The sequence below is a fragment of the Macrosteles quadrilineatus genome, unplaced genomic scaffold, assembly GCF_028750875.1.
Source record: "Macrosteles quadrilineatus isolate MER2022 unplaced genomic scaffold, UCM_ALF_1.0 Scaffold_1__1_contigs__length_201487025, whole genome shotgun sequence".
In the NCBI taxonomy this organism is placed as follows: Eukaryota; Metazoa; Arthropoda; class Insecta; order Hemiptera; family Cicadellidae; genus Macrosteles; species Macrosteles quadrilineatus.
The window spans coordinates 66353194-66833727 of record NW_026542594.1 but is presented as its reverse complement, the minus strand read 5'-3'; the positions used below and the strand labels follow the sequence as shown (position 1 = coordinate 66833727).

Here is a 480534-nt window from a genome sequence, read left to right as displayed (position 1 = left end):
AAGAATAGTTATAACGCCAAGTATACCTAGACAAAATCCTAAGAAATTAACTTTCCTAAAATATTAAAATGATTTGTATATTTTTATCTTTAATAAAAATATGTGAAAAGTAATAAGTATTTTGATATCTTAAATCTAAAATGGTGCTTAATCGTTTTATCTTATAAGTTTACTAACAATATACATTACAGATTTTTAAAAATCGTGTTGCGTGTATGAGAGTATTACGTCTCGGATGAATATTATAGACAAACCTATATTCCCTTAATAGATTTTTCATCCTTATGGATCAGCTGAAGACAATTTTATTGTTAGTTCCGTACGGTGCCGCTAGGATCATTTTTTTGTTTACAATTTGTTTCTTGATATTTCAGTTATTTAATAGAGAAGAAATAAATAAACCAAACAAAAAATATCAAAGAAAATTAGAAAACTGCCCAAATTTCCTGGCAGTTAACCTCCTCGATAATAGTGAAGCTACATATCAGGTCAAAAGAGATAATCCAATGGACCTTCCAAATTGTTTCTAGTTCAAATTTAAAATTGTTTTTCTATGTTAGTGCACTCGTTGGAGTTTAATTAACGCATGTTAAATTGTCATAAAATTTACTTATTGTTCTAGTATAAAATAGATTGTATATAAATACTTGTTAAAAAAAATCCGTTATTCAAAACCTCGTTTAGCCAAATAATACGATTTAATCATAAACAATAACTCGTCCCCTGATTGAGCAAAGCTCTTTTACACATTCTTTGAAAGTATTTTAAGGTATGGTTTGGTAGTCTGGGGTAATGGCATTGGTATCGATGATGTCTTGATACTACAGAAAAAGGCAGTAAGACTTATAAACTGGTTCATCTCTCCCGGCACATTATAGGCCTTTGTTGTGCAAACAGGGATTTTGACTGTGATAAATCTTTATATTTATGAAGTTATAGGGCTAATGAGAAAATATATTTATAAATATATGTCTAGGACGATCGCTTTACTAGGTTTAGGAATAAAATCTACATATCTAAATGTAGATTGACAAGAACACAAAAGTATCAATACACTCTGGGCTTAAAGCTTTACAAACTGCCAAACTATGTTGTAGATATTCCTAGTGATAAGGTATTCTTTGAAATACTGTATAAATGGCTCCTAGAAAACCTAATGTACCTACCAGATTGATGAGTTTTTTGAATCTGAAATAGTTATTTAAGTATGCTGTCATCCTACATAGGTAGCATTAAATAGAAAATTGTATTTAGCTTTAAAGCCTGACTAACTTGTTACTCTAATTGGACTAACATTTTGTAGGCTAATTTGACGAGACCTATTGTAAACAACGCATTTACTTAATGGTCAATACATTTCTTACTCTTATTCTTTGAGATCGGACCTTATGCAAACTATGCAATCAACTAACTCAAATTACGGCTGAACATATTGAGGCCAAACTTTCCAGGGTTATTACTACAAACAGTGTTCATGTTACTCAACAAACAAATTTAATAATGCCTATATAATTTAAAACAAAATATTATTTTTAACATTTGCATATTATGGGTTGCTATGCTATGATGGTTACGAGATAGCAAGATTTAAACAAAGAATCATACCATATGGTTACAGTATTAGCAAACTAATATGGATATCTAAATGCAGTACCAAGAAAAACACCACTCAGGTGAAAACCATTGATCAAGGAATACACAGAATGTACGTATTACATGGCATTTGGAAACTACCACTGATGAAATCTGTTAGTGGTCCTATTTCTCAGAATGATTCTTGGCATTGGTCCGATAATCATGTAACTATGAATGACATTTAAACGAGGGGTACATTAAGAGGACATGTGCTCTCTGGTAAAATTATTTATTCACAGAATAAATACATTGCTTGTACAAAAAACAATAAATAGGGCCTAATAAAAACTTTAAATTCATTGCAAATCCACATTACAGTACAGTACTTATAAATATTTAAAAATATAAAAATTAAACCTAAAACAAACTGTTTAGGAATATAAGTTTTAAAACATAAACAATAAGGCATTTGTCTTGTTGATATTTAATTGGCACCAACAAAAGAATAAAATTGAAAGCCATTACAGCATTTCATCATACATATTGTTATAATTGAGATTACAGTAAAACTCCAGGATCACCAATTACCCAAATCATCTCAAGGAGAAAAAATAAATATAACTCATCCAGAAAAATTTTGTTTGTTGCAGGATTTTGATGTTTGCGATAATCCGATATATATTTGTATGTAGAACAATGTGTTCATTGTGCAACAAGTCTATTGTAGTATCATACTGATTGGGGGGTGATGAGTTATTTGCCCAGAGCCACTGTCAACGAGATGGGGTCCAGTCCAGATTGATCCTTATAATTCGAGTTCTACTGTAGTTCATATTGAAAATAGAAAGGATGTATTTTCAATAGACTTTGACCTTGAGCACTGCATGAGTGAGAATTTGTATGAATGCTTGTTGTATGGCCCCGACCAGGAGATGGTCGTCATATGGTGTAAGGCTGGCAGGGTGGTAGCTGCCGTGGGCGCAAGCCTCGGACAGACAAACGCGTCCTACTTGCAGCAGTAGACTCACCACGTCATCCACTAGTGGAGGGAATGCTTCACACACACGTACCAACGCAGGCAGGGCAGGGGTGAATAGCTCTGTACGGTTCTCTGACGACAACACTGTAATACAATAATCACTTAATTGACAAGATGGCTGTGTTGATGGGTTATGAAACTGACAAATCTTTCATACAATCAAGCACACAACAAATAATTATTTAAAAAATGATCCATGGCTGTCTCTGGGTAAAACATAACATTATTTTTTTATTACAGGAATAGGAGGATACAGAAATCTCTGATGATGATGAAGTTAGCCTACCTGTGACCAGTGTTGAGAGAGTATTGATGGCCAGCCTAGCTACACTCATGGACTTTGGCAAAGCGTAATGCAGGGACAGATGAGACACAAGATCAACAGCAAACACCTGCTTCTCTAGTGAGGGCTGACTCAGCAGTTCAGGAATGAAGTCCAAACAGATGTGCATCGACGGAATACCCTTGACTGTCACTGGCAGCAGCTCCCGAGGATAGCCCTGAAATGAGATTTGTGACTTGGACTAGTGTCAAGTTGATTATATGCTTGCAATAGTAATTGCTGCATAGCTATAAGCGAAGATAAACAGAATTTCACATGCCCATAGTAAAATAACTAACAAAAGATTTTCAGGGCTTACCTGAAAATGAACAAGTTTGGCAAGGGAGGGCTCGGATATGAACACCTGATGTAGATAAGAACAGATGATGCTCCTAACTTCTCTAAGGGCCCACAACTGTCCTGGAGTTTCCTGTCAACACATAAATTAGCAGATTTGATTAGTATAGTTTTAATAAAATCACAGATTTAGAGCAGTACAGACTAAAATAAAATAGGCTCATTAAAATCAATAGATAAAACAGTGATAATATCTTGCAAAGTAGACACGGTAGAAACATGCTCTGAACAGCATATTTTATTACGTTTTATTACACAAATTAAAATATTAAAATCAGATTATTTCAAACCATGTAGGCCCTAACTTTGATACGGATTAAGTTATTTAAAATTTTAATTTTATGAAATTATTGAGCGACTTGGGCATGGAAAGTCTAGACCGCCTCTAGAGATTCCGGGGACTTGAAATTACGCAGGATTGATGGTCTCTGGTTTAAACGCCCTGGAAAATAGTAAAATATTGTATTACAAAATGTTAACCTTTCTACTTATTATTTTTATGTGGAATAACATTGTAAACTATTGAATTGTGTGCACACCTAAACCTCTGTGGTACATGCAAGAGACTTAACATTTGGTAGAAATGTAGTACATGACCTTAAATAATTGTAACAATTTCCAAAGTTGACATTTAAAAGCTTTTAACCACCTGAAACATGTAAAATGCCAGACAGCTTAAAGCAAAAGAACACAAATTTTTGTAAAAGACCTAACAGGCTTTTGGTCATATCAAACATACAACACTTTCGCTTGTCAATTTCTTTTCTCTACAACTACCATGCAGCTTTTTTATTTCCGTTAGTGCCTGCTTCAGTGTTCAAAATGTAGGCTTTATCATCACAAGTTTGTGTTAGAGGATGGGTTGTGACCGAGATAAAATGCCTTACAATATGAAGACTGATCCAATGGACATTATTACAGGGTTTTATTGATTTGTTACTAACATCCAGCCCACTAGAACTTGTAGAAACTTTATGTTCTTCTGCTTTAATTAGTTCACCATTTTGAATTTTCAAGGTTAAAATTTTAATAGGTGGATTAGCTCCTGCTGTTTATTTGCAACACAAAAACTCTGGAGTGATGTGTAGTATCAAGCCAAAGCAACGTGTAAGCTACTGACTGCAGTAAACATGAAAATAGAGAAAATACTGTACAATATTAATTAAGGAAGAGTCTTCATAACCCCTCTACAAGACAACACAGGTCCTTTTATTTAGCTGCTCCCAATAGTATTTCTTGTGACTGAATTTGGAAAACAGCGTCGTCTTGTAGTTTTTCTTGGGCCAAAAATGCTAAATATTGATATTTTTACAAAGCTCTACAAACAATTTGGAAATAGTTTTAAAAACAATGTAAGATAGTAGAATATGAAAAAAATATCAATAGGATTCGGTCAATAACGTCGGTCGAAGTGGCTTGATAAATAAACCATGCACCGGCTTAAAAGTGCGGCTGCTATGTACTACTAGCCATTTGCAAAATGTCCGGCAGTTGTTTACGTCTTGTCATTGACCTCCGCACCACAGCAGCTTCTTCCTATAGCTATATATTTCAGACTGACAGGACATATAATTCCAAAATTAATTTGACTAAGGGTGAGATAATGTGAGTTCGCAAAATAAATTGTAATTATAAAAAATGTTAAGCCTATTTTGTTTTTTTAAATAGTTCTTTTAGCGAATTTCCCATATAGGGAATATTAGCGAATTTCCCATATAGGGAATAAGCTATTACCGTAGTACTCATGGTAAGACCTGGACGCGGGACCGATTTTTGTTTTGTTTCGAGGTCCCTAGAGACCAAAAACACCATCCGTTCAAATTCATATATATATATATATTTATATATTTATATATTTATATATTTATATATTTATATATTTATATATATATATATGTGTCCGTTAGCACTATAACTCGAGCAAAAATGATCCGATTTTGATGAAATTCGGTACAAACGTGTAAACCTACGTTTATTCGAACGAGTTTGCGATCCAGCATGATCGGACCATGGGAACGGGGGTTTACGGGGGGTTTTATGGGGTAAAAATAGGTTTTTTGCATTTTTGACCCAAAAAACATAAAATTTAGCAATTTCTTTCCAAACCATTTTGTAGAGCTTAAAAAAACAAATAATTTAGTATATTGAAGCGTTATTATGCGCCTAATGGTTACGGAGAAAATTCCAAAAAATTGTAAATTTAAAATTCCCATGTTATTCTTATGGAGAATAAGTAAACTGTTGTAGTTTGCTTGTTTATGAACATATTTTGATCAAATTTGAAAAATGTTTTTATTTCTTACTAACTATTAACATAAAAAAAAACAGTTTTACCTCCCTGATGCAGCAAACCTAAGTACTTGTTAAACTAATTCTATTTAAATCGGGAATAAATGTTATAAATGTTATTTTCAGTGTAAATCAAATGGAAATTCGCTTAGTCTGCAGGTTTGCTGCGGCGGGGGTATTTTATTTGTCATACAGTATTTTCTTTCTACAAACCTACTAAATAACAATTATTTATTCAATAATTATAAGTTTTCATGGTAACAATACTACTATAGCAATTCACACATGTAATAACATACCAGTAATATGGTTATATATATACAGGATGTCACAAAAATCCGTAGCGGGCAGCCCAAGAATACTATTGTACTACATTGTATTCTACTATTAAAGGTCATTTTTATTGATGTACATATGAATATATGTACATATATTCTGCATGTACATATATACCTATGCTTACATTTAAGATTTTTTTCTGACTCCTAGCGGGGGTTTCTTGTGACTCCCTGAGGTAGTGCACCAATGAATAACGTGTAAAAAAGATTTTAATGCCCAGGAACTGTGTACCAAGTTTTTAAGATAAATCTTTATCACTTTTTTAAATATATTTTATTGATCTGGGACATTTTTTCCACCCTGTATATAAAACTATAAAAGACTAGGTTCAAATGAGTGACTGTCAAAAAGAAGAAATTTTTATTTTATATAGAAAATTTATAAAAATTTTTATTTATAAAAATGTTGGCAGTCATAACAGTTTCATGACTGTCATGACCTACCTTCTACCGGCGCCGTACGTGTCCGATGTTAATTACGCGCTTTTTCGTTTTGTGTTTTGGCCAATCAGTGTTAAATGTTTCGTGTACGTGTTATTTTTTGTGAACTTTAAACCTAATGACGACCATTCTATGGAATATATGTGTTAATATTAACATGAAACAGATGTAGTCAACCAACTACAAACCAGGATCACTTGACGGATACAGGTAATTTAAACCTTTTATTGGAATAATAAAGATAAAAACCACGCAAGACTTTTTAAAAATATAGGTTTTGCTAACTTATCCAAGCTTGTAGTCCTACAACAGACTAAAATTAAGTTATTAATATATACTAAAAAAATTCAATAAGAGAATAAAAAGTTTTTTTCTTAGAAGTTTAGGTAGGTTACCAAAATAATTACAGATTTCAGGAGCTCATAGATAGGACATCTTCAGTGTTATGTTGTATGACTTTTTTGTATGTCTTAATAATTAACTCATGAACTTACATTTTTCAGGTAAGATTTTTAACTCTGTCCCTTTACAAACAAACACCATAAGACATACCCTATCCTCAGGAGACTCGAGACAAGCTTCCAGCAATATCTGCAACACACAGCTGTCCTGCGCAGCAACTAGAGCCGAGCGCAACTCCTCCCTCTCCGGCTCTGTCACTCGACACTCGACTGCGGGAGTCTCCAGCTGATGCCGAGCCAACTGGTTGCGTGACGCAGCCAAAGACGCCTGCAGAACCCGCAGCAGCACCTTCAGAACACCTGCACACCTGCCAAACAACCAAAACATTCTGATGCAACAAGTTGGCAAACATTAATTGAGTAATTTTGACTTTAATATGGGGAGTAAATTAAAAGCAGTGTTGGGAGGGAATGAGGATTATACATGTTTTAAAAAGAGACTCAAACTGGGAGGTTAATGGTAAAACAGTGTTCAAATTAATTACATTATACAGTAACAGATAACTATCAACCAACCTGAATGCTCTTGTATCCCAGCGCAATACTTGGAGAGGGTCAAGAACAGCATTTTCTTGGGTCACTGCCAAGCTCGGTAAAATTGACTTTTCATGCATAAAAGCACTAATGGTCTTCACCCACAAGCATCGGGGCAACACTGTATTCAGCTTCAACCACACTTGTCTGTACAGTTCTAAAAAGAGATAAAATCTGTAAAACATTACTTTTTCAAACATTACCTACTTGTCATTAGTATTTTTCTGTTTTTGTAGTGGTGGGAAATGCAGTGCACCAAACCCTGTCTTTCATATTCTTCCACATAAAGTATCTTTGAGGGACTGGGGTGTTTTTCAGCTAAAGAAAAATAAACGGTATCAGAAATTTGACACATACTTTCTACCATTAGCTTGTCAACATCTTTTATCATGGATAAGCGGTGGGAGTAACTATGATATTTTATAGGGAAAATCACGAAAGTTGCAATAACTTTTGATTTGAACCATAATTTTAACAGCAATGGGGATCGCACTATTTTGTTCAGAGTTATAAGGATGTAACATACTAATTTGAATCAAAACTGGCCCAAACTGCAATAATGGTAACTTTTAGTTGATGTCAGAAGTAATAATTTTGAGTTGTGTGAATTTATTAGTTATAGTATTTATTTTATATTTTTATTATGACGGTACTCCTATCCTTGTACGTTGTACTTTTATGATGTTTATGAGTGAATAAAGAATTTGAATTGAATTTGAATTGGCTTTTTTTGAAAATCCAATTTTCCGTTAATTTATAGGTTTTAGGTTTTTATGGGAAAATAACAAATAACATAATTTACAATAACTTTTGAACCCTAATTTGTACGGCAATGGAGTTAAACCATTTTGTTTAGAATTTAAAGGGCTAAATCATACAAACATTTTATCAAAATGGTTTGACCTTAAGTTTTTTTCTGCTAATTTATGGGATTTTATGGAAAAATTACCATTAAAAATCAAAATTTAAAAAAATTGAAAAAAAACACCTGGAGAGACCATGGATTAGTACCTTCATACCAAATTTCATCAAAATCAGACCACAGGTGTGGTCTGTAGCTCTGTTTGTACACATACATACATACACATATAAAGACAGACAGACACACATCACTTAAAAAACCATTTTTTTTGTGTCCAGAGAGACCCAAAACCCATACCCACACAAAACTAAGACTTGAAAATGTTGACAAATTTCTCCATATTGTGGTAGAGGGTGAGAAAGTGAAAATTAATGAAGCAATGAAAAATTCTATCTAGCTAATTTAGGTTTAAACTCTTCTAAACACATTAAATTACTACCATATCAAAGGTAAATAAAGATCTGACAAGAAAAAATCAAAAGTAAAATTTGATTATAACTAGAGGAGTGCCAGCCTGTTATTATAAATTTTCAGTCAAATCAAACTCAAGGTAATATCATGATCATCTCTCACTTTCTTGGCGACATCATTGTCTTCTTCTGGGATCACACAAAATCCTGAATATCTTCCTCAATCACGGAAACAAAAATTTTTCCCTAGGACGCTAGGCACAAGACCGGGATTTTTTTTCATATTACTTCAGGCTAGAACCAGGGGTTGTGGCTTTATCACATGGATAAAATTCATTGGTGATTTAGCAGGACTAGTGAACCTGTGCGGCTCAATGCCCCGCAAAATAACATGGTATGAATTTAGAAAACAAATTCATCGTATTATATATTGACTCGACGTCGAAAATTAAATACAGTAATAATGAAGCCTAGGAAGGGAAGCAGTCCAGCCATTTTCTAGTTGTATGTGTATTATATTTAGTAAATTAATAACTGTTCAAGTTCAAGTATGTTTAGGCAGCGAGCAAGTTTATAGGGTAGTTATTTTTTAAAGATTTTTAAAACACATTTAACAAAACATTTTATCATATCAAACCAATAGGCCTATGTAGCATATTTTGAGGGTCATAAAAATGCTGCTTGAAGAAAACACACTTTTAAAAATAAACTCTAAAAAAACAATATTTTTATCACAAAAGCACTTCCACGAATACTACGATTTTAGCCTTAAAGTTACCTTCAGGAAGATTACCCTGGTCAGAGTTTTCCGTAACGAATATGCGTATCCTATTAAAAGATGTAACCTTACTTAAAACAACATATACTATAGTTGCTCATGACTGAAATTGGTCGGGGTAAGAACAGCGCTGCAAATGCCAAAGGTAACAGAAATTAGCATCTTTCCATTTTGAAAGGTAAGTTGGTTTCAGACGGGTAAACGTTTATCCTCGAAATCAAAATATGTCCCCACTCACTTGTTCCAGTTAAGACTTTACATTCTATTAAGTTGTTAACCATTCAGATCACATGAAGCCATGTGCCATTAATAAGGTCTTTTTTGATATATTAATATTCTTCATCAATAAAACCACTGCCCCCTTTTATTAGTATAATCTGTGTCTTGGCAATCCACTGACCTCTATATTTAAAAACTCAGTTGGATTTTCTAGATGGGTGTCTCCGCCTTCGTCTGTTTTCAAGGACCCACTCTTCTTCCCCTTGGTATACTGACAATTAATTACCTGACTTGTCAAGTTCATGTAGTAATTCAATAATACTGTTAATTTATAAAGAAAATTAGATAAAAGTTACTTGGCTTGGTGCTTTCATAACTGCAAACTCAAAATACACCCACAAGTAAAAAAGAATCAAGTTATTGGTAAAAAAAAAACTATGTTTGTGTAATAACATTATTCACATGAAGTAGATTTTTTTTTTTATTTTTTTACAGCATCATTTATTTCTGATTCAATGTAGACATTATACACAGAAGTGTTAACAAAATTAATAAGAAATTAACTATAATAACATCGTGGGTTCGCCCAAACCTGAGACACCCTGTAACATAATTAATTTAGGGAAATAATTTAATCTTCTTTAGGCTTCATTCCTCCAATAGATCTTGAGGGAGCCTTCGACGTAGTCTCCTGTTCTCAGTTGCTTCACCAAGATGAAAAGTTAATGCACCAGGAACATTGTTTAAAGATTTTAGAAATTTTGAGGTGGTTTTTTCAATAAAGGCCGAGATAGACTCCACTCCTAGTTCTTCATGTATATGCCTGTTTCTAACAAACCAGGGAGCATTCACTGCTATTCTTAGAATTTTGTTTTGAATCACTTGAATTTTGAAGAGTTTGTTTTTTGATATAGCTAATCCCCAGATAGGAGATGCATATGTAATCAAGGGCCGAATTATTGATTTATAGATTAGAACTGTACAAGCTGGCTTCAGAGTAGATTTCCTATTGATTAAAGGGAAAAGCTTTGCAAGGCGTGCATAACCTTGGGACAGTTTTTGATTAACGTGGTAGTTCCAATTAAGTTTTTTGTCCACATGAAGTAGATGATTTGTTTGATTTGTCGATCAGCTGTTTAGTTTCAAATGAATTAATGATGTCAAAGATTTGTGATTTAAATACATAAATTATTATAGTAAAGTTTTCTAAATCATGGTAACTTGTTCTCCACTAAATTTTACTATTCCCAGCATTAAAATAAAGTAGTACGATCCATTATGGGTAAACTTTAAGGTACACAATCCTTGATTGAAATGTAGTAGGTATACATTAAGAGTCATAATACACAGCAATTATTATGTAGTAGACTTTGACTATTTTCAAGTAACAAACATATGTTTCTGTAAATAAAAAAAAAATCTCCCATGTTATCCTTATGGAGAAATATAAAGCTTTAAAGGGCTCCAGGGCCTCAATCTCTCAATCTTTCCCTAAAAAGAAAGTTTCCTGCACAACTTCACGTTACCCTCTTTCCAATGGCACCAAAAACATGTCAATCGATTCAGTAGTTTCAGAGGAGTAATTGTCACAAAAAACCTGCTTGCGTATAAAATAAGTATATAGATTTGAACTCCGGACCTCAGGGACCAAAGTCCCACGCTCTACCACTAAACCAGCTCGCTCCCCCTGGAAACAACATTAGGTCTACTATGTCTTTTGTGGTCGTGGCAAAATCCTGAATATTGCTCTGCGGTAACAGAAACACTATCATTGATTCCCATGGTTACGGAAATGTGATCAAAAACCCCCACTGTCGTTGGAAAATCACAAACAACTCCCACAGTTATGTGGACATAATCATTGGGTTCTGCAATCACAGCAAAATTCTTACTATCTCCTGCAACCATGTAGACATCATCATCGACTCCTGTGGTCTCGGAAACGTCATCGATGTCTTACGTAATCGCGACAAATGTGGTAATCTTCGAATTGAGCGATCTTCGCAGACGTGTTGGGTTATCAGTATTTGAATCAACTTTTTAAGATAGATTCTCAATACCGATATTAATGTACAAGTATCAATGGTATCAAGAATCGGTATAGAAAATAACACAACCCTGAGCCTTCCCACTATTTGTCAAAGAAAATAAAATAATCTTGGTAAGTTAGGCTGAAATACATTCAGCCGTTATTGCATGTATTGAAGTCGATCCCAAAGTTCTTTGGGGGCCATACACATATTACGTAACGCACTTTAGGGGGGAAGGGAAGGGGTATGGCATAGTGTTAGACTGTTTGGCTCCACGTTATATAACGGACACATTCCTCTTAAAAAATACAAAAATAATCAAATAGATATCCAAATTGGTTAGTTATATAAAAAGATACGTCCACGTGCGTCATGCGACTTTAGTAACAGTAAACCTAAACATAAATACGGAATGTGTCAGAGTAAATTTCTGCTTTGCTTTACAGCTTTGTTTTTAGTAATTATTAGTAACAATCTTGTATGTTTGTATACCACACAACAGGTTATCCAACTATTCAACTATTGGTTTGTATTAATATTTAATTATGCTTTGATAATAAAAGGTTACCAAACAAAAATCATTACAAGATTAATGATTTATTTAAATCCATATTCCACTAGTAAAATTCTGCATAAGCTGTTATTAATGTCTATTACACAAATGTACCTACATTATTAACATGGCAACAACCATAATACCATAGATAAAACATACTCCCCCAAGTAGATTTCTCATCCTTATGCAACAGCTGAAGACAATTTTATTGTTAGTTCTGTACGGTTTATGTAGAGGTCGTGTTTTGTTTACAATTTGTTTCCAGTTATTACAGTCATTTAAAACCTCATTAACCAAATAATACAATCTAATCATAAACAATAACTTGTCTCCTGGTTATATAACCAAACAGTAAAGTACAAATCAAGAAATTAACCCTAAAGTAATAGAAACAAAATTTTGTCGACACTAGCGGCCAGTGTCACCGTACATGAACTAGACACGAAAAACGTGCTTCAAAATTTACAATGGGATGACAAGTCTACTTGTGTTGGTTAGTCTATGATAATACCTTTAAACACCATTAAGTAGGGGTGTGCAATGCATCGAAAATGCATCGAAATTCCGATTCAATTTGAAGCATCAAATCACGATTCGATTCAGTGGTGATCAAAAAACAATTCGATTCATGAGGGAGTCAGTATCCTTATACGAAAAACACCTGCAGAAAGTCAACGCAATACCCGCAATACAGGAACGCGTTCTTATTTAATTAATTCTTTGCTTGTAAATATTGCTTTAATTGTCTTATAATTTTTTGTTTATAAATTGCAAATGATGAGAAATTTTGTTAAGTGTAAGCAGTATGAGACATGTTTTACTACTGTAATAGCCAAAACAAGTCATTCTAAAATCATTCTAAAAATAACACAAACCTGAAAATTGTTACTTGATACTTAACTATTATAGTTCGACCGCATAGATAGCGACCTCCTCTAGCATTGGTTAGCATTAGCGCGCAGGTCCCTATCTAAGCGGCCGAACTATAGTAATTGATGTTTTAAATCCCCCATAAAGAAAGAAACCCTTATCTACATTAATATGATCTTAGACAAAAGTTTAAACTATTAAAAAAATTTAAAAATCGAAAACCTCCCTCTCTTAGAACACCCTAGAAATTTGCTCTCGGTTTCAGTACTAACATCAACACAATTCACATTTTAATTGATAAACTACTAACCAATCTCAAATTTAATTACATACATAGTATGTATATAATTACGTAGTTAGTATGTAACTAATATATGTAAGCGTTATGTGCTTTGGATGTTTGCTGGCAATGTATTTTGAGGCCACAGATCAAACGGAGAGCTTAGTGAAGACAATCATGATATTATGAACATTAAAATTATAAGCATGTTGTTTTCAAAAGTATATTGTCATAAGCTGTCAAAAGAAAAAACCTTAAAAAGTAATGTTTCAAACCTCGGCGATCAGCAGAAACTAAAAACTTATTTTGTCTAGCGAAATAATGAAAATCTATCTAATGATTTTTATCTAGCAAATGATTGTTATTTGTAAAAGTTGTTTTGTTAGTTAGATTTAATTAAAGATTTATCAGAACTACTAACAAAAGTTAAGTTTGATTTCCTTTGATTATTCTACACTGTGACTAGCTGAAAAGGTAATGCAATACCGGTACTGTAGTTTTTCTTAATATTGTAAGAGTGAACAATTAATGTTTTAAAATTATTATTTAACGTCAACTGTTGTACTATATAACCCAACTGACTGAATAAAATAATCCATAATACCATCAAAACTGTGTTATAAATCCAAGACTACCGGTACAAGAAAGTTTAATTTTAAATATGTGTTCCGGGTCTCTATATTATAGTTAAGAGGATGTACCTATGAGAAAAAATTGCATACAATACCATACACGAAAAGAGAAATTCATTTAACATTTTGGTGACAGTAAGGAAGTAAAAAAGTGCGATATGTCGGCGGTCACAATGCTACTTCAATGCTATGGGCCACTCTGGCACCCCACTTATAGTGGGGGAGCGGTGCGGTGGCGGACCGTTTTCGTTTACCAGCCGAGCGCGATACAGTTAGGATTATATACATCGATGGGTGGGGGTGGGATTTGCTCAAGCGTTACATGGGAGAGGGAGGGGTTTAAAATGAAAAAAAAGTGTGTTACTGGTACGTTATAATATGTGTATGACCATTTGAATGCGCTCTGCTCTAGTATAGATAAATAATATGAATAAATAGAAGGAAACTTAAATTTACCTTGAATGTAGCGAGGTACATTTGGCTCCAGAGTGTTGCGGAAGTGTTTGATGATGACATCCACGTGAGGCCATAACTGAGTTGCTGAAACTTCCAGTAGCTGTTTCAACAACTTGCCAGTGTGTGAAGGACAAGTGGACATTGCGCTCAAACCTAGAATACCAAAAACAGACCATTAGATACTTGTTAAACTCATGAGTGCTACTTTATTAGTTTTGTTGTATACCAAGGTATTTCAATCTAAAAAAGAATCCCAAGTTAAAAGCCTACTATCTTTTTATGAAGAAAGACAGCTCTTTGTAGTGGTAGTTTAAGTGGCCTCAATCAAGTTATTACTCGAGGCAGATAGTCAGTCGTTGTTAGGAAGCTGTGGGTTTTATTAGATCTTATCATACTTATCAACCTGGCTGACAACCTTCACTGATCACATAAAATAAATAACCCGTATTTGTGATACTTCCGCCTGACCAACAATCTAACGATTTAAAACTAACGAATATATTATCTATTCGTCAGCTATAAATCTAACTGAGTGGAAGTTATTTTCAGCACTTTTAAAAAACTAACGAATAAAATAGAAGTTAGCCGAAAAAACTAACGAATATTGATATTCTTTAGAATTTCTATTCGTTATCCCAAGTATGCCCATCACGAATAAATACCTTCCACAATTGCAGTGCTTGAGATTGGGACAGTTTTTTCCTGTGAGCTGAGTATTTCATCCTCTTCTATCCAGTCATCAACCAAGGACAAATGAGGGAAATGAGTTGCTAAGAGTCTCAGTAATGGGGAAAACAACCCTGAAACAAAGGAAGATGGTCATTATCAGTTCTTATTACATAAATTAAAAATTTACAAAAAAAATCACAAAGACAAATAGAAAAGACGGATTGGAGAGTTGGGGCAGACAAACTAAAGAACAATTAACATAAGACTTTGTTTTAGCGAATTTCCCATATAGGGAATAAGCTATTACCGTAGTACTCATGGTAAGACCTGGACGCGGGACCGATTTTTTTTTTGTTTCGAGGTCCCTAGAGACCAAAAACACCATCCGTTCAAATTCATATATATATATATATATATTTATATATTTATATATTTATATATTTATATATTTATATATTTATATATTTATATATATATATATATATATATATGTGTCCGTTAGCACTATAACTCGAGCAAAAATGATCCGATTTTGATGAAATTCGGTACAAACGTGTAAACCTACGTTTATTCGAACGAGTTCGCGATCCAGCATGATCGGACCATGGAAACGGGGGTTTACGGGGGGTTTTATGGGGTAAAAATAGGTTTTTCGCATTTTTGACCCAAAAAACATAAAATTTAGCAATTTCTTTCCAAACCATTTTGCAGAGCTTAAAAAAACAAATAATTTAGTATATTGAAGCGTTATTATGCGCCTAATGGTTACGGAGAAAATTCCAAAAAATTGTAAATTTAAAATTCCCATGTTATTCTTATGGAGAATAAGTAAACTGTTGTAGTTTGCTTGTTTATGAACATATTTTGATCAAATTTGAAAAATGTTTTTATTTCTTACTAACTATTAACATAAAAAAAAAACAGTTTTACCTCCCTGATGCAGCAAACCTAAGTACTTGTTAAACTAATTCTATTTAAATCGGGAATAAATGTTATATTTTTAAGTAGACATTTCAGTGTAAATCAAATGGAAATTCGCTTAGTCTGCAGGTTTGCTGCGGCGGGGGTATTTTTTTTTTAGGTTTGTACATGCCTTGTATAGTATCTCAACCAGTTTTATCCTATACCTATACTATAATAAAAACTATGTATGTTTGTCTGCCTGTAACACACTTGAATCAGACTTATCTGTCTTCAGCTAATCCATCATATGATAGTATTTTAGAGAGTATCCTCATGCTGAAGTTTTACTTATACTTAAAGAACTATTTAATTTAGTACCAATAAATAAATCACACCCCTTACATACACAACTATGCTGTATTAATGCTATTGTAGCTGATTGCTACTTATTAACCTTTGATCGCATATCAATTCCTACTATAGGAACTGATATAAAAAAATAATTCTTTCTTTTTTAAACATTTGTTTTATTTATTTACAACGTAATAAATGTGTAAGATTAAAATAAATTAGGTAATGTGTTGGATTGCCAAGTTAAAATTTCCATCATAGTAAATTGAAATTCCACTGAAACTTAAATAATAAAAGCCGAAATTAGTTATAAAGAAAACGTGAGTTTCCTTTAACAATAGAAATAAACATACAGAGCCATGGCTCAGTCCGCCTGTACTAACTATTTAAATGTTCTATATTCAATAAATCAAAATATCTATTACAGTATATAGAGAGTATATAGGAAGCAAGATTCGAGTTTGGGTTATAAAACGCAGTAGCCTAAATACTGAATGTTTTCTAATAAATAAGACAATGACATGTACTAAATTAATTTATTTGATCTTAAATGAAATTTCTTTTGTAACTGTAACTACAACATTGTCCCTAAATAGTGTATAATGAAGTCATCAAGAACAGTTACTCACTTTTACATCAATCCATTATATCTTGTTAAATAAATAATTTCAAATGTATCAATCTTTTTCAATTATCAACTCAAACAAATACACGTGCACCACACAGGGACACGACACCTTGCCTACACAGGTTTTTGATTACCATAAATTACTGCTCAGATAAGAATAAACAGGCCAATCAAACAATGTATCAAAACTAGTGCACCTGTTGCTCGAACTCGAGCAATTGCAAAGTATTACAGGTGTTATTTCAAAACGGAACAACCCTAAAAGCCATATAATATCCGATATAAAAGAGTTAACTCAAAGATAATGTAATCAATCACTCCACTCCAGTTATCGAAACTGAAAACGAACTCACTCTGAAAACGAACGTTCTTGAGTGTACATGTATTTACTATGAACAGCCGTAATTAATACAAATTATTCATCTGTTTAAGTAAACAAAATCTTTTCTTCATAAGAAATACATTGGGATTTTGATGGCCTGTGGGGCAAAGCCCGAGGACTTTTATTACAGGAATTGGTGAAAGGGGGCATCTGCACAAAAAATACTTTATTTTGACACGTTGTTTATAAAAATCCGTTCATTATTAACGGAGGAGTAGTGTTTTGTAGAAATCGCCTTTTTTTGATTACCATAAATTACTGCTCAGATAAGAATAAACAGGCCAATCAAACAATGTATCAAAATGGTAACCGAAATATGATAACACGAGATGTGTGTTAATAACTTAATAAATTTTAATAAGTTATTTCAAATCATTTTTAACAAATTTCCCATATAGGGAATAAGCTATTACCATAGGTCTCATGGTAAGACCTGAACCCGGGACCAATTAACTTTTTTGTTTTGATGTCCCTGGAGGCCGAAAACACCGTCCGTTCAAATTAATTTATATGTGTTTATTTATGTGCGTTGTGATTTTTGTGAAATTTCGTACAAACGTGAAAAGACATAAGACATATTTTATTTACACAAAACGTTCTTTATAAAGTACATTTCATACATAAGAACAGGTGTTCGTCATAGTGATGTATTTTATAGTAAAATTAATAGTTATAATAATTAAAATAAACTCATGTAGGATATCAGAGAATTTTTATCTACACTATAGGGTTCTCCAAAAATTCGTCAAGTGAATAGTAGGCTTTCTCAATTATTTTATCTTTTATTTGGGGTAATTCATTGTACAATCTAAGTCCCATATATTGAGGTCTGTTCCTAAAAGTTGTCAATTTGTGATGTGGTAATCTGAAATTATATTTATTCCTTGTATTATAATTATGTGTAAATTTGACATCTGACAAATTTTCCTTAGTGTTATGTATCCAATTTAGAATTTCATTTATGTATAATCCAAAAATGGTGTGAATTCTAAGATTTTTAAACAGGTTTTTACATGATTTTCTCCTTCTTGATTTGGTTAAGATTCTAATATTTTTTTTTCTGTAAAATTAGTAGGGATTTGACTTCTGTTGACACTCCCCACAGTATGATTCCATACCTCAAGATGGATTCAACGTATCCATAGTAAACTGTGATACAGTATCCTGGGGTACACAGTTTATTAGGTGAAAGAAAGCAAAAGAAATAGATCTTAGTTTGCCTTTCATCTTATCTATGTGAATCTTCCAATTAATACGAGTATCAAGCAATACACCCAAAAATCTATGAGATTCTACTAAATTTGGAATTTTATCAAGAATTACATTGTTTTTTAAAGAAAATTTGATTATATGAGTTTTGTCAATATTCAGCTTTAAACCATTATCTGAAAACCAATTTTTCATACAATCCAAAGTGTTTTCATTGATACAATTAAGTTATTTACTGAATCCTCTTTCTCTTATGATTGCTGTTGTATCATCAGCAAATAAGATTAAATCTCTGCCAATAGCTTTTGGAAGGCATTAATAAAGATCAGGAAAACCACCACCAACAATCCAGCATCTAAAATTACAGTTTTCCACCAAAACATACAGTGTTTATCCAGCAGAATAGATTCATTAAAAATTACTATTGATGATTTAAAACCAGATATTATAATCTTGACAGAACACAAATTGACAATAGATGAGATAAATAGTTTTGTACTTAGTGGCTATAAAACAGTTAGTTATTATGTTAGGAATAATAACCAAGGAGGTGGGGTTATGATAATGGTCTCAAATGTGATTAAATGCAAAAAAATTACCAGTAAATGTATAGACAAATTAAATATTGATAAAGTTTTTGAATCCTGTTCAATAAAAGTAAAAACAAATAATTTAAAATTTATTTTAGCTGGTATTTACAGAACCCCATCTAGGAATATTGATAGTTTTTTAGAACATTTAAATAAACTTTTACATTGCTTAGGAGATATTAATAATAATATCTGCGTTGGTGGTGATTTTAATATAGATATTTTGTCTGAAGATAACAGAAAAATAGATTTTGTTGATTTATTAAAGTTGCACAACATGTACTATACAGTAAACATACCAACTAGAGTTACAGATACAAGTGAAACAGCAATAGATAACTTTATTACTAACATTGACAAAGCCTATATTAAAGTGCTGTGTTTAGTAACTGCACTCTCAGATCATGATGGGCAATTGCTCACAATAAATACTATGAGTAAAGAAAAATCCAATAACCCTAAAATATTATTGGAATCAAAAAGGATTTTTAGCAAAAATAACATTAATGGTTTTATAAAAGATTTAGAATTTGAGAACTGGACACAACTTTACCAAACCCCTATTGATAAAAAATTTACATTTTTTTACAATATTCTAAGGTTTTACTTTGATAAGAATTTTCCTGTGACTAATGTTCGTACAAAACACGGATTTAAGAATTGGATAGATAGAGAGATCAAAGAAGAAAGGCAAAACTTATTAAATGCTTGTAAAAACAAAAGGAAAAATAAAAATATGACAGTTAAATTGAACATAAAGCAGCAAAAAAGAAGGTTAAAAAAACTCATAATTGAAAAGAAGAAACAATACTTTCACAATAAAATCACTTTATCTGAAAATGTAGCAAAAACTACTTGGAATTTAATTAATACTGAACTTGGAAGAAATTCTGCTAATTTACCATCCCAGATTATTTAAAAATATAATGGAAATTCTGTTACTGACCCTGTGGAAGTTGTCAACATAATGAATAATTATTATGCTGACTTAGTTGACAGCACAATAATTCCAAGTTTGAATAATAAAGATTCCTTTGGGGATAGCCCCAAGCAGTCCAATGATGTTATTGCTGATAAGTCTAGATTTAAGTTTAATACTATATCTGAGGAACAGTTAGATAAAATAATTAATTAAGTAAAGAACAAGTGGTCATCTGGATATGATGACATCCCAACAAAAGTCATTAAGGCTTCAAAAAGAGCAATTCTTAAGCCTCTACTGCATGTTATAAATGCTTCTATGATATCTGGAGTATTTCCCACAGAATTAAAAGTATCAAAAATTATTCCAATATTTAAAAAGGGTGACAAGAAGGATTCTGCCAACTACAGACCTATTTCAATCCTACCATCATTATCAAAGATTTTTGAAAAGTGTATATTGATGCAACTAACTGATTATTTTGAAAAAAATAGCTTATTAGATTCGGAACAGCATGGTTTTAGACAAAATAAATCAACTATTACTGCAGTCATAGCTTTTGTTGAACATATTGTGGATAAATTAGACAAAGGTGACCATACTGTTTCTGCATTTCTAGATCTGACTAAAGCGTTTGACAGTGTATCCCATTCTATTTTACTAGAAAAACTAACTTCTAATGGTATAATTGGCAAAGATTTAGTTTTATTAAAATCATACCTAATAGGTCGAAGGCAATATGTGGAAACTAAACACCTCAATGGCAATAGATTATTTAAAATAAAGTAAAAAACTAGATTAATTAAATATTCCGTTCCCCAGGGATCAGTCCTGGGACCATTCCTATTCCTTGTGTATTTAGGAAAGTTACCAGAATGTCTTTCAAACCTAACATTAAATAATAAATTTTGTATTTTTGCAGATGATATTAATCTAACGATAGCTAGTAGCAATAGAAGTAATGTTTTTGATCAATTATCCCTAGCAACAAACAAAGTTAACGAAAGACTAAGTAACTTGAACCTTTTAACTAATAAAAATAAAACAACAATAATTAAATTCTCTTGTAAAAATGGTAATTCAAGGAATGATACAGAACCAACAGACTGTCTTAATACTGTTGACCTTGCTGAAAAGTCAAAGTTCCTTGGTATTTTACTGGATAGAAAACTGTCTTGGTCAGATCATGTAAATGAGGTCTGTTCAAAAGTTAGTTCAGGAGTCTTTGCTCTGAAGAGATTGTCCTCTTTTTGTGACATCAAAACATTGCAATCAATGTATTTTTCAATGGTCCATACCCATATTGGGTATGGTCTTGAAGTATATGGAGCAACATCAAATTTTAACCTCAAAAAAATTTTACATCTTCAAAAAGATGCAATAAGATCAATGCTTAAATTGGATTTTGATGCACACTGTAAAAAACATTTTATTGGATTGGGTATCATGACAGTTTATAGCCTTTATATTTACAAGACTGTTCTTCATGTTAAACGTAATATTTCAACATTTACTAGAAACGTCGATAATCATAATTACAACACAAGAAACCGATATAATTTCCAAATTAATAAGCATAAAAAAGAAATATTTAAACAAAAACCATTATACATTGGAATACAATTTTTTAATCAATTACCAATAAAAACAAAAAATGAAACAGATGACAACAGATTTAAAAACGCTCTAAAATTACCGGAAAAATTCCTGTCCCCCTTGGAAATAACTTATGACGGCAAACAAAAAAGGGGGCCTGGGGCCAAAGGCGAGTTTATGTATATATTATGAATATGATTAAACTTGGCAAATTTATTTATTTAATACTAAGCTGTTATTATATTACTAAAAAACACACTTCACCCACCATGTAGCAGCAAACCTAAGTACTTATCAAAATCAAGTCAGGCAAATGGAAATTCTCTTAAAGTCAGCAGGTTTGCTGCGGTGGGGGTATAAGAAATTATTATATTACCAAGCATAAATTATAAAAAGTCTTTTACCTGCAAAACTCTGCTGATTGCGTTGGGCCTGCTGCAGGAGATACTTGATTGGCAGTTCTGAGAGGAATTCAGCAGAATAGCTCTTGACTTTTTCTCTGCCAATCGCCATCCATTGGCCCATCCTGACATCTTCGTAGTGTAGCAGGTAATAGAGCAATAACAACTGAGCTGTCAGTGAGGCACACTTGCCTTGTCTCTCAGACTGTCAACAATGTCATATAGTGTAGCAGGTAATAGAGCAATAACAAATGAGCTGTCAGTGAGGCACACTTGCCTTGTCTCTCAGACTGTTAAAAATGTCGCATAGTGTAGCAGGTAATAGAGCAATAACAACTGAGCTGTCAGTGAGGCACACTTGCCTTGTCTCTCAGACTGTCTACAATGTCACATAGAGTAGCAGGTAATAGAGCAATAACTGAGCTGTCAGTGGGTCAACAATGTTACATAGTGTAGCAGGTAATACAGCAATAACAAATGAGCTGTCAGTGAGGCACACTTGCCTTGTCACTTAGACTGTCAACAATGTTACATAGTGTAGCAGGTAATAGAGCAATAACAACTGAGCTGTCAGTGAGGCACACTTGCCTTGTCTCTCAGACTGTCTACAATGTCACATAGAGTAGCAGGTAATAGAGCAATAACTGAGCTGTCAGTGGGTCAACAATGTTACATAGTGTAGCAGGTAATACAGCAATAACAAATGAGCTGTCAGTGAGGCACACTTGCCTTGTCACTTAGACTGTCAACAATGTTACATAGTGTAGCAGGTAATAGAGCAATAACAACTGAGCTGTCAGTGAGGCACACTTGCCTTGTCTCTCAGACTGTCAACAATGTCACATAGTGTAGCAGGTAATAGAGCAATAACAAATGAGCTGTCAGTGAGGCACACTTGCCTTGTCACTTAGACTGTCAACAATGTTACATAGTGTAGCAGGTAATAGAGCAATAACAACTGAGCTGTCAGTGAGGCACACTTGCCTTGTATCCCAGACTGTAAACAATGTCACATAGTGTGGCAGGTAATAAGAGCAATAATAACTGAGCTGTCAGTGAGGCACACTTGCCTTGTCACTTAGACTGTCAACAATGTTACATAGTGTAGCAGGTAATAGAGCAATAACAACTGAGCTGTCAGTGAGGCACACTTGCCTTGTCTCTCAGACTGTCAACAATGTCACATAGTGTAGCAAGTAATAGAGCAATAATAACTGAGCTGTCAGTGAGGCACACTTGCCTTGTCTCTCAGACTGTCAACAATGTCACATAGTGTAGCAAGTAATAGAGCAATAACAACTGAGCTGTCAGTGAGGCACACTTGCCTTGTATTCCAGACTGTAAACAATGTCACATAGTGTAGCAAGTAATAGAGCAATAACAACTGAGCTGTCAGTGAGGCATACTTGCCTTGTCTCTCAGACTGTCTACAATGTCACATAGTGTAGCAGGTAATAGAGCAATAACAACTGAGCTGCCATTGAGGCACACTTGCCTTGTCTCTCAGACTGTCTACAATGTCACATAGTGTAGCAGGTAATACAGCACTAACAACTGAGCTGTCAGTGAGGCACACTTGCCTTGTCTCTCAGACTGTCTACAATGTCACATAGTGTAGCAGGTAATACAGCACTAACAACTGAGCTGTCAGTGAGGCACACTTGCCTTGTCTCTCAGACTGTCTACAATGTCACATAGTGTAGCAGGTAATAGAGCAATAACAACTGAGCTGTCAGTGAGGCATACTTGCCTTGTCTCTCAGACTGTCTACAATGTCACATAGTGTAGCAGGTAATACAGCACTAACAACTGAGCTGTCAGTGAGGCACACTTGCCTTGTCTCTCAGACTGTCTACAATGTCACATAGTGTAGCAGGTAATAGAGCAATAACAACTGAGCTGTCAGTGAGGCACACTTGCCTTGTCACTCAGACTGTCAACAATGTATCATAGTGTAGCAGGTAATAGAGCAATAACTGAGCTGTTAGTGAGGCACACTTGCCTTGTCACTCAGACTGTCAACAATGTCACATAGTGTAGCAGGTAATACTGAGCTGTCAGTGAGACACACTTGCCTTGTCAGACTGTCATTAATGTTACTTAGTGTAGCAGGTAATACAGCAATAACAACTGACCTGTCAGTGAGACACACTTGCCTTGTCTCTCAGACTGTCAACCAATGTTATATAGTGTAGCAGGTAATACAGCAATAACAACTGAGCTGTCAGTGAGACGCACTTGACTTGTCACTCAGACTGTCATTAATGTTACATAGTGTAGCAGGTAACAGAGCAATAACAACTGAGCTGTCAGTGAGGCACACTTGCCTTGTCACTCAGACTGTCATTAATGTTACTTAGTGTAGCAGGTAATAGAGCAATAACAACTGACCTGTCAGTGAGACACACTTGCCTTGTCTCTCAGACTGTCAACCAATGTTATATAGTGTAGCAGGTAATAGAGCAATAACAACTGAGCTGTCAGTGAGACACACTTGCCTTGTCTCTCAGACTGTCAACCAATGTTATGTAGTGTAGCAGGTAATACAGCACTAACAACTGAGCTGTCAGTAATGCACACTTGCCTTGTCTCTCAGACTGTCATTAATGTCACATAGTGTAGCAGGTAATACAGCAATAACAACTGAGCTGTCAGTGAGGCACACTTGCCTTGTCTCCCAGACTGTCAACAATGTTACATAGTGTAGCAGGTAATAGAGCAATAACAACTGAGCTGTCAGTGAGACACACTTGCCTTGTCTCTCAGACTGTCATTAATGTCACATAGTGTAGCAGGTAATACAGCAATAACAACTGAGCTGTCAGTGAGGCACACTTGCCTTGTCTCCCAGACTGTCAACAATGTTACATAGTGTAGCAGGTAATACAGCAATAACAACTGAGCTGTCAGTGAGGCACTCTTGCCTTGTCACTTAGACTGTCAACAATGGCACATGGATCAACTTGTTACAAACAAAGCTCAAAGATGTAACTCTAAGCGTTAAGGCCTAGGTTTTTAAATTTTTTTTGCCAAACAAAGTTTTTCTCTACTGACACCTCCCTTAGTTGAATACATACTTTCAGTGTAATGTTGTATTTTGTTGTAGTGGTTGGTAAGATTTGTGTTTCTTTTCAAATATTAATGTATAAGCTACTTTTGAATAATCACAGTGACACCAGCATTCCTACATTCTGGTGCAGAAACTATCAGATTCAAACACAACGTGTTTATTAGCTCAGTGAGACTTCTGGGTTGGGTCGTCATTGTGTAGCAAAATTAATTTTCATTCTTCCCTGTATAGTAAGGAATACCTGTACTGTTAAGCAACCATAATTTCATATAAAAATTAAAATCAATGTCTTCAGGAAGAAATAGTAGAAAATACTTGACTTGTATTACTTGATTATACCATAGACAAAAAGAATCAAATATAGACCGTCAGCTGTGCTGCGGTTACCATCTAGGTTCTGGCACACACCACTGGGAGCGTCATGTAGTTACGGCCTACGCGCTACGTAACTACATGGCGCTCCCAACGGTGTGCGCCAGAACCTATGGTAACCATGTTAACCACAGCACAGCTGACAGTCTACATTTAATTCTTTTTGTCTATGATTATACTCAACCCTATTGCCTTGTTTTATAGGAGTTATTGATGTATCCATGATCTTGTTTGGAGGTTAATGGCAAATTGTTGATACATTTTTTTTATGTTTTATAGTTTTATGGTTTATCAGGTAAGAGTTATAGTATCCTGTAGAACATTTAGAACAACTACATTGCTAACGTGTTAAAAATGAAGTAAAATATAAGATTTACCACAAATAACTAAAGCCAATTAGAGTTTATGTCAATTTTTACTGAGTTGATGTTTTGATAGCCAAGTGGTTAGCATTTTAGACATTTTGGATTTCCAGCTAATCTACAAACTTTTGACAAGGTTTGGAAAGGGTATTCTATGACAAGTAGTATGGAAAGTTCTTGCATTCAAAACGCCACAGACATACCCCATACGTTAGAGTGTCCCTGAAGACTCTGCGTATCTCCTCTGTAGTGATGGGTTGGTTGGTGTTCTCAGGAGTCTGTGGTGTCTTAGAGGTGGATACCAAGATGGAGTTCACATAAACCTCCACCAGAGCTGGCAGCACCGGGTGTAGAGGAGGCTCACTTGAGCAGATTTGTCTGCGCACAATAGAAAAAGTAAAGTTATATAAGACAAACCAAGACAGTGTGGAGAGCAAAAAAATTGAAAACATTTCAGTTTACAGTTGAAAATATAAAATCTGATTGATATAATTTAAAATCAGCTAAAATTTAACCTAAACTTATGTTTTTTTACTCTCAATTTTAACGAAAACACTGTTTTTACTCTGTTTCACATTTACCTTACAGTACTTGCATATTGCCTAGTTAACTATCAGTATTCCACAAGTAGATTTTTGAGGATTGCCAGACAGGAAGACTCCTGAATGGTGAAAATGAAACTGATTATGGTGACCGGTACAAGCCTAACCTGTATATCCAGTCTTTGATGGGAACCTTGTGCTTAGTGAAGGCTCTGCTCTTGAGAAGTTGATGGATGCAGTGGACAGGCAAGAACCCTTGAATGTTGGCATTTAGGTTGACGGTGACAGGAACCTTGACTGCATGTGAAGTCACTACCTGGAATGTGGCATAACTCATGTCATTCCATTGGACAAAATTTCAAATGAAAACAAATCAACTAGTTTAAGTTTTAATTTTGATACATTTTCCATCCAGCAGATGTATAAACATTCGGCTACAAGCATAATAAAAATACACCAACTGTAGCAAACCTACAGATTATGCTAATTTCAATTTGTCTAGTTTGATTTTAACTGAAGTATTCCCATTACAAATTTATACTTACTACCCATTCAATTAACTTTAGATTTAACTAGTGCTTAGGTTTGCTGCTACGGGGAAGGAAAAGAGTGTTTTTTTTATATAAAATGTTTGGTATATAATGAATTAAATGAAAATTTGCCAAATTTTATCAATATATATCCATAAAACAAGCAAACTACTTCTGTTTTTTCCTCCTTGAATAACATGGTGATTTTAAATGTACAGTTAAAACAATTTTCTTAATTTTTTACATATATATACATGCATAAGTATAGCAGTATCTATGTAAAATATATACACGTATGAAAAAAATTTTACAAATCGAGGTTTTGGCCACTGAGGACATCAAAATGAAAAAGTAAATCGGTTCCAGGTCTAGGTCTTTCCGTACCGCCTACAGTAATAGCTTCTTCCCTATAGGAAAATTCGCTAAAAAAACGTTTTTATATAAAAATAGCAGACATTTTTTTTTAATATTGTGATATTTCAGGGTTGCCACCATAGTGGGATGACAAAATTCATGCAGAATTCATGATTTTCATTGGTAGTTTAAAAAAATTTATGGTCGATGCGCTTATACAACTTAAACACAATTGAGTTTTGCTGATTTCATAAACTGATGTTAAAGAGGCAGTTTCTTTGTGTGTTACTTTTGAATAACCTATCATACTTAATATACAACTTTTTTAGAGTGATTTATAAACATTCAAAACAAAGTTGAAAACAAAACTGGTCCAGCTGAGATACCGTATTAGAGAAGAATTGTAAAATGTATTAAGTCTAGGTCTATTTCAGTCTTTTCACCAGAATAAAACAAAAATCCCACTCACTCATCAAAAAAGTCCTGTTTTATCTCCCTACATAAAAATATGCATTCTCTTTTATCTTATTCCACAATGTACTAAGATATGATGGTTTTATCCAAAAATCTTTAAAAAATCAGGTGTCAGAGTCGGAAATTTGGTTTTATTGTGCATCACGTTTCAATTCTGTGCATGGTTTAAAACTTCTGTTTTTGTGATTTAAGTCCCCATCCCCCTTTTTCATAAGCGGGGGTAGGCCTACTAATGATTTTTCAAATCATATACAGTCCTCGGGAAGTCTCAGCTGACATTAGCATCTTTGAATGACTTGGAATGAACCAAGCAATTGTTTCTGATCGTGGAACATGTTAAATAATCATCCCCATACAGTATTTTCATGGTGTTCGTTTCTATAAACTGTTTTTGCTTTTAAATATGAATTTTTTTGAAAATTTATGGTACTGGTTGAATAGTTGTTCCTGATTTTGAAAATTCATGGTTCATTGGAGAAATCCATGCCTTTTTACATGGTCCCAAGAATTCATGCATAATTCAAGCTTTTCAAGGTTTTCATGGCTGGTGGCAACCCTGTATTTCAGTCCAGAGCCGAAACCCACCAGACTGGGTTGTTATAGGACCAGGTCCTTTTAAGCCTAACAGGTCATCTTAGTAAATTAAATCAAAAGGTAAGTTCAAGAGGTAAGATCAAAGGTAAGACGGGTGAGTAGTTGTACAGACCTGTTCAGTGAATATTTCCTGGGTGAAGATTTGTTTCATGCGGGTCATGTTGTTGTGTCTGATTGGCACCTTCATGCCCAAAGTAGATGAGACCAGTTCAAAGATGGCACTCAGTTGGTTACTGTGGAAGTGGATGGCCATGAGTAGGAGCATCTCTCCGAACGATGCAGTCACTCCACTCGCACTGCATCAAGTAATAACACACTAATTTGATTCATCGTATCATGACATTATATCTACATTCTTTCTAGAAGAGGTGAGCTGTGGTTAACTGGATGTGTCAGATGATTGTTCTCTAGGGTCGCTGCATCAACGCTTAGCTATAAGCTATTGGTGATTGTTGGAATTTAAACAAAGGACCTCGTAGGCCGAAGGCCTGTACTTCACCACTAGATCAAATCGCTCCCCTCATTTGTAACAACTAGTAACACTCTAAAGTTGTAACAATTATTCACAAAATATTTACAGCTTTGGTTTCTCTTTTACTTTTGTTTATCGTTCAACTTTCTAGGATGTACATTTAAACATTTGATTTAATATGTTTTATATGTACTGTAAATTACCATGTTATTCTTATGGAGAATATTGTAAAATGTTGTAGCTTGCTTGTTTATGGATATATTTTTACCAACTTGGCAAATTTATTTATTTTATTCTAAGCTATTAATATTTTACTGAAAAATACACTTTATTAGTTTCCTTGAAGCAGCAAACCTAGGTACTCATTAAACCAAATGTTATTTAAATAGATTTAATTGAAAATCAATTCAGACAAATGGAAATTCGCTTAGCCGTCGGCAGGTTTGCTGGGGCGGGGGTATTCTAGATTATTGCAGATCAAGTTAAAATCATGTTGGTCCATAAGATTTGCCTATTGGGTCTAATGATGATTGGAGTGTCCAATTGAAATCAATCACCACTTTCTATCTTTTATATGTATTGTAAATATATTATTACAAGTGTCATTTGCCGTATTTTTGTACTATCCTTATCCTGTCAATAGGGTACGTCATATACAGTAATGCAAGAGTTTATTTTTACACTTCAGTAGCAGAGAGAGGCTGGTCTTGACTACATAGTCAACTATCCTCAATACTAATCACCAAATAAACATAAATTCTTAAACATCATCAGATGTACATTCAAACTTTATTCTATAATAACTTTAGTATTGTACAGTACCTCTCAAAGTAAGCTTCCTCTCTTACAAGCCAGCGCACCCACTCAATACACTTGGTCTCATGTTCGTGCTGTGCTATCAAAGAAGGACAGGCTATGAGCATACACAGTCCCAGGGACACAAACCTCACTCCTGCAGGGGTGGGGGGAGGGTGGGAGGTCACCAGCTGTACTATCAGTGAGATCTCCTCCTCTTGAAACCTGTACACATTCAACAGTCACAAATATTTTCGGTCCTAATCGATAAAGACTAATTATTAAATGCAAATGCTTTTGATTAAGTTAAATCATTGCCTTTTGGATACTTAAGTAGACATCTTATCTATATGGACCGGCTGAAGCCAATTCATATTCAAACAGAACTTAGTTGGATGAGCCACAAAGTTTACTGCTGATAGTAGCCTACTATATATTTCATGTGACATAACAATTGCTAGAGTATACAATAAGTTGTCCTTTTAATTTAGTTTTGTTAAAAAAGTTTACACATCTATACTTATTTAAGGGGATACGCCACTATCTCCAACTTTTTTTTTATTATTTTATTTTTGTCAACCTAGTTAGTATATTTTGTTTATACTAGACTTAGTTAGAAGATTTAGGTACAAAAATATTGAATTTATAACTTCTTTACTAAATTTATATGCGTTTTTAGTTTTTTTCACCAACATTTTTAAGAAGTCGTTATTGAGAATAACTTTTCAACTACTGATCGGAATGACATATTCTATTTATTTCCTGATTCAGGATGAAATAATGAGTATTTCTGTGTATAATCGTTATGGTAACTAAAAAAACAAAATTTTTAGGACACCTTTTATTCAAAATATAAAAAAGCTGAAAAAAATATTTAAAATGTTTGCGTTAACATAAATATTTTTAGTAAATGTAATGCTATAGGGCTTACTATACACACAATCCTTTATTACTATATAAAGAAGGTCTGGTGAAAATTTGAATACTATAAGTATAGTACTAACGGAGTTATTCAAACTTTTGTACAATAATAACCTAAAAAACACAGTATTGAGATAATCGCAGGTGATGTAACAGGTGGTTGACAGGAGAAAAATTCCCATAACTACACTAACTTATTATTTTATATTATATATAAAAATAGCAAAGTACTTATTTTGTTTTAAATAAATGTACCCTACTTTATAACTCCATAATACATAATTATGATACACAATTAAAAGTGTACATATCAGGAACAAAAAAAAATAGTTCAAAATTTTGTTAAATTGCTGGTTGCGGCGTTTTATATTTTATTTTTTTTATACTAGAAGGAGTTGTCAGATTGGCAAACAATTTTAGCTAAATGTTCACATTTAAATGACCTATCTAAAAATGCAACTTTTGGAAAATGTAAAAAAAATATAAAATATGGCCTACAGATAGTGGCGTATCCTACGCAAGCAGGTTTTTTGTGACAATTACTCCTCCGAAACTACTGAACCGATTGACATGTTTTTGGTGTCATTGGAAAGAGCGTAACGTGAAGTTGTGCAGGAAACCTTCTTTTTAGGGAAATTATTGGAGAGTGAGGCCCTGGGTCCCTTTAAAATTTCGTATTTCTCCTTAAGGATAACATGGGAGATAATTTGTATTTACAGAAACATATGTTTGTTACTTGAAAATAATCATAGTCTACTATATAATAATTGCTGTGTATTATGACTGTTAATGTATACTAAATTTCAATCCAGGATTGTGTACCTTAAAGTTTACTCATAATGGATCTCACTACTTTATTTTAATGCTGGGAATAGTAAAATTTAGTTGAGACTAAGTTACCATAATTTAGAAAACTTTACTATAATAATTTATGTATTTAAAATCACACATCTTTGAGATTATTAATTCATTAGAAACGAAAGAGCTGACCGAGAAATCAAACAAATCATCTACTTCATGTGAATAATGTTTTTACACAAAGTTTTTTTTTAAACCAATAACTTGATTCTTTTTTACTTGTGAGAGTATTTTGAGTTTGCAGTTATGGAAGCACCAAGCCAAGTAACTTTTATCTCATTTTATTTATAAACTAACAGTATTAATGAATTACTACATGAACTTGACAAGTCAGGTAATTAATTGTCAGTATACCAAGGGGAAGAAGAGTAAGTCCTCGAAAACAGTCAAAGGCGGAGACGCCCATCTAGAAAATCCAACTGAGTTTTTAAATATAGAGATCAGTGGATTGCCAAGACACAGATTATACTAATAAAAGGGGGCAGTGGTTTTATTGATACGAGAGGTCGTCCAGTGGTCGAAACTCGACCAAAAATATGTAATGTACTCACTTCTCTATTTTCACCCCACACTGTAAATAAAACATGTGATTGGAGTTTCTTCCATTTGTTTTGATTTCCTGTTTATATTTCGTTGTTATTTCGTCACCAGCATGGCAACGCATAAGATCCATGTTAATATTTCAAATCTTTAAACTCATTTTTTGTGCTTATCTTTGAGCCTATTTAAATTTATAAAGGTATTCTGCACACCTACAGGAAAATAGCTTTCTAACGGTATGCGTAGATTTTCCCTACGATGCACACGAGCTGAGAAAAAAGGTTTTAAAGAAACATGCTTGCCTATTAATATATAGATTAATACATCAAAAAGGGCCTCATTAATGGCACAAGGCTTCATCTGAGCAGAACGGTTAACAACAATGTAAAGTAGAATGTAAAGTCCAAACTGGAACAAGTGAGTAGGGACATATTTTGATTTCGAGGATAAAAATTTGCCCGTCTGAAACAAAGTTACCTTTTAAAATGGAAAGATGCTAATTTCTAAATTCATATGTTTTTGCGGGGCATTGAGCCGCACAGGTTTACTTGTTTGACACGAATCAGTAATTTAAATCAGCATAATTGTTTGTGGGCTTGATTAATTTAGGTTCATTTTTTATCTAAAACTGCCTACAACTTTCATATGAAAGTGGGATGTCTACTTTTATTAGTAGTTATAGGGTTATTATATATTTATCACACTATCACCTAAATAAAGTAGATTTTACCAAGTGGAAGTAGTGAAACACTGCTGCTTATGTTTTTATTTAACTATAAATACTTTATTATTTTGAGCATTTATTATACAAAAGGGTACTTATCTACATCTGCCATAACTAAACTCAAAACTACAGTAAAACCTCACTAACTCGACAATCCTTTTTTTTAACTCCTTTTAACTTAATAAGTTTAACCAAATGTACATTTATCCAATTTTTTTGTTCAGTATAATTCTTTGAGACAGCGATGCACACTGTAGTGGGTAATTTAAGCTGAATATGAGCAGGGTGAGTGTAGAATGGCGCGAGATGATCTGTGTATCTTAGTTACAGACTAAGATGAACTGTCAAAAAGCTATAGTAATTTCTCAGCCTTGGTAGGTGAGTGGACATAGTACTCGGCCGGTAATAAGAAGGTTGCTGGTTTAGCAAGTAACAGAGGTATTATTTTGTTCATATGAAACTCATTCTTCACTTATCTTTGCCTTAAAACCAAATGGTGTTGCATAAATGAGGTTTGATAAAACTAACTTAATGTTTCATGATTAAGGTTGAACATTCCAATTATTTGAGCCTGATTGACGTACTTGGTGCCGGCTATGCCTCGTAGAGCACAGTAGAGTCGTAGCAATGCCGAGGCCTGCACCACGCGACTCTCTGGCAGCTTGTTGTTGGGAGAGAACAGCGTAATGTCCTGCAGCTGATGGATCAGCTCGTCTCGTAGAGCCTGCATTGTAGCACTGTTCTCTCTGTGGCGTTGCTATGACAAAACATGATGTTATGATGTATACTCTAAACATTCACAAGTAAATCTGTGGCTTGGTGCTAAATGGGCCAATGTCAAAATCGCTTCATTTACAGGAGCGCCATCTAAAGTTTTTCTCAAATATTCTAATGCAGTTTAAATTTATGGCGAAAGAGCTAGTATCCTATACATTTCATAGTTTGTTTTACATTCATCTCTTCTATATTGAGGTATTTAACATTTTTTATTAAATATTATACTGACAAATTTGTTAACGACATTGGCCCTTTTATTTAAACAAATTATCATTTATTTTTGGACATTGACCTTTTTTCATATGATTTAATAGATTTAAAAACAATGTAAACTCAGTTAAATACCGTATTTAAGAAGTCTGTTAGCTAAAAAAACAGGAAAAATGTATTATGTGATGTTATAAGGAAGCTATAGGGAATTATTTATTCAAATTTGCTTGGATAAACAATTTTTATGAGACCTGTTTTTAATACAAATCAAGAACATTTTCAGCAATAAACATGTTCAGCATCAAACTTTCAGTCTTTAAAATCAGTTAGTTTTAGGAGTCTTTTGTTCAGTCATCGTTATCTTGAATTATCAAATTACATTTTCTTAGCTAAACAATGTTAATAAGACATATTTAATACAAATCAAGAACATTTTCATAGTTACATTGCTTAATATAGTTAAACATTTTCTAAATCTTTCTAATAGTCTTTAATATGAGTCCATATTAGTCCTTTGTTCAGTCATCGTTATCTTCAGACTCCTTGTTTGACCCAAAATCTTCAATGTCTGTACATAACGTCTGTAAATAAACATTACTTACTGTAAGACCGTCCAAGAAGGTTTCATAAAACAATCGACTGCCTGGTTGGACAAATTGTTTAAGACTTTTAAGGTCTTTCAATTTTTCTTTTGAAAGATGTAGGGGATTCGTTGCAAGAGGTTTCAAGTTGTCTTGTGAATTTGATTTCCGTTTCCACTTATGACCTATGTCAAGATCTTTAAAGGGTTCAGTCTCTGAAAATGAATACTTGTAGCGAATACCAGGGCCGGATTTGCCAATAGGCCAAGTAGGCCCAGGCCTATGGGCGCAAGCTCCCAGGGGGCGCACGGCTATATATTTAAATATTTAGAAATCAACATAAATAGCCATAAATAAAGATATCTTGCGAATTGATTCTAAACAATCTGGCTAGTAGAGTTTAAACTTAAGTTTATTGGAACAAATAATTGTTGGCAAAGTTCAACTATTTTTCAATATTACCACAGAAAACATACTACTATAATCCAGAATGCCAACCGCATGGTAAAAAGCGTTAACTACTCGGAGAGAGCTTTGCCTGTCAATTCGTAGGCAGCGCCACCAGTGTTGCTGATATGTTTTAACATTGTTTAAATTGCAGCTGACTTTTAACTTGTTTTTGTTATTGTTTTTGTTTCTAGTTTTTGACTCATGAATAAGTTCAGTTCTATTTTATTAAACTAATTTACCTATCAATTTATGTATTTACTTCAAACATAAAACTGGCGATGAGGATGATTTTATGGAAAACTTAGAGTGCAAGATAGTTTATTCAATTCCACAGTCTAATTCATAATAATGTCTGAAGATACATTACCAGCAAACTCTTAATAATCCTATGTTGGTAAGTCAACCTAGATGTGAAAAATTTAACCCTAATTCATGCGACATTGATGTTTGGAATACTAGGTGGCGTTCGCAGAGGCATCCACAAAATTGAGCGGAGTCATCAAGGGTTCATATTATATTGTTTTTGTCTTACTGCAGTAAAAACAGTATTTTTTCATGCATGCGCTGCGGGTCTAAAGTAGCATTTTTAATATTTAGGGAGTAAAAATCGTTTTTAGCCTCTATGGAGTAAAAATCAGCTGTTGTCAACTCAGTTGTAAATTTCGATTGTAAACGATTGCATGTATCGAAAATATGTATCGATTTGTGCTTCGTAATCATTTTAACATATTACAGTCTACAGTCTCTTCCCGTAGCATTTTAGCATTGCAGATACATTAATCCATTCCCAAACTCAACACTGCTGACCTTTACTACTTCCTTCACCACACCCTACGTCGTGGACCTGTTTCCCTCTCTTCCCATAGCATTTTAGGATTGCAGATACATTAATGTAATTGCCAAAGACAGTTCCCACACTCTGCGATGTTAGCCTTACTACTTCCTTCACCATTTACTACGTCATTGGCCTGTTTCCTTCCTTTCTCATAGCATTTAAGTATTACAAATTCATTTATCCATCTGCTCAAACGGTTCCCCCACTCTGCACTGCCGCCAGTCTTTACTACTTCCTTCACCACTTATGTTGTGGACCTGTATTCATCGCTTTCCATAGCATTTTAGTATTTTAGATACGTTAATCTAATTGCAACAAACATCCCCACTGTCCGTACTGCTAGAATTTACTACTTCTTTCACAATTTCCTATGTTTTGGGCATGCTTCCATCCCTTCTCATAGCATTTCAGCATTGCAGATACATTAAAACTGCTACAAACGGTTTCCAGTTCCCACACTCCACACTGCTCACCTTACTACTTCTTTCACCTGTTCCTACGTCGAGGATCTGTTTCCCTCTCTTCCCATAGCATTTTAAGATTGCAGATACCTGAATCTAATCGTCATAAACAGATCCCACACTCCGAACAGCTCGCCTTTACTACTTCCTTCGCCACTTCCCACATCGCGGACCTGTTTCCCTCCCTTTCCGTAGCATTTTAGGAATGTAGAGACCTTAATCTAATCGTCATAAACAGTTTCCATACTCCAGACTGTTCACCTTTACTACTTCCTTAACCTCTTCATACGTCACGAACCTCAAGCTAGTGTCGTCATTTGATTATAGTACCTGGGGACCGAGCTTTGCTCGGGGAAAATCATTAGTTCACTCTGAAAGCACCGTAGTATTGGAGATACATAAATCCACACATCTACATCCTACACAATTTCCTACGTCATGGATCTGTTTCCCTCCATTCCATTGCATTTAAAGATTGCAGATACCTTAATCTAATCGTCATAAACAGTTCCCACACTCCGGACTACTCGCCTTGACTACTTCCTTCACCACTTCCTACGTCGCGGACCTGTTTCGCTCCCTTCCCATAGCATTTTAGGATTGCAAATACCTTAATCTAATCGTCATAAACAGTTCCCACACTCCGGACAGCTCACCTTGACTACTTCCTTCATCACTTCCTACGTTGCGGACCTGTTTTTTTCCCTTCCCGTAGCATTTTAGGTTTGCTGATACCATAATCTAATTGTCATAAACATTTCAAACACTCCGGACAACTCGCCTAGACTACTTCCTTCACCACTTCCTACGTCGCGGACCTATTTTCCTCCCTTTCCATAGCATTTTAGAATTGCAAATACCTTAATCTGATCGTCATAAACAGTCCCCACACTCCGGACAGCTCACCTTGACTACTTCCTTCATCACTTCCTACGTCGCGGACCTGTTTTCCTCCCTTCCCGTAGCATTTTAGGTTTGCTGATACCTTAATCTAATTGTCATAAACATTTCCAACACTCCGGACAACTCGCCTAGACTACTTCCTTCACCACTTCCTACGTCGCGGACCTATTTTCCTCCCTTTCCATAGCATTTTAGAATTGCAAATACCTTAATCTAATCGTCATAAACAGTCCCCACACTCCGGACAGCTCACCTTGACTACTTCCTTCATCACTTCCTACGTCGCGGACCTGTTTTCCTCCCTTCCCGTAGCATTTTAGGTTTGCTGATACCTTAATCTAATTGTCATAAACATTTCCAACACTCCGGACAACTCGCCTAGACTACTTCCTTCACCACTTTCTACGTCGCGGACCTATTTTCCTCCCTTTCCATAGCATTTTAGGATTGCAAATACCTTAATCTAATCATCATAAACAGTTCCCACGCTCCAGACAGCTCGCCTTGACTACTTCCTTCACCACTTCTTACGTCACGGACCTGTTTCCCTCCCTTCCCATAGCATTTTAGGATTGCCCATACCCTTATCTAATCGCCATAAACAGTTCCCTCACTCCTGACAGCTCGCCTTGACTACTTCCTTCACCACTTCCTACGTCGCGGACCTCTTTCCCTCCCTTCCCATAGCATTTTAGGATTGCCCATACCCTTATCTTATCGTCATAAACAGTTCCAACACTCCGGACAGCTCGCTTTGACTACTTCCTTCACCACTTCCTACGTCACGGGCCTGTTTCCCTCCCTTTCCCATAGCATTTTTGATTGCCCATACCCTTATCTAATCGTCATAATAGTTCCAACACTCCGGACAGCTCGCCTTGACTACTTCCTTCACCACTTCCTACGTCGCAAACATGTTTCCCTCCCTTCCCATTGCACTTAAAGATTGCAGATACCTTATTCTAATCGTCATAAACAGTTCCCGCACTCCGGACTACTCGCCTTGACTACTTCCTTCACCACTTCCTACGTCGCGGACCCGTTTTCCTCCCTTCCCATAGCATTTTAGTATTGCAGATACCCTAATCTTATCGTCATAAACATTCCCCACACTCCGGACTGCTAGCATTTACTACTTCCTTCATCACTTCCTACGTCACGGACCTGTTTCCCTCTATTCCCATAGCATTTTATGATTGCCTATACTACTTCCTTCACTACTTCTTACGTCACGGACCTGTTTCCTTCCCTTCCCATAGCATTTTAGGATTGCAGATACCTTAATGTATTCGTCATAAACAGATCCTAGACTTCGCACTGCTACCCTTGACTACAATGTATCGAGTAATCTTAAGTATAATCTTTGCTCAATATTAACAAGTGATATTTTCCTTTTGTACTGTATTTGTAATTTCCTAGTATACTGTGGGTAGTTGGCTTATTATGAGCACATGCTAAAACTTCAAATCTTTTGTTTACTTTTTACTTGTTATTTAATTCAGCCAACATGGTTACCTAGCAACCCATAAGACTAATGTTAAAAAAATGTGATTTTCAGTTTCATTTTTCTACGGATTCCTGAGAGACTTTTTTAACGCCATATAGATGTTGGCACTCACCGATATGGTCTTTATCACCATGCAAAATTTGAAAACGATTGATTCAGCCGTCTAGGAGGAGTTTGCGTATTACGAAATGCATAAAAGTCGACGTATAAGAGCTTCGCTCGCTCCGCTCAATTAAATTCAAGGCAAATTTATGTTTGGGCAATATTACAAATGATGATATTAAAAGATGTTTATTCATTGACTGCCTGGATAGTACAGTTCTTAAAACATTGGTAACTATTTGCAAGCCAAAAGAAATGAATTCACTTATGAACAACTTTATGAACTTCTGGTAAAACATTTCAAACCAGTAAAGTTTAAAGTTGCCGAAAGAGTAAAATTCTTTTCACTGAAGCAAGGTGTTGAATCTTTGTCCACCTTTGCAAGTATCTTAAAAGAATTAGCCAGCAGTTGTGATATCCCTGGTGACTTTTATCAAGATGCTCTCATTACATCCTTCATAATGGGTATTAATGAAGATTCTATTAGAGCTAATTTACTTCAGAAAGATTACACAGATTTCAATACTGTACTTGAATTTGCTAGAACATTAAGTTCAGTTTTTACCACTTCAGCAAAGAAAAATCTGATTTCATTTTCCGATAATGAGAGCAATGGAGAGGTTCTAAATACAAATTCAAACTATTTATGCTATTCTTGTGGTGGTAACCATTTTAGGAACCAATGTAGATTTAGAAATGCAATATGTAATAATTGTGATACAAAAGGTCACTTAGCAAAAGTTTGCAAAATTAAAAGGAGAACAGATTTTCAAAACGAAAAATAGGTGGACATGGAAAAGGAACGTACAACCGACAAGTAAATTTCACTGACAATGAAAAAGGAAGAGATTCTAGGACCTTTATCGACTCTTAACACACTTGATTGTTCACCTAAGTTGACAAATGAAGCTATTTTTTCTCTTGGTCTTCAGTGTCATAACGTCAGTGTATTTTTTCCAATTTGGGTTTCTATCTGTATCAATAGTATTTTAATTAATATGCAACTAGATACAGGAAGTTGTGTTTCTGTTATATGTCAACGAACTTGGGAAAGATTGGGAAAATTTCCTTTGTTACATTCAAATACAAAACTGACATCTTATAGTGGCCATTGCATAAACTTGATTGGTGAACAAACAGTTAAAGTGGCATTCAGGAAAACTAAAAGAGAGCTAAAGCTGTACGTTGCTGAAGGTGGCACTCAGGATCTTTTAGGTAGAGACTTAGATCGACTTAGACTTAGAGACTAGGATCAAGGAGCTTAAAATCAACGAATTGCCACTTAATTCATTACAAAGTGATTCTTTATGGGTTTCCAAGGAAGTTGATGACATTTCAAGGTCAGGGTTTTAAAGTTCACTTCCAAGAATGAGCTTAAGTAAACTAATTGATTCTAATAAGGAACTCTTTTGTAACAAAAGTGGCCATTGTACAAAATTCACGGCACACTTAATTTTAAAGGAAGACGCTTCTCCTATTTACAAGAAGGCAAGGCCAGTTCCATTTGCAATAAAGGTCAAAGTGTGCGAGGAAATCGACAGGCTTGTAGAAGCTGATCTGATAGAACCAATTGACTATTCTGATTGGGCTGCACCTTGTGTAGTTGTTAAAAAACCTTCTGGTCAAATAAGAATTGCTTTAAAGATTCAGAAATTTCCTCTACCTACACCTGAGGAAATATTTGCTAAGTTGAATGGAGGAGAAAAATTCTCAGTCATAGATTTATCTGATGCCTACTTGTCAATACCAGTAGATAGAGATTCGCAAGACTTACTAGTGATTAATACCATCAAAGGACTTTACAGATAAAAGCGACTTTGTTTTGGAATCGCATCCGCTCCAGCTATATTTTCTAAAGTTATGCACAACATGTTGAATGGGTTGCCAGGCGTAGCAAACTATCTAGATGATATAATTGTTACAGGGCACAATGATGAAGAACACTACAAAAATCTAGAGAATACTTTCAATAAAATTAAAGAGTTTGGATTCCAATTGAACAAAGATAAATGCAAGTTTATGCAGGAAACAGTGACATATCTTGGGTTTGTCATAACTAAAAATGGCATACAAGTTTCGGATTCTAAAGTTCAAGGCATTGTAGATATGCCACAGCCATCAAATGTCAAAGAGTTGGAGGCATTTTTAGGGATGGTTACATACTCCAAATTCATGCCAGAATTTTCAAAAGTTTGTTATCCTTTAAATGAACTGCGGAAGAAAGGAGTAGACTGGTTGTGGACTGATCAATGTAAACGCAGTTTCAACAAATTAAAAGACTTGTTAATGAATGCACCTATACTAACACATCACAATCCAGAGTTACCCATCATTCTTGCTGCAGATGCATCAGCTGTAGGAATCGGTGCTGCAATTTTTCATAGATTTTCTGACAACTCTGAAAAGCCTATTGCATATGCTTCAAAAACATTGACTTCCACTGAAGCGAACTATTCTCAAATAGAAAGAGAAGGGCTGGCCATCATTTTTGCGATAAAGAAATTTCGCCCATATCTACTGGGAAAACACTTCATTTTACAGACCGACCACAGACCCTTGCTTACAATTTTTGGATCTAACAAAGGGGTACCTACCACAACTGCCAATAGACTTCAGCGTTGGGCACTAATACTGTCTAACTATACGTATGACATTGAATACATATCTACAAAAAATTTTGGCAAAGTCGATGGTTTGAGTAGATTACCGTCATTTCAACCTAATTCTTTTGATTCCAATGATGAGGGACTCGGACACCATACAATAGTAGCGACAATTCAAACAGAAGTGCAGTCCGAGATTCCTATTACTTGTACTGAAATTGCTGAGGAGTCGGTTAAGGACCCTGTTTTGAAGAAGGTGATGCACTATGTAAAAGTTGGTTGGCCTAATAAGTGTCCAGATGAGAACTTGAAGCCTTATTTTTCTAAGAAAGATGCACTGACTCTACATAATAACTGTCTTCTGTGGGGAATAAGAACTGTTATTCCACCTAAATACCGAACTTACATCATGAACTACTTGCATGAATCTCACAATGGTATGGTCAGAATGAAGTCAGAGGCTCGGGGTCATGTGTGGTGGCCAGGTATGGATGCTCTAATTGAACAGACTTGTCACCGTTGCCGTGAATGTAACTTGTTTGCAAAAGATTACCAAGTAAAAAACATCTATTCAACTGGCCTAAAGAAAGTGAACCTTGGAGTCGAATCCATTTAGATTTAGCTGGACCATTTTACGGACAAATGTTTCTCTTAGTAATTGACGCTTTCTCTAAATGGCCAGAAATAGTACCACAGTCTTCTATTACCACAGAAAAGACAGTAGAAGCGCTCAAGAATTTGTTGTGTAAATATGGAATACCTAGAACAATCGTCTCAGGCAACGGAACTTCATTTACTTCGCAAGGTTTTAAAGATTTCTGCTTGCGTAATAATATCAAACATATTACGACTCCAGTAGCTCACCCAAGTTCAAATGGACAAGTGGAGAAAAATGTAGATACCTTTAAAAGAGCTATGAACAAATTACAGTACAATAAAGAGCCTAGCTTGTTCACAGGCAACTTGAGGACATATTTATTTCGCTATCGAGCTACACCTCACACTACAACTGGACAAACACCTGCATTTTTGTTCTTGGGTCGTAATCTGCGAACTAAATTAGATTTTATCAAACCTTCACAAGAGATAAACTAAAGAGATGAACCTTCTGAAGTGCTGCGATATAAGAAAACCAGAGGCTTTTCTATTGGGAGTAAAGTGTACATTCGTACTTTTGTTGAAGGGAAAGTAAAATGGAAAATAGGAACCATACTTAGACAGTTAGGTAGGAACACATGGTTGATTGATTCTAATGGACACACTAAAAGACTTTTTACGAAAGGTTTGTAGGAAATTAACTTTAACCAGATTAGGAGGCGGAAAAATCATTGGGCCTAGGGGCACCAAAATGCTAAATCCGGCAAATACAAGTTTCTGAGGTAGCATATCTGAGCCATTTTATTGAACCCCAACGCACAGGTTCATCATCTGTATTGTTTTTACGATGTACATACTCTCTGGAAAGAAGTGCATTGAAATCAAGAAAGTCACTCTGGTTCATTTCAACCACAGTTATACTAGGGGTAAACTCAACTATTCTGATAAAATTAACCCAGTATCTTTGATGTGTCAGTGTTAAATAAAAGAATATTTTTCATGTAGTTCTTTTATTCACAATTGCAATTAACTTAGAAACCATAACAAACTAATGTAAACAATATTAATTATAACTGAAGCAGGTGACTATAAGACAGAAATATGGAAATCCTACAATCTCCCATGCTTGAAGGTTTGCCTAGAAATAATCTTAAGTAGAACGGAACGTTTCTTATTCCTCTTGGATCTCAGGGAACTGGTCTGCATTGATGAATCTGGGTTTTAGAAGTCGGGGGATTGATGGTGGTCGACTATCGTGGTGTTTTGGTGAGAGATTGAGTCAGATACATTATGTGGACTTAAATAACAAGGATTTTCAGTCATAACTATTTCACCTCTAGGTACAGTTGATGATGGTTGTGTAATGGCATTGGTAGGTGTTGGTTGTGCCCATTACGTAGTAGGGGTGTACCATCTAGTTTGTACATCTCCCACGGATGCAGATAAGAAAAAAAATGTTTGGAAAAACCTAATTGAAGTATAAAATGATTTTATAATAGCAAGATTAAGAAATAAAAAAAAATAATTAAACTACTTGGGATATAATAAACTCAAAAATCACAAAGAATTCAACTAATAGCACTGATAACATATCTATAGTAAATGGAAATATTTAGTTATAGATCCTCTTGAAATTAATAATTTATTCAATTCTTATTTTATCGATGTTGTGAAGGACAGACCTATAATTTGTCTTCCTCTAGCTAACAGACTTCCAGAGATATCTTTGGGCAGTAACTTCTCATGGCACAAACATTGCAAACTTGTTTTAAGTCAAATAACCTCCGGTCTTTTTGCAATTCGAAAAATGTCAAAGCTATGCGAATTTAAGTATTAAAACCCATTTTTAAACTGTAAGCTTTATTTAAAATTAATTTGTGCATACCATACAGTACCCATCTTATCATTTTGGGAAGCTTTATTTTAAAGCAATCTCCCATGTTACATCACTATAAAAACTCTACAAAGCTCGAAGCTCGCAAGCTACACCCATACTTTAGAGTAAACTTACCTTTTGCCTGCTGCGTACAAAGGAGGCAAACCAATTGCGGATGTGTTGGTCATTTCCTAGCAGCAGACCCGACACAAAGGCTACAACATCTCCACCCCGGGAACTGCCGTGGTCCAAGGTCAAGTTGACAGCCAAGGCTGGTAGTCTACACATTTCTACCTGCAAACAACTCTACCTTTAACTACATATTGACAACAATAGTCCTGACACAAAGGCTACAACATCTCCACCCCGGGAACTGCCGTGGTCCAAGGTCAAGTTGACAGCCAAGGCTGGTAGTCTACACATTTCTACCTGCAAACAACTCTACCTTTAACTACATCTTGACAACAACAGACCTGACACAAAGGCTACAACATCTCCACCCCGGGAACTGCCGTGGTCCAAGGTCAAGTTGACAGCCAAGGCTGGTAGTCTACACATTTCTACCTGCAAACAACTCTACCTTTAACTACACCTTGACAACAACAGACCTGACACAAAGGCTACAACATCTCCACCCCGGGAACTGCCGTGGTCCAAGGTCAAGTTGACAGCCAAGGCTGGTAGTCTACACATTTCTACCTGCAAACAACTCTACCTTTAACTACATCTTGACAACAACAGACCTGACACAAAGGCTACAACATCTCCACCCCGGGAACTGCCGTGGTCCAAGGTCAAGTTGACAGCCAAGGCTGGTAGTCTACACATTTCTACCTGCAAACAACTCTACCTTTAACTACATCTTGACAACAACAGACCTGACACAAAGGCTACAACATCTCCACCCCGGGAACTGCCGTGGTCCAAGGTCAAGTTGACAGCCAAGGCTGGTAGTCTACACATTTCTACCTGCAAACAACTCTACCTTTAACTACACCTTGACAACAACAGACCTGACACAAAGGCTACAACATCTCCACCCCGGGAACTGCCGTGGTCCAAGGTCAAGTTGACAGCCAAGGCTGGTAGTCTACATATTTCTACCTGCAAACAACTCTACCTTTAACTACATATTGACAACAACAGTCCTGACACAAAGGCTACAACATCTCCACCCCGGGAACTGCCGTGGTCCAAGGTCAAGTTGACAGCCAAGGCTGGTAGTCTACACATTTCTACCTGCAAACAACTCTACCTTTAACTACATCTTGACAACAACAGTCCTGACACAAAGGCTAAGACATCTTATTTGATTTCAAAGTAGAACACTGGGAGACAGTGTGAAATTATCACAGTACAAGGAAGAGGCCTGGAGAAAGATTGGACCAGTGTAAGATAAGCTGCAGCACACACACATTGTTTGGCAATTACAGAAAGTGTCTGTTAAGGTTGCACGATCAAAATCCACTATTACACTGAAATAACGGCAGATGATGATGTTTCATCATGGTCGTAGAAGATAATCACAACTTCACTGCGATCACAGGGGACGCTACCAACTTCATTACGGCGACGAGAGAGGTTTCCAATTTTCCCACGACCGCAGACAATTTTCAGGAGTTCACCTTGACTGCGGGTGATGTTCACAATTTTGCCGTTATCGCAGGAGACCTTAACGATTTTACTAGGGTTGCAGGAGATAGTGTAAATGTACAATATTTCATAATCCTATTCTGATATAACAATTTTATATTTTTCTAAACAATACCTTCCAAAGCAACTTTGTCTTTCAAAAACTTATGATTATAATGTTACAAAGTATTATTGATATTACTACTTATGAAGTATGTAGAAACCTATTCAGTTTAGCTATCTGCAATGAGTTCTGGGCTAGAATTTATGTGTCAAATAGAATTTGATTTCAAAATGTAAATTGAAATAGTATACAGTTAAAACTAAAGAAATTCTTCATATAAATTTAGACCAAAGTGATAAATGATAAGTGAATTGAGTGTAAAGTAAGCTGGAAAATACTCAAAGATGGAATTTAAAACATGATTGATTTCTCTTAACTTCTTAAGGTGTCTGAACAACAAGTAGTTGTCCTTAACCCTTTCCACTCGAATTATTTTGCATGGCTGTTCCCTCACACTTGCATTTAATTTAAAGAAAAATGGCATGTTTTTGGTTTTTAGTTTTTTTTTATCTAATATTAGTTATTTAATAAGGTTGAGCTATTGATTCTTATTCAGCATAAATTATTATACAATATAAACATAAAATTACAATTTTAGTTTTAAAATTTTATTTTTGGTATGGTCATAAATAAACAAAAGCAAAATCAATTTTTACAAAATCCATATATTTAGGCAAAATAAAAATATAAAACTTTTTTTTAGAGTATTGAAAAAATATTATTTACATTCCTTATGTAAAAACAAACAAAAAATATCAATTACATAAACATTTACTTGTATTATTATGAATAAAATATGTAAATTTCTAAAATTTGAGTTTTTGGAATTTTTGGTTTCCACGGCGACCAAACTTATTTCAAAGCCAACTAAATCGTTCGTGGTTGTTTTCTTTGATCCAAGGGCAGCTAAAATAAATTGAGAAAACCATTGATCAGTCTTTCTTATCATTTTAAACATTTCTGCACTATATAAAGTGAGTTTAGAGTCGTTTAAAACAATGTCGCGGCAGCCGCGACATTCAAGTGGAAGCGTCAATAATGGATGTCGCGGCCACCGCGACATACGAGCGGAAAGGGTTAAATTCAAAATGATCATTCTCCATAGTTAGTTTTTTGGTTTGATCCGACCAAACATTATTTTTCATATGAAGACTTTTTACTTACACATTTAGCTCTGACTGCGAGAGCCTGTGATGGATTCATCTGACATAGCATGTTGAGTGCTTGGGTTCGTACTCTGCTCCCACCATTATCTTCATCTCTTGGGTCAGCATTTGTAATCAGGCTTGTTGTCACTAAAAACAATAAATACCGGTAGAATATATTGTAAAATCATATGTATTTTTACCAATCATAAGTTATAAGTGCCTTATTGTATGAATGTGTCTTATTAAATAAATTTGTTAAGTTAAAATACAATTAAACCCTTATCAAGTCAGGAGCAGACATTTTTGTTGATATAAAAAATAACATTGTGTGAATTATTAACAATAAAGAATTGTCATTTGTCATTTGTCAATTAATTATATTGAGAATTGAAAGTTGTGGTTTACAAATTACAGGAATAAAGGAATATGACACACTATTTCAAACAACTAACCTTCATTAAAAGTGTCTGGAGAATTAGCCACCATCCAGCAGATGATTTCAGGCCCATGCTTGACTCTCAGTAAAGTTTCTGCCATATCTTGTACAGACAACAACGCAGGCAGTTCTGCCAAAGCTATGTTGATTACATCACAAATCTCTGGGATGTACACTGAGCAGTCAAACAAATCTGACTGCTTGACAAAAGATTCACCTGTCACTTTCTGTAAATCAAATGATTAAAGTTTTGCAGAGTTACTGGAATATGTCATTAAAATTTTAGCGAGAACTGGAAAACAAACTTCTTCAAAGCATCCACACACATGGAGCACTAGATTACTTTAAAGCATGTGGACACTTTTGGAACCAGTGGCATTTAACCTATCCAAATTAAGCAATAAACACTCTTCCACTTAACATTTTGTACTGCTTCAATTAAATAAGAGAGGACAGTTCAGCCGTGGACAGTTCAGAGGCCACTGCAAATAATTTGTCAAGACAGGTACCATTTTAGGCAAAGTTTCTGTGTTTGGATGTTATTAGAAACGGTAAGAGCACAATAAAATTCTTCTGCAGATGAATTTTCTGATTGCGATCACAATGCGAGTTTGAGCATTTTGTAACTATATTATATGGGTAAGTTACATAGATTTTTTAGGCTGCTGCTCAGTGCACTTTAAGAATATATATTTTAGAGATAAATTAAATTGTTTTTGTTGCTGAGTAGCGCTAGTAAACAGGCACAACCCTTTTTGTTAGTCTAATAACATTCAAAGGCTCTCTAAGAGTTCAAGTTCTTATTTGTATACATATCTATATTATGTTTTTACTAAGCTGAATGAATACATCGAAGTAACATATCTGAAAAGTCTGCAGTATATTGCAGTTTCCCAGCTTAATGACTTTCTAAATCATTCACATATGTCTACATAAATATTGTAAAATGTTTTATCCAGTTGCTGTAAACCACTATTAATTTAGCAAAATATGGACACGGCTCAAATGGGCACCCTGCCTTTCTGCACTTGTATTATTTTGTATTGTATTACACAATCGAAAGGTTTTCCAATGATTGAAAGCATGTATGACAATAATCTCATGAACCTATATGATGATCTGTCTAGATTAATATGATAATATATAAAGAAAAGTTGTAAAAAAAAGGCAGACACCAACCCGTAAAATAGGTATGAGATAGTTCAATAAGAAATAATTGTAAGAGTTATTGTGATAAAAGGATTTTCCACTGATTTTGTAATGAAACTTTATATTGCAACACATGACATGATACAGAAGAAAATCAATTTTAAAATCACAAAATAACATTGCCAAACACATTGCACTTCTTTTGACCAATTCAGTAACTCCCAATAAATGTGTGTTATTTAAAATACAATTTTAAAATTAACAGCTGTTTTATTAAAAAGTATTATCCACATGACCAAAATGTAAACAACTCTGTGGTGGGATCTTTAAAGGCTTCTGGGGCAGAGCCCTAAGCAAATTTACTTCGTTTTTCTTTTGATAACTCGTCTACAGACCAAGACCTTTCTTTTGACACCTCTACCAAGTTTCTACGCCCAGCCGTTCTCTCAAATTAGTGGAGACAAAGTTTCTAATTAAATATTTTGATTCCCCCATGTTAATCTTATGGGAGAAAACCCAACTTTGATGGAAGATACTGTCCAAACTAATAAAGATATCAAAAAACGAAAAACACTTTGCAAAACTACAGATCAGGGCAATTTTTTTGACACTTTAATTATCAAAATCGGTCCAAAAATGAGGGAGGAGTTCTGTTCACAAAAATCGGCTTAGCGTATTAAGGAACGCGGCAGCGTTCCGCCCCGCCAAGTCCCCCAGCGGTACACAGCTGCTGCAGTGTATATATACTTGACGTGACAAAGTGGCTTTTTCACTCGTCTATAGCTCTGAAGAAACAAAAGCTATTAAAATAATTGTTCATCTATTGGATAGGGGCACTCATCCTCAACAAAATAAAAAAAAGAATTTAAAAAACTGTTGTGTTTGAGCCAAGAAAAACTAGTTTGAAAATTCACAAATTTTCCGTGTTCTCCTTCTCCTCCTTCTCCTTCTCCTTGAATGTTGACGGACCTACAGCCCAAACCACTGGCTCAATTTTAATGTTCTTTATGTTGTTTGAAAGCCCTTAACGTGTAGATGTGCCTTTTGAGGGTCTCAAGTCGGTGAGTTGAACCATAAACCCTTGGCAAGCCCTCAAAGTACGATTTTGGCCCATTTAAATAACATGGGATTAAAATCAAAACAAAAGAAGGACCAGCTGCGATTAAATCTCAATTAATTTAAATGTTAGAGAAATTCATAGGAACAGCTGAAAAATTATTTTAAAACTTTCATAAAGTATTTTTTCAGGTATACCGAATGATTTGAACTACTTACTATATAAAATTACTTAGAGCAGTGATATTCCCCGATACTTTCCATTGAAAAATGCAGTGTACCGATGGTACACTGGTACAGCAGTTCGTCATTTTTAACAGTTTAATACTACTTATCAAAACATATGAAACCTAGTAACTTGAAACTTAGTACTAGTACTAAGGTTTGTTTTATGTTTTGATACACTAAAACAAATAAAAGAATGGGGAAAGTCACTTTACGTATGTTAAACCAGCAATTAAAATGTAAATATAGGATTAATTAGTTTTTCAATATTCGTTTTGCCTTATGCTATTTCCAACAAACCTAAACTGTTTGATTACATTTTTACTTCTATAATAAGGGCTCAATTTACACTAGTCTTTAGATATACGGGTTTAATTATCAGAACACTTATGTAACACCAACGCATTTTATGTTGTTCAAGATGAACATTGCTGAATTTACAGCCCCAGACACAGAACCTATATTAATGGATGATGACTAGATTATACAGTTTCAAAGTGTGTGTTTAGTTTAAAATAAACATATTCTTGACAAAATCATAAATAGAAACAACCACCCTGTTGACTATACGTTTAACACATGTTTTCAAAAACTTCCAACGTAGCAATTTTTGTTAAATAGTAATTTTGGTAGGTGTGTCAAAAAGTTTTTAATTGGTTTATAGCAGATAAGACCAAAAAATGTAGAATTTAGTTCTACACAAACAATATTATTGAAATGAAATGAGATGTAGTTGTGCCGTGGTCTATATATTTCACCCAAACTATTTATAACCATTTTTAATTACCAGCTGTAAATAAAAAAAATTTGATGTCTTGTTTATTTTTACAAAAAGAGCAGCATTGTTTATGTTTAGTGAAGAGATCTAGTTCAAGAACATTGAGATGATTGAGAACATTTCTTAGGATCATTTGGTAAGATACCACGTCCATGTTTTAATTGCATTTACTTTCTTTCTAATCTAACATCAGTATGCCTTCTAAAGAAAGACTGGCAAGAAAAAGAAAACAAGAATGGTATTTAGAAAACGCCCCTGCTATAAAAAAAAGAAAAACAGAAGAAGCTAGCATACAATCCACTAATAAGAGTTCTACTTCTAAAGCTTGGTACCTTGAACATGTTAAAGGAGAAAAATCCAAAGCCAGAAAACGTTATCTAGCTAATATTGAAACTGAGAGGTTAAGAAAAAGTGTGCAGTACAGTGCTAATCCTGAACCTCACAGAGCTAGGTTGCGGCAGCAATATTCTGCTAATCCTGAGCCACACAAGGCTAGGAAGCGTCAGCAGTATTCTACTGATCCTGAGCCACACAAGACTAGAGTGCGTCAGCAGTATTCTACTGATCCTGAGCCACACAAGGCTAGGAAGCGTCAGCAGTATTCTACTGATCCTGAGCCACACAAGACTAGGAAGCGTCAGCAGTATTCTGCTAATCCTGAGCCACACAAGGCTAGAGTGCGTCAGAAATACTCTACTGATCCAGAATATTATAAAGCTAAACAACGTTTAAACTACGGTGCAAAACAAGAAATGAAACAATCTAATCGCAGGAGACGTTACAAAGTACTTTGTGCAAAACACCCTGGCCACTTTCGCTTGCGATATAAACTTAAGGTTTTTCACGAAAGGGTGCGAAAGTGTGCAGCCTATCAAAGCAGACGCTTTTTTTTTAGAAATAGATCTGATGGGAAAAGAAAATCATTACAAAATGCAAAAAGGAAAATTAAAAAAACTGTTGCAGCTTCACATATTTTCTTGGGGAAAATAAATTGTGAGAAAATAGCCAGACTTATAGCAAAGAAAATACTTGAGCAAGGTTATACCAAAAGGTTGCTAAGGGCTAAAGAGCTCTTGAAATGGGTGTTGCATGCTTATAAAAATTACAAAAACAATTTCCTTAAGCTATTTGTTAGCCTGCAAAATCGTGCTAAAGAGTCTCTTGCTAAGCTATCTGCAACAAGCACGTTTGAAGACAATGTTGAGGCGTTGTGTGGGCACAGTCTTCATGTTTCCACGTCGGAGCCTTATTTGTGGGAGTTTACGTATAGAGTGTTTCCTGGTAAACAAATAACTGTTGGTAATGAGCCCAGCACAGCTCATAGTTCTCCAAAGAAACAGTGGAAATGCAACTCAGATATGTGCTTCATTGAGCCTGACCACTTAGAGCAACTTAAATCTCTTTACAATGAAATAGTTGCCAGCTCTCTCACTAAAGGTTCTAAGCTTATTGTCAGCATGGGAGAGCACTCATGTCAAAGTGGTGTATCATCTCGTGTAGGTGTTCATCCTCACTCTTTGGACTGTTACTCAGGAGCATGTGTTTCGAAACTTCCTTTTCTGAGAACAATCTATCCTCACTTTCCTGCAATTCGTAGTCTTGTCTCCAAAATTTACCGACTGTTGAAAATAACTAAGAAGATTATGCTAATTAAAAATGGTATTCTTAACGTGCAGGTGAACGTGTTGTTTTCGATAGAAAGGGAATTTAAAGAGCAAACAAAAGCCTTTCTTACAGATGACACAAGTGAAAGCAAGGTCCCTGAATCTGAGTCTCAGTTGTTCGAAAAATATCAAAAAGCATTTGAGGCATTGGAGAAGCGTTCTTCTGAAACCCCAGTGTTTCCCTGTGTCTCATGCGATAAGTTGTTTAGTAAGCAGCAAGTAAGCCTTTTGAAAAACCTAAAAAATCAAATTGTAGGACACATATGGAAAAGAATAAAAGACATAAAGAAAGAAGAGTGCAAAACAGGATGGATTTGTCGGGGCTGCCTCGAAAAACTAAGGAAAGGTCAGATGCCTCCTACTTGCATTCTTAACGATCTCTATGTTTGTGCGCAGCCGAAAGAGCTAACTTGCCTTAACAGTTATGAAAAAGTTTTAATTCAGAGAGCCAAAGCATTTCAGGTTGTTACAAAAATGAACACAGTTGGGAAAAGAACAAGTCGAGCTCAGCAACAAATTTCTAAAGTCGTTGGAAGAAGTTTTCATTTGCCACTACCCCTTCAAGAAACCCTGCAAAAATTGCCCAAACCAAGTGACCCTCTGAATCCAAACCACGAGCTGTACGTTTTGGTCAGAGGGGTACCGACCAAAGCAAAGAAAGTTTGGCAAATGTTGGTTAGTGTGGATAAGGTACACGCAGCCTTAATTTTCTTAAAGAAAAACAACGCTCATTATGGTAGCATCGTACTACCTACAGATCCAGAAGGACTCTTCAACCTTAATGATGACACAAATTTGTTTCAATCTACCCATCAAAACGAACTGCCACCTCAGGAAATACTACATAGACGTGCTATATTAACTCGGGTAACTCACGAGGAATGGGATTCAGAAGAGTCTCACTATACAATCCACGCTCTTCATGAGTCAAAATCTTATAGTGATGACACCGAGCTCTATAAGATGCTGAAAGTGAATGAACCTCCGATTAGTCATGAAAACAAAGAGATTGACGTGCTTTGTTTCCCTGATTTGTATCCCGAAGGTAAATTTGGCCAGTTTCATTCCAGAGAAACTAAACTCTCTTCTGCTGAATTTATCAAATGTCGGTTGCTTTCAAAGCATTCTCAGTTCAGACTGAATCAGCAGTACCTTTTTTATTTGCTGCACGATGCAAACCTTCGGCAGTTAAGACAAGGAGTATTCCACAAGCTCAACGTCACTGGATTCAGTGGCTCTCTTAGTGCTAGAGACTGTTTGAACAACCTTGCATCGGGAGAATTAGAGGGGAACCTGACATCAGTATTCTCCAAACTCAGGAACACTAGCCAGTACTGGATACAGCCTAGAAATGATGTCAATTGCATGGCTCAGCATTATGGACCAGCTACATGGTTTTTAACCATAAGCCCAAGCGATTGGAACTGGGATGACATGGCATTGTTCATTAGGGAAGTTAACCGGAGTGTTCCAGGCGCAGAAAAAAAACAAACTAGTGAACTTGTGGCTATGGATCCTATCAGTGCGTCACGGTTTATCCATATAAAGTTCAAGGCAATGTTGGATTTTATTGTCTCTGATGCTGCTCCTTTAGGAAAAGTAAGTCACTACTTCTACAGGCGAGAATACCAAAGCAGAGGTCTCCAACATTTCCATCTTCTTCTGTGGGTAGAAAATGCTCCTGTAATGGGGACGTCCAGCAACGCAGAAGTAGCCGACTTTATCCTTAAGTACATTACTTGCAAGGTTCCAAATGCATCCGTTTCACCTACTCTCAACAACAGAGTTACAAGTTACCAAATGCATCACCACAACTCGTACTGTATGCGGACAAAGAAAACCAAAACCGGGTTTCGTAAGGCTTGTCGTTTCGGGTTCCCCCGGCCAATCACAGGGAATCTTGTTCTGCGTGACGTTGTCGAGTCTGTAGCTGGCAGAAAAGCTCTCAAGTCTAAGTCACGTCTTTATGACCTACCCAGAACACCAAGCGAGAGCTTTGTCAATGACTACAACCCGGCCGTGTTGCTAGCTTGGAATGGAAACGTGGACATCCAGTATGTAGGCGAAAGCACTTCTATCCTACATTGGTATGTCACAAAGTACACTACCAAAAGTGAACAAAGTCATGCTGGCCAAGTTTTTACAGAGATTAATTCTACAAAATCATTAGCTAGTAGACTGTTTAACGTTGGCCTTAGAGCTTTAAACAACCGTGAGTGTGGTTCTTTAGAAGCTAGTGACACACTGTTGGGCATTCCATTGTACGGCACGGACCCGGAGACAACAATAAGATGGTTGGATGTAGGCATGACCAGACGCAAAAGACTACAAAAAATCGACAAGATACGAAGTATGGACCCAAGTTCAACGAACATATTCTACGAGTCGTGGGTTGATGACCACTACCCAACTAGACCAGACGAACTAGAAGATATGAACTTATACGACTTTGTGAGATGGTACGATATAGCTGCTCAACCACCTAAAGGCGACCGTGAAGTGCATAAGTTGAATTCAGGCAAATTCCTCACTAAAAGAGTCAGACCATGCTTACTGAATCACTATAAGTACAGCCCCACTCAGGATCCTGAAAAATACTACCATGCATTACTTCTTATGTTTCTTTGTTGGAGATCTACTGATGAGCTGAAAGAGTCTCATGAAACATACACAGATGCTTTTATGGCCAAGCGGACACTTCTCACTCAAGCCTTCAACTATGACAAACGTTTAAAAGACATTATTGCGGCATCGGAGAATGCAAGAGACAAAATTCAAAACCGAGTTGAAGAGATCAATGCAGAAGAAGGAGAGGTTGCTGATCCATCCAATATAGCCTTTCAGCCCTTTAATGAACCTGTCCCCGCATCCCAGCCTGTCAGGGACAGCAATTGGTCGCCGAATGACGAGCCGTTTGAGAAAAAATACCAAAAACTCAATGACGACCAAAAGAGAGTGTTTGATTATGTCAAACGAGTTGTTGCAAACTCTGATGGGACAGATAAATTTCTCAGACATTTTGTAAGTGGTGTGGGAGGTACTGGTAAGAGTTTTCTCATAAAAACTATCAGCTCTTGGACTAAAAAATGTCTTCAAGCCTCTACATCAATATCAGCTCCCACAGGACTAAGTGCTTACAACATCAATGGTTCTACGATCTACAAAGTGTTTCAGCTGCCAGTTGAGCATGGAAAAACTCCAAAGTACAAAGCTCTTACTGATGATGTTTTAAAAATGTTGAGATCCAACCTGAAAGATGTGGTGCTCTTCATAATAGACGAAGTGTCCATGGTCTCCAATCTAACATTGATGTACATAAATCTCAGATTGTGTGAAATATTCAACACCTCAGACCAAAGTAACGGCTGGTTTGGTAAAAAACATATACTGCTCTTTGGAGACCTTTTACAACTTCCACCAGTACACGAAGACTCCCCATTCATTGAACTTGACAGTAGCAAACTTAGTTCTTTTGTTGGCTCTCTGTCTTGTGTTAACATCTGGTCTGAACAGTTCTCTTATGATGAACTTACTACAAACATGCGACAAGCTCAAGATTCTAAGTTTGCTGATGTGTTAAGCAAAGTCAGAGTAGGCAATATGACCGTTGAGGACATCCGTCTAATTGAAAGCAAGAAAATACATCTTAATGGAAAAACTGCTTGTGAAAACCTTTCTCTATTAGGAGATTACTTGTCTGCTTTACCCAACAATTCTGTGTGTCTTTGTTCAACTGGTTACCAATGCTCCATAATAAATGATGAAATGGTCAATAGAATAAGTGGTCCTGTCGTTAACTTGGTTGCAAAAGACTCAGTTGACTGTCTACCTCGTCAACAAAACAAAGTTAAAAAGATACTGTCCTCTTACAACTCTGACTGCAGCAGAACGGCTGGTATGGAGAAAATTATTCCTATGAAGGTTGGTGCTAAAGTTATGTTGCTTAGAAACATTGACGTCACTGTGGGGCTAGTTAACTCCGCCATTGGAACAGTAACGGGGTTGAGGTTTAATACAGACAATTCTGATGACGTAGACTCAGTGACAATTAACTTTGATTGTGGCATTACCCATCACCTACAGCGAGTAAACGTCAAGTTTCAAGTTATGGATAACGCATTTGTGTATCGAGAGCAATTCCCGATATCGATGTCCTACGCGGTTACAATTCACAAATGCCAGGGCCTCAGCTTAAATAGCGTAATAATTGATATTGGGGAGTCCATATTTACATGTGGCCAATCATATGTTGCCTTGTCACGAGTGACTTCATTAGAAGGGCTTCATCTTATTAACTTTAACCCAAGAGATGTGAAGCCTCAGAAATCCGCCATTCTGGAATACAACAGACTAAGGCAGAAGTACAGGTCTGACCTTCCACTTTACAACACAAGTTGTGACTCCTCTTCGGCTCCTTATGTGAGAGACAGGAAGTGGTGCCAGACCAAAAATGTCGAAAAAGTGCAGGATGAGAGTACAAAACCGGTACCCTCTGCAAAGACTACCGGAAGATCGAGAGTTCAGTCAACTTTAGCATTAAGAGGGTTTGAGAACAATGATCGTGTGTCTTGTTATGCGAATGTTGCAGTTCAGATACTGTATTCTGTTCCGTACATCAGAGAGATAATAAAGAACTCTGAACTAATTTGTCCTGAGTTAAAACAACATCTTCATGATTACGAAGTTTCTCCCTCGGAGGTTGTTTTAGATACAGTGGTTATAAGAAATCTCCCTAACAACAATACATATACCCTGACAGAGCAGCAAGACTGTGCTTTGTTCTTGCTGGACTTATTGGAGACAAACAAGGGCATTATAGAAGCCATCTCATACAGCACGGTGAAAACCACAAAATGCCAGCACTGTCATTACACATTCACAGGGCAAGAAGAGACAGACAATATAATCAGAATCCCCGTGGTGGCTGGTAAGGTAACGCTAAAAAATCTTTTAAGCCTTACGATAAACAACTGGGAGCCCTTGTTAGATTATGTGTGCAGTAATGATGAATGCGGCCAACGAGGATCGAGCCTGGGCAAGGTACACGTTACAAAGTCAAACCGCTGTGTTATCTTACAATTTTTAATCTTTGACAACAACCTACAAAAGATAACCGCAACAAACATAGTAGGAGTCCCAAGTGCTCAAGTGACTATAGGTAATAAATAGAGATGTGCGAGCACAGGTTTTTCAGGTCGAGTCGAGTTCGAGTCGAGTAATTGGCAAAAGATTCGAGTCTCGAGTTCGAGTCGAGTTTAAACCCAAAAGATCGAAGAATGTGTAAGTTTAAGTAACTCCTTAGGCCTAGAGCATGTAACTGTTAAAACAACCTTGTTACAAGCTGAAATATGATTATAAATAAATAAATTATTAATATTTGTGCAGTAACATATCAATATAATGCATAGAAAATAATTTTAAAACAACAACAATAGAGCTCATAAATGAACTTCTACTTCTGTAAAAAAAGGTAAGTGAGCATACATTTTTTTATCCAAAAATAAAATACAATAATCCCTATTGATAAGTAATATTGCATAATACTTGGCTAAAATTACTTAATACTTGCATCTATTAGTTATTAAGGTTGCAATTACAATAGCCTAATAAGTTTAATAAAGAGATTTATTCTAAAACTTGAAATGTTTTTTCCTACCTTTTCACCTTTAGTTTTGTAAGTTTATTACCATTATTCTTTTAGTTGGTGTGGTTTTTGTAACAGTAGGCCTACAAAATTTCCAATGGTTTGACAGTGGGTAAAGTAAAAATAAATTTTGAAATAAAGAAAATTAAATTTTTTAATCTTGTATGTTAATTGTAAACAAACATTCTGTCAAAATACTCAAAATATGTTAAAAATGAAGTACAAATAGGCCTACAAGTAGTCTACCTTACTGATAAACAAAACAATTGTAGATTGAAAATTGTACTGAATAATGTAATAGGCTCATACAATAGTAGTTATAGAAATCAAATGAAACCTAGACTTAGGCCTAACTCACTATAATCAATTGTATTCCATGCACATTAACCACATTAATGCAAGTTGTCATGAAGGAAAACAAACTATGTAATCTAGAAGGCCAAGTGCTAGCACTTAATTATTTTGAGATATTTGTAAGCTTTTTTTAGGAGTGCTACTATTGTCCTCATGAATGATTTCATACTTATTTATGAGTTATCTAATGTTTTACAAGTTTACAGAATAATTATTTTCAACCACGGTAGCATCAATTTATAATTATCAACTTCTGTTAAGAAGGCCAATGACCCAAAACATCATGATTGTGCAATGTTGTATTTTGACATAAAAATGTAAATCATGGTATTAACTCTAATTTGAATATTTCTCCTGGTCCCTTGCAGATTGTATTTTCAATGCTAAATAATTAATTGTGGTCAATTCAAATTATATTTTTGATGATTCAAATCTCCTATACAAAAAGACAAAAGTCAAACCAGACAAGGAAAAAACCTGCTATTGTAATCCCCCTGCCCCTACCCAGCCATTTCGGAAGTGGTGAAAGTCTAGTCTGGTCTAAATATAGCTCCAAGGTCTTACCCTCCCCTTCCCCCCAACCCCCTACACCATTCACTGTTGCCGACTTGCCGGCTGCCGGGCTGCCGGCTCAGTTCGAGGTCATTGCACAACCCCTCCCTCCTTCTATTGTTTTGCCTTTTGTAGTGTTTCTATTCTTTTTAAAACTTAACTGACTTTTTTAAACATAGATTTATTGCTTGTAACAGTTCAGTAGTGGAATTTTCTATTGTGAAACAGTACTTTAAAACAAAATCACTACCGATCATGTCATTCAGTGTCAAGTCCAGATTATGCCATTGCCAGTCAGTCCGGCGACTGCTTTGAGTTGACCTATTCTGTTGTGACAGCTATAAAAATAGGTTAGGACAACTACCTCTTGCTTATTTCTACACTGTAGAAATATTTGTATTACTGTAGAATCTATAGTAATACAAATTATAAAGCATTTTATGTAAACACAACTTACATTTTAACAAATATTGATTTTTTACAATTTTAAACCAAACTCTACTCGAATCTGCCGAGTTCAAAGATAAGCTCGAGTTTCAAGGCCGTACTCGACTCGAACTCGTAATCTCGAGTACTCGCACATCTCTAGTAATAAAACATATAGACCTACAGCAGCAATTTTTCATCACGGAGATGCAATATCACGAGGGCATTACACTTATACCATAAAGACATCTTCAGGTTGGACAACAGCCAATGATGAACAAATATCAAATCAAAGATGGCCCATTGGTTCAAAGAATTTGTACATGCTGTTATTAACAGAACAGTAGAAGCAGCAGTTATTACTTTGTTACAACAGTAAAAGATATCGAACATATTCTACGAGTCGTGGGTTGATGACCACTACCTAACTAGACCAGACGAACTAGAAGATATGAACTTATACGACTTTGTGAGATGGTACGATATAGCTGCTCAACCACCTAAAGGCGACCGTGAAGTGCATAAGTTGAATTCAGGCAAATTCCTCACTAAAAGAGTCAGACCATGCTTACTGAATCACTATAAGTACAGCCCCACTCAGGATCCTGAAAAATACTACCATGCATTACTTCTTATGTTTCTTTGTTGGAGATCTACTGATGAGCTGAAAGAGTCTCATGAAACATACACAGATGCTTTTATGGCCAAGCGGACACTTCTCACTCAAGCCTTCAACTATGACAAACGTTTAAAAGACATTATTGCGGCATCGGAGAATGCAAGAGACAAAATTCAAAACCGAGTTGAAGAGATCAATGCAGAAGAAGGAGAGGTTGCTGATCCATCCAATATAGCCTTTCAGCCCTTTAATGAACCTGTCCCCGCATCCCAGCCTGTCAGGGACAGCAATTGGTCGCCGAATGACGAGCCGTTTGAGAAAAAATACCAAAAACTCAATGACGACCAAAAGAGAGTGTTTGATTATGTCAAACGAGTTGTTGCAAACTCTGATGGGACAGATAAATTTCTCAGACATTTTGTAAGTGGTGTGGGAGGTACTGGTAAGAGTTTTCTCATAAAAACTATCAGCTCTTGGACTAAAAAATGTCTTCAAGCCTCTACATCAATATCAGCTCCCACAGGACTAAGTGCTTACAACATCAATGGTTCTACGATCTACAAAGTGTTTCAGCTGCCAGTTGAGCATGGAAAAACTCCAAAGTACAAAGCTCTTACTGATGATGTTTTAAAAATGTTGAGATCCAACCTGAAAGATGTGGTGCTCTTCATAATAGACGAAGTGTCCATGGTCTCCAATCTAACATTGATGTACATAAATCTCAGATTGTGTGAAATATTCAACACCTCAGACCAAAGTAACGGCTGGTTTGGTAAAAAACATATACTGCTCTTTGGAGACCTTTTACAACTTCCACCAGTACACGAAGACTCCCCATTCATTGAACTTGACAGTAGCAAACTTAGTTCTTTTGTTGGCTCTCTGTCTTGTGTTAACATCTGGTCTGAACAGTTCTCTTATGATGAACTTACTACAAACATGCGACAAGCTCAAGATTCTAAGTTTGCTGATGTGTTAAGCAAAGTCAGAGTAGGCAATATGACCGTTGAGGACATCCGTCTAATTGAAAGCAAGAAAATACATCTTAATGGAAAAACTGCTTGTGAAAACCTTTCTCTATTAGGAGATTACTTGTCTGCTTTACCCAACAATTCTGTGTGTCTTTGTTCAACTGGTTACCAATGCTCCATAATAAATGATGAAATGGTCAATAGAATAAGTGGTCCTGTTGCAACATTTGCAACAGTCCTTGTTTGTAAGTGGTCCTTGTTTGCAACTTGGTTGCAAAAGACTCAGTTGACTGTGTACCTCGTCAACAAAACAAAGTTAAAAAGATACTGTCCTCTTACAACTCTGACTGCAGCAGAACGGCTGGTATGGAGAAAATTATTCCTATTAAGGTTGGTGCTAAAGTTATGTTGCTTAGAAACATTGACGTCACTGTGGGGCTAGTTAACTCCGCCATTGGAACAGTAACGGGGTTGAGGTTTAATACAGACAATTCTGATGACGTAGACTCAGTGACAATTAACTTTGATTGTGGCATTACCCATCACCTACAGCGAGTAAACGTCAAGTTTCAAGTTATGGATTTAACGCATTTGTGTATCGAGAGCAATTCCCGATATCGATGTCCTACGCGGTTACAATTCACAAATGCCAGGGCCTCAGCTTAAATAGCGTAATAATTGATATTGGGGAGTCCATATTTACATGTGGCCAATCATATGTTGCCTTGTCACGAGTGACTTCATTAGAAGGGCTTCATCTTATTAACTTTAACCCAAGAGATGTGAAGCCTCAGAAATCCGCCATTCTGGAATACAACAGACTAAGGCAGAAGTACAGGTCTGACCTTCCACTTTACAACACAAGTTGTGACTCCTCTTCGGCTCCTTATGTGAGAGACAGGAAGTGGTGCCAGACCAAAAATGTCAAAAAAGTGCAGGATGAGAGTACAAAACCGGTACCCTCTGCAAAGACTACCGGAAGATCGAGAGTTCAGTCAACTTTAGCATTAAAATTTATTTTTTTTTTTTCAGAGAAAAGAGTATTTTTATTTGAACGGTTAATTTTCTACAAAAATAAATAAAATCTAACAAAAAACCACTAAGTGGTAACACTTTCCCCGCCAAGTCAGCAATCCAAAAAAGATAATAAATCATTACTTTTTCCGCCAAGAAAAACAATGTAATGTATGTAAGTTTGGCAACTTGGCGGCAGACTTTTGCTTGGTTTTTTTTCATTTAAGTTACGTTCGTGGATAATTTCACAAATCAAATTCTCTAATTAATTAGTCCAACTAAGTATAATAATTTCGAGGTAATCAGTAAATATAAAACCATCACTATTATGATTTTATGAAATGTGGCACAAATAAGGTCAAGTTTTGTAAAATAAGCTCTCACCTAGCAATGTACTAATGGGAGAGATACTTGCTCAATGAAACTAGTTTTATGGTATTTTTAAAGTGATCGAGCAAAAGTCTGCCGGCAAGTTGCCAAACTTACATACATTACATTGTTTTTCTTGGCGGAAAAAGTAATGATTTATTATCTTTTTTGGATTGCTGACTTGGCGGGGAAAGTGTTACCACTTAGTGGTTTTTTGTTAGATTATATATATAGATTTTCTGCAGAGATTTAGCTACCATATAAGATAAGCTTATAACTGTCTCTGAGTAGCGGGTCAAAAATTAACGTGGGGTAATATTTCACGGTCATCCCAAATACGTTGATTTGTTTCACGAAAAAGCCGCAATGAACACTGGAAATAGTGACGTCATATGGAGGGGATGACTGTAGTTCTCAACCCCGACACTAGGGGCGGTAGGAAAGAACCACACAAGAAGCGCCCCGAGGCAGTCAGTCGTCCTTCAACCACGAAACGTTCACTACATGACTCCCTAGTCCCTATGAAATAATATCTGGCGATAGCTGATATTAAAATCACGAGACGATACGAACACTGGTAAGTGTAGAGCCACGTGATAATGCTCTATTGACTTACCAGTTCCAGTCAATATAATTATTTGAAGTTGTATTTCGCATTTCGTCGATTACACATGTTCAAGGCAGGATTCTATGCACGCAAGTAAGTGTAGATTCTATCTTACAGGCTTTGGTGGTTACCAAGCATTAAGATATAACTGTTTTATTTTTCAATTTGTGTTATAAACACCACGTTATATCGACCGATTAAAATTAGTTACGAACGAATCTGGCGGTTGACCAAGTTATTATTATTAGGACATGTTTAACTTCCCTTATAATGTGAAAACCAGGAACCGATTCACGTTTTATTAAACCTCGTAAAATAATTCCGTTATATTCTTAATCGCGCGATATTAAATTCCAAATTTGATCTCAACGCATATTTCGAGTGGCTGTGATGATCACTTGTTGAAGGTAAGCTAATATAGTTGTTAGCATTGTTGTAATATAATCTGAGCCAAAACACTCGAAAGGAGAATTAATAAACAAACACGTTAGAATCCTGGACCATCTCATTGTAGGCTAGGCTATCCAGACAAATTTTAAGGTGTGACTGAAGTTCAGGTGAGACGACTATTACACAATGTTTCACAAAACCACGATATTAAAATCCATTTTTGTCTCGCTATCCGAAAATTCATCATATCTGTTCAAATAGAGATTAGCTAATAATTGATTTTGGATACTGCAATAGAGATATTCAATCAACCCTTCTGTGGCAGTTGTTTAGTTCATAAAATAACACAGGTAGTTGAATAATCCATTTACAGAGTTGTGTTTCTGTTAAAAATATATATTTCCTCTTAGTTTTTGTTACCGTAGGTACTGAAATATTTTATGTGACATATAAAATGGCATCAATTAGAATAAGTTACTATCTTTTATGTTTCACTTGGTTAAAAAGTGTAATTATGCTGTATTTAATACCTGTGATTGGAGCATCAGGATTTCATATAGTACAAGACGAAGTCTTCTTGTTGAGTCAGTCCGTTCAAAATCAAAAGCTAATCCAGGTGGTCCTTGTACTAAAACACTATCAGTAACCGCACTTCCTTGTTTCTGCCTAAAAAATTTAAATTAAAAACATTATAATATCATGTACAATGTTAATTGATCTTTGGGAAACTTTTGGGAAACTCTTTGGAAACTTTGACAGAACTGTCTTAAAGACTGATAGTTCAGAATAAATATTTAATCTATTGCCGTTATTAACTTCACTTTGACAGTTAAGTGTCTAGATCTTTGGTTGGGGACATGCACAGAAAATGCATATAGGTTATTTATTATAAGTGTTTACTAGGTCACGAATTGTGGATATTTATAGGCATGCACTGTGGATGCGATACTCCCTGGTATGGATTACCATCCACACTAGTAAGACTATGACTATTCGTAGTACAATCCTGATAATTATACCAATTTGTTAATTACAAGGCAAAAATGTGGTTCAGATTCCACTATAGACTGTAGGCCTCTTAGTTGCCGTTGGCTGTATGGGCTATCAATTAACAGCTGTGTCTACGGAATACGTCGGCCTTAGGCAGTAACAAGACTACAAGATTGCGCCACTCATACTACACTTACCTCCATTCATACTTTGTTTAAAATACCTACTTTTGTATGGTCTCCATACAGGGCCGATTTACCAAATAGGCAAGGTAGGCACGTGCCTAGGGCGCGAGGCAATTGGCTTTTTTGGGGGGCGCCAAAAAATTGGGAAGTAAAATATTTTGTGGTTGTATTTGCATACGATCACGTTAAAACTCTGATAATCTCTCACAGCCGTGTAGACATCATAATAATTGTCTCCCGTGATTGCGGCTAAATTCTGACTATTTTTCGCTGTCGTGTAGACATAATTATCGTCTTCCATGATCGCGGAAATATATGAACATATCCCGCGGTCGTCAGGAGATTATCATCGTCTACCGTGAACGAGGCAACATTCTGATCTTTTCCCGCGGTCTTGTAGACATTTTCATCGTCGTGCGCGATAGCGGTTAAATTCTGAGCACCACTCGCGGCCTTGAGGACATCATTATATCATCCCCCGCTGCCCCGCGGTCGTGTGGACATAGTAGTTGCCTCCCGCGATTGCGGCAAAATGGTAATCATCACTCGCGGTCTTGTGGAGATCATCATCGTCTACCGCAAATGAGGCAAAATTCCGATCTTTTCCCGCGATCGTGGGGACACCATCGTCTTGCGCGATCGCGATAAAATACTGAACAACCCTCGCGACCGTGAAGGCATCATTATCTTCCGCGCGGTCGTTTGGACTAATCGCCCCCCGCGATTGTGTCCAAATGGTAATCATCTTCCGCGGCCATGTGGAGATCATCGTCTTCCGAATGAGGCTAAATTCTGATCTTTTCGCACGGTCGTGTGGACATTATCAACGTGTTTCCCGGTTTAAACAAAACTCACGCATAATTCCCGGATTTCCCGACTTTTCCGGTTGGTGGATACCCTGTTATATATAATGCGAAGGGGCGCTACTATTAGTTGTGCCTAGGGCGCTGACAGGGTCAAAAACGGGCCTGTCTCCATATCAAAGTAAAATATTTAAGTATACTTAGAATTCCTATTTTAGGTGTTAGTAGTTAAGTCCAAATCCACATTTACGCCTACACCAGAGTTTACAACAATTTTTTGGAATAAAACACCTCATTGTCAACTTAGTATAGTCTTACATAAACATTTATTTTGTGAACTTTTGTATAATCGTGGCTTTAAAAAAAAATGCTGCAAATAATATCTTAACAGCTTCTTGAGGATAAAAGCTCTGTTGTTAAAAACGTTCATTGTATTATTGGAAACTTTAGTCTAAAAGGCAAGTTGTAAACTCAGATTTCATCATTTTAAATTCATCATTTTAAATTTCATCATAACTTCAATTTACCATCCAGCTGTCAGATAAGGTAGGCTATTAGAACTTTGTTTAATTTAAAGGATTGAAATGTTTTGAAATGATTTTCGAGACTGTGATGAGAATTAAATTAGAACGAGCTGTTGGCCCGTCCTACACACGGGAATTATTAAAACTAAATATAGGTAAATCACAACAGCCAGTTTACACGCATATACCATTACCATTACCAACTGGCGATCGTTGACCAGATGTCTGGATTGATCTTGTCAGATAAAATTTACTTTTAAAAACTAAATAAACTAATATTTACAATATTTACACTCCATGGCGGCCGGATTCATACTCAAAAGTCCATAGTAGTAGAAAAGTATTCCTCAATGGAATAAAAACACTTCCTATTCAGCCATTGTTTTAGTTTGACTTTAAAAGGTTCAAGAAGGAGTTCTTTAATGTGGAGGGGCAGTCTATTGTAGAGCTTGTGTGCTAACACTGGAAAGCAGTCCTTGGTCTTTGATAGCCTACATCTCGGGACATCCACATTCCTTGCAGAGCGCAGGTTGTAATTGTGGAGTTGGTCTCGTGTAATATGAGGGAGCCTAGGGTCAGCTTTCAAGAGAAGGAGGCAGTCCAGTATGTATTGGCTATGTATCGTGAGAATGCTGAGTTGTTCCAAAAGTGGTCTGGCATGATCTCATCTACCACTCAAAGATAAAATTCTAACAGCAGTCTTCTGCATAATCAGAGCTCTTGTAGTGTTTGGAGCATGGCCCCATAGGACCAAGCCATAGCTTAAATGGCAATGAAACAAACCAAAGTAGGCTAGTTTAAGATAGTCAGACGTCACCTGGGATTTTAGTTTTCTTAAAAGGCAATTAACGCGAGACAACGCGCCTGTCAGGGGCAGGCCACTGCGCCATTGCTAAGACTTTGGCTGAGTGTCCTGTGCTTGACATGACCTCGGACTTCCTAAGCAAGGAAGCAGTTTTCACCAAACCCTTTAATGTTGAATTCCGCTCCAGAGATGAGGGGAAACATCAGGAAGGGCATCTCCAAGATATGGAGAGCTTCGTCTGGTACACAGACGGCTCCCTAATCGATGGAAAATCTGGTTTTGGGGTTTACTGTCGATCACCCAGAACAGAACTATCAGGAAGTCTGGGACAATACTGTACCATCTTCCAGGCAGAAATCTATGGCATCTTGGCTTGTGCCAACCTAGGACTATCCAGACGGTACCAAGACAAAAGGATAGTGATTTTATCTGATTGTCAGGCTGCTCTCAAAGCTCTTGACTCAAATGAAGTCACCTCAAAACTGGTCTGGGAGTGTTTCAACTCCCTCTGCAGACTTGTATCACAGAACTCTGTAACTCTCGGCTGGGTCCCAGGCCATGTAGGCATTGGAGGCAACGAGAGTGCAGACAAGCTGGCAAAAAAAGGTGCGAGCATGCCACTCTTTGGATCAGAGCCATTTTGTGGCATCAGCAAAGCAGCCGCTAAACATGTAATCAACAAATGGTCCAGGGGACAACATCTTGAGCGTTGGCGGAATTATCCTGGACAATCACTTGGCAAAAAACTGCTCTCAGAACCTAGCACCCTCTTCACTCGCTGGCTGCTAAAGCTGGGGAGAGGGCAGGTCAAGCAGGTACTTGCTCTTATCACTGGACACGGCCATTTCAGGAAACATCTCCACACTCTAGGAATTGTCAATGACAAGCAGGAGTGTCGACTTTGTAACCAGTCCGATGAGACTGCAAAACACATTATTCTGGACTGCGATGGACTACGGGCTAGGAGAAGGGCTCTGTTTGGTCTAAAGCAGCCAGGTGAGGAACCAGACGCTAACATTGGGCAAAAGCTCCTGCACCTAGTTAGGGACACAGGCATAGGCTTACCCAGTTAGTGGCAAGCGGGATGCACAATAAGCTCCGGTTGACGTGCTTGGACCATGAGTCCACCCTCTTACAATCAATCAATCAATCAACGCGAGACAATGTTTTGCAAATTTCATCAATATGCTGGTTCCAGGTAAGTTTCTCATCAATGGTAACATTTAACAGTTTGACTGCACTCACACTAGGCCCATCCAACCTGGCTTCAGGGCGGGTCCACAAGCTGCAGAGCAGCTGCTGAGTTTTCCCCTCATTCAACTGCAGTCCGTTTAGCCTAAACCACTCTTTAGCCTCCCCTAGGCAGAGATTCGACCCCATTGTTAAATTGGCCATGTTACTACCACGATTAATAATGGTAGTGTCGTCTGCATATAATAGGGGATCATAGCTCTCTAGGTTGAAGTCATTTATTAAGATGATAAAGAGGCTAGGTCCGAGGGTTGAGCCTTGTGGAACTCCGCTCGTAATCGCAGCCACCCCAGATTTTGCACCTTGAATTGATACCACCTGCTGGCGGCCACTGAAGTAGGACGTAAACATCCATTGAACATCCCCCCCAGACCCGTACAGGGAGAGTTTCCTTAGAAGCAATTCATGCAATACGCAGTCAAATGCTTTAGATAAGTCCAATAGTGTTAACAGTACGGATTCTTCGGTTTCAAAGGCATTGTGAATAGTCTCAATAGCAGCCCTCACGGCAGAGATGGTTGAACGTTTCCTACAAAAGCCATGTTGCGAGTTATTCAGCAGATTGTTGGTTTCAAAATGATCAAGAAGCTGCCTATTGATGATAGTCTCGAGCACCTTAGCATAGGAATGACACTAATAGGCCTATAGCTGTTTAATGATTCAGCATCTCCCTTCTTATACACAGGTACTGAGTATCCTCAGTTTTTTTGGAGTAGTTTGTGATATCTTTAGTTCCTTGGGAAAATGTCCCTGTTCCAAACACAAGTTACAAACTACAGCCAAAGGGCGGGCAATTGCTCTTATAACAGTCTTCAGGAAGATAGATGACATCCCGTATATATCAACACAAGGAGAAGCCTTAAACCTATTTACTATATTTACAATATCATCCGGGGTAACCCTTTTCCATTGGACCCAATCTTGAGGCCTTTCCACAAGTAGGCCTGCTACCTGTGCAGCTGCTTCATTGACCTGAGGTGGGGTATCTGCCACAATACGATTCACAGAGTTCACAAAATGTTGATTGAAAAGATCAGGACTAGCCGAGCACTCGAAAGAAGATGACTGGTTTCTATTACAATTGATTATATTCCATGCCGCTTTACAAGGGTTAACCGCATTCTCTATGTATTCTTGATTGGCCACTTTCTTTGCTAAGTTAACAGAGTGCTTATACTGTTTCTTGGTCTTTAAATATAGGATATACAATTTATTGTACTCAGTTTGATTATTTGTGACCCTACATAGGTCATGGAGCAACAAAACCCAAGCCTTTAGGGATTTTAATTCCTGGTTACTTTGCATATAGAAAAACTATAGCAGTTTCGGTAAACAAATGTCACTTGGCCACTATTTTTTTAGCCGATTATTGGCCTACAATGCATTTCGAATCCGATAATTTTACAATAAAACTGCAAACAGCAAATGTGTCGATTCAAAAAGCTTTGAATTGAGATTGGTGGCCGATTCACACACACTGGTTTATTATCTTACCACAGTAGCAACTGAGACCTTAAGAGGATTTTGGCCTCCCATTCTCTTCTATCCCCTAGCCTCTTCTAATGTAGATCTCAGTCTGGAGATGTTTTTCATTGCTTGGTCCTCTTACTGGTCATCTTACTTGCAGTACTCATTGGAATACATTTTTAAACCTTGATGTATCTTCTCTCTACTACGCATAGCCTGCCCATCCGGGCCTTTTACTTTTGGAAAGCACCCGGGCACCCCCTAACTTATATCTGGGTGTTTATACATTTCTCTCAGGTCTCTCTTTATTCGTATCTTGGCCTCTGTTATCTTGAAATGGCCCAAATATTTTCTCTCTCTGTGCTCTATTCTCAAACCCAGCAATAAGGTATTTCAGTTCTTTTGTCAGTGCCCAAGTTTCAGAACCATATAGTACTACTGGGATAGTTAAGTTTACGGTATGATATGAATCGACAATGTGTTTCTACTGACACCCTGCAGCTTATTGGACAGTTTTCTAGAGACCTAAACTACACCAGTTGAAATTTGAACTACTACCGGTAATAAAAAATTTGCCAACATAGTCCTGACATCATTAAATAAATCGTCCATACCCATCCTTTACATCAATATCACTGCATTTAATTGATAAATAAATGAGTAAACTAAGAAAAGTTAAAACAATAACAGATACTGAAGTTTGATTTAAAACAGCTGTTTATAATGGCTTAGCATGTAAAGGCTGAGTTATGAAGGTCTCAAACGTCATATCGTAAACCTGAACTGAACACTTTAGTAAGGCCTACTTGAATTTTTGGTATTATGCCTATTATTATTATTATTACCAATTGAGATCAAGGGGGCTTTAATCATGTTGAAGCCTTCTGGAATTGGTAGTCAATTATAACAGGTTACATACCTTGACGTCCACAATTCCTCAGTCGAACTTCCGTTGACTAGTTTCGACAACTAACTTAAGTAGACTAGTCATTTTCAAAGCAGAAAATTTAGCGTTAAATTTCATTCATTGAATGTAGTCAATTTTTTTAAATAGGCTATATAGGCTACCAATACATTAAACACACACATGACACAGTATATATTTAGCATAGTTGTCCGGCCAGCACACGTCACTGAAATGACGACGTTATATGAACGAAATTCAACCTTCCATTTTGAAAATGACTACTTAGTAGTCAAAACTAAGTTAGTCAATGGAAGTTCGACTGAGGAATCGTGGACGTCAAGGTAGCCTACATAATCTGTTACGGTATATGTTAATCATGGGGACGTCACCTAGGTGCGTAACTTAAGCCTATTTTAACCATAAGTTAATATGAGTGAAAGATGAGTGTAAGAATGGTGTGTGATGACCTGCGTAGCTTTGTTACTGACTAAGACCAGCTGTTTCTTTAGCCATGATCATAATTATTAATAACCCCGCCACAGCAAACCTGCAGACTAAGCGAATTTCAACTTGTCTGATTACATTTTTACAAAAATATTTCCATAAATAAGACATTCTAGTGTACCTGTTGCTCGATTTCGAGCAATTGCGAAGTTAACATGCGTCATTTTAAAACTAATAACAGTCATAATTTCCGATTACTTAAGAGTCAACTCAAAAATAATGTAATCAATCACTCCACTACAGTTGTCAAAACTGAAAACAAACTCACTCTGAAAACGAATGCTCACTCCACTCTAGTTATAGAAACTGAAAACAAACTCACTCGTGCGTATCATATGTGCTTACTATGAACAGATGTAATTAATACAAATTACTCGTCTGTTAAATAGACAAAATATTTTCTTCATGAGAAATACATAGGGATTTTGATGGCCTGTGGGGCAAAGCCCTAGAACTTTTATAACAGGAATTTGTGAAAGGGGGCGTCTACACCAAAAATACTTAATTTTGACACATCGTTTGTAAAAATCCGTCCATTATCAACAGAGGAGTAGTGTTTAGTAGAAATTGCCTTAACTCTTATATATAAGGATTTATTCCCTATTTAAATAGCATTAGATTGAACCAGTGCTTAGGTTTGCTGCTACAAGAAGGTAAAAAGTGTTTTTGACCATATGTCAATAGTATAGGATGAAATAAATTAATTTGCCAAATTTTATCAATATATATCCTTAAACAAGTAAACTACAAGCTTTATTTTTGTGTGTTTGTTTGTTTGTTTGAAGTTCAATCACGCATTAACTACTGGACAGATTGGGCTGAAATTTGGCACGATGATAGCTCACATTCCCGATTAACATATAGTCTACAGTAGGCATATTCTTATCTGAAAAATCCTTTCGGGCTCCGCCCCAGTGGTCTGTAGCTCCCCATGTTAACATTATGAGTATTCATATTTGAAGGAAATTAAAGAATTTAGTCAGCTTTTTTAACTAAAAAAGTTGGTTCTATGATATGCAAAAGCATTAAAAAGTTGTTATAAGATTTACCAACAGTGTGCAGCACTATTGTTTTTTATTTTGCATTTATGAAAACAGCTACAATTTGAACCAAGCAGCAACAAAAACTGTGATACGCAATGAGAACGGTCAAAGTAGGATAGTTTACAGTTAGGTTTATGTTTTTAATTTCTATGAAATTAATTTAATATATATGAATTTGAACGGATGGTGTTTTTAGCCTCTAGGGACCTCAAATAAAAAAATTAAATCGGTCCCGGGTCCAGGTCTTACCATGAGTACTACGGTAATAGCTTATTCCCTATGGGAAATTCGCTAAAAGCCCAATGATCAAGAACAGCTGCTCGGTCCAGTTTCAAAACATCAAAAAGTTAAGTTACTGACTTTTCTCAGGATCGAACCGGCGCCCTTTTGATTTTTAGATAAGCACTATAAGTTTACATCCACTAAGTTTATTCACCATTTAACTACCCAGCATTACGTAGCCTATAAGTTAATATCTTGATTATTGCTTGGGCCTGCTTGAAAAACTTGATTGCCAAACTCTAGTTTTTACTCCTCACCCTTCAGCTATAAGATATTGAGGGTCTACTGTACTTACGGTCTACGAAACTTAACAGTTTTCAATTATCAATTATCAACCATTAAGATGGGGACGCCACTTAGGTGCGTATTTTAACCCAAATATGAGTGAAGGATGAGTGTAGAATGGTGTGAGATGATCTGTGTAGCTTTGTTACTGACTAAGGTCAGCTGTTTCATTAGCCAGGATCATTTATTTAAAGCCCAATGATCAGGAACAACTGGGTCCAGTTTCGAACCATCAAAAAGCTACTGACTTTTCTCAGGATCGAACCGGCGACCTTTTGATTAGTAGGCGAGCACTATAACCACTCTGCTACCCAGCCAGTCCTATAACAGTTTATAGGCTACCCCAAGTTTATGCCTAAGTAAGATCAAATAATGTTGTAAGACATAGCCTATTCTGTCACATTACATCCATAAAAAATGATGATACACAAACTTTGGGAAAGTTAGTCAAAATTTCTAACTAGGTTTCTACCGTAACTAGAAGTTATTAGTTAGTCCTGTAAAAAGTACCGGTAACTGATAGATAAGTTATTAGTTAGTTAGTTTAAAAAGTAACTGATAGAAGTTATTAGTTGGTTGAAAAACTAACTGATAGAAAATAAAGTTAGTTTTTGTAGAAGTTAGCTGTTTGTTGGGCAGTTGTTTTTAAGGATTTTTAAATAATGACACATCTTGGTAACTAATATAGGCCTATAATATTTAAGTAAAGTGTGCATAAACAATAATTTAAAGATCGGCTCCTATGATTTCCTCCAAATTGATAGAAATTATCTCAGTTTTAGGCTAAAAACAATATCCATGACAGGCTCTGTTCTGGGAAAATTCATTTGTCATTAAAAACTTATAATTAAATTTTAATATTTTTGTTAAGTTAGTTGAATGTTGAATAAAAGTTCTTAGAAGAATTCGTTTTATTCTATCTTTACATGGTGGCAGCGTTTAGACTGAAGAAGAATATTTTAAAATGGAATTGACACCAGAATTACTGAAAGATAAATTAAACTCTGTTCTAAATACTAAAATGAGTGAAGAGGCTAAATCTAGGCAAGAACCTATGTACCAAGTCAAACCTCCTGATCCTTTCAACTTCCAAGATCCAGCAACATGGTCAAACTGGATAAAGGTATTTGGAATGTTCCGTAAAGCTACTGGGTTGGCTTTAAAATCTGAAGATCAGCAGGTGAACATGTTATTGTACTGCATGGGCCAAGAAGCTGAGGAACTCCTAACGTCACTAGGAATGTCTGAGGAAAAAAGGGTTTCATTTGATGTGGTAGTGAAAACTTTTGATGATTATTTTTCTACCAAGAAAAATATATTTTACCATCGAGCTATGTTTCTACAGAAAGACCAATGTCCAGGTGAGAAGGTTGACTCTTACATTAATGATTTACATAAAATGTCAGAGAAATGTGAATGGTCATGCAGCAATTGTAAGAGTAGACATTTTAATGATGAAATGATACTTCTTAAGCTTGTTACAGGGATGTCTAATAAGAGTTTATCCAAACACCTACAATTAAAAGATGGGATAACGTTGACTGGGGCAGTTCAAGCAGCAAGGCAAGCAGAAGCGATGGAACAACAGGCTGCTAACTCGGAAGAGATAAGCGAAACATCAGTCATGGAAACAAGAAAGACGTTTTCATCAAGGTTTGGTAAAACCAGCGACGCACAGCAGTTTGGTAAGGCCTCAGCATTTAATCAAAATAGTCAGAAATGTAGTCGGTGTGGTTCAAATCAGTTTCATTCCAAGGAAAAGTGTCCGGCAGTTGATAAAGTTTGTTTCAAATGCGGATTAAAGGGCCATTTTAGTCGGGCATGTAAACGAAAAAGTTTCAATTCAGTAGTTCAAGAGGTTGAATCTGAACCATCATCTAGCAAAGTTAATCCATTTGCTCTGAGCTCTGTTACGATTGATGAAAGGGTGTCAAATATAAGTTCCTCCCAGCCGTTTTATGTAAAACTTTTGGTTAATGAGACTGATTATCTTAACTTCAAAATTGACACTGGTGCTGATGTCAGCTGTATTGGAATTCAACATGCACAGATTTTGAATCTTAAGATTGAAAAAACTAGTATCAAGTTGAAAGGTCCTGATTGTATACTACTTAAAGTAATTGGTAAGTCAATCGTGAGCTTAAAGAAAGATGGTATAGATCATATGGAGGAAGTGTTCATTCTAAGCAGCCAGAAAGAGCCCCTCTTAGGGAGGACAGGGATATTAGCATTTTCATTGCTTAAGGACATTGGTGTAGTAAGTTTAAGAAACGAGTGGGAAGCAAAATATCCAAAGCTTTTTTCAGGTCTAGGAAGGTTTACTGAGCCCTATACAATCAAATTAAAAAGTGATTATAACCCAGTTTCTATTGAGACGCCACGAAGGATCCCTATATCGCTCAGGGATAAAGTAAAGATTGAGCTTGATAAAATGGTAAAAGCTGATGTGATAGCACCTGTCACAGAACCAACAGAGTGGTGCTCTCCCTTAGTTGTTGTCCCTAAAAAGTCCGGCTCAGTAAGGTTGTGTGTTGATTTTACAGCTCTCAACAAATATGTAGAGAGAGAAAGACTAATTTTACCATCTGTGGATGAGACCCTAGCTCAGATGGCAGGAGCAAAAATATTTTCTAAACTTGACACGAACAGTGGTTTCTGGCAAGTAGGCCTTGACAGTGAAAGTGCCAAGTTGACAACCTTTATAACGCCTTTTGGTAGGTTTTATTTCAAGCGATTACCTTTTGGGATCAGCTCAGCTCCTGAACATTTTCAAAGGAAAATGTTTGCATGTTTGGAAGGTTTAGAAGGTGTTGTAAATCTAACTGATGACATATGTGTGTTTGGTAGTACGAAGGAAGAACACGACAAAAGACTTAACTGTGTTCTCTCTCGTCTATGTGAAACGTGTATCACTTTGAATCGGGAGAAGTGCGTGTTTGAAAAGACAAAGATAACTTTCTTGGGACATTTTATTGAAAATGGCCAGCTTATGCCAGACTCAGAAAAGACCTTGGCTGTGGAGAAGTATCCTGTTCCAAAAAATCAAACCGAGTTGAAACGTTTTCTTGGAATGGTAAACTATTTAATGAAGTTTCTTCCCAACCTTTCAGAACTGACCAAGCCATTAAATGATCTCCTTTCAAAAAGAAATGAATGGTACTGGTCCGATCTTCATGAGAAACAGTTCAAGCAGATAAAGGAGGCATTGATTCAGGCTCCCGTTTTACATTTGTATAATCCTGAGAGGAAAACTAGAGTGTGTGCAGATGCATCGAAATTCGGACTTGGAGCCATTTTGGAACAAAATGTGGATGGTCAATGGAAGCCAATACAATATGCATCAAGAACTATGACTAACACAGAATCTCGGTATGCTCAAATTGAAAAGGAGGCTCTTTCCCTAACTTGGGCTTGTGAGAAATTCTGTTCTTTCATTTTGGGAAAGAAATTTGAACTGGTTACTGATCACAAGCCCCTTATCCAAATTTTAGGACAAAAGTCTTTGTGTGACCTGACACCTCGGTTGCAGAGATTCAGAATGAGACTCATGCCTTTTGATTATGAAATGAGATATGAAACAGGAAAAAGCTTCTTTGTTCCTGATGCACTGTCTAGGGCACCATTGCAGACTGTTTCAACTGTGGAAAGTGATACGTACTAGATGAAGATGTTGAGGTGTTTGTTAATTCAGTTGTGTCTACATTACCTTGCTCAGACAGTAGATTAGAAATAATTCGTCAAAGTGTGAAAGAAGATGTTATATGTAACATGTTGAGAAAAGCAATAGAATCAGGTGAGTGGACGGACTTAAAGAATACAGAATTTTTCAGAGAACGAGGGAATTTGTCTTTTGTTAATGGACTGATTTTAAAAGGATTAAGGATATTTATTCCAAAACCTTTAAGAAATGAGATTTTATCCCAGATACATAGTGGACATCTAGGAGTAAATAAGTGTCTGGCTCGTTCAAGGGACACAGTTTGGTGGCCTGGACTATCGGTGGTTATAAAGAGAATGGTTGAGAACTGCTCTAGTTGCTTGGAGAATCGGGTTAATCCTGCTGAACCATTGATCACGTCTGTGGTTCCTAATCAACCCTGGGAAGTTGTTGGGACAGATTTATTCGTGTATAATCGAAAAGTATATATTTGCATGCAAGACTATTTTTCAAAATATATTGAATTGTTGTCATTAGCCAGTATTAATACGGTTGCTATAAAACAAGCTTATTTGTCAATATTTTCCAGACATGGGATTCCACGTGTTGTAAGGTCTGATAATGGAACTGCTTTAGTCTCTTCAGATATGAGAGCGTTTGCAAAAGAATTGGGTTTCACTATAGAGACCTCAAGCCCTCACTTCCCTCAGTCTAATGGGCAAGCTGAGAGAGCGGTTGAGACATGTAAAGGGATATTAAAGAGGAATAAAGATCCATATCTTGGTCTTTTAGCACATCGCTCTTCTCCTCTTGCATGTGGAGTATCACCTGCAGAATTGATTTTTGGACGGAAAATACGCACAACTCTTCCGTCAGTTCCAGAGCAGCTTCAACCTCGTTGGCCTGATCTAGATCAGTATCGAAATGACCAAGGAAAACAGAATCAAAAGAACAAAATTTACTATGATCGTAGGCACAGAGCTAGAAATCTCGACATATTGGAAAAGGGGATTAATGTATGGATAACTGATTTGAAGCGGTACGGGACTATAGTAGATAGAGGTTCCAATGATAGAGAATACATAGTGAAGTCTAATGGAAATTGTTTAAGAAGAAACAGGAGGTTTCTTATCCCGACATGTAAACAATCATATATCAGCATGTATGATTCATGGGATCGTTACCCGGATGAATGAACCCCTAATATTTGTCAAGAGAGAGAAGATAGCCTTAGCAACGGAAAAGAGAGCGAAAACACAGAAACTTCTAATGGAAAGAAAGAAGAAAATAGAGTGGAATGGGAAAGAGGCAGAAAAGTTAATGGACGGTATTTCACTAGGACCGGAAGAGAAGTTAAACCTACATTGCGGTATCAGTTTTAACATTTTATCATGGGAGAGAGGATGTAATGGAATGACATGTGATTTAGTAATTATTTGTATGTTTACTCATATGACTAGGGTTACCAGGGGTTACGATGTTGTTGACTTGTTCTGGAAGTGAGTTGTTAAGTTAGTTGAATGTTGAATAAAAGTTCTTAGAAGAATTCGTTTTATTCTATCTTTACAATTTTTAACAATTTAGTCTTATGGAGTGTCAAGAAGTAGCTATGACAGTGTTAGGCCCACAAAAATGTAAACAAATGGATTGTAACATAAGCTTGAAACAAATCATCTACCAGTAGCAAAAATAACAAAATACAGTACAAAGGAAAGTGACATTTCTATGAATGCTATTGAGCATTGCTTATATAATACATTTGGATTGTATGGTGTATTACTAAATTTAACCAAAGTGATAATTACAATTGATCAAAAACATTACAGTAAGTGTTTTAGCACAAAACATTATACACTGATATTGAAGGCCTAGGACATTTTGTAGTTTTTGACGATGCCCGCACGAATCAAACATTGTCACATGTTACATTACTACAACAGAAACAAATTACTTAAAACTTGTCACAGTCAGATAATAAACATCAACTGAAGACAATGTTTTAACACTTGAGATTATAATCACCAAACAAACATTCCCCCTTCCCACCCCTCGGTGCTTAGGCAACTGGACTTTGACTTTCTCTTTCCCCATCCCCCGCATTGTTTGTCAACAAGGGCGCTGACCTCTCACGGGCACGTAACCCTCACTGATCACATAAAATAAATAACCCGTATTTGAGATATGGCCTGACCAAAAATGTAACGATTTAAAACTAACGAATATATTATCTATTCGTTAGCTATAAATCCTGGAAGAACCATTCACCATGTCCGAGCTAACTGCAGTCATTACCAGCTTAAAGACTAATAGAGCTCCAGGTATTGACGAGATCAGAGTTGAACAACTAAAGAACCTAGGTAAAAATGCCATGCAATGACTGTTGAGCCTCATGAACATGTGCGTAAGCCAAATGCATGGAGGAAAGCTCGTGTGGCTGCACTGCTCAAACCTGGGAAAGATCCAAACGATCCTAAGAACTTTAGTCCTGTTTCCCTCTTATGCCACACATATAAAATATTAGAACGTCTAATACTCAATCGAATTGGTGATTTTCTGGAACAAAAGATCATTCGACAACAGGCAGGCTTTCAATCAGGCAAGTCTTGTTGTGGTCAAGTTTTAAACCTGACCCAGCACATTGAGGATGGGTTTGAGAGAAAACAGATCACGGGTGTCGCTTTTGTAGATTTAACAGCTGCCTACGACACCATAAACCATTGAAGACTCTTGGGAAAAGTGTACAGTATTACCAAAGACTATCAGCTGACTTCAATGATAGGCACTTTTCTTCATAACAGGCGGTTTTTCGTGTCCCTTCAAGGCAAGAAAAGTAGATGGAGGAATCAAAGAAATGGATTGCCTCAGGGTAGCGTCTTAGCCCCAGCTCTTTATAACATTTACACTAACGACCAACCGTTGCCAAACGCTACACGTCAGTATATATATGCCGATGATACGGCGGTGGCGGCACAAGGTAGGGGTTTTGAAGAGGTGGAACAGAAGCTGACTATGACTCTAAATGAACTTTCCCAGTACTATGACACAAATCACCTCAAGCCGAACCCTGCTAAGACCCAAGTTTGTGCCTTTTACCTTTGAAACAATAGAGAAGCAGGCCGTGAGTTGAATGTGAGGTGGCGGGGAGACCGTATTCAGCATTGTCCTACACCCAAATATCTTGGTGTCATACTGGACCGCACACTGACATTTAAGGCGCATTGTATTGCGACAAGAGTCAGCGAGGAATAATATCATCAGGAAGCTCACCAGCAGATGCTGGGGTGCTAACCCTAATGTCCTCAGAACCTCAGCTTTAGCGCTCAGTGTGTCGGCTGCGTAGTACGCTGCACCAGTATGGAATGCATCGTCACATGCAAAAAAGGTTGACATTGCAGTCAATGACATGGCTCGGATTGTAACTGGGTGTTTGAAACCAACCCCAGTACACAAACTCTATCCTATCATAGGGATCGCCCCTCCATCAATCCGACGTGATGTCGCTGCCGACGCAGAAAGAACTAGGCTAAGTTAAGCAAGAGACAGACCCTCGTCGCCCATTACACGGCCACCAACCTGCAGAGCGACAGCTTCGGTCCAGAAAGAGCTTTTTATCACGGAACGAGCCCTGGATGGATCACTCTCAAGCAATCGGGTGGCAAGGTGGGAGGCCACGTTGACTAACCATCCCATACCAGCCAGGGAGGAACTGGCTCCTGGTGGAGGCCTTCATTACACGGTGTGGAAGACCCTAAATCGAATTAGGGTCGAGGTACCAAAATGCAAGACAAACATGCAGAAATGGGGTCTCTTACCAAACGAAGAAAACATCTTGTGCGCATGTGGTGCTGTTCAGGATCCTGGCCATCTGCTGATCTGCACACGCCTAGACCAGTCTTGCACATTAGATGATCTTTTACATGCGAATGACAAAGCCATATCTGTAGCTAATTTTTTGAAAAGCGAAGTCTGATTTCCGGATAGGCTACAGAAAGTAAGTAGGCCTAGCTATAAATCTAGGCTAACTGAGTAAGTAGAAGATTTTTCTAGCACTTTTAAAAAACGAACGAATAAAATAGAAGTTAGTCGAAAAAACTAACGAATATTGCTATTTGTTAGAATTTCTATTCAACCGTTATTCCCAAGTATGGATACAAAATAGGTAGGTACAGCAAAGTCAAATTCTTACCTCAACATTTGTTCCTTTTTTACATCTAATTCCAAACCATGAAAGTCTATGGAAAGTAAAGCCACGATGGTATTTACTAATTCTATTCCAGATAGAATTGTTAGTATTTGCTTTCTTCCATCTGTGCATTTTTTTGTTGAATCCATAGGTGATATTAAACTCATGCGAACTAGACATGGTAAAATTGGCCTTATTTCTTTAGCTGTACACTTTGATAGCTGTTCGATGTCAACAGTTTGCAGAGCTTTGAACACCTTAGGAGATACTGTATAGTTGAAAGCCATTTTCTATAAGGCTCAAGAACAAGAAATTATAAACGCTGATGGTGGGTCAAGGCTAGACTAAGACTGTTAAGCTTGAACTTAAACCAATTACATTTCGAAGAAAACCTTTGATTTAAGTGTCACATCCTTTATAATTTTAGAATTAATTTAAATTGTAATGTTTACAATATAGCTAGGTTATACAAATAAGCTCGCGACATTTTCCAGAACTCGAGCCGGCCATTAGGCACTTGGCTTGGCACTCTTGGCAGTTAACTACTTAACCTACAAACTAACTCTACCTAAACAAAATACAGTCTACCTACACTTACACTACAACGGGTCTGACTTAGGGGAGGTACGAATGAGGCATTAGTTCAAAATTCCTCCGTGAACAGCGCTGTAGTAGAGAGTGCATTGGCAATTAAGGTTTAGGCCTACTAATCGCAAAAATAGTTCTGTTCATAAAATTAAATTATAAATGCCTCAAATTCAATTTTATTATTTTTTAATTATAAAATTAAACTATCATAACCTAACCGAACTAACCAAACTTGCTGATAATGAAATAATATAACAAAAGTTTAGTACAGTAATAGAAAAAATAATTCTGTTTATTAAATAAAACTAGAAATTGCTCAAATAAAATTTTATAATGACTTAATAATAAAATTAAACTGTCATAACCGAACCAAACCAACCAAACTTGCTGATAATAAAAAAATCTTTGGACAAAAAGTAAATGTCACCAGCGGGATTTGAACCCGGGCCTTCAGCGTACAGGCCCGGCACGATAACCATTAGACCACTGAGGCCGACGTCTATGCTATACATCGTTTTGTTACGATAATGGCGTTCCCTCAGCTAATAAGAAGCCCACTAGCTGTCATCGTAGCCTCTTCTATACCTCCCCTGAGTAAATACCCACTACAACCAACAGGCAACAACAACAACACACACACACACACACAGACACAACACAGCTGCCACTGCACTGCACTGACTGAACAGCAGTGTTGCCACCTCATGATGTGATTTTACCCCCAGGGCTTGGTTTAATTACCCTAATATAGTATACCCTAAAAGTTATTTTTTAATGCTATCACAGACCATGGTCACAGACACCAAATCACTTCAGAAAATAGAAAACAGTTACGGGGAGTCGGTTGACCCCCTGGGCAAAAAAAAATCAATTTTTGTATTACTGATATTGTTCCCCTGCTCATTTCTGTTAATTTGAGACCTAAAACATTCAAATATATTCAGTAGAAATTGAGTTATATATTTTTTTGTAAATGGATGACAATTATGTTTCGAAGACAATTTGGGCTGCTTCATACACACTAGCACCATAGATAAAACATACTCCCTTAGTAGATTTCTCATCCTTATGGAACAGCTGAAGACAATATTATTGTTAGTTCATGTACGGTTTATGTAGAGGTCGTGTTTTGTTTACAATTTGTTTCCCGTTATTACAGCCATTTAAAACCTCGTTTAACCAAATAATACGATCTAATCATAAACAATAACTTGCCCCCTGGTTATATAACCAAACAGTAAAGCACAAATCAAGAAATTAACCCTAAAATAATGGAAACAAAGTTTCATCGACACTGGCGCCTTTGTGTCACGTACATGAACTAGACACGAAGAACGTGCTTCAAAATTTACAATGGGATGAGAAGTCTACTTGTGTTGGTTAGTCTATGCTAGCACACAATGACTTTAGATCAGTAAGATTACTCATAGATTATTATAGTATCGCTTATTCTTTAGTTAAAACAATATACAGTATTTGATTTTGCCTCGTTGGTAGCACTGCATGTCAAAATTAGCTCAGTGGTAGAATAGCCTACAGTCACAGCTGTGAACTGAACACAATAACAAATTAGTTTTGTTTTGGTTTTAAGTTAGTGATACTTACTTATTTACTCCTTCTTCATATTTTACCCAGAATGGGGATAGATTGCGTCTCACAGAAAAATAAAAACATTCCTTTTACACGAAAAAAAGAAGAAAAATAATTCAATACTTCACTATACTTCACAACGTGTAGATAAAATATACAATGCAATTTAGGATTCTCATAATGACGGGAACGCGCCACGGGCTCCCGACGACGCAGACTCCCGACGACACAGACTTCCGAAATGTGACGTCACGGCCGACCACCCCTCTCTCAACCTAAGTGGAGTGGGGGAGAGTCGTTGTGGCAACGCCCCCCGGTCCAGCCGAAGGCTTACCCTCAAACGTAATTCTCTGTAGCAACTCCCCCGGTCCAGCCCAATATTGAATAGTACAATATTGAAATATTCTATTATTGAAAGCATTAGTTGTATAAAGGCGATAACAATAGGTTAAGTCGTTCCTGCGCATGAAGACTATCAATACTACTCCTGAAAGCCGCCACACTGTCGCAGAAGAAGTTGCCAAATCTTTGAAGGCGAGACATCGTACTATTTTATTTGATGCATAGTTTGTGCGGTTGGGTTGTATTGCCTCACGAACAGGTCGCTGGATCGGGTAGATGATGGTGACTTGAATAATACCAAGCGCAGGATGTCAGAACAGTCAACCTTGCCATTGAGGATCTTGTGTAGCAGCACAATGTCGGCAGAAAATCGACGGCTTGCAAGAGACTGGAGCCCCAGATCCCGAGAACTGTCTTCAGTTGGAACGTGCCGATAAAGAAATCCGTTCCTGACACTAACCATATTCTTATGAATCTTCTTCAATACTTCAATCAATTCAATCAATCAATCAATCTGAATGATCTTCAATTAGATAGGGCTCCACACTGGTGAGGCATACTTCAGAATCTGGTACGTGCACCAAATGCACAGTACAAGGCCTTCAGAGCCAACATATCACTAAAATGTCTCGAATAGTGGAAGACAAAGCCAAACATTCTATTTGTTCCTCTGCAGATGTGAGTTACGTGGGACTCATGTCTTAGTGAGGGTGTCAAAAATGACACCTAGGTCACATACCTCCTGAACTCGAGTTAGGGTACTGTGTAGTCAAATGTTATAGAAGAATGACAACGGTGGAAAGGATATCACTTGACACTTCTTGATGTTCAGTTTCATCTGGCACCAGTGATCAACTATGCGGAGTTCTTATTGTATCCGTTCCGTATGCAGTCGTCTGCGGAAGCCCAGCGAGCCAAAGGCGAGTTTTTGGATATATAGCCAGGGAACGCTACCGTTTAAGATCATGGTGGAAGGAAAAAATATAGGTGTGCTATTCCTCTCATATGCTGACGTCACCCAGATTGCAAAAAAATATAGTATATTTGTTTTGGTTTGATTGTTATTATTTTTATAAATTTTTCTACATAGTGAAATGGCGATTGCAGGCTGAAATGAAATGAAAAACGTCTTTATTTAGCCAGCGTTATTCAAAGAACGGTTCTTTGTTTTTCAATACAACTGTTGTCAAACTAAACGTAATTAATCAGCTTATACTAGACTTATTGCAACAATACATTTTAGATCAACTGGGTAATTAATTGGTATAAAATACACCTTTCAAACCCCTTTTAAACCTAGAGAGGTTTACTGATTTGAGGTCAGTTGGAAGGGCATTGTACGTCATAGGCTGACGTCAGCATATGGCGGGAATAGCACACATATGTGTTTTCATTCTACCATGCCACATGCTACCGTGGTTTAAGATTCCATTTTTTTATTTGGTTAATATTGGGTTTAAATTACTGAAATAACAAGAAACAAATTGTAAACAAAACACTCCCCTAAGAACACTGGGTGGAACTAAAATTACAATTTTCTTCAGCCAATCCTTAAGGATGACAAATATACTGCTCTACCTTAATGAGGGAGCTATTTATGATGAAGCTAATATCTGCTCCCAAGAGTAGTCTTTAATCGATGCCTCTTTAGAATGGGAAGGGTAATTTTGGGTTAAGCATGAGCGGCAGTGGTACCACTGTTTCAACTATCATGTATGCCGCGATAAAAACAGCTGCCAGCACCCTCTCGATCTATTGCAGATCTTTCATCTCATCTTCCCGGCTCGGAAATAAACAATATTGTTCGTATTTGCCAACCTCCACTTTTATCCGCAAAATGTCTTATCAAATCGTTGAGAGAGGAGCACCGAATTCCATCGATTACAAAGTCTACTTTAGTAAGTACGGCCATTTTCGTTATTTTGTTGTTGGATCAAAGTTCACTACTTTATTTAACCATACAGCCCTAGCCTATCCTAAATGTCATGTCTCACGCCGCTTTGTTATTTAGGCCTCAGTTACAAATTTGTTTCCTATTGAGTTACCATTACCATATCACCGTATATTTTTTATGTTAACTAGAGAAATTTGAAATCAACATGATTTCCTGAAAGAGCAGACATTTTTCATCACCATGTTGAAAATGTTTGGTTAGGTATGGTTTTTGAACGCTATTAATTTTACACTTAACAGCTGATTCAAAATCTAAATAGTTTGTTAACTCTCTCGAAAAAATTCACAGGATTATTCCTTGGGTTAATACATGAATATTTTACATCATAAACATGGGTCGCCGGAGCCTCGTTTTCCGTCTGTCTGTCTGTATGTGTTTTTTTTTTAAATAACCTTATAACTCGAATTTGAATCGAGGTACAAACTTTAAAATTAACACACTTGTGTATTTTAAGGTGGTACACAAACATGCAAAATTTCATTTCCTTGACTATAGCCGTTTCAAAATGGTGGCCATCTAAAATCTTTGACCTCAAATTACATGAAAACCGCTAGCCTAGAGTTACAAAAAAAACACAAGAATAACAAAATGTAGGAAATGTTATGCCAAATCAAATGACACATAGATCTTAAAGATCGGAAAACAAACAGCTGAGTTATTAATTTTTTAAATAATTAATAATTTCTTTACTGGCTTTTAATATTGTTATTGTTTATTCTTTAAAATCATCTGATCCTTTCTAAATTGTTACAACAATGTAAGACAGCTGGTTTGCCCTAACAACAACATTTCCTAACTTATTTTTACCTTAACTATTGAGATCTGTTTAAGGCAGCGAACACATAACAAAATAGAAGCGCTACTCGGAGCGCAGGAGCGTGGCAGTCTTACTAGCCGGCAAAACGGACAAAGATGGCGGCGCTAGCCTACCTGTCGGGGAAATAAATATGTGCACTCGAGTTTGAGCCTAAATATCTCAGAGATGAATAGTCCAATTTTGTTAAAACAAAAATTAAATATAAGCTGGTTTAAATACATTTTACGTGGTAACAATAAAAAAAAAATCCGTTTACCAGAAAAATTTATATTGTTGAAAGATCCTAAAAAGTATCCGGTTTTAAGAAACTCTGCACTAACACTAAAGTTTAAAATTTAATTGTAAACAAACCACTGAGCCAATCGGCCTGCCAGTTGCGGGAGAAATTTTTGTTTACAAATATATATCTTTTTAACCTTTGTTAACCATTATTAATCTGTCATATTGGTGTTATTTGTTGTGTCACGACAAACAAGATGATATTTTGAACGAAATTTTTAGCGTCTTATTAACGATGTTAGCATACGTTTTAAAAATAAACATCAGCATAAAAACTATCGTGAGTAAAAATTTTTAAATGCATGGAACTGTTAACAATAAATCTACCAATAAGCCATCCAAATTTCAGAAAGATTGGCTTAGTGGTTTGTTTACAATTAAGATTTAAACTTCAGTGTTAGTGCAGAGTTTCTTAAAAACTGGTACTTTTTAGAATCTTTCAACTATAAAAATTTTTCTGGTAAACGGATTTTTTTTAAATTGTTACCCCGTAAAATGTATTTAAACCAGTTTTTATTTAATTTTTGTCTTAACAAAATCGAATAATTAATCTCAAGAGATATTTAGGCTCAAACTCAAGCACATATTTATTTCCCCGACAGTAGTCCCGGCGTGTGTAGCGCGCTAGTCGTCTGCTATGTTTGATGAGAATAGTGTAGATATAAAGTTAATGATATTAGTGTAAAGGAAAACAATGTAATTGAGGACTTGACGAACAAAGTACTTTGACAATGTGTAGGAGTAAATTTGTTTCCAAATAGTACACACATTTCTCAGGATATGAAACAATATGGACAAAAATCATTTTTGTTTAGTACCTAATTAAAATTATTACTCAAAAATATTTCAATGTTTAGTTCGCTACTACTGTAAAATCAGTAACGAAAGCCTTCACAAAAATAAAATCAGGCAACATCTCAATAAAACTGTAATTTTTCTGGGACAGTAAATTGAGTGTAATTTTACAAATATATTTGGGAAGTTTAATTTAACTTACAGAATTATCTTTAGTTTATCTTGGATGATATTGAAAGCTAATTAGTCTTTAAAAAGTTGTGCTAAACGGTTGAAAATTCTTCATAGACAATATATTTGAAAATTTCTTTAATACATACAATATTACAGTACAACAGTATAAAACATTAAAACACTGCACCCTAAATGTATAGACGACGGCCCGGCGGCGCAGTGGGCGTGGCGCGGAGCAGCGGCAATGGATCCCTTTTGTACCTGATTTTAGCGAATTTCCCTATAGGGAAGTAGCTATTACCGTAGGTGGCACGGTAAGACCTAGACCCGGGACCGATTTACTTTTTCATTTTGATGTCCCCAGAGGCCAAAAACACTATTCGTTCAAATTTTTATATATGTATATATATATATATATATACACCATATAGACTTATATATATATATATATATATACGTCCGTGAACGCGATAACTTGAGTAATTTTTGTCCGATTTTGATGAAATTTGGTTTAAAGGTGTAAAGCGAGATAAACTTGAATGAGTTCGCGAACCAGCACGATCGGACCATGGGAACGGGGCTTTACGGGGGGGTTTTATGGGGTAAAAATTGGTTTTTCTCACTTTTGACCCTCAAAACACAAAATTTCCCGATTTCTCTTTAGACCTTTTTAAAGAGCTTAAAAAAACAAATAATTTAGTATATAAAAGTATTTTTGTTCGATTATTAGTAACGGAGAAAATTAAAAAAATTGTAAATTTAAAATTCACATGTTATTCTTATGGAGAATATTGTCAAATGTTGTAGTTTGCTTGTTTATGGATATATTTTGATCAAACTTGGCAAATTTATTTATTTTGTACTAAGCTATCAATATTTTACTCAAAAACACACTTTATTAGTTTCCTTGTAGCAGCAAACCTAGGTACTCGTTAAACCTAATGTTATTAAAATATAGGCCTATTTAACTGAAAATCAATTCAGCAGACAAATGGAAATTCGCTTAGTCAGCAGCTTGCTGCGGCGGGGGTATTTTAGAAAACCGAACATGATAAAAATTTTTGGTGAATCGGATAGTTAAATTTGGTTATTTATCCACAACTTTCCCGCTGACGAAATTTCTCTGACCAAAAAATAAAAAATTTCCTCGCAATACAACTTTTTCATGTCTGAATCTGAAAAATTAAACAACATAAGTATTAAACATATTTATAACTCAATTACTATAATAACTTATAATTTTATATTAACACCATCGTTTTCCTCAGTATCATATCTACAAGTGTGCAAAATTTCAGAATTTTTTGTCAACTATTAATGTTGTTTAATGATCGTGTATTTGTCGCGGGGTTTTTAATGCGAACTGAGCTCGCGGGTCTTGGATTCAGGCTGTATGACGGACCAAGATGGCGGATTTGGCCACACTTTCAGTGCATTTGGTTAAACGCAGTGTCCTCTCTATCATTATTATTATTATGTGCTCGCTGGTTTAAGGTTATGTCAATGTACTCTGTATCAGATGATTTTAATGAATAAACAATAACAATTAGAAGCCAGTAAAGAAATTATTAATTATTTAAAAAATTAATAACTCAGCTGTTTGTTGTCCGATCTTTAAGATCTATGTGCCATTTGATTTGGCATAAAATTTCCTACAATTTGTTATTCTTGTGTTTTTTTTGTAACTCTAGTGGTTTTCATGTAATTTGAGGTCAAAGATTGTAGATGGCCGCCATTTTGAAACGGCTATAGTCAAGGAAATGAAATGTTGCATGTTTGTGTACCACGTTAAAATACACAAGTGGGTCAAATTTAAAATTTGTACCTCGATTCAAACTCGAGTTATAAGGTAATTTATAAAAAACACATACAGACAGACGGAAAATGAGGCTCCGGCGACCCATGTTTATAATGTAAAATATTCATGTATTAACCCAAGGAATAATCCTGTGAATTTTTTCGAGAGAGTTCACAAACACCCTGTATAATATTAAAGAGATAAAATCAAATCTTATGTAAATGATAAGTTAAATGGCCTTAATCAAATAAAAATATAGGCATATAGCACATCAAAATGAAGCTCAGAGTGTGTTGATTTGCCGAAAAGTATTGATGTGAAAGAATTCTCTTAGGGCTCAGCTCCATAGGCAGATTTTCATAGGGCTACGCCTTACATGTTTTAGAAGTTTAAGATATTCGATTAAATTAGGCCTAGTGAACAACAGCTGGTCTATGCAATTGACGATAGTTTGTTTATTTACATTTCTCTTTAATTATTTTATTTTTTAGCCTAACTTACTTTTGTGTTTTAAAAGAGGTGCGGTAAATTATTCACATTGATTCTATATCTAGCAGTTTGTTACAAGTGAATGCTTTAACCCTCCGAGTGAGTGCTTTAACACACCCGCCGTGGTGTTATGCGTTGCTTTTGCAACACACAAACATCGTTTTGAAGGTTCTGGGACTGACTGAATCAGATTGAACTGGATCAAGATTGGTATCGTTGTTTTCGGCAGATTCTGAGCTTTCTCCTGACGTCTGTTTCTAGATGCTTTTAATTTTAGTTCCGAAAATATTGTAGCAGACGGATGACGTGCGTATTTGTAAACAACTTGGTTAACCTCGCATTGATGACTGATGTGTTTTATTACGTTCATCATTGTTTTAGTGTTAAAAATAAAAAGTAGTGATATACGTAGTGCATTATAAGAATGATTTAAGTGATTTTGAAGGGCTGGTTGATGATCCTGAAGAAGTAGGTAGTGGATATTGATGTAAATTGTCCACCAGATTCCTAGCTATGGTTAGGCTATGCATTCTTAGCTAACGCTAAATGTATGAAATCTGTTTTTCACCCATAACTTATTTATTTGCAAACCTACTTCCTTAGGCCCCTATTAGACGAGGTAGCCTGGCGATGTCGCCAGCGACCCTGGCCACCAAACCTAGTAGCCAGTTGAGTAGCTAGAATTTTACCGCCGTTACTCATTTTTTTGTGAGTGCTTGTCTTGTACTTGTACTTGTTATGAGCTGTATGTTTACAGTGAATAATGAGTGATTATAAAAGTCTTCTCCTTCTGTTACTTCTGAAGAAAAGGAGGCAAAGGAAGAGAAAAATATACGTTCATCCAATGCTCGAAAGGGTTATATTACACCCTTTTTGATAAGCTCTGTGCGGACAATACAAAATGTTTCAATTATTTTCGTATGTCACAATCCAGATACAGATAAAGACATCTTCCATAGATTCCATATAGACATATCCAATACAGATGTAGACATGTTATCAACTGAAGTGAACAATTCACCCACTAACAACACAACAGAACGCAACACAACAGTGTGCAAGTACCCCCGTGATATGAACCATTGACTATAGTCAATGTATGAACTGACCGAGTGGCGACGTGATACTGGCGACCTAGTGTAATAAGCTCCATATGCTTCAACGCAGCGTCACCAATATCGGTAGCCAGTCGGTCGCCAAAGTGTGGCTGCGTCGCTGGCTACCCTCGTGTTATAACATCCATAAGAATCAATGACCATTGACAAGCTGAGTAGCCAGTTTGGTCGCTGGCGACGTCGCCAGGCTACCTCGTCTAATAGGGGCCTTATATTATTATATTTTTGGAATCCTCATAAAATTTTGAACAAAGTGGCTATTTTAAAATATTTGTAGACCTATTAAAATATTTGTTCTTGCAGTTGTATTGAAGTAGTAGAATATGTTAAATATCTAGGATTGTTAGTTGATCATCATTTAAAGTGGGAGCAGCATGTAAAACAACTTTCAATTAAATTAAGGAAAATAAATTATGCTTTATATCACTTAAGAGACAACATTAGGAGTGAGCATTTAAAAAAGGTATACATCTCCTGGTTTGAAAGTGTGATGTGATATGGAATAGTGCATTATGGGGGTACTTATCCTACCATATTACAACCTGTCATCACGAACCAAAGACATGCACTGAGGACAGTTTTTGGATTAAAAAAATATGATAGAGTTAGTTATCTTTTTGAACAAGAAAAGCTTTTAACCTTCAATCAATTGCACGTATACTGTTTGATTATGTTTGTTTTTAAATATCCGTACATGTTTAATATGAAACCTGTCAATAGAATATCTCGATCAGCACAATATTACTTGTTAGCAGAAAGTTTTTTTAAAAAGGAAACTAGTAGGCATCAGTTTTGTTGTCTTGGTCCAACATTTTTTAATGCATTTGTAAAAATGTTCGGTAATGAAGTTTATAATGATAAAAGGTCTGTGATAAAGTCAAAAGCTTTGTTGTTTTCTATCAATCATAATATAGCATAAATAATCTGTAACTTATTTTTAGCATTGTTTTAGATAAATAAATATTTATATTTGCATGTAGAATTATTGTCTTTCTAAAAACCGTGTTCTTATTAAATTATTCTAAATTGTTTATTTATAACATAAGTGTTATTTATATGATTAAAACTGTTGCAATAGGAAATGTCTACTCACTGTTATGTAAAGTGACAAAGAAGAAAAAAAATGAACTGTTTGCTGCCAGAAAATGAAATGTATTACAGTAGTAAAAATGTGTTTTTCATCCCGCGCGTGCTTTGCATGGCACATGGGATTATGTATTTCATTTAAAAATTGCATGAATAAAATTGTTTGAATTGAATTGAATTGAATTGAAAACCTATAAATTATAACAATTTATTGAGCACAAACATACATTTTTTTCATTTATTTTATAATTTTTGAAAAATGTTAACCGCACATAAATTGTAGAAAATTTTTTTGTAACGTTTTATATGTTATATTGAAGCCTATAATTTTTCAAACAAAATGATATATAAAACAGTATAATTTAAAGTGTTTTTAAAGTTTCTAAGATACATTTTAATAAAACCCTGCGATTGCGCAATAAATGGGCCGACATTAATACCATTACTATGGACACTTGGAGGGTTAAAGTGTTTGAAAGACGATGAATATGGGATGACAAAACATGTCTTTTGGTCGCCCAAGAGTCGTCGTGAAAGAGAACGGCGAGTTCGTGTACAACCGTACCCACCTCGGCCACCTCAGAACGTGGTATAAGGTATAAGGCCCCGCTGCTTTTAACATGCCTTTTGATGAGAACTTTTCAAACTTGGGCCCTTTAAATGAAATTATGTAGACATTTTAGTGCACAGTATTTTAAATATGAGAAATGTAGGAATCATTATATAGGTATCCTTTGTTTTCATTTAAGTAACATTTGGTGCTGGCGTTAAGACATCCTGAGGGTAATGGGCCCTATTGTTTAACTGTATGTGGACAGGTCCATCACTACGCGGGTGATCTCTATGCGTCAGGCCCTCAAACTCTTTGAGGACAACTTTAATGAGTTAGATTTTGCAGGAACTGGGAGACACAAATAACGCGAGGTTGTATAAGAATAATCTACACCAAGTTATGCCAGAGGAAAGTGTTGTGCACTAAGGTAGAATCAACCAGTTATATTTTAGCATTTCATTAATTTAATGAAACATTAACCCATAACACGTAAGGCGGAGCCCTTAGGAAATCGGCCTGTTCGTTAATATTAATAATTTTAGGCAAATCTACACAATCTAAGCTTCATTTTTATGTATCATATTCCTATATTTTTGTTTAAATAATGGCCTTAAACAGTTAGGACTACAAAGTATTTGACTGTTTTCTCTTCAATAATATAGTAGACAATAACAAAATATACTTTCCGATGATCAAATATATAAATATTTAGTGAAACTTATCTGTTCTGAATTATATTCATTTTTAATCGACTACTTGATTTCCGTGCGTAGGACGGGCCTACAGCTAGTACCTATTTAATTAAATACTATAAAGTTACTAGTGGCATGTAGGGACATAAGTAACTAAAAAAACTAAAATGTAAAACAATGATTATGCTTATTCAAAAAAAAACTAAGAATCAAATCATCTTTCATGCAGCAGATCTGAAAATTGTTTATCATTTTATATAAACTTAGTGGTTTACACCTACATATAAACTGCTCTTAGAAACAGTCTATTTGAAGGGCCTGAATTTTCCAAGGCGGTCTAGAGAGATGCCTGTTGTATGTGTGCGCAGGGCCGGTTTAACCCATACGCAAACTACGCGGTCGCATATGGCGCCACGAAAAAAGTGGTGCCAACGAGACACAATTTTGTTTTTCAGAAGACAAAATTGGAAACAACTTTACTGACAAGTGAACCACTTAATTTAGTTTTTTTTCGCTCAGAGTTCAAGTATCGAAAGCACCACACCAAAGGCATTTATTCTGTTTGTACCAACAGCACTTGAAAATGCATATACTTGTACAGCACATCAACTCAAGGCATTGATTTACAGTTTCGATTTGTAGTGAACTGACGCTCGGCAGCGTACAGCGCGGCGCCTGAGTTTATAGTTCTATATTCTATGGTTTCATTTCATGACTCATGCTCGAGATAAGCGTGCAGCTCCACTTGTCACAAGAAACATCCCCCTCCCCTCTTCCCCTGATCACTCTCTCCTCCTAGAGCAGAGCAGTACCACAGACAATATAATACTTTAATGTTCTGTTTACTTGTTTATGGCTTATATTGATAAAATTTGGCAAATTTATTAATTTTAACCCTATACTAATGACGTATGGTCAAAAAACACTTTTTACCTTCCCCGTAGCAAACCTAAGCACTCGTTAAATCTAATGTTATTTAAATTGGGAATAAATATGTCTTATTTATGGAAATATTATAGTAGAAACGTAATCACACAAGTTGAAATTTGCTTAGTCTGCAGGTTTGCTGCAGCGGGGGTATTTCATGTTTTCTACATGATTAATGTATTCAATTAAAAATTCCTCTCTTGTCATCTACCTACACCGGTTTTTCATTGTAGGCTAATAGGCTTTAAAAACTTAAGTTATATCGTATCCAAGTTAGTTTCCTGTAAAAATTGATTTCACATTTAGAAATAAATCGTTAACTTTGGGTTTTGCTAAAGTGTATAAGTGTAAAAATGTTAAATTTCTGTGAATAATAAACAGTACCTAGTTGAAAAAGTCTTTTATTGCATGTATTCTTCTAACCTAAACTTATAAAAAAGTTCTTCCCAAAAATTTTGGGAAAACAATTTCACAAATAGGGGTAAGTTATATTCATGGAGGTGGGGTGGGGGGGATTCTAGGTGGCGCTGATTCGGGTGTTCGCTTAACTCTGAAAAATTTCTAGAACTGGCCCTGTGTGTGCGTCACTTGGTCTGTGGATATGATGCATAGTGATGTCATTTGATAGTTCGCAAACCTGTTTTAGCGAATTTCCCATATAGGGAATAAGCTATTACCGTAGTACTCATGGTAAGACCTGGACCCGGGACCGATTTATTTTTTCGTTTTGAGGTCCCTAGAGACCAAAAACACCATCAGTTTAAATTCATATATTTATATATGTGTCCGTTAGCACGATAACTCGAGCAAAAATCATCCGATTTTGATGAAACGAGGTGTTAGCCCGTCCTACGTACGGGAATTCAGTAGTCAGTTAAAACAGTGTACAATTCAGATCAGCTAGTTTACACATATAAAGACAAAGTTTCTTGCAGTTTTAATGTGAAAAATCATCTTGTGTTGTGTGACCAAATATGTTTTTATTCCATCATAGGCCTATACGATATGCATTTTAAATCCGATAATTTTACAATAAAACAGCAATTCTGTAATTTTTACGATGTGAAAAAGCATTGCAGTGAGATTTGCAGCCGATTTGCACAGACGCACACTGATTATAAGTAGCCTACAGTAGAGAGAGTAATAGTGTGAAGTGTATAGACCTAGTCAACGATACCACCTTCCATAGCATACCTGCCTCTTCCATAATTATTATCACCACAATACAACTACTATATACACAATTTCCAGTGGGTCTGAATAGAAACGACCTAAAATAAAACGATAATATCCAATAAAATTCACAGTACACATAATTTAACTTTGGTGTCCTAACATCAAAACTAATCGTCACACCTATCCTTTATATCAATTTCACTGCATTAATTGCTCAATAAATAAGTGTAAACAAAAAAAGTAAAAACAATAACAGTTTGTTTTGAAACAGCTGTTTGGTTCAAATAACATGCATTTGAAAAAAAGAACATTTTTCACATATAGCAGGAATATAAAAAGTAAACAAGCTTGTAAAGCTAATGACGTAATTGTCAATGTTTATTATCCATACCGTTATCAGTTCTATCCTTGATAATTACCCACCCTCATTGAATAAATGTACATCGTAATTTCCCATATTAGTTAATTTAAACTACAATATATTCATAGTTGAAATAAAGGTGATATTTTCACGTTTGGGGGCGCTGATATAGGCACCCCCAAACGTAACCACGACTGAACACGATTTCATAAAAGGATAGTTCGTCTAATTGCAGTATCCTAGGTCAATGTTGACGTTGTGTTCAATCTATGTCATCCATCTGTCTATCTTTGTATAAAACCCGGCTGAGGTTGTGGTGGTACTGTAATTTAAAATCGTGATTCCTGATTATTCTTGATCTTCTGTTTATGACATCAATATTTCCGGGCCTAATCCAAACAAAGTTAAAGCAGACAAACATTAATTGTAAACAAAAAGCTACCATGAAGAATTAAAACATGTAAACAATGTTGTTTTCTAATCTTTCCTTGAAAAGTGGAGCAGTAAAATAATTTGCATTTATCCTTTTTTATTAAGACTCGTGTACAGAGCCTCGATTTGTACTGTTGTTTAATTAATTTTGGTCTAAACTATTTTATACTGTGGTCTAATTATCTCTACTAATCTTACTTATTTCCTATAATCAATGACAAAATAAGAGTAAATAAAATAACTTCATAGCTCCATAGTTTATATTAAACCAGCTGTAGTTAAAACAAATTATATTGCTCTAAAACAAATCGAAGATTACAAAGATTGCTTTAAAAAATTATTTGAACATCCTAGTATTTTACTATGTATATTTAATTAATCTGTCATCCTCTTACAGAAGAATTGAACGTATCAATGATTAGCATTACCAAACATTACATATGCTACGCAACATTACACATAGTATAAATGTCAACCCTAAGTATGTCTTTACATTTTTATCCAAATGCTGAATTTGTGACACAAAAGCTGAATATTTACAGCTGTTATGTTAAGCAAATTATTTTATGCCAAAAGCTACTGATGGTACCATTAGTCTGTGCTCGTAGTTGTAACAGCTGTCGTGTGGATGCGGGGAGGTGAGGGGGCTCTTTTCTAAAAACATTAGTCAGTTTTGCTGTCACATAAAATCGCTGTCAGTGTTTATTTGTTTGTTTACCTTTTTACTTGTAAACAGTTCAATGTTTTGTTTGTGATATTCTTAACCTTTTTTCACGTTTCGTTTTTTTTCTTAATTTAATATACACACACACATTTTTTCTAATTTTGTACCTTTCATTATCATTATTAGGTGTACAATTTGAGAATCCTTCTAATTATGTTACAAGATGAACATAATAACATAGCATAACAACAACATAATTTAAACAAAAAATCGGAACCTCAAGTCGCAATTGGAAGGCCAAGTTAATAAAGGTGACTATCCTTCTTAGGGATTAGAAGAATGTGACTGCTCCCACCGAGGGAAAACGTGTGAAAACAAACAAAATACCCATAAAATTGCTGAAAAAGACAAAGATTTCACGTCAGTTCTAAACTACACCACAAAAAGGTATGACCTAAGGGCCTAAATTAGTATTTGACGTCAAAATACTGAAATATGAGAAATGTGAAAGAATGAGAATATGTGAGTTGGATCACTTCATGCTGATCGCTCATTTGCTGAAGTAAAGTGATAAGAAGATCGGGATCTTGGATTAGAGGAGAAAATAAGAACACGAGAACGATTTATTTATTAACCACGACCATTCATAGGCCTACTGTCTCGTTGAAATGTGGAGTTCTATCGCTTATGGGTTACTCGTTGACGAGGACGGTTGTAAAATGAGTGGACTTTCCTAATTTACTGATTGTTGCTAAATTTATAACCTTTGTTGTTTGGTTATTTTCACAAGGTCTTAGTATAAATATGTTTGTATACTTAATTAAAGTCTATAATCATCTTATTAACTGGATGCTTTATTAATTCATTTACCCATATCCAAATGTAACTGAAGGATTATTTTTTGTTCAGATTTCAAAAATATAAACCACTTTGACAAATCTTGTAAAATTGACGACTACTAAAAGACTTCTTTAAGCTAATGACTGATTTTTATCTAACCGTGGCTGTATTATCATAAGCATATAATATCAAACTGAAAATAAATATAAAACACCAGTAAAAGCAAATGTAGGCCTAAATAGTTGAATGATAAAAGTTGATTAACAAATTTTAGTTTATTAACTATTTACAAGGTAAGGCCTGTATATATTTTAAACGAGGTCTTCAATGTCACTCATATCATCGTCTTCTTCGTCACTGCTGTCGCTGTTTCCTACTGATATGACCATTGATTCCACGAGGTCGTCGATCCGCGGCTCAGCTGAAGCATAATTATTTTCAATAGTTTTTACATGGTCGCACTTGTTTTTCCACTCTGTTGCACCAATGATATCAAATTTTTCCTGTGCCAATGAACGGATGCTCTCGAAGCTACAATTTACGTTACTGCTAGCTACGTAACCTTTTACTTCAGCCCAAATAAGTTCTATTGGGTTTAGATCTGGGTGGTAGGGGGGGAGACGAAGAATAACATGGTCAGTACCCGTGAGTAGTTCATCAATTTCATATCGAATGAATCTTGGTTTGTTCAGCAGTACAAGCTTATACAACTCGGGAACCAGCATTTCGTTTGAATATTGTATTCCATGTTTGGTTAGCCAGTCCTTCATTTCTTGTTTCCTACTATTTGATGTGGGTGCTTTGTCTAATTGCGCATTGTGATAAGGTGCGTTATCTACAACTATCACGGACTTCGGTGGTATGTTCGGCAGAAGTTTCTCTTTCATCCACTTGATCATGGTTTCCTTCCTGACATTGTCGTGATAATCACCCGTGGTGCTCGATGCCTTCCACATCGTCAATGCGTTAGGGACAAAACCAGCTTCACTTCCTGCATGAATCATTATTAGGCGTTGTCCTTTAGAAATGGGTACACGCATTCCCTTGGTTGAGTTGTCAGACCACGATAGACTTGAAACATGGCTTGTTAAAATATATGATTCGTCCATGAAAATAATAGTACGACCCTCATTTCTGAAACGTTTGACTGCTCTCAAATAAGAAATTCTCTTTTCCCGGATTTCGTTTGTCTCAATCAGCATTTTTCGGTTGTTCTGCGTTTTCCTCCATCTGAATCCAAGCTCCTTCAGAATTCTCCTAAGGCTTGATTTTGATCCTTTGAAATCTATCTGTTTTTTTAGTTCCTCGTGTAGTAAAGAAACTGTTGGTAGTATTTTATGTTGAATGTGGAACTCATACACCAAGCGTCTTATCAAAGCCTTATCAAAATCATCCACTCCTGTGACGGGCCTTTTTCTGCTTTCTTTTAACTTACTAGGAGTACAAAAACTTTTGTTGCTATCATCGTCATCATGTATTAGTAGTGCTTTAAGTTCGCCATTAATCTTCGTTATGACTCGCTCCGAGACCCCGATTGCCACTGCTGTTCGGGCGCGAGCTTTTGCCAAGGGAATGCTTACAGCTTTATCGTCAGCCTCTTTTTTCATAAACTGGTAAACATTGCTTACTATTTCCCGACTCTGTCCGTTCAGCGTCCTACCCTTCAACTTACTTTTCACTCTGTCACACATAATTCTATGTATGCCGAATACGTTAAAACACAGTATTAAACAAAAACACAGTTAAACTAAACTAATCTTTCCGTTAAACACACTCTGCTATAATAATATTTAGAAAAGAATATAAATATTTACTTTTTTCAATCATGTGATTCAATTAGAAATTCGATTATTCCAGCTAGAAATTTTATAGACGACTATTGGTGTGAGTGAGACCATAATGGAGTGAGTGAGCCCAAGTTTTATAGAATGGCTAGTAGCGTCAGATCCGCGCGCACAGACTAATGACACTGTCTGTAGTTTAGAATCTTAGCGTCGGCTGCTAGATTTTTTAAAAATTAAAACTTAATTTCTAAAAAACTGGGACCCTAAACTAAAATTATGGCTTCGACATTCCCTAGTTCTCAAAATTATCTTTCTTTCGACAAAAAAATCATGAAAATCTTTCGAGTGGTTGATTCAGAATCGTGAAATAAAAAAACACTGTTTCGTTTTAATATTATAGATTTGGTACAAACTTGTAAACCTAAGTTTATTCGAACGAGTTCGCGAACCAGCATGATCGAGCTACGGGAACAGGGGTTTATGGGGGTTTTATGGGGCAAAAATTGGTTTTTCCCATTTTTGGCCCTAAAAACTTAGAATTTAGCATTTTCTTTCCAAACCATTTAGTAGAGCTTAAAAAAAACAAATAATTTAGTATATTTAAGCGTTGTTATGCGCCTAATGGTTACGGAGAAAATTCCAAAAAACTGAAAATTTAAAATTCCCATGTTATTATTATGGAGAATAAGTAAACTGTTCTAGTTTGCTTGTTTTTGATCATATTTTGATCAAATTTGAAAAATGCATTTATTTCATACTCAACTACTAACATTTTACAAAAAACACCTTTTTACCCTCCCTGTTGTAGCAAACCTATTGTACTCGTTAAACTAATGTTATTTAAATAGGAAATAAATGTGATATTTTAAAGGAGACATTTTAGTGTAAATCCAATCAGGCAAACGGAAATTCGCTTAGTCTGCAGGTTTGCTGCGGTGGGGGTATTTTACTTTGCTGCATCACTGGCCCGTGGTCTGTGTGTACTCTGAACCAGGGGACACCAGGTCTAGATGAGTAATATTAAAATGTATACCTCGGTCCATGGCAATGACCGTAGCGTTGCATAGACTATATTTGGTAATTGTTAGCGAACGTATTAAAAAGTTTTTAATAAGATAACATTTTCCCAGAACATAGCCTAGAGCCTAGAATTAAGATATATTTAACAATTTATTTGATAATCATTTGAGCCGTTTTTGAAATAATTGTGCTCAAACGGTACTCGTATTATAGTTTATTAATTATCGATAATCCGTTTGTTTTAGTAAACAAAATCATCCTCCATGTAAGTAATGTACTATAACTTTTTAAAGGGACAAAGCCTAAGTACTTTTATTACCATGAATGGAAGGGGGCATCTACATAATACCCCCGTTGCAGCAAACCTGCATACTAAGCGAATTTCCATTTACCCGGCTTGATTTCTACTAAAATATTCCCTAAAAATTTACAGATTTATATCCTATTTAAATAACATTAATTTTAGTGAGTAGTTAGATTTGCTGCTACGGGGAAGATGTTGAGATGTGTTTTTTCAATTGAAATATTGATAGCTTAGTATGAAATAAGCCAAATTGCCAAATTTGATTACTTAAAATATATCCATAAACAAGCAAACTAGAACAGTTTATTTATTCTCCATAAGAATAACATGGGAATTTTAAATTTACAATTTTTTGAATTTTCTCCGTAGTCAATGAACATTCAAAAAAACTTCAATATACTAAATTATTTGTTTTTTTAAGCTCTTCAAAATGGTCTAGAGAGAAATTTAGAAATTTAAAGTTTTTAGGGGCAAAAATGAGAAAAACCCATTTTTACCCCATAAAACCCCCCATAAACCCCTGATCCCATGGTCCGATTATGCTGGTTCGCGAACTCGTTCGAATAAATGTAGGTTTACACGTTTGTACCAAATTTCATCGAAATCGGGTCAATTTTGCTCGAGTTATCGCGCTAACGGACACATATATAAATATATATATATATATAAATATATATATATATGAATTTGAACGGATGGTGTTTTTGGCCTCTGGGGACCTCAAAACGAAAAAGTAAATCGGTCCTGGGTCAAGGTCTTACCATGAGACCTACGGTAATAGCTTATTCCCTATATGGGAAATTCGCTAAAAAGCACTTATTCACATCGTTTGTAAAATTCCGTCCATTATTAATAAAGGGGAGGTATTTACAAGAAATCACCTTCCCATATTAAATGTGTAGATGTTTAGCAAGTGTTTGGTACCTTTATTGTGACAATTTTTGGAAACATTAAAATAATAACTTGTCTTACAATTTTCAGAAAAGAATAATGATGTAATTTCGCCATTCCACGACATTCCACTTTATCAAGATGAATCCAAGAAAATTTTCAATATGGTTGTTGAAATTCCAAGGTGGACCAATGCCAAAATGGAGGTATGGATGTACTTATAAGTAGTGTATTACAATTTACAAACATGCTTACACGTGTGTTATCAACATCCCAAGTACAGTATTTAAGCAAGGCGGATCTAGAACAGTCACAAGGGAGGGGCGAACCAGGGGGGTCTAGGCGTTCAGGGGTACCCCCCCCTCCCGAAAAATTTGTGTAAACTTAGTCTCCAAAATGGCAGTTTTATACAATTTCTTTGTCTAAAGTTAGTGTGACTAATTATTTTATGCAATGTGTATGCACTACCTACTGTATTACATGCAGAATTTACTCTGTCACTATCTTTTATAACAATCATTGCGGTTTTAGACCCATCTTTAGACGGTTTGTCCATGGGCAGGCTTTGTATGTTTTAGCATTTCTTTTATAAATGTTTTACTGTGAAGGTTTTTTTTATATATTGCATATAACACAAAGGAAGGGTTCAGGTATCTGTTAGTCTTAGTAGTACGGGTAAATACGTTGGACCACAGAGAAGTAAGATATGTAATTAATTATCTTACTACTCAGTGGATAGGCAGTGTTAGTTTAGGAACCAAAAATGGCTGACCTTTAGGCCTACTCAGCCCATATCAAAATTTGCAAACAGTGCTACATATTTTATGTTAAAATTAGAATTAAACCATCTACTCTTTTCTACACACTCACACATGGAGGTCACACATGAGTTTAAGTTACATACTAGCTGGCCCGACAGACGTCGTCCTGTCCTAATGTGGTTTTATGTCAAATGCTTGTTAATTTTCAAGATCCTGGTTGAAGTTTGTTCGCCTAACTCGCCTCCAGGTTGAAGTTCGGCCGCTACGCTCACTCACCTTTTGGTTGCAAATTAGCTGTTGTCATAAATAAAAAAAAATAATCGTGCTGCACCCTGTTGGTAAACTTGTTAACTTTTTAATGCTATTGAATATTACAGAATCCAATTGCTTAGTTGAACCAGCTGTTAAGATTCTTTAATTCCATTTAAATATGAGTACTCATAAGGTTAACATGGGAAACTCCAGAGCCACTGGGGCGGAGCCCTTTTGACGGATCTGCACCAAACTTCACACAAACCATCCTTGAATAATGCTTAATAATGCCTGAATGTTTCATTACAATCTGTCGAGCGGTTTCGGAGTCCATAAAGGACAAACAAACATACATACATACAAACAAACATACATTGGATTTTATATATATAGATATGTCATTATAAAACTGGTAATAAGAAAACTGGATGATGTCACTCCAAAATGTTGTATGCCTACAGTTTAGACTTTTATTAAATCTTCATTGGTTATGCCTTTTCTTGTCTTAGCATGGGTTCTTGCGTTGGCATTACAGTACAAAGTTATCAAGTTTAAGATCCAACCAGGGTTTTAGCTTGTAGGAGACCACCCCCTTTAAAACCCTTTGCGATCGGAAGGTCAGCAGGAGTGGCCACAACGCAGTCAGCAGTCAGACGGCCAGCTGTACTGGCCAATTGTCAGTCCACGCCCCCTCGGCATTCATCATGGTGGCTCGCTCCGAGCAGCTCGGAATTGTTTTCACGGAAAACCTGTAATATTAGCATAGGGGATTTAAATTGTAATAAAACAATTTTAATGTTATACTGACAACTGTTTTATTGAATAAAAAAAAAAAAAGAGATTTTGAATATAAACATACATTTGTTTAAAAATGAAAAGTCTTTGATCTTACGTATTTACTAAAAGTGTAAAATGAACATATATTGGTTACTCATACAAACAACGAGTTGAACGTTCTCTTAAATCGTCTCGGATTTTTTTTTCACTAAGTGATATTTTTTTAAGCATTCACCCTTATGAAGTTTCTTTCTTTTCCTTGTCTTCTTTCGCTACACATCGTACAGTCCTATTACCTCCACAGTTTGTATTACCTCCCTCAAGCGGATAGGGCAGATGAAGTTTTCCATTTAGTCGCTTGTCCTCGACTAAAGAAGATGGTCTTCCTCATTTTCTGACATTTCTTACTTCTCTAATCAGTTCTTGTATCAATATTTGTTTGTAACGTCTCTGGTGAACTACATTATTTCCTTTCTTAATTGGCATTGTATAGAATAAAAAAATTACAATCACTGTTTCCAAAAGCAAGGAGAATTTCCTCAACCATTTCAGGGATTTTCTGGTGAATGAATATGATTAAATGTACTGATCTGCAATGTCTACATCACCTGCTTATTGTATACACAAACTGCAGTAGGCTTTTTCACCAACTCCCCTACTCCCCCTTTCTTGTGGCCCTAACTGTTTGGGTAGAATTATCACCGAACAGTGTACAGTAGAACCTTGATTATCTGGGGCAATGGGGATAGGGAGACCACGGATAACTGAAAACCACAGCTGGTGTGTTCTGCGATCTATCCAAGGCTTTTGACTGTGTGGTACATGATATTCTTCTTGATAAGTTAAAAGTTTACAACTTCGCTTCTTCCGCATTATCTTGGGTTAAGTGTTACCTATCTGGTAGACACCACAGAACTGTTATTTAAAAAAATGATATGGTTTTTAAATCTGAATGGAGGAAAGGAACGTGGGGCGTGCCCCAGGGTTCAATTCTTGGTCCTATTCTGTTTTTTATCTATATAAACGATTTAGCACAAAATTTTGATTTCAAAATTGTTCTGTATGCAGATGATGCTACAGCCATTCTTAAATCAAAAAACATTTTAGATTTACAGCAAATTATTCAGAATTCCCTCTCAGATTTGCAAGTGTGGTTCAAGGCCAATGGTCTTAAATTAAATAGTAGCAAAACTAATGTAATCAATTTTAGCACTACGCAAAGACAGGAACAAAATCTTAATCAAATAATATTAAACTAGTGTACATGTTGCTCGAATTCGAGCAATTGCAAAGTATTACAGGAGTTATTTCAAAACGAATAAAAGTCATATTTACAATGAGTTTAAAAGAGTCATCTCAAAGATTACCGGTGTGTAACTCATGGAGATACTCATGATGTATATAACAGTAATCAACATTTCCTGTAGGCCTAAATATTGTATCATATTTCATTGTCTGGGATTGCTTTTTAATGTTTTCTACAAACATTTCCTGACTTGTAGCCATATAAGGTTGTCCATGTTTATCTTCGTTATTGATAAACCTAAAGCATTCCGGCCGGGTTTATCCTTCTCAAAATGCCTCGCTGTACAGGCAACTCAGGTCATTGATAGAGGGCCAATTGATAACAAAAAGTCGTTTTTGGGGTAGTGTTAGGGCGCATTTGTAACCTAATAGTTGAGATTGTCCAGGGTCAGGTGCTGACTGTGATGAGTTAAGCCTATTACGCACTGTTCTGTAGCTGCGGTCGTTATCACGATTACGCCTCCTGTCTATGTTTCGTTGTCGTCTCGTCGGAGGCATTTAAAAGAAAAAACAACAAATAAACAAATTATAGCTACACAAAACAACGATATATGCACAAATTTAAGTTACACAAAACAACGATAAATATACAAATTTAAGATACAACCATACTAACACGATCCGTCTTGGGGGTTATGTTGACACAAACTCAAATAGTAAATAAATAAATGTACTCAATGCGTTTCATTGAATTGAAAAATAAATAACAGCAATTAAGTTATACAGCTGATCAAAATGTAAACAATTATGTTCTTCATAAGGATAACATGGGAAATTTCAAAGCCACTGGGGCAGAGCCCAAGGGACTTTTTCAAAAATGTAAGGCCAGTTTGCAAATCTACGCGACACGCTTTTTCCAATGGGACGTCATTCAATAAAATCGGTTAAGAAATGGCGGAGGAGTTCAACCGACAAAGTTTCGTGTAGCGTATTAATTATATAGATGATGATCACCTTCCTATTTTAAAGTCAACAAAGTTCTTGGGTCTCGAGGTTGATGTAAAACTAAACTGGAAAACATATTGATATTTTGATCAAAAAATTAAATTCTCTTTGTTTTCAAATGTTTGTTCTGCAAAAAATTACCGACTTACAGACGAGATTGATTGTATATCATGCATTGTTCGCTTCATCAATGCAGTATGGTGTTGAACTTTGGGGAGGTAGTTCAGGTATGGAGTCTGTTCTAATCAAGCGGTATGTGGTTGATTTGCCAAACTCACTTGTGGTTGTATGGCTCAATAGCACAAATATAACCTGTAGTCGAGTCTGACAAGACGAAAACCAATTTATATTTTAAAAGCAGCTTAGATTTGGGTTTAGTGGAAATGCAAATAAAACAGCTGGACAATCTGAATTTTAAATTTGAAAAGTAAACAACCAAATGTAAACATGGTGTTTTTTAGCGAATTTCCCATATAGGGAATACTGTAAGCTATTACCGTAGTACTCATGGTAAGACCTGGACCCGGGACTGATTAACTTTTTTGTTTTGAGGCCTCGAGAGGCTAAAAACACCATCGGTTCAAATTCATATATAATATATATATTTATATATAAGTTATATGTGTCCTTTAGCACGATAACTCAAGCAAAAATTATCTGATTTTGATGAAATTTGGTATAAACGTGTAAACCTACATTTATTCGAACGAGTTCGCGAACCAGCATGATCGGACTATGGGAACAGGTGTTTATGGGGTAAAAATAGGGTTTTCCCATTTTTGACCCTGAAAACACAAAATTTCACAATTTCTTTCCAAACCATATTGTAGAGCTTAAAAAAACAAATAATTGAACACAAATAACAAATAATATTGAAGCGTTATTATGCACCTAATGGTTACGTAGAAAATTCCAAAAAAATGTAAATTTAAAATTCCCATGTTATTCTTATGGAGAATACGTAAACTATTGTAGTATTACAACACTAACTGTTGTAGTTTATGAACATACTTTGATCAAATTTGGAAAATGCATATATTTCTTACTAAGGTATTAACATAAAAAAAAACACTTACCCTCCCTGATGCAGCAACCTAAGTACTCGTTAAACTGAATAAATGTGATATTTTAAAGAGACATTTTAGCGTAAATCCAATCAGGTAAATGGAAATTTGCTTAGTCTGCAGGTTTGCTGCGGTGGGGGTATTGCATTTCTTTCGAGTTGTATAGCCTAATTTGAAAATCTAAAGCCACTTTGCAAATCTGCATACCCAGACGGATGTTTTGATCTCTATATATTTTTAGGTAGTCTATGTGGGGTTAAGTCTTAGATAAAAAAAACCTTATTGCGTGCAAACCTTTCATGTAGCGTATTAAATATATAGATGACTTACCTTTGATTTATAATTATATTTTTAGGTTTAAGATAAAATAACTAACACCCTATCGATTGCATTGATGTAAAAAAATATATGTCTAAAAAATTTGTTTCAAAAATGTTCTTTTTGGTTTTGTATATAAGCTACAAAACACTTGTAAGTAAAGTAAGGCCGAGGTTATATTTTAATCGGTTTTCTAACATTTTCTTCACATTACTTTTTATACCTATTTGAAGAGATTTAAACGTTTCTGTGCTATTGCCATGGATGCCATTGCGAAGCTGGGTTACTTCACTTGTCTAAATAAATCAGTGTAAGTTTTTCTGTAAGTTGATTGCTTCACATGAAGAAATAATTTACCTTTGCTCACAAATTCTGAAACAATGAGTAAAATAAATTATTTTTTCAACATGGAATCTAACTATACCTTTCTTTAAAACATAAATGCGAACAGAAAAAGTAATTTATTAGTATATAATGTTTCCGGTCTAAAATTACACATTGGCCTTTGTTATCAGAGCAGGCAGAAAGCAGATAAAGAAATATTTTGAATGCCATTGGTTATCAATTATACTATAATGGGTTTGTTTGATTTAAATAATAATTCACTGAATGATGAAACTAGTCTAAAATTATAGTTTAATTAAACAAGGTCTAAATAAAATGTTATTTTAAAATCATTTGTTTGTCAAACACTGTCATCGAAACTTCTTAAAAGTAGTAATACAGCTGTATATTTCTTTAAATGTGTCCTATAATACAAATACAGTGTGTTATGCATTGAGTATTCCTTTGAAAGAACTAATAACCTTAATAGCATTGTTTATGTATTTGTCAAATTCTTCATATATTTTATATGTGTGACTAAAAATTGCAAAAACCCCCGAACTGAAATAACCTACAAAACACTCCCGATTAACCGAGTTTGTTGGGACCAAGACTACCTCGGTTACCGAGAATCCCTTTTAACACAGATGTCGCAAAGATTTTGAGGATAACAGATCCGCATTCGGTAGCTTAGTCAAACTTGTAAAATATATGTTCTAAATAAAAATATATAGCAAATGAAAAATAAATTTTCACTGCAAACCTTTTTATAAAATGTTATTAAAGAAAAATTATACAAACATGCCCAGCACTTCTTTGTCTTGAAAAACTTTAAACACAGTAGGCCTATTGTTTGTTAGAATTTCGTTAAACCAATATACTATGGGATTTTAAACAAAACAATAAGTTGCATCTTTCTAGTTTAAAAAGTATAAAATTATATTTTGTTTGAGTATGACCTGAACTTGTTGTAATGTCTAACTTACATACTCACATTGCCTGCCTAATTTGTTATAACATATGGTTTATGTTATACTAGCTGTAACCCGCGGGCTTTGCCCCGTTTAACTTTTTAATTTTCAAGATTATCTCGTTCGCATGGCTCAATCACGTCCTGGTTGAAGTTCGTTCGCTACGCTCACTCACCTTTTGGTTGCAAATTAGCTGTTGTCATAAATGAAAAAGAAATAATAGTGCTGCACCCTGTTGGTAATCCTTGTAACTTTAATGCTATTGAACATCATAGAACAGAACCAACTTGTTTAATTGAAACAGCTGTTAAGATTCATTAACTCCATTTCTCATAAGGTTAACATGGGAAACTCCAGAGCCACTGGGGCCGAGCCGATTGGACGGATCACGAAATTGATGGTGTATAAACCTATTCCATGAAATTCTACACGTATGTACCAAGTTTCGTGGCAATCGGTTCAGCGGTGTCTGAGTTTGTCACTGCCAAACAAATATATATATATATACAAACATCCTCTTTTATACTTATAGATTTCTATATTGTTATGAGTTTGTTTATAGTTGACCTGTTTACATTCAGTATTCTATCTTATTCTCAATTAAATTAGTTTCATGTTAACTAACTGTCTAAATTATTTTATATAATCAGAGTAATTACCGCTGCAGCTCAACTCTGCTATTTCTACAACATCAGGTTATGGGCCTCCTGTTTGCTGAATTTTAATTTCTCTGATTATTTTGTCCAAGTTCACCAACTTTGAAAATGTATCAACCTCCTTCAATAGAGAAATTGAAAGGCCGTGAAAACTATGATACATGGAAAGTTGCCGTTCAAGCATATTTGCAAGATTGTGAGCTCTGGGACTGTATTTTGGGAACTGAAGAAGATAGAAAGAAAGTGACAAAATGTAAATCCAAAATCATCTTGCTAATTGATTCAGTTAACTATGTCCATGTTCAATCAGCAGAAACAGCCAAGGAAGCCTGGGAAAATTTAGAAAAGGCATTTTCTGACAAGGGTTTGACCCGAAGAGTTGGTTTGCTGCGATTGTTAATAACAACAAGGCTAGAAAATTGTAAGTTCATAGAAGATTATGTCAATCAAATCGTGTCAACGGCCCACAAGCTAACCAACATTGGTCTGAAAGTGGATGATGAGTGGGTAGGAACAATTTTACTTGCTGGACTACCGGATAAATTCCAACCAATGATCATGGGTATTGAAAGTTCTGGTGCCAAGATAACAGCTGATTCAATCAAAACTAAACTACTTCAAGATGTATCCGTGGAAAATGAATCTTCCAAATGCATTGCGATGTATGGTTATGGTCGAAGAGAAAATGCAAGACCAAGTTTTCAGAACAGCCACAGACACAACACTTCAAGCCAAAAGAAACCCACCGAAGACAAGAAACGGCCAGATAGCCATGATTACAAGGGTCCTCGATGTTTCCAATGCAACGGTTATGGTCACATATCAAGGAACTGTGACAAATCCAGGAACATCAGCACCAGAAATGAAAGAGACAGTTGTAAGTCTAAACAGGACAATTCACTCTTTGCTGCCTTCTCAATGCAAACAGATGTAAGTAATGATTGGTATCTAGATTCAGGAGCTAGTGCTCATTTGTGTGTTGACAGTGTGATACTTGAAAATAAAAGGAAATCTCCACAGTTGACTATTACCACCGCTAATAATTCCACTATGGTAACTGACACAATTGGAGATACAAACCTTTCTGTAAATATTTCAGGTATTTCATCAGATGTTAAAGTTCGAAATGTATATTATATTCCTCAGTTGAATGTAAATTTACTGTCTGTCAGTCAAATTGTGAGCAAAGGGAACACTGTGATTTTTGACAACGAAGGAGCTCAGATTTTCAATAGTGACAATGAAGTAATTGCCACAGCTTCTAAGGTCAACAACTTGTTTAAGTTAGATGTTCAACCATCTTCAGGCACAGCCATGACTGCAAAATGCAATGATCGAATGCTCTGGCATAAAGGTATGGCTCACCTCAACTATGATGATCTGACAAAATTGTCAAATGGCTTGGCACATGGAATCAATCTTTCTGATAAAAAGCCTGATATTCCTTGTGAATCTTGTGTACTTGCACAGATAATAAACCCCTACTACAGATATCTGGCTGATGGCGGCAACGTGCTGCGCTAAGACAGCGTAGTTTGTCCGCCAACATCTAGGAGCGCTGCTAGCACTGCACACCACGCGGGGTACGGGGGCAGAGGAGAGACAGGGGATGAGGAGGGGTAATGACCTTACTACGCTGTGATAGTGCCTCTGCTTCTGTCTCTGCTGCTCGCCGAAAAATCAATAAGTGTACACTGACCTACCCGACACTACTGAGTACACCTACACCACGCACGCGTGTTGTTGAATTTTAAACCTTGTTGCCGGGTTTATGTTAATTGTAAACAGTCAATGTGTAAAAAGCAAACAGAGATACCTTTTTACATAAATATATGGTGTACAGGCATATCCATCTTGACAAATAAATAATTTGATTCGTAGTTGTTTTACAATTTAAGCTTTGTAGGGACAAATGTCATTACATGCCACTAGTATATTAAAATCCATAATGTGGTAAAACAAAAAAGTAGTTCGTTAAATTTACAACTTGGTGTTTTTACTTTTAGTTAGGTTTACTGTCAATGAATACAACAAACCTTATAAGGTTTTGTATTCATACACTTGTCGACTTGTCTATCGCAGTCGTAAGTCATCAACCCTTTCCCCTTTCCCCGAGACGAGACGACTGCGGCTACAGTCGCGTCAGTGACAATGGTGCCATTGAAAACAATGCTAGCAGGCGCTCCAGTGTCCAAAGTTACAGCCGCACCAGTGACAATCATAGAACTATTGTGACAATGCACCTTTAGCGCGATAACTCGATAAAAAATGATCCGATTTTGATAAAATCTGGTGCAAACGTGTAAACCTATGTTTATTCGAAAGAGTTCGCGAACCACCATAAGTTGACTATGGGAACGGGGGTTTATGGGGGGGTTTTCTGATTCTTCATAAAACATTCCCCAACATCAAACTGGATTCTTTATCAGGATTAAAAGCTCCTTCCTCCGAATTAATAGTTACTGTGTCGAAATCCCTTTACGTTTACAAACAGTATTTTAACAAGATAGCCCACAAAACGAGAATTGTAGATAGATTGTTAAAAATTACGAGAAGATTATTAAGTGAACCAACGCAAACAAACAATGGTTGTGAAGAACACGAGTCCTATTTACTCTTCACATTATTCAGAGTACAGTACTTTTATATAAGCAATGCAAGTGGACCACGGCATCTCTCAAGACCGCATCGATTGACACAATGCGTATCCTCCATCACGTTTAGTGTCTACTGTCTAGGAGAATTTTAATAGCCAGTGCTACTTTGACAAAGGAAAAGGTTACTGAGGACACCTTGAAAATTTTTTAAGCTGATTATATGTTTTTATTTATTTCTTTTGATTGTAGTTCCTTCGTTGAGTCGGGAAGGAAATTAAACAATAACAAATATTTGTCCCTACGTACATATTTATGTTCTTGAAACTTGTAAAAAGAATACCCTGTATAACGGTGTACATAAGGGTTATTATTTTGTACTGATAAATCATTTCAACTATGTGTGCCTATTCACTGTATATGTTTATGTTTTTTTATTTATAGTTTACCAGTTACAGTTCAAGGAATCTTTATCCTAATCTTTGGCCTGATTTTTCGTAAAAGAATGTCAAAACCGCAATTGTTATTGTAAAAAGTGTATGCAATTTCACAATATGAAATCCTATTTAATGTAGGCCTACTGTAAAGTGCAATTTATCAAATTCTTTGTTTGTAGTTTCTATTTAAAAAAAATGTTTTTACAGTTCTGCCTGTATTACATTGCATCTTAATAATAATAAAATGCCTTTATTTAAAGCGGTCTTCAGATACACTGGTTTTCAAGACAACTCAAAGTCACAAAAAGTTTACAAGTACACAATAATTACAAACAGTGGAACTAAACTAGCTTTAGATTGGCCTTAAATGAATTACATGACATGATTTTCATGTTTCTTGGGAGGGTGTTGTATGCCTGGGGTCCAAAGTATGAGAACCCCTTCTTACCTATCTCACGCCGCACTCTCGGCATTTCAAGCAAGCCGTCCTGCCTAGTACAGCGTTCCCTAACTGATGTTCGAGGCATAAGCTTCCTTTTCAAATAGGGAGGCAAATTAGAAGACAGTGTCTTGTGAATGTTGTCTTGTGTATCTTCATAGTTTTGCGGAAATAATATTTGAGTAAAAAATCTTAATACTTCTTTGTGAACAACGTACATGTTATCAAGTTTAGTCATTTAAGCTAAGACAATAATAATATTGTTTTAGCATTAGCCTACTGTATAACATCAGTGATAGTGTTTTTCCATTGTAATTGGGTTTAATACGACTTTGTTCAAAAAAGTTCCAAAGTTTAGCTTAAACAGTTCGTGAGAGTTTGTATTTTTAAGTAACAGAGACTTACAGCCTAACTTTATATTTCGTTTACGTAAAATTTAAACGTGTAAACTTTAATTGTTTGATTAACAAAAAATAATTGTTTAACTATACGTGTACAGTATCACCATTGTAATACATAATTTCGTTTAGAGCTTCTGTTGCTAGATTAAACAAATTTTATGTGTTGAACAAAATAAACGGGTTTCTTGCAACATTTCTAAGCAGCAGTCCATACTTTATTCATCTTTAGAACTCTACTTCTAAAACAAACAAAAAATTAATTGAACAATTTCTTGGCAAAGTATTTATGTATGTATGTGCCCTATGGACTCCGAAATCGCTAGACAGCTTGTAATTAAACTTTCTGGCATTATTAAGCATATTTTTATTAAGCATTATTAAGCATATTAAGCATACATTTTATGATAATAGTTTTTAGGCCTAACCAAACTGTAAAATTGGTGTAAATCCGTTGGAAAATATATAAATACCGTAAGTAAATAAATACACAGTCCACAAAACATACGTTTGATAACGCCAAGCTTTAAAAATTCATGATGGTTTGCTAAAAAAATCGTTCACTAATGTTTTATCATTTTCATAGCATAAACTAACATTTTGGAGTACAGACAGAAAACGCAAAAATTATACAGTAAGACATCAATTAAATTTAATAAGAAGTAAGGCGCCGCACTAACGATAACTATAGGCCTAGTTGTAAACAACGTTGTAAATAGTGATTTGTTTGTACGTAAAAATGATTGTTAGGCCTACTGCTACCACCGGTTCTAAGGAAAAGTAGCATTACCAAAAACCAACGTTTACATTTAAGAAAATAACTATAATACTTACGACCAATTCAAACTGTCCTTCTAATCAAACTGTATTATAGGTGTTAATCCGTTGGCAAATATATAAATAAATAAATACACAGGCCACAAAACATGTAACATGTAACGGTAACAACGTAAAGCTTTAAAAACTCACTATGGTTTGCTCAAAAAAACTTTCACTTGATGTGGTGCAGTACCGAAGTTATTAATCTGCCTTGGTTTAAAATTTGTTTAAGTTTTCGAAAATAAAAGTTATTTCCCATTAATAGCATTATTTTAAGCAATTTTTAATGTTAACATATTAATGACAGTTTGAAGAAACCACCTTTATCCAAACAAAGGTTTCTTATTGAAAAGATTACGTAATCTGTAAACGATATTCGGTACACATATCTAGCAAACATTCGGAGGAAATGTGACAAAAAAACGCACAAATCTGGGGTTTTGGACGTTTGTAGTTTTACTTCCTAAGTAGGGAAAGTACCGATATCGTTGTCGAAATGTAAGTAAGTAGACACCAAAAGTGACACATTGGAAAAGCTAGTTTAGCTACATCTGTAAGTTAAACCTATGTTACGATCACAGTTAAATCAGAAATATATTCCAAGATCCGAAGCAACATCCACGATCACCCACTGCAGTTGTGATTTTTTTTACTTTGCACTTTACACAACTGTCCTTGAAGTGCCGTCAATCGTCAATGAGTGGGAACCTTTTTTGTAAGCTAATAATAAATAACCAAAAACTGCATGATTCTAAGCAATGTACAGACAAAACTGTAATTTTATTTATATAGACAAGTCCAAATATTAAACCCCAATCGCAGTACACCTGTGCACTCAACAACGTTTGAATTCTCCACTATTTAATATGTAAGCATAAAAAGTAAAAACCTTTATTAAATTATTATAAACAACTAGTACACCAGTTGCTCGAATCCGAGCAATTGTAAAGTATAACCGGCATTATTTCAAAACGAATGACGGTCAGTCTACTCAAAGATAATGTAATCAATCACATAAATTATTAAGTGAATAACAATCAATCGTGCTATCTCAGGTATTATACCTTCCAATTTTTCATTAGCCCACCAAATTACTGTAATTACAAGAAAGAACCTCCAATAATAATAATAATAATAATGCGAAACCTAAATCCACCTAAGCTGTGCAATGAAACAAAGACTGACAATTAACTGATTAATTGACTGACAAATTAAGACTGAAACTTAGGACATAATGAAGTGTCATGTAGAGAGATTAGTGAACACAATATTTCTATTCAGTTGTCGTCTTGTTATCAGCAAGAGCAAGCTAGATGTTTGTACCGATATTCTCCAGCACTGACGCGGTAGTAGAGTGACGTGACAACACATCAGACAACGTAAGCTACGGCTACGGCTACGGGCACGGCAACGGAACGGCACAGCGCTGCACCGCACCGAGGACGCTCACGACACCTTGCGAGTAAAAATGTAACTATTTCCTCCCTCCCCGCACGTCCCTCAGCCGCAGCAGCCTAGCGGCCTCAGCCAGATATCTGTAGTAGGGGTTATATTATCTGTGGTACTTGGCAAAAGCCACCGACTGCCTCTCCAACCAAGTAGCAGTAAAAGTAGTGAACTGCTAGAATTGGTACACTCTGACTTGGTTGGACCAATGGAAGTAAATTCTCTTGCTGGTTCTAAGTATATTCTTACTTTCCTAGATGATTTTAGCCATAAAACATTTGTTTATTTCTTGAAGACAAAGGATCAAGTTTATGAAACATTCAAATCTTTTAAAAATCTGGTAGAAAATCAAACTGGGAAGAAAATCAAAACTCTGAGAACAGATGGAGGTGGTGAGTACTGTAGCAAGAAGTTTTCTGAGTTCTATGAGAAAACAGGTATTGTGCATCAGAATAGCTGCAGTTATACGCCACAACAAAATGCTAAAGCTGAGCGATTGAGAACCGCACACTAATGGATCGTGCCCGATGTTTATTGCTTGACTCCGAGCTGCCTAAATGTTTTTGGGCTGAAGCAGTTAACACTGTAACTTACCTGTTAAATTGCTCACCAAGTAGGACAATTTCTTCGACTCCTGAAGAATTGTGGTCAGGCAAAAAGCCAACCCTCTCTCATGTGAAGACATTTGGTTGCAAAGCTTATGCACATGTTCCAGCCGCAAATCGTAAGAAACTGGATGCAAGATCGACACCATGTATTTTAGTAGGATATTGCTCTACAACAAAAGGCTACCGTCTCTACAATCCGAGGACAAAAACAGTACTAATTTCAAGAGACGTGGCATTTTCTGAATGTGAAAAAGGTAGTAGTTTGATGAAAAATTACTAAGGTCAAGAGGATTACATGTTTTACATTCCTCCAGAAGATATAGATTTTTCTGTAGCAGCACCCGAAGAATCTGAATATGACTCAGCAGATTCTGACTTTGAGGTCAATGACAGTTCTGAACATGAAGAAAATCATCCGTTGCCAGTATCCAATGATCGACCTCAGAGTCAACCTCCCAAATCTCTTGAGGATTATGTAACTTTTTATGCTGCAAGTGATGATGATTGTGCTAAACCTAAACTCAACCGTTACAGCTCTGTACACCATTTAATGGCATTAGCTGCTGAAAAGGACCTAGAAATAGACCAAATGGATGCTGTCTCTGCATTTCCTCAAGAACCCACAGAAGAAATATGCATGAATCAACCTAAACATGAAAAAGCCTCTCGTACGTGGAACCAGAAACTACACTCATGTTTGATTAGAGTAGGACTGACTCAGTCAATCTTTGATTCCAGTGTTTATCACATGGTGAAAAATGGGAGGATGTTAATCGTTACAGCCTGGGAGGACAATTTAATAGTTTTTCACAATGATAAACATCTCAAAAAAATCCTTAAGTCACGACTAATAAAAGAATTCAAAATTAAAGATATGGGAACAGCAAAATTTATTCTGGGATTAAGAATAACCCGGGATAGGAAAAACAAGAAGATTGTCTTGATCAACAAGCATTAAACTGTGAAAAAGGAAGGAAGCTCTTAAGAAAAAGTTCAAAGAAAGCAAGTGAAAATTTGTTATAACTTTAACGAAAACACAAGACAAAGACAAGCTCATGAAATGTACCGAGGAGCAAGGAATATGCAAGTTGGGAGGATGTTGTAATGTCTAACTTACATATTCACATTGCCTGCCTAATTTGTTATAACATATGGTTTAAGTTATATTTCTATATTGTTATGAGTTTGTTTATAGTTGACCTGTTTACATTCAGTATTCTATCTTATTCTCAATTAAATTAGTTTCATGTTAATTAACTGTCTAAATTATTTTACATAATCAGAGTAATTACCGCTGCAGCTCAACTCTGCTATTTCTATAACATCAGAACTAACTTGACACAACCTCGCCTACATCAAAACATCGTAATGACAAAGACTGATACTGCTCTTGTTTAGGCCTACATTCCGCAGACGGCTCGTCCAGCTTGCCAACAGTTTGCAGCCAAGCTAAATACTGTGTGATTTTCAATTTCTAGGATATTGCAGATCATTCTTATGTTAAAATAAAACTTAATGACCGTTAATGACCCTCCTGCTGTCAGTCATTTTTGTGTGGTGTCGGTTGGTTTTCCAGCATTTTGCAGCAATGTTTATTAACAATTATAACAAATCTACTTTACAAAATAACTATACAGTAGAGTCCCGCAAACTCTGTGTAATGTGAACAGCAAGGGTGCTGAGTTTGTGAAATGCCGGGTTATTGTGAACTAGGGTTAAAAATAAGAACAATACACAGTTTTTAAGCTTTTTAACCGCATTTTTTAATTTATATTTATATTACAAGTCAGTATTAAGTCATCAGATTTATAGTAAAACAAATCCTTAGTACCAGTTGCAAATAATTTGACTTAAGCTGGCTTGAGTCCATGATCAACTCGGACTCAAAAAATCAGTTATTTTCTGAGCCAGGGGATGGCCGAGTTATCCAGACTGCCGGGTTATCGAGTGCCGAGTTTACAGGACTCTACTGTACCTTGATGTATATTTTTGTGCTGCTAAATATATGCACATTATAATTCAGCATAAATATTTGGGTTTTTATAACTATTTTATAATTAAATACTCCCGCCGCAGCTAACCTGCCGACTAAGCGAATTTCCATTTGTCTGAACTGATTAAATTATTAAAATTAAAATGAATTATTAAATCTATTAAAATAACATTAGCGTCATTAGGTTTAATGAGTACCTAGGTTTGCTGCTTTGAGAAAACAAATAAAGTGTATTTTTTTGTAAAATATTAATAGCTTAGAATAAAATAAATAAATTTGCCAAGTTTGATCAAAGTATATCCATAAACAAGCAAACTACAACATTTTACAATATTCTCCATAATTATAACATAGGAATTTTAAATTTACAATTTTTAGAATATTCTCTGTTACAAAAACTGTACAATAACACTTTGATATAATAAATTATTTTTTTTAGCTCTTTAAAGAGGTCTAGAGAGAAATTGAGAAATTTTGTTTTTTGAGGGTTTAAAATTAGAAAAACCATAATCCACCCCATAAAACCCCATTCCCATGGTCCGATCTTACTGGTTTGCAAACTCATTTAACTTTATCCCTCCTTACACCTTTAAACCAAATTTCATCAAAATTGGACAAAAATTACTCAAGTTATCGCGTTCACTGACTTGTATATTTTTTAACAAATCACCAATTAATTTTTTTTAACAGAAACATACTAAAAAAAAGTAATTGTCGTTTTCCGACTAAAAATTTTAAAAATATATATTTAAGCATATAACGATACCTGATAACCCTAGGGCTTGGATAACTGGAACTCGGATAACCGGGAGAGTAGTGTATTACTTAATCCCATTTCCATTTTGTATGATTTATTGTAATTTTTTTTTCAATTGTCACAATCATAAACTACAATTACCAAGACAAATGATTTCACACCTGACAGAGAGCTAGAGATGGTTTGATACCAAACTACTTAACAGGTTTAATATTATTTATTTGAGGTGTTCCTGCAATATATTTTTGTATTTATTAGATCCTAAAGATTTTACTCATGGTAGTTAGCCAAAGATACATTAATTACATGTGTTAAGCTTGTTAACTTTAATCATACACTACATATATTATAATACTACTCTATATATTATAGTAGTATAGGAGTACACTGGGCTGGTTTCTGTGCTGCATGTAAAAAGGCTGACATAAAATCCAGCCAGTGAAAATCCCTTGTGTATTTGTTCCTTTCTTGAAAAAGATTAAAAAAATTGGATACATGTTAGAAAATCTAGGTAGTTTAATTGTCAATCAAATAGTAAATTAAATACTTACAGTTATAACCATTAAAGATCCATCATGTCATGGTGTAAAAGTTGTACATTCTCAACATTACCCCTCAACCAGCCCAGTGTACTCGGGCATTCACACGACATCTACTTTTAAAATAGCTCTGAAATAAATTTACTCTGTCAGCACACCTATCATGCTTCTCACCGGCATTTGATGGGCCTGTCTGTCCAAGTGTTGTCACAGTTGCTTGTGCTTGTGATGATGTCAGAGAAATTTGTTAAACGTGGAAGTTGTACGTCCTACTCTCTGGCAAGCCTCCTTTTTCACCAGCTATTAGCTTGTAAGCTCACCCTCCATATCTTTCTTGTATATGGACTATCCATACCTAATATGAAAATATTTAGAAAAGTTACTTAAGTCTTTTTCTTTCCATTTATGTAAGAATATTGTCATTGTTTAAGATTGCCACCAAAGACCCTCTCAACCCAATCAAACAGGATATCAAGAAAGGTGCGTTGAGGTTTGTGGCCAACTGCTTCCCTCACCACGGCTACATCTGGAACTACGGGGCTCTTCCTCAGGTGAGCCTATGTTATCAAATCTGTATTTTTGTTCTATTATTAATATTTTTGTAAATACCTCGCTATAGTTATGCTATAGTTAACTATTCAGATGTATGGAAATAACTTGTCTTTGGCTTGCTGGGGGCTCCGCCCCCAGGCCCTCTTTTTTGGTTAGGGGATTGTTGGAAATATCCTTGGAGAACATCTGTTACTGGTAAATTTTAAATAACACAATAATAAGAAGGTAGAAGAGAATACAAGGATTGCAGCCCAATGCAACTGAAGTGTTTTTGACACAAATATAAGGGGGGTTGATTTGGCAAGGGGAGGGGGTTGTAAATTTTATACAATTTTCTAAATTACTCCTTGGTTTTAAAACGAAGACTAGTAACTGTGGGAGGTTCAAGTTCTTGCCACGATAAAAGTCAGTGGTTCAAGAACTGTTGGGGGGTTCAATAATAATGGGGGAGGAGGGGTAAATGGGACTTTTGAATAATTTATGGCTAATTTAAGGTGCAAATTTTCAGCACGTTTCCAAACGATTTAGATCCGCATACCAAAAGTCAGTTACTTTTGAGGTTATTCCCCATTAGAATATCATGGGGGAGAATTCAATATTTCGGGTCGTGGGGGGGTGGGTGGGGTATCTATCTATACTTATTTAATACGCAAGCAGGATTTTTGTGACAATTACTCCTCCGAAACCGATTGACATTTTTTTGGTGTCATTGGAAAGAGTGTAACGTGAAGCTGTGCAGGAAACTTTCTTCTTAGGTAAATAATTAGAGAGTGAGGCCCTGGGGCCCTTTAAAGTTTCGTATTTCTCCATAAGATTAACACGGGAAACAAACATTGTTTTGAAACTCCAGCTGTTGTCAGAAATTAAATATTAATAATTGGTCTCTATGGAAGCATGAGAAAATTCACAATGTTTACATTTGCTTTGACATTTTAATGTAAACAACCAGAACTGTCAAATGCCTATTTTAAACAGCTGATTGAAAAAATAAAACAACTATGTGGTAGGTTTATTTAATCTTAAACTTTACGATGGGTTATTATAAATCTATTTCAATGATTATGAAACAGATTTTTCCCGTTGCGAAGCAAAAATTAATAATGAGAAGAAGAACATGATGTTAATTGTAAACAGCCAATGTGTAAATTATCTATGTTGTATTAAAAATGTGTATAGTTTTGGATGTTGGTTTGTGTTTAATGATAAAAGTTATTAGTTATTGAATTTTTATTTTAAGGATTTGGCATATGAGTAAGCCTATGATAAATAACACTATTTCAGAGTTCTGCCAGTTTTTGCCTAACTCTGTCCTGTAGAGTTTGAAGTAGCCTACACCTTATTGTCTACAAATTGGCTAAATAACTTAGCTACAGTACTTTATAAAATCTGACAGCATTTTTACGTTGACTTAAATTGTAGGCTTACCTTTTCCTGTCAATGGGCAGTTTGATTGTTAAAAATTAACCCTTTAAACTGAAATAGGACTGTTATGTAAATTGTGAGTATTCCCATTAGTTAATAATCTTTTAATTGACTCTTTTAAAATCATCTGAAATTATGACTGTTATTAGTTTTTAAACAAGTTATTTGTTTATAAATTACTCCTGTACTTATCTGTAATTGCTCGAATTCGAGCAACATGTACACTAGTACTTATTTAATACGCAAGCAGATTTTTTGTGACGATTACTCCTCCGAAACTACTAAACCGATTGACATGTTTTTGGTGTCATTGGAAAGAGCGTAAAGTGAAGTTGTGCAGGAAATAATTAGAGAGTGAGGCCCGGGGGCCCCTTTAAAGTTTCGTATTTCTCCATAAGATTAACATGGGAAACAAATATTGTTATGAAACTCCAGCTGTTGTGAGAAATTAAAAAAGTAAATATCAATAATTGGCCTCCATGGAAGCATGAGAAGATTCACAATGTTTACCTTTACGTTGACATTTCAATGTTAACAACCAGAACTGCCAAATGCTTATTTCACAACTTCAGACAGCTGATCCAAACAAGTACAATATTTTACACGACTGTGGTAGGTTTATTTATTCTAAAACTATGTCATTGATTATGGAAAAGAGATTCTATAACCGTAAGTTATGAAAATAATGTTATTGATATATTTTCATGTAAACAGCTGGACTACAATGTAGGTTATAATTTTTTGTATAAATTTAGTGGCTTTTCGTTTATAAATTCGAGCTACTTAACAAGTATTTGAATTATGTGATTTAGTACATCTTCCCGTTGCGAAGCACGGGTACATCAGCTAGTTATTGTAAAATTTCACTTTTCGAAAACGGCGCAAAACCTACAATTGCCAAATTTTAGATCTCCGGCTAATCTAGATGTGGGTAAACGTTATTTGGACAGATTATAGTGGTGGCTATAGGGGGCTATATATTATAAGGCTATAAGGGGGGAATAGATTTTAAGGAAGGGGAATTTTTATATGGTCCTTTTATATTCATACCTTGGTTTTAGCTCTAATACAGTAAATTGTGTATAGTTTTATTGCCCTTGTTCCCATAAAATAGGTAATGAACCAGTTATAACCTCGTTAAAGTGGTGAAATATTTAAAATTTTGACATTAAACATAAATTTTGGGGGTCAAGGAGTTAAGTTACAAAAAAACATATACAGACTAAAATTTAAAGTAAACTGAGGAGAGTACAAGACATTAATAATATTTGCAAAATTAAATTACTTAGGTAAGAAAAGGTTGTGAAAACCATAACAATTTGAAAGAAATTTAACTATTTTTGAGAGTAGGGCGTTTTTTAAGGGTGAAGGGGTGTGATTTTCAGAAAACGCTTTGTGGAGCTTGGTAAAAAATTTAATTCCTCACCATGAAAATTCTTTCAAATCTTTTCTAGCTCTTACCGTTTTTGAGTTATAGCAGTTTCAAAAAAACGTGTTTTGTGGTTTTTAGATGTCCGCCATTTTGGATTTTTGTGGGGGTTAAAATATGAAAATGGGACTTTTGCAAATTTCACCATTAATTTAAGATCCCATACTACAATACTACCAAATTTCAAGTCTCTAGCACGTTTCTAAACGGTTCAGATGAGCATATGAAGGTCGCTAACTTGTTATTCCCCATAAGAATAACATGGGGCTTGTAAAAGTGGTAAAAACCTTCAAATATGATATTAAACTTAAGTTTTGGGGGTCAAGGAGTAAAGTTACGAAAAAACATGCAATGAGCAAAATTTTAAGTAGGCCTACAGCAAGGAGAGTACAAAGCATTAATAATACATGAAAACAATTATTTTGGTAGGAAAAAGTAGTGAAAACAATTGAAAATTTGAATAAAATTTACCAATTTTTGAAAGTAGGGCGTTTTTTGAAGGTGAAGGAGTGCGATTTTCGAGAAACGCCTAATAGTGTTTTGTAGAAAATTTAATTCCTGCCTACAAATCTTTTCCAGCTCTTACCGTTTTCGAGTTACAGCCGTTTAAAAAAACGTTTTTTTTTTCTAAAAAAGGGGGATTAAGGGAATATTTTGGGGGCGTTAGAATTTGAAAATGTGACTTTTTTCATTTTTCTGGGTGGTTTGGGATCGAGACGGACCTAGACAAAAAATTTCAGCTTCCTAGCTATACTCTAGAAGTGCCTTAGAATTAGTATACCTGATAAGTCAGCGAGTTACACATCGGGCTGTATAGTTAGTTAGGTATCAGCTGTAGTTATTATTTTACTTAGCCTAATAAATTTAAGAGTTTGTCTGCAGTAAGCATAAAGTCTTATTTCCAAGGTAATAACCTGTTCCCAGACCATTTTTATTTTACCACCATCGTTTTTTTTTTTTTACTTTAAAAAATGTAGTTATAGTCCTCAAAACAAGTATAGGCTAATCCAATAATTTCTCAAAATACAATCTTGGATTTTTCTAAATATTTTTGAGGATTGAATTTGTCAAAAACTAGGATTTCCATTATTGAAATTAATTGTCTAAAACTGGACTTATCGATCTTTTCATCATATTATTGGGTTCATTACAGTTAAGTTCAGTACAGGGTGTTTTTTGTATTTTTAACGCAATCCAAATCACAAGACTCTTGAGTAGGGGTCTCAATCCCGGGCCTTCAATCCAATCCCGGGATTTCGGGATTCGTCTCAGCCGATCCCGGGATCCCGGGATCATTATGATTTTTAACTTTTTAGCCATTTTAAATGAGCGAGAAGTCTCCTCGTTGAGTACTTTAATGTTTTAAACTGGCCTTACCAGTGTTACACTACGCAATGTTTCCGTTTTCTAAGTAAATAAATATTACCACGCCGAACTTTCATCGCCCGTATTTCTTATTTACAGTGTATAAATGTTGATATGTCACTTTAGAATATAATAAATACATTTAAAAAAATCACGAGCAACCGCACTCGCACGTAGCCTAGATACGTCACGCTCACGCTAATAGATAGATTAAAGATAGCTAAGAGAAAAAGATAAAATGGGAAGAATCACGAGTAGCAGCGTTAAAATGTTATTTTGACTGACAGCAATAAAACAATATAAGATACTGTAAAAGAATAAACCATCTGCTTATGTAGTTGCGTGTGTATGAAAACGTAATTTTAGATTGTAAGAAATTTAATCACCACACTAATAACCAAATACGAAGATAAAGCTTTAAACCCTAATGAGATTATAATCGTGTGTTAATAGTTATATTTTATGGCATCAATGGAAATAATACTTAAATTTCCGATTGCAATGTTATGTTTGCTACACGAATTGCGTTGTTTACGTTTAATGTCAACAGTAAAACTCAAAATAACTTGTAGGCTTACTGTAATTAAGTTCTAAATAATGTAATAACATTTATAGAAAGTAAATCCAAATCGTCTAAAAACTGAAACATATATTTAGGCCTACATTCGTTCGCCTATTGAGTTTAATGATAGTTAAATTTTCCAATCAAAAAGATCATTAGGCCTAATTATACCATTTCGTATAATCGTCCTAAAAATAAAGAGTATATGAGTTTCAAGTGTTATTGGACTATTTTTATTAGTTTTCCTCAAGTAAAAAGTCCTCAAATCACAAAAAAGTCAATATAAACATAGGTTTTGTAATCCCATTAATCCCGGGATTAAAAGTCACCAATCCCGGGATTTCTAGGTATCAAAAATCGGCCGGGATCCCGGGATTCGGAATCCCGGGTTTGAGACCCCTACTCTTGAGACACTTTTTAATAAACAAACAAGCTCATGTGTAGATTACAAAAACACTAGATTGAGTTTTATTTACAATGAATTACCAATAACACTAAACCTCATAGATAATTATGCAACAATGCATGTCAGCTGATTAGCTATGAAGTAAAGAAAACAGAAATGCCAACATATGAGCTTCTTTTCTCATTAAAGTTGTCTTTTGGTACTTGTAATTTGGGTTGTGTTAAAAAAATACACCCTGTAGAACTTTTATTTCTCAGTTGTGTTGTAGACTAAAACGTTTCTAAATCTACTAAACAATATTACTTTACTTGACATGATTTTGTTTTTATTTTTTAGTTCCTTATGATTGCTATGTAGACCTACTATTTCCTACGTCTTCCATAACATATGCTACATTTTAATAGGCTATTCAACCACCATTAGAAATTTAATATATAATTAAATCCATTATTTTTTTATGAAACTCTTAATTTTTTAAGATTTACAATTTATCTGTTTCATGTATAGACTTGGGAAAACCCCAATGCTGTTGACCATCACACCAACTACAAGGGTGACAATGATCCCATTGATGTTTTGGAGATCGGGCACAGAGTAAGTTTGTAGAAAATGTCATTTACATTTTTTGGGAAGAGTAGAAAATACTATTTTTACTTGGTTTAAGTTAAAATAATAGTTTTTTCTCGTATGTCTATATGCATGAATGTTTTGGAAAGCAGTCTTTGGGAAGGTGCATGCTAAAGCTAATGTTGGTCTTGAAAATCGCTACTATTTTTGTAGCACACAATACTGCTGCTAATTACACTAACATTTTCAGCTGCAATGTTGCTGCATTTTTTATAGAGAATCAGCACTTTTTACAACTTTTTTTGCACATATTACAAAGTCCCACAGTTGGGGTATGCATGATGCACATAAAATGGCAAAGTAGTACAAATATTTTGTAGTGTGCACAGTATTTATAAAATATGTATGCTAGTTCATTAAGTAAAATACATTTTTAATAACAGTAAAATCAACATGCAACTTTGGCATGTTGTATTTTGAAGGCTAAACTGCTTTAAACCAATGTATCAAATGCAATAACCTGTAATTGAGAGGGTATTTTTAAACAACTTTTTTTGTACTTGCTCAAAGTAGACTGTATAACATTTATAACATTTTTCAATGAACTTTTAAAACACGCTTGAATCTGAATGTAATGAGCAAGTGCGCCATAGTTTGGCTTCTTACCAACAGACGCTTGGTTATAGGCCTACCTAATGATAACATTAGCAGGATTAAAACTCTCCACATATACATTATGTATCTTAGAATGTAGCACTGTAATAAACATTTGAAATTGAAATCAATTACATGCCTTACCTGATGATTTCCTTTAGGTGGCAAAAAGGGGAGAGGTCGTAGCAGTGAAGATTCTAGGAACTATTGCTTTGATTGATGAAGGTAATCAACTGATGTGCTAAGTCTAAAACATTCTACTTGTAGCAATAATGATCATTCCAGCTATAGAAATAACTATATCCCACTAACTTTATCACAGTACATCAGTACTATGCCCTAAAATAACTTATGTTATTATAAAAGAATAATTCTACTTTGAGTTGAAGTACTAAGCACCTGAATAATCTCAAGAAATATTGTAGATTTTTGGCATGGTTTGTAAACTCAATTTTAATTATCTTTTTATCAAAAAATTACATTTTTAAATTAGTTAATTTTGATGAGCAAAATAACATTGAATCCGTTGTGCTGCGGCAACTGGACTATAGTAACTGACATTCTATTGCCTAGTTGAAATACTATTATTAAGCTACTACAGTTCACTTTTTTAAATATTAAAAATCTAGAAGGTTGTAAATATTCAATATTTTGTCAAAATTTGTTTGGTGTAGTGAATATCTAAAATAATTATTGATATTTATCAGATTATCAATTTTTTTTACAATTTTTTTCAGGTGAAACTGACTGGAAAATATTTGCAATAGATGTAAAAGATCCCATTGCTGACAAACTCAATGGTGAGTAGCCTACTTTACATTATTATTGTTATTAGCACAACCTTCTTCATAATCTATCGTGCTGTTGGCTAACATGTTATTTTTACTAAAATTAGACCTTAAGTGTAGGTTATCAGATGAATCTGTGTAGTGTTCCCAGTTTCAAGAAAAATATTTTTGCCAGGTTCTTAAAATGTGTGAACACAAAGCCCAATTTACATTTGTGGTATACACGTGTGGCATCATCAGGAGCATTATTTACAATACCGTTTCTACTAAATCTACACTATTTATTTTATTTACATTTAGTTGGCGGATGTTGTTTATTTACATTAGCGACAGACAGTGTTTGGCATGGGTGTAGGAGCCCGAATGCGGACCGGGGACATCACACTTGTCACTGGCTGTTCAATTGGTCTGGTAGTCTGAAGACTATGAGGTATCGTAACTGAAACCTCCTGGTAGCTCTTAGTACGCCGCTTCATTATGTTTTTTCCTTTTTCAAATTGAGCTGTAATTCTTTTCACTATTCCTCCTACTTGCAATCCTGATAATATTCTTTAAGTGTTTTTTGCACAGTTACACATTTTTAATGTTGTTACTACTTTATCTTGGCAGATATCAACGACATTGAAAAGGAATTTCCTGGTTTGATGAAAGCCACCTTGGAATGGTTCAGGATATATAAAATTCCCGATGGAAAACCTGAAAACCAGTTTGCATTTAATGGAGAAGCTAAGGACAAGGCATTTGCTCTTAATGTAATTCAAGAAGTCCATTCCCATTGGAAGGATCTAATCAACAAGAAAACTGATGCCGGAGGACTTTCATGGTGAGTATGAAGCCAAACCTTGGTTTATTTGGTTTGCTACAGTAATATAATAGGTATTTAATGTTGGAAACATTACTTGTTTACTTCAACTGATGCAAACAATTTATTGTGAACTGTTTCATATGTAAACAGAAAAAAATGATGTCACCGCTAAGGCAAATCAGTGTTTTCTAATTCTTATACCAGGTTGTCAATTATTTTTGAGCTTTTAATGTTCGTAACTGACCTTAACTATGCATTCTGATACGCCAGCATCACCAGCACTATATCTACCTATGAAAAGTGTATTTCTACTGGATGTTTTTTTATAAACCAAACATAACCCAAAATACTAATACAGGTACAGAGAATCACTGTTTCCTGTTTAGGGACAAAACAATCTTACAAGTTGGCAGCCCTGCTTCATTTACTTCATCATCAATCAGCTGATATTCATTCTTGCATTGTTGTACGCATGGTTTGGTGTTATTGGGAATTTATTGTGAGTAAGACTCAACATAGTATTCTCTTAAACGCAACCCTGGTTACGATTCATTAATCCATATTGATGGAAAAATAAGTATATTGTATTGTTCACCTTTACATTTTTGATGTAACCTGTAGTTGTTTTTAGGTAGTGAAATTAGTGATGTAAAATTCCTGAAAATTTAAAATCAGATAATTTTTTCCAAAATTCATAAATTTCCGGGAATTTATGGAATGTTTTTTGTCATAGGCCTACACTCTTTTCAAACTTACAGATTTAACCACTTTAATTGGACCATTGAAAATAATTATCAGGATAAATAACTAAAAATTGGTATAAGTTTTCAAAACCATGTGTAATTTAAAAGAAAAACTGCCCAGAAAAAAATACTTAACAAGAGCACACTTAAATTGCTGTAAAACTACAATTGCAAAAACTATCTTGTTCAGTTTCACTTCACCTAGGCCTGATGAAACAGACCTGATTTACTATCCCCAATGTCCATAAGTTCCTCAATGTTCTCTTCATTGTCTTCATAACTTAAAGAAATGATGCCGATGTCCACGTCTTCACTGACTATATCCTCCTCTTCTACTCTAAAACTGCCACCATCTTTGCTTTCTTCTTCCTACTTCTTTGTAACACTTGTCCTACTTTGGGTTTGTGTCTTCTTCGGTGTTGGATTCATCAGCTTCCAGTTGTAGGAGAGGTAGGTCAATTTAGCTGCTCTTTCTGATGAAAGGCGGTTTCTCTTCTTTGGGTGAATCCACGAGACCGTGTCAAAAGTACGATCTGTGTGTAATGGCCACATCTGCCAAATCGCTTGTTCCTCTCAAGTCTCAAGCCCCTCAACCACAGCAAAGGTTTAGTAACTTTGTTTACATCTCCAACTCCCCCCAAATGAACTTTGTAGGGAAAAGCCCCTCCTTGTCCCGATAATTTGCAACTTTTTCGCGAACCATCATTGTCTGTGTCTAAATTTATTCGCTGCGCACATTCAAAAATTAATACAAACGCATCCAACAATTGGTTGGGATTTAACAAGCTTCCTTGCATTTCTAGACCTAGACGCAGCGTAGCCAGGTGAATGGGTCCAATGCTAAAATATTTTCTTTCTTTGAACTTAGCAAAGTTAATAAGTTTATATAGCTATAACTTAAAATTGAGGATGGTAGGTTGGTCTGAGCTGGGATCTTAACTCAGGGAGGTATTTTTGCCATTGAAAGTAAGTAAAAAATACATCTTAATACGTACCGGTATATGTAAGGGTAATACTCCCTGAAAATGATGTTTTATCAGCGATTGTTTTGATCAATTTGGACCCTATTTAAAGAGTTTTATAAATTCCCACTTTTTTGCAAAATTCCCGGGCAAAGGAAATATCCCATTTCATAAGTTACCCCCCACTAGAAATATTCCTGGCCCACATCCCTAAGTTAGAATCTCACCTGGAACCTTTTTTGTAGCTACTTTTAGCGGTAAGCTGATCAGTAACTAAGTAAAGGAAGCAGGGTATATCAAGCATGTTTTGGCTTGTTTTGTCGCTAAAAAGTGACTCTATAAGTGAAATTTGGCTTGTATTTGATATGAGGCAATGAATGTGCTAAAAAGATTAAAATACCCTGCAATCCAACATTCTTTTGGAAACCATTATAATAACCAAAACTAGACAAAAGCCCAAAGGAACACATCAAGACAAGGAAGGAACTGGCATTAGCCTCCCTTTGGGAGTGCACCCTTTAGTTTTCCAAGCGTTGGTCAACTCTAAGCTTGTGTGGGACTGTCTTGCCTGCTGGAATTAGGTAGGAGGAATGATCTTATGCTTTGTTGGATGGCTGGGGGACTCAGGTGAAGGTGAAGTTGCTGACGGACTGGTAAATGTTGCTTCCATATCGTCCTACCCATGCACAGACTAGTGATTTATGTTTTGTTTTGGAACTTATTACACCACCTCTTCAAGAAACACAGTTCTTATACGGATCTGGTGTTGATGGAGGAATTGCCGAAATATGCATAATCCAGTAGGTTAAACTTGGACAGTAAGGCGACAACAGGTAATTTGACTTTTTTAATCTGTAAAATATCTGGTCCAGAAAAACAACAAAAATAGGAAAATAAAAAAATTACAGGTATAGGAAGTAAAATTAATGGTGGGTTTACATTTTTTTTTTTTATTAGAGGTATTATAAAAACATCGTGCAGACATTATCGTTACTTCTTATTGTTGGATCAATCGATATGTTTTTGTTAATAGGCCTATCCAGAAAGTAGATTACGTTTTGGAATTAAGGATAAACTTAAACTAATTAAGGATAAGTCTTGGAATATATTTTACTATATACAGATGAAAGCCACAAGTTTCAAGAACTTCGCGAGTGACATTTGCCAAGTGGGGCCGGGCCAGGAGTTGTCGTGAATCAACAGGATCTTTGAGCTTAACTTTCCCCTGCACTTGTTTTGTATCGCTCTTCTAAGGTTTTACAGAGTTTGGCAATACCTTTGAGAGTTTATTGTAGTGCCTCTATCCAGAAAGTCCACAAAAACACCTTCCCTATCCCAAAAAACACTTGCCATCATTTTCCTTGCCGACATCGTTTGCGTGTATTGCTTGGGCTGGGAGGAATTTGTGTATCCCCACAGCATTGACTACAATTTTGTCTCGCAGTTCACATGTTTGACCCATGTTTCGTCAATAGTAACGATGCGATCGAGTAGTGAGTCACCATCTTTATCAAGTGCTGCAATCATACGCTGATTTTTGTGACTCAAGATTTTCGGTACCCATCTTGCACAAAACTTGTTGTAACCAAGCTTTTCGGTGATGATCTCGTGCAACAAACTTCACGAAGTTTGTGGAAAACCCATAAAGAGTTCGGTTATTGTGAATTTTTTGAGTTTTACGAACTTTTTTGACAATTTCAGCATTCACCATGTTTCCACTTTGCTCTTTGATGTGAATGTTTTTTTTTGTTTTTTTTACAGAGGGCCAGGCTTACAAGTGATCATAAGATTGCATCACAGCTGGAACAGCTTATTGTACCCCCTGATTCACAGGTTGTCATTCTCCATCAAATCCTAGGACCTTAGTGAACAATGAGAACCTTTTGTCTATGGTAACCTGTTCTTCCCTTTGATCTCCCGTCAATAGGCCGACCTTGTAGGTCTTTCAACTTGAATTCCCATCTTGTGTAGATGTCTCGCCCCCTCTTTCCACCTTTCTTCCTTGGCTTCATTAGAGTCAGCTTTAGGGGTGCCGCCCTCACCCTTCTTTTTCCCCAGCATCCTGGTTCCTGGAGGAACTGGCTTTGCAGGGTGCAGGGTTTGGGTGTTTGTAGCCCATGCCAGCCTCCTCTCACTTCTGGATACCACCATTTCGCCTTTGGCTAAAGCATCTGCTATCCTCTGTCTTCGCAACTCGCCCCTGGAAAGTCGTTTTTTTTTCGTTCCTTTCCGCGAGCGATGTTGTCATTGTCAGATTTCAGTAGACATTCCTTCTCCATTGGGGTCAGATCGTCTACGTTGTTCCCACGAATACCAGGTATCTGAGGTCCACCTCCCCAGTGATCTGATTAGAGAGGTAAGGGGTGCGTACGACTGGGTTCCCCCTGGTTGCCAGAAGGCTCTGTTAAGACACTGAATATTAGGCCCCCACATCCACGAGACTCTCAGCACGGATCGCATTACACCTTAGTCTAGGGCCCCCCTCACTTTGTTCTGTAGGCGGACCAACACCCAGTGGCAGAAGGTAGCTCTCAAAAGAGCAGCTAACAAAAGAGAGTTGGAGACCAACCCCGCATGCGAGGTTTTGCCGGAACGGCGCGTAAGGTTCTCCCACTCCCTAAACCCCCATACCTTCTGTCGTGAACATTAGTTCGGCCATTTTTAAATTTTATGACCCACTGACACACTCAACCTTCAGTGATAATGTTTTCCCCATTAACTTCACAAAGGTTCCGATAGATTTCTATCTATTTACAGTTTTTTGCAGTCAAAAACCGTATAACTGCACACACTTCACAGTTCACTTCACTTCATTTTCAATCAACACAGACATTTTCAACTGTCACAGTAACTCAACGGAGGATATCCTAAACCTCTCAATAGCACAACTAGATGCGTAACGAACTGACACCAAGATGGCTGTGCTAGCCCCGCCCCTTGAGGATACAGACATAAATGTAATTTACTTTTTGGATAGCCCTTGTATTGACCCCTTGTATTTTGTTGCATGTTTTGACAATGTTTTGCCTTGGAATGTTCTAGCTCAAACGTTAGTGTGGATGGCCCGTTCAAGATCAGCCAAGCTGAAGCCAACGCTGTGTTAGACAAAGAGCCCCCTTCCAAACCTGCTGCTCCTACTGCTTCTACAGGTTGATATCATCTTAATATCTTATACAAAGCGCATACGTCTTCTTAAAATAAAAAGAAGTGTAATTTTAGTAAATAGACTCAATAACTAGATAGATTTTTGATTATATAGATTTTAGATAATTCACAATTAAAATCCCTCGATGTCTTGATAGCCTCTCTAGATTTCTCACCAAGTCATCCAGAAAATTTATACATTAAAGGTGCATTGTCCCTGAAGTGACTCTTGCGATATTAGCTGAACGATAGTAGCTGAGCACTGGTTAGCGTTCTTTCAAATAGGACCATTGTCCTTGACGCGACTGCGACTGGAGCGGCTAGCGGCTGAACACAGCGACTGTAGCGGGTCTGCTCTGAGGGGAGTCAGAGTCGCAGTCGCTGAGCGATTTGTGTTGAGTGTGGAATTGTTTTGGTCGTAATGTCTTCAAAGAATACAAAACTGCTTCATACCCGTGAAGAAAATGAAAAGCTGTTAGGAATAGCACCTCATTCTGCCATTTACGACTTGAAGAACAGTCTGTGTTAAGATAATATATGGGTCGCGATAGCATCATATGTGGGAAGATCAGATATGTACATAATATTAAATCACTACTATTATAAGCTATAAAAAAATCCTTTTTAAAAAATCTACGTTTTTAAACGCACTATAAAGTAAAAAATAATTTATAAATATGTGGGGTGAATAAATACTTGTAAGATTTTTTAGTTTTTCGCCCCACGTTTTTCGTTTTAAATCTTACAAGTATTTATTCTCTCCACATATTTATAAATTATTTTTACTTTTTAGAGCGTTTAAAAACGTGGCATTTTTAAAAAGTATTTTTTTTATAATTTGTTTCCACTTTTTAGTCTTTAATGTGTAAATATGTTAAATCTATTTTATATGGCCTGCTAATCCTTATTATCTGTAATCATATGTTTTATCTTTCCTTTGAACTGCTTATTTTATATTTCTCTCAGGAGCAGAACCTGTACCTCTTAACCTCTGCTCTTCAAACTGTCAAATTTAAGTATTTACAGCTAACTTCGATTGCTATATTTACATTCTTCCAAAATGTTAACATGGAAAATTTGGAAGCCCATGGGGCTTAGCCCAAGTGAAATATGAAAATTAAATGATATAATGTTGCATTGTCATCCATTTGTGAGCTATGTTTCAAGTTTAAAGTCTCTAGCTCATCGGGAAGTTAGTATAAAATTGATTGCAAAGTTTGTACCGGACAAGAAAGCGAGCTAATAAAAACGTTTTAAAATTAGGTTTCACTCGAAAGTCAGCAATTTAATGAACAGAATCGCTCTAGAACAATCGCTTCAGAGACATGATTAGCTACTATCGCTGAGCTACTATTGTTGAAAATGCCTGCATTTGTAATAGTCATACAGATTATATGAATGTTGTTTTTACTATCAGCTGTCTGTTTTGTTGTCCAATATTATTCCTTGTCATGAAAACATTAATGAGAAATACATTTGATTATTTTATAGTCTAAATTCATTTTTCGTCGTAGTTTTGCTTAGATTATCCCTAAACACCTCCACTTGGGAGAATAATTCAAGAACTATCGCTCAGCTACTATCGCAAGAGTCGCTTCAGGGACAATGGCCCTTAAGACTAGCATAAAGCTGGATTGTCTTTTGGAGTCCTTAAAATATCAGCCTTATCTTAGCCTTCTGTGCAGTTAAATGTACCCTCGTTTGCATAGAAAGCCGTACCTACTGAGTTTTTATTATAAAGTGATTTTAACAGGCTGAAAACTTAATGTATTAAGTTTTCTCAACCCAGACATCCGGTGCCTTGTGTCAACCCATGTGTTAGGTGCTCTTGCCCCCTCTTTCCAGTTTTCTTCCTGGAGGCTTCATTAGTCAGCTTTGGGGGTGCCGCCCTCACCCTTTACAGTTTATTGCTTACACCATAATCACAAAATATAAGAAAGTTCATCCCAGGCCCTTAGTGAACCTTTTGACTATGGTAACATGTTCTTACCTTAACTAAAAGTTTCCCCCAACACCTTCCGCTGAGTAATAACATTTTATTGCTAGTTGAAGATGGTCAATTAAAAGCTTAAGTCTATAAAGTGGACTACTGACCACCAGAGAGTGATCAGTAGACCTACAGTGTGAACATTTGTTGACACACTTTTGAAGACACAATCAACATTGAAGAGTGACAGTCAAACCAATAATGTGAGAGAAAGTAACTCACGTACAAGGCATAGCTGAGGACGGGAATAAGGGAACAAGTGTCGGAAAATAGCTTTCGGTACGAGTTATGAACGATACTTTTATGAACCCACTACGCACGCTAGTGTTGTGTTGTGTCTAGAAGCGGAGCGGACTGCCATTGAAATCGCCTCTGCGCCAAGGAAAACTCGGCTTTAGGACTCAGTTTTTCTCGGTCAGCACCATAGCTATCATCTCACTAATTCACTCTTACTTAACTAACTCATCTCTGCTTTTTACTGCACAACTAAATGAATCCAACCAATTTTTTTAGTATTTGAAAATTTTAGTATTCAAACCATTTAGGGTCCAGCATTTTACTTCTTTCACTATCAGCAAGTGATGGATTTACCCTAAGTTATACTATATCCATAAAATGATTATATCAGGCAATCAGCATCCAACACTTTATTCAAACTCTCTATGATAAAGTCGACACAATTGCTTGTTCCACTGTAAAATTGAGGTTCAGTACCCAAGTTTAATGCAAACAGCAGATTATTGTTGTCAAATAGACACTTTTACTTATCAGTTGGTTTGTAAAACAAATCAGCTGGAAGATCAGCAGATCTTCCAATAAATGTGGTTGCTAACAAAAAAAAATTACAACTGCTGACTTTTACTCCCTAGGGACTAAAAAGGCTTTTTATTCCCTAGGGAGTACAAGAGCTACTTAAGACTCATAACGCATGTATTAAAAACGGCTGTTTTTACAGCAGTGTGACGAAAAAGTTTTCATTAAGTTTGACTTTTCCTTGAGGAAGTTCGAATAGTGACAGTCTTGTTATCATGAAAACTATTAATGAACACAGGCTCCACCTCCCTCACCTTTTTTATTTTGAGACCCCATTTATTATTTACTTAATCATATGAGAGTAAATTAAAGCTAATATATTGGGAAAAAATAATGTATTATCATTTTAAGATAACCATGTAATGTGATCAATATTGTTTCAGTGGACAAATGGCATTTCATTACTCTCAAGTAACACATGTGAAGAAAAGCAAGACAAATGGCCGGTATTAGCTCATGATGAAGGATGGTGTTTTGTATAATAAAGGTTAACGTTATCTTTACAAAAATTTGCATTCATTTACCTAAAAGTTTTTTTCTGTTTAGTTTGTCTAGCAATAGCTACAATGAATTTGTTTATTTGTGTGTACTACAGTAGCAGCTATACCCGTGCCTTACAACAGGGTCAGTATGCAAAAGAGACATTGTTGGTGTTGTATATGTATATATATTATCTAATAGGGGTGTGCGAAGCAGCAAAAAATTTTCGATTCGAAGCAACGATTCGATTCAAAAGATTTTCGATTCGATTCGATGCAACTCGATTCGAAGCAATACGGTATTTTTCTATTCATAATTGTCAATTGAGTGGATTAACAATAATTAAAATTTATCACATTTGTGTAATACAAATTTTTGTTGATGTGGTATTAGGCCTATTCATACTTACATATGAATTTTAGGTGAAAAAATATTTATTTTCAATCATATGTATTAGAATAACTGCTGGAAATACCAGTGAGCTGCTTTACTTGCCTATTTCATAATTTTTACTTGGAATTGGCTCAACTGCAAGAAAGAAGAAAATATTTTTTTTATCAAGACATTCATTCTCATTTTAATAACTGTTTAAATAACTAAATAGGTACCGGTAGCTAAATTACAACAAATTTGAATGGAACTTAATATAAAAAGACCATTAAGAAATAAATTTACATTATCACAAGTTTAGGGCCTGTGGACCGGCTTCAGGACTGCAAGCAAGAAGAAAATAAAAATAATATGTTTCCACCATGCAACATGTATCATTCATTCCCTGCCTCCTAACCTCCTTAGTATAATAACCTCACACTTACATTATTTGTTACATCATCATAAATAAAGAATTATTATTGGCATCAGTAGGCCTACAGCTTTACATAGGCATTATTTTTATAGGGCCTAAAATAGTAATAGGCTAGAAGCAACATGTCAAGTGGAGAACTCATTGAAGAAAAGATATTGTGTAAACTAATTTCCTATAAAACTCAAAAACAGTAAATAACATACAAACATTGTTTATGGTATAATTAATAAGGACTAAAAAATGCATATCATGTCATACAGTAGTATAGACCTACCGGTACTGCAAGAGATTAAAATCCTAAAACAACTGATTTTGATAGCTAATGAATGAAAAGAATTAAAAATCCATAAAATGAAGCTAAACAATATCACAACTAATTAGGTACCCGAAAAGTAACTCTTAAATAATATATAGAAGATTAAAATAATATTAAATCAAGAGACAAGAAAGTTAAATGCTATCTTCTAGTGCCCTTGGCAACACAGGTCAATGTTTTTAAACTACCCTCAATGTTTTTGGAACAGCAGGGCCTTTTTCTCTTAAGGAAGGGTAGTAGTATGTCAACAAAAACAATGAATCAGTCTCACCAGCCAGGCCCGGGCAACGATGTGTGAATTCAAGGTCATAGACCCTCCCCCTCCCCTCTTACACCACCCGGTTGCTACCCAGTTGCTTCAATTGCTGACAAAATGCAAGTGATGAAACAAGGAAGTAGAGACAAAGAAATATATTTCTTTATTCAAAAACACAAAACTGTTAGAGATTATTTTCAAAGAAATTAATTCAATGTAATTTGTGAGTTGTAAATATTGTATTGGATCTTAGAAATATATTTTTTTAACCCTATTTAACCAAGATACAGATCTGTTCACTATATCAGATATTTCTTTTGTTTATAATTTATTATGTAAAATACTAAAATATATTTTTAATTAGGTATTGAATGAACAATAAATGATTATACTAGTATGTCTGGATAAATAGTCTTTCTATTCTTTTGACTTTGTTTTCTTTGCACTGTTAGTGTTGCGTCACGGCTTTTGTCTTGTTACTCTTATCAGTAGACGACTAGACCTGGCTCTGGCTAGTGGCAGTGCGGCAATTGCTCTGTTGTGTCTTTATTCTTAAAGGTCGTGAGCCAACTTAATTTTTAATTCTCATTTGAACATTTTAATTCCTCTGTAATAGATATAATAATATAAGAGTGTTTCTTTGGAAATAAATTATTCTTTTTTTTCTTTTGCCCCAACAAAAATTCGGGGACGGGGACCGACAGACACCTAACAAAAATACCAAATGTATCAGTCTATAACATTGATCTTACTAGTTAAGTATTAAGTAACAATTTTTCAGACTTATTTTTAAAATTATTTTGGAGTAACCTACTTTGTTTTGGCTAGGTTCACAGTAGTAAAATATTTCACACACTGCTTACATCAAGACAAAAAACAAAACCTCTAATCATTTGCAATGTCAAAACAAAAAAATATAAAACAATTAAAGCTATATTTAATGCAAAGAATGTATTAAATAAGAACGCCTTCGTAAAGGAAACGCAACAGCAACGCGCTCCTGTATTGCGGGTATTGCATTGACTTTCTGCAGGCGTTTTTCGTATATGGATACTGACTCCCTCGTGAATCGAATCGTTTTTTGACCACCACTGAATCGAATCGCGATTCGATGCATCGAATCGAATCGAATCGAAATTTCGATGCATTTTCGATGCATCGCACACCCCTATTATCTAATCAGGTTTCAGTTATTACGTTTGGCTCAGATGACAACACTGTGCTGTTGCACAAGAAACTAAAATAAAGAAGTCTGCAGAGGTAAAAGTAGCACAGTTTCTTTATGTAGCTGGTAGAGAAACATTGTCAATCTTCCAGACTTTCAAGCTAAGGGAAATAAGTAATTTAAAATTCAAAGATGTATTAGCCGCATTTGATAAATATTTTACACCAAAAACTAACGTAGTGTACCAATGCTTCTTATTTTTTTTAAAGGGCTCAAAGGGAAGGGGAACCATTTATGCATGTTTTAACAGACCTGAAAAAATTAGCCAGTTATTGTGAATTTGGTGAGCAAGAAGACAGTCTAATTAGAGACAGGCTAGTATGCATCAGGGACGAGTTTCTTCAGGAGCGGCTTTTAAGAGTATCTAATCTTAGACTAGAGGAAGCCATTGAACAGTGTACGTTGTACTATAATGATGTTCATAAGGAACGTAGTGTTTACTCTTAACTCAGTGTACTCCGGAGAGGCAAAAGCCTTATCCAATAGTGATTTAACTACCGGTATTAATCCATCAACTGGTGTGTATATTAATTGATACTAGATAGCCTGTTGCTCGAAATCGAGCAAAACTGCAACTTGTAATAAAATAATGAAGAACAAAAAACAAAAACAGCATAACCTCAATCATAGAGTCACTCTAAAGTAATTTCTATGACCAATTATAGAAATGTGAAAAATATTATATTGTAAAAAATTATTAAAGTAATCTATGGTACAATATTTAAATATATATCCGTTCTCATACTGCTTTGGTCTTATGTACTGTAGGCGGGTACCCTCTATGAGAACCTAGATGTCAACCACACACTTTAAAGTGTGCTTTTCAGACCTAATATGGCAAGCTAAATCCCTCTCTTGACGCCAACCAGTGCGATACGTACAATAGCATTGTTAAATTATCCCTACGATATGTGCTGTTTTAGGTGTGCTTTAATTAAGTGCCCTAACAATGTCTCCAGTTGGGAAAATAAGAGTGGATTTAACGACGTATCTAGAACGGATTCACGTTTAAAACTATTATATATATAAACTAAGATTTATTTGGCCAGATGGTGCTCTGTTTTCAGCTTTAAAATAGCTGTGACATCTATACAGGTGGCATCATTGTAGCGAGGGAAGTCACTTCTTTTGTCTCTTACAATGCACATAAGAATCTGACTTGACTCCTCAGAGCTGTCGTCCCTACAAATTTCTGCCACAGTTTTTTGTTTTAATTGTTTTACATGCTCTGTTGGGTTCAGTGCCAACGTCGTACTTGGAGATCTGTGCGTATTCAGGATCATGACCTTCTTGAGGAATTAGATTACCTACTCAGTGGTAAAACATATCAAGGATCTCGAGATTGTAGATCCCCTGTGTGACCCTCTCGTCAAAATGAGCTTCAGAGCTGACCATGGCAAAGGTGGAATTGAATTGACGAATTTTATCCAGATACTTTCTGGATCTAAGCCTCACAGCCCTGCTTTCTGATTGGGAATTTCCAATAAGTTCCTGAAAGTATGGTGAATTCCGCAAATGAGGTAAACGAACCTTTCATTTATGGCAACGAAGAGTAAAAATTAAACTGTCTCGGCCAGTCTTCTCTTGCTTAACATGTAAGCCACCACAATGTAAATATTTAACGTTCATTTGTGCGAGATGGGATGTATCACCACGGCGGTACTGCCACTCTGTATCCGTCAAATTAATTGGGAGGTTGATGCAAGCGGTCACATTTGCGTTCACTCCAGCCACTCCCAGGTTCTTTGTCTTACTGGTGGCATTTAATTTGAAATTGAGATAAAATACAAAAGTTAACCAATCAACAGAAAACACTACAAAGGAATTTTGATACACATTGTAAATTATATGATAATATGGTAATGTAACGTGTGCTCTTAATTTAACGGATTCGCTTTGCTCTGGAAGTTTTAAGTCCTGCAGTCTGTGATTAACCTTAAAAACTATTTCAAACTACAGTAGACCCCCTCTTAACCGACCCTAATGGGACCGGACCTAGGTCGGATGATTCAAAAGGTCGGATAAAACGGGCAATCCCTAAAATCATAACATAATAAAGTGCTATTCATTTGGAATTATATAATCATTATTTTGAAGTCATACTTGCATTATTTATAAAATAAACTACTCTTATCTCCTTTTTCATATTGATAGAAATGTCACAAATAAACACAAAACACGGTTAAGACAAATAGGCCTATTTTCAGTGAATATATTATAATACTAGGTAAGAGTCAATAAAATTCCTATTTTAATAACTTTACTACTGTAATGTATTAATTAATGCTTTCCAAATACATCGTAATACAGTAAAGAACCTTTTGTCGTCATTAAAGATACAAGCGACCATTTTGTTACAAGACAGGACGTTTATTTATAGCCTCTCACTGGAGGCTCGAGGCACAAAAACTATCTTGACCTTGGTGTTGTTAACACCCCTTCCCTGCCCTCCCTACAAGTTGCGTTGTTTGTTTACTCCAGCGATAAGATAATCAGTTCTCAAAATCGTAACGCACTTTATGATGTTATAAATTTGCCGCACAGATAACAAATCAGATCAGATGTGCTCGAGCTACGAAAGATGATAACAAACTGACAATAGGCTATGCTATATTTTTTGTGATCATCACAAAATAACTTATTGTTAGTCATATCCTGTAGAGATAAGCGTATGGTTTAGTTCTCATCGCCCAGCGTGGGAGCGGAAATGCCGAGATTCCTAGAAAGCGGCGGTTAAACCGAGCTGCTCTCAAAGCAAGGTGGGTAAAAACAAACTGTATTATTTTACGATCAAAGGCGGATAATCCGATTATCGGTTAATACGAGGTCGGTTAAGAGGGGGTCTACTGTATGTCCATATGTTATTTGTAAACAAAGGAAAATGAGTTTGATCAAATGTCAACAGATAGCGCCGCCTTCCAAACTTTTGCCCTAAAGTGTACTTAAGTGGTGCCCTTTCAAAATATTCTGAGACGTATTTGCACATCTACGTGGAAATACCTTTAATTTGACACCTCAAACTTTAAAATCCATCAAGCCGTTATTGAGTTATGACTGTGAAAAGAAAACTGCTTGCGTATTAATATATAGATATTTACATTCTTTCAAAATTCAAACATGGAAAATTTGGAAGCCCATAGGGCTTAGCCCAAGGGAAATATGAAATTTAAATGATATGTTGCAAAAAATTTTCAAGAAAGCCAGTTAATAAAAACAAGTCCATGGGGCGTAGCCCAAGGGAAATATTGCAATGTTTCAGCTATGATACAACAATGTATGAGCTAAGTTTCAAGTCTCTAGCTAATCGGGAAGTTAGTATAGAATTGATTGCAAAACTTGAACCGGACTAGAAAGCGATCTAATAAAAACGTTTTAAAAAACTACAAACTAAAATTGTGGCTTTGACATCCACTTCCTTAGGCAAGCATGTTTCTTTAAAACCTTTTTTCTCAGCTCGTGTGCATTGTATGGAAAATCTACGCATACTGTTAGACAGCTATTTTTCTGTAGGTGTGCAGAGTCCTTTTATAAATTAAAATAGGCTCAAAGATAAGCACAAAAAATGAATTTAAAATTTTAAAAAATTAACACGGGCCATATGGGTTGCCATGTTGGTGACGAAATAACAACAAAATATAAACAGAAAATCAAATCAATTGAAGAAATTCCAATCACTCACATGTTTTATTAACAGCTTGGGGTGAAAATAGAGGCAGTACATTCAATATTTTTGATCCGAGTATTCGACCACTGGCCGACCTCTAGTGTAAGATAATTTAGGCAACAAGCACAACAGCCTATGTTGATCACAGTAAGTTTACCAAAATGAACAGATGATTTCTCATTGATTTTCAGATTTACGTGTACAAATGCAAAAAAAAAAAACACATAAGATGGTTTATTTAACCATTGTCTTTATTAAAATAATACATCCAACTTGATGGACAGCGTGATACAGTTTCCTAGACACAAGAGTGCACAGCTTCAACACTTACGCTACCTCAACATCTATTTACATTCTCTAAATGATAAAAAATACTATAAAATAATTTTACTAAATCCACAGACACTGCTTGGGAGGGCTATATACAAGGTACAAATTTATTAATATGATACAAACATTAAATATTAACAACAAAAAAACAATAAATATACCTATATGGAACAAAATCTGTAGTTGGCAATGTTAACTCCAGCTAATCACAAAATGTAGATTACATTGCAAGGCGGAGTTCGATCCAAAAAGTATAAATGCCTTCAACCTTATTATAAACATACACAGATCACTACCTGAACGATAAGCAGTGAACAAGCGCTTGAATGTGTCTTTGCCATTGATTATAAAAAATTACCACCGGGTAGACCTAATGTTCAACACATTAAATAGGCCTCACCTTTACGTGGAATTAAGATACAAGTAAAATTTGTTAATATTTAGATTGGTTGGTAAAATATTGAAAGGAGTAGTATTATCTCAGAAAAAGTACCAATATCACAGGTTTTAGAGATTAGTAGGTGATAGCAAATGTGAGTTATCATAACAAATAAATATTATTTCAGCTAACAGATTTCCTGATATTCACAAAGATTAATTATGGTTTCTTGTTTTGGATGAAAAAGGTCCAATAATTATATTTAGTATCTAATAAACCATAATGCAAAAATATTTTCTAACAATGAGATATTAGGTTTACACAGCTGATTTTTTAGTCAACATTACTTTTAAAGAACAAACCAAAAACTAATTATGAAGGATAAAATATTTAGTAAATAAAGAAATTAAGTAACATTATCTAACTACAATATTAACCTAGTGTACATGTAGCTTGAAATCGAGCAATTGCAAAGAAGTACAGGAGTTATTTATAAGAGTTATTATAAGTCATAATTTCCGATGATTTTAAAAGAGTCGACTAAAAGATTATTTACTAATGGAAATACTCACAATTTACATAACAGTCCTATTCCAGTTCAAGGGGGTTGGTTTTAACTATTAAACTTCCCATGGACGGGAAAATGTAAGCTTACATTTTAAGTCGACGTAAAAAGGCTGTCAGCTGTTATAATGTACCGTACCTAAGTTATTTAGCAAATTTGTAGACCATAAGGTGTAGGTAGGCTACTTTAAACTTTACAGAACAGAGTTAGGCAAAAATTGGCAGAACTCTGAAATGGTGTTATTTATCATAGGCATACCATATGCCAAATCCTTAAAATAAAAATTCAATAATAATTAACTTATATCATCATTAAACACAAACCAAAATCCAAAACTATAAACATTTTTAATACAACATATATAATTTACAGATTGACTGTTTACAATTAACATATGTTCTTCTTCTCACTTATAATTTTTGCTTCGCAACGGGAAAAATTTGTTTCATAATCATTGAAATAGATTTATAATAAATAATCTATCATAAAGTTTAAGATTAAATAAACCTACCACATTTGATTTTTTTTTGATCAGCTGTCTGAAATTGTGAAATAGGCATTTGACAGATCTGGTTGTTTGAATTTAAATGTCAAAGCAGTGAATTTTCTCATGCTTCCATGGAGACCAATTATTAATATTTAATTTCTGACAACAGCTGGTGTTTCAAAACAATGTTTGTTTCCCATGTTAATCTTATGGAGAAATACAAAACTTTAAAGGGCCCCACTCTCTAATTATTTACCAAAAAAGAAAGTTTCCTGCACAACTTCACGTTACGCTCTTTCCAATGACACCAAAAACATGTCAATCGGTTTAGTAGTTTCGGAGGAGTAATTGTCACAAAAATCCTGCTTGCGTATTAAATAAGTGTATAGATATCATTGTCTGTACTATCACCTTAAACTGAAAACATTTCAGATAAAACATTTTAAGGAAATGTTTTGAAACATGTTTATAAGTACTCAATAAAGTTTTGTTTCAATGTATGTAATAAACAAAGTATTTGTGCATTAATATTACTTTTAAGATGTCAATGATGTACATACACAACCAATACCAACACTACAATATATCACTTGAACATAAATAATTTCACATAAGGTTTGCTATTGAGGTTTGTGAGAACAGCACATTAAAAAACTGTTACTTTTACAAGACACTTTCACATTCACTAATGGAGAGATGTTGCTTGATCTGTGTGTTCCTCAATCCTTCTGGTGATGTCAAAGTTGTACTCTGAAAGGAAAAATTCTATATGTAGATATGTGATAAAAAAACAAGCCCATGGGGCGTAGCCCAAGGTAAATATGAAAATTAAATGATATAATATTGCATTGTTTTCCATTTGTGAGCTATGTTTCAAGTTTCAAGTCTCTAGCTCATCGGGAAGTTAGTATAAAATTGATTGCAAAATTTGTACCGGACAAGAAAGCGAGCTAATAAATAGGGGTTCACCGTTGATATAATAAGTACCAAAAATATATTAAATAATTTGATCTAACCTAACAATAATGGTAAAAATGTATATTTCACACCATCAGTGTCTTCAACACCACTCTTACAAGAAGGCAAAACATTTCTTTGAGTTAGGCTGTTTCGTAATTCTCGGTTCGTGATATTTAGGGGGTTTGAGGGGAAGCAATTCCATCCCCTCCGCCTGACCCTACCTTTAAATCAACAGCTGGACAGCCAAATATTTTAATTGAGTGTCATTCTCTGGTAGCTTCTTTATAGTTTTAGATGAGCACTGTAACCATGACTGGACAATTCGCCACAAGTTTACAGCAATCTGCTACAATTTTGTTTCAAATGGCAAACTTGACCAATCGTGCACCACCATTTTACTTGCCCCAGCGTGCCTCCAAAGTAAACGCAGCCTTAAATTCCCTACCGACGGTTAGAAATTTAATTTTCTTCATTTAAGTCAGATTTCCATTGCCATCCAGTAACCTGGACATCTCCCTTATCCAGAACTACCTGATCCAATATAGTGCACAATCAGTGGGAGTCTACAATATCATTTGAAAAAAAAACATATTTACCTTTAAAAACATTTTAATCAATCTTGACAGTGGAGTATATTTTGCGGACAAAGAGTGATGTGCCCATGTAGCCGACCGTTCCACACATGATCCCCAGCGCAGCAGAGAACAGCGCCATGTAACCAAAATAGAAGGCTGTTTGGAAGAGCCCGTACATTCTGAAAGGGCAACCAATATTTAACATGAAAAACAGTAATATTTATCTAAAACAAAACAAGATTTATTACAATAGAACATTGATTATCTGCAAAAATAGATGGAATGGAAATTATTAAAAAAAAAAAAACTCAACTTATTTTCTTTACACGTTCAAGGTTTCTTTTTCTACAAAACAATATGTATTCGTATTCCATTGTGTTCTTTTGATGATAATTTTTTTTACATCCAGTACCTACAATTAAAATTTAAATCTGTAACAAAGTTAAGTACAATGTTTTAACCTGTGCTCGATTTGGGGAAGAACATGAAAAACAGTAATATTTATCCAAAACAAAACAAGATTTATTACAAAGAACATTGATTATCAGCAAAAATAAATGGAATGGAAATTACAAAAAAAACTCAACTTATTTTCTTTACATGGTTAAGGTAGTTCCGGTACCTCTCACGCAGGATAAAAATATTGGCATAAAGGTACATAAATAAATAGGTATAAAATCACATTAACTACTAGGGGTGTGCGAAGCAGCAAAAAATTTTCGATTCGAAGCAACGATTCGATTCAAAAGATTTTCGATTCGATTCGATGCAACTCGATTCGAAGCAATACGGTATTTTTCTATTCATAATTGTCAATTGAGTGGATTAACAATAATTCAAATTTACCACATTTGTGTAATACAAATTTTTGTTGATGTGGTAGGCCTATTCATACTTAACATATGCATTTTAGGTGAAAAAATATTTATTTTCAATCATAGGGATTAGAATAACCTGTATTGCTGGAAATACCAGTGAGCTGCTTTACTTCCCTATTTCATAAGTTTTACTTGGAATTGGCTCAACTGCAAGAAAGAAGAAAATAATTTTTTTTATCAAGACATTCATTCTCATTTTAATAACTGTTTAAATAACTAAATAGGTACCGGTAGCTAAATTACAACAAATTTGAATGGAACTTAATATAAAAAGACCATTAAGAAATAAATTTACATATCACAAGTTTAGGGCCTGTGGACCGGCTTCAGGACTGCAAGCAAGAAGAAAATAAAAATAATATGTTTCCACCATGCAATATGTATCATTCATTCCCTACCTCCTAACTTCCTTAGTATAATAACCTCACACTTACATTATTTGTTACATCATCATAAATAAAGAATTATCTATTATTGGCATGAGTAGGCCTACAGCTTTACATAGGCATTATTTTTATAGGGCCTAAAATAGTAATAGGCTAAGCAACATGACAAGTGGAGAACTCATTGAAGAAAAGATATTGTGTAAACTAATTTACTATAAAACTCAAAAACAGTAAATAACACACAAACATTGTTTATGGTATAATTATTAAGGACTGTAAAAAATGCATATCATGTCATACAGTAGTATAGACCTACTGCACGAGATTAAAATCCTAAAACAACTGATTTTGATAGCTAATGAATGAAAAGAATTAAAAATCCATAAAATAAAGCCAAACAATATCACAATTAATTAGCCCCCGAAAAGTTACCCGAAAAGTAACTCTTAAATAATATATAGAAGATTAAAATAATATTAAATTAAGAGATAAGAAAGTTAAATGCTAACTTCTAGTGCCCTTGGACAACAGGTCAATGTTTTTAAACTACCCAAAATGTTTTTGGAACAGCAGGGTCTTTTTCTCTGAAGGAAGGGTAGTAGTATGTCAACAAAAACAATGAACCACTCTCAACAGCCAGGCCCGGGCAACGATGTGTGCATTCAAGGTCATAGACCCTCCCCCTCCCCTCTTACACAACCCGGTTGCTACCCAGTTGCTTCAATTGCTGACAAAATTAAAGTGATGAAACAAGGAAGTAGAGACAAAAAAATTTATTTCTTTATTCAAAAACACAAAACTGTTACAGATCATTTTCAAAGAAATTAATTCATTGCAATTTGTGAGTTGTAAATATTGTACTGGATCTTAGAAATATATTTTTTTAATCCCATCTAACCAAGATACTGATCTGTTCACTATTATCAGATATTTCTTTTTTTATTAGGTATGGAATAAACAATAAATGAGTAAACTAGTATGTCTGGATAAATAGTCTTTCTATTCTTTTGACTTTGTTTTCTTTGCACTGTTAGTGTTGCGTCACGGCTTTTGTCTTGTCACTCTTGTCAGTAGACGACTAGACTGGCTCTGGCTAGTGGCAGTGCGGCAATTGCTCTGTTGTGTCTTTAGGTTGTGAGCCAACTTAATCTTTAATTCTCATTTGAACATTTTAATTCCTCTGTAATAATAGATATAATAATATAAGAGTGTTTCATTGGAAATAAATTGTTCTTTTTTTCTTTTGCCCGAACATTCGGGGATCGGCAGACCCCTAATAAAAATACCAAATGTATCAGTCTATAACATTAATCTTACTAGTTAAGTATTAAGTAACAATTTTTCAGACTTATTTTTAAAATGATTTTGGAGTAACCTATCTTGTTTTGGCTAGGTTTACAGTAGTAAAATATTTTTCACGCTGCTTACATCAAGACAAAAAACAAAACCTCTCATCATTTGCAATGTCAAAACAAAAAATTATAAAACAATTAAAGTTATATTTAATGCAAAGAATGTATTAAATAAGAACGCCTTCGTAAAGGAAACGCAACAGCAACGCGCTCCTGTATTGCGGGTATTGCATTGACTTTCTGCAGGCGTTTTCGTATATGGATACTGACTCCCTCATGAATCGAATCGTTTTTTGACCACCACTGAATCGAATCGCGATTCGATGCATCGAATAGAATCGAATCGAAATTTCGATCCATTTTTGATGCATCGCACACCCCTATTAACTACTGTACATAGGTTACAGTTCCGGCACCTCATCTTTAACAAATCAAGCACTGGTTTTAACGGAACAAAAATCTTTAAAAAAATTAAGTGAGCCTCTTAGGGTGAAAACACACTAACTTATAGCAGTTGATCCAGAGTGACTGACATCGCACACATGCAGCGACAGATGTCACATCGGGCGCGTTCTGGGAACATGTACCGGTGCACCGGTGCAGATTAACCGGTGACTTATTCATCGGTACCGCCCCGGGGCAAGAGTCTTGGTATCCCAGAACGGTTATTCACCGGTTTACGGTACACATCGGATTATAATTTACACATTCACCTACTATTTGCTTTATAATATTTAAACCAAACAAACAAACTTGCCCTCACGGAATAAAATTTAAAATTATTATTTATTACGTAATATAACCCCCTCATTGAACAAATTTTCACTCATTACGCAACATAACCTATAAAACTAATGAACATTATTCGGTGGACCCGCCATCTTGCCATAGCTGCAGGCTGTTGTCAAAGAAACTGACCAATCAGAGGCCGCCGGTGTATTATGCACCGTACAATTTCTCCGGTGCATAAATCTTGCACCGGTGGAGGAAAAAGAGGAAATAGCTGTCTGCTAGGTTAACTCACCGGTCTCCCAGAACAACACATATTTTGCACCGGGGCAACACCGGTGCACCGGTGCATGTTCCCAGAACGCGCTCATAGTAGGCCCTAAGTTTGCATGTAATTTGCAAACAATAAATTAAAATCTTTGAATCACTGTGTGTGTGTTTTTACCCATATAGTTACATGTGTGTTGTTTAGTCAAATTAAAATACACTTACTTTGTTTTGAAAAAGAAGTAGTAGAATGAATACATGTAAACATAACCAGATGTAGAAGCTGCTGCAAGAAAACTCGTCCACTGCCTGAAATGTAATTGGCTTAATGAAAAATGTGTAAATACCTACAAGTTCAACTTGGAGTGACAATTTGTTTTTTCCTTTTCTTGGACTGAATATAAATCATGCTTGTAAAATAGCCGGTAATTGAAAACAATGTAAATCAATTAATGACATTGCCCTGGCCTTCAATTGGACTTACAGAAGGGGTTTTGACTGAACAGTGGCAGAATACACTGTTTTAATCATGACACAATAAGTAACAAATCAATCTGCGTAGTAGTAATGGAAAATGCAATAAATGAAGCCTATATTTTGCCTTAATAAAATCAAGTCAAATCTTTATTAATCATTAAATAACATGCGTTACAATAGATTTTGTCAAATTATAATAGGGTAATCACCGTGATAATAACTCAAAACATGAATGACATTAAACAATATATTCAAAGGTTTCCAGACAATAAATAAATAATCAGTTCAAACAATCATACTTGCTAGGGAAATAATTTGGTAACTATATTAACTATAAATAAAACTGGTGTAATTTTAACAAGCCGATACCATACATAAATATTAAAAAATACTACACAATGGGATGTAAGATCCAATTGACTAGATGAAACTAGTTCTAATAACTAAAACTAAAGCTGATAAGTCTTGTAAATAAATGGGTATAAATTAATGAGTATATATTAGTGATGGGCGGATCCAAGAAAATGTCGGTACCGGACCCGGATCCAGATAATACACTGTCATAAGGACGGGTTAAAAAACGTAATCAACAGAATGCCAATTTTAATCATACTGTTTAAAATGAAATTGGTAATTACGTTTGGTAAATACAGTTACATTTGAGTTCTAACAGCATTTATAATTTAATTTAGTTTTATTATATATTCTTGTGACGCTATTATACAGTTTTTTCTGTGCAAAATAAAGATGATTTGATTTGATTTAATGTTTAAAGGTTAATACATCTTATACATAGAGTAATCTCCAGTTGAGCCCGAAATCCCTCATTTTTTGGGGACACTAAAACTTTTCAAAATCTTGTCTTAAGTTTGCACGACCACCAAAAGGGTACCTGTGTATATTTTACCATAGTTCGATCAGAGTATGCTATATCGTGGTTTTTGCATGCAGTTCTACAGTTAAACCCTGTGTCTGTATACAAGAAGACTATACTGTGTTCTAACTTAGAAAAAGTTGGGGGAGTCTTGACTTTTTTATTCACCCTGTATTTTACCTGTAGAATTTTACATACCCGGCTATCATCACTGTGGACCTGGTGTAAAGTTTCTCGAGTGCAGCAAAGGCAGTTTGCACTCGGTGTTACACATTATATTTTCCCTACAGTTACTATAAATCATATAGTTAATTAGTCTCTCAAACACTGTACAACTCGTTTTTAGGTTATGTTAAATCCAAACATTGAACAAAATGGGAAACGCTGCACCAGTTGATCGCAGTCGTAATATCTTTAAGTGTTGTCAACCTATCTCCAAGCGAAAACGGATTACATGCTTGATAAAAGCACACTGTTTTGTGTTGTTTGGTTGGAATACTGGTGTGCGGTAAAAAAGAACCGTTCGGGCGGATAATTCGACTATTGGTTAATGCGAGGTCGGTTAAGAGGGGGTCTACTGTACAAAGGACGGGTATTTTGCTAGTATCTAATGTACAGAACAGAATTGGTCCATTCCAAACAGTCTTTTTTTCTGGAATGCTAATTTAATTTCATTTATGAAACACATTTACACAATCTTAAATTTAAATACTATGGTTGTAGAATCAATATCATTTACCATCGGTAATCCTCGGCATTGAGCAGGAAATAGGTGCATACAATAGTCACACAAACAGTAACTATCATTAGGATTAGGAAGACTAGCAGCATGAAGCCGTAAACGTAGTAGATCTTGTATGCCCAGAATGAAGTGAAAATAAAATACCTGCAAACACAAAAGATAATACCATTATTTTTTTTATTGATCCTAGGCTATTCAGTATACCTTATAATTAGGGGTGTGCAAATATTTGAAAGTTTGAATAGTTGAACGAATACTTTAGTATTCTATTCGAACTTTCGAATATTAAATAAACCTAGGAATAATCTGTAACCTCAACCAAATAAATCATGGTATTCTGTTGTTTTATTTCATCCCAACATCATTCCATTTCAATGCTTCAATTTATAACCATCACAAGTCACAACTGCGAATTCAGCATATGAAAATCTTTCCACAACAACACTATCAGCGTACTTTACGAAAAAGTACACTAGTGTGTTCTTTTTATGTGTTATATTGACCTCCTGAGACTTCTTTATTCAGGTGAGTTAGTTGTGTATCCTCCCTTTCTTCTCAATAATTATTCCAGAGCCAAGTTGCTTTTTTTCCTTTAAAAAACTTACAATTCATTTAGGTATCCTGCATTTGTTATTCAAAGTAATTAAAAAATAGATGTTGATTTTTCATTTTAGTAATTAAATATACAGGGAGCGGCAGAAATATCTGAGGGTTTTCAAGCGAGTACAGTCCGGCAGCCAAGTGGAGGAGGGTGGTGGGGAGCGGCTCATTCTCAAGGCCAAGTGATGCCATTTCAGTCGCCATAGAGCAGTGGACCGGTATACATCGCGCGTTTGTCGTTGAGGCGTATTTTAAAAATGGCGATTCTGTTGTTGATACGGAACGTAAGTTTCGTAGGCATTTTAATGTGGCTCGTGGGGAACCTATCCCATCCCGAAACACCATCAAATTGTGGGTGGATACCTTTAGATCCACAGGATCAACTGCAAAACGTAGGCCTACAGGCCGTCCAAGGTCAGTGAGGACGCCGGAGAACGTGGAGCGAGTGCGACAAACTGTGCTAACGAGCCCGCATCGCCCGGCGCGTGGACAAGCTGCTGCTCATGGCATGTCTGAGCGCTCTATTCGACGAATTTTGCACTCAGACCTTCACTTTCACCCATATAAAATAGCAATCGTCCAAAAACTTCAGCAAAATTCGTCGAATAGAGCGCTCAGACATGCCATGAGCAGCAGCTTGTATTGATCAAACTGCAGTGTACCAAAAGCTTTAGTAAAGTCTATAAAGGTTACTATTACTTGATTGCCCTGCCCTAATTCTTTGTTAATATTGTTAGAAAAATCTTTTAGCAATAACTCTGTACTTTTGTTTATCTGGAAACCATACTGACTTTTATTTATAACATCATTTTCTGCTAAGTATTTATTTAAATGGTGTGCAATGTACCTTTCCATTATTTTATCTATTGAAGACAGAATCGATATTGGGCGATAGTTCTGGTATGAATTGTGGCAACCTGATTTATAAACAGGTCTTATAATAGCAGTTTTTAGCAGAGTCGGCATTCTGCCTTCATCAAGTGATGCATTTATTATATTAACCAGCACTTCAGCGGCTTCTAAATTACACTTTTTTAAATCATATACTCATAATCCATCTATAGTGGAAGAATATTAGGAAAATCGATCTAACAAATTCGGACTAAGTGGAAACTTTGCACAGTTGTTTAGTAAGCCTAAATAAATAAAATATCAAAAGTCCCCATAAATCCCGGCTGTGCTTCAGCCGCCATCTTGGAAAATGGCGGCCAATTTTAACTTTTTTTACAATATTTCACAAACTATTGGTATTAGAGAATTTGTGTAAATACACAAGTTAAAGAACGTCTAAAAATACATATTTTTTATATTACAAGGTTTGCTCTATCTCTAACGGTTATTGAGATAAATAATAAAAATAATATTAAATTTAAAATTCCCATGTTATTCTTAAAGAGGAAAATAAAATTGTTACAGTTTGCTTATATGTGGATATATTTGGATCAAACTTGGCAAAATTATTTATTTTCTATACTAAGCTATTAATATTTAACATAAATACACACTTTAGTACCCTCCCTATAGCAGTAAACCGAGTAATCGTTTAATTTAAAGATATTTAAATTTTAAAAATTTTAAGGATTTTAAAGATTATTTAATTTAAAGATATTATAAAAACTCGATATTATATACTCGGTTGCTAAATAAATATTCTGTGGATTTTTTTTCATTTGTTTAAATAACCTATCCCTTCTTTTTATTTTGTTTAGTATGTCCCAACTCAACCAAGCTTTCCTAGGATGTTTGTGCATTACATTCTGCACTATTTTTGCTTTATCTATAATATTAAAACGAAACAGTGTTTTTTTATTTCACGATTCTGAATCAACCACTCGACGGATTTTCATGATTTTTGTGTTGAAAGTAAGATAATTTTGAGAACTAGGGAATGTCGAAGCCATAATTTTAGTTTAGGGCCCGAGATTTTTTGAAATTAAGTTTTAATTTTTAAAAAGTGTAGCAGCCGACGCTAAGATTCTAAACTAGCTTTTGGCATAAAATAATTTGCTTAACATAACAGCTGTAAACATTCAGCTTTTGTGTCACAAATTCAGCATTTGGATAAAAATGTAAAGACATACTTAGGGTTGACTTATTTATACTATGTGTAATGCTAATCATTGATACGTTCAATTCTTCTGTAAGACGATGACAGATTAATTAAATATACATAGTAAAATACTAGGATGTTCAAATTATATTTAAAAGCAATCTTTGTAATCTTCGATTTGTTTAAGAGCGATATAATTTGTTTTCACTAACAGCTGGTTAAATATCAACTATGGAATTATGAGGTTAATTTATTTACTCTTATTTTGTCATTGATTATAGTAAATAAGTAAGATTAGTAGAGATAATTAGACCACAGTTAAAAAAAAATTAATTAAACCACCGTACAAATCGAGGCTCTGTACACGAGTCTTAATAAAAAAGGATAAAAGCAAATTATTCTACTGCTACACTTTTCAATCACTTTTGCTACGCTTTTTGTTTACAATTAATGTTTGTCTGGTTTAACTTTGTTTGGATTAGGTGCGGAAATATTGATGTCATAAAAAGAAGATCAAGAATAATCAGGAATCACGATTTTAAATTACCACCACAACCTCAGCCGGGTTTTATACAAAGATAAATAGATGGATGACATAGATTGAACACAACGTCAACATTGACCTAGGATACTGCAATTAGACAAACCATCCTTTTATGAAATCGTGTTCAGTTGTGGTTACGTTTGGAGCGCCTATATCAGCGACCCCCAAACGTGAAAATATCACTTTTATTTCAACGATGAATATATTGTAGTTTAAAATAATTAATTACGATGTACATTTATTCAATGAGGGTGGGTAATTATCAAGGATAGAACTGATAACGGTATGGATAATAATCATTGACAATTTCGTCATTAGCTTTACTAGCGTGTTTACTTTTTATATTCCTGCTACATGTGACCAGTTCTTTTTTCAATTGATGTTATTTGAACCAAAAAGCTGTTTCAAAACAAACTGTTATTGTTTTTACTTTTCTTTGTTTACGCTTATTTATTTAGCAATTAATGCAGAGATAGGTGTGACGATTAGTTTTGATGTTAGGACACCAAAGTTAAATTATGTGTACTGTGAATTTTATTGGATATTATCGTTTTATTTTAGGTAGTTTCTATTCAGTCCTACTGGAAATTGTGTATAGTAGTTGTATTGTGGTGATAATAATTACGGAAGAGGCAGGTATGCTATGGAAGGTGGTATCGTTGACTAGGTCTATACACTTCTCATTTGACTATTACTCTCTCTACTGTAGGCTACTTATAATCAGTGTGCGTCTGTGCGAAACGGCTGCAAATCTCACTTCAACGGTTTTAACATCGTAAAAATTGCAGAATTGCTGTTTGATTGTAAAATTATCTGATTTAAAATACATATCGTATAGGCCTATGATGGAATAAAAACATATTTGGTCACACAACATTTTGTTTACAAGATGATTTTTCTCATTAAAACTGCAAGAAACTTTGTCTTTGTGTAAACTAGCTGATCTGAATTGTACACGGTTTTACTTAACTAACTACTGAATTCCCGTACGTAGGACGGGCTAACACCTCGTTACATATGAAGTTGAAAGTATTACATAATTCCTGTTAAACTGCATTAGACGAAAAAGGTTGTACATTTTTAATTGGTATCCAGTCTATATTTTTAATGCCTTGGTCAACTAATTTATCATCCAATCTCAAGTTTTGCAATAAATCAATATTTTGACTACCCATTCTCTCTATCGGTTGTACATTCACTAAACAAGGATAATGGTCAGATATTTTCAGTTTAGTGACAACAGACTTTGGCCTCAAGTTGTTTCCTCTAAGATAAATATGGTCGATAAGGGATCTAGACAGCCTACCCATTTCAAAGAAAAGTATTTAAGTATTAAAGTACCTTGTCTTATCTCTTCCCTAGTGTATTGGTCTATACATGAAATCAAGCCATTGGCAGCCATCAGGTCTTTATATGCATTCACAGTGCAGCAAAACTTGTTCATCAAATTAATGTTAACATCTCCAAGTGTAATAAAATATTTAGATTTAGTGCTCATAATTACTTCACTTAACTCTGTAATAAAAACTTTCTCATTGGTTCTCGAAGGTTTATAAATAGCTAATATACAAAAGACTAGATTACTTTGTTTACATTCTATCTCTAATAACATATGTTCAAAACTTTCTTTAACCAAAATAATAGAATTTTTTACAGAAAATTTCTTTTTAACAAAAACACAAATACCTCCACCTTTACTGTTCACTCTTAAATTAAAATAAACATTATAACCATTTAAGTTAAACATATCTACTAAACTCTCCTTTATATTTACTTCTGTCAAAACAATTACATCCAGGAATTTAAAACTAGTGTCAAACAACAAAATGAACTCATTCCAATGTTTTTTAAGAGATGCAATATTTAAATGAAAAAAGGTTAAACCATTATCAAAGTTGTGTTTCTTTGCGCAAATTATTAATTCTGCTATGTCTTGGCAGCTAACTGATTTTATCTCATCATCATCATTTATAGCTTCAGCCATCTACAAGTATGCCATAATGTAATACAAAACTAAAATACAACTTACTTAATTTTAACTTAATCTTCCTCTGTATCAATTACTATGACCTAGGAATTATCTTCCTTCCTCACCCGAACCGCTCCAAATTTATACCAGATGTACTTATAGTTGAGACTCTTTGCCTTATCTTTAGCCGTCTTCAATAGGTTTCTGTAGTAAAAGGAAAGATTTTCGCTGATGTAGATTCTTCCACTATGATGTCCGGTAACCTCTGCATTTGTTACAACTTTTTTCCTAACCTCCAATAACCTATTACGTACTTTTCTGTTGGCAAACTGTACAATTATATTAGCAGGTCGTTGTTCAGTTTTTGTTTTAGGTAACTGCACCCCAAACTTTTTGGAAACATCATCATATTCTTCTGTGATCACAGGAAAATCATAGACACCTCCCGTGGTTACGGAAACGATATCGTCATCATTAGCGATCGAGGCGAAATTCAGAAAATCTAACACAGTTTGAAGGCATTATTGTCGTCTCCCGTGTTCTCGGAAATGTCATCATATAGTCTTCTGCGATCGCAGCAAAATCCTAGACATATCCTGTGGTCAGGGAAATGTTATCATCATCCGCAATCACGACAAAATCCTAAACATCTACCAAGTTTGTAGACGTTATTGTCGTCTCCCGTGATAACATATGAAATCGTGGCAAAAGTGTGAATTTTTTGATCGTGCAAACTTTGCAGACGTGTTTTACGATCACGATTGTAAAAGCTCGGCTTGAGCTCAATTTTCAAAGTTTGAGCTCGATCTTTTGAGCTTGTTGGTCAGGCTCAACTCAAAAATGGAGCCGCTCGCACATCTCTAACAAGAATATATTTTATTAGGCCTATATTAAATCAAATAATACAGAAAGTATGGTAAATTTATGTTGTATACCTGAAAAAATCACCTCGTACGACTAATCATGTCTCTGATTAGCTGAGTTAGTCACCTAATCATAGGTTTTAATTACACGGAAAAATGCATACAAAAAAAAATGGCCAGACCATTAGTTTACGAGACTATTAGACCTAGATTAGAGTCCCAAGTATTTAGAAGAGCTTGTGGTAACCAAATTTACTGAGTATTTTACAGGTACAGCTTATTTAGTTACAGAACAACTACGGAAGAAAAAGTTACAAGTGATAAAAGATTTTTTGTTCAATGGTTTCAACTTTCAATACATCAATTTTGAAAATTTATCAAACAGTAGTTTGTATTAGAATTCAAACTATTTAAATACATTTTTAAAAACAATGAAAAAAGAAATAGGAAAGAAAAGCAATTCACTTACATTTCAATGAATATGGAACCAAATGGCAATACACCACCAAGAACAACAATCACTGCAGGCTCCATAAACCACTTCTTCTCTGGGATTGGGCGAGGAACAGCATTGATTCTGCATGGATAGTCAGGCTGACCTGCTAGGTTGCGGCCCAGTACAGTGCCTACCATTGTCAGTGGTAATATGACAAACAAACAGATGCATGTCACAGCCACCTGTAAATCAACAGGAGCATTAGATCAAGTTACTACCCAGTACCATTGACTTTATATCTCTACACTAGACATCTTATCGTGTACTAAAATCCGTCGCCAATGATTTCAGCCGAACTAGTAGAGTAAACCCTCCATGCAGTGTCGCTCCTAGCGGCCGTGGCTTGAAACTCGATCCGGCTCCACCTCCAGTGCTGCGCGCGCACACGCAGTGGCATGACGTAACCGACGTGCCCGTGCGTATACCTCCCCCCACAACCCTTCCCCCACAACCACTGCCTCTCCTCTCCTCTCTCCGTACTGCCAGCCACAGACGGCTCGGCGAATGCGCTCTGCTTATCTTTGCAACACGCAGCCGGTGTCTCCGAGCCCAAGCATTGTGGTCGCTCGATCGCATACATGCTAACTTACCTCTTTAAGAATGCAATTAATTGGTTATAGTTTTACACTATGTAATTCCCAAGTAGTTTATATACATTATTATAAAAACTAAGGAAGAACCGTTTTGATGTAAATAGAATAATGATAAAATCAAATTGATTTACAAATATAAGCTTGGTAACTGTATAAATAGAATAAATACTGAAATTAGTGTGTACTTTTAAAATGGCAAAAACCTTTATAGGACATCTATATATTTAATACACAGTTGTAAGTCTGTTTTCTCAGTGACTACTGGACCGATATGCAAGATTTATATGTCAAATTAAAGGGAATAATGCGCAGATTTGCCGAATTTCCTAAGTGCAGTATATACGTTTTTCAAACGCCCTTCAAAGGGCGAGTCGGTGAGTCATTACAATTCTTATTGAAGAATAGAATATGAAATTAGTTATAATTAATTATAAACCATTTGTCAGATGTGAGATATTTGTTATTACTTTTATAACAGAACCATCGAATTAAAAAAGTAAAGGACAGTGATGGTGTTAAATGTGCTCTGGGAGTACCTACAAAAACACTGACTTTTGAATTGCGATCGTTTAATTGGATTTGTCCTTTGTCAATAGGCCTACTGCAAATCTATGAATTTCGAGACAGATAACAGGGGCACAAATACATTGTCCTCATGTTGTCCCAAGGGAAGGTTAAATTAGCTATTTATCAACATTCTGAGCTCTTGGAAAATCTTATCAACTACCTATATATTTAATACACAGTGGTAAGTCTGATTTCTCTTTATGTATAAGCATGAGTATGAGATGTATGGCTACATCCAATGTAAAAGAAACAAAGACAATTTCGAAAAACTATTTAAATAATATAAGATCATACAAGTATATACAATTTGTAATTGTGAGTTCTGCTGAGTCTCCACCAGATAAATCAAAATCTGATTTTCTTCTTTTGGCTCTATCTGTTGATAATGGTTCAGTAGTGACTCTTTCAGTGTTTCTAGTTTATAACAATCGAAACCCGCTATTAGCACACAGTTTGTAAAATACGAATAGTAAAAATAATACTGGAACAGTAATTAAAAACTGCCTTCAAGGACTTGATGGCCATAAAGAACACACAGGGATGTTTGTATATTTATTGAATGTTGAAACATGTTCGCTAACATTAAACCTTTTATCAAGCCAAATATATTTTGTTGTTTCAAAATGTTGTATCTTATAATATTTTGGCAAAAGTATATATTTATTTAAATTTAATTTTGAGAACAGGAATCGCAATAGGATAACTCGCGAAACAGTTTTGGCGGGGGCGAAGAACCTTAACCTCTACGGCGCATGCGCATGTCAAAACTCTTGGCCTTGAGACTATTTTTCAAGTTGGGCAGTGGCGGATTTACCATAGGCACACTAGGCACGTGCCTAGGGGCGCCAGCCGTTGAGGGGCGCCCCTCAACGGCTGGCGCCCTGGCCGCGGCAGACAGCGGGTAACGTGATGGGCGGCTCGACTACGGGTGGCGTGCGTTGCGGCGGGCGCCAGGTGATTATCGATAGGGGTGTGCGAATAGTGATTTTCAATCTCGAGCCGAGCCGAGCTTTTTCAAAAATTTTCGAGCTCGAGCTTTTTTGAGCCGAGCTTTTTCTAGCGTCACCATTATCCATTAGCGTCACCATTGTCTAAATTATTAAACTTTTTTTTAGAAGTGCATAATAATAATGTTCAGTAAATTTTTAAATAAACACAATGTTATTTTAATATGTTTAAAAGCATTGAGAATTGTCAAGACATCAAATAGTAGATAATCACGATAAGAACTGAACTGAACTAAATTAAGATGCAAGAAATAAAGGGATAACTGAAGGCCTGACATGATATGCAATGCAGACTGAGACAATCAGATTGTCTTTCATAACAGAACAGCAACGCGACCTTGAATGACGACAAAACAACTAGCAAGACGATTACATTATTATGTATATTGTAACTACTATGAATATTTAATTCTATTTTGTATAAATAAATACAAAATAAATTTTTAAAACACGTGATTATTCTTGTTGTTTTCCATGCACAAAATATTTTAGTTTTATCAATCGTATTAATCAAAAAAGAACATAGTTGGCTTGGATCCAAAAAGGTTTAATGGAGAGAAAAGTAAAAAGTAAACTTATATATTAAAAAAGATATAATTGGCATATGGAGGAAATAGACCAAAACACTAAAATTAATAGGATAACACACAAAGTAAAGAAGAAATGAAATAAAGAACACTATGAATTAACACTGTCTGTTATCTCAAGAAGGGTCGGCAACTAATCAATAAATAGCCAAAACCAGTTTCCTCCCCTTCTTGCAGTCTCACCACCACCCCTCCCCCCTAAACCGGGAGGCCCAACACTTTGTCCTTGAAACACCCTAGCCTCTGAAACAATAAGTTAAACCCTTACACCCGCGTGACAACAGGTTTATGAATGCGTTCACTATTTTTCATTTTCCAGAATTAACTATCAATTATTATTGTTCGCAAGTTACAAATAGGAAACTACATCACATTATGGTATTCAATGACCCATGTATTATTATCAAACATTATTAATTCATTACTTATTTTGATAATAAAAAGCATTCACTACAGCCACGCACCACTTATTGATACCATCAAGGTAACTGTTACTTTATACAAAATAAAAAAAAGTTACAAAATTGTGTGGCCAGTCAAACTTTATAAACAAACATTTTATTCTATAAAATACATATGGTAAATAGGGGTTGGTTTAAAGGAAATAAAATACAAAACAGATAATTAATTATTTTGATAAATATTAGAAAGGTAATAGGATTGATTGAACTAAAATAACTGCAGGGAAACTTATAAGTAGAAAAGTCTTCAACCACAATCTGTTTAACAAGTACATTGTTAGAGAGATAGCAGATAGGGGCGTTTGATAAGGAATCTGAAAAAGTAAACAAACAAGGAACAACGACACGACGATAGTCGTTTACAGCCTTATTGTGTCGCCCACTACATTTGCACACGTGACCACTTTTTGTTTCTTCCTTATCTTTCATCCGTCCCAAAATAGAATTCCTGAAATTGTTTGTTGGTATAATCTCCCCTCCCACACAAGGCGCAGTGCTCAGTGCGCACTGTAGGTTGTCACGGCAACCGTGTGTCGTCATAGTGACAAGCCAATCACGCACTCGCACTGCGTTGTATATTTATATTACGATTACGATACGAATAGCTGTTAGAAAGACAATGCGATAGGTGGTCGTTTGTCTCTTTCCTATCTCCTCAAAATTACGATCGATAATCATTGTGTCTTGGTTCGTGCTTATCATAAACCTCGAATGCATGAACAACGTAGAATTGTGATAACATTGTTTTCAATTATGACCCAAATTAAGTGTTTTGACTTAGTATTAAAAGCTCGGCTCGATTTTCGAGCTTTTTCAAAATGTCTTGAGCCGAGCCGAATAATGAAAAGCTCGACCAAAAAGCTCGAAGATTCGAGTACTCGCACACCCCTAATTATCGATCGGTGAAGATGACTCACATCACTTTCAGATACACAACCATCAGTAATTTTAGAAAAAGCAACAAAACTCCAAAACATTTACAATACCGACCTAGAGTCATCATTTGGGAGTGAGTGTGTGCATTTTTCTAAATTTATAAAGTGCAATAACGTCACATGCACACCTCTCTCAATGAGCAAGTTTCTCAGAGAAGAAACATTGGAGGATACATTTTCTAATGTGGATATAGCTCTTAGGATGTATTTGTCTACTGCAGTTATCAACTGTTCTGCAGAAAGATCATTTTCTTCATTAAAGAGGATCAAGTCTTATCTCACGTTCTGTGTTCTAATCTTCATTAAAGACAACAAACACAAAATTTTCACACAGCCAACTCACACATATATAACAAGAAACCGATTAAACTTTGGATACACAATACCCAGATTAGGTTACAGAATAGAGCTTTCTAATCCATTTTATATTGCACATCAATTATACCGAAATCTTCCAAATAATATCATTCAGGCAGAGAGTAGCAGTGCAGCCGTTTTCGCGAGAATAGTTGGAGAGTGGCTGTTACACGTCGGCCCCACGGCTGCTGAAAATTTAATTCATTCACCATACGTTTGAATAAAAAAAATAATAAAAAATCTATTAAATCTCCAACTTATCAGCCAAGTTGGGCTATATCAGGCATGGGCTATGTCAAAATTTTTAAACCGGATTGATTTTTGTTTTTAAATTGTAAGAATTATTTTATTTTATTTTGAGGGGTATCTTTAATTTTTTAATTTTTAATTTGCTTTAACTTAACAAGTGTTTAGAACTTATATTCTGATGGTTATATGTTGGCCAGGACTAAGATATTTTATTTTATTTTTAATTTTAATGAATAAGTTATATTATTGTTAACTAGAAAAGTTGTTTTATGTAAGTGTATATATTTTTTAAGAGTGACCAGCGAGTGCCATGGACTCTTCCTCACACACAGACGTGTAGTCTTGTGAGGAATATTTTTTCCTTTATATAAAATATGTCACTTTTTATTTATTGTACTTTATTGGAAATAAAGAATCTTGAATCTTGAATCTTGAATCTATCTGCGTTCTACCCTAAAGAAAAACAAGTTAAATTCCCTAGCTATTCTTAATATTGAAGCCGAGATCCTTAATTGTGAAGACTTTGCATTTGAACAGTTGATAGAAGAGTTTTCTGTAATGAAAGCAAGACGTAAACGTTTGATGTAGATGTAAAAATATGTAAGAACATGCTTTCACATTCATAATTTGTTTGGTTTTATAACAGTTTGGTTTTTGAAGCAATCCCTTTAACCCCTTCGCTTAAACTTATTTTTACACCTAACCGGGCCAAAAAAATGAATTATTTCTGTGTAATTTTACACAATTTACAATATTTTTACCTGCACTCAGAATTTTGTATTTGTATATCAAATACTGTTATTTTTCTAATCAGAATTGAATTTAGATTAAAAAATACAAACATTTTATTGGTTACAAGTATTTTTATTATTTTTTTATACCATATAATAAAAAAAATTTTTTTTTTATTTTTGCCTTTTTTAAAAATTTTTGACTATAAAAGTTAAAAATATCTTACTGTTCTGCCTTAAAATACTGATTGACATGTTGTAGACTCAAAAAGATATCAAGCAAAGTTCAACTTAGTATGATATGTCTTGAAACATTCGGGTAGGTGAAGCGCAACAAGGCACATTTCGCACTCCCACCGACTGTCACTACGCTTCCCTTGTGCACTACAAACTTTACAGCGTCTTGATGGGTTTTGCTTTACTTCATTAGGTGGGATTTGTCTTGGGAAATGACCCCAAGAAGCTGCTTGAAGCCGTAGAGGGGTTTCAGATGTTGATGGCCGCCCTCTTCGTTTGTAGGCCGGTAGTTGTCTGGTCTGGAACACTTGCTCCGTAAATTTACTTTTGAATTCAGAAAATCCTATCTTCTTCTGGGTGATTTTTTTAAAAACAACATAAGAGTTGAAGAGAGCTATGTCCAAAATGTAAAAAAAAATCTTCTTATACCCTTTAGCATATCTCCTCATTGTAGGAAAAGAAGCGAGCTGTTGGTCTTCTCGGTCGATACCGCCCATCGAGCTGTTGTAATAGAGGATGGGTTCAGGCTTGGTAATCACCTCACCGCTGACTCTGTCTCTCTTTCCAGTTGTTTTTTTGTCTCCCTTACTGTGGAAAGTAGACAAGACACACACTTCTTTCTTGTCCTGCCATCTAAGGGCCATCATGTCGTGGCTAAACTCAACTTCATACTCACCGACATCAAGTTTTCCACTTTTGAAGCTGTCAGGCATATTTGTCCTCCAAGAGTTCACCGTGCCGATCACATTGAAACCAATATGTTTCAATCTATAGTAGAGGAGAGGTGAGGAATACCAGTTGTCAATTGTGAGGGTATGACCATTACCGGAACATTCCTTGACCATTTCAATGACTATGGCCTCGCTCACCAAAAGTTTATCATCCTCAGCAGTGTCTCCACCCCCTTCTTCCACTGTTTCGCCTTGTTTCACTTCAGCACCGGTGTAAATTTTAAATTTTGTACAGTATCCACTGCTTGACTCACAACATTTGTAAAATTTGATTCCGAACCTGGCTCTTTTCTTGGGGTTGAATTGCACATACCCCAACCTCCCACGAAATTTCATCAAGCTTTCATCTACTGCAATGTTTTCATCGGCCAAATATAACCGTGAAAACTTTTGATTCATGTAATCAATGACATACCTCAGTTTCCACAGTTTGTCATTCTGAGGCTTATTTTTATTATCACAAATGTGGAACATTGTTGATAAGAGCAAAAACCTACGAAAAGGCATAACTTTTCGAAAAAACGGAGTCTCAGTAGTAGCAGTAGGGGCCCAATACGATTGAATGGTCCTTTTCTTCACAAGTGACATCAAAACACATAGACTGTAAAAACATGCCATTTCATCAGGAGTTGTTTCAAACCATTCAGAGAGTAACTGTTTATCTTTACCACTTGCATTATTTTTTTCAATTGTCTCTACGGCGTATTTGTTCGTTTCTGTAGAAACATGTTGCCAAAAATCATCCTCGACAAACGCGTTGAATACTTCAACTTCAGATGGAGAAGGACCTAAATTTCTTGCTAAGCTTGCCCTGACACCAGGACAGCCTGTAAAAGGTATTTTGAAAATACTATTGTCTTCTATGGTGTTGGTCCATTTCCAACCTTGTTTTTTCTTTTTCTTAGCTGTTTTAGGTTGGCCCTTAGACCGTTTAGTAGGCTTAGGTAGCACTAAACTAGGATTTTTTCCTTTAGGCCTACCTCGTTTACTTCCCCTTCCCCTTGATCTACCAATAGTTGCACCTCTACTATACTCAGGTACTTGACAAGGAATGGTTTCAATAAAACTAGGGTCATCAGCCTCAGCCTCCTCACTGGGTGTAGGAGATAGTGCAGGTGCAATTACCCTACCTCGGTAAATTTTTTCCATAAATCCAACAGGGTTTTCATCATCAGAACTTTGCTGTTCATAGGACACAGGACTAGGCCTATAAGGCACATTTTGAGGGGACATAGGTCGGGCATAACTACAGGAGGGCTGGTCATGCAAACAATCATTATTTACAGGCTTAGGCCTAACATGCAGGTCATGCAAACAATCACTATTTATAACAGGCCTAGGGCTAGCATGCTCTGTCACACCATTATCAGCTAAATCTTGAGGTTCACAGTCAGCAATACTTATACTATTGCATGCTTCACTTACGTGTTCATTGTTTATTTCTAATAATTCATCATCACTCTCAAGCCTTTCTTCAAATAAATAACAATCACTGTCTGAGTCACTGTCACATTCAATTAGTTTAGCAATTTCACTTTCGTCCAATTCCCTTCCACACTCATCAACAAATAAAAAGTTACTCATCTTATTTATTTTATAAAACAACTATTTGCAAACGAAAAATAGAATTCAACATAATATAAATACTGTTGTGAAATGACGATGTAAACATAAACAAACAAGGCAGACAGCTGCCAAGACAACGTTCCCAACGTCAGCTGGTAAATCGTAATTTTCAATTGATTGTTTTTGCCGATTGGGCAGGCCGTGGACGACGAAAATACAACCAAATGAAAGCCTGAAGCTTGCAGAACAAGAAGCATATGCGATCTGTTTGATTTTTTGGGAACTAACTCGGCAAATATTGGTTTTAATGGCGGACGGCGATTCGCCGTCGCTTCACACAATGGCTCGCGGGAGCACGACGGCGAATCGCCGTCGCTTTAAGCGAAGGGGTTAAACAATTAAAAATACTAGGCCTAATACAATATATTTCGGATACAAAGAATATCATAATTATAAGTGACTAATTGTTCACTTTTTTCATTTAGATTGCATTTCAGTATTCTGTTACATAAAAATAGGAGTTTAAACGAATTTTACCTGATCGTATTAAAAAAAGTATTAATACAAGATATCAAGAGTAATAATAAATCAAGCTTAACAAACCTTTTGAGCTGTCTTATTTTGAATCTTCTTCACCAAAAATGGGAAAATTAAGGTATGAATAATATTTCGTAATAGGTATATAACCTTTTGACTATTAATACAACCCATTAGTCAATGATATAACATTAAATATAGTTCTTAAGTTCTTGATTATTATTATCATTAGTATGAGTAGGCCTATATGATGCATGATATTATTACTGTACATTAAATTAATACTAGTTAACCGCCCGTGCTCCGCCACGGGAATATTGTCAGCAATAAAAGAAATAATAATTAACAAATACTGTTTATCTTTGTATTTTATTTCGGGGTTGTTTAATTTTTTACATGAAATAGAACTGATAGTTTGCCTGTATAAACTATTTTATGTTAATCAAACCGATATATTATTTTAACCAAATGAATATTTTATATTAATTCGAGTTTCATTTGAAAAATAAATATTATACGAACTGGGCAATGCTGATAACCTAATAAGCAGCTATTTATGCTATTTAGATAATTTGCTCAAGTATATTCCTATATTCGTGGTTTTTTTTTCATTACATTTGTTGTATGGAATAAAGATGGTCACTTAGCCTACATGTAAATCACGCACCTCTTTGCTCTGTGATCACGCATCAGCAGTTGGTCGCATTTCACGAATCTTTGACCCATACTGTGAGTAAAAGCTGTGTTTACGTCGTATATATAAAGTTGGGCATACTTTGTTCAATGTTAGAGGGTATTAACGGTCCAATTTGATGGAAAAGGAGTTGTGGATTTTAAAACTATGTAGACTACCACTACCAGAAAGATTTTGATTCAACTGAGACTTAGAACTGGCCATTTCAAATGCAGATTTGTTTTACTCAAATAGATTTTTGTCTCTTTTGACCCTTAATACTTTTTTGTAGTCGCTGATGATAAGATTTTCCATAAACTCAAAATGTTGATAAGGAGTTCATTTTACCTTCTCCTTGTGACAACATAAGGAAAAAATATTTTTGTGTCCCAGTTAGTCTCTTCTGACTCAAAATTCATAGATTTGCAGTACTGACAAATCCAATCTAACGACCCCAATTCAAAAAAATTGGTATTTTTTAGAAGGGACTTTCAGAGCACATTCAACACCATCACTGCTCTTTACCTTTTTAGTTCGATGGTTCTCTACATGTTTTTTCGTTCTGTATGTCTCTTTACACCCGGTTAATGATTACCTTTCCTTTTTCTTTTTGTACTTTTCACATCCTGGGGTTAATGATAAAGTTTTATAACGCTATAATGACCCGAGTCAACATTGCAATTTATTAATAATTAAGTCAACATTGAGTCAACATTAATAATTTCATAGAAATTATAAAAAAAACCATTTTAAGCTGAATACATTTGAATTGAATTTATTCAAGAACGGCAATGCGTTCGGCAATTAATTTAGGCTATTCATGTTCATATTTATTCTTGTCTCAACAACTAAATATATGTTTTTCTTAAAACCTAGTAATACAACTTTAATATAAAGTCGGCCCTACTCATATAGTGACTATGTTTTCCTGGAAAATGCATTAATAAGCATGCCAACAACGGGAAGTTTATCACATTTCGCCTCTGTTCCGACGACGTGTTGTGGCCACACAGCTGCATTCAGTACTCGCATCGGAGTCGGATCTAGTAACTAGTGGCATAGACTAAGCAACACAAGGGAGTATGTTTTATCTATGCTAATGGGTAGTGCAAGTGCCAAGTGTGGTGTGAAGAACAAGATATGAATGAATGTCCATGCAGTGTACCGCGCTGGCGGGCGGGCGCAGTGGCAGTGGCAGCGGCTGACGTCACGGGAGGGAAGTGAGGGCCGTAGAGCGCGCTATCTTGTAGAGAAGAAGCGAACTAAGACCGAGTGCTGCGCTGTCTTTCGGAGGGTCAGACCAACTACTTGAACCACCGATTCTGGCTCAGATCCGCTCACTATGGCTGGGCCGTTTCTATAAGATGTCTAGTGTAGAGATATCAAGTCAATGCCAGTACCCATTCCAATGGTCTCCATGGCTGTTCTACCATTGACTATTATATACTTAAGAAGACATTCCATCCATATGGACCAGCTGTTGCCAATTTTTTTTATTAAAAAGCACATAGGCTAGTTAGTTGTGTGGACCAGTCACAGAATGTGCTATTGTCTAAAATTCTATTTCTAACTTTTTTATTTTTTTGCTGACATAGTTGATGGGTCATAGCAGTTGCTATAGCTCACATTATTGTACATTCACATTTTCACATTGTACATTGTACTCACATTTTCTTATGGCATTCTGATTTTTATCTATTAAATTTACAGTTATCAGTTTGACTTGGTAAACAAGTCTGTGTATTCAACATAAATTAGTAATTTAGATCAGAACAATTTGTGGATGGCTCACATCAATTACGATTTTGTTTACAAAACTGGCGACAGCTTCAACATAGGGATGGAGTGTCTAGTTGTTTCTGTCAAGGGTTCTACACAAAAATCATATGAAGAGTAACTAACTAATCAAGTAAATATTATTATAATATTACCTTAAGTGTCATAGGTTGACTCATGACCACCACAAACCGACACCGTAATGAACAACTAACACAACAGACGAATAATAGAAATTCAATAACAAGAGAGTGTGGATTAACATTTTTAAATGGTTTTCTTAATGATAAAAATATATAAGAGTTAATGCAATTATATTAGGCCTACTCCAGTTTTGACTTTTACTCCATCTCACCATGGTTCCAAAGGGAATAGCTCTTGATGCATGGTAGTAGATGGCAATAAAGTTGATGAAGAAAGCAGTACCGCAGACGAGTGCAGGCAGCATGAAGGCAGACAAGATCATCTGCTTGATCCATATCTTGCCTCCGAGTCTGGCGTAGAGGCCGCCACCAAAGTAGCCATTGACTGGGCTTGTGGCCGCGTACACAAATATAGCTGTACTCAGCAATGATCCACGTCTGTAAAACATTGACTTGTCACATACTTTGGTGGACAAATATGGCCATACAAAAGAATTTGCTAGTGAATAATTAAATTCAAGGTATTTTTCTAGAAATATTAAGTCACCTATTTATTTTATCTTCACATGCCTAGTGTTCACAGACCTATTAAACCAGTTTATACTGTTGTTTTGTATTTGCAGTTTTATGCCAATTAAATATCAAGTTTGTGTATAATACATGTTGCTAACACCAACCTTAAGCTTTCATGCTCATTGAATTTTTTTATTGGAGAAAATGGTTAGTATTGTTTAATGCATTCAAACGTTTTTATTTTATGTTTCATGTTTACTCTGACTTTACATTTTGCATTTGCCTTATTCAGAAACTAATTTTCATATCTGCTGTCTCTAGGCACTATTCCTACAACCGCTATTTCCACCTACTACCTTGTCCATATGCAGAACAGCAGTGAAAGAACGCTGCCAATTGTTTGATTTCAGCATCTTTCCACTCCTCAATTCGTCAGGATCCGTTGCACAATGCCATTTGGCCAGTATAGACTACGCATGTGCCTCAATGTAAATAAGTTTCTCGCTTTCCTAAAACTAATATCTTATTTTCTTATTTTTGTAACCCTGTTTTACAATTCTTTGATTATCCGATCTTTGTGTCCTGATTACGACGTATCCCTTCATCTGACAGATATAAGGGTTTACATTAGAGCCACTAGCTGTTACGAATACTTCTGAAATTATAACATAGTTGTTATTTTTAGGGAAACTTGTACTCAAGTACTCTTGGGAAAAATTTAATATTGGGGTTGTTTAACTACTAAATTAGTGTGTAAAATTGTACATATAGCCTTCTCCAATGGTGCACGGTGCATAGCAATTAGATTACCACTCACTCAGTGTACAATTCTCCCAGTATAGCAAATATGATGACGGACAGTGTGACCGTGGTGATCTGGTAGCCGGCTCCTACCATGGCAGAGAAGAGCATGGTGTTGCTGGGAGGTCTGAACACATCTCCGTGTACCTGCTTCCACCCGTACTCATCTCCCAGGTCTCTCTCCTATCACAACATATAACATAAGAGTAAATATAGTCCATTTAATGTAGTATTTGAACCAAAAGGATAAAACAGATATTGAACAAATCTAAACCACTCTTCCCAAGCATGGATTTAGTCCAGAAAGCAGCTGTTGCCGCCAGTTCAACCAAATGGGATTTTATTACATAGGTACTGCAATGTACAGTAATGAATTTTGCCGGACACCAGCTGCTTATAATTATTTTTACATTTTTACCAGCTGCTTATAATTACAAAGGATCACTTTTGACAGTAAAAGGTATTTAAACCATTATTTATTAATTATTTTTAGTTATTGAACGCATTATATTTCATCAGGATGAATAATATAAACGTAACAAATTTATTAATACTCCCGCCGCAGCAAACCTGCAGACTAAGCGAATTTGCATTTGCCTAAATTGATTTTAAATGAAATCTATTTAATTTACATTAGGTTTAACGAGTACCTAGGTTCGCTCCTACAGGGAGGCTAATAAAGAGTGTTTTTTAGTAAAATATTAGTAGCTTAGTATAATATAAATAAATTTGCCAAGATTGATCAAAATATTTCAATGAACATGCAAACTACAACATTTTACAATATTATCTATAAGAATAACATGGGAATTTTAAATTTGCATTTTTTTAACTTTCTCCGTAACCAATAACCGTAGAAAAACACTTTGGTATACTTAACTATTTGTTTTTTAAAGTTCTTTAAAATGGTTTGGAGAGAAATTTGAAAATTTTGTGTTTTCAGGGTCAAAAATGAGAAAACCAATTTTTGACTCCATAAAACCCCCCGTAAAACCCTGTTCCCATGGTCCGATCATGTTGGTTGGCAAACTCGTTTAAGTTTATCCTGCCTTACACCATCAAACCAAATTTCATCAAAATCGGAGAAAAATTACTCAAGTTATCGCGTTTTCGGACGTATATTTTTATATATATATTATTATTGAGGAGATCTTGATAGAGTTTATGATAAATGAAACATGAAACATTGCAAATTTTAGTTTAATACAAAGGTTTTCAAGCAAAGAGAAATTAATGAAAAATGTAAAAATGTACGAAACAAATAAATATGAACTGTTTACAAATAGTTGAATTTTGAGAACATATTGAGTACAGATCAAAGAAAATAATAAAATCAGCCTAAAGAAAAATTATAATTCAGCTGAGTTGAATCACTGTTTTACTATGTTAAATTTAAACCAGGGGAACTTTGTTTTCAGTACCAACTGGTGAGCCAATTCAGAATTTCTTGAGACCAGTTGGTTGCATTTAGGGTTTTGATGTGGGTTTACTTTGTGAAGGGCTTTAAGGGTATAGCAGCCTTCAAAAGTTTGGTTGTGGTGAGCGGCATGATTATAGATTGGTTTTCTTTTGTCTTCATGTACCACATCAAAACGATGGCCTGTCATTCGAACTCTTAAAGAGTTTGAAGTCTGGCCAATGTAATCTTTTGGACAATGTTTACACGATAGTTGATAAATCACATTGTGAGATTCACAAGTTGATCTACCAACAATCAGACAAACCTTGTTCGTAACTTTACTATAAAATCAGTTGTACTACTCATAATTTTGAAAATACCACATCGGGTCTTGTGACATGGTTCACAGCCATGTTTAGAATTGTTTGAAGGCTGAGAATTTTGCATTTTGGGTCTCACTAACATATTTTTTAAATGTTGTGGCCTTTTAAAAATAACACATGGTGGTCTGGAAAATAAATTGTCAGTACTGGGGGAAGATTTCAAAATATTGAATGCTACTTTCATTACACTGTTAATCTTTTGTAGCCCAGGATAGAATTGAGTAATAAATTTAGGATCACTTGAAAAACTATTATCTTGTTCTTGGTTGAGTTTTTTTTGGGGTTTTTTGATCTGATTGGATATTCGTTTTTTAAACCTTCACGGGGTAAATAGAATGGCGGGCTGGAGCTTAATTATTTTTCACAAAAATTCAAAAACTAAAGTTGTTATTTTTTGTATTTCTCTTGCTTAAAATCATTCATAGAGTATAAACAACATTACCTTTCTCCTGAAATTTTTTTTAGACAAGTTATAAACAAAAGAAAATTTGATCTGACGGATATATCCGTCATTGGCCTGCAAGAAACGGAAGGTGGACGGATATTTCCGTCCGACGCCCGTAACGATAATATATGAACACTGCTGACCTTGGCTATTTTGTCGGACGGATATATCCGTCTACCTTAGTTTTTCACTTGTTTTATTAGTCATCTATAAAATTTAGTGTTTATTGTCCTAAAAACAGCAATATTATAAAAGAGCAAAAAAAGACAACATTTTAATATACAAAAGTTGTTTATTACAGCTAAATTTCACAATAAAAATTATAAATTAACGTTGAAATCAAGTTTATTTGGTTTCAAATGTATATAAAAAAATTCTGTTTACAAATGTAGTTTACTTTATAAAAAACGTGTATTCAAAAAAGTTGGAGATTGAGAAAAACAGTAAAAAATATTTACAACATTTATGCTTACTAGGCCATAAAAAATTACAGATAAAAGTAATTATGTATAAGTTACATTTCAAAAAGGGCGATGAGATACACAATGAAGAAAGGCCCTAGTACTCAGCTTCAGTGTGGTACACTGCAAAACAATCATCGGGGTGGAGAAACGGCTTTTCTGCGCAGGTTTTGCAAAAATAGACAGTTTCTTTTTGCAGCTTCTTCTTCAGGCACACGCAGCACTTTCTGGAGCCCTTTTCCAACTTTCCCATGAGGTGTAGTTTGCCATCCAACCGCTGACAAGCATTTTCCCTTGGTTGGCCTGCGGCGTTCCAGTCGGAAACGTGACTGCATGTGCTCCCTGACCAGATCCTCGATCACACTCATCCTGAAGCTCTTGTGGCTCATAGGCGTTTTACCGTGCTCTTCTTGCATTGTTTTGTACACTATGTAGGAATCCACAACTGCTACATCCAACAGCCAGAAAAACATTTTCCTGTACCATTTCTTACTTCTGCGAAGGAACTGGTAGTTAGATATGAAGTGGTCACTCCGGTCGACCCCACCCATATGCTTAGTATAGTCTGCTAACAGCAATTGGTTTGCTTACACCATCGACTCCTGGTATTTTGGAGGGAACATCAACCATATGGTGTTTGTCTACTTTGTGTTTTGTGGTGAGGACAGTCACCACTGTCTTGTCCTTCCAATAAACCACAGCTATGTCCCCATTTCTACGACCCTCCGCCTCTCCTCTTTCCAGTGCCCTGCTTAGGACAGGCATTTGTAACCTGTTTGGCAAAACCGTACCAGTTACGTACATTTTCATTTTTAGGAGCTCTTGGGCCAGTTGTGGGCTGTTGTAATATCGGTCCACGTAGACATGGGTTCCTGAAGGTGGATTAGAGGGCTCTTTGATGAGTGTTTGGCATAGTTGTGATACTGTTTTGGTAGTCTTTAACAAATCATCAGTGCTTAGATCGTCTTCATTCTTCCCATAGTACGGATCAAAATTATAAATGTAGCCGTTCAGGGAATCGGACAGGACAAATATCTTCATGCCAAACTTTGTTGGTTTCATCAGATTGTATACCTTAAAGACGATACAATTTGCCTTATCTTCAGATCACGGTCAGGTCCTACTTCGTGGCTAAAATGCAGGGACCAGAACAAAATCAAAAACCGGTCTCGGCTGAACACATCGCTAAAAAAAATGCATTCTATTTACCAATTTGGTAGAAAAATAGTCTTTTAGGTCGGGTAAAGGGTGCATACCCATGTTCATAACAACTCCAATGAGAGCTTTTAGCTCCTCTACAGATAACGGTTCCCATTTTTGAAATCTGCTTTTCGGACTGAGGATTTCATCATCCTGTTTAGAGCTGCCATACAAATTACTCTCTGGGCAGATTAGGTTTAGTATATTATCATTTAAAAAAAGGGAAAAATACTGTACAGGCTTTGTATCTTTGTCAAAAGTAGATGGAATATTTACACCAGCGCCGTCATTTATAATAGGAAAGGTACTTACTGGACCTGGGTCGTAGTTCGATACTTGCAGCCACTGTCAATCACACACGATTCGTTCTTTCTGTTTTAGCGAATTTCCCATATAGGGAATAAGCTATTACCGTAGTACTCATGGTAAGACCTGGACGCGGGACCGATTTTTTTTTTTCGTTTTGAGGTCCCTAGAGGCCAAAAACACCATCCGTTCAAATTCATATATATATATATATGTGTCCGTCAGCACGATAACTCGAGCAAAAATGATCCGATTTTGATGAAATTTGGTACAAACATGTAAACGAACGTTTATTCGAACGAGTTCGCGATCCAGCATGATCGGACCATGGGAACGGGGGTTTACGGGGGGTTTTATGGGGTAAAAATAGGTTTTTCCCATTTTTGACCCAAAAAACATAAAATTTAGCAATTTCTCTCCAAACCATTTTGTAGAGCTTAAAAAAACAAATAATTTAGTATATTGAAGCATTATTATGCGCCTAATGGTTACGGAGAAAATTCTAAAAAATTGTAAATTTAAAATTCCCATGTTATTTTTATGAAGAATAAGTAAACTGTTGTAGTTTGCTTGTTTGTGAACATATTTTGATCAAATTTGGAAAATGTTTTTATTTCTTACCAACTATTCACATAAAAAAAAAAACTGTTTTACCCTCCCTGATGCAGCAAACCTAAGTACTTGTTAAACTAATTCTATTTAAATCAAGAATAAATGTTATGTTTTTAAGTAGACATTTCAGTGTAAATCCAATCAGTCAAATGGAAATTCGCTTAGTCTGCAGGTTTGCTGCGGCGGGGGTATTTTTTTGTAAGTGTTTTAGCACCATTTTCTCTTTCCCCGTCTCCCATTCCACCTCTATTTCTTCCTACACTTCCACTTCCTCTGCCACCACTTCGAACTCCTCCCCTGACACGTAATCCAACTCCTCCACTGCCACTGCCACGACCCCCTCTGGTACGGACACCGCCTCTTACTCTGCAACTGCCTCGCCCATATCCTCTTCCTCTAAACGGTAAAGTTTGCCTTCCTCCGCTACTGTCCTGTTCTGTATATAGATCATTAGACACATTTTCTTCCTGTTCACTTTCGTCATCACAAAACAAAACATGTTCATCACATTTGTCAGAACTATCTTGTTTACTTCCAAAATTCTCACTTTCATTGTTTTCATTAGGAACAATATCGTTTTGATCACCGAAATCTACGGCCATCAATTCATCATAAATCACTTTGAAGTACATCCAAACCACTAAGTTCTACTTCCATAACCTCATGTTCCCCAATACTTTCACTAAGTGAAGACTGTTCGTCAGGTTCTTCGTCATCACATTCAATACCGATACCGTCACTTCCACTGTCAAATACAAAGTCTCCCTCAGATACACTTTTATTCAACATCTCAATCACATCAACATCAAAATTCGGATCATTTGGATTAGTCATTTTAGCTAAATAAAATAAATAAAGCACATAACAAATTGTAAGCAAACACTTGCCAAATGAGAGCGTCCCACACTGACAGTTTCGCGCTATTTACACACAACTAACGCACTCTATGGCGCGAAATAGTAGCTGAAACAGTCGCAGAAACTATTACTGCCAACCACAAAAACTAAATAACACTTTTATAATGCATTAAGATGTTTATTTTCACGTTATAACCAATGTATATCAATTTGTTTTTCTGACGGATATATCCGTCTTTATCCCGTAAAGAAAATTTATTGCGACGGATATAACCGTTTCCCGCCCGCAACGTAAATGGAGTTTGACGGATATATCCGTCCATAGCCCGGGAAGGGTTAAGATACCCTCTTTCAATGAAAGCAGAATTCAATTTAGTGATATATTTTTCAAAATCAGATTTTTCACTGCAGAATGTTTTAGCACGAATTGATAAGCTTTTTGGAATTGATTTTTTCATATACATAGGGTGCCAACTTTGATAATGTAAGTACTACATTTTGTTAGCTTCTTTTAAATGATTTTTTTTTTAAGTTTTTGATTATCAATGAAGACATCAACATCTAAGAAAGAAACAATTTTGTCTGAATAATTCCATATGAATTTCAAGCAAGAAAATTGGTTTAAATCTTGTAGAAATTCTTTTAGTGAATTTATTCCGTGTTGCCAAACAATAAAGATATCATCTATACATCTTAACCAAAGAAGAGGAGTTAACACGTTCGCTACTGCAATAGTACGAAATTTTCCATTCACATAGACCAGCGACGCACATATGCGACGGCCAGTTTCTACCCATGGACTGCCGTCGCATATATGTGACGGCTAGTCACATTAAAATAGACTGCCGACGCATATTTGCGTCGGGGTTCTTTGTAGTGGTCTATTTGAAGGCACTGAATTCCCTGCAGTGGTCTACAGAGATGTCTGACGCACAACTGCGTCGCTTGGTCTGTGGATATGATGATTGGTGACGTCATATAATAGTAGGAAAAACTGGTCTTTACTTTTCTGCATCACTGTATGTATGTATGCAGTATGTATGCTGCATTATCCTATGTAGCTTTTATATTTGTTCAGTTGTAAACTGTTCTTGAATAATCTGTTTATTTTTTTACTTACTTTCACCTTAAAACTCAAAAAAATGAGCCGTCGCATATATGCGACGTTTAGTCTATTTCAAGAAAACTATGATAATTTTCACTATTGTTTTCGCTGTAGACCGGGCGTCGCAAATATGCGACATTACCCTAGGTTATAAAAAATACAAAAAAACAAGAACAATTTATTTACAAACACGATTGTAGCGTATTACAATGTAAATGGTCACTGTTTTACAGGTTTTCGCCCGTGGTCTGTGTGTACTGTTATCCAAGTGACAGCCGGTCTATGTGTAAGATTGAAATGTATACCTCGGTCTGTGGCAATGACCGCTGCGTCGCATATATGCGACGCTCAGTAGCGAACTTGTTAAGGGATTGTTTGAAAGAAAATGTTGCTCTAATAGACCCAGGAAAAGATTAGCGTAGGCTGGGGCCATTCGTTTACATCACTGTGCGTTTAATTTGTATATCGTTCATGGTTAGTATAATTTGAATGAGAGTTGCCAAAAATGTGTAGAAGGTTTAGAATTTGTGGGTCTAGAGTTAAGAAAATGTTTGGCAGCCTTCAGGCCATTATCGTGGGGAATATTTGTATATAGTGATTCAACATCAACTTTTACAAGTAATAAGTCTGAATTTTGAGGGAGGTTTAAGATTGTAAATTTGTATTTATAAAAACCATACAAAATTTGGAGACTAAGTACTAATTTTCTAATGGCAGTGAGTGGTTATGAAATTAAAACAAAAAAATAACTCAGAGAAGTTGAAATTATGAGTAGTGATATTAAGTCAGTGGGAACAATAAAACATATTTTGCCTTTTTAGCAAATTTCCTTAAGGTTGTCTAGTTTATTTTCATTTTAAAATTCAAGACTAATTCCAGACTTTTCAAGACTAGTTTTTTCTACAATTGTATCAATACAAAAATTTATGGACTCTCGATACCGATACCTGAAAAAGATATTCTAAATTCTTCATACCGATACCACGTTTTTTTTTTTGCTTTTAGCGAATTTCCCATATAGGGAATAAGCTGTTACCGTAGGTCTCATAGTAAGACTTGGACCCGGGACCGATTTACTTTTTCATTTTGATGTCCCTAGAAGCCAAAAACACCATCCGTTCAAATTCATACATATTATGTCCGTTAGCACGATAACTAGAGCGAAAATGATTCGATTTTGATGAAATTAGGTAGAAACGTGTATCACTGTAAACCTACATTTATTCGAACGAGTTTGTGAACCAGCATGATCGGACTATGGGAACAGGGGTTTATGGGGGGTTTTATGGGGTAACAATTGGTTTTTCCCATTTTTGAGTCTAAAAACATAAAATTTCACAATTTCTTTCCAGACCATTTTGCAGACCTTAAAAAAGAAATAATTTTGTATATTGAAGCGTTGTTTTATTCCTAACAGTTACGTAGATAATTAAAAACACTTTAAATTTAAAATTCCTATGTTATTCTTATGGAGAATAAATAAACTGTTGTAGTTTGCTTGCTTATCGAATTATTATTTATTTTAATCAAATTTGACAATTTTTTTTATTTTATACTAAGCTATCAACATTTCAATAAAAAAAAAAACACATTTCAATACCTTCCGTGTAGCAGCAAACCTAGGTACTCATTAAAATTTATGTTATTTAAATAGGAAATAAATCTGACAATTTTCTGGGTACATTTTAGTAGAAATCCAGCCAGGTAAATGGAAATTCCCTTACTCTGCAGGTTTGCTGTGGCGGGGGTATTTTTTTTTTTTTTTTTTTTTTTTTTTGGCAAATGTTCTAAATGAATTAGTTAAACTACAAAAACCCTGTCTTTAATGTTACTAAGTATTTTTGAGATAATTATTTTAAAGTAAAAAATTAATGCAGCAATGAAAAACTTGATAACTAGCCAATTTGGGTTTAAACTAGTGATGGGCCGTTTCCTGAATTGGTCGATTCCGATACCGATTCTCCAACTTTGGTTTTGATTCTCGATTCCGCACTCGATACCGATACCTGTTAAAAATTCATTTAATAACACATATAACTTATGATATAATTTTATTTAAACTTTATACACTAAGACAACTGCATTGTATTGATTAAGGTTACATAGATTAGGTTAGCCAAAAAGGAAAATAAGATAGACTATTTCAAGAAGACATTAATTTTAACATATTTTATTAAATTAAATTGAGACAACAATCACCGGTATAGGGAGGCCTAAAATGTTCACAGAGTTTTTTGTTTGCATAAGAATTCATACATCTAAGCCTACAATGAATGTTCCATATTGCTTGAGTTATACTGTCCGCGAGAGTAAAGAAGTCCCCTGAGCTCCGGCCTATTCGTAGTTTGAAGGCGTTACGCTTGAACGTTTCGCGCGACAATTAGTCTTCACTCTTCACGCGGTTTGACGCGTTCATATCAGGTAACACACCATCGACGTCTACACTTTGCCAACAATCTGGAACGTTAAATTAACGTTTTGTTTCTATTGTCCATCTAAGTTTCGTCCATAGAAAAATTTCCTATTTTGTTCCCTTAGCTTTCTCATCCCTCGCAAATACTTAAACCTCCAATTATTAATGTCAGGCCTTTCAATCAAACATTTTCTTTTGGCATCGCATTTCTTCCACTTTCGCCCCATAGCCTATCTTTTAAAAGACGCCGAAGTGCCCATTTGAACCATTTAAAATTAATCCTTTCTCTTAAAACAGGTAATAGTTATTTTTCGCTGCACTACTGTGAAATGACCTGTTTACGTTCCATGTTTAATCACCTGTGAAAATCCATCATTAGATTGTTAACTAAGGCAAAATAGATTTTTAGATTTTGCTGACGTAAACAAACAAATATTTGATAATGCTTTAACAACTGTTTCAATTTTACGAAAAGTAACGTTCAAAACACGAGTGAAAGTGGGTCTATACATATTCTCGACCATGTGCTCGATAAATCTTGCACTTCAAACATGGTCTCAAATATGTAATGACACACTTTCTACTCTTGTTATGAAATATACTATTACATGTAGGTACAATTTTTTTTGTTCGTGTAAAAATCGCGTATTACATCTACGATTACACGTCTATCATATCTATTTGTCCTTTATGGTGGTCAGCGTTCTTGCGTTTTTTCCCCGGGTGTACAGAGTTTTTAATCTGGAGTTTGTTTGCCGGTTTTTCTAATTCGTTTAAAATAGTTTTTTCTGACACTTTACAATAGTTTGCGGCACTGTAAAAAATATTAAAGACAGACAAGCCTTTGACAAAAAAGATGTGTATATTTATTGGACATTATTTACAATCATAATAATAATTAAACATGTGTTAGTTCAATTAAAATAAAGAAGGCAGGCATAAATTAAACATATTAAAGAACACTAATCAATGAGTCAATATGAAACATATTACATGTTTTCCCCTCCAACGGTAAGGACTGCAACTTTAGTCAGAGGCCGGCGATAAGTTCCTTTTGATGTTGTTATGTCTACTATTCGTACTTGGCCATCATGACCTGGGTAGACAGCCGAGATTCGGCCAAGGGGCCAAGTATTTCTTGGGCAGTTTTCCTCAATTATTATTGCAAGATCGTCAATCTTTGGTGGGTCCAATTTCTTGTGCCATTTGCACCGTCTTGAAAGGCATGGAAGGTACTCGTGCACCCATCTCTTCCAGAAGCCGTCTAGGAGTGATTTAACACGAGCTAATTGTCGTTTACACAGTTGGTCTTCGTTTAGGTTGATTTTGTAAGCTTCTCTTAGAAAATGGTTTGGTGTGATTGGTTCGGGGTCATTGGGGTCCAGAGAAACATGAGTGAGTGGGCGAGAATTTATTATAAATTCAACGCGAACCATGAAAGTCTGAAGCTCTTCGTCTTTTGGGTACTGGCAGCGCATAACACTCCTTAATGCGGTCTTTACAGACCTAACAAGTCTTTCCCAGCAGCCTCCCATATGTGGTGCTCGCGGGCAAATGAAATTCCACTTTATCCCGTAGTTCACCACGTCTTTTTGGATCTTTTCATGTTTGAGTGACTTTACAGCGTTTCTAAGTTCCCTATCTGCAGCTACAAAGTTTGTGCCATTGTCGGAATATAGTTCTGAGGGAACTGGTCTTCGGCTGATGAATCGTTGAATCGCCATTATACAACTCTCTGTGTTAAGAGAATGAGCCGTTTCGATGTGAATTGCTCGAGTGGATAAACAGGTAAATAGGACACCATATCGTTTTTCATGTCTGCGGCCAACAGTAACTTCGATAGGTCCGAAATAATCCACTCCAGTGTAGAAGAATGGATGTTGCACTTTTGAGGTCCTTAACTGTGGTAGTGCAGCCATCTGAGGAGGATAAGGTTTGGCATTGTCTATGCTACACCTCATGCAGCTCCTTTGAACTTTCTTGGCGACTGATCGTACGTTTAAGATCCAGAACTGTTGTCTAGTCATATTGATAACAGTCTCGATGCCCTGATGGAAACATTTCTCGTGAAACAATTTTACGATTAGTTTAGCCGTATGACTTTTGCCGTCTAAAATGATAGGATGCTTTTGTTCTTCGCTTATTTCTGGTGAACTATGTATTCTACTCGACATTCTTATTAGAGACTGATCAATGAAGGGATTTAAAGAGAATATTCTACTGGACTTTGGTAGCGGTTTGTTCTTCAGCAGTAAATTCTTTTCTTCATTGAAGCTTGCCTTTTGAGACATTGATATCAAGTTCTGTTCAGCTTTTTGAATTTCCTCTGGTTGAAGTTCTGGTATATTTCCAAAATCTACGTTGACCGTTTTCAGTTTCTTTTTGGTGATGGTGGTAGTATGGGACCTTAGCATGCTAACAAATCTGTGTACCCATGCTAATACACGTGTCACTTTTTCCCAAGAAGAAAAGTTTTCAACTGTCAGAAGAGGAGGGGTTTCATCACTGTTCACAACTCCGACGAATTTCTTCTTTCTTTCTTCATTTTCCTTGACTTGTAGTGTGGACGGTTGTATTGGCCAACTTCTTGTAACCAGTCTTGCCATTTTTTACTAAGTTCTATCGAAAGAACTTCGTCCCACGTTATGTTTGTTCGCCAAATGTCCTGAACAAGCATTCTCCCTTTTATAGTAGTAGGTACAACTAATCCCAATGGATCAAAAATGGACATAGCTCCTCTTAAAACTTCTCGTTTGGTCGGATACCTTGTTTCAACTAACTGTACCTTTTCGGCGTTCCGGTGAAATGAAAAGTGGTCAGTTTCAGCATCCCACCACATTCCGAGGATACGTTCTGTAGGTAGACGACTTTCAGGTTGCAGTAGTTTTGTAGAGTTTGTCTTCAAATATTCCGGTATTTCAAGTAAAATTTCTTTTGAATTTGACAACCAGTTACAGATTTTAAAACCTCCGGACTTGTGAATTTCTGTTATCTGTTGTATTCTAATTCTAGCTTCTTCTTCTGTATCAGTAGAGTCTAGTAGATCGTCCATGTATTCACTGCAGAGGATCGCTTTACTTGCTTCTGGGTAAATTTGTAGAAACCTCTTGGCGTTGCTGTTTACTACATACAAGGCAGTACTCGGGGAACACGTTGATCCAAATATCATTGCTTCCATGATATAGGTATCTGGTTTGTTGTTCGGATCTTCTCTCCATAGAAACCTTTGCGAATCGACATCTTCTTTTCTGATACGTACTTGATGAAACATTTCTTGTATGTCACCTGCGATCGCAAATTTTCTTAATCTGAATTTGAGAAGTACTGCTGGCAGAGGGTTCAAAAGGTCAGGACCACTAAGCAAACCATCATTGAATGACACACCATTCGCTTTAGCAGCTGCGTCAAATACTAACCTCAGTTTGTCAGGTTTGTTTGGATTTATTACCCCAAAATGAGGCAGATAATAAGTCCGGTCATTTATAACATTAGCTTCGTCATCACGTAGTTTTCTGATGTAACCTTTTTCTTCATAATCAGTGATCTTGGCTTTGTATTTGTTATGAAAGTTTTCGTCTCTTGCCATCTTCCTTTCAATACCCTTAAGCCTTTTCAGCGCATTTTCATAGCTCGGTGGATATTTAAAGTCTTCTGACTTCCATAGTAGGCCGGATTCATACCTATCCCCTACTTTTTTGGTCGTATCTTCTAAAATCTTGAGGGCTTTTTCGTCTTCAACTGATTTCACATTGTCATCTTCTACTAGGGACACGCCATAATTCTCGATTTCAAAAGAATCTTTGATAATATCATGAAGTTTTTCACTTTCAAAAGACGTTAAAGTGAATTGACTATCTACTTGCCCAATGTGTTCATGACATTTCCCGTGCAATGTCCAGCCTAAACGGCTCCAAGACAAGACTGGAGAGTTGGGAGGACCTTCAATTATTTTCCTTGCTAGAATAAGGTCACAGTTGTCTTGACCTATAAGTATTGTAGGTTTCAAATTTGCTGACGGTAAAGGTTGAACAATTGACCGTAAGTGAGACCACTTCTTTTTCAGTTTGACAGTATCCACCATTTGTTTTGTTAAGTCCAATGGTGACTGGGTTCGTACATTGTTTAATGTAAATACTTCGTCCTCATATAACCCTTTAATTTTAACTTTCACAGTCATGGATGTTGGGTCGAAATGTTGGGTTGCATTGGACCAGCATGTCGTGAGGGGTTCAATACTACCGTTGACGCCTAATTTATCGGCTGTAGCTGAATCCAACAAAGATACTGTTGACCCGTCGTCTAAGAGTGCGTAAGTGTCGATCTGACAACTTGGGCCATATAATGTCACTGGACATACTCTTAGTAGAACACGGTTATTAACAACATGACTGCTAATAATTTCTTTATTTTGCGGTTCGCTGTCCTGTTTGGGAAACCTCTCAATTTTGTCAGTATGGAGGAGACGATGGTGAAACAACCTGCACCCATTTATCCCACAAACCTTTTTTACTTTACATTTTTGGAGCTGGTGACGTCGAAAGCAGAAGAAACATAGTTTCTTTTCGACAATCATTTTCCATCTCTGCGATACATCTGCCTTCCTGAAAACTCCACATCGTTCACTTTCGTGGCTGTCGAGACAAAACATACAGTTAAACTGTTTGTCTTCGGTAGAACTGGTATAAACCGGCTTTATGTCAGTTTTCTTCTGCCAGAGTTTCTCTTCTGTAGGACGAAAGTAAATACTCAGGATTGAGCATTGTTTTTCCAACCAAGTGGAAAACTCCTTCAAGTCGGGACTGCTTAGAGCATTATTACTTACATGTTCAGCCCACCTGTATTTTAAACTATAGGGAAGTTTGTTGAGACATTCATTTAGTAAGTAAGGATTTAATACATAATTTTCTAGATGTAATGACTCTGCTGTAGCAGTAAAATTCAAAATATTTGTCGAAAACTCAACAAGACTTGTAGTGTCGTCTTCCTTGACAGAAGGTAGCCTTCGAGTCTTTTTTAACATTGACTCCAAAATGAGTTCTGGTCTACCAAAACGCATCTGTAAGGTCTTGATAATTGACTTAAGATTTTGACTTGAGACAAAAAGAGGCTTAACCATTCTAAATGCTTCTCCCTCTAGGCAATTCCTTACTCTTATGAGGTTGTCATCCTCACTAAAAAGATAGGCAGTTTTTTCATACGCCAAAAAAAATATCGGCCATTCATCAGGCTTGCCACTGAAGCTTGGAAGTTTTTGACGAAATGAAACAGGCTGTATAGCTTTTTGGAAGGTATCCGCAAGCTTTTGCACGGCTGAGGTCATGATGGCTGATGAGGACTTAAGAACTGTCGGTTCTTTTTCATTCAACCACCTTTCAACCTTGCTTTGCGGTTCTTCCTCATCATCAAGATTTATGCTAAGTCCTACCTTGGTTTCAGATCGATTACTAGGGCGGCTTGACTGTTGACTGCCACACACTGAAGCAGACTCAAGCTCAGCTCTCGCTGTCAGCAGTTGCTTCTGTCGTTCTAGTTCTCTAGCTTCCATTCGTCGTTGTCGCTCCATTTCTTCAACTTGTCGTTGTCGTTGTCGCTCCATTTCTTCAACTTGTCGTTGTCGCTCCATTTCTCTTTCCTCATGGGCTCTTTCCAATTTCTGTATTTCTTCCAGCTTCTTCAACTCCACTTCCATTAATCGTCGTCTACTAGAAGAAGTACTAGATTTGGCAGATACTGATGGTTGGTCATTACTTGGCTTTGGATTAACAGTTTTGTCGTTGTTATTCCCAATTGCTGGAGTATATCTGTCTGGAGGGTGTCTTTCCCTCTCTGATCTCCTTATTGACATGATAAAGTCGGGTTTCGGCACCAAATGTAAAAAATATTAAAGACAGACAAGCCTTTGACAAAAAAGATGTGTATATTTATTGGACATTATTTACAATCATAATAATAATTAAACATGTGTTAGTTCAATTAAAATAAAGAAGGCAGGCATAAATTAAACATATTAAAGAACACTAATCAATGAGTCAATATGAAACATATTACAGGCACGTTCTGTTGCCTTTTCTATCGGCACTAATAACTTGTTGTCTTTACATTCATTGTCACAACACTCGATCACCCGTCTAATTATATCCCTCTCTCCACTATACAGGGGAGTTTTAAATGAGTTCCCCCCTACTTTTTTCTACATTTCTTAAGATATCAACTCCAGACCACGTCAGATCATTGTAGAGTAGTAAGTACTTCATTTTGACTGGGTATAAATTTTTGGCCGCCATATTGGATACAAAGTTTTTTTTCAAATGTAACGGTAGGGTTGTGACCCATCGTTTTAAACTACTTTTTTATGCTGAATACGATGCTGCAATTCGTTTTTAAAAATCTCGATCCATTCTAAAGTTATGAGAACGTTTTATAACATTATTTTTAGCCCATTTTAACATTGTGCATTTAGAAACTAAGAACATAATCGCAAAATAGTGCTGGATAAAGATTTATGTATATTATGTGGTGTATACTTATCTTTATCTAGCACTATTTTGAGATTATGTTTTACCCTAGATTGATAAGAGCGTTGTGGAAATCTTCAGTTTCCAACCCAGCGGTGTCCGGCTCATCATCTTTATTAGTGAGAAGCTTCTTCCACGAGTTTACTATTGTTGATGGCTTCAGCTCTCTCACAGCCGCTGCAAAATTGAAGATCATCGATCTGATGTTGTACTCTTTCAGATTCTGCAATGTCTTTTCACCTCTTCTGTCTTCTTCTCCTTCAGCTGGTTCCTCGACTTCCAAAATTTCATGCAAAAGCTTCTTTTTGTATAGGCGTTTAACTGCGTAGATAACGCCTTGATCCATAGGCTGGATTAATGATGTAGTGTTGGCTGGCAAAAACATACATTTAATCTTTCTGTCCTCACTTGTCATTTTTTCTACTGATGGATGTGCAGGACAGTTGTCAAGTAAAACTAGGGCCTTCACTTCATCTTTAGGAATTTTTAAAACTTCCGTTTGATGTTTTATAATTTCTGGCACTGCCTTTTTGTGGAACCACTCCATTGTGATGTCTGAAGTAAACCAGGCACTTTTTGAACTGAAGTAGTGCACTGGTAGCTTGTCCATTACATTCTTTATAGCCCGAGGCTGTTTACTTTTACCCACAATCACAGGTTTCAGCATGTGACTTCCATCAGCGTTTGCACATAACAATGCAGAAACTCTATCCTTACTAATCTTTCTTCCCGGTGTGTTTTTTTCAGCTTTAGAGGCTTGGGTTGTGTCGGGTAATGCTCTCCAATACAACCCAGTCTCATCATAATTGTAGAGTTGTGACAGCTGTATTTGTCCTGTTTTTAAAAGTTCATCCAATTCAATTCTGAATGGCTCAACTTCATCAACATTTGCACTGAGACTTTCTCCACAGACTTTTTTGTTTGTGATGTTATGGCGCCTTCTGAACCTGAACAGCCATCCTGAACTAGCTTTAAAGCCTGTAATGTTTAACTGTTTAGCTAATCTTTCTGCAGCAGCTTGAATTTCAATCCCTCGTACAGTCATTCCAGAAGAACGAAGTTGGCAAAACCATTTATAAACAGCATCGTCCAGGGATGGATCTGAAGGAAGACGCATTTTTTTCACTGAACTTGCCTCTTTTTCAACATTAAACTTAAGAACAAATTTTCTCAGGTTGTCCTTTTTCTTTCTTATGTCTGAGACTGTCTGTTTCGCTATTTTATATTCTGTACAAATGCTTGAAACAGTAGCTCCATCTTCAAGTTTTTCTATAATTTTCAATTTATCATTAAGAGACAGAGACACGTGTTTTCGTTTTTTACAATCCACTGGTTTACTTAAAGACATTTCTAATCTTCCATTAACACACCTCAAATACAGTTCACATTAGTGTACACACAAACCCATGCACAATTACAAAAACTCGTAACAACGCAACTAAAACGTAATGGTTAGAAACAGTACACAGCAGTGCTACCTCTGTGACCTCTGTGGAGCAACTGACGGCCTGACACGAGCAGGAGGAACACAATCGTGTGACTGAGCTACTATTGGCTGACAGTATCCATGGCAACGGCACGTACGCCTTGCGCTGTGACAGTAACCATGGCAACGGCACGTACGCCTTGCCTGTGACTGCCCCCTCCACCATCCGCCCGCACTCGGCACACTCACATCGCCGGGCGCAGTCGTACAGTGACGATCGCGTGCTACTAATCAGCATTCTGCGCATTAAAACTGCGATCCAATGGCTGTTCGGATTAAGCGAAGTCCGTATTAATGGGGTCCGGATTAACGAGGGTTTACTGTACTTACTACTCTACAATGATCTGACGTGGTCCGGAGTTGATATCTTAAGAAATTTAGAAAAAAGTAGGGGGGGAACTCATTTAAAACTCACCCTGTATGTATAGTAGCACCACGTTTTCTTAAATCCATAGCTGCAAGGACCGTCCAAAACAAAACAGAACTCAATACGCAAACATAAGAGACTGCACTGAATCAAATGACGTGACCACATGATGATAATCCACTTACCAAAACAAAGATATGAGTAATTATGTTTACAACAGTTGTTTACAGACAGACATCGAGGCGAGGCGCCCAGATGCTTAGCGCCTGCAAATAGAGCGCGATACCCTCCAAACATAGCTGCGTATCGCTCTGGCTCAAGGGACTTCTTTACTCTCGCAGACAGAAAAGTCAAAGTCAATATCAAAGTCATCTTCAATTTTGTCATTATCCATATCACTTATTTACTTAAAGAATCACATAAAAAAGTCATGGAGTTCGTCACATCACCAGAATGGAGTCGGAGATCATAATCCATTTTGTACAACTCACTACGCACGCACAGCAAACAATCAGCAAATAACCTTTTGTTAATAAAATGTTTGTTATTTTATGGTTTTTATGGGAAAACAACATAAGTTACAATAACTTTTGAACTGTAGTTTTACGGAAATCGGATTTGTATCATTTTGTTCAGAATTTAAAGGACTATAACATACTAAGTTTTTAAGAAAATCATTCAGGCCATTTTTGAGAAAATCTGATTTTTTTGTTTTTTCATGGGGTTTTATGGGAAAATCCCCATTAACCCTCCAAGTGTCTCTAGTTTTGGTCTTAATGTTCGCCCATTTATTGCGCAATCGCAGGGTTTTATTAAAATGTATCTTAGAAACTTAAAAACAATGTAAAGTATACTGTTTTATATATAATTTTGTTTGGAAAATTATGGGCTTCAATGTAACATATAAAACATAAAAAAAAAATGTTCAACAATTTATGTGGGGTTAACATTTCTCAAAAATTATAAAAAAATGAAAAAAATGTATGTTTGCGCTCAATAAATTGTTATAATTTATAGGTCTAAAAATATCTTAAAATAACCACTTTGTTCAGAATTTTATGAGGATTCCAAAAATATAATAATATAAGGAAGTAGGTTTTCAAATAAATAAGTTATGGGCAAAAAACAGATTTTGGTACATAGCGTTTAGCTAAGAATGCATAGCCTAACCATAGCTAGGAATCTGGCTGATAATTTACATCAATATCACTACATTCTTCTTCAGGATCATCAACCAGCCCTTCAAAATCACTGACTTAAATCTTCTTGTAATGCACCACGTATATCACTACTTTTGATTTTTAACACTAAAACAATGATAAACGTAATAAAACACATCAGTCATCGGTGCGAGGTTAACCAAGCTTTTTAAAAAATACGCACGTCAGCTGTCTGCTACAATATTTTCGGAACTAAAATGAAAAGCGTATAGAAACAGACATCAGGAGAAAGCTCTTAATCTGCTGAAAAAAACGATACCTAACTCCATCCAGTTCAATCCGATTCAGTCAGTCCCAGAGCCTTCGCCGTAACAGTGTTTGTGAGTCGCATAAGCGACACATAACACTAAAGCGGATGTGTTATGAGTCGCTTTTACGACACATAACACTCGGAGGGTTAAAAATTAAAATTAAGGACCATAACATACTAAGTAAAATCAAAACCAGTTTTTTTTCTAAAATCCTTTTTTTTTGTTTTATGGGGTTTTTAAGGGAAATAACGTAATTTTCTATAACTTTTGAACCGTAATTTTTACAGAAATAAGAGTCGTACCATTTTGTTCAGAAATTAAAGGGCTGCAACTTACTAAATTTTTATCAAAATCGTTCGGGCCATTTAAGATTGAAAATCAAAATTTCCAAAAAAATTTTAAAAAACGCCTGGAGATACCATGGTTTAGAACCTACACACCAAATTTCATCGAAATCGGACCATAGGTGTAGTTCCTAGCTCTGTTCACATCCAGACACACAGACATCACTTCAAAAACAACTTTTTTGGGGACCCAAAACGGATATATCCACTCAAAACTCAAATTCAAAAATTTTTGACGAAAACAATACTTTCTCCATATACTATGGTATAGCCGAGAAAGTAAAAAAACCAAAACATACGTTAAAAAATTAATTTTTCATTTGCAACCTCACGACAGCTGTTTCAGTTTAGTCAGAGAGAAACAACATAAAATAACGATAAAAATACATCGTTAAATGGCTTTCTACAATAGTCACCATGAAGCCCTGAATTAGCTGAACAGTTCGTGGGGTCTCATATCTTATAATTGGATAGCTTATATTAAACCCTTCTTCACACATTACATAACTACCATATCAACAATAAATCAAGATGTATAAAAAAAATTTATAAAAAAACAAAAAAATAAAAAAAACAATTTTATTATAGTAATTAAGAGGTGTGCCAGCCTGATATTTTCAGTCAAGCCAAACTAGAGGTAATAGCGTGATTATCTGCGGTCGAGGGGAAATCATCATCGACTTCTAGAATCTCTGTAAAATCCGGAATATCTTCCTGAGTAACGGAAACATCATCACTGTCTTTGGTGGTCAAAACATTAACGTGAAACTTTTTTACTTAGCTGGTTACAAAGGTCAAGGTTACAAAAAAATAAACATAATCATAAAATGTTAAGTATGCAATCAAAACTGAAAGAGATCAACTTCTGACCATGACATAACATAAATATGTGAATGTGACTGATAATCTTACAACCCAATACAACATAATTTTTCATAAACAACCAAAAAAAAATTAATTATCTAACACCAACATAAACACGAATATTAGATTAATTAGAACATTTAGTGGTCAATATTTCTTTGTGTTTAGTAAATATTGATGTGAAACTGAATTGTACCAGTTATAGTATTTAAGATACCTTTTGAAGTTAAGAATAAAATGTACTTGTTTCATTACTGTTAATGGTGATGTTTGCTCTGTTTCTACCAGCATGTTTGAAAACAACATTGAAAACAATAACAATGGCACAAAAAAATGTCAGCAGTTCAAAAAATAAAACTGCCAAAATCTTCAATTTCAAAACTTTTGAACCTCGAAACTTGGTGATCGAATCTCGAAACCGAAACTTTTCCTAAGTTTTGATGGTTTTGAGATTTGAGATTCGGTTTTGACACATCACTACATTAATCTAATCGTCATAAACAGTTCCCACACTCCGGACAGCTTGCCTTGACTAATTCCTTCACCACTTCCTACGTCGCGGACCTGTTTCCCTCCCTTCCCAAAGCATCATAGGATTGCAAATACCCTTATCTAATCGTCATAAACAGATCTTATACCCCGAAAAGCTCGCCTTTACTACTTCCTTCACCACTTCCTACGTCATGGACCTGTTTTCCTTCCTTCCAAAATAATTTTAGGAATGCAGATACCTTAATCTTATCGTCATAAACAGTTTCCACACTCCAGACTGCTCACCTTTACTACTTCCTTCACCACTTCCTACGTCACGGACCTCAAGCTAGTGTTGTCATTTGATTATATTTATGATTCATAGCGTTTCTGTTCTAATATCTGTGAAATAATGCTATTAACTATTTCTTTATCTACTGCATTCAAAAGTCGACAGCTGATCATATGTCTTTGTTTATGTGTCAAATACTGCTTCCATAAGGATTACATTGAAACTTTTAGACCCAGTGGGGCGGATTTCTGAGAGACATTTTTAACGCCATATAGATGTTGGCACTCACCGATATGGTCTTTATCACCATGCCAAATTTGAAAACGATTGATTTAGCCGTCAAGGAGGAGTTTGCATATTACGAAATGCATAAGAGTCGACGTATAAGAGCTTTGCTCGCTCCGCTCAAAAAATTGATGAGCAACCCCTAAACTTTATAATAACCTTGTATGGTAATGTAATTATATTTAGAATTGGTTAAGGTTTAAGAATTGTCCACAGCGATCTTTTAAAATAATTAGTTGGTGAGTGTAACATAACTTAAGTGTTATTCTCAGCATATTATAAGGGTTGCGCCAAAATAACCTGACGATTTTGAATACTATATAACTCAAGAACAAAATACAATTGTATGTATTAAACAATGTTATATTGTACACACTACTATGCCATTTTCATTTATGAAAAATTATATCACTTAGGTGATGACCTTCTCCTAAACGCAGGCTTCAGATTTTTTTGCATATTTGCAGTCACCTACGCCTGATGAATAGAAGCAATCTCTTCCCGGATACACTGCTTGAGTCCAGGGATGGTTCGAAGTTTTGAAACAAACACTTTGCTTTTTATGTAGGTATCCCCATAGCCAACAGTCACATGAAATTAAGTCTGAGGATCGAGCTGACCACAGAATATCACCAAACCAAGAGGTCATTTTACCGGGAAAGAGTTCACGCAAAACTGTCATTGAATAATTGGCTGTATGACAAATTACGCCGTCCTGTTTGAACCCATGTGTTGTTCATGTCTATCCCTCCTAACATTCACAGTTGTGGAACCAAAAACCCCTCAGTATTTCCAAATAGCGTTCCGAGTTTACAGTGACAGGGGGGTGTTCCCACTTTTGTCCTTAAAAACATATGACTCCAAACCGTGCCTAACACACTAGACAGTAACTTTCTTTCGACGAAGTGATGTTTTACCAAACATAACCTAAAAATGGCATAACATAAGCAATCGTTGACTACAACAATGAGGTCTCTAGCTTGTATAACAGCTGACTTATTACAAAACAGAAATTGTCAGGTTTTTTTTGCGCACCCTTTAGCTTATATTATATAGGCTAATGAAGTAATATTATTGTTACCAGTGTTAAGCCCCATTTGTAATTGATCAGAGATATAACTTACCCACTGAAATGAAAGGATTGTTCAGCTCTGGCATGCACTAGGGTACAAAAAAACAAGACAGAGAGGAGAAGAAAATGTGAACTGCACAAATTCATTAATGTATGCATGTTGCTGTATAACTACAAAAAAACTGTAATTTTCACATGGTGTAGAATTTACTAGTTTATAAGGAATAGTACAGCAAAAAAGTAATTAAATGTTTTTACTTGAACTTTTTCTTATAGGCCTTAAATACAAATTATCAAAACTGTCTTAACTTTTAATTCAGCCTACAGAATCATCTTGTAAAAATTCTTCTTTGGTGATTAAGTATGGTACTTTTATTGGCTAAATATTTTAAGCATTTTTTATAACATACTTTTTTGGGTTAATCCCAACAATTCAAGTCAGCCTACTTAACAATATTGTCAATAACAAAATTTGAATTGTTGGAAAGGTTGTTGACATCATGTACAATTTGCAACGCTGAACATTTCATAAAGATTCAGTCTTGCACTTGATTATGAATATCATCATCTACTGCATTAAACCTAATAGTTACTTAATAATAGTTAATAGTTAATTTAACCTAATAGTTACAACTAACTATATAATTTACAATTGAAAATACTGACATAAACAATTGTCAAAAGAAAATAAATATTACATAGCAAAGAAACAAAAATAATATCCCTATGGAATCTTTGGTTAAGTGTTATAACATACCATATCGTCCAGCTCTTCGTCCTTGCTGTAACGAGCATAGTCCTTCCTGAGAGTCCTCATAAGTATCATGGACACTAACCCCACCAGGAATATAACCATCATGAAACTGTTGAATATGCTGAACCAATGTATCTGTAAACCAGAACAAATAACTGAAACATCGTCATGATTATCTATTGATTCAGTCAGCAGCACACCAAGGGTTTTTGTTCTAGTATTGCTGCTAAAAGATTATTATTAGTTGAACTACTGATCATTCTTGTTCAACAGCTTGCAGGCTATGTGGACGGCAAATATATGGTAATGAGAAACCTCCAATCTCTTGAAAGGAAAGAAGTATCACTAATACCAATCTTACAAGAACAAATTACTACCACAAATTTGTAAAAAAATTACAAAGCTAAAACTTAACTCATTCGGGAGGCAAACAAACCCAGCAAGTAAATAAATATTGATTCATGGGAAAACATTTTTCTCAATACTTAAGGTCGAAGGTTGATTTTTTTTTAAGTTAATTATGTAGAACAAATCTTATCTGAAAGGAACTTACTGTAAAGATAAATGTTATAATTTACTTTGCATCAATTGCTCGTTGTCAAAACACAAATTTCATGATTGGACTAAATCTACTTCAAATTTGTTTTTATATGACTAAATAGTTACCCTGTGTTGGAAGAAATTAGGATCAAGATACTTGTCAAAGCGGTCTTCAAACTTGACAGACGAAGGTTTCCAGTTCACTTCATACGTGAATGGAATCCTTACACCAAGTTCCAGCTTAACTTTGTACTCAGACGTTAGGTTAACATCTACTATATGTTTCCCGTTGTAACCAATGTCAAACTTTTTATGGGTCCATATGTAGTAGTTCATTTGTCCATTCACTTCTTCCATTTCCCCCACAATACCTGTTTCAAAACATAAGTATTAACAGGTTCACTCTGACGTGTGCCATGTAATGTCAATTGAATTCCGGTCAAAAGTAAATAAAAATGTGTACTAAATACTACAGACTTAAAAAAAAATTGTTTATGAATAATGAAATGAAAAATCTATTGGATGTAGTACCAAAATAACATATGAATTATGCAAATAAAACTTTATACCACCCATGGTGCACGTGGGCCCATCGTTGTATCAATAAAAACACTGATCAATGTGCTTCACCCTTGGGCGTCAGTATAGCCTAAAACTTTATACCACCCGTGGTGCACGTGGGCCCATCGTTGTATCAATAAAAACACTGATCAATGTGCTTCACCCTTGGGCGTCAGTATAGCCTAAAACTTTATACCACCCATGGTGCACGTGGGCCCATCGTTGTATCAATAAAAACACTGATCAATGTGCTTCACCCTTGGGCGTCAGTATAGCCTAAAACTTTATACCACCCGTGGTGCACGTGGGCCCATCGTTGTATCAATAAAAACCACCCTTGGGCGTCAGTATAGCCTAAAACTTTATACCACCCATGGTGCACGTGGGCCCATCGTTGTATCAATAAAAACACTGATCAATGTGCTTCACCCTTGGGCGTCAGTATAGCCTAAAACTTTATACCACCCATGGTGCACGTGGGCCCATCGTTGTATCAATAAAAACACTGATCAATGTGCTTCACCCTTGGGCGTCAGTATAGCCTAAAACTTTATACCACCCATGGTGCACGTGGGCCCATCGTTGTATCAATAAAAACACTGATCAATGTGCTTCACCCTTGGGCGTCAGTATAGCCTAAAACTTTATACCACCCGTGGTGCACGTGGGCCCATCGTTGTATCAATAAAAACACTGATCAATGTGCTTCACCCTTGGGCGTCAGTATAGCCTAAAACTTTATACCACCCATGGTGCACGTGGGCCCATCGTTGTATCAATAAAAACACTGATCAATGTGCTTCACCCTTGGGCGTCAGTATAGCCTAAAACTTTATACCACCCATGGTGCACGTGGGCCCATCGTTGTATCAATAAAAACACTGATCAATGTGCTTCACCCTTGGGCGTCAGTATAGCCTAAAACGGTGTTTCATTAAGTTCTAATGACAGCTGCTTGAGTAGTAACTTACAGAGACAACCTGGCAGACAATTATCTTTTAAGCTAGTTGATGATTTGGCCGCTAGTCTAAAAAAAAACGGCTTCAGACAGTGACGATGCATAAGGCAAAGGGGTCATTCCATATGAAATCAACCAATAAAAAATTATTTTCAACCTGACCATCTTAGATTTTGATGAAATTTTGCATACTTGTTGTATTTTGAGTCCTGAATCCAAATATGCTTTTTAAAAAAATCTATCTTTTATAGTTTTTATAATATAAATATTTGAAAATGGTAAAAATTGGCGTTTTTTACCGTGCGCGCAAATCTAAAATGTTGTCTAGGATGAGTTCTATTAATCCTATCAAGTTGTACAATGGCTCATTTTAAAGAGGATTCAAATGCCTTTAATCTGATACCAAACTCAACCTATTTTGGTAAAAATTAACTTTTTTTTAAAATTTCAAAATATGTTTTTGAAAAAAAATTTAAGATAGTGTTTTTTGAAAAATTTGAAAATTACATATATTAAAGAATGTAATCTAGTAAGTACATTATAAAAATTTCAAAATGGGATGATAATGGGATCAGCAGTTATGATAAAAATACTTGACTATGGTTCACTGTTTCCAAGCATTTCGGCGCATACAGCGTGTAAGTACTAACCTAAATGTATCATTAAATAAGAGTCTATTAATTATATGATTAAAATTAAAAATATCTGCCTATATTTGAATTATGTATGTCATATTTTGCTATATATAAGCTAAATCTAGCAAGTAAACAACATTATTCAAGTTAACAGAGTTTCCGTCAACCTTTGAACAAATATGGACCAATGGGTTTTGGTTCAGGTTCCTCAGTCTTTTCCAGTTAGTTGTGTTGCAACGATTTACTGTAATCAATCTTTAAGTCTGCCTTTTCACTAGGCTGGAGACACTAGTCAGCCACTAGATCTGTGCAAAATCACATTGTGAAGCACTTTACGTTTACACTATCAGGTTGCAGCGACCCATCTCGACTGTAGCGACTCGGTCTTGAGACAAGAGGAAAGACTGACAAACATAAGTTAGACCTGTGTACCTGTCAAACAAATTACAACTTCTCAAGACGGGGTCGCTACTGCCGAGGTGGGTCGCTGCGACCTGATAGTGTAAACGTAAAGTGCTTCACAATGTGATTTTGCACAGATCTAGTGGCTGACTAGTGTCTCCAGCCTAGTGAAAAGGCAGACTTAAAGATTGATTACAGTAAATCGTTGCAACACAACTGGAAAATACTGAGGAACCTGAGCCAAAACCTATAGGTCCATGTTTGTCTGTCTTTCCTCTGGTGACAAGAGAGAGAGACAAACAAGCATTGATAATTTTGTCACACAATATACTGTGATCAATCTATTTAAATCCTGTAGTAACCTTATTATTGATACATACCTATATAATATTCCATGATAGCCTAATTATTTAGTTTTGGGGAAATATCTGCTCATAAGTACCTATAAATAATGTACCGGTATTCTCACTTTAACAATTAAAATTTTTTTAGTGAAAACTGATTTGTGGATTTAAATACCACAACCCACATACCACATTTCTGTATAACTTCTATTTTGATATGTCAAAAATTAAAAAAAGTTACGGAGAATTTTCAAAATGTCCATCCGGTTATTTTTTAACTTTGCAAGGGTATTTTTTAAATATCATAGCAGTCAAATAAAGGAATTGGATTATGGCTGCTAATAATAACTAAAGCTCAAAACATCTGTTTTCATTAGAAAAATCATTTAAAAAAATAACACTTAAAACTTAAAACCCAAGTATTTTGTTTTTCATGTCCGGGAAATTTTGCTCCAGAACTAAGGGTCGCGACGCCATAAGTAAGGATCAGCAAATTGGGTAATTTTTTCTTTCTTTTTTTTAAAAAGTTATTACTGCTTACAAAGTAATCAAAGCAGGTATTTTCTTAATCCCAGATAAATGGGCTATTCAATTATGGGTTTTAAGTCATAAATCATAAACTTACTGGGTTTGCTGTAGACATGGAAGTTTGGACGACTTTCTTTTACTAAAAAATTTCAGTGAAAAATAAGTATTTTTAATTTTTTGCAGAACCATAGTATGCACTATTAAATATTTTTTTAAGTAGAGTATTTATCTGGGAATAGAAAATTATAATAAACATTATCATTTAAAGATAAAATTAATATGAAAAAAAATAAAATATGAAAATTGGAAAGTTTGTTCAAAGTAGCCCCCATGTTCAAAGGTTGACGGAAACTCTGTTAACTTGAATAATGTTGTTTATTTGCTAGATTTAGTTTATATTAGAGCAAAATATGACATACATAGTTCAAATATAGGCAGATATTTTTAATTTTAATCATACAGTTAATAGACTCTTATTAAATGATACATTTACGTTAGTACGTACACGCTGTATGCACCAAAACGCTTGGAAACAGTGAACCATAGTCAAGTATTTTTATCATAACTGCTGATCCCATTATCATCCCATTTTGAAATTTTTATAATGTACTTACTAGATTACATTCTTTAACATATGAAATTTTCAAATTTTTCAAAAAACACTATCTTAAATTTTTTTTCAAAAACATATTTTGAAATTAAAAAAAAAAATTATTTTTTACCAAAGTAGGTTGAGTTTGGTATCAGATTAAAGGCATTTGAATCCTCTTTAAAATGAGCCATTGTACAACTTGATAGGACCAATAGAACTCATCCTAGACAACATTTTAGATTTGCGCGCACGGTAAAAAACGCCAATTTTTACCATTTTCAAATATTTATATCATAAAAACTATAAAAGATAGATTTTTTTAAAAAGCATATTTGGAATCAGGACTCAAAATACTACAAGTATGCAAAATTTCATCAAAATCCAAGATGGTCAGGTTGAGAGCCTTGTTGATTTGATATGGAATGACCCAAAGGTGTATGGTTATGACTTGTTTTATAAACCTAGTTTTTATTCAAATCAATATTTAGTTCATTTTTAATTTCTCCCCCATGCATAGTATATGGAGAAAGTATTGTTTTCATCAAAATGTTTGAGTTTGAGTTTTGGATGAAAATCCGTCTTAGGTCCCCCTGGATCCAAAAAAAAAATGGTTTTTGAAGTCGTATATCTGTGGGAATGGGTGGATGTGAACAGAGCAACAAACCACATCTGTGGTCCAATTTTTATGGTTTGTGGGTCCTAACTCAATGTATCTCCGGTGTTTTTTCAATTTTTTTTTAGTTAAAATTTTTTTTTAATAGAGATATTTCCACAAGAGAGCATAAAATAATGGAAAATCTGACTTCTAAAAAAGCGGCTAGAATGGTTTTGATTAAAATTGAGTATGTTATGGTTTTTTTTTATATTTAAAAAAACCGTATGACGCCCAATTCTGTAAAAATTGTGGTTTAAAACTTTTTCCAATTTTTGTGATTCAACCCATATGTCATAGATACTCCTACCACTTACCTATCATAAGGGTTTTTGGCAAGATAATGGGAGAAAGTATGTGTTAGTTTGCTAATATTGTTTACTTAGGCCTATATTTAAAATAGTTTTGTGTTGTAATAAATAAAAGCGCATTGTTGAAAACTTGGTGTTTTGTTACATTATTAAAATCCACGTTTGGTTCATGTTAACACGAACCCTGAATTAGTACTATCTGTAGATATGGTTCATGAGCCTACTAAACACAGATACACTAAAATCACTTACAGAAACTCCAAAATGCCATTTTGAAGTGTACCATAACCATAGTAACAATGTTCTCCAGTGGTGCACGTAGGATTTTAGGGCTCACAACCAGTAACTCCGGTGGTAAAAAAACATAGAGGTTTTATCAAAAGTTTAAAAGTCGGGGAAAAATGTTCTCAGTGAACATGTTAATAGTACAATTTATTTTTTACTATAAAAATATAGTATATAAAACAAAGTATAAATCTATATTTAAACATTTTAGGTTTCTCAATCAAGTTTGCAGTGTAAAAAGAAAACAATTAAATACTTTTAGAATAACTATAATTAAAATGGATTACAACACATGCATATAATAGTAGGCCTAATCCTTTGTTGCTGATTGAAGGTTACTCTGATGAATGATTCTGATGATGGTTCAGAAGAACCGAAACAAACATTTTCTCCCTAAGAATAACATGGGAACTTTGAAGGCCACTGGGGCAGAGCCCTGATGGAATTCCAAAGTTTTTTTGTTTGATGGCAAAACTACATGCTAAGACCTTTCTAACGACACCTTGAACATGGTGATCGATAGCACCATCACTCCAAAACAATTATGACAAAAATATGCCTAGCGTATTAAATATATAGATCTATAGATTTGACCAAAAAATAGATTTAAAATTTAAAAAATATTTTTCAAGGTTTGCTTGAAATTTTTTTATATACTAGGTGAAACCCGTCGAAATTGACGGTTACTTTCAAGGCTTACACTAATTCATCTAACTGCGATAAATTGAGTGAAATTATACCCCTTCTCGTTAGTCTAATAACATTCAAAGGCTCTCTAAGAGTTCAAGTTCTTACATATCTATACATTATTATGTTTTCCCTAAGCTGAATGAATACATCGAAGTAACCTCTCTGAAAAGTCTGCAGTATATTGCAGTTTTCCAGCTTAATGACTTTCTAAATCATGCACATATTTCTACATTAATATTGTAAAATGTTTTATCCAGTTGCTGTAAACCACTATTAATTTAACAAAATATGGGCACCGTGCTCTTCTGCGCTTGTATTATTTTGTATTGTATTACACCATCGAAGATTTTTCCAACGATTGAAAGCATGTATGACAATAATCTCATGAACCCATGATGATATGTTTAGAATATTATGACAAACTATAGGGAAAAGGTGTGAAAAAGTAAGACACCAACCCGTGAATTAGATTTAAGATAGTTCAATGAGAAATAATTGTCTATTGTGAAAAAAGGATTTTCCACTGATTTCGTAATCGGACGTTATATTTCAACACATGGCATCAGTGCCGGATTTAGGGTACTTGCGGCCCTAGGCCAAATTACTTGGGCGGCCCTCCCCCTGTGGTGGAAATTCCTTGCGATCGCAGAAATAATCGTGAATATTTCCAATGCATCAACAGGACATCATCGATAACCGTGATCGTGGATGAAATTGGGGCATCCCTCCTTAATCATAACAAAGCCATCATAGGTAATCATTACCGCGGCAAAATCATGAACTTTTCCCGCAGGCTGCTACAAAGGTGCATCATCCTTGATACTCGCGACCACGGCGAAATCGTCATCACATCCCGTGAGCTGTAACCTTGAGGACATCATCACCGTCACCCGCGACAGCAGTGAAATCGTGAACACCTCACGCATGCCGCAATCACGGCGACGTCATCACCATCAACCGCGGCCGTGGCAAAGTCGTGTTAAATAATCTCCCGTGGACTGCGATAATGAGGACACCATCATTGACACCCCCAGCCCCAGTAAAATCGGGAAAATTTCCCGTGGGCCGCAATCACGGACATCATCGACCTTTGCGACCGCTGCGAAATCGAGAACATCTTCCGTGGGCCGCAATCACGGGGACATCATCATCGACACCCACGGCCGCGGAGAAATCAAGAACATCTCCTGCGGGCCGCAATGACGGGAACATCTTCTTCAACACTCGCGACCGCGGCGAAATGGTGAACTTTTCCCACGGGCCACAATCACGGACATCACCGGCCTTCGCGACCGCTGCGAAATCGAGAAAATCTTCCGTGGGCCGAAGATGCATGTATCATCGACACCCGCAACCGTGGTGAAATATTGAACATATCCCGCGGGCCGCAATCACGGGGACGTGTTCACTTTCACCCGCGGCCGCGGCGAAATAGTGAACATATCCCGCGGGCCGCAATCACGGGGACGTGTTCACTTTCACCCGCGGCCGCGGCGAAATAGTGAACATCTCTCTCGGTCCACAATCACGGAGACATCATTATCGTCACCTGCAATCGCGGCAAACTGATGATTTAAAAAAAAGATTCTTATCTAAAAAAAAAATTTCAATCCTCTGCGGCCCCCTTTTGCTTGCGGCCCTAGGCCGCGGCCTAATTGGCCTAGTGGTAAATCCGGCACTGCATGGCATGATACAGAAGAAAATCAATTTTAAAATCAGAAAATAACACTGCAAATACTTCTTTTGGACAATTCAGTAACTCCCAATAAAAGTGTGTTGTTTTAAATACAATTTTAAAATTAACAGCTGTTTTATTAAAACGTTTTATCCACATGACCAAAATGTAAACAAATCTGTCGAGGGATCTTTAAGGGCTTCTGGGGCAGAGCCCTAACCTAATTTAATTAGTTTTTCTTTTGATAACTCATCTACAGACCAAGATCTTTCTTTGGACACCTCTACCAAGTTTCTACGCCTAGCCGTTCTCGCAAATTAGTGAAGACAAAGTTACCAATTAAATATTTAGACTCCCCCATGTTAATCTTATGGAAGAAACCCCAACTTTGATGGATGATCTTGTCCAAACTAATAAAGATATCAAAAAACGAAAAAGACTTTGCAAAACTACGGATCAGGGCAATTATTTTGACACTTTAATCATCAAAATCGGTCCAAAAATGAGGGAGGAGTTCTGTTCACAAAAATCGGCTCAGCGTATTATATATATAAATAGATATGCACATATAAAAATGCTTATGTACATTGAAAATTGCTATAAAATATTTTTTATTTAAAATTAGTGTCATATGAAAGGAAAATTTATGTAGATCAATTTAAGCACAAGTATTAGGTATTTATTTCATAAATTAAATTTTCAATGAGTTTTTTACTAAAACATTGTACATTGGCCCTTTTTTACTCAGTTCTAACTGCATGATACTTGATAAATACTCAGTCACGAATGGGTTAAGTATAAAACAGTAATTCGGAGGCTAAACAACTCTTTGAAAGTATAATACAAGCTGTTTTTAGTGTACACTTATTCAGGATTGTTTTAGGCTACATGTAATTTTTCTGTATTGAACCAATAGCTTAAGGCGAGTTTCTAATTACCTAGTCAGGGCACTATGACATAGCTTCAAGAAATTATTGGTTGAGAGAACTTGATCTGGGAACTCCAGGACTACTGTACTTTTCTCTAATACTGTAACCTGATGGAAACAACAGTCGTGCATTGCGCTATTACTTTCTCGTTTATATTTTGATTATTTAACAATCCTACGGAGTATGATTATAAAAGAAACCTTGTCCAAGTTCTAGTAGTAAGTGTCTGTTGTAATTGTAGTAAAGTAGTATTATTAAAGTCTACTTACCCCAAATTGGAAGGTCATCAATGTACATTTGATACCAGTAGTGATTCTTCACTGCATAAATAAATGCTTTAAGTTTCTCATCATTTAGCTGAATTTCACAGTACGGAGTCTTTGAAATGTCAGCTGGAACATAATGAAACACACAACAGTGACCAAGAGAGCTTTGACTGTCAGTACAATAACTGCCCAAATTCATGTCAGTTATTATTATTTGATTTAAGTTGATAAAAACAATGCAATTATGTGTTAGCTAATGACACTTTCTCAGCATTGATATTTGATGAGATAGACGGACATGTTAAGTGATGTTGAGTACTTTGATAAGTTATTCAGCTTAAGGCTAACACAATAGATACCAGTAAGAAATATAGCCTAGGCTACTTAGGAGATTGAGTGAGGCTACAAAAATATTGTTAACACTTTAAAAAATAATAAAATAAAAACATCTTTTAAAATAAAATATAATAAAACATAAACATCTTTTAGGCAAACCTGAGAAATTTATTGTTTTAAAATTTAAATTGAATATTGATACAGAATAATTATTCAGTAACAAAAATATAGGTATATATAGAACTCAGCAGGAAGTGGCGGCATCAAATTATGGTACATTGGTTGCCCATAAGCACAGAGGGTACTTTCGCTATGAGGGAAGCAGGTGTGCAGGTGTTCCATGAGCACAGTTGAAGTCGTTCACTAACTCACCTTCTAATCACCAATTCAAATCACTCCAAAGCGTGCCATAGTTAACTATTAAAACACGACCAAGTCAACTATTATAACACAACTAAATTAACTAGAATGTGTTTGACGTTATTTGGATGATTAATTGAAATCCAAAACAAATAATATTACACTAAAAAAATCTTAGACCTAAGATTTATTTTTATAATATAGGCCTAGGCCCTAATCTTAGAATATTGGTGTCAAATATTGTTTTGACAATAAATTTAATAAAAACCTTTGTATTCAATGTCCAATCCACTGAATTCCAGCTCTACTCCTTGTAGCGCTTCCCCCAAAGTCTCATGGTAGTGACTAATAGTTTCTTTGGTGCCCATGCAAAAGGGCAAAGAAAAGTAGGCATATGTTTCCTGCCTGTTGTGGTACGGGCCAACAGTGTTCATCCAAAGAACCACTTCATCATTTTCCTGATACTGTAAAAAGCACATTGGGACATAAGTTACAGCGTGGACATACTTTACAGTGCCATGTTAAAATACGAGAGCTATTTAGAAAGTATGGAACGTTATGGAATAAAATGAAAAGTTTGAGTAAGATAATAAATAACAAATAAAATAATATAGGCCTAAATATAAGGAATAATATAATTAAAAAATTATATAGCTACATTTGAAAGAGCAATTAAAATATACTTTAAGACATAGTTTCCAAAAAGATTGAGGCACTTATCAAGCGATGGACAAGCTTTGGATTTATGTTGGTGGCACGCAATTGGAGCTCCTTGTCCCCATAAAACCGCTATTCTGCAAACCAAATCTTCATTTTGGCAAACAAGGGAAAGTCACTCAAAGCAAGGTCTCAACTGTTGGGTGGTTAAAGGAAAATCTACCATGTAAATTATTAAGAATTACAATTTGCCAAGTAGATACTAAATGCACCATTTCTGGACAGGACTTTCTTCTATTACTAGTTTAAAATTTCCATACAATTCACAATTCATTTATTTAAGTACGTTTTAAGTGAATGACCAATAAACATTGTTTTACAGACCTCACACATCACAAGTACAGTAGTGGTCATATTCTATTGCAGCTCACTTTAAAAAATTTAATATTATGTTAAAGGGAAGCACGGCGAGTCAATGACACTTCTACTGTAACGGCTGAATAGTCAGTGACAAGGCAAACACATCTCTGTACTAGAAAGCACACGATTAGCATAGGAACAGGGTAAGACAGAAACGTTCCTTACTTTCTGAATAGCACTCTTGAGTTAATATATATTCAATTGAGCAGTCGTGTAGTTGAATAAACAAGAAAGATCCCACAGAGAATGTACAATACTATTTGTACAAAACATGATAATCTAAATAAATAAATTAAGTTAACAAGTTAAATTGCAAAAGACACTTTTTATATTTGATTTATCATTTAGGATGAGGACTCAACCCCACAGAAAATGACTAGGCCTACTCCCGACACACTTACATTTCCAGAATTTTCATCAACCTACAATGGGAAGAAATTGATTTTGGAGATTGAATTAAAGGTGAAAGATGCTAGAGTTATCGTTAATCTTTCTTCAGCACTGATTAAATTCCTGAATTGTGTACTGATCTTCGTTAAATGTGGCCTCAAATCGCGCAGTATCTCATCAAAAGATGTGATGGACAATCTATAATAAATAAAAACAGCTGACAATCACGCAATTCGTTCTTCATCCATTTATAATATCGTAAAATAAGGTCAACACAAGAGCGCACACGGAACTAGGCTCCGGGAAACCTGTTACATTACAGGGCGTTCTATTTTACACTAGGTATATTACACGGAAGCTACTTCCAGTAGTGACGCGAACACTCCCCAAGGTCTACTGACAACTGGGAAAGGGGTAAGAGTAACCTAAACCAATTCTGCAAAAGAGGTGTGTGAGGTACAGCAGGCAACAGCCCTGCCGAACGCAAATATATGAACCTGGGAGTAACCTCCGTGATGCGCCCGATGGAAGGTTAGTTAACGAGATCCCAAAAGAAATTAAATACATTGAAGATGTAGACAAATTCAAGATTCAACTAAAGGAGTATCTGTTGAAGAGGCCATATTACTCATTGACTGAGTATTTTGAAGAGGATTGAAAATGGCCACTATTATGACGACCACGGCGCAGTGACGCTTCCAGTGGGAAATTTTCAAGTAGGCCTATCAAGTATCAAGTAAGAATGATTTTAGGCTAAGGCAGTTAACAATGAGTTAAAGAAAAAGAGGTGAAACCACCCAGGGATTGGGGATTCTGCCTTTAACACTTTATCCACGATTTTGAAAAACCAGGGAAAGTGGCTGAAGGTAGATTAATCAATGAAAAGATGTAGGCCTAATGGTACGGTAACTTTGAAAACTTCGACAAATATGTTTAAGACTGGTTAAAAAAGAGTCAAGATTAAAACAATCCTAGGCCTATATCACGACCGATTTAGCAAGAGAAGGCCATTCCAGTAAGTAGCTATGCTATTTGTATGTGCGATAAATTGTTTTATCAGGGTGTCCACAGAAAATGTGTCCTTAGTTTCCATGACTTTCCATGACTATCCATGACCATTTACCATTGATTTCCATGACTCACGAGCTTTACTCGAAAATTATAAAACATTCACACACGAATAATAGGCCTACCGTCTAGACAAGTTATTTCACAGAAAATACTGAAATATTTATTTACATATAACACTGGAGTAATCAATTTTGCAAAAAATTTGTACAGTATTAAAATAAGGAAAGAAAAAAGAAAACCTAGCCTCCTCCATCCCCATAACTGGCCAAGTTCTCTATCCACTTTCTTTTTCCCTTTCTATAAAGACTACTTTTTATTTTTTATTTTTATCGAGTTTAGTGTGAGTTCACAGAATTTAGCTTTAAATTTAGCTAAGACAACTAAAAATATTATAACAATATTTGTATTGCAATTTGAGTTGTAATAATGAAGTTGTAACATTTAAATACAGTAGACCCCCTCTTAACCGACCCTAATGGGACCGGACCTAGGTCGGATAACTCAAAAGGTCGGATAAAACGGGCAATCCCTAAAATCATAACATAATGAAGTGCTATTCATTTGGAATTATATAATCGTTATTTTGAAGTCATACTTGCATTATTTATCAAATAAACTACTCTTATCTCCTTTTTCATATTGATAGAAAAGTCACAAATAAACACAAAACACAGTTAAGTCTAATAGGCCTAGGCCTACTTTCAGTGGAATATATTATTATAATACTAGGCAAGAGTCAATAAAATTCCTATTTTAATAACTTTAATACTGTAATGTATTAATTGATGCTTTCCAAATACATCGTAATACAGTACAGAAAATTTTGTCGACATTAAAGATACAAGCGACCATTTTGTTACAAAACAGGACGTTTATTTATAGCCTCTCACTGGAGGCTCCAGGCACAAAAACTATCTTGACCTTGGAGTTGTTAACCCCCTTTCCCCGCCTTCCTTACAAGTTGCGTTGTTTGTTTGCTCCGGCGATAAGATAATCAGTTCTCAAAATCGTAACGCACTTTATGATGTTATAAATTTGCCGCACAGATAACAAATCAGATCAGATGTGCTCGAGCTACGAACGATGATGACAAACTGACAATAGGCTATGCTATATTTTTTGTGCTCAACACAAAATAGCTTATTGTTAGTCATATCCTGTGGAGATAAGCGTATGGTTCAGTTCTCATCGCCCAGCAAGGGAGCGGAAATGCCGAGATTCCTAGAAAGCGGCGGTTAAACCGAGCTGCTCTCAAAGCAAGGTCGGTTAACCCTCCGAGTGTCCATAGTTTAGGCCTTAATGTCCACCTATTTTTGGCCCCTTTGCAAGGTTTTATTAAAACGGATCTGAGAAGCTTAAAACAATGTTAATTCTAATGTTCTATATACCATTTTGTTTGGAAAATCATGGGCTTCAATATTATATATAAAACATAAGGAACATTTTTTCAAAAAAAAATTTTTAGGTAAAAAAAATATAGCCCAATTTCAAAAATTTTCAAAAAAAAAAATAAGTTCGCGCTCAATGAAATTGTATAAATTATAGGCCTATAAATATTTGAAAATAGCCACTTTGTTCTAAATTTAATGAGGATTACAAATATATAATCATATAGCGAGGTAAGCTATCAAATAGATAAGTTATGAGCGAAAAACGGATTTCAGTACATAGCGTTTAGCTAAGAATGCATAGCCTAACCATAGCTAGGAATCTGGCTGATAATTTACATCAATATCACTACCTACTTCTTCAGGATCATCAACCAGCACTTCAAAACCACTTAAATCTTCTTATAATGCACCACGTATATCACTACTTTTGATTTTTAACACTAAAACAATGATAAACGTAATAAAACACATCAGTCATCGGTCCGGGGGAACCTAGCTGTTTACAAATACACGCACGTCAGCTGTCTGCTACAATATTTTCGGAACTAAAATGAATAGCGCTTAGAGACAGACCTCTGGAGAAAGCTTAGAATATTACGGAAAGAACGATACCTAACTCGATCCAGTTCAATCCGATTCAGTCAGTCATAGAGCCTTCGCCGTAAACGATGTTTGTGCGTCTTAAACTCGACGCGTGACCCTACACAAAGTGTGTTGTGCGTCTTAAACTCGACGCGTGACCCTCGGAGGGTTAAAACAAACTGTATTATTTTACGATCGAAGGCGGATAATCCAATTATCGGTTAATACGAGGTCGGTTAAGAGGGGGTCTACTGTATAGGCTACACTACTGTCGCAACAATATCCTACAAAATATTAAATTAAATTATATGATAAAGTACCAGTGACAGTGTGAGGTACCAAATTTTAAGGGGGGTAAAAAACGTACTGCTAATCAACAAACACCATAACTTACCAGTTTTCATCCACAATAGCCTACTCCTAGACCTATGTGTTGGCCATAGCTTGGGCTATGGGCCAAAGAACGTAGGCCTACTTTTAATAACAGTGAAGTACACAAACACACCCAAAACTACATATTTATTCATAATAGCACTTCGTTTCCCATAATAAAGGTAACCGACCGACTTTACCTGTATATATCACTGACAACGACGACATAACCTCAAACTGGTGTTTGTTGACTGACGATGACAGACGATAACTAGACTGAATCCCCGTTCAGCTGTTGGCTAGTTTTCAAAATCACCACCGGAGCGCTTAAGCCGCGGCCGAGGAAATCGGGATTTGAGCCGGACAAGATTATTCGCTGTTTGACCACCGACTAGCTCGCACGAGTTACGAATACGATGACGACACTACGATAGTATTACGAAGGTTAAGTTAGCTACCATACTAGTTAGGCCCCTTTTTACGTTTTACGTTATTTCTGTTTTATCTTACGCATACTTAACTTATTATACCTTTTCGGTTTATTAAAATTCCGTTTCGAATTATCTAAATTTAATATCTTAACTCGAGTCTTGACCCGCCAGTTCCTGCCTGCCAGTGACTAACTTAGCGGTGGCTATCGTTTATTTAATTTTAATTAATTAGTTTTGAAATTATGATTTCTCCGTTCGCTTAACAAATAATTATCACGTCTGAATTATAACTCGTTTTCATCGTCCCGAGACTTGTCATCTAAGTTCTAAACCCCGTCTTTGGGGGGTGAAAGAATCAAGTCTTGGGAGCAGCTGATTTGAACAATCAAACCGCTACGCTAACAATTAAGTTAAATCTATTTTAAATCATCCCACGATGAATTCTCCGTTCAATTATATTAATTGGGCCCGACGACTCTGTAGGAATTGCTTTTTACATTAGATTTGATTTTATTATCTACCAACGTCTTTAGCCAGATAGTTTACAGCTTAATACGAGTGTTTATATCAAATTGGCCTAAGATTGGATACTCGACTGCCCTACAGAGTCATTCTAAAAGTTAGGCAAAATTCACCAAAACACTTTAACAAAGGCTGGGATGATATAGCTCCAACTGGGCGTCTGCAGGATTTCCTAAGCGCTTCTAGAGCTCTGAGCCTTCGATTAAATTTACATAAATTGATCAGTCAAAGCCGTGACAACTTCGTATCGACCCCTGGATTTTTCTCGGCTCCTTCTGAGCACTCCGGGGAAGAAATTTGAGTGTGGCTGGTTCTAGGGGTAGGCCTAGCCTGACTTAGGTGAATACTAGTTTATTCCCCCTCTAGAATTTTGCATCACAACAGATTGTATTGAACTAATACAAACTCAAAACTCATAAATAAACGAATACAACTAAATAGGTAATGAATTGAATTGTCGCATATTTGTGAAAAATGCTAAAATGGTTGGGGTTATGGCCAACTAAAGCATTGAAAAGGGGTTCCCTCAAATCCATCCATCATTAGGGATTTCCATGACTTTCCTCCCTGACTTTTTGCCTATTTCCATGACTTTCAATGACCAGAATTTTTTTCCATGACTTTCCAGACTGTGGACACCCTGTTTATGCCCTGTTTTGCTTCCACAGTTAACCTTCTGAACGTAAACAATATCAGGATGTAACTTAAGCTATACTTAACTTGATTTATAAAGGTTTTGCGCATATAAGTCGAGTTGGCTGCACTTAAGTTTACGTCCTCCTATTTACTCACATACTAGATTGGTTAAGGTTAGGTTTAGTTTAGAACAGTTTCATTTTATAATCAGCTGGTAGTTAATGTATAATGTAGGGCCTAGCCTATGAAAAGTGCAACCGTCGAGTTATTAAGGTCGTGAAGATACAACATTCTCAGAATCCCTTGGTATGAATCTCAAATTTTCGGCTGGCCTAACTTAAGGAGCACCTTCATAGCTTGAACCTCGCTTGAGTTCTCAAAAAACTCTAGAACTTTTCATCTTGGCCTACCCCACTCAGGTTCCAGATAGGCGAGGTCCTACTAAAACTCTTGCCCAAGAGCAAAATAATTGGTACTTCAGTATTAAACGGAGGCCACATTTTGTCAGCGCGCTGCGGCGGTTATGTTAGGTTGGGTTATCGTAAATATTATGTGTGTAGGACTTTCCTCGCTTCGTTATGAATCGAACGATACTTTCTATTATGATAACCCAACCTAACATAACCGCCGCAGCGCGCTGACAAAATGTGGCCTCCGTTTAATACTGAAGTACCAAATAATTTAACGTAGGCTAGGATAATCTAAAACCTGCATATAGAGGGCCTAGCCTACATCAAAAGTTGGATTCAAATTGTTGACCGAACAATAAACATAGATTTTAGGCCTACACTTCATTTAAGCCTAGGCATACATAGATAGAATTAAAATATTCCTATAATTGTATTAATGTTTTCAGTAAAAATTAGAAAGGTTCTAGGCTACTTACTATATGAGTGTGTTCATCGCCACCCACTATAAATACAACAACAGACAGTAGAACAAAATAAAATAAAGATTTGCAATTTAATGAAAATGTCTTGAGCTCCATAGTCCTATTTTAATTAGCCCCCTTAAAACTCAACTAATTGTATAAAAATTTTATTACATTTCAGTGAAATTTGCAAACCAAACCACCGAAATATTGCCCACGTAGACTCAAGAACACAAAACTGATAGCAAGTAGCAAGAAATAGCAGCTAGCAGCCAGCCTGAAATCTGACTGAAGCACTGAAGTGAAGAAGACTGAATCGGATCGGAATCGGATAGTAGGCCTACGACTACGAGTCAAGTACAACAAATTTATATTCAGGGTTGTCTTGTCAAACATAGGATAAAAGAAAACTAAATATCCCTTAAATTAAATCATCACTATAATAAAGCCTTTAATTTTTTGCGATAATTAAGATTTTTGTTATTTTTTGTATATCCCAACGACTAGTAAAATTTGGTAATTGGGGATATATTGTAACAATTAATTACCACCTTAAATATTACCAAACAGAATCAAACAGTATGCAGTAAAATTCATTTAAGACCACCAAGTCAATTTTATATCAGTAAGAGACCAAATTCCTGTTATTATTGAGATTATATCAATAAAGTATAGAGGATATAATAAAGAGTGTTATAGTTTATTGATATTCTATAAGTAAAAGCTGAGGGGGATCCCTTCAAGTAGGTAACCTTTCAAACTGGTGAAGGGACCTACCTGCCCGATATTGAAATCGGTCAGGTTGGTTACTTTTCAATTTGGTGAGGTAATGAACGCCCTCTTGCTCTTGTGGTGGGGGCATCGACTGCTCTCATTGGCTGCAAGGTTTCTGGGGGAGGGAGTAGTTGTTATGGGGTGAACAGTGCTGCCAACCCAAAAGTCTGGAGCAATAAACATTCCCATACAAGGGTAATGTGGGTAATTCCGATATTTACGGCTACAAAGTAGGCAGTATAAATGCCGAAGGAAATTATATGTATAAAATATCTAGTTAGAACTTAAGTCCATCATCTTGCGAACCTGTTTCTCTCCATGCCCCTGGGTCACTGCTAGGCTACTTTCTCTTGTAACTAAATCTACAGTATTAACGGGTCAGATTTTATTAATTAACTAGCTCGGGGTTGCCGTTGGCATCGCCCGACATACTTTTTCGTCTTTTATTCTTTACTATAAGCCTGCTGAAGTTGTCACTGACTTCGCTACGGAACGGAACTACCGAAATGGAACAACTGAATGATGTTTTTACCAAAAATACTAAAGTATTCATATCTCCTTTCATTCATAATCATACTCCAAGCCAAATTTTCCAATGGTACAGTTAGTTTTCTCTAACTTTATTGAAAAGTATTTCAGATAGTCTAAAGTAGGATTAAAAGTAACACAAAAACATTATTTTATTTAGTGATATACTGTATATATAATGTTCCCCGTTACTGTCTCGGCATGCTCTTGATTTGATATTATTCTTGAATTTTGTTGTCCCTTCTGTACATTTAATAATTACTAGAGGGCCCATGCTACTCTACAACGTTGAAATGAAAATCATATTCGAGCAATAATCAAATTTATAAATTTTTATTGAGTATCTTGATCTTAACTGATTCAAACGATAAATAGCTCAAATTAAAACCTTTAATTAACTTACTATTTTGCGTCAAAAACATGAAAAAACATAAACAATAGTGGACCTATTGATTTTTAATCATAGAAAACCCTTATAAAAAAATAATTTATATGTTGGTTGTTCACATTGCAATTATTGCTTGTAGTCCGTCCGATTTGGATAACTAATTAATAGCTTAAATGGAAAGCCGGCATTTCACTGAAGGTTCTTAGACCAAAATATGTAGGATTATATAATTATAACTGGTGAAATGCATCTTTTAAATTGAAGTAAGAATTCGAAAAAGTTAAATATATGTTTTTTGGACGAGTAATACAGTAGATCAATATATATGCTGATGCTTAGAGTGAAATCTGTGCACACCTTCAATTTGAGACCTCAATCATGAAAATCGGTTAAATTTATTTTTAAATATAAGAAGATTTGACTCTATTAACGTTTAACGAAAACTATCACCGTTTTACAACAAATTGTGTAGCAGTTCCGGTTAATGATAACAACCTATACTGAATTGAAGCTTTAGAATAGAAGATTTCAAATGTTTACGGGAGCAAGCTCCTAAAATGTAATAATGTCGGTAGCTATACTTGCGATAGTACACTTGATAGGTTTTTAACAGCTTTTAATGATTTATGCATTATTATTATATAATAAATAATGCTATTTAATAAAATAAAAGATTGGTAATCATATGGTTAAACGTACGGACACTGACTAGTTTTTAGGTGGCGGAACAAGCAAATTTTCACAGTTTATTTGAATGTAAACCTATTTTACTCGAAATATGTTTGAGATAGAAAAACACTCTTGAAATACAAAAGTTGTGGATAATTTAATTCTACACTACCGATCTTCCATAAGATTTAAGATCCAAGCATTGTAGCTTATAAGTTACAGACCAAAATATAATATCTTGCATACTCGAATTTCTTCTTAAATAGATTTAATCCCCTAAACCACCCTTGAATTTAGAACTTTGCAAAACCCCCAACTTTGTACATCTACACCATATACATGGATTGTCGTCCCAATGCAAAATTTTATTATTCTAGGTCTTATATATGTTTTGAGATACATTATAGTGATCATTTGTCAGTGATATGCCAATCAATAAAGGTAGGTCAATGGAAAGCATTTATCTACGTGGTGATCGGATGCATAGCAGCTTCAAAACGGATACGTCACAAAATTCGTGTTTGCCTATTAAATATATTGGGTATCTATATTTAATATATAGATACCCAATATGCCTATAAACATTCAAACTTATGGGTCAGTTTGCTGCACACAAAATCCAACAAAGTCTTTTAATAATATAGATACTTAAAAGGTTAAGGAAACTCCAGAACCACTTGGGTGGAACCCAAAAGTCAGATCAGGATAAAAACTACTTAGTTTTCCTATTTAATGCCTGAAGAATCAGTACACCAAATTTCAACGTTCTAGCTAGTCTGGAAGTTGGATTAGTAATGAATCATTGAGTGAGGGCAATTACTTTTGAGTGAGGGCTTTTACTTTTATATGTTAAGATTATTAGCTAAATATAACACATATGAAAGGTACAAAATAAAATCCATAAGTTAAATACAGTAGTAGAATACTGTATATATGAACGGAGCTCCAGACAAAGCTGTCTTTAAAATTTGAAATAGGGGTTGCTGCAGACTTTTAATTTTATCCAGCGAGATTACGCCCCTGAATTTAGTGTTACTCCCTCAATATGACAACACTGTTGGATAAATCTAGCTCAGTGGGATAAATGCAGGGATGCAGCAGGCACTTGTAGAGCGAAATTTCCCACAATTTCCATGTAACCGTTTGACTGGTTTTCAGGTTATGTGACAAAATCCAAAACACAATTGAACATAGGATGCACAATAAATCGGATGTGTTTACTTTTGGGCTATTGACTTAATTATTACATCAAACAATTAAATGTATTCTGAACTTGTGTACCCGTTGCGAAATAGAGCGTACTATAGCTAGCCGCCATACCCGTGCTTCGCTAAAGGAGCGCTAAAGAGAATAATTTATTGTTATGTTCCATAGATCTGTTGTATGAAAAGTTAAATAACTCATAAAATAAATGCCTAACATTTGCATTTAAAGCATCAATCGATTTATTTTCAAAAACCTGTTTTATATCAACTAGACAGCTAGCTGTTATCCACGGGCTTCACCCCGTTCCGTTTGACTTCATAAGTAAATAACACTATTGATTGGATAAGTTAAGTTAACTATGATAATCATTTAGCGTTGAACTTACTAAACAACATCACAGATGCAATTTACGGACTTGAGAGGCCATCAATTCTGGACCTGCCCTTCAGATTTTTGTAAAGAGTTTTATCGAAAAATTTGTTGTTAACAGCTATTTTTAATGTTCAAAAGTTACTTTGTTGTATTGCATTGCATATTTATAATGAAAACATCAAAAGAAATTTACAGATTTTTTAGTTGTACATATTCTTTAAAGGCATCAAGAGAGTTATCAAGATCTCTTAGTTCGCTGACGATATAAATCTGTTTGTGGAAAGTTGCTTCCCTCTATGATTATGAGTAATTTTGCCTTAGGCTTAATACTTTAATTTGAAATGGCAACCATACAAAGTAGGTATTTTAAGCCAAGTACAAGTATGCATGGAGTTGAGTGTAGGATGGATGAGTGGCACGATTTTGTATCCTTGTTAGTGACTAAGGCTGACATATTCCTTAGACACAGCTGTCAATTAATAGCCCATACTTTGGGCTAATGGAAACTATAGGGACCTACAGTTTATAGTAGAATCCGAACCACATTTTTCCTTGGTATAAAAAAATTGGTCTAATTATCAGGATGTACTGCGGATAGTCGTAGTAAGGGCGTTAATTCAAACCACGAAGTATCACATCCACAGTACATGCCTATAAATATCCACAACTCGTGACCTCCTAGTAGCTGAATTACAGGATGACACCACCGTCTCAGTCTCTTAATGATGTCTTAGCTAAGACTTGACCAAAGATAATGGTTGATTCCACCAAGAATAAGTTAAAAATTGTTGGCATTAACAAAATTCTCTGGATATTGACTATTTCCCAGATTCTTATTGACTCGCCATGTGCGTTTGGGCTTTGGGCCAGACATTCAGCACATCTGTGCCAAGACCTCTGGCATTCTCAAAATGATCTGCTGTGCAAGACACTGTTTGAGCATCCATGATTTTTGTATCCATACCTGCTATATATCCAGTATAATTTTTATGTGCGGCAACAACTAGGGTCTTACTGTGTATTCTGGTCGCTTTTACCAGCACAGCCTTTTTCAATGTCTTAGGCCCCCAATACGGGAAGAATGAGCGTACGCCTTATATAAATTGTCCTTAAAGTAGTTCTCGTATGTCAAGAAGTTTACAACATAGATTTACATTGTAAGAAAGGGGATTAACCCCGTACCCACGGTGCTCATCTAAGCAGATACTCTGTTTACATTACACTTATAGTCCTCGCCACCCTAAGTTGAGGCAGCCCAAGGCCGCACGGCGTATATCTAGTGCGGCCTTTGGCTGCCTCAACTTAGGGTGGCGAGGACTATAGTCGACCAGTTGGTGTGAAGAGAGTTGAACAGTAGCATGAGTATCGATTTACAAATTCCTTTCCCAGCTGACGTGAGCTAGGCGATGACCGGTAGGGCTGACTTCCAAGAAACATCGTTAACCTATAAGTCAAACACCCAATCAGCCAATGAGAAGGGCTAATGAAGAAAATGGAGGGGTGAGGAGTCTCTCAGCTGGAGCTGGAGGACCTGAAGAAACAAATCGAGGAGTTCACCACGGGCCACTGGACCAAGAAGATCGAGAGTTTCGGAGTGTGTGTATCGGTGCGTGTGCTTCTGGGACAATAAACAGTATGTAAAAAGAATAAAATATATAACTAAAGTTTTGTAAAACAAACAAGTCATATAGTTTGTCAGTAACTCATTCTTTTAAATTTTTAATTGATTTTCTTTTCTTGTAAATTATAACGTTGTAAATTTATTTATCTTATTATTGTTGATCTTTGCCTTTTCAAAGTTTTCTTTTGCTTTACTTTTGTTGTTTTTCTTAATTTAATTTTGTTCATTACACGTTGAGCAACACCCTTAAGCAGTCTTATGTCTCATTAACCTAACACCTCTAGACTATGAAGTTCAAAAATTTATTCAGAGGAAAATTCTTGAGTGATTTTATTGGGTTGGCTAAATAGAGTTTTTGATTCAACTTTTGAATTACTTATTTCATTTTTACAGTACACTCATTAGTCATTAAACACCAAAATTATTTTATTTTACTAGCTATATATTAACTTTGCTTCTTAAGATTGGCACTCGCATATATAATATAAATATAAATATAATTTTATCTTTATGTATAGTTATCTGAGACATGTACGAACAAGAACAATAAAAAAATATATCTAAAAAAAAGAATATTTTATCTATAAAACTGTCAAAATAGTTGGAAGATCAAAATAAAATATATAATCATTTTTACATGTTTTCTTTACAAATTACAGAGAAGTTTACTGGTAAGAATTTTAACAAAATTAACTGCTATAGATAAATATAAGGTTTATTGGTAAAGTATAAAAACAGTATATAACAATAAAAGGCAACATATAATAATAACTATAGCTGCCCTGTACAGCGGCCAACCTTCTCCATAATATTTTTGTCCAGAGCTGGGGCTAGATCTTTCTTCCTGAAACAAACATTTTAATCTTGGTAAAGAAAGTCACAATTTTAAAATACTCAGGGGTGCCAAATTATGCGGGTTGGTGTAGTTGGTAGTTTCAAATAAAAAGGTCTTATTTTACAATAAATTACCATAGGTACCCTTAACTAAAAGTTTTTAACTGGTTTATTCCGCCTACAAACGTGCGACACAAACTCGATCTTTGAGGGGCTTTCATTGCTTGTTAAAGACACATGTTAACCTCTTGCTACATTACCAAGAGTTATTCTTCTTGCTAGAAGAACACCTTAACTTGTAACTTCAAGAAAACAACTGTATGGGGTGCGCAATAATTTTATTTTTGGATGAAGTGCTTTATGGTCTTGGCCTGCCCCTGTTAACAGTTTTAACAGGATCAGCAACAGGTAAATTAAACCTTTTATATTTTGTCTAGGCCTATATTTCCCTGATCAAGTTAGTGCAAAGAAGTTTTTGTTGAATAATAGTTGTAAAGGCTTTAATTTCCTGAATTGAAATAAGTACCTGGGGACCGAGCCATGGCATAGTTTATTTTGATTGTAAAAGCAATATACAGGAATGGATGCTTTAAAAGAATTTGAAATTTATAAAACAATCAAAATTCAAGCTAACACATTATTAAACGACAAAATCAGTTTACAGTCTAACGCTCTGTATGATACTCTAATAAAAAAACAAGAACAGCTGATGAACAAGAAGCCGAGCTATACAAAGTCCACTGCCAAACCATCTTCCGCATCGCAGTATGACCCTCATCTGCAACTGTGCGCACAAGGTTGGGGTTGGACATTGTAAGTTTTTGTCAGTAAGCCTACTCGTTTTGTTCATAAAACGTCTGACTGTAAATAGTATATGTCCAAGTTTCGCATTTAAACTCTTGATGACCCTTTCGAAGTTACAGTGTTAAATGTTCTTGTACAAGATCTCATGATGAGGACTTAGGTCCTTAAAACCCGTAATCTATAAGGACTAAACAGGATCAATCTGGCAGTACTGAGGTAATTTTATACCTTTTATAGTTGGTTAATTGATCTTGAGACAAAACAACTCAAATATGAAAATGAATATTATGTTATTGATATATTTTAACGTAAACAGTAGGGCAATTACAATGTTGGTCATAATTGTTTTTATACAGTAGGCCAACATTTGGTGGCTTTTGTTCATAAATTCGGACTACTTAACAACTGTTTGGATTAGGCGGTATAGTTCAACTTCCCGTTGTGAAGAACGGGCACAGAAGCTAGTAAATTATTAAGTGATTTAATAAATAACTCTATATATAATATTTACAATAAACTATACCTTCAAAAATCTGGCTGTTTAACGGATGATATGGCAGACATACACTTATCTCACTAGGGTGCTCTTCCTTAAGTTCTTTTACGGAGTACAGCGGCCTATAATTAGTATTCCTTTCAGCGCCTTCTGAAGGAGGGTGCATCCATCTCCTGCAAATGAGTAGGCAGTTATGAGTTGTAGTTAATAGTAGAACGAGGATAGCTATTCTAGGTACGTTTGAGACGACAGCAGGAAAAGTCTATATTTTGTGCTCTTCTGGTATAGTACTCCTGCACCCCAGTGGCGGATCCAGAGGGGGGGGGCAGTCGCAGTTTGGAAATATATGTCATATATTTTTGACTGCATGTAATACAGTAGTGCATACAAATTGCGTAAAATAATTTGTCACACTAACTTAGGGCAAATAAATGGTATAAAACTGCCATTTTTGAAGACTTAGTTTAAACAAATTTTTGGGGAGGGAGGGGGTACCCCCGAACCTCTCAGAAACCCTGGTCCCCCCCTCCTTGTAACTGTTCTAGATCCACCACTGACTGCACGTCATCTTTTCTAGGGTCAGGATATCAAGCACTACGCCGTGAGTACCCTTAAGCTACATTTCCATTCCTACAAGTCGCAGGCACAAGTCGAGGCACATGTCGAGATCATGACGAGGCACATGTCGCACGTAGTTTGTTATGCCGTTTCCATTCCAGGCACAAGTCCCGCGACTACAACTGGCAGACAAGGCAGTGTTCTCTTTTATTGTGATGCGGTGAGGTTCGGTGGCTGATTTTGATTATATTGTGTTCTACAAATCACCATGGATGACATAACAGCCTCTGCTTTTTTATTTATGGCTGGTGCATACAATGAACTTAGAAGAAAACTACCTAGATAGTGGATAAGAAGTTTTATTGGCTAAAAGAGCATTGGAAGGTGCATTTAATCAATTGATGAGAGATTTGCGCGTACAAAGTGGCTTTGAAAATTTCCTCCAACGGACTCAACGAAATTTGAGGTTATGATTACCTGTCATTTATGAGCATGCGGTAGTTTGGAGGACCTGCACATGCGCGAGATGCAGGCACATGTGCCCGCGGCTCGGGCACATGTTTTGTCGCGCAGTCGGCGGGCACAAATTTGTGCCGCGACTTGAGCCAGGATGTTTCCATTCCTACAAATTCGGAGATTTGTGCCGGCACAAATTTTCAGGAATGGAAACGTAGCTTAAGATCCTTTAAGATTGGCCGGCAATGATCCAAATGCCACACAACTGTAATAATCCTAAAGGTTCTGGACAGCATTGTTGTATCATCTGCAAATAATAATGTTTTCCCATTCAGATTAAGGCAGGATTTTGTATAGGTTAGGCCTAATACCCTTAACCTCATTGACGGGTAGGGCAGTCAAAATCGAAGCAAAAATTAAAAGCCGAGTAGGCTAAGTTTATGGGAAGATTTCATTAGCTTAGTGTAGCCTAATGTTTTTAATATCATAAAATAAAAATGTCTTAAAATATTATTAGACTAGCCTAGGCTATTCATGGGGTTTATCAATTATCAATTATTTAAGATGGGGACGCCACTATGTGCGTATTTTAACCCAAATATGAGTGAAGGATGAGTGTAGGATGAGTGGCGCGATCTTGTAGTCTTGTTAGTGACTAAGGCCGACATGTTCCTTAGACACAGCTGTTAATTAATAGCCCATACAGCTAATGGCAACTAAGGGACCTACAGTTTATAGTGGAATCCGAACCACATTTTTCCTTGTAATTTACGAATTGGTCTAATTATCAGGATAGTACTGCGGATAGTCGTAGTACTCACTAGTGCGGACGTTAATCCACACCAGTGAGCATCGCATCCACAGTGCATCCCTATAAATATCCACAATTCGTTACAGCTCTTTTGCTTGATGCATTGAAATGGATTTGATGAAGTAGAACTACATATTACAACAAGTACTATTACCCCTGATCTATTTAACTGCACAACTATACTTATTATTTAATTTAACGTCCGTGATAGAGCCTATATATTTGATAGGCTATGCATAAAAAATGTGACTGTGATAATAGGCCTATATCGCTATTGATCAAGTAGCCTATATACCGTGAGTTAATGTGTCTCAGACGAAGTCTATAGTAATCAGTGATTATTCAACGACCAATAAAATGGGCCTACTTAATTACTTGATGCCTTTAAGATGGCTAAGTTATTTTGTTAGTAGTATCAACTAAGTTTAGACTAACCTACAAGGTTTATTATCACATATAAAAATGTTTTGATGGCCGTTGCCCTGGCGGTAGGTTAGTTGCGCATTTGCTACCTACAAAATCCGGGCCCTGTAGGGTGGGTTATAATGCGGTAGAATGGCGATAAACTTAGGTTAGTTGCCCATTGACGCCTTGAACAATAGATCTCTTGAAATTGTAAAGAGCAATGAAGCGTAGTCCTACGAAAAAGCCAGTCTACCGGAATAGGCAAATCATTATGAATTTAATGTGTACCATGTAACCCATCGAACTATATAACACAACTGGAACACCGGGTAGATAGGAGATTTGGGATAAAAAGCGTGCCGTCTCAGCAACCTTCCCCCACCACAAAGGGGGACTCGACGCAGATATGTCAGTTCCTCAAGCCGTGCACGCGATTGTTAATACGCTCCTGGCCGTGCATACAATAGGTTGACTGCAATTAAAGTTATATATTCGGAATCTGCATTAACTCCAGAATCTGACAGTATAAATATAATCTTATTTAAATCGTAATTCAAATTTTAACAACTAAAAATGTTAAACAAATATCATAACTTGACATGAAAAAGTTACTAAGCGAGGATTTTTTATATTTTTTGTCAGAAGCAAACTTCAAGCAACAAAATTGTAGCTAATGAGATGATCTTCAGCATATAACCAAGCAATTTCAAATAGAATTTTTTAGTCGTGTGTAATGGAGTACGGTAATTAGTAACGCAAAGAGGTTCTTTATAAATTGCGCCGCGGGCCGTCCTTCCTGGTTCCGCTTATCTTTATGTTTACGGTACTCCCAGAAACGTTTTGAGTACCTACAATCAATAGTTATACTAAATACATTTTTAATACAGGTAACACATAAGTACATATGTGTTAGAAATGTGAACTGTGTTACAACTAAACTGTGTTACCTACAAATAACCCCCTTTGTTTGGTTGTAACAAGGGGGTTATTTGTATGCTTTGTTGGGTAATTAATGAGAACTTTCAAATATTAAGGTCCAGAGCAATTAATTAATAAGGTCATGAATACTAAACCTAGATGTCTTTAAGATGGCTAAGTTATTTTGTTAGTAGTATCAACTAAGTTTAGACTAACCTACAAGGTTTATTATCACATACTAGTGAACCTGTGCGGCTCAATGCCCCGCAAAATAACATATGAATTTATAAAACAAATGCATCGTATTATATATTGACTCGACGTCGAAAATTAAATACAGTAATAATAAAGCCTTAAAAGGGAAGCAGTCCAGTCATTTTCTAGCTGTATGTGTATTATATTTAGTAATTATAAGTGTTCAAGTTCAAGTATGTTATAGGCAGCGAGCAAGGTTGTAGGGTAGTTATTTTTTAAAGATTTTTAAAACACATTTAACAAAACATTTTATCATATCAAACCAATAGGCCTATGTAGCATATTTTGAGGGTCATAAAAATGCTGCTTGAAGAAAACACACTTTTAAAAATAAACACTAAAAAAACAATATTTTTATCACAAAAGCACTTCCATGAATACTACGGTTTTAGCCTTAAAGTTATCTTCAGGAAGATTACCCTGAGTTTTCCGTAACGAATATGCGTATCCTATTAAAAGATGTAGCCTTACTTAAAACAAGATATAATATAGTTGCTCATGACTGAAATTGGTCTGGGTAAGAACAGCGCTGCAAATGCCAAAGGTAACAGAAATTAGCATCTTTCCATTTTAAAAGGTAAGTTGGTAAGTTTGTTTCAGACGGTTAATTTTTATCCTCGAAATCAAAATATGTCCCCACTCACTTGTTCCAGTTTTACATTCTATTAAGTTGTTAACCATTCTATTCACATGAAGCCTTGTGCCATTAATTAGGCCCTTTTTGATGTATCAATATTCCTCATCAATAAAACCACTGCCCCCTTTTATTAGTCTAATCTGTGTCTTGGCAATATTTAAACACGCAGTTGGATTTTCTAGATGGGTGTCTCCGCCTTCGTCTGTTTTCAAGGACCCACTCTTCTTCCCCTTGGCTTGGCATACTGACAAATAATTACCTAACTTGTCAAGTTCATGTAGTAATTCATTAATACTGATAGTTTATAAAGAAAATTAGATACAAGTTACTTGGCTTGGTGCTTTCATAACTGCAAACTCAAAATACACCCACAAGTAAAAAAGAATCAAGATATTGGTTAAAAAACTATGTTTGTGTAATAACATTATTCACATGAAGTAGATGATTTGTTTGATTTGTCGATCAGCTGTTTAGTTTCAAATGAATTAATAATGTCAAAGATTTGTGATTTAAATACATAAATTATTACAGTAAAGTTTTCTAAATCATGGTAAATTATTCTCCACTAAATTTTACTATTCCCAGCATTAAAATAAAGTAGTAAGATCCATTATGGGTAAACTTTAAGGTACACAATCCTTGATTGAAATGTAGTAGGGCCTATGTATACATTAAGAGTCATAATACACAGAAATTGTAGTAGACTTTGACTATTTTCAAGTAACAAACATATGTTTCTGTAAATAAAAATTATCTGCCATGTTATCCTTATGGAGAAATACGAAACTTTAAAGGGCTCCAGGGCCTCAATCTCTCATTATTTCCCTAAAATGAAAGTTTCCTGCACAGCTTCACGTTACCCTCTTTCCAATGACACCAAAAACATGTCAATCGGTTCAGTAGTTTCGGAGGAGTAATTGTCACAAAAAACCTGCTTGCGTATTAAATAAGTATAGATAAAAATGTTTTGATGGCCGTTGCCCTGGCGGTAGGTTAGTTGCGCATTTGCTACCTACAAAATCCGGGCCCTGTAGGGTGGGTTATAATGCGGTAGAATGGCGATAAACTTCGGTTAGTTGCCCATTGACGCCCTGAACAATAGATCTCTTAAAATTGTAAAGAGCAATGAAGCGTAGTCCTACGAAAAAGCCAGTCTACCGGAATAGGCAAATCATTATGAATTTAATGTGTACCATGTAACCTTGTAAGTTATAGCCATCCACCTCCACCTGTCACGTAAAGCCACAATAATCAAAGAAAAAATCACACTACTCCAGCTGCTGAGAGTATCAAATACGTATAGGCTATGCTATAAAATGCTAAAAACTCAATTGGTAAACTAAAACTGTCATACGAAAAACTTTATACTTTGTCAGAGCATCTTATAAAAAATAAAAATATAAAAAAAACTAGTGCACTTGTTGCTCGAAATCGATCAATAGTCTAGTAGGCCTACCGGAAGTTATATTAAAACTAATCTAGTCATAATTTTCTATGAGTTTAAAAATCCAACTAAAAGCGCAGTATGCAACTAATGGATAGACTAGGCCTATTTGATGTATCGATTCATTCGGTTAGCTAAGTTAGGTTAGGTTAACTTTACTAACCAAACTTGATATATTAAATGAGATAATCCATTTATTAATCGATATATTTATTCGAATTATAGTGTAGGACGTAAGGCATAAAGTGCAGTTTAATTTTAAAATAGATATATTTTAAATACCAGTATCGATTATTAATCAATATTTTCAATTTGATAGTTTCAATCGATATTAGCGAAGCCCAGGAAACTGTACCCCCAATTTATTTTATAGGCTACCAGAAACTAATTTGAATTTGCTTGAAACGTTAATATTCTAATGACCATGTCAATAAGTTACACCTTTCAATTTTGTGATGACAAAAATGGTTCTTTAAACTGTAGTAGTTGTTGTAACTTATAGGCCTAAATTGAAAATACACACCTAAAATATAAATTTGTATGACAATTGAAATTGACAAACAATAAATTCTCCAAAATCCAACCTCAAACTTACTAGACACTAGAGGCACTCACTAGAGGCAGAGCTAGAGCAGCAGCAGCAGCAGATCTAAGAAGAGAAGAAGAAGAAGAAACGCAGAACAGAACACGAAACGAGACGAAGGAAGGCTGAAATTTGGGTGGAGTAGAGGTAATTCAAAGAAGTCGCGGGAATTTTCAGAAGTGTAGAGAGTAAGCGACCGCACCGCGAAACACGTGACCACGGCGAAGCCACGCCCTTTCCCCAGAAGGGAGGGGCCGGGACCTAGCTGACCGATTTGAGTTGTCGGTACCAACTTGATATGTGATTTAAGTGAAATGGTACCTAGATGAAAGGTTGCCTAAAAGAAGGCCTCCCAGCTGAGGGACTATGTTTTATCTATGGTAAAAGCATAAAAAGACCAAAACTCTATAGGAAACCATCCAGAAAATCAGCATACCCAGTGAACTGATTTATTCGATAAAGAAGTGTATTGAAGAAGAACAAGCCAAAAGTAACGATAGAAGACAGTAGAACGTTTGAAGCGCCTTTACTGTCCGACCCGCTAAAACAGTGACAGTAAGTGCCTGAGGGGTTAGTCATAAACTGACCTCTACCTATTTCTTAATTTACAGTAATTAATAGTGCTATTTTGTTTCTTATATTATACCTAACCTGTGAAGGTACCCTTCGCCTTATGAGCCTCTTACCTTACCTCCTGAGCTATCTACGCTTGATGATTATGGGTGTTTTCAAGTGGTGAAAGAGTAGTCGACAGTTGCAATGGTCGCAATACTTAAAATATTTTTGATACTACCCCAGTATAGGCTATAATATGATTCTGTTAATCTGTTTAGGACTAAAGTAGTTAAATTGTTTTTCTGGTAGTTGGAGAGGATACTGGTATTTGAATATAGATTATTTAATTACCATTAGAATAGCACTGTTATAATTGATTGTTATATGATTAAAATTAGTTTTTGGTTGTTTTATTAATTTAAAGTTAGAATTAAATTCACATTTCACACAACTATGATAGAACTCTAGTTTTCTTGAACTCAGTGGTAGTAATATGTCAGTAACGTTAAGTCAGCCCTTGCTAGCTACAGTATTAACAAGACATATTTTCAATCTGGGAAACCTTAAACTTTTAAAACAAATTATAAAACCTCGACATCTTAATGTGTGGGAATCTTATTTTTAGAAAAAAAACAGACCAAAATTATTTGTTAAATAATGACGACGGCCCAATTATAAATTCGGAATTACTGAAAATAATTACATCAATAACAACACTGTAATATATCCAAAATTCAAAAGATTAATTTTTCTAATATTATTTTTTATTTTTCCAATATCCTTTAAATCATCTGTTTTAACTTTGTTTAAAATTAATTTATTAAGTAAATATTTACATATAAATATCTACAGCAAATTTACTTGGATGAAATTTCTCATTGGTTTAAAACATGGAGGTTCAAAATTAATGAAAATAAATCAGCACACATTACTTTTACCTTAAATCAGGCTACATGTCCTCCAGTATCCATGAACAATATTCACCTCCCTCAAGTAACGGAAATAAAATACTTGGGCATGCACTTAGATGCAAAGCTTAATTGGAAGGCACATATCTGGACTAAAAGGCAACATCTAAATTTAAAAACAACTAAACTTAATTGGCTTCTTGGATCTAAATCAAAACTCAGTACACAAAATAAATTGTTACTGTACAAAACAGTTTTAAAACCAATTTGGACTTATGGTATTCAGCTTTGGGGATCAGCAAGTACCTCAAACATTGAAATTATTCAACGTTACCAATCAAAATTATTACGTAAAATTGTCAACGCTCCTTGGTTTGTTACCAACAGAACACTTCACAATGATCTTCAAATTCGAACAGTAAAAGAAGAAATTACAAAATATAGTGAAAAATACATTATAAAATTGGAAAATCATTCAAATCATCTTGCACTTAATTTATTGGACAATCACAACACCATTTACAGACTGAAGCGACATACGATATTGGACCTACCATTCAGATTCGGCTAAGTGTTATCAAAATTCTCTTTGTTTGCTAGTGTTGACGGTGGTCAATCACTAGCTCATGTTCTTCAAGTTATTTTTGTATTACTATTTATATCATTTGCTTATTGTTCAACTTGAACAGATTGTAAATTAAATAAAGTTAAAAAAAAAGTAAATATTTACTTTTTGTACTAGTGTAAACACAGCCTGAAGATGGAAACCAAGCTTCTGAAAACGCTAGTGAAAAAAACAAATTATTATATATTGGCATTGTTGAACATTTAAATTTAGATATACATTTCATCAGTGGTAGTATTTTTTTCTTCAGTTTGTTACCAGGACATTACGGGACATTACAGGATATCCAGTGGATTTTGTACATGTCCCGGGATTTCATGGGACATTCTGGGATATCCTATGGCATTCGTACATATCCCGGGACTTTACAGGATATCCTGAGGTTAACTTACAAATCCCGGGACATTACGGTATATTGTAGGATATCCTGTGGATTTCTTACTCGTCCCGGGATTTTGCGGGATATCCTGAGGATAGCGTACATATCCCGGGACATTCTCAGGACATATGGGAATACTATGGGATGTCCCTGGGATGAAGTGTGCTGTCTGGGTTCAGAAACCAATTACTCCTTTATGAGTTGTAACTCGTTTGTAAAAACAAACCGACAAGGAGATGGACTTTCCCCAATTAATTGTACTTTGTATTTCTATAGAGGTTATAGGAGGAGGAGGAAAACCTTGAAAAGCACCAAAAATATAGAAGCTGAAGTTAATCTTTGGCTCTTGCTCCACGCTTATGCTTTGGAGGATGCGGTGTTACACTAATTAGAGACTCAAAGAGGACCTAGGTTAAGCTATTGAAGTTATCCTAAGAGAATCAAAAATGATTGTGCTGTATCGATAATATATATGAAATCAAAAATATATGAAAGTCACAAATTGAGAGAACGAAGGTCAATATTGTACGTAACTTACATATAATTTTGAAAGAGTATAAGAATTTAGTAACAGTTTCAGTTAACTAGAATTATGAATGCTTCGAGAATTCTTAATATTATTTTACTAATGATCAACAAGCATGAACACCGATGATGAGTGTCACTTCCGCTGCTGCCCAAGGTTCCATACTCGGCCCAGACCTTTGGAATGTAGCTAATATGACAGCCTTCTGAGGTCTGAAATGCCTGAAGAAACTGTTTTGGTTGGGTACGCAGACGACGTTGCAGCATTGATAGCTGCACGTAGCTGAGCTGCCTTAGCTAAATCTGAACCAAGTTTTGCGTACCATAAACGCATGGATGATATTAGATGATGAGATCGTGATATTAACACAAAAAACGGATTGACACCATCATGCCCCCCATTGAGGGTGGGGACCGTCGAAGTCCAGACCGTTCGTACTGCCAAGTAGGTACCTTGGGGTTATGGTAGACAGCAAGCTTAGCTGGCGGGGTCAGATTTTCCGTACGGCGGACAAGGACAAGGCCGCTAGTTTGGTTTCCTATCCTTAACCAGTTGATGGCCAATGTCCAATGTCAATGTCTTCTGCCTTCTGCCCAGTCCGTACTCTTGTACGGTGTGGAGGTGTGGGCAGACGTACTCAATAAGGAGGTATATATGATGCGGCTCACCCGAGTGCAGCGTCAGGCAGCACTAAGAGTAGCATCCGCCTACCGAACAGTGTCCGAACCCACCGTCCTGGTGGTTGCTATGGAGTCATCCCCGTCAAACTTTTGGTGACGGAGAGAAAGGCAATTTATCAGCGCCGTGGGGAGGACCAGGCCCGAACAGAGGAATGTACCCGCACCTACCAGCAGTGACAGGAGAGAACGGGAGACACGGGGACGCTGGGCCAAGCGACTGATACAGCAAGTAAAACCTTGCCCATGTAGCACAGATGGTTGGGCCAACGTTGGCCAACTGTGGGACAGTTGGTCGATGGTTGGTTGGAGCTTCCACAACCAACCAACCGTTGTCCAACTGTATATCTCGTAGTTGGGCCAACCAATATTTACAACTGTGGACCAACATCGGTTCATTGTTAATGAAATACATTAATATGCATTGTTGGGTATCATACATCAAGCCAACCGTTGTCCAACCGTTTTTCACTCCGTTGGACCAACAAAAGATACTTTTGTTGGACCAACGATGGTCCATAGTTGAGTTTACACGACTTTCATTCTCTGGGTCTAGCTTTCACAACATAATTATAATAAAATATCTGGTTTTACAATACCTTTATCAGTTCCAAAAGTTTCCAAAAGTTTTTGGAACTGATAAAGGTATTGTAAAACCAGATATTTTACATATTACAGTTCCGGGGCTACAACAATGAATTTTAATAATTATAATAATGCAAATATTTTTAAAATTAATATTCTTTAACTTATTTGCAACAATTTAAGGGGAAATAGTAATTAATCATATAACAGTCAATTATAATAGCATTAATAATCTAACGGTAATTAATTAATCTATATTCAAATACCAGTATCCTCTCTAACTCCAAAAAAAAAAAATAACTACTTATGATGCCTTAACAGATTAACAGAATCATATTATACTGTGTAGTATCAAAAATGTTTGAAGTATTGCGACCATTGCAACTGTCGGCTACTCTTTCACCACTTGAAAACTCTCTGTATCAACAATCACAGATAGCTCAGTGGTAAGGTAAGAGGCTCAAAAGTCGAAGGACCCGGGTTCGAGACCCGTCTGGGCCAAAAAATTTTGTTCCAGCTTTTTTTCAAAATTTGTTTTTATGAACTATTTAATCAATTTACTCAACTAATAATTATGCTTTTCGTACTAAATCTTTATTATTTTGTGTGAAATCATTTTGGTTGGGCCATTGTTGGACAAAGGTTGGCTGGAAAACAGTTTAAAGAGGTGACATTTCTACCGTTGGCCAACTGTGTGGCTCCACAACTTACCAACGTTGGCCCAACCATCTGTGCTACATGGGTGGGTTAATCGGTGGTGCGGAGAGGTGGACTTCTATACCTCACCCAATTTCTGACGATTGTTGACTTTTTCCGGTCGTACCTGTTCAGGATGGGCAAAGCCATGTCATCCGATTGCATATACTGCCCAGGCATTCCCGGTGACATGAAACATACCTTTTTCCACTCCCAGCGTTGGGAAAGGCCCCGCCAGGAGGCTCGACAGTTAGTAGGACTGCTGTCAGTGGATCCGGTCATACCGATGATGACAGATGGTGAGGACAGTTTGACCTGGGTGTGTCACATTACATCAAGGGTATTATCCGCGCCAAGAATCTTGACCTTGACCGGTATGTGGTGTAGGTCATAAATAGTCTAAATGCCAGAAACGGCGAGAGCCCTCAAGGGCTTAGGTCACATGTTGGCCTGACTTGAAGTAATGTGACAAACAATTCCAGGTCTGTGTCCAACAGAGTAGAGGATTTTTATATAGAGCAGTCTGTGATAAAGGCTGGCTACCTGTGTGCGTAAAAGCATTTTCCCTCCTCTCCCTAAAAAAGCAATAGTTATTTGTGTAACACTAGTTAGCAAAGTTTACGCACGAGCCGCAGGCGAGTGCGGAATGATCTCGAGTGCAGCAAAGGCCTTTTGCATTCGTGTTACACATTATATTTTTCCTACAGTCACTAAAAAGCATATACAAAATTAATCTTTCAAACACTATACAACACGTCTTTAGGTTCAGCTGGCAACACAAATAGGTGCCCTAGAGAAAGTAGTCCCCCGTCCGTATCACTCCGCAATTTTTTCCTCGGCAAGCAATGTGCTCCGCGACTTGAGAAAATAGTTCCGTATATTTTTGTAATTTGCAGTGGTTTCCGCACCTAAAAAATGCTTTAAAGGTATTTCCTTGTTTATTAAAATCGTAGGAATGTTTTAAAAACGTTTAAAAGAAAAGTCCAGAAAGTTCAGAAATACCGAAAAGAGCACATAAACTATAGACACGAAATGACAGTTTAAATCGTAGTTATAATACTCAATCAGCTGCTCATGATATTATTATCTTTAAGTTTTGCCAGCCTATTTCCAAGCGTACACGGATATAGTGCATAATAGAACCACACTGTTTTAAGTTGTTTCGTTGGAATCCTGATGTGCGCCAAAGTATAAACCGTACGAAAATAGTTATTTGTACAACTAGTATTTCTCTCGAGTGAGTCAATTGCACTTTGCACCCGAGTTGCACATTATAATTTTCCTACAGTTACCATAAACAAATAAATTGGTAAAGAAACGTAACATATTTTTACTCAGAAGTGAATTTTCAATATGACATTTAATGATACAACAGCTGACCAGCTGATTTACAGCCAGTGCTGCCAACGTATTTCGCGCGCATACGATCTTGTCTGCAAGTTACGCGCTCACTATTTCGTGCCTTCATGTTGCAAATCTGGAGTGAGACAATGTAATTAGCACTGGTGAGCAAATTGGCCACTTTGCTTTCTCAAATCAGAGAGAGAACATGTACATTGTTAGGTAACTGTAGGAAAAGTATAAATATGCAGCTTTCTGTACTATAAACAGTACAAGGAAGCCAACTTTGTCGGGTGACTGTAGGAAAAAGCATGAACACCTATTATTTGTATTATTTCATTTTTGCAATAGCTATGCAACATAATATTATACGTTTTTAATTGGAGAAATATAACTTCATCCTGCAAGGACAAAGGCTTAAGGTAACTAAATTTAATAATTAAATATTCAAGTTCTTGTCACTGGGAAAATACATAAAATACTGTACCGTTTGATGCTTCTAATATATTTAAAAACCTTCAATGTTGGTGTCCCTGACAAGTGACGCTATTCTGCTTTTCACCCGCCTTATTTTTCCTGTCTTGTCCAGAATTGTTTGTCAACAATAAATTGTTAGTGTTTGGTACTGGGTACTTCTAATCTTGATTTCAATCTTTCCATTTATTTAGAGTTGCAGTAGGGATAATAAAACTTTCAATAATTTGTAAACTCATTATTATAATATTTTATTTAGCGTTTCATTTATCTTATTGGAAGATCGTCAGCGTTCAACTGTGGCTTTGGTTATGTCCACCATACCTGATTTGGTGTTTCATCAAGATTTGAACTGATTAAGGTATGTTAAATCAACCTATTTCTTGTAGATTTACTGAATGTGTAAATTGGGTGGATCTGAATTCATGCTTAGATTACCTGTGTTGATTTTGTTGTGTAAATAACTATCAATGAGAACAGTCTTTATCCTCAAGGAGACTTCTGATGCTATGTGACAATAATTTTGGAGCCCTGGATGAATAGGCCTAGCAAATTGACAGCAAACTGGATAAGCCAATTTACTTATTTCCTCGTTACAATCATCCTGCAATATATTAATAATGTGTTTTTTATAACATTTGTTGTTTGAAAGGATATAGGTACCGGTATTGGTATTGAAATATGGGTATTGATATGACTAATTTAACTTATCAATAAAATTACTTATGAAGTTAAATAGGGTCCTATATTTTCACCTATTAAAAATGTATTTTTATTATCTATAGTCCATGAGGTTGGCGAAGGACTCTGAGGGGTTAACGTCCCTTCCACCAACGCACGTAGCCTACACTCGCCAGCAGGGTCTTACCTACCCCACATCGCGTGACCCATATGTGTGTGTAAGGGCTGTAAGGGGAGTCCTTCACCTGCCTCATGGACTGTAGTTACAGTTTTTATGTAGGCCTATGCAAAATCTGAATAAGTATAGGCCTATGCAATCAGGTTTAGTCGGAAAGAGTCCTAGTTGTGTAAAAAAAAATAAAAGAATATGAATTTAAGGTCCATACAGTGGTTCAAACAAATAAAACCACATGACATGTAAACAAAAACTTAGTAAGTTACCAGATTTAAAATAGGTAAGATACCGGTAGCCTAACTCGTGAAACTGCTCTAACCCAACCTAACATTTCGTACCCGACTAGATGTCCCTAGAGTTAGGCTGTCAAGGACCCAGAGTAATGGAGCCATAAATATATAATAAGTTGCATAACTCCATCCTGCACCTTGAAAAAAGGAAACTCCTTAAGATGGTTACAGCGTATCTCAAAGACAAAGCCTACTACTCGCTGAAGACCCTCTATTATGCCAAGGCTGAAGTATGCCTGTCCACAGCCTCAGTTTTAATTATATGGGAATTGTATGTTATATAACTTATGTGTAAATAAGTGATTTTATGTTTTTATTGCCATCAATTAATCATCAATCAATTATCAATTATATTTAAGATGGGGACGCCACTATGTGCGTATTTTAACCCAAATATGAGTGAATGGTGAGTGTAGGATGAGTGGCGCGATCTTGTAGTCTTGTAGTCTTGTATGTCTTGACGACTTGATGCATAGTGACATATATCATTTTACAATATATATGTATAAAATATGCAAACAGATGGCATTTACAATGATTGAGGATTAGGCATGCAAGGTAGACTAAATAATGTGAAGTGAGAAATGGATTAAGGGAAGTCAAAGTCAAATTTTTTCAATTTTTACTTCTTATGTTCTTTTTATAGCACAGAATTTCTTCTTAAAATTGGTATAGGCCTACTTACATTTTTGATTACTAACCTAGAAATGTATAAAAAATTTATTTTCCATAACATTGCAGTGACGTTTTAAAGGTAAAACTAGTAGACCCTTGGAGGCTTGTCTTGCCGATTACCGCAACTTTACTTTTTTTTTATTAAATGTCATTTTTTTCAGGACTGGTAATACATACCGCTGTGAAATTTTTACCATGTAGTCTTGGTGACTTAATCTAAACACAGACATAAGGAATTCATCATATCTTTAGTAGAAGCATGTAAAAAGAATAATAAATTTTATTTTTGAAACAAATTATTTTAAATGTATAAAAACCCATAAAATAGTTATTTTTAATTTTAAATGAAAAATCTTGTGTCTGTCACAAGTTAATTAGTTCATATAAAAGTATACCCAGTTTCACTATCCTACCTGTTCTAACTCCTGAGAAAAGTGACATTTAGTTAACATTACTAAAGATAGGACCTCGGACTCCCCTTAATGGTAGGATCCTATTCAACACCCCAATGTGTACGTATTATTCTTATTGGAAATTTGTGAGGATTTTAAAAACATGACCATACATGTTTTTAAAACATTTTACCGGTAACAATGTCATTTTTACATAGTAGCCTAATAGGCCTACAGATAAGTTTTTTCATAAAAATTACCAATATTTTGTTATTTAAAAAATCTGATTATCTTTTATTCTCTTACCTTTTTGAGTTGGGAACCTCAAATAGGCATCGTTAAATCACCATTATCATAGTTTTATTTAACACTTATGACCGAACACCCAGTATAGATGTAGGACAAATTAGGCTAGGCTATACCGTTCTAAATAAGTTATGCTAGCTTCTTGAGCTTGAGACTAGATTGTTTGATTACTGTGTGTGTCCTAGCTGTCGCCGTTGTTGTTGTTTTTAGCGAATTTCCCATATAGGGAATAAGCTATTACCGTAGTACACATGGTAAGACCTGGACCCGGGACCGATTTTTTTTTTGTTTTGAGGTCCCTAGAGGCCAAAAACACCATCCTTTCAAATTCATATATATATATATATTTATATATGTGTCCGTTAGCGCGATAACTCAAGCAAAAAACGATCCGATTTTGATTAAATTTGGTACAAACGTGTAAACCTACGTTTATTCGAACGAGTTCGCGAACCAGCATGATCGGACCATGGGAACGGGGGTTTATGGGGGGTTTTATGGGGTAAAAATGGGTTTTTCCCACTTTTGACTCAAAAAACATAAAATTTTGCAATTTCTTTCCAAACTATTTTGTAGAGCTTAATAAAACAAATAATTTAGTATATTGAAATGTTATAATGCACCTAATGGTTACGGAGAAAATTTCAAAAAATTTTAAATTTAAAATTCCCATTATTCTTATGGAGAATAAGTATACTGTTGTAGTTTGCTTGTTTATTAACATTTTTTGCCCAAATTTGGAAAATGTTTTTATTTCTTACTAACTATTAACATTTTACATAGAAAAAACACTTTTACCCTTCCTGTTGCAGCAAACCTAAGTATGTGTTAAACTGATTCTATTTAAATAGGGTATAAATGTGATATTTTTAAGTAGACATTTTAGTGTAAATCCAATCAGGCAAATGGAAATTCGCTTAGTCTGCAGGTTTGCTGCGGCGGGGGTATTTTTTACCAAGAATAAATCGTAGGAAAATCAATATGTTAATTACCTACTTAATTACCACTGCGTCGCCGATAACCAGATGATCTGGATAGGTTGTGTCAATTCATGTCTAGGCTATCTTGGATTGTGGATGGCTCCTCTCCAAGGTTCCCTCATAAATTTTTTTTTTTTCTACGTCAAATAGGGGGTCCACCAGGAGTCTCTCCCTTACCAATCTTTTAAACTGGACATTGTTCGCCTGCTTTACTTCAATTGGGAGTCTATTGAAAAGTCTCACTGCCACTGTTATGTAATAATGGACAAAATAATGGGTTAAAATGTAATAATAATAGATCGTATCAACAATAAATGTAGTTTTACCAAATTATCTTAAAATAATGTAGATGGAAGAGAACGCTCGATTTTGATTTTAAAATATTTCCTCCTAGGCCTAATGATAACGTCATAGTAAAAGTATATTTATTTCAAATATTCGATATTGTAAACTACTAACTTGTAAACACTATTTAGACTATAAATGAGAACTGGATGAGGGAATATCCGGTGTCCCAAGCTCAGTTCCAACACCTGTTTAGTGACAAAGAGAGGTGCCTGAAATGCCTAATCACCGTAAATAGAGTACAAAAGATGACTACAGCACACCTGGGGCCGTCACTTCACGGGCTAACGCGATTTATCTAAAACATAGTGATTTGTTTGATTGTTATCAGAAACGCTCAAGCGTGGCTCGTTGCCTTTAATAATTTTAATTACTTTATTCTGAAATGGCGACTATACGAATGTAGGTCAGTTATTTTTAAGCCAAATAGGCACAGCTGTCAATTAATAGCCCATACAGCCAATATCAACTAAGGGACCTTCTTCTTATTTGAGTTTTTGTGGGATTTGGATCTCTTCTGACGGTCTGATTAAAGATTACCTATGTTTTCTGTATAAACGTTCCATATTTATCATAGAACCAACTTTTTTAGTTGAAACAGCCGACTAAATTCTTTAATTCCCTTTAAATATGGATACTCATAAGGTTTAAAACATGGGGAATTGGGGGCGGAGCCCGAAAGGATTTTTGAGATAAGAACATGCCTATATGTTAATTGGGAATGTAAGCTATCATCATGCCAAATTTCAGCCCAATCCGCCCAGTGGTTTATGCGTGATTGAACTTCAAACAAACAAACAAACAAACAAACACACAAACTTTCACATTATTTATAATATTAGTAAGATGTTATCCGCCCATTGGCCGTATCGTGTTATATGTTTAGAACTGATTAAAGACTACCTATGTTTTTGGTATAAACGTTCCATATTTATCATGGTTAAATTTACACTCTATACAGTACTGTAACTAGGTTTTTCGTGTTTGGGCGTTATATCAGCTTATGTTATCCGCCCATTGGCCGTATCGTGTTATATGTTTAGAACTGATTAAAGACTACCTATGTTTTTGGTATAAACGTTCCATATTTATCATAGTTAAATTTACACTCTATACAGTACTGTAACTAGGTTTTTCGTGTTTGGGCGTTATATCAGCTTATGTTATCCGCCCATTGGCCGTATCGTGTTATATGTTTAGAACTATCAGAGGCTGGAACGGTCCTGTCTTATTTTAGTTTTAGTGGGACATAAGGCGAGATAGTGACGTAGGGGTGAGGGAGGCCCAGCGCCCAGACGAGATTAGGGCGTAAACAAACGCGTCCACCTGCTCGGCTCCCCTCTACAGCCTACAGAGCCACCTGCTGACCTTGCTAACTACTATACACTTACTACAGCACCGTCACGGAGTTAATGTCAAGCGAGAGTTTAGTTTTCTTAGTTGCAGGACGCTTAAAGTAAAGAGTAAATGCAATTTTTAGTCAACGAAACCTCCAAGATCGCCATTTGACACATTTCCTTTGTGAGTATACGGCAACATATCTAAATCTACTAGCCGACTAGAACCAATGACAATATGAAGTGTTATCCTGGATATCAAGTCCGAGAGTGTAAAGTTCCTATGTGTGTCGTCACTATCGGAAGCCGAGTTGATGTAGGCTATGAGCTATCGTCAAATCTCCGCTACAAAACGGTCTTCCCTTTGCTAAATTTTTCAAACTAATTTCAACTCCATCAATTGATTATAAAATACTCTTTCAACTCACCCACAAAAAATGGATAGGAATCAGTTTTTGTATTTTATTTCTCTACAATTTAAGTTTATCGTGTGTAGGGTTCGCGGTAAACTCTGCTGCAAACGTGAACGTGGTGTAAAATGGTAGCGCCCTCGAAAGAATGCCTTTTCATTAATAATAAGTGAATGATTTTATGGAATGGAGTTTTATGGAGTTAATTTTCACAAATTAGTGGAGTGCTACCGTAGTTTTGTAACTTTTCAAGCTGGCTTCAGAACACTGTCATCGTTGTGTAGTGTGTAGGTGGCTCTAGTAGTGATGTGATTGATGATGGTCGCGCTGCCATCGTTGTGTAGTGTGTAGGTGGCTCTAGTAGTGATGTGATTGATGATGATCGCGACCCTACCTGTCTTATCTCAGTATAAACACTCTAACATCTGGCCTTACCCTTCCTCTACCATCACCATGCTCGCTACGTCAGCCCATCTACCTGTACAGAACACTGCCATCGTTGTGTAGTGTGTAGGTGGCTCTAGTAGTGATGTGATTGATGATGGTGGCGACCCTACCTGTCTTATCTCAGTATAAACACTCTAACATCTGACCTTCCCCTTGCTCTACCATCACCATGCCCGCTACGTCAGCCCAGCTACCTGTACAGAACACTGCCATCGTTGTGTAGTGTGTAGGTGGCTCTAGTAGTGATGTGATTGATGATGGTGGCGACCCTACCTGTCTTATCTCAGTATAAACACTCTAACATCTGGCCTTCCCCTTCCTCTACCATCACCATGCCCGCTACGTCAGCCCAGCTACCTATACAGAACACTGCCATCGTTGTGTAGTGTGTAGGTGGCTCTAGTAGTGATGTGATTGATGATGGTGGCGACCCTACCTGTCTTATCTCAGTATAAACACTCTAACATCTGGCCTTCCCCTTCCTCTACCATCACCATGCCCGCTACGTCAGCCCAGCTACCTGTACAGAACACTGCCATCGTTGTGTAGTGTGTAGGTGGCTCTAGTAGTGATGTGATTGATGATGGTGGCGACCCTACCTGTCTTATCTCAGTATAAACACTCTAACATCTGGCCTTCCCCTTCCTCTACCATCACCATGCTCGCTACGTCAGCCCAGCTACCTGTACAGAACACTGCCATCGTTGTGTAGTGTGTAGGTGGCTCTAGTAGTGATGTGATTGATGATGGTCGCGACCCTACCTGTCTTATCTCAGTATAAACACTCTAACATCTGGCCTTACCCTTCCTCTACCATCACCATGCTCGCTACGTCAGCCCAGCTACCTGTACAGAACACTGCCATCGTTGTGTAGTGTGTAGGTGGCTCTAGTAGTGATGTGATTGATGATGGTGGCGACCCTACCTGTCTTATCTCAGTATAAACACTCTAACATCTGGCCTTCCCCTTCCTCTACCATCACCATGCCCGCTACGTCAGCCCAGCTACCTATACAGAACACTGCCATCGTTGTGTAGTGTGTAGGTGGCTCTAGTAGTGATGTGATTGATGATGGTCGCGACCCTACCTGTCTTATCTCAGTATAAACACTCTAACATCTGGCCTTACCCTTCCTCTACCATCACCATGCCCGCTACGTCAGCCCAGCTACCTATACAGAACACTGCCATCGTTGTGTAGTGTGTAGGTGGCTCTAGTAGTGATGTGATTGATGATGGTCGCGACCCTACCTGTCTTATCTCAGTATAAACACTCTAACATCTGGCCTTCCCCTTCCTCTACCATCACCATGCTCGCTACGTCAGCCCAGCTACCTATACAGAACACTGCCATCGTTGTGTAGTGTGTAGGTGGCTCTAGTAGTGATGTGATTGATGATGGTCGCGACCCTACCTGTCTTATCTCAGTATAAACACTCTAACATCTGGCCTTCCCCTTCCTCTACCATCACCATGCCCGCTACGTCAGCCCAGCTACCTGTACAGAACACTGCCATCGTTGTGTAGTGTGTAGGTGGCTCTAGTAGTGATGTGATTGATGATGGTCGCGACCCTACCTGTCTTATCTCAGTATAAACACTCTAACATCTGGCCTTACCCTTCCTCTACCATCACCATGCTCGCTACGTCAGCCCAGCTACCTGTACAGAACACTGCCATCGTTGTGTAGTGTGTAGGTGGCTCTAGTAGTGATGCGATTGATGATGGTCGCGACCCTACCTGTCTTATCTCAGTATAAACACTCTAACATCTGGCCTTCCCCTTCCTCTACCATCACCATGCTCGCTACGTCAGCCCAGCTACCTGTACAGAACACTGCCATCGTTGTGTAGTGTGTAGGTGGCTCTAGTAGTGATGTGATTGATGATGGTCGCGACCCTACCTGTCTTATCTCAGTATAAACACTCTAACATCTGGCCTTACCCTTCCTCTACCATCACCATGCTCGCTACGTCAGCCCAGCTACCTGTACAGAACACTGCCATCGTTGTGTAGTGTGTAGGTGGCTCTAGTAGTGATGCGATTGATGATGGTGGCGACCCTACCTGTCTTATCTCAGTATAAACACTCTAACATCTGGCCTTCCCCTTCCTCTACCATCACCATGCTCGCTACGTCAGCCCAGCTACCTGTACAAAACACTGCCATCGTTGTGTAGTGTGTAGGTGGCTCTAGTAGTGATGTGATTGATGATGGTCGCGACCCTACCTGTCTTATCTCAGTATAAACACTCTAACATCTGGCCTTCCCCTTCCTCTACCATCACCATGCTCGCTACGTCAGCCCAGCTACCTGTACAGAACACTGCCATCGTTGTGTAGTGTGTAGGTGGCTCTAGTAGTGATGTGATTGATGATGGTCGCGACCCTACCTGTCTTATCTCAGTATAAACACTCTAACATCTGGCCTTACCCTTCCTCTATCATCACCATGCTCGCTACGTCAGCCCAGCTACCTGTACAGAACACTGCCATCGTTGTGTAGTGTGTAGGTGGCTCTAGTAGTGATGTGATTGATGATGGTCGCGACCCTACCTGTCTTATCTCAGTATAAACACTCTAACATCTGGCCTTACCCTTCCTCTACCATCACCATGCTCGCTACGTCAGCCCAGCTACCTGTACAGAACACTGCCATCGTTGTGTAGTGTGTAGGTGGCTCTAGTAGTGATGTGATTGATGATGGTCGCGACCCTACCTGTCTTATCTCAGTATAAACACTCTAACATCTGGCCTTCCCCTTCCTCTACCATCACCATGCTCGCTACGTCAGCCCAGCTACCTGTACAGAACACTGCCATCGTTGTGTAGTGTGTAGGTGGCTCTAGTAGTGATGCGATTGATGATGGTCGCGACCCTACCTGTCTTATCTCAGTATAAACACTCTAACATCTGGCCTTCCCCTTCCTCTACCATCACCATGCTCGCTACGTCAGCCCAGCTACCTGAACACTGCCATCGTTGTGTAGTGTGTAGGTAGCTCTAGTAGTGATGCGATTGATGATGGTCGCGACCCTACCTGTCTTATCTCAGTATAAACACTCTAACATCTGGCCTTCCCCTTCCTCTACCATCACCATGCTCGCTACGTCAGCCCAGCTACCTGTACAGAACACTGCTATCGTTGTGTAGTGTGTAGGTGGCTCTAGTAGTGATGTGATTGATGATGGTCGCGACCCTACCTGTCTTATCTCAGTATAAACACTCTAACATCTGGCCTTACCCTTCCCCTATCATCACCATGCTCGCTACGTCAGCCCAGCTACCTGTACAGAACACTGCCATCGTTGTGTAGTGTGTAGGTGGCTCTAGTAGTGATGTGATTGATGATGGTCGCGACCCTACCTGTCTTATCTCAGTATAAACACTCTAACATCTGGCCTTCCCCTTCCTCTACCATCACCATGCCCGCTACGTCAGCCCAGCTACCTATACAGAACACTGCCATCGTTGTGTAGTGTGTAGGTGGCTCTAGTAGTGATGTGATTGATGATGGTCGCGACCCTACCTGTCTTATCTCAGTATTATCACTCTAACATCTGGCCGTCCCCTTCCTCTACCATCACCATGCCCGCTACGTCAGCCCAGCTACCTATACAGAACACTGCCATCGTTGTGTAGTGTGTAGGTGGCTCTAGTAGTGATGTGATTGATGATGGTCGCGACCCTACCTGTCTTATCTCAGTATAAACACTCTAACATCTGGCCTTCCCCTTCCTCTACCATCACCATGCTCGCTACGTCAGCCCAGCTACCTGTACAGAACACTGCCATCGTTGTGTAGTGTGTAGGTGGCTCTAGTAGTGATGTGATTGATGATGGTGGCGACCCTACCTGTCTTATCTCAGTATAAACACTCTAACATCTGGCCTTACCCTTCCTCTACCATCACCATGCTCGCTACGTCAGCCCAGCTACCTGTACAGAACACTGCCATCGTTGTGTAGTGTGTAGGTGGCTCTAGTAGTGATGTGATTGATGATGGTGGCGACCCTACCTGTCTTATCTCAGTATAAACACTCTAACATCTGGCCTTACCCTTCCTCTACCATCACCATGCTCGCTACGTCAGCCCAGCTACCTGTACAGAACACTGCCATCGTTGTGTAGTGTGTAGGTGGCTCTAGTAGTGATGTGATTGATGATGGTGGCGACCCTACCTGTCTTATCTCAGTATAAACACTCTAACATCTGGCCTTACCCTTCCTCTATCATCACCATGCTCGCTACGTCAGCCCAGCTACCTGTACAGAACACTGCCATCGTTGTGTAGTGTGTAGGTGGCTCTAGTAGTGATGCGATTGATGATGGTCGCGACCCTACCTGTCTTATCTCAGTATAAACACTCTAACATCTGGCCTTCCCCTTCCTCTACCATCACCATGTCAGCCCAGCTACCTGTACAGTACACAGCAATTGTAGCTATCGTACTGTACTCCCTTTGGCTAAACAAAGGTCGTTCTGCGCGCCTACAGTGAGAGACGCAACCCTCACAACACGGCAGTAGCTGAATTGCCTGTGCGCGCCGTCACATCATTCGCTTCGTTTGGAATGTCAATAGTATACTGTAGTATCGTTGCAAATGGCTTTATTTCGCCTGATTTCTGTTTTAAACATGCAAAATATTGGATGCTTTAATAAAACTATATTCACGAAATAATAGACTAAAGCAACAACTCAATTCTAGGCAAACAGTGTACAACAGCCTTTTAACGTACGTTTTAGTCTGTTGTTTGTGTTGACAGTATACTGTATTTTTGTGTTTTATAATTAATGTTATGGTTATGGCTAACTAAAACTACAGTTTTTCTCTTCTTTAGACTTTAAGTTGTGTTTTACTTTTGATAGTTTAGTTTTTTTGTTAGTGATACCAGAAAATTAATAGAGTAAAAAATATGCTACTTCTGAGCACAATTGAGTGTACGATTAATTCTTTAGAGTATGGGGTTTTTATTTAACTTTTTTTTGTTGTTAGTGATACCTGCATATTATTAGAGTAACAAATACTTCTGATCACAATGATTAATTCTTTGGAGTATGGGGTTTTAAAGTTACTCCAAATCCATTGACTTCCATCATAAACATTTATTAGTCTCTAAATTCCCATTTCTTCCAGTGGCTGTGCTGTAGTCTGTACTGCTGGGGGAAACGTTTAATTTAGCTGTCCATCAACGGCAACGCGAGTGCGAGTGAAGGAGTGATTGTACCAGATAAGAACAAGTGGGTAGTGTAGTTGATAGTCCGGGCGTGCGCTGGTAGCTGGTGGGGACCAAAATAAACGACTGTTGTGTGTGTCGGTAGTGCGCACGCACGCACAAGCACATGTCCAGCCTCCGTGCTACGCATCTACACATTCACACTGGCTACTTATTATGCGTGGGCCTGGTCCGAGGAGCCCGGGGTCGTTGTCTCCGACGAGAGAGAGAGAGATACGCGTGCGTCTGGCTCGGGGCCAAGCTGATATACGCACTCTGTCGATCTTTGACCTATTATACTATTCTTATCACTGGCCTGTCCAGCTTTGCAGTTTAAAATATAGCTTTCTCTTCATCACTTCGCTCTATAGACCTACTGTTGGTTGTTAGCGCTTTGTGGAACCTTGCTCCACAAGTGGAAATAAGTAATCAGACAAGTTGAAATTCGCTTAGTCTGTAGGTTTGCTGCCGGGGGTTTTTAATACACCATCGGGTTTATATAGGAATGAGAATAGTAGAATTGAAAACATTTCTATTGCAACTAGGGAGAATTACATAACTTATCTGCACTACCCTCATATCCAAAGGCAAGTTGTTACTCATCGTAATAGGATGGTCAAAGAAGCAACTCAGACTGCTTACATTTATACAGTACTTCAATAGAGGTAGAACTACAAGCAAAGTATAATTGACTTGTATAATTTACACTATCATATTTAAATGACGTTACATTTATCGAGTAATGTAGGTTTGTTGATACGTAGAAGAGTATTTTTATGTTAATAGTATTGGATACATCAGATAAATTTGACAAATTTAATCAACATATACATAAAAAAGCAAACTACAACAATTTTATTTGTCTTTATAAAATAACATAAGAATTTTATACGTGCATTTTTCTCCGTTAACCTGTAATTGCTGCAATGCTTCAATGTTAAAAATTGTTTTTATCTGAAGATCTACACGATTGCTGTATTGAAATATTGGCATAAATCATTTTTGAAAACTTGAACACCAAAACACCCCGTCCCCATAACCCAGTCCTGCTGGTTTGTGAACTCGTTCAAGTTTGTCCAGCTCTTACAGCAATTATGCCAAATTCCATAAAAATTGGAACAAAATTACTCGAGCTATCGGGTTTACGGACACACACACTGTTAAATGTATATACATATACATACATTTTGAACGAATTTGTTTTAGTGTTTTAGAAGGACATTTTAAATGAAAAAGTAATCCGGTCTGGTCTAGGTCTTCTCGTGCCGCCTGCGGTAATAGCTTCTTCCCCATGAGGAAATTCGCAAAATTACAGATTAGCAACTTGTCCCCAGTTTTATCAGTAGAACCTTGATAAGAAGACTCTGGATTGTAAACCTCAATCAGGGAAGCCCGCCCTAACAACAAGTCTTATTTGATAATACCCATGAGAGACTTGTTATCGAGATTATACTGTATTTAGTAAATTCAAAATTGTTGCATCATCCGTGGATTGTTCCAGCACGGGTGTTATCGCCAACACACCCGGCTGACCTCTGTAGAGATATCAGACGAGGACACGTCCACAATTACTTGCGAAATTGATAAACTGAAAATGTATTAATCACACTTTTGTTTATCTTATTAGCGTAATATTGTGTAGGGTCGAAACTAGCTTGTTAGTTGGCTGTAAACGAGATAGTATGGCATAACCTTTAATACAGCGCATGGTCTTCTGAGTGATTAAAACTGTACAGTACTTCGTTCATCCCAGGTAAACAATTAGTCGTCCACCATCTAAACTGATTGTTTATCACTATTGATTTTTCCCGTCGGTTCGTATAAAAGTTGTACAAGTGTAAAGTTTAAACTTTAACGTATACAACTGTAAGTTTTCTGATAATCTTTACTTTTGTCAAATTTATGTAATATTGTATTTTTATTTTGGAATACTTAACGCCGTAGAATAGTTACCATCTTTTCACAGGATCGGTCCGACCCCCGAATGTACAGTATCTAAAATGGTCATTCTGTCAGAACGCATGTTTAATATTATAGCCCAATAACAACATGAATGGAAATATGGTCCAGAATTGAACCATTAACCTTCAGAATAGAAGATGAGCTCTGTTACCATGTCGCTGTCCATGTCCATGTCTGGTCTGGTCCTAGGACAAGACACGTCACGCGTCACACGTCACTCAGTGTCCAGACTCAGGAGTGTGTTGAATATTCATGACCAGCGCTGGACATTGTACCTCTACACGGTCCAAACTACTTATTGTCGCCGTATAATCATCTCACTTTTGTTCCCCTGGTCGCTGGTCTGACAATAGCATCAGGATTGTTGATCGTATAACGCACACTACTTTTGTATGCATTGTCCTTTTCACGTTAAGTCAAATCAACGTCCTGGTTTTATCAAACGTATAATACTAGGATTAATGTTACTATAGTAATAAACTTGACCTAATAATAAAGCGACTATCGCTTAAGTAGTAATGTTTGAAAATCGCTCGCATTATTTTTCCACCATATTATGAATGAATATTGCGCCGTAAGCGTTGGTCTTATCTGATTGTTGGTCCTTCAGGATTGCCATTCTATATGCCCTCAGATGTATGCGTGTGTGTCGTCGAACTACTGAGGAAGTAGTCTACAGTAAAGGCCCACACGAGGACGCAGGAGTCTTATCAGTCAAGGAGACCGCAGCTATGACTAAACACTGATAACAGTGCTCAATCTGTCAAGGGTGCGTCTTCCTTACAAGGTGCCGATTACTGTTAATTAGGTCGGCAAGTTTACAATGTTGTAATCGATACGATATACATAATATGTAACAATTATAGGAAACGGTGTACGGTAACTAACATTTGAGATTTTTTAACTCATGTTATTAGAAATACCCAGGCGTTTAGGGTTTTGAACATTTTTTGTACATGGCATGCAGACTTTGGAGGTTATTTTGTTCAGGTACGGTCCCATGGTCACTCGCGAACTCCGCATCGCTGAACAGATAAGGGTCATTAGTCCTTAGCAGCACTGTCTACACCCATGTCGAGGCACAGCTTTATTCATCAGTATAGGGTGCTGCTGGTAACTATAAGTAGCATACGATAAGTAATAATGATAAGTATTATACGAGAGTGAGCTGGTCTGGTGGTGGAGTGCGAAACTGTTTCACGAGTTCTCGGGTTCAAATCCCACAAACCGCAAATGGGACTTAACTACGGGATGATGTCTAAACCCTTGACATGTATCCAAATGTCAATGCCGAAACCTTCTACTGTCGGGGAAATAAATATGTGCACTCGAGTTTGAACCTAAATATCTCTGAGATGAATTATCCGATTTTGTTGAAACAAAAATTAAATGTAAGCTTGTTTAAATACATTTTACGTGGTAACAATTTAAAAATTTTCCGTTTACCAGAAAAATTTATATAGTTGAAAGATCCTCACAATAGTTTTTATGCTGCTGTTAATTTTTAAAACCTGTGCTAACATCGTTAATAAGACGCTAAACATTTCGTTCAAAATACCATCGTGTTTGTCGTGACACAAGAAATAACACCAATATGATAGATTTATAATGCGAACAAAGGCGTTTTTTAAACAGATTTATATTTGTAAACAAAAATTTCTCCCGCGACTGGCAGCGGGCCGCCTGGTGTGCGTACGATATTTCCCAGCCGGGCGGGAGCGCGGCGAATCTGCGACGTTGCCGATGTGTATCTGGCCAGTGGCCACCACACTGACATTGCATCGGTATTAACTCACGGCAAACAACTGTGTATATCAATATTTAGTTTGAAATTTACATAAATTTACTAACAAAATATTCTAATTAACTAGTCATGAAACAAATACATTATAATAAGTTAACTATGGTGGTATGCAAAATTAATTTTGTATTACAAGCAACAAGCCAACTGTTTTGTGTTGATTGAGCTAGTTAAAAAAATTATAACAGCTAAATGCCAAGTAAATATTTTTCACCAGTATTTATTTTATGGTTTCTTTAATTTGCCACTTTTAAATATACAACTGAGAGTAGAAATCGGAGCGGTCATCACCCTTTCCGGGAAGTGTTGCGTTAAGCTGGAATATCCGATGAGTAATGGAATGTAAACATTAGCTCCCACCTTTCTTGAACTATGGTCGCTATGAGAGATGACTAACCAAGCTAACCAGTTCGTCTTAGATTTTTACACCGGTCGGTAACATCTATTCGAAAATGGCTCCTCGCCGGAATTTTTTCGATAGTGAAATACAGACGATAGTTAGTGCGATTTGTTTCTTTCATGCGGAAAAAGAAAAGTGCGGTGACAAACGTTATCCCGTGTATGATCATGTGGCCAATTGTTTTAACATCGGAACAAGGATAAATGTGGACCAATTTACCGTGGGAGCGATACGAAGGTACTTATATGATTTTTAAGTGCAAAAAATGTTTCCAACGATCGAAAAATTAAGGCAGAAGCTAAATATTGATTTTCAAAGTTGTTTGCCGTGAGTGAATAGGCTACCGATGCAATGTCAGTGTGGTGGCCACTGGCCAGGTACACATCGGCAACGTCGCAGATTCGCCGCGCTCCCGCCCGGCTGGGAAATATCGTACACACACCAGGCGGCCCGCTGCCAGTCGCGGGAGAAATTTTTGTTTACAAATATAAATCTGTTTAAAAAACACCTTTGTTCGCATTATAAATCTATCATATTGGTGTTATTTCTTGTGTCACGACAAACACGATGGTATTTTGAACGAAATGTTTAGCGTCTTATTAACGATGTTAGCACAGGTTTTAAAAATTAACAGCAGCATAAAAACTATTGTGAGTAAAAATTTTAAAATGCATGGAAATGTTAACAATAAACCTACCAATAAGCCATAAAAATTTCAGAAAGATTGGCTCAGTGGTTTGTTTACAATTAATTTTTAAAGTTCAGTGTTAGTGCAGAGTTCCTTAAAAACCGGTACTTTTTAGGATCTTTCAACTATATAAATTTTTCTGGTAAACGGAAAATTTTTAAATTGTTACCACGTAAAATGTATTTAAACAAGCTTACATTTAATTTTTGTTTCAACAAAATCGGATAATTCATCTCAGAGATATTTAGGTTCAAACTCGAGTGCACATATTTATTTCCCCGACAGTAGGTGTAGCCTGAATCCCGGCTGGACATAGGATGTGTTCAGTGTTCGTAACCACAGTAGCAGCCTGTAGCCTGTATCCCCACCTATGATCACGTAGACAGTACGCGTGTTCGCTGCACAAGTCATTTCCCGAGCTTCCTATTTCCCGCGGTTGAACGAACTGTCTAATGACACCCAACCGGTTTTGGCGCTACCTTGCTCGCTACTGACTACTGACTGTGTCATTTTGTAGTGGAGAAATGATGTACCTATTATTGGGTACATAAAGTTTCACCGCATTGCTGTGTTTTTAATTTTACTCAATAAATACTTTTAAGATTGTTGTTAGAAATTGCGATTATAGGACAAAACAGATTGAGTACGACCCGTTTAATAAGCGGGGTCGCCGGAATGTTATCCCCCTGGAATTGTACCCCCTTGGCAAAGCTGACGTCACTATGACGTAGTGACCTGGGCGCTCAACAGTTTGTTCGTGGGCGGAATTTTACCCCCGCGGATTTGGATGTCTAATGAAAATAGACAGAGCGTGATTAATAAGATTAGCAATAAAAACCGGAATTTTACCCCCTGTCCATACAACTAGCGTTTACTTAACTGAAGATCTACGGGCCGGATTTTAACCCCCTGGCCGAATATAGACATCATTAAGAATGATTGATTTTCTTATTTCTATTTTTATTTAATTGTAAACATCTATATTATACTTATTTAATACGCAAGCAGGTTTTTTGTGACAATTACTCCTCCGAAACTACTGAACCGATTGAGATGTTTTTGGTGTCATTGGAAAGAGCGTATCGTGAAGTTGTGCAGGAAACCTTCTTTCTAAGGAAATAATTAGAGTGTGAGGCCCTGGGGCACTTTAAGGCCTACCGCACACGAGAGACTTTTTGTCGGCCGACTATTTAGTCGTAGTCGGGAGTCAAAGTCGGCCCCATAGTGGTAAATCTGAGCGCGCACACGGGCCGACCGCAGCAAGACAGTCGGCAGACTGTCTGCAGACAGTCGGGGCAGTTTGGTGCTGACCGATTTTCCCGCCGACTGCTCCCCGACTCAACTGTCGTGTCTTATTGATAAAGGCACGGAGATAAGTTTGAACGCGCACACTGACGACTAAAAAGTCTGTCTGTCTGACACTCGAGTAGGTTTTTATCATGTGTATTATTATTGTTATTATGATAAGCATTATTATTTGTGTGTTATTGTTATTATTATGGCTTCGACAACCACCAGTGCATGTGTTTTGAGGGACGAGAAAGTTGATAAACTTATCGATGAAGTTGAGACACGGTCCCCTCTTTATAAAAAGACTTTGAAAGAGTATATGGTCATAGTAAAAAAATACACCCCTGCAGCAAACCTGCAGACTAAGTGAATTCCCATTTGCCTGATTTAATTTGTTATTTAATCTATTTCAATAAAATTAGGATAAACGAGTAGCCTACCTAGGTTTCCTGCTACAGGGAGGGTATTTAGGGTGTGTTTTAGTAAAACATTAATAGCTGAGTATAAAATAAATATATTTGCCAAGTTTTATCAAAATACATCCACAAACAAGCAAACTACAACAGTTTACTTGTTCTACATATAAATGACATGACAATTTTAACTTTAAATATTTTGGAATTTCCCTGTAACCATTATAATAACAATTAGCATGCTAAATTATTTGTTTTTCAAGCTCTGCAAAATGTTTTCTAAAGAAATTGCGGAATCTTTTGTTTTTATCGTAAAAAAATTGGGAAACCCCCATTTTTACCCGAAAAACCCCCCATAAACTCCCGTTCCCATAGTCATGCTGGTTTGCGAACTCATTCGAATAAAATACATGTAGATTTACACGTTTGTACCAAATTTCATCAAAATCGGATAATTTTGTTCGAGTTATCTTGCTAACGAACAAATATATATATGTGTGTGTGTGAATTTGAACGGATAGTGTTTTTGGCCTCTGGGGACATCAAAACTAAAAGGTAAATCTGTCCCGGGACCAGGTCTCACCATGAGACCTACGGTTACAGCTTATTCAATAAAAGTTATGGGATGAGGTATTTGAAGCCGAGGTATTAACAATTGGTCAAAAAAATCAACACTCATTCATGAGTACATGAAAAATTTGTCCGGATATTTCCTCAAATCCGAGTACAGAGGTATATCTGGCCTTTCAAGGTTCTCGGACTATAAATTGGATGCAACCAGTATTTTGTCTTAAGTTTTCTTGCGCGAAATCTTGTCAGTAACGCACATATGACAGCGGTTTCTGTCATATACATCCTTTTGACACTCGAAAGACGACTAAACAGTCGTGTCGTGTGCGCACCCATAGTCAACGACCAAACAGTCTTGACGACTTTTCGATTGTCCACCCGACTCCAGCCAGACAGATGGCCAACAGTCGGCCGACAAAAAGTCTCTCGTGTGCGGTAGGCCTAAAGTTTCGTATTTCTCCATAAGGATAACAAGGGAGATATTTTTATTTACAGAAACATATGTTTGTTACTTGAAAATAGTCAAAGTCTACTACATAATAATTGCTGTGTATTATGACTGTTAATGTATACTACATTTCCATCAAGGATTGTGTGCTTTAAACTTTACTCATATTGGATCTCACTACTTTATTTTCATGCTGGGAATAGTAAAATTAAGTTGAAAATAAGTTACCATGATTTAGGAAACTTTACTATAATAATTTATGTATTTAAAATCACAAATCTTTGACATTATTAATTCATTATTTAGAAACGAAACAGCTGATCGAGAAATCAAACAAATCATCTACTTCATGTGATTAATGTTTTTACACAAACATAGTTTTTTTTTTTTACCAATAACTTGATTCTTTTTTACCTGTGGGTGATGTATTTTGAGTTTGCAGTTATGAAAGCACCAAGCCAAGTAACTTTTATCTAATTTTCTGTATAAACTAACAGTATTAATGAATTACTACATGAACTTGACAAGTCCTCGAAAACAGACGAAGGCGGAGACACCCATCTAGAAAATCCAACTGAGTTTTTAAATATAGAGGTCAGTGGATTGCCAAGACACAGATTATACTAATACAAGGGGACAGTGGTTTTATTGATATTAATACATCAAAAAGGGCCTCATTAATGGCACAAGGATTCATGTGATCAGAACGGTTAACAACACTGTAAAGTATAAAGTAAAGTCCTAACTGGAACAAGTGAGTAGGGACATATTTTGATTTCGATGATAAAAATTTGCCCGTCTGAAACAAAATTACCTGTTAAAATGGAAAGAATGCTAATTTTTGTTGTTTTTTTATTTGCAACACAAGTTTCAGTCATGAGCAAATATACAGACTGTCCCAAAAGTCCCGGACCGGTTTAATATTTCCTAAACGACAACAGATAAATCAATAAAATTTTGCACATCAACACCACACTAAAAAATCTACTTTTTTAAGGAACTATCAGTTTTCTGTCATATCATGGGGACGTCCTACGAGGAGTCAGAAGGAAATCTTAAATAGGAGCATAGGTCAATATGCACATCAGTTTAAAGGGCTTAGCTAGCAGAGTTCAATGCCGGAAACCGCGCTTCGAAAGGATCACCCGTTACAAAATGGCGGCCGTTCAAAGATTTCTTGAACCTGCCATTTTGAATCTTTGAACGACTGCCATTTTTTACTCAGGCGTTCTTTTGAGCTTGAATTTACGGCATTGTAATCTACTAGTGAAGACCTTTAATTTAATGTGCATATCGACCTATGCTTACGCTAACAAAAATGTTCTGACTCCTAGGGCTCTGCCCCCAAATGTAAATTAAATGAATCTTTGAACCACTGTTACTCTTGACTTGGTTGTCCGTTTGAGTTTAAATTTGCAGCATTATATTCTGCTAGTAAAGACCTTTAATCTGATGTACATGTCAACCTATGCTTCTATTTAAGATTTCCTTCTGACTCCTTGCGGGACGTCCCCATGATGTGACAGAAAATTTATATTTCCATAAAAAAGTAGATTTTTAGGTGTGATGTTGATGTACCAAATCTTGTTGATTTATCTGTTGTCGTTTAGAAAATATTAAACCGGTCCGGGACTTTTGGGACAGTCTGTATATATGTATATTTGTTGTTTTAAGTAAGGCTACATATTTGAATAGGATACGCATATTCATTACGGAAAATTCTGACCAGGGTAATATTCTTGCAGGTAACTTTAAGACTAAAATCGTAGTAGCCTATTCATGGAAGTGCTTTTGTGATAAAAATATTGTTTTTTAGTGTTTATTTTTAAAAGTGTTTTATTAAAGCAGCATTTTATGACCCTCAAAATATGCTACATAGGACAATTGGTTTGATATGATAACATGTTTTGTTAAATTTGTGTTTAAAAATCTTTTAAAAAATAACTACACTATAACATACTTAACCTTAAACACTAAACTTATTAATTTAATAAATATAATACACATACAGCTAGAAAATGGCTGGACTGCTTCCCTTCTAAGGCTTTATTATTACTGAATTTAATTTTTGACGTCGAGTCAATATATAACACGATGAATTCGTTTTCTAAATTAATATGTTTTTTGCGGGGCATTGACCCGCACAGGTTCACTAGTTATATTATTAAGTAGCCTAGGCTATCTTTATTTATTTATTTTGTAATCTAAACTAAGTAAACATAATTCGCTGTTTAATTTTTATCATATTAACCAACAGTTGGCTTCAGTGATCGAATCCTATTACTCTAATCTCAAATTAAAATTAAAAACCTGTTCGATCAGTTGATGTTACAAATAAATTAAGATGGGCTACTTAACAATAAAATGTTTACTATTAAATTAAAACCGAATGAAGAGAATTGCTAATTTATATCTGACCAGGGGGTAAAATTCCGGGGGTAAAATTCCGGGCTGTACATTTTGAGTCCGGGGGTAAAATTCCGACCCGTACACTCTAGGTTTTTATAATTTGATGTGTTCTGATCAAATTCACAACCGTGAAAATATACGTTTAATTCCGCGTTTAATCCATCGAACTGGTGTCGCGAAACTCAAAAGTTCGCGGCCGGAATTTTACCCCCTGGTTTGTGAGTCACGTTTGCCCAGTGGCTAAAATTCCAGGGGGATAAAAATCCGCTACCCCTATACACTCATCTCCATTCATACTTGGCTTAAAATACCTACTTTGTATGGTCGCCATTTAATAAGAAAGTATTAAAGTATTTATTTATTTATTTAAATGCTACAATACAGACTTACGTCCAATTACATTGCAGCATAGCACAAATACTCATGATACAGTACATACTTTGTGTGAACACGTGTCAAAATGTCTTTTCTTCATCATGCAGGCAACAACACAATATTAAATAAATAGGTAACACTTTACATAAACCACTCGCTTCAAATTTTGATTGGTAACTCAACTATAGTGGCGCCTTCACTTTGCGAATGCGTTCTACGGTCACTAAACAAGTACTAGCAAAAACCATTGATTCTTTATATATATATTTCATTTAAATTAAAATCAAAATTTATATGATTTGTGCTTCATTCGTTACGGTTGCTAATATTAAAACTATTTTAATATTTAATGTACATTAAAAATATAATGGTAAAATATTTTATTTTGAACAGGTTTTGATAAAAATACAGCCAATAGGTACCACTAAATCTTTACAATGACTTGATTTACATTATTATTAGATGTAACGACACCTAATGGATTTGTTTTAAATTCCTGAGTTACTACCAATTTATTAACGTAGGCCGCCTACGTTTACTTAGAAATATAAATAATCCAGACATTTCTTGTTGCGACTCTGTCCAGTAGTAAAAGTCCAATAGTAAATTCATCCTTTTAGTTCAATAGTAAAATTCTGTGCATTTGAGCATTCGTTTTACGGTACTTGTTTTGCTATCATGTACCAAGTACAGTGGATTGATCAAGCATCTTTCTCATATTACTTTATGTACTTTGTTATCAAAGTATGAAAAGCTCTTGTATTTAATTAATCACTTAGAAATAGAAACATTGTAATTGATGTGAAATGGTTGTTGTACAAACGAAGTAGAGTGATGATGAGGAGATATTGATACCTAACATCGGGCAGCAACAACTCTAGCCAGAACCGGACTGATTGCCTGAGGACAGTCATAATCAGTTCCGAGGAAAGTGACGCAAGATGAGAGGTGTAGTGTAGTAGCGATCAGCTGAGTGTTGGGGGGGGGGGGGGGAGGTGAAGGTCAGTGTAACAATGATGGTGGACAGTGGTGGAGTGGTGGAGGGGGCAGGTTGTCTGCACGTGCAGCCTCTGCAGCTGTGCTAATTGTCCCGCTTTGTTTTTGTTGTGATTTGTCCGCGTCGCGCGCGCCACTCGCGATTTGTCATCGTTATCACAGACCATGCGCGATGCGTCGCGGTCGTTGCTCGTGAAAATTGCGCCGCCGCCATTTCATGAGTCGCCGATTTCAATTAGGTATTTTTATGGTCATTTTATTCGTTAATGCCGTGCCGCGCAAACCATATCCTTAGCGGAACTCATTTTCTTATTAGATTGAAGAATTGACTTGCCTTTTATTGTCTGAAAACAGCGCAAAGAGTCTTCCTGGAGTCCGACAGGATTCTTTCATCAATCGGAAACTTCAGTTTGTGGCGTTCAGGCGTTGGAGGATATGAACTATGAAGTAGCCTGTTTACGTTGTTAGCCACACATTTTAATTTTGGACCTTGAACCTGGAACGTTTTAACATTTTTTAAACTCAAATTCCAATTCCAAACACAACAACTTTTCCTATTGCAAATTTAGGGTACAGTAGTATGCTCGGTACACCGGTCTGTTGTAACATTCATAGGAAAGCGGAGCGAGTGCCATTCTATGCTTCGGCCGTGTGCTCCCACTATCTCCGCGTTCCGATATCTCCGAACCCAAATCTGTCCCGCTATCTCCGAATTCTTGAGTGACCCTTATAATCCAGTCACTGACTGCGTTGTTAGCTGTCATTGCATCCACGGCTGCGAAGCCCCGTGGATGGAAGATTTGATGAAAATTTAACCCGTGGGTTAGGTTAGGTCAGGTTAGGTTAGGTTAGGTTAGGTTAGGTTAGGTTAAGTTAAGTTAAGTTAAGTTAAGTTAAGTTAGGTTAGGTTAGGTTTGGAAAGTCTAAAAGCAGGAAGTAACCGAGGATTATAGGGGTCACTCTGAAATTCGGAGATAGCGGTACACGGAGATATGGGGACGCGGAGATAGCGGGAGGTAACCGCTTCGGCGTGGGGGTCATAAAATGTCAAAACCGTCTTGTAGGTCCGAGTGCTGTTTGACCCCCCAACCCACCGTTTGGCACTCGGCCCGTCACTCACATTCATACATTTCCTTGATTGCACATCGGTTTAAACACTACTTGCAGCAAACTATAGAGCCACCTAGTTAGATTTACATAAAGTATAATAGTTTCTGTAACCTGCAATCTCAGTTGCTGCTCCAACGGAATTACTTAATCATTTCCTTTCAAATTTCTAACAATTGCGGTTTTGGGTCGCCAGCATTATTGTAACTGTGTTTTGGAAATTTGCGGTTAGGTTGGTTTGTTTTTAAAATGCACATTTAGCTATTATGGGTAACGGTTGTTATGTTAAATAGGCCTTGTGTTTACAACGAAACTTTATCGGACCACACACACATTAGCATTGAATATAGCCTAAGCATTTTATTATATTAGGCGCTGTCTACTGTTCATACTGGTCATTATCCCTGTACTCGTGTGATAACAATATTAATCTAGTTAAATTTTAAAACTATGCAAATGCCCTTTTAATTTGGACTTAATTCAATTTAGATTTTGTTTGTTTTGTTGACCCTTTGATGTGATGTCATTTACCGTTTACAGATAACCAGAATACTATATGGATACGTCCACAAGATAAGGAAATAGTGTAGTATCGTAGTAAGAACTTATCAGCCCATTGCCCATGTCAAGTCGGTGAAGTAGGGTTAAATTACAACACTAAATCTCCGGGTCTGAGTGATAGGAAGGAAAGATAAGCATGTATATTGATTGTAACAAATAAAAAGGTCGAGTGAGGGGAAGTTGTGATAGCGATGAAGTGGGTACATGTTAGGCGTCATGCCAACAAGATCCTTAATCAATCCTTTAAGCACATGGTCCCCGCCAGGGCCGGCTAGTGGGTGGGGCAGGGGGGGGGCAGAGCCCCGGGGTCCAGACCGGGGCCCAGACCGGGGCCCAGCCCGGTCAGATGTAAATTTTTTCTGTACATGTAATCTGCTTGAGTAAATTTCAGCATGGTTTTCCAGTTCACTAAGTAATTTTTGACTTGAATTGTTTTGACTGTGAATAAAGCTGCAACTGTGAGCAAACATTTGTTATATAGTTATTTGAGTGACAAAACGGCACGGAGACGGCTGGACACTAGGCCCGGCGCATATTGAGACGCAGTCGGAGCAGCGCAGCGTAGTGCAGTGCAGGGCAGTGTTTTGTAAACCATGTATTTGCTAGGACACGCGCATATTATCGCGCAGCGCAGCGCAGGGCAGGGCAGTCCCGCACGTGGACTGCGCGCACTTGTGGTCGAGTCACAAGTGTCTGTGCCGCATTGCTCACCTGCGCCGGGTTGACTAGTGTTTTGTGACGGATCTAGAGGGTAATTAATAGAAATTGTGCGTTTATATCCAGTTTTTACGTTACCAGTCATAGTAAGTACATAAATAGTAATTACAAGAATTAAATCTGGGAGAAAATACGAAAATCACTAAACATTGCAATTTTTTTCGCCCTTTATTTCTTGTTCTCTGGTGAAGAAGTAACAATAAATCTAGAACAGCACCTGAATCTGATTCAGAACTTAAATCCTAATATTTAACAACATGTTCACACAAGAAACTGTGTCACTCCTATACGAGAACTGTACGACACTGCTTCCCAATATGCGATGTCAACTGTGCAACACAGACTTTTTGCCCAATTCTGCCCTGTGCTGTGCTGCACTGCCCGGACCGTGCCGCACAGCTCAATATGCGCCTGGGCTAAATCAAGTAAATACTGCAGGGGCCCGGGATCGCTGAGCCCAGAGGCCCGTGATGGCTCTCGCCGGCCCTGGTCCCCGCTGGCACTGTTTGTGGCATTGGTCCTCTTATAGTCTGATGGCCGCTAGCCGCTACTGACAAAGGTGTTTATAGGCCAAACGTTTACCCAGTGGATTGGATAGGACTCGCCACATTGTGTGGGTGTTGTGTCTAGTGTGTCATATCCCGTTTCTATGCATACCCTATTCAATTCGCCAGAAACTTTCCGTGGTCTTTCCTGCCCTAGTGTAGCCCATGCTTTAAATGTTGGGTCACTATTTAACTTCCGTTTACGGTAGTTTATTTGCCAATTTGAAGTTGAAAATAATGATTTTCATGATTAAGGTCAACTAGTGTACATGTTGCTCGAAATCGAGCAATCGCAAAGAAGTAAAGGAGCTATTTAAAGTCATAAATTCCGATGAGATTAAAAGAGTCAACTCAAAGATTACGTAACTAATGATAATACTCACAATGTAATTAACAGTAGGCCTACAATATTATCAACATTTCTTATTATTATTTTATCATTTTTCAAAAGCTGATCTTGCTTTTAGTTTATTGTACAATGTGCTTCCCACTTATAGCCGCAATAGGTTGTCCTTGTTGGTCTTTGTCAATGATAATGTATTCTGCATGGTATCACCCATTGTCACCAGTACTTACAAATTTCAATCTTTATTTTAATAGCACCAAATAACCATTAAATACCTGATTTTCTGCACAACCTCTCTGTCACAATTTTGCAATTAAATGTGTTCTTCTTCTCACTTTTATTTCTGACAACAGCTGGAGTTTCATAACAATGTTTGTTTCCCATCTGGAGAAATACGAAACTTTAAAGGGCCCCAGGGCCTCACTCTCTAATTATTTCCCTACAAAGAAAGTTTCCTGCACAACTTCATGTTACGCTCTTTCCAATTACACCAAAAACATGTCAATTGGTTCAGTAGTTTCGGAGGAGTAATTGTCACAAAAAACCTGCTTGCGTATTGAATAAGTATAATATATATATATGAGATATATATATCTATATATATATGAGATATATCAAACCTCGTGACTAGTTCAAAATCAGCATTATCAAATGTCGCGTCGCTCCCCAATAGCTAGTGTGCGACATATTGCACAACCAGTGTTGGTTGGTTTTACAACACTAGGCCTACCATTCATCATCCGTGACTTGTGTTTGAAGAATCCATACAATCCGGGTTACTCGTCAGCCAGTTTCGAGGCAATTCCAGATCGAAATTACTAAACTTTGGTAATTTTTGCATCATTATGACCCGCCTTTTAATTTATTCTGTATAGTCGTTTGAAATCCGTTTATTGTTCTTGCAATAAAATGTATTATTATGCGCGAACGAACATTTCAATTCGCATCTATCAGTCACACTTGACAGTGTAGTGAGGTGGAAGGCGTGAGTTGCCATTGAACATGGCCGTGACCGCGACGCGGGACGACTCCCGCCAAAACATGTGATGACGTAACGCCGCAGGTTCGTTCACCCATGACACACCTGTGTTTATAGGACTTGGAACCACTGAGTGTCGGACAAGCTTTATGTTTATGTTATTTACCTAGTTACAGTATTGTGCTATGTTCCTCTTGGTAGTTTACTAGCTTCACCCACCAACCTGGAACGGAGGGGTTTATATTGTGTCCATGCACTGAGGTGTGTATTGCTTAGTTTAAATGGAATATTGCAGAGGAGATTGTATTTAGGTTAGATTTTAATTTTTGATATTGTGCATTTGCAATATTTCTCAACGTGTAACTAAAATAGCATTATGACAAAACACTACTACACCCGAGGGCGATGAAATTGGTAATTACATTTTTTGTTAAAATTTACGACAGGAGATCTTTTAGCGTATTTCCCATATAGGGAATATAGGGAATGAGCTATGACAGTAGGTGTTATGATAATAGATTAGATATTAGACCCGGGACCGATTTACTTTTTCGTTTTGAGGTCCACAGAGGTCATAAACACCATCCGTTCAAATTCATATATATGTATATACTTATTTATGTGTGTGTGTGTTTTTGTCAGTTAGCGCGATAACTCGAGCAAAAATGATCCGATTTTGATGAAATGTTGTACAAACGTGTAAAACTACTTTTATTCGAACGAGTTCGCGAACCAGCATGATCGGACTATGGAAACAGGGGCTAATGGGGAATTTTATGGGGAAAAATTGATTTTCCCCATTTTTTTTACCCTAAAAACACAAAAGTTCATAATATATCTCCGAACCATTTTGTAGAGCTTAAAGAAAGAAATAATTTAGTATATTGAAGGTCAAACAAGATAATTAAAAATTGTAAATTTAAAATTACCATGTTATTCTTATGGAGAATAAATGAACTGTTTTAGTTTGCTTGTTTATGGATACATTTTAACCAAATTTGGAAATTAGGTTTATTTCATACTAAGCTATCAACATTGCAAAAAAACACCTCAATATCTTCCCTGTAGCATCAAACCTAAGTACTTACTAAAATTAATGTTATTTAAATCTATCTATATCTGTCTATCTATATATTAATTACGTAAGCCTATTCTTTGCGTCAAAATTGTGGGCGACTGGGAAGTCGTAGAATGACGGGAGAGGGCTCAAATTAAAGATCTCGATCCCGTGACGGTGGGAAAAATATTGAAATTCCCATAATCTTATCACAAAATTAGATATAACGTAAACTGTTCCCCATAAGAATAGCATTAGAAGGCATTTACTGCTGATTTTTGTTGTTTACTTCAATACAGCTGATCGTGATTCATCATTAAGCAAATAAGCAATATTACATTTTGATTACTCATTTGCCAGTCAATTCTGCAATGTAATGTATACTATACAGACTGTCCCAAAAGTCCCGGACCGGTTTTATATTTTCTAAACGACAACAGATAAATCAATAAGATTTGGTACATCAACACCACACCTAAAAATCTACTTTTTTAAGGAAATATCAATTTTTTGTCATATCATGGGGACGTCCCGCAAGGAGTCAGACGGAAATCTTAAATAGAAGCATAGGTTGACATGTACATCAAATTAAAGACCTTTACTAGCAGAATATAATGCCGCAAATTTGAACTCAAACGGAAAACCGAGCCAAGAATGACAGTGGTTCAAAGATTCATTTAATTTGCATTGCTATTATACGCTTACTCATCAGGGGGCACAGCCCTAGGAATCGGAACAAAATTTTCAGGCCTTTTTTTGTATAATATGTAAATCAATCGCACATTTAGGAGGATTACCACCACATATACTTACACAAGGCTAATAGTGGTTTTTTAATGTTGATCAGAAAAATATTTTAAGTTAAGTTCTGTCAATGGGATGCCTTTACTTAAGACTAATTTTGTCAAGCCTTTACAAAATGAGCATAGACTTAGAAAGTAATAACTGGGTAGGGTAGGGATGCTAATTTAGCGGTTTTGACCAAGAACTAAGTTTATCTCAACACACCATTTTTTGCCTTTTCTTATTTGACGAAAACAATTTCCAATACTGTATTTCAATAGGGGAAGCCTTTTTATCAGCATTAACCAAAAAACCAAAGCTACCTTAATAAACCAATATTTATTCATAAACACCTCTGGAATCATTCAATTTTTTTATTGAAAGTTTAAATATTACAATAATTTCTTTTTCATTTGAGCTTTTTAGGGACTTATGTTCCTACAAGCCACTAGTACTTATTTAATACTCAAGCAGGTTTTTTGTGACAATTACTCCTCCGAAACTACTGAACCGATTGACATTTTTTTGGTGTCATTGGGAAGAGCGTAACGTGAAGTTGTGCAGGAAACTTCCTTTTATGGGAAATATTTAGAGAGTGAGGACCTGGGGCACTTTAAAGTTTTGTATTTCTCCATAAGATTAACATGGGAAACAAATAGTGTTATGAAACTCCAGCTGTTGTCAGAAATTAAAAGTGAGAATAAGAACATATGTTAACTGTAAACATTCAATAAGTTTACTAATCTATATATATTACTTATTTAATACGCAAGCAGGATTTTTGTGACAATTACTCCTCCGAAACTACTGAACCAATTGTCATGTTTTTGGTGTCATTGGAAAGAGCGTAGCATGAAGTTGTGCAGGAAACTTTTTTTTTTAGGAAATAATGAGAGAGTGAGGCCCTGGAACTCTTTAAAGTTTTGTATTTCTCCATAAGATTAACATTGGAAACAAAAATTGTTATGAAACTCCAGCTGTTGTCAGAAATCAAAAGTGAGAAGAAGAGCATAGGTTAATCCTAAACAGTCAATAAGTTTGCTAATATAGTATTATAACAGTTTGCTACAAATATTTACTTAGCAATTGCTCGAATTCGAGCAACAGGGACACTAGTACTTATTTAATACGCAAGCAGGATTTTTGTGACAATTACTCCCCCGAAACTACTGCACCGATTGACATGTTTTTGGTGTCATTGGAAAGAGCGTAACGTGAAGTTGTGCAGGAAACTTTCTTTTCAGGTAAATAATTAAAGAGTGAAGCCCTGGGGCCCTTTAAAGTTTCGTATTTCTCCATAAGATTAACATGGGAAACAGACATTGTTTTGAAACTCCAGCTGTTGTTAGAAATTAAATATTAATAATTGGTCTCCATGGAAGCATGAGAGAATCCACAATGTTTACATTTGCTTTGACATTTAAATGGACACCACCAGAACTGTCAAATCCAAATGCCTATTTCACAATTTCAGACAGCTGATAAAAAAAAAATAAAACAACTATGTGGTAGGGCCTTGGGTATATTTAATCCTTAACTTTATGATGGATTATTTATTATAAATTTATTTCAATGATTATAAAACAGATTTTTCCCGTTGCGAAGCAAAAATGAAAAGTGAGAAGAAGAACATATGTTAATTGTTAACAGTCAATGTGTAAATTATCTATGTTGTATTACAAATGTGTATATTTTTGGATTTTGGTTTGTGTTTAATGATATAAGTTATTAATTAATTTTTATTAAGGATTTGGCATATGAGTAAGCCTATGATAAATAACAACATTTCAGAATTCTGCCAGTTTTTGCCTAACTCTGTACTGTAGAGTTTAAAGTAGCCTACACCTTATTGTCTACAAATTGGCTAAATAAATTAGGTGCGGTACATTACAAAAGCTGACAGCCTTTTTACGTTGACTTAAATTGTAAAATTACCTTTTCCCGTCAATGGGCAGTTTGACAGTTAAAAAATAACCCTTTAAACTGGAATAGGACTGTTATGTAAATTGTAGTATTTCCATTAGTTAATAATCTTTTATTCGACTCTTTTAAAATCATCGGAAATTATGGCTATTATTAGTTTTCAAACAAGTTTTTTGTTTATAAATAACTCCAGTACTTTTTTGCAATTGCTCGATTTCGAGCAACATGTACACTAGTAGGAAATAAATCTGACAATTTTAAGGGGGTATTTTAGTAGAAATCCAACCAGGTAAATGGAAATATGCTTAGTATGCAGGTTTGCTGTGGGGGTGGGGTATTTAAAAAAAATATTCATTTTAATTTTGTATTTCTGATTAAAAATTTAATATAGCCTACTGTATAGACATAACTTATTAAACTACAGAACATTAAATGGCAAACAAACTGACGTAAGGTGATTAAATTGTACAGACAAATATTTCCTTTTTTTAATGTTCTGATGTGATGGTTTTGAAAGTTTTCCTTAAAGTACCAAACACGTTGTTCATTCACCCAAGTGTTTTTGTAGGACGCGTCATGTCCATCAGATTCCTTTTACATAATTTCGTAACATCCTTTTCACGGCCTATCTATCTCCACATCCGCAAAAGATAACGTGTAGGCCTATCTCATTATTTATGGATAAGGAATAATTATTTCTATGTTCACTGGCTACAACTCCGCACTACTGTTTAAGGTGTGACGTGTTCTTGATTTAGTCAATCAATTGTCAAATGTAATATGATCAAACGCTTACATCAACAATTGTGTTCTTGGACTTAGCTTTTTCATAAATATGTTGTTGCCAATGTAGTTGGTAAGCCATAATAGTTTTTTTATTGTCAAGTGTCGTTGGCAATTTCAAAATTCAATTGTCATCACTGTGCAATACATTCCACCCAATATGATCAGAGACCAGCGTAAGAGACATGAATCTTAATTCCCGACAATCGATCCTGTGTTTTCACGTCATGAACCTTCATTGCATTGTCAAGCTTATCTATACAGGGTGAGTTTCTACTAAGTGCGTTAATTTTTACCAGTTATTCTACTCACTAAAAGGAACAAAAAATGACAAACAAAAATTTTCCATCCCCACCCGTTATGCTGTAATGGCCGATTATGTGAATTTTTAAAATTACCTGTAGTAGCTTCACTAAAACGAGCATAGAAATTAAGCCAATACGCGTACAGCATAATAACTTATACCAATAAAAAGAGCGTTAAGTTTCCTACAAAACCATTGCAACACCTTTAACATACAACCATATTTTCACCGTTGTATGTCTCACATAACATAAAAAAAGAAGTTTAAAATTAATTCTTTATAACTTCAAAGTGGTTTTACAACTATACATACTAATGTGATGTTTTGTCAAATTACTTAAAAAACTTTCCCATTTCATGCCCTTTAAAATGATGTAACCCATAAAGTTATTGCTGTATTAAAAGTTCGAAAAATTAGGTCAAAACCGCGTCAAGGTCAGAGTTTTCGGAATCAAAACATTGAACCAAATATAATACAGTATCTGTTAATTTCTTTGCTATCTTATAATCAGCTGACATCTGATCAGCTGGGTGTTAAACTTTGTTTACAAAACCAGCTGATTTCAATTGTTGGCTTGTAAGCATTCAAATTATTAACTATTTCATGAACATACTTGGAAAATATTACAATTGTTTAGTGCTATGTCGGTGTTCACCAACAAAGTGTCTTGATATGATTTTATTTTCTGGGTTCTGTTCTCAAATGCAGCTGTAATCTGGCGTGAATACAGTCGTCAGTTTCCTAATAGGTGTCTTTCAAATGAACGAATATTCATCAGTGTCCATGCAAGTTTCCATTGGCACTAAACATCATTCTGTTGGGAACGTGATACAAGATGTGTATTGTGTATGTGTTTAAGAAGCTGTGTCAGATGTGTTGGGGTGGTTTGAGGACGATCCACGGACAAGAACAAGGACAGTTTCTCGTGACTTAGGTATTTCTCAGCTATTGAGAAAGGGAAAATTGCATCCCTACCATTTTACACGAGTACAGATTATTGAACCAAGAGATTGTCTACAGAGACTTCAGTTATGTCGCTCTGTTAGTTGACTTGATCATTGTGACTTCCTCAAGTCGATTTTGTGGACAGACGAGTTTAAGTTTACTCGGGATTGTATTTACAACATCCATAATGGGCATCACTATGCTACAGAAAACCCACATGTGATACACCAGTGTCGAAACCAAACAAGATTTAAGTTGAATAGATTACTCTAAAACCAGTTAGTTGGCCCTTTCATTGATCTTCCATATTCATTAAACTGCTGTCAGTATCTCAACGTCCTTACTGATACTCTACCAAGGCTCATTGAAGACGTCCCGTTGGATGTACGTAAGCGAATAGTTTAGCAAGCATGTGGTGCACCTCCCCACTTCAATAATGGGGTGCGAATTTACATTGGAAATACTTTCCCAATGTGGATTGGAAGAGGCGGATCAATTGCTTGGCCACCACAGTCACCATACTCCAATGGACTACTACGCTTGAGGTTGCCTCAAACAGGAAAATTACCAAACACTAGTTCAAACAGCGGATGAGCTAAGAAATCGGACTTAAGCTTCCAACCTTCTTCAAGAGGAGCTAAAATTAAAGGCAACAGTTAGAAACTTCCGGAAAAGACCATATTTATGACCACATGTATTAGAGCAAAAATGGTGGACATTTTGAAAACTTACTTTGATTAAAAATCCAGAAACCAGACTCTACAGGATTCATTTTGTTTATTTGTACAAATGTATTAACCTCAATTTTTATCAAATTTATTTTGAATTTTTGTCATAGAATTATAAAATAATGAAATTGAAATTACATGCCAACAATTGAAATCAGCTGGTTTTGTAAACAAAGTTTAACACCCAGCTGATCAGATGTCAGCTGATTATAAGATAGCAAAGAAATTAACAGATACTGTATTACATTTGGTTCAATGTTTTGATTCCGAAAACTCTGACCTTGACGCGGTTTTGACCTAATTTTTCGAACTTGTAATACAGCAATAACCTTATGGGTTACATAATTTTATAGGACATGAAATGGGAAAGTTTTTTAAGTAATTTGACAAAACATCACATTAGTATGTATAGTTGTAAAACCACTTTGAAGTTGTAAAGAATTAATTTTGAAACTTCTTTTTTTATGTTATGTGAGACATACAAGGTGAAAATATGGTTGTATGTTAAAGGCGTTGCAATGGTTTTTTTAGGAAATTTAACGCTCTTTTCATTGGTATAAGTTATTATGCTGTACGCGTATTGGCTTAATTTCTATGCTCGTTTTAGTGAAGCTACTACAGGTAATTTTTAAAGTTCACATAATCGGCCATTACAGCATAACGGGTGGGGATGGAAAATTTGTGTTTGTCATTTTTTGTTCCTTTTAGTGAGTAGAATAACTGGTAAAAAATAACGCACTTAGTAGAAACTCACCCTGTATATCTATGTATAATTAATACGCTTCATAAAACTTTGTGAAAAATAAGGCATTTTTTTTTTCAAGATTTAACCCCACTTATTATATACCAACATGTTTGTCTATGTGTGTAGTGTAGATTTCCAAACCGACCTTAAAATTTTTTATAAAGTCCCTTGGGCTCTGCCCTAGTGGATTTTAAAGTTCCCACGTTGACATACACTCCAGAATGCTCGCCTCGACTACTTCCATTACCACTTCCTACGTCGTGGACCTGTTTTCCTCCCTTCCTATAGCATTTTAATATTGCAGGTATATTAATCTAACTGTCACAAAGGGTTTCTACACTCCGGACTGCTCGCCTTGACTACTTCCATCACCGCTTCCGACGTCGTGGACCTGTTTCCTTCCCTTCCTATTGGAATTTAGAATTGCAGTTATATTAATCTAACTGCCACAAAGGGTTTCTACACTCCGGACTGCTCGCCTTGACTACTTCCTTTACCGCTTCTTACGTCGTGGACCTGTTTCCCTCCCTTCCTATAGCATTTTATTAATACATTAATCTAACTGCCACAAAGGGTTCCCACACTCCGGAATGCTCGCCTTGACTACTTCCTTCACTACTTCCTAAGTGTCGTGAACCTGTTTCCCTCCCTTCCCATAGCATTTTTAGAATTGCAGATACATTATTCTAATTGTCACAAAGGCTTCCCACACTCCGGACTGCTCACTTTGACTACTTCCTTCACCACTTCCTACATCGTGGACCTGTTTCTCTCCCTTCCCATAGCATTTTTAGAATTGCAGATACATTATTCTAACTGCCATAAAGGCCCCCCACACTCCGCAGCGCTCGCCTTGACTACTTCCTTCACTATTTCCTTCACTACTTCCTACATCGTAGACCTGTTTCCCTATCTTTCCATAGCATTTAAGTATTACAAATACGTTAATTTAACAGTTATAAAGGGTTTCCGTACTCCTTTCTTTTCACTGCTCACCTTTCCGCTTTCTTTACTACTCTCTACTTCGGGGACCTGTTCCCCCCCCCCTTCGCATAGCATTTTAGTATAAAAATATACCAACATTTTTGAATATTTAATATTCAATGCCAACATTAAATTGAATAATGTAAAAAGCTGCTTTGTTCTAAATACATACATACCTATTTATATATTAATTTGAAACTGTTTTTCTTTGTGACAAAAGGCGAAATTTTAATACTGAACATAAACGGTATATAACTGCCGACTAATATTGTTAAGTTCAATTTATTATTATGAAAGTTGTGAGATTTAATTAGCTTAAATAACATTATTCTGAAAGCTGTGAAATTATAATGATATATATTCATAGACGCCAAACTGTTTACTCCATGAATGAAAGAGCTTAGAGTAAAAGTCGTTCTCTCTGTCTTAAGTAGACAACAAAATTGTTGGTCGCAAAACGTAAACAAATAAAAAGAAGAAGAAGGTAGCTCCTAATGTTATTCTTATGGGACGAATTTAAAAATGTTTTTTAAGTATTTTATAATTACTACTGAGCGGAATCGTCTAGAATTTTAATGGTGTCTTTACACTGGTGTCATAACTATTTGTGCAAAATTTGAACGCTATAAGTGCAACGGTTCTTGAGTTTTAGGTGCGAACACACACACACACATACTCCAGCGGACAACTTTTCTTCGACTCCGCTATACACGATACATAGATTCGTTCACTTCGTTCACTCATCTATTATTGACATTTTGAATTTCAATTTTGAAGTTGCAAAAATACTAATTATTAAATTTAAATGAACATTTTTTTAAAATTTCACTCTTCTTTATCTTTATATTAAATCACAAATCCTTCCATCTTCAGTGTCTTCACTCACAATAACGAAATCATTAGCAAAACTAAGTCAGCTGTTATAAACTTTAGAAATATTGCTGTGCCTTATCAATACAGTTTTTTGAAATACTACTGAATTTATAATATTCTAGAAAATATTTCTAATTCGAGCAATTGTAAAGTATTACAGGATTTGCAAACCAATAACAATCATACTAAGCTATCAACATTTCAACAATACCCCCGCCGCAGCAAACCTGCAGACTAAGCGAATTTCCATTTGATTTACACTGAAATGTCTACTTAAAAATATAACATTTATTCCCGATTTAAATAGAATTAGTTTAACAAGTACTTAGGTTTGCTGCATCAGGGAGGTAAAACTGTTTTTTTTTTATGTTAATAGTTAGTAAGAAATAAAAACATTTTTCAAATTTGATCAAAATATGTTCATAAACAAGCAAACTACAACAGTTTACTTATTCTCCATAAGAATAACATGGGAATTTTAAATTTACAATTTTTTGGAATTTTCTCCGTAACCATTAGGCGCATAATAACGCTTCAATATACTAAATTATTTGTTTTTTTAAGCTCTACAAAATGGTTTGGAAAGAAATTGCTAAATTTTATGTTTTTTGGGTCAAAAATGCGAAAAACCTATTTTTACCCCATAAAACCCCCCGTAAACCCCCGTTCCCATGGTCCGATCATGCTGGATCGCGAACTCGTTCGAATAAACGTAGGTTTACACGTTTGTACCGAATTTCATCAAAATCGGATCATTTTTGCTCGAGTTATAGTGCTTACGGACACATATATATATATATATATATATATATATAAATATATAAATATATAAATATATATATATATATGAATTTGAACGGATGGTGTTTTTGGTCTCTAGGGACCTCGAAACAAAAAAAAAAATCGGTCCCGCGTCCAGGTCTTACCATGAGTACTACGGTAATAGCTTATTCCCTATATGGGAAATTCGCTAAAAACACACCTACATTCCCTGTAGCAGCAAACCTAAGTTTTCATATTAAAATTAACTTAATGTTATTTAAATTGGACAAAAAAATGACCATTTTCAGGGAATATCTTTCTAGAATTAAGCCAGGTAAATGGAAATTCGCTTAGTCTGAAGGTTTGCTGAGGATACACAATTTTAATAACAGCAATGATTGAAGAATCTATCTATATATTAATAGGCAAGCATGTTTCTTTAAAACCTTTTTTCTCAGCTCGTGTGAATCGTAGGGAAAATCTACGCATACCGTTGGAAAGCTATTTTCCTGTAGGTGTGCAGAATCCCTTTATAAATTTAAATAGGCTCAAAGATAAACACAAAAAATGAGTTTAAAAATTTGAAAAAATTAACATGGATCTTATGCGTTGCTATGCTGGTTACGAAATAACAACGAAATATAAACAGAAAATCAAAACAAATGGAGGAAACTCCAATCACATGTTTTATTTACAGTGTGGGGTGAAAATAGATAAGTGAGTACATTACATATTTTTGGTCGAGTTTCGACCACTGGACGACCTCTCGTCTGAATTATTACTTATATCCATGAATTTATCTAATAATTATTTCCTGTAAAATATTATTACAGCAGCTCAAAAATATTGGACAGACTCGGTCAACAAATGACGTAACTGAAAGAATCCCATGCTAATGACATTAACATATAGTTTGACAGTTCCATTTAATCAATTTTAAATGTTAACATTCGGGCGAGTGACACATTTTATTTATGTTTATGATCCATACCGTTCCTGTTCTAATAATCATGCAGTATTTATTTAATATGTTTGGACCAGCTGTGTGGAATTGTGAAATCAAAATAAATTTGACAATAAATTAGTTCTGCTTGTTTACATTTTTTAATGTTGTGGGTTTGTTCTTTGTTACCATGGATACCATCAATAAATATTTCACTTTTCATTTCTGACAATAGCTGGAGTTCCATAACAAATTTTGTTTCCCATTTTAATCTTATGGATAAATACGAAACTTTAAAGGGCCCCAGGGCCCCACTCTCTAATTATTTCCCCAAAAAGAAAGTTTCCTGCACAACTTCACGTTACGCTATTTCCAATGACACCAAAAACATGTCAATCGGTTCAGTAGTTTCGGAGGAGTAATTGTCACAAAAAACCTGCTTGCGTATTAAATAAGTACAAGCTGCTATACCCGTGCTTTGCAACGGGAAAAATGTGACCTAGACAGCTATTAAAGTAGTGCTGGTGTGTGTTTTAAAATACAGCAACTATATGATTTAGTTTGAAAACATAAACTGATTTAGAAGCGTAAACCTACTTACTTTCAAACCCCTACTTTTGATGGTAATAGATCCATAAGAATATGACAACAACCCTTAGTGTAGCAATAGCATCAATTGCTTCATATTGATGCTTAATGAATTACATGTTTTACCATAATTCTTCAAGTCAAGCCTCTTCACATGTAGCTTACTATATAAATTAAAACATGAAACTTTGAGCAATACTTTACAAATGTATATACAACCTCACTTTAAAACCAAACATAACCCTCCTCAATCTACATAAAGCGTCACAAACATCTTATTCGAGTAAATAAACAAACGCCAGTTCATTGTACTGACCAGCTGTTTCATTAACTAAATTAAATGAAATCATTTAAACATTGGAAGCATGCCAGGCGTAGCCCTTTGACGTAGCATAACATTTTGGAATCCAGACAGAAAAAGCAAAAATTATAGGCTACAATTAAGACATCAATTAAATTGAATAGGCCTACGCCTGCAATAAATAAGGTGCAACACCAACGATAACTAATTTGTAAATTACTGTGATGTGTTGGTACGTAAAAATGATTCTTGATGCTACTAAAGGTTAAAAGGAAAAGAACCAGTACCGTACCAAAAACCAACGTTTACAGTTAAGAACTGTAGTACAGCTGACCAATTATATGCGTTAATCAAGGTTATTGATCTCTTGGTTTTGGATTTTCTCGTAAAAAGTTATCGGCAATCAAAGTTATTTCCCATTAATTGCTTTATTTGTACACAACTCTTAATGTAAACTTATCGGTGTCAGTTTGAAAAAAAAAAACCTTATACAACATAACTTTCTGTTATTTAATAGATTACGTATTCTCTAAACAATGGTTGCTGGTATATATATTAACATTATAAGGAAATGTGACAAAAATCACACAACGTTGGGTTTTTGGACGTTTATAATTTTATTTCTTAAGTACCTAGGTAGGCCGTGTATTCTATGGAAAAGTACCGGTATCAAGGATCGTTGTCGAAAGTGTTGTTATAAATAATTGGGTAAGCATACGTACCACACGTACCCAAGAGAAGGGCTATGGGCCTATTGGCTGTATGGTCCAGCGATTGCATCACACGGTGAGTAGGAACTATTGACTTGATATAGTCAATGGTAGGAACAGAAAGTGACACATTGGAAAATCGAGTTCAGCATCATCCGTAAACCTCTGTTACAATCACCCACTGCAGTTTTAATTTTTTGCTTTACACTTTACACAACCACCATTGAAGAGCCGTCAATGAGTGGAACATTGTTTCTAAGCTATTGGCGACGGTCATTAGTAAATTTAAGTTTCCCAACCGTATACAACACTGATTCAATCTTGATTCAATGTCTTCTTTCTGGTTATCAAAACTCCAAAACAATTTTATACACATATTTCTGGTTCCTGACCTGGATGATGCCTAGTTATTTAATTTACGGTTACACTATATTATTCCACTTGCGATTAATTAAATCCTTTATGTAATAAAAACGTTTATAATCTCATTTGGATGGGATTTGCCTTCAAAACGTGATCGGAAATGGTTGTGGTGTTTGTAAACAACATTTGTAAACTTTTCAGTGACAGCTAGAAAAAATAATCTTGATCCGAACAGCTGTTCGTTGTTTCATAGATGATTATGTGATACAAATTGGAAGAAAACTTGACAAAAATCGCACAAAACTGCATTTTTGAACGGCCGTAGTTTTAATTACAAAGTAGTGAGACCATATTTTAATGGCTAAAGACACTCTCGCCAACCCAGTGAATACATTAAAATGACTTGGGTCTTGATAGGTACTCTCGTTTTCCTGGAGAAGATTGCGTAAAATGCCATCTTGAGTGTGTCAGACAGACAGACAGACAGACAGACAGAAATTTAGATGAGACTTGTTTCGGCTTCTTTAATGTATAAAACGTAAAAATAACCTAAAAATGTATGATTCTGAGCAATGTACAGACAAAACTCTAATTTTATTTATATATATATATATATATATATATAGATATATATATATATATATATATACGTCCGTGAACGCGATAACTTGAGTAATTTTTGTCCGATTTTGATGAAATTCGGTTTAAAGGTGTAAAGCGTGATAAACTTGAATAAGTTCGCGAACCAGCACGATCGGACCATGGGAACGGGGCTTTACGGGGGGTTTTATGGGGGGTTTTATGGGGTAAAAATTGGTTTTTCTCACTTTTGACCCTCAAAACACAAAATTTCCCAATTTTTCTTTAGACCTTTTTAAAGAGCTTAAAAAAACAAATAATTTAGTATATAAAAGTATTTTTGTTCGATTATTAGTAACGGAGAAAATTAAAAAAATTGTAAATTTAAAATTCCCATGTTATTCTTATGGAGAATATTGTCAAATGTTGTAGTTTGCTTGTTTATGAATATATTTTGATCAAACTTGGCAAATTTATTTATTTTGTACTAAGCTATCAATATTTTACTCAAATCACACTTTATTAGTTTCCTTGTAGCAGCAAACCTAGGTACTTGTTAAACCTAATGTTATTAAAATATATTTAACTGAAAATCAATTCAGACAAATGGAAATTCGCTTAGTCGGCAGGTTTGCTGCGGCGGGGGTATTTTTTTCTATAATCATTGACATAGTTTTAGAATAAATAATCCATGATAAAAGGTTAGATTAAAATAAACCTACCTCATAGTTATGGAAAATATTATATTTAATTTCTTTGTATCAGCTGTCTGAAATTGTGAAATATGCAGTTTAGCAGTTCTTCTCGTTAACATTTAAATGTCAAAGCAAATGTAAACAAACATTGTTAGTGTTCTCATCACAGCCATGGAGACCAATCAATATTTACTTTTAAAATGTTCACCTCAGAACTTTTAAAGCCAAAGGGACAAAGCCTACGGTCAGTATCGAAATGTGAATAGTCCTATAATGGTCCTTGGTATGGTAGCTATATTTTTGTATAATTTAAGCCCAGTTGGTTCAGTAGTTTTTGCACCTATTAGTAATACACATACAGACAGACACCATTAAATTTTTATATAATAGTATAGATATAGATGAAGCACATTAACAAACATATATAAAACCCACTATGTTAAGGACACAACACTTAAAACATTTTATAGGGAAGAAATACAAGTTCTGACGCTTTATAATTGTTATTATTATTATTTTTCTCTGCTTTGTGAGAATGCATGCATGCATGGGCGTTTCACAGTGAGTGAGAGGTTATGTTCATTCGGTCAAACCAAACGACTAAAGTTTCAGGTTTTTTTGTTCTTTTTCTTTTTTTAGTCAGCTCAGCTCGGCCGGCGCTGCCAGTCTGCTGTGCAAACAAACAGTTCAAACATGGTCTACGAACCATGAAAAACAAAGCCGCCGTAGAAACATAGTATAGTAAGAAAACTTTGTTCAAAAAAAGAAAAAATAATGTAAACTATTTGTCTGTTAGCCTTATATTGTATCAATTGGACCTCACCGACAAGTTTTTTAAACTTGGTGAGGGCAAGCTGTTGTAATTTCCATAATAAATATATGTATTTGAATTTGAATAATAATAACGATATGAATTTATACTCTTCGACTAGGCATTGTGTATAATGCCCGTAGGTGTTTCAGACAAAGTATAAAATAAATGGGTTTGTTAAAAAAATATTTAATATGATCGATTTATTTGTTTATGGTTAGGTTAGGTTGGTTAGTTTTATCATTAAGTATAAACATGGTTTTATACAGTTTAAGCTTTGGTTGGCTAATGCCAAAAAAATAATCAAAAGTCTAAACAAATCCTTTGGAATAATGAAATGTTGCGTATATGGTTAGGTTAGTTTAGATTAGATATATTTATGCCAAACGAGGGTACAAAAGTCTAAAAAAAATCGAGCAACCCTAAAAAATCGAGGTATTTTATACCTTGCCTGCAGTGCCAACAGGCATTCTATAGAGTGACTAGGCAATGTATAATAATGAGCTCTATTTCATACTTTGCCTGGATCATTCTAGGAATTGTATAGAATGCCTGATTATATACTTTGCCTGTAACGTAAACACATCCAACGCTATTCGGATTTCGTAAATTGGTTTAACTAAAGTATCTGGTTTCAATCTGTGTACGTGCCGGTGTGTATGTTAATTGTTAAACAATTAATCAATCCATGTTGAGAGTTCCGTCCAAGGGTGACTTTTTATTGCAATAGACGCAATCGTTCTGTTCAGTCTTTCTTGCATGTAGGCCTGTCCATGGACCTGTCCGTCTTAAGTTGTATCAGTTGTATACAGTATTGCAGTAGTACATACAAAACTATCTGCGGTTCCGCTCCGATACCTAGGACCCTGACCAACAATACCTTACATAAAACAAACTGAACCAAGGATTCTGCTTGCCCTTACAATTACTCACTTTATGTTACAGTTAAGCAGGTGTTAGGTTTTTATACTCTGTCGGTTTTCAAGGTTTCTTTACTTGCAATTTTACAGCATAAGAAACAAACGCACACAATTTTATGTGGTGGCAGTGATGAATTTGAAGTTTTAACGTGCTAATAGGTGTTTAAATCACATTTTAGATGTTAAAGCATTAAAGCACATGTGCACATAATAGGTTGTTAGCCAGACTATGAATTAAAGATATAGCGTCCTTTGTGGCTGTTCACGCGGTTGGTTGCGGGTAGCCATCTACCAAACATCGTTTCGTATTTTGGGAGAGATTGCATCGATGGAATTTAATCCATTCCAGACCAACGAATACTGTTAGGTTTTTGAGATTCTGTATCGGCAGATGCTGTTGTTCTGTACTGTGGTTGTAGTGGTGGTGATGGAGTAGGCCTATAGCGTGTAGCAAGGCCAGGACATGAGTACCGCGGAAACTACCGCCGGATATTACAGAAGTGTGGAATATGTCACCCGCAGATCCCACCAGATGAGGGTTCCGCCTCCTTGGCCGTCATCCTCTGTGGTATTCACAATATTTATTTACATCAAGTTTGCGCGAAGGTCTTCTATTTCCTACAGAGATAATGTTGGTGGATTCAGAAGTTTTGCAACAGATTTAATTGTATTTTGGGAATTTGTTTCAACGTCCAACGTTAGGCTTAGCACATAAATGCAATGTGAATGTGGATATTTTGTGTTTATAGTGGAACTATGGCGCGACCATTATCGGTGTGAAACTTCCTTTGGTCATCACGTAACGAACTCAGCGTGAACGCGATTTTGATCAAACCGTATTATTATTTTGAATGGTAAACATACTTCATTGTCTCCCAGCCTTCGAGAATGAATGTGTTGGGAAAGGCGAATTCTCGGAGTATGGTAAGGGTAGTAGGTATTTTTTACTTAATTAGCGTCAGCGAAATTATGATTTGTTTTGTTCTTTTGGCCGGAATAAAAAGGCCCGTTTTGCCAGAAGCGTCTCGTGCGTCTGACGCTCAGCGTCTATCGCTCCGCGTCAATCGCTGCCCACTGCTTTGCATTGTTTTAAGTTGGTCTATTTTGCAAGAAGCGTCTATCGCTACAGCCGCCAGCGTCTGTAACTGAGACGCTAGTGTCTGACGCGGACCACTGCTCCTGGAGCAGACGGAGACGCAGTCGCTAGCGATTATTACTGGAATAAGCACGTGTTTAGTTGTTGCCTTAACTTTTGTTTCCTAAATAAGTTGTGTTTTCAAGTTTAGTGACATGTCACAAACAAAGTGGGGATTCAATAGGTAGTGAATAAGATGAAAAACTGATTGAAGCCATTTTGAACCATTTTTTGATTGAAACAGCGCACGACTGTTAAGTCAATTGTTAATTGATTTTCAAATATTAATTTAAAGTATCCCTCTTCAGACCTCTTTAAAAACATAGTACGCACTTCTTCCCTAGGTTTGCACAACATTTCTAAGATCCATCATCGTCTAATTCCTCAGCTAACAAATACTTTACTATTTGCTTTTTACAGGTCATTTTCAAAAACACTCCTTTTGCCACCAAAGTAAACCACTTACTGATCAAATAATCGCAAGGAACAGACGCTTCTGGCAAAATAGGCCCGTGCGATAGACGCTTCTGGCAAAACGGGCCTTAAGGCCTTGTCTTATAAAAGAATATAAAAATCTGTTTTATCTCAAATTTGAAAAAAAACCACTGTTGCATTTGGGCTTTGGCATGAATCGATTTAAGCCTAGCTGACGATAGTACCAGTATCTATACTTTGAATCTTCAGAAGTACCTAATTTAAATTTGTACAGTAAGTAAAGCGAACGTTCGCGAGAGTTTTTGTTAGTCTCTTCTACCTACACCGGAGAAAAAATTATTCGACCATCGGGGCAATCGGGCGTCAGCCAAGTAGGATACCTCTTTGTTTCTCGTCTCCTGGCTGGCGACTGGGACTGGGCAGCCAAGATGACTCACTGTCGGGGCCTTTCATGTTTTTTGCTGATGGAATCATCGGGTTTCTTCCTGATATAGTATCGCAAAAAATAAACAGAAAACTAGACTTTCGTTCCAGACATTTGGGTTTGCTTAAGATTTAACCCTTTTTGCGGAAGATAATGATTAGACGTACTAGGATTTCATATTTGACCATGAATTGGTAAATAAGTTGGCTTGTACTAGGTTTAATTTTAGTCTGGTCTTTTGGTTTTATACACATTTTAATTTAACGATACTATTATTTTCTTGCATCCGACGTAGTTACAACACTCTAAATGACAAGATATTCCGTCCCGCCCTCATCTCTCTTCAACCGTCATGAGCTGTCAGCAACGTGGTTGCAATTGAGTAATGTAAACGTAAAAAGGATAATATCAAGGTCAGGATAGTGAAGAAGCAGCAACCTTGCTGAGTAATCAGTCCTTATCAGAAGCAAGGTCACTCAGATACTGACAGGTGCATCGGTTCTGATTCACCCTGTGACATTGAGCCATCGTCGCACTCCCCATAGAGGCCCCATAGAGTCAGTGGTCCAACTCTACTATGTGGATATGGTTCTTCGTTAGCAGGGAACGCCTTTGTTAAATGCATCCGAATATCTTATATAATTTCAAATTGTCTGTACATAGTTTTGACCCTTTTCGTTTCATTGGGGCTGTAATTGTAATCATGTAACTCGTGTTATTACTCGGTGTGCAACCATGTAGGCAATTATGTAGCTACAACAAAGACCGATAAACCGAGTAACGGATGTGGCAATTACCCTGTGGACATTGTAACGGCGAGTTTGCACCTACGACTACTACACCTTGTTGCAGGAAACTCAATCTCAACAGAGACAAACCTTCAGCCAATCAGCGTCGCCCGTGCACCTCTCAAGGTCTACCACTACGCTACAGCGCTACAGGTTCTGAGCCTGAGTCCATTGCTATTAGCTATTAGTATTAATGAATCCGCCTCACTGGCATACGACACTGTATCTCGTATTTTATTCATGTGATGTCAACAAACATTCTCTATTCCACTAGTTTCCTCAGTTGTGTTTAAGATGAAAAAAACACGAATGAAAATTACTATACGATATGTATGAGAATACAAATGGATTTCGTACTGCCTACTTAGTTGACTAGGAAATGAATACTTGATAACTTACGTTTACAATACGACATGGACTGAGTTTGGAGTGTAATCAACGTTCTTCCCTGTCATATCATGATGCATTCTTCCTTTTCGTTGACCAACAATATGTTATACTTGCTACACGAATACGAACAAGTACCAAAAGTACCCGTTAATTCTGAATGTATTATGACTTTCAGCATAGTCTACACTGTTAAATACCGACCCACTTATTTATATGATTTCGACATGCTTGCATTTTAGCAAATTAAGAAACCTTTCCTTTTGAGGGAGGGAGGATTCATTGTATCATTTCATGGCATTTTTCTCGAGCACCAACGTGTTCGCGAGACATGCAGACTGTGTACTGCAGCGCTTTGGACTAGGCATCAACAACATAGCTTTGGAGAAGCCAGTCAATATCCCACGTGCAAGAGCTAACATGAGATAAGAAATCGGATATAAATAAGTCTCTTGTTCCCTTCTACACCGAAACAGACTTATCTAGGTTAATTTGAGAGTTAAAAGCAGTAGCCCGTTTATCTATTGTCCAGTGAAAGTCATTGCTCAAGGTGTGGTGATTCACAAATGACTCATGGCGACTAATTTACAACAGAGCCCAGGGCGAGCCGAGCTAGCTATGATTAATAATAGTTACGTACAACATCGGCAGCCATAAAATATTAGGGTGTGGAAACCAAGTGCCATAGAAACCAACAATGCTTGAGATTGTCACGTACAGTAAGTTGCAAAATCCAGTGTTTAGCCAAACTTACATTTGTTTCAAATGGTCCAAGTGACGGTTGTTGAATTAAGAGGTTAAAAACTACTGTGTAGTTTGTGGATTAAAGTACTGTAATTAATTCATTTGAAATATCGCAGCTATAACAAGGCAGCTTCTCTTCATAACTCCTGAATTATTCCACCCTTAGAGGAATTATAAGAACGTAACATCGTGTATTCCAGTTATACTGGTACTACTGCTGAGGTGTACTTTGTAAGAAGAGAATTACCGAAAATTACTTTTAGTGCTTGATGCTTGATATAAATTTGGGTTTTACGAAGTTTAAAAACTTAAATTCTAGTTTACCTTTTCTTGCCTCAAGAGTTGTGATGTTCTTTGACCAGCCTCTAATTCTCTGAGGGTAAATTGTAGCTATTATTTTCGTGTTGTTTGTTCTTGATATATTAGTAAGAGTCGTACTAATACCCTTGATCAATTCACATAAAGCATATATGACCAAGAAGTTAAGGCTTCTAAACAGTGTTTTAAGGTAAAAAAAAATGTCAAATGGCGATAGTATGCATTTTTCTACAGTAGTATATGTCTGGTGGTTTTGAAAATCGGGTAGGCGACTTGAAATTATTCTAGTACAGTAGTTCATTGTTTTAGCTGTAAAAATTATACTTTTGGCTGCGAAAATAATTGAAAAATCGACTATTGGTTCGTGACAAGACGTGTCACTGCTAAAGCCGTTATAGGCCTTACCTATTTACTAAAGAAGTTATTTGCCGGGCAAATAATCTGTAATCCATCTATCATCACTAGTCTTGTCCAGCATCCCCAACCCTTTTCCTGTCGTTTTCACTTTATGTTGTCCAGGTACACAAAGTGAAGTCCTCGTTGGATTTTCTTACTAACCACAAATACCATAATCTGTCTCATCTCGATTACCTGACCACATTAACCCTCCTGATGAGTTAAACTAACTCACAAGCCTAGAACTGCACTGAACCACAATCATGATCAAACTCAGTAGAAATCACTCTCGGCGTCCAGGGTAACGTTCAATTAACATGGATTCGGTTTGTTGTACGAGCAAAAACTGGACCGATTGATACAAGGAGCTCATTAAGGGCTGATTGGCAAACGTTTAACCTCCCTCGCGTTGGAAGGTCATAAGGGATTGTGACATGGCTGCAGATTATCTGCTATGCTGTTATCTAGTAGATATATAGTGGTCGACTATGCGTGACGGACTGCGAGGGTTGCGCCATCGGGGTCAGCAGTAGCAGTAGGCATTGGGGACGGAGGCGCGGCCCTGGTGCATGGGTGACATTTACTTAGGCAATCACTGTGCCGTCTTCACCATCCACCATCCAGCATCCAGTACCGAGTTAATGTTTTCTTGAAAACTTTTATGAACCTACTTTCCTGCAAATCGTTAAAACCAAGGAGAACTTTGAACTATGAGGTTGGTTGTGTAAACATCTGTTAGATGTCCAACCAGAAGTGTCTTAATCATTTAATATTTCAATAATTTTTTTATATACACATACCTAAGAAATGTTAGTAGCCTAATGTGTTTCCTTTCTATCACCAGCTCAACAAGTGTAGGACCGTCCTCTTACAAAAATAAAAATAGAAATGCACAAAAACGCAGAATAGTTTATGTGGCTTATACAGTGTCACAAAGCTGTGCTATTTTTATGCATTTGTGCATTTACATTTTAAATACACCAGTGAAAAGTATTTAAAGGTTATTTTTTAAATATTTTGGTTAACATTATTACCAGCTTATTTGCAAAAGTACCGACCACAACCTGCACTTTGCACAAGTTGCAATATGCACATCTGCACCACGGCCTGTGACTGTGACATGTCCATGTGTTACTATTAAACAAGAAACAGCTGTCCGGGTCAAGTCAAGACAATAAACAACAGTTGATGACCTGACCCGGAGAGCAAAAACCGCGTTGTGCAGGTCAGTGTCAGTGTCAGTAACAAAGAGAGGGTGTGTGAGGGCGCCCTCCCCTCGTGCTACAAACCTGCATTGCATATTACAGCAAATGTTTGTCTAGCAGGTTCACGATGAAAGAAATTTTCTTTTTCTTTATTGCTTAGGTGAAGTGGTAGAAAATTTGGCTATGGTAGATGTATAATAGCATTAGTACACCGTCAATTTAAAGAAGCAAATTTTTTCAAACTTTATCCTCCCCCATTGCAAACGCAAAGCTTGAGTATAACTGCAATAAGCATTTTAAACGTACAGTATATGCCAATCCCGTACAAAGGACGGGTACTCTGCTAGTTATCAATATTTTGGAATTTTCTCCGTAATCATTAGGCGATTAATAACACTTCAACAAACTAAATTATTTGTTTTTGAGCTCTACAAAAAAATGGTTTGGAAAAATTTATAAATTTTATGTTTTTTGGGTCAAAATGAAAAAAAAACTAATTTTTACCCCATAAAACCTCTCATAAACCACCGTTCCCATAGTCCGATCATGCTGGTTCGAGAACTCGTTCGAATAAATGAAGGTTTACAACAAATTTAATCAAAATCGGATCATTTTTCCTCGAGTTATCGTTATCTTTGCTAACGGACACGCACATACTATATATACATAAGTAGTGGAGAACTGCCGGTTTTACCTCACTTTAGACACGTTTTTCCCATGTTATTCTTATGGGGATCATTTTTTGGCCACCAATTCCAAAAATCCTGATCTTTGCCCAAATATCCCTATAAAATTGTCAAACCTTATTTCTTAGTTATTCCCTATAAATATATTCGATATTAAGCAAAAAAAAAAAAAAACTAATTATTTCATTTATTGACCCATGCATGTGTATATGTATAGTAGTATAGGTTGTCGCTGTCGTTTTTTGGGCATCGACATTTTTGGGCCAACTCCCCCCCCCTCACCCCCTCACCACTCCCCTCTGCCCCATGCACAATTGCTAGTACATCTACCATTCCCCTTTCCAGTTGATATATAATATTTCTATTTCAAAATCATGTATGTGTGTGGTTTGCACGCGAACTCGGCTCATGGCGTGGGCGCGCTCCTGACTCATGGTTGTTTCTTGCCTCTAGTGGTGACGTGGTGAAAACGTCACTCACTTGGGCTTGCTCCTTGCTAGTCTTGGATCTGTTGAAGTAATTTTTACAAATTTTTAATTTCTAGCTGAAAATTTTTAAAATTTTCAAAATTTTGAAATTTTCGAAAAGTCTATAAATAGAAGTGACACAAATTTTTTTTTGTTATATATAAAAATGAGGCCCACCTGTCAACACTGCTCCGTGTCGCTCTCCACCAAAAGTAATATGATTCGTCACTACAAGGTAATTCATCAAATGAAGGTGAAACTGTGCAAAGTTTGTAATTTAATCTGTGATAGTAACATTGCTCTAAAATCGCATATATTACAAAGTCACAAGAGTTGTAATTTCTGTAAAACGAATATTGTTGGACATTTTAAAAGACATGTTAATTCTTGCATGAAATGTCCATACACAATGATTAAATTTGTTGGTGAATCGATTAGAACTGACCTTGAAAATACTCTGAAGTCTTGTCCTCTACCGATAAAATGGACTTTAGTTAGGAGAATCAAATTTATAAAATATTCAATGGATCAAAATGGTAAATTAGTTAATGAAAAAGAATGTATAGCAGATTTTCGAAGTCTTACTACCTTAACTATTGAGAAGAGAGATTTAAAGCCTCAAATTGAAAATGCACTTTCAAAGATTGATGCTTCCATACACAAATATCAAGCCCAAGGCAGTGGATGGATATATGACCATACTAAATATTGGCAGTTGCATGTTTACAAGTATAAACCCCTAACTCCAAAGTCATATATCCCCACACCAAAAAGTATTCAATCAAAACATGCTGTTTTAAATATAAAGAATTCTGACAATAGATGCTTTCTTTGGTCGATTTTAGCAGCTTTACATCCAAGGTATGCAAACAATGCTGAAAGGGTTTCTAATTATGTACCCTATGAAAGTCAGTTGAATATGACAAACATAAAGTATCCTGTGAAAATATCTGATATAGATAAATTTGAAACACAGAATGATATAAGTATTAATGTATTTGGGGTTGAATATGATAAATTTATATATCCATTAAGAACGACTAAACTAAATAGTAATACTCACATAGATTTATTATTATTACAAGAAGGTCGTAAATCACATTATTGTTTAATTCGTGATTTTGATAGGTTAATGTTCCACTCTACAAAACATGGCCATAAGCAGCATTTTTGCAAGTTGTGTTTACAACATTTTTACACTAATGATATATTAGAACGTCATGTAACATATTGTAAAAACTTTGATGCTCAACGAGTGGAAATGTCTAAACAAGATACATTACAATTTAAAAACTATAAATATCAACTTAAAGCCCCATATGTAATTTATGCAGATTTTGAATGCTTTATAAACTCTAATATACATATTCCATCGGGATTTGCATTTGTCGTAGTAAAAGATTCAAAAATTATTTCTGAAGAGTTGTACAGTGGCACAAATGTTATGGATGTGTTTTTTGAAAGATTATTTCAGGCTTATGATTATATTAAAAATCAAATGGCAATATATATTCCTCTTCAAATGACCCCTGAGCAAGAGGTATCTTTCCAAAACTCAACACATTGTCACATTTGTGAAAAGCCCCTATATTTTGATAGGGTGAGAGATCATTGCCATTCCTCTGGACAATACCGTGGAGCTGCCCACAATGATTGTAATTTAAACTATAAAGTAACAAAGAAAATACCAGTATTCTTCCATAACTTGAAAAATTATGATGGTCACATAATAATGCAACATTTGGGAAAGTTTAATAAACGTAAATTAAATTGTATAGCTAAAGATATGGAAAAATATATATCATTCTCTGTTGATGATTTAGTATTTTTAGATTCATACAACTTTCTGTCCCTTCCATTATATAAATTGGCTTCCAATTTGAACACATTTAGATTCATACAAAATCCACTACTACAACGTAAAGGTGTATATCCCTATGAATATATGACGGGACCAGATAAGTTCGCAGAGTCTCTACCCCCAATTGAAACATTTTACAGTTCTATAACTAAAGAACATATCTCTCCCAATGAATATGAACATGCTAAAAATGTATGGACCCATTTTAATATACATAATTTACAAGAATATCACGATTTATATCTTAAAACAGATGTATTGCTACTGGCTGATGTGTTTGAGACATTTAGAGACCTGTGTTTAAAAGATTACAAACTTGACCCTGTACATATGTATTCACTTCCTGGACTTACATGGGAGGCCTGTCTTAGAATGACAGGAATAAAATTACAAATATTCAAAGATGTTGACATGCATTTGTTCATAGAAAGTGCGATCAGAGGAGGAGTCAGTATGATTTCTACACGTTACGCTAAAGCAAATAATAGATATATGGGTGAACACTATGATCCCAATCAAGAGAGTGTCTATTTAATATATTTAGATTGTAACTCACTATACTCTACAGCAATGTGCGAGCCACTGCCTGTGGATGGATTCAGTTGGACTAATGAGATAGACTACAAATATAATCAAAATGATGAGTTTGGATACATTTTAGAAGTTGATTTAAAATATGATAAAAGCTTACATGATTTACATAATGACTATCCATTAGCACCAGAGAAAATGAATGGCAAATTAATACCTAATTTAAATGACAAAACTAAATATATTTTACATTATAAAGCATTACAAAAATATGAGGAATTGGGTTTGATTGTACCAAAATACCATAGAATTTTAAAATTTAGACAGTCTAAATGGCTTGCGCCCTATATTAATTTTAATATTGAAAAACGCAAATGTGCTAAAACTGATTTCGAAAAAGACTTTTATAAATTGTTAAATAATAGTCTCTTTGGTCGAACAATCATGAATCAACGCAAGTTTCGTGATATATATCTCAAGGATGAGTCACTATTAACAAAATATGTCACTAATCCAAGGTTTGACTGTAGCAAAAAGTTTGATAACAATTTACATGCTATACATTTAAATAAATTAGTTGTAAAGTTTAATAAACCAATATATTTAGGAATGACCATTTTGGATATCAGTAAAGTAATAATGTATGATTTCCACTATAATTATATGTCAAAATTTAAGAACAAAAGATTTCTAATGACAGATACAGATTCATTAATGTATGCTATAGTTACAGAGGACTTTTACAAGGAAATAGAATGTGACTTACACTATTTTGATACCTCTGGATATAGTAAAGACCATTTCTTATACTCTGATAAAAATAAAAAAGTCACTGGAAAGTTTAAAGATGAATTAGGTGGTCATATTATGTATGAATATTGTGGTTTAAGACCAAAGTTATATTCTTACATTCCTCTAAAATGGTTATATGAAGAAGACAAGCAAGCTTTAGAGGTGAAGAAAGCTAAAGGAGCTGATGGTGCCACTGTTAAACATCTCCTCAGACATCAACATTATTTGAACTGCCTTGCAACTGGGCAAGATTACTATGAGAATGTGACAAGAATTAAATCTATAAATCATCATCTTCAAACCTTAACCATGAATAAAAAAGTACTATCCTTTGACGATGACAAGAGGTTTATTCTAGAAGATGGCATCAATACTCTTGCGTTCGGTCATTATAAAATCGATGTTCAAAATGTGTAGATGTATAATAAATGCAAATGTTAAAAAAAATCTTTCATTTATTTACCCTTACCATCCTCTTGATAGAATTGGTCAAACATAAATCTATATTTGCCATTATTCTTTGACCTTTCTTTGTCTATTACGAAAAAGCCATATTTAGTTTTATCCCAACATTGATGACAGAGATTTTTAAATTGGTCAAATGAAAAGTCATTACCAACATGATTGTGATATACATGTTTTAAATTTAAATCATCTTGTTTGAATAATATTAGGAAATTTACATTATCACGTAAATGTTTGTGTACTTTGCTGTAAGATTGACACAAGTAAAAACAGTTAATATTTTTATGTCGACCCATTGAGAAAAATTGTGTAATATTTGGACTATTTATGTCATCAAATACAACAACTGACTGTGATTTTACATCATTTGGTGTGATTTCACAGTCAGTAAACGTGTGTAATTTCACTTCATCACACAAACTAAATATTTCAATTATTTTTTTATATTTTTCTTGTTCTAACGATTTGGATATTAAATATAAGTTTGTAAATGTTAATCCTTCCTTTCTTACAATTAAGTTATAAATTACAACCGTCTTCCCACTTCCACTTGGACCGCAAATAACACATCGAATATTGGTAGGAAATAGACCCAACTTCTTTGGTATATTTTCCTTAGTATGTACTATTTTAAATTTGTGTTTTTGTTGAATAAAATACATTTTTTATATAATAAAAATGGTAAAAAATGTTAATAAGAAAACATGTAAAAAGGGCAAAGGTTTATTCCTAAAGCCTTACAGGGGTCGAGGGTTATTGAATACTCTTATAAATAACCTTCCATTTCCACTTCGCATACCAACATATCAATACTGTGGACCTGGGACGAATGTACGTGAGAATTTAGCTAAAAATGTACCTCCAAAAAATAAACTAGACTCTTATTGTAAAGAGCATGACATATTCTACATGAATAATCCCGATACTGCTGCTCGGAACAAAGCAGACATGAGATTAGCAGACTTAGCTTGGACTAGAGTAACGGCCAAGGACGCAAATCTTGCTGAAAGAGCAGCTGCTTATGCCGTGACAAATTTGATGAAGGCAAAAGCAAAGATGGGAATGGGATTAAAATTTAATAAAAAAGATGGACAACTACCAGCTGTTAGAGGCCGCAAAAGACGTGCCTCACTTCAGGGGAGTGTACCTAAAAAGCGAGCTAAAAAATCTAACACCAAGAGTAAAAGAGTGCGGAATAGTTAATTTAGATAGCTCATCTGGCACACATTGGACAGCATATCGTAAAAATAAAGATATTGTAATTTATTTTGACCCATTTGGAATCCAACCTCCAAAAGAAGTAATTAAATATTTTGAGGGATATAAAATATTCTATACAACTGATCAAATACAAGATTTAAATAGTTCTATTTGTGGAATTTTATGTTTATCATTCATAAAAAATATTTCTTTATAAAAATGGATTCATTTACTATAACATTTTCGGGTACAGAGCCAGAGCTAAAGTCAGTGTTCTTTCCTCCCATAGAATTAAATGATGATTATGTTATTGGATTGGTAGATTTTCAAAGTTATAATTCAATATTTAATGTTAAAAAACCACTAAATACTTTAACATATTACAAAGTAGAGAAAATGACATTACCAAAAGGAGATATCTCAGTTGATGATTTAAACCGGTTATTAAATGGAAAACTTAAAGTTATAGTAGATAAAAATGGAGAAGCATTAATTAATACTAAATCCAAACTTTTATTCAAAGGGCTTATTCCAAAATTAAATCAACTTAAAGGAAAAAAATTAACCATTAGTGAAGGTGATGATGTTTTCTATTATGACCACAATGCTCCAGTTACAATAGAAATTTCTGAAGGAACATATGAGGTGGTTGAGCTTGCAAAGGAAATTCAAAAGCAAGTCCCAGACTTTTTCCTTACAGCTAATAATAAAACTATGAAAGCGACACTACTTTCTAGCCACGTGTTTGATTTTACAAAACCATGTTTAGGGTCTATTTTATTAGGATTTAAAGGTGTTTCTACTCCTGGTGTTCAGTTTGAATCTACAAATAAAATAAACATTAATAATGTAAATGTGATTAGAGTAAAATGTAATATTGCAAACGGGTCCTATTTAAATGGCAACAAATCACACACCATACATAGCTTTTATCCAGAAGCTCCTCCTGGCTACAAAATTATTGAAGTTCCAAGAAATATTATATATTTTCCTGTAAATAAGAGAAGTTTAGATGTTGTCAGTATTACATTTGCCGATCAACATGACAAGGCAATTGACTTTAACGGAGAAGAAACTACAATTACTTGTCATATAAAAAAGATATGAGAATTTATAAGAATTTATCTATAAGTGTACAAAATGCTAGGTTCCTAAAGTCAATAGGACTAAAGTTAAAATTTTCTATTAATAAAAATGGAAGATTTTCTAGACGTTACAGGGAAATCCCAATTCGACGATAGTGTGGTTAAAATTACAAATCACTCCTATGTTCCCCACAATACTTTAGCAATAAATAATTCTGATGAAATTCGAATATGTATTAATAATCAAGATTTGCTAACTCTCCCGTGTAGGAGTTATCTGTATATTAAGGGAGAAATTGAGAATCATGATAAAGGTCATTTTATAAATAATGCATTTGCGTTCTTATTTGATGAAATTAGATACGAAGTCGCAGGTAAAGAAATAGATATTGTAAGAAACCCAGGAATTTCTAGTCTTATGAAAATATTGAGCTCTTACAATAAAACAACTAAATTGTCAAATGTAGCATTTGATTCTGACACGAATTTAAAAGAGTTCCATAAAGGTGGCAAGTTTAGTACATGTTTACCATTAGAGCTGTTAATGGGTGTATTTGAGGATTTTAATAAGGTATTAGTAAATGTCAAACAAGAATTGGTGTTGAAAAGATCCAAAAATGATTTGAATTGTATATTAACAACCACTAGTGCTCCAGCCAGTGGCACTGCTGATACGATTCCCAAAATTACACTTAACTCTATTCAATGGGTCATGCCACATGTGATACCATCAGATGGAGAGAAGTTACAATTACAAAAGATGTTATTGCAAAATAAAAATTTGCAAATTGCATTTAGAAGTTTAGAGCTGCATGAACTTCCATCATATCCCAATACCACAAGACATACATGGTCAGTAAAGACATCTTCAAGTTTGGAGAAGCCTAGGTATATTATATTTGGTTTCCAAACAGCTAGGGACAATAGTGCACGAAAAAGAACTGATGAATTTGATCACTGTAAATTAAAAAATCTCAAAGTATTTCTAAACTCTGAATATTATCCTTATAGTGATTTAAATCTCGACTTTGAAAATGGAAATGTCTCTAAAGCTTATGAGATGTTTATGAGGTTTAGAGAGACTTACTATAATACTATCCCAGATCCTATGATTAGTAGGGCTGAGTTTATGAAGAAATATCCACTAATTGTAATAGACTGTTCTAGACAGAACGAAACAGTGAAAGAAGGAATTGTTGATATTAAATTAGAGATTGAAACTGCAGAAAATGTGCCAGCAAATACATCTGCATATTGTTTGATAATACATGATAAAGTGTTTGAGTACAATCCTTTGTCAAATGAGATAAATAAAATGTAAATAAAAGATGAAAAACATTCAACAAGAATTGGTTGACTCTGCAAATCAAATACGAGAGAAATATAGAGCTTTAAAACGTGGCAAGTTTCTAGAGGCTGAAGAGAGGTTCCAAACATTCCAACCTTTAATAGAGCCATTACAAGAATTAAAGAAAATCACATCAGAGAGGCCTCGAATGGAGATACTCCCAATGACTCCATCTAGAATATCAATGATACCAAGATTACAACCATTACAACCATTACAACCATCCACCCCACAGAAATTAGATTTTGGTCTTTTAGCATCAGACTATTTAGGAAATTACCTCAGTAAAAGTAGTATGACAGACACTACATATGGTATTAGACGAGAAGCAAATAAATTTTTTATTGGAAATAAGGAAGTTGATATTGGCAATGATGATGTTACAGTTGCAAATAAAACCTACAAGGGGACAAAAGGTTTATGGGAATTGTTAACGTTAAAAGAACCTGAGAACTATACTCAGGCTGATTTGCAAAATTATAAAGAGATTTTGGAAGCTACAAATGGACATTTAAAGAGTTACAAAGATGGTGCACCAATTTCAAGTAATAGACATACTAAATATCTTAATATAATTAAACCTCTATTTAAATCTGTTGGTGAAGGTTTGAGACAAGTGACTGGTAATAAAATAGACTATATTTATTGGGATGATCCTAATGAGCTTGTAGATAGGTTAAGACTTCTTTGGCTAAGTCGCCAAGCCGGTAACTCAGGAGTGGATAATGAAATAGATTCCATTATTGAGGAATTGAGAGAAAGTGGAATTATTTATTAAATAAAAATATGTTTATAGATAAATTTTATCGTTTATATAATCCATATAATAAGCCTGCAGAACCCAGGGCGGCAACCATGAGTAGTGAACCTACTTTAAATTTACAAGATGATAGTTGGAATTGTTTAAACCGTAAAATTGGTAATGTTAAAGATGGGGAGTTTGTAGATGATGTATCAACTTTAGGACAGACATTAACTAGAAAAGGTGATGTCTTTTTACAAGGTAAAACTAAATATGAGTTTTTAGAATCTAAGAATAAAAAGTGGAATGCTAAAAAACAGAAAATTACTAATGTGGAAAAGGGTGAAAGTTTAGATGATGTGCCCACTTTACAACAGACTTTAATACGAACAGATGGTGGTACATTTGTACAAGACAATAAAAATTATGAATTTTTAGAATCAGAGAATGGTGTTTGGAATGCTAAGAAACGGAAAATTACTAATGTAGAAAAGGGTGAAAGTTTAGATGATGTGCCCACTTTACAACAGACTTTAATACGAAAAGAAGATGGTAAATTTATACAAGATGATAATAATTATGAATTTTTAGAATCAGAGAATGGTGTTTGGAATGCTAAGAAACAGAAACTTAGCAATTTGATGGAAGGTACAGATAGTAAAGATGCTGTGAATGTTTCACAAGTTCCAAAAATGGAAGCAGGCTATTGGAGTTTTTATAATAAAAGGTTAGTACGTGTTAAACCTGCCATTGATGAAACTGACTGTGTTATAAAAGAACAGACTATAACTTTTGATAAAAAAGAAAAATGTTGGGATGCCAAAAAACAATTTATAAGAAATCTACCAGAGGGGGAACATTCGGATGATATTTGTCTAATGTCACAAGCTATGCATTACGATGGATCAAAATTTGTATATGGAGAAAAAATTTTTAATTTGATGGAATATAATACTGATTTATTAGTTGCTGACCCCACATCTTTGAGTGGATTTAAGTATATAGATAATAGACCATATATACCAGAAAACTATGTATTTAAAAGAATGGAAGATAATCTATTGATTGGGGCTAATGGTGATGTATTTAGAGTTACAGGAAAGGATGAGGTTATAAAAAATGAATGAAATTGCATACGAACTTCATAAGCCTGCAAGAAAGAATTTCATTAGAAGGTCTTTTAAAGTATTGGGTATAAACGAAACTGTACAAATAGATTTAATTGATATGCAAAACTATGCTAGAGAGAATTCTGGCAATAAATATATTTTAACTTTAATAGATACATTTTCTAAAAAAGCTTATGCTGCTCCACTAAAGAATAAGACAGGGTTGGTGGTTACAGAAGCCATTAAAACCATTCTACCAAAGGGGGTTAAAAACATTCAATCCGACAATGGAAAAGAATTTTTTAATCAATATTTTAGCAAACTAATGAAAAAATTAAATATTAATCACTATCACACATTTTCTACAACTAAGGCTGCAATTGTGGAGAGGTTTCAGAGAACTTTAAAGAATTGGTTATATAGAGAATTTAGTGCTCAGGGGAGTTATAAATGGTTGGATTTACTTCCAAAGTTAATTCGAAAATATAATAATAAAGTGCATAGATCTATAGGAATGAAGCCTAACCAAGTGAATATTAAGAACAGTAAATATGTGCATGAGAGGTTGCATGAAAGGACTTCTAAAGTAGTGCAAGTTAAAAAGCCAAGATATAAGGTAGGTGATAGCGTGAGAATTTCCAAGTATAAACATGTTTTTAGTAAAGGATATACCCCAAATTGGACAGGGGAACTATTTACAATATCAGAAGTTAAGAATACAAAGCCTGTGACTTATATATTGAAAGATGAAAATGGTAATATAATCAGAGGAGGCTTCTATACAGAGGAGTTGTTAAAGACCAAATATAAAGACATGTATTTAGTAGAAAAGGTAATTAGGAGAAAAGGTGATTTATTATATTTGTTTGGCAGTGATAAACTCAGACACCGCTGAACCGATTGCCACGAAACTTGGTACATACGTGTAGAATTTCATGGAATAGGTTTATACACCATCAATTTCGTGATCCGTCCAATCGGCTCCGCCCCAGTGGCTCTGGAGTTTCCCATGTTAGCCTTATGAGAAATGGAATTAATGAATCTTAACAGCTGTTTCAATTAAACAAGTTGGTTCTGTTCTATGATGTTCAATAGCATTAAAGTTACAAGGATTACCAACCAGGGTGCAGCACTATTATTTCTTTTACATTTATGACAACAGCTAATTTGCAACTAAAAGGTGAGTGAGCGTAGCGAACGAACTTCAACCTGGAGGCGAGTTAGCGTAGCGAACGAGCTAACCTGAAGGCAAGTGAGCGTAGCGAACGAGCTAACCTGAAGGCAAGTGAGCGCAGCGAACGAGCCCCAACCTAAAGGTGAGTGAGCGTAGCGAACGAACTTCAACCTGGACGTGATTGAGCCATGCGAACGAGATCATCTTGAAAATTAAGAAGTTAAACGGGGCAAAGCCCGCGGGTTACAGCTAGTACTGTATAAATATATTAGTAAAACGTTGCAGTCAAGTCGTTGCGTGTGGACAGCAAAACTGTGCATTTTTGAGAACTGCGAGGAGACGGTTTTAGGATAAAACTATTGAGGAGAACATAGTTTTACGTTTTCAGACAAGACGTTGCGTGTGTACACTGTCATCCGTTTCAACTCCGTCTTCACGCTTAAAACAACGACTAGAATAAGCTCTGAATTGGAAAACGTTTACTTAAACACCTCTCAAACAATTTTTTACATATGGCTACAGTTCAAAAGCAATGTCTAGGGTGAGAATCCTCCGATTATACCACGATTTCTTCACCTCGAGGGCTTGGTCGAGGTTCAACCAACTAACTATACTACGTAGTATAGTTCGTTGGGTTCAAGCCTCAGTGTTCAAATGACTCAAGTTTTGTTTTGTCAGTTCGTGAGCACCACTACCAGGTTTGGGACCAGGACAAATTGTATTAGGCCTACATTGCATGCAATAAAAACAAACCTGTAATTATTCTTGTCAAGAATGTACATACCGTTTTCACCCCTAGATATGTGATATACGATTTATCATGTTAACAGTTTTTTTTAAATTACTTTCTTACACAACATCCTCAGCGACGCTCCCCCCTACACTCTAGCCTTGCCGCTCCACTATGATTTCAACCACAGCTCAGTAGTTGTAATCAGTGGGTAGGACAATACTTGTGTTACCGTTGTCTAGTAACGCCGCCACCACTCACCCCCAGTTCCTGGAAGGGGTGAGTAACAAAGACTTTAGATATTGATTCAAGTCCCGTCACTGTGCCAAGGTCTGTGTCGTCCACAAAGAACCATTCTGTCAACTTATGTCTCTTTGTCAACCCCTGCACGATTCAACATGATTGTTGTGCTGCCAAGCCTATTGAGGGTTGATAGTCAGGTAAAATATAGGCTCGCCAACTCGCGTTTACGTTTCATCAAATTAAGGACTTTTTTAGCGAACCGGTGGAGCATGTTGCATTAATTCATATTTTTATTTTGTGTGTTAGGATTCTTAATGACAAATTAAATCTAGGTCTAGAATCGATACCACTTGGGATTGAACCGACAACCTTCAGATTCCGGAATAAAATATAGCAGTTTTTCACCATGCCAGCGATTTTGTTTTTGAGTGGCCCTGTACACATGAGGGTGGCAGCCGCCGCGGTTGCTATTTCGCGGGAACCGCGGCGGTTGAAAGTACAAAGGAGCAAATGGGACCGTTCACATGCAACCGCCCACTTCCAGTCAACCGCAACTAACCGCGGCGGTCGTAGATTTCCCTTCGACCGCCGCGGCTCCCGTGCGGTTGAAGTTACTAGAGTTGGCATGAGAGCGTACACATGAGGGCGGTAGCCGCCGCGGTTGACTGCAGTTGCTACTATGTGCTACTATATAGGATCACAGACATCTGCGCGCTTGCCCTGTGGACATCGCTCTCTGTGTTGGTGAAGTGTGTAGCTGTGGCTGGAGTTGATGTAGTGCTCGTAGTGTAAGTTTAAATGGCCATGCGTGCTGCTGTGGAACCAGAAAACTTTGACACTGATCTGTTCATTACAGAAGTACAAAAAGAAGATACGTTTAGGACATAAACTAAGAAAGATTGCGTAGCAAGAGTTAGTTGAGTTTTTTGCTGAAAAGATTTGTCAAGCGTTACGCGTTTAAAAGAAAAATAATTGGGTAAATACAGTACTGGCTGTCGAGCGACGGTCAATTCACACCGCAACCGCAGCGTAACCGCGGCTTCAGCAGCTGTCATGTTTACGGTCCTAGGCGGCCGCCGCTGCGGCCACCGCGGCGGCTGCCGCCCTCATGTGTACAGGGCCTAATTGGTTTTTTACCTGTCGTCGGTTCCAAATAGTAACTTCCGTAGATGCTACATGTTTCGGCGAGATGCCATTGTCAAGCATACAGTCCAGGAATAAACATTAAAAACTCCGCTTGTATAGCTTTGTATAGCTTCTTGTATAGCAAATTGAAATTCGCTTAGTCTGTAGGTTTGCTGTTACGGAGGTATTTTTTTATAAACTAGAAATACGTTGGTATATGTACTGTATACGGGGTGTCTACTGCAGTATCCCAAATACAATGGTTGTAGAGTGAAGTGTGATGTTATATACTTCGATGGTTGTGTAGTGTGTTACTAGCCAGAGCCAAGCAGCCAAGTGCAGTGTTTTAAACAATACTTGGCCTTGGAGCTGTGTGGCTGTGGTTGTGATGCAACGCTGCAACTGCAACTTCAACTCACCGCTGTTGCACGTTGCTGCGCCCTGCAGCGCGAGCTCATGTACATGAACAGGTCCGTGAAGTTAGCCCCCCCCATGAAAGCACTAACAATAAAACTAGTATTAATGGTTAGTGCTTCGTTAGTGCTGGTTAGTGCTTCAACTCCCATCGTTAGTGCTCTTACGGTTCAGGAGCTATAACCAAAAAACTGTGGGGGGGCCAACTTCACGGAAGTTAGCCCCCCCCCAGTAGTAATATGTGAGCACTAACTTTCAAAACTGTACCAACGGTTAGTGCTTCGTTAGTGCTGGTTAGTGCTTCAACTCCCATCGTTAGTACTCTTACGGTTCAGGAGCTATGACCAAAAAACTGTGGGTGAGGCCAACTTCACGGAAGTTAGCCCCCCCCCCCATAAAAGCACTAACAATAAAACTAGTATTAATGGTTAGTGCTTCGTTAGTGCTGGTTAGTGCTTCAACTCCCATCGTTAGTGCTCTTACGGTTCAGGAGCTATGACCAAAAAATTGTGGGTGGGGCCAACTTCACGGAAGTTAGCCCCCCATAAAAACACTAACAATAAAACTAGTATTAATGGTTAGTGCTTCGTTAGTGCTGGTTAGTGCTTCAACTCCCATCGTTAGTGCTCTTACGGTTCAGGAGCTATGACCAAAAAACTGTAAGTGGGGCCAAATTCATGGAAGTTAGCCCCCCCCCATAAAACACTAACAATAAAACTAGTATTAATGGTTAGTGCTTCGTTAGTGCTGGTTAGTGCTTCAACTCCCATCGTTAGTGCTCTTACGGTTCAGGAGCTATGACCAAAAAACTGTGGGTGGGGCCAAATTCATGGAAGTTAGCCCCCCCCCCCCATAAAAGCACTAACAATAAAACTAGTATTAATGGTTAGTGCTTCGTTAGTGCTGGTTAGTGCTTCAACTCCCATCGTTAGTGCTCTTACGGTTCAGGAGCTATAACCAAAAAACTGTAGGCCCCCCAGTAGTAATACTAACCGTTGGTACAGTTTTGAAAGTTAGTGCTCACATATTACTACTGGGGGGGGGGCTAACTTCCGTGTAGCTGGCCCCACCCACAGCTTTTCGGTTATAGCTCCTGAACCGTAAGAGCACTAACGATGGGAGTTGAAGCACTAACCAGCACTAACGAAGCACTAACCGTTGGTACAGTTTGGAAGTTAGTGCTCACACATTACTACTGGGGGGGGGGGCTAACTTCCGTGAGGTTGGCCCCACCCACAGTTTTTCGGTTATAGCTCCTGAACCGTAAGAGCACTAACGATGGGAGTTGAAGCGCTAACAAGCACTAACGAAGCACTAACCATTAATACTAGTTTTATTGTTAGTGCTTTTATGGGGGTACAGTTTTTTGGTCATAGCTCCTGAACCGTAAGAGCACTAACGATGGGAGTTGAAGCACTAACCAGCACTAACGAAGCACTAACCGTTGGTACAGTTTTGAAAGTTAGTGCTCACATATTACTACTGGGGGGGCTAACTTCCGTGAAGTTGGCCCCACCCACAATTTTTTGGTCATAGCTCCTGAACCGTAAGAGCACTAACGATGGGAGTTGAAGCGCTAACAAGCACTAACGAAGCACTAACCATTAATACTAGTTTTATTGTTAGTGCTTTTATGGGGGTACAGTTTTTTGGTCATAGCTCCTGAACCGTAAGAGCACTAACGATGGGAGTTGAAGCACTAACCAGCACTAACGAAGCACTAACCGTTGGTACAGTTTTGAAAGTTAGTGCTCACATATTACTACTGGGGGGGCTAACTTCCGTGAAGTTGGCCCCACCCACAATTTTTTGGTCATAGCTCCTGAACCGTAAGAGCACTAACGATGGGAGTTGAAGCACTAACCAGCACTAACGAAGCACTAACCATTAATACTAGTTTTATTGTTAGTGCTTTTATGGAGGGGGCTAACTTCACGGACCTAAAACTTATGAGCCAAACACAAGGTTATGTTACTTTACTTATTCGGTTGCTATCTTTAGGTATATGGCTGATGTGTTTTGTTGTTACATTGCCGGTTATTGTCCCTCCATTAATTAATGTTCAGTGGTATAGTTCAGTTTAAAATTGTTGTATAACATTTTGCTTGCCCAACATAAACAAACTCCGATGCTAATGGAAATCTCAATCACTTGGTCTTGTATCGTTATGATCGTGTCGATAGGAAATAACACGAAAATAAACAGTGGGTGACTTCTGGGGAGTTTAGGAAAGATGGGGACAAGGAAAGTTAGGGACACGGAAAGTTAGGGCCAAATAGGGGTTCGACCGGGGGGGAGGGAGAGATTAGCTGAACTAGGCTCTGAAACGACTCTTTTAGAACGAATCGTTCTCCTGTTTCAGTTCACAGAGAGCTTAGCTACAGTAACGAGATTGACTTTAAAATCATAATTTGAATATTTCCAAACAGTAAACCTAAAAATGTTAAAAGTCAGACAAGTTCTGATTGATCCAGGCCTAATCGCCTAGGTTTGCTAGCTTCTTTTTTACCCATTTTGGGTAAGTTGAATATATATTACAGAAAATATAAACGCATTCTATGCAATAATATTACTGAATATAATGTTATGACAGATTGTTAAGATATATTGTTATAATTAGTTTAAAATTAAAATATTTTTGTGATTGTGTAGGCCTACGATAAACGTTATGAAATAAATTGTATTTTTGTTTGCACATTGCGTGTATTTGGCTACTTTTATGTCAGATAGACATTTTATCGCTGAATTTCTGATCCGCTGTCATTTTTTTTTCGGAAACGCTTAAGAAGACAATATTTGATGCGGCCTACTCTGGGAAAATTATAGGACTGCGCGGTCAAGATTGAATATTTTGACATATATTTTCAAACGAAAATTCAGTAATTTTTTAAAGGGGTTCAAATCGGTTTACAAGGCTTTGTAAAATTAAAGCGAAATATGTTATATAATATTACCCGATGGTTAAAGATTTTCTGGCCGAGGGATCCTTTGGCTGGATCCGCCACGGGATTAAACTCTTTTTTTTATATTCACTAAATTGGTGAAAATGGCCCAATGTATTTTTTTTTAATATGTGTACATAACGGATTGGGGTATAGTTCAGTGGACCTGTGTTTCGTGGAAGGTCTAACATTGGCAAAACTATCTCGAATTCTCTGAGAGGTTCAGTATTCTATTCAATGAATTTGCAGAACAGGGAAATTATGAATGTCGTCCGTTGGGGGGTCTATTTCGTAGAACACTTGGCAATAACGGTCGCATACTATCGAGTTCAAGTAGTTTTGAATGTTTAAATGTGAAATGTGGAACTGGTTAACATTTTAAAAAACTGACCAATTTTATTGTTTAACTATTTGTAACTTCACAGTATACTTGATTTGCTTGTTTCATTTATGGGGAGGGTTTAAAAGCTAAACCTTTAAATAAATTAGACTTAAAAGTAAAATACAAACTATATATCTCTCGGCAATAAATTACCCAACATAGGCTGAGGTAATAAATTAATGTAATAAATTTATGACTTTTTTTAATGTAAAGGTTTTAAATAAACTATAGGTTGTCCAGTGGTCGAAATCTCGACCAAAAATATGTAATTTACAAACTTTTCTATATTGACCCACGCTGTAAATAAAACAGGTGATTGGAATTTTTTCCATTTGTTTTGATTTTGAATATATTTTGCTTTATTTCGTCACCAGCATGGCAACCCAAAAGGTCCATATTAATTTATTAAAATTAAAATTAAATTGTTTGTGTTTTTTTTTAGCCCATTTTAATTAATAAAGGGATTTTTCACATCTACGGAAAAATATCTTTTCAACAGTATGCGTAGATTTACCCTGCGATACACACGAGCTGAGAAAAAAGGTTTTCAAGAAACATGCTTGCATATTAATATGTAGATGTTAGCTTGGAGTTGGATGGACCGAATTTATTTTCTCTTATAGATAGTTGTAACTAATAGCATATTTCATCGCTAGGGCCTAAAGTGACTCTTTTTGACCGTGCGGTGAACTATATTTTTCGTCATATTTCATAATTAATTAACAAACAAAGCTAGAAAATATAATAATTGTTATGTAAAGATAACTTTTCAAAACGAATTCCAGCTTGTTTTGAATTCTGTCAATGCAAATAAGCAGCTGTTTAGTAAGTGATTCAATCATTTCGTCTATTACGATTGTGTTACAGTTCATTGTACCATCGATAGGTCGAGCAATCGATAACAATAGACTAAATAAATCCCTTACCTAATAAATCGATCGATAAATAATTTTTATCGATACTATTGCCACAATCGTAATTTACAACTGTTTACAACAGCTGATTTTTACTCCCTAGAGAATAAAAATGATGTTTACTCCCTGACCAAAAATTGATCAAAATGTATTTCTTTGTAGGACTTAACTATTGATTCACTACGACGAGTTATTCTTGCCCGCGAGTCTGTGACATGAGTTAGTTATGTACCGATTGTACTGTTTACTGGTACTTTGAACCAATAATACATTTTTTCAAAAACCTGTACCGATAACGAACGTGTAAAATTTGTCACTAAATTAATTGTCCTGGAAGTGATTCCAAAACACGTCACTGATTGTAAATAACTTATAACTTAAAGATACAAGTGCAATTTTGTAGGAAGAACACATTTCTAAACAGATCGGCATTTGTTTTTAGACGAAATATTATATCGTCACATTATTGGTATTTGGTAAGTGACGTTCGCAGTAAAGAATTGAAGAAAACGTGTCTAATATCATACAAATCAGTGTTTTGGGTAATTTTGTATATAAATATTTCAATCAGTATATATTGACGACGAAGGAATAAATTAAGCCTAAATTACCACCACTTTTAAGGATTCAGAAAAAAATAGTTTTAACAACAGCTGATCCTTAGAGTTCCTCTTTTGCGATTGCCACGTAAAACCAAAACAATATTTATGTTGGAAATTGGAGGTCAATCACACTCTCGCAACTACACAAAAGTTAACTGACCCGAGTGACCTGACACCCCAATAACTGGCCTGTTTGAAAGGAAAATCTAAGAAATTGCAAATGAAGTCGATTCGGAGAAACGTGCGAGGGGATTAACGGGACATCGATGTATTCTGTTCACTCATATTTCCTTTACCTTTCCAAGTACTGAATGTTTCTGGGTTTGCTTGGATTAAACAATAGGTGGAATACTTTGTACCAGATGCCTACGACTACATTTTACAACAGGCATTTCTTTAATCTTTCTCAGTAATAGCTAGTCACGGGTTGTTCCTGAATTATATTGTATTATTGTTCTAATACAAACTAGAGAAATTCGTCCATGTTCACGGTCGTATAACATTAATGGAAGGCTATAACATCATCACGAAGTTGATGCTACTGTTTTAGAAATATTCAAGTGCATTTTTGATAAAAAAAATGTATGCTTGAATAATCATTTACAATTCGGGTTTACTCCGTGATTAATAAAATAACCCTACAAATACATTTAAATGTACTAGGTCGGCCGCTTAGAAAACGACCTCCTCCAGCATTGGTTTAGCATTAGCGCGCAGGTCGTTTTCTAAGCGGCCGAACTATAAATCTGTTGTCCCTAAGCTCTACAAATAGTTACCATTTAAACAAGGTGAAAAATGTAAGGGGAGGTAGAACTAGATATAAATACAACAAGTGTGTCGTAGTTACAACCATCGAAGTATATAACACAACAATGTGTTATATACTTCGATGGTTACAACTAGACCTAGGTACAATAACAATAGAGAACGAGTCGATTTAAAGAGTCGTTCTCAGAGCTTAGTCAGCCTCCGTTTGCCTCCCCCTCGGCTCAAAACCCGATTTGTCCCCAAGTTTCCGTGTCCCTAAGTTTCCTCGTCCCCATCTTTCCGGACACCCTTCTGGGAACATGTTTTGTGAACCGGTGCAGATGAGTGCAAGAGTTTTGCGCTCCCAGAACGGTTAGTCACTGGTTCACGGTGCACATTGTATTAAACTTTATAATGTTATAAACGTTTTACTTTATAATATTAGAATCGAACAAACTTACCTTCATGGGATAAGTTATGCATTTCTAGCGTGTATTTTGTATGTACCGTTAATCTATACAAATATTATAAACAATCGAAAATGTATTCCATAGACCCGCCATCATGCCGTAGCTGCAGATGCCCAAGAAACTCTGACCAATCAGATGCAGCTGGTGCATTACGCACCGTACGATATCTCCGGTGCATGAATCTAGCACCGGCGGAGGATAAAAGAGGGAGTGCCGGTCTCCCAGAACTATGCATTTTCTGTACCAGACCTGCAACGGTGCACCCATCTTCCCAGAACGCGCTCAAAGTTAAAATTTTGACTATGGAGTGAAGTAACATCTCATTTCCATCTTGATGCTGTAGCCACGTTTGTCGGCAGAGTTCACTGTTGCAAAGTATTCATCAATTTCATATAGCTAACGATTTTTCCAAAGCCTATCAGGACAACATACTGTAAACTCTAGTATTTTTATGTCACATAATTAACAAAGTGCTGTAATAGGAAATTAGAGAGGAAATCTAATGTTGACAGGAGCACACTACACACTGCCATCTGCAGCTCATTAAACTGTCATAGATTGCAATGAAGTATTGGCTACAGCTTGTCATGTAGATACGTAGGACATCAGTATACAAAGTCAGTAGTAAAACTCAACTATGTATTTACCATGTCTGCCACGCTTGTTTTGTCTGTTAACGGCAATACAGCATTGCAGTGAATTACGCTTGAAGGTAAAAGTAGGTGGTAAGGTGGGTGTGTTAGTGTTGGAGATGGAGAGTGCAATGGTCACTGGTCAGTACGGGTGAGCGGCCTCGCCAAGGCCATTGGGGCAGGTCCGGGACCTGGCCAAACATTGACACAAACCCAAACAGTAACCATCCGACTACGGTTTCAGCACAACTGCATCTTGTAAATACGAGCGGACGACGTTACAGTTCTAAGAACAACTGCGATGCGAGCATTGATTGACAATGTCGTTATTACACATCTCATCTAATGTTGGACAAGGAGAGCGTAGTTTAAGCATTTGAGGATTGTATTAGAAATCACATGAAAGAAGTAACTGGGTAACTGGCAGTGCCACGGTGCTTGTGCGTGTGCGTGTGTGCGTGTGTGCGTGTGTGTGTATGTGTGTATGTGTCAGCCAGTGTTATAATTATCCCCAGATTGAAGGCCTGTGGTGGTGTGGTGGGCCAGAACAGGCTACGACCTGATACGTAGTCGTGGTCGTCACGTAACTGTTTACTACGGTTTCTTCAGCTTATTTTCACCACCATTTCTTTACTCACGACTCGATTAAGGCAGAATAATGAAGGTCTGAGGTGCGTTGAGTAATGCATAACGATGGAAATTACTTATCAATCGGTATTGGATTAACGATACATTTCAGTGAGACGAGTTTAGGAACTACTGTAGGAAACACTCCAGTGTACCTGTTCTTCAACTCAGTTTGTATACATCCTCAAGCTTGCATATTTACACTAAGTGTGGTTAAAACTAAATAAAACTTTTTCAATTGGTGAATAACTGAAATTAACTTATAAGCCACTAGCTGTACCCGCGGACTTTGCCCCGTTTAACTTCTTAATTTTCAAGATGATCTCGTTCGCATGGCTCAATCACGTCCTGGTTGAAGTTCGTTCGCTAGGCTCACTCACCTTTAGGTTGGAGCTAGTTCGCTGCGCTCACTTGCCTTCAGGTTAGCTCGTTCGCTACGCTAACTCGTCTCCAGGTTGAAGTTCGTTCGCTACGCTCACTCACCTTTTGGTTGCAAATTAGCTGTTGTCATAAATTAAAATAAATAATAATTCTGGGTAAGAAACATGCCTAAATATCATATTTAAATTGTCCGGAAGTCCTTAGTTACTCACACAGCCACCATTTTGTTTTTTTCAGTTATTAATTTTTTTCTAAAGAATGGTTAAACATACGAAATGGAAACTTTGCACAAACATTTATGACAACTAGACAAAGCTCCAAAAAAATTATGACGATTTTTCAAATTCACAAAACAAAATGGTGGCCATTTAAAATTTTTATAAAATCAACGGTTTTTGAGTTAATTAAGAAACAAAATTTTAAATGGCCGCCATTTTGTTTTATGAATTTGAAAAATCGTCATAATTTTTTTGTAGCTTTGTCTAGTTGTCATTAATGTTTGTGCAAAGTTTCCATTTCGTGTGTTTAACCATTCTTTAGAAAAAAATTAATAACTGAAAAAAACAAAATGGCGGCTGTGTGAGTAACTAAGGACTTCCGGACAATTTAAATATGATATTTAGGTATGTTTCTTACCCAGGAGCAATGCCCTAAAATATTGGTAGAGAGTTCCGGGACACCCTGTATATAGATTATTATTTAAGCAATGACCAATGGAAATATGTACAAACAGATATAGGATTGGATTTGAAACGAAACTGACGTGATAATCGCAAGCGTGTACGATAAACTGGTACCAATATCAATGTTCCCAATCCAAACTAAACAATAATCTAATGAGGTCGTGGAGGAATGAATTGCATATAATACGATGTATTTCTTTTGGTGATGTGTAAGTGATTATTTAAAACCCGATGACGTATAACATTTTAACATTTTACTCTTTTTTACTGCAACTCTTACATTTTTTTAACGTTTTGAGCGAAATGTCACTAAATAGACACAATTCCATCTTAAATTTAGATTTCAAACAAAGCTAAGCTAACCATTGCGTACACGTCAGAATAGACATAGCACGTGTGGTAAACATTATCCAATATCCCTACATTCACGACGACGACACATACAAGTCACGAAGTGTAAACGATGTTCAACAACACTCCTTCACGGACCTCGGTTGCTGGGTTATTCCGTCTGGAAAGTAATAAAAAAATCGCATTGTCCAATTTGATCGAATGTGGTTCAGTCAGAGGAACATCGAGAGTTGTCGTCTCGTACATTCAATATCAGCCATCCCTGGCGTCTCAGCGTCGTACATCTAAATAGGCCTATAATATAATTGTTTTTTAGTGTAAGGCAGTGTGGAAATATAAACAGTGTATTTTAAACAGTCCCACGACTATTGAGGTACCAAATAGAACGTAATGTACAAATTGCAGCACACCTGCAACCTAAACGAAAACCAAGTCTTGAATCGTCGAATTCGTATTCTCTTCCATAAGGCTCGTATGGACCAGTTCTGCTAACAATATCTCAATTACTACTTATGCTCCCAGCGTCGCCACAGTCAATAAGACTTGGACTTTGAGATTTCCTCATAAAACAAACAAATTTTTTTGGATTGATTTGATTGATCTCTTCAATTGTGATTGAAATTGAAAAATCTATAATAAAGTACTTTAATACCTTACTTTGAGTATTGGCCTATATTCCCTTTGGGGATATTCATTAAACTTCCAGTGTCATAGCAGATGGAACTACGGTAGGCACTACTACTGTATGGACAAGTAATCTTGTGCGTTTAGCCAATTGTCCCAAGACGAGTGGTGTTTACGTAACTCAGTGACAGTACAATGCTGCAGTGACTGTACGCTGTGCTGTGGGCTGTATGTAGTGTGTAGATCCTCTTCTACGCCCGCCGCGCCACAACACCGCTGTGTTCAAGGTTACTACTACGGTGACGGTGATAGTAGTGGTGTGGTGTGTGTGGTGGAGGTCAACCGCATTAGCCACAGCCTCGAGCGATGCATCTTGCCTCTCCCTCTACACTACACACTCTACTACAGCTGCAATATTGTCTTCCTCTTGTTTATTTTGCTTCTGCTGTGGTCGATGACGTGATACTTGGGATGGTTGTTGCGAAACACTAAGAGGCAGGATAACTATTTGTCGTTTGTACAATTGCCTGTTTTATAGGGAAATTATATCTTGTCTATCTTGCTCTATCTCCCAGGACACCTGTGACGGTCGCACACGTGACGTGGCGTCGCGTCGTTGGGACGTTTCAATGCGCGATGGGCCCTCTTGCTCTTGCCTATTTTAAACGACCTGGGGTTTTTCAGCCCTACAAACGTGCTGGGACGTGAGAAGGCTCAGCGCATAAGACCGCGTTTCATACAAGTCTGGTCACTATGAAAACTTCGGAATGGTGATCTAAAACCCTGTAGAATAGTTGAGTTGGTAAAGTTTAAGATAAGTAGTTATCGAACAGAGAGTTGTCTGTTTTTTTCCAAAGAAGGAAACCCACTGGTCCGACACTCTCAGACACGACACCTTCCGTCAAGTCTCCGACACCTTCCGACAAAATTACTTTGCATGACTTTAAATGGACTGTGTAACCCACTAGTCCGATACGACACCTTGCGATCCGACGCGTCACGACAACATTGCTCTCTGGGGCATTCTTGTCGGATGTCGGATCCGTCATTTCTCCACTCTGCGCGCGTCTCCTGCTCCCTTGCCACAGTCACTCGGTAGGTACTAGGCACGGGTGCGTTCCTCTAACCTTGTCTGGAAGTCCCCATTCCGCTGATAATTTGCCTTCCTCTTCACCGTCAAAAGTTTGACATATCAACTCTACTTGCAGCTATCAATGCCGCAACATCGCCTGCACACACAACTATAATAGTCTCCTCAGACATTTCAGACCTCAAAAGGCTGTTTAGGCGACGTTCCAGAGTATGGACGGTCCAAGTATGGATCCTTGAGCAGCACGAGAAGTGATATTCATAGTCCGCGGGCAGTTCATAGTCTCATCATTGAGGATATCCAATGTAAACCGGAGGTTATCCAATCCACTAGTGGAAGGTGTTCTTCAGAGCGTCCAGCACCAATGCGTCTCAAAACCCATTTTGAAACGTTTGGTATTTTACGACGTTTTATGTTAACGAACTCAGGTCGAAATCAAATTAAATGAGAATGAACCGAAATCAAAATTCTTCTTTATCGAAGCGAACGTAGGACCTCATGGACCTTTCTTGCGGTTAACCTCTAGCTAGGTCCTAGGCAGAATGTTAACCCTAGATCTGGCGGTCATTTTATTCACCAGTGGCGGGTATATTTTGGTGCTTTTGTAGTGGTACCATATATTTTGCCACAGAACATTTATTTGTGAATATAAGTACACACATATACATATTTTCTGTTTCAGTGATAAATTTAGAATATAATAATATAAAAATAATTTTTTCCTAGCGATGCGTTTAGGCGTAGTAGCAAAAGGTTTGCAAATTTTTGGATTATGCAAATTAGAAATTTCAAAAGCAACCCACAAGAAAACTACAAAATAATTTTTTTAGACATTTGATCTAAATGTAAAGGTTGTGTGAAATATGATTCCCTACGTAGAAATATCAATGTTTTTTAAATACTCATAAAAATAAAATTATAAAAAAATAAATTCTACATATATATTTTCTTTTTTGAAAACTACAAAACTTTTTTTGTCACCTAGGAAATAATAGAATGCATCAACAAAATTTTATAAAATGATACTGTACAATACGAAATAAAAGACCTTTCTGAAAATATATAGTTATATGTAGTTGAATTCTAAAATTTCAAAGAAATTTACGTCGGAATGTAAAATTTCGAAGATTTTTTTACGAAAACATAATTTTTATGACATTTTTAAAAACAAATAAAATTTTTACAATCAACCTCATAGATTCAGAGGGAATTGTAGGGAACTTATTGTAGTTTCAGAATATGTACTAATATTGTATACAATTTAATTGACAATCGCCAAAAACAGCTGTTTTTGTAGTCAGGTGACCAAAACTTTCCACCGCCAAAATCTATTTTGAACGCTCTAATTTTTCAAACTATATTTCTCGCTACATAATACTCGCTCAATAATGTTTTATATATGAAAATGAATCCTCAGAATCTCATCTTTCTAATGGTATAAGATTCATTGCGGTTTAAAACTGTTTTAGTATTTTAACAATAGAAAGTTCCGGACCATGTCGTTCTGGTCCCTAGGGGACCACCGCCACTGAGAACTCAACATTTTCTGGTCCCCTAGGGACCAACGCCAGATCAAGGGTTAAAACAGTTGAGTAATGAGTGATAGACTGCCGATGGTGGCTCGGTTGACAAGTGGGTGACAGCAGCAGCAGCTGGCATAAAACAAACAGATAACAGAGGCAGAGCAGGGCGAGGCGAGGCGAGGCAAGGCTTAAGGAGCAGCTTCTGTATCACGGGATCAACGGCAACGACACGCTCCTCTAGTGTCTGTAATTTGACCTGAGCAATCTATCTGAATAATATCATTGACTATATATACATACAGCAGACATTCTATCTGTAGGTATATATAGTCAATGACAATAGTTAGGTCGTACGCTACCACTATGAGTGACCACCGTCTACCACCACTGCTACCTCTAGGTTCAGTTAGCAGCTTGTGTATCACGGGGCCAACGGCAACGCCACGCTCCTCTAGTGTCTGTAATTTGACCTGAGCAATCTATCTGAATACCTAATAGCATTGACTGTATATATACATACAGAAGACATTCTATCTGTAGGTATATATAGTCAATGACAATAGTTAGGTCGTACGCTACCACTATGAGTGACCACCGTCTACCACCACTGCTACCTCTAGGTTCAGTTAGCAGCTTGTGTATCACGGGGCCAACGGCAACGCCACGCTCCTCTAGTGTCTGTAATTTGACCTGAGAAATCTATTTGAAAAATAGCATTGACTATATATACATATAGAAGACATCCTATCTGTAGGTATATATAGTCAATGATAATAGTTAGGTCGTACGCTACCACTATGAGTGACCACCGTCTACCACCACTGCTACCTCTAGGTTCAGTTAGGGCCAACGGCAACGCCACGCTCCTCTATTGTCTGTAATTTGACCTGAGAAATCTATTTGAAAAATAGCATTGACTATATATACATACAGAAGAAATCCTATCTGTAGGTATATATAGTCAATGATAATAGTTAGGTCGTATGCTACCACTATGAGTGACCACCGTCTACCACCACTGCTACCTCTAGGTTCAGTTAGGGCCAACGGCAACGCCACGCTCCTCTAGTGTCTGTAATTTGACCTGAGAAATCTATTTGAAAAATAGCATTGACTATATATACATACAGAAGAAATCCTATCTGTAGGTATATATAGTCAATGATAATAGTTAGGTCGTATGCTACCACTATGAGTGACCACCGTCTACCACCACCGCTACCTCTAGGTTCAGTTAGCAGCTTGTGTATCACGGGGCCAACGGCAACGCCACGCTCCTCTAGTGTCTGTAATTTGACCTGAGCAATCTATCTGAATACCTAATAGCATTGACTGTATATATACATACAGAAGACATTCTATCTGTAGGTATATATAGTCAATGACAATAGTTAGGTCGTACGCTACCACTATGAGTGACCACCGTCTACCACCAACGCTACCTCTAGGTTCAGTTAGCAGCTTGTGTATCACGGGGCCAACGGCAACGACACGCTCCTCTAGTGTCTGTAATTTGACCTGAGAAATCTATTTGAAAAATAGCATTGACTATATATACATACAGAAGAAATCCTTTCTGTAGGTATATATAGTCAATGATAATAGTTAGGTCGTATGCTACCACTATGAGTGACCACCGTCTACCACCACCGCTACCTCTAGGTTCAGTTAGGGCCAACGGCAACGCCACGCTCCTCTAGTGTCTGTAATTTGACCTGAGAAATCTATTTGAAAAATAGCATTGACTATATATACATACAGAAGAAATCCTATCTGTAGGTATATATAGTCAATGATAATAGTTAGGTCGTATGCTACCACTATGAGTGACCACCGTCTACCACCACTGCTACCTCTAGGTTCAGTTAGGGCCAACGGCAACGCCACGCTCCTCTAGTGTCTGTAATTTGACCTGAGAAATCTATTTGAAAAATAGCATTGACTATATATACATACAGAAGAAATCCTTTCTGTAGGTATATATAGTCAATGATAATAGTTAGGTCGTATGCTACCACTATGAGTGACCACCGTCTACCACCACCGCTACCTCTTGGTTCAGTTAGCAGCTTATGTATCACGGGGCCAACGGCAACGTCACGCTCCTCTAGTGTCTCTATAATTAATTTGGAGTATAGGGGTCCGGACCACTGGTCGTAAATTTAGGGGCCATATTTATACAGTATATCTAACCTATCCTAACCTAACCTAACTTCTAGATGCGGATTAGAGCCAGAGGTGGCCGGTCCTCCGTTTCCCCTGTTTGACCTAATATATCTATCTAAATCGCAAAAATTGTACGTACGCTTCCACTACAAGTGACCACCGTCTACCACCACTGTTACTTCTAGGTTCAGTTAGCAGCTTCTGTATCATGGGATCATTGGAAACGCCACGCTCTTATAGCGTCTGTAGCCAAATAATTTCTTCTAAACAATCTAAATCCATCCGAACAGTTATTAACACGTATGTTACCACTACAAGTGGCCACTGTCACCTCTATGTTCAGTTATATATTACTGTTTGTAGATTATTTAATCATTGCACTGTCATTACTTTCGTTTCATCGGTGGTCCACCCTTTCATGATTTTATTCATAACGTGCCAAGGCTGGCAAATGGTGTATTTATCTTATTCTGAACTGTTACTTTTGTACATAGCTCAATGGCTCATTATTGTTAAGTGATACTGTAAGTGTTTTGTTGAAAATCTCGCGTGCATACAATCACAGCCATTACATTAGTATAATGGCGGTGTAAAGCTGCGCTGCAGTGGACATTGCCGTATCTGTTATCTAATTGTACAACCTCGTTAGTGTTATCAGTAGACACGGGCGTGTGGCCGGGGGGAAACGGACTTTCGGCCTGCGCTGCCCCTGACTCGGCCTGGGCTGCCCCTGACTCGGCCTGGGCTGCCCCTGACTCGGCCTGGGCTGCCCCTATTATGTGGTGTAAAGGGTAGGTTTCTCGGGAGTAGGTACCTGACCTGAGCTTGCGCTTTAAGCCCCGCGCGCACTGCGCCGTCACGGCCGGCACGGCCGTCACGGCCGGCCTTTTCCAAAAGTCGTTCCCATGTAATGTAATGGAGGTGCGCGCACTAGGACGGCACGGCCGTCACGGACGCCACCGCCGCCACCGACGTCTGTCAGAAAGTTCGGAGGAGCGAATCTCAGGACAATTCCGCGGCGTCCGTGACGTCCGTGCTGTCCCAGTGCGCGCACCCCACGGCACGGACGTCACAGAAAGACGTCTAGAAAGACTCTCCTCTAGGTATCGAAGTAGACATTCGAACTTTTCATGGGGCATCCTAAAGTACTGGAAAAATTTGTCATCGTCCTCTACAAGATCGGGGAATAATGTGTGAAATTCACCAAACCTAGTCGTTTTCTATTTATATTATGTATCCAAAATCTCGCTTTCCTCTTCCTCTTCCTCTCCTCTTCCTCTTCTCCTACAATTAATCCAACTACCACCACGTCTTCTTCAATATCCATAGCTCCCACACTCTCACTGCTCACAGCAAAACAACTCAACTGCAAAATACATCAGTCCAAAATGCTGTGACGGCCGGCCGTGCCGTCGCAGTGCGCGCACCCCCCCTGAAAAAGGCGGTGACGGCGGTGACGGCCGTGACGGCCGTGACGGCGCAGTGCGCGCGTACCTTTACCCACTAAATCCCAGGAATCTCCCGGAAATACCTGTGGGGTGGTGGACAGGGTCGTCGACACAGGAAACAGGGCAAATAGCATTGGAGCCAACCTTCTAGGAAATACATTACTATTGTATTAGAATACTGCTGTAATCTTTGGCATTAACGACTCAAAAAGTGATGGTGTCTACGGGTGGTGGATATCCGCCCCAAATAAACCTATTTTTGTTTCAAAATTTTAGATTAAAAAATACGCAAATTCTTACTACATATAATAAATCTTTTATGCTTCTTTTAATACTGTATATGATAGTGGTTTTTAGTACTGTATTATGACAAATTTAAATGTAAAATACTTGCAGTTATTTGAACTTGAATTCATTATTTCTTAGGCCGCGAACGCTAAATATGTAACAGATGTTCGTGTACAGTAGATAAACAATAAAAAATAGTGCATTTCATCACTAGAGGGTACCTATTTAACAGTACTGTATTACGAAACATTTATATGTAAAATACTTGTAGTCTAGTAATTTGAACTTGAATTCTTTATTTCGTTGGCCGCGAACACTAAATATAAAAGTACCTAACAGATGTTTGTGTAAGGTAGTAAAACAATACAAAATAGTGCATTTCATCACTAGAAGGTGTCTATTTAACTTTACTGTATTACGAAACCTTTAAATGCAAAATACTTGTAGTAATTTTAACTTGAATTCTTTATTTTGTTGGCTGCGTACGCTAAATTTTGGCCGTAAAAGTTTAATTTTGATACTTACTTGTTCTGTGTTATTTCACCTAATAACAACAGTACATTTGATTCCATCCAACATAATTTTTGTTGGAAATGCACAATGTTGAATTGTGTGTTCCAATTATTAAATTGCAAATTACATTAATTAATTGTTGAATGAAATGCATAGGGGCATTTAATTCCATCCAACTGAATTTTCTGATTTTGTATATAACAAACTGTAAATTTCTTTTATTGATTGTAAATATCTACATCACTAGAAGCCTTTTTGTAGTAATTGATCATTTAAACACTGCAGTTACAAGTTTAATTTTAATATTTTGTTGTACCAATACACCAGACTGTTAATTAATATATAGGATTATATTTTAAACGCATTTTTATAACATACTTGTCTCTTGTTACATTGGTTTAGTTTTTAATTTCGTATTTTATACTTAGTGTTTATCTGGTTTTTACATAACAAATTGTTATTTACTTTCACTTTGTATTTGCTTGTAAATAGGACACTACCAGAAGTTTTTTTTAGGTAAACATTATTTTAAACACTGCAGTTTTTTGTTTACCTTACACCAGACTGTAATTTAATTAAAGTAGGCCTATCATTATTTTTATACTACGTCTCTTGTTTAAATTATCTGAATGAATGTACTACGAATGTACATTCAGCTGTTAAACTACAATTCACACTTTAAACTGAAACAAGAGGTTCTACCCGTGAATTCACGGGTGAACAGAAACCACCATTAAATTAATTTAATCAACTTTGACTTTATATTTCATTTAAAGGGCCCAAGTTCGAGAAATTTTCATGTGAAAGGATGTTAAAGGCAGTGGAACCTTCATACCTTACGTCCTAAGGTTGGCCGAGGTTGTACCTGTACACGCAGCTCTCTTTCACGACATCTTTAATACTTTTCAATGAAATTGCGATCTGTTAAAGATCGGTGACAACCTCTTGGAACGAACAACATACATGGTTTGTTAATCTCATAGTCATCATGGTTCGAACACCTTTAGTTACTCACTTGTAACAAACAGCTATAAATAGCTTCACTGTCCATTCACCGCGACTCTTTTAAGAACGTGAAAGTAAATAATAAAATAAGTAAACAAAAATGTAAGCAAACAATAGTTATTTGTGCAACTAGTGAGAAAAGTGAGCAATTGACTCACTCGAGAGAAATCCTTACTCACGAGCCGTAGGCGAGTGAGGAATGGTTTCTCGAGTGAGGCAATTGTACTTTGAACTCGAGTTGCACATTATACTTTTCCTACTGTTACCATAGAACAAATAAATTTGTGAAGAAACATAACCTATTTTACACAGAAGTGAACTTTTAATAAAACATTTAGGGCCGGTACACACACACCGACTTTTGTCGTGCCCCTGTACGACTCAAGAAATCGTATATCTGCACGGCAAGTAGAGAAACAAAGTAGGCAATGGAAGTCGCATAGGGGTGTACACACTAGTGCGACAGCAGTCGTGGAGGTGTCAAAGTCGTGGACGACAAATTTCGAGTCGCGCCCTACACCGACTGGGGGTCCGACAGGCAAGTCGTGTCGTATGGGTTCACGACTGTTTTGAGTCGTAGCGGGATATGGCGTTATATGGCTATCGCGTCGGTGTATACACACTAGTGCGTCTCGGGACACGACTGCGGGGCACCACGCTGGGTTTTTAGCTATATAAAACTAGTCTACGGCACTTAATTATTAAATTACAAACGTTCAAAAACCAACTTTTTTGCCATTACGTTTTCCAAGATGTTATCATAGCAACGGTTGTGAGAGGTTAAGTCAAATATTATTAAATTTATGTAGGCTATTTCAAAATAGGTGAATGATTGTAATTTTTTAAATAGTTCAATATTAAACAACGTCTTTGTTGATTTTTTACCATAGGTGAACAATTAAATGGGGCAGGCTATTATAAATATTGACAGTACAGACGGATAGTCCGGCTATTTTGTAGTCCGGCCGGTGGTCCGGTCCCGAGGTGGCCGAACTAGAGAGAGTCTGCTGTATGTAAATTTACAAAAATAACTTATTGTAATTGTAACTTATTGTAAAGGGCAACAAAAATTAACCAAAATTAACATTACCTTAACTGATAACACATGGAATTAGACGAATTAAGGATGTATAATGAAATGTACGTACAGTAAATGGCATTACATAAATTCTTGTTTATTTTTGCAAAGTGTTTCAAAACTAGTTTTTTTACATAGCAACGACTAAACTTTCCATACACATTCATCCTGTTTATTCATGGTTGTATGCCTGTATCCCAGGGTTAGCTGGGTTAGTAGTCCTAAAGCCAGTAGAGTTCGCTGTTGTGTTTGCTGAGTCGTATACCGATACGACAACTGTCGTGAGGTAACACGACTTTGTCGTATGCCAGCACGACACGATCAGTCGTACTCACATGCGTCCAAGTCGGTGTGTGTGTACCGGCCCTTAGTGTGAAGAGACAAATACAACAGTACAACAGCTGACCAGCTGATTTACAGCCAGTGCTGCCAACGCATTTAGCGCGCATATGACGTTGCCTGCGTGTTACGCGCTCACTATTTCGTGCCTTCACGTTGCAAATCTGGAGTGAGACAAAGTAATTAGAGTGAGACAGTCTCACTGATGAGCGAATTGGCCACTTTGCTTTCTCAAATCAGTGAGAGAACATGTACATTGTTAGGTAACTGTAGGAAAACTATATTGTCGATTGCATTGGTCAGCTGTTGTTCACTAAATTAATCAAATAATAACTTCCAAAACATGCAAGGCGTAGCCTTTTGAAAATCAGCCTGTGGGGCAGAGCCCTTAGGGAGTTCGTCCATATCAATACTTTTCGGCAAAATCTACACACTCTAAGCTTCATTTTGATATGCCATATGCCTATATTTTTATTTGGTAAATGGCCTTAACCGTTTACATAAAATTTGATTGTATCACTGTAATAATATAATATACTGTTGTATGGATAATATTTTTGTACTATTGAGTGGATGGATTCTTGTAAACAAGCCTTGAAATCATATTAAGTGAGACTAATTCGTCAACGTTTGTGATTTATGAAAGCTATAGTGACAATAGGCGGATGGTGGCCCCACCTTCTGCAGTAGCCTATCTATAAAAGCTATAATGTATATACAAAACTATAATATCTATAACTAATATTATGATGGTCAATTTATACATATCCACTGTTTTTGTATCTTGAACTGAGGTGACACATATGTCGTCAAATCGTCGTTAAAATTGGTTAAAAACTGTTTAAATATACAACTTTTAGCACGGTGTTTGTAACTAAACTATAGCCTAAACTTAGATTTAAATCCATCTAATACCTGCTCTTGCTCTGGAGTACTCTGGGGCTCAGGTCCTTCTTGGAAGTACCGTACCTAATCCTATTCATAGTTTTTGGCCAGCTTGCTGTGTCAAACACCCCATATCACCCCTTCCCTACTTCTCTCTTACCCACAAAATCTTTTCAATTTACCTATAGGGTAATCTTTTGGGGACAGCAGACTCAGAGCTACCCACGTTCCCTATTGTTTGTTGCGGAGGGTAAGTTTCTCATAATCACCCCAGGCCGAAAGTCCTACACTCGTGGCCGAGTGGCCGGAGTGGAGACACTTGCAAATGATAATGGCACATCTATAAATAATGACACCAATAAATTATCACTTGGAAACAATCGGGTGACAATGTTTGGTTGTTTGTTCATAACTTTTCGACCAACGTCACACAGTCCATGGGAAATGTTGGATAATTATTATTTGTTGGCATTAGGGTATAATTACAAATGGCGTTTTGGATGCAAAACGTCAAGTTTAGCCTCCTTCATAATTACCACATTTTAAAAGTGTTTTCACAAATAAAATAATACTTGTATTATTTTTATTACGTTGGTTGTCATGGACCTCACCTATAAGCTCTGTAACTACGTTTACAGACCGTGTTTATGTACATTGATGAATAAATAATTTAACAGAGTAATCCAAAATAATATCATCGGGTTAAACGATAATTTCATTCATAAAGGACTTCAGCTCACGGAGTAATATATATACTTCATTGCTCTGAATTAGAATCATTCGGGATACAGTCGAGTTGTCAATAGCTGTCCTCAATATGTATCGATGGTGTAATACAAGATCTATTTGACCGTCTTACTACAGAATGAGAATTGAAAGGATTACTTCGTTGTGTGGGTTTGTTGTAATTATAAGTTGCAATAAGTACTGGCGAGTGGTGACCACGTATTGAAGTGCATGCAAGCACCTCTTAGAGAAGCAATAACACTACGAAATATATGATTATTCACACCGCAGTAGTAGATGCTGTAATGAGCATTGCGAGTGCGAGTGACCACAGCCCACTACCGCTCCTGCCTGGTGCTGCAATCAACACAACACAACACGACTCCGGGGTTGACGAAGGGTTGAAACTAATCTAGTAATCTTTATAAAATACGTAGAGCATTTTGTCAGTTAATTCAGCAGTTATATCTACACCTTCATGTTCTTGGCACGGTGTAGTTCTAAAATTAGTACAGTATAAAGTTTCACGTATTATTTCTCAGATTTGAAAACATCTTTCTCTATCCTCCGTACTACTTTGTTTTGCTATATGCACCCATCCATTACCTTCAGCAGGGTAAGACTCGTTTAGCGGAAATTCCACAAACACCACCACCACCGTCACCGTCTAGTAGCCATCTGCGAGACAGCAACCTGCCAGACCTGACCGGACGTCGTTATTGGTTATTCACTTAAGGTTATTGCTCTTCACAACTGGCGGTATTGCCGGGTTAAAGTTTTAGCACGTTCGCCTCCAGTAGACTCGTTACACTTCATTTACTCGCTCATTGTAACGGCGATACGCTGAACTGAACATTTGATTGACTGTTATTTTGAGAGAATACACTCTTACATATATGGTCTGTATGATGGAACCCGTCTCCTGACTCGTGTACCTGAGAATGGCCCGCACCCGGAGGGTCTGGTGACTGGTTCCACCACACACAGTATAGTCCTGCGGCGGTACCACCCTGTCTCGAGCTGCAGTGATTCACAACATTGTCGGATGACTGATGCTGACGTAAGCTCAGCAAAGATCGAGGTCACGAGTTCGCTAGGGTTTTCCTATTTTAAGTCCTTGTTCAAGCTGTCAATTACCCTGTTGTGCAATGTCTGCAATTAAAGCAAAAACTGTTTACCGTTACAACGCAATAAATCAAAAACCTGTAGGTTACTTTTCAGATAAAATTAGTTTGGTGAAATACTATAGTCTGAAAAGGTGACCATACGAATGTAGGTACTGTATTTTAAGCCAAGTATGAATGAGATGAGTGTAGGATGAATGGTGCCATATTTTAGTCTTGTTAGTGACTAAGGCTGAAATTTTTCCTTAGACACAGCTGTTAATTAATACCCATACAGTTTGACAATTGACTATTGGGTCAAACGTTTGACTAATAGGCGCCTTAAAATAAGAAAAGAAATAGCAAAACCTAGAAATAATTAGAACACAGATTAAACCATTGTTATTCAATAGTGAAAGGTATTGTGAATAACATATCAAAAGTCTCCAAAAATATATTTGGTGGAACACCACCTTTTTTCCAAAATGGCGGCCAAATCCAGTAGTTTTTTGCTTTTTATTGAAATTCTGACTTTCCAGTCAATATTGGTGAAAAGTCGTAAACACATTTTATTTTCCTCCTGAAATTACCTTTAAAATAATACCAAATACATGTGCCTACAACCAAAAATAAACCCCGTAGGAGTAATAAAATATTTAAAATAATAATAGTGTTTATAAATTAACGTAATAGTCCTGGTCAGAGAAATATAGGATATGACCTTAAAAAAATTGCAAGAAAACGTTTTATAGTTTTATTTTGTAGTGTTGGGTTTACAGAACAACATACTAAAAGTTGCCAAAAATCGGTGCACGAGAAAACCACTAAAATCGCAATTTAAAATGGCGGATTTTTCCAACATTGGAAAAATTTTGAAAAAGATACTACATGCATTTTGTATGAACATTTTTTAAGAAACTGACTTGGGACCACCACCGATATTTATTAGGTCATTAGTACTTCATTTTGATAGGGAACGCGGTTTTGGCCGCCATCTTTGATCCGCCATATTGGACATAGATATATTCTTTTTAATGTAATGATGGTATTGTGACATATCATTTCAAACAACATTTTTACACTGATTTCAATGCCGAAATCTGTTTTTAAATATCTTTTTTAGTTTAAAAGATATGTTCAAACGAAAACTCTCCCCCATACATTTCTTATGGACGTTTCGTAGTTTGATAAATTTTTTCAGATTATTTTTCTTATATATCCAGTTCTTATTAACGGTTGCAGTTCGTTCTGGCCTTAAAATATTCAGTATTGTAAGGGCTCCCATTTGAGCTCTTGAGCATTAAAATCAGACGAGTTAAAGACCAGCTACAAACCTCAGAACAATATCAATTTTAACTTTTTTGAAATATATTTGTATTAAAAGATTTATAACTCGGGTTGTTCATAAGTCACCAAGTTCTTTCTGGTCTTAAATTACTCTGTAAATACTTTTCTTTAATTTTATTAATCACTAAATAAAATCTGAAAAATTTTAATTGAATCATTAATCTACATTTGACAGTAAATTATTTCTTTTTAGAAATTTGTCTTTGGTTAAGGACATATATCCCGAACCCTAATAACTCCCAATAAGTAATCCATAGCTAAAATAAAAGTCATAATGTTACGAATTATTTAAGACTATAAAGAGTTTTTGGGAGTGATTTAGAATTGGGGATATACGTACTTAACTAAAGACAAATTTAAAAATAAATGCATTTTTATGTTAAATTAAGATCCATGACTCATTTTAAAATTGTCAGATTTTGTTTAATAGTAAATAAAATCAAAGCCAAACATTTACTGAGTAATTTGAGACCAGAAAGAACTTGGTGACGTATTAACAACCCGAGTTATAAATCTTTTAATAAAAATTTATATAAATAAAAATTTATTTCTAAACAGTTAAAATTGATATTGTTCTGAGGTTCTTAGCTGGTCTTTAACTTGTCTGATTTTAATGCTCAAGAGCTCAAATGGAAGCCCTTACAATACTGAATATTTTAAGGCCAGAACGAACTGCAACCGTTAATAAGAACTGGATATATAAGAAAAATAATCTGAAAAAAATATCAAACTACGAAACGTCCATAAGAAATGTATGGGGAGAGTTTTCGTTTGAACATATCTTCTAAACCAAAAAAGATATTTAAAAACGGATTTCAGCTTTGAAATCAGTATAAGAATGTGGTTTGAAATGATATGTCACAACACTATCATTACATTAAAAAAAATATATGTCAACTATGGTGGATCCAAGATGGCGGCCAAAAACGCGTCCCCTATCAAAATGAAGTACAGTACTAACGACCCAATAAATATTGGTGGTGATCCCAAGTCAATATCTCGAAAAATGTGCAAAAAAGTATTCGGTATCTCTTTTTGCAGCATTTGTCCAATCTTGGGAAAAGCCGCCATTTAATATAATTAATTTAGGGGTTTCCCGTGGACTGATTTTTTGAAACTTTTGATATGTCACTCTGCACACCACAAAAATAAAAATAAAACCATAAAACGTTTACTTGAAAATTTTTATACGATCCCTGTGTCTGTTTTATTAGTTTGCTTGGACTAACTTCTTACATTAATTTATGGGAAAACTTTTATTTGAAATATTTTATTATTTCTGCGGGGTTTATTTTTTGTTGTACGTACATGAATTTGGTATCATTTTTAAGGTAATTTCAGGAGGAAAATCAAATGTATTTACGACTTTTCACCAATATTAACTGGAAAGTAAGAATTTCAAAAAAAAAGCAAAAAACTACTGGATTTGGCCGCCATTTTGGAAAAATGGTGGTGTTCCACCAAAGATATTTTTGGAGACTTTTAATATGTTATTCACAATACTTTTTACTATCCAACTACAATGGTTTCATTTGTGTTCTAATTATTTCTAGGTCAAACCATATATTCAGGGGCCTATAATGACAACTAAGGGACCTACAGTTTATAGTGGAATCAGAACCACATTGTTTCTTAAGAATAAAGAAATGTAATGTATCGCAATTTGCCATAGACGCCGATCCTGTACATCACGACAACTGAATAACTAGATAATCAACTTAAATTTGAACTTTCTGTAGTTTTCATTAATATCTTTGATGCTGCAGTATTTGTCATCAAAAAGCTCTACCGACTTTTTTTGATTTGTGGAAATGTTGTCATATCAAATGTCAAGGTATTCTGTGACTGTGTGTTGAGCGGGGACGTGTGCCTCTGTGTAGTAGTAGTGGTTGGTTCTGGTTGGTGTTGGTAGTGTGGTGTAGTGACGTGCAACACGACGACAGGACAGTGCTATAGTAGCCGCGGTCGCGGACACACATACAACGCACAGCACTGTCAGTGTCAGTCAGTAGGCCTAGTCAGTACGTGAGTGATAGTAGTGTCAGTGTCAGTGCCTTATCTTGCCCACTTGTACATGGATATTCTTTGTCATCAACTGCTGTAAGTTTTTGTCCCTTTTCTCAAATACAAAAAAAGTAATTTATATTAGTTAAACATGTTAGAGATTGAATTATCGTGTGTGCATTTATTGAATGATTATCTTTGGAAATAAAAGTTACCTATTTATTTATTTATTTATTTCGGTGAGTGAGTAGATTGTGTTAGGTGAAATGTGTCTTAGTTTATGTTTTGTTTACATGGTGTTCTGGGTGTTATTTATATGCAGTACATGGTTTACAGCTTGTTATTTACAACCAATTCAGTAATATTCCATATTCTATAGTTACGTATATTCTTCACAATTCTGCATTATATATTTTACTCTAATCAAACAACAATACAAACCTTCGTGAAAATAATCGTGGTTGTATGTATTCATTCTTGTTGTATGAATTACAAAGTCATTCTTTTTATTAGAAAACTAGAAATTATTCCCAAAATGCGTTTTAAATATGGCTTACTGATCAAAACTGATGTGTTATATTTTGTTTGCAATTCAACAATGTCAGATAATCATGTCATAATCAGATCATTAGAATGACTTATAATTTTCCAAAACTGTATATCATTGGCTAACCAAAGATGAAACACAGTACAGTATATGTAATTGTAAATTCATCTTAAAGACGAATGATATAGGCTAAATATTGGAATTGTTTATACTTTTTCGATTATAAATTTGGTTGGGTTATCAAAATATTATAAATACAGTAGCCTATATATATTTTGCCAATTACAAACTTGATAAATTTTAAATCAAAATTGTTCAATATTGCTGCAGTAAGAGAACTAAATTCTGGTTGCATTGAATTAATTTATGGAACTTTGAATCTCCCGTGCATACATGCTGTATTGGTTTGTATAGTGAAACAGTTCCTATAATATTTTTCATGATTTCTCCAATTCGGTTTTAATAAGTAGCCTACTTTTCGATTTGACAATATTTTATTTTATGTTTGGTGATTTACTGTTTTTGGTTTGAAATCTATGAACTACCAATTGTGTACCTAATTTATTTTTATTAACTATTTATACAGGATCTGATCGTAAGATCAAATATTCCTCATGTTTATTTTTGGGGTCGCCGGAATTTTATCCCCCTGGAATTTTACCCCCTGGGCAAAGCTGACGTCACTATGACGTAGTAACCTGAGTGGCCAAAAGTTTGTTCGCGGCCGGAATTTTACCCCCGCGGATTTTGAAGTCTAATGAAAATAGTCAGAGCGTGATTAATTATTAGATTAGCGATAAAAACCGGAATTTTACCCCCTGTCCATATAACTAGCGTTTAGGCAACTGAAGATGTACGGGCCGGATTTTTACCCCCGGAATTTTACCCCCCCCCCCCGGAATTTTACCCCCGGAATTTTACCCCCTGGCTGATTTTAGAAATTGAATGATTGATTTTCTTATTTCTGTTTTTAATTAATTGTAAATATTTCATTATTTAGTAGCCTATCTTTATTTATTTATTTTGTAATCTCAACTAAGTAAACAGAATTCGCTGTTTTATTTTGATCATATTAACCAACAGTTGGCTTCAAAGATCGAATCCTGACACTCGAATCTCAAAATTAATATTAAAACCCTGTTCGATTAGTTAATGTTACATATAAATTAAGATAGGCTACTTAATAATAAAATGTTTACCATTAAATTAAAACTGAATGACGATAATTAATCATTCTCACTAATTTATATCTGGCCAGGGGGTAAAATTCTGGGGGGTAAAATTCCGGGGGTAAAAATCCGGGCCGTACATTCTAGGTTTTTATAATTTGATGTGTTCTGATTAAACTCACAACCGTGAAAATATATGTTTCATTCCGCGTTTAATCTATCGAGCTGATGTCGTGAAACTCAAAAGTTCGCGGCTGAAATTTTACCCCCTGGTTTGTGACGTAACGTTTGCCCAGGGGGTAAAATTCAAGGGGGATAAAAATCCGCTACCCCTATTTTTGTTGGGGAACCTTCATTTTTGAGCCTTATAATTTTATTTGGCCGATCTACAGTAGGACTACATTGTTACAGGCTATGTCAAGTAGTGTACAAGCATAAAATCAATATCAAGTCTTAAATGTTGTAACTGTTGTACAACTCTTCGACTGTTGTTACTATGTAAGTGATTTATTGATTTTTCCTCATTAAAACCACTGTGAATTAAAATGTATGTGTAATTAATAAATTGAAACCTGTCGTGTTTATTTTAACGAAGCTCGTGTACTAGATTTGTCACATACGCGTGCATTTCACGAATACTTTATACAGTACAGAACCGCGTGGCTGAAGATAGTTGTTACATTGAAGGCGTCTACTCAGATTTACGCTTAAACTACTGTACAGGACAGTTTTGTTGGGAAAATAAAAAAAGTTAATGTTAGAGTGTGAGGATGGTCCATAATTTTATGTATGCATATTTTATCTATACTACTAAAAGAATTTGTTGGATTTTTTGTGCAGCAAATCAACCCCTAAATATTTATTTTTATAGGCATATTGGGTATCAATTTAAAGCTCTTATCCTCTAGATGTGACTTTTGCGGGATGTCTCGTAAAAGCCCTTCTAAAACAAAAAAAAACAAAAAAAAACAAAAAAAAAAACAAGTGAAAGGTCAAACAGGCTTTTAAAATTTCAGAGTTTGTGCTGAATTCTGTTGTCAATCATCTGAATTATTTCAAGTTTACATTTGTTTACATATAAACAGATGGCTATAATACAATTTTGTCTGCATCCATACAAAAATAGGGTTATCTGTAGTTGGTAATGTTTCAGTGAATTCAAGTAAAATTTAATGCTATTGTGTATAAAATGTAAAAAAGAAAATGACTTGCGTTGGATTTTGTATTGTGATAGTATTTTGTGTTTTAAGTATGTTTTGTATTGGTGTTTTAGGGAATTAAATTAAAATATTGTAAAGTGTTTATTTGTTCAAAATTTAAAGAAGAGAATTTGTGTTTTCATAGTATGTTTCATTAGCATTTTTAATTTGCCTCGATGAGTCGCATGCAATTAAAATAATAGGGATATGATAAGAAATTATGGTTTTCACCCTTATCGACTATATATCAAATATATCACGAATTTCGAAGTCACGAAGTGACGCTGGCTGCTAGTATTGATAAAAATATTTTACTAGCTGATACCAGATCAATTTATCGTGTGAATTTTCGACATTCATTCAAAAGCCACACCTTGGTACATATCATGAACTTTCTTTACACCAATGATTTTGTAACGTTGGCTGCCATATTTGGTTGTATACAAAATAATGAGCTTCATTGTAAAAAAAGAACAGATGCTTACTCCTCTCACTCATTACTTGTAGGCCATTGAAAGAAGGGTCAAAGTCAAGGAAAGCCCTCCAGGAAACTCTCTAGGACCAAACGTAATATTTCATTAAAAAACGAATTCACGATCAAAGTTTTTCCAAACAATGCATCCGTTGATCCATTTAGTTAACAATTACACTAACTGGATCTACTCACGTTCATCTAAAACCTTCCCTGCAGTACTATCCATTTAGAATTTACAGTGCCTTCGCTCAAATTTAAGATTGAGGACCATAAAAATGACAGTTAATACACCCTCCCAATGGCTGTGGATGGTTTAACTCCTTCTTTTTTAAGATTATTAAGTTATGTAATGGTGAAACTTTATAAAATATTTATAAATATAGATTCACTCTACCGGTACTAAAAATAACTAGAGTTATTGTACTATAACCATTATAGAGACAAGAATATCTAAAGGAGTAAAAAACACTGTTTGTTGTTGTCAAATCAATATATATTATGCATTTATGGACAGTGCATTTATATTATGCATCTATTAGAACAATAACTTTAATATTTTTTAATTTGATTGATTTTGTATATTGTATTTAAGACCAGCTCTATCCAAATTAGTGGGAGGAGAGGAGTTAGATTATTTATCCCAAAAATGAAGTTTTGTTACCTTTTGTACATAAAAAATGCATTTTGTAATAATGAATTAAAAAATGTATTATTACAGTAAAACCACACTAACTCAAAACCTGGTATCTCGACAGTTACAAAATACATGCTTAATATCATACTAATATTATAAATGTGAAAAGTTTGTTTGTTTGAAGTTCAATCACGCATTAACTACTGGACAGATTTGGCTGAAATTAGGCATGATGATAGCTCACATTCCCGATTAACATATAGGCATATATATCTCAAAAATCCTTTCGGGCTCCGCCCCAGTGGCTCGATAGTTCCCCATGTTAACCTTATGAGTATTCATATTTAAAGGGAATTAAAGAATTTAGTCAGCTGTTTTAAACAGGCTGTTTCAACTAAAAAGTTGGTTCTATAATATGCAAAATACCCCCGCCGCAGCAAACCTGCCGACTAAGCGAATTTCCATTTGTCTGAATTGATTTTCAGTTAAATATATTTTAATAACATTAGGTTTAACGAGTACGTAGGTTTGCTGCTACAAGGAAACTAATAAAGTGCGTTTTTGAGTAAAATATTGATAGCTTAGTACAAAATAAATAAATTTGCCAAGTTTGATCAAAATATATTCATAAACAAGCAAACTACAACATTTGACAATATTCTCCATAAGAATAACATGGGAATTTTAAATTTACAATTTTTTAAATTTACTCCGTTACTAATAATTGAACAAAAATACTTTTATATACTAAATTATTTGTTTTTTTAAGCTCTTTAAAAAGGTCTAAAGAAAAATTGGGAAATTTTGTGTTTTGAGGGTCAAAAGTGAGAAAAACCAATTTTTACCCCATAAAACCCCCCGTAAAGCCCCGTTCCCATGGTCCGATCGTGCTGGTTCGCGAACTCATTCAAGTTTATCACGCTTTACACCTTTAAACCAAATTTCATCAAAATCGGACAAAAATTACTCAAGTTATCACGTTCACGGACGTATATATATATATATATATATATATATATACATATATAAAAATGTGAACGAATAGTGTTTTTGGCCTCTGGGGACATCAAGATGAAAAAGTAAATCGGTCCCGGGTCTAGGTCTTACCGTGCCACGTACGGTAATAGCTACTTCCCTATAGGGAAATTCGCTAAAACATTAAAAGTTACAAGATTAATCAACAGGGTGCAGCACTATTATTTTTTTATTTATGAAAACAGCTAATTTGAACCAAGCAGCAACAAAAAACCGTGATACACAATGAGAACTGTCAAAGTTGGATTGTTTACACATATGTTTATGTTTTTAATTTTATGAATAATTTGTGATATTTTGCGGAATTTTAATAATTTATTTTTCTCTAATTGTTAAGCTGAAGTGGTAGAACATTATGGCTATGGTAGATGTGTAATACTATAGTATACCGTAAATTTAAAAAAGGAAATTTGATCAAACTGTGTCCTCCTCTATTGTAAACGCAACGCTTGAGTATAAATGCAATAAACATTTTATACTTATATGCCAATCCCGTACGAAGGACAGGTACTCTGCTAGTAGAATCATAATGAGCATGCATAATGACAACTACTACAAATTGAACAATTGACTAAGGTTAGAACAGATGGATAGCTCTTCTGTTATTTTTACTTTTACTTTATTTATTACTTTTAATTTTAGCCTTTATTTAAATAAGGACATACCTAAACTTGTAACAAAACATTTTTTATTGATCTTATTTACTTAACAGAAAACAAAAAACATATGATATTAAAGTAAATTATTTCGACAGTTTCTGGGATGCTGAACATTTTCCATTATACAATTAATTAAGTACTATATAAAATTCTCAACAGGTTCTGTTCTGTCATAGCCTACTAGAATTGTACTTCCAAAGTCGCTGTGTCCCAAGTTGAATATACTGATCTACAAACTCTTCTTTTATGTTTCAGTGGAACCGCTGAGAGGAAATATGATGAACCAGACGAGTCCATCAAAAGACCCTTTAATTCGGCCTAACAATTGTTACGACAGAGAAGATCTTAACGAAAATAATCTCATCAGATCTTTGCAGAACATCAGAATGAGCCAAGAAAACTCAGAATTCTCAGAGGAGTACCACTCCAATAGCCTGCTGTTTGAAGGTTACAATGACAATGATGATGAGGTATTTGAAGAGTTCCAAGAGTCTAGTACCATCACCTTCACTCGTGAGCCTAGGATCAGGAGGATATCGGATGTGATTGATTCCATCGGATGTAGTCCGTCTTCGCCAGTAAGCAAGTCTAGCAACAACTTTGACTTTACGGAGCGGGCTGTGACGGAGACAGAGGAGAGAAGTATATGTATCGTGAGAAGAGAAGAGGTCAAGTATGGACCCATCCACCTAGACAGTCCTCCAGTACGTAGGATCATGTCCAGTGTAACAGATAGTCAGGCCTCCCCTCCGCCCACCCCTGGGTCCGACCCTGGCTACTGCAGCGCCAGCCACGCCACCCCACCTCCGCCCTCCAACCTCGTGTTCAAGCCCAAGTGGTTCAGGTTCAGTGCTTCCTCTCCGCCCAAGCTGGACACCTTGGACGCCCATGTCATGTGTGCTCCTGAGGAGGAGCAGCAGATGAAGCCCACCACCACTGGACCTGCCAGTGTGGTAGGTGGAGGGGGTGGCGTGACTCCTTTGGTCTATCCTCAAGCACAGATGCCAGTGCCTCTCAAGAGTCTGGAGTACAACATGGACCACGCCAGACGTGGGCATGCCATCATCTTCAATCATGAGGAGTTCACGATGGACAACACTTCGCCGCGGGTCGGCAGCAAGCTGGACGCAGTCAGACTACAGCAGACCTTGGAAGGACTGGGCTTCACTGTGCAGATATATCATGACTTGGACTCTGACAAGATCAAAGCCAGGATCAACGAGTGTGAGTAGCTCTTGTCTGCGTACCACCTTTTAATGTAATAGTACTTTTAAACATCATAAGAAAAGAATAGTTTGGTCTTTTCTCTTGTTGAGATTATGGAATGAACCTCTAGAGATTAATAAAAATTTGCACATCTTTGCTCAGTAGTAATTTTTTTGTATTTTCAATGCTATCAGCAATTTTTCAAGTGAACAATCCTATATTGTTATCATACAATGTTGAATTTTTGTTGGAAAGCGTCATTAATTGATAGCCTAGTGACAACTTTCATCTGGGTTCAGGACAATCTCCCTTGAAATTAAACCAGGGACCTTCAGATTTGAAGGAGAGCACTACACAATGCGGATGATAAGTTGTGCTTTGTTGCTGTTATAGTGGCAAGCCTGGACCACTCAGACTGTGACTGTGTGTTGGTAGCCGTGCTAAGTCACGGGATGGGCACCAGTTACATCCTGTCACATGATTACCCGTATCCCGTGGACATGTTGTGGTCACCCTTCATACCTGATCGCTGTCCTACGTTGGCTGGAAAACCAAAGCTCTTCCTGATACAGGTAAGTTACTGGTGTATAGAGTAAAAATATAAAGTCACTTTAGAATGATGGATAATCAGAGGGATAATCAGTGGAAGGGAGGGCAAGACCAGTCAAGATCCATCCAATATACAACAATTATTTTGTTCATGTGACATTTTCTGTCACACAATACATTTTTGTATAGGAAATATAAATATTTTAAAATCTTGTATAGTATTAAAATATTTAGTTATGCAACACTCATTGTATAATGTAGCTCAGAAAATGTAGTACTAAGCACACTTTTAACACACTTTTAATAGTTTTTTTAGAATAAAAAAGTGAGACAATTTCTTGGCTATCCTCCAAAGATGAAAAACGTAAGCACTAAGCAAAATGGAGTATGGAGACAGTTGTACGAGTATTTAGACCCAGAAGTTGTGGCTGAAGCAAGAAGCAGGATGATGAGATTGGTTTTAATTGTACCAAGAAAAGAGGATGCTCCTCAATCAAAATTATATTGTCGCACAATCCCACCCCCACGGGTAGAACACCAGTTGGAAGGTTAAAACTGAAATGGCAAGGCAAGATCTGAAAATACCTGTGAAGGGAAGAATGAAAGAGTGAATCCGGGAAGTTTGGATGCAGTGTGTGTTGGCAAGGCCATAAGACCTTGGGTACCAAGAGCCACAGCAGTTAGTAAATAAGTCACTTGAACTTAAAGTTATTCTCAAATGTGCACTGTGCAGGCCTGTCGTGGAGACAAACTTGACGGAGGAGTTCAGTTGGTGAAGAGGACGCAAGTGGACAGTGACTCTGGCAGTCAAACATACAAGATACCTGCCATGGCAGACTTTCTCATAGCCTACAGCACAGCTGAGGGTTAGTGATATCATGTCAAATGTTATATAGTCCTAGCAATTCATTGGAGGTTTTAAAAATTAACTTAACTTTTACCTACAACTATGCTATTTGACACAGACTTTTGTATTTTAAATTGTGAAGGGATAAAGAAAAGTACTGTATTTTACAATTTCTACTAAATGCTATTTAAGGTGGATACAATGCATCATTTATCTAGCGCTGAATATTTGAAAAACTGCGTACTCATTGTGTTGTTATCTGTTGATTTCGGAGCTGAGATGCCAACACAGTTATCTTTTTCCAAACAGCCTGTTCTTTGGGAATAGCACATATTCATACTCTTAAATGTGTGACCAACACAAAAAGGGAAATAGCGAACACTGTTGGCCACTGAATGACAGTTAAATGAACACCCATCCACACTAGTCATGATTCGGCGAGTAGCTGCTGGTCACTCAGCATATGCTCCATGTGCGGGCTCAGCTTTAAATGCTTAAAGTGTTGCATTTCATGTCAAAAACTCTACTCTTGTTGTTTAATTCTCATCACAAATTGAAAATTTGTGCCTAGTCTATCAGTTGTTATTATAAGCTTTTGAACTGTAGTATCCCAATCTCTTAAACGTTGGATGTTTGCAGGATTCTACTCTTGGCGTAATCCGCTGAAAGGCACGTGGTTCATCCAGAGCCTATGTGAGATCCTGGAGAAGGAGGCATTTCTGCACGACCTGCAAACTCTGCTACTGATGATCTCACACAAGGTAGCCCTGGAACACGAGAGCTTCAGTGACCTCTACCCTTGGCAGCATCAGCAGAAGCAGGTTCCGCAGACAGTGTCCACCCTCATACGCAAGGTGCACTTCAAACCCAAGGCTTGATGTTCCCTAATGTTAGACCAGGTATGTTCACTCTCATACGCAAAGTATACTTTAAATTCAAGGTTGCTTCAAGCCCTTTGAATATATAAAAGTTCATTTTTGTTGTTTTTGCCTCCTGATCACAATTTAATTTATTCCTAGAGGTTAAGATACCTTAATCTGTCAATGTGATAACGTCAACGATGAGCAGCGACCAGTTTCATCCCAGCAATGGGTCATCCTACACTTAACCTAGTTCATACTTGGCTTAAAATACCTACCTTCGTATGGTCGCAATTTCAATTAAAAGTATTACAAGTATCCTTAGGCGAAGAAAGAACATAAAATCACTCCAAAGAGGTTGTCAGAAAGTCTAAAAATACGTAATGAAGAACAACTACACTAAAACACATGCGGCCAAAAATCGACTGTGCGGCGTACGGTACACGTACATCTAAATATTCTAAATACAATCTGTCGCTTAGTCGATTTGTGTGTTTTGTAAAAATGTGTTAGGTATCGGAGTGATTTTATGTTCTTCTTCGCCAGAGGATGACCCAATTGATGGGTTGAAACCGGTTGCCGCTCATCGGTGACGTGATCAGGTTGACGGATTTTAGGTATTTTTTTTTTACCTCTAGTAATAATTAAAGTTAATAAAATAAAGATTGGTGTCCAATCGAAATCGATCACCACTTACCATCTTTTTTGTATATTTACCGTCTTGTGTGTAACAGTATAAGCGTAAATATGTTGTAAGTGTTATAAGACGTATCTTTCCGTAAATTTAATAACACGTACAATGCTGATCAAGAAGTTATTTAAAATAAAGTTAATATCTGATCTCATTTGATTTTATATGCCCATGACCTATTCTGTAATCACACTCAAGAGAGAGAGATACAGTAAGGGCTCGCTAATCCGGTACATTTCGGGACTTTGGTGGTACTGCGTTGTAGAAAATGCCGGATTACTGAACATCTAAAAACAGCCGTTATTGCAAGACTAGCTAAAACTCTGTTAGTTTAGCACATGATTAGAAATCGTTGGCCGGCGAGCCATTATTTCATGTTTTTGTATGCTTTCTCTTATTTTAGTTTTTGTATCAAAATCAAATGCTTGGAGTAAATAACATAAAATAAAACGCCCCCAAATTCCATTGAGTGCAACAACTACGTCTTCCGTTAGAATCTGCTGATCGTTTCTGACCACTCCCCATCGCTCATGACATCTGCCAGTTGCTCTTGTTTCTGCCGTTCACTTCCGACTCTGCCAAATGTGGTAATATAGTTTCAAATGTTTAAACTCTCCACACAATATTTCTTCTAGGGTAGGCCTATTCTATGTTTAATAACAGAACGATATTCAACAAAATTTAAACGGCTACAATGAAAGGACTGACAATGGAATGTGGACTAAAGTGGAAGATTAGTTTGAAATTTATGCCTATTAGGTTAAAATTTACAATAGTAATTTAAATGGGCTCTATCTCAGGGGAGGGTGTTAACTGTAATGAATTAAATATTGGAGTTTCTTGATGATGAGATTAATTAATTTAACTTAGATGAAATCTGGGCTTCTTCTTTAACACGTTCAGTGCTGACTACATCAATTGATGTAGTCGCGCGACGAGCGCTCCAACCGGCCTATATCAATTGATGTAGTTGCGCAATCCCCACTACAATAGTTCAGTATGAGCTCAGCCATTGCCGGGGGACGTTAAAACCGTTTCTAGCCTGTAGCTTAGAATGTGAGCTTTATTTTGTGTAGGTTGGTACAAAAATTTCCCGTAAAATCCTGTCTGACAATGCTTTTGTCCCGGTTTCGAGGATTTTCTCTCTTCAAGCCTTATTAGATAGACAATATAGCCTTATTATTAGATCCAGACAGGGCTGCTACCTTTGGGTGTTTTAGGGAAGTACGTGGAATCTCGGGGTAAGGTAGTACAATCACCGCTGCTCTTTTGTTATTCGTGAGATTGAAATGTTTGAATGCCAATTGCGTTCGCTTTTGCGGTACCGCGCCGGGGCTTCGCCCGGGCCTCGCTGCCATGGCGAGCCGCTGTGGAATGCCTGCCACACTTAACGTGTTAACAATTTTAATAATGGCTTCCTTCTCTCTTCATAGTCACTATCTGAATGTTCACATAAGTATATTGTTGAACACATAGTCTGATCACTTCTCACTTGAATTTTTATTCCTTAAGGACTAATTTTGAATTATATTATATGAAATTTTGATAAATTGCAATCCTCTTACAAATTATGTAAGCCCTTGTAATAATGCACAATGTAATAAATACACAAGTTGTGGGCTTTGTAAAAAAATAGTCTATGGAATGGATATTATCAATGATTAATTGAACAGAGATTAATGGAATTGTATAAATAAATTAAATGAATACTAGGCCATTATAGATCTGGATGACTTTCTGAGGAGTGATTAATAAGAAAGAAATTATAAAGTGGGAATTAACAAAATTACCTTTTTTTAAGAAACTTAATACTAAATGATGAATGTATGAAATGAAATATTACAAATAACGAAATAACACACAAAAATGTTTTTAAATCTTTAAACCGATGCCAGATTATCAAACGTGCCGGTACATCTAATGCCTGGTTCGCCTGATTTAATGTATTTGGTTTTAATATACTTAATGAAGGGAGTGAGCTGGCCTAGTCGTAGAGCACGGCCACCTTTAACTACAGGCCGCGGCGTTCGAAGTGGCAACACCGCATGGGATGGCTAATGCTACGCTAAACCATTGAACGCTCGCGCTCGTGCCGCGGAGGATTGGAACAAGCACGCAAATTATCTATTAATTTTGATGTTTTATATCTGGCAACACTGATGTGTAGGAAAAGAAAGAAGGCTTTCGTGTCGATACAAGAATATAATACAATATTTATTAAAACCTTTTACGATACATTGAACATACAAGTATTAGGCCTATAATTGTAGTTTTCTTCCGTCTCTTCTACGTATCTACTCTTTGATTTATTATTTGTTAAATACCTAAAATTTAAATCCTATTTACAATGTTATTTAGTTACAGCTTCTATGTAAGCTATTGTTTTATCAATTATTAGAATAATGACGTTTACTATACAAAGTATAAATTAACAAAAGCAATAACTAAAATTATTTCATTCAAGAAAGGATTGACATTTTTATATGGTTACAGTGGCTATTATTTTGGTCTTTTTATACTTTCGTGTAGTTATTCAACAAAATTCTCAAAATAATTTTTGACACTATTTCCTTAAAATTTACTCCACAAATACATGCAGTTTCAGCTATTTCTGAAATATTGATATCTGACATAAAAACCACTGTCACTAAAAACCAGCCAACACAGAAGAACAACTGCACGCTAATTATACATGTTGTCGCTGATTTTAGTTATTCACTAATTCCACCTAAATCAATCAAGATGGTGGTCGCCACGCAGCTATTGGTTGATGAGCGCTAAATTAAAAGTTTACGCTAGCCCCGCCTTCCGATTGCCTATTGTAAGAATATTGTCAATGGATTAGTTATCAATGGTGGCGCAATAACAGAATGAATGATGTAATATCTTTATTTCTCCTAATACTGCATAATAACGTGTAAATAAACCACATACTTAAACTTCATAATAAACTACAGTTAAATTATTAAAACTAAAAGGAAAAGGAATTTCTGTTTTAGGCTTCCGTATTTAAATATAAAGACATTAAGTCGTGCAGTGTGCACCGTGTACGTGTAAGCTTGTTGGTTGGATTGTAGTAAATAGTTAACCTGTCTTCAAAATGTATTCAATGCTGTAAATGTATTCTGTTGGCTGTAATAATATTACCTATCACGGGAAAATATAGGGAACACTGGTAGAGCTTTCAGTTATAACTGAACTTCTGTACTGGTTGGGAATGTATGTATATTAACACGTTCGCTACTGAGCATCGCATATATGCGACGCCGCGGTCATTGCCACAGACCGAGGTATACATTTGAATCTTACACATAGACCGGCTGTCACTTGGATAACACTTGGTACACACAGACCACGGGAAAAAACCTGTAAAACAGTGATCATTTACATTGTAATACGCTACAATCGTGTTTGTAAATAAATTATTCTTGTTTTTTTGTACTTTTTATAACCTTTTGTAATGTCGCATATTTGCGACGCCCGGTCTACAGCGAAGACAATAGTGAAAATTATCATAGTTTTCTTGAAATAGACTAAACGTCGCATATATGCGACAGTTCTTTTTTTGTGTTTTAAGGTGAAAGTAAGTAAAAAAATAAACAGATTATTCAAGACCAGTTTATAACTGAACAAATATAAAAGCTACATAGGATAATGCAGCATACATACTGCATACATATATACAGTGATGCAGAAAAGTAAAGACCAGTTTTTCCAACTATTATATGACGTCACCAATCATCATATCCACAGACCAAGCAACGCAGTTGTGTGTCAGACATCTCTGTAGACCACTGCAGGGTATTCAGTGCCTTCAAATAGACCACTACAAAGATATAAGCATTTTAATAACATTAGAACCCCGACGCAAATATGCGTCGGCAGTCTATTTTAATGTGAATGGCCGTCGCATATATGCGACGGCAGTCTATGGGTGGAAACCGGCCGTCGCATATGTGCGTCGCTGGTCCATGTGAATGGAAAATTTCGTACTATTGCAGTAGCGAACGTGTTAAAGCAATATTTGATACAAAAGTAATATTCTTGAGGATAACTAAAAGGCATATCAATCTGCTTGAAATAATTCAGTTGGCCTAAATTAATTATTAGCTATGCAATACTACACTACAGCTTGCAGGCAGCGCTACTTGCCGCGCCGCTACATAAAACCGAGATTTGGTCGCTCTGTTCAACCCAAAATTTTAACAAAACTAAGCATGATAGAAAGAAAAGTTAAACACGAACAGTTAAGTATATTTAATTATCTACAAATTTCTCACAGACGAAACTTCTCTGACCAACAAACAACAATTTTAGTACACGACTTTACTTTTCCAAACTTTTTCTAATGTGTTAATTTTAAAAATATTTATATATACTACCAAATGAAATTTTAATTATAAAAACCATAATATTGGCATGAAGGGTTTATTCCCTAGCTCTGTACCAAATTTCAAAATTTTATCTCAATTGTAAGGGTGTAAAATTGCAGTATATTTAAACCGCGACCCCACTAGTTCCGTACTACCGTAATGGTGAAACGGGCGAGAGTTAATGCTTGGTGCGACGTTGCCAATTCTCCCTGATCGCGACCTGTAGTTAAAGGTGGCCGTGGGTAGAGTGTAGGACTTTGGTCCCCGAAGTCCTGGGTTCAAATCCCGCCAAACACCAATGGATTTTATCTAAATAATAGTGCTGTGACCTCCACTAGACCTAGTCTGAAGTAATGTGAAAAACAATTCTGAGCCAAAAAATTTAATAAACCCTATTTCTAATGATTTTTCTTGTTTAGGAAAATACAATTTTTTAAATGTTTATCCGTAAGCATGAAGAAAATGTATTTTTCTACAGTCACCCGACAAGGGTGATTATAGTACCTTGGATTATAGTACAGAAAGCTGCTAGTTGCTGCATTTACTTACTTTGCCTCACACTTTTTACTTTGTCACACAGTTTTTACTTTGTCACACAGTTTTTACTTTTTGTCACACAGTTTTTACTTTGTCGCACATCAGTATCCCAACCAAACAACACAAAAAAGCGTGCTTTTATTATGCATGTCATACGTGCACACTAGGAAATAGGTTGGCACCACTTAAGGGGAGCTGAACCTAAAAATTTTTAATTTAAAAAAAAAATTTTTATTTTAGTTTTAGATTCTTTGTTTTATCCTGAAAAAGAAAATATATATATATTAATAGGTATCACCTCCCAAAACTAGAAAAAAACAAAAAACAAAGTAAAGCACCAAATTTTCTGAGCATAGGGAGTAGACCTAGTAAGGCCATCTAGTGGCCTAGTAGTGTCATCTTTGTTCGCGACTTTCCGAAAACTTGTTTTTTTAATGATAAAGGTACACTTTTCTCAAGAAGTAATAAACATATCTTGATGAAATTTTTACCAAGTGTACCTTACATCACTACAAATATGTGGAACTAGAATTATCACCATAGGATCAATAGTAAAAATTACAAAAATAAAAAAAAATAGAATTTTTCAAAAATTTAAAAAAATAAAATTTGTAACCATAGAAACATAATTCTAGTTCAACACACTCTTGAAGCACATATATTAACTGTCTACAATTTCTAAAGCTGTAGGTTAAATAGTTTCCGAGAAAAATTTACCTAAACTTGGGGAATTTAACATGGGCTCTTATGGGCGGTTCAGCTCCCCTTAAAGATATTATGACTACGATCAGCTGTTGCAGGGTTTCCCATTTTGTTCAAAAACGCTTTGTTTGACTAATTATTTCTAAGCTTTATAATAACTGTAGGAAAAATATAATGTGTAACACGAGTGCAAATTGCCTTTGCTGCACTCAAGAAACTTTCCTAAACATTTCTCTCGTGTGCAGCAAAGTGCCACTTTGCCCACTAGTTAACAAATAACTATTGAAAAACTTTTTTTGAAATTGTGTTCTTAAATGAACAGGAGTGAAACTAATGTTTAAGGTTTATTTTATTGTCATATCATGGTTTACCTGTGGTTTTAGTTTGATTTAGGCTTCATCATTGTCGATGTGTTGCAGAGTTCTGCTGCAGAGGTTATTCTTCACACTTATGCTAGCTGTGCTGCTCTTGAAGGCTTCACTTCTGTTTAAGTGTCCAAGCCAACTTTCATTACTAGCCTTTCTTACATCGAACACACCTGAAATCAGTTCTTCTGTCTTTGTTACGGTTTGCTTCCTGTGGTTTGTTTTCAATGAATATCTTACAGCTTTTTCTACTACATGTAGTTATAGTTTGACTTTGTTATCTTTTTAAAACCTCTTTTAGATGGTGTTCTACATTATATTCTCCAGCATTGAATTATCTCCCAAGTGCTAAAAAAAGTATCTACTTCATAGCATTGAATTATAAATCCCTGTATTATGGTGGATTTGATATATTTATCACATTACTAACGTTTCATTACTATTCAAAAACTTAACATTATGAAACCCTACACCAGATTTTTTTGGGCTTGCAATGAATGAATTACAAGCTCCTTTTTTACTCATGAAAAATCTTAATAAAAGTTTAAGGTGCTAGAAGTGTTCAATAATTTCCACCCCAATTTTTGTATTTTACTCTGGGATTAAAGTCACCAAGAGTGAATAATGTGTGTGTATCCATTGACAGGAGAAATTGTCTGACAATTGTATACACCCTGTTTCTTGTTTAAGACTTTTGGACACCTAAAATGTATTGATAATATATGAAGTCCCTTGGCATGATAAATGGAAATGTTATTTTAAATAATATATTTGGGCTGACAACAAGTCTTGATTTGCCTAATTTTATGTATTTCTTGATTCAACAAAAGTTCAGGGATACTTCCGGTGTGTTCATGTGTATTATTTACCTTAAGTTTTTTTTATTAATTTTTACCATATCAGAATAGTTAAATAACTGAAATATGTTTATTTTTGGTTTTAACTTAATGTTCTCTTAAAATGTTGAGTACCCAGTTTTTAAATTTGAATCTGTAAATCAAACAAAGCCTTCCTATTATAACTGGATGGTTTCAAAGTATTCTAAATTTAAATTAGAAGATGACATTAAGAAATCATTGCTATTTTGGCCTAAAGCTAAGCAATCAGTATATATTTTTTGTATAACAATAGATTAATTTGTATGGTTATTGGATGTTTTACTACATGTAGTTGTTGTGTAGTAAATGTTGTTCCAGATGTATGAAGCATTTTCTACTGCCAGAAACATGTCTTTCACTAAATGTGCACTTTTATATTTACAAGCTTGGCAATATTATATTTTAAATTTTAAAGAGTTAAGGTTTAATGTGTTTTTTTAATGAACTTAATCAATTTTGGTTCATATGAAAGTAGTTATAAGTTTAGAGTAATTTTGTATTTGACTAGAATACTTATTTTGAGAAATAAAGAGTTAACACCAAAAACTGCCTCATGAAAAATATATTAATAAAATGAAAACATTTATGTTAGTTACAAAAAAAAACAACAATTAATATAATGGATTATGTTAGTAAAAAAAAATATTCTGGGTAAATTTTTATATTTAGGATTGATTACAAAAAAGATTCTCTCAAAAAAGTTACCATAAGTACACTGTTAACTAAAGTAATCTATAAACAAAATAAACACTTGTTGTGAATTTGTATGCAGACAGAAGGTTTGTTTTTATCAGAAACAACTTAACAATTATATGTACTTTAAATGATCTCATAACAGTCTAAGAAAGTGAGGTGGTCTACTGAATTGTACAGTTTTAAAAAGAATTGATCTGTAGGAACATGATGGACCAAAAGCCTTTCAAACTGTTCCTTGTATTAAATGTGAATAGATTGTGTGACAAACGTTGATCTCTATTGCTAGTGCCAGTTCTGTGATTGAAATGATTTTGTTGTAAACCATTTGTTGCTAGAATAAATTCTAGTGTGTATTTTTTTGCTTAGAGTATTAGTTTATCTTCAACGACATGCTTTAAACTAAAGGGTTTAAATTCAAAATCATCTTAAGCGTGTCACTGCCATTTTTGACTGGTCTAAATGTAACCAACATTTTTAAAATTGGAGGATGGTGAACAATCAATATAAATTAAAACATTAATTCAAAACTATATGCAAATTTTTCAGTTGTATTGGATTTACTATTGGATTAAAGAGTAAATTTTACTTTAATATCATCTGGCTCAAACAAACATGGATGAGAAGATAACCTAGTGCTCTACCAACAATGTGAACAAAACCATTTCTTAATTATTTGTCTTGTTTATGTTCATTTACTTAAACTTGTTTTTCTAGTTGTAAGTAGATCAGTGTTATGTTGTTTTACTCGTTCTAAGAAATAAATATTTAGGGCCTACATTATTAGCTTTATAAACTTTAGCCATGAAAATAAATGAAAAAGGTTTCAATTAATTATAAACTGGTATCTGATTATCTCAATACTAATAAAACTTTTAAATGTGATTTGCACTCGATCAAATCATGGCTAAAGTTTATGTACTTTGTTTTAAGGATATATCATTATGATATTTTACCTTATTTGGTCTCATATATTAAGTGAATTTATAAATAATCCAAATACAGAGTAGAGTAGATTTTATCTTACCCTTAAGCTTTGTAAATAAGATTGCCTTTATAACAGGCAAATATATAATCATCATACTCGATATATTTAGCTCAGAGATCTGATCGGGATGAATTCAGTGTTTATTCATGTCATAGTTTGAGAGGTGGGTTGCACTCGTGTAGCTGTTTCTCTTCAAACATGATGATTTGTCCCTGGTCTCTCTCTGAGCTCTCGTGCTGATCACCATTGCTCAAGTGCAAGGAACCAATGTCTTTCATCTGCATTGCCATTTTCCATAGATTTTTACACAATTTTTTACTCCTATTTTCAATGACCTTCTTGTTTGCTCAAAGCTTTGACTGATGCGATTGATTTTTGCAGAAATGAATCTTAGTTTGCTAGAAAGTGATTTGAGATAAAACTTGCCCTACTATTAAGGTTGTGTAATTAGCTGTCCTTAGGTTCAAGATCTCTTCTGAATTTAAATATTTAATTTGGAATTTCTTATTCATTGCCCAGCATATGTCGGTATAAAGTGAATTATGAAAAATGTAATTCAATGTAATAAATCAGACTACGGTACTTGTAGTCTTAACAGCATTTCAGATTGAAAATTAAGATATGATTAAAAAATGTTCATAACTATCAGCTTTGATATTGTATTAGGTAGTTGATCTGTGTATATTTCTTTCTTTGTCAAATGATCTCTTACTGACATTAGCCATTTATACTCTGTATTTTTAGCTTGTTTACTCCTATATATTTTGATTGATACTTTCTTTTTCAAGTCTCTAATTTCTATATAAGTAGGCAGTAACGGAGAGATATGTTTACATAAAGTTCACTGTGAACATGAGCATATTTTAGTCAATAAATAAGACTTGGTTGATACATGGAAAGAAGCTGTTTGTATTATTGTTGTGTTGTTACATAATTTTCATGCATTTTGTGTTATTTTGCATGATGATTTTGTTGTATCAGTTACAGATTTGTAATAAATATCAAATTATATGTGTTTTTAAGAATTCTTTACTCTTTTATTTCACTATTACATATTAGGTGATGGGTATTTGTCAACAACTCTAATCTATATGATACCAGAACGCCCCCTTTAACCCTCCCAGTGTTACTTGACGAAAATTCGACAAGCAGCACACTTTGTGTAGTGTTACTTGTCGATTTTTCGACACGCAGACATCGTTTACGGCGAAGGCTCTATGACTGACTGAATCGGATTGAACTGGATCGAGTTAGGTATCGTTCTTTCTGTTATATTCTAAGCTTTCTCCAGAGGTTTGTCTCAGCGCTGTATGTTCTCCGAGCCGATCGTAATTGTAGCAGACAGCTGACGTGCGTGTATTTGTAAACAGCTAGGTTACCCTCGGACCGATGACTGATGTGTTTTATTACGTTTATCATTGTTTTAGTGTTAAAAATCAAAAGTAGTGATATACGTGGTGCATTATAAGAAGATTTAAGTGGTTTTGAAGTGCTGGTTGATGATCCTGAAGAAGTAGGTAGTGATATTGATGTAAATTATCAGCCAGATTCCTAGCTATGGTTAGGCTATGCATTCTTAGCTAAACGCTATGTACTGAAATCTGTTTTTTGCCCATAACTTATTTATTTGCAAATCTACTTCCTTATATTATTATATATTTGTAATCCTCATAAAATGTAGAACAAAGTGGCTATTTTCAAATATTTATAGGCCTATAATTTATACAATTTCATTGAGCGCAAACCTATTTTTTTTTTCAATTTTTCCAAAATAATTTTTTTTTTACCTAAAAATTTTTTTTGAAACAAATATTCCTTATGTTTTATGTATGATATTGAAGCCCATGATTTTCCAAACAAAATGGTATATAGAACATTAGAATTAACATTGTTTTAAGCTTCTCAGATCCGTTTTAATAAAACCTTGCAAATGCGCCAAAAATTGGTGGACATTAAGGCCTAAACTATGGACACTTGGAGGGTTAAAGAATGTTTCATATTTCAAGGAACATTAATTGAGCGGAGCGAGCGAAGCTCTTTGGGATCAACTTCAATGCAACAAATAGAGAAACATCACTCAATAACGGCTGAACGCATTTCAGCCAAACTTAACAAAATTACTTAGATAGTGAGATGGTTTTTAAACAAACAAATTTCAATTAGATAATGCTAAGTTAATGCAATTTAAAACAAACTTAAAATTTCCAATTTTTAACATTAGGCTAATGGGACTAAAGTAGCCATGACAGGTTTTTTTGTTTACAAGAAAAATGTAAACAAGAGAATCATAAGGTATTTCTGAACTTTCTAGACTATTCTTTTAAACTTTTTTAAACCATTTCTATGATCTTAATAAACAAGAAAATACCGTTAAAACATTTTTTTAAGGCGCGGAATTCACTGCAAATCGAGAAAATATATGGAACTACTTTCTCAATGCGCGGAGCATAAACAAGGAGCGGAGGGATACGGACCGGTGACTACTTTCTTGGGAACCTATTGTGTTGCCAGATGATTAGAAACAGCCAATGTTAGAAATCAGGATTTAATAAGCCATATATCGAACCGCATCGAAATCGATATTTAATCCGATAATACCGAATACCTCACAGGTTATATTATGTTGAATTACATCAACGGTGCAGTAAGTTATTACACTTATTAATAAAACGCAGATTGAACACTGATTTAATTTAGACATGTGGGGAATGTAGATGTGAATTTTAATCGATAAAACCATTAGTAAATAAATCTATTGACTTTTTTACATTAAGTTACTTATACAAATATCAAATCACGTTTGTTCCGCTCAACTGGCTTTCACCTTCTGAAAGCAACCCTAGTACATATTTGTCATAATGATTTAGTGTGAAATAATGTTACATTATTTCACACTAAATCATTATGACAAATATGTTTATTTAGTTTTTTTCTTATTTCCAAGGAATTGTTTGTATCTAACATCCCAGATCATCTGATGAATGAATCACTTGATATGTTTATATCTTAATGAAGTAATGGCAGATTTCCTTTGATATTCTCAGCTACATAACCTTTGCACTGTGACCTCACTAGGAGATAACTAATATGTTCTCAATAATACTCCCTGCCTTGAGCTATTTAGACTGTTTCTACTCCCAATGCAATATATGTGTTGTGAAATATGGTAATTTGAGTGAAAAATGAATTCTAAGTGCATCATTGTGTTTATAGGATTTGTGACACTGGTATTAGGGGTAAGTTTGACAAATTTATTGTAAATAAGATTAACCCCGACCAGTTGCTCTTTTGCCCTGTTTTTCCAAAGTTTTTGAAAAAATTGTGAAAACTCAACTTACAGATTACTTGGAACAAAATAATTTACTAAATCCATCTCAGTTTGGTTTCCGCTCAAAATCCAGTACTGAAAAGGCTATTACCAGGATGATTAACTGCATTGCGGAGGCCTTGGACGGGTCGCAGCGCACAATAGGGGTGCTGTGTGACCTGTCCAAGGCTTTTGACTGTGTTGATCATGGTATATTGCTAGAAAAATTAAGTAGACATGGAATAAAAAATGTGGAATTAAAATGGTTCATTTCATATTTTAAAAGCCGTAAACAAAGAATCATATTACAGAAATGCCAAACCAAATATAAGTCAGAGTGGGGTTACACACCCTACGGAGTTCCTCAAGGTTCCATTCTTGGACCTTGTTTATTTTTAATTTATGTAAATGATTTATGTAATGTTACAAAAATGCATACTTTTCAATATGCAGATGATACTGCTTTAATCTGCACCGAACAAAAAACATTGGATTTTAAGCAAGACTTAATTACTAATGAGTTTCAACTCCTCGGGGACTGGTTCACAGTAAATGGTCTATCTATGAATGTGTCAAAGACACAACTAATTCACTTTTCAGTTGCTAATGAGAATAGAGACATTGTAAATTCAAACCAAACATCAATATATTCTCAAAACTCAGTTAATTACCTTGGAATTATCAATCAATCAAGAAATTTATTTACACAATAATTGCCAATACATAGGATACAAAAGTGCAAAAACCACAAATGGTTTGTCTGCACTAAAAATATTGTTTCTTATTTACCATACAGTTTTGTCAGTTAGAATCAGTAGCATGCAGTTTTATAAGTTCTTAATTGTCTCTTGAGTAATTAATAACAAAAAAAAGACAACAAAGACACAAATATCTGTAAAAATTCAACAGTAACAATAACAAATAAACTATTGGAATAAATAACAATAATATATTACTTTAACTTCAACTAAAAATGTAAATAAATTAAATGCATAATTGTAATAAATTAAAATTGTAACAAATCATTCCAAACATGTTCCTTTAAATAATGTTTAATCATGCTATAACTATTTGCAAAAACCATATGATTTGTGAGGTTATTAAAACATTTGGGAACAAAAACTTCAAGTGTTCTACTTCCATACTTATTCCTGTGCTTTGGTACAAAATAATAATTCCTTCTAACATCATATGGGTGATTATTGACTATTTTCAAGCTGTCATCAAATAAATGATCAGTGGATATCAAAAAAATATATAACTTACTAACAGGTAGCAGTCTAACAAAATGAAAAATCTTTATAATTGGTAACTGCTTAATGTGCACTGGAACAATACATTTGAGCGCTTGCTCCTGCAGATGCTCAATTTTCCTCAGAGAAGTCTTTGAAGCATTGCCCCATGCTCTCACACCATATCTTAATATTAATATTAATATTAATATTGATTCACACAATGACTGGTAAATCACCAATAGCTCATTAAATGGCAGGACACTTTTTAAATAAAAAATTTTGCAAACACATGATCTGATTTTTTTACAAACATAATTAACATGTATATCCCATTTAAAATTGTGGTCAACATGAACCCCTAAATATTTAAAATCATGCACATTCTCTAAACTCTTACATTGACAACTTTTTGGGATAAGTGAGTAAGTATGATTATGTAAACAATCAAAATTATGGTAAGTAATGCTTACATTAGAACATTTAAATGCAGGTGAATGCACATGCATGACCTTGGACTTTTTGTCATTTATTACCAATCCATAATCATGACACCATTCTAAAAGGTTGTTAACAGCATTCTGCATATTTTTTTCTGCCTCTATTATATTTTTGTTTGATACAACAATTGCAGTGTCATCAGCGTACATAAAAACCGTGGCTTCTTTTATATATTTTGGGAGTGTATTTGCATATATTATATATAAGATTGGGCCCAAAATACTTCCTTGAGGTACCCCAGAAAAAAGTTCTGCCTCTTCACTAAATGTACTATGCACTTTTACAATAATTTTTCTGTTTTTCAGATAGTCTCTAAACCATTCTAAAAACCTGCCAGAAATTCCTATGTCCTTGAGTGCTATCAATATTTTATCAAACTGCAGTGTATCAAAAGCTTTAGTAGAATTGATATAGATTGGCAACTTAATTGGCAAATAAACATTAAGAATCTATCAAAGAGACTCAGATCAGCTATACTTGTTCTTCGGGTAATTCGACATACTACAAATTTAGACACACAATTAGCAGTATACCACGCTTATTTTTCTTCCATTATGAATTACGGTTTAACGGTATGGGGTTCTTCTAGTCATGCCGAACAAATTTTTATCCTCCAAAAAAGAGCAGTTAGAGTCTTAGCGAAAGTGTCTCGAATTACTCACAGTAAAGAGTTTTTCATTCAGTTTAAAATTCTTACTTTGTATAGTTCTTATATCTTTAAACTAGCTTTAATGGTTAAAAGTGATTTTGACACATTCATGGAAGATCAACATGCCCATCCTCACAACACTAGATTAAAAAAAATATAAAACCAGTTCAACACAGACTTAAAGTATTCCATTTATCTCCTCAGTACATGGCCCAAAAATATATAACAAATTACCTTCTTCAATTAGGGACACTGATTCATTCCCTAAATTAAAAAAGAAGTTAAAAAACTTTCTTTTGGAGAAGGCCTTCTTCTCACTGGAGGAATATATGGAAGCTGTGTAGATATTTAAGGCTCAGCATATGAAATTTATTTTAGTAATAATTTTAGTATAATAGAGACTATAAAATATTGTAACAATGACGAATCACCTGTCTGAATATGATGTTATGTGATTATTGGAAAATAAATAAATAAGATTAACCCCGCCGCAGCAAACCTGCAGACTAAGCAAATTTCAACTTGTCTGATTACATTTTCACTCAAATATTTCCATAAATAAGACATATTTATTCCTAATTTAAATAAAATTAGATTTAACAAGTGATTAGGTTTGCTGCTACGGGGAAGGTAAACAGTGTTTTTTGAACATACGTCAATAGTATAGGATGAAATAAATAAATTTTATTAATATACTAGCAGTTACCCGGCGTACGTTACTGCGCTAACAACTATTATTTTAAATGGTAATTTGTTCTTTACAATCTATATCTTTATATATTTTTTATTAGGTGTATAAATTAAGTTTTTACTTTGATTAAGGTTTTTATGTTTTATGTTTACATATTTAATACAGTAGGGGAGAATTGAAACGTTGAGTGCACAGGTGTGCTGCGATTGTGGTTTAATATAGTTGGACTTATCTAAAAGTAAAATAGTTTTCTGTGCTGCATTCTGTGGAAACATTGTGGCACTATTCCAAATCATGACTAATACAGAATTTTGTGATTATTAAAACCAACAGTTGGTGAAAGTAAATATCTGCTTTTAAATTATATTTATTTGTAAACATTGTAGCTCCAAAAGTCTGACATTGGACCCCTTAAAACCCTCTGGGGCGGAGCCCTTTTGACGGATCTGCACCAAACTTCACACAAACCATTCTTGAATAATGTTTAGTAATGCCTGAAAGTTTCATTACAATCTGTCGAGCGGTTTCGTAGTCCACAAGGTACATACATATATACATACATACATAGTTCCTCTTTTATAGATATAGATATCCATAAAGAAGTAAACTACAACAGTTATCATATTCTCCATAAAAATAACATTAGAATTTAAAATTACACTCTTTTTGAATGTTTTCCATGACCGTTAGGCATACAACAGGGCTTCAATATACTAAATTATTTAATTTTTTAAGCTCTACAAAACGTTTTTAAAAAGAAGTTTTTTGTTTTTAGGATAAAAAATGGGAAAATTCCATTTTTACCCCATAAAACCCCCATAAACCCCTGTTCCCATGGTTGTATTATGCTGGTTAGCGAACTCGTTCAAATAAATGTAGGTTTACACGTTTGTACCAAATTTAATCAAACTCTGATCATTTTTCATCCAGTTATCGCGCTAACGGACACATATATATATAAATGAATTTGAGCAGATGGTGCTTTTGGCCTCTAGGGACCTCAAAACGAAAAATAAAATCGGTCCCGGGTCCAGAGGCCTTACCATGAGTACTATGTTAATAGCTTATTCCTTATATGGGAAATTCGCTAAAAAGCTATAAAAAGTAAAAGCTGTGAAAGGTTAAACTTTACAAAGTCTGAGTCATCTTATTATGAACTTAAACATCATATTGAGCTTTTTACTTTAAATTTGGTAATTGTTTGTCCTCATAATTTACAGTAGAGTGAGAATACAAGCAAGAAAAAGTTTAGTTGATATTAGTTCAGATTAGGCAAAAGATTTTTTTTAAGTTTGACTAATTTTTAAAATATACAATATTAGTAGGATCCAATGATAAATGTGCAAAATAACTTGAACTTTCTGACATTAACAATTTTACATACATTTCTTCGCTTTTGTTTTGACTGTCCCAAAAGGTGACACATTGACCACTAGGTTTATCATACAACTAAATCCACCAATACTTTATACTTTATTCTGAAATGGGGACCATACAAATGTAGGTATTTTAAGATGTATTAAATGTGTGAATGGAGATGAGTGTAGGATGAGTGGCGCGGTATTGTAGTCTTGTTAGTGACCAAGGCCGACATCCTCCTTAGACACAGCTGTTAATTAACAGCCCATCGAGCCAATTAAATACCAAAAATACGAAAACGTTCAAGATAGAGTAATACCCTTGCCATGGCAAACCTGCAAATTAAGCAAATTTCAATACCTTATAAATTTCAATTTCCTTAGATTTATCGAGTACTTAGGTATGCTGCTACGGGGAAGGTAAAAAGCGTATTTTGATCAAATGTTTATAAGTTAATAGGCCTATTGGATCAAATAAGTAAATTTGCCAAATTTCATCAAAATTTATCCATAAACAAGCAAACCACAACAGTTTTGCTTTACTCCATAAGAATAACATAGAAATTTTAAATGTATTGTTATTTTGATTTTCTCTGTGACCTTTACTTGTACATGAACGCTTTAATTTATAAAATGGTGTAAATTAATCATTTTAATGAACACCCCATGTATGTATGTATAAAAACGTTTGAACGAATAGAGTTTTTGATCTTTTGGGGATATCGAAGTGAAAAAGTAAATCGGTCTCGATCTAGGTCTTACCGTGCCACCCCTATATTAAATTAGCTATAATATTAATTGCTATTCTTTAGCAACAATGTGTTTCAGAACAAAATGTCCAGTGGCGGATCCAGAGGGGGGCAAAGGGGGCGACCGCCCCCCCCCCCCTTGGGCATTCGAAATATATTTTTTTTTACTGCATGTAATACAGTAGTGCATACACATTGCGTAAAATAATTTGTCACACTAACTTAGGACAAAGAAATGGTATAAAACTGCCATTTTGGAGACTTGGTTTACACCAATTTTTCGGGGGGGTGACCCCGAACCCCCCAGACCCCCCGGTTCGCCCCCCCCCCTTGTGACTGTGTTAGATCCGCCACTGAAAATGTCTGAGAAAATTCAACATAAAACCTAAAGATTATATCAATTATATAAATTATTTAAGATGGGGACGACACTATGTGTTGTATTTTAAGCCAAGTATGAATGGAGATGAGTGTAGGATGAGTGGCGCGATCTTGTGGTCTTGTTAGCTACTAAGCCCTACAGCTATTGGCAACTAAGGAACCTACAGTTTATAGTGGACTCTGAACCACATTTTTTCCTTGGTATTAACGAATAGGTCTAATTATCAGGATAGTACTACAGATAGTCGTAGTAGGCCCTACTCACTAGTGCGGACGTTAATCCAGGGAGTATCACATCCACAGTGCATGCCTATAAATATCCACAATTCGAGACCTCCTAGTAGTTATGGATTACAGGACGACGCCACCGTCCCAGTGTCTTATAATATATAAATATAATCTATATACAAGATAATCTATAAAACAGTTTAAATATCCTGATGATGTTAATTCATGACATCATAAGATTCATATGGCTTTCTATGTGATTTCCATAAAAATGAATCTGATAGCCTTCTTGGTTCTGATTACTGGTAGAAATAATTGTAACTTGTTTTTTTAAACACAGATATCATCTTAATCATTTAGATCATTCCCTGATTTTTTTTTATAATCTTGCTCTTAAAATAACATCAATGAAAAAAAAAATAATTGAAGAAAATTTTACTGTTGATCAACTGTTGACTAGTTGACTGTTGAAACCCTTAGTGATTGGAAATAGTATATTACGTTACTAGTCCTGAAAATAAGTGTTTACCGGATGAGTGTGGTCGTTCCCGTGCGAGACGAAGTTGAGTACGGGATTACCATACGAGTCCGGTACACACATTTTGGACGAGTTACGTACGATAGTTTACGCCATACTATTTAATCCGTACAAATCCTTATATATTACCACCTAAAGGACTAAAAATCACTAGTCATAACCTCTGAGAGAGGTTATGGAGAGGTTATGTTTTTGTTTATAACCACCAATTGCCACGCAAATACAGTATAATCAGCTGATTGGTGTCCGGTAAAACGGTAAAACTCATACAGTACAGTAGTACGCAATAAAACCCCATTTGATTAAGCTGGCGGCAAACAGCTGTTTTCTGGACTAAATACTTGCGTGGGAAGTTCGTCAAAATGATGTAGTGTGGCGTAAAATATTTTTAGGCTGTCTTAATTGATCCGGGTAGCTAGTTGTACTGCCCACAGTCTTTTGTTTAGCTGCTCGGAAATGTTCATATTTGTCTATGCCACTCGGATGGGGATGGTACTGGTCAATATAGAAAACACTCTCAACACTTTAAATACCTTTAGCCATGGTAAAAAAAAAAAAACATGTGTCTTGTATACAAAATGGTGTATACTTTGCTGGCTGCTTGGTCGTGATACCTCATGGGCAACATTGAAATTTAAATACTTTTCATTGAAATGGTGACATGCAGAGCTGATGGGAAAAGCCACCATGATGGCTGCTGACCCATACACATAAAAAAGACAGCCAGTGGATAAAGGCGGGTTTTCCTAGCTCCTAACAGATATTCAACTGCAGAGTTGGTTAGAAGTTGGTTTTTAGCTCTCTAATATCCAAAATTTGTCTCTTTTTCAAGCATTCTTGAAATGTGGATTTGCGGCAATCCACATAATCTCATGTTACACAACTAGTTCTATTAATTGTCTGTTCTCAGACAAAGAAAATTTACTTCTCTTTGACTTGGTAAATGGCAAGAAAACCAATTGAACATGTCTTAGTCTAAAGTGCAATTTTGTGAATTTTATACTTCAGATCTTTTAATAACCAAACTATAAATGATCAAACAAAATAAAGTTATCACAAATCTACTGTCCTGACTGAAAACCACCATAATTCTTCAATGCACATTAAACCGCCGAATGTAATCTATGACGCTGCGGGGTGACGGTCTTACTTCTGCCGAAGCAGATGCCTGTCTGGCATCTCGCTGCATAATACGGTCCCTGCCGAATTTGGCATCAAGAGAAACACCAATATCTGACTCTTGTATGTTGAGCTCGTGGCGGAAAATGGAGTAATTTTGCCAACTAAGAAAACCGGTTTATAGAGATAGCTGATTTTTTAACAATTCCCTGCTGTTTATGTCAAAGAGGTAGCCAGTACAAACGGTTAACCGGGCGCAAATAATCAGTTGGTTGGTTTATAATGTCTTAACAAAACGTTGTAGTAATTGTAAATATTAAAACTTAAGAAACACATTATACACTTAACAGATCTATGACTTGGAACAACCATCTACAAAGCCTCCAAGGCACAGAGAAAATTTGCCGTGGCCTTCCCGCCCCGAGTACCCTTCCAGAGGAGTGAAGACTTCACCCAGAGATTATGTTGCTACACCTGCTGCTGCTAGCACCAGAGATTATGTTGCTACACCTGCTGCTGCTAGTACCAGAGATTATGTTGCTACACCTGCTGCTGCTAGTACCAGAGATTATGTTGCTACACCTGCTGCTGCTAGCACCAGAGATTATGTTGCTACACCTGCTGTTACTGAGTCTAATAGGGAACAACCTGCAAGACCAATCCCTCAAAAGCTCAGCAATGCTGAAGGCGCACCAAAGTTGCCTGCAGCATTGTCAACGGTTTGTATAGGCAAAACAATTCCTCTTAAACATTGCTTATAGAATGAGTTTATTTTTTTTATTTTTTAAATAATTGAATATGAAGATTGAATAGTTCAGGATATTGGATCAATACTAACAAATTTTAATTTATTCGTTGTAGTAGGAAACATTTATTTCACATCATTATCATCAAGCTCAATAAAACACTCGCAATGTTAAAAATTGACAATTGATTAGTAATCAGTAGGCTACTAAGGTATGGTGTATACTTCTGAGCTAATTTAGAGTGGGTCATCAATAACTTGTGTTTTGAGCTTTGTAGTTTGATACTGCATCACATCATCATACTCTTATAAGAACCGCCAAATCAGAGGGTGTAGTTACTGTATTACTGGGGAAGGAGAGATGGGATTTTGAGTCACAATGAATCACACTTTCCTTAGGCTCTAAACAAAAGACGCCTGTAACAAACCTACCCAGGTGTCTCCATTCTCTGTATACATATTCAGTTTAAAATGTATGCCTAGGTGTGCGTTGCCGACTTAATTTCAAGAGTTGATTGAATGATTGATTTTAATATTACATAGGTGCCAATAAAGAAGATCGGTACTCATCTACAGTACATACACATGATATACTATTATGTTCATATATTCATAGTTCTTGATACTCACAATATTAGTTTGGTCATTGTACCCTTTAGGATAGGCAGAAGGAGAGGGGGGCTAAATGGAGTATTTAGTTATCCTCTAGAAAAATGCAGTAACCATGTGGGAAACATTTCTAGGGATCAGTTTTCTTTTAACATGAATTATAACAATGCACTATGCAAATCAAAACTCTATAAAGTGGAGTGTAGATGGGGAAAATAGAGATCACAAGCTGCTGGCTGCAAATACTTGCGCATATGCGTTAGGTACCCTTATAGACAAGGTAAGTGAAACTGGCAGATATTTGCAGCCAGTAACTTGCTGTTTCTAATTTCCCCAACTATAAGATGCTTTAGGTATATCTAATTAGGGCTATTAATTAACAGCTGTGTCTAAGGAACATGTCGGCCTTAGTCACTAACAAGACTACAAGATCGCGCCACTCATCCTACACTCATCCTTCACTCATATTTGGGTTAAAATACGCACATAGTGGCGTCCCCATCTTAAATAATTGAATTGAATTGAATTAAGGAAAATATTAGCTATCTATTCACTCAAATCTCTCATCTGACATATTTCAGATAATGCAGTTAATTTTGTTTATACTTGTTTCAATCAGAACAAGCAGCCATTGTGTCCACACAAAGCCACTGGTCAGTTCTCGTACGCCCCTGACTGTCGGAGGTTCATCAGCTGTTTCAAGGGCCGAGGGGTGATCCAATCATGTTCGCCAGGCACTCTGTTCAACCCTCGCACTCAGGAGTGTGACTTCCCCTCCAAAGTCACTTGTCTCTCTACCAACTCTGAATACAGGACAAATCCCAATACCCAGGAGAGAGGTAATGTGTCTGACCATATATAGTTTATTTAGGTACATTTTTTGTATAAACCAAAGTTTATTTTCCGCAATACTCTAGTTTGAGTTTGAACAAACTAAAAACGTGATTTGTATAATGTATGTTGCTTATTTTTGAGTGAGTTTCATAGTAGCTATGATTGTCTACTTTTTTTACTGGTGATAAAACTTAAGTTACTTCTTTGGATCATTACCAGAAAAGTTGAAGCTACCCTAGTATTGAATAAAAAAATGTTAAATGACACATTTATCAATTCTATGAAGAAATTTGAATGCATATACATTTATGAACGGTGAAAACCCCTTAGGAATATTTTCCCAATAATTATTACTGTATTCTACTGCAGTGGATCACTTATTTTAATAGCTTTCTAAAGAGATGTGGACTGATGGATGTTAGTCTGTGACCTGATTTGCCATTATACATAGGCCTATTGATAACATTTGTCACTGTCTGAATAATCCACATATAGTATGTTTCAGTTATTCAATTGTTTCCTATGACTTTTAGGTCCCAAACAAGATTCATCTCCACAAGAAAGAATACCAGATAATCCTGATTGGAGGGATGGTTTTAAGTCATACAAAGTAAGACCTCCAACTAACCAACAGCCTCAATACCAGAGACCTTTTAATGGCCATTCTGGTGTCCAGTTCCCTAATCCAGCATACATGGGCCAACCCGTCCCTGGTGACATGCTGCAGCCCCCTCCACCTCCATTGCCTGGAAGCATGTTTCAACCTCCTCAAGCAGGTTTCAATATACCTCCAATGTTGTTTGGAAATCTCAACAATGTCTCTAGAACTGAGCCAGTTAACACTTACGGAACACCCAATCCTGGATATTACATAGTGTACCAACAACCTTATCCTGCTACTGGCCAACCAATGTTATTTTCTCCAAATCGACCTGGATATCCACCTTCTGCTGTTTCTCATCAAGACATTCCTTTAGCTCCTCAGACATACCAAATTAATGATCAGAATTTTAGAAGTAATCCCCAGGGCTACAGAGGAAGCTCCAATCCTTCATTTTATCCAGGAAATCAACCAACCAATACAGGAAATAGTAACCAATACCCTTCATTGAATTCTCCTGGCTCTCCTACTAACAATCAGAACAGACAGGATTCCACTAACGGTCAATCCCAATATCCTGGAATCCAAAGAGGACAGAGTTACTCCCCTTCTAATTCCCCTCAGAATGGAAATGCTCAAAACGTCCAATATGTATATCCAAGTCCTACTGATGTTAACACACCTTTACAACCCTCAAATTATGAGCCACAGAACCATAAAAATGATCAACATTTTCCAAGTAATCCACAGGGCAAAAAAGGAAGCTCTAACCCTACATCTTTTCCAGGAAATCAACCAGAATATCCGCGAAATCAACCAACCAATACTGGAAATGGTAACCAATATCCGTCATCAAACTCTCAAGATGCTCCAACATACTATGAGCCTCAAGTAAACAATCAGAACAGACAGTATCCCACCAATGGTCAATCCCACTATCCTGGATACCAAAGAGGACAGAGTTATTCTCCTTCTAATTTCCCTCAGAATGGAAATACTCAAAATGTCCAGTATGTGTATCCAAGTCCTCCTTCTAACCCAAAGATACCTATACAGTCCCCAAACTATCAATCACAGAACCCCCAATCAGTAAATCCTGCCTCAGGGTACTACCCTCCGATAATTAATCCTGCAGGCCAGGTAGGATTTCATCCTAATCCGTCTTATGGCCAAAACAGCGCACCAGGTAGGTCAAATCCATCTCAATATCCAGATTCCAGAGGGTTTTCTAATCCCCCTTTTCCACCAGGGGAAAGCTTTCAAGGAGGTCAAGCTCAATCGGGGTATCCACAAAGTAGAGAGCCTCAAATATTCCCCCAAGGTGGCCAACCTGGCTACTTCCAAGTCAATCAAAATCCGAATGAGGATGACCCTGTTGTAAAACAAAATCCCCCAAAGTACAATCCTTTTGACTCTTCAAACAAAGCAGTCAAATGTCCAGCTGGTGCTAGTGGGTTATATCCTCATCCTGACTGTTTCAAATTCCTGAACTGCGATCATGGAAGGACCTTTGTGATGTCTTGCGGTCCCGGCACAGCATTCAACCCAGCTATTGGCGTGTGTGACTATCCAGAGAATGTTGATTGTAATCAACCTACAATTCAAGAACTAGATCAAGATGAAAAGCGTAGTGAGGAAGGTCAACCAGACTACTATGATCAAACTAAAAATGGTAAGACAATATTTAGAGTAAAATAGGTAAAATGATAAGAGAGATGGACAAATTTCCAAGTATTATTTTTATTTTTATTGTTATTTTTATTTTTATTACTATTATTACCAGTTAAGATGGGGAGGCCTCCTAGGTGTGTATTTTAACCCAAATATGTGTGAAGTATGAGTGTAGAAAGAAGTGAGATAGTAACAGAGTATAACCTATACTTCAGGGTTTGGAAATTTAAGTGTTCCACTTAAATTTGAATTTAAAACAAACACCATATAATCAAAATACCCCTGCCGCAGCAAACCTTTGTATTGGATTCACCCTAAAATATCTCCTTGAAAATATTACATTTATTCCCTATTTAAAAAGCATTAATATAACGAGTACTTACGTTTGTTGCAACAGGGAGGGTTAAAAAGTGTTTTTTTTTTTAATGTTAATTCGTAGTATAGCATGAAATAAATGCATCGGATCATTTTTGCTCGAGTTATCGTGCTAACGGACACATTAAATAGTACCAGGGGACCAAGCATTGCTCGAGGTGTTTGATTTGTTCAAGAGGTAAAAAATAAGACCTAGGCCTATAACCCTACAAATATTTTCAGTTTTGCTAAGATTAATTAAGTTGTAAAGTCAATTCGTTTTTGGTAGACATCCACTCATTCTTAATTTACCTAACAAATCTTTTCATGTGGACGAGCAATCTATATTGAAAATTTCTACAATAAACTTCAATATAAAAACTCATGATACATAGCATCTGTAGACCGTTGTTGCGTTAGTCACTGTGATCGCCGTTCGTCGCAACTAATTGCGGGATCTTGGAAAACTACAAAACGTCCTTGGCCTTTCCTCTAGACTTTTAGTTAATATTAGTGTATAATATTTTGCGGTGAAACACTACGTTTTTGAACACAGTCGTACCCTTTGGTTAGTAATACATCCTACAACCCAAATGTATTATATAATCAATGCTCAACAGCATTCATAAAAATGTCCTTTTCCTTTGTACTGTATTTTGTAATTTGCTACTGTACCGTAAGCGTAAGTAGATGATTTTTTACAAGCATATTTTAAAAAGTGCCATAGCTACTTGATAGTCCATAAGACTAATGTTAAAAATATTAAAATCTCATTTTAAGTTTCAAACGAAAAACAAATTTTTCCAGAACAGAGCCCAGCATGGATGTTGAATACATGAATGTTGTTATTAGTCTAAATCTAAGATATTTATAATAATTTGGAGAAAATCGTAGGAGCTGTTTTCTAAAATCATTATGCTCAAACTTTGCTCATATTATAGTATAGAAATACCGTGTGTCTCAAAAGTCCTACCCCCCTGTTATTTTTTTTATTAAAGAGATAAAATTATAATATTCAGGGAATGTTTATATGATCAAAAAAGGAAGTTTTTGGTGTATGTACCTATATTTTCACCCCCTGTCCCCCAAAAAGGGTAGTTTCGAGGTAAGTCGAAATTTTCAAATGTAAAACCCTAAGAGTTATACATAATCGTAAAGGTCATAATGAAAGAAGAAATTGGCTCAAACTAGAATCCTCTACGTAAATCATATCAAAATGTATAGCAGTTCAAAGTTTTAATTTAAAAAAATAAAAAAAATAAAACAAAACTTAATCCTACTAATATTATAAATGAGAAAGTTTGGATGTATGGATGTATGGATGTATGGATGTATGTTTGTGACAAGTGAACGCGAAAAATACTGGTCGGATTGGGCTGAAATTTGGCATGATGATAGCTCACATTCCCGATTAACATATAGGCATATTCTTATTTCAAAAATCCTTTCGGGCTCCGCCCCAGTGGCTCTGGAGTTTCCCATGTTAACCTTAAACATGGGTTTATTGAGAAATGGAAATTAATTATTGAATCTTAACAGCTGTTTCAATTAAACAAGTTGGTTCTGTTCTATGATGTTCAATAGCATTAAAGTTACAAGGATTACCAACAGGGTGCAGCACTATTATTTCTTTTACATTTATGACAACAGCTACGCGAACGAACTTCAACCTGGAGGCGAGTTAGCGTAGCGAACGAGCTAACCTGAAGGCAAGTGAGCGCAGCGAACGAGCTCCAACCTAAAAGTGAGTGAGCGTAGCGAACGAGCTCCAACCCAAAGGTTAGTGAGCGTAGCGAACAAACTTCAACCAGGACGTGATTGAGCCATGCGAACGAGATAATCTTGAAAATTAAGAAGTTAAACGGGGCAAAGCCCGCGGGTTACAGCTAGTTATGCCAATAAATGAAGAAAGTATACTTTTTCATGTGAAAAAGTACCTTGATTTAATTTGATTTAACTGCTCAAAGTCACAGGTAGTTTCCAATCACAGGTTAAATCCTGTCCGAGGTGGCGGGGCAAGGGTAGCGACCCGGCTTGACCTCATTTTCCAGGCGCTCACTTCGACAGCTCAGTTAGTTTGCTCCCGGCCACGACACTTTCCAAATTGCAATAAAGCTTATTTTATACTTCTAAGAGAAGCACTAAGGGTAGTTTGTGTGTTAATAATTGTTTGAAGAAAACTAGGTAATTTATTACCCGAAAAATGGATTGATCAGATGAAGATAAGGTAGAAATAATTTTGTTTTATGGTAAGGCAAGGAGAAATTTCACGAGGCCAAACTTTTATTTAACAATGCACATCCAGATAGGCCAACCGAGAGGGCCGTTTGGTTATAAAATTGTCAACCACATTCAGTATCAAAGATGCTCCAGGATCAGGCCGCCCTTCCGACAGGACAGAAGCTATGCAAGTTTATGTTAGAGTTTTAACCAATTTCGCACCGTTGCAAAAGATTGAGGAAAATGTTAATTTAATTTCTCTGCTATGCTTTAGTGACGAAACTTCATTTTCGTTAACTGTCACAAATGCCGTTACTGGGCAGATGTACATCGACACTGGATGGTACAGAGTGTTAAAAAAGTCTTAACACACCCAAAAATAAATTAACTTTGACTTTTCTAGCTTTTTGCAACAAATCAACATTTTGCCTCCTCCCTCTTTAAGGGTAGAAAGGAGACAACTAAAAAATTTTAAATTTAAAGACCCATGTTGAGGGCTTCATTTAAAAGGGCTTAATTAGTAGAATACAATGCCGCAAATTTGAACTCAACCGGTTTACTGAGTCGAAAATGGCAGCCATTCAAAGATATCTTGAATCTGCCATTTTGAATCTTTGAACGGCTCTCATTTTTTACTCAGTTGTTCTTTTGAGCTCAAATTTGTGGCATTGTATTCTAATAACTAAGACCTTTAATTTGATATGCATATTGACATAATTCAGTAATGCGGTACCTCCTCAGGGGGATGGACGCTAGAAGTCGGAGGAAAATCACAAATGTATGGATAGGTCAATATGCACATCAAATTAAAGGTCTTAATTAGTAAAATACAATGCCACAAATTTGAGCTCAAAAGAACAACTGAGTAAAAAAAATGGCAGCTGTTCAAAAATTTAAAATGGCAGATGTAAGATCTCTTTGAACGGCTGCCATTTTCTTACTTACTGCTTCATTGTAATTCTCTGCTTCACTTATATAGTTGAATATGGATGATGACACATGATTTATGAGCAATTGAAGCTTTTCTTGCTCATTAGCTTGAGTTATGCAAATGAAGTTCTTGAATGTGCTAAACCAGTGTTGATAATCTTTTACTGCTGAACTGGATTCAGGATCTATGTTTAATCTGTCAGGCCTTAACAATTTCTAAATGAGTGAGTTTGTTTGGTTAGTAAATTGATATAGATAAAAAGAGAAAAAATACCTTAGCACCGGTTTCCACACAAATCGTTGCAAGCAACTCAAAACGTAAACTACAAGACAGTCTGGAACACAGTCACAAGGAGTCTTGTCAGAGTTAGAGTCGGATTGAAAGGCTGGTGCAAAATGCCATTGATTTTTTGAGGTCATACTGACAGGTCGGTGCGTTTAAATGGCTACTCAGACAAATCGTTGCATATGGGACACCCTATAGGCCTCAGTTTTGTCATATTTGCTACGTATAGTGCATATTTGAATGTTATTATGTGTAGTTTGGACTGATTTTAGTGTTGACTGTTTGTTGCTATTGTTGTCTGTGTGTTATCAGTGTGCAATTTGTTTTCACCAAAATGAAAATGTAGACAGAGTTCATTTAAAATCAAAAACTTCCCGTGCTTTAGGTTTTCTTTTACTTTTCATATTTGTTGAAAGACAAATAACGTACAAGACCACAATATTAACTCCTCCATTGCGAAGCACCTAACACCTAAAAAGCCTCAAAGAAGGAGCGTCTGCTTGTAGAAGTGCCGAGTAAACGCTCCAGTACTGCAAAGGTTAATCCCGCTTGTAAAAATCTGCTATAACTATAACAATAAGCACATTTGAAGTTTGTATAATAAGTGTGATACCACAGAATAAGGACCTCACCAGATTAAGGTTAGGTCTTTATCATGCAGTCTATCAACGCCCAACGGTTTGTTTGAAAGTAACATAAACAGCTAGCCGCTACAACTAGTATGACATTTCACATTCTTTACATTAAAGGTAATGTTTACTCAACATTTCTACAGACATTCCTGCTAGTGCCCATGCGTGGCACCACAGCACTTATACTACCAGATACTCCTCTGCCCCTCAGGGGTGGTAAAAGACGGAACGTCTAAACCAGACAGCCCAACATCCGACAAAACGTAGCTTTTGTCATTGCAGACAAGTCTTAAGTTTTATCGTAGTGTGTAAACCCGCCATTGAAACAATGTTTTATCAAGCAGAACAAAACATACTAATGTAAAGTTTGTTTAAGAATACCAAACGAGGACATCAATAAACAAATAACACAAAGTTATTGAATCAGCTGCTAAACATAAAATTCTATAACAACTTTAATACTTATTTCTTGTTTGTTTAGTGAAATCTTTTTATGAAACAAATCCCTTTAAGTTGATAAAATACTTAAGTACCTAGTACAAAAAAAAATTATTTCCGGTATGAAAGCTGTTGGATATATCAGTTATAAGCTCTGCTTATCACCTATACAACACTCTTGTTCTTTTTACAGCAACGGATGATACAAATAATGGGGGATATGATGACCAATATCAAAACCCATCAGACTTGGTAGAGGCTGTTGATTTAAGAAGTAAATTTGATGATGGTTATGACTTTATTTCCACCACTCCTAGAACAACCACTTCAGCAACAAAGAAACCGGCAATACCAACATCTCAGGCAACTCCAAAACAAATGACTGTTTTATCTAGAGAAGAGAGGAACAAGCAAAGCAAAGAACCCAAAACGTCACACCCCCCACTCAACATCCAGTATAACCCGGTTACAAAACCACAAGAAAATAAACCCGTGTCGCAAATTCCACCGAAAATTTCTAGCGGAAATATTTCAACAAAGCGTGAGACCACACCTATAAGTAAACAGCTGGTCCGGTTGAGAGGAGGACAGAGAGCCAATGAGGGGTATGTGGAGATGAGAGGACTGAAGGAGTGGGGGCTTGTATGTGACAAACATGGTGAGTGGACAATCACGGAAGCCAACATCATCTGCAAACAGCTTGGCTATGAGAGGTATAATCACTCTTCCTTTTATTAAGCCTACTATTGAACTTATGTTTCCTTTTACAATAAAAAAAACGTAAACTCAATCGTTTTGTGATTTTTTGAAATTTAGGTACCAAACTAAACTAAACCTTTCAGGTACCTGTATTAAATGCTGTAAGTAAGTGGTATCATTGACTATATATGGTATTTAACTCCGTCAATACTCTTTAATCACTAAGTTGTTATTAGATGAGACTTACTAATCTAATCTTCCATGTAATAAGGAAGTAGCTCATAAAGTAGCCATGGGCAGTGGGAAATTATCATATGTATTTCCATCTAAACTTGCACTTGTGCTCGGCACAGCATCTCCCCAGGTACCGAGGTGTCATCATCGTCTTCTATGATCCTGGCAAAATCCTGAATACTGTACTTCCTGCTGACACGGAAACTTTATCATACTCTACAGTGATTGCAACCAAACCCAGGACATCATCTGCGGTCGTGTAGACGATGATCTCCCGCCATCATGGCCAAATCCATTTCCCACGGGGACAGAAATATAATATTTTTCCGCAGTCGAAAATTCCTAAATATCTCCCATGGAAAAAGAAACGTGCTTCTTCATCTTCTGTGATGGCGTCAAAATCTTTAATATCTCGCACGGTCACAGAAAAATTATTACCGCCTTCCACTATTGCAACAAAATCCTGAACGTGTCCCGCGTTCATGTGGACATCATTATCGTCTTCCGCATTCGCAGCAAAATATTGAACATCTCCTGCAGCCGCAAGGACATCATCATCCTCATCCGCTGGGGAATGTTCTCGTCGATATCCGCGATCGGGGCAAAAGCAGTAATCTTTCAATCACGTGGGCATGATCCTCGCAGACAAGTTCTGGGCTCGCGATGTTATAGCGGACATAAAAGCTCAGCTCAATTTTCTGACTTTGTGCTAGATCTGTCAAGCTTATAGGCCAGGCTCGGCTCGAAAATAGATATTTTATATTTAAAATATATCAAAAGTTTCCAATGCAAACCGATTTTGAACTAACCTGCTTTCAGGCCAAGACCTGAAGGCAACATTTTTGACCTGACCCAAAACAAATCTGTTTTGCAGCACCCATAGTATCAATGAAAAAATTGAATTATTTATTAGCTAGTGTCCTAGGCTTTTATTAGCCCATGCCCCATTTTGTCGTAAAAAAATGCCATGCTCATTCAGTTGAATCAGCATAGAGGGGCTTCTCAACTGTGGGCCACATTGGTTCTAAATATGGCCCTGTTATAGTACCTTCATGTAGGCCACGAGGACAGTAGATGCAACCCGCATGACTGATGAAAAATTTTGGACTTAGACTAGTTTTGGTGAGTCGGTGGCTCAGTTGGTAGCATCGCGGACTTCGGGCCCAAGGCAGTAGTGTCGTGGGTTCGGATCCTGGTCACTGCCACAAACTTTTATCAGTACAGTTCACCTTTGTACTGTACCGGCTCACCCCTTGCTTTGCTGGATACGTTCCACGCACAGATCTGTAGTCTATGTGGACGGGCATATGCAAGGTTAAAAGAGGCCACCAACTTCTTTTTTTTAAGATCACTGCCTAAGATAGCCGACGGTGCTTTAGTTGCTAGAATGTTAGTTGGATAGGCATGCTCCATCTATTGGTCTTGTGTGATCGTTGGTTTTTACTATCCTGTCCATGAAAATTTATAGTGTAGCGACATTGCGTCAAAATCAGTTACTTTTTCCCAACTCTCAAAATTTTTTATTTTGACTCCTTAGGCTATCATTAGAAAAAAGCTATGTTGCTAATGAATTTACCTACGACCGTTTTTTAAAGTAGCCGTTTCAGTTCAGTTCTTAGAATTGAAAAGTTTCACATAACAGCATTGTTTACTTACATGACAGCATAGTTTTACTTATCAACACAAGTAACGGACCAATGAGGTTCAAGGATTGAGAGAGAAGAAGTAAAATTGTAATGCTTCGAACGTCAACTAAGCAGCTGTTCCTCAGGCCAATTTAATTGCTGAGTGGTACAATTAGTGTTTAGTACAATGTTTCGTTGCATCACTCTCACTGGCAATGAGAGGTCACAAACAAAAACATAACCTCTCTTAGAAGTTATGACTAGTGATTTTTACTAGTTAAAACACTATTGTAGGTAAAGTAGTGTACGCAGTTCGTGTAAATAGTCCTAACGACACTCGTAGAAGTTTTTATGGCACTCGCCAAGGCTCGTACCGGTACCTTAAATTTTCTACTCGTGTCTTTAACACTATCTTTACGCGATCGTTGTATGAACTACTATTACACATTGATTGGTTTTTGTTTTCATATAAAACTAATTCATTTACATTTACAATTATATTATTTATGTTGTAGGGCAGCTGAGCTCACATGGCAAGGACGTCCTTCTCACGGCAACGTCAAAGTTAAGCCTACCATTGCCTTCAGCTCTGTCTGGTGTAATGGCAACGAAACAAACATCCTGGATTGTAAAACCAGAAATGGTAAGAACAAGAAAGATGGCATGTTTAGTTTTACTTACCTTCTTCACACCACTCATATTTCAAGAGCATGTCATGATTAAAAGTGTGTTTTGCCATAGACAAAAGGAATTAAATACAGACTGTCAGCCGTACAGTGGTTACCATAGTTACCATAGGTTGTGGCGCACACCGCTGGGAGCGCCGTGTAGTTACTTAGCGCGTATGCCGTAACTACATGGCGCTCCCAGCGGTGTGCGCCAGAACCTATGGTATCCGCAGCACAGCTGACGGTCTATATTTAATTATTTTTGTCTATGGTTTTGCATACTTTGAGTGTTTCTTTAAAAATAAAATTATTATAAATTTATTATTATTATACAAAATGTTTATATTAATACAATTTTTTTACATTTTAAAACGGTGGGATAGTGCTATAGCCATCGTAACCTCTTCCCTGGAGCAACCACTGATTATATACATTAAACAAATTAATTATTGTAATGCAGATCACCCAAAGACTGCATACAGTAACAAAAAAAGCTCTATCTTAAATTTTGGTCTTATAAATGGACATAGGATGTAATTTCAAGAAAATAATAGGGTTAAGTATTGGTTTATTTGATAGTATGAGAACTTGCAGACAAGGTGTGTGAGCCAGAGCGGGATGCTGTGTGGGTGAGGTGCCGCAACAACCCTCAGTCCATGTGTATGCCGGGGGAGGCAGTGTTCCAGGGTAGGTGCTACCAGCTGGTGGTGCCGAGGGAAGACGCTCGCATTGACAGCATTGGCTTCAGCCAGGGCGAGGCCCTGTCACACTGTCAAGTCAGGAGAGGTCACTTGCTGGACATAACCTCTCAGGTATCATCATTAATAAATAGAATATAAGACTCAGGAATATAACATGTTTAAAGAGAAGGAAAGTGAACCTTAAAAATTAAAAGTTAAGAGGATGAAAAATAAAAATAAAATTGATTCTGATGACCAATAATGATCCAAGTGGTTAGGTACCTATGTAGTTTAGGTTAGGTTTGTAGGTGGTTAGGTAGTGGTTTATGATATGTAGTGATTATTTTTTAATGACATTTTCAACGGACATAATGAAAGTGCTACAAAAGAATGTATATCTTTATACATTATAATTATATATATATATCTATATATATATATATATATACATTATAATTTGTAAAGTACTTTTTTGTCGGTACGCTATAACTTCCTTATTTCTTCAACCATTTTCATAAATAGTGCGGTTTCATTTTAAAGCTTTCATCTTCCACTACCTTGGAAAAATACACAATTAACTCAGATTTCAGTAGGTAGTTTCTTAAAAAATGAATTTTTTCTTTGAAAGAAATTAATTTAATTTAACTTAAAGCATAGACAAATAGGATAAATATAGACTGTCAAAGGAAGTTTCCGGCGCCCACCGCTAGGAGTACCGTGTCTGCTGGTAGCATAGGGCTCCTGCGCTCCTTGAGCAGTGTCGTAACTACACGGCACTCCTAGCGATGGGCGCCGGAACATATGCTAACCGCAGTACTGCTGCCGGTCTATATTAATTCTATTTGTCTATGCTTAAAGTGTTGATATAAGTTATTTTGATCAGCTGATTTATTTATTATGGCCGCCTTTCCGCTGGGTTGCAGCAACCCGTCAGCCACCAGAACTGTAAAATTTCATTGTGTCTTATGGAGCCCTTCACACTATCGGGTCACAGCCACCCACCTCGGTGGCAGCGACCCGGTCGCCGAAGAACTGTGTCGGTGGTCGGTGGCTGCCACCGTGCTTTTTCAGCAACTCAACTCGTATCGGGCCATTGTAGTATACCTAGCCCTTCACATTGGGTGGCTGCAACCTAGTTCTCGGGGATGCGCGTGCAGCTTGTTTTGTTGACTGACTGCTTTCTCTGTACCCTACACCCATCTGCTCACCCGTGATGTACACTTGCTTGAAGCTGCACATGAACATGTGATACTTTCTTAGTTTGCGGCTGTTCGTTTTGAGCTATAACGTTATCTACTGTATATTGCTTTGTTTGGTTTAAATTTAATTGCTTGTAAAAGATAATATGGATATTCGAATAGGACAATACATTTGGATAATAGTGAAAGTTTGTTATTAGCAATGGGTGTAGGGCTACTGAATCTGTTGGTAACCAAAGAAGAAAGAAAAAGTCTCAGACGAAGAAAAAAGTTAGAACATTTGATTTCACCTTGGAGAATGAAGTATATCACACGAAATAGAGTACTTTTCGCTGCGACCCATTGGGAAGGCGGCCTAAGTGAATTATATAAAACAAAACATTGATTCAAAAATACTTTCCCAAATATTTTGCTGTACATCGTTTTTACTTTCTCAATGACGACCAGTTAACTTTGTCTCTGAATACTTTGTTGTGTTCCAACGGTCAATGGGACGTCAAAAACAACATCATGCATTGGACAAAAGGTCACTGTCCATACCACCGATATCAAACGATATTATCTGTGACTACTACAATAGTACTCTCTACGTTAGAGGCCCAAGTCCTTAGAGGACCTTCAGACGGTAGATGGGACGTTTTGTAGCTACAAAAAAGCTACAAAAAAACTCAAGACTGGGCTCAAGATTGGTTTTAGTTCACTTGGGCAAATACACTATCGTATAGCTTGGCTGACTAACATAAGTTGGCTGACTCTGGCCAAACTGTCTAAGAAAAAGGAATTTTTGTAAAAGTTATCCTTGCTATGACTATAAATAAGGCACGAGTGACCTTTTTGTGAATTCTATGTATCTGCAAAAACAAAGCCATCAGTACAAAGATATTAATGACGTAATATCACTTCAAACAAAGTGTTCATAGAGCTACCCATAAATTACTAACAATGTAAATTGTAAATTACTTAACATTATGTTTTTGAAAAAGTAATGATGAATCAATGTGGGATTTGAGGATGATACAGTATGAATGCTTTGCACGGGTTGGCTAGTCTAATTAAAAACCATTTGTGATGGGTGAATGTGATGTGTGTTGTGTGTTTACAGGCGGAGAGTGACTTTGTCTCAGAGTGGCTGGTGTCTCAGAACATGACAAGCAACGTGATGACATCAGGTGTGGGAGTGTCTGTTATGGGGGCCTCCATCTGGATCTGGGAAGGCTCACCTGACACCTTCAAGTACCAGAACTGGTGGCCTGGTAGGTAACTTGTGGTGGTTGTGTAGGCAAAGGAGGCGTTTTACTTTGGCATATTCGAAATATTAGTGTGAACTCACATTGCTGCACCTTATACTGCATCGTTAACATATTTCATACTTTTGTTCATATTGTTCATATTTTTTTTTGGTTCATATTTTTGTCCTCCTTGTTTTTACATTACCTATTTTATCCAAACTAAGGCAATATTGTACCATGGATAAAACATACTCCCTTAGCAGAATTCTCATCCTTATGGAAAAGCTGAAGCCAATTTTCTTGTTATTTCAGTCATTTAAAACCTCTCTTAACCAAATCAAACAATCTAATCATAAACAATAACTCGTCCTCTAGTATATAACCAAACAGTAACGCACAAATGATTAAATTATCCCTTAAAATAATATAAACAAAATTTCGTCTACGCTAGAGATTAGTGTCACTGGACATGAACTAGACATGAAAAACGAGATTCAAAATTTACAATGGGATGAGAAGTCTACTTGTGTTGGTTAGTCTATGATTGTACTGTGCCAGAAAGTTAAAGAGTCACAGGGTTGAAAATCTGTTCGATTGTTTCAAGAGACATTTCATGAGGCAAGGAGAGACTTATTCAATGAGGTAATTCAGGTGGCTGTGATACACAGAGTAAAAGCATATGGACAGCGTATATTCATATTCATATTCAAACATCTTTATTCATCATAAATCATGTACATTGGTGGTACAGTGAATAATGTCAGAATACTTAAAATAAAAATACAATTTCTATGTATGGGAGGTGGAAAACCCCTCAAAAGAATATAATGCAAAAGAATATTATAGGAATAATCAAAAGAATATTATTTATTAATTATTCTTTTAGAATTTTCTTGAATTTAAATAGGTTTGTTTCTTTTTTATCAATTCAGGGAAAAATTTTAGAAACTCGTTACCAGCACTGAATAGCACTGCTGCGTGTAGTGGGGGAGATTTTAGAAAATGAAATTAGGTCAAGCCTGTTGCTACAGAGTACAGACATGTGTGAGGTACTTGGACTTCTACAAATGCCGAATGGCAAAAACATATTATTTTTACTGGAGGAAAGTTCCATGAAGTCACCTCTCAAGGGTTAACACGTTTGCTACCGCAATAGTACAAAATTTTTATGTGACGAGCCACCACATGTATTCAACGGCACATTTGAAAAACAGCATGCCCAGACTGACGTCGCATATTTTAGTCGGTGTCGCAATGTTATTAAAAAGCTTATATCTGTTGACTTAAGTGAAAGTAAATTACTAACATCTAAGGTTTTACTGTTACAATAATTATCTTTTATTTTACTGAAGTACACACACACAACATTTTTACTCAAACATAACTTATTCAACAATTCTCATTACTATAAAAACAATCCTAACTATTTACACATGGTCAGCTGTTACCAACATAAATTAAATTAAATACAGAACAAGTAACAGCAAACATATTATATAAAAATAAAATTACATTCAACACCTTCCCTTAATTTTAATTTTATGTAAGAAACAAAAAATACATATCTCGATTATCGTCTTCTGTTCAAGATTTTGGATAGTTGATCAAAGCTTTGCTAAATTGATGAAACTTAACATTGTTCAAGGGTTTTGTAAACATATCCGCAACATTCTCAGATGTAGAAACAAAAGAAATGTTTATTTTACCTTGCCTTACATTTTCAGTCAAAAAATGGTAGCGAACATCAATGTGTTTGCTTCGCTTATTAAAAATTCCATTTCTACAAAGCTTAATAGCACTTTGATTGTCCATGTTTAGGTTTGTTTCAACATTAGTTCCACTCAACTCTTGCAAGAAAGTTTTTAAATATAACACTTCTTTGACACATTCCGCCGCTGCAATGTATTCTGCTTCAGTGCTGGACAAAGCTACAATCGGTTGTCTTCTTGTACACCAGCTTATTGGGTCTTCTCCATACATTATGACAAATCCAGTAGTACTTCTTCTTGTATGCTTGCAATTTGCATAGTCTGCGTCACAATATACATTTAGGCAATTTTCTCCTGATGCTGAAAATAATATTCCTGCGTCTTGAGTACCTTTAATATATCTTAAGGTTCGTTTGACATTTACAACATCTTCATTGATTGGATTCTCAACACATCTACTTTCTAATCCCACAGCAAGTGTAAGATCAGGTCTGGTTTTATTGGATAAGTACAGCAAACTTCCTACAACTTCTCTGTAAGGATAATCTTTTGTCAGGCAGCTTACTTCTTCATCAGGTTTGCTCGTTTTCACTGGACAAATGGGAGTGTCTACAGGTTTACAATCTATCATTCCATATTTTTCGAGAATACTGTTTGAATAGTTCTTTTGTGTTAACAATATCCCTTCCCTTGAATATAAAATTTCCATTCCAAGAAAGTTTGATGGGTTTTCGTCTGTTTTTATTTTAAAATCTCTAGACAGCTCGTTCAAAAGTTTCTTCATCTCTCTTTCATCTGAACCAGCAAGAATTCCATCATCAACAAATATAGCAAGATGAATACTGCCATTTGTAAAAACACAACGGTCAGACTGAGTTTGTTTTAAGCCATATTTTAGTAAGCAGTTTGTAAACAACTGGTTCCATTTAAATGGAGCTTGTTTAAGTACATATAAAGTCTTTCTTAATTTCAAAACTTTATCTTTATGATCAAACCCTTCAGGTACACACATATAAATTTCTTCATCTAAATTTCCATAGAGAAAAGCAGTTTTAACATCAAATTGCATTAGTTTGAGATTTTGTTTGGCAGCTAATGAAAATAACAAACGTAAAGTTGAATTACTTACAACTGGGCTGTAGGTTTCATCATAGTCTATACCTTGTTCTTGGGCAAAACCTCTTACAACTAGTCTCGCTTTGTATTTTCCGTTATCCTTTCTTGTTAATACCCACTTGTTACTTAGGATCTTCTTGTTTAGTTTAGTTTTTGTTTGTTTAGCTTCTTGTCAACCACTTCCCACGTTTCATTCTCAATTAGGGAGTTTTTCTCATCCTCAATTGCTTGTAGCCAATTCTTTTTATCTGGTCCTTTGATTGCTTCTTCATATGATGTCAACATCAAAAAATCTTTATATCTTTCAGGTAGTTTAGTTTTTCTTCTTAGTTTGATGCTTTGTGTAGTATCAGTATTACTTGAACTTGGCTGTTCTTCATTGATTTCATTTTTGTCTGAAACCAACTCAAACTCTACTTCATTATTACTTATCTCACTTAGATTATCTGCACTCTCAATATCTTCATTTTCATTTTCGTCTTCTTTCTGGTCATTTTCATTTTTGTCTTCTTTCTTGTCATTTTCATTTTTGTCTCCTTTCTGGTCATTCTCATCGTGACTGTCATCGTCTCCAATAATTGTTGTTTTCTCCTGTTCTTTGCCAACATGCTTGCTTTTGTACTCAACGAATTTCACATCTCTTGAGACTTTTATTTTCCTAGAGCGTTCATCCCATATCCTATACGCATTCAGACCATATCCCACAAAAATAAATGATTTATTTCTGATATCCAACTTTCCTAAGTTAGGCCTGGTTATACGAGCATAAACTTTGCTGCCGAAAATTCTTAACCTTGATAGATCTGGTTTTTGGCCATACCATTTTTCACATGGTGTAGTGTCAACTGACTCACAAGGACTTCTGTTTACAATGTATGCGGCTGTTCTTATAGCTTCTCCCCATAGCTCTTTACTTGATTCTGAATCAAACAGCAGTGCTCTTGTTTTTTCTAAAAGAGTTCGGTTCATCCTCTCAGCTTTGCCATTTAGCTGTGGCGAATAAGGAACAGTGTAGTCTAACACTATACCCTTTGTTTTACACAAATCTTGGAGATGCTTCGAAATATATTCTCCACCATTGTCACATCGGATCTTGTGAATTTTTAAGTTCCATTTAGCCTCTACTTCTGCAAAATATTGTTTTACTGCATCAAACACTTCATACAAGCCTTTTAAAAGATATACCATAGTAAAGTTTGTGTAATCATCAATAAATGTGATAAAATATATTTTACCATCATGAGTACTTGGTTCTACTGGTCCACATACATCAGTGTGAATTATTTCTAGTGGTCTTGTTGCTCTTGTTCTTTCAGTATTAAAAGGTAGCCTTGTCTGTTTAGCCTTCAAACAGACTTCACAAGTCGTTCTTCTATCACAGGTCTTCAAACATTGGCCAGACAATTTTATACCTTCTGACATAGAAATGAGTTTATTTAAACTATCAAAACTAATATGTCCCATTCTTCTATGCCACAAAATTACACTATCATCCACTACCGGTTTACTTGTTTCTCTTTCTATTAACTGAGCATTTAAATTACTATTAATGTCAAAAATCTTCACTGTGAACAATCCATTTGAATTTTTTAAGCCTTCCAACACTTTATCTCCAGTTTTTCTAAGTCCTATCATAACTTTATTTTCAGAGAAAGTAACCTCACCACCATTATTAGTTATTTCAGAAACAGACAACAAGTTTTTACTGAGTTCAGGAACATATAGCACATTATTCAGGATACATTCTTTGGATTTTACAGTTCCACTTGTTGAAGCTAACATGGTTTGATTTTTCTTTGCAACATATATTTCAGAAGAAATATTTTGTTTATTACTTAACAAATCTTCACAATTTGTCATATGTGAAGATGTGCCTGAATCAACAACCCATTCAGATACAAAGTTTACAGTCCCACTATTAGCCCGAACATTTTCATCATACGACAAAAATGACACAGTTTTACTAGCGACATTTAGGTTCTGGCTTTTTCTAAAGTAACAATCTTTTTCATTATGATTTGACTTTTTACATATATTACAAAATAAATTTGGCTTTACATTTCTTTTTTCAAACTTGTTAACAAAATTTTTTACATTTCCACAGGTGTTTGCTAGATGACCAACAGCATTGCATTTAAAACACCGCCTTTCATTATCAGAGTGAGCCCAATTGTGTGTAGGTTTCTTGCAGTATTTTGCTTTATGGCCTGGAATTTTACAGTTGTGACAAACAACTTGGAATGCAAGATTTTTCTCTAGGCTTACCTCCTTTAACTCACTTCTTGACTCTTCTGCTAACAGTCTCGCTGTTAGATTTGCCAATGTCTTTTCTTCATTGGGCATTGATTCCCAGGCAGTTACAAAATACTTAAATCTATCTGGCAGACTGACAAGAATTTTTGATATTATAATTTTTTCATCAATATCTTGTTTTAAAGTTTTTAGTCTGTGTGCTATGTTTTCAATTCTACTTATGTGAGAACTTATATCAGAATTAGGCTCATACCTGAGGTTAAAGAATTCTTGTAATAACGAGTACCGTACTTCTGCTGCTCTGAGTCTCTTTCATAAATATTACACAGCTTCAAAAACATTTCTCTTGAGTTTTCACAGTTAATGATATGTAACATCGGCCCCATCTCAATAGAACTAATTATACACTTCTGAGCCTTGGCATCTCTTTTAATCCAATCAGCCTTCTTCTTTCCATCGCCCATATCTTCAAGTTTCTCAGAACCATCAACAATACTCATCAAATCACTGGATTGAAATATTATTTTAATCTGAAAATTCCACAATGGAAAAGTTTCAACTCCTTTGAGTTTTTCTACAAAATCATCTTCTTTTACTGATGCCATTGTTAGTCTTACTTTTATTTCACTCACCTTCACTACACTTTAACTCTTGGGGTTTTACTATAAGATTACTTCTTGTTTTTACAGTTATGGTTGAATTAATGAATTTTTCTGGGCCCATAACCTGTTGACTTAAGTGAAAGTAAATTACTAACACCTAAGGTTTTACTGTTACAATAATTATCTTTTATTTTACTGAAGTACACACACACAACAATTTTACTCAAACATAACTTATTCAACAATTCTCATTACTATAAAACAATCCTAACTATTTACACATGGTCAGCTGTTACCAACATAAATTAAATTAAATACAGAACAAGTAACAGCAAACATATTATATAAAAATAAAATTACATTCAACAATATCTTCGTAACGGTCTATTTGAAGGCACTGAATTCATTTTTAGTGGTCTACAGAGATGTCTGTCGCATATGTGCGTCACTTGGTGTGTAGTGACGTCATATGGTAGTTGGCAAAATTGTTTTTTTACTTTGCTACATTACTGGCCTGTGGTCTGTGTGTACTGTGAACTAAATGACACCCGGTCTAGATGTGTAATATTAAAATGTATACCTTGGTACGTGACAATGACCGCAGCATTGCATATATGTGGCGATCGGTAGCGAACGTTTTGAAGAGTTGACTCAGACATACCATCTGCTTTGCTCAATTCAATTTACCTCCACACATTTTGTCAATAAGTATGCTTGGCAAGTGGAGAATTAAACACAGCCCTATGTAAGGGGCCCTCAAGGGAAATGATTATGGAGGGAGAGTCATAACAGCTAACCTTACATTGCTGGTTGTGTAAAATGTATTTTCTTTTGTCATCCTTATCATAACCAAAGTGCTATATGTGTTCATAGGATGGGAAGGAAATAAAACTTCATCTCCCAGTACCAAGTCGAACAGAGCTCTATGTGTTATCGCTCGAAGATACTTTCCCTGTCCAGAAAAAACACCCAAAGAAACTGCTGAAATGTCTTTCTGTGACGCAGAGTACTTTTTTTGGGATATCGAGGACTGTGCTATAATGAGCAACAAACACCCCTATGTTTGTGAAAGAAATGCTGATAATATTGGTAAGTTTCCAACTTAAATTATATCTAAGCATACACTGCATGTATACTATGTGACATAATTATGTATATTTTATTACTTCTTAAGATAAGCTATCACACCATAAGTTAATCGAATAAGAGGAACAAATCGATCACATGTGTTAATCGAGCTTAAACACTGTATGAAATAGGAGATCCAAATAATAAATATATGGTTTGAACAGTGTTCAATCTAGAGGGCTTGACCATTCCAAGTCTTTGTGAGAGAATTTTGATCTGACGTTTGTTGTTTAGTCTCATACAACGGTTTTCTTCACCTGCAGATTTCCTGTGAGGAAGTTTCCTCCAGAACCCTAGGCCTTCTCAAGGGTGGTAAAGTTATTGTTTTAATTCTCTATTGTTGTTTTGACATCTTTTACGTGCACTCTTGTGGGTTTTCCATTACGGTAAATTTCTATTACTACTGGAGAGAGAACTTTGGTAATTATGTGAGGTCCCGAGTACCTGGGTAATAGTTTTGCATTTATGGCTTTATGGGCCTGTGACAGGTGTCTTTCCCTGCAGAATACTTTGTCTCCTACCTTTGGTTTATAGGGTCTTCTTCTGAGATTGTAATAGTGTCTTTGAACTCCATGAGCTTTCTCTAAATTACTTTTCACTAGTTTAAAAATGGCCTGCATTTCTTGTGCTTTCAATCTCGGGTCTATGTCAATTAATTCATCTGTTGGTAAATTTAACAGTTGAGGGGTGCGTAGTTCCCGCCCAAAATTAAGGTAAGCGGGTGAGAATCCAGTCGAGTTATGTGTTGCAGTATTGAATGCAAACATAAACTCGGGCAACATGTGACGTACTTTTCCACACTGAAACATATAACACTAGTTTACATGCCAGGTTTAAGTACCACGTGCTATACAGCACATTTAGTTTCCGGATAGGCCTCAGTACGGAGATTTGGGTTGGCCTTCCAGGGTTCGCGACAAGATGTTTCTTTCACGCTCAGCCGTGCCGTCGCCTTGGCTGAGGTTTACCGCGTCGGAGATCTCGAGCATCTGGTTCATCACACAGATGTCGCCGTAGTCCGGATTAATCCTCAAGGACCGGTCACTGCCCCTTTTACCGCAGTGAGACGTGGTGGCCTTCCATGGAAGCTAGTCGCCACCCCCGAAATCGTCTTCGTGTTCAGCACACGACATCCAGCCAGGCACTTGGGTTCTGCACACCAAGTATGGGTTGACTCCGTCTGCCGTTGTAGCCTGGGGTCCACTGTCGCCCTCCTGTCGTCACAGCCGCAGGCTGAGGCTCATTCCGCCCCCCCACTCGTCGTAGTAGGCTGGGGCTCATCCGGCCTCACCTGGCCGTCGTTGCAGGCTGGGTCTGTTATGACCACCGTCGATGCTACCGCAGACTCGGGTCATACTTCCCATCCGTCGCCGCTGTCGTCTGGGCATCTGGTTTCTCACACAGATCCCTGTCGGTGCTGTCGTATGGGAATCCGGCTCATCGCACGGACCCCTGTCTCTGCCGTCGTATAGGTATCCTGCTCGTTGCAGGAATACCTATCGTTGCCGTCGTTTGTTCGGGCGCCATAGATGTGACGTACTACGTGGGGGCATTGGTCCCCTGCCCGTTGCTCGTGCTTGTCGTCGTATGGGAATCCGGCTCATCGCACGGACCCCTGTCGTTGTCGTCGTCGTATGAGTGTCCTACTCGTTGCAGGGACACTTCGTCGATGTTGTCGTATCGTGGGGATCCGGCTCATCGCACGGACCCCTGTCGTTGTCGTCGTCGTATGGGAATCCGGCTCACCGCACGGACCCCTGTCACTGCCCCTTCCACCGCAGTGAGACGTGATGACCTTCCATTGTCGTTAGTCGTCATCCCCGAATCGTCTACATGTCCACATGTAGCCCCAGGAGAATCTGGTTCCACACACACATCCCAGCGTCGTAGCGGTACCTGGGGAGCTCCACCTGCCGCTGTAGTCGGGGTTCGGATCACCCACCTAACGTCGCAGCTACTACGCCTTCACTGCAGGCTGGGCGTCCATCGTGGCCCCAATCGAGACTACAGCCGGTAGTCCTCGGCCCCGTCGGTCTCCGCCGCCGTCCTGGGTGTCCGTCTGGTTCTGCACACAGACTCCTGATGTCGCGGTACCTTGATCTTAGCCGACTCAACCCCATTTCCCATTTCCTTTGGGTCTCGTTTATGTATTGCGCTATCATTGTTTCAATTACTTTATTTGTCCTTTCAACGGGGTTTGCCTGTGGTGTATATGGGGGAGTGAATCGGTGTATAATACTGTATTCCTTGGCTATCTGGTCAAAGAGAGTACTCGTGTACTGTATACCATTATCTGAGATTAGCGTGTATGGTGTTCCGTGTCTCAAAACTATTTTTTCCTTGAAAACCTGACTGACGGCTCGTGCGGTAGCTGCTCTGATAGCCGAACATTCTATCCATTTGGTAAACGTGTCTTGAAACATTACTAAATAGCAGTTGCCTTTCGTTGACCGAGGAAATGGACCAACTAGGTCGGTACTGACAGTGTTCCAAGGACCCTTTGGACACCTAAATTGTAGTTCTCCTTGTTTCAATTGACTTGTGTGCTTAAATCTTTCGCAGTTCTCGCAGTTACGGATGTATCTGGAGACGTCCCGAAACATACCAGGCCAATAATATGACCGAACTATCCGGTCATATGTTTTTGCTATTCCCAAGTGTCCTGCTTGCGGATCATCGTGGTTGGCTTGGAGTATTTAGTTTCTTCTTTCATGAGGAACACATAACTTCCAAGGCGATGTAGTACTCCTATCACCTCTCCCTACATTGTTCCATATGTGTTTATACAAACTATCATCGACTATTTTAAATGTGATATATTTTCCAGGTTGAGACTTGACCCTCGTAACCATTTTATCATACCATTGAGTCTTTTTATTATATGTGGGCTCAGGTAAAGGTGTGGACTCAGTGACACATACCATTAGGCTCTCGGCTGTTTCTGTAGTGTGATACATTCTTGAAAGAGCGTCCGCGACTTTGTTCATCGCCCCTTTTCGATACTCTATCCGGAAGTCGTATTGTTGCAGTTCCGAGTACCATCGGACAAGCCGCCCTGAGGGACTTTGTAGAGTGCTGAGCTATTTTAATGCTTGATGGTCGGTGTAGACGATAACGTGGTATCCTTCAATATATGGACGAAATTTTCTGAATGCGTGTAGAACGGCTAAACATTCTTTCTCTGTGGTCGAATACCGTTTCTCGTTGTCATGCAAGCTTCTACTCAAAAATGCTATTACTCTCTCTTGTCCGTCTAACTTTTGGAACAAGGTAGCTCCTAAGCCTAAGTCAGATGCATCTGTCTGTATGTAGAATTGTTCCGAAACATCCGGACAGGCTAAAATTGGTGCCTGGGTTAGTAGTGATTTAACTTTTTCGAAGGCTAGATTTTCCTTCTCAGTCCAATTCCACTTAACCGTTTTCCTCAGAAGCTTATTCATCGGGGCTGTTACTTTAGAATATTCGGGGATGAATCGCTTATACCATCCTGCCATCCCTAAGAAGCTGCGAAGCTCTCTGACCGTCCGAGGTGCTGGATAGCGTACCACTGCTTCGATTTTATCTGGGTCAGTTGCAATCCCCTCGGCGTTAACCATATGGCCAAGATATCTTAATTCTGTTTGGCAAAATTTACATTTGTCGAGGTTTAACTGTAGCTTTGCGTCTCTTAGTCTGTTGAATATTTTTGACAAATTCTGAAGATGTTCCGACAGTGTTTTGCCCAGCACTATTATGTCGTCTAAGTAGGCGAAGGCAATTTGCTCGATGTTCGGGCCTAAGACTGTATCCAATAGTCGTTGGAAAGTAGCGGGTGCCGAATGCAATCCAAATGGCATTACCTTAAATTGGTAAAGTCCTCTCGACGGGGCCGTAAAAGCTGTCAGTGGTCGGCTCTTTTCTTCCAGGGGAATTTGCCAATAGCCATCTTTTAAATCTATGGTCGATATGTATTTAGCCTCTTTTAGCCGATCCAGGATAGCCTGTACTTGCGGCAATGGGTATGCATCCTTTACCGTGGCATCATTCGCCGATTTTAAATTAAAAAATTAAATATAATTAAATTAAAAATTTAAAAATTGTAAAGATTCAACTAACAGAATATTTAGAAAGCAATAATTTAATAAATCCTTCACAGTTTGGTTTCCGCCCAGAACTTGGTACTGAAAAATCCATAACAAAAATGATTAACTACATTGCGGAAGCCTTGGATGGATCGCAGAAGACTGTGGGTGTGCTATGTGACCTATCCAAGGCTTTTGACTGTGTGAATCATGAGATACTCATAGAAAAATTAAGTATGCATGGAATAAAAAATACTGAATTAAAATGGTTCATATCATATTTAAAGACCCGAAAACAAAGACTTATTTTACAAAAAATGCAGAGAAATTATAAATCAGAGTGGAACATTAACCCCAATGGAGTTCCTCAGGGCTCCATTCTCGGCCCTTGTTTATTTATTATTTATGTTAATGATCTATGCAATGCTACTAAGATGTCCACCTTTCAATACGCAGATGATACCGCTTTAATATGCACAGGACAAAACAATGAGTTCATTCAAGCCTCAATAACTAAGGAATTTCAACTCCTTGGGGATTGGTTTGCAGTAAATGGCCTGTCCATGAATGTGGCAAAAACTCAACTAATTCAGTTTTCTACATCCAATATTAACCAAGAAATAATTGTAAATACAAACTTAACTACAATTCATTCACAACAGTCAATAAATTATTTGGGAATAGAAATTGATTCACAACTAAATTGGCAAAAACACATTAAAAACCTATCAAAAAGACTACGCTCAGCAACATTTGTTCTCACAATAATTCGGGATACTACTAATCTAGAAACACAAATAGTAGTATATCACGCATATTTTTCATCGATTATGAATTATGGAATTACTGTATGGGGCTCATCAAGCCAGGCCAAAAAAATATTTATTCTCCAAAAAAGAGCTGTAAGATTAATGGCCAGAGTCTCCCGTAGAACACATTGTAAAGATTTATTTATTAATTTTAAAATTTTAACTTTTTTTAGCTCTTATATTTACAAATTGGCATTAATGGTTAAAAGTGATTTCGACACATTCATGGACTGTCAACAATCTCATCCACATAACACAAGATTCAAAAATATTATAAAACCAGTTCAACATAGGCTTAAAATCTTTCATTTATCCCCTCAGTATATGGGACCAAAAATTTACAATAAATTACCCGCTGGGATTAAAAACATTGCCTCATTCTCTAAATTTAAACTATCTTTAAAAAATTTCCTTTTGGAGAGGGCATTTTACTCGTTAGAGGAATATCTGGAAAATGAGTATATTTGAAAGATATTGCTTCTCCCATAGGTTTGTAGCTTATTATATGCTTTATTTCTTTTGTAAGCTATTTTATTTTAAAATGTAGTATAGTATTAGTATTAGACTTTGTGACAAATCACCTGTCAAGAGAATTGATGTAATGTGATGATGTTTAATTAATAAATAAATAAATAAATTAACACAAAACCGATATTTCCCGGAGGGCTTTTTCACAAGGACTACTGCCGAGCTCCACGGGCTTACTGATGGTTCTATTACACCTTCTTTCAACATCTTATCAACCTCTTCATTGATAACCTGCTGCATTGCTGGGTTTCTAGGTTGGTACCGATGTTTCATCGGTTGTACCCCCGGTTTTAGTCGTAGCTTGTGTTCCACAAGATGGGTAGGGCCACATATCCCTTCGAACTTCCCAAGTTCAAAATCCAAAAACTCTTTTACTTTTATTTCCTCTTCCGTTGTTAGACTTTTAATGTCATAAATGGATTCCTGATCCAGAAATAGAGCCGGGACGCTAGAGTCCTTGTTGTTCCAGTATAGCTCCTTTTTAGGGACGTTAATAATTATTCCCCACTCCTGCAGAGTTTCCATACCTAGTATAATGTCTGCTACAAGTCCTGGCAACAAATACATTTTTGCCGAATATTTTTGTTCGTTTGAAACAACTCGGAAAGTATAACATTTTTCAATTACCACTTTGGTTCCATTAGCAACTCTTGCAAATTGGGACTCAACGCTTTTCGCCTTAATTCCCCTTTTCTCCAGAACATCAGCTATCTTCTGGCTGATATAACTCTTACTTGCCCCCGTGTCCACTAGAGCATTTATCTTATTCTCTAAGATATTTGAGTGAAAATTTAAAAACGTACGTTTTCATGTCCCTGGCCTTTTACTTCGTAGATACTGGATTTGTAGTTTATTATTATGTGTTTTAATATTTTTTGGGATGGGGGCAACATGTTACACACATTTATTTGGTTTTAAATAGGTTCTAGGTATTTTTTTCGTATTTTTAAAGTCTCGAAATTCACGACCATGACGTGTCCCTAGGGTACATTCTCCAACTTTCACGCTGTTTTTAGACTAATTATTCATGCCAAAATATATAATGCCATATTTTTATGTCATCAATGGTTATTAAACTTACAAAAAAGGAGCATATTATAATTTTATTGTCATTACAAACTGACTACCATGACAAAATAAGTCTGTCCCTCGATTTGGCGTCACGACCATTTGGGAAAAATTTTCAACTTTGGAGCACGACAGTGGCAAGCCTGGCGTCGATGGAGTCAGTTGGTTTTAGAGACTAGTTCGGGGTGTACGTCAGGATTGTAGTGCCGGTCGTTTCGAGTTGAAAGGAGGAATTACAAGATTAATAAAGGAAAGATTGTGTTTTTTGTAATTTTGGTGTGTCCATGACCGTACGTAGTCATTCGATAAAGTAGACATGGTGTTAATTTTTGTTTATAAGATATTTCAATTGCTAGAATAACCTAGAAGTCCACTTTGTATCCTCGAACATGAGGTGCAGGCCTACCGCCAGAACAGAGCCAAATAACACGTAATTTCACGACCAAAGTTTCACGACCATCGCGGGTTTTTTCACGACCAATCCAGCCTTATGGATTATAGTGTGTTTGGTCGTGACAATAACTTTAATATAATTGTAAATAGAACAGTTTAGTTCAATTGAAACACATATTTTTATTATAACTAACAGGATAATTGAAGTATTGTTTAGAAAGATTTAGATTATTCCAGACAATTCACGACCGTTCCGCTTGTCCCTGACCATCACGTTTATGATTTCTATCATAAAAATTTCAAAAATTAACATATCGTCATATTTCAATGTTTTATACACAAAAGAAGCACACCTCTATACAAACATAACGATTTTTTGGGTCTCGGGTAAGTTTTTTCGGAGTTATACAAACTTAAAAAGATTTTATAGGCTTTTTTTTAATTTTTTGAGTTTTTTATTTTTTTCTAGAAAGACCAAATATACAAAAAGCTCAGTGACCTTTTTATTATATAATGGTCATAAAAGTAAATTAGTTTTTAGCAAAATATAGTTATAAAAATAATATTAACTATTTTTAATATTCATTTAAACGTCCGTTATGGTCGTGACAGGATTTTGTGTTTTTCTACTAAAGATGCTCTTTTAAAAAGAAACTACCAAAGATATTGCGTTACCATGGTCATTTTATGAAACTTCAAATGTTAATGAATTAAAAAAAATAATAAAAGTTTTGAAAAAAGGGGAAAAAAATTTGCAAAGTGCTTTTCCTGAAAACGTACGTTTTTAAATTTTCACTCATTTACAACTATATACATTCTATTATCCATATTATTTTGTTCTGCCGTTTCACTGATCTTACTTTCCGTAACGGGTCTCATTTGGTTTATTGTCGAGGACTGGGTGGACCCCTTTTCTCCCGGCCCCCTCTGTAGTTTACCGCTCTTGGACAGGTACAGTTTCCTAACTTTCCTTCTGCTCCACAGAACCTACACGGGGAAGGTTTCTTTGGCAGACGGCAATCTCTAAATATGTGGCCTGGTTGATCGCAGTTCCAACATTTGGGCCTTGAATCCCTATGACCATAGTTATTATTTCTCCGATAAAAATTTTGAGGACGATACTGATTACTCTGTCTTACAGGACGTTGTTGAGGCCTCGGGAGGTCGTCTCTACCTTTATACGCAATGTCCGGATACATGGATTGTGCAGCATTCACGGAAGGCGGAAGTTATTTGCCGATTGTTTAATGGATTCATACTCTTTTGCAGCGACCATTAGTTCATCGATTGTTTTTATATTCCCTCTGAGACCATATAATTTATACTCCAGGAGCATGTTTTTGTAAATCTGATTAAATTGTTGTTCAGAAGAATACTTTCCATGTCGCCGCATCAGGGTCTGTACACTGATTGCGTAGTCATTAAATAGTTCGTTTTGACCTTGAGTACGAGCTCTTATTTCGGAATCCAATTTTTCCCTATAGCGCTTTGGCAGGAATTGATTTTCTAGATGGAATAAAAATTCACCCCACGTTTTCCAATATGTTTTGTAGTTCCAGTACCAGAGAAGCGCCTTTCCTTTGAGTAACTCAGGGAGAGCAGGTAATAATTCGTCTTCCTTGATATTGTAGCATTGATATTGAGTTCATTTCGTTAACTCGTTCCAAAAAGAGAACTACATCCTTATGCCCATCGAAGAAAAGGTTCCACTTTCGGACTGTATTGCACACATTAATATTTTCTAAATATTTGTGACTCACCATCTTGGAATCTTCTTTGGTTGGTGATTTCATTTCTGTAGTCTCTCTAGACGATCCTGGTGGTGGGGTAGCTAACGCAGGTCTGTATTCTCCTCTGATGAAACTGCTACGACGATCAGCTCTCACTGTTCCTGAAGACTGAAGTCCAAATTTCCTTAACTCCTCGACTAATTCCGCCTTCTTAAGGGTATATATCCAACCTGTCCTCGGGTTCCTCTTTTCTTCCTCGACTATGCTTCCGTTGTCCGAATCACTGTCAGACGGCATTTTTCTATTCTTCAATAACGGAGTATTATTTACAATATTTACAGTGTCCGGGTCTTTCTTACCCTTTTCACAATTTCACTAAAGTCTTCACTCGAGTCCCTGTTCGGGCGCCAAAATCTTGTGAGGAAGTTTCCTCCAGAACCCTAGGCCTTCTCAAGGGTGGTAAGGGTCGATAAGTGAAAAGACTGAGTATCTCAAACTTCTGTTTTATTCCTTTGAAATGATTAGGGAATTTAAAGTGGAGAGAATAGTTTTAGGCTTGATGTAATGGAACTGAATAGAGATTACCATGAATAATTAATTATATCTTACCAATCTTGAGTTTAGTCTTGAGGTTAATATTGTCGAAGAATGAGAAAGTCCTTTATATAACTTTAAAATACAATTACAAATTCTATAGAGAAAATCACCAACAAATAAATGCAAAATGAATTAGGAAAAACTGTGATGTATTTCTTGACTATTTTGAACAACAATAATCACATGTAGTAAAATTGAAAACCCCCAAAACATGTGTTGAAGCCAGACTAAAATAAAATAAACCATAGAATACTAAACATGCCGGGCCCCTTGAACCGCAGGTTCAATTAATTAATTTAACAAGTGAGTACAGAAACAGTAGGCCTAATTAAAACAGAGAAAGTTAAAGCAACAAAAGGGGCGGAACTGTAATAAAATTTAGTCTTCAAGTACAGGCAGTGGGAAAACCTTGATTGCCGGTCTAGTGAGAAGGCCACTCTTCGTACGCACAGTCACAACTCTTGTAATGTCATCTGAACCAGGGTGAGTTTCAACAATCTTTCTTTATCCACATTGACTAGCTGACTCAGAAGGAAGCAGAGTTGCAGACCTGCAACAACAACCCAAGCAATGCAATGGCAAGCTGCATTGGTAACAAATAATATGGTACAATATAATGTTGGTATCATTCTTGTTCTGGAATTGAGGGTTCGGAGGAAATATGGAGAAGTACAATCTTTGTCTATGATCAGTTTTTATCAAATACAGAAACTTTCCCCCAGAGGTTAAAGAACAGCAGGCCATTCTCAAGTACAAAGAGTGGTGGCCAACTGCTGTATTAGACGACTCCCCAAATAATAGTAGTGCTTTGACCCAATTATAAGAAGGGGGCAACTTGCAGTAGTCCCATTCAGTGCATCCAGAGGAATACACTACCAAAAGCAGTCTCTTTTGGGGGCTTTTGAGAACTCATGTGGGTTTTAATGGAAACCCTGATTCTGATTAGTATGTTCAAAACATTTCCAGTCATGTTCTGTGCATAATATTAGCTGGGTTTCAAAATTGGTTAAACAAAACTAAAACAGCAAAGTATTGTTATCAGTCACATTTAAAGTATCTTGGCTATAAATTACTTTTCAATTAATTGTTACATGGTTGTTTGTCAGAACCTCCTCAGCTTGGGAAAAGAGAGTAAGATTGGTGTAAGCACATTTTTTAGATAAGCTAAATTGTATTATTGTCGGTTGTATTATTGTTGGAAAACATTCAAATAATTACCACCAAAATTAGTTTCCTTAAATTCCAGATATTATATAGTAGACTCTCAGTAATCCCACAGAAATAGGACCGTGATTAGTACAGCCGGATTAGTAAATATGCCAAATTACTGGAATGTCATCCATAAAAACACTTAAAATGCACAAAAAAGTGTTATAAAGTGGGGAATGAGTTGATTCTCGATACCACCAATACCAATTGGAAATTGGTATTGGTATCGAGAATCTATCGTCAAAAGTCAATTGCAATACCAATACCCAACCTGTCTGCGAAGATTGCACGATCAGAAACCACTATTGCCACACGCATGTAGACAATGACGTTTCCGTTTCCGGTACCGTCTGAGATGATTATAATGTCTACACGACTGCAGGAGATGTTCATGAATTTGCCCGGATTGCACAAGACGATGGTGACGTTTCCGTGACTGCGGAGGTCGATGATGATGGTCTACATGGCCGCGGAAAATGATCAGAATTTTGCTGTGATCGCTGAAGACGATGATAATATCCACGCGACTGAAAAATGTTAATGAATTGCCGCGATCCCGGGAGATGATGATGTTTCCGTTACTAAATAGAGTCACACTCAGCACACAAATAGAGAGACACTGTACATCAAACTGTTACACAATAACGTGTCTCAACTTGAATCCCCTACCACACCCGCCAAAAGACGCTGGATTACTGGAGTGGCGAATTATAGAGGGCTTACTGTACCGGTACTTGATATAGTCATAGAAATAGGACCATTTATCATACCTCCATATAAATCCTCAAGGATTTTGACATCCCTTTATTTACCATTTCAGTTAATTCTATTACAGTATCAATGCATAAAACTCTATACCGATACTTACTATCTTAACTAGTGCTATAGTGTAACAAAATATATTTTGTAGGTTGTGTGAAAGGAAGTGGCCACGATTACCGAGGCATTGCAAACGTCACTGAGACCTCAACCGCCTGTTTACCCTGGGAGTTACCGAAGGTAATCCACTTGTGAAAGATAAACCTAGAATAAACAGTGTATCATTATTATGGTAAAAGGAAATATTTAACTAATTTAGGTTAATATGCATTTTAGGGTTGCATGCGATTTTTGAATTTTTATTTTTCATTCTACTCGATATTCAACGCTGATTCTGAAAAACCCCGTTCTTTTTCCCAGGAAAACGACCATAAACCGGAAAAACAACCAAAACGACCAAAAGTGTTGTTTTACCAAAACACGTCATGTGTCATGTGGGAATATCAAGCAGATCACAAATATGCAAGAATTATTTGGATCCGACGTCAAATAAGCGAGATTTTGACGAAAATGTGATACTGCCAGCAATAACCCCAACTCACTAGGGGACAGGTGGGAACTTAAAAAAATTAAAAAATCAGGTGGAAACTGGAAACCCTAAAATGCATATTTACCCTAATTTCTAGAGTTGCCAATTTCATGTAGGCTACGGTATATATTTTTAGGATAATAAATTGTTAATTCTAATAATAATATTCACCAAGCACTATAGGATGTATAACATTAAAGAATCAGTTCAAATTTTCAGGAAGTTTATTACACGTTTTACAACAGGTGTTTACTCCAATTATATAAATAAATATAAGTTAAGAGTTTTAACCCTGTTTGCCACATTATGGATGAAGGAAAAGTGTTATGTTTAGCTTTATAATGTTTTGATGCTTCAAATTATTTAACACTTTCAGTAGGCCTACTGACTGTCTCTTGACCTGAGATACACAGTAGTGAATATGTGTACATACAAGGTCTGGTAGAGAACGTGTTAATTTAACTATGTATTACATCAACAGGTCAAGTCAGCACTGAAGTATCGTGTGTCTGAGACGACGTTCAAGAGTGTGCTGGCAGGACATAACCATTGCCGCAACCTGGGAAGCTCAGACCCACAGCCTTGGTGTTATGTGGCTGAAGGAGATTCCATCAAGAAGGAGGCTTGCGACATCCCCAACTGTGTGGATCATGGTGAGCACCAGCTTCTGGACATTACAGTTCATAGTCTGTTTTGTTTTCTAAGCAACACTGTTTTAGTGCAGTCTGACAATTAGTCAGTACCTTTAATTTTTAAGTAATTCCATTAAATATTTTATCTTTTTTTAAATGAATTGTCAGAACCGTGGTTTTATTGCTGTTAAAATGTATACCTAGAAGATAAATAACTAGGTATCGTGGTCTATGTGGACAGGCAAATGCAAGGTTAAAATAAAAAAAAATAAACACAGTGCTTGAATTTTGATAAATTCTACCTATACTACAATGATTTCTTGTATTTTACATACATCTAATCAAGAATCTAATGGGAAAAGTTAAAACTTTTTGAATAATTAATGTAGGTAGAGGTGTATATAATTTACCACAAACAAGCTGTATTTAGTACAGTAAATAGCTAGGTAGATTAATGGTTACAGTAATCAGGAGGTTTCAAGTTACATCTCAAGAAAAGTCTTTTTGATAATTCAAAACTCCAACTAGATGTCCTTCATCATTGAACATTCAATGACTCTTACAAAAGAAACAGCTGATCTTACTTAGTAAAAAAGCGACAAGGTTTCTTGCACCATTCTACACTCATCCTTCAATCATATTTTGGTTCAAATACGCCCATCTCCATTGATAATATAATGCAAGCCATAAGGGTTAATATGTCTTAAAATGTGTCGTTGAGTAATTATTAATTTGTTCAGGGAAAAGAATATCAGAAGAAAGAGCTGCTGGAGAGAGTAGTTACACTTGTGCTGCTAATCTGTTTTCCTGTGGACTCAATGACTGTATACCTTTACCATGGGTGTGCGATGGACAACCGGTAAGTAACAGCTTATCTAATGTCAAGTCAAGTCATTACTTTATTGCCACAACACAATAATTAAATTTCATAAATAAAACCAGCATCCCTGGAGAAATAGGTGACATTGTCAATGGTCTAACCAAACAAAATTTAACAGTTAAGGGGGTTGTACTCATCCATGTTAACATATGTACCTTTTTCTCGAAAACTATTTAAGATGATGGCTGACTTCTGTTTTTTATATGACAGATCTAGTCTTTCTGTACATTTGGAATGTAAAAATTTCAAAATTTGAAAAATTTCAAATTGATATCTTTTGTGGTTATTGAGAAAAAGGAACATATGTACTAAAATTTAACTTTTGGAAAACCACAAAATACAGAAAGCTCTGTCCCAACTGAAAAACAACTGACATGCTCTTAAAAAATAATGTTTATACTATATTTAGGGTCAAAAGTTTACTTATTGTTGCATATCGTTGGAAACGGGAAAACTCAGGCTACAAAATGGTAAAAAAAATCTATTTGAAAAAAAAATATTTTTTTGATGGACTAAAAATATACAAAAGTCAAAATATCCTCTGCCCCAGCTGGAAAACAGCTGATATACTCTTAAATAAACGGTATCAGCATTCTGACACATACTTTCTCCCATAAGCTTGTCAACAACCTTTATCATGTGTAAGCGGTGAGAGTAAATATACGGAAATGGGATTTGTACAATTTTCTTCAGAATTTAAAGGACTATAACATACTAAATTTTTATCAAAATCGTTCGAGCCAATTTTGGAAAAATCTGATTTTCCGTTATTTTATGGGGTTTTTATGGGAAAATAACATAATTTACAATAACTTTTGAACTGTAATTTTTACAGAAATGGGATTTGTACTATTTTGTTCAGAATATAAAAGACTATAACACACTAAATTGTTATCAAAATCGTTCGGGCCATTTTTGGGAAAATCCTATTTTTCCGTTATTTTATGGGGTTTTATGGGAAAATCCCCATTAAAAATAAAAATTTCTAAAAAATGAAAAAACTACCAAAATTGACCCTATTTTTCGTTATTTTATGGGGTTTTTATGGGGAAATAACATAACTTACCATAACTTTTGAACCGTAATTTTTACAGAAATGGGCTTTGTACCATTTTGTTCAGAATTTAAAGGGCTACAACATACTAAATTTGTATCAAAATCGTTCGGGCCATTTTTGAGAAAATCCGATATTTTAGTTTTTTTATGGGTTTTTATGGGAAAATCCCCATTAAAAATCAAAATTTCAAAAAAATGAAAAAAACGCCTGGAGATACCATGGATTAGAACCTACATACCAAATTTCATCGAAATCGGACCACAGGTGTAGTCTCCAGCTCTGTACACATCCAGACACACAGACACACACACCCATACACACACACACACACACAGACATCACTTCGAAAACCACTTTTTTGGGTCCAGGGGGACCCAAAACGAATATATCCACTCAAAACAAAAAACTCGAAAATTTTGACGAAAACAATACTTTCTCCATATACTATGGTATAGGGGGAGAAAGTAAAAATAATGTTTATATTATATTTAGGGTCAATAACTTACTTACTGTTGTATATCGTTGGAACCTGGAAATTTCAGGCTACAAAATGGCAGTATAAAATCATTTTTGGAAAAGCGGGCGGCCCTGGGCATATGCCCAGTCTGCCCATTTATAAAAGCGGGCCTGCTTACTGGTATTATTTGAGAACAGAACGGTGCACAGAACAGCTCTGAAGTTGTCATGTGCACTTTGCTGTGTTTCAAAATGTTTTTAAATGATTGAATCTCCCACCTCTTACAAGATAAGGTCAGTGATATGTTTTTTGACTGCAAGAAACATATCATCTGCAGATAATTATCACCAGATGACTGAAGTTTATAACCCTAATGCAACGATAGAGGGAAAGTGCAGAAGTGGGTTGGGGAGTGAAAAAAAGTTTGTAAAAATGTTCATTTCAGTAAGAATTGTGTTTTTGGTCAGTAGTCAGACTTCTCACAGAAGATCACAAAGGATAAAGGATTTCACAGCCATTTTTACACTCCCTAACCTGTTTCCGAACTTTACCCTCACTCATTTCATTAGGGCCATAACCTTCAGTCATCTGAAGATGAATGTCGGCATCGGATATGTTCCTTGTGGTTAAAAAACGTATCACTGACCTTATCTCAAATATGGCGGGGGATTCGATAGTTTAAAAAATTGTCTAGACATACAGCAAAACGTAAACGTCAAATACAGAGCTACAAACTGCGCCGTTAATTTCACCAATGATAGCAGTAAGCGGCAAGCTGCCTTGTTGCAGCGTACACGCGAACAATGTAGCTATATGCAAAAACATACCTTACATTAAAAATGGCCCTTGTAAATACTAACAAATGCTATTGGACATTTATATTCATGTAGGTACGCTATAAAGGCCTATTATAAAGGCTCTTATGGCCTTTTATTAGTTAGCTGTACTTGCCTTATAAAAAAAAAAATTTTCAATCAATTGTGTTGTTTGGACAAATAATAGGACTGCAAGAATGGGTTAGATGAGTTGAACTGCACGGGAGGCTTGGTACAGTTTAAGCAACACACCTCCGCCAGACTGATGGAGCATGACAAGGAGAAGTGGCTTCACACCAGTGCTGCTAACTGTGCTACTCGCTGTCTTGAAGCTGAGGACTTCACTTGTAGATCCTTCGCTCATTTGTGAGTACAGTGAAAGCCTGCCAATCTGGCATTCGAAGGCTGAGCACTTTCAATAATCTCGCATCAATCTAATTAAAAGTCTAACTAAAGTGTTATATATGCTGTTTTAAGCCACACACGATCAGTTTAGATGTCAGTAGTGTCACAGATATCGTAGGATAGCAGGAGCAATCGTTCGTAGTGATCGGCAGACGTCAGATGCATTCTATGTTTAGTAGTATTTCCGCTAGTATCACAATAACGGCTGTTTTTAGAAGACCTGTAGTAAAGCACTTTGTTAATCCGGCAACGTCAAATACCCGAATCTTGCAAATTAGCGTCTAATGTATTTCACCTTTAGATATTACAGGAATGATAGTGTTTACAATTTTTTTGTATGAGCAACATATACACACACCAAGAGAATGCCAATAATACAATGAAAGTTTTAAAAATGATATTTCAAGAGAATTACTGACTATGAGGTGGTCATGGCCACCTTTAACTCCAGGCCGCAGCCTGGTAGAATTGGCAAGCAAGTAGTGTTGTTTAGCACCAGACGTCCCATAAGACAACATGGCAGACAGGTGATCCCAGCTCATTAATTTGTGTATTATTCATTTAAATTTAAATTTATTAACATAAATTTTTTAAGGACTAGCAGAGAACCCGTCCTTCGTACGTTCTTTCAAGTATAAAATGCTTATTGCAGTTATACTCAAGTTTTGCGTTTGCAAAGGGGTAGGACACAGTTTAATAAAATTTGTTTCTTTAAATTTATGGTATACAGTATTACACATCTACCATAGCCATAATATTCTACTACTTCTCCTAAACAAAAGAGAAAAATAAATTATTAAAAATCCGCAAAATATCACAAATCATTCATGAAATTAAAAACATAAACATTCCTGTAAACAATCCTACTTTGACAGTTCTCATTGCGTAGCACAGTTTTTTGTTGCTGCTTAGTTCAAATTAGCTGTTTCATAAATGCAAAAGAACAATAGTGCTGTAAATTTTGTTAGTAAATCTTATTACTTTTTAATGCTTTTGCATATCATAGAACCAACTTTTTAGTTGAAACAGCTGACTAAATTCTTTAATTCCCATCCTTATATACAGACTGTCCCAAAAGTCCCGGACCGGTTTAATATTTTCTAAACGACAACAGATAAATCAATAAGATTTTGCACATCAACACCACACTTAAAAATATACTTTTTTAAGGAACTATCAATTTTCTGTCATATCATGGGGACGTCCCGCAAGGAGTCAGAAGGAAATCTTAAATAGAAGAATAGGTTGACATGCACATCAAATTAAAGACCTTTACTAGTAGATTACAATGCCGTAAATTCAAGCTCAAAAGAACACCTGAGTAAAAAATGGCAGCCGTTCAAAGATTTCTTGAACCTGCCATTTTGAATCTTTGAACGACTGTCATTTTTTACTCAGGCGTTCTTTTGAGCTTGAATTTACGGCATTGTAATCTACTAGTGAAGACCTTTAATTTGGTGTGCATATCGACCTATGCTTACATTAAAAAATCTTTTCCGATTCCTAGGGCTGTGCCCCCAATTGCAAATTAAATGGATCTTTGAACCACTGTAATTCTTGACTTGGTTGTCCGTTTGAGTTCAAATTTGCAGCATTATATTCTGCTAGTAAAGACCTTTAATTTGATGTACATGTCAACCTATGCTTCTATTTAAGATTTCCTTCTGACTCCTTGCGGGGACGTCCCCATGATGTGACAGAAAATTGATATTTCCTTAAAAAAGTAGATTTTTAGGTGTGGTGTTGATGTACCAAATCTTATTGATTTATCGGTTGTCGTTTAGAAAATATTAAACCGGTCCGGGACTTTTGGGACAGTCTGTATAATACGTGAAGGTGATTTCTACGAAACCCTACTCCTCCGATAATAATGGACGGATTTTTACAAACGAAGTGCCAAAATAAAGTATTTTTTATGAAGACGCCCCCTTTCACCAATTCCTGCAATAAAAGTCCTCGGGCTTTGCCCCACAGGCCATCAAAGTGTGAGTTTCTCCCATAAGATTAACATGGGGAAATCAAAATATTTAATAGGAAACTTTGTCCCCACTAATTTGAGAGAACAGCTGGGCGTAGAAACTTGATGGAGGTGTCCAAAGAAAGGTCTTAGTCTGTAGATGAGTTATCAAAAGAAAAACTAATCAAAATCCCTTAGGACTCTGCCCCAGAAGCCTTTAAAGATCCCTCCACAGAGTTGTTTACATTTTGGCCGTGTGAATAATACTTTTTAATGAAAAAGCTGTTCATTTTTAAATTGTATTTCAAACAACACACATTTATTGGGAGTTACTGAATTCTACCAAATAAGTATTTGCAATATTATTTTCTGATTTTAAAATAGATTTTCTCGTTTATCATGTCATGTTTTGCAGTATAACGTTCCATTACGAAATCAGTGGAAAATCCTTTTATCACAGCAATTCTTAAATTATTTCTTATTGAACTACCTTATATCTATTGTACGGGTTGGTGTCTGCCTTTTTCATCTCTTTTGCCTACATTTCATCATATTATTCTACACATATAAAATATTTATGTAGAAATATCTGCTCTTATCATGTCTAATAAAATCCAAACATAGAAACTTTGTCTAAAATGGTACCCATCTTGAAATTATTTGCACCTGCCTATATTATGGACTTTGGCGCACTCATTGCACTATGAGGTGGTCATGGCCACCTTTAACTCCAGGCTTGCCTGGTAGAATTGGCAAGCAAGTAGTGTTGTTTAGCACCAGACGTCCCATAAGACAACATGGCAGACAGGTGATCCCAGCTCATTAATTTGTGTATTATTCATTTAAATTATGAAGTTTAACCTACGTAACCTACGTAACCTACGTGTAACCTACGTCATAAATAAATGCACTGGTTTGGTAACATTATTAAAAAATAACACAACATTTTGGCTGTAAAAGATGTTACAAAGAGAAAACACTATTTAAGCAGCTACTGTCATGTCAGAAAGGTCATATTCCTGTTAAACTAGATCACATAATCCTTTATAAGATACGTTGATTAACAATATGTAAATGTCAATATATACGTAACAGCCAATTTACAGTATTTTTGCTTTTTGGAAATGTCCCATTGCTATGTCATTTGCATTATTTGTTGCCTATGAAGCCGCACGACCATATAAACAAGGAGGCCTCTAACAGTACAAGAATAAAAGCCAACTTTACTTCAAGTATTCCACTACACCTAACATTCCGTAGAGAGATTATATTGACAACTTTATGTTATTGATAAGGCTGAGACAACTAAACTGGCATCCCCATGTCAGGGAACTCCAGCTTTAACAGTAACCCCACAATCAATAATTTCTCAAAACTATGATAGAGGGTTCATTCATTGGCACAGAAGTACGATATGAACCTCCCTCCCTTTAAAGTTATACCTCCCTTTGAAGTTAGAATATGTCTTCCTAAAAAAATATTTTCTTTTTAAATAAAATCATATTGCACTGATGAAATCACGAAAGTGTTTAACTACAAAAGATCCATCAATACGATTTTAATACTATTTAAACGTTCTTCTAAAGGAAGATATACCATATAACATACTAATAATAACTCCGATGACGTACGGTATGGGGAATATTTTATTCATTGAATGATCAACCTAATTTGGCAACTAACGCAATTAATATCATTATTGTTTTTACACTTATTACTCTTTAAACAATGCTAGATGCTCAAAATATGTATATTTCACCCAATTTATCGCAGTTAGATAAATTAACGTAAGCCTTGAAAGTAACCGTCGATTTCGACGGGTTTCACCTAGTATACTTAAAATGTTCGTCATGATGAGAAACCATGCGCAAAACTATCCATTATTTCATAAATTGCCCTTAAGGTCGTAATTGCTTTCTAAAGAGAACTTTCCATATACCTAATGTTAAAAATACCTCAGATGTACTTATTTGTATGTTATTCTTTCCATTTATTACCTTACTAAAATCAGGTGTGATCATTTGTTTGTATTCTGTTTTGTAGATTTCAGCTTAACTTAACCAATCAATAGTTTTATTAATACCTATGAAGTCAAACGGGGTGAAGCCCGTAGGTAATAGCTAGTTAAATATGAATACTCATAAGGTTAACATGGAGAGCTACAGAGCCACTGGGGCGCAGCCCGGAAGGATTTTTGAGATAAGAATGCCTATATGTTAATCAGGAATGTGAGCTATCATCATGCTAAATTTCAGCCCAATCCGTCCAGTGGTTAAAGCGTAATTGAACTTCAAACAAACACACAAACTTTCACATTTATAATATTAGTAAGATTGAAAATAAAACATATGAGAACCAAACCAATATAAATTGAAAATCTATTTCTGTACATTTAAAGTGGAATCAATATTTTCATAGCCCATCAGTAACCAAGCATTTGTATTCTAAAAAAATACACAAATTAATACTATTAGCTGGCTCCAAACAACACAGCTATTTCAACACTACTTGCAACATTGCCAATTCTAAGGCTGCGGCCTGGAGTTAAAGGTGGCCGTGGTGGTTCAACTATAGGTTTGCTAAAAATGATAAATATACCGTCATAAGTCAATAGATATTTTAAATGTTATCCTATACCATTTGTTCTAAGATTTTAAAACTTATGACAAATAGAATTAAATATAGACCATCAGCAGTGCTGTGGTTAGCTCTCAACGCCGTGTAGTTGAGGCGCACGAGATACGTAAGTACACACGGCGCTTGCAGTGGTGGACGCCAGAACTTATGCTAACCGCAGCACTGCTGACGGTCTATATCAATATATTAATTACGTAAGCCGATTCTTTGCGTCAAAATTGTGGGCGACTGGGAAGTCGTAGAACGACGGGAGAGGGCTCAAATTAAAGGTATTGATCCCGTGACAGCGGGAAAAATAGTGAAATTCACAAAATCTTAACACAAAATTAGATATAACGTAAAATGTTCTCCATAAGAATAGCATTAGAAGGCATTTACTGCTGATTTTTGTTTACTCCAATACAGCTGATCGTGATTTATCATTAAGCAAGTAAGCTTACATTTGGATTACTCATTTGCCAGTCAATTCTGCAATGTAATGTATACTATATAAAACCAACTATATAAAGGGATAACGGTACCCTTAATAATCAAGACTTTAAGTTATGTCAAAGTTGAAATAAATTGTTATTCCACACTTTTTTGTAAATTTACTAACATTTATATTTGAGATTTATTGTAGTGTTTAATCAATATTTTGTAGAAGTGAAATAACCTCAACTTCTCTAGAAAACAATCTCTTAGAAAACAATTTGGGAATTAAGATGAAGTAGGTTCGTACAGGTATTTAAGTACTTAAGTACTTTGTTAATTGCTCCAAGCAAAAAAGGTTCAAATAACATAGCCTAGCATGAGGTCCGTGAAGTTGGCGTACCCATATTAGCGTATCCACTTTTGATCATACCAATCGTTAGTTCATCGTTAGTTCATCGTTAGTTCTCGATAGTTCCCAAATTTTTTCGTTAGTTCTCAAAAAATAAAAAAGTTATAGCCGATTATAAGTGGGTACGCTAACTTCACACTTCCGGGTTCTAGCACGCGCCGTTTTCTGAGGAGAAATGTTTACATCTATATACCAATCGTTAGTTCTTCGTTAGTCCTCGATAGTTCCCAAATTTTTTCGTTAGTTCTCAAAAAATAAAAAAGTTATGAGGCATACAAAGTGGGTACGCTAACTTCACAATTGTACAATTTCCAGCGGGAACAGTTTTTTTACTATAAATGCCTATATCTATATACCAATCGTTAGTTCTTCGTTAGTTCTCGATAGTTCTCCAAAATTAACGTTAGTTCTCAAAAAATAAAAAAGTTACGAAGCATAAAAAGTGGGTACGCCAACTTCACAGTTTTAGAATTTCCAGCGGACACAGTTTTTTTACTATAAATGACTATATCTATATACCAATCGTTAGTTCTTCGTTAGTTCTCGATAGTTCTCCAATATTTACGTTAGTTCTCAAAAAATAAAAAGTTAAGAGGCATACAAAGTGGGTACGCCAACTTCACAATTATAGAATTTCCAGCGGGCACAGTTTTTTTACTATAAATGCCTATATCTATATACCAATCGTTAGTTCTTCGTTAGTTCTCGATAGTTCTCCAATATTAACGTTAGTTCTCAAAAAATAAGAAAGTTAAGAGGCATACAAAGTGGGTACGCTAACTTCACAACTATACAATTTCCAGCAGGCACCGTTTTCTGACTATAAATGCTTAGGCTATATCTATACACCAATCGTTAGTTCTTCGTTAGTTCTCGATAGTTCTCCAATATTTACGTTAGTTCTCAAAAAATAAAAAGTTACGAAGCATAAAAAGTGGGTACGCCAACTACACAACTATAGAATTTCCAGCGGGCACTGTTTACTGACTAAAATGCTTATATCTATACACCAATCGTTAGTTCTTCGTTAGTTCTCGATAGTTCTCCAATATTTACGTTAGTTCTCAAAAAATAAAAGTTACGAAGCATAAAAAGTGGGTACGCCAACTTCACAACTATAGAATTTCCAGCGGGCACTGTTTACTGACTATTAATGCCTGTATCTATATACCAATCGTTAGTTCTTCGTTAGTTCTCGATAGTTCTCCAATATTTACGTTAGTTCTCAAAAAATAAAAAAGTTACGAGGCATACAAAGAGGGTTCGCTAATTTCACAATTATACAATTTCCAGCGGGCACCTTTTTCTGACTATAAATGCCTATATCTATATACCAATCGTTAGGTCTTCGTTAGTTCTCGATAGTTCTGTAATATTTACGTTAGTTCTCAAAAAAATAAAAAAGTTACGAGGCGTACAAAGTGAGTACGCTGACTTCAAATTTATAAAATTTCCTGCGGGCACCGTTTTCTGACTAAAAACGCTTATATCTATTTACCAATTTTTAGTTCTTCGTTATGTCGTGTTAGTTCCCCAATATTATTACTAGTTCTTAAAAAATAAAAAGGCAATAAGGTCTTAAACGTGGTTATGCCAACCTCAAACCCAAATCATTCCTAGCGTGCACCCTTGTCTGACTAAAAGTGCCTATATCTTAATATTAATCGTAAGATGGGCTCACTCTTTTATTTTGTTAGTTCTAAAAAAATTAAATAAATATACGTATAGCCAATAATCAATAGATAAACTTATTTAATGCTTCTGATTTCCAGCGCGCACCTTCATTCAACGAAAAATGCTTACAGTATACTACTATACAACTAAATAAATATTGTCTCGACCCCGCCATACCCAATACGCCATGCTAGTAATGTGTTGTACACATTTATTCCATCCACTACTCCAGTCTCCACTTTGTTCAAGTCCGTATGACCTTCCAGTCTCGATCCGTGCAACTGTCACTCGTAACGTGTTACGTTTAATGATGTAATTTTATAATACTAATACCGAACACAAACAAATACAAACAATACAAACGATTAGTTTAATTAACCAAACAGAAGTTCTTTGATCGTACATATTTTATCTGCTTAATCCAATTCAAATAATCACTGCTTATAAATTACTTTATACCATTTTACTTAGCAGACTCTGGTTTTCATTTTGATGGATAGTTTATTTTGTTTCCATGATGGACTTTTTATAAAATGCACTTTTTCACACAACTAAGTAGGTATAAATATGATTTCATTGCTTATCTAAAACCAATTTTTGGAAGCGTTGTCTTTTTTGGATGTTCTAATTAACTGAACATATTCAACTGTTAATCATTTTGATAACGTAATCAAATTATCACTCCTAAAAAATAATCTAACCGAGTGACACCTGCAACTACTATTGAGGATATCACAGATAAGCGCTATCCTGGAACTGATAAGCAATCCTTTCTCTTCGAGAGAATCATAATGTGATAGTTATTCTAATGCCAGCGTTACTTTGATTTTCATTGTGTGAAGATGAATCAAATTACAATGCATGGAACTAAAAATTGGTATATAGATTTAAGCGTTTTTAGTCGGAAAACGGTGCCCGCTGGAAATTTTATAATTTTGAAGTCAGCGTACTCACTTTGTATGCCTCGTAACTTTTTTATTTTTTTTTTAAGCTAACGTAAATATTGGAGAACTATCGAGAACTAACAAAGAACTAACGATTGGTATATAGAGTATAAAATGAATAGACAAGATGAACAGACAAGCTCAAGTTTAAACTTTTTTACCTCTTATATATTTAAGTGATTTTAAGTGGTTTTTTCAAACTTTTAATGATTTTTGAGTAAAGGTTATTGCATATATAAGTCTAGAAAATATTCTGAATATACAAATTTTAAGAACCTAATTTTCAGCATCTTCAACTTATCAACTTAAAGAACTGGACCAAAGTTAACCTCTATCTGTGAATTATTTAATACTTTTTTGTAATGTTTCTCAATTTATGGAGTTGAAATTTGAAAACAAAAGACAATAACTAAGCATTTTGAAAAAAACTATAACTATTGGGAAGTAAAATATTGATATAATAATATCTGGTGAGTAATACAAATTTGCCTACATGTGTTGATTTGAAAGAAGAAACTTACCTTATTTTTTACAGTGATTAATAAACACTAATAAATAATAATACATTTAACAACATCAATGTTAAACTGGGAAAACAGTGAGGTGCACATTATCCTGCCAGGGTCTTATCACAACTGAATGACCCAAACTGATTCAGCCTAGGGCAAGGTCAAAGGCTACCTTATTCCAAAGGTGCCTTATTCCAGTCACTGATAACTATTAATTACTATTTTTCCTGCTCTAAGATATCATAGTAAGAGCTTATACATTAATTTGGCACTAATTTTCTGGTGCTTAATTTGCTCAAAGGACAACTGTACAAATGTTAAGCTGCTGTTGGAAATAAAACTACAGGATATTTTATTATTTATCTTTATATCAATTTATCTAGTAAATTAATGAAATTTGATTCTCACTGTATAAATGAATTTTCATATTAATGATCTGATTTTTGGGAAGGTGAAAGGATACCCTTATTGGCCTGCCCAAATCTTAAATGTTGATAAGGAATCCTACAAACATGTCATCAAGTATGAAGTTAAGTTCTTTGCTACTAATGAGATTGCTAAACTTAACAAAAATGATTTATGCTCATACAATGAAAACAAACTAAAATATCCCATAGAATCGGTAGCGTTGAAACATAAAGAGCTGTATGGACTAGCTTTGTCTGAAATAGCAAATAGCTGGGCTAGTCATAAAGATTTAAATAAAACAGTAAGCCCTATTATGCCAAAACATACGAAATATTCTATCAAGAAAAATAACACAAAAAATGCTACTGTAAAATGTTCAACCCCCAATACCGCAGTAAATGAATCACTCCCTAGTGATGAGTACCAATCATCTATAACAAATGTGATTAGTACACCTCATTCTGTTTTAAATTCTAACAGCCCTTCAACAAGCGAAACCAACGCCCCTGCCAAACCCCAATATGAAGACTTTCATACCCGGATTCTCAAAAAGGAGTTAGATGAGTTAAAAAACGAAAATAAAAACCTTCAGCTAACAATAGAACTTATCAAAAATGACAATCAATCTTTACTAGAAGAGCTAAGTGAACTAAAACAAGCTAAACAAAACTGTATCCATTGCTTTCCACCACTAAAGCCTTCATCAACAATAAATCACCCGGCTTGGCATACTGTAACAACACCCAGCTATTCTCAGGTTAGAACTAACACTGACAATGTTGTGTGTCATAACAGGTATGAAGTTCTCTCACAGGATAGTTTAATTATATCACCGAAAACCTCTGATTCAAATTCACCTACACTAAACATGAATAGCAAAATCAATAGTAACCAGAAATCCAACACAAGAAATATTGCTGTAAATCAAGAAAAAAACACTTCTGTATTACGCAGAAAACTTGTAATATTGTCAGACAGCCACGGTAAAAACTTAAGTTCTCTAATTGAAGAAAGAAGCCCTTTAAATGTGTGTTCATTTGTCAGATCAGGAGCAAAGTTTGACCAGGTAATACAAGAAGTCAAGGATTTGAGCAAAGATTTGAGTAAAAAAGATCACCTCCTAGTTATTGCGGGCACAAACAATGTTGAAACTACAAGTAATAAACGACTCATGGATGATATTCATAGGCTTATCAGTCATACCGACCACACAAACCTCATTTTAGCCACAATTCCAATGCGTCACGACAAACCCAACCTGGACCTTAAGATTAGTAAAGCCAATGCCGATATTGAGAAACTTGCCATTGATCAAGAAAAATTAAAACTACTACCTTTACATGTACTGCCCCGTCATTACTATACCAATCACGGTCTGCACTTCAATAAAAAAGGAAAAATAAACATTGCTAAAACAATATCTCTACTTACACAAAACGGCAATGAAAAGAAATCCATGAAGTCTATTTTAACAAAGAAGTCAGGTAAAAATTCTATAAATGTGATAGATGCAGAAATTTGGCAGACCACAAATGACAGACTTTGTTGGCAACAATTTAACTTGTCAAACACCGTTGAATGGAGCTGCAGTCTACAGTCTTGTGACTAAGCCAGCCTACTGGGGGAAGCCAACACCAGATGATTATGACAAGGCGTTTGAAGAACTCACAAATGATTTCAAAACAAAGAACCTGAAGACCTTGATATGCTCACCTATGAGGTGTATTAGGGATCTAATCCAGCCAGATCATTTTGCCAAAAACATATTGAAATTTCAAAACTCAACAAAAGCTACCATATACATATTATTAAATGAAGAAAAATCAAACAAAGTGCTAAGAAGGGGACTTTCACACACTGAGCTTTTGAGGCGTCTTGATGAATTGTTCACGGAGCATAATTATAATGCAAGGCTTCATCAAGCATCACAAGAACACAATCTAGAAGAATCTACAGCCACTGACATTGCCACAAGTGTAGCTCTTTCCGACATCTGCTCTCCTACTCCATCAGTAACATATCCACAACAAAAAAACATTACAATAGGTCCAACAATAGATTTAACTTAGCAATAGAAATTAAGGAGTCGTGTATATGTAACACCTATCATAATTCTAACACAGATACTTCCAGTCATAACCAAATCGACCCCTGGCCTGTTTGTAAAAATTATAAGTGTAACAAAAATTTTGTGTGGCTAATGCATTTAAACATTGAAGGAGGGATAATTAATAAAAAAAATGAACTGGAATTAATTTTAGAAAATTCAAACATTTCAATTATTTGTTTAAATGAACATTGGCTTGGAAATGATAATATTGGCATTCTAAATAGTTTTACAAACTACACGCTGGCTCATTTTTATTGTAGGGAAGAGGGGACCCATGGGGGTTCTTGCATAATGATAAGTTCAAATTTGAAATACAGGATAAGGAATGATTTGTGCGTTTTTAATGAAGAATCGGTCTTTGAAGTTTCTTGTATTGAAATTGAAAGTTTAAATATTATTGTAGTTTCTGTTTATAGAACACCAAATGTTGCAAATTTTAAAATTTTTCTTTACAAATTAGAGAGTTTATTGCAAATTTTATCAAAAGCTACAAAAACAAATGATATCTATATTACAGGAGATTTCAATGTAGATATTTTACAAGACTGTAGCCAAACTAGACAAAAATCGGACTTTATTTCTTTGTTAAAACAGTATGGATTTAAATGCAATTTTTACGAACCTACCAGAATTACAAATTCATCTAAGTCATGTATCGATAACATCTTGACATCTGAAATAAAATCTCAATCGCCAGTTACAATGAATTTAGAGTTGGGTCTCTCGGACCATAGGGCCTTATTTATGAATATTTCAAGTAAGATGGATAAGTCATATAAAAAAAGTAGGAATAAAAAATGTAAGAAAAGAATATTTTCAAAAAGAAATATTGATATATTTTTAAATAGTATACAAGCTACCAAGTGGGAAGTATCTGTTAACAACTGTTTTGAAATTAACTGTTCAAATTTTTTTCAAAATTTCCAGAACAAGTTTGAGGAAGCATTTCCTCTCAAGTTTTATAGTCACACAAACTTAAACAAAAAGAAACTTTGGATTACTAAAGGTATTAAAATATCTAGTATAAGAAAAAGAGAACTTAGCAGACTGGCTAAAGAGTCAAATAATATTGACTTCATTAACTATGTTAAAGAGTACAGAAAGATTTTTAGGCAAGTGTGTAATAAATCAAAGAAATCATGTAATGCTAAATTTATTGAAGACTCAGAAAATAAAAGTAAGGCTGCTTGGGCTATTATCAAAACTGAATTAGGTTTGGGAAAGAGTCAGACTACCTTTCCCAATATCAAGGTGGCGGACAAATCCATGACAAATTCAAAGGAAATTGCAGAATATTTTAATAACAAATTTATAAATATAACAAATCAAATTGGATTTTCCTCTTCTGAAAGTGAGGCAGTACAACTTACAATAAAATCAATAGATCAAAAGCAGACCACAAAATTTGACTTTCAATTTATAGACATGAAGGATGTTATTAAAATTATTAAATCTTTCAAGAACAAGAAGTCGTCAGGCTGGGACGAAATACCACTAAATTTGGTCAAAATTGCTTCTAAATTCATTGCAGAACCACTCTCTATCATTATAAACCAATCATTCCTCAACAGTATTTTTCCTGAACACTTAAAATATGCTGAACTAAAACCGCTTTTCAAAAATGGAGAGAGGCAAAATCCAGACAATTATCGTCCAGTTTCACTTTTACCAGCATTCTCAAAAGTTTTTGAAAAATGTGCTTCTTATCAAATATCTTCATTTCTGGAAACCCACAATATTTTTTCTAACAAGCAGTTTGGGTTTAGAAAGGGTTTAGGTACCATGAGAGCGCTCTCAGACTTGGTTGAGGAGGTGTCATGGGCCTTGGATGGGTCACATAGCACAATGGGTGTGTTTTGTGACTTATCCAAGGCGTTTGACTGTGTCAATCATGATATACTCATTAAAAAACTAGAATTATATCCCTTTTCTGTAAATTCAGTATCATGGTTAAAATCATACCTAAATAATCGCCATCAGAGAACAGTAATTTGTAAGGATAATTTAAAAGCAAAATCAAAATGGCAAAAAATTAAAAAGGGTGTGCCTCAAGGTTCGATTTTGGGGCCACTTCTGTTTCTCATATATATTAATGATCTTCCAAAAAATGTCACAAATAATCTAATACTCTATGCAGATGATACTACAGCAGTAGTGAAAACAAAAAACAATGATGAATTAAAACATAAAATTGAAGAAAGTCTAACTGAATTGGGAAAGTGGTTTGAGATCAATGGTTTGAAAATGAATGAGGAGAAAACCAAATTTGTAAGATTTTGTACACCTCAATCAGTTGCAATCATTGATCAATCCCAACCAACTGATGATAATGTAAAATTTTTAGGGCTGTATATTGATAAACATTTGACCTGGAGTAAGTGCATTCAGTCAGTAATTGGTAAATTAAATTCAGCCTGTTTTCAAATATTGTGCTTAAGAAATTCCATAGATTTAAAAACTTCTATCATGCTATATTATGCATACTTTTACTCAATAGCACAATATGGAATTGAATTTTGGGGATTTTCCTCTGAAATTGAAAGAGTTTTTAAAATTCAAAAGAAAATTATAAGAATCATGACCTTTTTACCATGGAAATCTTCATGCAAGACAGTTTTTAGAAAATTGAATATTATGACCATTCCAAATTTAATAATTTACAAAACATTGTTAGCGGTGCAGTCAAATTTTGATGACTATATTAGTGAAAACTTTGACCACATTTATAACACCCGATTTAAGAATAATTTTCAATACCCGAGACACCGTTTGAAGCTGGTAGAAAAAACTCCTAAATATATGGGGAAAAAGCTTTTTAATAACCTACCCACAACTCTAAAAAGTTTAATTCATAATAAATCTTTTAAAAGCAGCCTTGCTGATTTTCTGACTAGTAAAACATATTACAGTATAAATGAATACCTAAATGAAACCAATGAAACAATATGACGTTATTTTGTATAAAGTTTCTTATATGTCTTATTCTTACTATTCAAAGAAATTCACTTTTTTATTTTATTGATCAGCAAATTTTTACATCTTGTTTAAGGGTATTTTAGTGCATAAGACATATTATTGTATATTTTAGGTTAGTTTTTAATCTTGACAATGTCATCTGTTTTTTAGCTATGCTAAGATTTAAAACGTTATGTGACAATAAAGAATTATTTATTTATTTATTTATTTATTTATTTATTTATTTATTTATTTATTTATTTATTTATTTAAGCATTTTTATTTAAAAAAAACTGTGCCCGCTGGAAATTCTATAATTGTGAAGTTGGCGTACCCACTTTTTATGCTTCGTAACTTTTTCTTTTTTTTGAGAACTAACGTAAATATTGGAGAACTATCGAGAACTAACGTTTGGTATATAAATATAAGCATTTTTATTTAGAAAACTGTGCCCGCTGGAAATTCTATAATTGTGAAGTTGGCGTACCCACTTTTTATGCTTCGTAACTTTTTCATTTTTTGAGAACTAACGCAAATATTGGAGAACTATCGAGAACTAACGAAGAACTAACAATTGGCATATAGATATAAGCATTTATAGTCATAAAACGGTGCCCGCTGGATATTCTATAATTGTGAAGTTAGCGTACCCACTTTGTATGCCTCGTAGCTTTTTTATTTTTTGAGAACTAACGTAAATATTGGATAACTATCGAGAACTAACGAAGAACTAACGATTGGTCTATAGATATAAGCATTTATAGTCAGAAAACGGTGCCCGCTGGAAATTGTATAGTTGTGAAGTTAGCGTTCCCACTTTGTATGCCTCGTAACTTTTTTATTTTTTGAGAACTAACGTAAATATTGGAGAACTATCGAGAACTAACGATTGGTATATAGATATAGGCATTTATAGTAAAAAAAACTGTTCCCGCTGGAAATTGTACAATTGTGAAGTTAGCGTACCCACTTTGTATGCCTCATAACTTTTTTATTTTTTGAGAACTAACGAAAAAATTGGAGAACTATCGAGAACTAACGACAAACTAACGATTGGTATATAGATATAGGTATTTATAGTAAAAAAAATGTGCCCGCTGGAAATTCTATAATTGTGAAGTGTGCGTACCCACTTTGTATGCCTCTTAACTTTTTTATTTTTTGAGACCTAACGTAAATATTGGAGAACTATCGAGAACTAACGAAGAACTAACGATTGGTATATAGATATAGGCATTTATAGTAAAAAAACTGTGCCCGCTGGAAATTCTATAACTGTGAAGTTGGCGTACCCACTTTTTATGCTTCGTAACTTTTTTTTTTTTTGAGAACTAACGTTAATTTTGGAGAACTATCGAGAACTAACGAAGAACTAACGATTGGTATATAGATATAGGCATTTATAGTAAAAAAACTGTTCCCGCTGGAAATTGTACAATTGTGAAGTTGTACCCACTTTGTATGCCTCATAACTTTTTTATTTTTTGAGAACTAACGAACAAATTTGGGAACTATCGAGGACTAACGAAGAACTAACGATTGGTATATAGATGTAAACATTTCTCCTCAGAAAACGGCGCGTGCTAGAACCCGGAAGTGTGAAATTAGCGTACCCACTTATAATCGGCTATAACTTTTTTTTTTTTTGAGAACTAACGAAAAAATTTGGGAACTATCGAGAACTAACGATGAACTAACGATTGGTATGATCAAAAGTGGATACGCTAATATGGGTACGCCAACTTCACGGACCTCCTAGCATGCACGGTAGAAAAGAAAGCACCTATAACAGTAGAACATAGAGCTAACCTAATTTCCGTTTCTTAAAACTAACAAAAACTATTTATGTCGTGATTAGTTTCGATAACTGGGTAATGGTACCCTAATCAGTCGCAAAATAGTTTGTAGTTGCAAAATAGTTAGTAATTAAACGTTGATTAGGCCACTTTTTTGGTAGAATATGTAAATTAATCGCACCTTAAGGAGGATTACCACCACATATACTTACACTAGGCAAATAATAGTGGTTTTTTAATCTTCATCAGAAACAAATTTAGGGTTAAGTTCTGTCAATGGGATGCCTTTACTTAAGACTAATTTTGTTTTAAACCTTTACAAAATGAGCTTAGACTTAGAAATAATAACTGGGTAGGGTAGGGATGCTAATTTAGCGGTTTTGACCAAGAACTAAGTTTATGTCAACACACCATTTTTTGCCTTTTCTTATTTGACGAAGACAATTTCCAATACTGTATTTCAATCGTGGAAGCCTTTTTATCAGCATTAACCAAAAAACCAAAGCTACCTTAATAAACCAATATTTATTCTCTAGCAGTTAAACCTCTGGAATCATTAAAATTCTTTAATGAAAATAACATCAACAAAAGCAAACAAAGACAAATAACAAACTGTTTTTGTTTTTTTTTACACAAAAGATATGTTGTACTGTGATATCGATCCTGACACATATATAATTTGATTCTGAGTTTGTTTAAATATTACAATAATTTCTTTTCCATTTGAGCTTTTTAGGGACTTATGTCCCTACAAGCCACTAGTTTAATTTGGGTCGCCGGATTTCTACCCCCGGATATTTACCCCCATGAAAAAACGCCTACGTCATTTTGACGTCACGAGGGGCGGGGCCTATACACGGTCAAAAAACAGCCCGCGACTGGAAATCTACCCCCGGACATCTACCCCTGGAAATCTACCCCCGGACATCTACCCCCCGTGGTCAGCTCTGTCACGTATCGGCCAATATTCATTGTTGTAATTGATTTTATTGACTGTTTTATGTAAATCAACGGCTCTTCGGTTAGTAATTGCCCTCTAATATCTAGTATTACGCATGTGATATGTCATTGTCTTGTTTAATATTATCATAGATAAAACATAGTCCCTTAGTAGATTTCCCATTCTTATGGAACAGCTGAAGCCAATTTTATTGTTAGTTCTGTCCAGTTTTCTGTAGATGTCGTGTTTTGTTTACAATTTGTTTCTTGTTATTTCAATAATTTAAAACCTCGTTTAACCAAATAAAACTATATAATCATAAACAACAACTTGTCCTCTAGTTATATAACCAAACAGTGGGACACAAATAATGAGAAACTAAACCTAAAATAATAGAAACAAATTGTAAACAAAACACGACATCTACAGAAAAAAGGACAGAACTAACAATAAAATTGGCTTCAGCTGTTCTATAAGGATGGGAAATCTACTAAGGGGCTATGTTTTATCTATGATATTATCTATCTTCCTAATGAAATAGGCTGTAACAGCCCTTTTTCACCCGAACTATTTCACCGATTTTTATGATCGAGGTGTAATTTTAAATCTTAAGATCCAGCGCAACGCAAAATGGTAATTAAAACGATATTTTGATAAAGGACTTCAAAAGTTTGACCCTTAAGCAAACCTTTAAAAGTTCCCTTCCCAGATTTGTTTACATTATCGTCATATGGATAATTTTTCACTACTTTTAATGAAACAGCTGTTAATATTAAAATTGCATTTTAAACAACACTTAGAGAATTACTGAGTTTGTCAAAAAGAAGTATTTACAATGTAGTTTTCTGATTTAAAAATTTATTTTGTTCTGCATCATCTTATGTTCTGCAATACAGTATAACGTTCCATTACGAAATCATTGGAATATATTACATACGGTAACTATTAAAATTATTACTTATTGAATTATCTTATATCTATTGTACGGCTTGGTGTCTGCATTTTTGACCACTTTTGCCAATATTTTGTCATATCTAAGACAGATCATCATAGGTTCATAAGATTATTTTCATACATGTTTTCAATTATTGGAAAAGATTTCGATTGTGTAATACAATACAAAATAATACAAGTGCAGAAGGGCATGTTGCCCATATGAGCCGTGTAATATTTTTAAATTAATAGTGGTTTACAGCAACTGGATTAAATTTTTAATAATTTTTATGAAGAAATATATGCACGATTTAGATAGTCATTAATCTGCCAAATTGCAATTTATTGCAGACTTGTTAGAGATGTTACTTTGATGTATTCATTCAGCTTATTGAAAACACAATAGAGCATTTCAATGTTATTAAACTACCTACATACTACAAAAAAGGTTCAGGCCAGGGCTATTTTAATGCGCTTGGATTGAGATATTTATTAATATGGCTTATATTTTTCTTAGCCAACGAATTATTTATCTACAGAAGAAGTTCATTGTGCTCATATCCTGTCTACTAAGACACATAATATATCTTATGAGACGCCTTATAAACATTATTCCTAAAAATTACATCAGAAGTGCGTACTTTTCCTTTTTTGAATCTATCATTCGATACGGTTTAATACTGTGGGGAAACTGCTCAGGAATTCAGGACATTTTACTGCTCCAAAAGAAGGTGATTAGAATTATGGCTGGAGTACATTTTAGGGAACATTGCAAACCACTTTTTAGGCAGCTTCAGATTTTAACCGTCATAGACTTATATATTTTTGAAATCGCAGTTTATATATTAAAAAACTCTCATCTATTAAAATTCAAAGACAAAATTCATAATTATAATACCCGAAACAAAACTAAAGCAGTGATTCAATATTGTCGCTTAACTAAATCGTTGGATAGCCATGTGGTGATATCTTTAAAAATTTACAATATCTTTGAGCCTATGATTAGAAAATATTCAATAAATCAATTTAAAAACAAACTCTATAATTGGTTACTAGATAACCCATTTTATACATTAGATGACTTTTTAAAAATTGGTGAAATCAAATTTTAACATACCGGTAATGTAATCTTTACACTTGTTTTATTTTATTTTATTATTATTATTTATGTTATTACTATTATCTTTTAATATTATTATATTGTATTTTACATGAGATTTTTAGAGGTATTTAAAATTTAGTTTCTTAAATGATTTACAAAATTTGTCTAACTTCTTTAATTGCTTGACAAAAAAAAAACTTGAACAAATTTTTGTATGTATTTAATTACTGTTGTTGGAATTTAACTATTCCTAATTAATATTATTTCATTTTTTTTTCTTTTTTCCCTTCATTTTAAGAAATTTACTAAACTCTCAAATGTTTTTATGTTTTATTAATAGATAGCGTAAAAGAAAAAAAAGTTAAGTTAATTTATCATTTTAATTTTTACATCCTCTAGATACTTAATCCTATACTATTGTAGATGTGTAGTATGTATGTATATGACGTAGGCCTATACATAGGCTGATGTGTTGACTTTGTCAATGATTTGTAAAAATCCAAAAGACAAATAAATGATATGATTTGATGATGACATACATCCAACACATCCAAACACAATAACACATATGACGGACGGTATAAGAAATATGTTATTCATTGAATGATAAACCATATTTTGTAACTAACGCAATAGTCATTATTGTTTCTATACTTATTTATTACTCATTAAACAATGCTATGCGCTCACGTTTTTTTATAATTTCACTCTGTCACAGTTAAAAGAATTATCGTAAGCCTTTAAAGCAACCGTCGATTTTGACGGGTTTCACCTAGTAATTAATTAATTTATTGATCAACCAGTGGCAGGCTTTTTATCAACATTTAATTGCACTGTATTTTTACCTCTAGTAATCAGAAAATAACCTCCTTCAATGATATGTATTAAATTTCACGATCTGCGCTCATGCATGCGCCATTAGCTGTTACTGTGTGTGAAAGTTGGCCAAACATTTAAATCCCTGTCTAGAAATAAATCAAATGCTTAAGGTCCAAACTTTTGAAGCCCTTTATCGAAATATAGTTTTAATTACCATTTTGCGTTGCGCTAGATCTTAAGATTTAAAATTACACCTTGATCATAAAAATCGGTGAAATAGTTCGGGTGAAAAAGGGCTGTTACAGCCTATTTCATTAGGAAGATAGATAATATTAAACAAGACAATGACATATCACATGCGTAATACTAGATATTAGAGGGCAATTACTAACCGAAGAGCCGTTGATTGACATAAAACAGTCAATAAAATCAATTACAACAATGAATATTGGCCGATACGTGACAGAGCTGACCACAGGGGGTAGATGTCTGGGGGTAGATGTCCGGGGGTAGATGTCTGGGGGTAGATGTCCGGGGGTAGATGTCCGGGGGTAGATTTCCAGTCGCGGGCTGTTTCTTGACCGTGTATAGGCCCCGCCCCTCGTGACGTCAAAATGACGTAGGCATATTTTCATGGGGGTAAATATCCGGGGGTAGAAATCCGCTACCCCTTTAGTTCTATTTGTCTATGCTATGACCTATACTCTAATACAAGCTATGTCTGTTTGTGCGCTTGAACAATTAGTTCAAATAGAGAGTTGGCAAACTGGCGAACCCAAATGGACATATCTGCACAAAATGGCGGTTAAAGCAAGACTTTCTAGTTTCTAGTATTTTTTTTTTTATAGAGGGAAGGATCAGGTGTGTCTACTAAGTGATGCCAACATTGGGATGACGGGGAAATTGTCTACTAACCAACCAGACTGGGAGTATTACGAACGGATCTCTGAATCCATCAATTGTACCAACATGTTCCAGTGTGCCAATGGAAAATGCATCCCTAAACAATCTGTAAGTACATGTAGTCTATAGCTATTATATGGCTGTAATGTTGTACGGCTATAGTTATTATACTATCTGGGCGCTCCTCTGATACTAGAATGACATCTTGTTTGATAATTTTAAACAATTTATGACAGTCAGAATAATTGTAAGTTAAATTAAATATGTCATAGTGCCGTGAGATTGAAAAGTTTTAAAAAGTAACTAAAATCATCTCTATACATTTTCTACAATATATATGATCGATTGTATCTATGATTAGAAAATAGTGTAGAATGATGATTTTTATACTATTTTTTATTATCTGCTGTTAATGTTTAATCAAAGAGAAATTTTCAGAACTTAATTCTTTAAGGAATGATTTAATTTTGGCCAGTTGATATTCAAAAATGAAACCATAAGTACCCCTGGTGTAAAAGCATTTGTTTGTAAATGCACTCCATCTTCAAACAGGAAAGGATAAAATTATCAGGATGAATATTCTTCTCCGTAACGTCTTCTTGAAAGTTAAATTGTTGTTCTCACACATAAATATATAGACTTCATTTGATAAAAAACCTGACAGCTGCATGTACTTCTAAATTTATTTGCATTTATCAAATCCCACGATTACATCTCTATGATCTGTAAATAAATGAAAACTGGTGAACTATTTGCTTTTAATATATACTACCCTTCCAGACTTGCAATGGGAAAAATGACTGTGGTGATCGATCTGATGAAAGAAATTGTTCTGCAGCAAATCTAGGCTATGAAATACGCCTGGGTGGAAGTAATAAAAAGAATGAAGGCCGGATTGAAATAAAGAGTAAGTTTCTTAGCTGAATGATTAACATTCTTCAGTAAAAAGTAACATAGATTATCCACCATTGGAATGTTTATAAATTGCAAAATTTAATAACTAGTAATAAATTAAATGTATAGGATTGTTGTAAGCTATATTTTTATTATTCATTCATTGATTGACAACATTTTCTCCAATAGCGTTTTGACAGTTAAAGAGTTGAAAAAATTCCAAGACCACTGAAATAGATATTTTATAAGAGAGTCAAAAGTTAATTTTTTTGATGCACACTAAATTTTTATGAGTGAGGAAATCCAAACATACACACATACAGAATAGCTCAGTACATATAAAGCTATTATATTTCTTCTCTGATAGAAAGGTTTTTATTATCTATGAAGCTTTTTATAATCAACTTATCAGGAATGTTAGGCATATTTAGATGTATTATAGAAATACTAGCAGAGTACCCGTCCTTTGTACGGGGTTGGAATATAAGTATAAAATGCTTATTGCAGTTATACTCAAGCTTTGCGTTTGCAATAAGGGAGGACACAGTTTGATAAAATTTGCTTTTTTAAATTTACAGTATTCTATAGTATTACACATCTACCATAGCCATAATGTTCTACCACTTCACCTAAACAATAGAGAAAAATAAATTATCAACAATTCGCAAAATATCACAAATTATTCATGAAATGAAAAACATAAACATAACTGTAAACAATCCTACTTTGACAGTTCTCATTGCGAATCACGGTTTTTTGTTGCTGCTTAGTTCAAATTAGGTAGCTGTTTTCATAAATGCAAAAAATATAGTGCTGCACCCTGTTGGTAAATCTTATAACTTTTTAATGCTTTTCCATATCATAGAACCAACTTTTTTAGTTGAAACAGCTGACTAAATTCTTTAATTCCCTTTAAATATGAATACTCATAAGGTTAACATGGGGAATTTCAGAGCCACTGGGGCGGAGCCCGAAAGGATTTTTGAGATAAGAATGTGCCTATATGTTAATCGGGAATGTAAGCTATCATCATGCCAAATTTCAGCCCAATCCGTCCAGTGGTTTATGCGTGATTGAACTTCAAACACACAAACAAACAAACACACAAACTTTCACATTTATAATATTAGTAAGATACTATGATAATAACACAGAAACTCTAGCTCATATATTAATTACCGGTACTAGCTTTTGACTTTCTTCAAAAATTCTTCTCTCAAAACTTTCTGTACAGAGTAATGAAATAGTATGTACTAGTGTACATGTTGCTCGAATTCGAGCAATTGCAAAGTATTACAGAAGTTATTTCAAAACGAATAACAGTCATATTTACAATGAGTTTAAAAGAGTCAACTTAAAGATTACCGGCGTATAACTCAGGCCATGTTTATCTTAGTTATTGATAAACCTAAAGCAATCCGTCCGGTTTTCTCCTTCTTAAAATGCCTCGCTGTACAGGCAACACAGGTCATTGATAGAGGGCCAATTGACAACGAAAAGTCGTTTTGGGATTAGGGCGCATTTGTAACCATAATAGTTGAGATTGTCCAGGGTCAGGTGCTGACTGTGATGAGTTAAGTCTATTACGCGCCCCTGTTCTGTAGCTGCGGTCGTTATCACGATTACGCCTCCTGTCTATGTTTCGTTGTAGTCGCGTCGGAGGCATTTAAAAGAAAAAAACAACAAATAAACAAATTATTGCTACACAAAACAACGATAAATGCACAAATTTAAGTTACCATCATGCTAACACGATCCGTCATAGCGACACAAAACAACGATAAATACACAAATTTAAGATACAACCATACTAACACGATCCGTCTTGGAGGTTATGTTTACACAAACTCAAATAGTAAATAAATGTACCCAATGTGTTTAATTGAATTGAATAATAACAGCAATTAAATTATACAGCTGATCAAAATGTAAACAATTGTGTTTCTTCATGGGAACTTTCAAAGCCACTGGGGCAGAGCCCAGGGGACTTTTTCAAAAATGTAAGGCCAGTTTGCAAATCTACGCGACACGATCTTTCCAATGAGACAACAATGGATAAAATTGGTTAAGAAATGGCGGAGGAGTTCAACTGACAAAGTTTCATGTAGCGTATTAATTATATAGATAATACTATTCAGTTACTACAGTGTATTAATGCTACATTTGTAACAGCTCATATATTAAGATCAAGTCATTGTTTGTTTAGTCACAGCTTATGACAGTGTGAGGGAAGAAAGATGTAGTTGGCTGACATGGGGAAGGGGGAATGTGTTCTAGGAGATTGGGGCTATTCTTGTGTTGATCAGTTTAACATAGGAGATGCACATTATGTTTGAGGAAGGGAGAGTGCCTTGTGTAACATATAACAATGATATCACTGTGTTGTACAGTTCTAGGAGAGTGGGGCTATGTTTGTGTTGATCAGTTTGACATGAGAGATACTGAATATGTTTGAGGAAGGGAGAGTGCCTTGTGTAACATATAACAATGAAATCACTGTGTTGTACAGTTCTAGGAGAGTGCGGCTATGTTTGTGATGATCAGTTTGACATGAGGGATGCTCGATATGTTTGTGGAAGGGAGAGTGTCTTGTGTAACATATAACAATGACATCACTGTGTTGTACAGTTCTAGGAGAGCGCGGCTATGTTTGTGTTGATCAGTTCGACATGAGGGATGCTCGATATGTTTGTGGAAGGGAGAGTGTCTTGTGTAACATATAACAATGACATCACTGTGTTGTACAGTTCTAGGAGAGCGCGGCTATGTTTGTGTTGATCAGTTCGACATGAGGGATGCTCGATATGTTTGTGGAAGGGAGAGTGTCTTGTGTAACATATAACAATGACATCACTGTGTTGTACAGTTCTAGGAGAGTGGGGCTATTTTTGCGATGATCAGTTTGACATGAGGGATGCTCGATATCTTTGTGGAAGGGAGAGTGTCTTGTGTAACATATAACAATGACATCACTGTGTTGTACAGTTCTAGGAGAGTGGGGCTATTTTTGCGATGATCAGTTTGACATGAGGGATGCTCGATATCTTTGTGGAAGGGAGAGTGTCTTGTGTAACATATAACAATGACATCACTGTGTTCTACAGTTCTAGGAGAGTGGGGCTATGTTTGTGATGATCAGTTTGACATGAGAGATGCTCAATATTTTTGTGGATGGGAGAGTGTCAATTGTAACATATAACAATGATATCACTGTGTTGTACAGTTCTAGGAGAGTGCGGCTATGTTTGTGTTGATCAGTTTGACATGAGGGATGCTCGATATCTTTGTGGAAGGGAGAGTGCCTTGTGTAACATATAACAATGACATCACTGTGTTGTACAGTTCTAGGAGAGTGGGGCTATGCTTGTGTTGACCAGTTTAACATAAGAGATGCTTAATATGTTTGTGGAAGGGAGAGTGTCAATTAATTGTAACATAGAACAATTATATCACTGTTTTGTACAGTTCTAGGAGAGTGGGGCTATGTTTGTGTTAATCAGTGTAACATGAGAGATGCTTAATATGTTTGAGGAAGGGAAACTGTCAATTGTAACATATAACAATAATATCACTGTGTTGTACAGTTCATGGAGAGTGGGGCTATGTTTGTGTTGATCAGTTTGACATGAGAGATTCTAATATGTCTGAGGAAGAGAGAGTGCCTTGTGTAACATGTAACAATGATAAATGTGTTTTACAGTTCTAGGAGAGTGGGGCTATGTTTGTGTTGATCGGTTTGACATAAGAGATTCGTAAAAAATATTAAAGACAGACAAGACTTTGACAAAAAAATGTGTGAACAGTAGACATCACAACATCAAAAGGAACTTATCGCCGGCCTCTGACTAAACTTGCAGTCCTTACCGTTGGAGGGGAAAAGATGTAATATGTTTCATATTGACACATGGATTTGTGTTCTTTAATATGTTTAATTTATGATTAAATCTAAGGCTTACCTTACGATCCAATTTATTCATAAATTCATAAATTGGATCGTAAGGTAAGCCTTAGATTTAATCATGTTCAATAACGATCCAGAGGCTATATCTCCAAATGAAAACAAGTTTAATTTATGCCTGCCTTCTTTCTTTATTTTAATTGAACTAACACATGTTTTATTATTATTATGATTTTGTAAGAATGTCCAATTTAAATACACATCTTTTTTGTCAAAGTCTTGTCTGTCTTTAATAGGAGCGAGTGGTTTAAGTGAATTAGAAGTTGGAAGCATGGTATGGATCACAGATCTACGTAGACATGGTAAAGTAGTGAGGAAATTGAACGAACCACGTTCCTACCTTGTGGACACTGACAAGAGAACCATTCGACGACACCGGAAGTTCTTAGTTCCTGCACCATACTACGGAGAAGATTGTATTCTTTCAAACTGTTCATCTACGGTCCTTAATTGTCCATCTAACTCACTCGATCGTCCACGCGCTGGCACAGTTATCCGTTACGGAAGTTCCATCAAGATACCGAGGCGGTACTGATCTTCATGAAGATGTAGACATCTTGAGGCGGGATGTTGTATTAAGTCTGTTCTTTTAGTCATATGATTTATTTGTGTTTAAATATCTTTTGTTGACAGATGATTTTTGTAAACAGGTTTTTGTAAACATTGGTTTAGTTTGGAAATAGAGTTTGTTGAAACAAGATGTGTGTTTAATGTTCTTGGATTAGAAATAGCTGCTGCTTTATGGTACAATGAGAACCTTAGTAAGTTAAGAGTTTTTGGCTGTGCAGCATATTTGCTGTTACCTAAGGAAATAATACCGAGTAAATTTGACAGCAAGTGCTTGAAGTGTTACTTTACTGGATATTGCCCTAATGGTCATCGACTGTGGTGTCCTGAAGAAGGAAAAATAATCACTGGAAGAAATGTTGTGTTTTATGAGGAAAAATATAACTTTGAGAGCACACCAATTGAAGACTGGATTCCCGATCATGTACATGAATCCAGATCAAGTAAAAAGGAAGACAAGAACAAAGAAGAACCCAGATCATTGTCTGATGAAAATCAAAGAATTTCTATACCAGATCTTGAAGAAGAGGAAGAAGAAATTGAAGATCATGTAAATGAAGAAGAAACAATAAGACACTCTACCAGAAAGAGGATTGCCAAGATACTTACAGGATTATGCAGTTCTTATTCTGAATGCTGAATCCTTTGTCGATGATGTACCGCAAAGTTACAAGGATATTGCAGCACGTGATGATAAGGATCATTGGTATCAAGCTGTAAAGGAAGAACTTAACTCTATAAAGGAAAACAAAACTTGGACTTACACTGAACTACCACCTGGGGCCCATTTCATAATAAACTACAAGTTACAAGTTACAACTTGTAACTTGTAATTTCCATTAGATTTATATTGGGCGATCAGCTGATTTACTTATAATATTAGTTTGTACTTTATTATGAAATGGGCCCCTGGAAGGAAAGCTATCTCCAGTAAATGGGTTTTCAAATTGAAGAAAGACATGGACGGAAATATTGAACGATACAAGGCAAGACTTGTTATCAAAGGATGTTCACAGAGAAAGGGTTTTGACTATGAAGAAACATATGCTCCAGTGGTTCGTCTTGCAACAGTTAGGGTGTTGCTGGCTGTAGCAAATGAACGTGGATTAATTCTTGAATAATTAGACGTCAACAATGCTTTTCTTCATGGGGAGCTGAAGGAGGAAATATATATATGTCCATTCCTGAAGGAGTTGAAGGAAAACCTGGCTCCGTTTGCAATTTGCAAAAGGCACTATATGGCTTGAAACAGGCACCATTAGCATAGAATCAAGCTATTCATTCGTTTCTCATTTCTTGAGAAAGATGTTAGGATTTTTTGTTTGTTAATTGTGTCAAATGTAAAATTATTAAATTGAGGAGGGGTGTTGAGTGCAATTTAATATTTGCCACATGTCTGTTTTTAATGTTATACTTCATTGATGAATACCAGATGGTTAAATTGTTAAATGTGTTGTTATAAATAATAATAGTCTGATCCATGTCTTCTTTAGTTGGTTTAATTAAAAGTGTTGAGTTTAATAATTCAGTTTGCCCTTTTATTTTAATGAGCTAGGTATTTTAATTTAGTGTCCAGGGAAACCACATATATTTACACTGTAAATTTGTGGTAATTTGACTCTGCAGTTAGCTCGTTTGTGTCCAAGCTTTCCGCATCTGTGACAAGTGAAATTATACAAGTTGCCAGAAGTTCCTTGATTTCCTGAAAAATTTTCCTTTTTCCATTGATGAGACTGAAAGGCAGTAGGTGGTGATGTACAATCAAATCCAAATTTTTCAACGCCCCTCCTCTTTGTCTCCTCTTCCAGCAGTCTGACCTTCACAAAGCTTAGAGATAAGTCCTTCATTGATAGAGTCTCTATGGCCGTGACAACAACGTCATATTCTTTGGGCATGGTCAGTAGTAGGTGACAAACAATGTCAGATTCCTCGACAGTTGCTCCTGTAGAACGTAACTCTCTTATGACTTTGTCAAATTTCAGAAAGTGACGATTTAAAACGTCATTCTTCGCATCAAACTTCATTGTTAGTAACTGCTTCCTTAGTAGAAGTTGGCTAGCAATACCTTTCCTTTCAAATGTGTTGCAGAGAGATTGCCATAGTTCAAAAGCAGTTGCCTTGTCTTTTGCATATTCCAAATGGCTGTCGGCAATACGCTGTATAATCTGCGACTTGCACTTCCGATCTTGTTTCGCTAATTCCAACAACCTTGCTTCCTTCCTCTCTCGTTGTTCATCTGTGTCTTCTTCCAACTTCGGTAACATATTCAACTTTGGTAACATAAGATTTCTTTACGAAAGATAATAATTCTAATTCCTCCAGCAGAGTTTCAATTCTAAATGTCCAATTGCTGAAGTTGGTTCCATCAAACAATGGTATTCGATACTTTTCATGTTCAGTTGCCATATTAATTCAGTTTGATTAGCCAGGTAAAAAAAAATATTAACAAATTCCGTATTTAAACAGCCCTGGGCCCATAACCTGTAAATATGTGGTTTCCCTGGACACTAAATTAAAATACCTAGCTCATTAAAATAAAAGGGCAAACTGAATTATTAAACTCAACACTTTTAATTAAACCAACTAAAGAAGACATGGATCAGACTATTATTATTTATAACAACACATTTAACAATTTAACCATCTGGTATTCATCAATGAAGTATAACATTAAAAACAGACATGTGGCAAATATTAAATTGCACTCAACAGATTCTAATATGTCTGAGGAAGAGAGAGTGCCTTGTGTAACATGTAACAATGATAATATGTGTTTTACAGTTCTAGGAGAGTGGGGCCATGGTGGAAGGAAAAAACATAGGTGTGCTATTCCCACATATTTTGACATCACTCGGATTGCAAACAAAAGATCACCTGATTGTAACTGTCAAATTAGTATATATATGTATTGTTTTGATTTGGTTGTTATTGTTTTTATTATTATAAAAACAATAATTGATCAAAACAAATACATACTAATTTGACAGTTACAATCAGGTGATCTTTTGTTTGCAATCCGAGTGACGTCAGAATATGTGGGAATAGCACACCTATGTTTTTTCCTTCCACCATGGAGTGGGGCTATGTTTGTGTTGATCAGTTTGACATAAGATATTTTAATATGTTTGAGGAAGGGAGAGTGCCTTGTGTAACTTTTAACAATGATATATGTGTTTTACAGTTCTAGGAGAGTGGGGCTATGTTTGTGTTGATCAGTTTGACATAAGAGATTCTAATATGTTTGAGGAAGGGAGAGTGCCTTGTGTAACTTTTAACAATGATATATGTGTTTTACAGTTCTAGGAGAGTGGGGCTATGTTTGTGTTGATCAGTTTGACATAAGAGATTCTAATATGTTTGAGGAAGGGAGAGTGCCTTGTGTAACTTTTGACAATGATATATGTGTTTTACAGTTCTAGGAGAGTGGGGCTATGTTTGTGTTGATCAGTTGTGTAACTTTTAACAATGATATATGTGTTTTACAGTTCTAGGAGAGTGAGCTATGTTTGTGTTGATCAGTTTGACATAAGAGATTCTAATATGTTTGAGGAAGGGAGAGTGCCTTGTGTAACTTTTAACAATGATATATGTGTTTTACATTTCTAGGAGAGTGGGGCTATGTTTGTGTAGATCAGTTTGACATAAGAGATTCTAATATGTTTGAGGAAGGTAGAGTGTCTTGTGTAACATATAACAATGATATCACTGTGTTCTACAGTTCTAGGAGAGTGGGGCTATGTTTGTGATGATCAGTTTGACATGAGAGATGCTGAAGTTGTTTGTCGAGAGCTTGGCTTCGCCCTTGGAGCAGCAGAGATTCGCCCCCACTCTGCCTTCTTGCCTCTCAACTCTAGCAAGGTACTCTACCTGGTAGACGACCTACAATGCCGTGGCAATGAGACGAGCATCCGGGAGTGTGACTTTGGAGGCTGGGGCGTTCATGACTGTGGCACTGAGGAGGTCAGTTTAGTAGTCAGAATTCAAAATTCCTTTGCCTAGTAAAACTTATTTTTGATTGAAAAAGAACAAAGTTCAATTGGAGTAACAGGAAGTACTGTATGTGCTAATGTAAAATAATTTTGTATTTCTTTAAGTTTTTTTGTTTTATTAGTAACTTGCTATAAAGTTTAAAATTAAATCTATCAAACTGAAAAGACAACTCAACATAATTGCAGCATTTTATGTGTTATTTCATCTGTTTGTGTGAAAACATGAAACAATTAAACTTGCTCATTCAACTGACATATCTTTTGAAAATAATTTAGGTACTAGAGAGTGGCCTTTTTAATTTCACTATTCAGAGTCAAAAGTAATAATTGCAGATTTTGTAGTAGTTTCGGTATTTTTCAAAAATGTTGTAAAATAACAAAACTACTATACAGAATGAATAGCCTACAATGAGTAAGAAAGAATGAATACACTACCAACTTTCTAGACATTTAATGTCATACTAAAAATGCACAACACAATCAACATTGTGTTTTACACTTTTAATTACTCACATAACCTAACAAAAATTTACTTAAAGATTGTAAGGTATATTATTACAGCGAATATTAAAAATTGTCGACAGATCTATTTTTGGATTACACAGTTAGACTACACATTATTTGTTTACAAGTGGTGAGTGGTATTAGAACTGAACTTAATTAAGAATGTGTTGTAACTTTTAGTTTGCCATCAAATTCCTGGAACTCTATTTCAGGGGAGTTATTCGTGTTCCCATTCCGTCCTCAATGTATTCCTAATCCAAGTGAGTTTTGTTTTCCTTATAAAAATTATAAGAAAAGAGCAAAATTGATTTTGTGGTACAGGAGGATTAAAAAGTTTAAACTGCGGCAATATACTTGCTCATAATTCTCTAGATTTTGTGGTTTTCTTTATAAAAATACTTTATGGAAACTGTATAAAGGTAGTTGTTGCAGTATAAGTATTGCTGCAGGTGGTTGGGGTGGTGTGCAAGGTGCCAGGAAAGACTTGTGCTAAGAACTTCTGGCAGTGTGCAGGCAAGGGAGAGTGTATCCCGGCCCACTACATGTGTGACACAGTCCCTGACTGCGAAGATGGATCTGACGAAGAGCCTAACATGTGCAAGGTGAGGAAACGTCAACAATATCTACGAGAAATGGGCAGATTGAAAAATATCTAATCTCACTGACAAACTTATTTCTGGGGAAAATATTTTAGATATTTATATTTGTTAATAGTGTAGCTCTTTAAATCTTTGTGTTGAGGTGTAATTGCTTAATGAATACAACAAAGTGTGTCAATAATTTTGAAGTTTTATTAAAAACTACCACTTTTCCTTGTATTTATTGGCTCATCGTGAATATTCAAATTGATAAAAATTAATTAGTCTTGTCTTGATAATATCTTAAATTTTATTACACACTTGAAAAAAGTCTTCATTATACTGGTCTTAATCTTGAACATAAAAAATAATTGTATCATAACAACAATGTGGTAGACAGTAAACAATGGTTTGACAATTAGATTAGATTTTAGCCTGAATGTAGTGTTATGTTTGGATCTCCACAAGGTTACCTGAACTTCGATTATGTCAAAAGGCAATGTAGCTTTTAAGGAACAAATTTATATTATCAGCAGGTATCTCTCTTCCTATTCTGTCCTCTTTCATGATAGTACAGTACCACTTGTTGATTTTTTGAGGATATTTTCTCCTAAAATCAATACTTGACATCACAATCAAGAAGGATGTGTTAAATATAAAAATATTTATTTTTATATTTGTATGGTTATATGGTTATGACCATATAACCATACAAATATTTCATGAATTTAAAAATAAATAACCAAATAGATGTAACAATTATAGTTCTATAGTTGTATCACAATCACAAATAGCTAAGGCTGTGTTAACTGTTAATCTTACATTAAAACTTGACAGGGTTTTTTTTTATTTCACGATTCTAAATTAACCAATTTGACGGATTTTCATGATTTTTGTGTTGAAAGAAATATAATTTTGTAAGGAAGAAGAGAATGTTGAAGCCATAATTTAGAGTTTCAGTTTTTTGAAATTATTTAACAGAGCAATAATGCGATTCTTAAAGATTTTCATGTCAGTGATATGAATGAATATTTTGTAAAAATGGAATAATTTTATGATGTAGACAAAGATACAATTATAATTGACCAACTATAAGGTTTGAAAAAAAAAACTGTTAGAAGTAGATGAAGAAAGAGAAAAAATTATAGTAACGGATACTTGTATTGAATTTTTTTTTCCAAAGTCCATTGATTTGTTATGTAAATATTTTCATGTCCTGGTTTTTGTCAAAAACAGTAAATATGTCATCAACGTATCTAATCCAAATTCTGGGAAAATATGGTAATGATTGTTTTGCCAAGATCTCGAAATGGCCAGCTTTAACTCCAGGCCGCGGCCTTTGAAGTGGCAACATCGCAAGTAACAGCTGTTTTGTTTGGAGGTGGCTAATGGTATTTGTGTATTTTTTTAAGAATACAAAAGCTTGGTTAATGGGCAATGAAAATATTGACTCCAATTAAATGTACAAAAATAGTTTTTCAATTTAAACATTGAATGAAATGTTAAATGTTAAATGAAATGTGTGAATTGGGGTTTTCAATTCTATATGTTTTAATTTCAATCTTTTAATAAATTTATGTTCATAAATTTTAATTTTAATGAATATTATACAAATTAATGAGATGGTGTCACCTGTCTGCCATGTTATCTTATGGGACGTCTGGCGCTAGACAACACTACTTGCAACGTTGCCAATTTTAGCAGGCCGCGGTCTGGAGTTAAAGTTGGCCGTGGATGTAGCTCTTTAAACATGCTCGATTATTCGCAGGCCTTTGATTCCAGCAGCTATGGTTTGCTCCTCAGCAAATGGAGACACTTTGGATTTGGGGATGTGGCTATTAGCTGGCTAAGGTCGTACTTTGGAAACAGATCCCAGGTAATCAGGATGGGTGTAGACACCTTCACTTTCCTTAAAAAGCGTAGGGGAGTGCCACAGGAGAGGTTTCTGAGACCCATCTGGTTTTACACTCTACACAGCCGATCTTACCACGTGTGTACGTCACTGTAATGTGTATGCATATGCAGATGACTGCCATAGTTGCATTTCTCCTACCCAATCGTCTCATTCAACAGTGCCTTTGAGGATGCAAACATGAATCTTGAGAGAATAAGTGAGTTGTCAAGGAAGCACAGCCTTAAGTTGAATGTTGAAAAATGCACAGTGATCCACATCGGATCACCACCCATTGTAATTAAAAAAATCTACAACGTTGACGTGCATATTAAACTTGACAATGAAAACCTTAGGGTTTATGACACTGTCAGGACTTTGGGCGTGGTTCTTGACAGTGGTCTTACCTTCTCCAACCACATCACTTACGTTTCTCAAACTACTGTTTGAAGACTGCGAGGACTGTTCAGATTCCGTTTGATTCTTCCAGAGACTGCAAAATTGAAGCAAGTTCTGTCTCTGGTGTTGTCAGTGATGTATTACTGCATTCCTGCATATGGCAACAGTATTTCCTGGGAGGATGTGAACCGATTTAATAGGCTGAAAAATACCGCAGTTTGTTTTGTCTACGGACTTCATAAGCATCATCCACATCATACACATATCCTCTTTCCGGGATTCTGCTGGTCTGTTGCCAGCCGATGCTGTATACAGAGTGCAAACTTGTTGTCTCATCCAACGGGTATTATCTCATAGAGAACCAAAATACCTGATGGAAAGACTTGTGACACGTGGAGCAATTGCTCAACGGCAAGACACCCTCCTCCACTTTCCAAAAATTAATTTAGAAATAAGGAGGAGGGGGTTCTCCTATTTTGGCCCAACCATTTACAAAGACCTACCCTATCAGTTCAAAAGCCTTTCGGCCTTAGCTTAAAAAAACCGTTGAAATGCATTGTAAAGCAGGTTTGTCATTTTTGTTCATGTACATAATTTGTTTAGATATATGACTAGTGAATATTTAGTTTTAGTGATGTGAGTTATTCTGTAAACCAGTATTGCTCGAGAATAAAGGTATTTTGATTTGATTAGGTTTCAATTTGTTTCAAGTCCAGCAGCCAACGCTAACAATTTAAAGTTGTTTCAGTGCTGGTTTAACTAACAGCTGGTTTCAAACTGTCATTGAAATGTTTCTGTTAGCCTACAAGTTATTTGCTTAAAACAAATATTGATCCTCTGTGTTTGCCGACATACAATTTCTTTTTAAATTGTACCTAATTTTGTTTCCTCCCATAAAGGATCTGCGTCATCACATGTTATCAGGAAATGTGTTATTTTAGACTATACATCTCAAACACTTGTGAATAATCAAGTTTTTCATAAATTCAATCTGTGTAAGTAAAGTTTATGCCATGAAAATTTTAACTTATGTTTGGGAAATATTTTTTAGCAAACGATCCCCTTCTTATTTTTATGTTCAAATGTGCGTATGTCGGCATACCAAAATTTTGGTTGGTAATGAAAATGTCGGTGTAGTATGTCTCTAGAAAAATATCCAATAAGCTGCAGGGTGTCAGAAGAAACCAAAATTGATTCATAACATACCATAACAACTTTACCATTAGTACTGTATGGTTTAGAAATTTGGGCATTGACTGACCAAAGAACCGAAATTCCTTATTGCTGAGTTTGTGAATAGAGTGTAGAAAAAATATACGGACCAGTAGTTCAAGATAACGAAGGTTGAGATACGAACAAAAGTAAAAGGCTCGGATGGGCAGGCTATGCGTGGTGGAGAGAATATACATCAGCAACTTTCAAAAGTGTATTCTAAGGTGTAGCTCAAGGTAGACGACGACTTGGAATACCAAGAATGAAGACCAAGTTATTAAAGACATCTCTAGACTGGGATCTACATTCTAGAAGAGGCAGGGGATAGAATAGAATGGGAGGCCAGAATCCTCTTAGGGTTTCAGTGGCCACGGAGGTAATGAAATGAAATGAAAATCCTTCTTTATTGAGGCGAACTTAGGACCTCATGGTCCTTTCTTACAGTTAACCTCTAAATAATAATAGTAATAACAATAATACATGATATGAACAAAAGTAAAATACACATTTCCTAACATAATTAATAATAAACAACATAACATACATTTCTTTTCCTAGCATACAGTCACACACACATATACTCTTTGCAGCAGCTAAGCCTATCGCACGCCATCCCACCTTTTACCTTTTACCTTTTACCTTCGATGTCTTCACCACAATCCGTAGATCGGGGAATCGTCATAGTTCTTCCGTCTGGACGGGATTTTTCTGTATATTCACGAAGTGAGCTGGCGTATGTGTGTGTAAGAATGTTCCTCTATGTACTCGTTTATGTTGTAATATGGTCTATTGGTGAGGTATTTTTTTAAGTGTTGGACAAATGTTTTATTGTTGTGTAGATGTTTAAATTGTTGTGGTAGCAAGTTGTAGAATTTTGAGCCAGTGTATTGTGGTGTATTGCTGAATTTAGAGAGTCTATGTTGGGGTAGATCTATGTTTGCTTTGTGTCTTGTATTATGTGTATGGAGTTCTTGTCTGCGGACAGGTGTTAAGTTTATGGAATAAATGATGGTTTCAAGGATATACAGTGATGTGATGGTAAGGATGTTGAGTCGGATGAAGTGTGGTTTGCAGTGTTCATTTGGGTCCAACCTCAAGATTGTTCTTACGGTCTTTTTCTGTAGAATTAATATTCTTTCGAGGTTTTTGGCAGATGTAGAACCCCATGCGGCAATGCCATATCTCAAGTGTGAAGCGAAGATGGAGTGGTAGGCTATCATTGTAGTGTCCAGATCGGTGGTGTTGCAGATTCTACGGAGTACAAAGAGTGCAGTAGACAGTTTTTTACTAAGGTAATCTATATGGATCTGCCAGCTTAGGTTTTCGTCAATGTAGATACCCAGGAATTTAGTTGAGTCAACCGTGGGAATGCTCAATCCGGACCAATCGTCTGTTCTTTTATTGTTATTGTTTATTCGGAAGTTGATGTGTACTGTTTTGTTCTTGTTGATAATGAGGTTTATATCTTCACAGGCTGTTGTTGCTTGATCCATTGTTGATTTTTTTAAGTTAATGTTGGATGCTTGACGATTTGTTGGAACAACAATAGTGGTGTCATCGGTAAAAAGTATGCATTTTTGGTCGTTGTCAAAACTGGAGGGGAGGCTATTGATGTAAATGATGAAGAGGAGGGGACCCAATATGGAACCTTGGGGAATTCCTCTTGATGTATTTCTAAGTGATGATTTGGTGGTGTAAATGGTGTTATGGTGTTGACTTTCAATTTCTACATATTGGTATCTATCTGTCAGATAACTGTCGATCCATTCCAGTGCTTTGCCTTGGATATTCATGCTGATTAATTTGGTTCTGAGGATATCCCAATCAAGAGTGTCGAAGGCTTTCTGTAGATCAAGGAAGATTCCAGAGGCATTTTTTCTTTCTTCCCAAATATCGGTGATATGAGTGACTAGTTTTGAGATTGCGGTAGTGGTGCTGAGGTTCTTCCTGAAGCCATGTTGGCATACGGAGAGGAGGTTGTTGGAGTCCAGGTGTGTGATAATTTGATTATATATTGCTCTCTCTAGGAGTTTGGAGATAACGGGCAGGTTAGAAATGGGCCTGTAATTGTTTGGGTCTCTAGCTTCACCTTTCTTATATATCGGATGAATTTTAGCAATTTTTAGTTTTTTGGGAATTTTAGCCTGTAATATTGACTCATTTATTATGTATCTAATTGGATTCCTTAATTCTTCCTGGCAAAATTTCAACATTTTCCCTGTTATTGTGTCAAAGCCTGATGAGTTGTTTGCCTTTAGGCTCTTGAAGAGATTGTCTAGTTCTTTTTCAGTAATGGGTTGAAAGGAATGCAATGCTGGTATCTCGTTAGTTTGGTCCGGTATTTGAGTTATATCCGAGGTTCTATGCAGGTTTGGAGTGGAGAGGGCAAATTGTTTGTTAAAAATATTACAGATGTGGTAGTGATCGGAAATGGTTTCATTGTTTATATGTAGGGTAATGTTGCTTTTTCTTGCAGTTGTTTTATTTCGTTCTGAATTGATGATATTCCAGATTTCTTTGCTCTTATTATCAGCTTTACGTATTCTGTTTTGATTGTGCATTTTCCTGTTATTTATGATATCACGATCATATGCCGCCTTGTGCTGTAGAAATTTTATTTTATCCTGGATCAGACCAGTGAGTTGGTACCCATCCTGCGCCTCTTGTAGCTTGTCTCTTAGGTTGTAGGTGTGCTCATTCCAAAATACTGTAGGCCTATTTGTTGTTGACATCTTCTTTAGTGTCTTAGGCATGGTTTCATCAATAATGAGTTGAAAAGTTGATAAAAAGTTGTTGTAGATGTTGTCTATTGTTGTCTCTCCTGTCATACTGCTCCAATCAATCTTGTGCAACTTACTTTTTAGTCTATTTAAGTTTTGAGTTGAAAAACTTCGTATGGATTTATATGTAGCACCAGAATATTCCAGTTTACTATTGATTTCACAGGTTAGGAGGTGATGGTCTGATATCGGGTTGCTGTATGCGTTTACCTTGATGTCCGCTCTTTGGATGTTTGTGTAGCATCCGTCAATGCTAGTGACTGTAGTAGGCGTGACTCGTGTGGCTTCTAGGGGATAGGCATAGCATCCATGTTGAAGTAATAGGTCGTTCAGTTCTTTTATGTGTGGGTCGTCAGCTCTCAGAATATTAAAATTTGTATCACCTAAGATGACAATTTTGCTTTTGGTTTTACTATAAGAATGCAGAAAATTTTCAAGTTTGCTGAGGAAGCTATCAGTGCTTGAGGCAGGGGATCTGTAAGTACCTAGTAGGATAATATTGTTCTTTTTTATTTTAATTTTGACTGCTATTGTTTCGAATTCCAATTCAGTTGGTCGGTGGAAACCCAGCTCGAATAAGTTTAAGTCTTCTATTTCAGTCTTCAGGTTATTCTTTCTGAATAGCGCTATACCCCCCCACATATATTGAGTTCGACAGAAGCTAGCACACAAAGTATATCCTCTAATATTTACAACAGTTATTTCTTCAGCTTTCAGCCCATGCTCCGATATAATTAGGAGATCAGGTGTATGCGTAAGGAGCTCAACCAATAGACGGTCAATTTTGTTTAGGAGACCTCTTTGTATATTTAAATGCAATATTACCAAGTTATTATCTAATCAGGTAAGTTAAGGAACGGTGAGTGATAGTATGCAATGGAATTTGGTATTTATTTAGCTACTGTACTCAAAACCAGTGTGTGTGAATCAGCCGCCAATCTCACTTCAAGGCTTTTCAAATCAACACAATTGATGTTTTATTGTAAAAGTATTGGATTTAAAATGCATATTGTATAATCCTATAATCGGATGAAAGAAATAGTTGCTGTTCATGTGACATTTGTTTACAAGTTGATTTTTCCCATAAAACTGCTAGAATTTGTCTTTATATGTGTAAACTAGCTGTTCAGAATTGTATTCAGTTTTAATTTACTCCTCGATTCCTGTACGTAGGGCGGGCCAACATCTCTTAGTAGTAATAAACTAAAATTCCAAAGCAATAAAATAAATAACAAAATTTAAATATCATAAAAACTCATATGAGCCATTATTCCATTAGTTAAAGGTTGATGTCTGACCTAGGTCTGTCAGCCACATTTTGGGCTTTTTGCACACTGGTTCAATTCTTCAGAGCCCGCCAACCTACAGGTACCTGATAAACTACAATATCGTAGCACACACAAACAAACAACAACATCAAGCAAAATCTGCATAAACTGTTTCCTAATTTTTTTGAGGGCTTCAACTGATAATGCTACCTATCAAAAGGTCAACAAACACGATGATGGTTGAAAGTGACAAGAAGACTAGGGTTTGGACTGTTCATACAAAAACCATTGAAAATGCCAATGGAGTAGGAAATTACAAATAAAATACTCATCTGCAGCAAACCTGGGGACTAAGGTAGTGTTGTTTATTCCCTATTTAAACAAAATTAGATTTAACAAGTAGGCTACAATACCTAAGTTTTCTGCTTACGGGGAAGGGAAAAGTGTTTTTTATAAATTTATAACAATACCGGGGAGGTTAAAATAAATAAATTTGCCAAACTTGATCAATATCTAACTATAAACAAGCAAGCTATAACAGTTTTCTTTTTCTCCATAAGAATAACATAGCAATTTTAAATGTAAATTTTTTTGGAAAAGGGATGAGGGAAATGGGACTCTTTAGGCCTAGATAAAATATATAATTATATATATATATTATTATTTTCAGCTTTAACATACTATAAAACTTTATAAAAAAAATAATTTAATATATTTTTGTTCAGGCAGGTATGCACCTATTTTTTTTAACCGACTTCCCCACTACCAACAAAAGGAGGAGGTTCTCAATTTGTTTGTGGCGATGTTTTTTTTTTTTCTATGTATGTTCACCAATTTCTCTGTGATTCTTTTACCGATCAGTGTGGTTTCACCACCAAAATAACCAGGAGAGTTTCTATTTGGTACCTTATATATTATGTTTAAGTATAATATTTGTTACGGTGTAAAATTCTGAAAACCTTAAATATTCAACATTTATTTTGTTTACATTTGTGCAGAGAAGGCAATAAATAATAATAGCATTCCTACAGCTGTTAGTTGAAACCATTTAAATGAAGCTACAGACAATTCTTCATGAAACAGTTGCTTCATATTGATCAATAAACTATTTCTTGCCATGGAGCCTAAATGAATTACATTGAGAAAAATGCATTTTGTTTTGGTTACTATAAAAAATGTATTTTAACGTTTGACCTGATTTGTGTATATAGTAATTCTGTTTTTAGTATTGAATATTCTGACTTACAAAAACATGTATGTTTCAGTGAATAGCTGTATGATATTGACAAATAAAGGTGTATTGTGAAAACCAAAGCATTGGTAAAACAGGTCTAAATATAAATTAAATGCAATTATTCCTTACACGACCTAAGAAGTGACAGTGCATAATCGTCAATTGTCTTAAAAGTGTTAAATATTTTAATTACTAAACATGCATTTGCAAATGTGGAATGTTTATTGATATTCTCTACCCAGTTACTATATCATATCAATACTATTATGCCTGCTTCGGAAAGTCCTAGAGGAAGATGATTTGCAATTTCGACTAGGCTATATCTTGATCAAACAAAACCACCTACATGGCTTGCACCACTTTTAGCTGAACCAATCTTTCATATACATATTTCATTTGCAGATGTGGAATGTTTATTAATATTCTCTACCCAGTTACTATAACATATCAATACTATTATGCCTGCTTCGGAAAGTCCTAGAGGAAGATGATTTGCAATTTCGACTAGGCTATATCTTGATCAAACAAAACCCCCTACATGACTTACACCACTTTTAGCTGAACCAATCTTTCATATAATATTTTCCAAAGGTACTATACGTGTTAACGACCAATTTTCCACTTTTGAGAGATTTTTTAGTGCTGGTAGCTGAGGAATAACTTTCATATTGTTCCAAAAGGCTTGAGACGTTACTGTATTTCTTTTTATAATGTATAGTACACCGATTGCAGGAAACGATGATGTCTGACATTTCAATGTATCTAAAAAAGACAATTAGTTTTTCATTAGGCCTAATGTAATGGACAACTCTTTCTTTCTTAAGGAATATGTACAAATGTGTATTTTCATACCCATTGATTATGTAACCTGAACAGGTGACTCAAGCAGTTTTAAAATAATGATTGTTCTGTGGAACTTTTAATTGTTTCAAACAGTTTTGCTTATCAAAAAACCTCAAGTACATAAAAAATTATACAGTCACTAAAAATCATGAAATAATTTATTTTTGTAAAAAAATACAACCGACTTTAAACGCTCTAAAAAGAATGAAATAATTTCAATAAAGTAAACTTTTGTATTAGGCAAGCTCACGTATTTCAAGTCGGCGCGGCTCAAACTGCAAATATGATTGAAATTAAATATTGTGTGTGTATTTTGAAAATCAATAAATTGTAGCTGGATAACATAAATATATAAAAAACATACTGAACTGTTTTGTTTATATATTAAAGTAAAGGAAATTTTTTCTTGTATTTTATGTTTACTTCAGAATAAATGCATTATGAAAATAACACACACAAATGTTCTATATGAATAGGAAAATAATTTAGTTTGATATAATGATAGGGAAAAGAAGCTAGTTTAGTAGGTATTAAAACGTTACTTTTCCAAGTTAGAAACATTTAAATGCGTTATAATCTTTTTAAAGATACTCGTTAATACCACTATAATGCCGATCTCTGATTACAGTAATAAAATAACACTTAACGCATAACTATGAAAAATATATGCAGATTAACACCTTTAGTTATAGATAGTCACCTGCAATATGGACACCCTCTTTAAATTTTGTATCAAAAATCATCATAGAGCCGCGCCGACTTAAAATACGTGAGCTTGCCTAATACAAAAGTTTACTTTATTGAAATTATTTCATTCTTTTTAGAGCGTTTGAAGTCAATTATTTTTTAGTATAAAAAATAGTGTAAACGTATCCTAAATACATATAAATATAAATTCCATAATTATATATACATATTCATTTTATTATTATTTTCAGCTCTAAAATACTATAAAAAATCTTTTATTTTAGCGAATTTCCCATATCGGAAATAAGCTATTACCGTTGGTAGGTCTCGTGGTAAGACCTGGACCTAGGACCAATTTACTTTTTGATGTGCCCAGAGGCCAAAAACACCATCCGTTCAAATTCATATATTTATATATGAGTGAAAATTTAAAAACGTACGTTTTCAGGAAAAGCACTTTGCAAATTTTTTTCCCCTTTTTTCAAAACTTTTATTATTATTTTTATTTCGTTAACATTTTAAGTTTCATAAAATGTCCATGGTAACGCAATATCTTTGGTAGTTTTCTTTTTAAAGAGCATCTTTAGTAGAAAAACACAAAATCCTGTCACGACCATAATGGACGTTTAAATGAATATTAAAAATAGTTAATATTATTTTTATAACTATGTTTTGCTATAAACTAATTTACTTTTATGACCATTATACAATAAAAAGGTCACTAAGCTTTTGGTATATTTGGTCTTTCTAAAAAAAAATTTAAAAAACTAAAAAAATAGAAAAAAGCCAATAAAATCTTTTTAAGTTTGTATAACTCCGAAAAAACTTACCTGAGACCCGAAAAATCGTTATGTTTGTATAGAGGTCTGCTTCTTTTGTGTATAAAACATTGAAATATGACGATATTTTAATTTTTGAAATTTTCATGATAGAAATCATAAACGTGATGGTCAGGGACAAGCGGTACGGTCGTGAATTGTCTGGAATAATCTAAATCTTTCCAAACAATCCTTCAATTATACTGTTAGTTATAATAAAACTATGTGTTTCAATTGATCTAAACTGTTCAATTTACAATTATATTAAAGTTATTGTCACGACCAAACACACTATAATCCATAAGGCTGGATTGGTCGTGAAAAAAACCACGATGGTCGTGAAACTTTGGTCGTGAAATTACGTGTTATTTGGCTCTGTTCTGGCGGTAGCCCTGCACCTCATGTTCGAGGATACAAAGTGGACTTCTAGGTTGATCTAGCAATTGAAATATCTTATAAACAAAAATTAACACCATGTCTACTTCATCGAATGACTACGTACGGTCATGGACACACCAAAATTACAAAAAACACAATCTTTCCTTTATTAATCTTGTAATTCCTCCTTTCAACTCAAAATGACCGGCACTACAATCCTGACGTACACCCCGAACTAGTCTCTAAAACCAACTGACTCCATCGACGCCAGGCTTGCCACTGTCGTGCTCCAAAGTTGAAAATGTTTCCCAAATGGTCGTGACGCCAAATCGAGGGACAGACTTATTTTGTCATGGTAGTCAGTCTGCAATGACAATAAAATTATAATATGCTCCTTTTTTGTAAGTTTAATAACCATTGATGACATAAAAATATGGCTTTATATATTTCGGTATGAATAATTAGTCTAAAAACAGTGTGAAAGTTGGAAAATGTACCCTAGGGACACGTCATGGTCGTGAATTTCGAGACTTTAAAAATACGAAAAAAATACCTAGAACCTATTTAAAACTAAATAAATGTGTGTAACATGTTGCCCCCGTCCCAAAAAATATTAAAACACATAATAATAAACTACAAATCCAGTATCTACGAAGTAAAAGGCCAGGGACATGAAAACGTACATTTTTAAATTTTCACTCATATGTGTCCATTATCACGATAACTCAAGCTAAAATTATCCGATTTTTATGAAATTTGGATTAAACATGTAAACCTACATTTAATCAAACGAATTCACGAACCAGCATGATTGGAATAGTATGGGAACAGAGGTTTATGGGGTAAAAATGGCTTTTTCCCATTTTTCACCCTGAAAACATAAAATTTTGCAATTTATTTCCAAACCATTTTGTAGAGCTCAAAATAGTATATTGAAGCGTTTTAGTATGTCTAACGGTTACGGAAAAATTCCAAAAAAGTTTAAATTTAAAATTACTATGTTATTCTTATGGAGAGTAAAATAAACTGTTGCGTCTTGCTTGTCTATGGACATATTTTAATGAAATTTGAAAAAAATGTTACTTCATACTAAGCTATCAATTATTCAATAAAAACCACACCTTATATAACTATCTTCCCTGTAGCAGGAAACCTAAGTACTCATTACAACTAATGACATTTAAATAGGAAATAAATCTGACAATTTTAAGGGAATAATTTAGTGGAATTCCAGCCAAGTAGATGGAAATTCACTTGTCTGCAGTTTGCAGAATACACAGAAAGATGATTCTCTGCCAAAGGCATAATGTGAGAAAGATTGGAGTTTGAGGCACTGTATATGATTATGGTTTTGCATTACAGCTACCTGTGATCGTGAGGCTGGTGGGAAATCCACAGAAAGATGATTCTCTGCCAAAGGCATAATGTGAGAAAGATTGGAGTTTGAGGCACTGTATATGATTATGGTTTTGCATTACAGCTACCTGTGATCGTGAGGCTGGTGGGAAATCCACAGAAAGATGATTCTCTGCCAAAGGCATAATGTGAGAAAGATTGGAGTTTGAGGCACTGTATATGATTATGGTTTTGCATTACAGCTACCTGTGATCGTGAGGCTTGTGGGAAATCCACAGAAAGATGATTCTCTGCCAAAGGCATAATGTGAGAAAGATTCAAGTCCGAGGCACTGTATATGATTATGGTTTTGCATTACAGCTACCTGTGATCGTGAGGCTGGTGGGAAATCCACAGAACGATGATTCTCTGCCAAAGGCATAATGTGAGATAGATTCAAGTCCGAGGCACTGTATATGATTATGGTTTTGCATTACAGCTACCTGTGATCGTGAGGCTGGTTGGAAGTCCACAGAAAGATGATTCTCTGACAAAGGTTTCTGGAAGGCTGGAGGTGAGGAAGTTCGGAGTCTGGGGCACTGTCTGTGATGATGACTTTGAAGACAAAGAAGCTTCAGTGGTCTGTAGATCCCTCGGCTACAATGGTCCAGCCAAGGTACTGTATATGATAGTTCTTAATAATAAACCAATTAGTTGGTCTGGTCTGTATACATTAAGGTTTCTATGCTAAAATTCCAATATCAGTGACGTCATGTTACGATTTTATAAAGATTTGTTGATTTTTGAATGAATTCTTTAGCCCAAGGCTACCTACATTATGAGATTGGATTGATTTTGATCTAAAATTTTGATCCGAAAAAATCAGGAAATTGATTTCCAAGTTACTGTGATTTAACAGTCTTTTTCAATTCGCTTTGAGCATCACATTGTCTGGTACATGGTGGAATTATTATAATTATTTGGTTATGGCCATATCAATACCCCCATATAGTTATTGCATATAGTTATTGTTTATAAACTTGTCATCATAAAGATGAAAGCTAGCTATCTATTTAATTAAAACCACAGCATTTTAGTATATACTATAAAAAACTGAAGCTGAGTACTGAAGCTTAAAAAAATAATTTCATCTTTAGGAGTGTAAAGTATGAGTTGGTACAATATGTTTTTTCATAGTCTCTCAAGGAAGCCGCATTTGGACAAGGTGAGGGGGTAATATGGTTGAACGGTGTTCATTGTGCGGGCAATGAGAGTTCTCTGACTGAATGTTTACATCAGCCTTGGGGCCTCACAGACTGCAGCCACAGTGAGGATGTTGGTGTCGTCTGCTCCCACTTGTCCCAGGTAATATACAAGGAGACTAGACCCTTGGCCTTACCAAACATGGCCTGACAATCCACCGGTATTCTGTACGTTTGCATTATCCTGGTTTTTACAGAAATAAACTGAAATATATTCATTACAGATTTGAAATATAAAACACCATTTCAAAGCAGTCGACAGCCTCTTTTAACCTTAGATTTATCTGTATACATAGGCCTCTGGCCTTTGTGTGTAACGTGTCAAGCAAATCATGGAGTGAATCAGGAGAATAGTTTATCACGGTTATTGAGAAAAAAAGCAATGTTTTAAATACAAAATGGCGGCTCTGCGAGTAACAATAGACTTTCAGAAGATTTAAATGTGATATTTAAATTTACTATGAACCCGGAAATAATCCCTTAAAAGATTAGGAGAGTTATGAAACACGCTGTATATAGCTCTGTGACTGAGTGTAGTCTCACAAACTGTTTAGTATGTTATAGCCCTTTAGATTCTAAACAAAATGGTATAACTCCCAATCAGGCACGGCCCTAGGGACTTTGCCGCCCTGGGCGAAATCGGAGACTGCCGCCCCCGGTGGGTCTGGGGGGTATGTTGTACCCCTCAGTAGGCAAGGGGGGTCCGGGGGTCTTCCCCCGGAAAATGTTAGAAAAATAACTTCTCTAAACACTATTTTTAAGCGTTTAGGAAGTGAAATCTGGTGTTAACACTTAATACAATTTTAAGCTTCACAAGGAGAGTGGCTTGAGAGAGCAGCAAGGCAAGTCTAGTGTAGTTTGTGCTCCTGATTTTTTGCTAATTTTATGAGTAAATACTGCAATTTTATACATAATTTTTACTATAATTTGTTTACTTTCAACTAGTGAATGTTATCTTGACTTTTATTTATCAAAGTGGAAAAGAATTAAACAGCTAGGTAAGAAAATGTAATTAAAAATCCTGAAAATATTTCAAATAACAGTGCAGAGAAGGGTCTGTTATCAGATCAGATAAGGAGGGTCAGATTGACTGGACTCTGCTGGGGGTCCTTATCTTATCTCTTATAACTCAGTTCAAGGATTCATATTATGCTGAAGTTTGTTTATGTTTATTTTTAACTAAATCCATTTTACTCTACAATAATTACAATATTTGTAATTATTCTCGGCTATTTGTAAATAATGTTTTCAATTAATGACAAGATTTTTGCAAAAATTAAAGGACATCAGCCATGGCCTGCTCTTGTAACCAAGGTAGACAAAGATAAATATCATGTAACATTTTTTGGCACGGGGCAGACTGGCACCTGCAAGAGGATGGATATGTTTGATTTTTCTATGTATGTAGAAGATGTTTTACCTACAAAGAGAGTGACTAGTAAATTGAGACAAGCTATAGATGAAGCTGATTCATTTAAAATAACAGCTGAGGAGTTTATTTATGATCCAGAAACACATAATGAACCTGAGCATGAAACTAGTTTATTAGAATTGAATGAGATTAACTATCAACTCATGTTTGAGAAAAGTAAGATGGAAAAATCCCTGAGGTTAGCTGAGGAGGAGTCTGAGGAATTGTGCTCTAAATATAGGAAGGAAATCGATGATCTTGAGACTAGGATTTCTCAATTAAATAATCAGATTAAAATCAAAGACAATTTAATTACTGGGCTGGAAGGTAATATTAAGCAAATGCAAACAGACAAAGAAACCAAACCCACAACATCCACTGGGACACAGACTAAATCAAACACAATGAGTAAGTCAATGATTGCCACTGAATTATTAGGCACAAATTGGTTAACTGATATAACTATCCAACCATATCTTGATATGTTAAATAACAAGTTATTAACTAAGACATCGTGTGTTATTATAAACCCACTAATTGTCCATGCAGTGAAAAACTCAATGGATGTTCACCAATTTCTAGATCCATTGGAAATTAAAAACAAACATATTATTTTAACATTAATAAATGACTCTGAAGATCTTAGCAGTGGAATTAGCGGTTCCCACTGGAGTGTATTGTCATTTGACAGGAAGAACAATAAATTCTATTATTTTGACTCCTTGAACAATGCCAATTTGTCTGCTGCAAAGAAGGTTGCTCAAAAGCTCTCAGATTATTTTGGTGAAAAAACGTGTATGGCTGAATTTCTGTCATTGAATGGACCACAACAGTCGAACAGCTATGACTGTGGTGTGATCTCCTGCTGGGTCGTAGAGTCTTTGGTAGATGACATTATCACTACTGGGTCATTAAATGTGCAGTATCTCCAGAATTGTAAACTCACCAATGAAGACGTGATTTTAAAACGCTCAATACTTGCATATCTTCTGCATGATTCCACAGCATTAAACAACGGATTGTTTTACAATTTGTTGATTAAAAAAGGAGGTAAAGTCAAGGAAAATAAAAGGTTGTGTAATACAGAGAAAACTTCAGCTACACCTAATTCACAATCCTGGACCCAAATACAACCTAGAGCTAAAAGAAATCATATTAAAACTAAAAAGGCATTGACAAAAGAACCTGAAATAGTAACAACAAATAAGTTTTCTGTTCTTGACAAACAGAGTAACCAGGATATTACCAAGGCAAATAGACCCGATAGAGAACTCATGACACCGGAAGACTCCATGACAAAGCCTACAGCACTTCAGATTGATAACACTAGGCCTAAAAGAAGAACAAGAAGAACTAGCCAAGGAACTACAACTACATGTCCTGATATTAATCTAACATTCTGCTCGGACAGTCAAGGTAGAAATGTAGCCAACAAGATTGAAACCTACAGCTTGGGCAAAATAAACACGTTTGGCTATGTACGAGCCAATACCACTCTACTGCAGGTTGTGGACTCAGCATCCATAGATAACAACAAGAATCACCCTTTAGTCATACTTGGAGGCACCAATGACAGTCTGAATGGAAACCTATCTGATATATATGTACATCTAGAACACAAACTTACCCAAATTAGCAAATCCAGACCAGTATTCTTATGTACTGTACCAACAAGACATGACAAACCCATGAATCACTTTGAAAATTTAAATATAGAGACGGTAAACAACTATCTCCATGAATTAACAGCTAGAAGTGACAATGTGCATCTAATCAATTTAAGTGAACTCAAAAGATATCACTACACATCCCATGGACTGCACCTCAATAACAAAGGCAAAACTAAATTGTTAGGGTTATTAAATGACGCGCAATGATGTGGATATGGAACATTTTATTGTCTATTATAGTTACTACACAACAGCACACACATGAAGTAACGAGGACATTACATAACCTCACAACCGACTCCGGACATAGCAAGAATAATACATTCATTCTTAGAAGAAGAAGAAGTCATATAGGCCTAAGTTACATAGACACTTGATAGCCTAAAGATTGGAGCATGTACTATATGACAAGAATATAAATTTATCCTCTCTAACACCACCCCTTAAATTTATATTCAGCAAAATATGTAAAACACACAGAAAAATTTACTAGGCCCCTAAACATGTTTCATTTTTGCTAGGTTTATGCATTTCAGAAAAGAATATGTTAGGCCCTAAACTAACTATGCCTAACAATTCCAAAATGTTGTACACAACTCTCATGTTTAACTTTTGTTAGGGGCTTGGTCAGAACATCTGCTAACATTTCTTCAGAAGGTAGATACTTAATACAAACAACCCCTGATTCAACATGTTGTCTCAAAAAGTGATACCTAATATCTATGTGCTTTGATCTAGCATTAGTTACAAAATTTTTTGTCAACTGAATAGCACCTTTGTTGTCACAATATACATCAAATGGGTTCAGAGCATTTTTTGGATCAATCTCTGAGATTAACTGTCTTAACCATAACAATTCTTGAACTGTAAATGACAATGCCATATACTCTGCCTCACAAGTGGACAATGCTACTGTTCTCTGTTTTTTGCTGAACCAAGATATTAAACTACCAGAACATTTTAACAAACAACCTGTAACAGAATATCTTTCATTTATTTTGTTTCCCCAATCTGCATCACAATAGGCTATTACATTTTTGTTCTCTTCCCTTGAAAATTCCAATTTAAAATTAACAGACCCTTTTAAGTACCTAAAAATTCGTTTAACTGCTAACCAGTGTACCTTACTGTAAGAGTTATTGAATCTACTTAATAAGTTAGTAGCAAAAGAAATGTCTGGTCTTGTTATTTGTGACAAATACAGTAAACTACCGATAGCTTCTTGGTATGGAACACTCACCATGTCCGTCTCTTCGTCACTTACTGTCGTGAAGTCCAAGCCTGGATCAAGTGGAGTAGTTACTGGCTTCGCTTCGCTCATACCGAATCTCTGTAGCACTTTCTTGGTGTAGTCTTCTTGAGAGATCCAAATTTTTCCAGCTTCTCTGTTTCGAGTGATGGTCATGCCGAGACAATGGTTGACAGGTCCAAGGTCTTTCATATCAAAGTGAGTCTTGAGAGTACTCTTCGTCTTTTCCATGGATTTCTTGTTGTTCGAGAAGAACAGCATGTCATCGACATATAGAGCAATAACTTGTAGGTTATTTCCTTGTCTTGAATAGTAAACACACGGATCAGCTTGAGATCTCGTAAAGTTCAATCCAGATAGCACTTCGTCTATTTTTCTGTTCCAATTTCTTCCAGCTTGCTTCAATCCGTAGACGGCTTTCTTCAATTTCCAAACGTTTCCATCCTTTGAAGTAGCGATCTCTTTGGGTGGTATGACATAGACGTCTTCATGAAGATCTCCGTACAAGTACGCTGTTGTCACATCCATGTGATCTATCTCCAAATCTTCTTTGGCTGCCAAGGATATGAGGTATCGTATGGATGAATATTTCACCACAGGTGAGAACGTTTCTTCGTAATTTATCCCTTTTATCTGGCTACATCCTTTGATTACCAGTCTCGCCTTGAGAGTTTCTTCTTGGTTTTCACATGCGGGCTTAATTTTTAGTACCCATTTAGTTTTCAATGGTTTTACACCTATAGGTAGGCTAGTTTCTTCAAAGGTTTTGTTTTTTATCAAGGAGTGTATTTCTTTGTCAATACTTTGTTGCCACTGTTTTGATCTTTCACCACTTAGGGCTTCTTCTATGGTGATTTCTGTATCATCATTTTTTTCACTGTAGTATATTACATGATCAGGCCAAGTTTTCGGTTTCTTCTGTCTAGCAGATCGTCGTGGTGCTTCACTTGGTACGTCTTCATTTTCAAAACCAAGAAAATCTTCATCATCAGTAGCTTCATCTTCATTTGGGAGATTATCTTCTGCATGATGTTCGTTCTCTTCAGATCCATCTTCACTTGACTCGATTTGTGCTGAAAGGTTTACGTTGTTCTCCTGAACTTGCTTATTTAACTTTTGACTGGTCTCAGGATCCTCTTCTTTTTGGTTTTCCAAAAATATTACATCCCTAGAGATTGTAATCTTGTTCGTCTTAGGGTCGAGAAGTCGATATCCCTTTGTTGATGCACAGTAGCCTACAAAAATAAATTTTTGTGACTTTGGGTCCCATTTCTTTCTTTGCGTTTTTGGTATCTGTACCATGGCTTTGCATCCAAATACTCTCAGGTGAGCTAGACTGGGTTTTCTCCCATGCCATATTTCATAAGGTGTTCTATCTCCAAGGATTGCTGAAGGCGAGCGGTTTGTTAAGTACACAGCTGAAGAAATAGCCTCAGCCCAATATATTTTAGGCAAGTTTGCATCAAACAACATTGTTCGAGCTTTTTCAACTAATGTTCTATTGGCTCGCTCCGCGACTCCATTTTGTTGAGGGGAGTAGGGAGTCGTAAGTTGGTGAACAATTCCTTCAGAAGAAAGATAGTTCTTCATTTCTTCATTGACGTATTCGCCACCATTATCCGATCTGATTTTCTTTATTTTCGCTCCCGTTTGTTTCTCGACCATGGCTTTGAAACTTTTGAAGATTTTTGTCACCTCAGATTTTTCTTTGAGAAAATACACATACATGAGTCTTGAGAAGTCATCAATGAATGTCAAGAAGTATCTTCGTCCGCCGACAGATGCAGTTTCCATAGGTCCACAGAGATCTGTATGTACAAGGTCTAGAATATTTTCAGAGTACATTTTGCTCCGTTTGAAAGGTAAACGTGTCTGTTTTCCCATTATGCAAAGCTCGCATGGATCTTCCACTACAATATTGTCGTCTAAGCCTGTGGATATTTTAGACAGCTTTAACATACCTTTCCGGTTCAGATGGCCTAATCTACGATGCCATAAAATACCTTTATTCTCAGAATAAAAACAGTTTTTTATTTCTGTTGTATTCATACAATAAATTCCATTTTTTAGATGAGCTGTTGCAACTAAATTACCTGTCTCATTATTATGAACATAACCCCCACTTTTGTCAAAGGTTACAGTGTGTCCCTTCTTAACTATCTTACTCACTGATAGTAGGTTAACTGCCGAACTTGGTATGTGAAAAACATCATTGGCTTCTACGTCTACAACTTCACTACCATTATATAGCTCAAGATCTACAGTGCCAGAACTAACTGCAACTAGATCTGAACCATCTGCTGAAACTATTGTACAGCTATTTGGTTTTAGATTGCTAAGCTTATTTACATCGTTTGTAATGTGCGTGGACGCACATGAATCCAAGTACCATAAACCTTCATTATGGGTACGCCGATGACTGTCTACAGCCAGAAAAGCATTTTTCTTACTTGTATCATGGCTATTTTCATGTTTGTACTCATTAGGCCTACTTTTATTGGGCCTATCTGAGAATCTAGATTCATTAGGTCTAAACCTACTGTTTTGGTTAGGCCTATTAGATTTATTGTTACTACCATTTGATTGAGGGCAATTCTTAGCTAGATGGTTAGGCTTATTGCACCTAAAACATTTTAGCGGTGTCGACTTATTAGACCTAAACTGTTTATTGGCATAAAGAGCAGATTCACCGGTCCAGTCCTCGGATTTCACATCCTGAAGGAGCTTTACTTTGATGGAATCACCAGTGATAGGTGTTCCCGAATTTTCTAATGCCATGATCATCGGTTTGTAGTGATCAGGCAAACCTGCGAGTAGTAAGGTACCAATCCACTCCTCACTAACATTAAATTTCATTTCATTTAACTTAAAAGCTGTTGTTATGATTCTATCACAATAATCATCAATAGACTTACATTTTTCAAGTGTGGTTGTGACTAAGGTTTTTAGTAGGCCAACTTTCCTTGTTAAGCCAGAATCCTCAAAGGCCTTTTCCAGGGCGTTCCAAGCTTCTGCAGCCGTTCTAGTGTCTCTGATGTGAGAATAATTAATCTTATCCACAAATAAAACTATTCTTGAATGGGCTTTCTTGTCTTTTTTCTTCCAGTTATCACTGATGGGGTCCGGTGGGGTTTCCTCTATGACATCCCAAAGGTCATCATGTACGAGATAGGCCTTCATAGCAAATTTCCAAGTTGAGAAGTTTTCCCTCCCCTGTAGTTTTTCAACAATAGGTAGACCTGAAGAAGCACTCATTTTTTGTCGGTACTGTCTTCAAAACTATGAACAAAAGTCTCACACGGCACAACCTATGTGTAGGTTAGGATCAATCGTTACTCGCGAACCCGTGAACAAACTGATATCACAATGTTCCAGTTATTAATATCCATATCCACAAACGGCCTCTGGGCCCATAACCACTGTTAGGGTTATTAAATGACGCGCAATGATGTGGATATGGAACATTTTATTGTCTATTATAGTTACTACACAACAGCACACACATGAAGTAACGAGGACATTACATAACCTCACAACCGACTCCGGACATAGCAAGAATAATACATTCATTCTTAGAAGAAGAAGAAGTCATATAGGCCTAAGTTACATAGACACTTGATAGCCTAAAGATTGGAGCATGTACTATATGACAAGAATATAAATTTATCCTCTCTAACATAAATTAGCACATATTATAATTGACTGTTTAAAAAAGTGGTACAGCAACCGAAAAAATGCTAGGCCTACTGTTCTCACGAGTACACATGGCCTGAACTCTGGTACAGCCACAGCACTCCTACAAAATCAAACAGTAACAGTTACAGCTACAAATCAAGACAACCCTGGAATTACTGTAATTGAGGCTGACATGAAAGTTGTTATTCAAGAACAAAAATGTAATGTAGATGTTGCTTTCGCTCATTGTATTTCAGCTGATTTCACTCATGAAAAAAACATGAGTGCAGGAGTAGCTGTAGCTTTTAAAGAGTGTTTTGGTAAACCATGTGATTCGGACTACTGTAACTCTAATTTAACACAGCAGAAAGTTAACAATGGGCCATCAGTTTTTGGCTTGGTCACTAAATCAAGGTACTACCAAAAACCAAGACATAACAAGTACATATTTTACAACAATGCTTTTGATCAACTAATAGAAGAATTTAATAAACAAAATTTGAAAACCCTAATTTGTTCTCCTATGGGATGCTCCAGAGATCATGTCACGCTTGCACACTTTGCAAAAAATATAGTGAAATTTCAAAGGTCAACTAATGCATCAGTTATCATCATAACTTCAGATGAAAGAACCAACACCAACATTAGAAATGGCCTTTCGCATGCTGCGTTTATCACAAGTCTCAGAGAAGCTATCGCTGTCATAACTTCTAGTACTGGTATCCATAAAATCCAACAACACACTGATGCAACCAGAACTACAACAGCAGTTCACAAAGATGTTAATGTCTACAGCCAACTACAAGAGGAAGATGATACCTCCCAGTCCAGTTTGAGAATTTCACCTTCAACTGTGTCAAGTGATGGGGGGTTGGCTGTCAGTGGGTGTGCTAGTGTCAGTGCGGTATCTGGTGCCGGCGTAATGCATAGCCTCTCTGCCCTATGTACACTTCAACTCCCTCCTCAAACCCGAAATATTAATATCAATTGTAATCTAGAAGCTAAGGATAAAGTAAGCAATGTTATATCTTGTACACCACCAACTGTAACAGACAACCCGCCTTCAAAAAACTTATTAAAGATGCCAAAAGAAATCACTTAAATTTAACCAACAAAAGTTTTAAATTGGATATATTTCATTTAAATATACAACACCTGCCATCTAGAATAGATTCTTTACAGATAACAGTTGAAGAATTAAATCCCGATTTAATATTAATTAATGAGCATAAAATGACAAATTTAGAACTTTCGAGATTTAATTTAAATAACTATTGTATTCACTCATCTTTTGCAAGAAGTAGATCTGGTGGTGGTGGTGTCTTGATCCTTGGTAAAATCAATGGAAATGTAAAACATAGAAAAATAAATATTTTGGAAAATACCAACATAATATGTGAAAAAGAATTTGAGTGTTGTATTACAGAGTACAAGCATAATAGTTTAAAGCTTTTACTAGTAGCAATATATCGATCCCCTTCTGTAAAAATTAATCTCTTTTTAGAGAAGCTTGACTCTTTATTAAATTTATTGTTGAAACATTTTAAAAATATTGTAATTGTTGGAGACATAAATATTAATGTATTGGACACTACTTACAGGAAAATGCTTAATGACGTACTACAGGTATATAGCATGAGATATCTTGTAAACTTTCCTACTCGTGTTACATATATGTCAGAATCAGCTCTAGATAATGTATTGACAAATGTTTTAGATTATAAGATAAATGTTACTGGAGTGAATACCCAGATATCTGATCACGATGGATTATTGTTGCAGATTAGTTGCCTAAATAATAAGTTCACAAACCAAAATGTTTTGACTCCAAATAAAATAACTGTAAAAGAAGTAAGAGACTTTAGTGAAAAAAATTTACACATGTTTACTAAATTATTAGATCATGAAAACTGGATAGATGTTTACAACGCAAATGTTATGGAGAAATTCGACACTTTTCATAGAATTTTTATGTTTTATTTTAATACATGTTTTCCTAAGTTTAAAAAACGATGCAAACAATCAAATAATATTTGGATAACAGATGATTTGAAGAATGAAAAATCTAAAATTGTAAACATGAGTAAAATGGCACGTAACACAAAAAATAAAATTTTATTTGATAAAGCCAAAAGTCTGAATAAGGATTTTAGAAAAAAAGTCATTGCTACTAAAAAGAAACATTTTGAGACTAAGGTTAAGCAATCTAGTAATGTATGTAAAACTACCTGGAAAATCCTTAATAATGAGGTCTCCAACAAGAAACCAGCATTTAGTAATATTGAAATAGATTTTAATCATACATTGTTTACTGATCCTGAAGATATTAGCTTAATATTTAATGATTTTTTTAGCACCTATGTAACCTCATCAATACTTCCTCACCTTGCACAAAATAGCAACACACATGTCAACAAGCCAATTCAACAAGTCTCCCAAACTAAATTTAGGTTAAAACCAGTCACAGATAGTGAAGTTTTAAAAATTATCAGTTCCTTTGATAACAAACTTTCAACTGGTTTTGATGAGATACCCATGACAATATTAAAGCATGCTTGCTATCAGTTAGTGAAACCTCTTGTGCATTTAATTAACTCATCTTTTGTTAGTGGATTATTTCCTTCTAAATTAAAAATTGCTAAAGTTATTCCTCTTTATAAAAACAACGATTCTAAAAAAATAACCAATTACCGTCCTCTTTCGCTATTACCTACCATTTCAAAAATATATGAGAAAGCAGTATACATACAACTGACGAATTATCTGGAAACGTATTCTTTACATGATAATAATCAGCATGGCTTCAGATCAGGAAGATCAGTTACAACTGCAGCAATAGATTTTATAGAATCAGTAATAAACTCTCTTGACAAAGGTGAAACAACAGTTGGCATATTTTTAGACTTAAGTAAGGCTTTTGACAGTGTGTCACATACAATTCTTTTAGATAAAATCAGAAGTTTGGGCATTGATGGCATTTCGTTTGAATGGTTTAGATCATATATTTCTAACAGATATCAATACGTTGAAATTAAAAATTTGACAAATAACAGGTTAATCTCAAGATCTTCTCCTCTTACAGAGATTCACCATGGGGTACCCCAAGGGTCTATTTTGGGACCGATCTTATTTCTCATTTATATTAGGGATCTGTCAATTCCATTTTCAACTAGTTTACACAGTAGTAATATCTGCCTGTATGCTGATGATGTTACTTTTAAAATCAGCAATTCATCTTTATCAAATGTAGAAAATCATTGTTCTGATACTTTAAATATGCTAAATACTTTTTTAAATTCTCATCAGCTCTTGTTAAATTTAAGCAAAAGTAATTTTATGGTTTTTACAACAGGAAAAAGAAAACAAATTGTACAGCCTGTAATTCAATTTCAAAATAATAAATTGGAAGAAATCACAACAACAAGGTTTTTAGGATTAATTGTAGACAAAAATCTTACATGGAATAAGCATGTTGACCAGGTAGTCAACAAAATTACTTCTGGTATCCATGCTATTAATAGAATGTCAAAATTTTGCTCAATAGAAACCTTAAAGATTCTTTATTTTGCTTTTATCGATTCATCAATATCTTTTGGCATAAGTATTTATGGCTGTACCTCTAAGCAAAACCTGGATAGAATTCTTACTCGTCAAAAAAGTGCAATCAGAATTATGTTAAATTTAGAATGGGATACTTCCGCTCGTCAATATTTTTCAAAATTGGGAATAATGACTGTGTATAGTATTTATGTTTTTCATACAATTTTACACACAAAAAAACTTTCTAATGCTAATTTGGTCCCTAAACTTGGTGATTGTCATAATTATTTTACCCGGAACAGAAACGAAATTGCTGTCAGTGTCCATAACTTGGAGCTCTTTAACAAAAAAACCACCTGTGCAGGGAAAAGGTTTTTGGACAAACTCCCAGCTGAGGTGAGGAATATTGATAATATTTCCAAATTTAAAAAAAAACTTAAACATTTCTTAACTGATAAAACACTTTATGGTTTCGATGAATTGTAGATTAGTTTTATTTAGTTTTAAGCCTAGTGACGCCATTCAATGTATGCGACTGTATACCATATGAATAAAGATATTTTTTCATTTCATTTCATTTCATTTCATTCATTTCATTTCATTTCATTTCATGCAATTTTTTAACACTTTAACACTGAATATTTTGATTAATATGTTAACGGGACTTGGCCTATTAAAAAAAAATTATTTCAAAGGCGTGTAATAAATTCACTTAACTTCGTTGTTCCATTGCCACACCAGCTAACGCCATCAAATCTTTCTTTTCGGGGCGAACAACCCGATCAGTTTACTTTGTTTTGACAAAAAATAACACTCATGAGACACCACGGAATACGAAAATCATAAAAACACACTGGCACAATTATTGTGCCAGTGTGTTTTAATGATTTTCGTATTATAATTATTATAATTAACACCAGACGACAGATCAAGCGTAGTGTGAGTGACGGGGTAGAGGAGGAGGGTGTCGATGGGCGGTTGAACGCGGAACGTACGGTGACTCAGAAAAGATGATGCAGATAGACAATAGAAAATATGGTGATAATGGCCAGTTTGGAATGCATCGCCAAAAGCAAAAAAGGTTGACATTGCAGTCAATGACATGGCTCGGATTGTAACTGGGTGTTTGAAACCAACCCCAGTACACAAACTCTATCCTATCATAGGGATCTCAAGTCAAACATGCAGAAATGGGGTCTCTTACCAGACGAAGAAAAAATCTTGTGTCCGTGTGGTGCTGTTCAGGATCCTGGCCATCTGCTAATCTCTCCACGCCTGGACCAGTCTTGCACATTAGATGATCTTTTACAAGCGAATGACAAAGCCATATCGGTAGCTAATTTTTGGAGAAGCGAAGTCTAATTTCCGGACACGGAAAGTAAAGTAAGTATGGTGATAATTCAGCGGCGGATGACAGTGGACTGTGTCGTTTGGAAGGATATCAGCGTTAAGGGCAAAGGCCGCATACCTTCTTTATCGCAAAGAGCGGCTGAATAGCGGAAAATATTACTTGGGCTAGGTTTTGTTTGAAACGGAAAAATATAATAAGGAATTGTTTGATTTAAAATCATGAAACTTAAATTATAAAAGGTTTAAATACCTGCTATTAAGCAATCCAATTTTGTTGTTGACACAACTAGTTTCGGTGTCTGTGTGACACCATCATCAGGCTGCACAAGGACAGTTTTCTTTCTTCATACGACAGTACTGTATGAAGTGTCCAGACGTTGAAGTCCAGACGTTACAGTCTGGACTCAAACTCCGTCGGGTTAGCGTCGTCTGTTTTCATAACTGATCAGTTACCATAAATGTCTCGTATTCGTGTTTGTGTCGTGTTTAAATGTTTATTTATTATCTTCGTGTAAATATGACGCTCTTCGTATGAAGAAAGAAAACTGTCCTTGTGCAGCCTGATGATGGTGTCACACAGACACCGAAACTAGTTGTGTCAACAACAAAATTGGATTGCTTAATAGCAGGTATTTAAACCTTTTATAATATTATTTGGCAATCCAGGGGCATTGTTTCATTTGTTGTTCATTTGTTTGTTGTTGTTTCATTGTTTGTTCATTGTTTTAAGTGTGTTTTATAGGTTGATTAACGGTATTTTGAGTTTAAAATAGATATTTTAAAATAACATTTTTAATAACTCAATCAATTATATAGATACGGGATTTTTCCTTGTACTTTTTTAAAAGTAGATGAAGTTTGTAATACAATTCCGTTTAGAGCATATTTCTATCGTATGTTCTAGAACGCGACTCAGTGCATCTTCCCCCTCTTCCCCAGGGTTATGCACCTGTTGGGAGGGATACAATGTCGCTATTTGTCATCTCCAAGATGCCCCCACAACAATCAAAAGTCAAAATGTGTTACACTTTCAGTGCATACCCAAGTTTTACAGTTTCTACTACACGTTGATTTCCGCCGTGCAGCGGTGTTATCCGCGTCACCGTGCCGCTTCATCGGAAACCTAGCATAACCTTGTAATTGTTTTGATATAATAACCATATAAAGTGATTTTAGTGTGTTAAATATACAATGCACAATGACGAACTGTACTATTATTGGTTTAAAGGGTTTTTAATGGGAGTTTAATGTTATTTTGAGTTTGTAATGCATATTTTAAAATAAAATGTTAATAACTCAATTAATAATAGAGCTACGGGATTTTTCTTGTCTTTTTTTCCAAGCAGATGAAGTTTGTAATACAATGCCGTTTAAAGCATGTTTCTATCGTGTCTAGTTCGTGAAATATGAGCGATGTTCTAAAACGCGCCTCATCGCTACTTCCCCCCCTCCCCCCACAGTTCTGCACCTGCTGGGAGGGCGACAACATCGGGTTTTGTCATCTCCAAGATGCCCCCAACAACAATCAAAAACACTTTCAACCCCCTATAGATGCTAGAATAATATTATAATTGGTAACCTGATTGAGCTAAATAAAATTACAGAGGAAAACACAATAAAACATGGAGTTATGGCTAGCCAGCGAACGATTTTCTTTCCACCCTCTAAAATTAGAGTGTTTCAGCGAATTTCCCATATAGGGAATAAGCTATTACCGTAGGTCTCATGGTAGGACCTAGACCCGGGACCGATTTACTTTTTCGTTTTGAGGTCCCCAGAGACCAAAAACACCATCCGTTCAAATTCATATATATATATATATATTTATATATGTGTCCGTTAGCGCGATAACTCAAGCAAAAATGATCCGATTTTGATGAAATTTGGTACAAACGTGTAAACCTACGTTTATTTGAACGAGTTCGCGAACCAGCATAATCGGACCATGGGAACAGGGGTTTATGGGGGGTTTTATGGGGTAAAAATGGGGTTTTCCCATTTTTCACCCTAAAAACAAAAAATTTTGTAATTTCTTTCTCAACCATTTTGTAGAGCTTAAAAAAAGAAATAATTTAGTATATTGAAGCGCTGTTGTATGCCTAACGGTCACGGAGAAAATAAAAAAAAGTGTAATTTAAAATTCCCATGTTATTCTTATGGAGAAAATGAAAACTGTTGTAGTTTACTTGTTTATGGATATATATTGATAAAATTTGGCAAATTTATTTATTTCATCCTATACTATTGACATATGGTCAAAACACACTTTTTACCTTCCCCGTAGCAGCAAACCCAAGCACTTGTTAAATCTAATGTTATTTAAATTGGGAATAAATACGTCATATTTATGGAAATATTTTAGTAAAAATGTAATCAGACAAGTTGAAATTCGCTTAGTCTGCAGGTTTGCTGCGGCGGGGGTATTTTGCTAGTATCACGATAATGGCTGTTTTTAGAAGACGTTTAGTAATCCGGCACAACCAAAGTTCTGAACATGCCAAATTAGTGAGAGTCTGCTGTAGTTGAATTATTCTTTCATAGAGTATGCTAGGGTAAAGGTCTATAATTATATGTTATCTCTTAGTTTCAGTTATTGAGATATTGATATGTGACATAAAAGATTTTTGAGGGGCTTACAAAAAGTTGTCCGTTGGACTTTGTTGATAAGTGTATAAAAATCAGTAATTTACATCAGCACACTTTTGTCAGTAAATCATTTCACCTACGTCCAACTGGCAAACTTTAACATGGCAATGGAATGTCTTGTTATATCAATAGTCAAATATTCGGTGTTAACTTATACTAAGCCTGCACTACATGGCGAATTTCAATATAGAAGTTTAAGTTTATTTGTTGAATAAATTAATATTTCAACAGATTTAACACAATAAGTACAATACTGTAGTGGTAAACAAATTAATCCTATGTAATATTGATGAATGGTTTTCTAAAGTAAACAAACCATTGATTAATACAAAAATTATTCCGAATGGGTATTTGGAAACCTAGCTACTATTTTTTTTTCTGAGTCATAAACCCATAGTTATTGCATCTTCATTTTCAAATATATTTTAAATATTCTATGGATACTCCAACTGGAGTTATTTCAATTTTGCAGTTACACCCTATTCTTTATTTTCAACTTTAGGAAAAGTCTACTTATCAAGTGTTTGGATTACATCTTCCCACTTCCCGTTGCAAAGTGTGGGCACAGCAGCTAGTTAAGTATAATTATTAAATGTATTATATTGAACTGATTTGGTACTCTTTCAAAACCTTTAAAGTGATTAGGATAGGAAAAACGTGTTAAACAGTGATTATTATTTTGTTCAGGACAAAAGAAATTCACATGAAGCAAAGAATCTTCAGATAGATGTAGACTCTCCACAGAAACTATCAGTGGATGGCATACTTCCAAAGGACTGTGGAAAGATTGATGAAGAATTGAAGTACTTAAACACAGACTTAACACCAAAAGTAGTAAAAGGTCAAGATATAAAAAAAGGCACTATCCCCTGGCAGGTAATATATCATGAGTGAAAATAATTGAATCCCTCAGTTTTAACTTGGAAATGACTCTAACTACTGCAGTATGTCTGTTGTTTAAAATACTTAGGTACAACCAAAGTCAGTATAATTCTTATCATTATTCAATTTTTAGATTTTATATTATCTTGGGAATATTTTCTGATTCATATTTTTTTTCTGAAAACATAAATTTTGCATTAATCTTAATTATTGTAACATTTTGAGGCAGATTGTATTTTCCTAGTTAACTTATGGGTTATGCTATACCCTCTGGGTAGTTGAGGTTGAATGGTAGTGCTTGCCTTCAGTTATTAGTTCAGTTCCGTGGTATTGATTCTTGGCCCAGATGATATTTCTTCTCTGGACTACAATTACAAGATGTTAAATAGATAGTTTGGAATATTACCTTAATAAATTTTAAAAAATTATTCAAAACAAAAAAATAAGTCAACTCAAATAAACTTAAGGTAATTAAAATATAACAGGTTAACCTCCACACAACTCCCTTAGTCCAGTGTAGTGATGTGTTTCACTGACAGGCCAGTTTGCGAGTGAGGGGATCGATCAAGTCTATTCACTGGTGCGGAGCTGTGGTTATCTCCCCCCTCCACATACTCACCTCCGCTCACTGCCTCCAGGACTACGCTAAGTCTGCATACTTTGTACGAGTCGGTGACTTTGACACAGAGGTCAGTCATTAGTAATTTTGTCAAAATTCATGTTTCTGACCCCTGGACTATATTGTTAAGATAATAATAGGTTTTACATACCTCTGTCAAATAGTCCAACGATTAATATTGCTCATCAGCTTACATGTTTGATGAATGCTTTGAGTCGACCAGGTGTAGGGCGATGACTGATTTTTGTTTGATAATTCTTGGAGTTGACCTGTGTTCTCTGTAGCAGGTTTCAATTGCCTGACCCGTCCAGCGTATTTATTTGCATGGGCAATCTGGGCAACTGATCTTGTAAACACCAGTCTTGTTTACTTTATTGCTGGATCCTTTATTGTTGTGCAAAATGTTCCTAGTGGGGTTGGTGGTTCGGACCGAAAATGTTGAAAGCTTTGAAAATTTTGTCTTTACAACGAAACATGTACGGTAAGCTGATGAGCAATATTAATCGTTGGACTATTTGACGGAGGTATGTAAAACCTATTATTGTCTTAGTAATTTTGTGTTAATTTAGACAAAGGCTATATGTGATGCATTGATGTTGGGCACATTTTTGCAGTTTTTAGGGTAGGTTTCTGTTTAGACAATGACAGAAGAATGTAATGTTCCAAGGTTTGTATGTTAGTTAAGGCCGTTTCAAACTCATATGATGATTAGACTAGTAGGTAGGTGGCATAAATTTGTTCAATAACGATGTGATGGAAAATTTAAGCTTCCGTCAAGTGAAAATCACACGTTCTGTGAAAAGGATTCTGTGGATATGGTGTTTAAATTTGTGTACATCTAGAAATCTAGGATCCTACTCTACTGTAAGAAATGCTTATGTTTGAAACTCGTTATGACACACAGGAAGAAATCGCCCTAGAAAATGTTTGTCACTAGCTAAAAGATTTTTTCTTGCTTTCAAAACAGGTAATATGATGTATTTTATATTATACATATTCAATACAAATTTGAAAGATTTCATGTGAGAATCGTTCAATCATAATTTAAGGGTAAGTACCTGGGGACCGAGCTTTGCTCGGACAAAATCATTAGTTTACTCTGAAAGCAGTCTTAGTATTGCAGATACATGAATCCATTCCCCACACTCCGCACTGCTAGCCTTTACTAATTCTTTTACCATTTCCTGTGTCGTGGACATGTTTCCATCCCTTCTCATAGCATTTCAGTATTGCAGATACATTATTCTAACTGCTACAAACTGTTTCCAGTTCCCACACTCCACATTGCCTTTTCTACTTCATTCACCCCTTCCTAAGTCGCGGACCTGTTTCCCTCCCATCCCATAGCATTTTAGGATTGCAGATACCTTAATATAATCTTCATAAACGGTTCCCACACTCCGGATAGCTCACCTTGACTACTTCCTTCACCACTTCCAACATCTCTGACCTGTCTTCCTTCCTTTCCATAGCATTTTTGGATTGCGGATACTGTACCTTAATCTAATCGTCATAAACAGTTCCCACACTCCGGACTGCTTACCTTAACTACTTCCTTCACCACTTCCTACGTCTCGGACCTGTTTTCCTCTCTTTCCATAGCATTTTAGGATTGCAGATACCTTAATGTAATCGTCATAAACAGGTCCCACACTCCGGACTGCTCGCCTTTATTACTTCCTTCACCACTTCCTACGTCGCGGACCTGTTTCCCTCCCTTCCCATAGCATTTAAGGATTGCAGATACCGTAATCTAATCATAATAAACAGATCCCACACTCCACACTTCTACCCTTGACTACAATTTATCGAGTAATCTTCAGTATAATCTTTGCTCAATAGTAACAACTGATGTTTTTCCTTTTGTACTGTATTTTTAATTTTCTAGTTTACTGTGGACAGACAACTTACAAGTTTTTTGTTTGCTTTTTTCCTTGTTATTTAATTCAGCCAAGATGTTTACTTAGCAACCCATAAGACTAATGTTAAAAAAATGTGACTTTCAGTTTAATTTTTCTACGTAATTAGATTTTTGATTACGTAATTAGATCCAGGTCTAACTGGAGTAAACTCGTTTTTAGGCCAGGAATAAACTATTTACAACATTTGAAGAAAATCGTCGGAGCCATTTTCGAGATCTTTGTGCAAGGAAGCAAACATACATACATACAAGCAAACATTGCTCATATTAGAGTATAGAATACTGTAATAGTATATTTCATCACTAGGGCCTAAAATGACTCTTTTCGGCCCAAGCTCAAGTTTTACGATCGAGGCGAGGCCTAGGTCGGAAAATGAAAAGAAAAGAAAATGAGGTTGAAAAGACACTTTTCACGTGTGATGAACTATATTTTTCATCATATTGCACCATTATTTGAATAAACTATGTTACAAAACTAAAATAGTTTTCATTTAAAGATAACCTCTCAAAACTACTTCTAACTTGTTTTCAATTTAATTTGCTTATGGAAACAAGCTGCTGTTTAGTAAGAGATTCAATCGTTTCGTCTTTTACGATTGTGTTAGTGTACATTATATACCATAGATATGCCGAAGTATTTACATTAAGGAAACAATTAACTTCAATCGATTAAACAATTGATACATAATTTCAAAATATGTGATTGTTTCAATTGAAATTTGAAACTGAGTTTAAAACAGATGATTTTTACTCCCTAAGGGCTAAAAACACTTTTTACTCCCTAGTCCCTAGGGATTAAAAATTCTCCTTTAGACCTGCAACGCATGTATTATAAATGGCTATTTTTGCTGCGGTATGAAAAATTTTTTTGTTTGTTATAAGTTCTTAAACCTTAATGTGTTTTCCGTCAAGTCAAAAAGCTGGCAGATATCCAACAAATAAATGTTTGGAGGGACCTGTTGGCTCTGCTTTCAATTTCATAATCTTATAGTTAAGGTTTTAGTGTCTCAAAAATAAAATTCAAATTTGATTATATCGTCTTTATTACTTTTATCTTAAAGCAAAAAACCCATGTATTCATGACAAAATTGCTTTTGATAGGTGCCTGAGGGAACTGAACAGGAATATGATATAGAATCTACATATATTCACGAAGATTATGACAAGGGCTATAAGTTGAACAATGACATAGCACTAGTGAAGCTGAAAGGCACAGGTATACGTTTTAGCAGTTATGTGAGAGCAGTATGTCTACCACCTCCCCCCAGTGCCTACATTCCAGGAACAAACTGCACCATCTCTGGCTGGGGTTCTAACGGAACACCTGGAGCAGGTAAACTAACAACACAGTCCTTCTACACTCTCAAATATAAACTCAAGTTAGGCATTGGGAAACTATGCTGAATATTATTAATTATATAGGATTGAATGAATAGAAATAACGTTTTAGTGAACTTTCCCTGTAGGGGAGAAGCTATTACAGTAGGCGGCATGGAAAGACCTTGTAAGACCTAGGAAAAATTTTATTTTCCATTTTGATGTTGATGTATCAAGAGGCGAAAGAAATTTGTTCATGTTCTAAATGAATTAAGAAACTCTTGAAAATTTTAAGAAGTAAAACTTGGTCCGTTGTTTGAAATCAGAGTTGTTAAAAATACCTCTATTACTAAACTACTACTGTTTAAGACAAATTCACTATCCAAGTATCTGTATCTAAGATCATTGTCAGATGCATCATTAAAATGCTGTTACAGAATAATTCAATGTGTCTGAAAATGTGGTCCAGAGAAAAAAAACTATGTTTCCCACTTTCAACACTGAATAAAAACAAACTGGACACTTTTAACGATTAGGCTAGTCAATCTAGAGTCAAATTATTTTTAGCATAACATCAAACTTAATGTAATAGAAATAAAATAAATGGGATGTTGTCAACAAAGGTGTCCATAATATCATACTAAAAATCGAGAAAAATTAAAGTGGCGGAAAGCCACCATTTTGGAAAAAACCTTCTGCCATATTGGATTTATGTAAGCTTTTAGTAAAACATCAATAGTTTTGACAACTAAGCGTCATTAAGTCTACTTTAACATAATAACAACTTTTATACCATTTAAATATTGTTTTGTTTAAATGAGACAGCTTAAAATTGAAATAATGCCAAATTTCAAAACTTTCTTCAAGGTTTTTTTTAGTAAAACCTTTAAATTTTTGCAAATACAAACTCAGGTGATAAGAACATACATATTTTGTGGCTCTTAAAAGAATCTGCATTAAATTTTAAACAATAATAATCATCACATCAGTATATCATGTATCTTGCTTTGAAGATATATTATGGTACATACTTGTTATTAGTATTAAACTTGGAACGCTAGCCTTGACGCGCGCTGCACCACTACATCTAGTCCGGGTAAAATACACTTTGAGGTGGGAAAAATTGCTTTAAGAAAATTTAAGCCATGTTTGGGAATCATACATATGGACAATATATAAACAAAAATCCGACAAAATCCGAGCATGGGAACACAAACATACCAAAATTCAACATACCAAATTCCAATTAATTGTGGTATTTTTATTTAAGTTATTTAAAGTTGGGAAAAGCCGCCATTTTTAATATTGATTTTAGGGGTTTTCCCGTAGACCAAATTTTAACAACTTTTAGTATGTAACTCTGCACACTCAACACTAAAAATTAAACCATAAAACGTTTCATTGAAAATTTTTAAAGGTCATATCCTATATTTCTCCGATTACTACTGTAATTGTCTATTATGAAAAATTGAATTTTGGTATGTTTGAAAACTTCTCCTTTTTAGTGTTCAGTCATAAACAGTAAAACTATATTTTTTCACATAATTTATATTTGTCATTAAACCTACAACAGAAAATGTCTTTTCCACGTTTTTAATGATATTTTGAATGTACTGTATAGGTTTCTCACGTCGCCTCAAGTGGACTACCGCCCCTATGATCGCTGATGACGAGTGCCGTGCTCCATACGTCTACGGCTCAGCTCTCACTGAGGGCATGTTCTGTGCTGGAGATCTACAGGGAGGTGCAGATTCATGCCAAGGAGACTCAGGGGGTCCTTTTGTCTGTCCTGTAAATGGTAAATTCATCTCAAATAGTCTGCGTTTTTTAATATTTTTATTGATGACTTATTTTGTCCACCGTTAAAATTTAAAACTATTAATATAACCTACACATTTTATGTAATATCTTTGACTAAACTAGTCAATGGTAATATCCAAATAAAAGTTTTTGACTCTAGAGCTTTTGGACTAAAAATACATAGATTGTCCTTCATTTCTGATGCACATATCTGCATGGAGAAAGAAACAACAAACCAGAAAGATCAAATTTTGCACAACATTTGTCACCAAATGGCCTCTCATTTGCGAAAATGGAGGAAAATCTACGTATTTTAAAGAATTATTATAAGAAAGAAAATGGGATGAATGCTTGGGAAGAATTGTATATTTATGAGGAAAAATGTAAAAATCAAAATAATTAGGCTGATTAATGAACATGTAAATTTTGAATCCAGTTGTATAGAAACTTCTTGCACGGAACCAGTAGCCAATAGGATATAAGTTAAGACACCATCAAGGTTCTTGTCATTTGCCAATTGGGTGTGATCGTGATGATGATTGGAGTGTCCAATCAAAATCGATCACCACTAACCATCGTTTATACAGAGTGTCCCTAAACAACCTCTATGGCTTTTGTGGTATTTGTTCCTTGAATAAAGACAGATTTTGCAACATAACCATAGCCTAGTTTTCTGTCTCTATGTTTGTATGTGCTTTATTACAAATTTTCTTAGGCCTATTCTACACGAGCGTAAAGCCACACGCTCGACAGGTACTATTGCGTTAAATTGGCGTATCTACACGAGCGGGATTCACGACGCGGGTAGACGCGTTAGTAGGCGGGAGTCGATGTCAGCGTCAACCCCGCGTCAGGAATCCCGCCAGCCATTATACACCTAGCGGTATCACCGCGCGCAGAAGCTCACTTTATAATATTGACCAGTTGCGTTTAAGTTGGTCCAACACAGTGCGGTGTAATGTTTGATCATAAATGTAGCATTAAATTAGTTTTCATATGTTATACATTTTATATTCCTTTAGTCAAAAGTATTTTTATTTTAACTACCAGTATAAAAATAATTGGTCAGCTTCAGCTAGTAGGTAACTTAAGTAATGTGTTTGACATGAAGTACATGTAATTTATTAGCATTAATTACAATATTATATTTATTTGTAATGCCAAACTAAATTTAAAATACCCCACTGCAACAAACCTGCAGACTAAGCGAATTTCCATTTGCCTTATTGGATTTACACTAAAATGTCTCATAAAAAATATCACATTTATTCCCTATTTAAATGGAATTAATTTAACGAGTATTTAGATTCTTGTCCTTTCTCATTTTCAGTCGGTTTTTAACTCTTCAAGGCATTGTCGCGACTTGGAGGGTACTTGAAATAATCTAATTTCCGTAACAATCCGGTTTTGTAATGATCTTCAACCCTTTTTGTTGAGTGTTCTAGTACCGGTACATCAATTGCTCGTTTTGTTTCAAATAAACTGACTTCGGATTGGTCAAGAGTGGTTTCTCCATAGTTTTCTTTATGGTCACACCCCCATAAACCATCATATACTTAAAATGTTCGTCATGACGAGAAACCTTGTGCAAAACATTCTTTTACTATATTATGTAGTTTGTCATTGTTAAATGTTGTCAAACTAAAATATCCATCTATTCGACCATAAAAGTTGGCACACTTTCCATGCATATAGTCCAACCTAGATAACTCCATGACAGGATAGGAGAATTTTTAGGTCCTTCTATCACTTTTCTTGTTAAAATAAGAGCTGCATTGTCTTGTCCGATCAAGACAGAGGGTTTGGAATGTACCGAAGGAAGGGGCTGGTCAATAGAATTTAGATGAAAATAAGTCTGTCTAAGTTTTACTGTATTAAATTTTTTAAGTGGTAAATCTAGTGGTGACTGTGTACGAACGTTATCAAGGGTGAATACTTCATCCTCGTAAAGTCCTTTTATTTTTAGGCTAACTTTACAAGAGGTAGATTCAAAGTTACATGTTGAGTTTGACCAACAGGTAGTAAGGGGCTCTATATCTCCCTCGACTCCTAACTTGTCGGCTGTGGTAGAGTCAATGAGTGATATTGTTGAACCTTCATTTAAAAGTGCAAAGGTATCAATTTGGCCCTTAGGCCCATAAAGAGTAACAGGACATACCTGAAGCAGAACTTTATTTGTTGTATTTTCTTCTGTGTGTTTACCGGTTATTTCTTTTGTTTTGACAATAGAATAGTCAGAGTCTTTATTTTCATGAGAGGAAGAATAGACAGGTTCTTTTTTGGTGTACAAAGGTTTTTCAGGTGTAGTATCTGTGTGTAGTAAGCGACTGTGGAATAGTTTACAGTTATTAATACCACAAGCTTTCTTTATTTTACAGAACTTTATTGGGTCTTGGCAAAAACAGTAGAAACACAACTTACTTTCTGCAACCATCTTCCATCTCTCTGCAACACTGGCTTTCCTGAAAGTTTTACACTGAGCACTTTCGTGGTTTTCGTTGCAAAATATACAACTTTTTTATCTCCCAGTTGTAGAGTTTGTTAATACTAACATTGTATCATACTTCTTACAAGTTAAAGTGTCAGATTTGGGACGGAAATAAATACTCATGAGTGAGCACTGATTTTCTAACCAACTAGAAAGATCTTTTAGGTCTGGCTTACTTAAAGATAATGATCTCACATGCTGAGCCCAATTGTACTTGAGATTATAAGGTAATTTGTCCATTAGTTCCATCAATAACTGAAATACCTCCTCTTCATCGTTGACCAGCCTGGGCCGGATATATAGCGTCAAAATAATTAAAAACTACTATTTACAATTTTACAATTAAATAAACATATATTTAAAATATACTGACTGCGCAGCGGCGGTGGATGCTTATGCTAGCGACAGTGTTGTTGCGAGGTTTCAAAAAATCCTTCAATTGAGTAAAATGGATTTGCTAGGAGAAGTTCCTTTAAGTTCTTGGTGAAAACCTTATCTTCCATGTTTACTAAACATTTTGGCAGGGCATTAAACATCTTAACAGCAACCTGCGGGAAACTATCTCTTGTCATAGCCAGCCTACATCTAGTTGTGTTCAGTTTGTGTGCTCCCCTAATGTTGTGATCATGCTGTTCCCCTCTGTTCTCATGCAGATGCAAGTTGGATTTTATATGAAGCAGGCAACTGAATATATATTGGTTGTATACTGTCAATATGTTAAGTTGCTTAAAGATGGGTTTACATGGCTGCGATCGTTTACTTCCAGTTACAATTCTTATTGCTTGTTTTTGTAGCTTCAGTATACGGATACACCCTGATGAGTGGCCCCAGAGTAAGATTCCATAATTTATATGACTATGGAATAATGAAAAGTATATTGTCATAAGGTACTTCTGCGTGATTTGATGTTTGAGTTTTCTGAGGAGAAAAATTACACGCCTTAGCCTAAGGCACACAGCATCGACGTGGGAGTCCCATTGTAACTTGGGATCCAAGACAAACCCTAATAGTTTTACTGGCTCATCATGAGATGGAGACGTTTTGCTGAGCGTTAATAGAAGCTTCTGAGTTTTGGCTTCATTTAATTTAAGGCCATTGTGCCCAAACCAGCTTCTTGCATTGTTGAACAGTTCATCAGATTTCGCTGCCGCTTCAAGAGGGAGTTGTCCCCTGCCACAGAGAGTTGTGTCATCGGCGTATAGGAGGGTTTCATCATCCCTACCAAGGTCATTCATCAGGATCAAGAACAATGAAGGCCCCAAAATCGATCCCTGCGGGACACCATGGTCCATCTTAGCTGGAGCAGAGAGAGCCCCCTGTATGGCCACCATCTGGCTCCTCTCACAAAGATAGGAGTCTAGTGTTTTGAGCACAATCCCACCTAACCCATATCGAGCCAGCTTCTGAAGAAGAATACTGTGGGAGACAACGTCAAACGCCTTTGACAGATCACATAGGACAATGGACATGGAATGCTTGTCCTCAAAGGCATTTTGTATTCCTTTCACTAGGGAGATGAGAGCTGTAGCGGTAGATTTTCCTTTACGGAAACCATGTTGTGAATTTGAGAAAAGATGGTTAGTCTCAAAATAGTCTACAATTTGGTTTTGCATGATTTTTTCAAGTATTTTTGCCAAACAGGGAATGATGGATATCGGCCTATAGCTCGATGCAGCGTTTACATCTCCTTTCTTGAAAATAGGAACAGTTCTTGAGATTTTTAGACAATCAGGAAAAACACCCGTTGACAGACAGCCATTTATAGCCTTACAGAGGGGTTGAGCAACAGCTTCTATAATATGCTTCAAGATGTGTGGTGTAAGACCATATATGTCTGGACTGTAGGAGTTTGAGAAGTTCTTAGTAATTCTAATGATTTCTGCTGAAGTTGTAGGTCTCCATTTCAAGAAATTTTGTTGTGCCACAGGCACCGCTAGAGCAGCAACGGAACTGTCAGGTTGCATGTCATGAACAATGTCATCTACAGTACTTACAAAGTAGGAATTAAATTCATCAGGGCTTATTTGACTACTAATGGTTGCTCTTGATTTTCTAGATTCGTTTATGACACTCCAAGCTGCCTTACACTTGTTATTGGAGCGCTCAATTTTATGTACAGTATGCAGCTTTTTAGCAGCATCTACTTCAGCCTGATAGTTACGCTTTGCCTTCAAGTATAATGCATATAACCTATCTCTTCGCTCTACTGACGCTTCAGCTTTATACTTGTCAAATATCAGCTGGACAAGCAACCTAAATTTACCAAGCTCAGCTGTATACCAACCATTTGATAGTTTCTTGGTCTTTTTTGGTTTAACAATCACTCTAGGCCTAACTGTCATAGGAAAAAGGTGTCAAACACTTCTACAAATTTATTGTGAAATAGTTGGAAAATGTCTCCTTCTTCCTTTAAATTTAGGACCTCATACCAGTTTACGTTACTCAAGGCCTCTTTGAAGGAGGGTAGAACATCTTCATTAATAGGTCTTCTATAGGATAGATAATTCATATGCCAAGATGGAATAGTTGGAGTCTCACTTACCCTCTTTTTCCACACAGTTGTTTGAACAGGTGCGTGGTCCGCAATGATGGACGAAAGGACATTGGTGTTGTAGTCTAGAGTATCAAGATTTGTCACAACTGTATCCAGGCATCTGTCTCCCCTCGTCGGCAAGTAGTTCGTTACATAAAGACCTTGCCCCCGAAGTAGCTCCTCAAGGTTTTGGGTGGGAGCTGTAGGGCTGTTGAGAGCAATGTTAAAATCACCACCAAGTACAATGTTTTTAGCTGGTCTAATATTGGTCAGGTAACAGAGGCATTTATCCAAGGTGTCAAGGAAAAGTTCTAGATCTCCGGTCGGAGGGCGATACACAGAGATAACTAAAATATCGAAATCATGGAGTGTAGCTCCGCAAAGTTCAATGTTCATTTCCGAGCAATAGGCATTTAAATTAAGTGGTTCAAAATTTAATTCATGATGCAAATAGAGAGATACACCACCATTCTTGTGTTGAGTTCTGAAATAACCATTTACATACACTAAATTACCAATGGTTTTATAATAGTCTATTTCAACAGAGTCTAACCAATGTTCACTTATTCCTAGTACAGCAGGCATGTGCTCACTTTCAAAGTTGGAGATTAGGTTGAACTTTGTTCTCATGCATTGGACATTCATGAAAACTATCTTAAGTGTATGCTTATCTTCAGAATAACTATGGTAACTAACGTGTGGACTAGAGTACTGCTTATTACCTTCCGCTACTGCAGTGGTCTGTGGTTGTTGGTTGGTCTCTTGAATAAAAAACGTTTCAGTGTAGTGTACTTAGGCCACATTGAACCATCCTGAAATTTGTCTCGATGTTCAAAACCAAATCCAAGTTTAAAGCTACAGTTTAGTCCCTCGGTTTCTAGCTTTTCAACAATGCAATCCACATTAGGAAAAGAATTATGAATGTATTTACTTACGTCTTCAGCCGATGTACCAGCCTTAACCTTACTTAAGTGAAACCAGGCCCTTTTCTCGCCACTCAAGATTGCACTTTCCTTAGACTCACTAGTGCCAATGATGGGCCTAGTTTGTCTAGAAGGAGTAGATTTTCTCCCCTTAATCACAGCTTCCCTGTATGATTTATTTTGTTCTTTGTCCGGCTTCAGATGGGTATTCTTTGACCCCAGGCTAGGGATGTCGTGGTTATTTTTAATGCCAGAGGTGTTTCCACGTCCTCGTTTATGAGCAGGCACTTTCTGCCACTTATTAGTGTTCTCTTCTTGATCGTCACCCTTGTTGCAATTTAGGTTAACAGCAGCTTCTAGTAGATGTTGAGTTTCACTAACACTAACCAAAGAGTACGAGATATTTTTTCCACTTCCACTACTACTAGGTTGAGATAGCTTGCCATTTTGACTTCCAGAGCCTTCCTCTTCCTCTCCCTCGTCACTGTTTTCGTTTTGATTTTCGGACTCGGTAGTCGATTTTCCACTGCCGTCTGATTCGGTGTGTGGGTTTCCATTCGGTGTTTCTTCAGGGCCCGAAACTTCTTCTTCCCCATTTTTTTCCAACCTCTTCGAGACTTCCGGCTGTCTGCATGTCACATTTTTCCTTAACCTAACTTCAGCTTTCTCAATAGCATTTAACCTAACATTAAGGGATTTATTATCCTTCGTCAATTCTTCCATAGTAATAATGAGCTTATTCATTAAAATATTGATATTAATCAGTTCCTCTGTGCTCAAGTCAAGTGTTCTTAGCTTAGCTAACCTGGTTGTGCATCCATCACACATCCACATCACTGAATCTTCTAACTCATTTATCATACGATATTTCTTGTCTTCAAGGTCAATACATTTTGCGTGAAACCACTTTTTACAAAATCCTTCACACAACAACGCTTTATCCCGCTTTTTAACAAATTTTTCACAGCTAGCACAGTTCTCGTCAACTTCATCCACCGCCATTTCAACTTGAGCTTGAGGTTAGTTGAATACCTTTGAACTGAGGGTTTGTCATATAGTGCTCCATTTTTAAGGATTCATGCTGTCGTAGTAAAATGAAGGACAGAAGTGGAGAGTTCTATGAGATCATTGATGTCTTCCTCCTTGACTGGAGGTAACATTCTGGTCTTTCTTTGAATTGATTCCAGAATCAATTCTGGCCTGCCAAAGCGCATTTGTAAAGTGGTAATCACTGTATTAAAATTTTTGTCACAGACAAGTAAGGGCCTTACCATTTTGAAAGCCACTAGAAGACACACTAAAAATATATTAAAGGATTTGATAATGTTATGTTTTATCAGCTGGGGTCTTGGTTGTGGCAGAGCTAACAAACCTGGGGTCTACACCAGAGTTATTATAGCTTCAGTAGACTGAAAGTACTGTCTTGTTGCAGGCCGATCAGTTCCATATGGAATCACCAGCTGGGGTCATGTTGTGGCAGAGCTAACAAACCTGGGGTCTACACCACAGTTGTCATAGCTTCAGTAGACTGAAAGTACTGTCTTGTTGCAGGCCGATCAGTTCCATATGGAATCACCAGCTGGGGTCTTGGTTGTGGCAGAGCTAACAAACCTGGGGTCTACACCAGAGTTGTTATAGCTTCAGTAGACTGAAAGTACTGTCTTGTTGCAGGCCGATCAGTTCTATATGGAATCACCAGCTGGGGTCTTGGTTGTGGCAGAGCTAACAAACCTGGGGTCTACACCAGAGTTGTTATAGCTTCAGTAGACTGAAAGTACTGTCTTGTTGCAGGCCAATCAGTTCCATATGGATCACCAGCTGGGGTCATGGTTGTGGCAGAGCTAACAAACCTGGGGTCTACACCAGAGTTGTCATAGCTTCAGTAGACTGAAAGTACTGTCTTGTTGCAGGCCGATCAGTTCTATATGGAATCACCAGCTGGGGTCTTGGTTGTGGCAGAGCTAACAAACCTGGGGTCTACACCAGAGTTGTTATAGCTTCAGTAGACTGAAAGTACTGTCTTGTTGCAGGCCAATCAGTTCCATATGGAATCACTAGCTGGGGTCATGGTTGTGGCAGAGCTAACAAACCTGGGGTCTACACCAGAGTTGTTATAGCTTCAGTAGACTGAAAGTACTGTCTTGTTGCAGGCCAATCAGTTCCATATGGAATCACCAGCTGGGGTCATGGTTGTGGCAGAGCTAACAAACCTGGGGTCTACACCAGAGTTGTCATAGCTTCAGTAGACTGAAAGTACTGTCTTGTTGCAGGCCGATCAGTTCTATATGGAATCACCAGCTGGGGTCATGGTTGTGGCAGAGCTAACAAACCTGGGGTCTACACCAGAGTTGTCATAGCTTCAGTAGACTGAAAGTACTGTCTTGTTGCAGGCCGATCAGTTCTATATGGAATCACCAGCTGGGGTCATGGTTGTGGCAGAGCTAACAAACCTGGGGTCTACACCAGAGTTGTTATAGCTTCAGTAGACTGAAAGTACTGTCTTGTTGCAGGCCAATCAGTTCCATATGGAATCACCAGCTGGGGTCATGGTTGTGGCAGAGCTAACAAACCTGGGGTCTACACCAGAGTTGTCATAGCTTCAGTAGACTGAAAGTACTGTCTTGTTGCAGGCCGATCAGTTCTATATGGAATCACCAGCTGGGGTCATGGTTGTGGCAGAGCTAACAAACCTGGGGTCTACACCAGAGTTGTCATAGCTTCAGTAGACTGAAAGTACTGTCTTGTTGCAGGCCGATCAGTTCTATATGGAATCACCAGCTGGGGTCATGGTTGTGGCAGAGCTAACAAACCTGGGGTCTACACCAGAGTTGTTATAGCTTCAGTAGACTGAAAGTACTGTCTTGTTGCAGGCCAATCAGTTCCATATGGAATCACCAGCTGGGGTCATGGTTGTGGCAGAGCTAACAAACCTGGGGTCTACACCAGAGTTGTCATAGCTTCAGTAGACTGAAAGTACTGTCTTGTTGCAGGCCGATCAGTTCTATATGGAATCACCAGCTGGGGTCATGGTTGTGGCAGAGCTAACAAACCTGGGGTCTACACCAGAGTTGTCATAGCTTCAGTAGACTGAAAGTACTGTCTTGTTGCAGGCCAATCAGTTCCATATGGAATCACCAGCTGGGGTCATGGTTGTGGCAGAGCTAACAAACCTGGGGTCTACACCAGAGTTGTCATAGCTTCAGTAGACTGAAAGTACTGTCTTGTTGCAGGCCGATCAGTTCCATATGGAATCACTAGCTGGGGTCATGGTTGTGGCAGAGCTAACAAACCTGGGGTCTACACCAGAGTTGTTACCTATAGCTTCAGTAGACTGAAAGTACTGTCTTGTTGCAGGCCGATCAGTTCTATATGGAATCACCAGCTGGGGTCATGGTTGTGGCAGAGCTAACAAACCTGGGGTCTACACCAGAGTTGTCATGTACCTTAGCTGGATACATGCCAAGCTACATGACTCCATCAATGGCAGATAGTTACTTAATACTCACTACCATGTTGCTATTTACTAGTTTGTTTTGTAGGTTAATAAAAGAAAAGGTTAAATAGGTTTTGATTTTCTTCCTTTGTGTGCTCCATGTATACTCAGTTCAAAAAATTTTGGAGGTTTGAGGGGATGTGATTTCATTTCATCCACCTCACCCTAACTTTGAAAAAACGGCGGACAGCTGATATATACACCAAGCTAAAAAAAAGTAGTGGGGGAACCCAGGAATCCTTCCCCTTAAACCATCTAATTTTTTTGAACGGATTATAAAAACTGCCTATTACCATTGACTATTGGACGTGCCCGGACTTTAGACTTCAGGCCCCGGGCAAATTGGCCAATGGGGCCCCCACCCAGACAGCACACTTTCTCCTCAGGACATCCCACGGATATTGCGACAGGATATGCAAGATATACCATAGTAGTCCTATGGTCAACCTGGGATATCCCAGGATATCCGCAGGAATGCGTAATGTCCCCGCTGGGGATGTCCTACGGATAAGCTCACAGCATATCCGTGGGACATCCGAGGTCATCCCAGGGTAGTCCTCAGGACATTCTCAGGACATATGGGACTACTATGGGATGTCCCTGGGATAAAGTGTGGTCTGGGCCTGAACATAAAAAACACAAAATAATATAGATTTAGTATGAAAAGGTTAATTGTTGAGTAAATTGATTAAATAGTTATTAAACACAAATTTTGAAGAAAAAAAAACGAGAAAAAAGTTCTTAACCCAGACGGGTCTCGAACCTGGTACCTCCGCCTTATGAGTCTCTTCCCTTACCTCCTGAGCTATCTGCGCTTGATGATTATGAGTGTTTTCAAGTGGTGAAAGAGTAGCCGACAGTTGCAATAGTCGTAATACTTAAAATATTTTTGATACTACAGTATATAATATGATTCTGTTAATCTGTTTAGGCCTCGAGTAGTTGAATTGTTTTTCTGGTAGGCTAGTTGGAAAGGATACTGGTATTTGAATATAGATTAATTTAATTACCATTAGATTATCACTGTTTCTTATATGATTAAAATTAGTTTTAGATAATTTTTTATTAATTTAAAGTTGGAATTAAATACACATTTCACACAACTATGATAGAACTCTAGTTTTCATGAACTCAGTGGTAGTAATATGTCAGTAAATTAAAGTCAGCCCTTGCTAGCCACAGTATTAACAAGACACATTTCATTCTGGAAAACCTTCAACTTTTAAAACAAATTATAAAACCTCAACATCTTAATGCGTGGGAATCTTATTTTATAGAAAAAATAGACCAAAATTAATTATTTGTTAAATAGTGAAGACGGCTCAGTTATAAACTCGGAATTACTGAAAATAATTACATCAAGAACAACACTGTAATATATCCAAAATTCAAAAGATTAATTTTTCTAATATTATTTTTTATTTTTCCAATATCCTTTAAATCATCTGTTTTAACTTGGTTTAAAATTAATTTATTAAGTAAATATTTACTTTTTGTACTAGTGTAAACACAGCCTGAAGATGGAAACCTAGTTTCTGAAAGCGCTAGTGAATAAAACATATAGGCCTTGTGAACATTTAAATTTAGATATACATTTCATCAGTGGTAGTAGTTTTTTTCTTCAGTTTGTTACCGGGACATTACGGGACATTACAGGATATCCAGTGGATTTTGTACATGTCCCGGGATGTAATGGGACATTCTGGGATATCCTATGGCATTCGTACATATCCCAGGACTTTACAGGATATCCTGAGGTTAACTTACAAATCCCGGGACATTACGGTATATTGTATAGGATATCCTGTGGATTTCGTACTCTTCCCGGGATTTTGCGGGATATCCTGAGGCTAGCGTACATATCCCGAGACATTCTCAGGACATATGGGACTACTATGGGATGTCCCTGGGATAAAGTGTGCTGTCTGGGCAGTATGAACATACGATTGTAACTACTGTATACACAATATAATGTGTCTTACATGCAAACTGATTTTAACCAAGCAATTTTATTATTAAATTCATTGTAAAATAATATTTAAACCTGTTAGATTATCGGTATGCTGCATTTTGTACAAAGTAATTTTATACAGTGTGTAAATTAAGTCTTGAAACATATCTGTATTTTTTTAACCTAATAGATAGAAATATTCTGTTTGTGGCGTTGATTGTTAACAAAGGTTCCGCAATTTTTTACATCAAAAATATTTTTTAACCCTCCTAACAGGGTAGGGGGTGACTTATTTTTTCAGATAGCAACCCCTATTGAGTGACCCCTCATTTTGAAGGATTTATCAAAAGAAACACAATGACGCAAACCCGAGGTGGATAGCGCACCCCTAGGCAAATGGCAGGTATTCCAAAATTTGATTTACTGTATGTGAAAAAGCACTAATTCCACAAATATGGAAACAAATCTGTATTTTTAAAACCGAAATAGATAGAAATATTCTGTTTGTGGAATTGATTGTTAAAATAGGTTCTCTAATTTTTCACACCAACAATATTTTTTAGACCCTTTAATAGGGTAGGGGTTGGTGGTGACTTATTTTTTAATAAAACCCCCTATATTGAGTGACCCCTCATTTTGAAGGGTTTGTTAAAAGAAAAACATTGACGCAAACCCGAGGTAGATATTTCACCTCTAGCCTAAATGGCGGGTATTCCAAAATTTGATTTGCAGTAGACTCCCTCTTATCCGGACTGCTCGGGACCGAGGCCAGTTCGGATAACGGGTTTTCCGGTTAAACCGACATCCCCAAAAGCTCGTTAAAACGTACCACTAATGCATGCAATCCAAATATTTGACTCAAATTTAGGAGAGCATTGTGTTCTTACACGTTATATATCCTGGTCCTGTTCTCAAATCTTTCCCACTAGAACAGTCGTTTCAGTACCACCAATGTATGATTTTATGATTTTTGTAAGTGTGGATATTTTTTATTTTTTATAAAACGGCTTATTTATTTAAATGCAATATTTCCAAATTCTTTTGCAATACTACATTAATCTTTAATATCCTTTGCAACGTTTATTAGACGAAAATATAGACAAAATAAAAACAAAACAGTACATATAAGGTTTATTTAAATTGTTTGTTTCACTAATACATAGGCTACTCTATTGAGGGGCTTGAATAAAACAAAAGTTAAAATAACTAACATTAATTAATTACTGTAGTGTAAATAAGTGAGATTGCATAATCTGTGAAAGCTTTACATTATTTTATAACTTCTATTCTTTTATTGGCAAACCTAACTGAATCTAAGTTCATAATATATAAGTTCAAACATGTTTGCTTTTTATAGATTATGTTTATAACATAGTAATTTTTATTCCCTATTAACGCCTCTTTTTTTTGCCACTATGCGTATGCCTGGCAATTTAAAACGCCTTTTTCAGGGTGTCTTTTTGAAATTAGGGACAATTAATTTCAAGTTCTACATATAAAATTTTCCAGGACAAAACTTGCCAGTCATAAGACTAGCATATTCCTTTCTCTGCTATTACATTAATAATCCTTTGTTGAATTCCGTGATAATTTCTCACGATTGCAGCCACATACCTTGATCATATCTTTCAATCGCAGAAAACTTGTGATACAATCGCTGCAACACTGTATTGATTTTACCCGATCGTGGTAACATCCGTGATGATTACCTGAGATAACAGTTACATCCCTTAATGGCCTCATACTTTATGATTTTCCACGATCGCTGCGATTCCCTGATCATTACTTACGATCACAGCGAAATCCATGAAAATTGTTCACTATTACTGTAACACACATGCCATGTCTTCTTATAGGGACATTATCTGTTTATCTTCCAAAGCGATCAAGTGAACCTCTTTGATTATTTTGCGCAACCCCGGCAACAACTGTAATATTATATCGCAATCGGGACAATACCCTCGATCGTCTCCAGGGATAGTTTAAACTCCTGTGACTATTGTTTGAGGTCTCGGTGAAATTCGTGATGATTTCCCATATTCGTGACAATAGCCGTGATCATTACTTGCGATCGCGGACACGCCAGAATTGCCGAAAATGAGGAAGTGTTTTGCTCGATCGTGGCCACACCCGTGACTATTTTTTTGGGATAGCGGCCATATCAGTGGTCATATTTCATTCGCGGCAAAACTTATGATGATTTCTGGTGATCATGGCAACGGCCGTGATGATTTATTGCGATTGCGGCAATGTCCGGTTAAAAGAAAACACTATGTGTTTAAAATGATTTATCACTACCCAATTGGTTGAATATGTTTTACAAAATTTGTTATTGGTAGTGCTTGTAATTTAGACTAATAAAACTTGGTTCAGGTTTGTACCTTTGCTTACTATTTATTAAGCTAAGTTAAGCCTAGATTAAATATACTTATAGAAAGACAAATGATTAAGCTGAAGGATTTCTTTACAATACAAATTTAATGAACTAAGAATAAGTTAGGATATTTACAATGATGAATGGGGTTTGACATTTAAATGAACAGATACAGGGTCGCCATCTTTGGTTTAGCCTAGCTCAGTAAAACAGAACAATGAGTTTACAATAAGATATCAGTTTAATTACATAAATCTTCTCAGGGAGAGGGGAACTCGGCTGGCTAAAAAGATCTTCAAATATTTTAATTTATAAAATAAAATATGTCAATTATTATGAAAGATGGGATAATTAATTGATATTGCCCTTAGGCTTGGGTAGATAAGTTAAATCCTCCAACAATGAATAGAATAGGTGAAAAATTTATCAAAGTTGAATAGCAGATATCAGTTCTCTTGTTCAAATTGTTTTTCTGGAATTATTCTTGATGAAAATAAAGTAGTTTTTGAATTCAAATAATTAGGTTCGATCAGAAAGTAAATAAAATAGGTCTGTGTTAAGTTAAATTTCTTGAAGTTAGGCTAAGCCTTATACAAAATGGAGAGTTCTCACCAGATTGGTTCTTCAGTAACAGTGTCCAATTAATATAAATCTTGAGGTGGCAGTACAAAATAGAAAAATAAAAAAATAAAATATAGTAGTGGGGGGCTGGGGCAGAGTGGGCTCCCTAGTTTCAATCAGTCGCTGAAGAGCGCGCGCGCGAGTTAGCGTAATGGGAGAGGTTTCATGAGGTGGGGGGAAAGACGCCATTGTTAGTAGTCACCATGCCGTGGACTGGCGAGCATCGTGGTTTTGTAGTCGAAACGTTCTTTAAAAATAAGGATAGTGTGGTGGCGACCCAGCGTGCATTTTGTAGACGGTTTGGTTTGAATCGTCATGATAGTGTTCCCGATGCTAAAACCATAAGGAAATGGATTACAAGTGTACGGGCGACCGGATCTGCTTTGCCTAGAAAACTAGTTGGACAACCAAAGAGTGTGAGGACACCAGAGAACATAATGGCGGTGAGAGCGTCTATTGAACAATCTTTTTTGAATCGGAAGGTGCAACCGTTACTGTGAACGCTGTGCGCTATTGTCAGATGTTGGAGAACTTTTTCTTTCCCAGAATTGAAGAGTATGGTGAGGAAAATAATATGGAAGCCTTTTGATTTCAACAGGATGGTGCCACGGCTCATACCGCCCGTCGCTCTCGCCAACTTCTGCAAGAACGGTTTCCCGGCCGCTTGATCTCATTACGAGGGGATGTTTCATGGCCCCCTCGCTCCCCCGATCTAAGCCCATGCCATTATTTTCTTTGGGGTTACCTCAAATATGAGGTTTACAAAGTTCGACCAAGGGACTTGGAAGCCCTTAAGGAAGCAATTGTTGATGTTATCACTGGAATAACGCCAGATGTGCTGCATAGAGTTTTTGAAAACTTCATTGAACGGCTAAATATGTGCATCGCTCGTCAAGGTCGTCACCTGGACGATATCATTTTTAAAACTTAATGAAAAATAAATGGCATTGTATTTAGATTTCAGAATAAAAAGCTTTTGTAATAATCTTGTATGGTTTTTATACAGTTAACCGATCAAATCAGGGAGTCCACTCTGCCCCACCCTGTATAAAAGCTAAACTGTTCTTCTGTTGTTACGTTAGTGTTAAGTTAAATAATTTTTATCACTTTGACTTTTTAAATGTTAGGGATTATACCCTCACTGAATTTAAGGTGTTGAAGCTGCCCCAATAGTCCCAATAGAGAAGGAGGAACATTTTAATTTCACACAGGATGATCAAAGTTCATTGTTGAAGCCAGCTGTCTTCTTTCTTCATCACTTGCACATACACTAATAATCAGGCTTTTGGATATAATCAATGTTGGGGTTTTAGAAATAATTTATACTACGAGTATATTAATAATTTTGGATAAAAGTGTTATTGCAACTATGGACTTAATTACAGGTTACAGGTTTTTATTAACAATAATATTTGTTGAATATATACAATATATTTTAAAATGTGATGATGGTTTCTGAGGGGTGATTAAAGGATAATATAATTCAAATTTACTATACATTTTCTGACAATTTATTTAAATAGGCACTATAGCGAATTTTGGTACAATAAAAGAAGTAGAATTATATAACTAAAATGAATGAATGAAGTGAATGGGCTATATATGACATGTAACTTTGCTTGGTATTCGTGAGTTTCCCACAATCGCGTTTTTCAACAACCAAAAACGATAGAGGCCATTCTGTAGGTGTCCAATTGATTTTTGAAGTTATTAAGAAAAACGACTATGCAAGGAGGGCCCTATCAGGGCCCCCTGTGCCTGGGGGCCCCGGGCGCTCGCCCCGTCCTCTCATAGGTAAGTTCGGCCCTGCTATTGGATACTGAAGTTGACATCCAAACTATATGGACCACCTGTCATCAATTTTTTATTAAATAATTTCTAGATCAGCATATGGTACGTGTTATTAAATTACCTGTAGGTACAAAAAACCAAATAACACTTGTAAACAGACAAGTGTGTTATTTGACATATTTTTGTACTTTCAGGTAATATTTTTATTTACAAAAAAATGACTAAACATTTTTTATTAAAAAAGTAAACTATTTTATCATAGTTGTGTGAGCTGGTCACAGAATGCACTAGTGTCTAAAATCATATTTTCGACCCTATTTTTTGTTGCTGTCATAAAAGGGTCATAACAGTTGCTACAGCTCACAATAAGTCGTTCCATCAGTTCGACTTGGTAAAAAGGTTTGTGCATTCGACAGAAATTAGACATTTTTATTAAATAGAAGGTGATGTTTTTGTACAAGTATAGGTTACGGAGAGAATTCAAAAAATTGTTATTTCAAAATTCCCATGTTATTCTTGTGGAGAATATTGTAAAATATTGTAGTTTGCTTTCTGATGGATATATTTTGATCAAACTTGGTTAATTTATTTATTTTATACTAAGTTATTAATATTTTACTAAAATCACTCTTTTTTACCCTCCCTGTCAAAAGCAAGCCTAGGTTTTCATAAAACCTAATGTTAATTAAATACATATTATTGAAAGTCAATTCAGGCAAATAGAAATTCGATTAGACATCAGATTTGCTGCGGCGGGGGTATTATTGTTCATGTTTTGTATTGTACTTGTTGCTAATTTCCCTGTAGTAAAGTAATTGTAACCGGAATGATCAAGGTGGGTCTAGGAAGGTCCTTGACCATTGTAATCTCTCATACTAACAGAGATCGTCATAAATGTTATGGACTTTTTTATTATTTGCTCTTGTCTCCCTATCTACTGCTTGTGAACAGTATGTGATCACTTGTTCCGTCGCAACTGGCACTGTTGGAGTGGTGGTGTATTTCTCGTCGGAGCCCGTCGGACCAATGGGTTAATGTCTTAAAATTGCGGAAGGTGTCGGAGACTTGACGGAAGGCGTCGTGTCGGAGAGCGTCGGACTAGCGGGTTTCCTGCTTTAGGTATCCATTTAGATAGGAAATTAATTCATTCCGGTATGTTTTTTCTTTCGTGATGGCATTATTAATGTTATTCTTAGGTTGTTGGCTACTCATCACTAAAATAAATTATCACAATTTACTAAAAAATGTGGTATATTTCAAGTTTACATCAAAACTCATCTTCAGCCTCTAGTAACAACATATCAAGTCTTGATATGTTGTTACTAGAGGCTGAAGATGAGTTTTGATGTAAACTTGAAATATACCACATTTTTTAGTAAATTGTGATAATTTATTTTAGTGATGAGTAGCCAACAACCTAAGAATAACATTAATAGGAAATTAACTTGGAAACCACACATTTGGAGAAAACGGCAACAACTAAATTTAAAATCTAATCAGTTAAATTGGCTCATCGGAAGAAAATCAAAACTTGGTCTAGAAAATAAATTATTGCTATATAAAACAATACCTATTGAAACCAATATGGACATACGGAGTGCAACTATGGGGCTCGGCGAGTACTTCAAATATAGAAATTATCCAATGATACCAATCGACAATGCTGAGGAAGATAACAAATGCACCTTGGTATGTCACCAATAGAACACTACATCCAAGATCTTAAGATGCCTGCAGTTAAGAACGAAATCATGACCTTAAGTGAAAGATATATTACGAAATTAGAATTTTATCAAAATCATTTAGCATTGAACTTACTAAACAACACAGATACAATTTACAGACTTAAGAGGCCATCAATTCTGGACCTGCCCTTCAGGTTTTTGTAAAGTGTTTTATCGAAAAATGTGTTGTTGACAGTGCTTAACAGCTATTTTAAATGTTTAAGTTACTTTGTTATTGCATGGCATTTACTTATTGTTCAGCATATTATAGAACAGATTGTAAAGTAAAAAAAAACAAAAAAACTTAGCAACCCAAATACGTTTGCACGGTTGTAAATTTTTATCAGGATACATACATTTGTTCTTAAGAACCATTTTACTTAATTTGATTAAGGTTATGTTTGGTATCATTTTACTTCCCAGGTTAGGGTACGGGTAGAAACAGACAGACAGCGACATGATCAATCAATCACATGTTATCAAATTAGCGCACGAACAGACAAAGAGCGAAGCAAATTTCAGTGGAACAAACTAGTTTGTTTTACAAGCGCGATTTGGAGCGAACTAAACATAGAATTACATGCAAAATGTACATTGTTATTTTGGAAGTGACCAGTTCAGCGCAATGGACATCAAATTACTTATTGCATGTGTTTATGAAAAACCCGCTATGTGGCACAACAAACACAAGAACCACAACAACCGAGGGATCGTTGACAAGATGTGACATGAAATGTACCCTTAAAATCATGTTTCATACTTCCTCGATACAGGAAATAAGTGATGATATTCACTATACAACTTTCTGCCGGTATTCACTTCATTCACCCATTCACTTTTGTTATGCATTCTCAAAATAAACGATTAAAAAAAAAACTGTTTTCGTACTCCAGAAATTTATATAGCCTATGTTCTTTAAAATGGTCATTTTGGTACTGACTTTGCCCCCACCTTGTCTCTTGTAATCGCTGTATGTGTGCGATGTTGTCGCTTCGCTCTCAAACGTTTCACGTCGCCTCGCCTTGCTTCGCTGTCAGTCGTTTTCTACCCTTACTTGCTGTCACATTTTGGTTTTTCTGTCTTTCTTTACCCAGCATAATTGTTTTCAGTTTTTTGCTCAGTTTACTGCTACAGTTTATTTTTTAAGTGCACATTTTTTTATTAGGGTCTATAAAGGGATTCATTAGGCTACAAAATCAAATGTTATGAATAAAAATCTGTACTTTAATAATAAAATGGTTTTTTTATTTCAAAGTCAACTGTATATGTACAATACAAAATGTTTATATAATTACATAATAGTTAGATAACAGTAAAAATATTTTGAATAATATCTTGAGAACTAATGTATAATTTAGTACCGTACAAGTATAAAGTATGAGTTTGGGTAGGTAAATAAAAAGGTATCTCAATACCGAAATGGAAAAAAAAGTTTAAAACTCATCTCATTATAAAGAGTTGCAATACAGGCCTCTTGCGATAGCAAAAACAATTACATGTTAGGTTTTACTAATCATAATCATATTAATACTAAAATAATTTCATTAAGAACTAACCGAAATTAGTCTGATGACATTCATACATGGATTGTAAATTCTTTTAAAGCTATTGGATTGTAGTTTTTAAGATTATAATTTTTCAAGTAACACTGAGTGGCCTATTTACTACAAACGCTATTGTTTGTTATCTTATTGTTATTATAAAAAGAACATAGACACACTAATACTAAAGAGAAAATGTGGTGATTACCAAGTCAGGAAAAAATTGAAACACAGTCAACAACATGGGCTAATACTTATTTTGCAAGAAAAAGAATTGCACAAACTGGGCTAGGCATGACAATGACAATTACTGTAAATTTATATTTTTCATCACTTGTTTTTTTTTACTTAAATAAATACCAAAAATGAAACTTGTCCTTATAAAAATGTCCAATACAATGACAATATAGCATAAATAAGTATATAATCCTTCAGTTATGTCAAAACAATAAAAAAGCTTACATTAAATAGGAGAAAATCAAGACAAAATTAAAAATATAACAAATACTGTAAGTTATATAGTTTGGTAATAAAATATTACGATTAATGAAATGGAGTACACGTTCGAATTATTGCAATGTCTGTCAAAATATACCAACGCAATGAAATTAATCCTAATATAGGCCTACCAAAGTCATTTTAAATTTTACAAATAATTCAAGAGATTTTAACAAGAATCCCTAAATGTTATACTTTGAATCTCAGTCTAGTCAATGTCAAAAAAATATGGCAGAGACAATGTATCACACATGAAAAACCGTTGTTGTAATGAATGCTTCAAGAAAATACTTCATCTCCTCAGCTCTCCTCATATGGACATCTGTAACACGACATTGGTCATCTGAGTGTTGAATCTTTGAGACCAGAAAAATACTTAGCCAACATACTTATGAAGTAGAGGTGTACACAGCTAATTTTAACCAAGCGGCAACAAAAAGTTATGATACACAATGAGAACTTACTTTTTTTCTATTGTTTAGGTGCAGTGGTAGAACATTATGGCTATGGTAGATGTGCTAAACTATAGCATACCATAAATTAAAAGAACCAAATTTTCTTAAACCATGTCCTTTCCCATTGCAAACGCAAAGCCAATTATAACTGCAATAAGCATTTTATTCTTATATGCCAACCCCGTAGAAAGGACGTGTGTTATATTTTATTGCCAGCCATGGTCTTTCTGAATAATTAATTGATACCTACAACATATGTTTTATTATTTATTAATATATTGTAAATATTGATGTCATTGTTCCCTTTGTTAAAATACAGATCAAGTTTATTAATTGTCTTAAAGTCTTGTATTTGATATTTTTAATATTGGTGCCGAAACCTGTATAAAATGTCTGCTAGGAAATCTTCTAGAGTCAAGAAATTACCTGACAGGTATACTCCCCTAATTAATGATTTAAATACTGAAAGGAATTTAGACCCGACACAAAATAATGAAAACCAAGAAGACAAAAAGACATCATGTTCTCATGGTACTAGTAAATCTTCAAAAGCAAGTCATCGCAGTAGATTGCTAATAATTGAGAATTAGAAAAAATAGAAGAAATGAACAGACTCGAAAGAGAATTAGAACTAAAAGAAATGGAAAGTCAAAAGAAATTAGAGGGCCAAATTGATACCTGTGCACTTTTAGATGAAGGTTCAACAATATCACTAATTGACTTTACCACAGCTGACAAGTTAGGAGTCGAGGGAGATATAGAGCCCCTTACTACCTGTTGGTCAAACTCAACATGTCACTTTGAATCTACCTCTTGTAAAGTTAGCCTAAAAATAAAAGGACTTTACGAGGATGAAGTATTCACCCTTGATAACGTTCGGACACAGTCACCACTAGATTTACCACTTCAAAACTTTGACACAGTAAAAGTTATACAGACTCGGTTTCACCTAAACTCAATTGACCAGCCCCTTCCTTCGGCACATTCCAAACCCTCTATCTTGATCGGACAAGAAAATGCACCTCTTATTTTAACAAGAAAAGTGATAGAAGGACCTACCAATTCTCCTATCCTGTCATGGAGTTATCAAGGTTGGACTATGCATGGAAAGTGTGCCAAATTTGATGGTCGAATAGTTGGAAATTTTAATTTGACAACATTTCACGATGAAAAACTACATAATATGAATGCTTCCAGTTCCCACTGAGGCCCACGGCCCGCAAGTCACTACCCGACCCTCCTCGGCTATCCAGTGTGATCAGTACACCAGCGTTAGTTCCCCCGCTTGGAGTTACCCAGCCCTCTTCAGACTCAAACTCAGAAGCTGTGGAGGCATTGAGACATTCCCAACAACTAGAGATTGAGAAACTCAGGTGGCGGCATGAGCAAGAGATCATTGAGCTCAAATGCAAAATTGGTCTTGTTCCAATGAATATGCGAACCAATATGGAGGCAGACAAACGGCGAGCCCTCCTGGATCCCAAACACGATAATTCTACTAGATGGGAAAAGTCATATTTCGAAACTGGTCAAAGAAATCAAACAACGAAGTAGAAAACGTAAGCTCAAAGTGAAAATCACTCATTAACTAGGGAGTACCTAATTTAGCCTTCGCAAACCTCTACCAAAAATGACTGATGCTACAAAAAAAAGAAATCAAATTTTCTAATGCTTAGTTCTCTTGGAGGGGAGTAGCTGTTATAATTTATTGTCTGCCATGGTCTTTCTGAGTAATTATTTGATACCTACAACATATGTTTTATTCTTTATTAATATATTGTAAATATTGATGTCATTGTTCCCTTTGTTAAAATACAGATCGCACTTAAAAATCGGGGTGTGCGATGCAGCATTTTTTTTTTCAATTTGATGCATTGATGCGATTCAAAGAATTTTGATTTTGAGTCAATGCGATTCGATTCAATGTAGCACGGCATGATTTTCTTTCAAAATTAAATACAACATGTGTTTCTGTAATGGATCGTTTACCTTAAAGTCTTGTCTTTGATATTTTTAACAGACGGGTAAGTACTCAGCTTGTCTTATATAGCCTGCTAAAAAACATTAGCAAAACTTATGATAGCTAGCCTGACCAAACTAGACTACTGGACCAATTTACACACGGTTGGTACGAAATGAAAGATATTTTCTAATAGATGTGCATAATCCCTTTATAAATTAAAATAGAATCTCAAATGAGCACAAAAAATAAATTTGAAATTAAAAGAAAATTAACATAAGCCTTATGGGTTGCCATGCTGGGGACAAAATAAAACAAACAGAGAATCCAAACAAATTAAATAAAATATAAACAGAAAATCAAAACAAATTGAAGAAATTCCTATAACATGTTTTATTTACAGTGTGGGGTGAAAATAGAGAAGTTTGCACAATACAAACTTTTGGTCGAGTTTTCGACCACAGGGCGAGCTCTAGTTTTGGCTTGAATTTATTTAATGAAACAGCTGGTCAAGACAATTAACTGGCGTTTGTACTGTATATTTTCGAGCGGAAAACAAAAAATATGTTTGTGATGCTTTATTTTACATTGAGGAAGTATGTGTGTTTGGTTAAAGAAAGGTAGTACAAGTTTTGTAGAATATTACTCACAGTTTTCTTTGTAATTTATATAGAAAGCTAAAGAGGTTTGACTAAAGTTGAAGAATTAATAAGGTAAAATATATTTTTCATGAAGCATCAATATCAAGTAATTGCTACACTACGGTACAGTTGTTATATTCTTATGGATCTATTAATCGACATCAAAAATAGGCTATAAGTAAAAGTAGGGTTTTGAAAGAAAGTAGTTAACACTTATAAATCGGCTTATTTTTTAAAATTAAATCATAGAGTTACATTATTTGTAAACACAAGTCACATTACCATGTTATAGACTTGACTGTAATGTCTGTCTAGAAAGTTTAAACCCCTTATCTAAATACAGTAGAACCCCACATATCATCCGACTAAGACGGGACCGGGCCATGGTCGGATGTCAGTAGGAGCATAACTTGCAGTCTCCGTGACATCGGTTATTGTCTCCCACGACCGCGGTAACACCCGTGAGCATGTATTGCAGTCACGGCGAGACCGGTAACCGTCTCTTGCGACCGCAGTAACACCTGTAGTGAGCATGTATTGCAATGTCGGCGACGCTGGGAACGTGACCTGCGACAGCTGCAACACCCATGAGCATGTTTTGCAGTCTCCGCGACATCGGTAATACTGTACGTGCCCACGAGCCGTGGTAACATCCGTGATCAGGCTTTCAGTTAACCGAACGGACTTATCTCATCTCCCGTGACAGGAAGTAGATGGACGGACACTAGGTTGGATATCCTGACGAGTCGGTTATGCCAAGGTCGCATATTAGGGGTTCTACTGTATAAAGACAAAATTTTACTTCAGTAAGAGGTAAAACTGCGTTTTTATTCTGAAATGAATAATATATATGTAATCATAAGTGATGTGTAATAAGATGAGAAACTATTTTATAGAGCAGATCTAAAGAACAATTCTCTCTGCGTTTTCTTCCCGTTGCAAAGCACGGGTAGCAGCTCGTTATTTATAAAATCAAATACATATAAACACAACAGTTATGTAAGCAATCCTACTTTGACAGTTCTCATTGTGTATCACAGCTCTTTTTTTTACCGTTTGGTTCAAAACAGCTAGGCTGTCATAATTCATTCATTTTGTGTTAATGATGAAAGTCCATAAGTTTAATTGTGTTCTACCAATGCCCCACTAGAAAAACAGGCCATGCTGCAGCGCAACACTACCTCACAGTTGTGGATAGTTGAACTAAAGTTGCCAGCTGACAATAACAGCCAGCTTATTTACCTAAAACATGGGATATGGCAGTGAATTTACAATGTGAACCACAAGTGTGATGACATGGATCCTGCCCCATGGCCTGTTTTTCTAGCGGGGCCTCAGTTCTACCACAGCCACCTCTAATACAAGGCCGCAACGTTCGAACTGGCAACGCCGCACTCACCTGCCGCCTGAGTCCGGCACTCGTGCTAGGCTATAACATCAATGAGAGTATTGCTGCTCTGTATCAATGAATGAAAGTATTTAAATTACACATTTTAGTTTGAATGTGGTAAAAAAAGACAAATTAGAATCTAGGTTGTTTATTTAGTGAAAAATGAATTGCAACATAGGTACCACAATATGTCTTCAACTAAAAATATACAAACATAATGTTTTTGGTTGCATTTATCGTATTGTAAGTACGATGAATGTGGAAATAGATGGACTTTACAAATTTCCTTTGTTAATTTGATAATCTATACTATTGTATAACAATCTCATGGTGTCTGTATATATGTGTGTTATTCAACATAGTAAAAACTACTAGACAGACTGGGCTTAAATTTTACAAACTATAGCTATCACAGCCACCTCGCTACTATACCAAGAATGGTAATACAGTAGGAATAACTTATTGCCACTTCAATATTTGTAGAGACTTTGGGATTTGTAGAGACTAATATCTAACAATTTGTTCAAATAAAATAATTTTAAATTTTAAATAGAAATATTATGTTTTAGTCTACCTACCTGAGGAAACCATAAGTTAGCGACAACAAAATTTTAAGTTTTCATTTTGAAGGCTTACTGACTAAATAATTTATTTTCTTTGAATAATTAATAAGCAAAACGTTTGCCATTTTGTAAACGATTTCAGAAGCTAGGCCTCCATATGGCTTTCCACAATATTAATAGATTTTTTTTATCACATCAACATTCAGACTGTCGGAGACTATGATGGTTTTATTGTTAGATGGTGTAAGTACATATTTTTTTACTAGTAAGCCTAATTTAACTTAACAGAAACACAGGTTTATTTCTTTGAAGTGCTAGTTATTTAAGTTATTTTAATCACTTAACAACAGCTTTTATCAATAAGATAGACAAATAAATAAGGAAATATTACGGCATTACCACCTAAAACTCGCTTCTCGTGTCTATATTTACATGAATCATTGTCTTATTCTTACATATTTTTTTACAAATCTAAGTTCATATTCGTGAAAATGTTTCACACAAAAACGAGAATTGTTTTAAGATGTCTAACTTGACCGATGAATAGCAGGAAGCTATTGTTGCTTACCCGGCGGATCACATAGAATCTTAGAACACTGTATGTATTATTCATTTTTAATTGAGCTTTCGTAATTTTTCTTGCATACAGCCATATCACATCTATCTGGCATGCTGTAGTAACAAGTTCAATGGTATTACTAATTATTAAGGGTATTAGAAACGCGATTATGTACGTCGGTACGCGACTCCTCCATTCACTGTAATGGTAAGTCGACCGCGCACCAAGACACGGATGCGACGTTGCCACTTTTCGCTCGCCGCGGCCTTGTATTAGAGGTGGCTGTGTTTCTATCCAGCAGTCTCTCTCAGGTAACTGTAGAAAAAATATTTCCTACAGTTACCTGACAAAGCAGTTACCTTCCTTGCACTGATTATAGCACGCAAAGTAGCTAATTGCTGTGTTTACTTACTTTTGCCGCACTCCAGTATTCCAACCAAACAAAGCAAAACAGTGTGCTTTAATAAGGCACATAATACTTGTAGGCTACGTTTGAAAATAAGTTGGCAAAACTTAAAAGATACTACGACTAGTACGTGCCTTTGATTATTGATAGGCCTACTACAACTTAACATACGTTGTTTTGTGTTAACATTCTTTTTTAGGATTTAACCTAGAACCTAAAACTTGTTGTTCAGTGTTGACACTGTAGGCCTAGTTGTTACACAAAAGCCTCAATTTTTTTCATGATGTAGGCCTAAAGATTTAATAGCCTTTGGTCTTAGGTACATTTTTATTGTGGATTAACTTATGTTTTTTATTATTCGAGAAGCTCCAATGTCTCAATATTTACACTAACAACAATACCCTACTTTCTTCTTATTTACTGCACTAATTATAAATTAGTGCTTTGGGCGCTTATCTCGAGCATGAGTCATGAAATGAAACCCCCAGGCGCCGCGCTGTACCACGGCCGGCTTTAACTCCAGGCCGCGGCCTTGTAGAATTGGCAACGTCGCAAGTGGGTTGTTTAGTGTCAGACATCCCATAAGATAACATGGCAGACAGGTGACATCAGCTCATTAATTCGCAAGCACTTTATTTTATTTAAATTTATGAACATAAATTTATTAAAATATTGAAAGTAAAACATACAGAATTGAAAACCAAAACAATATGAATTGAAAATCTATATCTGTAGCCTACATTTTAAGCGGAGATAATATTTTCATAGGTAGTCCACAAACCAAGCTTTTGTAAGAAATAGACAAATAGGCTACCATTAGCTGCTTCCAAACAAAACAGCTGTTACAACCACGATTACTAGAAAAATACCGGTACCGTCAAACGGGGCTACTTTGTAAAACTTTTTTATTTTTGGCTGTAACTTTTTTGTTTTAAGAGATAGGACCATGAGAAAAATTCCAAATTGTGCATTTCAGTTAGCCTAGTTCTTTTGAGTGCTACATTTGAAAAAAATCTATATTAAATACTTTGGCAAAAACTTTAAAAAAATTGCGGCTATCAAAGTAGCCCCGCTATGGGGCTACTTGTATAATGAACTTTAATGCCTTGTCACAATGTAACCACTGGTTAAAGGGGTTACTTTGATACTTCTATTGAAAGCTGAGGTTTATTATGATTATTTTGGTATGACACTGGTTGTTCTACTTTTTATAGTTTTTGATCTACGACAGGTATTTTAAAATGCCGTTCCGAGATTTCCGAACTTTACAGAGGTTTAAAAAAAAAATCATATATCCAACCTAAAACAAAGGATTAATGTGCCAACAAAACCAGTTTTTCGTTTAAAAAAGACAAGAATTTAAGAAAAAAATTAGTAATAGTATGTAAGTACGTCTTGTATTGTATTTTGTCATAGCCGTGAAATAGTGCTCCAGAAGCAAGGATCGCAACTCCCTTTCAGACGTCTGGTCTGCTGAACGATGCTCGGGATTTTATTGGATGTTTAGTCCCTGGAACTTGTGTTTGAACACAACATGTCCTCTTCTGTTCAGGGAAGGCTCACTTAAAATGTTTATGATGTCATCATATGGAACATGATCTTCACCAACGTAGGCCTAATCCGGCCACTTAAAAACTTGTTACTGTGTCGGTTACTTTTCTAATAAATCGGACCTCACAAACCTTATTATGATAATCAATACTTATTATCTGGCCAACAAAGTGAAGTTGACGTGCCTTTTTTATATACTTCACCACTACCCATGTTAGTAAACATAAACCAATAAAATGAAGAGTGTCAAAGTAGCCCCTGGAAGTAAAAACCTTGGACAATTTTTTTAAACAAATTTTTTTTCCCCCTTAGCAATTTATATCCCTTTAAACAATCTCCCCCCCAACCCCCAACCCCAACCCTTTATTTTAATCCCTTAACAATTTACATTAATACGTATTTTTATCATCCCAGATAGATAGATTATTCATTAAAATATGCCTTAAAAAAATTGATAAAAGTGGGTAGGTTGTGCATACGAAAGTTCGGGGACGTTTTTTTTTTTTCGCAAAAAAATCTATTCATGTTTAAATATTTTTTATGATAACAAAGAATATATATATATTTTTGAGTGAGTGTGAAAATAAGATTACCTATGTTATAAGGGTGATTTTAATATATAAGTTACCATGGTTACTACTAAAACTAAAATTTAAAAAAATATTTTAGATAAAAACAAAAGTTTTATCATTGTAGCCCCGCGAGTCAAAGTAGCCCCGGTTGACTGTATGGATCATAAACATAAACAAAATGACGTTGTTGGCCCCAATCCTATACTAATAGCATTGAACATATGATTTGGCAGTTCCATTTAAGCAATGTTAAATACCGGTAATGTTTATTTTCGGGCCAAAATCGTCATTTGTTTATGTTTATGATCCATACCGGTATTTTTCTAGTAATCGTGGTTACAACCCTACTTGTGACGTTGCCACTTCGAAGGCCCCGGCCTGGAGTTAAAGGCGGCCGTGGCTGTACGCTGCCGAGCGTCAGCTCACTACAAATCGAAACTGCAAAACAATAGAGTCCTTGAGTTGAAGTGCTGTACAATTATACACATTTTTCAAGTGCTGTTGGTTGGTACAAACAGAATAGGCCTAAATGCCTTTGGTGTGGTTCTTTGGATACTTGAACTATGAGTGAAAAAAACAAAATCAAGTTGTTCACTTGTCAGTAAAGTTGTTTCCAATTTTGACTCAAAAAAAAAAAAAAATTGTGTCCCGATGGTGCCACTTTTTCGTGGCGCCATATGCGGATGCGTAGTTAGTGTATGGGTTAAACCGGCCCTGATTGTTGGTTGAGGAAGCT

The 480534-nt window shown here is 35.8% G+C and overlaps 6 protein-coding genes and 1 long non-coding RNA gene across 8 annotated transcripts in view; 3 read left to right on the top strand and 4 right to left on the bottom strand.

Moving 5' to 3' along the window:
• Positions 1-1855: 1855 nt before the first annotated feature.
• Positions 1856-80111, bottom strand: LOC128983463 (integrator complex subunit 2). Its single transcript, XM_054402760.1, has 19 exons — positions 79599-80111; positions 63239-63374; positions 46907-47117; positions 46471-46601; positions 43746-43904; positions 33293-33465; positions 29693-29890; positions 28511-28694; positions 26614-26762; positions 26115-26282; positions 25687-25709; positions 22104-22292; positions 15112-15249; positions 14450-14602; positions 7339-7513; positions 6914-7130; positions 3256-3366; positions 2901-3114; positions 1856-2698 (listed from the first exon to the last, which is right to left on the bottom strand). The coding sequence occupies exons 1-19, from the start codon at positions 79880-79882 to the stop codon at positions 2433-2435; spliced, it is 3279 nt and encodes a 1092-aa protein (XP_054258735.1). The 5' UTR covers positions 79883-80111; the 3' UTR covers positions 1856-2432.
• Positions 80112-83825: 3714 nt separating this feature from the next.
• Positions 83826-134377, top strand: LOC128983462 (uncharacterized). The gene is made up of 9 exons (XM_054402759.1): positions 83826-84013; positions 100357-100472; positions 118101-118220; positions 123913-123999; positions 124788-124851; positions 125364-125426; positions 126024-126237; positions 130967-131073; positions 134252-134377. Exons 1-9 carry the CDS (start codon positions 83827-83829, stop codon positions 134281-134283), a joined length of 990 nt encoding a protein of 329 aa, XP_054258734.1. The 5' UTR covers position 83826; the 3' UTR covers positions 134284-134377.
• Positions 134378-140843: 6466 nt separating this feature from the next.
• Positions 140844-209374, bottom strand: LOC128983455 (transmembrane 9 superfamily member 3-like). Its single transcript, XM_054402752.1, has 12 exons — positions 209126-209374; positions 202036-202231; positions 201075-201197; positions 192370-192614; positions 191707-191838; positions 168618-168784; positions 167500-167725; positions 156111-156319; positions 149613-149759; positions 147748-147831; positions 143932-144089; positions 140844-143125 (listed from the first exon to the last, which is right to left on the bottom strand). The coding sequence occupies exons 1-11, from the start codon at positions 209225-209227 to the stop codon at positions 143945-143947; spliced, it is 1776 nt and encodes a 591-aa protein (XP_054258727.1). The 5' UTR covers positions 209228-209374; the 3' UTR covers positions 140844-143125; positions 143932-143944.
• Positions 209375-215365: 5991 nt separating this feature from the next.
• On the bottom strand, positions 215366-217206 carry LOC128983458 (uncharacterized). Its single transcript, XR_008489851.1, has 2 exons — positions 216830-217206; positions 215366-215512 (listed from the first exon to the last, which is right to left on the bottom strand). It is a non-coding gene; the product is annotated as an uncharacterized LOC128983458 (long non-coding RNA).
• A 12577-nt stretch (positions 217207-229783) lies between these two features.
• Positions 229784-336398, top strand: LOC128983457 (caspase-1-like). Of its 2 annotated transcripts, none has more exons than XM_054402754.1 (6): positions 229784-229996; positions 322940-323908; positions 324284-324462; positions 325173-325305; positions 325926-326185; positions 332869-336398. In XM_054402754.1, exons 2-5 carry the CDS (start codon positions 322960-322962, stop codon positions 326162-326164), a joined length of 1500 nt encoding a protein of 499 aa, XP_054258729.1. In that variant the 5' UTR covers positions 229784-229996; positions 322940-322959; the 3' UTR covers positions 326165-326185; positions 332869-336398. The 2 variants fall into 2 exon arrangements, with proteins under 2 accessions (XP_054258729.1, XP_054258728.1); XM_054402753.1 differs by lacking the exon at positions 229784-229996 and adding an exon at positions 316865-317062.
• Positions 336399-338483: 2085 nt separating this feature from the next.
• LOC128983454 (uncharacterized) lies at positions 338484-461269 on the top strand. Its single transcript, XM_054402751.1, has 24 exons — positions 338484-338609; positions 346477-346845; positions 348100-348319; positions 348848-350587; positions 355640-356159; positions 358520-358647; positions 359267-359484; positions 361654-361804; positions 368334-368549; positions 379894-379982; positions 380813-380984; positions 381704-381822; positions 384360-384538; positions 405033-405195; positions 405868-405994; positions 414225-414466; positions 415449-415601; positions 428922-429098; positions 429620-429787; positions 445913-446101; positions 446647-446796; positions 449749-449980; positions 451586-451762; positions 461063-461269. The coding sequence occupies exons 1-24, from the start codon at positions 338556-338558 to the stop codon at positions 461197-461199; spliced, it is 6090 nt and encodes a 2029-aa protein (XP_054258726.1). The 5' UTR covers positions 338484-338555; the 3' UTR covers positions 461200-461269.
• A 9596-nt stretch (positions 461270-470865) lies between these two features.
• The window catches only part of LOC128983453 (PC4 and SFRS1-interacting protein-like), a 14657-nt gene continuing 4988 nt past the window's right edge, over positions 470866-480534 (bottom strand). The window contains exon 2 of the mRNA XM_054402750.1: positions 470866-472023. The gene's annotated coding sequence lies outside the window, so the exon portion shown is untranslated. The remainder of the gene's footprint in view (positions 472024-480534) is intronic.

What these genes read in the sequence shown, in the direction of transcription:
- LOC128983463 (XM_054402760.1), bottom strand. Translation starts at nt 79,882, where the DNA reads ATGGCTTTCAACTATACAGTATCTCCTAAGGTGTTCAAAGCTCTGCAA. An exon ending in GAGGAAGCTTACTTTGAGAG is followed by an intron (nt 28,695 to 29,692) that starts GTACTGTACAAT and finishes TACTTGATGCAG; the next exon opens with TGCGAGTGGAGTGACTGCAT. An exon ending in GTCTTCAGGGACACTCTAAC is followed by an intron (nt 25,710 to 26,114) that starts GTATGGGGTATG and finishes GTATAATCATAG; the next exon opens with ACAAAAAGAATTAAATGTAG.
- LOC128983462 (XM_054402759.1), top strand. Translation starts at nt 83,827, where the DNA reads ATGTATGCCGCGATAAAAACAGCTGCCAGCACCCTCTCGATCTATTGC. An exon ending in GGACCAATGCCAAAATGGAG is followed by an intron (nt 100,473 to 118,100) that starts GTATGGATGTAC and finishes TCATTGTTTAAG; the next exon opens with ATTGCCACCAAAGACCCTCT. An exon ending in TATTGCTTTGATTGATGAAG is followed by an intron (nt 124,852 to 125,363) that starts GTAATCAACTGA and finishes AATTTTTTTCAG; the next exon opens with GTGAAACTGACTGGAAAATA.
- LOC128983455 (XM_054402752.1), bottom strand. Translation starts at nt 209,227, where the DNA reads ATGGAGCTCAAGACATTTTCATTAAATTGCAAATCTTTATTTTATTTT. An exon ending in GCGATGAACACACTCATATA is followed by an intron (nt 202,232 to 209,125) that starts GTAAGTAGCCTA and finishes TGCTTTTTACAG; the next exon opens with TATCAGGAAAATGATGAAGT. An exon ending in TACTTCTTTTTCAAAACAAA is followed by an intron (nt 144,090 to 147,747) that starts GTAAGTGTATTT and finishes TTGCCCTTTCAG; the next exon opens with AATGTACGGGCTCTTCCAAA.
- LOC128983457 (XM_054402754.1), top strand. Translation starts at nt 322,960, where the DNA reads ATGATGAACCAGACGAGTCCATCAAAAGACCCTTTAATTCGGCCTAAC. An exon ending in CAAAGCTCTTCCTGATACAG is followed by an intron (nt 324,463 to 325,172) that starts GTAAGTTACTGG and finishes TGCACTGTGCAG; the next exon opens with GCCTGTCGTGGAGACAAACT. An exon ending in AGCCTACAGCACAGCTGAGG is followed by an intron (nt 325,306 to 325,925) that starts GTTAGTGATATC and finishes GGATGTTTGCAG; the next exon opens with GATTCTACTCTTGGCGTAAT.
- LOC128983454 (XM_054402751.1), top strand. Translation starts at nt 338,556, where the DNA reads ATGAATTCTAAGTGCATCATTGTGTTTATAGGATTTGTGACACTGGTA. An exon ending in AATGCATCCCTAAACAATCT is followed by an intron (nt 405,196 to 405,867) that starts GTAAGTACATGT and finishes CTACCCTTCCAG; the next exon opens with ACTTGCAATGGGAAAAATGA. An exon ending in AGGCCGGATTGAAATAAAGA is followed by an intron (nt 405,995 to 414,224) that starts GTAAGTTTCTTA and finishes TGTGTTCTACAG; the next exon opens with TTCTAGGAGAGTGGGGCTAT.